This window comes from Cuculus canorus, chromosome Z (assembly GCF_017976375.1).
Source record: "Cuculus canorus isolate bCucCan1 chromosome Z, bCucCan1.pri, whole genome shotgun sequence".
NCBI lineage: Eukaryota > Metazoa > Chordata > Aves > Cuculiformes > Cuculidae > Cuculus > Cuculus canorus.
Genome location: NC_071441.1, coordinates 39,949,133 through 40,516,829, shown reverse-complemented (window position 1 = coordinate 40,516,829; position 567,697 = coordinate 39,949,133). Strand labels below are relative to the sequence as shown.

The 567,697-nt window shown below is 39.7% G+C and overlaps 13 protein-coding genes and 1 long non-coding RNA gene across 48 annotated transcripts; 5 read left to right on the top strand and 9 right to left on the bottom strand.

Annotated features, from left to right (window-relative positions):
• Positions 1–32,370: 32,370 nt before the first annotated feature.
• On the bottom strand, positions 32,371–95,601 carry SHB (SH2 domain containing adaptor protein B). 5 transcript variants are annotated; one of them, XM_054053653.1, is made up of 8 exons: positions 94,839–95,601; positions 75,508–75,654; positions 74,836–74,953; positions 54,960–55,175; positions 45,077–45,248; positions 40,627–40,746; positions 37,108–37,331; positions 32,371–33,518 (listed from the first exon to the last, which is right to left on the bottom strand). In XM_054053653.1, exons 1-7 carry the CDS (start codon positions 95,361–95,363, stop codon positions 37,148–37,150), a joined length of 1,482 nt encoding a protein of 493 aa, XP_053909628.1. In that variant the 5' UTR covers positions 95,364–95,601; the 3' UTR covers positions 32,371–33,518; positions 37,108–37,147. The 5 variants fall into 5 exon arrangements, 4 of the variants coding, with proteins under 4 accessions (XP_053909628.1, XP_053909627.1, XP_053909629.1 ...); XM_054053652.1 differs by having other exon boundaries at positions 32,374–37,331; XM_054053655.1 differs by lacking the exons at positions 32,371–33,518; positions 37,108–37,331 and adding an exon at positions 37,338–38,412.
• Positions 95,046–102,720, top strand: LOC128850345 (uncharacterized). 3 transcript variants are annotated; one of them, XR_008447672.1, is made up of 6 exons: positions 95,046–95,183; positions 98,026–98,170; positions 98,281–98,355; positions 99,825–99,909; positions 100,457–100,661; positions 100,821–102,719. It is a non-coding gene; the product is annotated as an uncharacterized LOC128850345 (long non-coding RNA). The 3 variants fall into 3 exon arrangements; XR_008447671.1 differs by having other exon boundaries at positions 100,460–102,720; XR_008447670.1 differs by having other exon boundaries at positions 100,457–102,720.
• A 13,896-nt stretch (positions 102,721–116,616) lies between these two features.
• Positions 116,617–170,950, top strand: LNPEP (leucyl and cystinyl aminopeptidase). 2 transcript variants are annotated; one of them, XM_054053769.1, is made up of 19 exons: positions 116,617–116,841; positions 132,104–132,210; positions 134,915–135,755; positions 139,650–139,788; positions 143,271–143,402; positions 144,123–144,243; positions 144,905–145,059; positions 145,368–145,481; positions 147,457–147,588; positions 150,400–150,531; positions 156,019–156,179; positions 158,103–158,191; positions 160,599–160,779; positions 161,523–161,679; positions 162,938–163,122; positions 163,753–163,914; positions 164,585–164,725; positions 165,223–165,304; positions 166,238–170,950. In XM_054053769.1, the coding sequence occupies exons 3-19, from the start codon at positions 134,938–134,940 to the stop codon at positions 166,367–166,369; spliced, it is 3,033 nt and encodes a 1,010-aa protein (XP_053909744.1). In that variant the 5' UTR covers positions 116,617–116,841; positions 132,104–132,210; positions 134,915–134,937; the 3' UTR covers positions 166,370–170,950. The 2 variants fall into 2 exon arrangements, with proteins under 2 accessions (XP_053909744.1, XP_053909743.1); XM_054053768.1 differs by lacking the exon at positions 132,104–132,210.
• A 137-nt stretch (positions 170,951–171,087) lies between these two features.
• Positions 171,088–185,092, bottom strand: RIOK2 (RIO kinase 2). The gene is made up of 10 exons (XM_009561646.2): positions 184,917–185,092; positions 183,704–183,842; positions 182,674–182,790; positions 181,558–181,733; positions 179,895–179,983; positions 176,328–176,519; positions 175,818–175,910; positions 174,342–174,875; positions 173,284–173,380; positions 171,088–171,405 (listed from the first exon to the last, which is right to left on the bottom strand). The coding sequence occupies exons 1-10, from the start codon at positions 184,980–184,982 to the stop codon at positions 171,244–171,246; spliced, it is 1,665 nt and encodes a 554-aa protein (XP_009559941.2). The 5' UTR covers positions 184,983–185,092; the 3' UTR covers positions 171,088–171,243.
• A 12,147-nt stretch (positions 185,093–197,239) lies between these two features.
• Positions 197,240–338,185, bottom strand: FRMD3 (FERM domain containing 3). 12 transcript variants are annotated; one of them, XM_054055498.1, is made up of 16 exons: positions 332,575–334,771; positions 331,743–331,976; positions 272,611–272,715; positions 259,853–259,895; positions 251,236–251,314; positions 239,919–239,969; positions 239,315–239,412; positions 237,997–238,120; positions 227,266–227,353; positions 225,413–225,501; positions 223,309–223,372; positions 222,196–222,284; positions 219,322–219,396; positions 218,677–218,745; positions 215,886–216,007; positions 197,240–200,571 (listed from the first exon to the last, which is right to left on the bottom strand). In XM_054055498.1, exons 2-16 carry the CDS (start codon positions 331,776–331,778, stop codon positions 199,976–199,978), a joined length of 1,728 nt encoding a protein of 575 aa, XP_053911473.1. In that variant the 5' UTR covers positions 331,779–331,976; positions 332,575–334,771; the 3' UTR covers positions 197,240–199,975. The 12 variants fall into 12 exon arrangements, with proteins under 12 accessions (XP_053911473.1, XP_053911474.1, XP_053911479.1 ...); XM_054055499.1 differs by having other exon boundaries at positions 332,814–334,771; XM_054055504.1 differs by lacking the exons at positions 331,743–331,976; positions 332,575–334,771 and adding an exon at positions 338,105–338,185.
• Positions 336,951–349,690, top strand: IDNK (IDNK gluconokinase). Of its 3 annotated transcripts, XM_054055511.1 has the most exons (6): positions 336,951–337,669; positions 337,931–338,040; positions 338,325–338,355; positions 338,690–338,776; positions 340,646–340,689; positions 343,183–349,690. In XM_054055511.1, exons 4-6 carry the CDS (start codon positions 338,747–338,749, stop codon positions 343,541–343,543), a joined length of 435 nt encoding a protein of 144 aa, XP_053911486.1. In that variant the 5' UTR covers positions 336,951–337,669; positions 337,931–338,040; positions 338,325–338,355; positions 338,690–338,746; the 3' UTR covers positions 343,544–349,690. The 3 variants fall into 3 exon arrangements, with proteins under 3 accessions (XP_053911486.1, XP_009559938.2, XP_053911485.1); XM_009561643.2 differs by lacking the exons at positions 336,951–337,669; positions 337,931–338,040 and adding an exon at positions 338,137–338,232; XM_054055510.1 differs by lacking the exons at positions 336,951–337,669; positions 337,931–338,040; positions 338,325–338,355 and adding an exon at positions 338,160–338,232.
• Positions 349,691–349,827: 137 nt separating this feature from the next.
• Positions 349,828–371,462, bottom strand: UBQLN1 (ubiquilin 1). Of its 3 annotated transcripts, none has more exons than XM_054055509.1 (11): positions 371,126–371,462; positions 361,394–361,545; positions 361,130–361,245; positions 359,713–359,975; positions 358,775–358,933; positions 357,880–358,123; positions 357,249–357,391; positions 356,269–356,352; positions 353,247–353,362; positions 352,761–352,926; positions 349,828–351,030 (listed from the first exon to the last, which is right to left on the bottom strand). In XM_054055509.1, exons 1-11 carry the CDS (start codon positions 371,282–371,284, stop codon positions 350,938–350,940), a joined length of 1,695 nt encoding a protein of 564 aa, XP_053911484.1. In that variant the 5' UTR covers positions 371,285–371,462; the 3' UTR covers positions 349,828–350,937. The 3 variants fall into 3 exon arrangements, with proteins under 3 accessions (XP_053911484.1, XP_053911483.1, XP_053911482.1); XM_054055508.1 differs by having other exon boundaries at positions 349,828–351,008; XM_054055507.1 differs by having other exon boundaries at positions 349,828–351,011; positions 371,126–371,461.
• Positions 371,463–372,367: 905 nt separating this feature from the next.
• GKAP1 (G kinase anchoring protein 1) lies at positions 372,368–396,104 on the bottom strand. Of its 6 annotated transcripts, none has more exons than XM_054054942.1 (13): positions 394,871–395,377; positions 393,824–393,966; positions 391,519–391,662; positions 390,585–390,662; positions 388,302–388,428; positions 387,223–387,245; positions 385,007–385,159; positions 384,521–384,622; positions 382,494–382,557; positions 381,233–381,303; positions 380,275–380,352; positions 374,059–374,191; positions 372,368–373,583 (listed from the first exon to the last, which is right to left on the bottom strand). In XM_054054942.1, exons 1-12 carry the CDS (start codon positions 394,926–394,928, stop codon positions 374,102–374,104), a joined length of 1,131 nt encoding a protein of 376 aa, XP_053910917.1. In that variant the 5' UTR covers positions 394,929–395,377; the 3' UTR covers positions 372,368–373,583; positions 374,059–374,101. The 6 variants fall into 6 exon arrangements, with proteins under 6 accessions (XP_053910917.1, XP_053910915.1, XP_053910916.1 ...); XM_054054940.1 differs by lacking the exon at positions 394,871–395,377 and adding an exon at positions 395,402–395,786 and having other exon boundaries at positions 372,372–373,583; positions 393,824–394,078; XM_054054941.1 differs by having other exon boundaries at positions 372,372–373,583; positions 393,824–394,078; positions 394,871–395,376.
• Positions 396,105–397,721: 1,617 nt separating this feature from the next.
• KIF27 (kinesin family member 27) lies at positions 397,722–430,742 on the bottom strand. Of its 2 annotated transcripts, none has more exons than XM_054055103.1 (18): positions 430,610–430,742; positions 428,313–428,698; positions 426,157–426,357; positions 423,878–424,836; positions 414,667–414,810; positions 412,122–412,328; positions 411,440–411,615; positions 410,931–411,064; positions 410,372–410,527; positions 409,155–409,360; positions 407,550–407,747; positions 407,064–407,177; positions 405,556–405,732; positions 404,735–404,950; positions 403,515–403,721; positions 402,464–402,662; positions 401,848–402,012; positions 397,722–400,269 (listed from the first exon to the last, which is right to left on the bottom strand). In XM_054055103.1, exons 2-18 carry the CDS (start codon positions 428,620–428,622, stop codon positions 399,806–399,808), a joined length of 4,233 nt encoding a protein of 1,410 aa, XP_053911078.1. In that variant the 5' UTR covers positions 428,623–428,698; positions 430,610–430,742; the 3' UTR covers positions 397,722–399,805. The 2 variants fall into 2 exon arrangements, with proteins under 2 accessions (XP_053911078.1, XP_053911079.1); XM_054055104.1 differs by having other exon boundaries at positions 414,667–414,807.
• A 1,400-nt stretch (positions 430,743–432,142) lies between these two features.
• Positions 432,143–441,162, bottom strand: QNG1 (Q-nucleotide N-glycosylase 1). The gene is made up of 4 exons (XM_054055424.1): positions 440,732–441,162; positions 439,206–439,465; positions 433,872–434,067; positions 432,143–432,724 (listed from the first exon to the last, which is right to left on the bottom strand). The coding sequence occupies exons 1-4, from the start codon at positions 441,066–441,068 to the stop codon at positions 432,492–432,494; spliced, it is 1,026 nt and encodes a 341-aa protein (XP_053911399.1). The 5' UTR covers positions 441,069–441,162; the 3' UTR covers positions 432,143–432,491.
• Positions 441,163–443,713: 2,551 nt separating this feature from the next.
• HNRNPK (heterogeneous nuclear ribonucleoprotein K) lies at positions 443,714–462,738 on the bottom strand. Of its 7 annotated transcripts, none has more exons than XM_054054021.1 (16): positions 462,613–462,730; positions 459,991–460,069; positions 459,807–459,886; positions 458,811–458,908; positions 457,464–457,520; positions 455,952–455,995; positions 454,976–455,048; positions 454,295–454,408; positions 453,534–453,662; positions 452,835–453,142; positions 452,422–452,476; positions 449,355–449,405; positions 446,443–446,464; positions 446,283–446,365; positions 445,730–445,899; positions 443,714–444,955 (listed from the first exon to the last, which is right to left on the bottom strand). In XM_054054021.1, the coding sequence occupies exons 3-16, from the start codon at positions 459,853–459,855 to the stop codon at positions 444,922–444,924; spliced, it is 1,287 nt and encodes a 428-aa protein (XP_053909996.1). In that variant the 5' UTR covers positions 459,856–459,886; positions 459,991–460,069; positions 462,613–462,730; the 3' UTR covers positions 443,714–444,921. The 7 variants fall into 7 exon arrangements, with proteins under 7 accessions (XP_053909996.1, XP_053909992.1, XP_053909993.1 ...); XM_054054017.1 differs by having other exon boundaries at positions 458,811–458,921; positions 459,808–459,886; XM_054054018.1 differs by lacking the exon at positions 462,613–462,730 and adding an exon at positions 462,350–462,410 and having other exon boundaries at positions 458,811–458,921; positions 459,808–459,886.
• LOC128850438 (skin secretory protein xP2-like) lies at positions 461,326–462,858 on the top strand. The gene is made up of 2 exons (XM_054054782.1): positions 461,326–461,341; positions 461,771–462,858. The coding sequence occupies exons 1-2, from the start codon at positions 461,326–461,328 to the stop codon at positions 462,856–462,858; spliced, it is 1,104 nt and encodes a 367-aa protein (XP_053910757.1).
• On the top strand, positions 462,757–467,610 carry RMI1 (RecQ mediated genome instability 1). The gene is made up of 2 exons (XM_054054014.1): positions 462,757–462,863; positions 464,840–467,610. Exon 2 carries the CDS (start codon positions 464,868–464,870, stop codon positions 466,725–466,727), a length of 1,860 nt encoding a protein of 619 aa, XP_053909989.1. The 5' UTR covers positions 462,757–462,863; positions 464,840–464,867; the 3' UTR covers positions 466,728–467,610.
• Positions 467,611–522,175: 54,565 nt separating this feature from the next.
• On the bottom strand, positions 522,176–565,847 carry SLC28A3 (solute carrier family 28 member 3). Its single transcript, XM_054054625.1, has 17 exons — positions 565,769–565,847; positions 554,079–554,161; positions 549,508–549,599; positions 547,902–548,091; positions 545,765–545,909; positions 544,688–544,801; positions 543,191–543,268; positions 538,802–538,882; positions 537,816–537,896; positions 535,718–535,843; positions 534,452–534,582; positions 533,477–533,645; positions 531,725–531,922; positions 528,598–528,679; positions 527,643–527,741; positions 525,220–525,343; positions 522,176–523,333 (listed from the first exon to the last, which is right to left on the bottom strand). The coding sequence occupies exons 1-17, from the start codon at positions 565,823–565,825 to the stop codon at positions 523,231–523,233; spliced, it is 1,953 nt and encodes a 650-aa protein (XP_053910600.1). The 5' UTR covers positions 565,826–565,847; the 3' UTR covers positions 522,176–523,230.
• Between the last annotated feature and the right edge of the window lie 1,850 nt (positions 565,848–567,697).

The following is a 567,697-nucleotide window of genomic DNA, read 5'->3' as shown; positions in this document are numbered from 1 at the left end:
TTTCCTTCTTGATATTCTATCCCAGCATTTACTTGAAGTTAAACTGTTGGTGGACTCCCTAGTCTCAAATAGTCGTTTCTGTACTCTGCTGTAGCGACAGGCTGAGAGTTGGGATTGTTCAGCCTGGAGAAGGCTCCAGTACTTAGAGGGGCCCTATAGGGAAGCTGGTGAAGGGCCCTCTGTCAGGGAGTATAGTGCTAGGACAAGGGGCAATGGCTTTAAGAGGAAGTTTAGATTAGACATTAGGAAGAAATTTTTTAGTGGAAGGTGGTGAGGCACTGGAACAGGTTGCCCAGAGAAGTTATGGGTGCCCCATCCCTGGAGGTGTTCAAGACCAGGTTGGATGAGGCTATGAACAACCTGGTCTAGTGGAAGATGTCCCTGGCAAAGGCAGGAGGGGTGGGACTACATGACCTTTAATGTCCCTTCCAACCCAAACCATTCTATGATTCTGTGATTACATTTGAGTTGCAAACATCTCACCCTAAGTAAGGCTCAGCAAGCAGAGGAGAAAAATCGTGAAACTCAAATCACATCATAGCTGAAGAGTATGCACAATTACTTGCTTATTTGTACACAAACAGGATTAAGGAATGTATGTGAAATGAGAAGTACTTTGCCAATACATGACAAGAACTCGTACTGTTGACAGCTCTTGCAGGACATACTTGTTACGTCCTGTCAGCTCACTATCTGTACATTGCCCTTAAGGGACTTATCTTTATCTGAACACAGAAAGAGCAGAAGCGCTTTAATATTCAGAGTGACTTTGACAGTGCAAATGAAATGGTGTTTTAGAGAAATATTCTAAATGATAGACCTCAGAGATAAAGGAGTGTCAAATACTACAGGTTCTGTAGCTTTTGCATTTGCAGTGTGAAAAATGTGAAAAAACTCTGCCCTGAAAATCTTGCAATCTAAATGTGCAGAAGAAAGAGGAAGAAGGAAAGCAAAGGCATGGAAGAGTGCAGTGATTTGCCTGTAGAAATGTGATTTCTTGGTGGCAGAAAATATCCCATTTTTTAAGTTTGATGCCATCTGAACACACACCATCTCCCTCTGGTTAAGCTCCACTTAAGGGTGGAGAACACTGCCCTCCCTGACAGTGCCTCGGAACAGCAGAAACACTGGACTGTTCATCAATAACCATGAAGTGATAAAGCAGATCACCACTCCTAAAGGCAGAACAGCGAAGGTAGCTGTGATTATTCTCTGATGTGCACTCGAAGTCGAAACCCTGTGAGAAAAATTCACAGCTCTTCCCATTCATCACTGTCTTTATTTCAGTTAACGAGTCCTAGAGGCGTGAACCATCCTTCCCGTCAGACTTCACCTTCCTGAAGGAACTGTACTGATAAGAAGAGGGAATGCAGAGACCAGCATGACCTAAGTTAAGGGCTGGAGTAGATTCACTGCCTTGGCATAGTAATGCCCGGTGCAGCAGAGTACACACCCAGCTGCCGGTCTGTGTTGACCTTCAGGGGCTAAAACAGGAGCCACTTTCGTACAGGGAAGCTTAAACCAGTGAAAAGACTGTGCTGAATTCAAGATTCGAAGCTCTTTGGATTAGTGTCATCAAAGCACTGTAGGAGTGGTTTTTGCCTTGACAGTGGAGAGTCTGCTTCACACAGGCTATCTTGACCAATGGGCTCATGCACAAGCACAGTGGGAGCACAGGGTTTGGCAGCAATGACAAGAGAATTGAGTGGGAGGGAAGGCAATCAAACTTGAGCTGCCTGTGTTTTCCTGAGAAGCCTTCCCAAAGCGTAGCTTGCCCCTCAAACAAGTACATCAAATCTATACACAATCTTAATCCCACGTGCTATCACAGTGGCAGTTGCCTCTTGCTCTTCTTGCCACTGTCTCAAAGCTGGCCACTCTGCATAGAACATGCCCTGTCTTTCTGGCCACCAGACTTGTTTTGGAAGTGGAAGTTGGACCTATCTCCTCTCAAAGGAAAAAGCCCAGTGGTATTCTGGCCTGTAAGATGGATAAGGAGCTGGCTGGGTGGCCATGTCCAAGGAGTTACAGTCAATGGCTCAGTGACCAAGTGAAAATCAGTAATGAGTGTTGTCCCTCAGAGTGTCCCCACTTGTACTGGGACTGGTATTTGGTATCTTCGTCACTGATGTAGTCAATGGAATGGAGTGGAACCTCATCAGGTTTATGGATGACATGAACATGAGTGGTGCAGTTGATACATTTGTTGGAAGCGATGCCATCCTGAGGGACCTTGACAGGCTTGAGAATGGGCCTGTGTGAACGTCATGAAGTTCACCAGGAACAAGTAGAATGTGCTGCACCTGGGCTGGAGCAAGCCTCAATATCAGTACAGACCGGGGCATGAATGGCTTGAGGGCAGCCCTGTGGAGAATGGCTTGGGGATACTGGTGGATGAAGAATTGCGTATCAGCCAGCAATGTGCCCTAGCAGCCCAGAAAGCCAGGCAAATCATATCCTTCCATATCCTGGGTAGCATCAAAAAGAGTGTGGCCAGCAGGTCTAGGGAGGTGATTCTCCCTCTCTACTCTGCTCTTGTGAGACTCTGCCTAAAGTACTGCACTGCATACAGCTCTGGGGTCCTCAGTACAAGACAGAAAAGAACCTGTTTGGCTGGGTCTAGAGGAGGGCCACAAAAATAACAAGAGGGCTGGAAGACCTCCTATGAAGAAAGGCTGAGAACGTTGATGTTATTTAACCTAGAGAAAAGAAGGCTCTGGGAAGACATTATTGTGGCCTTTCAGCATATAAATGGGGCAGTAGAGTGGGAAGTGTTAGTCTCTCCTCCCCAGTGGCCAGTGACAGTATGCATGAAAGTGGTTCAGAGCTGTGTTAGAAGAGATTCAGTCTTAACATTACAAAATATTTCTTTACCAAGAGGATTGACAAACACTGGAACAGGCTTCCTAGAAAGGTGGTCAATGTCCCGTGCCCGTCAGTGTTTGAGAAACATTTGAACAACATGCTTAATAACATACTTTAACTTTTGGTCAGCCTGGGGATGGTCAGGCAGTTGGAATAGATGACCATTATCAGTCATTTCCCATTGAACCGTTCCATTCTATTCCATTCCGTTATATTCTATTCCATTCTGTTTTCATGGAAAAGTCTTTCTGTGTTTTCACTCATCTCTAGAGAACCACTGATGCTGACAGAAATTAATCTTGCCTCTAGTAGAGTTAATTGTCTAAGTAATGGAGCTATCAACACTGGACTTATTTTTTTTTTTGTTTTGAGCTTCAGATGCATTTTCAGAGATCCTCTTATCACAGGATGTGGTATACCTTGAAAATAAGTAATATTGTCCCTTGGGAATGCCAGCACAGGAGTAGAGGGCTGATTGGAAAGGCTTTGATAATCTATTTGGCTGAAGTGACCTGCTGCTCTCTATAGAAACAAATGGGTTTCTACTCAGTTTTACTCTACTGCTGTTATTGAGACACCTGAACAGAAATTCTGTCATGAGCAGAGCAAATAACTTGTCTTTAAATCAATAGTGAGCCTATTCTTCTAGCTTATCTTAAACTACCATAAATGTATACTACAGGTAGATATTATATATTTCTATCGTTTACTGCTTGAGCAATGCAGCACTACGCCATTGCAGAAAGATAATTCTTGTATATTATGTCTTGGTATCTGCCTCTGTGAGGCTAATTGAAAGGTCCAAAGTCTGCACACTAGCAGAACTGCATCAAAGCCCTTGGATGTTGCAGGTCTCACAAGACACCCAATGTTACCTGCAGAACAGACAAATATCAGGCTCACCTCTGTTACCCTGCATTTTGCAATGTGCATTGTTGCACTTGCACAGTAGCCCAGAAGAGATGCTGGACTCCTAAATTATTTGTTTGATTTAAAATAAAATATGCTAATTACAAAATGGCCTGTTCACCTGTTTCTTTTTCAAGGGCAGAAGGTCTGGTTCTGCGGAGCGGTAGAGCAAAAGTCACATTCCCAGACTCCCAGCTAAATTTCCTCATGCTTCACAGCCTAATGGGTGAGTCAAGCCAGCTTTTTCATGGGTCTGTGAAAGTAGGAAGGAAAGACAATTTTATCTTCTCAATGTTTGTGACTTAAAAGAGGTTATTATAATGTGAGTCCCAAAAAGGAAGTTCAACTTACTGATAAATTGCATTGTGTGACTCTTGTTGGTAGCTCATCCGTATGATTTCTAGCAATAATTTCCTAGACCTGTGGTACCCTTTTTATGTCACCATTTTTAATGCTGCTAGTGATTTTTGGCATGACCCTGAGCAAGTGACATGGGTAGGTATGACAGTTTGCCCCTCGCCCCGACACAGAACCTTTGTGTGGAAGAGCAACCGTGTACTTCAAACTACATACTTGACATTAGTGGCAGAACCTTTTTGCACTTGGATTTTTTCCATTGATCCTTTTCTGTCCTGCAAGCTCTGTAGTACCTGGCTTCTCAGATTGCCTTCCAAGGAAACGGTGACTGCCCAGGAGCCACCTCTTTTCTCATACATTGTCTGCCCTCTGAATAGTATTTTTGAATGGTACAAGCCATCTACCTTCCACGTCTTTCAAAGGTCAGGGCTGAGCCTGCCTCTTACCTTCACACTCAGGGAAGACGGTATCTTTTTAATTACAGAATTCTTAACAATAGCAGAGTTAATGTTGAAATTAAGCTGCAGGGCATGTCATTCCCTTTCCTTCTTTTCATTATTACATTGGTGAACGTACTTGTATTTGCTACATTTCATCTTTACCTGAGGTAGCAGTGATGGGGTATGGACCATGGCTAAACTGACACCACCAGGTTTCTCCAGATCACAGCACATGCATGATCATTATGTTGTTAGTACCAGCTGCAAATCCATAGGTAAAGCACAAGACAATACTTCAGCAGTATTTTTATTGTTATTATGTTTCCTGCTTTGGGGCCAAGACCATTCTTCTATGGTTAACTTGCCCCAGGAAGAGGTGAATCCACATCTGGTAAATGTTCTCCTTCTCTGGTGGCTCTGTTAGTACTTACTATCTATAGAAAGCACATAGAAAAGTGCAAACAGTGGTTAGATCTAGCTAAACACTAAAGGCTGGATTTGTCTTTGCAACATCAGCTGGACACACAGCTATGCATTTTCTAGTAGAAACTGTAGGAAAGAAGGGGAAGGTTGAAGAGAAATCTATTGTTTGCTTAAGGTCTGCACAACCTTACAAGGGAACATACAAATCCCTGGCCTCGTCCACTTTCCGTTGTGTTATACATGAGCAGCAGCAGGCGAGTAGGACCATGTTCTCCAGCCTGCTTGTTCCCTCCTACCCCTGAAATGGGCAACACCTTCCATTGCCACAATTTGGATTAGCAGGGGAATGTTCCTATTCTCTTTTTCTTCAGCTCCAGATTCCTTAATGCAACCAACAAAGTTGAAGAGCCTTGGTAATACTGTTACCTATGCATGATGTAACTGATTTCCAAGGCTGTTACAAGTATATATACTAATGGTGTATAAATGCTTTGACAGGGCTCCTTGTCACAATTGCTAAATATATCTTTTGATACCTGAACTACTGAGCTCCAAGGTGTGCATACATGGCTTCAGCCTTGCACAAATGACACCACCATCTACTATGAACACTATACAGAGCCTTCTAATAGTGTGTGGGATGCTCTGCTGCTTCTGAGGAATCCCAGTGTGTCATCTTGGTGATGTTAGCAGAAGGCTGTACAGGTCACCCATCCATTTCAAATTAGTCATAGGCTCACCAAATGTCAGCTTCTTGATCCTATGATCATTATATTACTATGTTCTGATTTATTAGATAGTTTATGATTATGCTTCTATATCTGTATTTATAACTTATCTCATCATGTTGAAAACACATACCATCAGTTACTTGATTACAAACCCTGAAGACAGATGAGTGAATGTGCTCAAAACTTTCCCCTACCCTCACCCCAGCAAGGCAAGAGGAGTAACAGTATCTCCAGTCACTGAAGAATGGATGGAGTGTGACTCACTGGGCTCTGCTCAGGTTTTGAGACACAGCTCACGCTAAGGCCTGTTGCATGCTGAGAGCAGCACTATTAGGTCAGAGTGAAGGTGACACACAGGAAGGACAGGTTGGCCAGAAGGGGCTAAAAGCTGTTATGCAGTCATTATCACCTGCAGCTTTCTGCCTCCTGCAGCCATAACCCTTGCATATTAGTTGGTTGGCAGTTTCTTCAGATCAAACTTCCAAGCTGCAAGGTATAATTGTGTCAGTTTGCCCCAAAAGATTTTGAAGTAGATCCAAGAGCAGCTGCATTACTGAGGGTTTTGTGCTTCCTGGTGTGATGCAGGGCACACCTGCACTCTTAAAAGGGAAGGAAAGTTGAGCATTCTCACTATTTGCTAGGTAACTGTTTTGCTTATAGATGCACATGTTACAAATTACAAGTTATAAGTTGTGAGTTATGAGTTACAGAACTTTTGAGTTAGAAACCTTTATTTGTTATTCTTTTTGAAACATTCATATCTCATTACAGTAGCGTTTATATGAGTATATTGGTGTTGTCTTCTATTTGGAAGAGTATCTTCGGAACATGAGGCCCCATCTCCAGTTTGCCATAGTTACCAGTGAAATTTAAAAAAAATAAAAATCTATTTTTATGGAGGTTTTGTACTGTTACAGTCATTAATAAGTAAGATAAAAATAATTCGAGTTTGTGAAGATCTATTCCATTGAAAGGCAATGATATTTAGTTGCCAGACCTAAAATCAGAAACACAGATGTGAGGACCCTGCTGCAAGTAGAGGAAACAATATTGGGTTATGTAATAAAGCTGCCCTGTAATACAGCTTTGTGCATCTGTCAGGTCTCAGATCTATTCCCAATGTTATGTTAGAGATGCTTCAGTTATGGCTGAGCAGTGTGTACACAGTGTCAAGGCCTTTTCAGCTTCTCATGGTTTCCCGCCAGGGAGAAGGATGTAGGTATGCATGAGTTTGGGAGGGGGTCACATCCAGGACAGCTGACCCCCAACTGACCAAAAGGATATTCCATACCATATGACATCATGCTCAGCAGTAATAAGCTGGGAGAAGAAGAAGGAAGGTAGGACATTCAGAGGGATGGCATTTGTCTCCCCGAGTAATCATTATGTGTGAGGGAGCCCTGCTTTCCCGAAGAAGGCTGAATACCTGCCTGCCGAGGGAAGTAGTGAATTAATTTCTTGTGGTGGTTCGTGTGTGTCTCTTTTCCTTTACCTGTTAAATTCTCAACCTATGGGTTTTCTCACTTATACTGTTGTGATTCTCTCTCCCATCCCACTGTGTGGGAGAGAGCAAGTTGCTGTGTGGGGTTTGGCTGACTACCGGGGTTAACACGTGACAATCTGCCAACAGTAAGCTCTGGCCATTGTATGTGAGGTGGGAAGCTTTCAGACAAAACAGAAGCAAAAAGACGTAAGATATTGACATTTTTATTCTGATGTTGCTAATTTTAACTTCTTACACAGCCCTGTGATGTCTGGCAAACCACTGGTCCCTGATTCTGCAAGCAACTACAAAGATGTTTTACTGGGTACAAGTGCAGGGCCAGACTCCAAAGCAGCATCTTCTGTCGCTTCTCCTGATGGAGAGTGGCATGCACAGCTCACATCTTCTTCATCTGGTCTTTTTAGTTCCATTCCTTTGCCTGTGCAAGGTACCCTGAAATTTAGTGTGTGTGGCACAATGATATTCTGGGACTTGAGCCTCAGTGTGTTAAAAAAGTAATTCCACGAGTAGCCCCATACATCTAATGGGGTTGCCTACTCAGAACAAACTAAGGGGCTTTATAGGCCTATGTGCATACCTGTCTTTACCTTTGTCCAAAAGTAAAAAATTTAGTTGGAAGTGCTTAGAAGCCTGCACGGCTCAGGCATCAAAGTCCTGTTCTGGAGATGTTGAGACACAGAGCTTCAAAGGCAGACATGTGCCAAGCTGTCACAGGTTTGAGCAGAAGTCAGACACAGTAGCTAGGACTTCAAAAGACGAATGCATGGCACTAAAATTCTGGCCTTCATGGAGCCCACTGGGGTTTGTGAAAATAGCAATTTCAAACTGAAGAACTAAATTTCTACTCCTCTTTTCCACATCTATCTGTTAGTTTTTCAGTATCTTATAAATCTGTACAGAACACCCATTTCAGCAAAAATATAGTTTTTACCTTCTCTAGAAATCATGCTTTAATGAGTTCTAACAAATAAAATTAATAATGTAAATTAACATATTTAATGTTTTTTAAAAGATTGGAAATTCAAGGAATGATTAAAATATTAATTAGAAAAGCCTGCAAAATGAACTGTACTAAACTTTGGGAACTTGTTTTTGTGAAGCTCAGCATTACCATCAGAATTGTAGTCTGCCCACTCATACAGTATGTGGAATATTTTGAAACCTCACAAAGTAGAATATTTCAATTTAAGCTAAAGTACAGTTAAGTTTCATCTGAGCATTTGTGATTTTTTTTGGAATTTAGACACAAAGTCCCTCTGATAGTACATTTTCTTTTAAATGGTGTTTTCCAGACATTATTTGTTCATTGAAGATGATAATGCTTCGTGTAAAGTATGATCTACACTGAACAGATGTCTCTTCTTCTGTAATCACCTCTGTTTGGAGCCTTTCCCTATCTCAAAGGTAAGGCCAGACAGAGCTAGATCCAAATTAGCAAGAGTTTTGACTGTTGTGAAGTTTCATAACATTAAATAACATTCATAACATTAAATAACATTCATAACATTAAATAACACCTTGGAAAGCAATAGAATAGGCATAAGATTTCTGGGAATATTTGTATATATGCATGCAAGTGGGAAATCTGGTCTGTAACCAGTTTTTGTCTCATTGCACGTAATTGATGGATTGATGGAGATCACTCCCACATGCTGCACAAGCCTGATGAAGGGTGCTTGCTTTCTAAGACTCGAAAATGGGTCTTAGAAAGTTTTATTTGCTGGCATTTTCAGTAGCATTTTCACACCCTGGGTGAGACTTGCTTTTAGGATTTTGGATCTGTGGGGGTCAAGGATGGCAACCGAGAACTTCTCTGGGGGGAACTTCCACCCACTTGGACCATGTCTTGAAAGCAGGGATTCCATTGGTAGGAATTGAAGAATTAAAGCATCCTTTTCAGATTTTGGGTTGGTTGCCTGCTTGTAAATCAGAGGCGAAGGCCCTGCGGGGTTGGGCTTGAAAGGTACCTAATTTGGGTTTGGGATTAGAGCCCCCAGCTTGGTATTTTGGCACATTTGGTAATCCAGATTTTGGTATTTGGTACTTTGGTTTGGGGTTGAAATCCCCAGTTTGGTACATAATTGTGATTTTGCTTTCAGTTTGTTTGCAGTTTGTCATCGTGTAATTGCCTGTGTGATTGTCTGCGTGAGAGACTCCATTTGTAACTGGCTGTGTGAATGGTGACTGTGGTTGTCTGTGAGAAGGGTTAGGGTCCTAAGTAAGTCTGGAAAACTGACTTTGGAATGGCTTGGTGACCTGTTTTGTGTAAACTGACTTTGACATGGTTTGCTGATTTGTTCTGTTTAAGAACTTAAGACTGCAATCTGTTTTGGTTTGTTTGTGATCTGTCAGCAATCACCTGTTTTAATTTGGGTACAAGATCATTGCAAGGTGGTGTTTGTGTCATTTAGAAATCCCCCTGTGGTGCATTTTAATGCATTGGAAACAACTGGGTGGGCCTTTAGGGGGAAAGATGACAAAAGAAAATTTAATTAAATACTGTAATCAGTGGTGGCCGTTGTATAAATCAGATGAAGGAGAATGATGGCTAGCTGATGGGTCACTGAATTATAGTGCTTTATTACAATTAATGCTTTTTCTAAGAAGAGAACAAAAATGGGATAAAACTATGTATTTGGATGTTTTCAAAGTTGCGGAATTGCCCAAAGCAGCAAAAAGAATGTGGTATAAATTTAGTATTTATTTGGCATTTAGTAAACTCCTTGTTTTAGCCTTTGAAAAAAGATAACAGAAAGGCTCTGAAAAATGTTTCTCTGCTGTAGTATTGGGCAAAGATTTTTGCAAATTTATGAACAATGAAAAGACAGTGAACAAAAGGACAAAATTGGCTTATTGATCGCTCCTAGATGCTGTCTTGGAGGGTCTCACAATGAGGCATCAGAAGTAGATGAAACAAAATGATTGTTAATGGGAGCAGGTTTCAGTTCGGTAGCAGGGTGAATGAGAGGTAAATGGGGAGAAGTTGTACCAACTGCCTTATGTTAGGTTGTGGGAAATGCAGAACCAGTGATTTATTATGAAATCTCTATTTTTCCTATTTCTATTACTGATTTGAACAATTGGAAATTAGCAGCTGGAAATCATAGAGACAATTCAAATCAGACTGAGTGCTTTTGAGAGAATGATTAAAATGCAAGGCTCTAATGGGAAGACATTAGGGCACCTCTGCGAGTGTTGTTTGATGATTCATAAGGTGGAGATCAGGAGTTTTACAGGGAATGGTGAGTATTGTTTTCAAGGAGCTGGGGCGCAACACTCAGGAAAGTTAGTGCGTTACTTGAGTGGCTTACAGAGATAGGGAGAGAGAAGGAGATTAATACTGGTGCTAGAAGGGAACACTCGTGGAAAAGAGGATCTAGGGAGGATACAGGGGAAGGGGCCAGGGCTGGATCTGCTTACCACAGAAGGTCCGGGTACAGTCAGGAGAAAATCACTGTGCTTAATGTAAATAGGAGGGGCACTGGAAGTGGCAATGCCCTCTTTTGCACTAAGGCACCCTTTCGAATCCTCTGTTCTCTGTAGAACAGGATTAAAGGAGAAGGGAGGAATTTTCAGCAGAACCTCTGATTAAATTCAAGCTGGGGGAAGAGGAAATTGAATTTCTGGTGATCGACTTATAAGATGCCTTTTTCTGTATTCCCCTTGAAAAGGAGAAATCAAGCCCTTTCTGCTTTTGAATGGGAAAATCCCGAAACTGCCAGAAAAACTCAGTATACACAGAATGTTCTACCCCAAGGATCTAAAAAGTCCATAGAAACATAGAATAGTTTGGGTTGGAAGGGACCTTAAAGGCCATCCAGTTCCAACCACCCTGTGATGTGAAGGGATACCTCCAACTAAATCAGGCTCCCCAAGGCCCCATTCAACCTGGCCTTGAACATCTCTAGGACTGGGGCAGCCACAACCTCCCTGGGCAACCTGTGCCAGTGCCTCACCACCCTCACTGTGAAGAAATTCTTCCTGATGTCTAGTCTAAATCTGCCCCTCTCCAGTTTATATCTATTGCCCCTGGTCCTGTCCCCACAAGCCTTTATGAATAGCCCCTCTGCAGCTTTTCTGTAGCCCCTTCAGGTACTGGAAGGTCGCTATAATGTTTCCTCTGAGCCTTCTCCAAGCTGAACAGGCCCAACTCTCTCAGCCTGTCGTTGTAGGGAAGGTTCTCCAGCCCTCTGATCATCTTTGTAGCTCTCCTCTGGACCCATTCCAATAGTTCCCTATCCTTCTTATGTTGAAGATTCCAGAACTGGATGCAATACTCCAGATGAGGTCTCACAAGAGAGGAATAGAGGGGCCGAATCACTCCCCTCAACCTGCTGGCTACGCTTCTTTTGATGCAGCCCAGGACACGGTTGGCCTTCCAGGCTGCAAGCACACAGATTGTGTAAGAAATGTCAGACTTAGAATATAGGTATTAGATTTTTATGACCGGAGAAGGAACATGACCTGGTTGAAGCATCACTTCTGAGGGAAAACTGAAACAGAACAGTGAAGATAAATTGTCAGGTTGGACTTTTGTGGACTTTCAAGTTAATGAAGAATAAAGAACTAGGAGCACATCGTAAAACACCATGAACTTTTCAAAGAAAATACCTACTGTATAATGCTATACAAATATTTGCTGATTTTGTGGGGGCCTTTGCCACTCATTGAGGTGGTGGCCCAACTCTGAGTCGTAAATAAAGCAAGCCTAGAGTTACACACTGAATGGTGAAAATCCTTTAACAGAGAGAAACATAGTGACATTCATTTGTCCCTACTCAACTGGCTCAGAAAGCTGTGCAAAACATTCTGCGTTCCTTCTCCATCACCCTCACACTCTTTACCAATGATCAGTTTTGACTACATGGATAGTATTTGCCTTGGTGCTAGGTACATCCCATTCTCTCTTTACTTCTCTTTCTGGCTTCTGTGTTTTAAATACTTAGGGTTGACTACGAAGATCATTGTGTGAGCTACCTCTTCCCCTCAGTATGTAAGAACCTCTTGTAGGTGCCTCTGGGGTTGCTGTGCAACTCCTTACTTGGGAGTCTAGAGTTCAGTTAATGAAATATTAACAAATTGGAGGCTGAATCAGAAATATTATCAAGTATAACCACACCCCTTGATGTAAGTATGTGAAGCCATCACGTATTTTCCTCTACTGTGGTCAGACTTTACCTAAACCCATTAATCCTTTATGGCAACATTTTGTTCATCAATAGAATAAAAATACTGTAGCCTGTAGATATGACTTACAGGAGGCTTTTGAAGCCATGCTGTTATTTATTTGTGTGCTGTAACAATAGAAATGAAGGTCCTCAGTGCATGGCAGTTCACAGCCACTTGTGGTTTATGACAGATGCAACCAGTCAGCAAATTGAAGGCTTGGATAAAACATCAACTTGGCTTTACAATGTGCTTGGTAAGCTGGAGGTTTTCCTTGAGCAATGAATGCTTGTGAATTGCAGTGTTATACAACAGAACAGTACTTAGAAGATGTTGCCAAAACTGTTCTGTGTTTTGGAGGTAGTAACCACAGAATGCAACAGTAGGTTGCAAAGAGATGAGAGGAGATTACTGGTTGATGCAATATTCTACCTGAGTTGAACATCCACCACAAGATATCATCCCGGGTAGCTTCTTCACTTCATTAATAGTTACATTTATTCTATTAACAGCATTCAGTGAAAAATTATGGTATTTTGACTCAGATTTTAAACACTTGACTAAATACAGTAGTATATTAAAGTATTTCTCTGTCAATATCTATATGGCAGCATTAACATAGAAGATGCCTCAACATCCACAGAAGAACTGTGGCAAATGCATGCACAGATTAGGCATACAGAAAACAATTCTAGCTCATTTAAAATGCAGGTCCAGTACAGTATGATGTTCTGTCTCCTGGGATCCTTGGTGTAAAATGAAATGAAAATTCATAGTTATTTTTATTAATTAATTCCCAGACACTAGCCAGAACTGGCTTTGCCCTCAGCCATCCCTGGAATCTCAACATTCCTTGATGTTAGGCTCTAGGGTAGATGGTCCTAACCAGAGTTTCTTGAATCATATCACTGTCTACATACTCCTGCTTTCACTCCATTGTGAAAGAGTCTATTAGTACTTTCTCTTATGCGCTAATATTTGCACTATATTTACAAATTGCCTCTATTACTACATTATTTTGCTGGAATTAAGAAATCAGTATGCTACAAGTCCTTCAACCAGATTCAAGAAGGTGCTCTGTCTCTTGCAATATACCTTTCTATATTGAGAAATTTTTCTGTTTCAAGTCTAAGTCACTCTGAAGGCAGAGCAATTGATGGAGCTATTAGCACAGCAATTCCCATTGCCTATATTTTCAGTATAAACTAAGAGTGTTTGGGAAATGAGGTATTTGGAGCTGACTTTTGTGTTAACCCTGCTGGACTTCATTCAATGCCCATACATTGAAATTTTATTCTGGCTTCTGCTGCAAAGATGAAACTGATTTGAGAACTGAGATGTGAAAACAACTGATCTTTGGAAAGGCTAGGATAGATGATGCTTGAAAAATCGTATTTCCCCACCAGCAAGCCGTGAGACCTACAGATCAGAAAGGTGTCAGTTATAATGAGGCAGAAAGTAAAGATCTACATTCCAGAACTAGTCCTGTAGACTTTTAATGCCTTATAATGGAAATAATCAACCCTTGCAGGGAGCTTTAACAGTTCCACTAATGTAATTAAAATAGCATCAGTTTCTGTGTCAACAACCCTGTTCCAAAGGAAAAAACTCTTTTAATTTAATTTGACTCCTTATAAAAAGACATTAAGGAACTTGCAGAAACAATCTAATGCCACTAATAATAGGAGGCAGCAAAGAAATGGCTGATTTTGTTCAAGGATGATTATATTGTATAAAGATGATAATGTCTTCTCCTTTTTCTACTGCAGTCCTCAGAAATAAGACTTGGACAGCTTACACAGAAATGTCTTGAAATGCCATTAGTTTTAACCAGAAAATGGGAGCACAGACTGTGGGTGGAGGCTGTTTAAATACTGAACTACTGTAATTTAAAAGTAGCTGTACGATTTTATGTTAAATATCAGAACTGGAATAGTTTTCTTATTGCCAGCTGCCACAATTTTACCTTGGTATCACAGTGTTTGATATAATTAACTCTCTGATTCCTGAAACTATACGGAAGTTTTTTAAGAGTAACTTTTTGGATTTCTTGATTGAAAAAAAAAGAGAAAATTTAAATATGTGACAACCATGAAGATAAGCAAGATGTTGTCAAAGACATGTCCTTTTTTATAATTAGCATGATTCTTAAATAAACTAAGAATGTTTGGGGTGGAAGACCTTGTTATTTAAAATGCTTTTACACTTCTCAGTAAATATCATTCACATTCAATAAACAGAAATGAGATCTAGCAGATCCATTTTTACATGGAATTTTGTTTTAAAACAGAGAAATATAGAAAGCTAAAACCAATGAACATACACAAACAACTGATTGCTGAATATTACTAGGATAACTCTCTTGGCAAAATGCCTTCTTGACTATGACAAAAAGCTGTCACAGTGAACAAGCCAGGTACAGACTGTAAACTTAAAAGACCTAACATACAGCTGTTTGACAACAGCTGACATCCAGCTCCTATTTGAAATATGAATTTCTCTATCTGTGATTATTGTAATCAAAACAAATTCTTTCACTTCCTACTGAGCTCGTCACTGATCCTTGTATCTGGTCTGACACGAGGAATGCCATTAACAATATCTTTTTCTGATTTCTCTTGTTAAGACCTTTTCATAGCTCTAGTGTCTTCAATAATGAATGAATGAATGACTTCTATATAAGTCATATCACAGAAACTCTTTGGAAGAGGAAATCCGTGCTTTTCAAAGAGAAAAGAAAAAAACCTCTGTAACAATTACGTAGCGTATCTCCCAAAATCATCAAAATCTTAGCTCCTGAAGAGGTAATGTGGTCCTTGTTTCAGCTGAGGTTTCACAAAAATGTAATTTCAGTTTAATGAAGGGTTAGAACTTGGAATATCCTATGATGTAGCAACCATTAACTCTTAACTACGGAAGCTGCTTCTGTCTTTAAAAGAGCTCTGTCTTCACAGATATGTTAATCTGTCTACATCAATCATTGATGTTCTGTAACAATCAAAAACATTTTAGTCTACTCACAATTTACAGCGACCAGCATTTCCAGACTGTTTTCATGTTTCTGCCTTGGCAGCCTCAGCACACACAACAAAGCTCCCTTGTTGATGTGAATCACTTTGTTCAAAGCGCTGAGTGATATTCTCTAACTGCAGGTACATGCAGGGAGATAGTTTATGTCCTGCTAGCTATTCCTGTGTTTCTCCTGCAAATGGTTTCAGCACAGAAGTTAGAAAACCGTGCAGATGCTACCTCATTTGCCCTTGAGCTAAGTAAGCATTTTGGCCAAACACAGCTATGTTCCTCACAGACACTGACTGTAGAAATTTTGCCTTTAGTATTTCCTGACAGGAACTGAGGGCAAGTGGTATTGTGCCTGGCTTAACTGTCCGTATGTCCTAATTTTTTACCTTAGAGCCTGACATTTCATAAAAGTGTAACGCAGATAGCATCTGCTGCAGAGCCATCTGCTACCAAATATTTGCATTTATTTCTGTCATTGTAGAAAGAGTTAAGTGGTGTAAGTGCTACAGACATTCTCTTAGCTGCAGGACACTTACATGCCCTGTGTGGCATAGACTTGCCAAGTGTTAATGTTTGGCAGTTATTATTGCTCATTGTGAACTTCAGGCTCTGGCCCATCAAGCATGTTTGATAAAGCAGATTTTAGCATATCAGTTTATAATTCCTATGCACTTTCCCACAGCCATTTACCTTTCCCTCTTCTTTCGCTGTTTGGGAGCTTCCTGGCACAGCACAGAATGCATCCCTTACAGAGTCATCTTGCTACGTTATAGGAGTTTGTGGAAGAGTTCCTGTTCCTAATACTAAACTTTGAGCCTCATCTGTGGTGAAGGTGAGGTTTAATCCTTTTACCTGTATAGAGGCCATCTTTTAAAGGTTCTGTCTTTCACTTTAGCTGAAAACTGAAATTGGAGATCAGTTAACACAAAGGAAGTAAAACCTCTTGCAGTTGTCCAAGAAAGTGCATCTGGTGTTTGCTCAACTTCTGTTGTGTGAGCAACCACTTTCACATTATTTCCTTCTCCCGCATTGTCTGAATCATCATTGTAAGGAGTATCAGGAGAATTGATACCAAGTCAGGTATCTCCTGACCGTTCACCACCCTTGGTATATGTAGCAGCAATGCTGCATGAAGAACCCTGGACACGGACAAAAGAAATCACCAAAATTAGGCCCATCCTTAGAGCTGACCCTGCCACAGTTTTGAATACCAAATGCTCAAACATGCTGGGTTGTTCACATACAGATCATTGAAAATCTTTTTATGGCCCTTCTGTTTATAGGAAGACACAATTTGCTAGCAGAGTAGAGCAGTCTTCACACTAACACAGCTTTTCCTCAAAATATAACTGAATGCATGTGAAAGGATGGTGATTTATACCTTCCTGAAACTTTTCCAATATAAGGTTAAACTGGAGTGGCTAACACGGTGCATTAGCAAAGTTATGACACCTACTGTCATGGGACTGCCACTGTGACACCAGCAGCATGACAACATTGTTAAGCCAGCACATTTCTAGCAGACAATAGGCAGAGCCTGCTTTGCCTCTACTCTAATCCTCACACAACAGGGTACAATGTCACATAAAGCTGATCTTCACTACAGCTGAGTAACATCATAAGCTGCAGGACTGTGAAGAATCCTTGACAGATAAAAGTTTGCAAGAAGTTGCATATTGCCCCCTAGAGAGGTTGTGTGCTGAAAGCCAGAGCCTTGGTAATGAAGGCTTTTACTTCTATCTCCAATTTCAGCAGCCAGTCCTTATGCTGAAAATACGCCTAAGTATTTTCAGCTGAATCACATCCCTCCTCAGACATGTCGTCTTATTTTTTTTTGCCACAGTGCAGGGCTCTTAGACATTACAGATTACTGCAGAAACAATACAAATTGTGGAATAAAGCCTACACAGTGCAGCTGGATTTAGAGTATCATGAAATGTCTTAGGTCACATTATCAGAAGCATCTGAGAATGAAGCTCCTAAAATACCCTCTGGCTTCATATGGGAACTATGAGATGCTTTGGAAACAAGACTTTCAGGTCAGACCTTCATCAGCTATGCATCTCCCAATCACTATGCTGCACTTATCCTCACAAGGCCTGTGCAAGATTGTATAGTGACATTGTCCTACTGCTCAGCACAGCAGGCTAGGTGATAGTGCAAAGAAGAGAACATAGGTTTTACTCTTGGAGACAGATTTGTAACTAACGAGCCAAAACTTTTCATCTGTCTACAGGATATAAACTGAAACCTGGTTTCATATTAAATGTACTCCCCCAAAGCTGCAGATCTCTGTTGCATCCCCTGTCTTCATCCTAATTTCCAAGGAGACACACCACATATCAAGAGATGCATGTGACGTTTTTATGTGTGTGCATATACAGAAAAAAGACAAAGTTCTTGAGATAACAATGCCAAGTTCTGACAGGTCTTCTAAAATTCACAGATCTCTAGGTTTTTACAGTTCTTAGAAATTAGATTTTTTATGTGCAAGTGCTAGATGGGAATCACAGCTCTAGTGAAGGGAAAGAAGGAAAGGCTTCAAATGTGCTGTTTGTTCAGCATAAAATATCTGCATTTATAGAAAACTATCATATCCATCAGTTTAAAAAACATTTCAACCTCATGAAATGAATGAAAAGAGTGCCAATGAGAAAGCCCAGAACTCATGATTTTGAACACGTGGAACTGGCAAAATGATCTATCTGTTCTCTTTATCCCTTCTCTCTTGTCAAGAGGACAACTCGTTTATCTCAGGCAATATTATCTTTAGTCAGCCCTCTCTATCTATACTTCATACTTCAATTTCCCACACTGTTTTCCTCTCCAGGCACATCTTCCCATCATTCCATCCTAAACAATTGTCTCATACATTCTTCATCATATTCACTGACAGGCTCCCTGAGAGGAAAATATTTTTCTTAAAAGCCCTGTATTTGTTATTTACTTTAATGATTTATTTTATCAATTACTTGGATGAGGGGATTGAGTGTACCCTCAATAAGTTTGTGGATCACACTAAACTAGGAATAAGTCTGCTTAAGGGTAGGGAGGCACTGCAGAGAATCTGAACAGGCTGGATCAATGGATTGAGGCCAATGGGATGAAGTCCAACAAGGCCAAGTGCAGAGTCCTGCACTTGGGACACAACAACCCTGTGCGTTGCTACAGGCTTGGGGAAGTATGGCTGGAAAGCTGCCTGGAGGAGAAGGACCTGGTAGTGTTGACGGGCAGCCGACTGAACATGAGCCAGCAGTGTGCCCAGGTGGCCAAGAAGGCCAATGGCATCTTGGCTTGTATGAGAAACGGAGTGGCCAGCAGGTCCAGGGAAGTGATTCTCCCTCTGTACTCGGCACTGGTGAGGTTGTTACTCAAATACTTTGTTCAGTTTTGGGCCTGTAACTACAAGAAAGACATTAAGGTCCTGGAACACATCCAGAAAAGAGCAACAAAGCTGGAGAAGGAGCTGGAGCACAAGTCTTATGAGGAACGGCTGAGGGAACTGTATCTTTTTAGCCTAGCTAAGAGTAGGCTAAGGGGAGACTATATCACTGTCTACAACTACCTAAAAGGAGGTTGTAGAGAGGTGGGTGTTAGTCTCTTCTCCCAACTGGTAGGTGATACAACGAGAGGGAGTGGCCTCAAGCTGCATCAGGGGAGGTTCAGGTTGGACATTAGGAAAAACTTCTTCACTGAAAGGGTGATCAAGCACTGGAACAGGTTGCCCAGGAAGGTGATTGATACACCTGAAGGTATTTAAAAGACAGGTAGATGAAGTGTGTAGGGATATGATTTAGTAGTAGACGGGTATGGTTGGACTTGATGATCTCAAAGGTGTTTTCCAACCTAGGGATTCTATGTTTCTAGGACTATATGAATTTTCGTCCACCAATCAGCAGGGTTTGACATAATGACTTCAGTCACTCAATGTCCGTCTAAAACTCTGCCCCAAATGTGTAAATTATTACAAAAATGAAAACGATGGGGGAACTCTAGGGGGCAAGATGTTGTCAAAACTTTGGGGATCAGCCAACAGGTTGGACTCCATCTCCTCTGTCCCTGCCAGAATGTCATCTAGGGTAAGACCTTAGTGGTATGCATGCTAAATATATACCGTAGCATCAAGCTAATTATTCTTAGCTTTCTAAACTTCGATGTTAACTACATATTTCTTACCTGTGTATCATTCCTATCTACACTAGGGTGCTTGACTTTCAATGTATTTTTGCAAACAACACCTTATCCCTAACTGCCACCAAAACCATGTCATGAATTGTTATAATAAATTATTTTTAATAAAATTGTCTTGTTTATACATATACAAGTCTCAAGAATCCTACTAACTGTTAAGGGGGATTTAAAGGGAGTTTCTGATTTAAACTCAGCAAGCTAGACATGATGAATTGTCTTTCTGAGATTGCTGACAAGAGCCAAAGTGCAATGGTGTTGAGCAAGCTGGACAATATTAACTGTCCTTGCATGATTACTCAGTGTTTGCCACCACCCGTCAAGCTGGACGGTATATTTTCATTCTGGCAAGGTTGTCAGAGAAAGTAGTTAAAACCCAAGTAAAGTGGTGAAGAGCAAGCTGGGCAAGATTAATTGTCCTTGTGTGATTGCTCAGTATTTACTGTACTCTGGCAAGCTGAGTAGTTCATATCTGTTCTTGTGAGTTTGACAGAGAAAGGGTTAAGCAGGTTGGTAATCTCACCCTCTGAAGTCTCCCGTATTTTATTTAAATTGTGACACCAAGGACTAATCATACCTGACTAATCTGGTGGCCTTCTACCACGGAGTGACTGTGTTGATGAACAAGGGAAGAACAACTGATGTCATTTGCCTTGACTTATCTAAGGCCTTTGATATCATCTCACACAACATCCTTGCCTCTACATTGGAGACCTATGGATTTGATATATGTGAATGAAAAGTTAGATATGAGCCATAAAGCCAGTCGCATCCTGGGCTGCATAAAAAGAAACATGGCTGGCAGGTCAAGGGAGCTGATTCGCCTTCTCTACTTCACTCTCGTGAGACCCCATCTGGAGTACAGCATCTAGTTATGCAGTGAAGAAAGACATGAACACATTAGAGTAGGTCCAGAGGAGGGCCATGAAAATGATCAGGGGGTAGAAGACCTCTCCTAGGAAGACAGTTTGAGAGTATTGCAATCGTTCAGCCTGGAGCAGAGAAGCTCTAGGAAGAACTTATTGTGTCCTTTCAATACATAAAGGGAATGTTATGAGTCAAATGCATCCCTGAGGGTTGAGGCACATCACTCAGCAAGCAAAAGCTTTGGCTTTAATGAAAGCATAGCATTACCACAGTGAGAGACCGGGACACTGTGATAAGACAATGGACAAGAGTTTTAAACTAAAAGAAGGTAAGTTTAATTTAGATATCAAGAAGAACTTTTTTATGATGAGGATAAAGAGAGATTGGAATAAATTGCCCAGAGAAAATGGGGATGTTCCACCAGTGCAAGTCCATCTGGTGTTCAGGGTCAGGTTGAACAGGTCTTTGAGCAACACAGTCTAGTGGATGATGTCTCTGACCACAGCAGGGGGGTTGGAACTAGATGCTCTTTAAAGGTCTCTTCCAACCCAAACCATTCTGTGATTCTATGAGCATACAGGAGAGCACATAGTAGTTGGGAACATACCATCACATCTTTCTTTTCGTCTTTCACTGATACTGGAGTCTCAGAGTCTGTCACAAAACCAATGTGTTTTGCTTATTGGCTTCAGCCACTGCCAAAATTTTATATCTGTTATGTGTTGGTACAGAGGAGAAAATAAGGGAAAGTTATATCCTCTTGCCACAAGTTATCAGAGAGCATGCCAATCCATGCTCTTAGGTGCTATCTGTTTGCTGCTAACACTCTTTGATAGTCCTTAAAGTTTAGTGACACAGGGCCTTAATATTTCTTTTTGAAACACAGTGAGCAATACTCTGGTTTTGGTTTTCCCTCGCTAACAGAGCATAACCTGCTGGCTTCCTTCTGCAGCTTCCTCCACCCTCTGCCTGAGTGACTTTGCCAGTGTACACCCTGTGCAGGTGGAGCTTCCACCCTCCTCCACCTAGGATAGTGGAGCACAGATTTTGCAGCCTGCCATCTGCACAGCAGGTTCCCTGACAGGAAGCGCACCCTCTTTGCAGCGTTCCTGGACACAGGCAGTCTCTCAGGGCTGCTTATACACAGCTTCCCACAGTCAGGGAACTGCTGGTAAAAATATGCTGCTTGAGTGTGGTCTTACTTTCCACACATAAACACATGCCTCCACATTTCTGCTTTTACCCACCAATGTCCCAAGACGCACTTTCATATTGTTTTCCAGACCTATTCACAGTCTAACTCTGCTCCCCCACAGTAAAGAGAGTGTTTGGAGATATTCTTGGAGCAGTTTGCCACAGTACTGAAAGCTAAGTGATATGCAGCGCATATGAAAAACCCTACTCGTACCTCACTCTACCAGATTTAGTGGTTGGAGATTGTACTGACAATCTTGACAGCATCAGCTTAAATGTTGATTCTTGGTGGAACTTCCTTCAGATCCCTTCAGCCTGACTTCGGAGCTGCTCATAAGAAATAAGCAATGCACAGGAACGTGGTGTTGATTTACTGTGAAAAGCTTTCCGTTATGAAACACACAGTGACTCTCAGCCTCTCTTCATGTAATTTTCAACAGTTTCTCTGTGCAAGTTGTTTGTAAGAAACCAGCAGGCAAAATCAACAAACAATACTGAAAATATTAGCAGCTAGATAGTAACACTATTTCTTTCCTAAAATGACAAGTTGAGAAAAATATAAAATTTTTCTACCGGCATGTGTGGCTAAGTGATGGCAAGAGTTGTTGATGAGTAAGGGTAGTATAGTTCAGAGTGTATTTAAGTTTGAGCCAACACAGTTTCTACTGACTGCTGTACTATATGGGCTGGAGCCATGGTATGGCTTGGAAAACTAGCAATGACATGACTGGCAAGTAGGGAAAAGAGAAATTTCAGGATGTCTACATTGGTAAAAAATATAAAAATTAGCTTTGTGCTTGTTGATATAAAAAAGAGAAAAAAAGGAAATAGAGGTAAAGAAGGAAAGGAGAAATGCAGCTGGAGTGACAGATGGCAAGAACTTAAATGACTACAAGTTGGCTAAACACAGTTTCTATTTTTCTTGTTACTGTTGTTGAAATAACCTAAATGCAGTAACCCAATTCAGTAACAAGAAAACCCAGTATAAAGAAAAGAAATGGAATATGGTGAAGGTAAAGTTAACATTTCCCTTTCCTTTCCTTTCCTTTCCTTTCCTTTCCTTTCCTTTCCTTTCCTTTCCTTTCCTTTCCTTTCCTTTCCTTTCCTTTCCTTTCCTTTCCTTTCCTTTCCTTTCCTTTCCTTTCCTTTCCTCCTTTCCTTTCCTTTCCTTTCCTTTCCTTTCCTTTCCTCCTTTCCTTTCCTTTCCTTTCCTTTCCTTTCCTTTCCTTTCCTTTCCTTTCCTTTCCTTTCCTTTCCTTTCCTTTCCTTTCCTTTCCTTTCCTTTCCTTTCCTTTCCTTTCCTTTCCTTTCCTTTCCTTTCCTTTCCTTTCCTTTCCTTTCCTTTCCTTTCCTTTCCTTTCCTTTCCTTTCCTTTCCTTTCCTTTCCTTTCCTTTCCTTTCCTTTCCTTTCCTTTCCTTTCCTTTCCTTTCCTTGCCCTTGCCCTTGCCCTTGCCCTTGCCCTTGCCCTTGCCCTTGCCCTTGCCCTTGCCCTTGCCTTTCTTTTCCTTGCCCTGCCTTGCCTTGCCTTTTTTTTTCCGCAATCGTCGGTTCTATGATTGTTAGGGGGATTGTTTAATGCATCGTTTCTTTAAAAGCAGGAAAGCTTCTGTTTGCCGGTGAACCAGCCCCTTCTTCAGCCGCTGGGTGTCACTCGGCTGTAAACTGAAGAAATGCAGACCGTAGGGGCAGGATGCACACAGGAGCAGCCGGCAGCTTCGCAGCTTTCTTGATCCCAGAATAATGTCATAACATCTGTTCTCAGGAAGGCTTTGGGCTTTGCAGGACGTTGAGAAGAGGAAGGTAACTGGAGCTGCACCTAAGAACTTCACGAACCAGTTTGCATCATGTCTGATGGTGTGGGGAGGGGCCCTGGCCTGCAGCTGGGGTGGTGATGGATGCTGTGTTGGCTGTTCTGTGTGTTCCAGCTCTCTGATATTGCTTTCAGTGCTACATAGCACTAAAAAAACTCCGAGGAAACAAGGCAAAAAGCAGTTGACCCTAATTGGCATGATTTCATTCAGTTTCACAGTTTTCAAATAACCAAAAGTATGATTCCACTCTCTTTTGGACAGAGCGGAATCAGGAGAAACTGAAGCTAATGAAAAAGCAGAAAGAAAAAGCATAAGTCAACAAGGGCTCAAGAAGCACAGAAAGAGCCAAAGTTCAAGTGTCAAGGTCCACAGTTTTGTCTTGAGCCTCTCCTGCTGGGTGCTTTCTTCTGTATTCAGACTTTGACCTAGAACAGCTTCCACATACAGACAGACACTGGCAGAATATAGTTTGCCATCTGATGCAGTTGCATGGGGAAGCTCTCTTTAAACAAGCAAGCAAATGAAACCTACCCAACCAACCCAACCAACTTCCATTATTCTAAATCTTTATCTCAGTCTCTTAAAATTAAACTTAGGAAATCTTAAAACAGGAAAAGTACCATTGCACCTCTTGTGCAGATCAAAGACCCCAGTTTGCTAGAATTGTTCTAGACTAACTGAGGACACAAAACAACCCAATATTTCTAGTGCCATCAGAAAAATTACAACTTTTTTTTTTGAGACTTACCTGCAAACAAGAAAGAAGAAGAAGGCAAAGTTAGAATGCTGCTTCTCCCTCCGGCTGCATGTTAAAGGGCTATTTCATGGAAGTGCATTATTCTTTACTGAAACGCAGTCACGCATCCAGAAACAGCATCTCTACAGGTGACCTTCTTCAGGCCACAGTTACAGTCCTGTACATGAGAAGGGAATTTTTGAGCTGGTGAAGTTGTACTGGGTACAGCTCTAGAATTACAATCTGGCAGAAGAAAAAAGGAAAACAATATTGAGAACCATTGAACTAGGGTAGAGGTAATGAAGGCAGCCTGAATACCTCCTTCCTGTTCAGCAGAGCACGCTTACTGCAGTCCAGGGTTCCAACAGCATGTTGAAACTTGTGACATATTTTCCTCCATCCACAGTTGTCTTTTTAGACAAGATTTCCTGTTTTCATGGCTGAGTGCAGCTCTGTACCCCACCATGGCAGAGGATTTCAGTGACCAGGATAGAGAACTTGCACAGGCCTGTCAATTCTCTTGCTCTTCCACACCACTTTTTCTTCTACCTCTGCACATGTGGTGCATTATGGGTCACACTGCTGTGAGAACCAGCAAGCCCAATCGCCTTTTAACTCACTGCTTCTCCAATTCAAGCAAGCATAATAAACACAGACTCTGCATCTATGCCAAATGATTCCTTTCTCATTGCACGAAAGAAAATTAAGGATTAGGAACCAGTGCAATGGGAAAGGCTACAGTGCTGAAATTTTCTCTGTCAATGTACAAAGAACCCTTTGTTGAACATGGATTCATTACTTGGTTACCTTTTGGTTTAATAGCTGATGGCCTTCTGCATGTGCTCTGATTAGTAGCTAGGCAGGAGTTGCACAACTTTCATTCATTATACAGAGGGAGTCTGACACTGGCACATAAGATCTTCACCCAGGAGTGAAGATTGCATGATAACCACAATTTTTACCATGCTAATTAGTTTTAAGTTACTTTAGGTTACCTACTTGCCCTTTCCCATACCTCTGTTCAGGTTATCATCCATCTTTGCTGGCCTTAACTCATTCCTTTGTTATCCAGAAACTGGTATTTCTTTAATTTGAGGACCATGCATGGAGATCCGTGTTGAGGCAGATCTCCATCCTGCAGCCTGTGGAGGGTCCCTACACCAGAGCAGGATGTTGTGCCTGATGGAGGCTGTGACACCACGACGAACCTGTGCTGGAGCAGGTTCCTAGCAAGGCCTGTGGTCCTATGCAGAGAAGCCTATACTGAAGCAGGTTTTCTGGCAGGACGAGTTACCCTCTAAGGGTACCCCTGCTGGAGCAGTCTTCTCCTGAAGGATGGCACCCTGTGAAAGGGACCTGTGCTGGAGCAGTTTGTGAAGAACTACAGCCTGTGGGAAAGACACATGTTGGAGAAGTTCATGGAGGACTACGTACTATGGGTGGGACTTCACCGTGTGAGGAGAAAGGAGTGGCAGAGATAATATGTAATGAACTGACTCAAACCCTTGTTCCCTGTATCCCTGTGCTGCTGAGAGGGGAGGAGGCAGAGCAAATCGGGAGTGAAGTTGAGCACCAGGAAGAAGGTAGGAATGGGGGGAAGTTGTTTTATGATTGTTTTGCTTCTCATTACACTGATCTGGTTAAGATTTGTAATAAATTCAATTAATTTCCTTCAGTCAAGTCTGGTTTGTCTGTAACAGTAATTGCTGAGTGATTTCCCTATCCTTGTCTTGACATACGAGCCTTTTGTCATATTTTCTCCCCCTGTCCAGTTGAGGAGGTGGAATGACAGATCGGGTTGGTGAGTACCTGGTGGCTAGCCACGGTCAACATATCACATCATGTCAGCAAATCGAAATATATCTTAGAATATAGATTCCCAACCACAAACTGGGACAAAATAAATTGCTTGCATGCTAAATGAATACCACAAAAAAAATGCCCACATATTTGAAGAACAGGGGAACAGAAAGAAAAGCTTGCTACAAATTACATCTTCATCACTGTTGTACCTTCTTCACTGTTCCTTTTACTTTTCATGCAACAGGCCTGGAGAAGTCCTAAGTAATCCATGCAGGCCTTACTATACACACTCCAAAGTTTGGTTCATACCATACTGCAAGGGCTGGAGAATAGCTTCTCCCATGTGTTTATGCTTGGCGTATTTTCCGTGGAAAGGACCCACAGCAATCTGCTCAAAGTTCTAAATGCTAGGGCCAACTCCTACCTTCACATGTTCCCATTCCTTTCTTCATCTGCTGGAACTAGGTGTGACAACACTCTTTGCTGAAAGTTCACCAGCAAAACTGAGATGAGTTTTTCGTCAAACTGCTTTCCTGAGGCACCAGTCCTTGATCAGATCAGCTCCAGTGACCTGTTCAGGAAGGGTCAGCTCAGGCAAATGAGGTAGGAGGGAGCAAATGGCCACACCAGCTCTAGGTCTGATTGTCCAGTTCTTCCATGGAGCCACCTCCTGCGTTAAACACTACAATACCAATACTCTTGGCAACAGGACTCCCAAGTATGCAATCAAATAACGGAAAAAAGGATTGTGTAGAGCGGATAAACACTTGAATACTCGAGGAAGGAAAAATACTTTGTGTCTTCTTTGGATGCTGGGTTTTTCTAAATTAAACTAAGGAACAAGGAGATGAATTTTTACTCCTACTAAAGAGGTAGATGCACCTCAGCCTTCACCCATTGTAAACTGACTTTCACAGCAATAATAATTCGTATTGTAAGAAGTTTGGATATATGTGCTACTTCCTCCCTTAAACAGTAAAATGTTTCTTTCTTATGTTACATATGGAATATTTATAGTTACAGAACAGTGTGTATGAATTTTAACACACTGTTGTTCAGAATTTTACAGGCATCTATATTAAGATACTTAAATTCTTAACCCGACACAGAATTTCATTGACTTTTCTTCAGTCTGACTTACTAAGCTACTCCCGGAGTTGCAGGAAGACACAATCAGGGTAGGATCCTGATGACTGGAAAAAAAGTAAGCATCACACACATCTTCAAAAAGGTGAGGAGTGTGGCTTGGGTAACTACAGGGCAGTTAGTCTTGTTTCAGTCTTCAGGAAGCTTATGAAGGAAGTCTTCCTTGGAATCCACTCCATAATGAGATGATTGGCTGGTGGGACGAAGGGAGAACAGTGGACCTTGCACATTTTAACAATGCCTTTGTCACTGCCTTGCACAGTATCAGTGTAGCCTGATGGGTAAGGCAGGGATTGCCAAGTGACCAGTAAGGTGGATGGCAAACTGGCTGGACCACTGGGCTCAGAATGCTGTGGTACAAAGTCCAGCTGGCAGCTGGATATGAATGTCATGCCCTTAGGGCCTGGTGATTAATCCAACATCTTTTAATGTCTTTATTTGCAGCTGGGGTTATGGGCAGAGTGCCCTTACAACTAATTCACAGAAGGTACGCAACCTGGGGGGAGCTGTAGATATGGAAAACAGGGCTGCTATTCAAGAGGGTTAGACATGCTGGAGGAATGGGCCAAGTGTGAACAAAGGGAGATATGAAGTCATGCACGCATAATGGATTGAGGCCCTGCACCAGCACAGAATTGGCACTAAATGGACAGGAAGCAGCTTTGCTGGAATGGGTAAAGAACTCCTGTGGGATACACAATCATGCATAAAACTGCAATGCATGGTCTGCAGCAGTGAAGGCCAACTGCACCCTGGGATCTCTTAGCAAGAGTATAGTCAGCAGATTGACTCCAGAATAGAGCGCCCATGAGGCTGACTGATTGTCCCTCATTAGCTCACTTCCCTGGCTATCCTACTTGCAAATGCCTTTGGGTGGTACTTGCGCTGTTTCTGTACACTTTCTCCCACCCTCTGGGCATTAGCGATATGCAGTGCCCAGTTCCTATAAGGAAGCCATGGAAAAGGCTCTGTTGTGAAGAGTGTTGCTCTCTTGAACCTCCTGAGGTAAGCAAAGTCTTCCCTGGCATTGTAAATACTGTATCTCAATGACGTGTCTCTTACTCCTGCTTCATCCCTGTGCAACCCAGGGTAGTGCTCGCTGCCTTTGCAGGAGGTGAAGTGTCCTCTTTGACTCATTCCAAGAACCATAGATGGCAGGGGATATGTGACAGCCATTCAAGTGAGTGTTTGCTTCTCAGTTCAGCAAAGGGGAGTTCTTTTTCTGGTGTTCAAATCAAAGTTCTTCTCCCTCTGCAGTCTGTGTTTTCTGCTCTAGAGTTATATTTTCTTTTGTGGGAAGGGGGCTGCTGCCACCTGATGAGTTCGTTGGAAGAACAGCACTTTGCTTAAAGTAAGTTTCTGACCTCAGATAGTTCCTCCCAAAAGCTTCCAGGCAGCCATAATCTGCAGCAGAGGGTGACTGGGGGAAATGCTGATAGGAGTTCTGTAGCAGTTCAGGTGCTGACAAGCTCAAGAAGAGAGGAGGAGTTCTTGCAACTTGACTGTAAATGGTAGTTAGGCTCTCAGCTACCTACTGTGTCCCGCTTGGCACATGGGCAATTCTCTCTTCCATTGCTGGTCTCTGGCACTGCAATTCCCTGTTGCAAGGAAGATTCCACAGATGCAGCACAGACTTCCTTATCAAAAATATTCCTCAAATATTCCTTGGTGGAAGAGTTTTGATACCTCTTTTGCCCTTCCCCATGTTCCCTTCTTATATGTCTACATGGAAAATCCACATGTATCCAAACACAACAGTATTATTTCAGCAGCCTCCTCTCTAGACTATTGACTCTAGACTCTGTTGGGATGCACCCTGAAGAGACCACACCTCCTGTAACGGCCTCCTGGAGCTCAGCAAAGCAAAGACACTGCTCCATACTTCAGCATTTCTCTTCCCTAGGAGCTGGCCAAATGCAGGTCTCCCACCTAAAGCATGTTGAGTACGGAGAAAACACTGGGCTGAAAAATTGTTTCAGAGTTGTGAAACAATTTATGATTCCAGAAAGGGCTGTGCCTACCTGTCAGCTCATGGATACTCCATTCCATAAGGTGTCACAGGTCAGCTCTTTATAGATTTGCTTTCACAGCTATCATTAGAGAAGGTCTTCCAGCTCACACTCTTCCCACATGGGTGGTAGAAAGAGTGGCCAAGAAACGGAAATCAATTTTCTCTTCTGGGGAAGCCCAGGACCCAGGTAAGAACAATCCCAAACATCTGCCCTGCTGAAGTAGAGCCTTCGCATGGGACAGGAGACGAAAAACGCTCAAACCTAGGGCTGCGTAGATGTTAATGCTCACCTTCACACTGTTATCCCGACCCGAAGGGGCATGGCTTTCAGCATGTGCTTCATAGCTGTGTAGTTCTTTCTGAGATTGCCTGAGCACCAGATCCCAAGGCCCTTTATTCAGGCAGCTGCCAGAGAAGTGCAAATATGCTCTGCTCCGCTTCTATGGAAGAGGTTCCCCTGCCCTGTCACTCCTTCCAGCAGGGCACTGAAGAGGAGTAATTTTGTCTACTGCTCCTCTGTCTGGTGGCGGTGAAGAAGACAGCACTGCTGAGGTGGAGCCTGGCTCTTGCTCTTGTCATTCTTCTGTCTTGAATGCACCCTCCTCCTGCCAGGGGGAGCCAATAGTTCTTTTCTTCATTCATGTCTCCTCAGGGGATTTTTTTTGGGGGGTTGTGGTGTTGAGCACATTAATGGGTGCTTTACAATGCAGCCATGAAGTTAAGGTCACTGTGCCCAGTGTGGTAAACATGATTAGGGTCACCCTTTATGTGGAGTATGTAAAAGAAGCAGCACAGTGGTTAGCAGCAGTGTCTGATACAAAGAAGCTCTGCTATCCTCTTCTAGAGCACCAGAATGGTCACTAAATCTTGAGGCCTCTCCTAAGGAAGACCACAATGACACCATCATCTTCACGTGACCTCTACAGAAGCAGAGCCTGTGGCTGAAACTGGATGCAGTTGTTCTTTTGTTCTTGGTGTTTTATTCTTCAGGCAGGATTCTGAGTCAGGAAGTCAGCAGGTCGATTTCAACCTCAAGTCTGAGGTTAAGCCAGGAAGCCAAGGCAACAGATCAGGATTAGAGTCATAAGCAAGGAGATTCAACGAAAAGAGAAACAAGTGGAGGGAGCTGGCAGAAGTGCTCCCCAAACCACTTTCAATAATTTACCAGCAATCTTGGCTAGCCAGGGAGGTCCCAGTTGGGACCTGGAGGTTAGCAAATGTCACACCCATCTACAGGAAGGGCTGGAAGGAAGATATGGGGAACTGTAGGACTGTCAATCTGATCTAGGTGCCAGGAAAGGTTATGGAGCAGATCATCTTGAATGCTGCTGCGAGGCATGTACAGAACAATATGGTGATCTGGCCCAGCAGCATGGGTTTAGGAAAGGCAGGTCATGCTTGACTAACCTCATCTCCTTCTATGACAAGGTGACTTGCTTAGCGGATGAAGGAAAGGCTGCGGATGTTGTTTATATGGATGTCAGTATTGACACCATCTCCCACAGCATTGTCCTGGGCGACTAGTTGTTCATGGCTTAGACAAGAGTACTCTTCAGTGGGTAAGCAACTGGCTGGATGACTGGGCCCAGAGAGTGGTAGTAAACGAAGCTAAATCCAGTTGGCAGCAGGTCACAAGTGGTGTTCCTCGGGACTCAGTATTGCAGCCAGTTCTATTTAATAGCTTAATGGATAATCTATATAAAGGGATCAAGTGTGCCCTCAGTAAGTTTTTGCAGATGACAACAAGTAGTGTGGGAGCGTTAATCTGCTTGAGGGCAAGAAGGCTCTGCAGAGGGATCTGGACAGGTTGGATCAATGGGCCGACGCTGACTGTATGGGTTTCAATAAGGCCCAGTCTCGGGCACTGCACTTTGATCATAACAACCCCAGGCAATGCTATAAGCCTGGGGAAGAGTGTCTGGAAATCTGACTGGCAGAAAAGGACCTGGGGGTGGCAGTCAATAACTGGCTGGATATGAGCCATCAACGTACACTGGCGCCCAAAGCGGCGAATAACATCCTGGCTTGTATCAGAAATAGTGTGGCCATCACGGGCATGGAAGTGGTCATCCCCCTGCACTTCAAATCCTGTGTTCAGTTTTGAGGCCCTTACTCTGAGAAAGACACTGAGATGGTGGAGTATACCCAGAGGAGGGCAACAAAGCTGGTGAAGGGTCTGGAGCACAAGTCTTATGAGGAGTGGCTGATAGTCTTGAGAAAAGGAGGGTGAGAGGAGACCTTATCCACTTTCTCCATCTACCTGAAAGGAAGTTTTAATGAGGTTGGTCTCTTTTTCCAAGTAACAAGTGTTGGGATGTGATGAAACAGCCTCAAGTTGCGCCCAAGTAGGTTTAGATTGGATATTAGGAAAAAATTCTTCACTGAAAGGGTTGTCAAGCACTGGAACAGGCTGCCCAGAGAAATGGATGAGTCACCATCCCTGAAGTACTTAGAAGATGTGTAGGAGTGGCACTTAGGGACATGGTTTAGTGGACTTTGTAGTGTTAGATTGATGACCTGATTCCATGATCTTACAGAGCACACATTCAGGCCATGTTCATCTAGAAACTAGAAATGCGTTTTGTACCTTTGCACTTAAAAAAGCCCTTTCCTTTGCATCCTGGCTCTGAAGATTTAATTTCAGTGTCAGAGAATAAACTACTAACGAGTACAGAAGCCAAGGTGATGACTGTACTTCCACCAACCTTAAATGATTTTTTCAGTTATGGAAAGAGCTGTGATCTGTAATCTTGGCCACTAAAACTCTTACACTCACCATACTGATGTTCACAGTTGGAGGCTTTCAACACACTGTGAGATACTCATCAAAACAGAAGCCTAATCAACACCTCTTATAAAGTCTGCACAAAGTGATTCACCAGTGTTCCCAGCAATAACTTGATTCCTTGAGCATCTCAAGCAATTGGACAGCAATGTCATTCACGCACACACTTGTGTTTTTTTGGCACAGTCCTTACAAAGGTGCACAGTGTCAAGAGAATTATTCAGGACAGAACTCAGCCATATAATTTTCTAGACTCCAAGTAAGATTATATCCTAATGATTACTTTCACTATGCAGTTAAGGCACACAAACACAAGTTGTTCTGAAAGGCCATATCAGCTGTTAGCCATTGAAGACAATATAAGTACACACTGACAGAGGGAGAAAAGGAAGAAGTTGTCTTTTTAAATAAACTTTTAATGGGCTATATAGGCATGATCACCACGAGATCTTCCACCCATATGCAACACTACACATTGCAACATGCTGTATTTTCACTGTACATTAAAATGTCTGGGAGGAATATCCCTTCCCTGGAAAAATATCATACAATCACTTAAATAAACAAAGACAACATTACAGTGCAAACAAAATCCTGGTTTTATTTATTCTCCAATTATTGAGTACTTCCTAAAAGTATTCTTAAAAAATAATAAAAAAAAACTTTCCACAGACAAGCAACATTTTCTGAGGTGAATTCCTCGTGCTGAACCAAAGATTTTGATTTGATCCTTGAAGTTGTAATAAACTCTATACACATTTGTATAATGCATATTTACTTGATTTGTATGAAACAACGGATCCTAAACCAAAATCTGCAGACAGCAATAAAGTGGCACCTGCTGGCTTAACCGACCTTCCGTCAGGCCCATGACAAGGAAGGTTCAGTACAACAGTTATCCCCATAAGCTAAAGACAATGTGCTTAAAGAAGCCTGGCAAGGCCTCGGTTAATGATAACAGTTTCTATTGGTAAATGCTGCTAGAGAAAGTAGAGGCTTACTTTTCCAGATAGAAGAAAAAAAGGCCACAGAGCAGCAACAATGTACTTCAATGTGCAAAAGAAAAAGTATGACATTTCTGTCCCAATAGGCATGATGGAGTTGCCAGAGCCCACACAGGCAAAGACTTAGACAGCAGCAGATGCAATCTGATGCCTAATCTCTGCAAGCTCTGCCACCCTAATGAAGTCCTACTCTGGTGACAGAAGAATATGCTAACTTAATAGTGCTTGTATGTTCTTGCCAATCAAGTGATGCTAAGAGGAGAACGAAGACTTCTGCAAAGACTTTAGAAAAATAAAAGGTGCACGTAGGTGACTGCATGAAAAAGGGGATGTTTGGTTTCATTTGGAAAGGAATGTTGTCTCTTTGAACTTCAGTATGCCATCCTTCTCTAGGAAAACCAGTAAGAATTTAGTTCAATGTAGGTTCAAATTCTAGGTGACATTGGCACAGGTCGGCCCATTACTGTTGCTGTAGAGAATGACGCTGGGCTCCTCACATATATGTGATCCACTCCTGTTCCAACTGTGTTGGATATCACATAAAGAACAAGGCAAGCTTAAAAGGAAGCAGAACATTCATCACCGATGACATTATACGGGACATTCTTGAGGTCCCTATCAGATCAGATCAGATCAGACAATACAATGAAGCACTATTTTTACAGGTACTAAGTGGGTATTTCATTACCATTTTCAGAATCACACTTCTTTCTATGCAGACATAAAAGGGAATAATAGGAAAGAAAGCTTACTTAAATAACACATAATTTCACAGTTCTGTTGCAGTCTGTAAAATACATAAACTGCACATAATCAGTTTGCTACTACAACAGCTGATGGGTTAACACACAATATTCTAGACATAGGTGGGAGATTGCATGAGGACTACCAGGCTGCTGATTCCCTTGTTTCAATTTCTGCACAATTTTGGTTTTTTTCACATATCCCACTCAACAAACACACAAAGAATTTAGAAAGTATCTCTCAACTGGATGGGCATTGAGTTGGCAGGACTAAGGTACGAGCAGCTTCTGCAGTGCTTCTGGCTGGCAGTGACTGAAATACAGCACGGGGCTTCTACTCATGATGAAAATGAACACTGGCCAGAAGGTATGTGTCAGGGACCATGTTTTAAGAATGCCTTGGTATGCCAGAAAAGCAAATTCTGCTCTGCTACATATTACAGTTCTCATTTACACCATTGCAAAAGCTATCTCATGGAAAGGCAGTGGACACAGACTTGTTATTCTGTTACCTCAGTGGGACAAATTTTTTATCCAGATGAAGGATCAAGTGAAGATTTTGCCTAATAAAGCTTTATATAAGCCTTCAACCATCCTCTTGCATAAATACTAACCCATATATTCAAATGACTCATTCTCAACTTCTTAAAACATCACGGTGTAACTGCTCCAAAGAGATTTAGCCGCAGGCGTCTATGAATGGAACTTCCAAATAAAGACAGTAACCCTTAAGAGATCATTGTTCCAAAAAGGGTAAAAATATTTTTGATGGGTTAGAAATGACAGCAAGTAGTCACTTAGGAATTAAGACTATTCCCCTCAGGAGCATGGCAGGATCAACAGCCCAGCTGAAGTGCAGCTACACCAATGCACACAGCATGGGCAACAGACAGTAGTAACTAGAAGTCATTGTACAGCAAGAAGACTATGATATTGTTGCCATCACAGAAACATGGTGGGATGACTCACATAACTGGAGTGCTGCTGTGGCTGGCTATAAACTCTTCAGGAGGGACAGGCAAGGAAAGAGAGGCAGTGGGGTAGTCCTCTATGTTAGAGAGTGCTTTGATTGCCTTGAGCTCAATGATGGTCATGATAGGGTTGAGTGTCTATGGGTAAAAATCAGTGGAACCCCAATAAGGCAGATATTATGGTGGGAGTCTGCTATAGACCACCCAGCCAGGAAGAAGAGACTGATGAGATACTCCACAAGCAACTGGGAGAAGTCCTGCGATCGACAGCCCTTGTTCTTGTGGGGGACTTCAAATTACCAGATGTCTGCTGGAAGTACAGCACAGCAGGGAGGAAACAGTCTAGGAGGTTCCTGGAGTGTGTGGAAGACAATGTCCTGGCACAACCGGTGAGTGAACCAACTAGTGAAAGCGCCCACTGGACCTGATATTTATGAACAGAGAAGGCCTTGTGGGAGATGTGACGTTTGGAGGACACCTAGGGCACCGCAATCATGAGATGATTGAATTCTCATTTCTAGGAGGAGAAGGAGGAGCGTCAGTAGAATGGCCACCTTGGGCTTCCAGAGGGCAGACTCTGGACTGTTCAGAAGGCTGGTTGATAAAGTTCCTTGGGAGGCAGTCCTAAGGGGCAAATGAGCCCAAGAGGGGCAGGATGCTCTTCAAGACGGAAATCCTGGTGACACATGGGCAGATCATCCCCGTGTGCTGAAAACTGAGCCAGTGGACAGCTTGGCTGAGCAGAGAGCTTTGGGGGGATCTTGGAAAAAAGAGGGACGTCTATGAGCTTTGGAAGAATGGGTAGGCATCTCAGGAGGACTACAAGGATGTTAGATCATGCAGAGAGAAAATAAAGCCCTACTAGAACTTGAATCGGCCAATTCTGTGAAAGATAATAAAAAAAATCTTTCTACAAATATATCAACAACAAAAGGAGAGTGAAGGAGAATCTCCATCCTTTACTGGATGCCAAGGGAACAATAGTGACAAAGGATGAGTATAAGGCTGAGGTACTTAATGCCTTCTTTGCCTCAGTCTTTAACAGTAAGGTGAGAAGTTCTCTGGGTACTTGGCCTCCTGAGCCAGAAGACATGGATATGGTGCAGAACAAATCTCTGATGATCCAAGAGGAATTGTTTAGACACCTGCTGGACCAATAAGACATTCACAAGTCTATTGGGCTGGATGGATCCTCCCGCGGGTATTGAGGGTGCTAATGGAGGTGCTCGCCAAACACCTTTCCAGGAACAGCAGTTCTTGCTGATTGGGGAAGTTCCATTTGACTGGAGGTTGGCAAATGTTATGCCCATTTACAAGAAGGGTCAGAGGGAGGATCTGCGGAACTCCAGGCCTTTCAGTCTGATCTCCGTACCAGGGAAGGTCATGGAGCAGGTCATCTTGAGTGCTATCACACACTGCACACAACACAACCAGGTGGTTAGACCCAGTCAGCATGGGTTTATCAAAGGCAGGTCCTGCTAAACTAACCCGATCTCCTTCTATTACAAGGTTACTCGCTTAATGGATGAAGGAAAGGCTGTGGATGTAGTGTACCTGGACTCCAGTAGAGCATTTGAAAAAACAGGACAAGAGAAAATGGCCTCAAGCTGTGCCAGAGAAGGTTCAGATTAGACATGAGGAAAAATTTCTTCACTGAAAGAGTTATCGGGCACTGGCAGAGACTGCCCTGAGAAGTGGTTGAGTCACCATCGCTGGAGGTATTTAAAAGACAAGTAAGCGTAGTGCTCAAGGATACGTTTTAGTAGTGGATAGGTATGGTTGGCCTGGATTATCTCAAAGGTCTTTTCCAACCAAGCGAATCTATGATTCCATGTTGTTATATTACAAGCTACTTTTAATTACATTGTCTATTCAGAAATAATTGACCATGATTTGCTCTCACAAATTTATTTTAAAATTGTGTGCCTAATAGAAGTTCAACTACTCCAAGCAGCTGCATTAAAAAAACAAAACCCACCAAGCTAAGTGAGCAGAGCCACAGGGACTTGCCTCCTAAGGAGGTCCTTCGTGGGTTCTCCAAGAACATTCAAGGGTCCCTCAGAGCCAGGTTACTCTTTCACATGCAGAAGTTTCTCAGGGTAGCAAGACAATAAATGTTGCTGGTGTTTTACTGCTCAGAAGAACTTGTTGATTTTGCTCAAAATATGGAGGAAGAACTTTAATTGGAAAAGTTCTTTCATTCACAGAAATGCTCTGGGAAGGTTATCTGGCCTCCTTGCACTAAAATAAGATTTCTTCCTCTTATGTAGAAGCACCATTTAGAGGCATGCTGCAGCATAACAGTACCATACACACAGTCCCATACACAACTCAGCTGCATGCCCATGTTCCCAAGACTTTAGGCTGTCACTCTCCATCATCAACTCAAAGCACTGAATTCCAACAACGAATTCTGTGCAACCCAGCTTACCTCCCACCTCCCATCCACAGGAAGAGGTGAGACTAGGTTTCTAGAGGGTTCGCACAGCCACAGGGTAGAGCAGAGACAAGTGTTCTGCTCCTTTGATAGGCAGCTTTTTTGTAGTGTAGTAGTGGATGACTTCAGGAACACTGTCGAAGGGAGGGCTGTTCTGACCCAGGATGTATTTCTCTTTGGTTTTCATCAGTTTCATGTGCATAAAACCTTGACTGCTCCTGCAAGGAAAACAAAATGTTAGTTCATGCTAGTGCGTAGGGAAGAGGGGAACAGTACCAGGACAGGCTCTCCTTCATGGTGTAGGGGAATACAAGAAAACAGTGCAAGTAAGCGCTGGATGACAGGCCAGGACAGTGGCCAGACTGACAGAGAGTGACTGTTAGCTGCAAATCCCTATGGACAGCCTAACACAAAGGCAGTTAGTATTTTGTTTTCAACACCTGTGCTCATTGGATCCAGATGCAAGTTTGCCTTACCCTGGAACTGATCCTGCGGTGTGCCAGAGGACAATGCCTTTCTTGTCCAACCCTCCCATTCCTGACCCCAGTGTCTTCCTGGACCAAACAGTACCAATGGCTTTGACCTGTCAGGGTCCTGAGGCTCCCTTCATAGACACACAGGCAGATCATGAGCCTCACTCTATTAAAGAAAGGCCAGCCCTGCCCTGTGGAGACCTCAGGACAGACCGCACCTATTCCAACCTGGCAGCAACTGCCCAGAACATGGTGTCTTAGGCTCAGAAAGCTTCCTCAGGCGAGACCGTTCCCAAGATCAATGGCATAAAGGCTTTCACCTCCACTGTACTGAACAATTCCTATTATCCTGCAGGCAGAAACCAGTCTGTGACTTCCACACCAGAAGAATTCAATTTCTAGATAACTCACCTGCCTGCATAGCACACTGCCTCTTTGAGGGAAGAGTAACTCTTATGGCAACTGTCTTGTCCGCTCCTACAAAAGCAACTCATCCAACATAACGCCACTCTGATGGGTGCACCCATGCTGCCATATAGTATAGAAGGTAGTAGAGCTGACCTCGTCTCTTCCCAAGAGTGATGCTTCAATGTTTGTTGTCTTTAGCATGTCCTACAGACTATTTTAAGAGTGTAGAGTTTAGCCAGGGCAAAACAAGAATAAAGGACAGCTCCTACATTTCAAGGTATTAGAAGAGGACTAAAGGGTTTTTACAGCTTGCTTATGTCCCATTCCGTAACTTTCTGGCTCCAAATCATTGTTTCTTCTGAGTGAATAAGAAGCATCTCCTCTATATCATGACTGATCAGCCTTTTAGGAGGCCACACTGTGAAAGAAAGTGAAAAAGAATCACCTTAAAGTTATGGAAAACAACCTAATGGAATTCTACCAAGGCAAACAGAAAGATTCTATCTGCTCTTGGGATGGAATAAACCCAGGCAGCAGTGCAGGCGGGGGTGTGGCTGGCCAGTAAAGGAGCTAAGGCAGACAGGACACAGAAAACAATCCAACAACCTGCCCCGGAAGGCCTGCTATAGCCTGAGCTGAGTAGCCAAAGTGTAACCAGCTGCTAGAAGAAAGTGACTAATTCCTCTACAGACCATTGGTGAGGTTGCATTTGTAACTGCTCTGCGGGTGGGAGCTCGTGATGCAGGAGGACAGGCTGGGGGAATGGTCTGTTCAGCCTGGAGAACAGGCGAGATGGTGTCAGGTTGCAGCCATCAGTTGCTTAAATGGCAGTCACAGAGAAGATGGTAGTTTCTCAGAGGTACAAAGTGAGTCAGCAAGCACAGGCTGCAACAATTAAGAGTTCCCGCTGGACGCAGGGAAAAGGTTTTCCTCATGGAACTAGTGCACTCCTGGGACTAGATTTGGATAAGTCAGGAGGTCTCCATCCTCACAAGTTTTCCAATTTGCCTGTACCAAGTGCTCAGCAACCTAATGGTTCTGCTTGGAGTAAGGGGTTGGACTAGACACCTCCAGAGGTTCATTCTCAACTACAGCTCTCTAAGAGTCTATGATTACTCTTTTTTATTTGTATATTTCCAGAAACCACTATGTATAGCTTCTACTTCAACAATTTCGATTTGAAACATTTGTATAAAGCTACTATTAAAGAAAAAAAAATCAAAGAAACCTGTGAAATTAAAGTTCAGGACTCATAAGGTAAACTTCCCTGAAATTGAAAAATGTGGGTTTTGTGCACTTATTTCACAAGTAACTGGCAAGGGCAGAATGAATCTACATTTGTTTAGCAGCACTGTTGCTGATAGACCAGTGCCTAGGAATACTGGGACGCTGTTCAGAAAGGAACTTGGAGTCATACTCCTCCCTATTCCTGTTCTCCAAACCCTTTCCATCTAAGCTCTGATTTTAGCATGCAGTGAGATTACTGAAATTTCAGGTAGTGATAAGGAAAAAATCATGGTTGAACTGGTTGTAAAACTGGTTTCTGTTTCGTTTCTAAGCACTGTGGACTCTACTTGAATGAGTACAAGCAGAATATATTCCTGATAGTGAGTAGTTCTGGTTTTAGAATACAGATTTCTCAGGTCTTTCAACAGCAATAACTGCCAGCCCCAAGGTTTTCAAAACCCATAACCTCAATGGCAATCTGAAATTCACATATGTGAACACTCATCAAAGCCAGTGCCCCGAAGATATGAGACATACACATTTTGCAAGACAAGATGCTGGGACGTGGCCCAAGTCACGTGATATTGTTAATATGTGAATACTGAATGTCACTAAAGTTTCTCAAACATTGCAATGATTCTTCCCCACATTTTGTTCCACAAACAGTTCCACCAGAGAAAATACTCACTCCTTCTTTTATTTATTGCAGCTGTTGCCATGAGTTTCAAATACAGCATGAGGGAATTCCTAGTTGCTAATCCCTGTAACAAATTGCTTTGGAACTCTCAAGTCCAGATGTTTACATAGACATAATACTCTTCCAACCCAAACTGTTCCATATTCTATATTCCACGATGTTGAAGCCAAGAGGTGTAACGTACCCTGATCAGCCTAAGGTAGGTGAGGCAAGTTCAAAGCGGCACTAAGACCAGAACAATGTTCATTTCTGAATTCCATAGATCTTTCATCCTTGATCGTAGGCTTTTTACTTTCAAAAACTGTAGCAATACTGAACAGCTTTTACCACAGTAAATCACATGAAGCCTCCCTTCCATATATAAAGCAATAGGAATAAAACCCCCAAACAATGCAGTGGCTTATTCAGCCTGAAGCAGAAGCAGCAGGAACATTTCAAATCAGAAACAGAAAAAAAAAAATATCCAAACTTATTTATTTGTTTAAACGGGCGCTAAACGAAGACTGAAAATCCCCTCACATTCCCAAGCTGCAAGGTCCTAATTCAGTGGCTGTCACTAGACATCGTGCAGACCAACAGTCTCAAGCTCTTCGAGTGCCATTCTGAGCTAAAACAGTGCAGCAACAGACTGGATCACTTTCTCTTCTTGCATGGGAGAGGTTATGGCTTAGAAATTATATTTATTATGTCTTACTGACAAGTACTTACTTCAGTGAAAGAGAATAGTCATGCTTGCTTGTTTGACTATTTCTTACAAGGTAGCTACACTCTTTACATAAACGTAACAGGTTTTCTGCATCTGTCCGACTGATTGCTCCATGATACCATCTAGGAAAAAGCAGAAAGATTAACACACAGACATATTTCAACTCATAATACTTTCACTACTTTGTTTCTTTAAGGTACAAATAATGGCTAACATAACATGGATATCTTTAAGATCTAACATATTACAAATAAAGGTACATAGGCTGTATTATCTGAAGTTAACTTTACAGCTTGTAGAGGCCTGTAGATTCTGTCAGCTGAAGGAAAAAACTTATATCAGGAGAGTATGCAACAGGATTGGTGTATATATTTATGTAAGAAATTTGCACTCAGAGCAACTCACTATAATCCCTATCTTGCAAGCAGTACATCCACAATATACACATCTGTTATATTTAATTGCTGTGATATATCAGTATTTCAACTAATACACAAAAGAACAAAACCCAAACTCAAACAGAAAGAAAATAATACCTGAAGAACAGTTAACAGTTGAAAAAATATGCTAAAATAAATCTTCCAGAAAGGTGATAAAGTGTAAACACCTATAACAAAGGCACTTGGTTCTAAGCACAGCTGTGACAAATTAGAGCACTTTAAACTTTAGAGGATCTATGGAGTGGGTGTGATCAACTCAGGGAAGAAAGGAAATGGGGGGAGGAGAGCTGAGTCCTTCACTAAACTCATCACTGCAAAGAACACGCTCAGCACACGCTTATTTGTACCAGCAACTAAAATCTCACAATCCGTTAGTAAAGGCTATGACTTTTCCTTCAAGTTTCTCAAGTAATGCAATCTTCCTGGTCCTGCACTGGGTAAACCGCATATCTGAGGAACATCTCTCCCTTCCTTCAATTTCCAGATGCACTTTGAGGCATGATGTGACACTACCATGCCTGCCCAAGTAGGATAATGCATATATCAGAAGTGCTCTCTGTCTGTTATTACCTGGAACTGTCACTGGTCTTGTGCAAAAGAAGTGCTCTTCCAGTTGTTCTAATTTCATGTCTCTGCTGAACTTAGTCTAATGGAGATGCTCCAACTAAAAGCTAAGTGGATAAAGACCAGAGAGACGTCTGACAAAAGTCATGCTCTTAACTACCTAATACTCATTGTCACAATTGATGAATGTGCTAAATGGAAGTTAGTGCTTAAATTAAAAATTCATTGTGTGCCAGTTTATAAACAAAGTCTGCACTACAGAAAGCTAAAAAGAGGGTTATACTATTGTATATTCAAGAGAGATTAGAACGGGAGGACCTTACAGCTCCATCACTCACTTCACAAATAAAACTGAGGCACAAAAGTGAATGATTTCAGGCAGTGTTCTCCTTGTATTTACTGCTGAAGGATATTTCTCAACAAGCAATCTAAAGACTAGGCTACAGTATTCTGAGTGTAAGGGAAGAATTTAAACACTAAATGTAGCTCAGAAAATGAATTTGGGAGAGTCTAACAGTTATTCCTATTAGCTATAAATAGTTTTTATTTCTTTTCTCCTCAAAAGGCCAAATAAAACCATTATAAAAGATGACCTAGCCAAAATCAGGGAGAAACCCTGGACTCTGATTCAGAGGGAAGTATTTTGTATATTCTTCACATCTGGCAGAGAGGTGAAATGGAGAAAAAGAGTGCAGGGCTGGTTCCAGGAAGCAAAATCTGCTTTTAAACCACATGGAAGAAAACCAGCAAAGTATGAAGGCTGCTGATGGGAGAATACCTGATTCAGAAGTGATGCCTGGAAGCTGATTTGGTTACAGCTGAGAGCAAACAGCAGTATTCAGAAGTGTAATTGCTTGCAAATCATATGCCCATTTAATTGGGACACTCAGATCACTCCTGATCTAGGTAGCTACAGAGATAAGCCTAATGCTATAATCAGCTTGAAGTTCCTGACTAATTTTCTCTTTCAACTGTATTGGGCCTGTTTGCCCTGGCTGTGTCTATTGTTGAAATACCTATATACAGGTATTTGTGCAGAAAGACCAAATATCAAACATCAATGATGTAATCACCAAATAGAGAAACAACAACTTGTGAAAGATACCAATGCAAAAGCATGGGACATAAAAACCTGAAGACATGAATATCTTCTAAGATATCCAGGAAAACATTGGCACACAATGCAAACCTGAGAGCAAAATTCAAACACAATCACACACTTCGACCTTTATCAGAGTCTCTTCCCAGGATTGAAAGCATCCTGATTGTGGGTTATAGAATGTTCTTCCTGATGTCCCTTATTTTCTCAATGGTCAGGCTTCAGCCACTTCAGCTTCACTGAAGACAAGACAGCTGCATCAATTCTACAGTAAGTATAATCAGTACCTACAGCATATACAATGCATAACACTACTCTTTTTCTGAATTGGTCAGTACAAAACAGGAAGTCATCAGACCTTGTGTACAAGGCTGAGAGGGATTCACTGTCAATAAGACAATGGAACCAGTAGAACACACTCTCTTCTTTTCACTGTTATTCAGGAAATCGAACCACTCAGTCCCCCTGTGTCCATGAGTTACTTAGTTCATAATAACAGATTCATTAATCAGTAGTAATGGTATTTTCCTGCTATATTACCACATCTTGGCATTTCTGCCTGTTTGAGAAACTCCCTAACCTATCTATAAGAAATCACTTGTCAATTTGTATGCTTCTTTTCCTATAAATTGTCTACTTCTTTCTATAAAAACAGATTCCATTTTTGTACAGAAAGATGAAATTGGCTTAGCATGTGCTGTGGAGAGTCTCACACTACTAAAACTTGAGCAGTTTGAATGATTATGAGTAATCTAAGGTACATTAAATCTAAACTCTTCCATTTTCTAACACATTATTATTAACAGAGCATTCATTTCAGGTTTGATCTTGCACAATGAAGAACCAAAATGAATCTCACATGATTAACCCTTAAATAATTAAAGGAAGCAAAATTAGGTCTGAGTTTTCAGTTGTTATTATCAATTGCAGTTACATATAACTGCAGTTATACTAAAGGAGAGAACTACACAACATGTTTATGAGGCGAATGTTAATTAACAGGTGTTCAACTTCCTGCAGCATTTTAAACGTATTTTTTCAGGGGCATGGTGAGCTGGAACTACCCAAATCTGAGGACCAAACTTCAAAGCAAAATGTATAGCCTTTTAGCCATTTACCTAATAGTATCAGTGAATGATTTCACAATAGTAGTTGCTACTTCCTCTGTTGGAGATAAGCCTGCAGTCTGTCAACGAGTAGACGGTTCAAAGGCTGAGGCTGATTAGATGGATATGACACCGGGCAGATGATATTATTCTCTCTTTCAAGCTTAAGTTTCCAAATATTGTATGCAAAATTAGAATGTCGAAGGAATGGGAATTTCAGGAACCACCTTTTCAGAAACAACGGACAGAGGGGATTCTCCCCAGCTGTGGATCTGAATTCTAAAAGGATTGCTAATCCTTCGGATGCCACTACCATTCAAGAACAAAGTATTATCACAAAGAGCACACCCACATCCATGATAAATTATGTCCTCCTCCTCCTGTGAAAATAAATTCTGCATGTAACTTAGAATGACAGTGTCTGGAGTGGGACTGCCTGCTAGGATTCAAGACACAGCTTCCTCACTTTACTGCATGAATCCATTGGACTCCTCAGTGCTCACAAATACCAGTGTAACCATGTAAATTGCTCCACAAGAAGACTATTCTTTCTTTGAGTAACAGGGGCTTCTGGCCCCTTCTATAAGGCTGTGTCTTTGGTATGCTACAGGAGAGTGGGTCATTCCATCACACAAGCCAGACTGTCCAAATGATTTGAGGAAGGGCAATAATAAAGCAGAACAGAGGCCACCCTTGAGGATACTAGACATTCACTCCAGGGAATTGCCCCAGAACTGGAGTCTGTAGCTGACAAAACTGCCTCTAAGTATCACCCTCAAGTTTCACACTACCAGGGCAGAAATAAGCCTGTCTTTTCTGAAAGCTTTGTAAGTGGTCTTATCAGTCTCTCTCTGGAGATGCAAGGCATGCATACCTGAGGTACTACAAACACGCTATGCAGCCATCAGGGTATAGAATTTGTGCAGTTTTAAAGAACAACTTGTATATATGTGATATATAATACCTGTGTGCCTAATGCAATGTAATCAGCATGGTTCAAAGTGGAATAACTGCAAATACTTGGCAGATAAAATTCACTGTTCCTTAAACAGTTTCCTGCTTAACTCTATTTTGTCTCCCACAAAAGTTACTTACACTTTGCAAGACTAATAAGAACAATTTTTCATGAGCACTGACACAGAGGATACTGAGGAGGGGGATCTGGGCTGCAGGATCTGGGACACTTGTTGCTCCTGTAAGTGGGGAGGCAAAGAGCTAGAAAGCAATTACTGTGCTTACTTACATCTGCTTTTCCAGTTGAACAGTTGGATCTATTCTCTCTCCCAGGATCCCACAAAATCCTGGACTGCCATGTTTGATAGATTTGAAGCCTCCACCAGGTGCTCTTAACTGCCTGTGCTGTTCATTTGAGGGAGGAAGAGATGCTTGCTGTTTCTCACTTCCATTAAATTGGGCTGCAAGATAGACAATAATTACCTCTCCAGGCAAGGTTAGCAAAACCCAAAATAGTTGTAGCACTTAAGAGAGGTTCTGTGCTTCCCAGGGAGAACAAACATGCATCCACTAGCACTAAGATGTAGTGGTTCATCTACAAAGTTGTATGCATTATCTAAACGTGTTTCGAACTATGCAAAGTTAAGTCCTAAAACTGCTTTTCCAGTACCAAAACCATGCGCCTCCAAAATTTGTTACAGTAACTAGTGCGTAACTAAACATTTGATACTTTCTGCCCCAGGAGATGATACTGTTAAACAAATAACAGTAACAAAGATAGGCTTTCAGGCATTTACCACAATTACAATAACAAACAAGCAGAACATCAAGAATCCAGGTTGCCACAGTTTATGTGGAATCATTCTAAGAGTGATCTGGATGCAAACAACACCTGTCTGCCCACATCAGAAACTGGCAAGCAGCAATGAATTATTCTAAGAAAAGCAATATGATTTATTTTGCAAAGCTGTAACTTCTTAGAGCACTGAAACATCTGCAGCAAAGCACAGACTAATAATGTTGAAATCCTAATTCCATACTTTTACGTATCTATAATTTCAAATAATTAAAGACAGAATACTGACGGAAATAGTGAAAGCAGCTACCCACACCATCTTTCTGTCTCTCATTGCCTTCTATGGTTTGCTTCTTCATTGAAAACTAACACTCCCAGCTGCAGATAGATTATTGTTTGAAAGTCATCTAGTGGGGACCAGACACAAAAAACATCACTGTATCAAGAGGCAAACATCACAAACACACACAGCGCAATCAGCTCCTCTGAGAGTTTCAGCAGTGATATCAGAGAAAATGTTACAAGGACAATTAAAGGGACCTAGATTTCAAGCATTTAGAAGCCAAGTAACTGTAACACAGCCAGTTAGGCCCATGATTGGTAGTACTTACTGTTTTAAAGCAATGCTATATGGCAGGAGCTATAAAGTTCAAAACCACATGCACACAGAACACAGATGTGCTGGACATGGAAAATGTTTTGGGCCACTTTTTTTGTTTTTATTTTGATACGCTTTCCTCATAGGGCTTAGGATACTTCCAAATTCCCCCTCTACTCTGAGAAAGTAGGCAAAAACTATTGCAAAAACTGGGTAAGTGTATTACATCATATTCTGAAGTATGCATAGCAGAAATATCCTGGTTATTTCTTACAATAGAAGCTCAGATTTAACCTCATTACTGGATAATGAAAGCTAATGAGTGTACAAAGGGGAAAAACTGCATGTGTGTACTTGCCAGTGACATATATGACAGCACTACTAATGCAACTGTAAGAAAAACACCTGTACGTAATTTGGGAACTCTATGAATACTTGTCAATTTAATGTCAGCTTCTGATCAAGCAACATCTTTCAGACAACAAAAAAATAACGAAACAAGCATGAAACTCAGTTCTGATTTTAAACAGCAATATCTCTACAAGACAATGGTTAGAAGTAGGCTCTGTTCTCCAAAAATAGCACAAACTTAAATATCAGATGGTTTTGAATTTTTTCTGGGGTTTCTCTTTTATGTTTTTCTGTGTGTGTGTGGTTTTGGTTGTTGCTGTTTTTGTGAATTAAATTGGCAGGAAGAAGCAGTCTGAAAACGTTATACAGGCAGATTAAATTGGCAAGTGTGATACCCAACACACCCTCTTAACCAAAGCTGCAGTATATACAGTGAAGGTTCAGAAGCTCAACTCCATGCAGCTTTGAGCATATTTTTTTTTATTGCCACAGTACTTTCTATTTACATAGCCATAACAGTTATAGAACTGTCTGCATACCTAACCTTCCTCACTCTCATTGTGACCTCTCTTCCTCTGCTGGTACCACACCCCTCTGGTGGGGGCATGACAAACTCCCCTGCTTCAAGTCCTACAGGGCCCTAGGCACCGGCTTTCAGTGCAACAGCTGTTGCAGCTCATAGAGATGACCAAGCCTGGCATCTACAGATCCTTCTCCATGGAGTCCATGATCAGTGCTAAAAATTACTACCAGATGGCCCTCTTCATAACAGAGGACTATTTATGTTGTAAAGCAATACTAAGATGGGCCCTATAGCTTTCACATGCACTTCCTTTACCCAAAAAAGTTTGCTGTTCCCACATGACAGCCTGGAAAGGCCTGATTTCTCACACACTTAAATGTGAGCCAGTGTTAGCCTGACATTCCTGGATGGATTCTCTGCTGTTGCTATCATTTTCTAGCCAGACTTAAGGACCAGAAAGCTACTTTGTTCCAGTTACTTTGACAACTCCAGTTCTTCTGGGCAAATCAGTCTCCTCAGCTCAGCAGAGGGTCTAATAAGACCTGCTGACTTTCCATGAAAGCCATCAAAACCACGTTTCAGCTTCAGCCGTACTGCCTACAATAAAACAAAACCAACCTGCTTGTGAAAAATCTCAGCCTGCAGACAATTTAAATGCTGCACTCCAGCTCCGCTACACAGAGACATGTCCTTCAGTACTGCAGTTAACAGCAGAAGTCCATGAGGAAGTCTATACATAGCTTGTTTTGCAAGGGTCAGCATGACATCAGCCCCAGACCATGCTTAGAAGTAAACAGTGCAGATATGCTCCCCGCCACCTGATTGGACTCCACAGCTTCTGCACGCTTGCAGTCCAGCATATCCCAAACTCCAATCTAGAGATAAAACAGGTCCTATACATGCTTCAGAGTAAATCTTAAAATCATGGCAGAGGAACAAATGTTTTCTTGAAAAGACTTGTATGAGAACTTCACGATAGTTCTAGAGTTGGCTGCAATTTTGGTTCGTTTCCTAGGTCTATCACCAGACAAAAAAAAGTTCACTGCATAAGTCTGTGTCTGCGCTTCATATCACAAACGCCTATTGTTCCCTTCAGATGAACTTCTCAAAATAGGAAAGTTGTAGCTGAGAGTCCCTCTAGGTTCACAACTTCATAGGCCCAACTCCAGATAGTTGGGGAATGGTAATTGTAGGCCAGTAAAGCAGCACTTGCCCATTGCAAGTATTTCTAATACCACTTAAGCCAACACAGGGCACTTTAGAGAAATCTACCTCAGCTAAGAACTGAAAAAAACCCACCTGGCCTAGCTATAGTAGCTAGCTCTATTACAGGACCACAGTACACAATAAGTCAGAAAAGCACCTCACACATGTCACCAGAGGGTCAGTACTTTTCCACTGCAAACTTTCCACTCTTTCAAACTCAGAAATTGGATGACTTTCCTTATTTTAAACATTCATAATTTCTAGGACTTAGATTAAGTATAGAGTCACCAGATGAGACAGCAGCTTGAATCTATACTTGCAGCCAATCCTTATGCATCCCTTTGTAACAAATAACCAGCTATCTAAGACATCTTCAGTTATAATGAATGACTGATGCAATCAAAGAAATCTAATTAATCTCAAAAAATTTTACTCTCTCAGCATTTTAAAACAGAACTCTGCATGCTAAATGCATATAGAATTCAACCATATCATAGTACTTTTTAATTAAACTTCTCAGTCTGTTACTTTTGTAAAGCAATATTTTAATTTAAAATGCTTTCATAAGAGTTAACTACATAGTCCTTAGAAGAATATTTATGCATAACCCAATAATAAAATCTCATATTGCACGGAGTGTGCTTTATTAACTAGCAGTCACATATAGAAACTAAAAACTATAGGTGAAGAAATAGTTAACCAAATTAAGATTCTGTTTTTAAAAATCACCACTCAAAAAAACTACTTTGGAATTTACGTGATAAAGACCAAAAATGTGGACAAGAAGATGATTACAGAGCTGAAAGATTTTACAAATACCAAATGAGTTGTGCACAGAAAGGTATGCAGTAGAAGCTAATAAATTTCTTCTCTGGATTCAATGGATTAAAAATCAGCCATTTCATAAAATATGCAAAATATATGAAGAATAAGGTCTAAGATTTCCACATTCATAGATACAACTCCTAAGACAATAAGTTTTAAAAGTAATTATCCCATTTCTGGGGCTGCAGTGTTACTAACTAAGTATTTTGCAAAATGTGATCTCACCTCAGATAGATATGTACTGGTCCAATAGCTTGTATCTCAGTGTTGCTAAACAATGAAGTTTCCGGTTTAAGTGTTTTGCATACTTTGAAAGAAAAATGAATTCTGGGTAGCACACTATCACCATCCCTGTGTAGGAAGCCCACAACAATTCTTAGCCTTCAGAAAATTATCAAAACTAATATATAGGTAAAAATTCAAGTCACAGAATCCCTGCGCTACTCTAAACCACTGAAACAAGATATAGAGAGATAAACAGTCCTAATGAATTCTACTTTAGAAGAGTTATGTGTCACCTACTCAAGTACCTCTTCCTTCCTGCCCTTCTATGCAGTGCAAGGGCTTTAGTTACCCTCTTACCTTCAAACAAAGTGTTATTTGCTCAAAAGTAGCTCTAACTTCAAGCTGTCCAAGAACAAGCAAGAACAGCTGAACATGCCTCCAGCGAAGCAAACACTGGACAGGCTGGCAAAAAACAGCTGGAAGCCTTTCAGCTAACACAGTCTGCAAGAACTAACTGTTCACTTTCTTTGCAGGAGTTCTTTGACAGCAACCTGTAGTCACTATAGCCCAGACACTCCCATAGCACCTAACCTAGCCCAGTGGACTAGAAGAATGGGCATGAATGAGGAAGCACACCATACTTTTCCCTTGTGGTCACAGATGCACATGCAGCTAATAGGAGAGGTCTTGGGTGATAGGGAGCAGGTGTTTGAAGGTAGAAATCCCAAGGACATCTGAAAACTAGAGTGAAACCAGGTGTCAGGCAGGAGGGTGAATGAGAGAGTCTAGACATACATGCAGTTCCGTGGGACAAAAGAATGGGGAAAAGAGGACCACAAACAAACGAAAGAAAAACAGGCAAGATGCAGACGTGATGGCAGAAGGAAAATGGTAGAAAGCTTTTCAGAATCTGGAATGGAAAACAGAGAAATTCCCTGAAAAACAGTGCAGACAGAAGGCTAGAGAGCTATTGCAAATCCACCGCTTGAGGCTCTGCACAGCCCCTACATGTGCTGTGGATAGTTTGTGGATCCTTGGAGGCAGCAGATACCCTATCCCTGCAACAGGGTTGCTGTGGGCTACGCTACAGTGTAGCCGGGCTCATCTGTCAGATGGAAGGCGTACCTATGCTGTAGGTAAAGACAGTGTTGCTGCCATCACAGGGACACAAGAAAAGGCATGGAAATATCTGCTGAACTGAGGCAGACACTTAAGCTATAGCAAAAGCCCAGAGAAAGCTTCATACACATATGCCAGACTGATATTCAGCATCTGCAAAACACCCACCGTGGCACTGTAAACCTGGTGATGCATGTCTCTGCTGACTAGCCTGTCTTAACACACAACAGATATCCCAAATTACAGACAGGATCTCAGCTAGGCAATCTCCCAGCACTAGTGTTATAAGCATTTTAATTGGTCCAGCAAAGGGGATGAGTCAGCTCAGGCAAGCCTGAGCCAAAGCCTGCTTCCACCAGGCAGAGCTCAGCAGCAGAACTGCATATCCTTCTAGAATCCACATTAGCAGGTTAGGCTTTTGTGTAGGAATTAATGCTTGTTACGGAGAAAGACTACTTTACCTTCATAGCATCCAGAAGAACTGGATGCTGGTTTAGATCCAAGCTTGCAAGAACTATTGGCATATGCTTAAAGGAAAAGTGACACCCTGGAACTCCACAAGATTATTAACAGCTCACAGGCAAGAGCAAACCATGCCGCAAGGAAGCAGAAATCAGTTTTCTCTAACCTCTTCTGTTCCATAGGAGCCCAACCAGAAGAAAGGGCATGCTGAGCAACAGGTTTCTTTTTAAGCGGATGCTTCAGGTACATTCATGTTTCTCTTGCTGGCATCCCTATTTCACAGGATGTATATTGCAGACATCAGCTTGGCTTGGAAACAAACCCAAACCAACCATAACCTACAGATGTAAGAACAAATGAAGCTGAGAGTCACAATCGCTCTCACAACAGATTGCCACTGCTCTGCTCCACTTTGCTAGAAGAGAAACTCATTTCTGTCACCCCTGTTTGCCTACCTATTATGGGATCAAGTCAGAAACACCCAATCAGGGTATCATCATAAAAGGCTCCATTTACAGAACAGTAGCCCTGTACAGGGCTGATCGATCTAGTGGCATTCTATGACAGCCTGACTATATCGCTGGACATGGGAAGACCTACAGATGACATCTGTCTGAACTTCTGTAAAGCCTTTGACACAGTGCCCAATAGCATCCCTCTCTCAAAATCTGAGAAATATGGATTTGCTGGTTGGACTGTTCTGTGGATCAGGAACTGACTCGATGGCTGCATTCAGAGAGCAGTGATCAACAGCTTGATGTCTACCTGGAGACAGATGACAAGTATGGTCCCTCAGGGGTCCATGTGGGTGTCAGTACTGTTCAAAGTCTTCATTGATAACACAGACAGTGGGATTTAGTGCACCCTCAGCAAGTGTACAGATGACACCAAATTGAGTGTTGTGGTTGATATAACTGAGGGAAGGAATACCATTCAGAGGGATTGAGACAAGCTTGAGAAGTGGGCTCATCTGAACGTCACAAGGTTCAACAAGACCAAATGCAAGTTTCAGCATCCAGGATGAGGCCGACACCTGGTATCAATACAGACTGCGGATGTAGGGACTGAGACCAGCTCTGCCACGGAAGACTTGGGAGTACTGACGGACAAAAGGCTGGACGTGAGCTGGCAATCTGTTCTTGCAGGCCAACCATATACTGGGCTGCATCAGAAGAAGCATGGCCAGCAGGTCAAGAGAGGGAATTCCACCACCCTACTCTGCTCTGGTGGAAACCCACCTGGAGTACTGTGTCCAGTTCTGGAGCCCCCAGTACAACAGAGACATGGGCCTGTTAGAGCGAGTCCAGAGGAGGACCACAAAAATTATCAGGGAGGTGGAACATCTCTCTTATGAAGAAAGGCTGAGAGAATAAGGGTGGAGAAAAGAAAGCTCCGGGGCGATCTGACTTCAGCCTACTTAAAGGGGGCCTACAAGTATGATGGGGACAAATTTCATAGCGAGGCCTGTTGTGATAGAGAAAGGGGTAATGACTTCAAAATTAAAGGGGGCAAATTCAGACTACAGAAGAAATTTTTATAACGAGGGTGGTGAAACACTGGAACAAGTTGCCCAGAGTGGTGGTAGAAGCCTCACCCCTGGTCAGAGTGGATGAGGCTCTCAGTAACCTGATCTAGTTAAACGTGTCCCTGCTCCCTGCAGGGCGCTTGGACTAGACAACTTGTAAAGGTCTCTTCCAACCCAACCCATTCTATGATTCTATGATAGTATGTAGAGAAGTCACTTCACATTTCGCCAGTATGGTAATATCATAGTAAATAGAATTGCAAAATCATATAAAAATTGAGGTGGAAAGAGACCATGGGCGGTGTTTAGTCCAACCTGCTCAAGGCAGGGTGCATAGTCCTCAGATCAGGTTGTTCAGAACTTTATCCAGTCATCCTTTCACACAGGAAGAAAAAATCTAAAGATGGAGTCTGCAAAAGCTACTGAGACAACTGGTATGAATGTTCAGTTGTCCTTCCAGAGGGGAAAAAAACCCCACATATCATAGAATCATTTGGTTGGAAAAGACCTTTGAGATCACTAAGTCCAACAGTGCTTGCCCATTACTAAACCATATGCCTGAGAACCTCCTCTACCCATCTTATAAACACCTTCAGGGATGGTGACTCAAACCTCCCTGGACATCCTGTGCCAGAGCCAAATAAACCTTCCAGTGAACAAATTCTTCCTAATATCTAATCTGAACCTTCTTTGGTGCAATCTGAGGCCAATTCCTCTTGTTCTATCAGTTGTTACTGATAGAACAGTTGGGAGACCAACAGACAGTTGGGAGACAGAGAAGAGACCAACACCCACCTTAGTACAACCTCCTTTCAGGTAGTTGTAGAGAGCAATAAGATCTCCCCTCAGCCTTCTTTTCTCTAGGCTGAAAAAACTCAGTTCCCGCAACTACACCTCATAAGGCTTATTTCTCCAGACGCTCACCAGATTCACTGTCCTCTTCTGGACACACTTCAGTGCCTCAATGTCCTTCTTGTAGTAAGGGCCCAAAAAATGAAACAGTATTTGAGGTGCAACCTCACCAACACTGAGTACGGGGGAAGGATAACTACGCTGGTCCTGCTGGCTACGCTGTTTCTGATACATGCCTTCTTGGCCATCTGGGCACACTGCTGGCTCATGTTCAGTCAGCTGTCAACCAATATGCACAGGTACTTCTATGCCAGGCAGCTTTCCAGCCACTCTTCCCCAGGCCTGTACCGTTGCATGGGGTTGTGGTGTCCCAAGTGCAGGCCTCAGCCCTTGGCCTTGTTAAACCTCATCCTGTTGGCCTCAGCCCTTCGATCCAGCCTGTTCAGATCCTTTTGCAGACCCTCTTTATCCTCAAGCAGGTGGACCTTTCCTCCCAGTTTAGTGTGATCTGTGAGCTTAGTAGGGGTATATTCAAGCCCCTCATCCAGGTCATTGATAAATATAGTGAACAGCCCAACGTGCTGAAGGCTACAGTCAACATAGATGACACCTACTGCTCTTCCTCCAGTAACAAATCTCGTAGTTTCAATGCAGATGCAAACAGGCTTGTCAATCAGGACTTACCATGCACACTGACTACTAATCATTGCTCTTAGGCTTATTCCATGATCTCTCCCAGCACTACACCTCTTTTCTCCCCTTCTCATCCCCACAACCACCACCACGCACAAATCTCCTTTTCAAGTTTTCCGCCAAGCTGGCTCCTAGAAAAGGAAGTGGAACAACCCTGCTCTTAGACACAACTTTTCACTAGAACATGCCAGTAAGCGGAAAACCATAGAGCATATGACTCTAGCACCCCACAGAAACATCCTGGAACATGGTCAGACCAACTCATACAGATGGGCACACAGAGGCTCTATGAAAGAAAAAGCTTTGTCTTCTAGAATTACGTTTTCACTGAATGAAGCCCTCCTCAGTCATTTCTGCAAAGCAACAGAAAGGGGGAAAAAAAGAGCAGTGTAGCCAACACCAAGCAAAAACATTCATAGAGACAGAAAGCAGTTTGTGTCAGATCTCCTTGACAGACAAGTTCTGATGTGGGAGAACTTCAGCAGTTCAAAAGGATTAATACAAAACCAAGTTCTACGTAGCCACAGAAATGCTTGCAATAATAATGAAAATACACCAAATACCAAGAAACTCGTCACTGAGTAGAAGCAGGCTACTGCATACATGTCACACAACTTTTTTTCTCCTGCCCCTTTAAGAACTGCCCCACAATTTAAGGACCTTGCAAAGCAACTCCTGCATAATAGAGCCATTGAACAATAAAGACTACCAACATTATGTCCATTAAAATGGGAGTAGGGGCAAGAAGCTGGAGAAATAGAAGTTTTAGTAGCATGAACCAAATGCTGAGATGGTTGACAACAGGTCAGCTGAAACACCAAACAGAAACTGCAACATGCCACAGCTCTGCAGATTGAGACTACCCACATCTGCTTTTCAGACATTTGTCTTCCCACACACACACAAAAAGAGCAGAAATACTTAAATTCTCCCAAAGGCAAGTGCATATGCTGTGAGCGTGAGAAAGAATTTCTTGTCTGGGATCTAGGAATCCTACCTGCCAGAGCTGGGATGGTGACTTTGTTCCACTCCCATGGCTGGTCATACTCATCTGCAGGCCTGTCATCATCCTGTGGCAATTTGCTTTCTCGTAAATGGTGACTTGTCACACTTTCAGAATCGGACTCCACACCACCGCCTTCTGGTTCATAGGGTATGTCATAGAGCTGCATGTTTATCTGATGGGACTTCAGGCCTTCCTGCTTCTGAAACCCTATTGGCAAGAAAGAAAATTGCATCAGCATCACTACTAACCATGCTTTATAATTACAGTCAATAATTCTAGACCATTCAACTTCCATCCACTCCTTAACAGCCACATAATTATCCAGACAGCAAGCCTGTACAAGACTTCTAAATTCTACCTCTACATTTGGTAACTGGCTGGAAGTAAAGTTTTTTCCAGCATACAACCACAGCACAGTCTCATGCTTCCACCAACATTCCCTAGCTTACACAGAGCCAGATTAAAGGAAGCACAAAATCCCTTTTCAGCTTGTGTAAACCACACTTTACAAGCTACTGTACATAAATCCCCAATAAAGCTGAAATTTGTGTATGCAGATGACTATTCAAAAGAAGATGATTCAGAAGTGCAATTTGAAAACAGAAAGATCACAAAAAGTAAATCCCGTGGTACAATTATACATGTTGAAAAAAAAAATAATCTCTGCAGTTACCTCTACATAATAATAGCAGAAAATGAGCAAGGACTAGAGTAAGAACACTAAACAAATGCACTAGTAACTAGAGTCTAGATCAATAAGGAACATGTATTTCTTTAAATTAACACTGACTTTATAATAAAATAACCATATTGACACTTCATAGAAAAACACACTGTACTGCCCTCTTGAATACAGCAAACCAAACACCGTGTTTTGTTAGGAGGAGCATCGTTGGCAAACCAAGGGGCAAGCTGTTATGCCTTAACTCTTTGCCCCAAGGATGCTACACCCACCAACAGGCGGATCCTACTGTGTCCAGCCTGCACACTCCCTACAAGGAGTGTGCAAGGAGTGAGCAAGTTCACAAAACTAGAAAAGGGCCAGTGCAGGGCCAAGAACTTAGCAGAGTTCTTGGGCCTATGATGAGGAGAGATGGTTTTGGTTAATCTGATGTGGGGAATGTCAAGGGGGATGTAATAGCAGTTCTCAGCTGTCTGGAGGGCAGCCAGAGCCATACCCTTCTCAGGCAGAGTCAGAAGATGCAACTAGGAGAAACAGACACAAGATGTAGCTTGTGAGATCCAAATGGGGGGAACCTTCTTCCCCTGATGTGCAGTGCAGCCCTAGGACAGGTGATGAGATAGGTCATAGGAGGTGCCTCCATTCTTCAGAGTTTGCAGAGCTTTGGCTAGACAGAATCACAGAATTGTTCAGGTTGGAAAAAAACCCTTAAGATCATCAAGTCCAACCATAAAACTAACACTGCCAAGTCAAACACTAAACCATGTCCCTGAGTGTCACATCTACATGTCTTCTAAACACCTCCAGGGACAGCGACTCAACTACTTCCCTGGGCAGCCTGTCCCACATCTTGACAACCCTTTCAATGAAGTAATGTTTCCTACTTTTCAGCCTAAATCTCCCAGTGCAATCTGAGGCCGTCTTCTCTTGTCCTACCAGTTGTTACTTGGGAGAAGAGACCAACACCCACTGTGCTACAACCTCCTTTCAGGCAGTTGTAGAGAGCAATAAGGTCTCTCCTCAGCCTCCTTTTCTCAAGATTAAACAGCCCCAGTTCCCTTAGCCACTCTTCACAACCTCTGTGCTCAAGACCCTTCACCAGCTTCATTGCCCTTCTCTATGTGACACGCTTCAGCACCTCAGTGTCTTCCTAGTGAGCAGCCCAAAACCGAACATGGGATTTGAGGTGCAACCTCACCAGTGTTGAGTACAGAGGGATGATCACTTCCCTACTCCAGCTGGCCACACCATTTCTGATACAAGCCACAATGCTTTTGGCCTTCTTGGCCACCAGGCCACACTGCTGGCTCATATTCAGCTGGTTATTGAGCAACATCCCCAGGTTCTTTTCTGTCGAAAGCCAGGGTCACTTTCTGCTGATACAAAACTTGGAGGAGGTGACAGACCAGGTGGCTGTCCTGCCATTCAGAGGGACCTGGAGATGCTGGAAAATTGCAGGCTTAATGGCTGGAAAGCAGCTCAGGAAAGAAGGACTTCGGGGTGCTGTATGACAGCAAGTTGGAACATGAGCCCGCAATGCACCTCCATGGCAAAGAGGGCCAGGAGTAACCTGAGCTGCATTAGAAGGTATTGAAAGCAGGTCAAGGGAGGTGATTCTTTGCCTCTACTCAGCAATGGGAGGCTGCACCAGGACTGCTGAGTCCAGTTCTCACCTCCCCAGGGTAAGAAAGACATGGACATACTGGAGCAAGTCCAGCAAAGGGCTGTGAAGCTGAAAATGGAACTGGAGCATTTTTCAGATGAGGAGGGGCTAAGAGAGCTGGGACTGGTCAGTGCGAAGAAGACAAGGTTCAGCAGGGACCGTACCATTGCATATAAATACCTGATTAAAAAGAGGAAAGATGGAGTCAGTTTTTTATAGGCAGTATCCAGTAACAGGACAATAAGCAACAGGCTCAAATCAAAATATATCAAACTCTATCTGAACACAAGAAAATACCTTCTACTGTGACAATGGTTAAACACTGAAATGGGTTGCCCAGAGAGGCTGTAGAATCTCCATCTGTGGAGATATTTAAGATCTGACCGGACATAATCATGGGGAACCTTTCCTAGTTCACCCTGCTTGAACAGGGGTTTTTATTAGATGATATAAAAGGAAAAAAAAAAAAAAGAAGATCCAGTAAACTAGTCTCACCTCTGTGCCTGGCAAGATCACGGAGCTGAGCCTCTTAGAAACTCTGTTGAGGCATGTAGAAAATAAGGAGGTGATTGGTGACAGCCAACATGGTTTCACTAAGGACATATAATGACTGGTAAATGTGGTGGCCTTCTACAATGGGTCTACAGCATTGGTGGATAAAGGAAGAGTAACTGACATCATCTACCTGGACCTGTGCAAAGCATTCAAAATTGTCCCACGTGACATCCTTTTCTCTAAACTGCAAAGTCACAGATTTGACAGACAGACCACTTGGTGGATAAGAAATTTCCTGGATGGTTGCACTTGAAGAGTTGTGGTCAACAGCTCAACGTCCGAGTGGAGACCAATGATGAGTGGGGTCAGTATTGGGACTGGTGTTGTTTAGCATCTTTGTTGCAGACACATACAGTGGGATTGAGGGCACCCTCAGCAAGTTTGCCAACAACACTAAGCTGTGTGGCATGGCTGATAAGCTGGAGGGAAGGAATGCCATCTAGAGGGACCTTGACAGGCTTGAGGGGTGGGGCTGTGCAAATCCATCAAGTGCAAGATCCTGCACCTGGGTTGGGCAATTACAATTAAAGCCTGGGGGAGGTACTGCTGAATACCTGATGCATCTCACTAGACATGATCCTGACCACCTGGCTGTCTCCAGCACGTGAAGGCCACATCAGAGCCAGGCCTGGATACAGAAAGCCAAGGTTTATCTAGAATTGTTCTTTTTCTTTGTCAGGGAACAGGTCTTGCTCAATTGGCCCAAATGTCTGCTATTCACATGCTCTGCTCTTGAGGCTTCCAATGGAGAGCTAGTGCTGGCATGTAACCACATTAAAGGGCAATAAACTGTTTCCAACAAGTGTATGGGTAGGCTATAAACCAATCAATAACTTGCCAGTTTACCAGGGGCATAAGACTCATGCTTGATGAGCCTAACACAGGAACATTTGCTCCCACTGAATCCATTCCCTTTCCCTCTCCATACACCAGTTAGAAATACTTAACCAACTGCTTACTTACTCAAGGCTTCAACGTTAATGTTTCTTTTCACATTCGTCTTGACAAGATGATCTGGAAACATTTTAGAAATAATGCTGCAGAATTCTCATTGCATTAGTGCAAAGTCTATTCAGCACAGAAGCTGCATTACCCTGGCTCAAATTTCACCTTAGGCCACCAAGAATCAAACTACTTCCTGCTCTACTTCTAGATACAGCTGGATGCCTCCAGCTGCTGGGACTTGAGAGAACACCAATAACATTCCAACAGCAACTGCCTTCCAATGCTCATGATTTCTGCAGCAAGACCTGTCTTGCTGCAGAAAAAGTTGGATATGAAAAGATCTTCCCTTATTTTTCTTTCTGAACAGAAGCCAAGTGACTCAGAAGTTAGCCACTTTCCAGGAACTAAAACCAGACATTTGTGCCCCTGCCCAGATGTGAGAGCTTGGCATGACCTCTTGATGTGAAAAGTCATGTCTTGAAACAGACTGCATCACGATGGAAATCCTACCAAAGTCCAAGTATGACTCATTACCTCAGGATGAAGCACTCAAAGGAACTTTACATTTCATCAGTCCTGACAAAGAAAGAGTCTCAGGCCAGTCAGGAGGAGAAGTCCCTTTATGGTACATAAAATAAATCAGGAACAAAAACATTAACACCTTCCAAACAAGCAAGCATAACCTGCCCAAGAAGACGTATTCTATGAAGATTTCCCCCATAACACTTAGGGTTTTGTTACATAAGCAGTGATTAAACATTATAACTGCCATCTTAAAAAAAAAAAACCATAATTTCTGCAAACACCACCTCTTCAAGGGTGCTTTTATGCTGCTTAGCTACTTAGTCCTTACGCATTTCTCAGAAAGTTATATAAGAGAAACAGGGATGCTCTTTTCACATAGGGGAGGAGAAAAAGAATTCAAAAAACCTCCACAAGATTCCATACATTTGCTTGGCCAACAGCCAACTGCACATATTGCTCCACCCAGTTGCATCATAATACTACATCCATTGTTCGCTTGTAGGTTTTCTTGATCTTTTTCATCAGGAGCAAAGACCTTTGGGATTCAAGGATCATTGTTCCATGGGCTAAATGGAGCAATCCAAGTGTCAACAATGCAAAACAGAGATTTCACCTCAAACAAAATCCACGATTGTCATTCCATATTCTGACGCTTCTAAGCTGTGTAAAAGAGGGTTCACTTCTTGTGGTAAGCCGGAGTAGAAGGCCTCTTAGAAACAGAGTGCAGTGCAGGTATTTTCAGGTACACCAGTGCACAATGGTTCTCATCAGCCCATGACACAAACTACAGTGTCCCAAAAAAAAAGTTTGTTCTAAGATTAGCACAAGCAGAAACAATTATCCTTAAAAGACTTACTAATATCAGTAGCACGGCTGCCACTGATGCTCAAACCACCCTTGGCAGCTCTCTTCAGGCACACAATCTTACCCATTCACAGAAATCACCTTAAGAGCGAAAGGAAGTGGAAGAAGAATCCACTCATAATGTCAAGGTCAACAGTTACACAGAAGGAAGATCTTTTCTTGAATCTTGGTTTGACTCTTGGCAGTCTCTGCTTACCGAAAGCTTACTCAAAAGCATCAAATGAGATAAGCATTGATTATATATATCTATATATTCAAGATGATATTGCAAATGATATCTAGACGGGAGTGAAAGTGAGTTTATGAAAAGCAAGATAAAATATGTAAGTATTTCCCTGTTAGCTGGAGGCTTAAGTTCAGTGATAATTACCCAGACAGGAGTTACCTTCTCTGCCTGAATCTAACTTTGAACATGGCCTCATTTGGGATGGGGAAGAGGGCAGAGAATGGGAAGGGCATAGAGTTTAGACTTCTGTAACCTGTGACATGTAGTGCATAAGAAGTTGCTTACAGGAACACATATAGGGCAGACTAATATAGTAGACTCATGTAGCCAGAATAGCTGCTATATCTGATTTAACAAATAGAGATGAGATGTTCTATCAGCCAGATGAGATATGCTCTTACCTTCTTTTAGTCATCTGCTAGCAACCCTCATAGACAGTACAAGGCAGGGAGAAGGACTGCTGTTTAAAAACTAATAGAATACAGTAGAATACAGCCGCAGTGTTTATTTGCCATAGTCATCATTGGTAATCTTGAAGATGGCAAGTTGTAAGAAACAGTGATCAACCACAGCGATTATTCGCAGTTTTGCCCACTCTGACGTGGTTTCCGAATTGAAGCGTTGTCCTAGATTGTCCTTGCAGTCTTTGTGTTCTGCCACTCAAGTTGAGCTACTGGCACAATTGAAGAACCCTGATCTGTATCTAAGCATCTAATGAAGACAAATCACCATCTGTTGGATGTAAAATCCTTCAGATACGAGTCCAAATGTTAGGATAGGGGATTCAGTAAACTCAAAGTCCACCACGATCCTGCACAGGCATACAGTAAGCATCATTAACACAGACATGAAAGATGGTCTGATTTTAATGTTCAGCTCTGGAGACAAAATGGTTTAATTTATAATTCTACCTCCACATCAACAGACCAAGAAAACTGCTCAGTTGTCATCACATCCATCCATAGATTTTTGCTTTTCACAATCCAAGGCCTTGCATGCAGTAAAAGACAGCTGATGTGCTAGAACAGAAAAAGTGACAAGGATGTACTGGGAAAATGTTTCAACTCATCTCCTTTGGCCTCATCCCTTTACTCATCAGTTCAGCTCACCAAGTGACTGATAAAAGGAGGAATTCGTACCTAGCATTTTGTAAGACTTCAGATACCCCACACAGTAGAGCTGCAGAGCTGATAATATCCAGTTCCTTGCACTCGTTTGCAGATTTGTCTGTAGCTATTATACTAGTCAGGCAAATCTGGACTAGACGCCAATTCTTAGTTGAAAGCCCATTTACAGAGTATTCTGTTTGTAACACAGTGTTGGGTCTTTTCCCTCCTTGGACAACACTTTTATGTAACAGTACAGAATGTGAAGCTGTGTTTGAATGTATGCAGCTGTTGGTAAAATACTCTTACTTATACAGACTATCACGTGATCACTTAAGTGCATTTGTGATTACACAGATATTTATCCACAGCAAATAAATATGGTTTGCATTCAGCAAAGCATCATTAAGAACAGACTTTACTGCTAAAGAAAGCAAACCACAGTCATGTGATCATCATAAATCAGTCCTCTTCTTCTCTTCCTGCAACAGAAGCATCATAAATTGTGAAAAGTAACATCTGGTATTTTCCACTTACGTAATTAGAAAATGTCACGTTACAAAAATTCAATCCAGTCATGATCCTGATGCATACAACTGAATTAACACTTTCTGGTAATTTTTCTAGTTACACTCTTCTTTTCCAGTATGCATCTCTAAGTCACTAACTAATGAGCATGCAACCATTTTCGATACATGAAACCACACCTAAAGGAGACAACTGTGGAAAACTGGTATTTTTTTCCTGTGTGCTTTGTTCTTCCTTTGTTTTTAAAGAAAGGACAAAAAATATCCTTAAAAAAAAGTCATTATATCTGTCGGTATGCTCTATACTCTATCACGATGCCAAGTTTGCTCTGTGATGGTGCATTTCACAGTCAAAGGAAAGGGCAATAATAAGTGCTACACAGCTTAACATACAAAAGCAAAGGTATATCTGAAAGACATTTTTTTCTTTTAGCTCACTCTGGCCCTTCTATTTCAACTGAGACAGCAGCACAGACACCTCTTAGCCCACCTCAGGCTGTATTACAGCTCTAACAGCTGCTGCAGGACTTGCTTAGCAAAAACTCAAGATAGCGTGGATATTGCTCAAGAACTCCAGTCATGGTAGCACAACACAGGCCCAGGAGCAAGCAGAAACACACTGCAGGCTTCCTAGATCCTTGTTTGGGTAGGCACAACAGAGAGAAATGCATATATCAGCAAATCAACACACACTAAAAAGACAGGGCTTACCCGGCCCCATGTAGCAAGGGCCGGGTAGCTCCTGCAGAAAACAGCCTCTAATAATTTTAGCAATCAGAATGCTAGCAAACAGCTGAGTTCGCATACGTATCTGAGCTCCTCAAGAACAGCACTTTCAAGCAGAGTTCTTCATAGCCAGAAATCAGAGGAGGAGAGCAGCTGTATATTGTTGCCAGCCTATGCCAGCACAGCGGGCAAAAGCTGTGTTTCTTACCACTCCCTACCAAAGCTTTAAGCTAGTTTTATGACACTGCTATGAAGCCACATTAAGATGTTAGTAAACTGATCTAGCAAGATGTTCATTCTCACAGGCAAGCAGACACAAAAATGGCTGGATCTTCAACCCTCGTATATTTTAAGGATAAGAAATTCCTTCTGACTTCAGACTTCATAGTGCATGTGATGCCTACTAGTTTTCTTATAAAAATAAATAGGACTTACAATAGAAACATTTATTCCCGGGGTTGTAAATGTGATACTAGTTTGATTATTAAAAAACTGATCTTAAACATTTTCACACGGCTTCAAACACTTCCTTTGGCTAAGAGCCTCTTTGCAAAAGAATAAGAGGAAAGAGAAAAGGAAAACAAAGTATAACTTTAAAGAAGAGGCATATGAGTGCAACGAGGAACCCTTTGTCTCACTTTTTGTCCCAAGTGCTGCCAGTCTCATTTTTTCTTTTAGCAGTGCTATTCCAGCTCCAATTAACAAGTAAAGCTCATCAGCAACAGCCTCTCCCAAGCCGCTGACTCCTCATGTAACAAATTCTCTCTGTTCTGCTTTTTAGCAGTGTTACAGAAGAGCAATAGAACCGGGACCAGTTTGGGAAGATTGAGGGCTGAACTACTAAGTCAGTGAGATATACCACTGATGTCTCCCACCCAATAAATTAACACCCTTCCCAGTTAGTGCCAACAGTAAGAGCTTACAGCTTTTCCTTCCCTTTCCATATCGACTGCAGTGGTATCAGTTACCTACAATTCCACCACACTGAAAGCTGGAAAGCACCCAGAACTCCTGCCAACAGAGTCCAGGCATGCACATACAGGCCTAATCCAGCCTGCAAGCCCCTCTGTTCAGCTTCTGTATCTTCATCCCAAGAATGGATAGTGAACTTCTGTCAGGAACCAAACTCGCTGGTGCAAGAGCAAGAGCATGCCTTCAGCATACGTATTCCCCCATCTGGTCCTACTTCCAGACAACTAGGATATTTATAGATGAGCCTATGCTCAAGCTATATTTCAGCAAGTTGCTTCTCTATGCCTCACAAGCACCTGCCTGGTCTTTCCAGTGATTAAGTTTTATAAGACCAGTACCGGGAGAATACTAACATGGTGACAAAGCTGGAAATGAACTGAGACCAAACAAACATGATTCTCACATGCCAGCCTGTAATATCCTGGTTCTTAAAGGCATTTCTGACTTTCACAGAACAACTAGATTAGTTGCAGGATAACAGTATAAGTCAGGTTAAACAAGATCTCAGAAAGTCAACTTGTTCAATTTCCTGCTCAAAGCAGGGTCAGCTATGAGGTCAGAAATAGTTACTCAGGTTCTGTTTCCTCAGTTCAGTCTTGAAAAACTCTGAAGATGGAGACTACACAATATCATCAGGCAACCCTCTCCACCATTTGACTGTCCTCATAGTGGAAATTTTTTTCATTACATTCAGTTGGAACCTCTCATTTCATTTTATGTTCACTGTCTCCAACTCCTTCCAGGCGTGGAAAGGACAGATGGAACAGTGGTGAATTCAGAAGGAATGACAGCCTACAGAACTCAGCTTTCAAGGGAAAATGCACAGCAGTTTCACTTTCAATTTACTTGATCCAGTTTTAGGCTTTACACAACTTACATGAATCTTTACAGGACAGGGAAAAGCTCCATGCAAGGTTGTGTTCCAAAAAGAGAATCTTTTGTGGCAAGCTGGCATTAATTTTTTCTATCTCACTGGATGGCCAAAGCAGTGAGGTATCTTCGAATTCAACACAGCAGTACTCGAGGGTAGAGGTGGGGGAAGAAGGTGGAAGCAAGACAGGAGGAAGACTAAAATGACCTTGAAGAGAACAGCAGCATGTTTTTTAATCCAGCAAGATAAGAAATGAGAAAACAAGGACCTCTTTCACCTTTGCAGCCAACAGATTTGGTGAATTCAGACTTCACTGAACTCTTCTCACTCTCGGGTCACAGTTGTCTTTTTTGCATTTCTCAAGAGGCATCATCCTTGTTTAGAGGGACAAGAAATTCACATTAAATATAAAAAAGACCACTGTTTAAGAAAAGCAGCCCAAAAACTTAAAACTTGCAGGTGACTGAGGGGGATGGAGTAGAGGGAGAAGGATAGACCTGTGGTAACTGTCAGGCTAAAATGGAGACAGAACCAAAGAAGCATATTAAAAACCTTAAATATAATCCTCTATAACAATGGCAATACTGTGTCGAAACCACACGCAGGCACCAAAGAATAAGTACCATCATACATTACAGATATTGCCCTAGGAAAGCACACAGGTTTTGTAGAAGTAACCCTCTTGATCAAAGTGGCTTGAAACTACTGCTTCTTTTATCACCATGATCATAGAATCATAGCATGGTTTGAGAAGTAAGGAACCTTCAAGATCAACCCTACTGCCATGGGCAGGGACACCTCCCACTGGATCAGGATGCTCAAGGCCTCATCCAACCTGGTCTTGAACACTTCCAGGGACGGGGGCATCCACAACTTCCCTGCGCAACCTCACCACCCTCACAGAGAAGAATTTCCTCCTAATATCTAGTCTAAATCTTTCCCTCTTCAAATTATAGCCATTCTCCCTAGTACTATCACTACGTGCCTTTTTAAAATGATGATGCAGGGAGTCTTCTACAAACTGCGGGAAAGGGTTTAATAGCATTTTGAGCTCAATGTATTCTCTTTCCCAACCATCCAAACCTCTATTCCTTCACTTTTTCATGGAAGAACACAGGCCAGATTGACCAGACACTGGGCAAGTAAGTTGCACAAATGAAGTTAAGTTCCTTCCACACTCACTCTCACCTAGTCTGTTATGATGACGAACTACCTTTCCAAAGTTCTGGACATCTTGTTGCCATCACTTTGGAGTGTAAGTTGTGTCTTATTGATAAGAACTGACAAGAAACTGAACCACCCTTCAATTTATATTTGGGCTTGTGATTCAAATTTCATCATTTAGTCTACTTCCAGACTACATTAAGTGATAAAAGCAAGATGAGGGTGTTGAAACAGGGAAAAAAAAAAAAAAAGACATTTAAATAATGTCTGTACTCTGAAAGCAAACAACAAAATTCTGCACATGCAACTGATGCATTGAGTGGCAAGACACAGGGTCTCTCTTTCTAAGTCCTATTCCAGACCAAGGTCAGCGGACAGTTCCTCTTTCAGGAAAAGTTCAAATTTACATTACAGAGTAGAGAAGAAGAGTTAGTTTTTTATTTTAATATTAAACATTTAGAAGAAATGCCCTCAATTATTTCAGGGGAGTAGACAGATTTAAACATAGAAGAATGCTACTAATTTTATGCATAGCTGGTTTCAATCCTCAGTTATGCATCTAATTGTAGCAACCAGGGCACATCACAGTCTCTCCCTACAAGAGAAATATGACTCTACACTCTGGCCTTATCTCCTTCCACTCACTGATGATGTGTGAAGCGCTGCATGAGGACAGAAAGAGAAGTGGCAACTGGCCAGGGATCTAAAGTGACATAGTTTTACAGAACATGTGAGATCAATTGATTTCCTCAGAATGTAAGGACTTGTGCTGAACCAGATCCAGCATTATTTCAAACACGCTTCAGTTTGTGCACATCAGACCTAATTCAAAGCAAGAATTTCACTTCAGTAGTTGCGCCTAGGCAATGTCCTTCCTTTAAACCATTGCTGAATGAAATCTCTGTCCAAATTTCTAATGAAGTTAGAAACAACTGCAAATAAATGCTGAAGCCCAGGCAGTTTCTAAGTGACATTACTTCTAGCATATTTTAAAGAAGGAGAGCAGCTGTTCAGAACACATGTCCCTGCTTCTGCTGGGCTGCAAGGAATTCTGCACGACAATCATGCTAACAGCAGGTGAGAGCCAGGCTTTATAAACGCACACAGTAAAGTTAGCACTATGCTCCAAATGATGGGTACACTCAGTGGTGCTAAAAGCCCCTGATATTTTTAATATCTTTAAAAGTACCTTAGGATCATCAGATAGGCAGAAGACTTACACATGACAGGCCCCAGTTAATGATTATCTTTTGTAATTGTATTGGTAAGGGATTAAAGCTTGTTTAGTTGTATGGTTAGACAATAGTGCAACTTTTTTAGCATGATTTTTTATTGCGGAGCTGGACATTTAATTAAATTAAGGAGTTCCAAGCCAGTAGTTTAGAGATACTGCCAATAACTTGGAGGTGACTGGGAGGAGTTGACCAATGGTGAACTTGGCAGGTGATTTTTGGAATACTTACTACTAGATACCCCTAAAGATCCCTTTGGAGCATGCCCAGAAGGTGCTAGGAATGACTTGGAATTTATTATAATTACATGTAAATATGTGATTACGTGCATGATGAATAATGTATGGCTTTGTACAACCTTGTGTATAAATGAAGGTGACAAATCCCTGCAATTGTGCATGATTTGAGGCGGGGAAAAAGCCTCCAAGCTCTCAGATTTGTGCAAACCTGAATAAACAAGTCTCACTCAGTGATGTAGTTATTGGCTTATTGCATAGTGGGTAACAGATCCATATTTTAGACAACATCAGGACACACAAGACATCCCTTTTATGTCAGCTCCAGGAAATGCTCACCAAAACTTCCAGTGTAGCACTTCAGAAAACTTACAACATGTAAATGAAACTATCTTGTTATGGGTCACAAGCTTACTTCTGTGTATTATACGACTTCTTCAAATCTCACCCAGTGGTTCTCCACATTGCAAACAATGAGTTACGAGCACATACGCATTGAATCTCAAGAGTGAAGAGATACCCTGCATTTTTTCCTTTTTTAAAAAAAAAAAAAAATCTTAAAACTTGTTCTGCTAGAATGACCAGCACGTAGTATTATTCACATGGCCTCGCAACAGGACAATGAACCTAAGAGTTATAGTGAAAAATCCACAATACCATATGAGATCGACTGATGCTGGATAAATTCTCTTTTTGGGCTCATTTCTAGCCCTGGCTAGGCTAGTAGTAGATTCTCAAATAGAATCTAGAATTGGAACATATACAAACGTAGGAACAAGAGATGAAACTTGAAGTCTTTTGAAATCTTTGTCAGCTGTTGAGCTTAGTGGGCAAACATACTGCCTCTTCTGTGTTGGCTACAGTTGCTTGCCATGTTCAAACACAAGCAGAGAGAAAATCTTACACAGAGCCACTACAACGCTTAAATATAACAGGTTGGCCTACTAGGCTCCCATGCTATACGTGCTAATCTATGCAGTCTAATATTTATCATGATTGCTCTTTCTACATTATTTACAGCAGTAAACTCAATGCCAACAACCAAGATGCCAGAGGCCATGCTGTAAAGGACTTTACAAGATCTGACTCACCACCAATGTGCTATTCAGATGAAGTTATATGCCTGAACAGAAAACCTGCCTCTCCAGTTACAAGGGAAGCTGACACCCAAGACCTTTTGAAGTAGGTGCAGTTTCCTGGGAATGCTGTTTTCCCCAGAGTCCCAGCATTTCTGTGATAGCTTGCAGCAAGACAGAGCTAGCTCCCAGCACGTCCACAAGGAACTCCCAGTTAAGGCAGATGCACCGCTTTTGCTAGGCTGCCTGTCATGCATTGGAGATTCTATTGTGATTCAGGCACAGACTCTTACTGCAGTCCCTAGAAAGAAACAGTACATGAAGGCATCTGCTGTTGTAGCACTGCCTGCACCTAGAGAGGAGACTCAGCTTCTGCATTCATGAGGAGGGACACAAACCCTAAGTGTAAGCTAAAGTTAAGCTTGCTCACTGCTGTTCTACAGCATAGCCAGGACAATGTATTATAGAGGCAGGATGACAAGTAGACATACAAAGAAGAAAGGAAAGAGGATGCTAATGTTGTGAGCCCATGAACAAAGCTGTGAACTTTGCTTTGGAATTCTCCAATATCCCTCTTGTTCAATCTCAAAAAAGCTCCTCTTGACAGAGTCCTTGCATTCATTAAGGCCCCTCTGGAGGGAGGCTCTGCCCTTCCTCATTATTCACCTCCCTTACTTTATATTCACCTTTGCTGACAGTGCAGATACTTTATCATCCAGGTTGATTAATGCATTGAACACCACAGGCAAGACAACAGATATTTCTGTGCAATAATCCAAATGCTGCAGAGCATCCTCAGAAATAATTTCCATCTCTTCCGGTCCAGCACACAGATCCTTCTCCTGTACCAGTTACCCTCCCCTGAAGCAAGTACACGAGCTCATCTCTTCAGTCAGTCCTACACAGACCAGGCTTGTATGGGGAAGGACATGTTCTTTTCAGATGTAACTACATCCATGAGGCTTCAACTCAGTTTTGCATTTATGGCCAGAAGCCCTTCCATCACTTACATCTTCCAGGAGCATTCTTCAAGGGGCACTGGCAGCACGCTGCTGTGTTGATTTGGGACTGACTCAATGCACATTAAGCACTCCTCTGGATCTTGTGGGTCAGCATATCCCTCCTACACGATCTAATATGCCGAGGCCCTAGGACAACTCTGTGACTAGCCTCTTGTGAGAAATCCATGAATAACAAAACTGAACACCTGCCTTCGACTGTCTGTAAGGACATTTTTTAATGCCCTGAGTATCGTCTAATGTTAACTCAAAAAGAAGAGAGGCACAGTGTATATTTTATTAATAGTGATAACCTTCTGAAGTCAGTTTACAACACAGCATGAGGAACACCGCATGGATAGTTATATCTCACGGAAAGTATCTATTTTCAGAAATGCTACTCGTTGATGCCTACAGAATTCTGAAATACAAGAAGAGAGGTTTCTCCCTGCCTACATATCCCTCAGGCAGATGCATAATACAGAGGCCAGACACCCATGTAGGGCTAATGTCCCTGGCACAGTGCTGGGTGATGCCTAAAAAACCGAAGGAAAACCACGGTGTAGATAGACCTGAAGCACTTACAGCCCTCTAAGAAATCAGGGCACTGAGGTGCCATATGCTTCCCTTGACTTTCAAACCATTGTCAAGGGCCTAGCCTGCCCCAATTCTCCTTTACTACCCTTTCGAGAGCACAGAAAACACAGGTCTTGATCTGAAAAAGACAGAAAGAAATGGTGGTTTTGACAACACACCTCTCTTAATGTTAATGCTTTTTTTACTTCCTCTCTCACTGACACTTCACCCCCACACTACTTTTTGATAATGTGGTTCCAAATTATTTTAAGACTTGAACCAACCTTAATTTTACTACTCTCCAAATAAACTGATTTTTCTATTAATAGCATGCATCATGCTAGGCATCTTGTACTCAAAAATTTCTGAGCTGGAGGCAAGGGTCTCCCTTCAAAGCCAAGCAGCAAGTTAAAAACGGCAACAGACTACTATCCCATTCCTGTAGCCAGTATTCTTTATCATACCTTAAAAGGAGTTCTTTATGCAACAACTTGTCTGATAGCGTATCTCCATTTGAGTGACGATCTGAAATTGGATCCTGCTCCAAAGGTAAGTTTTAGATGCACTCTATAAGCCAGCACACAGGTTGCTGTGGTACATACTGTCTTGATTTGGCATTCGCTTGCAAATATTTCATGCAGTCTGAAGATTTAATTCCTTCTGAGAGGCTGGAAGAGCTGTACAAACATGCCCAGTTGTGAGGAAAAAGTGGATAGGCACTATCCCTTCCAGCTCACCGTGTACGCCTGCGATAGGGCCTTATGGCTTTACAGAGATTTTAAAGGGAAAAGATATATCCACACTTTTCCCCATATCATATCCATGAATACAGTTCACCTTTCCTCCTTCCAGGTAAGAGATTACCACAGATAACAAACAGACCCCTCTCCAGTATCTGACATCCAGTTCAGGCTGATGAGAGTAAATAGTCCAGTGGAATCTAACTTTTCTTCCCCTAGCATTCCCCGAGAACAATGGACGATAGAACAGCCTGGATGATACAGGCACCACCAGTGTGGCCTGATATTGTCTCAGCCACTCACCTCTGGTTCAAATGCAGCATGTCTAGCCATTGCTTCTCTGGGGACCTCTCTCTCAAGCATGATGTACCTTCTACACCTGATCCAAGCAATGATGCTTGGTTACAGGCGTGGTAAGGCAGTACAGGCCTGTTTCTGTTATGGGCTGTGTGTTACTGCAGCAGCTACTGCAGAAGCTAAGACTCTAGAGGAAAAATAAGAACTGAAAGCTTGCATAAGAAAGTGGTGAAAACATCATACTTACAATATGGAGAGATGGTCTAGCCCTTGCAAAGAAACAATTCATATTTATACTGCTATTATACTGCTATAAAGAATAGAGTCTTTTCAGCTAGACAGCTCAGATGTAACTTAGCATATGGGGTTGCAGCTTTATAAGGAATCTCACTCACAGTAATGCTTGTTTCTTCTTTCCTCTTCTCTTTGTCTTCAATCCTTCCTCACTATTCTTCGCTAGGATATGGTTATCCAGGCACTATCAGCAACGCCAGTATCTACTTAGCAGCTTAGGCTTTTCTCTGTGGTCCACCTACTTCTCAGGATCCTTGGAAATCAGCATTATCTTAGCTATCTCTGCTTGTTTTCTTGCATGCATGCTAGTAGCCAGGCCAGGATCTCACTCTATGCATAGCCCAGGATACAGTTTGTCAGATATTAAGATCACAGAGGACTTCTTTCATATATTTGAATTCATGCTGGGACATTCAATCCCCAAACAGGTTGGGCATAAGGCAGATGCAACACCGTTTGTGTGGCTTTTGGTGGACACTCACCCAAGCTGAGATTCAAACTGGACAGCACACCAGGAACTGCATTCCCTAGAATTTTCACTGAACCTCTGGCACAGACTTCCTGAAGACAGGCCAAGCATTTATGAATATCAGCACATACTAGCAGATGTGCTTGGCTGCCAGGAGATGATAGCTTCTTATAAATAAACATGCATTCATTCTTGATATGCTCTACCCTAGCCTCAGGTAAAAAAGCCTTCAGTAAAAAAGCCTTTCCAAATCTTGGCATAAAGGTTGCTTTCTTTGAATTAACACTCACGAATCTGGGAAGGCAGTATTTTTTGGGTCAGTAACAGCAGAAGAAAATTCAAGCCTAATTAAAACCAATTCTAACCACAGACAGCATGAAATCAGATTGACTGTTCAATGGTTTATTGAACTCATCAGGTGTTCTGGTTTGAGCTAAAGCAGAACATATTCTCCGACTTTTCAGGTAAGCCTCTTTCAAAACTTCAGCTGTTGAAGCTTACCAATACAGTTTTCAGACAGTGGCTGTCTCTAAAAGTAATAAGCCTGATAGCTGTTACCAAGACAAACAAGCCACTGGTGTGCAGAGAGATCACTGCTCTCACCTGTTACTATGTAAATTAAGATCATGCCAGAGTTTGTCATGATTGAGGTCACACTTGCTGGGAGGGGTAGACAGGACAGGTAACCCAAACCCGATCAGTGAAGTATTCCATGCGTATTCCATGCCATATGTGTCATAGTCTGTGTAAAAGCTTAGAGATCATGAGGGTCACCCCTCTTCTTAGACAGCCAGTGTTCAGTGAGGACTTCATCTGTCTGTCTGCCCTTGAACCCACCCACGTGTTCCTGGATCCAGTTCCTGAATCCAGCTCCCACCTGCTGGTGAGTCCAGTCTGAGACCTTGCCCGTGCCTGCCTCTGGATTTTCATTTGTCAAGTAAAATGCAAAGGCAACATCTGTGCAATAAAAACACCAAACATAAACCCACATGCTTGAATATAGTGGAACGTCACTTGACCTCACCAAGGGTTATGGGAAGACTCTGTTTCTACCAGCATAAGGACAAGATGACTGGAAACCAAATGCCCAGATCTCAAAACACTAAATGTGTTCAGGGAGCTATCAAGCATTTTCTACTGGCTCAACCAAATGCATTTTCAGAACACTTGCTATATCATTATACTCCATTAAATCCCAGATTTGAAAGTGCCTTTAGCATCTTCATGAGACTCTTGTATTTGCTTTATAATAACACACAGAGCGGATATAACAGCTTAGCAGTTGCACCAAATACCACCTTGGCAACAGCCTGTCTGGCAATTTCAAGGGTACACAAAAATTTACTCTTTCTTATTTTAGCTAAGCCATACAGTACTGTCCAGTAAACCATTGCATTTATCCTGGTTAATCTGGAAAAGGAGGTAGAATAAGCTCCTGTCCTAAACACAAGAAATCAAAGCATTGCAAAGTTCATAAGCAAAATTACAAATGCTCATCACTGCTGTATAAAGATCAAGAACTTATTAGGATTATTTTTTATGAGAAATTACTCAACTAGAATGAACAGATTTACAACAATGAGAAATAAAAGCCCCCAGCACCTCTGTAAGTTACTGAAAGCTTCTGAACAATGTCATCTACATGCCATTTCCTGTGTCTTTCTTCAGAAATACTATTTAAGAAAAGAAAAATAGGAACACTTGCATGAAAAAAAGGATCTCTGCATCCAACAGCCTCATCTTCCCCCACTGATTAATCTTTCCTGAGGGCCCAAAGCAGGAGCTGCCAATACAAAAGGAAAGCATACGTAAACTTGTGACTTTTACCTTACAATGAGAAAAAGAGGACCTTCTGTATAAATCAAAAATTGCACAATTGATGTGCACAAAGATTTGTGTTGACTGAGTGAAATCACCATAGAAAAACCATACGGCCCTGTACCCCACAAAAATGTACAGACTGCATGGCCAACAAACAAGAAATGGATGCAGATAACTTAAGGAATATACAGACAATATTCACATAATGCCAGGAGTTTGCCAGTCCAGACTCCTACAACAATACTACTATTGCCTTCAGCACGTGAAAGACATGCACTTGTTGAAGCATGTCCAGAGGAGGGCCACCAAAATGATCAAAGGCTTGGAATACCTCCCCTGTGAAGAGAGGCTGAGACACCTGAGGTTGTTTACCTTGGAGAAGACTCAGAGGAGGCCTTATTGCGGTGTTTCAATACTTTAAGGGAGCTTATAAGAAAGATGGGGAAAAGTTTTTAGCAGGGCCTGTAGCAATAGGACAAGCAGTAACCATTCTAAACTAAAAGAGAAGTTTAGAATAGATATTAAGAATATTTTTTTTTGTTGAGTGGTGAAACACTGGAACAGTTGCCCAGAGAGGTAGTAGATACCAAATCCCTGGAAAGACTCAAGGGCAGTTAAATGGAGCTCTGAGAAACCCAATCTAATTGAAGATGTCCCCGCTTGTTGCAGGGCCGTTGGACTAGATGACCTTTGTGGTCCTTCCAATCCAAACCACTCTACGATTCTATGATTCTCTGATTAACTACCACCCTACGTGACAGAAAAAGAAGGATGCTACCAAGAATAGCTGTTAAAAGCTAACAGGCATATTGAAGTGTCTCCTTTTGACCATCGCTACAAAGAGCTACACAAAGATGTTACCCTGCAGCCCTCCTCCAACAGAGCAAAGACTAAGAAGTCTGAGTCTGATTGATAAAAAAAAGTCCATAAGCAACTCAATCACCTGTTTTTAAGGGAACTAACACAATGTCATATTTTGGCCATCACTACTTTGTAAACCGATGACAGCCTTGACACTGCCAAGCTGAGCAATACACACTCCAATCCCCACTACTCATTTTCATCTTCTTACATGACAGTACACAGCATCTATATTCGATAGTGATGTCCGGAGTGGTATTTTTAGACACCAAGGCATGTGTAGGCACATGAAAAGCCTCCACAGTATTTACTATTGACCACTTAAGCATCTTTGGAAATCTTGTTTTGCACGACAAAGGACGTTTCTGTTTCACAGCAGGTGCAATATCCATGTGAACTGCCACGGAGTTAAAGCTCATACATGCAGCTGTCCTTTCTCACCAGTCATAATTCTCTGGGCTTCATATGGTTCCATGTAGCCAGTGTGCTCCCCTTTTCCCAGTCTGTTCAATTCACTTTTGGCATCAAATGGATCTGAGTAGTCATCAGCTATCAAAATCTGAAAGACAGGAAAGTAACTGTTACTAGAATCTGAGTCAGATGTGCAAACACCCTACCAACAAAACACAGTTGCATACAGCTGCATCCTATTTCATACTCAAAGTACAGTCCCAGTACAGGGAAAAATACACAATTGCTACAAATCAGTTACTAAATGGTGCTGAAACAGAAGTGTGCTCTTGTTCATAGCAGAAACCTCACAAAGGCAGACTCTACATCAAAAGATTTCTGACTAGCACAAGATGCGGAATAATTGGGATGGCCAAGTTAGAAAAAAAATCACCCAGGTCCCAGATTCCCTCACTAACAGTCCCAAGGCCACGAAGTCTCTTTTAAATCACCCCTGGGCTATGTACTGCAGCTTCGTCATCTCCCACACGGAAAAGCAGTAACAGGTACTAGTCCGAGAGCTGTACCAGACTGGGAAGTCCCCTCATGATAGCCTTAACCCAGGCTCCTGGGAGGCAGCATACTTTGCTAAGAGTAGCATCTGCCTAATGTATTGGACCCTCTGTTCCCCTCAGCAGGGAGTGTCCTACAACTATGACTTGCCTCTTCTTCCTTGTGGAGGTTGTAGTAAGATGAGTGGTACCTCATTCTGGTCTTGGCCCCTCCTCTGGTGTAGAAGGATTGGAACACACATTGTCCACTGACTGGTCCACTGCAGTTAACATCTTTGCATCTGTTGTGCAGAGACACCTGGGGAGGCGTGGGCAAAGAGGGGATTTGCTAGCTGCCCCATTTCTAGAGTAGTTTCCATTTGCTGCTTCCTTTTAAGTCCCTGTCTACATCCTGATGTGGGGAAGATACTGAATCCATTTGATCAGGGGCTTTGTCTGGTGTCTCTCTCTGTTCATGTTTCAAGGAGTTCAGGGTGTTGTTCCACCACTCTGTTTCTAGCTCAGACTCCCTGATGTGCCTCTACTTCATCTCGCAGCTCTATGACCAAGCTGAGTAGACAGTCCAGCTAATCGCACCTTAAGCAACTGTTGCCTCTGCTACTCTCTGTTTCCAGTGCAAGCTGGTGGCACTCCCTGCAGCCAGAAACCTGGACGGCTGCATGTTTTCCTGGAGGCTCAGTCTAGGCTGACACATCCCTTCTGGCAGGTGCAGAGAATGCAGCCTCCTGCCAGGTGGATACCAAGGCTGGGCTCCTTCTTGCCAACTGAACTAAACCTCCTGAGCTCAGGGAGAGACTGTGCCCTCCCTACTGCCTACACAAACTGTCTTGCAAACTGCCTCATCATGCCCTTCTAATACACCATGCCTTCTTTGCCCACCGTTTGCTCCACTCCTGGTTGCTGGTGGCTCTTGTATGGCAGGGAGACTGGCCCCATCACCCTTCACACCACCTCTATGAATCAGTGTGATGTCGGAGTTTGTCAGGAGCTCACATTTCAATCTCCACAGAATCATAAAACTGAACAGATGAGACAGAACCCTGGAGTATCATGCTCTTCAGTCCCTCATTCAAAGCGGTGTAAGCCTAAACGGTGCTGCCCTGGAGGCCTACTCTCTTAAAGAGTGATTTTTCAACCAAGACTCTTGCTGTCCCATGAGTTACTTTACAACTTTAAGACCAGCACCAGTAGGACTGACAGCAGACTGCTATTCCAACAGCCTCAATCTGTACAACAAAGAACCAGGATTACTTTGCCAATTGTGAGCTGCACCTGCTTCTGTCTCTTCCTTTCAGCATAATCCACCAGACAGGGCAAAAAACCAAGACACACAAGCATTTCCTGATCATACACCTGTACATATGCCATTAAGTAAATGAATACTGTATTACGAAAGGCAGAGATCTCCTTTACGATTAGGGAACAAAACATCTAACACATTTTGGAGTTGCTACTCAGGCCATGAAACACTGCCATGCTGCAATTTTATACGACTAATCTTGCTTACTAAAATAACCCAACAACAAACAACACAAAGAAAACAGGCAACCAAAAACCCCCACCACATTGCTTAGCAGAGTCTCCCAACTCTGGAATACAGGTAACTTGCAAGAGCTTCTCAGAAAAGGGATATTTTAGATCTATTTTTTGTCACTGAACACTGATCAGAGCAAGACTTAGTTTTTTCAGCAGTCACAGGTTAACAGCTAGGATAACAAAGTATCTGGTATAAATCATCGCTCCATCGCCTGCCTTTGTCAGGTCTATTGTTAAAGACCTGTGGCTCACCTCAGAATGCCGGATTATCAGAGTTGACCATGAGCTCCCTCAACTACTGATTCTTGTTCTACATAAGCCCATCCTATGGCTTCTCATTCATATATCATACTACTTTCTAACATGTTGATCTAGTAATAGTAACTTGAGGTATGAATAACTTAAAGCAAAAGAAATTCAAAAACATAAATAGAAATGCACTGATCAAAAGTAGGTAAAACTTACATTTGAGCTTCCATGACCACAGAGAACAATAATTTAGGGTACACTCACAGGAGTTCTCCCTAGCAGGGTATCTATTAAAACTCAAAGGCAAAAAGAAAAGAAGTATGCCTCAGTTACCAGACAAGGTGACAAATTCAAGATCATAGCTCTAGCTAAAAAGCCAGCTAGCTGATTAAAAAAAAACCCCAAAGCCCCAAAAAAAAACCAAAAAAAACCCCCCCAAAAAACAAAAAAACCCCAAACAACAACAGAACTCCACAGAAAATTAAATACAAGCTCTGATTCTGGTTTACTCCTCTAATAAATATTAACTAAGTTGCAATACTCACTAAGTTGACGCGTAGCCTTTTTTCTTCTACAGCCTTAAAAACCAGCATTTAAGACTTATAAATATTATATTAAATACAAGTTTAAACAAGTATGTGCATATGCAAAAGCATGATTTGTATATGCAACCACAGGAAGAAAACAAACATACCTAGATGCATAATTTTGCAGATATCTCTATCTGACTAAAGCCCACAATTTAAATGGAACACACTAAAAAGAAACCAGTAAGAACATAGCACATGGAAATAAACTGAGTCTTTAGAAATAAACAGAAGATCTATCCTTGAAACAGCAACACCAGCACAGGATTTTTTGTTATTTGACTGATTTAGTGGCTATCATGATAAAGGATACATTATTCTGGAAGAATCCAAGAATTATGGTAAATAACATGAAGCAAAAACCACAAAAACCTGTCCTGCCTGTCAGACCTTTGGTAGGCTTATTATGGAAGTTTCTTTTGGAGGTGGGAGATTTACTACTAATATTATACATAACAAATACATTATTACTAAATACATAAATTTTTAAAAGGGGAAAACACATAGACCTCTCTTGGCTTTTGTGACTGGTAATGAAGTTCAGCAATATCACAGGCAAGAACAAGTGACTATCAGCAGAGACACAGAAGACAGCAAATAGTACTTACGAACCGAATTTGTGTCATAGAACACCATAGTTAACACATAACGATGTAATGAAAATTTCTCATACTCTCTGAGAATTCACAGTCACAAAAGACCAGTCAATAGCTACAGTAAAATTCACTCTATATTAAGTAGGGGTTTGCTCTGCTTTGATTCTTTTTTTTTCCAATAAACACGTTACATTTTTGCCAAATACTGAATTTCTCTCCTTGTTCCCAAGTGATCTCCAGGTCTCGCATACCAAACATGCCCTAGGCAGATGTTTCCTTAAAAATAATATTTTCATTTAATGTTCAGACAACTACACATCAGAAAGGTCTCTGATGATGAAGCCTGGACAAGGTTCAGCCTGCATACAGAAGGACTGGGAAGTTTGGTCTGGATTTGTTTTCCAAACAAATAAAGACTTGCACTTATGCTTTCTTCTATGAAGGACTGAATTCAAAAACCTGATGAGTAATCCTCCCTATAGCCTCAGTACTACCTTTTTTTTCAAAATAAAGTTCACAGCCTTGGTAAACCTACAAATGATCTGTATATAGCTGAGTTCACAAAATGGTCAGCAGAAGGATCAGAAAGAGTAAAAGAACAATTTTTAGTATTTTGCTACTGAGGCAGGAATTTAGGTCATGATTCTAGAGGAGTAGACGATAGATGGAGCTGTGTATTGAGCTTTTTCTTCTACACCTAAATTTGAGTATTGGAAAGACCTTCAACAGCTCTGCCCCTGGAAGAAATCACAGGCCTTATTCATAGCTTTGATTTCCAGAGAGGGAGAGATTTGTTGACCAAAATGTCACTGAAGCACAAATTAGGGAAAGTAAATTCCTAAATTTCTGAGACAGATATGGACTGGTAGCAAGGTGTTGGGGAAAAAAAACTCCAAACATACCAGTATTTAATAACAGTATTTCAAGAGCTACTCTCCCATACACAGGGCCAGTTTTCAGAGACTAATTGCTCTTTGTGGTTTCTATAGAGTGGTTTCTACATTTTCTCTCCTCTATGATTCCCCAGGCAGTAACTGCAGTTCCCCACTATCCCGTACATGTCCCTGCTTCATGTAGCAGGTCACAAAGATGCTGCTGCTGAAACACTCAAAACAGTTCTACCTGCTTTCCCCTAAGTGAAGTCCTTTCTTGACCAATCCACTTAACTATTTCAAATTTGAAAACACACCTTCCAGCACCTGCCAAAAGAACCAAAAGTTATTGAAGGATGAACAGACAGAGCAGTTTATAGGTATTGTTCCCTTCAGAAAATCAGGTCAAAGTCCAACAACAAAAAAATTGCATCCCATGCATTAACATTAGCAGAATGTTTTGTAAAACATTTTTTTACACTTCATGCATAATGCACAACTACTCCACAACCACACCTTATGTCTGTTTCCTTGTAAATGGGCTGTTTTACAGTAACATTTACGGAAACAATGACATATCCAGGAAGGTCTGTACCACAGTCCCTTTCCTATATATCACCAGAATCCACATATGCTGTTTCAATCACCAGGTCTCATATTACTTCCTCCACTTCCACACTGTGCCAAGAATATTGTTAAGGGTATATTCACACTGACACAGAGCAGCAAGTGAATTAGAAGCCAAACCACATTCTTTGCCATGGGGCAGTGCGCTGTATGAATGTCTGAGAATCAGATGCTATAACCAGCTACTAGTACACAAGGACATACACAAAGATATTCAGAGACACACACATCTCTTCTATACCAAACAGTGAGCTTGGGGGAGCAAAGGATCCTGTAAAGAAATATACAATAGGCATACCTTCAGTGATCCAGGCAAATACAATGGCACACTGGGCAACACAAGACTAGACAGAAAACCAGAAGTGCACTAGCAATCTTGATGGTTAAAAACAAAAACAGATTCACCTTTTTCCTTTCTAGATCCTTTCTCCTCAGTAATCAGGCTAAAAGCCATTTATATAAGTTCCAATACATGCTCGTAATGTACCTAACTTCTCATCTAGAGTTAAAATGCCCTTTAAATCACAAAAAACTGCATAACCTTATTCTGTCTATAGAGCCTTCACTTCCACACATACATTACATTAGGACAATCCTAATGCTAACAGTTTGCTTTCACATTTGCCTTAAGCTGGATGCATAAAATGTGTAACACAGATTTTTCCTTATCGGAGTAGTCTTAAAGGAAAAGCTGCAGATAATATCTGTACCATCATACAATATTAAGAAAGCTGTATTTATGGTGGCCCCACTGCTGAAACAGAATTGTATAATTTTTTTTAGGTATGCTTAGCATCTCAGTACTTCCCTGTTCACAAGCAGATTTAACTAACCCACTACATATTAATGTGAAAATTCAGAGGACAAGGTAGGGAAACAAGCACTGTTCATTGCTTCTTGCTGTTCAGCAACAGTATTCAGCTCTGCTTTAGTCTCTTCACAATATCATTCTTCCTCATTGAGTCACTCAACCATGTCAAATCATATACACCTGCACTTGATATGAACAAAGCCCTATTCATTCTTTTATGCTTTTGCAAAAGAAGGTATGGTTGTGTGCTTCAGAGATTATTGTCAGACTAACTCCACATTCACTTACAGTACAGTTTCATCTGCAGAATGGGGAAAAACACATCAGCTTGACAGGGCTGCACCTTAGATCCTGCACTACTGCCTTTACAGGAATCCACTACTTATTAATGTAATTTAAGAGTGGCAGCAATGCTCAGGCTCCAGGGCAGTTTTTGAATATCAGTTACATTAAGAGTTAGGTTCCATGAGATGCCTGAAGACAAATAAACCACTCTTCTGCCCAAAGCAGGGGTAATATCAAAGCTGGATCAGGCTGTTCAGTGTCTTGCCCACACATGTTTTGAAAGTCCCCAAAGACAGGAAGTCCGTAACTTCTATCCCAGCAATATGCACATTTATGTATATAAAATATCAGATAATAAAACCATACATGTATTTATTATATTTTTGATATAGACTGGTAGACTACAGCAACAGTTGGAGAGAAGACAGAAGATGTGGAGACCAGAGAGACAGAAGATGAGTAGATCAGAGGAAGTGATAACTAGGCATTTGGACTTCACTTACAGAAATTATGGTTCCCATAAAGATGGAAGATCTGCAAGTGCTACATTGATGGAATATTACATTGTCTCAGTTGAATAATTTAGAAAAATCCTTCCACAAGCATTACATGGCATCCATCAAGTGGTTTTCAGTACTATTTACAGTCAGAACCAAAAAATAAAATCTACTGTTGGCATTTTGACTCTCTTCATTGGCTTTCTTTTGCCACCCATGCAAAACCAAGCACCACACTAATTTTTAAATATTTTTTTTTTCTCTCGGTATTCAGTTTAGCCTTATCCAACATTGAGCCATATGCAGGCTGTTAATACCTTTTGAGGTTAAAGAAATTTATCTCCTCCTTGTCTTCTATAGTTATTAGCTTTACCAGTTTGAAGATTTCAGTTAGAATTTCTGGCTGAACAAAATACCACAATAATAAGAGGAAGTGTAACCGCAGAGACACATCTCTCTACTATTATTAATATTATTTTATTCTCTTAATATTTTGGGGTAAGCTAATGCTTGTTCACAGATGCAAGTACTTTTACAAGGAACATTTCAGGGTCTTCATATGTGACATAGTGATCTACAGATATTGCAAGGGCATGAACTGCATCTACAGCATGCAGCTTTCTCTTCTGCCTTCACAAAGTTGTCAGCTGCTGAAACCAGGCCAAAGTCATCACTACTGAATCAGCAGAGACATGTAAAAGCAATGGACTACTTCCCTCGCCGACAGCTGGCTTCTTTTGAAAATAGATCCTCATGGCAATCAACAGATAGAAAGATAAACGGTGGACTTATGCAGAAGCAGTAAGAGGTAAACCAACTGTGAAGCACACAAGGCAAGCTTGTAATGGGCGTGCCAATGCATGGACCTGGATGGCTACTGCATGCAGTGATATCCTTCCAGGAGCATCCCTGCAGCCCATTTGATTTCTCAAATGTAAGGCATCAGCCTGTTGAGCAGCAGTAGGGCCACACAGCTCCTCTTTCTGCACCAGAAAGCTGAAAGGAAGAGAGAAGGAGGTATAGCTGTGTCGCTCTAGCCTATCACCCTGTAAAGAGAAATACAGCCACCATTCTACTCTTCTGCCCAGAGGTCTGCACACCTGGCCACTTCTGAAGTCATAGTGTTTCAGTTTCACCCCCAGTTGCCAATTGTTGCACTGTTTGAGCCCACCTTCACCTCCCTTTCAACAACAGGAATGTGTTGAACTCTCCAGCACACTGAATGGTCTAACTCCAGAATGGTAGCAGCCCCATTGTGCAGTCTTTCCAGCTGCAAGAAGGCCACTCTACAACACTATACCACAACTGGAAAAACAGTACAACTTGGACATACTAAGCCAGCAACAGCTGCTTATTGCGACATGGCTTCTCTAGACTCAATGCCACAGCCACCCCAACAACTTTCCTAATAACACAATGGTGATGGAAAACTCTGTGTTTATCTTGTTCCCACGCACAGCTCAGAACTCACTGAGTTGCAATATCCTGGGTGGAACACCACTACAGAACTACCCACTCTCCAGTCTGGTATTCCACTTTACTCAAGTCTGTTTCATGGAGCAAACAGACATTATAGCTCAGCACTCAGTCCACACTGACCAGGGGAAAACAATTCTAAGACAAATCTCACTCTCTGACGAGCCAGGATCCCTACATCACAGCCCTGAACTGCAACTGAAATTCCCCCTGAACTTGACATCCCTTCCCTGTATGCCACAATTTAGCATGTCTTCTTCCATGCCAGATTAGTAGTTAAAACAACTTAACTATTTAGTAGACACATATATCACAAAGCACACTCAGACATATAGTGACTGCAAGCCCAATTCAACAGCATTCGTGTTCCTTCCAATACTTTCTGTCATTCTTTAGAATCAGCTGGAAATGTGTCAGCAGCATCTGTTCAGTTCAGTGAACTCAGACTATATGAGATATCTAATTCAATACACACGGCATCACAATTATGTACAGGCCAAAGCAATCATCCTTTGATTCACAGACTGTAGTGTTATACATAATGGTTGGAAGTTGCAACCTGCAGCCAAAGGCCTTTCCAAGTCCCCCACTGGAAATTCCAGTAGGAGCTTCATAACAAGAGAGAGGGTGGATGGGGAAGGCAGCCTTAGGGACACTTCTTCCTGAAACAGAATACAACAAGCATTTAAGGAAGCTCTCAACACTACTATTAGAACACCTGGCAGTTTTTAGTTTCTCCTAGGTTGTAGGCTTCTGCTCCTTATCTATCTTTGAATCATTTGTCTAATCCTCACATTAGAAAAACCGTTCACAGGATTTACCAAATTATCCATCTTTTTCACTCCTGCTGCAATCTCAATAACTTTGTACTGCCTTTAGCAGAGATATATGTCTGTCAGCCACAGCAGAGCTTCTCAAAATAAATTTCAGGTTTTAAATTACCTGCAGTGGCCTTTCATTCTTCTGTATCCCCTGCAGATCTCTGGCAGGGCAATTATGCCAATCATTATGGCTAGCCAGGTTATTTCTTTAATGTAGACATGGCAGGGTATGGGAGACACAAGAGGAGCACTGGAGATGAAGGCAAAGTAATGTCTCTCTAATCTGAAACAGAGAGAAATTAGTCACAGGTCACAAAAGCCACAGCAAGCTGGATCGTTTCTCATTGACTGGCAGGATATTCTCCCAGTTTAACATTAATGAAACATTTGCTCCTTTCTACACTCACCAGAAGCACAGTTACACAGAAGACAGGAAATCTCATAAGCATTAAGTTTAGAACAAAATTTAACAAATCCAAATGTCAGATTTTTGCACCAGGACTGGAGTAACACTGGACACAAATATTAGTTGATAGAGGAGTGGCTGGAGAGTAGCCCTGCAGAAAGGGATGTGGGTGTGCTGGCTGGCGCTATGATCAAAAGGAGTCAGCAGTGTATCATGACAGCCAAGTGGGCAAACCACACCCTGGAGTGCATCAAATACAGCATTGCCAGCTGGTCAAAAGAGATGATTATCCCACGGTATTTAGTGATGGTGTGGTCTCACCCTGAGTGTTGTGTGTACTTCTGGAGCCCATAATTTAAGAAAGGTGTTAAGATACTCAAATGCACCCAGAGGAGGGCAACAAAGCTATAAAAGTACAGAAAGCATCTCCTGTGAAGAACGGCTAAGGATTTTTGAGAAAAGGCGGACAAAGGACAATCTCATTGCTCTCTACAGCTCCCTAAGGAGGGGAAGTGGAGGAGGAGGTCCTTATCTCTTTTCCTTGGGATCCAGTGACAAGACGCTTGGGAAGGTTCAAATGGCACAAATGGTTCAAAGGTGCATCAGAGAAGGTTCAGACTTGACATTACGAAACACTCTTTACTGAGAGGGCGGTCAAACACTGGAACAGGCTTCCTAGAAAGGTGGTCAATGTCCCATGCATGTCAGAGTTTAAGAGGTATTTGGACAATGCCCTTAATAACATGCTTGAACTTTTGATCAGCTCTAAAGTAGTCAGACAGTTGGACTAGATGGTCATCATTGGTCACTTCCAACGGAAAAAAAAATCTATTCTATTCTAAAGCAAAGAATTTGTTTGCTGCAACAATACTGGGTGAAACTAGGGCTGAAAGGTTGTATATGAAAAATAGCATTTGCTTTAAAGAAAAAGATTGTCCTAAAACTTCACTAGGAGAGAAACCATATCAAACTTCTTCTGCAGTCCCACTTTACTGATCTACAATCTAAAGCTCCTACACAGAAATTACCCATAGAATACACAGCACAGCTGTAAGCCACTTGTATCTCATTTCAGACCTTACATACTGATCTTTAAAACTACATTTGGGACACTGGTGACTTTTATCTGAAGTTTTAAGACTACTTTCTGTTGCTTAGGGTTTTATGGTTTTGGGTTTTTTTTAAATCTTGCAAGATTAAAATAGATCATTAAACATCTGAGGCAGAGATCTGAAGTCAGGAAGGGTAGTCTGTTGACGCACACTCCTCTTGTAGTTCCCTTCAGCAGCCTTTAGTCCACAGTCATAAAGAAAATCACATTACAAATTGCCAGTAGACCGTCTAGTTAGTCTCGCACATAAAGCCTGGGAAATGCTTTGAAATTCTTCAGGAATGAGGAATAATCCAATATCTACTATTTCTACAAAGCCACATGGAAACATTACAGGAATTGAAGCATTACTGCTCGACATCTGGTTATGGAATTCAGCTACACACAAAAAGCTGCTCTGCAGGTTTTTTTCAGTCTGTATCAAACAGGCTGTAGCTATTTTTTGAGTCAAATTCTAACAAGCAACTAACTTTAAGCTGGCCTTCCATCCTTTCAATGGAAATGATTCCAAGTACTTGCAGTCCACTGCAGACATAAGCAGTTAGTTCTGTTACGTTTTCAGCTAAAAGTGAAAACCTACAGTCAGTAAGCCCAAATGACTGGCCTGGTACATGAGGGGAGAGCAGTGGAAATTGTACATCTGGACTTCACTAACGCTTTTGACACTGTCTCCCATAAGATTCTCATGTACGAATTATTGATATATAGGTTGGATAAGCAGATAGTGAGGTGGATTGAAATCTGGCTGAACAACAGGGTCCATAGAGTGGTAATCAGTGGCAAAAGTCTAGTTGGAGTCCAGTGACTAATGGCATATCCCCAGGGTCAGTACTGGGTCCAGCCCTCTTTAACATTTTCATTAATGATCTGGATGATCAAGGAAGAGTGTGCTCTCAGCAACTTTGATGAAGACACCAAACTGGGGGGAGTGGGTGAGATAATAGCAAGTTGTACTGCCATCCAGAGGGAGCTCTACAGCCTAAAGAAACAGAGAATTGTGAAGTCCTGTATCCAGGGAGGAGCCACCCCATGCACCAACATACGCTGGGGGACACCCAGCTGGAAGGTAGCTTGAGAAAAGGACCTGGGTGTCCTGGTAGACACTGGAACAAATACGAGTCAGGAACATGACTTTGCTGCAAAGATGGTGAATGGCACCCTAGGCTGCATAAGGCAAAGCATTGCCAGCAGGTCAAGGAGGTGATCCCTCCCCTCTCCTCAGCACAGGTGAGGCCACATCTGGAGTGCTGGGTCTAGATCTGGGATCACCAGTACAGAAGAGATATGGGTATACTGGGGAGAGTCCAACTAAGAGCCACAAAGATGATGAAGGGCATGGAACACCTCACGTATGAGGAAAGTCTAAGTGAGCTGGAAGTGTTTCGCCTAGACAACAGAAAGCTCAGGAGGGATGTTACCAATGTGTAAAAATAGTTGAAAAGAGGATGCAAAGAGGACAGAACCAGGCTCTTCTCGGTGGTGCTCAGTGACAGGAAAAGAGGCAGTGGACACAGACTGAAACAAAGGTGCTTCCATGTTAACACCAGGAAAGACTTTCCCCACTGTGAAGGTGACCGAACACAGACACAGGTTGCCCAGAAAATTTCCGTAGTTTCCCTCCTTGGATATACTCAAAAGCTATCTGGGCAACTGGCTCTTCATGGGACCACTTAAGCATGGGGTGGGGCTGGACAAGATGATCTCCACAAGCAGGGACACGTCCCACTAAATCAGGCTGCCCGAAGCCCCATCCAACCTAGCCTTGAACACCTCTAGGGATAGGGCAGACACATAGCTTCCCTGGGCAACCTGTTCCAGTGTCTCACCACTTCCAAAGTGAGGAATTCCCTCTTTTATGTCTAGTCCAAATCTGCCCCTCTCCAGTTTATAGCCATTGCCCCTTGTTCTATCACTACAGGCATTTCTAAACAGACCTTTTCCAGCTTTCCTATAGGCCCCCCTCAGGTACTAGAAGGTCACTATAAGATCTCCTCTGAGCCCTCTCTTCTTCAGGCTAAACAAGTCCAACTCTCTCAGCCTGTCCTCACATGGGAGGTGCTCCAGCCCTCTGGTTATCTTTGTAGCCCTCCTCTGGACCCATCCCAACAGTTCCATATCCTTCTTGTGTTGCAGATTCTAGTACTGGACACAATACTCCAGATTAAGTCTCACAAGAGAGGAACAGACGAGCAGAATCCCCTCCCTCAACCTGCTGGCCACGATTCTTTCGATGCAGCCCAGAATACGGTTGGCCTTCTGGGCTGAGAGCACACAATGTTGGCTCATGTTGAGCTTCTCATCGACCAGCACCTCCAAGTCCTTCTCTGCAGGGCTGGTCTCAATCACATCGTCCCCTACCCCGTACTGAAATTGGGGATCCCCTGATGCAGGTGTAGGAACTTGCATTTGGCCTTGTTGAACCTCATGAAGTTCACACAGACCCACTTCTCCAGACTGTCCAGGTCCCTCTGGATGACATCCCATCCTTCCACTGTGGCCACTGCACCACTCAGATTGGTGTCACTGCAAACTTGCTGAGGGTGCAGTTTATCTCACTGCCTATACCACTGATGAAGATACTAAACAGCACTGGTCCCAGTACAGACCACTGAGGGACACCGCCTGTCAAACACCTCCATTTGGCTTCGAGCCATTGACCACGAGTCACTGAATACAACCACCCAACCACTTTCCTATCCACCAAACCGTCTACCCAACAAATGCATCTCTCTCCAATTTAGAGAGGAGGATGTTGTGGGGGACTGTGTCAAAGGCTTTACAGAAGTCCAGATAGGTCACATCCAATGTTTTACCTGTGTCCACTTCTGCAGTTACCCCATCATAGAAAGCCACTAAGTTGGTCATACAGGACTTGCCCTTGGTGAAGCCATGCTGGCTAACATTAATCACCTTCCCACCCTCCACATGTTTTAGCATGTCTTCTAGGAGGATCCGTTCCCAGGCACAGAGGCAAGGCTGACAGGTTGGTAGTTCCCAGGGTCATCTTTTCCACACTTTTTTAAAATGGGTACAATGTTACTCTTTTTCCAGTCAGCAGGGACTTCTCCTGACTTCCATGACTTCTCAAATATGGAGAGTGGTTTGGCAACCACATGGGCCAGTTCTCTTAGGACTCTTGGATGCATATAAATCTATGGGATCTGATAAGATATCTTCAGGTTCCTCAGATGGTCACAAACCTGACCCTCCTCTACTGTGGGAGGGTGTTTTACCCTTCTGGTCACCACCTTGCTGTCCCATGACCCAGGAGGGGTAAGGAGAGCAGTTGTCAGACTGAGGCAAAAACGTTGTTAAGTACCTCAGCCTTCTCCTTGTCTGTTGATATGAGGTCACCATTTTCAACTATCGGTGGAGGTATGTTCTCTTTAAAATTCCTCTTGTGACTAACATGCCTGTAGAAGCTCTTCTTGTTGGTCTTCATTTCCCTTGCCAAGTTCAGCTCCAGCTGTGCCTTGGCCTTCCTGACCTCATCCCTACACAACCGGGCAGCATCCCTATACACTTCACAGGTTCCTTGTCCCTGCTTGCACTGCCTGTGCAGTTCCCTCTTGCTCTTGAGTTTGACTAGCAGTTCTCAACTCAACCACGCTGGTCTCTTCCCTTTCCTCCCTGATTTCCTACATCTGGGGACTGAGTGCTCTTGTGCCTCATGGAAAGCATTCTTAAATATTTGCCAGCTCTGTTCTGCTCCCTTGAATCCGGTAACTGAGGCACTTCCTTTCAATGGCTTGCATTTGCTTATGTGAGGGTATACACGACACTCTCCCAGAAGACTATCAGTCCCTTTCTTAACCTCCATGCGTCCAACTGCTTCATACTCCTTCCCGATAGCCATTTTCTGCTTAGATCTCTCTGCATCCTAGAGTATGAAAATTTGGATGGTTCCCAGATCTGAAATTGTTACAAGCTATGCAATACACTGCAGACATCAAGCATGGTAGTAACTGAACAGCCTAACACGTCACTTCAAACAATCCTAAGGTCACCAAGACTCTGCAGGCTCAGGCAGAATCATAGAATCATAGAATAGTTAGGGTTGGAAGGGACCTTAAAGATCACCTAGTTCCAACCCCTCTGCCATGGGCAGGGACATCCCACTAAAGCAGGCTGCCCAAGGCCCCATCCAACCTGGCCTTGAACATCTCCAGGGATGGGACAGCCACAACTGCCCTGGGCAACCTGTGCCAGTGCCTCACCACTCTCATGGTGAAGAAATCCTTCCTAACGTCCAGTCTAAATCTGCCCCTCTTCAGTTTATACCCAACCCCCTCGTCCTATCACCACAAGTCTTTATGAATAGCCCTTCCCCAGCTTTCCTGTAGCCCCTTCAGGTACTGGATAGTTGCTATAAGGTCTCCTCTGAGCCTTCTCTTCTCCAGGTTGAACAAGCTCAACTCTCTCAGCTTGTCTTCATAGGGAAGGTCCTCCGATCATCTTTGTAGCCCTCCTCTGGACCTGTTCCAACACTCCATCTCCTTCTTATGTTGAGGATTCCAGAACTGGACACAGTATTCCACATGAATATTCTACATAGCATTCTATGATTCTATGAGGTCACATAAGAGAGGAATAGAGGGGCAGAATCACCTCCCTTGACCTGCTGGCTATGCTTCTTTTGATGCAGCCCAGGATACTGTTGGCCTTCTGGGCTGCGAGGGCGAATTGTCGGCTCATGTCAAGCTTCTCAATGACCAGCACCCCCCAGTCCTTCTCTGCAGGGCTGCTCTCAATCACATCACCTCCCATTGTGTACTGGTAATAACCGAATATTTTTGCTTCCACAAGTCTGTGATAGTCCATTAATCATGATAGCAACAAACGCGGAAAAATGCATTTCCAGCTGCATTGTAGGTGCACTACGGCAACATGAGATACATGGAAAAAAATGCAGCTTGCTGCCTTTATGTGTGGCCTTGACCAAGCCCTTCATGCACATTCACAACACCACTGTCCACCACTAACTTTTTCTTGAGACCTCTAACTCAAAGACAGAGCCATACATGAATGGGAACTGTACGCAAAGAGGAAGACTGCTTCAGACTACAACCAACTGTAGCAAGTAGCAGCCTGACACCTTGTTGCAATAGACTAAACATAAGACTGAGTTACATTTGTAGTTTAGGATCTCTAGGAACTATACACTTTGATATAAGTAACCCAATTATTGCTTAGATACTTTGCAAATGTTTTCTCAGTGCACCCTGAAATACCAGCTGCAAGATTCTGTTAAATACACCTGACTTGTTCTCACTTGTAAGGGCAAATAAAACTCAGACCTGCCATACACAGAAATAAGACGAACATCATGGCAATGTTTACTGAAAGTTTTTAATTATATACAGATATTAATAACATTCCATGGAGCCTAAGCACTTTTATGTAAGACCTTAAGAGTTCAAAGAACATTTTCACAGTCTATTGCAATGTCAGAAAGGTACTTGTTTCTTACATAATGTGGGGAGAGCTTTCAAAGCAAGCAGGTTTAGCCCTTTTGCTTAGCTAGCAGCCAGGCCTCTGCACCACACACTTCAGAGGTGGATCCCATGGAAACCAAGGGGGTTGTTTTGCTTATACAAGTGTAAAATTGACACAAACATTATTTTCAGACCTTTGTAAATCAAGTCAGCAACGTGGGGCCCACAGATTCCTGCCTGATTGCTGCTGCCATGCATTTTTCACTGGATCAGCTCTGTCTGTGTGGAACAGAGTTATTTTCTTAAGCATCACAATTGTCCTGTCCTGTGGAAACAGATCTTGCAACTGGCAGTGTCTTCTGCATTCAATATCCAGAACTGCTGCACAGTTCTGCCTCCACTGCACAGAGGGAGTGCAAAATGCTGTTTATTATGAAATAATTATCCTTTAAAGTACAAGTATACTAGAATTCCAGCTTTTAAATACTAAGAACCTCCTGAAACCGCGTATGATTCAGCTGCTCTTTGAATAGCCTACCAAGTTCTTTGCCTGACAAGCCAGGCAGAGAAATGTTTAGGTTCAAAAAAGTATACAAGGTGAGAAAATACACAAATTATTGTTTCACACAGACACTTCTCCCTCATCTATTACTAATTTAGGATTTACACACCATACAATACCAGCTAGAGAAGTCACTCAGGAAAGCTTCAATTCATTCTTTTAGATCCCTAGTTCACAACTGCTTTGTCTGTCGAGTGGATGTTATGCAAAGTGTTGCAATTATTCTTACACAAATACAGTAGCTGCCAGGTTGTTCCAGCACATAGCCACATGTTGTTCAGGCTTGTCTACACTCATTCATCTGCCACAGGAGAGCTAAGCAGTTAACATCTCCCAGGCCAGCACTAAAGATGAAAGCCAGTAATTTCTTATCCTTCATACTGGAGCAACTGAGCTGCCTCTGCCGTGAATTCTAACCTAGCCTGCTCTCTCTTGTTTGAAGATAAGCATCACTGTTAAAGTTCCCAAACCTGCCCGATTGTACTAAAGAAATAAAAAAATCCACCCACCAATTTGAATTCAGAGACACCTGGCAACAGTTACTCTCCCTTGGGCATCTGTTATAAAGGTTAGTCACCTCTCTATTAAAGATGCATGGCAATTTGGGCTTGTTTGCCTCAACTGTAGTTGATACTTCTACCTCCACTCATCAAAGCTTCCTGAATCACAGCTACATTACATCTCTGTGGTTACTTTTACAACCTATGCCTGGAATCTTGCAAAATACAATCAAACCTACCACTATTTTTAATCTCCATCATCTTCACTCCCTGAATCACTTAGCCTATTTTTTTTTTCCACTGGGAATTTCAACTAATCAGTCTGTCATTGTTCATACTTTCTATTGGTCCTTTGTAAGTAACCACAGCAAACAAACACCTCCCTGAACCTCCCTCCCATTCTAGAAACTCTTTCAAGTTTAACACACAATTGGGCTCTTTCAGCCAACTCCTTATTGACAACCAAATACAAGAGTTTTAAAATTGCTCACTGAATTTGTTGAAAGCAATGCTTCTCAGCTAATAGTTAAAGAAAAAAGCCAACACTCCATCCTTGAACGTGAAAAAGAAAAAAAACCAAAAGCCAGCAGTGCTGAAATGGAACACAAGCATTTAGCAAACAGTACTGGATAGTTAAACACTAGCGTATTTCTGTGATGATGGACCTACATGGCAACTAGATATTTTTTCATTCCTAAGGTGCTTACTAGCTTAAGTTATGCTACCTACAGGGTTCTTTTTTTTCCCTTGGTGTTTTTAAAGTTTCTATCAACTCTTCTGAATGTCAGACCTCTAGGGTTTTTTTATACCATCTTTACTCTCGCCTCTATCTTTCTTACAGAAGTTTATTTCCATTTGCTTTGCCACTGAACTAGACACACATTGTTAGATAAATGTCTTATTCTTTCTCCTCACTGAATGACAGCTGTAGGAGAGAAGTAGTTCCCTGCCTGCCAACTACGACCACTGCTTACTAAATTCACCTGCTAGGCTTTACATTTTAGGAGTATGAAAAAGAGATTTCATTTCCATGACTGGGAGGAAATAAGGCAATTGAAAATGGTACACGTATGTAGCATCTTGCAATGAAATTCTGTTAGGGGTGGGGGCAGGGACACTTACCTTTTGAAGTGCAAAGACAATTTTATTTCTCACACACGTCAAGATTTCCTGCTTGTCAATTATAGTTCTTCCTCTCAAAATCAGAGAGAATGTGACTATGACTTGAGTGTTCTGCATCTTTTTTTTTTTTTAAAAAAAAAACCATAGGCTGCTCATGCAAAACAAGTTTCAGAACCTGCAACAAGGGCTTGAGAGCAGCACACAGATTTATGAACACACAAGGTAGCAGGTTTCCTATCAGCAACGTAGCTTCTGCTTAAAAGTTGCTTCAGGAGGGTCTAAAATTGAAAGATGATAAAAAAATCATGCCCTATGTAAAAAAAGAATAGTAGTTGCACTTGGAAGCATTTTGCTCTGAGCAATTACTTTCTCTGAAGTATGAAGTTGCTAGAAGTATTTGCCCAAGAGCAGATAGATAATATCAACACAGGCAATTGAAAGAAGACTGAATATACTAAGACTGGATTACACTGAGTATGTAACACTCACTTCCACAAAAGAAGTTGCTTCCAGTCAGGAACTACACCTAAAATGACAGACAATGTAATAAATTCTAGCCTTTTCATGTTATATCATCACCATCACAAGTTAATCTATTTGGAATTTCATGTGGACAGGATATAATCTATCAAGTTGTCATGGGAATGTGTCACCACTCAATGCAATCATGTTACACATTTAAACTTGTACACACAGGTCATTTAAACTGATAACATTCAGCACATACTTAGGATTCTTTTGATGTGACTATTATACTGAAATGGTAAATATTTCTTCATTTTGTAAATTGACATTAATTTCCAATATTTGAAAAAAAAAACCCAAAACCAAAACTATACTCACAAGACCAACTGGGAGTTATGTGCTCTGCTTGCAAAATAATTAACACTACTTCCCTCTGCAAAGCTTCCCTCCTTTAACCCAAGTTCCTGAGCTGGGTACTTCCTACTGCAGCGTCTACAATATTTTGTAATGTTTGTATGACTAGAATGACTAGTAAAATGCAGGAGAACATTTGCAACTAAGCCAGTAGGTAAAGAGTTTGCTTCAGGTACTTGCCATTTAGAAACACTAAGTTATCACGGAAATTGTAATGTTGTCAAAATACAGGACTTTGAACTACTTCACCTTTGACACTGAACTAGGACACAAGACAAAGTGTCTCCTCAAAAACAGGCAGCGTGATTCAGGAGGGCATCAGATTTATTTTAAAAAAAAAAAAAAATCATACAACAGAGCTGAGGTCACAATTGTGGGTCATAAGCACGGGGCTTCTCAAGTGACTCTAGGGCTCTCCAAGCACTCTTTCCAAAGGCTCACATTCATTTCTGCAGGACCATGCCACCCCAAGAGCTTTGGTACCAGCCATCAGCCTGCTGGCAGTGCCCTGGAACAGGATGAGGCACACCTGCAAAATTGGCCCACTAGAAGGGGTCTGAAACCCCAGAAGTCGGGGAAACACCAGAAGACAAGGAAACACATGCCCCTCCTGCCCCAAGATATTTAAAAAGGCCAGGTCACCCATGGTGGAGAGCAGCGGTAGGCTGTTCAGTTACTACTTCCAGTACCTGAAGAGGCTACAAGAAAGCTGGGGAGAGACTGTTTACAAAGGCACGTAGTGATAGGACGAGGGGCAATGGCTTTAAACCGGAGAGGGGCAGATTTAGACTAGACATAAGGAGAAGTTTCTTAATGATGAGGGTGGTGAGGCACTGGCACAGGTTGCCCAGGGAAGCTGTGGCTGCCCCATCCCTGGAGGTGTTCAAGGCCAGGTTGGATGGGGCCTTGGGCAGCCTGGTCTGGTGGGAGGTGTCGCTGCCCGTGGCAGGGGGGTTGGAACTAGGTGATCTTTAAGGTCTCTTCCAGCCCAAACTATTCCATGATTCTATGACTCCACTCCAGATGCACTTAGACAGGAGCCAGCTGGCTCCCCCCACATCCCGCCCCATCACCCAGCACACGGGGCAGGAGCAGGAGCGCGACACTTACTTTGTCTTTCGCGTCAGCGGAGACGGAGGCGGCCCGCTGCTTCAGGCCCTTGCCGAGCTTCCTCCCCGGGCCGCCGGCGCCCTCCACCTTGATGAGCCGGTGCCGGGGGGACGCGTGCCGGGCTCCGGGCGGCGTGGCGGGGCGGCGCTCGCTGTGGCTGCGTGCCAGGAGCGGGGAGGCAGCGGGGGCGCGGGGCTCGGCGCCGCACGACGCCGAGGAGAACGCCTTGCGGGGCGCCTCGCTGGGGTCGTCGGGGCGCTCCGGGAGGCAGACGGCTCGCAGCTTGCGCAGGGACGAGCCAGGCTCGCCATAAGGGTCCTCGAAGTCGCGGTCCTTCTGCGCGCGGTAGGCGCGGAGCAGCTCGGCGGTGTCGTCGCAGGGGCGGCGGCGCGGGCAGGGCGAGGCGCGGCGCTGCGGGCGGGGTAGCGGCGGGCCCTTCTCCCGGTAGTCGGCCCGCGGCGGCTGCGGGGGGCTCTTGCTCTTGCTACTGCCCAGGCTGAAGTACTTGTTCAGCCATTTGGCCATCGTCTGCCGGGACGCGGACCCCGCCGCCCCTGCACATGGAGCAGCGGGGCCGCCCGCACCGCGCGCAACGCTCTTCCCCCTCCCCGCCACCGGGCGGGCTTCGTTGTAAAGCTCTGGGCTTCCCGCGGAGGCGGAAAGTCCCCAGGCCGAGCGAGGTACCCACCGAGGCTCCCGCGGCCCAGCCCCAGCCCTCACGCAGGCCCCACCGCCACTGGGCCGGGAAAGGGCGAGGCCTACGGGGCGGGGCTAGCAGAGGGGGCGTGGCCATGATGGCAGTTGGGCTGCGCATTTGGTGGGCAGGGCAGGGGTGGGACGGTGGATGCTGAGCGCCCGAAGGGGGCGTGGTCAGTGGACAGGGGCGTGGTCGGGATGGAGGTGGTCGGGGTTCACAAAGGGGGCGTGTCCAAGAGTGATTGGGGCGGGCAGGGGCGGGGTGGCTGTGGGCGTGGCTTGTGGGAGTGGCAGGGGGCAGTGCGGGAAGCGCGCCGGGCGGTGGGGCCTTTGCAGGGTTTAGGCCCAGCGCATCTTTGCTCCATCTTTGTAAGCCCCGAGAGACACAGGACGCACGCGATTGTCGCCAGCAGCAGCAGCAGCAGCTAGCGCCTCCCCCTTCCTGCTCTTTTCCCCCCATGCTGCCTTTCCTCCCGCTTCTTGCTCTTCCCCCGACTTCATGCTCTTCCCCTCCCCTCCGCCCTTCCTGACCTTTCCTTCCCCTTCCTGCCCTTTCCCCCTTCCTTCTCTTCCCCCCCTTCCTCCTCTTTCCTCCCCTTCCTGTTCCTTCCCCCCCCTTCCCCCCCCCCCCCCCCCCCCCCCCCCCCCCCCCCCCGCTTCGTGCTCCTCCCTCCTCTTCCTGCTCCTTCCCTCCATTCCTGCTCTTCTCCTTTTGTAAAATAGTGTTAGTTATGGTAACTGTATATACCAAGGATCAGGAGCAGGGGTTGTTGGTCATGCTACTTTACAGTCTTCCCAGTGTGTCTTGCTTTGCAGTTGGCTGTGTCAGTACTTTTCAGTCTACTTAGTTTTCCTTAGGTCCTCTTGAAACATCCTCAAACTCCTCCCTGTCTGTAGGTAACTGACATAAATTTAAGTTATCAACATATTTTGCTACTTCAGTGGGGTTTGTTTTGTTTTGTTTTATAGAATCATAGAATGGTTTGGGTTGGAAAGAACTTTAAAGATCATCTAGTTCCAACCCTCCTGTGACAGGCAGGGACACCTCCCACTGGATCAGGATGCTCAAGGCCCCATCCAACCTGGTCTTGAACACTTCCAGGGACGGGGGCATCCACTTCCTGCACTTCCCTGCACAACCTCTGCCAGTGCCTCACCACCCTCATTGAGAAGAGTTTCCTCCTAATGTCTCATCTAAATCTTTCCCTCTCCAAATTATAGCCATCCCCCCTAGTCCTATCACTACGTGCCTTTTTAAAAGTAATGATGCAGGGAGTCTTCTACAAACTGCAGGAATGGGTTTAATAGCATTTTGAACTCAATGTTTTCTCTTTCCCAACCATCCAAACCTCTATTCCTTCACTTCACTTTTTCGTGGAAGAACACAGGTCAAATTGATCAGACACTGAGCAAGTAAGTTGCATGAAGTTCCTTCCAAACTCACTCTCACCTCGTCTGTTATGATGAACTACCTTCCCAAAGTTCTGAACATCTTGTTACCACCACTTTGGAGCGTAAGTTGTGTCTTATTGGTAAGAACTGACAAGAAACTGAACCACCCTTCAATTTATATTTGGGCTTGTGATTCAAATTTCATCATTTAGTCTATTTCCAGACTACATTAAGTGATAAAAGCAAGATGAGGGTGTTGAAACAGGGAAAAAAAAAAGACATTTAAATAATGTCTGTACTCTGAAAGCAAACAACAAAATTCTGCACATGCAACTGATGCATTGAGTGGCAAGACACAGGGTCTCTCTTTCTAAGTCCTATTCCAGACCAAGGTCAGCGGACAGTTCCTCTTTCAGGAAAAGTTCAAATTACATTACAGAGTAGAGAAGAATTAGTTTTTTATTTTCACACACTTCTAAGCTGGTATTTCTAAGGTACTATCTAGAGCAGCAAGAACTGCTATAATATTAAACATTTAGAAAGAACGCCTTCAATTATTTTAGAAGAGTACACAGATTTAAACATAGAAGAATGCTGTTAACTTTATGCATAGCTGGTTTCATTCCCCAGTTATGCATCTAGTTATAGCAACCAGGGCACACCACAGTCTCTCCCTACAAGAGAAATATGACTCTGTACACTCTGGCCTTATCTCCTTCCACTCACTGATGGTGTGTGAAGCGCTGCATGAGGACAGAAAGAGAAGTGGCAACTGGCCAGGAATCTAAAGTGACATAGTTTTACAGAACATGTGAGATCAATTGATTTCCTCAGAACGTAAGGACTTGTGATGAACATATTTCAACACGGGGCATCCACAGCTTCCGTGGGCAACCTGTGCCGGTGCCTCACCACTATCATTTTGAGGAAATTCTTCCTTATGTCTAGTCTTAATCTGCCCTACTCCAGTTTAAAGCCATTGCTGCTAGTCCTTTCACTACAAGCCTTTAGTAAACAGTCCCTTCCCAGCTTTCTTGTAAGCCTCTTTCAGGTACTAGAAGGTCACTATAAGGTCTTCTCAGAGCCTTTTCTTCTCCAGGCTAAAGAAGACCAACTCTCAGTTTGTCCTTGTATGGGAGGTGCTCCAGCCCTCTGATCATCTTTGTAGCCCTCCTCTGGACCTGTTCCAACACCTCCATATCCTTCTTATATTGAGGGTTCCAGAACTGGACACAGTACTCCAGGTGAGGTTGCACAAGAGAGTAGCAGAGGGGCAGAACCACCTGCCTCGGCCTGCTGGCCACACTTCTTTTGATGTAGCCCGGAATATGGTCCAAACTCTCTTCTCTTCCAGGTAATTACAAATTAATGAACGTCAGCAACCCTAGCATGGATACCATGGGCACGCAGCTATTAGTCTCTTTTGGAGGTGAGAGCTGGACATATATGCCTTCTCTGAATTTTCAGTCTCTTGACCAGTTTTTAATGTCACAGGAATTTAACTGGTGTTCTTATGTTACTTCATTGTTAAAGAAGCTTGTTTCCTGAAGTAGAGCCTCCAACACAAAGTACTTCAGGCTAATTTATTGGTGGTGCATTGGTAGGTTACAGCTCAGGCTAGGTGCCTCTGGAGAGGGACTCTGAACACCAAAAACTGGGCAATTATACCTTTGTAATCTAAGCTCCCACCCCTCACGTGAACGTCCAGTCCAATAGTAATATTAGGGTCTGGTGTCTTCTCGTTCTTCATTGGGTCTTTTCTTTGTCTGTAGGTGGACCATTTATTGTCTTATCTCTTATGTTCTCACCGCTGTTAGTGATTGTAGCTCCACTATCCTGTGGCTTGAACTGGCTCTGGGGCCTTCTTCTGCTTAATCAGGTGAAAGCTCACAGCTTGCGGCCTAAGCTTCGCAAATGCATCTACTAAAGCTAAGCAAGTTCTGTTGTGTCATGGTTTCTTGCAGTTTTGAGAGGCTTCATCTATAGTTCATCCTTATGGCATGATGCTAAGCAACTGACTTAAAAGTTTGGACTGAATATATTTCAGACTAAAACAATTAATATTCTTTAATATAATTTCATTGATAGTATCATGTGAGAAACACTGTCAGAAGCCTCTTGAAAGCCTAACTGAATCCTATGCTCAGTTTAGTCTTTGTCTGTTGCTTTAGCTTTTTTTTTTTTTTGAGCATTTTGACAGTAGCCAGGCAGGGCTCTACCTAGCAAACTTGCTTTTTACATCGATCTATGCTTGTTCACATTAATCGATTCACTTTGGGATTTAAAGGTAGTTTTTCCTAATCGTGCTGATTTCAAAAGACACTTAAAAGAATTCTTTGCAGTCTTATGAATACAAGATCCACCATATCAACTTTAATGCAGCACCTTTGTGGCTATAATACAAACAGGACCATGTTTTGCCCATTATTTTACTGGGTTTCCTGTGTAGTATTCAGTCCTTGTAAAAATACTATTGGTTACAATGTTCTGGGGGTGACGCAGGGGACCACTGTAGTTTGCTCTCTACTGCAGCTGACAGCATGCACTTTCCGTGGCAGACAGAGAAACAAGAGCTAACTAATGGTGACTTGAAGTCACGGGCTAGTTTTCATCATTGTTATTATGTGAGCTACACCTGGAAAAAAGGAAGATGAAAACTAGATCCATTGACAGCTTCCCTTCCAAATCAGCATATCTGGCCTCAGCAAAGACTGAACACTGGGACTGGCAGCCCACAACCTCAGGCACATCCCTAAACTACTTGAAATGTGTTTGCTTCCAAGTGCTGATAATATTACCTCCTCTGGTGTAGAGGAGATAGAGGAAGTTTCTTCTTGCGCATACCTTCAGGCCCCCTCAAGGAGCACTTTACACTGTCTTTTACACCGTCTTTTACAGGCAGTGCTGAGGAGTCATGTGCCAGATGGAGACAGTTGTCCATAGGACTAATGATCCAAAATACCTGTGCTCTTTGTAGTAGTGGGTATGTAACAAGCCTGGGGGAAGTGCTGAGGTTTGGCATGGGAGATCCTGGCCACTTAGTCTCTCTGAAAAGTGGCAGGCACAAGGAGTGAGGACTTTCAAAATAGGGTGGAATTGCTGGGGACTGTGGTTTCTTTTCCACCAGGAGTAAGAGCTTGGGGGCAGGGCATTGCTGACAACCGAGTGCCCTGCAGCTCTAGGTGGGCAGCAGGGTCTAGGGGTGGTACCAGTTATTTGGCATTTAGATTTGAGCTTTCCCGGTTGGTGGCAAAAGGAGGAGGAATGGGAAATCGAGGTAAAGAAGGAAAGGAGAAATGCAGCTGGAGAAGCAAACAGCAAGAACTTAAACAGCCACAAGTCGGCTAAACGCAGTTTCTGTTTTTCTTGTTGCTGTTGTTGAAATGACCCAAATGCAGTAACCCAAATCAGTAACAAGAAAAATCAATATGAAGAAAAAAAATTGAATACGATGAACATAAAGTCAACATTAAGCTTCTTTTTTTAAAAAAAAATAAAATTAATTGTTTAATGCATCGTTTCTGTAAAAGCAGGAAAGCTTCTGTTTGCCGGTGAACCAGCCCCTTCTTCAGCCGCTGGGTGTCACTCGGCTGTAAACTGAAGAAATGCAAACCGTAGGGGCAGGATGCACACAGGAGCAGCCGGCGGCTTCGCAGCTTTCTTGATCCCAGAATAATGTCATAACATCTGTTCTCAGGAAGGCTTTGGGCTTTGCAGGACGTTGAGAAGAGGAAGGTAACTGGAGCTGCACCTAAGAACTTCACGAACCAGTTTGCATCATGTCTGATGGTGTGGGGAGGGGCCCTGGCCTGCAGCTGGGATGGTGATTAGTTTCAGTTCAGTTTCAACAATTTTAAAATAACCAAAAGTACGATTCCACTCTCTTTTGGACAGAGCTGAATCAGGAGAAACTGAAGCTAATGAAAAAAGCAAAATGAAAAGGACAAGCACAACTCAACAAGGACTCAAGAGACACAAAAGAGCCAAAGCTCAAGTATCGAGGTCCACAGTTTTGTGTTGACCCTGTCCTGCTAAGTGCTTTCTTCCACATTTGGACTTCATGGACAGACACTGACAGAATATAGTTTGCCATCTGATACAGTTGCACAGGGAAGCTCTCTTTAAACAAGCAAGCAAACGAAATGCACTCAACCAACAAGAACAACTTCCATCACTGTAAATCTTTTTGTCTCTTAAACTTAGGAAATCTTAGAATAGGAAAAATACCACTGCACATTGCCCTCCTGAGCAGAATTTCTCTCTGCCTTCTTTTCCACTTGGTACTTACTTACAAACAAGAAAGAAGAAGAAAGCAAAGTTGGAAGGATGCTTCTCCCTCCGGCTGCATGTTAAAGGGCTATTTCATGGAAGTGCATTATTCTTTACTGAAACACAGTCACACATCCAGGAACAGCATCTCTACAGGTGACCTTCTTCAGGCCACAGTTACAGTCCTATACATGAGAAGGGAATTTTTGAGCTGGTGAAGTTGTACTGGGTACAGCTCTAGAATTACAATCTGGCAGAAGGAAAAGGAAAACAATATTGAGAACCACTGAACTAGGTTAATGGCAGTGAAGGCAGCTTGAATACCTCTTTCCTTCTCAGTAGAGCATGCTCACTGCAGTCCAGGGTTCCAATAGCGTGTTGAAACTTGTGACATATTTTCCTCCTTCCACAGCTGCCTTTTTAGACAAGATTTCCTGTTTTCACTGCTGAGAGCAACCCTGTACCCCAGTATGGCAGAGCATTGCAGCCCTATATGAGAAGTGAGTTTCTGAGTTGGTAAGGTTGAACTGGATGCAGCTCTAAAATTTCAAGCTGGCAGGATAAAAAGAAAAACAATATGGAGAACATTTTGGACAACAACAGCAGTACATTCTGCGGTATTTTAAACCAGTGGTTGACAAGTAGACATGGAACAATGAAGGCTCAATTTCCAAAAGAATGCTTCATTATGATCTTCTGGAGCTTGCTTGTGTCTTCAATATTTTCCCTGTATCCAGAAGACAAATAAATTTTCCAGCAAGTGAATAGACAATGATATGAATAGAATAGAATGATATGAAACAATATTTTGATCACTGCTTTCCTGTTGTTTTGAATATGTAGGAGATTTTAAGTTTGAATGTTGATTTTACTTCAAATTGATCTGTTTCTGCTCTATGTTTTGCTTGCTTAAGGCTTTTATTGTTTCAAGTCTTGCAAGTATATGAAATGTACCAGAAACAGAAATTACAGGGGGTTGCTTAGACAAAAGGTCGCACCCTTAGCAAGTTATTATCTTCCTTTTATTATTGTTATTCTATGATTCTATGATTGTTGGAACTGTGTGCTCTGTTGGAGAAAAAGCATAGATGAAACATAGAATAGTTTGGATTGGGAGCAACCTTAAAGATCATCTAGTTCCAACCCCCCTGCCACGGGCAGGGACATCCCACTAGGCCAGGCTGCCCAAGGCCCCATCCATCCTGGCCTTGAACACCTCCAGGAATGGGGCATCCATGTCCTGGAGCATGTCATAGGGGATCTGGCCTTGAACACTTCCAGGGGTGGGGCATCCACCACCTGAAGCATGTCATAGGTGATTGGTGACTCAGAACAGGCCAATCTTAAAGAGGAACATTTTGCAACCACAAGTTAACTGACGACAGAAGTGCCTGAGAGTAAACTATCCTCATTTAAATGTCATTATAATGCTAAAAATCACACCCTCAGGCTAAGGGGCCCCAGGCAGGGGAAGAGCCCTATTCATGGCGCATGTGTATTTTTGTTATGTAATTATGTAATGGTATGTAAATAATAAACGAATCATAAGTCAAAGGTTGTACTTCGCAAATGAGTTACTAACTAAATTATGTATAAATTGAGTGTGTGTGTGGGGGAATGTTGGGATGTGCTAGGTTTGTAGATTTACCACCTAGCATCCATCTCTGCACACACACACATGCAATAAACAATATCTTGTGTGTGAGACTGGCTTATTGCACACCAGGTACACTCCATTTGTGAGAAAATGTGGAGATACTTTTTTTTTTTTCTATGAAATGGAGCTACTACCACCTAAAATAGTGGGTTTTACTTCCTTCATTTTTAAAAAGGCTTAACCCAATCTTTTTTCTGGTTCTGCTATGACTCGCTGCGTGAAAAGTTTTCCTTACACACAGAAGAAGGTTTAGTTTGTTCACCGAAAAACTTGTCTGGGATGAGTGGAGTGCTGTACTGGAATGGTAAGGTTGAATTCACAAACTTTTGCTGATCTCAATGAAGTGCTATAGAAGCAGAACTCTACTTGGACTGGAAGATCAGGACTTGTTGCTTCTGTGCTTTTTTTTTCTTTTCTCCATTATTTTTAAATATATATGACAGATCAGTTTGATCATTTATCACTGATTGATGTCTGTCATCTATCAATGGGAATAGCAAATCTGCTATGTGTCCTCCTTGTTCTGCAGGATAGTATGGTTGATATGCACCAATGCATGTATGATGTGGTCCTTGACACATCTGTTGCCTTCTTACTACTTCTTTATTTGTGTTCCATTCAATAGGAAATATAACTGAGTTCAATGGTGTGTCAGATTGGACAGAATCATGAATTGTTGCTGTTCTGGTTTGGGCTAAAGCAGAACATATTCTCTGATTTTCAGCTAGGACTCTTTCAAAACTTCAGCTGCTGAAGCTTACCAATACAGTTTTCAGAGAGTGGCTGTCTCTAGAAGTGATAAGCCTGATAGCTGTCACCATGGTAGAGTGGACCATTGGTGTGCAGAGAGGTCACTGCTCACACCTATTTCTATATAAATTAAGGCCATCCCAGAGCTGGTGGCAACTGCTGTTGCACCTAGTGGGAGAGTCGGACGGTACAGGTGATCCAAACCTGACCAATGAAGTATTCCGTGCATATTCTATGCCATACATGTCATACTGAGTATAAAAGCTTAGGGATCGTGAGGGTCATGCCCTTTTCTTCAATGTCTGATGCTCAGGGAGGACCTTGTCTGTCACAGTCTGTCCCTGAATGCATCCACATGTTCTTGAATCCACTTCCTAAGTCCAGCTCCTGCCTGCAGCTGAGTCCAGTCCGGGACCTTCTCTGCACCTGCCTTGCAGCATCTGTGGTGATGTGTATTGTCATCCTAGGTCATCTTGGGAGTCTGAATTGATTATGTATATTTATATATTTTTATTACTCCCTTAAAAAAGTTATTATCTTCCTTTTATTATTATTGTTCTATGATTCTATGATTGTTGGAACTGCATGCTTTTTTGGAGGCAAAACAGTTGCTGACTGGAATACTATTTGAATAGGCGTGAGTGAAGTGTTTGCGTCTGTGCTGAACCGAGAAAGATCTACTAAGCTCTATCAAGCAGCAAAGATTATAATGAATTAACAAGGTAGGAAATGTTTGATATGAATTATTATTTAATTCTATCTTTATATTTATCTAACACACCTCCTTTTTTGTTTGTTAATACAGCTTGAATACTGTGCAGTAAATGAAAAACTCTGGCATGTAGAATCTTTTTCAAGGATAGTAAAAGCTGTTCTTCCTTAGGTGAGCTCTTATTTTTCTTTTATTTTTCTGTAAAATCTGGAAGGGGACGGGATTCTCTTGAAGAGTTATGCACTGTTCGACCTAAATGTAAACTGTAAAAATGTTTCTTAATTCCCAGATAAATTAAGGACTGATCTTGGAACATAATTTCCGGAAGTACAGGAATTGAAATTGAAACTGATAGGGTTTAGAATGAGATTTGCCCTGCCTTCTTTTCAAATACAGAAACAAAACTCTATGGTGTAATAAAACTCAAGCAGAGAGCAAGAGACAGCTCAAAGAGATGCATCAGCCCCTAAGAACAGGGACAGGCTTTCTTCAGATTTTTTCATGGAATAGTGTCAGATGAAATGCTTCTTTCCAATGGTCTCACTTAATGCACAAGTTGAATATGGAACTAGCCTGCAAATGGGATCATAAATATTAAAAATGATGATGTGTGGTACTAGCCTGATGAGAAATAAATCATGTATCCCTGGCAAGCTATCCTTCCAATGGAAAATACCTTCCCTTTAATGTTTTAATTTAATTTCATTTCTAGAAACCTCAAAATACCTGAAAATATTTTTATTTATTCTCTGTTTCTAAGTTTCTCAAACTCACACAAAATGAGGTGTCATTTATGTTAAAAAACTTTCTGCGTTACATTTTCTCATGGTGTATTTTATCTATAAAAGGATTTATTAATATTTATTTTATAGTATTGACGGAGACCAGCTCACAGGGACGCCTAAATCGACAGACGGACTACCGCTCTGGTGGCAAGTAGCAACATTTTATTCTCCAAACGGAGTTTTTATACTCTTCTGGTTGAGATAACATCGTACTTGTATGCACTGTTTACATACTTTATTATTATTCTTGTCGTGAGAAAGCAGGCTCTACAAGTTCTACAAAACAAGGGTCTACGTGTCTGTCCAGAGTTCACATAACATCCTTAACTGAGTCTGCAGGTGTTCCTGGAGTGTATACATTTAGCTTGGGCCCTGGAATGGGGAGAAACACATTATACTGCCAAGAACCTCTGTGTCCGCATCCTCCCTTTCAGGAGGAGCGGCTTTTAATCTCAGCACAGTTTTCTGTTATCGACCCTTTCAGGCCCCACAGAACACTGCTCTCAAGGCCTCTGGCTTCATCATTCTGCTTTTGACCCTTTCAGGCCCTCAGAATGTATAATGATTCTCCTCATAGTATGTTGATAAAATATTGTTGAGAACAGGTTAACCAGGTATCTGGTAAGAAGGTGAGGATTTGTCATGAGATAAGATTCTAAACTAACTGTGCATGCCCCACGAGAGTGGTTGTGGAAGTGGTTTTACTCATGGGCAGGGAGGATGTAGGTAGCCTTCGGAGTGGAGGTGGGTTTCAGTATTGTAATGATAGTATATTATAATGAGTACAGATCAACTGGAGAGCAAGATTGCCAGAGCAGCAGCTGCAATTAGTCTTCTTGGAAAGTGATTGTAAGGTTGCCCTTGAGCCCCATGCTCCTCGCCGACAGCAGGGGCTGGCTATGACCATCTTCAAAAGTCCTATGCCTGAGTTTGTGGTGCAATGTCCTTGCTGCACTCCTTTCTGAGGAAAAGTGTGCTGCACCTGTATGTGTTGCATTTCCACTGACTGCTTTTAAAGAAAAACTGCCTTGTACTCAGCCTATGGGCGGAATTATTCAAAAAACTTTAGGGTTCCCATTTCTCCCCACATTTAACTTTATTCCCACATGAGGAATCTTCTGCAGCTGTAGCTGGTGTTCTGCACTAGCAGAGGGTACTGTGAGGGCAAGATGAGAAGGAGAAAGAGTGAAATCCTGATGGCTCTCAGGATCTTGATAATAAATGCCTGACAGCAAATGTCTTCAAAAGAAATATTTGTTTTAATAAGACAGAATAAGAAGAGTAATATAGATAATGAGTAAATTTTACATCATTTCAGATGCTGGAAATGCTTAGTTCGTGCAGCATTTGGTAGACCCAAATGGAATTTCTCTCCATGTATGGGATCTGCACAGTACACTGTGGGGACATGCTGGCTTGCTATGCACACAGGTCCTTTCAGCACCCTCATGATACACTGACAGTGATACATAGTGACTGTTGGAAGACTTCGCATCAAGTTACACAGAGCCACTGGCAGCCTGGCATGGATGTTGATGTCATCAGCTATATTTGGTTTTGCAGTCTCTGTGTACAGGCCACGAGTAAGATGCTGAGGCTACAGGACACATTAACTCCTGTGGGGCCATGCAAAATTATTGCAATGTATTTACTGTGGACTTGCCAGCATCTCAGAGGTGTGTGGTGGTGCTCATGCATAGGGGACTTGTTTACCAACATGGGTATTTTTATTCTGGTGAAGAACCTGTCCTTCTGTTAAAAGGGTAATGAAATTTTGCCAGAGTGGTTACAGTATAATGAACTGGTATTTTTTATTAATATTTAATATCAGAATGTCTTTAGACATAATCTCACTTTGACCTAGCTGCTGTTTGTCGGCTATAATAATGCCATGATGTAATACTGATTTGCAGTTCCTACACTTGGCCCTGCAGTACAGGAATCCAAATGCCTTCACTGATTTTTCTTACTCCTTGATTCTGCCAGTTGCTACATTTAAATAGTACAACATAGAGTTCTGCTTCTTGTTGAGTGACCAAAACTCCTGAGATGTTTACTTCTGTTCTCCACTCTATTTATGGACCAGAACACTGTTCCTTGCCTCTGTGATGTAATATACTAAGAAGCTTTAGCTTGAGTTTTAATATGAGCATTCAGCAGTGAGTGCCATAGCTGACTCACTCTTAGCTTGCCCGGGAAGGAGAGATTGCCAAAAAGGCAGTGTTATAAGTAGCTAATGAAAGCATCTCCAACTTGAACAATGGACAGATTTTCAGCTGCTTGAGAATATGCAGTATGCCTGTGGATTCAGGTGACAGCTTGAACTGAAAATGAAAACTACACTGTCTTTTATATTGTTGGTTGAATGTAAATTCATAAGAAAATTAAAATTGAGTGAAAATGGGATCTGGCTAGATATATTTGAAGTATTTACATTACATATCTAAAACTCTGAATATTTTCTTAACTTTTTATAAAACCCCTATTATTTTCATGGAAAAAAAATTCCACAAAATCATAGAAAGTCACCTTTCCATTCCAAGCTATTTTTGGAATGCAAACATGAAGTTTTATGATACTTTACCTCTTAGTCAATATGAGAGAGAGAAATATCAAGTACATTAAAATGCATTAAGCAAAATTGCAGGAAATATTATGTAAGTTAAGCATCAATCTTGTGATTGTGTCAGCTACACTTGATGTCTACCTGTACTTTGGTTAAGGTCGACAAAGAAGGAACAGGTCTCATGTCCTGCAATGAACTTGCGAGCTGGAAAGCTCTAGGTTTGCATATAACAAAGTGAGGATGCCTCAGAAAATCATTTCACAAGGTGTTTTTGAAACCCAGAAATGTAAGATAACTAAAGAACAGAACAAGATACCAGAACTAAACCAGAACTTGCCTATTCTATTCACTAGCAGCCAACGACTTTATAAACATTACCATCAAGTTGAGTCAAATTTCAGCATTCCCTGAGCTGACACAGGACTTCATGCCAGGTGACTCTCCCCCTGAGAGATCTGAGGTTTGTGATTCCTTACCTGAGACTTCCTTGCCCAACACAAGTGACTGTTAGCATGCTGAATTAATACCAATGAAACATTACAGTCCATGTAACTACTCAATATTATTGTAAACATAGTGTAGATAATTTCATTGAATATAAAACATTGTCAAGTCTGAGACTAAGATTGGACCAAGACAGAGCTAGGCTCCATAAGGAGTACAGAAAACAAAGCTGTCCACTCTGAACCTCATGAATCAACAGAGGGTCTACCTTATTCTTTGTGTCCCTATTCTATGTGTGAATCATTCTAACTCAACTTGAATCATAGAATCATAAAATTATTTGGGTTGGAAGAGAGCTTGAAGATCATCTAGTTCCAACCCACCTACCGTGGGCAAGGACACTTAATGCTAGACCAGGCTACCCACCCAGCCTGGCCTTGAATTCTTCCAGGGAGGGGGCATCCACAACTTCCCTGGGTAACACGTTCCAGTGTCTCACCACCCTCATCACGAAGAACTTCTTCCTAATGTCTAATGTAAATTTTCCCCTTTCCAACTTAAAGTCGTTCCCCCTCATCCAGTTACAAAATGCCCTTGTAAAAAGTCCCTCCCCAGCTTTCTTGTAGGACTCTTTCAGGTACTGTAAGGTTGTGATAAGGTCTCCCCAGAGCCTTCCCTTCTCCGGGCTGAATAACCCCAACTCTCTCAGCCTGCCCTCACAGCAGAGGTTCTCTAGCCCTCTGATCATTTTCATGGACCTCCCCTGGACCGATTCCAACAGTTCCATATCCTTCTGATGTCTGGGATACCAGAACTGGACACAATACTCCAAGTGGGGTCTCACCAGAGCGGAGTAACCTGCTGCCCACTCTTCTTTTGATGCAGCCCAAGATACAGTTGGACTTCTCAGCTGTAAGCACACATTGCCTGCTTATGTCAAACTTCTCATCAATCAGCACCCTCAAGTTCTTCTCCACAGGGCTGTTCAGAATCATATCATCCCTCAGCCTGTATTGAATCTGCAGACTGCCCCAAACTAGGTGCAGGACCTCGCCCTTGGTCTTGTTGAACCTTGCGAGGTTCACAAAGGCCCACTTCTCCAGCTCGTCCTGGTCTCTCTGGATGACATCTGATCCTGGATGTCCACTACTACACCACTCACCTAGGTGCCATCTGCAGACTTGCTGAGGGTGCACTTGATCTCACTGTCTGTATCATAGATGAAGTTATTAAACAGCACTGGTCCCGGTATGGACCCCTGAGAGACAGCACTTGTCACAGATCTCCATCTGGACATCGAGACATCAAGCTGTGGACCACTACTCGCTGAATGTGACCATCCAACACATTCCAACAAATTCCTTATCCACTGAACAGTCCACTCATCAAATCAATGACTCTCCAATGTGGAGACAAGGGTGTTGTGAGGAACTGTGTCAAAGGCTTTACAGAACTCCAGGTATATCATATCCATTGCTTTTCCCGTGTCCTCTGCTGTGGTCACCCTATCATAGAAAGCCGCCAGGTTTGTCAGGTAGGACTTGTCTCAAATCACATCCCTGTCCTCCATGTGTTTTAGCATAGCTTCTAGGAGGATCTATTCTTTGATCTTCACAGGCACGGAGGTGAGGCTGACAGGTTGGTGGTTCCAAGAGTCATTTTTTCTACTCTTTTGTGAGCATAATGTTGCTTTTCTTCCAGTCACCGGGGACTTCTCCTGACTGCCATGACTTTTCAAATGTGGGGAGTGGCTTGACCACTGCATCTGCCAATTTCCTCAGGACTCTGGGATTCTTCTCTTCAGATCTTATAGACTCATATATACTCGGATTCCTCAGGTGGTCACAGACCTGATCTTTCCTTACAGCAGAGGAGTTTTACCCCCCTGGCCTTCGTTTTGTTGTCCATTGACCTGGGAGGAGTGAGGTTGCCTGTGAAGACTGAGGCAAAAGAAGTTGTTGAGTAACCTCAGCCTTCTTGTTGGTTGATACAAGGTCATCATATTAGTTCATCGGGCTGGTATGCATTTTTTAATGTTCCTTTTCTGATGGACATACCTATAGAAGTCCTTCTTATTAGTCTTCATTTCTGTTGCCAAGTTCAGCTCCAGCTGCACCTTGGCCTTCCTACCCCCTCCCTATACAACCGGGCAGCGTCCCTATACTCTCCCCAGGTTCCCTGTCCCTGCTTGCGCTGCCTGTGCAGTTCCCTCTTGCCCTTCAGTTTGACCAGCAGTTCTCGACTCAGCCACACTGGTCTCCTCCCTTTCTGCCTGATTTCCTACATCTGGGCACTGAAAACTCTTGCACTCTACATAAAGCATCCTTAAATATTTGCCAGCTCTGTTCTGCTCCTTTGTCCCAGAGGAACATTTCCCAGTAGGTCCTACTGACTAACTCCTTAAAGGAGAGAGGGTTTTTACTAGGATGAAACAAATAATAGAAGAAAAAATTGCTTTTATTGTTTCTTAGTAAAAAATATTATTTGCCTCTAGACAGATATTCCCCTGTAATACTGTATGCTTCTTGTTCCTTCAGACCATGAGAGTTAAAAGTTCTGAAGATGCCTAGTACCAACAAGAAGCCCAAACCTTGAACTGCTTAGTAAATTGTCTTCCGTGGTACAAGTTCCCACCTGGTGAAAGAGCTGCAGCTCTTTACAGTATGCCATGAACCCTCAAAGGAAAAAATATAAACACTTTCAAATACAGATTTGTAAAGCAATGTCAAATCTCTAAAATCCTACCAATATGAAAATGACATCACATTGTCACATGATTCTCACAGATGGTATTCATCTCTCCCAGTAAACTCTGAGGAAGCTGTAGGTGTTGGTCTTCTGCATAGGTTACCTTCTACAGGCAACTTAATGTTATTTATGTTGCACCAACCTTCTGGGATAACCAGATGGTTGCAGATTCCATTTCATGGCTTCATTTCCAGGGGAGATAACGATGTTTTATTTCTCCACACCAGCCTATGGGAAAACTAGTTTTCAGTCTAGAAACCATAGAGTTAAATCTTTAGCTTTTGTTACTCATCGTATAACTACTGAAGTCCAATACAACTATGCCAGTATACCCATTCATATTAGCAGTGTGGTCCATTAACACAATACATAGTTTATAGAGAATCTTAAACACTGGGGGCTATCTAAAAATTTTTCAAAAATTAGTGCATGTAATATTGCAATAAAGGAATAAAAGTAGAACTGATTAGGCCCTTGGGACTGACAGTTTATGTTATTTGCTTTTCAAATCAGTTATACTATATTTTTTTTTCTCTGAGTCTCGTGACAGTGTCTTGTTTTACTGTATGACTCAGTCTTGAAGGAACTACTACAGTGAAAAAATGCCAAGACAGAAAAAGGGAGCACCAGTCATTTTGTAGGAGCATGAGAGATTTACAGATAAATCCCTTCAGGAAAGCTGACCTACAGAATGACTTGGTTTTTACTGCAAGGGCTTGTCAACACTTGAAAGTGGTTTGAGATTGAATTTCATTATTTAGTACTAGGTCTTATGTCCACAGTTTTTTATGCCTCACCAATGCTTTAATAACTGTTAATTATTCCCTGCCTTTGGAGCCAGCGGTATGAGGATGATGAATTTCTAATCCATACCAACTTCTGCTGTGTCACAGTGATATCTCTTTGGTAGCCATGTTACTTCTTAGCTGTTTGGATTGTCTGTCTGTTCACATCTATACCACCTACTGGTCCAAATTTACCCTGATCAAGTGGCACGCTGACTTTTAAATCAACATTTTTGAGGACCACCCAGAACTATCTATTCCAGTTGCCTTCAGCTGCCAAGTTCACATAGCTGTGTGTGTGAACATGTATCTTATCCATGACCATTTTCTGCACTGTTCTGTGACTCAAACTGCATTGATTTTCTTTGCAGAAATCTTGCAATTATACTGCTACAGTAATACCAGGAATCACGTGAAATCAGTGTTTCTTATCAGAATGTGGTTGTGGAACAAATGCATAGACAGAGACTTTCCAATGGACAGGACGTAGACTATAATTTTAATACCAGTAACAGTTGTATAACTAGTTTCTCAACATATGAACATAACCAGCATCAAGCAGCAGCATATAAGACCTGTAAGTCCAACTTGTTAATTAGAATGGATAATAGGAGTATAAACGGGCTGAAAGCATTAAGTATTCCTTAAAATAGAGAAAATATGAGGGATTACATTAATCTCTGATTTTTTTTTTCACTTTTTATTTAAAAATATAGCAGGGTAATTATAGTGTTTGACTATAAAGAATGATGTGTACCTTCAATGTAGTGTTATCAGGTTATTTGTTACCTGCCTTTCTTAAAAAATTGTTTTCAAAGGAACCCTGCCAGCATGTGTTGGATTGACTTTCAGTGAAATAATTAAAACACCAGAAAACTCACCACAGGCCAGTGGAAGGAACTCTAGATGCTAAATATATACTTAAATCAGAGCTCAAAAACTCTGGCAAGACTTCATGCTTTCTTGTTGCCTTGAGATGCTGTAAGTTAAATTATCATGGTTTACATGATGCCACTGTCATGTGCATCTTGTTTACCATATGCTGTGATCTTTATCCTGTTACGTACGTCATCTAACTGAGGGCTACATTTTCACAGCAAATAAATGCTCTACAGCCCTCTACATAATTTAAGACTATGAGAGAACATCACTAAAGAACATTGGTTTGCTATGGAAGTATTATTCTCACTGTTTTCTTAATTTTTTTTAAATTTTTTTTATAATCCCCTTCAGATGATTGCAAGGATTTTTGCACTCATGAAAGCCTTGTGCAACTGGAAGCAAATTAGGGATGTCAACACTAAACATTTCAGAGAAGTACATGCAATAATATATGTATATTCTGTAGCAGTTCCCTGACCATTCTACTACACCTTGTGCTTCCTCCTCCTGCGTGGAAGACGAAGAACACACCAACCAGTATAGTACTCTGTAATATTCTTTGCACTGTGAAAATGCCTATCAAAAGCCAAGTTACCTACTCTGGATGATTCGTCAGTCTCATGTTTCCTAATTCAGTACTTCCATGATTCACATCACATAACATTGTGATACTAGCACAAAAATTAACAAATGCACGGCATTAAGAGCCCTAAAGCTGGCTTTGCACTGCTTTTGATAGGTGGCTGGTAATTTAGTTCATAATTATTTTGCAGTTTTCCGGTTTGCAAAAGGAGAAAATAATACTAGCCAGTTGCCTAATGGCAACTGTGAGCTGTGAGCATGGATGACTTCCTAAAGTATACAATGTTATTATGGCTATAAAAAACTAGGATACATATGAATCCTTTTTATAACCTGTTACTTAACCACAGTAATTCAAATTCTCGAAATTCATAACCATTGCTGTGGCTTTGCTGTTGTTGTCGTAAATTAATGTTGACTTCAATAAGAAAAAAGCCCTACCAACAGTGAGTACTTTTAGACTGCTCAGCATGTATTCTGATCAGATTTCCTACTTTATAAAGTTTCTGCCTTAGCAATTCAGTTTATTATCACTTTTCTCAATACAAGTATAACTAATCTCAACACCATAAAGTTTCAATTAGTTGTAGATAAGAGGAACTGACAACTTCCTAAATTGAGCTGAGAATTCCTCATTGGAAAGAGAGGGCCAAATCTATAAAGCAGAAAGCTGAAGAGCTGAATCCTAAGCAGGGAAATAGCTATAGGTGGGTCACCACTGAAAACAGGAGAATATTCCTGCTATTTTTTTTCCTCTTTTTCTAAGCTGAGGTTGCTTAGCTGCATGTTTGTGAGTCATCCTTATACCAATGTTATCTAGATCCTTTGTAGATTCTGGTGAAACTCTGTAAACCACAATTAAATTACCCACTGCTCTGCTGAATTAGTTTTCTGCAGTTGAAGAGTTGATTTGGTATGCAGAGGAGTGTAACGAGCATCAGATTTAGTGCAAGGTAAGTAGTGAGAGCATGAGACAAGTGTTGGCAAAGGGAAAAGACCTGAGCAGGAAGAAGGACATTGTCTTTTTGCAAATGGCGAACAGTTAGATCCGCCTAAATCATCATGCTTAACTGTATTGTTATTTCACCTGAGGAAAAAGCAACTTCTGAATCATGCCCTGTAGCATTGTGACCACAAAAGCTGTCAAGTTACTGCTGTGCCACCTGGGAGATGTGTTAATAGCACATTATAATTTCTAGCTAGTACATGCTTTTTTCAAGAAAAACACCCACCTCACTCCCTCACACACTCCCCCCAAAAAAAGATATGAGTCTTTACAGTCTAGAGGTGAGATACAAATACATTAGAGATATTGTAAGGGAAAAAAGGAAAAGACATGGATTTGATTTCAGGACCTGAGAGCTTTTACAATAGTTTCTTCATTTTTATGATTTAGAAACAGCAAAGCAGGAAGACCATTTACAGGCAAAGTGTCTACACTACAATAAAATGTTCTAACATTTTAGTCTGTCATGACTCTTTCTTCTTAGGCTACAGCTGAGCTTATATTTCTGTGATGTAGCACTGTAATCCATCTATAGGATTGTATGCTACCGTTGTTGATTTTCACTTGGCTACTGAGAATGGAAGTGCAATTGGCATCCTGCCAAAATCTTGTTCCAGGCCATAGAAGATAAAAAATTTGCTGGACTCAGACTGATCTCAAAGGAGATGAAAAAATTGACCCAACAAATGTTTGTGCCTAGTATGAGCAGAGATAAGGAATGGGGAGTTCTCTTCGCTTCTTGACTGGAGTAGTTAATATTGCTGATTGTTAATTTCCTCCTTAACAGAAGGCCCAGCAGCATCTGTGGTGACGTATAGTCATTGAGGGGTGGGGGTGCAATTTCACATATTTGTATATATTTTATTACTATTGTTTTATTAATAGAACTTTTAGTAGTAGTAGTTCATTAAAGCTGTCTTAGTTTTAGTTTCCAACCTGCAAGACTTTTCCTTTAATTTTCCTTTCCCCCCTCCCTGGGAGTGGAAGGTAAGGGAATTGGGAGCTCAGCTGCTCAGTTTTAGCCGCCACAATTGGCCAGGCCAGGGCTAAACCATGACATATACATTCCTCTTTTAATAGATTGTAGTTAAGTTTAGCTTGTTACCTTGCCTCTCTCTGTGTCTCTTTAAGAAGACTTCAAGACCACGTGGATTTATGGAGGGAAAACATCTCAAGGGCAATATAATTTCTACGAGTTAAATGAAAATAAATCTGAGAGGGTAGATACCATAAGTGCCTCGATAAGAAAGAATTCTAGTGCAGACCATACATCAAAGGACCCTTGCATAGGAACACTTGTATTTGTGCATATAGAGGAACATAAAACTGTTGAGGGTGCTAACGTATGAAAAGTTTCTATCAAGAATTTGCAGTGAGTGAAGATATGCAAAGACAATCATATCACATTTAGCTCTATTGCTCTCAAAATTAATTACTTTAATTGTTTAGCTGTGTATTTCAATTTTTTATCTCCTTTCAATGTTGCCGTCAAATAGTTCACCAGTCCCACACTTGATTCTGAGGTGTCTTTAACATGTTTTAGCAATACTTTGTCTTCAAAACACTGGAGTCCTGGCAACTTCTGAATTACAGAGCTCAACACCTTATTACAGTGTAGCTTGTTATGTGCAGATGGGGCTGGAGTCATTCCAACTGTGTTAAAGGCACCCAAGTGTCTACCTGATGCTCATAATGTTTAGTGGCCACATCACTGTTCCTCTCACCAGAAAAATAAACCAGAAGGTTTGAGTCACGTTTTCTGCTGTTTAAAAGCTGAAATATCAGAAGCATTCTTTAGGGAAAACAGATCTTGAAGGACGAGATAGAGGCAGCCTGGCAATCAGATTTTACTGCATGGAAAAGGCTCAGGTAAGACATTGCTGAATGGAGGCTGCCAACCGTAGGTGAAATAGAAATCATTGAGACGCTTTAGTATATCTTTTGGGCTTTGAGCAATAAAGGAAATGTTTTATTCTGCATCTTAAAAAAATAATTAAAAAAAAAAGAGACACTGTGGTAATAGTTCACTTTGCGTGAAACATAACTACTATGACCCAGTTTATGCTGCAGGGTTGTCAATGTAACAAAGTGCGTGTAACACACTAAGATGTGGAAAAGCGCACTTGAAGGTTTATGAAACAGTGGACCTCTGGCCATCCTCCCTTCCCTCTCCAGAAGAACAGTTAAACTTAGATGTCTTCTCTTTTTTTTTTTTTTTTTCTTTTCCAAAATAAACACAGGGCCTTTATATTTTGACTTCTTCAGGATTAGCCAGCTTCCAGCTTCTTCTTTATCAGCATTCAGCAGGTAAAAATTTCCCATAGGAAAGAAAAATCCTGGTAGTTATTCAGTCACGTGGTAGCAAAAAATGTGGTTGTCAGGGACCACGGTAGTAGGGAAATAATGTGACTGTGCGGGAGGAGGAGGAGGAGGGAGGGTCTGTGCGGAAGGAGGATCTGTGCAGGAGTGGGTGGGTCTATGTGGGAGGAGGAGGAGGGGGCGGGGCGGCTCCGGAGGGGTGAGAGGGAAGCGGGCTGCGAGGCCCGAGCAGGAGGAATCGTTCCCTTCGGCCGGCGGAGGGGCCACTCGGAAGCGGAGTGGGTTCGGCGCCGCGGCAGCGCCCGCCGAGAAGCAGCAGGGAGCGGCCGGTCGCTGGTTCGTCTCCTCGCTAGGGCTTCTCCTGCCGGCTGAGGGCGGACTTCGGAGGAAAATGGAGCCTTTTCCCGGCGGTGAGTACCGCGGCAGCGCCGCCCAGCCGGGACGGGACCCGCGGCGCCCCTGCCCGGGGGAGGCTTTTTTCTTGTGCATCCCATGTGGCGTGGGAATTACTTCGGGTCTCGTTTTCTTTGGGCTAATTAGGCGCACGTCTTTAACTGGAAAGGTGAGAGCGCTTTTTTTTTTTTTTTTTTTTTTTTCGGTGCTGTTGCGCTTTTTATTGCCCGGCTCGGTCTCGCGGTGGCAGAAAACGAGCGCTTCGAAGCCGCGGCAAGTTCTGCATCGAGGCTTTCCTCTCCCTGTGTGCTGCAACGAGGGGAAAGCCTTGCCTGCCTTCCGAGTGCCAACGCAATCGTGACTGTGATGGCAGTGAGGAACCAGACCCTCCTGTTTACGCTCCTTTCCCTATCGAGGCGCTTTAAGCAGTTTCTCTTCCCGGCGAGGAGAACGACAGAAAAAAACCCAAAACGGAAACATTTAGGGCTTTTGAAACAATGTTTCAGAGTGTTGCTGGAAACCAGAAAGCTTTCGGAATTGCTTGGAATAACGAGATGGTTGCAGCCTTGAGGTGAGGGTGGAGGAGCGCTTGTTGACATCGCGATAAAGCAGCGTGCGCGCATCCTTTGCGCCTGCCGCGGAGCCGTGCGGAGCGCCTGGTGCTGCTGCCGCTGGTAGTGACACATCCCACCCGCCCGGGGCAGAGGAGGAAATGAAACCCTCAGATCAGGCTGAAACTGTTTGGTTATGGCCAAATATGGAATTAGGACAAGATACCGCGTAGAACAGCAGCCTTCTTGTTGGAAATGCAGTGCAGTTACAGGTGGGATTCGGAGTGTTGAATGACCAGCGTGTCCGGGTGGCCGTAGCCGAAGCATGAGGTAGTTTGCTGCATTGTATTTTAAGTACTCGGTGACCTGCCGATTTGGGCTGCAGAAATTCTGCCAAATTCAGAAGAAAGAAACCCAACATGAAGTAAAAAGTAAACTTTCTGTTTCACTTCCTAAACATACTGTCATTGCCTTGTACTTCCGTCTTCTCAAATACACTAAAAATTCCTTATCCCTTCTGTACTGCTGCTTTTATAATCTGAACTTTCTGAGCTCTAGGCATATTTTGCTGGTTTAACTAGCAAGGTCATAGAATCATAGAATAGTTTAGATTGAAAGGGACCTTAATGATCATCTAGTTCCAACCCCCCTGCCACGGGCAGGGACATCTCCCACTGGATCAGGCTGCCCAAAGGCCCATCCAAACTGGCCTTGAACACCTCCAGGGATGGGGCAGCCACAGCTTCCCTGGGCAACCTGTGCCAGTGCCTCACCACCCTCACTGTGAAGAAATTCCTCCTTATGTCTAGTCTAAATCTGCCCCTCCCCAGTTTATACCCATTGCCCCTGGTCCTGTCACTGCAAGCCTTTGTGAACAGTAAAAGGTGGACTTTTTTTTTTTTTTTTTAAATTGCACCTCTGTGGAGGGTTATTTTTTGTCATGTTAAAATTACTGTTTCTACAAGCAGTTGATGTTTTGGTCTTCTCCTAAGGCCACAATTAAGTATAAGATCTTTTAACTACACCTTATTGCAATCACAGGGTTGCGTTCCTGTATGCATGGTATAAAAGCTATTTCTTTAATAGTAACGTAGTTTGGGGAAAATGTTGGGTTTTTTTTTAAGCATTGTGCTCGAGTCCACTCCCTTTGACAGAGACAGTCATCCTATTGCTCTTGCTTTAAAGTCTGTTTGACATAATACTGTTACCATATTGTGCAACCAAATGTTAAAAAAATTTTGTTCTTTATCCATGTAACTGGAGGAAATGTCTATGTGGCCTGAGCACACAGCTCAAAGGCGCTTCGTGCTGCTGCTATGAAAGGATGTTCGTGCATAAAGCTTCTTAATTTTGTTCCCTGAAGTGAAAAGCCTTGAGATATTGATAAGGCTGGAGGAAAATTTGGAGCTGAAGCTGGTCGATAAATTTTCCTCCAAGAATTTTGCTTTGCTGTACAGGACACTAATGAGAATGTGCAAATACCAGCACAGAGATGTTGCTTGTTGTTTTGATGGTCTTGAGGCATGTTTGTTGCTTAATAGCAGCTGCTAAAATCTGAAGTGAATATTTTTACTGTTGGCTTTTTGCATGGAGTTTTCATTTCTGTTGTGATCTGGAAGCTTTTGAGAGCTCACATCTTTCAAATAAACTGTGCTTTATAGTAGGTGAAAGGATTTTTTGCTTTGTCTCATACAGTAGTAATGAGTTTTGTTTGTGAGTTTGTTGAGTTCCTGTGCCAAGTGCCGTGCAAATTTACAGGAAGCTTACAATATTATATTAGTAGCTCTCAGTGTTTTATTTTGCCAAGGCTGAACACTGTGGGTTGGAAAGAGACTTAAAATCTCTTTTGCTGTTAAATAGCTTAAGATCAGACTATAGATGTTCATCATGGATTGTTCATTAGTATTTTCCCGTTAAGGATGTGATATTCCACTTGTAGAATGAATGAAGCCAATGAGTATCTGCATGATATCTTATAACTCGAAAAATGTTGAAAGCTTGTGTTGGCCTCTGTATCCACTTGTAAAAGTATTCCAGATTTGTCTTGTCATCTTTCATGGGGGAAGATGATGCTAAGTCTAGCAACAGTGTTTGACATTTGTGAGGCTGTGAACACGTGTGCTAGATAAAGCCTCATAATGATGCTGCAGAAAATGTTGAAATCTAATAAAAGCTAAGATAAAACCACTTCTGCTTGTTTAATTAATCATAGGGTATTTTTTTTATATTTGATGGACATTAGTATAACAGTTACATACAAAGAAGCTGCATTTACCTTTATTTATTTAATGCATGTCTCTGATTTCAGTAGTGATGAATTCAGCCGCGTTTAGAGGACTCAAGCTTTCTTTTTCCTCCTTCATTCAGTGATTTGGGTGAAGAAAGTTCTTTGAATTTACAGCTGTGCTGGATGTGGGTTTTTTTTTGTTAAGTACAAAAGCTAAGATTGTGTAGAAAAGAAAATAAAGATTTCTTAGAGTGATAGCAGTATCATTCTCTTGCCCATCAGAGAGATTCATATGCATGGCTGCTACTGCTTAGACTTCTGTCCAATGCTACCTTAAAATAACATCAAATTAATATTTAAAATTCACTAGCATTTTTTGTGAGCTAGGTTTTAAGTGCCTGTAAGTGTTTTAAGAAGTACATACATACCTTCTAATAATGTGTTTTTACTATTTTTGATATTACTTTAAATAATGGCAGTATATTAATGTTAAATTGTAAGAATCATAACAAGATTGTGTACCTTGTAGCCAGGAAGAAAGAGAACAGATGAAGAGTCTTGAAAGAAATGAGGAGGAAGGAGAGGAGGGAACAGCTCTGCAAAACTTATCCAGTTGATCAAAGAGACAGGAATTGCAGGGAACTATGTGGTGTGTTGCGTTCTGCACAGTTTGCCTACCAGGGGCACAGCTGATGGTTTTTTTCCATCATGAGAGTTGTCTCACAAGAGACAGTCAAAGATTTCAGTGTCCATTTCTTCTATTACATTATTCAATGTATGTAGTAATTTACTGCAGTAGTGGTTGTCTTTACTACAGGTAGTGAAGAGTGAGAGAGAGGAATCCTTATTCCATTGAAATATAAGACACTTTTGGTGTTTTGTTTGTTCATGTGGCAATAAGGTGGGTTTTGATATCTGGAATGCTTTACTCTCCCTCAAGTGCTTGAAGGAGTTTGTTTCACTGTGTTTTAGTCAGGTAGTTGAGTGCAGAGAGCTTTTCTCGGGTTGTAATCACTCTTTTACATTGAAGGAACTGATTTTGCAAATGCTGGAGTTCTTGTGTAACAATCCTTCCATCACAGTGCCATTGACTTTCATGGGAAATCAGCTGTGTATAAAACTAAGAATGTACCTCATCTACCTACTGCTTCAGCGCTTGATGATGTTTTTTATTTAGGACTTTCTTTTGTATAAAATCTGACAATTTCTTCCACAGTAATAATGAATTGTTACCACATCAGTGGGATCACTTGTAACTTTATCATGCATGTAAACCAGGCATTTTGGAAACAGCCAGGCTTGTATTTGTGGGATTCCAAAAAGCTTCAGAGTACTTTAGAAGCCTCATTATTTCTGAGGTGTAAATCATTATAAGAGGAAGACAAAGAGCAGGTTTTTCAGAAAATGGAACTGTGAATATGGCATGTATAAGCTCTTGATTTTGTCATCCAAATTTATGCTTTATGTCATGGATGGAGACATTGGTGAGGCCTCTGAGTCTCTGTTGACACAACTGAATATCCGAAAGTGTGAATACTTGTGTGTAAAGTGCTGGTCTACAAACAATTGGAAAATAAGTAAAGGAGATGTTTCGAAATATGCATTTTAGCAATTAAAAAATACAAATGAGAAGAAAATATGAACTAATGCTGTTTAAAAGCATGCAACATGTCAAACTTTGAACAAATGAAAAACAAAATGCAAGGAGATAGATTAAATCTTCCTTCATATCTATCTTCTGTGATTATAGTACTGTGGTGCTACTATGGTGATGGTCTGGATTGCAGTGGTGGGAATGCTGTTTGCTAGCAAGCTCCACCACAGCAACTGACTTGCTGGTAACTCCGTTGGTTCATTTGGCAAAGGTGGGGCTAGTACTGTGTGAGGGGTGGTACCTGGAATGGCAGAAGCTACACTAAATATTAAAATACAGGACAGCCAATACCTTTATACTTAAAAGTTCTTTGTGATTGTTCCCCCCATGTATAAATAAACCAGTGAAAGCCACTTGTGTGGAGTGTCTGAAAGAACAACATATAGGTTTTAATCTTGTCTTTGCCACAGGAGGTGTAATAGTTTTAACCTGAAAGAGGGTACATTTAGATTAGATAGTAGGAAGAATTTTTTTACTGTGAGGGTGGTGAGGCACTGGCACGTGTTGCTGAGAGAAGTCATGGATGCCCCACCCCGGAGGTGTTGAAGGCCAGGTTGGGTGAGGCTTTGAGCAACCTTATCTAGTAGGAGGTATTCCTGCCCATGGCACGGGGGTCGGAACTAAATGGTCTTTAAAGTCCCTTCTATGATATGTATCACGAGTCCAACCACTAACCTTAACGCTGCCAAGTCCACTACTGAACTGTGTCCCAGAGTGCCATGTCTACATGGATTTTACCTCCAGGGGTCATAACTCAATCACTTCCCTGGGAAATTCCAATGCTTGGCAAACCTTTTAGTGAAGAAATTTTTCCTAATATCTGATCTAAACCACCTCTAGTGCAACTGCAGCCTTTTACCTTATCCTTGAAAAAGAGACCAACACCCACCTCTCTACAACTACCTGAAAGTACAATGTAGAGAGTGATAAGGTTTACCCTCAGCCTCTTTTTCTCCAGACTGAACAAACACAGTTCCCTTAGCCGCTCATCATAAGACCAGTGCTCCAAACCCTTCACCAGATTTGTTGATGTCTCTTGGATGTGCTTCAGCACCTCAACATCTTTGTTGTAGTGAGGGGCCCAAAACTGAACACAGGATTTGAGGTGTGGCCTCACCAGGATTGAGTACAAGGGGGTGATTGCTTTCTTGGTCCTGCTGGCCCTCTTGGCCACCTGGGTACACTGTTGGCTCATATTCAGGTGGCCATTGACCAAAACCCCCGTGTCCTTTTCTGCCAGTTAGCTGTACAGACACTCTTTCTCAAGCCTATAATTTTGTGTGGGGTTGTACTAGAGCTGGCCATCCAACTATTTTTTTTACCCAGCAAAGGGTAAACCTGTTTAAGCCATGAGCAGCCAGTTTCTCTGGGACAATGTTGTGTGGAATGGTGTCCATGGCTTTACTGAAGTCTAGATAGACAACAACCACAGCCTTTCCCTCATTCACGTAGCGGATCACCTTGTTATAGAAGGAGATCAGGTTAGTCAAGCAGGACCTGCCTTTCCTAAACCCATACTGAACTGGACCTTATCACCTGGTTGTCCTATATGTGCTATGCAATGGCTTTCAAGGTGCTCTGCTCCACAACCTTCCCCAGCACTCTGGTCAGATTGACAGGCCTCTAGTTAGTTACCCAGATCCTTCTTTCAGCCTGTATTGTAGATGAGCATCACGTTTGCTAACCTCCACTCAACTGGGACCTCCCCGGTTAGCCAGGATGGCTGATAAATGCCTGAAAGTGTCTTGTTGGACACTTCAGTGAGCTCCTTTAGTACCCTTTGGTTGATCCTGTCTGGCCTCATAGACTTCTGTGTGTCTAAGTGTCAGGTCTCACACTTGGGGAGGAGGCTTTATCGCAATACATCCTCTGAAGAAGCAGTATCATGCTGTTTGCTGTAGTTCACACATCATAAGAGTAAAAATACTGGCATTATTGGGCAGAGAGAAAAGGTCCATGAACTCAATTGTTTCAGAAGAAAGTTTGAGGGTATTAAAAATATCTGTGTCGTAGAGAAGTGTGTAAATGAGATGCCACTTTTACTTGGGTTGATAAGATTTAAAATAATTCATCTCAGAAAAAATCAGTGCTGAACTATCAAGTAATACATTTATATATATATGTTTTGTTTTGTTTTAAAGGGGAGAAAGGCCTGTGTCTTTAATAGAGCTGGTAACTTAAGACAGCTGTTGCTACTCATAGTATTATTTTATTTTTTTTGTCTGCACCAACAATTTCAGAAATCAGACTATAGACACTTGAATAGAGACAATTTTGATACTTACTCTACAACTTCGGGAGCTGTTTAGTCAGTATAAGCCTTTTGTGTTTGGTTAACATTTGCTTAAACCAAAGCCAGCCAGCTGCTTCTGACTTTTCAGCTGTCACTGAAGGGAGATGCTCTCACCGCAGCCTCACCTACAGGCCGTACTAAATGTTTAGGGCAAGGGTTCCCTTGGAGCAGTTTATAACTGTAGTTAAAATAAAAGCAAATGCCTTTAAAGGAATTATCTCATTCCTAAATATATTAGAGAGTCTGAACCAAGTGAAATAACTTTTTTTTTTTTAAATCCTCAGAATTATTTTCCAAAATTTTATACTTTTGGGCAGTTATACTTTTATACTTTTATACTTTTTGGGCAGTTTGGACATGGATTTATAGAACGCTGCTCACCTAACCCTGTTCAGAAAAGCTTATCCACAAACAATGAATGGAGAATTTAGAATAACGTTCTTTCAAGTATAAATACATCTGGAATGGAATCATATAGCTCTTTTTAACTGTTTATAAGCACAAGTCTGATCAATTGCTGTTATTACAATTTTTTTGCTAAATATATAGTATTATTCTTTTTTTCCCTGCCTGCTATTTTTTTTAATTATTTATAAAGTAAACTGCAGTAGCTGCTGTGTAGTGTATCCTAAAGTATACAATTCATCAAGAAAAGACACTAGACCACAGCAATGAACAGTTTGATACAAATGGCAAATTTAACCTTTGAAGAATGGTTACTTGTTAGTAGCAGGAAACATGCATTTCTGGGTTAATTCCATCCTGAGCATGGGGTATTGCTAGCAAATCAACTACAGAAACTTTCCAAGAGTGCGTTTTGCATTACTGAATAAGTATTACATTTCCATGGCACTGATTTTTTTTTTTTTTAATAATTTTTTTTGTATGTGAATAATCAGTAAAATTGGGAGAAGGCAGTACTAAGGTAAAGGACTTGTAGGACATGGCTTCAGGTTTATATTACTGCAGATTTTTTTTCTTTTCTTTGAAACAGAATTATATGTACAGTCTGTCTGGATTGACCATCAATTGTTTTGGTTGTCTGTGACAGCAAGAATTAGACTGTGTAGCTCCAAGGGCTCCAGTCAGTACTGTATTCCCACTGTTTAGTTCTCTGATTCAGCAGAGATGGAAGAGAATTCTGCTTCAGGAGTGACTTGGGAGACTGTCTCCTTTTGAATGTGTGAAAAGGTGATGAATCTACTACGTACTCAATAGTCAAGTGGGTTGAGAGGTTCCATCGCATTCTTCTGGAATGGGCTCAAACACTGGGGTGACAAGCAGTTCTCCGAATGAGTGGTTTTATTTATCTGTTTGCTCTAGCTGTTTCTTACAGCTAGACTGTATTTCATGTGTGCCCCATGCTCAGAAAGCATAGCTTTCCTGTCATAGCTGCTGATGCTACGTCAACAGGGAATTACAGTTTAAATCAAAGTAAAGGATAGCTACTAGTACGGTGACTTTTGGCCAGTTGAGTTAAGTGTCTCTTGTATAATCGTTCAGATCATGAAATGAACATTATTTCCCTAAGCAAGCAACCAGGACTAAGGCTGGAGGTATGTGAAGATTCAATAGAACTACTACAGGTTTATCCAGTGTGTTTTTTGCTACAGGCTACTACGCAGTTGGGCATTCAAGGGCACTTTTCATGTACATATTTGCCAAGATCAGTATTTTCAGCTGAGGGATCGTGTTCTGGGTTTCTTACAGGACTGAAGCTATTTCGCATTTGACTAGCAGGTACTGAAATTGCAGTAACACACTAAACAACTCTGAAGCTGCATCCAAACATTCAGAAAGAGCCTAAAGAAGGTTTTAGATAGGGGGGTTTCTTATTTGTTAGCACTTGTAGGCTGAGCCGTTACTGGCATATATGGCCAGGAATAAATCAATGATATTCCTTGTAATTTTGTGTGGGAACACTGGATGTCAGCTAGTGGTGAGATAATGTCATCTGTGCTTTCAAATCCTGTGCCAGATATCTTAAGACGCAAGATATAAATAGAACATAATGGATAGATGGATAGATGGAGAATATGAATGATGCCTAAATAAAAAGGGAAGTGGGAATATGAAAAAAAAGGCTCAATATCCATCTCTTTAGAATATTCTATTCTTAGAATTTTTACTTATTTATCTTTCATTATACTATTGTTATAAAATGTTGTGGATTTTGTCAGTTGTCATTTCCATTTCTTGATCTTTTTTGTCTTCATTTGCTGAAGTGGTTAAGAGGAGTGGAGTGTAACAGCACTTATTGCTTTTTGCATTTCGTAGATAGGATTAACAAAGGTTTCTAGGTTTTTTTATCTTTAAATTTAGAAAACTACAAAGTTTCTTTCTTAGAAATGTTAACAATGAAAATTTTAAGTATGAATTTCCAAAGGCTACCAATTCAGGTATTTAATTTTCAGTTAAATCGCTACTTCTTTGCAAGACAAGGCAATTTTTTTCTTCATCTGTTGAAAAAAATATTATGTAACAAGTAGTACTCATTTATAGCAGGTGTTCTCATTTCTGTTGACTTAAATTTTAGTGCTTGTTTGCAGTAATAAAAATTCTAACTAATGTTGTTTGGAACTAGTGATTTTTAGTTGGCAGTCTTCACCAAGGAAGTGATTGTACTTTCTGAAATACTTGCTATGTTTTGGGTTGCCAGTGTGGTATTTAGAATCTTGATTTTCTTCAGAGTGCCTTTGTAGGCCAGCTTCAACACCTGTAGAAATGAATCTGTGTTTTGAAACTCACCTTTGGGCTGCGATCTCCCTTCTTTCCCTGTAGCCAAGGCAGACTGCAACAGACTGCAGCTGCAAGCAACTGCAACAGTAGTTTTGACTGAGAGTGATGTCAGGATTTGGAGCACAAGCAAGAAGTCCAACATGGGGGTCACAAATGAGAGTGACTGTTCTATTCTTTCTTTTATGAAATACTTAATGTTTTGCAGTTTGGAACTGTGGAGGTTGGTTTGTTCCTCATTCCATATTAAACGGACTGTGTAAACTTAGATTTGTATGAGCAGAGGCTGGGTATGTAGTTTTAATTTTTACAAGTCTGTTAAAATGATGTTCGTATTAGGTAACTCAGAATAAACTAATATATTTATTGCTAGACTATGCAAATGTGGAAGATGTCCACTTAAAAAATGGCAATTGAAACCCATATGTTATCTCATTTTTTCGTAGTTACACTTCTGTAATTTTAGTCAGGACAGTTCTGAGAGTTTGAGTTTTAAGAGAGCATTTCTCTCTCCTTATCCTCCTTTTATTTCAGGCTGAACATGCAGATTTGGGGGCAGACAGTTAAGGAGAAAAAGTGTAACCTGCAGTGTCTTTAATGTCCTTATATCTGTTTTAGATAACTGTTTAATTTGAACAATTACGTTTTGTTTTCTGTAGTCAAGTTGAGCCTTTCTCTCCTGCCATGCATTAAGAGTAATTTTTTTCTCCTAACAACAAGCTTAGTGTTTTGTACATTTAAAATACAGAGTTATTTTAAAATTTAAATAAAAAACAGTATTAGTATATGTGTTAGTTTAATCTTAACAAACCCAGAAAATTGCTGAAAGCTTACTGAGTATTGCTTATTCTGTTTTTCTATAACTTCTTTTCCTCTGTTGTGTGTTCAAACTATATGATACAATTTCCTCTATTTTTTTAGCTCTTGCATTTTATATTGTTCTTGTCTGTAGCTTGAGAGGACTGAAGGCATGCAATATGTGTGAGAAATTTCACTGTGTAAACCTGAAGTAGGTGTATATTTGTTTTCCTCAGTATAAGTATGTATGAGTATACATGTATAAGTACAGATAAATACTGTATTGTAAGTAACACGTTTTACTTTTCTTAAAAGAGCACATTCTATAGCAGGTACACCTATAACAAAATTTCTAGTATCGTGTCTACATAGGTAACTGCGTAGACCACATTCCCTCTTAAAGGCATTCCAAGTGTAACAGAAAAATTTATACTTTGTCTTGGCTGTAATTATGTGTTTTTTTTTTTTTTTAATTTTTCAGTGATTCCAATTACTTTTTTCTTGATATGTTAGGAACTGTTGTTTCACTAAGCAATATATGAATTTTAAGTTTTAATGCAAACATTCTTCTTGAACCTTTTTGAACCTTTTGTTTTTCCTTTTACTGGTTGTACTGGTTTTGATATTAGACTGTGCAGTGACTTCAGAGATGTCCTTATTTCTGCAAAGTTTATTCATTGGCTCTTCTGTGTGACATAATGTTATTTACTGGCAAGGGTTAAATAACCTAAAAGAGCAGAAGCATTTTGACAGTCTTTTTATCCATGGCTATATAACAGTGACCTGCTTTAGCCTTCACTGGCGCGTTCCTTTCCTTTGTTACTTGTTCCAAGGTAAAAATAAAGGATCTTCCATGTGCTATAACCAGTCTTACTATTTTTATGACAGTACATCCATCTGCTTGAAGTGTGTTTGCCTGCCATATACCGCGTATTTGCATTGTACATGCTTCAGATCTTTTCTTGGAGTCCTGTAAACGAATAGCTTTATGCTGTTAGTTTTACTCTTGATTTGTAGCTAACTTTCCCATGCTTAAGGCATAGTTGAGCTCTTATTCTTTTGATATTAGACTGTTTAGCGGTGTGTTTGCTCCTGCTAGCATCTTCTTCTCAGACTGGCTTTATCATTACAATAGCAGGTTCATTCATGTATTCATGTTGCAAGTGTTTCAACGCTACTTTAAAAGGTGGCGTGTAAGGTACATGAACATAATCTTTAAAAGAAAAAATATACTTCAAAGCTGCTTTTTGGCCTGCAGGATGGTCTTAGCAAGTGCGTCCAGACTTGACTTTAGTAGAAAGAAAATCCATGTGGTTTGTCTGTGGAATTTGCTGTTTGATCAGCCGCTGCTTCTGCTAAGGAAAGACTAATGCGTTCAAAGCTGGACATAATAGTTAGGTATGTGTAACAATATTATGGCCTTGTTAACTCCATGGTTGAAAATTTAATAGATTTTATGAAATAATTGGACAGAATTATTGTTTGCTGTAATATCAGTGAGTTGCTTGGTAGCAAAACACATATTTGTTTATAGCATTTCTGTGTTCTTTCCTGATAGACAGGCACAGAACATATCAACAGATTAGTACATGCCTATTTTTGGACAGCAGTAACTCTACACCCTCTTTCCCATTACTTAAATGCAGTTGTAATAGTTTATGTTCCGTGGATATCTGTTTTTACTCCAGCTAGTAGGCACGCTTTATATAGAGCCATATACTCTGGCCTAGAGTTTTGCTACATGTTTTTGTCTGTGACGAGATACTACCCAATATTTCTTTGGCTTCTAGGTTATTCCAGGCTAATGGAAAGTCTCTTTATTTGTCACGGTTTGGCCCCATCCAGCTAAATCTCAGCAGCTAAAGCTGTGCAGTTGAGCTTCCAAAATCTCTTTCCCTCCCACCCTATCCCTTAGGAAGAGGGGAGAGGGAAAGGAGAGGAAAGACTTGCAGATTGGAAACTAAAACTACAACTTTAATGGAATTATAATAATAACAATAATAATCAAAATAATTAGAAATTAATAACGTATATACAAATATATGAGATCATGTCATCTCCCCCACCGTGACTATATGTCACCAGAGCAGGCATGAGGGAATAGGTCCACAGCTAGGAGGGAGCTGGAGCTGGTTTCAGGAAGACATTTATCTGGGATCAGGAACAGCCAGACAGTTGAGGGCCTCACCGGGCATTAGTCATTGCAGAAGAGAGCAAGACCCTTGTGATCTCTCAAGTTTATACAGAATATGGTGTATATGGGATGGAATACTATGTTGGTCAGTTTAGGGTCATCTGCCCTATTTGCCTCTCCTTACAGGTGCAGCTCCTTTTCTGCCAGCTTAATTAAGTATAAGCATTGGCCTTTTTACATACTTTAGAGAAGGGTACTGTCTCAAAAACATGCGGTTAGTTTTCAGACAATGAACTTGCAGCAGCTGAGTTAGTCACACACAACACTATTCTTATTGCTGCAGTAGGGGTTTAGTTGCTACAAAATGTTAGGTGTTACTGTAAGTCTTTCAACATTTCTTTCAGTAAAAGTACTGTGTGATACCTGCTCATTACTTAAAGATGATAATGTGCTGAACTTCAGTCTCGGAAAGTGGTGACAGTCCATCTGACTCTACCAATAGGATTTATTTGGTTTAAATTGTGCAGATTTAAAATTTTAACTTCTTGATTAGAGTATAGAAGGTTGGGAAAAGAAGAACAATTGCCTTTGAGCTTTTTAAAAAGGAATGAACTTGAGGAATGGGTTGCTTAGATTCATATAAGAATTTTGAATGCTGAGATTTCAGTTTTGAAATAGAATACTTGGACATGAATCCTGATAGCCAAGAGATTGCCGATTTTGTTTTGCAAGGGAAAGGAACATAGTTTTAGCATTATAAAGAGGTCTCAATAGCATTATAGGATGATACTGACTCTGAAAAATAAAAGAAAAATGAACTTTTGTATTCTACAGAATATTCGTAATGGGTTCCAAACCAAAAACATTGTAAGGTACTTCATTGCTGCACATATGGAGGTTCATTTCTTGGTGTTGCCAAGGCTTTTACACTTCAGGGGAAAGCTTACGTTGTCCTTGTTAATGGGAATGGGTCTGTTCAGAAAAATTAAATACCTGGAGCAAATGCTAGATAGTTGTACTGCAGCCCCAATCATCCCTGCATCATTATTTTTGTTTATACTGTACTTGAGTATTTGTGGTAGGGTGTGGAAGTGAAAGATGTGTGTCTTCTAGGAACAAGATAAGGGACCTCCTTCTGTTTAGCTTGATCTGGTTAATTACTCACTGGTGTGCTCATAAGTCGTGCCACCTAGATGTGGCTATGCTGTTCACAGTAGCAGAGGATGCAGTACATACAGGAAGCTTTTTGTACTATTGGTTTGTCCTTATGTAAACTGCATTTGGGTTTCATCTCTAAGCTTTTCGTTTTTTTTTACAGAAAACAACAAACTGAGCCTTTTGTGGAATATTGTAATGAGGATATATGTTGCAAGAGGGCTTAGGGCATCTGCATTGTAGATGGTAGCTCTAAACAAACTTTTCCAAAACCATTGATTTTGAGAATGTCCACCTGCCTTCAGCTTTGCAGTATTAGGAGGATTGGCTTCCTGGATTAGTCTCAGATTTAGTTTTTAAGCTAGTAACATTTTCTAAACTGTGATTATTCACATTGTTATCTGCTTGATGTGGTAATAGATCACATATTGAGAAAGATGTTGAAAATCTCTAATTTTAAATTACAAATTTATGGAAGAATTGAGTGAAATTGTGTAAAATCACTTCTACTTGGGTGAATTTAATCATAATTTCATTAATGCTAATTAGGGAGTAACGAGCCTCAGCCCTTTGACTGTTTTGCCCCCTTGTTCACTGTCATGCTATGGTTATGTTTAGTAAAGATTTAGATTTAAATTGCCATGCTTGATGGCAGATAATGTTGGTAGTGCATTTTAGCAGCTCAGTACTTCCTTAATTGTGGACTAGTGCGACCACAAATGCCCCTAGTGCACCTGTAGGCTCTGGCATGACAGTGGTAGTTCACTGTAACCATGCAGCTTTGTTAGAGCTTGTTACCTAGTCTTGCAGTGATAATATTTTTTCCCGTGTCATATCTGGAGTCTGGATGAATCTGCTTGTATATTTGAATTAATGGGTTTTTAGTATGTTCTACAATGGCAAAGTTTGCCTCTTGACCATACTTAATTTTAGAGATGACTGAAATACTATGGTTGCAGTTATATTCTTCAGGCTACAGCTTATTCCTTATGGCTTGTTTCAATTTAAAAATACCATTTTTTGTCCCTCCTATGGGCGTTGTAGCTCATATTTTATAGCAGCTCATGGATTAAAACTGAAATGTCACAAGAGTTTGGTTCACAAGATTGGTAACTAACACTATCATATTTTAAATTCCAGTGAGCCATTGGGAAGCAAATAATCCAGAGCTTATCTGAGTATTTAAAGCTTTAAATGTGTTTGGAGTAGTTCATCTCCGAAAAAATAGCCTGATTTCTGTGCCTCTGTTGATGCATATGTTGGCATAAATAACTCTTTGCGATGCTTTGTCTATATGCTTGCCAGTGGAGAATAGTGGTTTGGTGGTACCCTTGATCTTCGGTAAAGTTCTGATCTTACAGTTTTTCAGTATTAACAGAGCAACCAAGACTTTGCTTCAAATTTTTGCAAATACTTCCATAGAAATTTGTTTTAACTGTTATTTTCCTAGAATTAAATGTCTCTTAAGTATAGAAACTGTGAGTTGCCTTGAAACTAACTTTTGTTTTAGCTTTTCTCGCTTAGTTTGTTTGCAATTTTTTGATAGAATCCTTAATGACTGCAAATGTTATTAGTACCTGCATGCAGCTTTGAAAAACATTAAAATAATTGGCTTTAGAAGAAACTTATTAGAGAACAAGCTCTTGAAAAAGCAATGAGTAGCAGAGCTGATGAAGCCTACTTACTGCCAGATTTATGCTCTTTCTTTCTTTCTCCTCCTTCCCTCTGCAGTGCCTCCCCTGTCTTCTGCCTCTTTTGCTGGCCATGCAGCAGCACATGCCATGGCTGGGCTTGGAGCTGTGTACTGATTGGCCGCCATCTTTTGGAGTGGTTCAGATGTGAGTCTTTAATACCTGCCTTTTCTACATAGCAGATATTGATTTGGTTGTCTTCTGCCAGCATCAGATTATTTTGGGGTGGGACTTGAAGAAATTTGTCTTGAGTCTGCTTTCAAATTTATTTGAAGCTAGTCAACAGATTTGAAAAGCAGACAGCTAAGGGAGTAATCAGCAAGAATCTGATGGAAGTAGTTCAGTGAATTATTGATAAACTACACTTGCATAAAGGAATTGTAATAGAGCTTCCGTTGCACAATACTTTTATCTTTCCTTTTTTTTCTTTACTAGTTTGTCTATGTGTTTTCACTTGTAACTTAGCTTTCTGTCTGCTTCCTTTAGTCTGTGAGAACTCCAGCATGAATCATGAGTGCACGTGCTCCTATGTAGTGCTGGACCACTGAACTGCAACCACAGCCTGAAGGCTGGAACATGAGCGCTCTGCTGGGAAATTCCATTGGGGAGAGAAGTTTTTAGAAGCTGCTTTTGTTTGGAGGTTGGAGTAAATAACCTCCTGAAATCACTTACACTCTCAAGTATCCTATGACCCTATGATCCTATTCCTAGGCAGAGCAGTGTGTTTACAGTGGGATGAAGAGTGAGAATGTAGATCCAAATTCCAGAAAATCCTTGGTTTCATACATGTTCATATTGCTTGTTCAGATTGACCAGTGTAGCTTCCTTACCTTCCTCTTACTGACTTTTATGGTGTAGGATTTTTTTATTTTCTTTTTTCATATGTATTAGGGCCTTTGCAGACAAGATCAAGGTTGGTCTTTCTTAAAGTAGCACTACTTTTTTGTTTGAGATGCAAGATGATGATTTATGAAGATGTTATTTGCTTCAAAGGTATCTGAATAGTCTGTCAGTCTGAAATAAATGGCAGGCAGGTATGATTAGAGTTTTAATACACAGGTATCGCACAAAAAGAAAAGCATGGTAGAATGTGAGCTAGAATAAGAACTCTTGATCTATCTTTTTCAGTGTTATGGCTACTGACAGTTTTCTGAGTTTTTTTGCCTTGAAAGAGGAAGTCTTGATACATTTTACAGTAAATGTTGATGAGTTTGGTATACCTGTTTTGAAAAGATTCTTGCGATGTTTTCCTAAAGATATTTCACTTTAACCTTTGAGAATTTTAGTTGTACAGAAACTTGTAAAAAGTGGGGGAAAAAAGCTGCTACCAAACCATAAATCTTCACCCTCCCAATATCCTCAATTTATATTATCCTCAATTACTGGTTGGGAGCTTAGCAATATGGATAAAGCCAGTAACATATCATAGGAACACTGATATTCTAGGCTGTGTATAGGTTGCAAAAAAGTACATTCTTTTCAGATACTAATAAAAGTGAGCCTAGTTTTCAGTATGTTTAGATCCAAAGAAAATATTATCTTTCTTATTCTGAAAACATACAGTGTGGGGGGTAGAGGCATGATGTGATTATTGTTCAGTTAGCAGTAGACCTTCATGTCTGAAAGAGATTAGTTGAATTTCTGAAGCCTTGCAGTTAGATAAAAGTTTTGTTTAGTCTCTTAGATAGCAGCTGTGACAGGAAACTAATTCAAAATAACTGTAATTTCAAGGCCCCAGAAAGTTGATAATGGGATTTCTTATTTTGGGGGGAGAGAAATTTCCACATAGATGGCTTTTGCATTTGAATTTTTTGTTCTCTGGTCCACTGTGGCACCTCAACAAAACTCAATCAACATCCTTTCTGTGTTGTTTATAGTGCTTCAGATTAAATACAGTATGAAAAAAGGTTCCTTCCTCCTAAGTTAGCTACATTTTGGTGTCCATGTCCCTTTCCCTATATATACTTCTTTCCAACAGTGTTTTTAATTTTTTCCACTTTCCACTGAACTGATAAGATGAGATGAAAGATAACCTTTTATATAAGCAGTCACAGTCATGACCAGAAGTTTGATTAAAATATAACTGCATGTAGAATATGAGAATATGCTTTTAAAATATGGTGTTATTTCTTCTGTGTTCAATGATCTGTTATCTATTAACGACAAATTTTCTGGACACAAACAATCTGTTTGGTGCTGATTTAATTTCTTAGTTGTATGGATTGGTTTAAGGGTTATGTGAACTCAATCTTACATGAAGGTGTCAATTGGAACTGTAGTTTTTAGACCACCATTTTTATGTGAGAAATATTTCTTTCTGTATTCATTGTGTATGTGAAAAAATGTAGCTTAAAAATGGGTTTTTTATTTATGTAATTGCCAACACTTTGGCAGACTTTCTTCCGTATCAAAGAACTCGGTAACGAGAATGTTCAGAAACACATCTAGAAATGCATCGGCTGCCTGTCCTTTGCTCTGCAGTATAAAAAATATTGCATCTTACCTGATCTAGCTGAATACAGATATAGTTTACATAGTTTACTTAAATAGAGGAAATGTAGTCAAGGCACTGACATCAGTGAAATGGGAGTGCAATGCAGTGATCACTCCCCAGTTATGGTGCAAGATGTGATTGAGTATGCGCAACGGAAGCATCCTTTTGAAGATGTTGAACAAAAAAAAAAATTGGGCAGAAAAGCACAAATATGTTCTCTGGAAAGAAACTTGAGAGAGAAAATTGAAGACCTCTTGATTGTGGTGTTTCTTGTTCTGTAGTTCAGTAACCTATCTTTGAAGTATTATAATCATGCCTTTTTGTTTATCTTTTGATGTACGGTCTTTTCTTTTTTAGATCAAATTCAGTTACCCAGGAATATGATTGAAAACAGCATGTTTGAAGAAGAGCCCGATGTGGTTGACTTGGCAAAAGAGCCTAGCTTACATCCCCTGGAGCCTGATGAAGTAGAATACGAACCAAGGAGCTCCCGACTCTTGGTGCGTGGCCTTGGAGAGCATGAGATGGATGATGATGAAGAGGATTACGAGTCATCAGCAAAATTGCTGGGGATGTCCTTCATGAATAGAAGCTCAGATCTCCGGAATAACATGTCTGTCTATAGGCAAAATCCAAGTGGATCATGTTTGGTGCCCTCTGTGAGGTCCATGGCAGTTTGCACAGTTGTTATTGCAATTGCAGTTGCACTAATAATAACGCTTTATCTTCTTCCCAAATGTACCTTTACCAAAGAAGGCTGCCATAAAAAAAATCATACAATGGAACTAATATACCCTTTGGCAACCAATGGAAAACTATTTCCATGGGCAAAAATTAGACTTCCTGGTGATGTTGTGCCACTGCATTATGAACTTGTCTTGCAGCCAAACCTCACTACTCTGAAATTTTCAGGCTCTGTGAAGATCATGGTTAACGTCGTCCGTGCAACTCAGAAGATAGTGCTTCACAGTTCAGGACTTAATATCACCAAGGCAACCCTTAGTTCAGCAGGAGGGCATCAAGCAAAGCCAGTTGAACTCTTAGAATATCCATTGCATGACCAGATTGCAATCATGGCTCCTGAGGCTCTTCTTATAGGACAGAATTATACTGTCAACATAGAATATTCATCTAATTTATCAGATACCTATTACGGCTTTTACAAAATTTCCTACAAGGATGAGAATTCTAAGCAAAGGTATGCCCACAAATGCAGTTTTGCTCTTCTGTCGTGTCTGGGTTATGCTTTGATATTAGAAATAATGAGTATTATTTTTTATATTGGTGTTTCGTCTAACCGATTCCTATTGAGCAAAATCAGTCTTTAGTAATCCTGAGTAATCTACTGGAAAAATGTCTTTCATGAATAAGTTCATTAAGTCAGGACAGTGTTTCCATCAGTTAAGTGTAGTACAGTTTTAAGTCCCTATAGCATGGCTTTTTGTTTGTTTAATTTTTAGCTTCTACCTTTGAAAATTTTTCCTGCATCTCTCGTGACCCTGAGTCTCAAGGCAGGAACTCGGGGAACAAAATCCCACCATCGTAGAAGAAGATCAGTTTTGAGACCATCTGAGGAACATAAACATTCACAAGTCCATGAGACCCAATGACGTGCTTCCCACAGTCCTGAGGGAACTGTGAAGGGGAGTGTTCATCCCTTTGTTGTTATCTAATTGTCCATGCAGTTTCTGGAAATAGAGCAGTGCAATAAATTGAAGAAGGAAAGAACAATATGAGTCAGTCCAGGACCAGCTGACAGGAAAGTAATTTTGAAGTGCCACAAAACGAATGCTTAATAAAGACTAAAAACACTTACTAGGTTGTGCTAAGAAATGCTGAGGTCTAAAGCTTAAAATAAAAGGTAGGTGATATGTTAAGGAAAAGGCAATAAAACCCGATGTTATCAGTGTTACAGATCTTTGCAACAGCAGAGAGTTTGTATGGAAGTTCACAGAATATTCAGAAGTAGATTTTGTTTCTAAAAAAGGGAAGGCAGAACTTACAATTAGTACCACCAACCTAACCTTTTAGAAATTGAAAATATAGACTTGAAATTATTCCCTGGGAAGAGAATCCTGCTGAGACTGTATTCATTTTTAGTTACTTAAAACAAGATCCTTCATTGAGCAGTTGCAAACTTTTTCAGTGAGACTCATTCAAGAACATAATGAAAGTGTTACAAACTTGGACATAATTTTTCTCTCTCCAGTGATGTATGATAACTATGCACCGCTAATGCATTTCAGGGACAGCTAGGATGCTGCATAACATAAAGATGTATTTCTATGCTATAGACAAAAACCCCAGAATCATTGAGTCATAGAATGGTTTGGATTGGAAGGGACCTTAGAGATCATCCAGTTCCAACCCCCTGCCATGGGCAGGGACACATCCCATTAGACCAGGCTGCTCAAGGCCCCATCCAACCTGGCCTTGAATGCTTCCAGGGATTGGACATCCACGACTTCCCTGGGCAACCTGGTCCAGTGCCCCACCACCCTTATGAAGAATTTCCTCCTTATGTCTAGTCCAAATCTTTCCCCTTCCAATTTAAAGCCATTCCCGCTCACCCTGTCACTACAAGCCTTTGTAAACAGTCCCTCCCTGCTTTCCTGTAGCCCCTTCAGATACTAGAAGGCCTCTATAAGGTCTCCCCAAAGCTTTCTCTTCTCCAGGCTTGAAGATATGTTGAAGATTTAGCACACCTCTCTAAGCATTAACAACGTTTAAATTTTAGTGAAAATTCTTTCATTTTTCTAGGATGAGCTCACAGTTTGCCTTTAAAACTCCCTTTATCTAGATGCTGGTGGGCCTATAACATAGTATTGAACTGTTCAAGAAAATAAGTTAGCTGCAACAGTTGTTTTCAGATACATGTGAAACGATGCATTCAGATGAACTATGGAACAGTAAGTTGGCTCTTGAGCTGGTCAGAAACTGAGATGAGGCAGGAATTCTTTTTAATCATGTTTTCCTGTTGGTGCCCACATGAGGTAGTCTAAGGGGCTTTAAGAGATCAAGACCTTTAAGAAATAAATTTGGGTTAAAGGGTTGTCGATCTGTTTCAGTTTTCCTGCATCTCTACTGGAAGTGGGTGTGTTTGTTTTATTGAGGTGCAAACATAGATGATTGTACAGATCCCCCTAGTTAATTTCTGTTGTTAAGCCTTTTATGTAAGAGTTATCCCTGAGCATATACTAAGACATTATAGTGTTTGCATGATCATTAGAGAGAACCCGTTGCTACTTTCAGAACTGCTGATAAGCTTCAGAATTTTGTTATTATTAAAACATTGCCACAAGTTGTCTCTGTGTTATGGAATGTTTTGGATAATAAAGAATCACAAGGGCATAGATTACGTCAGAAGAACATAACTACGATATGAAATGAGATGGAGCTAAGTATCTTATCACAAATACTAAAGACATGCAGTACTATGAAGTAAGGGATAGTACGAAGACAGCAAGTGTAGCAAGTGTAGATTCAGAAATCACTTGAATTATTAGCCCCTTTTTGAAGCTTCATAGGTTTTCCTACTGGGATGCAGCTGAAGCTTTCTTTTATCCTGATATTTACTGAGGTAGAAAGACAAAGTGTTACTGTTCACAGAGGGAAAAGATGATCTGTCAGTAAATTCTTGAGTTTTTGTCCCCCTTTTGTCCAGTGCTACCTGCTTTAGACAGGAACAGGATGTGGCACATGCTTTAACTGTATGCACTTCAGTAAATCCTTTTCAGGTAACTCTTTGCTGATATCTCGTCCATGGCCTTGCCTGCCTGTTCTGTTATGTCAGGCTTTGCCTCTGTATACTTGATGTCACTGGTTTTAGAAATGCTGGATGCTTTGACAGCCTCTGTTGTTACTGCATTTACTGTATAAAACTCAAACTATCAAGCTGCTTTTGCAAGAAAATATCTATTCTAGTTTAGTTCTATTTTCTTGTGAAGATTTTTTTGTATTGCCACAAAAAAATTATCAAATGGCAAATAACTCACTGTTGCGAGATGGAAATGAAAAAAAAGTTGGATCTTATTTATATTTTTATGCAGAACAATTCCTTATTAACTTTTATTTTCTGTAGAATTTTGGGGTGAAGCATAAAAAGAAAAAGAAATTTAACTTCACCAACTTCAAGATTGTTGGTCAGAAAAGAGTAAGAAGTCAAAAAGTGGCATAGAGATTAACCTTATGAAATGTCAGCAGTGTGCCTCTTCAGAAAAACTGTAGTTCCAAAAATGTTGGAGTCACGTTGCAGGAAAAAAAACAACCCCCAAAAGACATGGATAGCCTGGCAGTAGGCTTAATAAACAAACAACTAAACAAAAGAGTAATGCAAAATGTTTTCTCCACTGCTTTGCTCTAGTAAATACAAGGCTTAAATTTGCAAACTTCTTGTTGAATTCCCAGAGTTGTCTTGTGAGTCAGAATACAAGTCAGAGATGCTCTCCAGGAAAGGCTGTGCTTTCTACAGCTAGTTAGTGTCAAAATACTGGAGAAGGAATGTAGACTTCTGAGAATTTCTCTTGAGATACAACTAGCTGCTGGGTTACATGCAAGACAGTGCATGAACTTACACAGAATCCATTTACTAGCCATCAAAGGGAGAAGGCATGCAGTTAGATGAAATTTGGAAACATCTTCAGGAGGCGGCAGAACAATTAGATGAAAAAGCTTCTGTGTAGTCCCATCTGCTGCTGAACTTTAAAAATTTTCATTTACTGGGCATGCTCACTAATTTAACTTCTGATCTCCTTTTAGTCCCTCTTACTGGAAACTGGTTGGCTTATATTTTGGGGATTTTCTGTAATTGTATTATTCCAGGTATATTCTTCTTTGTTAAGAAAGCAAAATAACAGCTAAGCAAATTAATCCTCAAATAAATACATTTTTTATGGTTTAAAAAATCTTTCGTTAATGAAATATTTATGCTGACTGGAGTAACCCTGTCTTTTACCATTCAGAAAGCTTCTTTCATAACAAGCTGTTGCAGGGTTAGGGGGAAGGGCGTGTGAGTGACTGTTCTATCCCAAATAGACTAATGTGTATCTTTTTTTATAATACTTAATTCCCTCTTCTCTGCTTTTCCTATTAGGTGGTTTGCAGCAACTCAGTTTGAACCTCTGGCAGCAAGATCTGCTTTTCCGTGCTTTGATGAACCAGCATATAAAGCTACTTTTTTAATCAAGGTCAAAAGAGATGAGAAACTTACCTCTCTGTCAAATATGCCAAAGGTACCTGCTTTTGTAGAGGAATTTTAGTACATAGGTAATCCGTTTAAGTGCTTTGCATTGTGTTTTTGTTGCATTAACATCCTGGGGATTGACTTGAGCAGATAACGTTTGAACCGTAGGGTGTTAGAATGAAATGACTGTCTCTTTGTCAAAGAATTGAACTAAGTAACTTCTTTGCAGAGAAAATCCAACTGTTCCATGCACTGCACAGCATAGGATGTTCTTGTAGGCGCAGTTGAATGGCTATGGAAGGAATTCCTGTTGAATGTAAATAAATCATTATTTTGCAGGATTTCTGTTGTTGGCTATAGCAGTCTCAACAGTCCTTAAGATTCTGTTCTGAGTTTTCCTATGTTTGCTGACTTTGTACATGTGATCCAACCAGTAATGAAAAAATTACACCATTGGTGTTGATGAGACATGTGTGTATACTGTGCAGTTTGGGTTCCAGAAGGTTGTCAGAAGCTCAAGTGCTGATGTAGTTACGCTGTTTTTCAAAAACCAAGCTAAAACCTGCAAATTTCTGAAATTATACTGTTTTCACAGTGCACAAATGTTTATGTTCCTGGATTTGTGGTGATTCTCAGCCATTACTTTAACAGGAATGCAGCACTTTAGGCTATGTCCACGTGTAAAAGCACTTTAGTTGCTGTTCTTTTCTTCATAGAAGAAGAAACAGTCTCTACTGGACAACTCTCTTGGTTTATGTAAACAAGAAAGATTACTCACTCACTTTCCTCTGCTAGGAGTTGGACAAGTGTCGAAAGCAGCTTTCAACAACTTCCATAGTTCTTCATGTACAAAAAGTAAACTATGGTTTACCATTGCTACATGTGTGCAGCAGACATTGCTGAGCTAATTGCAGATAGTTGCTACAAGTTTATCCTATTGTTCAGTGCAGGTTCCACAGATGATGGGTGCTCTGAAAGACACTGATGATTTCTCCGAAAGATCCAAGAGTGGTTTTGTTTCCAGCTCTTCTGCTGCACCGTGCTGCCAGGCAATGTTTACTGCTGCTCTAATCCTGATATACTTTCTATGTTCTCTTACTCGTCTCTGATGATATCATTATAAAGAAGATGGGAAAGAATATTCTGAGACATTTTATATCCCTATTATTAGAGAAAGAATTACCTGTTGTACCTTTGGCATCTTGCATCTTGGTTGCCAGCCTGACAGATAAGGATAGGCAGATGGAGCGAAGGCAAAATAACCATGAACTCTTCTTCACTGTCATTGTGGTTGCCTATTGAAGGGAAATGGTTGGGGACAATTCAAGAGCAAGGAGGGTGTTTCCGGGGGTTTGTATGTGGTGCTATTTTGGTACCTATTACCTGCCTGCTGTCCTTTAGTATGCTTGTTAATGCTCATTGTGGTAGTTGACTTGAAAGTAAGCAAGGGCCCTGGCAGTAGCAGCAGGCATATCTACTTCTGTTTCTTCCCTGCTATATGTGGTCGTAGAGCCCCTATAAGCTGCCTTCTTCAGTAGAAGCTCTGTTGACTCAATCTAGCATCTCCGTCACCTTTCTTACTTTCTCCTACAAGTTCACTTAGTTTGCATGTCTTTTGTGCAAGGTGTTTATGCAACTTTTCATGAACAGGAAAAAGTCATCTGGGAAACTACTGCATATGTGTGAGATTTCATATTGTGTCTTCCTGCAAACTATGCAACTGGGTCACTTGATGCAGCGGGCAGTGAGTGCCAGTAGATGTGACAAGGATTTTCATAAACCTTCCTCAGAGAATCTGCAGAGAAGCTCCTTGGAGCTCAAACTGTGTGTTGTCATAGTGATTTGAGTTAAGTGATCCAAACAACGTTCCTGAAAGGGCAACTCTGAATTTCTAGTTTGGTGAGTTATTATTTGTTCCCTGAGAAACTTCCTCTAATTAGTCTAGAGCTAACTGGCTCTTACACCTCGGGACATGGGAGTTAAATCTGGAAATGACAGATTGGAACTTGCCTGAGTCTTGCATACACCCGTAACTTCTGCCTTGCATTGGCAGTCCTACAAAGCATGTGTCTGTGGCGCTGTGCTTAGGAAGGAGCTGCTCCCCCTACCATCTGTCCCTGCTCGACAAAGTATCCAGTACCTATTTTGGTGCTGCCTGTGGATATTAAAGTTGCCTACTTGAAGTGCCATGAGGAATCATCCACAGGGGGAAACCATGCTGATGAGCTGCCCTTACTGTAAGGTCATTAAAGCATCTCTTCTTCCTCCTTACTTCAGCACCCATGTAAGTTTCTAGCCTTTCTTGCTGCAGAGTAGCATTGATTGCACCGCTCATTTTCCAAGGAGATAGAAAGCCATTTGAAAAATGAACCCCTGGGAGATGTGACCTTGTAACCATTCTACAGTGAAAAATGCACATTTGTATCATCTTAAACATTGATGTTATGAATTTTCTCTGCTGGTTCCATTAGCTATTTGCTGTTTAGCTGTTCCTGTACTGTATAGAAAAAAATATCTTTTTCCTACCCATTTTCCTGTACATAGAATTGTTCTTCCAATGATTTGTGCCACATCTGCATCATGAATTCTCTTGTAAATTAGATGGTGCCTCTTGCATTCCGTTATGGTTTTGATTCTCACTACTGTTTGTCATACGACTTGCATTAGGTTCAGATCTGCGTCTTCCTCTTCTGCCTTGCATACCACATGTCTACTCTGTGAAGTTTTGGATGGCATATACACTGCCATCCCTGTCTCCAGATTTTTACTTTTCTATACTACTCTTGTTTTAAACATTTTGCTTTATTATTGTTTATGATTAGACATATAGCATGCCTTCCCAGGACTAATATTAAAGAAAGGCTTACGCACTGAAAGTAATTTAAAATACATCATAGTATCTTACTTCAGAAGACTGAGCAGACAGTTACTTTTGGCAGTGTGTGTTTACAGTGGGCACATTTTTGCTTTGAAGCAACTGTATGTTTTCTTCACTTTTTAAAATGCATTCTCTTTTGATTTGTAAGGTTACGTGTGAGGGGCTTTTTGTTGTATTGTTTTAATGATTGTGTCTAATTACCTAATTTTGAAAAGGCTTCTGGGAAAAGACAAATGTTTAACTCATGCAATGCCAGTATTTTTAGTAGACTATGCTGACCTGTGTCTCTGATCTAGCCTAAAGCTCTCTTGCATTAATGCTTATCTTCATGATGACTTTGGATTATACTGGAGGCTTAAGTGTGAACTAAATTAGATTTGTGGTTTTACCAGCAATGCAGTTGTCTGTTAATACTCCATAACAAAAGTTCGACAAATAATTTTGGAGTACATAGGCTTAAATGTTCCATGTCACCTTCAGTTTTTACACCATGAGTGGGTTGTGAGTGTAATTTGCCTCACTGAAACACAACTGAAATGTAAAGACGGTCTACGAGTTTGCTCATGAATTGTTCTAGAGATGTTTTAACATTGATTCCTTGTCTTAATATTCTTTTCTCTGCCTTAATAACAATGTTTTCCTTTTACTTGCAGAAAGCCACTACTCCTGTGATAAGTGGAATTGTTCAAGATGAGTTTTTTGTGAGTTTGAAGATGAGCACCTACCTAGTAGCCTTTGTTGTTGCAGACTTGAAAAATATCAGTAGGGAAACTAATGGAAGTCTGGTATGTTTGTTGCACTTTAAGTTCTCCTTCACCCCTTCCAAGCCAACAAGCCAAAACAAAACCGAAAAAATCCCCAAACCAACAAGCAAGCTGTTTTTATTTATTTTCTCACCTTTCTCATGTTCATCATAGGTAGGAGACAAAAGTCGTATGCTATAGGTGGGACTGACTTCTTTTCTTGATATAGCCACTTCAACGTGAATAGAGGGAGATTGTAACCTCTCAGGTTTTGAGAGCTTCTTACATCGCGTCTAATGTGGCCATACCTAAGATAGGGGAATTGATGAACTCTGCCGATTATTATTTCTTGAGATAATTTCTTGCACGTGTTACTAGTGTTATCATAGTGGTAGCCTAAACTTATAAATTAATTGGGGTATGTAGATAGGTTCACTTAGTACTACACACTCATGAGGGAGTAAAAAGGGAAATGGACCAATTTCTGTTCTAGTAAACCCTTCTTGAACGCCTTCGTTAAAGCTGTCAGTCTTGAATTGCTCTTGCATACAGATTGGTTAATTGGATTGTCTGTAATTTGACTAGTGAATAATGTCTGGTAAAAAAATCAACTGGTTGACAGCTCCATAACTTGTATTTGTAACTTAAATGTGTACTCTCAAAGCAGTGTCCTATCTGTTTCGAGAATGTTTCCCAGCTCCTCTTCTACTTCCAAAGCTTTGTTAGCTATATGTTTCAAAATCTTTTCTCTGTTTGGACTAGGTATCAGTCTATGCTGTACCGCAGCATTTAAACCAAGTTGGGTATGCCCTAAACACAGCAGTGAAACTTCTGGAATTTTATCAAAAGTATTTTTTAATAAACTACCCTCTTGAAAAATTAGGTAAGTTCTTTTGAACTTTTTTTTTAAAACAGAAGAAAAGCCCTCATCAATTCTTAGAAATGCAGGGGAACTTTTGTTCTGAAAAAGTGTGCTTAAATAAAGATAGTATAAAGCATCTGTGAAATAAAATTCCCCCAGAATTATCTTAAAAAATTATTAAATGCTTGACTGAGTATTAAGGGATTCCAATGCCGAATTTTTTTTGTGAGCTGTTGACACTGGATTGGTTATACTTCTGTGAGACATCAAAGAAGTATTTAGGTGTAAATTCAACATGATGTCCATTAGTAAGAAGATAAGAATTCTTAGTCTGTGAACTATGTTCACCAGTGCAAAATTTGCAGCCTGACTTCTCTGCACATATTAGCTTGATTGGAAAAATGATGAAATACAGTCTTCTCTTTTAAGTAGGGGAAGCCCCATTTCCTCATTACTTGTATGCATGCAAGCTCTGTGGCAGTGTTTGTCTGTGTAGGAGTACTGCTGACAAAACATGGCTATAAATCTACAGGGCTTCTGTAATTGAGATGTGGAGCAGATGTCCACACCACAGGATTTAAATAATGAGGTTTTCAGGGATTATGTAACAGAATAAGTAGAGTTGAAATACAGAATTGCTTTAATTAGCAGTTTTCAAAAGCTTCTTCCATATCTTTTCTAGATCTGGTGGCAATCCCTGATTTTCAGTCTGGTGCAATGGAAAACTGGGGCTTGATCACCTTCCGAGAAAAAGCCCTGTTGTTTGACAGCAATACTTCTTCAGCAAGGGATAAAAAGTTAATAACTGCAGTGATAGCACATGAGCTTGCCCATCAGGTACTAGGCTGGAGAGATCATTAATGTTTGTTCTTTCTTTCTTTTTTCTCTAAAATGGAACTCTGTCCTTAAATTGACCCCTGCTCACTGCAACTAGGTTGTGCATTGTAACTATTCAGAATATCAGTGAGTATGTTTTCTGCAGTACAACAGTGAGTGCAACTCTGTCGTGATGTACTTAGAGAGCTGTTAATGCAAAAGCATTACTGTGGTTTTGACTGAGCCACAAGACAAAGCTGGGGTTGGATGTTACTGTACTCATTTGATTTTATTTCTGAATAATAATGACATTTTTTCGTCTTTCACAGTGGTTTGGCAATCTAGTAACTATGGAATGGTGGAACGATCTCTGGCTGAATGAGGGATTTGCCACTTTCATGGAGTACTTTGCCATGGAGGAAATTTTTCCAGAATTACATTCAGTAAGTACTTTCTGTAAGTACACCTACCAGACCAGATCTTCGCAAAGATCTGTTTTTTAGTGCTGGTCATAAAGAATTGATACTTATGAACTTACACTGAAATTCGCTTTGGACATCATTGATATGACAGTATGTCTCCCCTGCTTTGGCACTTTCATTGTACTGGAAGTGGTTTGGAGTCAGGGCAGCTTTGGGGAGGGTACGTTGGTTTTGTTGTTTTATTTTTTTATTTTGCTAGTAGTATTCTCTGCAAAATACCAGATGTCAAAAGATGCAGGTTTCTATATATCAAATTTAAATCTTTTTACAAAAAGTCCAGGTGTGTTGTTGACCAAGTTAGTCTGTCTCTACTTTTCTTATTACACTTTGAAGCACCAGAGCTTTAAGTTACTAAATATGCCTGGAGCAACTTCTTGTCTTTCCATGGTTTTGTTACTTTCTTGTGTCTGAATCAGTTTGGGATTCACAGAGCAGGGGACTTCTTATAAGGATGTCATATGGTCCCACCCTCTGGATTCTGATAGCATTGAGTTACACTAATGGCACTAAGCACTGCTCCCACAGGCATTTCTATTTATGCATATGACTGCAGGGTAGAATCTTTTTGGTGTAATAACCTAGCGATCATTTAGAAACTCACGCAGGTACTAAGTGACCTAGCTCCTCAGACTCTGCGAAAAATGAAGGATTCAAACTTGATCTTTCCTCTCCAAGGAAGGAATACCAGCTACTGCTGTATAGCATCCCTGTCACTGAATACAAGCAGAGAAACAAAGATTAGTGGAACTAATAGGAGGGGACAGTGGAGAGACAAATATATTTCCAAAACTATTTATGTGGTTTGCATTAGTCATGGGATTAAAAACCTGACATGTAATGACTGTTTCCTGTTTGCTGGATAGTGTTCTCAGCATTCTGAACATGTGAGTTTTGAGTTCTTAATTCACCGTTGTTACTGCAAATGAAACTTTGGTTGCTAACATTGTTCATTAGAATTATTTCTTGGAGCTGGGTATTTAAAAGTTTTTAATTTGGCCTAACTTGGTTATTGAGTTTGCTGGCCATTGATAGTATGTTTGTGTAGCTTGTTGGGTGCATGTGTGGTGAGGAAAGGACACAAAACTAATCTAATGTTTTAGCAAGGACACAGCTAACACTTGTATACTTCAGTCTGAAAGGTACCTGACAAGATGCCTTCATTAACATCTAATTTAACCACTTGATGGTGCCGAAATGTGTTTTGGTAAATATAAAAAAAAGGAAAAAAAATCACTCTGAGCTTCTGCATTGAAGAATAATAGCTTTAAAATTATAAACTTTAAAGGTTTTCAAGGGTATGTTTATCATATGGTACACAGGTTGTACCTTTTTTCTTTCTTTGTTTTTGTAACACTAGTGTATAGAGGAAACTGTATAGAGAATAGATGTTTGTTCAAGTCTTAATGAAATTAAATGGACAAATACCAGTACAGTCAGCTTTTCAGTATTTGTGGCTGTCTTATTTGAGTAACAATATATTATGTTCAGATATCTTTATTCTGGAAGAGACTTTGGTGCTAGGATTACTAGGTTACATTCACAAAAACCATCACTGTTGTGAATAATTTCCCCAGATTTCATCCTTTAATATTTAAGCATACTAAAGAAGTCATGCTTCTATATTCCCTTCTTCCAGTGAAATGGCATATGCTTATTTAGTAGGTACATTTGCAGTGCCAATGATGCATTTGAGGCAGGAACTTAAGGATTTGGATCATGATGTAAACTCAAGAGTGAGACTCTGCTGCTAAAATGTGACAAGGAAAGAGTAGATTTTACAAATGCTACACTTAAAATTCTTCAGTTGCCTCCATTGGTAGGAAGGCAAGCAGTGGTATGTTAGACCAATGGAAGATCAAAGTAGAGACAACTTTTGCTGTTTTGCCTACTGTATCTGTTCTAGCTTCTCAAACACTTAGAAATGTTTCTCTTCTAGGACGAAGATTTCCTTAATTTAATTTTCAAGGCTATGATAAAGGATTCCTTGAATTCTTCACATCCGGTCTCTTCTGCTGTTCAGTCTTCAGAGCAAATTGAAGAAATGTTTGATGCACTTTCTTATATCAAGGTAACTTTAAAAGTATTTGGAAAGCGATATTAGCTTTTAAAAACATGAATGTGGAATCATGAGTAAGTAGGCATGTATTGACACTTTTAGGGGCTATTTTATACTTAGCACAAACAATGCAGGATCTCTCATTAGTGTTTCTGAGCATATACGTATGTTTTAATTAGGAAAAGAATGTGTATGTGTGTTTATGGCCTTACTTGACATCCTTCTGCTTGGTGCATGTTTTAGCACAAAGTGCAATACTCCTGCAAATGCAAGAGGGAACCCAGTAGGTGAAACAAAATACCCAGTTAGACATCTTTTCTTTTTCTGATAGAAGACTGTAACAAGTGCTTAAAAAAAGAGCAACAACAAGGCACTTATTGAAGCAGTCGCTCCTTTTATAGTCTCACTATTTTTAAAAAATGTTATTTTAGAGACTTCCTGAGCTGGAGGCTTGCATCTGGAATGTAAAATTATTTCACTGCATATGCTGATTGCCTGCAAGTTGATTATATCTAATGTCTAGTGAGGGTTGTGTATGAGGTTTATCTTTTTAAAGCTTCACAACGCATCACTTGTAAATGCATGAGAGAGCAAATATGTGTATTTGCCACATTTTTACTCACGTTGTCTCCAGTTTTAGATACCCTGTCCCGTGATTTTTGATAGTATTTGAGGAAAGCCTTGTATGTCTTTTGCATTAGCAGCCATTTTTGTTCGTCAGTGTCTGTGTATTCTTGTACTTTCATCTAATAAGAAACTATGGGGACAGCTAGAGCTTACTATAAAACAATTGAATGTTTTATCTTTCTTTGCTTAGTTAATGTAGTTCCCACAGCTGTCTTGGTTTGCATCTTCTGATTTCTTTTTGCAAGTCTCAACTGGTCAGCATGTGTTTTCTGGCATCCTTGGGTAGTCTGAGATGCCAAATAGACCTACAATAGTGATGTGCTTATGTTTGTTTTGGTCTGTTTTCCAAACTACAAGGAGACAGATGCGTGATTTTCAGCTTCCGTTGGTTGTGAATGGGTTTGATTGCTTCCCCTAAGCTGTATATCAAAAGGCATGCCTGTTTCATTGTTCAGAGTTTCTGTTTTAACACCCATTTTTGTAAGCTTCTGGAAGCTATGCATCATATATGATCATGTCTGTAGCCAGCTAACATCAGAGATAGTGATTCTGTCACTCATTGCCTGATCAAAAATCTATGCAATTTTACTGGAAATATTCCATAAGTGATCGGGCTGGAATTTCAGTTAATTAGTAAAGCATTACGTTTTGAGAATTTCTTTATTATTTTATTGCTACTAATAAGAATGTGCACCTTCTGAAAAGAAGAAATGTGGCAACCTACATCTTTGTGTTTAGGAGGCAACCAAAATAGGTTTTGCCCTTACATTGTCTGAAACAGGATTTTCTGGGCTGCTTTCTGTGTTTCAGGTGCTTTCATTGCATAGCTCTTCATTCATGCTTCCAGTCTTCATATTCCATTACTCCTGGCCCTACATCTTAGCTAACAATTTAGCAGTTTTTGCAATTTGAGTTGGAAGACAGTTGCAATGTGTCCCTAATCAGATAAGGAGGGGGTTGTTATTGAATTGTACAACTTTATTTTATTCTACTACCAACTGACACAGATTACTAGGTGACTTATGCATTTAGCCTGCATTTAGGTTGTTCTGCAGACTCTCAGTAAATCTAACACTTAAGAGTGGGACAGAAGTCCACTTGCAACAACGGAGTGTTTGGAAGGATATGACTATAAAAAAACAAAGTAGTAGAGCTCCAATTTAAGTGTGGAAGAGTCCAAGAGAGGAAATTATTACCATATTATTAAAAACTGTAGTAAGACTAACTCCTAAAATTTCATGAAAAATTAGATTAACCAGGCAGTGTTCAGTTTCAGGCAAGATCTTACTTAAATTCAGAAACTTGAGTTTAGAGTGTGTAAGAAACATACATGCTTTCATTAAAATCTTCCTTTTATTTTTTCTTGATCCTTTCTCAGTACTAGTACCAAGAAATATAAAGTGCACCTTTAAACATTCCACGGTCTATGTCTGCTGATCTGCATTCAGTTTTGTAGTATGTGAGTCTTTGGGCAATTTATTCAGTAGTGGCTTGACATGCAAGCATCACTATGGAAAGAAAATTACTTTCACCTATGTTTAAAAAAAGCAAAAGACAACACATTTCTGTCAATGGATTCATGGCCACTTTGATGCTAGAGCTACTTGGTTACTGCCTTTTTTTGCAAGAAACGGCTGTATTTAAATGCTGTCAAAATTCAGTTGTGCTTCTACAGTCAGTTCTAGCCTACTAAGTGTGTCTAATCTTTTTCCTGTAGTCTTAGTTTTTTTATATAATCACGAATCACCTGACTGTTAAACACTGTCTCACAAGTGGAGTTCTGTACCATACCGAACAGTATTGCTAGTGATTAAGGACAGCCAGCTGAGACTTACCAGTAACGAGGCAATATTTTTGAGATTATGTTAACCAGGGGAAAATGTCAAGCTATAATAGCGAGTCTTTTAACTATATTTTGAGCCTTTGAAATATTAAGAAGTATTTTTTCCAAAGCAACTAGGAAAAAAATTCAAGCTGTATTAGCCTTTTTTGTAACTATATTTGGACTTCATGAAATATTAAAAGCTATTCTTTTCAAGGTAACTGAGTGTTAAGGAAATTATTCAAATGATATCATTTGGGATAAAACCTGCCAGCTTCTGAAGTATTCTTCTTTTGTGAAAGAACTATAATATGGATGTGCTTCCACAACTTCTGTAACTTTCATTTACCAATTCTTTTTCTTTCTTTCTAAAGGGGGCTTCACTTCTTATGATGCTGAAGCACTATCTCACTAAGGATGTTTTCCAAGCTGGTATTGAGGTGTACTTGCATAATCACAAGTATGGATCTGCCAACAGTGATGACTTCTGGGATAGCATGAATGAGGTATCCATCTTAAATATGCTATTCTTGCTTTTTTACTTCTCTAGATGTTACAAATTTTGACTTATTTCCTTGTTTATGAAAGAAATAAGGTAATGCAGTAAGTCTCTGAAGTATATGTGAAGTTCTCTCGCAGAAACTCAGTTCTAGGCAGGATACTATTATAACTTAGAATCATAGCATCACTAGGTTGGAAAACACCTTTGAGATCATCGAGACCAACTGTACCTGTCCACTGCTAAATCATATCCCTAATACTTCATGTACCTGTCTTTTAAATACCTCCAGGGGTGGTGACATGATCACCTCCTTGGACAGCCTGTTCCAGGGCCTGATGACCCTTTCAGTGAAGAAATTCTTCCTAATGCCCAAACTGAACCTCCCCTGGCACAACTTGAGGCCATTCCCTCTCACCCTATCACCTGTCACTTGGGTGAAGAGACCAACAGCCACCTCTCTACAACCTCCTTTCAAATAGTTGTAGACAGCGATAAGTTCTTCCCTCAGCCTCCTCTTCTGAAGACTAAACAACCCCAGTTGCCTCAGTCGCTCCTGATAAGACTTGTGCTCCAGCCCTTTCACCAGCTTCGTTGCTGACATGCTCTAGAGCCTCAACATCCTTCTTGTACTGAGGCGTCCAAAACTGAAGACAATATTCAAGGTGCAGCTTCACCAGTGCAGAGTACAGGGGCAGAATCACTTCCCTGGACCTGCTGGCCATGCTGTTTTTGATATAAGCCAAGATGCTCTTGGCCTTCTTGGCCACTGCTGGCTCATGTTCAGTCGGCTGTCAGCCAGCACCCCCAGGTCCTTCTCTGCCCAGCAGCTTTCCAGCCACTCTTCCTCAAGCCTGTAGCGTTGCATGGGATTGTTGTGTCCCAAGTGCAGGACCCAGCACTTGGCCTTGTTAAACCTCAACCTGCTGATCTCAGCCCATCGATCCAGCCTGTTCAGATCCCTTTGTAGAGCCTTCCTGCCCTCAAACAGATCAACACTTCCTCCCAGCTTAGTGTCATCTGCGAGCTCACTAAGGGTATGTTCAATCCTGATCTTCAATAAAGGTATTGAACAGAACTGGACCCAGCACTGAGCCCTGGGGAACATCACATTTCTAGGGTGTGAGAAGCATCATCCTCATTGAGGTTTGGTTCCACTTGCAGAGCTTTATATCTATTGTTCAAGGGAACCTGGGAGGCTGAGGTTGTCACAGGGGACACACACCTGCTGCACTGGGCAGAAGCCTGCTGCCATTCTCCTCCATCTCCTGAATTTATCTCCTCAGCTGAATGGAGAGGTGGATTCTTCTATTGCACGAGGCATATCTGCCTGTTGGGACTGAGACAGGGAGCATAGGGTATTGCTCCCTGTCACGCTCCCTGATGGTCCTCAGCGTGCTCACCTCGTCCCTGAGTTCTGTCACTGACTGGAGGAGTTCCTCCACCCAAGCACAACTCCCACAGGAGAATTCCTCACTGGTGTCCGATACCAGTGCAAGATGGGGGCTCACCCTACAGCCCTGCATCTGAGTGGCAGCATGAACCCACTGGGGCTCTGTCTGGGAGGCCGCAGCAGTCACAGATGGTGCAGAGCTTGGAGAGGCCTTAGTTTTCTGCTGAGTGGACACAACGGTTCCCTAGTCCTTCTGGTCAAGCTCCAGTGCCCTCCCTGTGTGAACTGCCCATGCAAACTGTCACACCTTGATTTTCTGACATGCCCCACACCTGTTTGCCTGCTCTTGTTCGCATGCTCCAGTCAGTGATGCTCCCTAGGGGCTGTTTAAATCTTCTGCAGGTTCTTCCAGAAATGCCTCCCCTATGTCAGCCGCCACATGGCAGGTGCCGCTTCAGGAGTCAGGAGTCTCCTGCTTCTAGCTCCCTCTTGGGCATCCCTCATTCCACAGAGCAACTTAGAGCGCCTTTTTGCTATGATCTAGGCACAGAACTTAACCATCCCTGCTGCTAATCCTGAACAATTAACATTAATTTAACTTAATGTTTAGTTTTGGTTCTTGGCATCAACCTCATTATATTTGAACTTCTGCACAACTAGAGCTGTAAATTTGTGTGTTTAGTCATTCATAGCCATTAGTTTGCCAGCTACTGATGGATTATTACTGATATGAGGCTGTGACTCTCTTATGACAGAGAACTCTTCTGGTTTGTACGGTGGTTTTTATAGTGCAAAACAGGCTTTTCTCTCCTCAGACTCTGCAAAATGGAGCCTCCTGACCATTCTCCTGACCATATCTTCAGTCATACACAGATAGGAAACATGCCAGAGGGAGACAGTAGCATCCGTGTAGAGCGGCTAGGGAAACCACGCAGATATCTCACATTTATTTAATGTGAGGGCTTTACTGTTACTGTGTGCAGGGTTTAACTATTACTAAAGCGTGGGAAAAGAGTAATTTTCAAAAGTTTGGATTTCTTCTTTAGTCTGTCTTACTGGCTCAGAGAATAACTTTTTTTGTTTGTTCGTGGGGCAGTTTTTCTACAAATTCAGCAGACATCTTTCTCCAGTCGTTTGGAACCTCAGTCATCGTATTTTAAGTTTCAGGTTAACAGCTCCCTGCATTAGTATTGTTAAGTGAACCATGTCTAATGAACAGTAACATCTAATGTCAGAACTCAATCTGTTTTTCCTGTTTTAACGAGAAACAGTTCTTTCTATTTAGTACTAATTTAACAACTGCCGAAGTCTTTCTGACATCAGGTATTTAACAGCATTATCTGCCAGAAGTTGCCCACTTTGTGGAGAAACACACCAGCTGGTTTTTAGATGTTTTCTGATGCTGCTTACAATGTTTGCCTTTTCCTCTGTGTCCATTTCTGGCTGCACCTCTTTTTGTGCCTGAGTCTTTGGTTTTATTGAGTTTGGGATTTCTTTGCATGTAAGTGTTAATGCTGTTAATTTTTTTTGTTTTCAGATAGCCTGCAATTTTTTATACTTTTGTATTCCCTTTTTCCAAAGATAACAAATTTTCTGTACTATTTTCTTTCCACTGATTTTCATTTATTGCCTATCTGAATTTACCAAAATGTACTGTCTGTGTGTCAATTTTCTTCTGTTTCAGTATTCTTTTTGTCCTAACATTTTTCTTCTGGTATCTTGAATTCCCTGTTCATTTTGCTTTCTGATGGTCTTCTGTCGTCAGATTCTCAGCCAGGCTGTGTTGGTCAACAGTCAAATCTTAAAAGAGCTGCATTTCTGGTTAGTTTCTCTGACCTTGGTATCAAAAATTCGTCCATTCTATGAACTTGATGGAAAGTCTTTGATCAGTAGTATTTCACCCTAGTAGGTGTCTGAATAATTAAAATTATAAGAACTAGATGAATCTGAGTAGCTCACACATAATATTGTGTATCTACCTGATCTTTGAGTTGACTGATACCATTATTAGTGCCCTTGCACTCCAGACAGTGCCCAAATCTGCTAAACATTTCTTTCAAAGTTCTGTCTTCATAATAGAAGAAGCTGTATTTCTGTTTAGACTTCTTGATTTTTCTCCATTTTCGGTGTGAACTTTTTCACTGGGTCTTCCTTATGACAATTAAATCATTAGTATTATCATGTATTTAGGTCTTTGTGTTCTTGTGAGTCATTTTCCATGTGTATGGTAACAGTAAAAACAGATCTGTGATATTCAACAAATTGACTGTTTTTACTTTTGCCTCCACTAGTTATGTCTAGGCTGAATGTGTTTGAAAATTCCCAGTGTAAAAATGGACTTTTCTTTGATCGAGAATGTTTACTGTCCACACAGCAAAATGCACAATAATTTTTTAAGTCTTTAACCTTCTCTGTGGAAACTGACAACCATAGTTGGAGTGAAGATGAGAAAACTGCATGTGAATTAAATGGAAAATCTGTAAAAGAAAAAGAAAGCAGAACTTTTTTATACCTTTCCTAGAGGGAAGAAGGGTGATGAAGTTTCTGTGCATTGCTTTCATTGGAGTTGGGAGCTGTTGTTAAAAGATATGCCAATAAAATAAAGTAATGTCAATAAAACTTTTGCTGTGATGAAACTATGAACCTATAATTTCCAATAAATTGGTTTAATTTCGGGTGATCGAGGAGGGTTGTGTTTTGGAATAGAATTACTTCAATGGAGCAAATTTGAAATTTACTCCTGTCTCTGCACAGATTAGGCAGAACTCTTTCTGCCGGTCTTCAGATGGGTCACAGTCTTAGCACTGAAAGACTGAGATGTGAAACAGGGAAGTTGGCAAGTTGCAAGTATTACACTTGATTAGTCTCCTGATCTCTTAACGTTCCTCTCATCTTGGCTTTGGTTTTTTTTTGGTTTGGTGTTTTATGTCTGGCTGGCATTGATCTTACAGATTTCTTGTTGGTTTCAAAGTGTAACAGAAGGAAAGGAAAACAGTGGCACAAGAAAGTGAGAGCATGCATTCAGCACATCTTGGGCAATTTATGAAGGGATTACATCATGTAGCATTGTAGTAGCAATGATGGCTGTAGTAACAGGATGGAGGAAGAGCATTTAGCCAAATGTGGTTTTTGGGAGTATGTAAAAAGTAAAAAAATTGTAGATTTCAAATTCTATACAACTTTATAAATTTCTGACAGAGAATTGCTTTCCTGGAATGGAAGTATATGATCATTCTCTCCACAAATAATACAGTATTTTCCCATGAGCGTAAACAGTACATGTTATTGTTGACTTGAACAGAGAACAGTGGGCAGTAAGTTGGTGATGGGATAAATGGGTGAAAGACACAGTATGGGTTGGTAAAAGTTATGTGTAACTTGAATAATGATGTAATTTCCATGTGCTCCTGATGGTTGAATATAAAACGTATTTTTCATAAGTTAGGGGACATATTGTCTTTTTCAGGTTGGATGGTCATCTCTGCTAATAAAGAGTCAGTGATATGTAGACTTTATAAAGTACTTATCCCTCAGTGGGGATGTTGTAGTACAAACAGTTCTTCCTGAAAGATTAGAAGAGGTTGGAGGTTAAGCTATGTAAAGGCTGGTAAGTAGGAGGGGAAAGGGAAAGTTGGGAACAAAAAAAGAGAGGCTACTTAATATAAAGGATATGTTGCTCCTGTACAAACTTTCATATTTTAATTCAATTTCTAATATTCATTTCAGAATTAAAAGAAGATCTTTAACCTGAAACGCCCACATAATATCAGAATGCCAAAAAGGAAAGAGAAAGGGTAGGGGAGTAGCTTGGGACCTTGCCATAACTTTCTTTTCTGTATCATTCTTTTCTCCATTTTCATGACATACCAGTTCAACTTATCTGTTATTTACAATTTGTCTTTCCACTGCTTGCCTAGGATTCCCTCAATAAATAAAAAACAATTGCTCCCCTAAATCATTGCTTATGAAATTTACGAACTCAGAATCAAAGTGATTGCTTACAGATGCAGAATCATGCTACTACTTTGTAAGTTAAGGAAGAAGGTTTAAATATGTTCTTCATTTGTGATTTTCTTGTTACGTTATGGTTGTTTTTTACAGATTACCAATGGGACACTGGATGTAAAAAAGTTGATGAAAACTTGGATTCTGAATAAAGGATTTCCTTTAGTAACTGTTGTCCGAAAGGGAAAGATTGTTTCTGTACAACAAGAGAAATTTTTGTATCGCATGGAACCAGAAAATTGGACATCAGATGCAAGGTTGCTACTTCTTAATACTTTTTATCCATTTAAATCTACCTGCAGATATCTTTGTCTCGTACATCTTTTTCACTTGTATTCAGGAGTTCTAGTATTTTCTTTGAAAGCAGGTAGTAATACAGAATTTGGTTCAGAAATTCATGCATCCAATATCTGCTTGAAAATCCGTGTCTGTTTTCACCCAAGGAACTGGTAAAAATCTGTAGTATCCTTTCTAAGCTGAGTTTATTATTTGCATCCTTTCTTGAAGCTTTTAGGCTTGAGGTAGTGAGTTGTGGTAAATAGTGGAATGAATTCTTTATAGTTTTTAATACCAAAAGACAGATCTCACAGTTAAAGTTTTCTTTTAAATTTGGAAAGTTCTGGTTGCTTAATGAGAAGGTGTAGAAAGGCAAGTTGCAGAAGTTTGCACAAGTTAGATACCTATGTCTGTCTTTAGGGCCACTGTTCTTTCCTGACAGTGTATGTCTTAGGCTTTGTTATAGAGGAAAGTAGAGAAGCTAGAATCAAAGCTTTCTTGATTTTAAAAATTTTAAGATGTCACTAATGCATGGCTGAATATATGAGAGACTATATCCATTGTACTGAAAATTAAAAGGAATTACCTATGCAAATGCTGAAGAAGGAAAGATGTGGCATTTGATTACTGTAGAATGAAATTACTGCAAATATGTCTTATAATATGAACCTTACCGTATTTTGTAAAAAAACACAAAATACATAGGTTTGAATTCTTTTGAGATTTTAGTGTTTTTATCCAGTGGTTTGAAGCTTAACAGAAGCCGAGTCCTTTGCATCATCTTGTAGAATCAGGCCTGTGGAAGGAATTTGTCTGTTGAAATGTTGGAAGTCACAGGAATTTGTTTTGTTATTGTTATTTGGAGGAAGAAAAGTGATGTGTGGTTGAAAGGGAAGGGAAGGATTGTTAGACTTAATTGTTTTTCTAGTTAATGTCAGTTTTGGGAGTGCATGAGAAACTTCTGAAGAAGAGTGCTCTTGAGTCATAGACAGAAGGGGGCCCTGTGAAAACTGGAGTGCATATGTGCAACTTTTTTCATCTCACCTGAAGCTATGTTTTCTCTAAATAGTCAGATCCTTATCATCGTTATGAGCCACCTTAGGTTCCAGTTCACTTGAGACAGTCTTTGTACGATACCATCAGTTACGGTTTCTATTACCACGATTGGAATTTGGGCCTTTTACTTGGTTCAACATAAATTGTTTTTTAAAAAATAATAAACCACGGGGACAACATGAGCCTGTTGGATTGGTTCCAGAGGAGGGCTCTGGAACACCTCCTCTATGAGGAGAGACTAGAGAAGAGAAGGCTCCAGGGAGACCTTGTTGCAGCCTCTCAATACTTAAAAGAAAAGTGGGGAGAGACTTTTTAGTAGAGCCTGTAGCAACAGGACAATGGGCAATGGCTTTAACCTAAAAGAGGATGGATTCAGACTAGATATAAGAATTTTTTTATGATGAGAACAGTGAACCGCTGTTCTAGGTTGCTCAAGGAGGTAGAGGAGTTTCCCTGTTCCTGGAAACATTCAAAGGCAGGTTGGACAGGGCTCTGAGCAGCCTGATCTAGTTCAAGATGTTCCTACTTATTGCAGGGGGATTGGACAAGGTGACCTTTAAAGGTCCCTTCCAACCCAAACTGTTCTATGATTCTGTGATTCTATGAAATTCTTCTATGTCTCAGAATGATGGGAATAAAAAAGTAATTGCTTTATATGCTATGTATTTATTGTTTTATCATGTTCTGATTATATAAGTGAGATATTTATTTTATCATTTTACCCAGCATGCAGTGGTCCTAATAGTACTAAAATATTAAAAGCTTAAATTAAAATAAACGACTTCCTGAAAGCTTTCAAGAAAAATAATGTGTATAATATATTGATAAACATTTGCTTTTCTTTGCAGTAATGTGTGGGAAATTCCTCTCACCTACATAACTAGTAGCTGCAACTTTACCCACTGTATTAATGCATATTTACTGGACCAAAAGTCAGGTATGTGACTCAAAATTTTGGTAGTAAGTTACTTAAGTGTTATAGTTTACTGACGTTTGTGATCATACACTTGCATAAGATGTGAAGATAATGGCGTACCAAATGCAAAATAATTTGAGATCTGGAGCCAAGCACTACTGGTAGTATCACCATTGGAGAGTTCATTCCCTACAGCATTATATTTACAAGCTAATGGTAGGAGCTGGGGCAGAAGCAAAAGTTTGGAATTCATGGAAGTTTGTACTCCTTTCATCCCAGTGCATGCACAAAATCTCTCAAACGGCATGGGAGGGTTACACTGACATTGTACTAAAGTATGAGGAAATAATTTTCCACTGAAATATTGTTTATTTTCTTCAATATTATTGCATCTGGAACAGATTAAGTTTTTGTGAATGCTGCTGTAAAACATGAAACACTTAGATCTTTTCACATAAATTCTCCACTTCTGCAGTGGCTAGTTTGAATCTTAAGTTGCTGGTCTGTTGGGTTTTTTTTATCCAGACCTTTTTTTTTCTTTACTATGAATAGTTACTAAACACTTTTATGTAGTATTGTGCTAAGATTGCTTTGGCTACCTCTCTCCACTGACAGTAATAGGTGTTTGCATTTTATTGAAGCTGGTCTTGGTACCAAAATGCCAGCAAATAAATCTTCCTAAGACTCATTTTGGAGTTGCAGAAAGCAAGCATCCTTTATTACAGCACTAGATGCATGGAGGAATAATTGCACCAATCATGTGTAACAAGAAGAGAGTTGGTTACAGAATGTATTTCCCACCTACATGCATATATATTACATTTCCCAGAAATCTCATGCATATCCTATTACGTTCAAAGGACTAATTTTAATGTTGTTATGAATGTCACAACAGCCAAATCTCCAGTAATCGGGATAGTACTGGTGAGCCATTTCTCTGTCTGTCCTTGCATTTTTAAGTAGAGAAAAACTACAAAGAAAGATGATTACAGAAGAAGACACATCTGTTTAGTACATATCGTACTTAATACAAGACATCATTTCTCAAGAATAGTGTATAGAAAAACCCTGTTTGGATAAAGCATGTTACCAGAGGGACATTCTGCCTGTCTTTTAAAAAAATACAGTTATCTAAATGAGACTTAACTGAAGTTAGAAAACTAATTCTACTTTAGCTGAAATCAGAATATTCCACTTTTTGCAGTAGTAACTACTTCTTGTATCAGTCTGACTCATTGTCTTATATCTGCTGATGTATTTTCTTCTCCCTTATTAAACTTACTGTTCAGTGCATTTAACTGGCAATTACTTTTAATTCATAAACCTGTCTCATACCTCTACTTTTTAAATAAAACTATGCACATTTAAAATCAAGTTCTTAGAGCCGATATTGATATTTTTACTATTTACTGAGTTTTATGAACTACTCACTCTCTAATATTACTTTAGAAATAATTTTGGTTTATTTCATACTGGCATCAGTTTTACAAACCCCTCAAGTGTTTTCTAGTATTTTTCATTTGAGATAGAGTTTCAGAAAGAAAATATTACAAATTATCAGAAGGGAAAACCAAAGCTGTTTAGTTTAACATGTCCTTGATCTTATGAGAACCAATAAATAGCCTGATTTCATTGTTTTTCTTTCACCTTAATGACCTAGTTGGTGGTTTCATGTTCATCATACTAATTCCTCACTCACTGTAGAAATGTGAATGTGGGGGATATTATAGTAGAGGAGATCTACAAAAGGTTTTAGGGTAGAATATTTACTCAGTTTCAAAGGCATTCTAGGTCCTATGCAAACTTACTTTTGCGGTAGTTATAGAATGAACTGAAATGAAGAACTTTATCCCAAAGCCTTCCTCTTGTATCTAGTTGACTTGGAAAATAGGTTGTGGTCTTTCATCTTTCTTTCTTTATATTGATACTGAAAATGCCAGCAAATAAACTCTGTGAGACAGATGAGACTTAACTGAAATTAAAACACTGATTCTACTTTAGCTCAAACGAGAATATTCCACTTTTGCAATAGTAACTACTTCTTGCATAGTAGTGATGTGTGTAACTGGTCCATATACACACACACACATATACACACAAATAAAAATGGACAGAGAAGATGTGGTATCTTTAAAGGGAGGACTGTGCAGAAGGAGAAAAACACTGCACTGAACAATTAACTATATAGATACAGATTGATGGAGATTATGATAGTGTTAATTCAATCAGTTGTTGGAAGAAGGAGGAAGAAGTACAGCCTGGAATTTTGGAGCCTTCTTGTGCAACCATTCTACTGCTTGTTATTCCTTCCTCATAGTAGGGTGGAAAAGAATTTATTGACTTTCTGGAACCAGTCTACTTCATAGATATGGATTTGAACAAACAGTTGCTAAAAGTTTGTTTCTCCTGTTGATTGTCTGCCCATTAGCTGTCATTGAACTCGCAGAAGAGGTGGAATGGATAAAATTCAATGTGGACATGAATGGCTATTATGTAGTACACTATGCTGAAGACTGGAAAACACTGATTGAGCTGTTGAAAAAAAACCACACTCTTTTGAGTTCTAAGGACAGAGCAAATTTGATCAACAATATCTTCAGCCTTGCAAGGTAAGACTTTTATATTGGCATAGTCAATAAGTGCTTCAAGTTATTTTCAGGTCAAAGAAAATCAGACTTAGATTGTAGAAAAGACTGCTTCAGAGAAGTTTTAGTTCAGTCTTCATTATCCTATTGAAACTGTTTGCCATTCACTAATATTATTTTTAAGTTATTCCACTGATGCTTTCATGTTCATGTTAGATGTTATCTCCCTGTCCTTTATAGCGTTGTCATTTATTTGCATCAGAAAGAGCCACATGGTAACTTCCATTTCTGGAGGAAGCTGTTTTCTTTAGTGTCTCATAATCTGCCTAGCTAAGTCTTTTCCTGTACTCTGTCACCATGTGCTCCACTCTAGAGAAGTAAACTATTTGTTTCTCGAATTGTTATGGGCTCCCTCTTTTCTTTCACCACTGCTGCCAAGAGCAGGTGAGGCTGAGCATTCTGGATGACCTCTTTGACAGTTTCTTCCTGTATTTGAGTACCCTCATTTATGATAAATATCTTCAGGCGTCATTGTCACATTTCCTTAACCTGTTTTCATTTTTTTACTAGACGACATGTTTGTGGTCATTGTTGCTTTCTTGCGATGTCTTAATATAAAAATCTCCATTTCTGAAGTGCTTCTTATGTTACTCCATCTATTCACTCACCCTTCTGTTAATACAACTGGGAGTATCACTTCTGATCTTGCTTCAGGGAGTGCTTTTGTTCTGGAAGCCATTTTAATTCTTGTGTTTATTGACCTATAGCCTAGGAAGAGAGTCTCTGGAAAAGGCCTTTGAGCTGATTGATTACCTTAACAAAGAGAGCAGCACTGCACCACTCACTCAAGCTTTGTTTCAGCTGAGTCTTATATACAGCCTTCTAGAGAAAAAGGGTGAACAACTGCTGGCAGCAAGAGTCATGGTATGCCTTAGTTTTCTGTAAATTATGATTTGCAGTAACTAGCTGCAATGTTCTTTATAGTTGCATTGTCTTTTTAAGTCTTGACTGTTGAGCTATTCGGTAATCTCACAAAGTTGCATGGGGATTCTGAATAGTTGCCAGTCTTGCCTGCTTTTGTTGAGTAGTAATGTTCTCTTATTGAAATGCTAAATTATTTGGATCACCGATGTTTTGTAAGGCATATAATGCACTGGGAACACAGTGGTGTGTAGGGATTTGCTATAGTGACTGTAAAGCTCAGTGTAGTACAGATATGTAATGAAAGAGTCCATGACACGTTTTAAGCGCAGAAAAGATATTTCCAAAATTAGAGTAGCTAGAGATCATAGATCTAGTTGCTTCATATAGAGACAGTGGGGAAAAAAAAAAACAAACCAGAATTATTTTCTGTAAGAATAGGAACATATGAATGTCAGTCATTGCTCCATACCAGCTATGTAATAGATTAACACAATACAGTATTACAGATTTAGCATCATCTATATATTAATTTACAAAATTAAGATCATTGTTGCTGTTTACGTTAGACTATCAGCAAAGTGATTTAGTCTAGAAGGAAAATTATTAAATGGTTAGGTAAAATAGGAGATATATTTCTTTACACTAGGTGATGGTAATTAGTGAATGCTTAGGGAAACTTATAAGAAACAAATACCCACTACTATAATAATTTTCCTTATTTAGTATTCAAAGATATTGCAGATCTGCTGTGATGAATAGCCCAAGCTATGGTCTGCAACGGAGTGTCTGTGAGGTTATACTTAAGGTCAACTCTTTCAGCTGAGATGTGGTAACTAGTCAGCTTTTTGCAGGCCACAAAACCACAAACATTTCTGCCTATAGAAAAAAGTTTGTCTGTTTGTGCTAAGGTGAAGTTTATTAACTATAGCTTGATGGAGTTAATAGCAATAAAACATACAGGAGTTGTAGTTAGTTGAGAAAGTAAGCTGACTGCATACAAGTCTGAACTGTAGCTTGAAGAGTCACCTTCTGTTTCCACACGTGGCTAAAGATGCAGACCTGGCCCATCTTTCAGATCTATGTATTATCTCATATTTATTCATACAGATAACATGTGGTGTGGGTAAATTGAAACAGATAGATGAAAAACTTAACAGTGCTGAAAACTTAAATTCTTTTCATTTTTCAAACTTATTTTTTATATAGAAAATCCTTGTGGGAAGAATTAGTGATTGCTGATCATTTTTTCCTCCTTTAGCATAGAATAGAGAGCTTGATTGGAGATAAAATTGATCAACAGACCTGGACAGATGATGGGACCCTGTCTGAACGAGAGCTCCGGTCAACACTGCTAACTTTTGCCTGCACCCATGATATAAGAAATTGTAGAACAACTGCCATTCAGAAGTTTGAGGAATGGATGATGTCTAATGGAACAGTGAGGTATCACAAAAGATGGACTTTTTATCTACCTGTTTTCCTGTTACCTTGCCACCATTTTAGGGGTGGGGTGGGGCCTGGAGTGGTAAATAAACAACAAACAAAGCAACCAAACTGGAAAATGCCACACCACCAGCAACAACTGAATATTGACAAATAGTTTTATTCTGCCTTTAGAAGTAACTGCAGTTTTGCAAAGCCAGACACCAGTTTGTCTCCATCTGCATTTTCTAAGCTGTTAGCTTCTGAGCTTAAGGAGGATTAGTTGGTAGCAATGTGAAAGCATCCCTTTCTGTCTTGCAGAGTGCATTCTGCTCTGGATTCATGTGCGTTTTGAGACACAGATGAATACTGAGATTTTTGTACAATTTACTGTGCTTTCATGTGACTAACATGATTTGCTTCTTCCCAGTGATTTAAAGTATTAGACTGGCATGAATTCAGTCCAGCAAAAGTACAGTTGCTACAGAATTAAATTATTCAAAGAAGAGGCAACTCTTTCAAGCTAATCTTTTCATTTTGTGACTTTTCTTCCTTCTTTTCTCAGATGAGCATTTTTGTGCCCCCCTTTTTTTTTGTTTGTATATTTTTGTTGTTGTTTTGTTTTGTTGTTGATTTTATTTTTCCCTGTAGTCTGCCTAGTGATGTTATGAGAGCCATATTTACAGCTGGAGCCAAAACTAGTGATGGCTGGGAATTCCTCCTAATGGCTTACTCCTCTTCAGTTTCTGAAGCAGAGAAAAGCAAAATGATTGAAGCCTTGGCCAGCACAGAAGATGTCAGAAAGCTGATATGGTATGAAGGGGCAAAAAGGTTGTATGCTGTGTTAATTAAAAGCTGTTAAAATCTGTTTTGAAAAAATGGAATGTATTTTTTTTTGTATTGTTGAAAAAATTTCTGATTGCTAAAGAAAAACTATCAATATGTTTTCTACAGGCTTTCATAAACTTGAAGAACCTGATTTTTTTTCACTCTAAAAGAATTTATGTAACAGTAGCTCAAAAGACCAAATTCGGGATAGACATAAAGAGAAAACAATTGAATTTAAAGACTTTGCACTATTAGTAAAAAAAAAAAAACAAAAAACCTGAAGATTTTGTGGTAAAGGTAACAAAATTGTAGATTGTTATATGGAATCTTAGAAGATTGATATATCTTTGTAACTAGTTGAGGGGTTTTTTTTTGTTTTCATTTCTTTTCTTTTTCTTTGGGTGAAGTTTTGACTTTCTTATATTCCAACACCTCTCAGATCTCAGTAGTGTGTGGAGGACAGTAAGGCTTTCCTGCTATGTGATTCTTGTTACAGCTTTCCGCTCATCTTTAGAGTGTGTTCCAGATGCCAGAAGTTGCTTGGTGTTTGATCTATTATATGATCTTTCGCATGGAACTCCATAGGATCAGGAGAATTACGTGAAGATATGAATAGATCTTTTTCCTGTTCCTTCTCATATGCTTTGTCTTTTAGGTTGATGCACAACAGCCTTGAAGGAGAAGTCATCAGGACACAGGAGTTTTCACATATCATAGCAACTGTTAGCCAGAGTTTGCCTGGGCACTTGTTGGCCTGGGACTTTGTCAAAGAGAACTGGGAAAGGCTTATACGAAAGTAAGGATTTTGATGTGTCTTTAAAAAGCTAACAGTATGTGGAAAACTGTATTTCTAAATTCTAGGTGAAAAATCTCCTGGATTAATATTTCTGCTCTAGTTAGCTCTTAATAACAAACACTACAAAATTACTTTGCTTGAAATGAAATCTAGTTGCAAATTCAATTGTTATAAAGTTTTGGAATACCTACCAAAAATACAGGTCTTGGTATTCAGTGTGTGATGTCTTCAGTTCTTTATTATTAGAGCTGTGATAGAAGTTTGAAAATTTTCCATGCCTTTTGCTCTGAAGTTTAATTTTAGCGGGATTAAGGAGTTAGATGCTTGCACTTCTAAGGCCTTGTTTCTTTTTTGAAAAATGAGGTATATAAACTTGAATTTAAGTGGTTTTAATGATTTTCAACAATTAAAGCAAAAGAGTAGGAATAAGAATGTGAATTGTACCTGCATCTTAAAGTGGCTCCTGGTTAAAAATAACTTCTTTGCTTGTATTTCAGGTTTCACCTAGGCTCATACACTATCCAGAATATCATTCGTTGGTCAACTTCTCAGTTTGCAACAAAGGCACATCTACTTGAGGTTGGTGGCTTAACCTACCAGAAATCAATTTTTAATGCTAATGCTGTTTTCGTTTAATTGAGGAAAACATGTATTAATTCCGTGCTTGAGGCCCTTTTGCAAGGATGTATTTTCCTATTTCACTCGTGGGAAATCTATACATAAGCATATTGAAACTTACATGCTTATCCTGTGGCAGAGTTGTGTATAGGTTTCAGCCCAGTTATCTGATCATACTCTGTTTTCCTGTTCACTGGAATGCACTGTCTCCCAAAATAGTGATTTGATCTAGGTAGAATTTTGATCTAGATTTTGTAAACACGCTATGCTTTCTGCATCTCTAGAATGGGATGGAATGATGTAAAAATGGCTTTATGTTATTTTTGTTGTCAGCAATACCAAGGAACTTTTTTGATGTTGTTAAGGTCAGGTTATTAGCTATTAGAAATCTCTGTCTTACCTAACAAGGCCTTGAAGTTAATGTGTTAAAAATAATTTATGGTTTAGTCTAATGGTTTCAGTCAGATTATTTGGTAAAGATAGTTGTTTGTGGTTTGATCTGCAGTATTTAGGTGTTAGCGTTGAGAATTATAATGGAGAATAGGTGTGGAGGTCTTTCCAGAGCACCAAAGAGGGCTGTTTACAACAATCCGTTCTTTCTCATGGTATAACACTCCTTTTCCAGAACTTTGAGTGCTCTGTGATTGCTCTGTGATAAGTATGATAAGTCTGCTTACTGGTGAAATAATGTATCAAAACCAGATGAGTTATTGCTGCAGTTCCCATGAAAAATGCTTTCCTTGCATTTTGGGATCTCCTTTGAGAGGTTTGCTTACTGCATAGGTATAAGTGATTCATGGGAATGAATTTCCTGCAACACGTGTAGCCTTTGCTTCTGAACTATTTGTGTTAACGTCAGTTAAAATTTTCTTTTTCTTTTCTCTTGCGTGGCAGGTGAAGTCATTTTTTGAATCAAAATCAGAGGAGAGTTCTCAACTGCGTTGTGTAAAAGAGGCAATTGACACAATTCAGCTCAATATCTGGTGGATGGAGAGGAACTTAGCAAAGCTACAAGAACTGCTGTAGTAAGCATAATACTGTGCTGTGTCAGCATTTAGGAGTTATATGGGGAATTGCTGTGTTTCTATTGCAAAAGTCAGGGTGAAACCAGGCATCGTTGCAACATTGTTTGCACTATTAAGGAGTCTAGATAGCTCAGGGCATGACTTGGATAAATTTTTATTTTCCTTGGAGCATTTATGAGCAAGATATATCTATTTATTCTGAAACTGTTATCTGTAGACCAAACAACTGCACAAATGATTAAATGTAATTTTATATTTGAAACATATGCCCTTTTATTTGCAGTTGTGTTGTGTGATAGTTTCTTGGCAGTGGGTTAATATTGACAGTGTCAGAAAGAAAGAAAGAAAGAAAGAGTTACCATGAACTGTTACTTCTTTGCAGACTGTTCCTTGAGCAGTAGACTTTTTAATATAAAACTGTGAGTGGTTTCCAGATTTGTAGATACAGAAGCTGCTGTGAGACAAAATCATACTTCAGATACATAAGTAATAGTGGATCTTAATAAGTGCACCAGTTTGAGGTTAAATAAATAAGATCCCAATTTTATTTAAGTTCGGATTTTTTATTTTCGGCAGTGTTCTTTAGGAATTGCACACACAAAAAGTAGGAATAATATCTCATGCTAATAATATGTACACTTTGATGTATTGAGTCGCTATGTAGCAGTAATGAAAAGAAAAATGAGATAGCAAACCCAGGTATATTAGAGATGGCATTTCCAGAAACACTGTTGTGACCTTGGAACCTTTATTCTGAATATATTAGACCTTCTTTTGAGAATCTCATTAACCATTGAACTTTAATGTATTTTGCTGTATTGATCTCTGAGCAACTACACAAAATTGCAAACAGGTCCTAAAAACAGTTTGCTTCATTTTTTTGACTGACTACTGATTTGTGCCCTTTTGACTACTCATTTTTAATTTCACCAACTGTTGCAGAGAGTCTGCAATTAATAGATATGTCAGCCACTTCATTCAGGTAAACTGTTTTTTTCTTGCCTGGTAACTCTCATATCACAGTATAATTTGTGAACATTGCTCACTCTTTATAACATTAGCTGTAGGGAAGCTTCTTATTTAGATTTTAATGTTTTGTTCTTCTACTGTTGTGAAAAACCTTGTGAGACAAGTCTTCAAAGTCTTTTAAAGAAAAGGATATAACCCCCTAATATGCTACATTAGGAAGGTGAAATACCTACTCTTAATCTGCATCTCTTCCAACGGCAGTGAAAAAGGCCATTTTTGAGGTATACCATATATATACAACACATGCAAGAGTAAACATACCTTTTTACCTGAAGATCTGTTCTATGCATTTCACTGATGATGCACTTTGTGTGGAGTCATTGAAGCAGATTGAGACCTGTTGTTTCATCATCCAATTATGTAATCAGTCATAAAATATGATGAAAGCACTAACAATTAAAAGTTGTAAAATTTTAGTTAATTCAATTCCAACTACAATAAAATCTGAAAATGATATTAGTTTGAATTAGTGCTAAATTAACGGATTTAAATTTTGTCACAGGGTAATTAAAATTGAATGCTTTAGTTTATGAAACTGCAGCACTGACTGCTTATTTGATTAGTAAAAATTGTAAGCTATGGTTGCTTAAACCGTACCATACTTTTGCCGTCTTTTCATCATATCTGACAAAACTTCTGGAAAATAAACTCTTCATTTTCCAGGTCACATTAGCATAGCAGATGTCATTTTTAACCCTGAGATTATCAGAATGTTAGACCTTATGAGTATGCAAATAGGCGTTTGACTGAAAGGCCTAGAATTTTTTTCATACACTGAAGAACAAGGTAGCAGTATGAGCATTGAAAATAAACAATGCTTCCTTATAAGTTATGGAATTAAAGTTGTAATTGAGTATGTTCTTGGAATTTTTGTACTGTTGTGTGTTATGGCTTCATTTCTTCCTTTATTTTAAACCTTTGGAATCTCTACAGAAATATTAGTTTCATCTCTGCATATTTGTGTGTGTATATATAATCATCTCTCATATATATCATCTCTTTTTCTAGCCACTTTTTCATATTAAACGAAAAGTCAGTATTAAACTTTCACTTTTCTATTCATTCTATCCCCTCACACATTTTTTACCTCATCACTGACTACAGTATCGAGGCATACAAAATTTAAGATGGAAGCTTTCAGTTTTGGGCACTTTTTCTTGGGAGCCATTGCTGGTGATGTCCCTGTAGGACCTTCAGGTCTAGGGTTAGGGTGTGACACAGATGCAGGACAAAGAGCAGAGCCTTGTTGTTTGTGGGACTGTGAAAGAGCTGCCAAAGCTTTCTGTCCTTTCCACTTTTTCCTCAGAGCCATTACTGGCAAGTCTCTGTTTTGGGCTTAGAGTGGGGCTGTGAAGGAACAGACAAGGAATAGTGAAGGCAATCAAAAGCTTTCAGTCTAGGACATTTTTTCATGGGAGCCATAGCTGGCAGCTTCCATCCAGTTTAATCAGCAAGTGACAACAGCAGACATGGGAAGTGCTGCAGCGGGGCACTAAATGCAGGCAGAAAATGTGCTCTCTGGAGCGAGGGAACCCCCCAGCAGGGAGTGAGCTGCCAGGTGGCTCAGGTATGTCTAGTCTATTAGTACATGGCTCCATGGTTGGTGTCACCATAACAACTTGGGGGTTTCACAGTGGGATGGCCTGCATGATGCCAGGTTTACAGGTATCAGATGAGAGCCACCTTTCTCAAAGGGACAAGAGGGTCTTTGCTCAGGAGCTTGCAGGGCTCACTGATGGCTTTAAACTAGATGTGAAAGGGGAGGGGAATAATATCAGGCTTGCCTATGACAAGCTGCAGGAGGACACAGTGGTTGGAGGGATGGCGTGCTGTTATGGGCCCTCCACCTGCTGTGCTGGGACATGCTGGGGATGCTGTGTCACACTTGAAGTTTTGCAGAGATGAGTGGGAGGCTCCTGAGGTAGGTGCTAGGAAGGAGACTTCCAAAGAACATCTTAAAGGAAATAAAGGGCGTTCCACTAAGAAGGTGATGCAGCCAGCAGCCCAGTTGAAGTTCCACTACACAAACACATGAAGCTTCGGCAACAAACAGGAGGAGCTGGAAACTACGGTGATACTAGAAAGCTATGACCTGGTTGCCATCGCTGAAACATGGTGGTATAAAACCCATGACTGGAGAGTGGCCATTGATGGCTACAGGCTGTTCAGAAGGGACAGACAGGGAGGCAGTCATGGAGGTTTTGCTCTCTCTATCAGGAAATGGATAAAGTGCGAAGAGCTGTCATTGAAGAGTAGCCACAAACAGGTTGAAAGATTGTGGGTCAGAATTAAAGACTGAGGAAGGAACCTTGTGGTTGGTGTCTACTACAGGCCTCCTTATTAAGGAGAGCCTACAGCTGAAGCCACCTTGCTCCAGCTACAGCAGCCTTACAGCTTGCAATCTCTCATCATACTGGGGGACTTCAACCACCCTGACATATACTGGAAAAGTAGCACAGCAGGCTGTAGGCAATCCAGGAGAATCCTAGAGTACATTGAAGATCATTTCTTAACCCAGGTATTAGACACCCCCACCCAAGGGGATGCAATACTGGATCTGATGGTCACCCATACAAGTGAGCTTATCAGTGATGTCAAGGTAGTCAGATCCCTCAATTTCAGGAAAGCAGACTTCCAGCTCTTCAAGGAGTTAGTCAGTAGGACCTACTGGGAAATGTTCCTTCGGGACAAAGGAGCAGAACAAAGCTGGCAGATATTTAAGGATGCTTTACGTAGAGTGCAGGAGTGCTCGGTCCCCAGATGTAGGAAATCAGGCAGGAAGGCAGCAGACCAGCACAGCTGAGTCAAGAACTGTTGGTCAGACTGAACGGCAAGAGGGAACTGCACAGGCAGTGCAAGCAGGGACAGGAAACCTGGGAAGAGTATAGGGACGCTGCCTGGTTGGGTAGAGATGAAGTCAGGAAGGCCAAGGTGCAGCTGGAGCTGAACTTGGCAAGGGAAACAAAGAATGACAAGAAGACCTTGTTGTGTCAGACACATTTTGCTTTAGAAAAAAATATTAAAAAATATTAAAAAAATCATGGTACGTGTTTTTCTTCCAAGCTTTCAGACCCTAGGATATAGCATAATAGAAGTCACGGTAATAATTCTGAAAAGAGAAGTTCCATAATCTTCATCACTTAATATAGTAGGAATAAAGGAATTAAATTTATTGGTAATTGTGCAGACACAATAAAAATCTAAGCACTTCTCAGATCTGTACAACACTGTTATACTATGTAACTTTGAGCTAGATTTATACCTGAGATCTTGGAATGAAGGGAAAATTGTAAACAAGAATTGCTGGCTTCAAAGAACACATATTCATTGTATGCATTGCTCATGTTTCTACAAATACTAAACAAACCTTAAGAGTAGTAACTGCTATCAGGTGTATTGTTGTAATTTTTAATTAAACCAAACAAACACCTGTTTGTATCGTGGGTAACATTTTAAATTTCAATTTCATCTCACTGTAAAAATTTGTTTTAAAAAATTTCCCTTCCTTCTCTCTCAAGAGAAATCTGCAAAACAGAAGGTTCTTACTCTGAACAAATACAGCACAATTGATTTACAAGATGCTGCAGGAAATGACTATAGTTAAATGATCTTAGCTAGTACTAGAGGTCTACTTTGAATTACAGTCAACAGTTTTAACCAGAAACACAAACCAAAATCCCCCAGTCAAAATTGCAGGAACCAGAATGAAGTTTATTAACTTCCAGAAAGAACTTCTTTGTATAGAAGAGAGTGCTCCATTACATAAAAGGATTATTAGTTATTAACATAATTCTTTCAACTGTATACATTATGATTTTTTTTCATATTCTATGGAAGCTTAATAAATTATCCCCAGAAACTAGCTGCATCTAAGCTTGACTTAATATTGTGCATGTTTTCTCGACGCTGTTTGGTATAAATATTTGCCTCTCCTTTTTGCAACCGTTGCCTCAGAGCAGACTTTTGCTGTTTGGTCAGTTGACGTTTTATCTTCTGTTTCACCAGTTCCTACAATGAAACAATCAAATTCAGTATCAGAACTGTTGAAAGACAATTCTAAGACATGCCACAATGATACTGTATTTTCAGTACCAAAATGAACATGCATGAACTTAACTGGAAGAAAATATCTGTACACTGAGAAGTTAGCGATCTATACAACACCTAAGGTAAGTAAGCCCAGGTCTGTGCTGTGCTGGCAGTTCCAGATCCACAAGGACCTGGAGAAGTGGGCCTGTGCGAACCTAATGAAGTTCAGCATGGCCAAGTGCAAGGTCCTACACCTGGCTGGGGAATGAGGTGATTTAGAGCAGCCCTGCAGAGGACTTGAGGGGACTCATTGATGAGAAGCGCAACATGAGCCAGCAATGTGCACTCACAGCCCAGAAAGCTGGACTGCATCAAGAGAAGCGTGGCCAGCAGGCTGAGGGATATTATCCTCCCCCTCTACTCTGCTCTGGTGAGACCCCACCTGGAGTATTGTATCCAGTTCTGGAACCCTCAACATAAGAGGGATATGCAACAGGTTCAGAGAGAAGGGCTACAAAGACAATCAGAGGGCTGGAGCTCCTCTGCTAAGAGGACAGGCTGAGAGAGTTGGATTTGTTCAGCCTGGAGAAGAAAAAGCACCAAGGAGACCTTATAGCAGCCTTCCAGTACCTGAAGGGGCTACAAGAAAGCTGCGGAGGGACTTTTTCCAAGGGCACGTCATGATAATATGAGGGAGAATGGCTTTAATTTGGAAGGGGGAAGATTTAGATTAGACTTTAGGAAGAAATTCTTCACAATGAGGGTGGTGAGGCACTGGAGGGTGGTGAGGCACTGGTTGTCCAGGGAAGCTGTGGCTGCTCCATCCCTGAAAACGTTCAAGGCCAGGTTGGATGGGGCCTTGGGCAGCCTGGTCTGGTGGGAGGTGTCCCTGCCCATGACAGGGGAGTTGGAACTAGATGATCTGGGAGGTCCCTTCCAACCCAAACCATTCTATGATTCTAATACTTTAATTAGGCAATAGAAATGCTTTGAAAAGACACAAACTGAAAAAGCAGATATTTACTTTTGGTACATGTCACGAAAGAGCTGAATACACATACCAATGTGTATTCCAAACTAGATTTTTCAGAACTTCTGCTCCTGACAATGAAAGTAAGACTGAACATAGGTACCCCTATTTAAAAAGGTTAAAAAATACCTCATCGATCAGTTGTCAGCTGAAACAAGTTTATTCCTATTTTGTACAACATTGGAGTTTCTTCCTTTAACAATTAAAATGCATTTTAAAAAATGCAACAGAGGTATTTACACTGACTGGTGTGACTGATGTGTAGTCTGGGGTTGAAGACAGACATTAAATTCTGCTGTAAAATATTCTGATTTATATAATGCAGAAAGTAAAATGAATTCATATTGCCAAAGAAATCACTATTGAAGTGAGTTCATACAAATGTTTCAGAAAAGAATGTGAAGAAAACAGGTGAACTCTAAGAAAACAGGTGAAGAAGGTCAAATTAAATCTTGGATCAAGCATCCACTTTTAAAATACAAAACCACTAATTGTAGCCAGCAACAGAAATGAATGAAATGATTATATGTTAATGAATTAACATACATTAACATACCTTAGCCTGTTCATGGTTAAATGAGAGCTGTTAATGCTGATGTAGAGCTTTTGTGAAAGAGTAAAGAGCAATACATGAATGAAAGCACTGTAAATCATTCCCCCTAAACAATTACAGAAGTACCAGTCCTATTTTCCTGTGGGCATGGAAATGCAAACTGGAGAGGTTCATGGTAACAGTCTTTCTAAAGATAATGAATGCTACGTAACATAAGCAACTTAACATTGTCTGAGAGTAAACTAGATAATAAAATAAGAACTATAATATTTACCGCTGGAATGGTTGAACAGCTCCCAATACTTCTGACTGATGCAATACTTCTAGTACTTGTTCTGTGCTCAGCAATGTGCCCGATACTCTCTTCATTTCTAAAATACATAGATCAATGTTTTATTCCACTAGTAAGATAAATATCCTTTGCCTCTACAAGCATCATATTTTACTCTTTAACTTCTTGAGATATAATTGGAAAACTGCCAACAGAACATGGAAGTCATCCAGAACATTAAATATTTTAATATTTAATTTTAAATATTTTAAATATTAACATTAATTGTTAAGAACAGGCATTTTATTGAAGGAGGAATTCATTGCACAATTGCCACGCGTATATTAAGCACATGAAAAAATATTTCAGATTCTTCACAATGTCTTGATAATTGATTTCACTAAAAAGCAAAAGCAGATGAGTGGGAGTTTGATATATACATCCAGATACACATTGGGATTGCAAACTCAGAATTTCATGTACAAGGGGCTAGGCTTAGAGTGAGCAGGAATTTCTAAGTATGTCAGGGAAGGAATTAAAAGCTAGAACACACAGTACAATACATATGAATAATACATTCCAAAGAGTTTTTGCTAACACAGGAGAATAATTTGACTTTTAGACAGAGCATTCAAATTACCAACTTGTTCATAGAAGTTATTTACAGGCAGTATTTTAATACCAAGAACTCTTTCTTTCACTCTGAATATTAACTGAAATAATGGAAAAGGGGAAAAAAAATCCACTACAGAATATAGCTTGTCTATGCATTACATCTAAGACCTGTTCTCTTATTAGATACTAGTACACAGCTGGACAACTGATCTGTCACACATTCCATGTTAAGCATTGCTTACACGGTACCAGTCAACAGGTTATCTATCATGAGACCAACAGTAAACATATTAACTGCAATGTTTTAAATATAAATTTAATTTTTAGCCTTCAATTTAACCAAAGGCAGCTGAAGAGCAGTCTTTATTGAGCTACTTGAAAGATTTACATTTACTGAGGGGTGAGGGGAAGAACCAAATTTCTAGATAGTAAATATAAATCTTTACCTGTAATGCCTGAACTTCTCATTTAAAGCTGACAAGTCAACCAGATGATGGCATTTGTCTCCATCCTCCTCATCATTACAACATCCTTCTTGACCTGACTGATTTTCAACTTCAACATTTTCAGTTATGCTTTTGCCCTCAAAAGAGGCAACTTCAGAACTCTCTGCATTTTCACCAGACTTCCAAAGCACATCTTGCCCTTCAATTTTCTCTAAAGCTGAACTCAACTTCGACATATTCAGCCTTTGGGCATTTTCACAACTTTCAGTGGTATCAGCCTCTTCATTGCTATACATAAAAACATTAGAGGTTCCGCTTTCAGACAAATCATCCACTTCATACATGAATTCTGTATCATTTTCTTCATCTCTGCTGTAGAAGTCAATCTTATTCTCAGCATCTTCTACAAACTGTGATACCTCTCTTGTACTATCATCCTCATCAGAATGTGGTGGGCAAAGCAGTTCACCATCTTCCTGCATTTCTTTTGTATAGCCACTGGCAGCAATCTCTCTATCGAGAGAACACTCTCTTCTGTTAATAAAGTAAAAGCATATTTTCTTTTAATATGCTAAAACAACAAACTACCAATATGCTACATTTTGGATTAAAAATACTAATGAAGCTGGACTACAATTACCCAAACTGCTAACAAAAAGGATGTATTCTGTTGAAACACAGAACACCACCATGACAGTGCTAAGCTTTACATAAAGCATTAACAGAATGTAATCCAAGAGAAGCAAACTTCTACGGAAGATGATTCCATCTCCATAACCGGCATTTGTTTGATTATTTACTTAGAGGCAATTATTTTATTTTAGCAGGAAGGCAATCAGGCTTTAAGCTCATATGCAAGCAAACAGAAGAATATAAAGCGTAGACTGACACACAGAGATCGATTCAAGTGTGGTACGCCTCTGGAAAAGCGCTCAGAATGAAATAAAACCCTTTTCATTGCAAAAGCTGCAGATTTCAAAAAAGTGATAAAATACTTTTCAAAAGGGACAAAAAATGTTAGGAAAATTACTTTGAACATAAAAGCATTTTAAGAGGTATCTTTACCAGCATTTTAAAAATACATTTAAAATTGAAATCTAAATTAATCTTGAACATACTGGAACTGTCAAATAGGCTTTGTGAAGTGGGAGAAACTGATTCTGCATCACTGTTAACACTTCCTAAATATTAACCATTTGTATCAAGCTTTTGGATTGATCTCTCTTCCTTCTTTTCAAGAGGAAAGACAAAGGAGGCAGCTGCAGATTTGAAAGCCCACTTTAGCTTTTGGAAACAACTTACAGTAACTTTGGTTAAAAAAACACACCAGGAATGACAAAAATAAAACTTAAAATTGCACAGTTAGGCCTATTCTTTTTTATTTCTCCTAAAAGCATCTTTCACAGCACCCAATTTTCTCAGAAAAACAACAAAAATATCATAAATAGGCGAACTCATTTATCTGGCAGTTTTTACCTGATGTCTTTGAATGTTGGGAAGAGCTCACTCTCGTAGTTGAAGCGTTTCTTAAAGAATTCTTTAATACAGTTAACATCTCTGTCAAAATACCTGTGAAAGAATACAGAATTTTATAAACATAAAATCAAGACATGTACTACAAGGACAAACTCTTACTCTACACTTCTGGTTTTTCACCATATTTATTTGAAAAATTATTTCTATTAGTAATCCCAAGACAAAGGGCTAGGGAGACAGACTGCATGTTTGTTTCTAAGTTAATTTCTAAGCATTCCTTAACTGAACAACATCATTCTTTCTGCAAAGCAATTGATTTCATATTTATTCTAAAGAGACATTTCTACTCATTCATAAAACAAACCGTGTTTGGAACTTTTTTATGCTGCATGATAACAATATTAGAAAGTGAATCGGAAACAGGCTTACAGAAACAAGTCATGGTTGACTATTTGCTGTCATTGGCACTTGACAGATTTACTTTGAAAGCATTTTTAAACTTGAACCTACCATTCAGCATTTGCATGGGATGTTGATATCATCTGAGGGAAATCAATCATAGTAACATGGTCATCATTATCGACTATGAGATTAAATTCATTGAAATCACCATGAATCAAACCATGATTGGCAAGTTTTACAATTAGATCCATTAATTCACTGTAGACAGAGGCAGGATCTTCCATGTGGTGCACCTGGCACCTGAAAAGTTAAATAATAAAAAAAAACATATTCTGAATTTTGAAATACTTTATTTAATAATATAGGCAAAGTATATGAAATACATCTAACAGAATGACAAGGTAATTCAAGTTAAAAGGGGCCTCGTGTCTCTAGTCCAAAACCCTTCTCAAAGCTGAGTCAGCCCTGAGATCAGATCAGATAGTTCAGCGATTCTTCTAGTTGGGGCCTGAAAAATTCCAGACATAAGGAGAGACTGTGCAACCTCCTCAAGCACCCTGTGTCACTGCTTCACTATCCTCCATAGCAGAAAATTTCTCCTTATATCCAAGCTAACTTATGCTCACTGTCTTCCATCAGGCACCACTGTGATAATGAGTTATTTAAATAATGGGTATGCAAATTTTTATGTCACTCCTGTTTTATGTAATCTTATACAGGAAGACCTAGGACATAGGTCTTCCTGTATTCAAATGCTCCATGGCATTTTGTTTTACAAAAGTGTATTTTCTAGATTAAGTTAGAGGGAAAAAAATAATAATTAAAAAAAATCCTAATGCATTCCTGAATGTATACCTGAGAAAGCAAAGTGTCCCTAAGTGGCGAAATATAAATCATCTTCTTTTTAGAAACAAACCAAGCAAAGAGGCAGTTATCTTACTGTATCATAAACTAGCGGTCAGCACTTAGTTATCATGTGAAATATTTTAGTCTGGACTCAGCACTGCAGATTATGAAAATAGATAATTTGTACAATACAAAGAACAAACAACGGAAGTCTAGCATCTCTGTAACAAGCTTCTGTTGAACCCTTTCATATTTGTACCAAAATTAAATGGTAACATTTCTCATAGCCACAGGACTGTGTCATAAAATGTCCCACTAGCATTTTGAATGTGGAAGTCATGTTAACTGGTATCTTCCAAGGCAGGAATCTCATGTCGCAGGAACCACGGTAGACCAGGAAGATGTACTGTTAATGGAAGGGCATCAGTTCAGAGAATAGTTAGGGCAAACTGGACATACATCAAGTCCGTGGACCCTGATGTACACCTGGATTGCTGAGGAAGCTGGCAAGTGTCATCACAAGGCCACTCTTGATATTTGTTCATCAATCATGGTGACTGAAGAAAGGCAAATTTCATTCCCAGCTTCAAGAAGGGCAAGAAGGAGGACTCAAGGAACTGTAGGCTGGTCAGCTTCATCTTGAACCATGGGAAGGTAATGGAGCTGCTAATCCTGGAAACCACTGCCAGGCACATTAAGGATGAGAAAATCATCCAGAGTATTCAACTGCGTCAAGAGGAAGTCATTCTTGACCAGCTGATAAACATCTGTGCTGCAGTGACTGGTCCACTAGATGAGGAGACAGCAGTGGACAGTATCTACCTGGATTTCAGCAAGGTTTTGACACTGTCTCCCATAAGATTCTCACAGAAGAGCTGTTGAAGTATGTATGGTCTCTATGTGCAAACAGTGAGGTAGATTGAAAATTGCCTGAATGGCTGGGTGCAAAGTTTAGTTGGCAGTCAGTGACCAGCAGTGCTCCCTAGCAGTCAAAAATGGTTCCAGTCCTGTTTAACAACTTCATTAATTAGATGGTTGATAGGGCAGAGTGACATATTATTCCTCTATGAATAGCTGAAGAGAGCTACTGCTTTGCTAGGTTTGTGGGGTCGAGGGGAACAAGACGAAGGTCTAGTGGCCACTCCACATGAGCGGCTACATCAAAGCCCATGTGTGTAGTACAGATGAGTTGGGGAGAATAAGCTAGCCATTATGTCTCTGCCACTCATGTGCCTGTCATGATGACCAAACTGCCCCCGGTCACCCCTTCCCACATTATCAGTGCAAATATGCACATACAGAAGTTACAATATAGACACAGAACAAAAAAATCGGTGGTGATTCTGAAAGCAGAAGTATTAATAAGATTAATAGAAACCAATGTATGTTGTACCTGGATGACTTATGGATGTGGAAGCTGTGGGCTTTGTGTGTTAGAAATGGCTTGATGTATGACCTTGGAATTTTTCAGATCCCTACACACTAGTGGAGGTTGCACCAGCCGGGGGGTGGGGTGGGGTGGGGTGGGCAACGCAACCCACCATGTCCGTTATTGGTGGTGCCACTGATGAGGAGAGGTAAAGAAGGTAAGGAGCTGGGCTGATTGATACTCCAGATGTTATCACTCCAGAACAGACTATAACAGGACGAGAGAAGTGGGTCATAATCAGAGCTCCCTCTCAGCTGGTCTGAGACCCTCCACAAAGACATCAACATCACGGATCCAATCCCTCCAAACACTGGAGTGTCTACAAAAACTGGCCCTGCTCAAGCAAGGAGGCTGGACCAGATGACGTCTGGAGGTTCCTTCCAACCTCAACCATTCTGTGATTCTGTGACACGTGAAGTAAAGTAGGTAGACTAAGAAAAATTAAGTCCAGTTTGGCAGGAACTTTGCATAACCATTTACTTGTGAAAGACAGCGTAACAATTGTGAATCACAAGTCACCACCTCTATACTAGTTTTTAAACTCAGGCAATGGACCTCACAACCGGCTCTAGGTAGTCCTCCTTGAGCAGAATGTCAAATTATTTAACAAGGTGGGGAGACAGAATATAATGAACACTCTTCCATGTTACTTTTCAACTGTTAAACTTTGGTTTTAATTCCCTTTTGACTGAATTGCCAGCCTGAGATCTTGATGACTATACAAGAGCACAGACTGGTTAGATTTAACTAGACACTTTAAATCACTGTATAAGCCCCTAGGTTATCCAAAGTTATCAAGTAGATAAGCTTTATGCATTCTGCTCTGCAATCAAAACCAATCATCCCTTTATATACAAACTTCAATGATATTTATGTTTCTAGATGCTGAACAACTCAAGCAAAGTAATCTTCCTTGAAGAAGCAAAACCAGATTATAAGCATGAATTTTAAGCAAACAGAGCAGAAGTTCTAAAATGGTGATCTATAATCTTACACATGAATTACTACAGCAAGGATCATGAACTGGAGTTTAGAATGTGAAGGATATAATATCAATTATTGAATAGATCCAGTAACACACGGGAAGCGCAATTTAAACACAGAAAACAGCTACGGTACTAACCTGTATCACACTGTTCTTTAGATGTATTCCCTACTTAAAAATTTAGTCCATTTCACCACTTTCTTTGGACTAAGAAACAATTTCTCTGAGTAAAGACATAAGAGAAGCAAGCCTGTAATAAGTAGAATGTTAGTAAGTGCGGACCAGAGAACATTATTCAGCATGGTGAATTCAGAATTCACTCACATGACAAGGAGAAACCTTGACCCTCTTTACCTTACTGAACCTAACACTGTCAGGCTTTTGTAACACTGAGAATTCAAGCTTCAGTACTTACAAGGGATAGCCATCAATAAGTTCCATAACAACTGCATGCCTGTTGTAGTCTACAGGTTTTGGAACAGGAAATTTTCTATCATGCAAAGCCTGGGAAGAGATAACAAATTGAAGAATTAAAATTTAATATTTAAGAAAGTATGGCATATATTGACAAACTCCCAGCTAAGAAAAGCAATAAATACTACTGTGAAAGCAGCATATATTACTCAAATGCTAACTGGAAAGGTCAAATCACATGCTGAAGAAGGAAGTCAGCATAAAAGCCATTTGAACTTTCACTGCAAAGCCAAATAAAATTTGTAATTTTAAATGCTAAGCAGACTACTATATTGTCTACAGTTTAGTTACTGTGAATTCGAAAGAAAAACACAGCAGAATGGAAAAGCAACAGAATCTTATATGGTCTGTTAGCCCTAGGTAAGCAACTGGGAATAGGGTGCCAGGCATTAGAAAAACACTCCACGGTAATTTGCTGCCAACACAGTTCTACCTGACTAGTTAATCCATACTTGGCTGCCATAAGACAAAAGCTCATTCTTAAATATTAGTAACCAGCACTGCACCACAATAAAGATTAATCAAAGGAAGGTCATAATATTTTGAAGCTCTTCTGTTTGCCCTTTCTAACGCAAACTCAGTCATTCACTTGACCCACTTAATTCTGTATGTGTTCATTTGCTTTTTACTCATACTCTTGTTACCAGTGAATTTTTCTAAGACAGAGTTTTAAGTTAAAGCAACATAAATACAGCTTTTGTTACTTAAATAGTACACTATCATTACTTTTCAGCACACAACGCTCATCCACCTCTCTTTTCAAGGAAACTGATGCACATGATCATATTCCTACAAGTCCTGAACACATAATGCTTTACCAGTTGGACCATTTGGCTCAATACAAAGGTTCTAAATGACAGTAATAGTTCTTTCCCTCTCTGTGGAGGCCACTGGTCAAGGTTTTTTAAGAGCAACCATAACAAAAAAATTTAATGTATGCAGTACTGTTGAAGAGCACAAAAGGAGAATGGAAAACTAGTATTTTATAAATAGTTTTCCACTATCAACATCCTATTAAAGCAGGTCAAAAAATCTGTAACTCAAGAGTAGCCATACATGCTTGGTAATGAAATCTTATCCCCCAGTATAGAACAAAGTGTGACTTTTCAGATCAGAATACCACTGAAAGATTTCCCTCAACAGCACAGCAACAACTGAAAATACAGTAAATTAAAAAAAAAATAAATAAATTTTAAAAATTTACAGGTGAACAACAAAAAGAAAATAATTCTGACAAGTAGTTGTAAATTTCCTTACTTTCTAAGGTGTTTTTGCAAGGTTATGCAATAAATATTGCAGGAAAAAACATAGAACTGGTGAAATATAAATTATCTACACATAACTAATAACTTTATCTGAAATTCTTTACTGACAGCTGCTTCTGTTCCACACAAATTCCATGGAAAAGCTTCATTTTGTCATTGCAAAGTACATAAAACATATAGCACCAAAATTCTTGGAAACATATACTTCTAAGTCCACTAGTAAAAACAAAGAGGGTTGAGGTGGTATAAATCCACCAGTACTACCAATATGAACTGATCAAAAGACAGACTGAGAAGTCTTTAACTAAGAAGTCTGATATTGTGTAAATGGCCACCTACCTTCATATAAGCAAACTCCTTCATTGCAGCTAGCCGTGATAAATACAGCCATGACATTTTATGTCTGTGCTTGTGGTAGTCGCGTTTATTTTTCAGACTGCGAAAGGAAGTTCTTCCAAGCCTATGTAGTTTCAATGCAAATTGTTGCTCATCTTCATTTGCAACAATATAAATATCTAGAAGACATATAGTGGCATAGACCTAAGAAATAAATTGTATCTAACAATCTAATATCTAATGAAAAACTGCAGCAATAAGTTGGTTACTTCACTTTTAACAATTACTATTTCTGGTATAGCAAGTTCTAGCACAGTTAGTAAAACCCAGTTAAATTTATATATTGTACATTAAAAAGATGAAAGAAATTATTGTTAAAGAGATCATAGTTAGAAGAAATATTGACGTGATCTGAAGTATCTTTCACAGTAGGGCATCTTAAGGTTCTTACATTCAGTTCAACATCCCTAGGCTACCTGCACAGCAAAGAACAACAACAACTATAAGCTATCTTTGAGAGCAATATAGGGAAGATGCTGGTGTTCTTAATTGCACTCTGGAAGGGTCATCTTCCTCCTTTTGAGTGGACAGACAAACTAAGGGACCAGCCTCTTAATATAAATAGTGTTAACAAACAGCCTATATTTCACTGCTACCATTTGTCCTCAATAATCCCCTTCTCATTCTTCAATAACACAAGTTATATGCTGTGTCAAATCTACATGAAAGAGGAACCAAGATAGTACTCCAATTGTTTTGAGCCCATTTTACTTTGATATCTTAAGTGGGATGAAATAACTGAAAATATCTTTTTGCTAAAATCGTTTGAAACTCTTCACAAAGCATGAACCAAACAGCATCTAGTACAAAGTACTTCTTTAGGTGATGAACCAAGAATTAGACAAAAAGGTCAAAGCAGAATGACAATCTTGTGAAGAAACATTCAGATGGAGCCAGAAACCTCCATTCCAACAAGTGACTTATATATCTTGGTGTTTGATAGATTAACTGATATGGTGATCCAGGGGAAAACTTACCTACTGTCTATCACAACATTTACAATGTTACAACTGGGTTTGCTTAAAAAATGATTTTAAAAAGATCTTTTTTCTTACTTACCTGATTCTTTGCCAACACCCATCTGGTTTCCAACAGAATTTATAACTTGTCGGGAAGACAGAGTTTTCAAAGCAAGGTAATCATATCCTGCATTAGTTAATCGGTAACCTTGGACAGCTAAGTAAGAATAAAATACAAAACATTTCACGCCTCACTATGTATATATTACATTTAAATTAAGCCTCAGTGTAGTCTTTTTTCCTGTTTCAGCTTATAGTACACAACACCCAAAAAAGATTTCACCCACTGGCTCATTATCAATCCAATATGATGGAATGGTAAAGCTGTTTAAAATCCTACAACTTGTACGAAAATTGACAGCTAGGCAAAATACAGATATGGTGTTAGTCCCTCCCTAACAGAGGCAATGGCAGAACTTCAAGTAGCCTGGGAAAACCCAAGGAGCATTTTGGAACAAACCCATGTAGGAGACACACAGTACTGATCTGGGATTGTGTTGAACTACATCAACCCTTAATGCTCTAAAGAACTAGGATACAAAGGATATGAAGTTCCTGTAGTCTCCCACAGTATGTTTGCAAAGCCAGATGCAACTAAAAGGCTGAAGTAAACTGCAAAAGGCCTGCATGACTACTACTTGTTGTACGTCAAGGAATAAAAACTACTTTAGTAGCTGTTTCTTGGGAGGTGAAACATACAAGGCTTTTGCAGTCTGTTCCAGTTTGTGTACTCTAGGACTGTAACCCATGTGGGATGGTATGTACTTGGATATTGCCTTAGCTTATAATTCTTTAAATTTTCAGTACTTTGGTGACTGCGCAAAAAAAGTTAACTGTTCACCTCTTTCTGCTTGCCATCTTTATCATTTATTCATTACCAGCAGCTCAGCAGACAGCTACAATATTTGGTGTTACACAAAGGCATATTCCATGCGCAGGTGCAAGAGAAGATAAGTTTAGCAAGTTCTCTGGATGCTCAAACATGCCAAGCTGGAGTACTTTCGCAAGTACAACTCTGAGGCATTGAGGACAGAAAGACAGAAGGAGCCCAACAAAAAATGTACACCTACTTTTAGTTCGTTCATAAGCTAGCAGCTTGTGCTTCACCAACTCTCTCAAAATTTTATTACAGCCACCATGTTTAAGGCTGGCTATGGAAGCAATTAAGCTAGCAGGAACTATTTCATGGTTCTTCATGCCCATTTCCACCTAAAAGAGTAAATAAAAATAGATTTGTTAGCCCTTTCAACATTCAAAAATAAAGATTCCAAGTGAAATTAAATAAAACACCAGGATACGAAACTGTTGGAATGGGTCCAGAGGAGGGCTACAAAGATGATCAGAGGGTTGGAGCACCTTCTATATGAGGAGAAGCCGAGAGAGTTGGGGTTGTTCAGCCTGGAGAAGAGAAGGCTTCAGGGAAACCTTACAGCCACCTTCCAGTACCTGAAAGGGCTACACGAAAGCTGGAGAGGGACTGTTCACAAAGGGTTGTAGTGATAGGACTGGGGACAATGGGTATAAACTGGAGAGGAGCAGATTCAGACTAGATATAAGGAGGAATTTCTTCACAGTGAGGGTGGTGAGGCACTGGCACAGGTTGCCCAGGGAAGCTGTGGCTGCCCCATCCCTGGAGGTGTTCAAGGCCAGGATGGATGGGCCTTGGGCAGCCTGACTTAGTGGGAGATGTCCCTGCCCATGGCAGGGGGGTTGGAACTGTATGGGCTATAATGTGCCTTCCAACCCAAACTATTCTATGATTCTGTGATCTACAAAGAATGATTTATTTTTTTTTTTAATGACTCAACCAAAACTTTTAATACGCATCACCGCCACTGGATATCCTCAGAATACTTCAGTCTTGAAACTTGCACAGTACCATTCAGAAGATCAACAGCTGATTACATTTTGGTCTTGGAAGCGACAAAGGAGCCGTTCCACATCTCCGAATGGAGGTTCCTTCCTCATACTCACACAGCCACGAATCAATTCTCCTTTCCTGCTGCCGGTGCGGTCAGACAGGCCAAGCAGTGCAGTCTGTTTACCACGCAGGTGGCAAAACCCCCTCTGCCAAGACCTCACACCCCTGCTCGCCCCTCGGGGGCCCAAACCCCGTGCTGGGGAACCGATTACCCTTGCTCGACCTCTGTTCTCCTGGCAGCGGCCGATCCCTGCGAGGCCGGAAGGGAAGAAGGACGCCTCCCGGGCCGGGAAACACCGACAAGGCGGGAGGCGGCGAGAACAGAACCCAGCCCCGTGTCCCCCCCGCGGAACAAGCCTCACCGCTGTCAGCACCCTGAAGTGCTCCCTCGAGAGGTACCGCAGCATCACTACGTTCAGCTTCCCCATCGCTGCTGTGGCCAAGAGTTCACTTAGCGCGGAGAAGTACGAAAGGCTACCGCTCTTCCCCCAATCTCTCCCCCACCGTGAGCGCCCCGGAACACGGTATCTTCCTCCGCCCCCACTGCGCATGCGCGGAGTGCCGGGCACAGGAGCACTTCCGGGTCGGCGCCGACACGTGCTCGGGTTCCGGCGGCTGCGCGGGATGTGGCGTCCTAGAGCGGGGCGGGATGAAGGGGGTCTTAAGCATTGTCCGGGCCCAGGCCCTGGGCGCTTCCTGCTGGACCGGGCTGCTCAAAGCACCGCCCAAGGATGGGGAATTCCCTGAGCAACCTGTGCCAGCGCCTCATTGGGTCCAGAGGAGGCTACAAGGATGATCAGAGGACAAGAGCACTTCTGCTACAAGGACAGGCTGAGAGAGTTGGGCGTGTTCAGCCTGGAGAAGAGAAGGCTTCAGGGAGATCTTACAGCGACCTTCCAGTACCTGAAGGGGCTACAGGAAAGTTGGGGAGGGGCTGTTCACAAAGGCTTGTAGTGATAGGACTAGGGTGAATGGGTATAAACTGGAGAGGGGCAGATTTCGTCTAGAGATAAGAAGGAGTTTCTTCACAGTGAGGGTGGTGAGACACTGGCACGGGTTGCCCAGGGAAGCTGTGGCTGCCCCATCCCTGGTGGTGTTGAAGGCCAGGTTGGATGGGCAGCCTGGCAGTGGGAGATGTCCCTGTCCATGGCAGGGGATTGGAACTAGATGATCTTTAAGGTCTCCTCCAACCCAAACTATTCTACGGCACTAAAAATGCCAGCAAATAAACTCTCCGAGACTCGTTCTGGAGTTTCTTAAAAAGCAAGCATCCTTCATCAGGCCCGTACAACATGCGGGAGTACTCTCCATAAATCATATACAGTGAGACAAGAGCTGGATACAGAATATATTTCCCACTTACATGCATTTGTATAAACTTTCCCAGAAATCTTATGCATATTCGGGATATATGCATAAGGACTAATTTTAATGTTATTGTGAACTTCGAAACAATCAAAACTCCTGCTCATTTGGAGCTGGCTCCAGCTTTCTGCCTGACCTTCCCTTTGATATAAGGAAAGGCTCCAAACAGAAGTGGTTGCAGAAGAAGAGACTTCTGTTCAGCACAGATCATACTTCACACAAGACTTTATAATCTTCAAAGAATGAACAATGTCTGGGAAAACAGACATTTGAAAGAAAACGTGCTAATAGAGGGACATTATGTCTAACTTTCAAAGAATTCATTTACTAATATGGAACTTGAGTGTAAATTAGAAATACTCCACTTCTTGTAATAGTAACCACTTCAGTTTGTTGGGTTTTTTTTCCTTTTTCCTTTAATGTGATAGAGTAGCTCAGATGTGTGGGCAGCGCAGTCACCATAGGATGGAGGATAGTCACTGTAGATGGAGTGAAATAAGAGTACTTGAAGAATGTTCATTTGCAAGAATCTTCTGCTGGATCTGTATGAACATTTTTTAAACCAGTTCCTACGACTCCAGCTAAATCGGTTTGGTTTCCATCCTCTCCACTTTTCCTTTGGTTCCTACTCCTCAGCTTTTAAGGTCTCTCGAAATCATAGAGATGCCTATGGCTTGTTGAATTGCTGTTAAGAATTATTAAAGACTAGCAAGACTAGTATTTTCTGCTAACTGCATTTGTGAAAATAGCTGAATTGCACTAGCAGTAAAACAAACGAAAATTAGTTTGGACAGTCTCTTGACATGGAGAATTTTAATGATCTGGTGGCTCTGTTGGCTTCACAGGGAACTTCAGTGCCTACTTCAGGCACCAGCCTTAAATGCCTTCAGTTGGTGGCATGAATATATCCATGTATTTTACAGGACCCTAATTACTTATTTAGTGAGCGGGTAATGAGACAATGTGTATGTACGTCTGAGTTATGTATCTGTTATGTAACTTTACATGTGGGTAAATCCAGCTTTTATCATAAATTCTTCAAAACTGGATAGTTACTCTATAGGAATCTTTTCAACTACAGCGTTAGAATACCAGCACTCTCCTGCCAGGGCTATTGCAGTTAATAGGTGTTTTGCATAGTGTAGGAGAACTCAAATTTTTTAATGACTAAACTGGTTTCAAAATACACCCACAGCCACCAAGAACTACTGAGGCAGCCATACATTCAGCAACAGATAGCTTTTGTATTGGTCTGAAGGAGGACAAGTGAGTTTTGAATCTGTAACCCAGTGGGAGTATGTATGCACAAGGAAGAGATAATACTGGAATAGAAACCTTTTGAAAGTAACTTGCTTCTTCACATAGAATGAAATTAAGATTAAGATTCTTGTTTGAGGAAATAAAGCTTATAGAAAGTTTTATCAAGTATTTAGACAATTCGCAAAAAATTAATTGGATTAAAAAGAAGGTACAGTGGTCTTGCTGCTACAGGAATGGTAAATTATAAATTTTATAGCAAATTTTGATCAAAATTCTGAGTATAAAATTGTGCATGCCTTTTTAAAATAAATTTTAGAATATTTGTGAAATACCTGATTCCATGCCTAAGTTTTTATTACTGTACGTCAATTTATCATGGTATTGGAAATGCGAAGTAAGAATTGCTTGCTGCAGAGCAGCAGCATTTTTCTCAGGAAGCCATTTGATTTTTGCACAAGATGCAAGCTTTATGTTTAGGGCAGTTTTCTCCTTTACATTTCACTGTCCTTCAAATTCACTGCTTTTAAAATAGAAGTACACAATTTTTGGCCTAGGAGCAGGGTGTCTTCTCATTTAGGGAAACTGAGATACTTAGCTCTCTAAAACATAAGCCCCATATGCTTATGATTGGATGAAGCACAGTTATGAACAGAATTTTTTTATAAATTCAGTCTTTACCTTTCTGGGAAAGTCTGGAAATACACTTCATAAATTTTGCAGTTCTGGTTGCAGTATAAATGAGACTTTCCAGTGCTGCAGTATATTTTTTTTCTGTCTCTGCTGTGATCTGGCCAGCTAGTTATGTGTTACTCCTTTCACAGGAATGAAATCTACTCAGTACGGTTCTTCTGATTTTAATAAAATATTAAAAATATTTTTCTATAAGGTATATTTAGAGCAGGGAGTTGTCTGGGTCAGTAGCAAGTACTCATTGCTGAAAAAATGCTAAAATGTATTTTGGGGAAATCAGAAGATGGTTTGGCTCTTAGTTGAGGAAGACATTCTCTGGATTTGAAAAGTGTAGGGAGTGGTGTGCATATTGGAGACAACTTTAACTGTTCTGTTCCCAAAGACTAAAAAGCAGTGGTCAGGTCTCTCTACAAAGCTGGAAATGGAAAGGTCAAATATTACACGTTTAAATGTATTTGCTATGCTGAAGTACAGTCATTAGAACTCTTCAAACAATGAGTTTCATCCTTACTGTCCAATCTTGCCTTTGCATTACCTCTGTTCTAGAAGTTTCTGAGATTTTTCTATCCCCAATGTGTCTTTTTTCTTTCAAGATTTGTGGAAACATGTCCAGCGTTTCTTCAGTACTTGCTCTAGAGCTGCCAGTTTGGCTGAGTTTTCAATGTTGAAAGCACCACATTTCTGAGATAATTTAAGGTAAGAAAAAAAAAATCCTTTTTTAAAATCCACACAGTATATAACAGTGGGACTTAAGTGCTCAAGACACTCTAGAACTTTACTGTCTGAATACTTGACAATTCTTTGACATTCTTCTTATCAAATTAAGTGAGGGACAAGAGAGACTTACGCTATAACCCTCAAACCGGCACTGTTCTGATGGAAGCATTCCTAAAAATGATTCAATTTTCTATTAATATCATTTGTCATCATTGTGCCATATAGGAAAGTGATGTGAACAAGCAGATTCAAGTATCAAGCTTGCACTGTGAATTGATAACTTGCTATCTTTCTAAATTCAGAGAAGTAAATTACTGCTTGGCTGAAAAAGAGAGGACGTCTCTGTGTCTAGATGATAATTTCTTGAAAGGCAAATAAAAAATGTATCCAGACAGTTCTTTGCAAGTCAGTTAATTTTTTCCTATTGAACAGATAGGCTTGAATAAAATGTGCAAGTGCACCTTAAATAAACCTCTGTGCTCCCTTTGTGGGGACCTTCCCAAGGAATGATGTGATGTGTAATTCTGAGCAGTGTTGATTCTGAAAAAAATTATGCAGTCAGTCCCGATATTGTACATATACACTTGATTACATAGAAGTGTATGTAGGGTATCATAAATGTATCTCTTGTGAACTGATCTGTGCATTACTTTATAATTGTTTTATCTTTAAGCACTTAATAGGAATCATAGGTTCATGATTTTTTCTGTATAATATCTTAAATCTATGTGTCAGAGGTCTCAGTGACAACAGAAGTAGTCTTGTGGGAGGCAATTCTAAAACTATTCTATAATATAATCTGTCCTCAAACTGAGAATCTGTCAAATTTAGTGTTACTCAATTGTTCAGAATTCTTTTACTCTTGTGTACAGTGCTGAAATTGAAAATAAAACTGCATTTGAATTTGTTCCCCTTCCTTTACATGGAAGAATTATGTTCTTTCATTGTTTGGGGTTTTTTTTTTTCAATGTTAGAGTAGATTAACTGGCTTTGCTGTTATAGCCATTTTCTACACCTGTCTTTTCCTTTTTTTTTTTTGATACACAGTCACATGTGCGCTTTTGATTTTCCTATATCTGTGTAGGAAGTCCAGATAGTTATTAAAAATGAGAATATGATACAGGAGTCTACAGAACGTTTTGCCTTCTGTATGCCATCCTTCTTGCAGTAAGTTACAAAAACATTTATAATCTTATGTCTTTAATATCACAGAGACTTCAGATTCTTAAGTAAAAAACATAAGACGGAAAAAAAAACCCATAGAATCATAGAATAGTTTCGGTTGGAAGGGACCTTAAAACAGTTCCAGTCCCCCTGCCATGGGCAGGGACACCTCCCACTAGGTCAGGCTGCCCAAGGCCCCATCCAACCTGACCTTGAACACCTCCAGGGATGGGGCAGCCACAGCTTCCCTGGGCAACCTGTGCCACTGCCTCACCACTCTCATGGTGAAGAAATTCTTCCTAATGTCCAGTCTAAATCTGCCCCTCTCCAGTTTATACACATTCCCTCTCATCCTATCATCACAAGCATTTATGAATAGTTCCTCTCCAGGTTTTTTGTAGGCACCTTTCAGGTACTGGGAGGTTGCTAAAAGATCTCTGACCCTTCTCTTCTCCAGGCTGAACAAGAGAAGGCTCAGAGGAGATCTTATAGTGAAACGTTTCATATTCTTTGCCAAAATAATCTGTTAGAAGGCAACCAAGCAGAGAGTTGCAGTAGATCAGCCAGAGCAACAGTTGCAATCACTGGATGTAATCATGAAACTGCCCAAAGTGATTTCACTTAACCGAGGCTATTGTTAGAGTCTTTCTTTTAATATCAGTATTCAAGAAATTGCAGGTTTTCTGACAGTCCTCTGGCTGGACAGCTGATTTTTTTAAATCATAATTTATTTTCTGGGTTAATTTTGTAAGAGCATTCCTGCAATGAAGCATTGTAGTGGTTTTACCCATTTGGTCCCCTGAATGCCTCCCCAGATTTTATGCAGAAAGAAGTTTTTGCCTCTGTCAGATTTTTGGTTGCTTCTGTCAAATCTTGTTCCTCTCTCTGTCTGTTTGACCTTTGTTGTATCTGACTAGTTAAGTTAAATATATTTAAGACCTTCAAAACAGCCTGTAAAGCCACTCTGTATTAAAAGTACATGTTGTATTTGAAAAAATAGCATTTTTTTGTTAACAATAAAACTCCATCTGTATGTTTCACCTGTTTTGGGAGGGGGTGTAGGAACTGAGGGAGATCTTGAAAGGCAACTTTTTTATTTGTTATGGTCAACTGAAGATAAAAAGGGATTTGGAGATTAAGGCCTAAGCATTATTTTGCTGTTAACACTCAATTTCCAGAAAATAATAGTTTCCTCTAGAGGGCGACGCTTCTCTTCGTTCTTTAAAGAGAATAGGAAAATACGATTTTTCCAGAGAACCGTCCTACTCTTGACTTGGATAGAATAATTTCTTTTCTAAGCAGTTGTTCTTCTAAGTAACTACAGTGTTTTAAGTTTAGTGTGGGAATAAAGTTGATGACACCTATTGTTTTGGTTTGTGGTTAGGCAGTAGTGTGAGAGGAATGCTATTTCCAAGGATTTTTCTCAGTTTTTCATGCTTTAAAAGTGAGTCGGTGTGTAAAGTAAGGAGGAGCAGATCCAAGGCAGATGACACAAATGAGCCAACCTAAATATCCCATACCACGGATGTCATGCTTAATATAAATAAGGAAGCCTTCCTGGATGTGCTGTTTATCTCTTCAGACACTGCTCTACTTGAGTGGTCTTTGTTTCCTCTTTTTCCCTTGGGCCATTTGCTCTTTTCCTCCTTCCACTGTGGTGCTTTTGTCTGGCTCCTGTGTCCTCTGAGTGCAGTTCTGTGTTCCCCACTCTCCCTGCTCTGGCTGTGACCAACTTGTCCACTGGAATTGCTGTGCTCCCCCTGTCTGCGATATGGCGGTCATTCCTACTAGCGTGTGTTATGCGATTACTGCTGGGAAGGCTATTTGTTTTGTATATTACCAGTATTAGTTGGTTTTGTTTTATTAAAAGCATCTTTATTTTAATCTTCGGGTCTTCTTTTCCTTTCCTTTTCCTAATACCCCTTCCCTGGGTAGTGGGGGAGACTGGGTTATAGAGAGGCTGTCTGGCTTTTAGCTGCTGACCAACTCAGGCTAAACTGGGACAGGGATAGGGGGTTACATCCAGTGCTGTGCCTGTCTCTTGAATATTGCTTTTGGCTCCTGGACTTAGTCAAGAGAGATTTTTTTAAGAGTCAAAAATCCTTTGAAAGCCAAAGTTTTTTGTAAGTCTAGATTTTATTGTAAAGTATGCATTTGTCTGGGCTAAATGACGAATTTTAGATACATCTTTCTAACAGCTGTCAGTTAGTAGTTCAAGGAAGCTCTGTAACTCAAAATATCTTTGTAGTGGTCTTTGATCACTCTTCCTTGCATTTCAGACTGTAATTTTCTTCTTCTTTCAAATCTTTCATGCTTCCAAAAATATTTATTGACAAAGAAAACAAATAGCAATCGAGTGGAAGAAAGTGGAGAAGTAATGGAATTATATTTGGGTTGTGATTGCAGCCATATGTATCCAATGTTTATGTTCAAACTTTCGTATCAAAGTATAGATTGCTACAAGTAATCCTAGAGTACAGATTAGTGTTATATTTGATTAGAGTAGATAAGAGTGGTCATCCTGAATGTGCTAAATTCTCATTGATTTTCCAAATTTCCTTACCTATAAACTAGCACGGTCTTACTGGTTGTAATAGTTATTGTTTAGTCAAAATATTCATTGATTTTACTGGGATTTCAGGCTTGGGCTACCAATCTGATAAGTGACTTACCTGTTTACAATCCCATAGACCATTCTTGCAAGTTGAATTTAATGCTGCGTTTGCAGGCTCCTGTCTTCTGTAACATATTAGGGTTTTTTTTCTTTTTGTTTTTGGGGTGATTGTTATATTATGCAGCTATATGAGTAGTATGGAAGGTTCTTTGAACCTTTTTGGTCTTGATGGCTGATGCCAGGTTGTTACAGTTTGAGAGTCTGAAATCTGCCACGTGCTGTTCTTTACAGAACTGCTGGGGTTTGTTAATTTCTCCTTTTATCTAATATTAGTTTTTAAGATTTCAAAAGGCCGCAATACTAATCAGATGACCTACTGCCACTGATTAAGAATGCTTTGCCTGCATGCTTTTGCCAGTTTCCTGTGTCCCCGGGATGTGCCAGTTCGGCTCTCTGGGTTGGTAGAGAGCTGGGTCAGCGGTGCTGGAGGGAGAAAAGACTTCCTTGTATGTGTTTTAACAAGAGTTTGACCAGGAAACAAGAGCAGCCATGAGTGAGAGCTGGAGCCATACGGCCAAGCAGCGGATGAGAAGTGAATTATTTGCCTCTTGTGAGAGTAAGGGAAGATGGGGGGTCATCATCTGTTTCATGAAATCTTGTCCTAAATGAGCCCTGGGGCATTGTTTCCCATAGCGCCTCTCCAAATCCTTTCCCTTGAGGTACTTGCTTGATGTCTTTGGCCATAGCAAGTCCACATTTTATTAAAGTACCAAAATTTACTGCATTTAATTACTTTGTGCCTTTCTTATAGAGAAATGTCTGAATACATGTGTGTGTCTAGCAGATGAGTCAGTAAATTCATTTATTATAGTGTAGATAGTAGCATTCGATTTGATTGCCTTTTTTTAAAAAAATAGAATTAGTAGAATACATTTCCTCAGCATAATAAGGTTTCTCTGAAAGATATTTGAAGGATTTATTTGTGCATTTTAAGTTTTATTCTTAGTTTTATTACATGTGGATTTGGAGGAAAGAAGGGCAGTATTATAAGCGTATTTTTCTACTCGGTTCTAATCATGCTTTTGTGGCTCTGTGGTGTTATTTCCTTAGACACTCCATGTACTATTGCAACTAAGGTAAATTTAAATAAAAATAAAAATAGAAGTCTCATTCCTTATACACTTTCTTCCTTTCTTTCTTTTATTTTTTTATATCAGAATACATTTATAGTAATATTGCTGATGAAAGAACTGTAGTGGACTTTCAGGCCAATAAAAATAACCAGTTTTAAACAGAAGGCTGTTGGCTATCAGAAGCCAGTTTGAAATTATCTTCGGTATTTAATAAACAAATAATTTTATTATGTCTCTTCAAGAATATATGAAATACTTACTGAAAGAAGGTAGTTAAAATTAACATCAACTTGACACTGCAAATGAAACAAACATCACAAGGACCAAACAGTTTTCCTGCCAAAAGGATAACTGCAGTTTGGCAATCAGGACAATAAAATTTTAAATTCCTCTTTTCTTAGTTTTTTAATAAACTTTTTAATATTTCATTTTTAGACCTTGAATTTTCTTTCAAAAAAGTATTTTGAAAAGTTTTAACAGAAGACGAATTTGTCTGCTTTAAGAATGTTTTAATACATATTTGATATTGTATAAAATGTGTATGCCTATAGTGCTTGGGTTTTTTTTTCTACTAGAGCTTTGCACATCTGATAATGTTCACAGTTAATGTATGATTTTTTGATTAAGATTCGGTTATCATTTTTTTTTGCTACTATAAATGTTTAAGTAATCTAAGCTCCTTTATGTACTTCATGTAATTGTATGTAAAGTGTTTTTAAATGACATTTTTTACATTGTCGGAACTCTAAAGTAATAATTTAAGGAAAGAAGCAAAGCTGCCTAACATAAATTACATAAAGGACTCTAGATGTCGGTCGCACATATATATGTAAGAAAATGCTTATGTAGTGCTTATTCTGAAAGTACTTTCTATGTAAGTTTATGCTTTAAATAGATTTCCTTTAGAAATTATGTCAACAGACATAATCTTCGAATAGAAATAATTGTTTAGTTTTGAAGATACTAGAATCTATCTCCATTTGAACAAATCTCTTTAATCCTTTGAATTCTGTTGGTAATGCAGGCGAAGAAAAGGTCTCAAAGACTGGGTGGTGCCTATGTATATCGGGCATCTGGCTGTTGGTTTCCAAGTGCACAGGTCAGTGTTTGGTCACCTGTGTCTGTTGAATTGGTGACTTTAACACAGTTCTCTACACCCTCCCTGTTCTCTAAGGCTTATTTTGGGGCTTTTTATTATTAAAATAATATATTAAATACTGTTTAAACTATAATTTAAAGTTTTATTTTTATCTTTACAATTACCATGTGGTTAAAAGACTCAAGCCCTTTAAAGCAAATCTGTGAAAAAGCTAAATGCTCGATAGGCAGGAATCTTGGCAAAGACCTGCATACTTAGCTTGTGCAGAGAAACAGATTTGAGTGCTTTCAAAATTTTGAAATAACTTTAATGGATAGAAAGAGAGCTGTTGGAATATGTACTGATTTTTCCACTTAAAAAAAAAAAGTTGTTCTGTCTAACCAGGTTCCAGTCTGCCATTCACACATGTCATATATTTCTACCCATGGAAGTGTAGATGGAAATATGGAGCCAGTGGTCCTCTGTGCTGGTATTTTTTTCAGAATTTTGTTTGGTTTTATTTTAAACTTCAAAGAGAATTTAACTTCACAGTAACTGTGAAGTCTGTTATCAATATGATTAATTTAGGATATGTATGACGTTGTCATTAATAAATAATGATTATTGGCACAGCAAATATTTCACTTCCCTTAATTCTTTCTTTTTTCCTCCTTTCCTTTAATGATAGGTATATTTCTACATACAAGGTAAGATTTTTAAAATGAACGTGTATTGACATATGGTTTTCTTGGAAATACAGGCTTGGATCTGTGGCTCTTCAGCAGTCACCCAAATACACGCTGAATATTTTTCCCTAGTAAAGCAGTTAAAGAATTAATTAGAACTTTGTCTTCTCTTTTGCCCATTCTTCCCTTTCCCTCAACCCAGACCTGTACTCAAATGCAAGTCTGAAAGTATTGCTTCTCATGGAGTCCAAACCTGACCCTCACTCAGCTGCTCTCTCACTCCTTCTCTTCAATAGGACAGTGGGGGGAAAGATTAAAAACTCCTATTTCAAGATAAAGGCAGGGAGATAATTTATGAATTATAGTCATGGACAAAAGAGAATGCACTCAGGGGAAAGTAATTTAATTTATTGTAAATTAAAAACAGAGTAGCATTGTGACAAAAATACCTTCTGTGCCAGTCCCATCCTTTCTTCTATGTTCAACCTCACTCCTTTATTCCTGACTCATTCACCTTCTTCCCCACTCCAAGGGGCTTGGGAGACATGGGGAAATGGGAGTTGTGGATTCCCCTGAGTTTCTGCTGCTTTTTCCTGCTCGCATCGCTACCTGCTCCAGTATCACGTCCCTCCCAAGTGAAAACTGAGCACTGGCAAACCTCACTAGTGACTGGCTGCCAGCCCAATATAACTCCATTTACTATGTAACTCTTCGGAGCTGCACACATTACCCAGTTGTTCACTCGAGGTGTTATAAACTCCTCTAGCTGCATGCTGGATGTTTTGTCCAGAATGACACTGTGAAAGACAATATCAAAAGCTTTTCTAAAATAAAGAAACCTCCCTCAACTACTGGTTTAGCTTGTGGGGAGATTCCTGATAAGCTGCTTTTAGACACTTCTTTCGAAAATCAATTTTGAGTGCTTATGAATTTCAAAATCTGAGCATTCATCTCTGAAGATCCACTCACGTATGTTGACAGTAGCCTATATTTTCCAGACAGGCTCTGCTGAGAGTAGTCAATTGCAAGGTGACCGTTCGAAAACAAAGACAGTGTATGTCCCTAGTGTTAGTGCAGGCTGTGAAAGGACAGCCAGGGGAAGCTCCTAACAAGCACCACCTTTTAGTCCTGGCGCCTTCCTTGTGGATGTTTGCAATTTAGGAGCCAGGCTGTCCTTAGAATGGTCGAGATGGAGATGACCATTCAAGAGCAAAGCAAGTGCAGGTTCCAGTTTTGGTGGCGGCTGTGAAAGGGCTGAAAGTTCCTAGCAAGAAACAGATGTTTTGTCTTAGCACCTTCCCTGTGAGAGCCATCTCTGGACTTTTCCAATTTTGGAGCTGGACTCTGATGAGAATTGTCGAGTAACATATGACCACCATGAAGAAAGCACCAATCCCCAGGTTGGTGAGGCTGTGAAAGAGCTGGCAGGGGAAGCTACTAACAGGCAACAAATTCCAGTCCTGGTCTCTTCCCTGTTGCAGTAGTTCATGGGCATTTCCAATTTTGCAGCTAGCCTCCACCAAGAGTGGCAGAAACACAAATAACTGTCCACAGTGAAGTAAGTGCAGGACTCAATTTTGGCAAGTGGTTGTAAAAGAGTGGCCAAGGGAAGCGCCTCTCTAGCCAGGTCTACCTACGAAAATGTTGCAGCCGTATGTCTACAGCCAGGGCCTGACTTTAAAACCAGACTTCTGAATTTGTATTGTCTGTACTAATTTTTAGGGCAAATTCAACACTGTGACTCTTAGGTGGTAACTGGGTAAACCACTAGGCCCTTGGTTAGTGCATCTGAATCCACATTAATAACATCATATTTTATAGCACTTCCTAAGTGTTTTTCCTGCTGATGAATAAAGAAAAAAAAAGTATGTAAAAAAACCTGAGTCCTAAGAAACCTATGCTAATTGTCAAAAACCTATTATTTAAAATAACATCTTTCACCATAACAATTGTCATGACTGCAGAAAGTTTTCCTCCAGTATATTTTTATTAGGGATTCCTGCCATCATATCAACATACAAAACAATCAGGATGTTGACATATAGAAATGTGAAATTCACTGTACAAAGATAAGGCTCAAGTTACAGGTATATTTTCCCCTTAGTCTCCATGAAATAAAACCATTTTTAATTCTTCCCAGAGTTGTGTTTATAAATGTTAGACAAACCACAAAATAGATTTCAAGTACATAACATTTTACAATATAATCCAAGCACAGACAGAAATACACAATACTGTACGTATAGATGCTCCATAATCCATGTCTGTTATCCCCACTAATAAAATATTAAGCTGCTTTTCTCTCTGAATATGCCCAACCATACGCTTCTGTGTGTATTAGACAGTCCCATCCTTTAAGTTATAGGACTTTCAGTTGAATTACTTTGACACACCAGAGAATTTTGGGAAAGAAAGGATGAATTTTAAAAGGCCAGGCCTCAATGTATGCACATGTTTAGTAAAGGCAGGCACATGTGCGCACACACACTTGCATTTAACCCTACACAAAACTTCACTGCACTGCACATTTTCTGAGATTATGTTCTCATGCAACTCAGCTATTTTCTGATAGAGTTAAATCAAGCATAACAATGCTCCTACTTCCAGAGTGCTGGAATTTACAGGGATAAGACTATATTTTGGAGTATTGGATCATCAGACCTCTACAGGAGTCTGTGTGGAACCATGTCTCCATAGTCGAGCAGGACGCCAGCTCTCATAGCCTTCACCACTCGTAACACCCTTACTCATGCCCCTCTTTAAAAACAATTCAAGTTAATATTTTCCCTTTAAGGCCAAATGTCTACTTTAGTTCACTCTCTATTTCTATCAGGCTGAATGATTACTACCTCATGGGAAAGGATCGCTTAGCTGCAAGTAGCACAAGAAGAAATACACACCATCTAGCTAATCAATAGTGATTCTTCTGGGGAACAAATTGGAAGGACAAACAAAGACAAGAAAAAAGGTAGTTGTTAAATTTAGCCTTTGTTGCTTGGGAAAGGAATAGCAACCCAAAAGTTTTCAACTGAGGAGAGGACTCCTAAGCCCTAAAAATGTTTTGCCCTTTAAAAGCTGGAGAATATTAGAATGGAAGGAGAAATCTGCTACGGAAATTGCCATTTTCAAAGACATTTGCAAAGGCATACATGAGGAAACCAAGCAAAATCTGCTCTCTGATAGGAGCACTAAAGGAATTTATTCAGTAGGAATTAATGATGTAGTTATAATGTGTTAAATGTACATCTAATAGAACAACCTCAAATGTCTCCAACTCATAAACCTCTAAGCAGGAGAAAGAGTCTGAGGCCAAAATAGAAGTTGTCTAGTTTCAATGTGAAATACATGTGCACGAAGATTGAGGGGGGTGATGAATAAGTTTTCTCTTCCTAAATACAACCTCTGTACCTCCAAATTTTCACAGCATTGACAAGATTTTACTTTCAACTCTAAGCTATACTGGAATACCTTTAGATATACAAATCCATGTTACATGAAACAGCATCAGATCATGTAACTGGGCTCAATAATGGCGAAAGAGCCTAAGTATGCTGCTATATGTGAAAGGAAGCATATTAATATGCACAGAAAATATGCTGTCTTAGAGATTAGTAATAACAGGCATCTAGGATGAAGATGCATCTCTTAAAGTGTTTAAGCCTTTAACTGTGAATCAGCAGAATACTTTTATGTAAACTGTACAGCCTAGTGCTTTGCTTTTAAAAAGGAATAAGTTTTTCTTCTCTATAATTTTAAAAGTAGGTCACTAACCTACTGATTTAGCTAGGGTTTCTTTTTTTTTTTCTACTTACTATTCTTACTTCTTCCCTGTTATGTACAGTAATCTATATTCAGACTGAAGACTCACTCTATTCCAAACATACTTAGACTACCTTGTAGAGACTTTCAACAGCACTGATAAAAGTGCAAGACAACCCGACAAGTAAAAGGAAAGACCATTACTTTCAGTTCTGCTCGTGTCCCCAGGATTTTTTTTAAATTCTGCATACTTGGTGTCTTTTCACCTCCCCCAGGCAGACCCTACTGAACTTGAGTGAACTTTCAATATATTTCCCAAACCACAGTTCCCTTATATACAGCTATATTAAACTCATTCATTCACCAGCCAGTAGTTTCAAACCAACTCATTGCTAAAACACTAAAAACACCCGCATGCCCTTGTGCATTACTCTTACCAATTTGTACATTTAAATAACATCATAAGTTGTCTTTTGCTAAAAATTTACCAAAATATTTTAAACACATAAAAATGTAAAAAACAAAACAAACAGAAAAACAAACCAAAACCAAAAACCCAGCATAAACATTGCTTGTATAGGCATTGGTTAGAAGAGATTACTGCACTAAGGAGTATATTCAAAACAGTTTTTCTTTCAGTTTCATCAGATTTAGTGTCATGGATTGAAAGGTTAAGGACAATGAAGCTTATTGTGACCCTGTCTTAATATAGATGAACAGGAAGTCTGAAATACAATTAAAATATGCTTCTTTTATGCATAATGAAAGGTGACTGTATGTGCCCGTAACTAGACAGGCAATTTAAGTGTGTAAAGGGAACTTAAGAAACCTAAGACTTGGCAATGAACTGGGTATGAGAACAGCTACTGACTGATGGCCCCAGGGGCATTATGGAAAGCTGGCACTAACTGAAATTTTGAATATAGCCCTTAGTTTTATCATATTTATTCAAAATTTAAAAGCTGCCCAGCATGTCACAAATGAAATTTATTTTGCAAGCCACCCACTGCCTAAGGGGGCAGTAATATTCAATATGAAACTGCTGAAACTCCGGCGTCTGACGGATTTCATGGAGAAAAGAGATCTGAAGGTCCGACTCCAAGAGAACAAGGAGAAGAGGGAACACAAACAACAACAGTCCAAGGCCTACAAGGAGAAGTCTGGAGAAACTCTTCACAAAGGCATTAACCTCTATGTTGCCCATTAGAAAGTCATAGCTGCACCTAAGCGCTCTCCGAGCTTCTTTCAGTTCTTCCTCCTCCGCAATCAAAAATGCATTTTCATCTGCTTCCAGTTCCTCAAATGAATCTGTATCATCTTTCTCATTCTCTACTCTTGGACATGTATCAAAGAGCATGTCAATCTCATCATCAACAGGGGTGGGCAGCAAGCTGGCGCTAGGACTGTAGACCAGTTCTGAGATGGTTAAAGGTTCCTCTTTCATCTTCTCTTCCTGTTCAATGGCAAGATCAACATTCTCCCCAGTGTCCTTAACTGGAGAGCCTGAAGCCGCAGGTACTGAAATCTCATCTTCCTTTGGCAGCTGGATACCTGAAAAAAAGGAGATAAAAACAGTGATCTTAAATTGCTGCCTTCCTGGTTCCAAAACTCAGTCTTCCAATAATATCTATAGAGCTTGGAAGGAAGATTCTGCAATCATTTCACATATTGAAACCAGACCATACACAATTAGCAAAAACTGGAAAAGCTTTTTGCAAAGTTTCAGAGAAGGGAGAGATCTTTTACAACACTGCAGTAAACCAGATATGCTTAACTTTGCCTCATGCAGCTTTCACTAATAATAGTGTAATGCAAAACAGAAAAATGAACAGGTCATTTTTTACTGACAATCAGACTTCTGATAGAAATGAATACCTACTACATATGTGAATTGGTGCTCTTTGGTGTCTGATAATAAGAACAACCACCACCACCTACCTTTCTTTCTTTGACATAAATGAGGAGAAAGTGATAAGGTAAGGGCTGGGAATTTTTAATAAAGCACAATATTAAAAAGAGACAATAGATTATCATGATGAATCCATATGAACAGTAGAGAGGATAAAAGGAGAGGAGGGCTGACACAGCCTGAGGATTAGGTATTGTTGAAACAGAATGAAAACATCTCACCTGTTTGAAAAACTCCCTCTCCTCATGTCTCAGTTTTCTTCCAGTCATCCTTCTACTCTTCAAACACACACTTATCTCGCTTTCCTTGAAATTTCTCTCTCCCCCTTACAGAGAAGCTTTTCTTAGCGCTACAGGTATGCTTGTTTCTTATGACCACACTACTTGCCAAAGCTTTCCCCTCTCCAAATTTATCCCTTTTCCAGTCTAACACTAAGAGTCCTAAATCCACGAAAAGTCTAGCTGTTTTGCAGGTTCATTAACACTGCAGAGACTGCTGTTAGCTGTCAGCTGGAGGAGTGGAAGGGAGGATAGTTGGGCATAGAGCTTGGACCAAGTGATGGAAAAACAATTTTATATTTGTCCCACATCCAACGCCCATTACTGTCCTCAGATGCTATCTGTGTGCAAAAGGAACAGACCGTACACAGTATCACATACAACAGTAATATGTAATAACACTTAGTACTGCTCATTTTGTGTGACACTCAGCTCCCTGTTCTTTACTAAATACTAATCCAAATGCAACGCATAGATAAAGATATATCAGATAAAACCAATATAAGGTTACATGACTTGTCCAACAAGTAACTCAGGGAATTCATGTCAACGTACTATTTGTAATTCAAATTAGCCCGATTCTTTGATTTGAGCAAAAGATCAATGTAAAAAATAGCAAACTGACATAATCAAATATTCATTACAGTTTTAATGCAGTAAAGATTAAGGTTCAGGGACTTTAAAACAAGGTTGTATAAAAGAAAATGTATTATTACATAAAAACAAAGAATCAGAAAAGCAGTACATCTCCAGTGCCAATTCCACTAGACATACAATGGTTTCCAGTGTGAAGTAAAAGTGTCTCAGCAAGCTCTATTAAAGTTTTCCATTAAAGGATAGCAAACATATAAAAAAATTAAACTAAACAAAACATCCATTATGTCCATATTAAGATGAAGGAAATAAAGCATGATCTGAAGATGCTACAAGGAAGAGACACATCGCTGCTCTGTAAAAATATCACACAGGACAAAAATTGAAAAGCAAAATTCCCAAAGACATCAACCATATAGAAAGATAAACAGCTTAGACACAATTATTTTTTGTGATTTTAGATCACAATTCTAAGTCACGAATTTCAGTAGTAACTCAATTATCATTGACCAAGATTCTACCCAGATCACTTAGAGATCAAAAGGCTTTTCACTTTTTTTCATTCTTAGTTGTAAGACTGTAAATACCATTTATTGTACTAAAATTATTAAATTATTAACTTTTTCCCCTGAAATCTATTTTCCCTCTGCTTGACTAGATAGTGAAATAACGTTCCTATGCCATTGCCTACTGAGTATTAAATTAGCAGTACGCATAACTACATTTAAGTCAGTTTGTGATACTTATCTCCTTATCTCACCCTAGACTATCTCATTGTTACAAATTTTGCAGTCCTTGAATGAGAAGGTCTTACAATCTCTATTTTCAATTGCTCTCCCCCCTCCCCCCTTTTATATCTGCCATGACTGCCATGCTCAGGAAAGGACGTGTCCATGAAGATCAGTTTCGTAACTGATACCACACTTCTGCACCATCAGGTCACTCAACAACAGATTTGCCCTGAATGAGACATAGGCACATGATCGCATTTCTGCCAGGGCCCAAAACCACTCAGTATTTGCAGAAAAATCTGCCAATACAAAGTTAACATGTGAAAACTTTGTAAATTAAGTTAGACAAGAAGATTAATGAGACGGGGCTGCTGCAGTACGAATCTTAAAGCTTATTACAACACTTCCTCACAAAAGTATCTGCCACAGTACTCTCCTGCATGCCAGAGTACCTAACAGTTACAACAAAATCCATGCAACCTCTGCAGGTCTGTTAGTATGTTCACCAGACAATTGAAAGAGTAAGAAAGGTACTTGCTAAGTTATCTCAGTTTATAGACCTTGAAAAACCTAGGTGAGCAATAGTTTGTTAATATCTGGTAACTTTAAAATTATACTGAACATAACTCGCGTTGGGATGAAATGCCAAGAAATGCACCATAAAATACATAATACTTTACAAATATTTCTAAAATATCTAAGCTTAACTTGACTGCCTAGCTAATAATTCCTTGTATCAACTGCTCCGTCCTCTCCTATCACAGCCATTTTAGAAAATCATCACATTTCAGCATGGAACACGTTTCATCAGCCTTTCCATTAAGAAATATAATTGCCACAGTCATTAAGAGGAGCTTGAAACTAGACACAATAGTATATGAACGCTAAGAGCTAAGAACAGTTTTGATGGGATCTTTCTTCTAAGTGTACTGTAACAGCAGGTAACACCAGATCATCAAACCACACTCCCAGTTATCTGAGAATGCACTCATGATACCTTAACACAGAAAAGGTAAAATTGTTGAACTCTGGAGCCCAGCATTAAGCATCTACACATATCTTTGGATACACAAATACTACAATTTGATTTTCAAATGTGCTTTTCATTTTCTCTTAATAGCAGTAAAAGGTAAGTTGAGCCACTTACTTAGAAACGTCAATATGGATTAAAGGACCTAATTTTAACCTCATAAATGCCATAGACCTCTCTATACCTGCCTCGATGCAAGGTCAGTAATATATCTTCATCGTGTTTCTCATCACAGAGAGAACAGCTGCAGCTACTGCAAAGAAAGGTCACCTCGATTGATTCTTAAGCCTTCTCTCCTTCTTCAGAGTAAATTCCAGTATGCATAGCATACATAGTGAATATAATGAAGAAAGATCATATTAGCTTTCATTAAAATTCTATTTTTCTCAAATAACTGGTAAACTGATGACTTTGTGATTAACCTGTAGATAGAAAGCAGCAGAGGAAATTTTTCAGATTGGTGTTTTCTAAAAAGGTTGTATTAAAATTGGAATGTGTCACAGTTCTGTCGTATACATTAATTTTACAATCCAATTTTTAGTCGGAGCAGATAAAAGGAATTTTCAACTGGTTTATGTGTTGTTAAAATATATTAAATCAAAGTAACTGCATTTTACACCACTCAAGTACAAGTGTAAATAAAAAATGTTTTAATATTAAAGAATAGAAGTTTAGAACGGGCACTAACTGCTATTGTTGCAAGCTCATTTGATGGTTAAAAAATTATATAAAGCTTTTCTTTTCACTTCTTCATAATCCCTATAACACCACAAATTTCTCAAGTCCAGGACTGAGTAAACAATTAGCTACTAACCATGGTTAAACAAACTATCAAACAAGCCCACAGCAAACTTCATGGCGCAATATACAGATAAGTACGTTGGATCACTCAGAGTTTGATAATATCAAAAGACGTAAGTGTAACACCATTATGGTATGTCACTTACAATGCTTATGCAGACATAACATCATATTAAAGCACTGAAATTAAAAAACATTCTACATTACAGCAGATATATCAGTGATACAAATTTAAGAAGAAAGTAAGTTTTTCTGATTATTTACTTTTTGAAAGCTTTCAAGAGAATATGTTATCTGAAGGAATAAAACCAGTTTTTAAGAAAAAAAATCCTCTAAGTCTTAGAACAGAAAAAGAGACTATAAAAGCTAAACCAAGCTCAAAGGCAGTATCCTTTAATTGCTCTGCAAAATTGCTGTACTTTCTTTGCTTTATTCATACATAATGATGATTTTGCTGCTAGCCTTGTAAGGCTATAGTTTTTGTACAACTTTGGGGTCTAGATTTTGAAAAGTCTACTGTTTCTTCAGTAATAGCTAAAATTTATATTGTGATTAGATTTAAAGGACTATGACTTGAATATTAAATTATATTTGAGAACTTCTTCCTTCCAGCCTTCATTTTATATTTTCACTAGCAATTTGCATTCCATAGATCAGAATCTTTTTATACCTACTACTGGAATATCAAGTAAATAAGCTCAAATTTATTTTTTGTACTATGTAACTATAGCAAATATTTGCTACACTTTTCTAGCAAAGGGACAAATTTTACAGAGCCACAGAGATCTCTTTACGCTAGCCAAAACTTACTACTTCCCTTCCACCAAATACTGGGATTGCTCCAAAATTCTGACTTGCTACAGCAGATAGGAACATGAACAGCTGAATAAACACAAGTTTACAGTGGTCAGCTGCCACGAACATGAAGACGCAAGAGGTTTGACATAAAATGTTGTCAGCTGCTAGTGTTTCTAAAGGAGCCAAACCCAGCAACTGAAGATTAACACGATGAAGGGCAACACCAGCTCCACCATTCTTAAGAATCTGCACTCACTGGAAATACAGCACTCAGAAGAATGCATCCTCTGCTTATTAAAAATTTCAGTTCAAACCCTGTCTGGTGTCCAGATATACTGCATACAGTTTTACTTATCAGGCATGCAAATACAATTACAGACCTGTAAAGCCTCTGTATAGTGGAGAAAGGAACAAGTGTGAAGATTTACTTCTTTTAAACAAAGAACTGAAAAATTAGATTAAAGCAATGCTGGGAATACTTCATATAGACGTGTAAACAATCAACACCAGCTAGGCTGCAATTAGGACAGTTCCTTCCTATCCCTCTTACTACTTCCTCTAGAAATATTGTACTTATTTTTGTATATTTTCAATGTGGACAAAATTTATTTGTACTATCAATAGAATGACTTTGTAAAGGGAAGGGGAGGGTGACTTTTTCACATGACTAAAATGCATGGATATCACAAAGAAAATGCAGTAAAGGGAAACAGATTCTAGAAAGGCACTAAGCTCGAAGATTCTCCTACACAGGATCTATATCAAAGCAGGACCTGCATCATGGCCAGACGAACAGTCCTCAGAAGCAGGAGGCCATAGATCCCTACCTTACTCACATCCCATGCCCATAGAAGACACCTGTTATAGCTTTGCAAGGAAAGTAAATCACTGATAGTTTATAGTAACTCCCTTTTACGCAGTGACGTGGCTTTCCTGCTGGTCATTCCCATTTCTTTCAGTCTTACAGGAACATCTAGAAGGGAGCAAAGCCCTGTCAACTCACATTAGTTGCAAGCCCTGTGACTCTGGCATTTCAACTCACCTCCCAGCTGCATTGTGTGTCATGGTATTCAACTAATGTCACAGCCAGTGCAGTCACCAGAGAACATCGCCTTGCTTTTCACACCCCGCAAAGCACACCCAAAGTGCAAAGATACAAGTGAATAAACGCATGGAGCACAGTGTGTGTTCTGTAGTGCCTGTCTCTAACCTCCCTCTGGCCTGGAAGGAGCTCACATCAGCACAGTTGACCCCCTTCCCAAACAAAGATTAAGCAGCAAAAGGCTGAGTGAAGTAGCAAGGAGAGATAATTTTGTATCATGGTAGCAAGAATGAAAAGGCAAGATACATCTGTCAGCAGCTTGGAGAAAAGGAAGGAGCTGGTGAAAGGACTGCAGCAACTCAGCGTCTAGCACCAGGCCAAAGAGAACAAGGCTGAGAAGAGCTGAGCACTTGATGCAAAAGCTTAGCACCTGAGAAAAGGACAAGTGGGACATTTCAGCATCCTTGCTCAGTTTGGCTGAATCCTCCTGGCACAAGTCAGCATTCTTCCAAAGTGCTTGCAATCACAGCGAGGTTCTCCCAAGCAAGGAGTTATGCCCCCTTCTATGAGTTTTGCACAAGCTAAATCCAGTCCTTAGGTTTCATATGTTGATAAACGGGGCTTATGCACATATACACAAAAAAGAATAACATCCTATAAACAGTACTGAAAATCAAGATTTTTAAGAATCAATATAGCACCAATGCACAAATCTGTTACTAGCCTGGTGTCACATTAAACCAATAAGATAGATTGTACATATTTGGAGTAAGCATTTAACATCTGAGGTGTAAGAATACAAATTCCATGTAATAGTAATGCTTTTTCAGTTTTGCTACTTATTTTTTTAACAAAAAGAGTTGTTAGGTGCAGTCTCACTATAGTTTCCTGAGTGCTGAATTCATGAAGCAAAGCCATCCAGGAACTGCAGCTACTCAGAGACAAATCACCGTAAGAAGGAGGTTCTCCCAGACCTGCTGTGCTTACTGCTTCCTGATTTCAGACACTGAATGTACATTCTGGTCATTGTATAAGTATATATTCCAGGATTTGCCTAAACATTCCCAGTTAATTCTTCTGTCAGAACTTATTTCTAAAATGATGATTCAATAGAAAGGCACAGTTTTATCTAAGTAAATGGAAACTGAAATCTGTCCATTTGTATATGCAAAAATATATATCAAAAGTAAACAGTACCACAGAAAGGAGAAACAAATTTTGAAATGTCTTACTTCATTAAGGAAGCAGAGATACATAGACTGATAGAAAGGCAAATCTATCTTTGGCAAGGGAATCTGATATAAAAACAAGAAGAAAACCCCTCATTTTTGTCGCTAGTCAAAGCAATATTGAATACTTTTTGTTCCTTGAGAGGCATTCCTGTTACATGTGGTGAAAAAGAGATCTGAATCAGACTCCTTTCCCTACCTAACACCCCTCAGTGCTATTATCCCATGTATTAAATTATTCAGTATCTAGAAGAATAAATAAACCAAAGTTATTATCTGGCTGTCCAACCCAATCAGTTGCAGTAAAACACCAAACTGTATCCACTACTGTTTTCAGCTGAAACTCAAAATCTGCTACCAACCCAACTAATTTAAGAACTATTCAGTTTTTTTCAGAAAATATCACAGATTCAAAGTATTTCTCCCCCTCAGTTCAAGAAAACTACACGGACAAAATTCCATCACTCATTTGTTAGCTGTTAACAAATAAATCCACAATTTACATGATGTTACAACAATGTCATTTATGTTTCATCTCATTCATTCCCCATCTGAAATTCTGCTCTTGTCAGTAAATAATTTTTATTCCCTACCATACTCAATATAACATTGTCATTCACAGTACAGTTCCTTTCCAACAGTCCACTATTAGCATAACAAACTAGGGGATGAGAGGGTGGGGAAAGTTTGAATAAAATAAATGTAAATTTACCAGCCCTTCTGGCAGTGATCTTGGAGCCATGCCGCAGCAATCGAATGCACACTTCCTTGTTGCAGTGGTTAACCATCTTCAAATGTATGCTTCTCTTGGTTTGGATTTTCACAAGACATTTCACCATTTTGACTACTCACTGCTCTCCTCAAATTCTTGTAAAGGCTCTGCTCATACCAGTTTTGACCTTTTATTGAGATCCCACGGAGTTTTAAGAGACCAATACAAGTCACTCTCAATGAATCAAATGACATGGCCAACAAAAATATCCCAGGAGGGAACAGAACGAGAGGTTATTTTTAAACATTTCCAAATGCCTCATAACATACAATACAAACTTCCACAGCATCCATCTCGGTTAGCAGTTGCTAGCATAACAGCTGAACCACACACATAAGCGTAGAGATATCCAAGGCATCAAAACACAGTGCAGTGAAACAAGAGGTCCAGAATTTAGGGTCTGTATTTCACAGAACAAAATGACACTGTGGTCTGTATTTCTCTTAAAAAGCTTCGATTTAGCCACTGATGTCAGTTCCCCACCACTGCCTGGAAAATACCTGTGGAAAATGTATAGATACAAAATGAAAAATCCTATGCTGTGCTTAGTCAAAAGGCAAACCAAAAAGATGAAAATGGTTTTATCTCAAGCCTAGAATCAAAGCTGACCTGCCTATGTACAAACAAGAAGAGAAAACTGCTAAATTTGGGGAAATGTCTCTCTTTGTACATGTGCTTTGGTTTCCACTGGTGGACAATTATTGGACGCGCTCATATTCACCAGAAAGAAATGCTACTTCAGAGGACTGGGCACTTCCGTATCCTCATCCAGCAGAGACATACAAGCTCCTAAAAAAGGCATGACGCATATATGCTGGCTTCTGATAACTTGCTCCAACTGGAATCTGGAATGCAACCACGTGCACAGCACCACACTGTCCTAGTGGGAAAGGAGCCCTTGCAGGGTCCACTGAAACTACAGAGAGGAGAGAAACTGGAAGGAGTGTATTACGGGGGAGGTAGTCTCTCTCTTCCTAGAATACCTACCTTTAATGTTTATAACATACTTTGCCATCTGAGTCTTCATTATCTGAACTCCTTGTCCTCTCTTTACTGTAAAACTAAAGATGTGCACACAAATACATAGTAGAAAAAGAGTCCAGGGGAGAGAGTCTTGCAAATGTGTATTTTACAAGTGACTTCTCTCATGACAGACATCTGCTTCAATGGAGATTTTGGAAAGCATATTTATAGTGGGTCCTTTCCCTTGCCTGGCCCAGAGAGTATGAACACCTAGCAGTGCTCCTTCTTACTCCTTCCTCCAGGGCAAAAACCTCTCCCTTTTCTTTCTGCAAGTACTTCCTTGTGTGTCTGAGGAAAGATGAAGTGCTTCTTCACTTTCTATCCTTATTTTGTCACCACTTCAAAAGTAAGATTCTGTCTGCTTTTCTAATTTCAATTCTCGTGACTTTTGTAGCTACCAAAATAGAATCCTTGAAATCTCACTAAAAAGGGTTGAATCTTCTCTGTGTACACAGCTACAAAAACTGCAAAGCACTAGTTCTTAAAAAAGTCTAATCACCATTATGTTCAACACACAATGGAAAGCCTAATAGAGGACACAACCGTCATCTGGGCAAGCTTGTGAATGAATTCCAACAGGAGAACATGCAAGTCAATGAATTTGTATGTCATTTATGGTTTATGGGACCATACTCATGCAAAAGAGAAATGAAAAGAGAAATGACTGTGAGAATTCAAGTCACTGCTCATAAACAATGTATATGTATGTATGTATGTATAAAAGTATAGGAGAATCATGTTGAAATCTTGCAGCTGAGTATGCAACCCTGTCTCTGCTACTAACTCTCATCAAATAAGGAGCAGGCTCTGCCTCCTCAGTGAAAGATGACTTTGCATAACCTAACGTTAGAAGCATGTCCTCTATAATGGTTGGAAGATGTTTTATAGCAAAGATTTTACAGACAGAGCCTTCTTCTCTCCTACGTAGCTGTCTAGGGCTCTCTGTGTGTAGAACAGCGCCAGCAAGGTAACGAGTCCATTCTCAGTAACTAATTTGTTTTGCAGCTCTTATTATTCTCCTCATTCTTAAATTGCCACTCCAGATATTACATAGCTGAAAGGCTAATGATGGGTAGAAACTGTGGCAGAGACCCTTGGCATTCATGCCCCATTGCGGAAGAGGCAGAAAACAGCAGAAGGTTCTGTAACTTTTCTTAAAAACAGACAGTATGGTCTACGAAAGCAAAATCAATGCTCTCCCAAAACCAGAAAATTAAAACTAATAAAACACTCTTCAAAACTAGTATCCTTCTCCAGCCAGCAAAAACAGGGGCCAGGAAACTTCTATTCAAGCACAACAATTTTAATATATTTGTGACAAGGAAATATATCACCTGACTTCAGATTTTAGAGGTACCTTATTATGGTGACAGGGGCGATGTTGCTTTGTTTACTACAAAAGTAGTTATCTTATTTTGTAGACACATGGCATGGTAAACACCTCGAAATATGAGACTTTGTAAATAAGTTACAAAGGAAAGTCGTCAGAACTAATTGTTGTTAGCATTAGGTATTGCTAGCTTGAAGTAAAAGGCTTGTTTGTAAAAAAAGTTGTTTCCAGGCCTTGTAGGGCTGAATTACAAGGTTGGAGGGCTACAAATCCAAATAGTTCGTTGAACATGAACATAATGATGCACACATTGATGTTAAGATCTCCTGAGGCCAGAACACACTTCGGGAAACTCCTAGAAACTTGCAAGACAAGGCGCACAGTAGAAGAAGAAACTTAAGATGACCAGACCTTATTCCATAAATGAGAGAACAATATCAACATTAAAAAGTGCAAAAACAATAGAAGAGAATTCCATTACATACAACCTGACCTACAGCTGCTCACTTTCGCCTTTACTAAGTTTAAGGGAATATTAGCGGAAATTAATTATCTCTGCAGACCACAGGATTCTAAAATATTTTAGATAGGTTTTCTAATATAAGATATTTTATTTAGAAAAGCCACTAAAAAATCCAGTTTAACTCCTACATATAACAATTTCTGTTATCACATACACCCATACACCAGGTACAATCAGCTAACACAAGTACTGCTTCTGCTAATTTCACCGGGAAAAGCTGTTTGATGCTATATTACACAAGATGTTTCAAGATTCTCTCTATCTAACGTATTAAGATTATTTTTCTCTCATATACAGCAGGTATGGCTTCAAAAATAGGAATGTTGATTAGTTCTACCTAGAGAAACAGCACTAAACCAGTATGTTTCTTTCCAATAAAAATTAAATATAACAACACTGAGCTGTTCCCAGGACAAAAAGTAGATTAGATCACCTGTTATAGTGTTCTTGCTGTACAAACATAATGTGTGAACATACATCTAACATTATTTCATCTTTTACTAGCATATTTTTAGTATTTATTTACGCTTCTATTTATGCTATTCAGAAGTGGCCAGTTTTTCATGTATTGTTGACTATGCTGTACCCACACAAGCTCCATACCTCTCTGCTGTACAACCAAAGATTACACAGATAAGAACTCACATACACAGACAACTAGACTGGTAGTAGCTGATGGGTGATCATTCACATACGTGCTTGTAAGATGCAAGAAAGACTCTGCATTATAAAGTAAAGACATGGTTCATGCCAATTAATTGCCATTAATGCAATACTTGAGTGACAGACAAGTTACAAAAAGGGTAAGAGTTCTCCATATATAATTCAGATGCACAGGAATAACATTTCCTTAATTAAGAAAAAAATCTTAAAAGCTCTATGAGGGCATCTAAAAAGTGTGGTACTCTCTGTGAAATACAAAATTGAGGAAGATGGGTTTCAAAAAGAATGAATGAGTTCATGTCATCAGTTCTCTCTTTTCTAAAACACAGGACAAGGTAAATCAACCAACAGAATGACTGAAGCATGCTACTTTCACTTTGATTGCTCCAAAGGAAAAAAGTCAATGCCATCAGTAAAATAATTCATGAAACCTGAGTACACAAGGATCAAGTGACTTAGAGGAAGCTCTCATGACTTTGTCAAAACCACATTAATATTCTGTGACTCAGAGGTGTGATTTTGACCCTTTCTTCCTGCTTAAGTTAGACTTCTGAAATACTTAAAGTCTTGATAGTGCCTCGTGCTGGGACACCCAAAGACAATGATCTACCACCTGCAAAATAACTCCCAAGTGATCAGGACAGGCAATAATCTGTCTCACCAAATCAGATGATGAAAGAAGACAGCCACAAAATTCCTATAGTGATACCAAAAGAAATATATGTTCAACTGCACAGGGAAGAAGGATCATGGAAAGGACCATTCAGACGGACCTAACTTGGCCATCTGTGACAAAGATGAATTTTGCAATCACATATTTGGATACACTTAAAACACTTGTAGCTAGGTGACTTTTGAAGAACGTCTTTTAGGTTCTAAAGGTAGAATTGTTCTCTCCAAGCATATATTTGAAATTCAACTCCATGTGATAACCTTCTATGCACAATAGTAATTTTATTGTTGCATCTTTACACTACCATACCTATCCCTTCCTCCTGAGATCGAAGGGACATTAGTGCAAAACACGAGTCAGTGACATGGAATGTGAAAACCTGAAAAATCTGAAGTAGCATAAGCTAAGCATTGAGAGATCACTTGCAAAACCTAAGGCATGAAGACTTGAGATTAGTTTTCAATTTGATAAAATATGTATTGACTGGTGGCCAAGTCACCAGTAAGTCACTTAGATAACTGTAATTTAAAGCAGGAAAAAAGCACATTTAAGTAAGAATAACAATTCACATCTGAATACTTAAATTAGTAATTGGACACCTGTATACAGCCTCAAAATGCAGACTAAAGACTAGCCTCTTGAAGAATGAGATACCAGTAGTCTAATTCAGGATATGTTTGCCTGCCATTCTAATAAAAACCAAAATGTCATTGCTTGTTTGCAAATCCTCTTATGTAAGTGCCATCTGGTAAAGTACATCTTACAGTGACATCATAAGCATCCAGTATCTTTCTTCCCACAAACAGTGGTCATTTATGACCACATTTAGTGACCATGCACTTTCTTACATGTCTGCAAAACCACTGAGCAATCTGGGCTTTTCTGGAGGACAGCTTCACTTCAGCGTCATAGCCAGAGCAGATTCATAAACTGGAATTTCATAGGGGGAATAGCTAGGGCTTAGTTGTTTTTCAGTAGTTGATTGCCTCATGTTTATTTTCTATCTGAAAGGATTATCCTAAGGACAACATGACAGGCTGGCGCTGCTCAAAATCTCCTGCAGACTCTGCTACTACCATCTCTGATAGCTTTGTCCCCTAGCACCTATCAAGTAATTGGCAGAAAATCTCTCTCACCTTGCAGTTTCTCTTAGTTCACTTTCATAGCATCCAGGGTCTGCCAGCTCAGAGTTCATCTCTCCAGAAGTTTCAGGAAGCAGTATTCACTGAAGACACTGAGGCCACCATATTTTTGGCCATGTCTTTTGTTCATAACATATAAAGCCAATTTAAAATGAAGAACAAGTAATTTTTGCTCAGCTGAAGTAAGTTTTGCTCAGTTAAAAGACGCAGCTATGTACTATCCTGAGCCTGCCCAAGGTCTGCATCTCTGACAACATTATAGCCAGCTTTGCTAATAAGTTGCTTGGGCCTATCTACACAGCATGGTGCAGCAGCTGGAGTATCTGTCCACATACCTTGCAGAAATACAATTGCAGGTCCTGGAAGCTGCACTAGCCAACTCACACACCGCAGAGACATCTGGCCAAGGCAGGGCTGATGTGTGCTCTCAATCTCCAAGCTTTTTGGAAAGTAGTCCACAGTGTCGATCCCCACCGCAGGCACAGATGTTTAGAGAGGTGCCAAGACGGTTAGACATGTGTAGCATACCTAAAGTAGTTTCCCAGTTCTGTTGAGTCTGTTTCAGGGCTAGCTGCCTTCCCACTCCCACCCTGCTGCTCCTGCCCTTGCCCTGGCCCAGAATCATGTCCGACCCTTTCTGGTAAGCCACTTAAAGGCTGAGCCACTAAGTAGTGGGACACTGTACAGTTAGGGGGTTGTTGGTTGGTTTGGGTTTTTTTTTTTGCAGTTTTGGTTTGGTTATTTTTTTTAATTCCTCCCAGTTCGCTCTGGGGTGATTACTGCTGGTGCAAGGGAGAAGACAGAAATCCACAGAAGCGGATTGAGTGCATGTGGGGAAGCGAGCCAGCATTAGTGTCAGAGTGCTGTGAGATCAGTTCAAGCTGCAGTATGATAATATAGCCAAATTCACTGCAGGAAAATACTGTGAAAGAGCTAATGCTGTTAACTTAGCAGCTGGTGGTATTTAACTATGCATAACATATTCTAGAGGAAGCCCACCAGCAAATATTTCTATTAGACTGTAGTAACAACAATCTGTCTGACTAAAAGAAAATATGACTTTCAAGCTTATGTAATACAAACATTGAAAACAGCCCTCTCTGGTGAGCATATAAAAATGCTAAGTGAGCAGTTTCTAATATTAATTTTATTGCTTAGAGTTGTAAGTGTGGCACAGCAGTCTCACAGGCAGCAAGGCATTGTTACCCTGCACTGGTGGCAAATGCCTAGCAGGAACACAGTGCTTGGTACCTGGCTGCCAGAAAGTGAATTCTCAGACAGAAGTATTTCACAGCAGACATAAACAAGTAATTGTTAAAATTAACTACAAGTCATGCAGCTACTACTACTCATTATAATAAGCTAAGTACACAGACTATCTCATTCACCATATTCTTATTGCATACAGTGTTGAAACTCTGAAGAATGAACAAAACAAGATTCTATGATTCTATATGACTCCCATAAAATGAAATTAGGAAATACTCCCGTGAAAATGAACGTACTTGCTCAGCTGTTTTCTGTTTCCCATTACATGACCACAACAAAACAACAGCAAAGGTCATATTTCCCAGCTTCTGAAACAACTAGCTCACAATATCTCAAGAAAGAACCGCTGTTAGGTTTTGGTTGGTTGGCTTCCTCTTTTATAAAGAAGATTGCAGTTATCCTTATTTAAACTGGTTGATTTTCACACCAGTCTTCACAATGACTGCATCTCTATGTGTTGAACATAGTTTTTAAAATATACAAACACATGGAAACACAATAAAGAAATACATGGAAAACCTTATTCTATAAAATGCATTCAAACTGATCTTCTAATAACATAACCTTTTTTCAGCAGGATTAAATTAGCAAAGACTCTTTTCTAGGTGACCATCAAATAATGTCCCGTTTTGTCAATGGAATTAAATTAGCACAGAGCTTAGAACAGAAAGAAATAAATTTAAAAGTAAATGGAAGTAAGGGAAGAAAGGAAAGAAAAACAACATGCCTAGCACTCAACTGTCGGTTTTCACTGCTGAGTAGCTACAGTTACTATTTAGTAAAATGGTGTTACGTTGAATTATTTATTTCCAGTCATGTTCCCTTCAACCAAGCACCTGAGAAAAAGATTTTTGGAACAGAAAGTTTAACTTCTCTCACAATATATCTCACATGAAGCTTGTGAGCTGTTCCTTTAGCCAGTAATTATTTCCCAGTATGATATGTCCTAACGGAAATTATTACATTTTTTCCATACCTCGAGTCAGTAACACACCCTTTTCTACATACTTTTTAATAAATACTGGTAGTATTTGGCAGGGATCAGATATGTAACTCACCTTCATCTAAAGGGACCTCTTCCTCCTCACAAGGAGAAGGAAGGAGGGGCTGCAGAGGTTCCATGTTGATTATGAGTTGCTTGTTCAAGGAGGGAGAGCTGCGACTCTGAGTAATGCTGGTTCTAAAAGAACAGGGAAAACAGGGTCAGTTTATTCGCTAAGGAACACTTGCAGTTCAATAAGTCTCATGTCAGAATTGTTTTGCATAGATTATAATATGCCTTAAGCTATAATAGCAAGCTCTGCACACTGAGTGCTGCGTTCAGCTCAGCTGCACCCTCAGCAGATATAAACCTTTCAACATATGAACTGTAAGAGACAATTCTGTGCTGGTTTACTTCCCTCTATGCAGCCTGACTCCTTGACATGTCGTGCATGATTTCGGCACGTTGCTTCTCTCCACACTGCACAGCAGATGTGAGTATTTGGCTTCAAAGAAGGAGAAGGTAGAGAGGATACAAATAATTTTTCCTGATGTTGTTCGATTGCATTGGACTGGGTAAAGAATATAGGTTACAGTCTGAGCACTGCAGATTAAAGCAGGGACAACTGTATCCCTTCAGTTAACAGATACACAGTGCTGTTATTCTGATGCACTCCAGACAGTGCCTCTACACTATGCCTCCAGGTGCTCAGGCTGGTTTTCTTTCTTGTCTTGTTTGGCTCTAACAGACTTTCCTGGCAGCAGGTGTTGAACTTGCTCAGGAAAGTTTGAGGAATGTTGTTGATTCACTTCAATCATAAGACTCATTAGCCTAAAATCATATTAATGAGAAAATAAAATGCCTCTTCAGAACAGGCTATCTAGGACTTACATGGTACAGACCTGAAGCAAAGGCTCTGCAACAAATCTGAACCATTACATTATAAAATATTTACTTTTGACAAAAGCAAAGATGAAAGAGATTATTCTACTTGACTTCAAATAATATACTAAGTACAGTGCTGAAGTTTCACAAAATGCATTCCAAGTTTGCACAAAGATTAACTTGCAATTCCACATAGATTAAAAGAACTGAACAAAGCACCAACAGCAACTGAAGAGACTATGTGTTGCTGAGGGTGTAGGTTAACTCAGGACACAGATATCCTACATTAAATTACATTAATATTCTGTGGAGATAAAAAGGCCTGCTTTCTTACTCTATTGCCCTGATTCCTTGCTCTTTAACGTATGCCCAAAGCTACTTATATCCTCGCTTGCATTCTGTATGCAGTCTGTATTAACCACTTAGTTTAACTTGGCACTGCATTAATGCTGCATGACTATGCACTCCAACAGATTTTCAGCGTGTAGTGCTTTAAGTGTCATATCTAAACACAAAGATATTGAACAGTATCCTCCTCACAACTGTATGTTTCTTTCTCAATGCAGCCATGGTACCACTGAATTGACTTTGAGGGAGAGGGCCCAGAGGGAGAAAACATATATGTATATGCATATATGTATATTTTTATTAACCTTTAATCATACAACTTCTTCTAAATGTTTTGCATCTGAAAACATACCATTTCGTGTCCCCAGATCCTCTTTCACACAATAACTTGTTTCTTTTTGGAGTTGAAAAGTTTCTGTGCTTTTTGCCTACGTGTGCTATTAGAAGGACGAGCTATCTACCTCTGTATCCCATTTCAAAACCTGCATTATAAAACCACTTGATATCATTAGATTTTTTTTCTCAGTCTTTCTAAAAATCTGAAGCATTTTAAGAAGGTTAATAATAAAAAATATACAATACTACTTATGGGTGCTAAATCTGTATGACATTGCTCTACAAACTTATATCCCTCTGATCTGTTTCTTCATGTACACTAAGAGTTCTAAGTACTTTAAATACTGTAAGCAAAGAAAAGTAAAATATAAGATAAAATAATTTTATGTGAAAATCTTCTCCTAGGCAATGGAAGAAACTCATGCTATGGAATAGAGTTAATAAGGTATTTCCTTATGTGAATAACTATTTTCATTTAAAATGCATTTATGTGCTCAAGTAACTTATCCTGCCTCAAAAAGGACCTATATCCTGCCTTTGATGTTCTCAGATAACATGTTCTAGACCATAACTTACTCCATTTGTAAATATAATCTGCAAAAGCATGTACAAAAACATGGCCTCAGTATTGATTACCCAGTAGGTCTGGACAATATATTTACAAGTATTTATTGCCAATATTTTCTTCTCTTCCGAAGGACTTTAATTAGGTACTTACCAGTTTTTGCTGTCACTACAATGAATGATAATGACTAGAAAGTGTTAGTTTGCTTGCATAGTCAAGCTGCTTATTTCTAACAAGCCAAATCTTCTGTCTTTGAAGAAAAGATTCTCTGATCTTTTTTGTCTTTACTGGATGAATGTCTTCCTTCTTAATTTGACTGTGTTATGGAAATACCTGTTAAGTATACCTTTAAATATACACATATACATACACAAAATAGAATCTTTCAAAACCAGGCAAGAACTAGGAATGAAATGAGAATGTATTTTTCTGTCAGGAACGTGTAATAGTAGTCTATATCATAACACAGAAAATAATATAACTACTTATCAAACTGATAGATTAAACCTAGCTTAAAAGTAGCATAGAAAAAGTTTCCCTTGTGTAGAAGACAATATGTTCTTGTCAGAATTCTGTAACAGTGGTGACACATATTTCCCAAGGCTTGTATATCTCATTGTGGAAGCTCAGAATGGCAGACATGACATCTCAGAGTAAAGGAAAGATAATTTCTCTGTAGAGAACAATAATCCTCCTCAGTCCTTAAACTTTAATATCGAATGTCAGGACATACCTGTGAACTTCTGGAGGTTCCCTCTGGATTTTAGAGCTTGCCTCCACAACTTCTTTGGCTACTTTCCCGCTGCATTAAAACATGAAATAAATATTCAAAATACCAAGATGAGCTCATTACACGCCAAGCACTATACAAACATGAATAATTAAATTACATTCAAAAGAAGAAAAGGAAAAGGCAAAAAAAAAAAAAAAATCCCATGTAGTGGATATATAATGCCCTAGGTTAAAAATCCTGCTGACCACTTGCCTGCAATACTACTGAAGAAAAAGCAATCTCTAGTTGTAGAACACTAGGAGGGAGACTGGACGATCCTACTAATGCACCTTTGGTCCAGAGTGGTCCAGTTATAGGAGCCATACAACCTATACACAAGCCACATGTCCTTGTTCTTACAGAAACTACACCAAAAGTGGAGCCCCGTTCTGGTGAAACTGCTCTTTGACAGAGGACTGCATGAATCCTCCAGTTTGTTTTGTAAGTGACACTGAGACAACAGCAAATCTTTCAAATTCTGACCTAGATTAAGTTCTGAACAGGTCCTCAAGAAGGAAAAGCCCTCAGTTTGCCATAAGTAATTGCCGTTACTTTCTCTTACTTTCTGGAATGGTTTACCGTGAAAAACAAACCACAAACACCCACCTATATCGAAATCTACTGCCTTTAAAAAATATCTTGCTGCTGGACATGGTCTTGATCTGACTGGATTTTGCATACCTTGAAGAGAAAGAACAGAGACTGACATTTCCGACACAGAAGGAACCTGGTAACTGAAAATGAACAATACCAGCTACAAGCTTGGTTATTTTTATATAATAAAGTAATATTCAATAATTGAGCTTTCCAAATTTTTTTTAATGCCTTTATACAAATTATAATATAAAGCATACATAAAATAATTCAGAAATCACAGAGTGACTTAACATAAACCAAGTAATTACCTGGACTGGAAAGCAAGAATATTAAATGCCAACATTTACTGCACATCTAGGAACTTTCATTCACAGGATGAAAGGAAGACTATGGTACACCAAAGGCCCCTACGACAAGTTTGCCCTACCGCTACCTTGTATGTGGGAAGATATGACTATTTCCACTTTCCCACTAGTAAAGCAACAAAATAATAAAGAAGTGCTAAAACTTTGTTTCCAAAAGTAGCTGCATTTTCAATGTTTTTATGCAGTCCACTTCTTAGTAGCCCACATCACATCTTACTGCTTCTCTCTCATCATGAAGTATACAGCAACCTTTTAGCATAGTCTTTTACCACTAAGTTCATGGAGGTTTATCTCAGACATGCCACCTCCTTGATGTTCCCTGCCTTCAAAATGGCAAACTTATTTCCTATTGAGTCTCTCATTCCCAGACCCTAGTAGACCATCTCCTGTGATTAATATCTACTTACAAATAATAGCAACAGTCAACCCCGAGCCTGGGTTGAAACAGGACTAAAGCTCTGTTTTTCAAGACATGCCAAGAGATGATGACCTTATCTTAAAATCAAAGTCTCAAATTCTCCTAAGCAGAAGAGAGGACCAAATCTAATTTTGGGAAAGTGTCATTATCATGAATTACTTAAACAACCTGGCTATGTCTGTTCTAATCTAAGCAGAATATTTTGTTGGTATCACGCAGAACATAAACAGACAGGATTTATCTAATGCTGTTAAGTAGCTAACGGTCAACACCGTACAGCTCACTATACAGCTCAGTTTCTCTGAAATGTAAGAAAATTTTTGCTGTTTCCAAACTATTATCCTAAGCCTTTATTTACAGGATGCTTTGGCTTCGGTTTCTTATTTGGAGGAGTGTTGTTATTTTTATGCGCTCCACATACTATTTTCCAGTCTATTAGGCAGGCTTCATTGAATATCACTATCAATCTTCATTTTACTAAAGCAGTCTTCTTTTAAGACTGATCAAAGTTGAAACAGGCAAGCATTATTTTAAGCAACCATGCTAAAGAAATAACCCCACAGTAGTGTCCTGAAGGACATAGAGAAGTCAGGAATGAAGGAGTGATATTAAGCCTGGGAAGAAATAGAGAGGGGTGGTTTTAATTTCGTCCTTATTGCCATTTTGGAGTAAGCAAGAAAGTGAGAAACAAGTTAAATTAACCTTCCCCAAGTCAAGTCTGTTTAGCTCCTGACAGTAATTGGTAAGTAAGCTTCCAGTCTTTATCCCAACCTATGAGGTTTTTAAATCTTAATTTCTCCTCTTGACCTGTTGAAGAGAGGGAGTGAGAGTGCATCCGGGTGGGCATTTGGCACCTAGTCAAGAGCAAAACCATCACAATTGTATATTTGTGACAGTTAATATTACAACTATTAAACAATAAATGCAGAGAGATTATATTTCTATGAGTCAGACGTCTTTACTTCAGGCACTAATTTCTTTCATTTAGGTAAGAATTGTTCTCTGTATTTATTTATAGTAACATAAAATAAAACCATTTGAACATCATGCACTATTTTGTTACTTACATGTACTGCCAGTGGAAAATGCTTCCTGCTAATCTTTTTATTAATTCAGTTCCAAACACAGTAGATGTTAAAATAGAGAATTAATAACTATTTTGTGTCAGCTCATATTTCTTGTTTCTTCATTGTATATATCAATGTAATAGATTGTAACAATATATTGCTGTATCAGTGTTGAAACAAAAGAAAGAATCTTCTCTAAAATAAAGCATGCCATTTACATACATGTCAGAAGTCATGTTCTTCCTAGTTAGTTATTATTTACCCTTAGAGCAGCTCCCTGGTGTTGTTATGCTCTAACACAGAAACAATAGTTTTAATAAAATATGCAAGATGCTGTAAGTAGAGACTAAGTAGCAAGAATAAAAGATACCTGCCTAAACGGAGGTGTCAATAAGTTTGCAGGGCAGAAAGAATATGCAAGAGCTTTTTAAGGAGGAATTATTTTCAGGTTCTCTTTTAGGGAACAGGAAGGAAGATACTTCTCTTTTCTTGTTGATTTACAGGCATTTTTTTTAAACAAGATGGCTGGCATCTTTCAAAATGTATCTAAGACTTTTTTTGAAAAAAAACATTTCAGAGATTTTTTTTTTCATACAACTCTTACTAAACCTTGGATCTCAAGTTGGAGAACACTACCCACCCACAGAAAAAAACCCAGAGAATCAAGCATAACAGATTGTTTCATTCATTCTCAAGGTGTTCCAACAGCAGGGCTAAGACTAATGACTATATTCCCAGTTACACGTGCAATTCTGTGTCCATCCAATGTTACACTACAGAGTGGCAAAAAAAAATGTGCTGGAAAAAAGTGTAATTATTCATTGGCAAAACCCTCTTGTCTCATTCAACTTTTAAATAATTCATAATACTGGCTTGGAATGAAATAATATACCCCATTAACATCCATGTTTTCTGTTTGTATTCTGAACTCTGTTAGTGAAATGGAACATTTCGCATTGAACAATCTTCTACTTACATACACTTTTTTTTTTTTTTTACTTTTAGTATGGATATTGACTTCACATTTACATACTTGTAAAAAGCCTGGTTCTCCACCCCACATTTCCAAAGGTGCTTGCAGGCTGCTGGTGTAGAGGTATGGAATGACAGCATAGCCTTTTTCTAGGTGCATGGAAAAGAAAGCAAATAAAAGTAATGAAAATGTTGAATTCTCTAAGACTGAAGTAGCTGTACTATCAACCAGATACACTAAAGATCACGTTTGCTGGTGTAGCCTCAATCTATGGTTTATCCACAGATTTAAAACCATACAACATAGCTGATTTTTAAAACACCCAGGCAACTGTTGCAGGAATGAAGAAGGATCCTTGGAGGGGGCAAAGAAAAGCATACATACAAGTGGCTTGTAGAATAAATCCGTACCAATTGTATTCAGACAAAAATCAAAGGAGTGAAGTCTCTGTGTTCCATATTCTACACTGCACAGTTGCTGTACTACTTATCATCCACTTCTCGTTGTTCCCTACCGTCAAATCCTACCGTCAAATCACATTTGCAATCACACAAACAATCCCTGATACCTCTGTCATTATGTCCTTCCTCTGTTTTCTATTCCTCGCCTAGCCATATCCAAAGCCAACATCTTGGGCTAAATCACACTGCCCTAGCAGAGGAACTGATTACAGCATGCTGTAGTCAAAAATCTCTACGATTTCAATGGCAAGAGCCCACTGACAGGACTCCTAACAATCTAAGACAGACTCCAGTTTGTTTAGCTAACCAACATTTGAAGAGGTGATGGCAACTAGTCAAAAATACCTCACATTGATCCAGGTATCAAATACCCACTTGAATTTTCAGTCATATCTAGTTGTTACTCGTGCTTTGTAGGCAGGCTGATACAGCATTAGGGCTTTAAAATCCACTAAAATTCGACTACAGAGACAACCAAAACCATGAGCAATCAACAGAATACTGCATGTACATTAAGTGAGAAATGTCTCCAGCCTTTGCAAAATAGACATTCTTTAGACAACAGCAATATTCACACTCACATATAGTCTATATTTTAGAATATTAAGTACAATTTCTGGTTGTTCAGAATTTTGTTTAGTTTAAAAATTATGTTATGTTTTAATTGGCTCTAAATCTAATATAGAAGTTCTGTAAAAATACTAAACTTCACCTCTTTCTGAGCTCCAAACACGTAAAAAGTCTTCCCTTCAAATTTCAGTTTATAGACATCACACCTAGAAAGAGAAAAATCATTTAAGTATAGAAAAAACATCTGCAGAGAAGAAATTTGCATGCTGATTCCCAAAGTCAAGCAGGCTGTCAAATGACAGAGCCTCAACAGAAATCTTACAGCTTCTGGCATAAAAATCTATTAATATTCTTATTTTCTCTAGGGTAGAGGATGTAAGCCTAAAATATTTCTTTTACAGTCCTTCACCTTTACACCCTCAAAGAACTAACTTTTGCTGCTGGAAAACGAAGTAGGCAGAAGCCTATGTTTACATTTTATGGATTACAAATTTTTTAATTCCTCTTATATCTTAAAGTTTTGGAACATCTAATGTAATTGCATCGAGGAAAAGATGATAGTCTTAGCCTGCATATGTTGCATAAGAAGGCATACACCTTTCTAGATTCAGGCACTTTTTATCAGCACCATCTTATCTCTATCCTCCTTTATTTGTGTTTTCCTATCACACCTCGCAGTAACTGACTACTTACAGATAGAACGCAACAAGAAGAAAAAGAAATTTTTTGACAGTATTTATTACTGGGGCCTTGTGAGTTTCAAATCTAAGTAAAATTTAATTTAACCAATGCTGAAAGCACAATCTACATATGGAAAAGCTGTGCACCATATTAAGGCAATACAATGCCTTTGCTTAAATTGTAATGGAAATTTTGTTACTGTAGTTTTTCGTAAACTTCTCTAAAAATTTTAGATTTCCATTGAAAAGGAAATGTGAATGCAGTGGAGTGCAAATTTCTGCGAATACCAGTTAAAGCTACTAGCACTCACTTCTAGACCTCAGAAATAAAAGCAACAGTACATGACATTCAGATAAATCTTACCAGATCGGCCTTCTGACAGCCAACATAACACTGAGACAGTTTAATGATTTTCTTCTACCACCATTTCATTTATTATCTGATTTACATGCCAATGGATTAAATGAATACATAGATTTCCAAAAGCACACATTATCCTTAAGTAACCTTAAGTTATGCTTAAGTAAAATCTAAGTGCTGCAAAACTCATTTCCCACAGTATAGTGGATACACACTTGGCAAGTGCTGTGGTCTTCTCCCTGTGCCATGGACTGACATTACAGTTACACTGTCTTTATGCCAAAAGCACAAACCGCCAAAGCACTGTGACTAGGGCTACTTGAAATTAACCCTAGAGAAACTACAGTACAAATCCAGGATCACAAACGCATGGTATTTGACAGACATAACTCAGAACTCCACCAGGAACTGAATCAGACAAGCAGGACTATACCGACGTTACACCCCTGAGAATTTCAGGTTAGTCAGCTATTAGGGAGTTTTCTCTACACAAAAAAACATGTCACCATTTCTTCACCTCCTGCTCATCTTCTTTCCACAAGACAGGCTGAGAGCAGTGAGGTTGTGCAGCCACATCTAAGTAGCTGATGCTGGCATCCGTTTAGCAGCAGGGCTAAAATGAGATTTTTCAACGTCTGAGCACGACTGCTCGTTCTGCATCACACTGCTGAGGGCATAGTCAACTGCTGTTACACCACCTGCAGGAAATCAGTTTTACCTCTCACTCAACTACGGCTGTAGCTGCCCAATTAAGGCAAATAAAAGTAATGAAAACGCTGAATCCTTAAAGACTGTAGTGGCTGTACCTGCTTTTAAATTGAGGCTAATTAAAAGAGGAAATAGCAACACTTCTAAGATTAAAATAAAAATGCAGGTAGACTCTTGTAAATTCTTCCAGACATATCTGCCAATAAGCCTCAGTCGTGATTTACAGGATAGTTAAAAAATTAACTTACTCAGTTCTAGCATTTGTGCGTTATGTTGACTAATACACCCTGTGGAATAATTTTCACTGGAAGAAGAATGAGACCAAATTATTATTATTCCACTTCTCACCTAAGATCTTTTTAAACAAACATGATTGGGCGATACAAGGAATATTCATGTGGTTCACCTTAAGACAACAAATGCGGGTAAAGGTAGTAGAAAGAAGGGAATGCATAGGAGAAAAGCGTCTTGCATATTAATCTACTCCACATGCTTACCACTTTAACAAATGAATTCTTTTATTCCCCTGGAAAACTACAAATCCTGCAGCTGTGAATCCTAAAAATGTAGTTGTCCCCGTTGAGTCCTTGAAAGAGAAAAAAGAAATTAATTTTCCCCTCATCCAATGAGGTGTTTTTTACCTATAGAATAGATTGTTACCCTACTGTAGATTACACCTATTTTGTTTTCCTTTTTGAAATAAATTTTGCCTTCAAATTGTACACTTCTCAAGAACAAAGACTACTCTTAGAAATAGAGGCTTTATTTATTTCTAGGCATTTAACTGAGTAACAGCATCCTCTTTGTTTCTGTCTACCTGTAGATGATGATACAGGGAATTCTTGGGTACACTTGCGAATTTTGTTGGAAATATACTTCTGTGTATGTCCTATTGTTAATGTGCTGACTAACTACAAAACAGGGATTCATATCTGCTTCAACACTGACACTTTTTAAGACTTCAGAATATGTTGTTCCTCTACAAGATGTTGTGTTGGAAGTACTGCTGACAGACAGCATTTACTACGATAAGCAAGTACACTCGAGTATAAGCTAGAACATATGGTGATACTTGCCTTTCAAACATGAAAGATAATTTTTATTTTCTTTAATTCCAAAACACAAGTTCTGGCTTAAAGGTTTTTAGCAATGATTCAGGTGTAGTTCTTATTAACTGGATTTCCTATCTATCCCAAGTCCCAGACAATCACCTTGCTAAAGTTAGTCACCTTTATTCTGCCATATGTTCCACAAATGAAATAAAGGGGAACAGAAACAGTGATGCTTCTGGAGTAGCAGCTACAGTACTGAAAGAAGTATGCTGTAAAGAGCCAGGGGAGCACCTTTCTTCACAGTTTACTTCCAGAAGGCTGAAAAATTTTCCAGAAGCATGGGTGGTGAACCCTTGCGTGCCCCTATACTGTAGGCCCCACTGCACAAGAAAGGAAATTCCGAGAGAGTTTTGACTCTGTCCTAAGTGCAAACATAAGTCTCTGGTACACCCCTTTGAAAATCTACAGTATAGTTTTGAACTGAAGTTTCCCAAGTTGCTGACTTGAATGAGCTCCTAACGAGAACATGCATTTTACACAGGAGAACCATTCCTGCAAAGTATATGTGAAATCTGACGTAGCTAACTCAGCAGGACTGCTGTTCCGCCCAATGAGACAGTATACAAGCCAAAGTAAAAGCAGCAGTTAAAATTACGAAGCAAGACTAAAAGCAAACAGTGCAGATTATGCAGATAAAACCAAGTAAATGAAAAAGCATGTGTAAGGGATAATAAGAATCCCTAACTAAAATCACCTTCTTATAGAGAACCACAAAACAGCGAAGTAGAGGAATATGCATATGCATATCCAGTTCACCCCTCTGCACATCTGGTTTGTAGTTCTTACTGAGTTTTCCATATTCTGATGATGTTTGAAAAACTAAGCTGTCAAGGAATGTTTGTTGCATCTTCTGTACAGAATAATGCCGAATCCTGGAAATCTTGGCAAACACAAAATGTTCCACGCCTGGAGTATTTAAAGAAACCTTTGCACTAAAAGCAAAGAAATTATTAAGTATAGTCAACATTTTTTTTTGTCATGACACTGTACTACATTCTCTTACGAAGTTTTGTTTTCTCTGGAGAGACTTTTCCTTTGACCGATGTAGAAATGTCAACTAGTCAATGTTCTTCCAAGACTTAAGTGCAGTATGCAGTTCCAGGGCAAGTTCTCTTATAAATTACTCCTATTTGTGCTTGGATAAAGAAGCAGAGCTAAAGCAATTCAATTATGGCATTTTACTAAATGTTAGTAAAAATATCATTTAATTAAATATTAGCAAAAAATATCCCCGTTACCTTACAAGGATGAGGATCCACACCATAAGTTTCCAAAGAATATGCTTTCAGGAGCAAGTTAAATTCAGCAACAGCTGGGCTCTGACCTCTGAAATTACAAAACAAACATTAGTTTGACAGAAAAAAGAAAATAGGAGAAAAAGCTTTTAACTGAAGAGTTTAAATGCCTAAAAAAGGAGGAAAGAAAAGCTTTTACTCAGCGAACTATTTCAACCATGTTCTGTTCATAATATGAAGATAGAAAACTTTTTACATGTTTTCTCCTGCTGGATTGTACAGTGCCTGATGTTATCAAGGAATTCTGATCAGTTTCTTTCAATTTTGAGGTAACAGTATGTCATACAGTTAACCAGACTTATCCAATATCCTGTAAGTCTTTGTTGTTTCTTGTTACACATGGATATCAGCTGGAATAGGAAATAAACATCAGCATCCTTTTTTTCCACAAAGTCTTGCTCCCTAACTCATTTAAAAGGATTGTGCAGATTAACAAACATTCCTTCCAGCACAGGGTATAAACACAGCAATCATATTACACTGTCTACTCAGATGCATGCCTAATTATAGCAGTGCCTGTTACCACCATGATAGTTCAGAATCTGTCAGCCTTTCCATTATGTCCCTATTTTTAGTGTATCTATAATCAATCATGAATATACACTAAAGCCTGAAACATGGTATGTAAGACTTGAGTCCTAGAGTAAGTTTTGTTATTTGATTTCTGCTCTTCTAACTCCTGCTGTTCCAATAAGCTCTAGCACAGATTTACAATGCCTGTTTGTCAGTGAACTGTTCTCGGTATTTTTTTATTTATGAATTTGCATGAGTAGAGTACATGATTCTGATAGGTAATATGGTTTTGTGACAATGAGTGGTGCTTAGGCCCTCTAGAATGCCAGGCCTCATAAACACTATCCAAAAACTGAGCCACAGACAACTCTTCAAGGAACACAGCAATAGTCATGGTATGTCTTACCCCTGCATGTAGGGGTCCACTTCCATGCTGTGACCAATGACACTCGGGAACTGACATTTAAAAACTGCTCTATGCACTGGTGCAGAGTAATCTCCCTGTAAGTCTGTTATTCCTTAGTAGCTACAAAGCAACAAGCATTGACTTACGAGATTCAGTATGCAACCCAAAGTTCAGTTTAACCAATGTCTAGCTTGCTTTCCAAAAGGGAAAAAAATTATAAGTAGCAATAATTATTAAAGAGTTGCATTAAAAAACTAATTAGCATGCTCTCCTCATCTATAGTCTCTGAAACTAGGTATGCTGTCTTTGTGCACATCAAGTGGAATAAGCTGTGATACTTGAAAAAAACAGCAGAAGATGGGGACATGTTTGATCTGATCGAATTACAGGCTAATCAAATGGCTACTGTGCAAAGCCTTAAAAGAATACCACAAAGCAGAAGAGTCAAAGGCAGTATCAAATTAAAAAATCCTCTGTCATCCCTTATCAAGGGATTAATAGTCAAACCTTGATAATATGCTTTTCATCTGTAACTTAGCAATGAAATTTTCCTTACTAAACAAAAATGTAATTATAGCAAATCCTATTTGCTATAATTTTCCTAACATTTTTTTATCAGTCACTGATTTAACATTAGATATGCCTTTGCCTGGCTTTGTTAAAAAGCCTTTAAGTTTCTACATGCAACCTTACACAAAAACATACAGAGTTTCCTCACTTATGCAAGTGTTTCAAGTACTCCCTGTTTTAATTGAAAAACAGGGAATATTCAGACAATACATCTTCACTGTTTTGTAACTGTTATCTCAGGAAAGTCAGGTTTCTCAGTCCATTCATTCCTTTTGACCTTAGGTGACTTGCCAATAGAATTTTAATGAAACCAAGACTTAAATAGAAGACTGAGAAGTCTGCAACACGCTCTTTTTTCCTTTAGGCTCATGAGAAGTATGCGCTAGAGGATCTACAATCTCTGTTTACTCCCCACAGGGCCTCCAACTCTGAAGCATTTCAAAGGCTTGGAAGCTCAACAGGGAATACTTCCATGGTGTGCCACAGCAATGATCTTGTTTTGCTGGTTGCCCATACAAATTCACCCTAGAATTTCCTCTCCTTCATACCTTTCCTTTGAGGTATATATTGGCTACATACTGAAGTAGCCAAACTTAGTGAAAGTAGATGAAGGGTTGAAATAACACAGGATTAAGCATTAATTCCTTTATACAATGCAGGCTATATAGCAAAAGTGGCAAAGAAAAAGCATTTTCAATGCCATTCTTGGTTTGTTGCTTCCTGAATGATCTCAGTGAAGTCACTACGTCTATCTTCTCTGATTCTCTTACTGACTTGCAAAGTGCTGTGAGATACTACTATTAACATATTACTACTTATATTAGAAGGCATAATTATTGTCCATCCTTTTGCCCAATCCCTACATTAAGTAAAGTTATTTGCTGTAGAATATAATAGTAATACTGCATTAGAGCATGCTCCTTGTAGGATTTATTTTACAGGTGATTGTGATTTCAATTGCTATATGATTATAGTCTTAAATGTCTTGAGTAGTTCTTAATTTTCCTCTAAACTAGGGAGATTTTGTTAGACAGCAGAGATGTTTTTAAATAAAGTCTGTCTGCTAGTAATTTTAGTCATGAAGAAGGTGCAAAGGAGGGCTCTGTGGTATTGAAACACAGATCTGCTACACTTACAAGTGTTTCAGCTGTATGAGAGACAATAGCAGAAGGGTGGTGATAATTTCAAAGAAAAACACTAAATGAAGGCATTGGTAAAAGAAATGGCCTTGTAGGTTGTGGGTCAGTTTGCCAGAATAGGGAAGCCAGGCACTGCACAACACCTAGGCAGCAGCACTACCCTACTCCCCTGAAGCCACGGGCAGGGGGGGTCAGCATTTAAATGAGCCTGCACATGAAGAGAGACCTTACCACCTGGAAAACAGCTGTACTGCTGAAATGTTGCTAGAACATACAAAACGTCAGAACACTCAAATATCAACTTGTACTGCAAAATTATTTTTTTTCTAAGATAGAATTCTAGGATGAAAAAACCCTGAATACTCAGTTTAAAACAATAATCTAACTCTTTTACTGAGTCTATTAAATGCCTATGGGTTTAATTTTACACCACGCACACCGTAATGCCATGTGCCACTTATGTAACTCCTACTAGAACATTTCAAACTAATTGTGTGCCTTCAGAGATCAGGCTGAGATAGTAACTCTGAATCTGTGTTTAAGTATTTGTATTTCAACTTTACTTCATAAATTGATGCAGTGATGCAGTCAGCTTTAAGCATATTCAACAGTGTACATTTACAGAGTAAATGCAGTTTCAATTTACCTATTATTAATTCAATATTTATTCCCATGATACAGAGACATCTACTGAACCACGTCTTTTAAATATTACAGTAGAATGATCGTTTTGGTCTAGACACACCTGGCCTATAAAGCCTTCTCCCTGTTAGATAACAGGTGGGGAGGTGGAGAGGGGCAGAGGAAATGGTCCTTACACCTGATGAAGAAATCCCTATATTGTAGAAATTCACAAAGATATCTGAATTCAGCAATTAACTAAATACGCAGAGCTGGAATCGAAACCTCACCATGAGACAAGCAACAACTAGTTTGATAGAGAGAACCACCATATTTGTGGATCATGATTATGATTACTCTTCCCAGGACGCTGAGGAGTTGAGGAGGTGAGGGGGAGTGGAGGAAGCACGGGCACATACACACACACACAAAATAAATCTTTCCTATAGCTAAAAAATGATCAATGTTGCTATAAAAACAGCTGTCTTTTTAAGTCCAAGCAGATTAGCCTTCCTACTGATTACTTCTTGGAATTCCGTTAAAAGAAAAATCACATTATTTTCAGGTTTTCACTGTATCAGATAAACCTTTGGGAAAAGGGGAGGGAAAAGACACCTGTTTTGTCTGTGAAGTTACTTCCTCTAGATGACTGCCACAACTGCATCTTCCATTACAATAATGCCCAGGTAAAGCTGCTCCTCACTGTAAAGCTTCTGGAAATACTCTCTGTGCTGCACAAACATTAATCTAACAAGAAAGCATCTCAGTCTTATGATTTTGCAGTAAGTACATCCAGAATTACGTGTATAGTTTCTTAATTTTAATTGTTTTTGAGTACACTTCTGTAAAAAAAATTGGTTCAGAAGAACAAAGCTTTGAGGAATGCAACACACATCATTTTTCAGGGAAAGGATGAGGCAACCAGGATTATCTGTTATTTCAAACTTCTAAGAAATATATACTCCATCCATCTCTCTAATTCAGTCAAATTATAACTGGTAAGAATTATGAAGTCAAAAATATAAAGCAGGAAAATCTAGCAGAATTGAAATAAACACATTATTCACCTATTATGCAAAACATAATGGCATTTTAATACCAGATTGCTAAATTAGAGAGAATTAGATGATTTTGAAGTTGCAGTGACGTGCCAATACACAGCCTGATGGACAAATCTGAATGCCTACACTGGGAAACTATAAATGAGCCAGCAAGCACTGTCAAGGCTGAAATGAGAAGGACGCGCAGTGCAGCCCAGGGCTGTAACATAGGTAAGACCCCAAGTAGCTGTCACAACTGCCTGCCTGTGAACTTCTACTACACATCTTCACTCTTCTCCAGCTCTCTGAAGTTGCTGGTACACATTGTGTGATAGAGAATTGCAAATACTCTGGCTCCTTAGGCCTGGCAGTCAGCTATACCTGCCATAGCCCAAGTCCTGCTTTTTTTCCAGACTTCCCCCTTCCTCCATGTAAACCTCAGGTGATCTTCAGTCCCTGGCAAAGTGGCTTACCTCTTCTGTCATGTGACTTGAAAGTTTTGGGACACATGACCTTCCACAATTGGACTTGCCTTGTTTATATGAGGCCATTAGATACCAATTTGATTAGGGTAGTCCAAGAAGCTAAATATAAAGCATGTATGAATGTGCTGCCAGCATTAAATGCACAAAAGCAAGTAATACGTCATTTTAATAACAAGAAGCTCTTTAATGAAATACAGGATCCACCTTAGTCTGGACTTGCTGAACAGGAATCTAGTTTTAGTGCTTTTTAATGTATTCAACAGCATGCAAGAAGTCGCTTTAATCTTGAATCAAACTATATTAACACCCACAAAGAGAAGCATTTTTAGCAGCCCTTGCCAAGTGTTCTAAAACAGCTTCCCAGAAAATACTCCGATAGTAACATTTGTAGTTATGCTTGCCAAACGCGCCACTGACAGCTCCATGTCTGCATGACAGCTGGAGAGTCAGATCAGCAGATCAAGAAATCCTGCACTCCTGCTGACATCAGTCTAAACACCCACAGTAACTGATGGTACACTAAATGGAAGACAGTAAGAGTTAGAGAAGCAGAGGAAAGTTAAAAATGCTTAGGCACAGGCAGTGGAATCAAGTGCACCCTCAGCAAGTTTGCAGATAACAAGAGGCTCAGTGGTGCAGCTGACATGCCTAAGGGACAGGATGCCATCCAGAGGGACCTGGACAAGCTAGAGAAGTGGGCACACATGAACCGCCTGAGAGGAAACAAGGTTAAGAGCAAGGTCCTGCAGCTGGGTCAGGGCAGCCCTTGGTATCAATACGGGCTGGGGGATGAAGGGATTGAGAGTAGCCCTGCAGAGAAGGACTTGGGGATACTGATGGAAAAGAAGTTGAACATGAGCCCGCAATGTGCGCTCACAGCCCAGGCGGCCAACCGTGTCCTGGGCTGCATAAAAAAAAAGGTGACCAGCAAGGTGGAGGGAGGAGATTCTGCCCCTCTGCTCTGTTCTGGTGAGACTCCACCTGGAGTACTGCAACCAGCTCTGGAGCCCTGAGCACAAGGAAGACATAGGACTGTTGGAGTAGGTCCAGAGAAGGACCACAAAAATGATAAAAGGGCTGGAGAACCTCTCCTATAAAGACAGCTTGAGAAAGTTGCATTTTTTCAGCCTGGCAAAGAGAAGGCTCCAGGGAGATCTTACTCCAACCTTTCGGTATAAAGGGGATTTATAACAAAGGTGGGGGCAAAATTTTTAGCTGAGCTTATGGCGGTGGGTAAGGAGTAATGGTTTTAAATTAAAAGAGGGCAGATTTGGACTAGATATTAGGAAGAATTTTTTTGTGCTGAGGATAGTGAAGCACTGGAACAGGTTACTCATGGAGGTGGTAGATGCTCCCCATCCCTGGAAAATTCAAGGTCAGACTGGACAGGGCTCTGAGCAACCTCATCTAGTTGAACACGCCCCTGTTCACTACAGAGAGATTGGACTAGACATCCTTTAAGGTTCCTTCCCACCCATGCCATTCTATGGTTCTATGAAATTCCCACCAAGTAGTTACAATGTAGACAATGCAGCAAGGGACAATATGTTATATGCCTTTCAAATAATATTTAAACACTTCTCATTTATGTTGAATCAAAGACAAGCATTAATTTGCGACTCTAGTTTTCAAGAAAATACTTCTATCTTAAAAATGTGAATTGGTTTTGAGATAGTTAATAGCAGAACACAGCAGTGATTTTGTGCCTTCAGAGGAAAGGTGTCCTTCTCCCAATAGATATTCTCCCACATACAACTTTCGCAAAAGTTGGAGAATTTGATACACATAATAGGGATGACAACCAATTCAGTAGCACTCAGCCTTCTTGAGCCTACGCCTACATTTGCTATCCCAGGCAATAATAAATAACATGTATTTACCTATTCAAGCCCAGCACAGGAAAAAGACATTTGAACAGGTCATGCAACTCTATAATTTACTTGGCAGGGTGAATGTTTGCATAGGGCTTTCAGACAAATTAATGGCTGTTTACATAGCACTTTCAGATACATTACACGGCATAGTATTTCGTATCAGAAATAAGTAAAATTGGATTATTAGTTTTCAGGTGGGATAAAAAACCAAACCAAAACACTATTTTCTACCACTGAGTCCCTTCAATAAAGAATAAATTCCCCTGACAGGGAATTACATGGAGCTTTGCTTTGAAAAGTCTGTATTATCAGGTGTCTGGCCTCTGGAAGCTCTGTTTGACAGAATTTTATCAGAGTAACATGTTCTGGTGAAGGACATAATATTTTATATAGTTTCATAGGAATAATTTCACTTATGTGATTTAAAATGCAACCTTACAGACATCTGCACAGACCTAACTGAAAAGGATAGGTGACATGCAAATGAACAACCCGGGGAAGGATCTTAGCATTCACTTCACTTGAAGGAGGTATACCAGGACATACTCGCAGAACATCTAGATTTTTATGGCCCAAACATCTTCCAATCCAAGACTGACAAGGAAACTGAAATGCAAATAGCTATTACTTCAGTAATTATCCTCTGTTGTAACCGTACTCAAAACCATAATATTTGAATTGATTTTGAATTCTTTTTAGAACAAGTGTCCAAGTATCATGAATTCCTAGTGAATCCTCACGTATTCTAAGATTTTAACACATAAGAGCATTATCTCTTTGCCTCCCAGCAGTATAACATATTTCATAAAAGATTTACTTGGAATGACAGGAAAATGAGCATATGTATTGTGAGGAAATCAAGGCAGGTGTTTGTCCCACCACTGGTAAGATTCAATGAAATTATTCTTGTACTTTTCCCTTTTTCAATTAGGGAAGAACAATTAATTAAAATCCACAAGACAATTAATCACAGCTTAATAAAGCTGACATGCATTTCTGTTTGTCACATTTATATTTTTGCAATTAAATGCAGTGGAAAGCCAAATAAAAGGTCACCTTTTGCAAAAATCCAGTGATGTTCTCACAGTCACAAAGGATAAGAAATAGGGGCACCATGTTATAAATCTGTTTTAATTAATAAGAACAAGGTTTCTAAATGACACTGCTGTCACAGTGCCCTATCACTGCTTCCCAGACATTCCTGTCACTGTCTTCATATGCCTTTCAAAAGGCAAATTCTTCCATCGTGCTGCAGGGCAAAGGCAAAAAATGTGCCCAGTGAACAGGACTTGAGAATGCCAAGACAGGATCTAATGAAGAACTGGCTCCCTCCAGGCCACAAGGTTTTGGTTACATGGGATCCTGCTGTAGGAGAGAGAGGCCATGATCCTTGGTTGTTTACACATGTGAAGAAAACAAAGAACTAGACTCACTTGCAGTGCTGAAACTCAGAAGTTATTCTGCTGAAGCAAGCAGAATGGCAGTTGGATTAAAATGGCTCTTAGGATCTTCTGCTCTCCTCACGTTAGCGCTCAGCTAATGCATCACTCAAGCAGCATGTTAAAAAAAGACCAGGGGAACCTTTTGTAGCATTCTTAAAAATACTCATTGAGAAGCAAAGTATTAATGCTTATCAGAAAATTCAACCTGCCAAATGCAGTGAAACAGATGCGCTGATCTATACTAGACAGAAGCACAGTGTTTTTTCTAATGATCTTTTTCCAGCTAGATAAAGAAATCTGATCATCTAGCACTGGAACTTTCTATATATAGATCATTACATGACACACATATTTTATTAATTGGTACTTCTAAAATAGAGATTCATGTGACTAAAGATCAGGAAAAGGGCAAAACTCTGATAGGACTAATGAATGTCTGATGTAAAAGTGTAGCAGGATGGTCAGTTTTGGGAAGACTGCACTACAGTGGAAAATTGTCAGATAGTAGCAATCCAGACAGCTCTGAAACTCTCTTTGTAACCAGGCAAATAGGTAAGGCACACCAGATGCTAACATAAGTGAAAGAAAACAGAAAAGAACAAAAACAGTTCCTGAGAGCTGAAAACAGCTGTACAGCCACTGAGACTAACATTTATAACACACAATTGTAAAATCTAGCATAGAAAGAGAATTAAGGAATACATACATATAAGTAGGACATATGAAGGAGAGTTTTGCTATAAATTATAGTTATGTCTTTTATACGCCTCCGGAAACTCTTTGCAGGAATTAGCAGATTTGCAGGCAACAGAAGGCAGGTTTATACCATTTGATTTACAAACAGCAGTAACAAACAGTGCATGTCATCAAGTGTACTAAAGAAGTTCAGGAGACATCTTCACATGCTGAGCAGCAACCGATGGGAGGAATCCACGACTAGGAGAATCCCATAGGGATCTGTGAGAAGGCTTGTAATATTTACTGTTATAGAATTGGGAATGTTACGCGAGCAGGCAGGGGTTTTAAAAATGAGCTAAAAAGTGTGAATGGTTATTCGTAAAAGAGGATCTAGTAGATTAGATTCACAATGGATGAGCAGAATTATGCATAAGGGAAAAAAATAACACAAGAAAATACGTCTCAGCCAGGGCTATCAAATACAAAACCCACCAGCTTTGGCTAACCACCCTCTCTTCCCCTTCTCCTAACTATAAATGAAGGACCAGCCTGTTCTTGAAAGGCTGAATTGATCAAAATCTACTCCATTGTACCTTAATTTAATTAAAAAATATCTTGAGTATTTAAAATCTGCAGCCATTGTATGGAACAATGCTGAAAGTGAGAGAAGTTTTGTTTCATTGGTCGGGTTTTTTTTAAGACTATTTGTATGGGTTTCTGTGCAGCCTGGACTGCTCTAAAAACATTAGATATAGCTGTAGCATTTAAAATATTATTTCAATGAAAGAAATATAAACAAAGTATATAGGTTTCAGGAAGGAAAACAGAGAAGACATTAATCCTGGCGAGCTTACTGTCATAAATGTTGTACTGTGGTTGAACAACATATTTGATAGGATCCTGAAAAAAACATGTTTTAAGCTCTAGCTCCTCTGAAAAAGAATTTTTCATTCCCTTCCCCCCCCAGGAATTTGGTGTGTCACAATCTATTTTTTGTATAAACAGCATTCATATACTTAAGCAAAGTATTTATCCTAATATGAAAATAAAACACAGCAGATTTAAGCGAGTTTAAAGAACCTTGTAAACTTTGAATAAAAATGTCTTTCTTCTTTATATACTTAATAGTATTCTTTCATTTTATTTCCTTCACATCTGTTTCTTTTCAAGTTTTCTGAGGACTACCTTCAATCAAGCAAAAGGATCAGGGTATCAAGCAAGCTACCATCACAACTACTTCACATGTCCTTCACTGACAATCCTGTAGAGGGTATAGTTGCACAACACACACTACTCTCCTGCAACACCATACATCAGGTTTCAAAATGAAATGTGTTCCTGAAGACTGATTAATCTTTCTCCATTCTCCTCTGTCACACTATTAAAAGTTTAGGAAAGAGAAAGAGTGTGCAGAGTTCTGAATCCCATCTCCTTAGTCTTCTAAAGAAGTTACTTAAATACATTTCTCTGCAATTCATCACTATGTTAATGACCTACAGATAAAATAACTTAATTACAGTTCCAGTCAGGTCAGTATATATCAAGAATTATAATTTCACTACATATAGAAATTTCACAGCAAAAGACATAAGTGTGATAAGTGTGAAAAATGCTATTCCACTAATCAATCAGACTCATGGTATGAACTGCTCACACTAACCAGACCTACATTTTGAGCAAATGCAGTCTAAATTACCAGCACATATGCAGGAATCAGCTATGATTAATGAATAATAACAGGAAAAGAAAACCTACTAAGATGAAACCGCATTTTCAAATACAGCATAATAGACAGCAGAGCATCTATTATAATCCAAGGACAAACCTCTTAAGTCAACATACAGTACTCAGAAACAGATTAAAGTATTTCTTAGCTGTCTTTACACCAAACTGCATTCTAAATTACCTGAAGTCATTTTTATGCATTTCAGCTATTTTCTTCTCAAGCTTTTGTGACTGCTTGGGAAAAATTTTAAAGTCGTTGATGTAATTCTCTGGGTGTTCATCAGGATCATAATCACCAAGCTCAGCTAAACAGATCCAAAATACAAAACAAAAGAAAATTCAATTGAAACATTAGTTTAAAAGGAAAAAAAGCCAGTAAATACAGTGTAATTCAGGACAGTTCCATGGTGAGTAAGAATCCAGCATCTCTCAAGGAATGCTACTTTGAAGAACTGATGGCTAACTGAGATAACAAAATCCTTACAACTGCCACTTCAATCAATGAGATTCAATTGAAGTTCATGATTTATTAACTGCAGCAGTAATTGCATTCCTTAACTGTTTTCTGTGTCAGGAACACACTTTGTAAAACAGAGGCATAGGGAATACTCCCCCTTTGAGTCCTGTCATTCTAGTACCAGGTAAAACTAAAACAATGTACTCCAGATCTCTTTTTTAACACTGATTTATTTTCACTGACAGGGACTTGCTCTCTGTTCCAGCAGAGAAATGCAGGCTATTAACATTATTTAAGGTGGCCTACAGTATTTGATTCCTCTTCTAAAAGATGGTACTCAAATAGTGCTTTCATTTTCTAAAGAAATCTCCTTTAATAAAGTTTACATTCAGCCTTGGTTTGGATACGCTACCTTAAAATGCATTAAGAGCTTCATTCATGTTAAGGCAAAATGAAAGCAACTTCCACACACAAACCAAGTCTCTAATCAGACATCTAGCTAAGTATCTCTCTGTCTGCAATCGAAGACATATATCTGAATCTGAATCTGGCCCTGAGGAAATGATGGGGAGGAGAGAGGAGGAGAATTGGGAAAAAAAAAAAAGAGAGAGAGAAAGAAAAACCTTACCTTTCTCTTTGAATTACATATTTTGTTTTTTTCAGACATTTCATCACCACACAGGTATTTACCATAAGAAAGGACACTTCTTCTGCTTAGTTAAAATGGAACAGGCTATTCAAGAGTCAGAACAGAATTTTGTTTTGTTTATAACTGGAATCTAATATTAATACCATCCTTTTTCACTTAAATGCTAAAAGAAGCTGGTTTTTTTTTTTTTTTCAAGTGCCAATTTGGTTTTAGTTGGCTAAATGGCCGAATTACTGAAAACACTTTATGTACATGTTAATGCAGGGAAAGAGTACTACTGGAAAAAAAAAAAAGTTATTGCTAGCTATATTCCCACAACAGTTTTGACTCTGTCTTTACATTGAACACACTTATGAGCTAAGTATTTTAAAAAAGCTGCTTGTACTTACTTACCTTGGACAATACAGGCACCCAAATAGGCAGCATCAGAAAAAGAACACAGCAAACGGCCATGGAAAATGTCCCTTTTTATTTGTAGATACAGAAGGTATCTGAAATATAAGTAAATAATTAGGAAATTAAGTGCCTTTTTTATAAGAGACTGAACACTGTGAAACCAGTTGTGCGATTCTTCTGAATCTCTACATTGCTACTTTAATGACAAGAAAAAGAGGCAAAGCACAACTACAGGGAAAAACTAGATCTAAGTCAAGAGATTTTTTCTCAATAATAATGAAATAATGACAGCAGAAGTGACAAAAATACATTAATAGATAGCATGGAGAATATTTTATTTAAAATGTACAGCTGTTACCACGCCTATTAGTGATATTAGCCAAATTTCAGCAATGCAAGTTTGCTTGACCACATCTCTTCTCATTAAATACAAGTTTACACAAGGAAATCTCTCTACCCCTGTAAACAAAATAGCACATTGACCACAATGGAGAGGATTTCTTTATTATTTTTTTTTGTAATCTGCAAAATATCCTAGATGAGGTGTTGAATCAGAAGGCACTTCTGAGGCCCAGGGGAGCAGCAGGTATAGGAGACCTACCTTAGGTGAACCCCTCCCATTCCTCTCAGAGCTGCTCTTCCTCTGTATGAACTGGAGAAAAGAAAACAAAAGGCTCCTTCTAACTGCCATTGCCTCCTATCATGGAGCAGCATTATTTCTAATAGCAAGAGGAGGGATGCAACCATGAGGCCATGGCTTTCTCTTTTGCTTTCTCTCCCTGGGAGCAGCCTCCCAGAGATGAACCAACTCAAATCCCAGGGACTCACTTGCTGCTCCTTTCCCAGCCACCTGTCTGGTTACATCCATTTGATTCAGCAGCTTCACCCCTCTGGGAAAATAGACCATTTAAGCATTGCTTTAGCCAGATAAAGTCAACCGTCTAGGGGGTGTTCTCAGAATCAGTGCCTCTACAGACCTTCAGGACATTCCCTGCTGCCAATCCTTTCCAACCTTGAGCTACAGCACACCGAATAAAAATGTGCTTTATGAATAACACTGATGTCAGACTTACTTCTGTGAGTACAATGAGCTGTTGCATCAAGTAGCTTATCTGAAGCTTTCAGTGAGCACTAGATTCAAACAAGATGGGAAACTATCTGAAGAGCAAAAGACATTTTCCTCCTTTCCTCTGATTGTTACTAAATGCTACACAAACAAGAAACAGTTATCACTGAGAAAAGCAATTTGTTCTCATTGCGAACACATCCCCTCACTGCATTACAGTATCACAAGTTTCTACACGCAACTGGCACTTCAAGCCCTTTTTTTATTTTGCAACTGCTTTTTTTTCCGGTAATCAGTGCCCAGCAGCATCTCACTAAGGCACTTCCATCATTCGGTACTGCTACAGTAAAGTTGGTTCCAACAGGAGAACGGCATCAAGGTGGAACAAAGGCCTCAGTGAGATGCACTAAACATTTTAAATCTGTAATGGTAGCCTACTGCAAAAGGCTCATTATATTGACACAAATACCACAGGTAACTTGGGCAAAGGAGTCGTCCTTATCCTAAACTTTTCCTAAGTCTCACCAGGGTGAAAAACCAGGTTGCTCTTCTGCCAAATGATCATTAGCTTGGGGCCAAATTGAGTTCACCTTATAAGAAACATCAAAAAAGCCATGTGAGACAGAGCACCTCCAGATTTCTCACCATGGCTTGTTAGCCAACATAGAAGGTCAGCCCATCTCCATTGACATTACACCTAGGTGGTTCCTGAGTTTGAAAATTACTATAATGAGATACAAAAGTAAATAGGCTTCTGGAAAAGCATATTAACCCACTGCTCTTAACCTACATTTGCAGACATAAGGCTGTCTGCAAACGAGAACTAAGAATCTGAACTTTCAGGACCGTGCTAGGTCCAACTCCCCAGCAGCACAGATGTAAGCAAACATCATGAACAGTCACTTTTCTAAGAATATTTTGGTATTTACAAGAAGAAAAATTAGTTCTGCAGGAAATTCTTTACCACGTAACAGCAGCAATGATGTCATCTTGACCATCAATTACAAGATAATGATCTTCAGAGCCTAGCAAGAATGGAAAGTCTTCAAGAATTTACTCAGAGCACCTCTTCAAGAGTCAGGCAACCACTATCTTCCTCTCTCACAAATGCAATAAATTACACTAGATTCCTGAAGTGAGATGGCAGGGAGTTCTCCCTCCCCACAATATACAGTTGTTTTATGAGAATAAACCTGAAAACACGTGTTACTTCAGTAGAACTCAAAGCCAGTTATTTTAATATAGGACAGCCATAAATACAACAGTTTTGGTGAGTCACTAAGCACCTCAGAACTTACAATCAAAGACAGCAGCAGCATCAACAGAAACCCCTCAGAATGAGGGCAAAACCTCATTTTCACACAGTCAACTAAAATTCTTTATAGACAAATGTGGGAGTTTGGCTGGGAGTGTGCATACTTGTGGCATTTCTAAGCAAATAGTTTGTTACAGACCAGCATCAAAGAGCCTCAATTACATTATTAAACTTTGGCATCCATAATAGTCTCCATTATTTGAGTTAACCTTAGACAAGAAATACGTGGGTTTATCTCCTCAGAAAAAAAAATTAAACAGGAATAAAAACCAGATATTATATGAGTTTCTTGCTTAATCCTGTTTGCAATAGGAAACTACCAAAGTTTGTCAAAAAAATACCCTCTAAAGTTAGATTCATTACAATAAAAATAAAAATATACTCTTTCAATCTAAGATGTCAATTTATGCATTTTTGTCAATTACATGAAGGAAATAAAAATTATTACCTTATTACCTTATTATTACCTATTCCCTAAGCAAAATCACTGGCTCTGTCAGCTGCTCAGAATTTTAAAAAAATAAAAAAAAATTAAATAAAATTGCAGAAAACTTCCATTATAATTTTTCTACAACTTCAGTATAACATTTTTCATTGTCTTGTCATCCTAACATAGGAGGGAATATTTCCTTTCTGTAACAACTGGTAAACACAAATACATATTCAATTTTTGCTGAAAGGTATGTGAACAAATAATAAATAAGAGTAAGCAGAGGATATATAACCGAAAGAACACACAAGATACAATTTTAGGGAAAAGAATATTTGTACCTCAGAGTCAATTTCTTTCCAGTGATCATCCTACGAAGGCAGAGCTGAACACCAGCCATCATGTAAGATAGCTTCTGTCACAAATGTGGGCCATAATTGTCATTCATCTGTCTTTGCTTTAAAACACACAATCCCCAGCACTTGCTAGTCTGATGAAGATGCTGTTTCCCTCCCTTATGTGAAAGCAGGGTTGTTGTTGCAATGTTTCGTTGGCTGTTTGAAGGGTGAAGGAGTGTCTCTTCAATTGCTCATGTACCTTCCTTTCTGTTACCCTAATAATATTTACATAGAAATACTGAAGTTCATTTTTTCTGTCACTAAGGTGTTACTGAGTTGCTGCATGCATTTGAAAATTGAAATCCTTAATAAAATGGTTCAAGATTCCACTTCTAAGGAATTATTTCACTTCTAGGAAAAAAAGAAACACCTCCAAAATCAAATGTAGCAGTCAAGAAGGAGGAAGAGCAGAGAGCACAGTTCACAATAGATACTGGTGAAATTGTTGGCTGGGACATAAGGAAAGCACACTTAAAAGAAGGGCAGGGGAATACCCATGGAGAGCAGAATTGGAGATTTTGAATGTGTTTTTCAGAGATCACCTACACTGCAAATTGTATGGGGTACTGTTCAAGGCAAAAAGAGCAGCCTAGAACAAGGCATGAAAATGTTCTTTTTAAATGACGGTGATACTTTCACTTTGGACTCAACGACGATGTTGCAACCTTTCCTGAAGGTTAGCTCAACCTCAGACACTTCCTATAATCCTGACAAAGTAATTTATGTCCCAGGTCAGCAAAGAGTCCTGAATCCAGTAAGGTTTATGCATGTTCTTAAAATTGCCTACCTTTATAGAACTAACTTGCAAAATCAGATCTGAATTTGCTGCTTCTTGTGTCTTTCCACCACAGCTATTTTTTTCTGAGCCCTGGCACAACTTTATAGTCTGTTCTACAGCCTTAAGTACTCAGCAAGCTAGTAAATGTATGCTTCAGTGCTTACACTACTAAATGTCTATCATTGGAATAACCTCATTCCTATCTATTACCTCTTTGCAACATAGATGACTCAAGCCCAGGTCAGCCAAGCCCTTCCCACAACCGGAGATGAAAATTCAGCAATATCCATTCTTATTTTCAAGACTTTTTTCTTCATGACCCTTCAGAGACCATGTTGCTAACTGCTTAACCGTCAATTTATTTATCTATTTTAAGATGTTCAGTAAGGAAAGAAGCTTTGCCACAGCCACGCTTTGTGGTTTGTCCACGTAGTTAAGTCACTTCACTCATTTTATTCCATTAACAAGCACCTTCTCCCAGTGTTGTCACAGCCCTTCCAGCTGATAGGCATGGTCACCTTGAGAGATCCAGCAGTGTTCCAGAAACTGTTATTTCAGTGTGGTGTCTAACTTTGAACTGCACTGCTCTGTCCCATGCTACTGCACATACCCAGATGCAGAGTAGAAGGGGGCAAATGCACATGTTTACAATACTTCTGGATTGGGCGCCCATCTCTCCAAACAGAATTTATGAGTTCTTTGTGTACCTTATTCTGGACACTAACTTCGCATTGTGTCTTCTACAGTGGATATCATCAAGCACACTGCAGGAGCACTAGTTTCCTGTCAAAGTCTACGAATATAACCTAAATCCTAAGTACTACATACAAATATGTAATACCCCAACTAAGAGAACATATTTTTCTGTGCTCTACAGTGCCACCTAGATAAGGCTAACAGAAAAAAAAAAATCTCTAAAAATACTTTGCTTTTCTATGTACTAATATTTGAGAAGAATTTTGATATCTTATAAACTAAAGAAAAGACACGACTCTATTAGCTACCAATAAAACACAGATCTGTCAGATAGATCTTGGAGTCGTCACAGACAGGTGTCTGAAATCATCAACTAAGTGTACATTAGCAGCCAAAAAAGCCAATAAAAAGTTGGGCATCACCAGGAAAGATACTGTGAACAAGACAGAGGGGCATTTTGCCACTATCTAAAGCCTTGGTGTAATCGCATCTTTAATATTTTACCTAGTTGTAGGCTCGACATCCTAAATAGGACATAGTTAAAGTCCACCCAGAGAAGATCTAAGATGAGTGCGAGTCTCCTTTACAAGGAGAGACAATGACTAAGGGGGGTGTCATGACTGAGTCTTCCGAATCTTGAGGGTAGTGGGAAAGGCAAACACAGAACAGCTATTCATGGAATACTGCATAAGCAGAGCAGTGGAACTGTAAAATTGCTTTTTTAACAAAAAAAAAGTACCTTGCACAGCAAGGAGTAAACCAACTGCATCAGGATGTAGTGAAGAAAAACAGTATTACTGAATCCAGAATAAGAATTCATGAGCCACAGATACAGAAAACAACACTAAAATGAATAGGCAGGAAAGTAATTGTTAAAATTCCTAATATAGTAATTCAATAAATGTTTTCACAAATTTGGGTGAGGAGGAGACCATCTATTTGTTTTCTTGTTTTTTCCTGGATCAGCATGAAAGTTTTGTTCATACTAGCATGGATTAAACCCATCACAGCATTTGTAAAACAGATACACATGACAATAGGCATGCTACAGTGATGTCTGTACAACAGCTGCCCTTTCAATCCACCTGACCACTCATAAGCCAAATGCTAGCAGAGAAATAAGGAACTAGGGGCACTGCATATTGGCGCACCCTCGGAAGGATGAACGTATTGCAAGTCTTTTCAACTTGCAAATAAATGGTGTAATATTCAAGCAATAACAACTACCTGGACCACTACCAGCCTCAACCATCCTCCCACTTCTGGAGGGAAAAGCACCTGGTTGTTCCAGCACAAGGCAATATCAAGCACAGTTGTTTGAGGCAGGACTGGTCAAGCATTGCATGCAGCTGTGTTGTTTTCCTTGCCCAAGCCAGCTCACTCAGGGCTCTTGAATATGCCGTGTTGACATACCCCAATTCTTTGTCATTTTATGATTTCCAGTTAAAGATTTCTTATCTGCTTTTATTGTAACAAAGTACCCATCATACTATTTTATGACAGCCTTAGTGATGAAGAACTGCTTCTTGGATTAGGAAATATGGATTATGTAAAAAGGGCATGATGAAAGCTAGATGCAATAATCCATCTTTGGTTAATTCTGCCAGCTACTCACCCATGACCTCTTCTAGGTCTGTTTTTTTTCTACAATAATCATGGATTACAGCTGATACAGTATTATCTGCAGCATTTCAGATCAATCCTTTGGAACCTCAAATGACTCTATGTTCTCTCTTTTTAATTATACATACACAATATAATGTAGGGATTTGCAGAAAAGAAGGCATGACGCCTTGAGCTGCTTTATTACATAAGAAAGAATAAACACTGATTTATTTATGACCTAAAGAAGAACACGGAAAATAAATAGTATAATAAAAATCTTTGCCCAAGTGTGACCAGTCTTTGAATCCATCTGTTTACATTGCGTTGACTGTCCCTATTCTGTTTATGTGCAGCCTCTCAGGCTTTCCCAGCTGTAGACCCTGCCAGGGCTCTGAACTGTGATCAAAGAACAGTGAAAAGAGGCACAGAGAATAATATCTGTGCTTTCTAGAGAGTGTAGTGGGATGCTGTGTGTACTGCAGATTGAATGACCTTTGTAGTTAAAACTTCCTTAGTGGTCATTTTATATCTTTGCATGCAGAATAATCCTGACTATCATGGCGAACTCTCAACTATCCTTTTTTCTGCATATGGTTCCATGCATATAGCTAAAGAAAACCTCCTTTCACCATCAAGCTTATAATGGAAAACCAACTGGATTGCACACAAAAAAAAATGTTAGGAGAAAAAGAAATTAGTAGTAACACTAAAAAATGTATATATTTAAGACTTCTACCCCAATCCTGAATAACATCAGCCAGAAAAAAAGTTGCAGAGAGATGCCTGTTTAAAAAGAAAAGAAAGCAAAATTATGTTTTACAAGTATGCATGGCAGGGAACAAGCGAGATGTGAAGACCTGTTTGTCATGTTGCTATTGCCCAATTAAAAACTAGTAGTTATTACTCTCATTAAGGATTCTCAGTGAAGTCAGTTAAATGCTGGAGTTTTTGAAACTGAAGTACTTTATTCTGACTTCACAATACCTGTAAGTGCTAGGCAATCAGAACTAGAAGGCCACAAATATACTATTCAGAAGAGTTTGACATCCTCAAGTTACTACACATGAAGCAGAAGTCAAACCCTCTGAGATGTTCACAGCACAGAGGAACATACCTTTTCTTCTAAGGCTGAGCATCTTTTTCCATTTAAAACACTACACAAACTCTTAAAAGAGATCTATATTCACTGTTTATATTGCAATCTGCTGAGCCTCCAGTTCTGCTGAAATAAATTTGGTGGCCCAATCATTTCAGCAAAATAAGTTAAATCTTTGCCAGGGTTCATATAGTCTGTTATTATTACAAATAGTTCATGAGGACCTGAGGAACCTGAACACAAATAAGTCCATGGGACCTGATGAGATGTATCTCAGAGTCCTGAGGGAGTTGGCTCATGTTGTGGCCAAGCTTCTCTCCATGATATTTAAAAAGTTGTGGCAGTCAGGAGAAGTCCCCGGTGACTGGAAGAAGGGGAACATTGTGCCCATTTTTAGAAAGGGTAGAAAAGATGATCCTGAGAACTACGGACCTGTCAGCTTCACCTCTGTGCCTGGGAAGATCATGGAACAGATCCTACTAGAAGACATGCTAAAGCACATGGAGGACAAGGAGGTGATTTGAGACAGCCAGCCTGGCTTCACCAGGGGCAAGTCCTGTATGACCAACTTCATGGCTTTCTATGATGGGGTAACCACATCAGTTGCCACGGGAAAAGCAATGGATGTGATCTGTCTGGGCTTCTGTAAAGCCTTCAACACCTCCCCCCACCTTTCTCTCTGAATTGGAGAGATACGGATTTGATGGGTGGGTGGTTTGGTGGATAAGGAAGTGGTTGGATGATCACATTCAGAGAGTAGTGGTCAACGGCTCAATGTCTAGGTAGAGATCTGTGACAAGTGGTGTCCCTCAGGGGTCCGTACGGGGACCAGCACTGTTTAATATCTTCATCAGTGATATAGACAGGAAGATCGACCTCAGCGAGTTTGCAGGTGATTCCAAGCTAAGTGGTGCAGTTGTCACATCAGAAAGACAAGATGTTATCCAGAGGGACCTGGACAAGCTGGAGAAGTGGGTCTGTGTGAACATCATGAGGTTCAAAAACGCCAAATGCAAAGCCCTTCACCTGGGTCGGGGTAATCCCCAATTTCAACACAGGATGGGGGATAATGTGATTGAGAGCAGCCCTGTGCAGAAGGCATTGGGGGGGCTGATTGACAAGAAGCTCGACATGAGCTGGTAATGTGCCCTTACAGCCCAGAAGGCCAACCACGACCTGGGCTGCATCAAAAGAAGCGTGGCAAACAGGTCGAGGGAGGGGATTCTGCCCCTCTATTCCTCTCTTGTGAGTATTGTGTCCAGTTCTGGAAACATAAGAAGGATATGGAATTGTTGGAACGGACTCAGAGGAGGGCTACAAGGATGATCAGAGGGCTGGAGCACCTCTGCTATGAGGACAGGCTGAGAAAGTTTGACTTGTTCAGCCTGGAGAAGAGAAGGCTCTGGGGACACCTGACAGTGACGTTCCAGTACCTGAAAGAGGTGTATAAGAAAGCTTGGGAGGGACTTTTTAGAAGGGCATGTAGTTACAGGACAAGGGTGAATGGCTTTAAATTGAAGGGGGGAAGATTTAGACTAGACATTAGGAAGAAATTCTTGATGATAAGAGCGGTGAGGCCCTGGCACAGGTTGCCCAGGGAAGCTGTGGCTGTCCCATCCCTGGAGGTGTTCAAGGCCAGGTTGGATGGGGCCTTGGGCAGCCTGACCTAGTGGGAGGTGTCCCTGCCTATGGCAGGGGGGTTGGAATTGGATCATCTTTAAGGTCCCTCCCAACCCAAACTAGTCTATGACTCTACGATTCTACTAGAGAAACCTGTGAGCTCAAAGTGACAACTCCCATGGCCACGGAAGTTAACTTGTGAATTTTGATCCTAACACCTGGTGACTAGAAAAAAACAGTGCCCAAGGACCACACAGAACCTCCTTCTGCAGAAAGAGGCAGAAATTTTGTCCTAGGTCCACAGAATTCCTTATTGTGCAATGGTGTCTCAAAGCACCTTAACATCCAGAGGCAAGCTCTGATTTTAGTTCAAGAGGGAAGCAATCATTAATTAAAATGAGGGAAGATGAAAGCATGAGGCTGAAATGGTATAATGTGACTAACGATATCCACAGGCATCCTTAGCAGTGGAACGAAATGCACTGACAGGCAAGCGCATAGCTCAATTCTTTGCCCAAGGCACTCCTGGCCTCCGAACACATTGTGTGAACACATTTTCAGGCTCTTAAGTTTGTTTATTTTTTTCTGGAATATCACAGACAAAGGGATACTTTCAGCTAGGTCATTATCCATCTTAATTTCATAAAAATAGTTCCACCTGTAAAACTACCGACTAACTCAAGGATTACAGTCCTGCTCAGGCTATGAAACACAGGACAGAAATGGAGCAGCAGTAATCTGAGATAACAAATAATTTTATTCCTGCAAGTGATATCTAAATTGTGGCTAGTACTTCTATCCATTATACTACTTTCACAGAAATCAAATTATTTACCCCATACCTACACGGCTTCATGTATAAAAAGATGATTTTCTTTTTTTTTAATAACAGATAATGCCGTGGGAGAGCAGGAAAAGGGAAAACAGCTCTTTTTAAGATCTGTATGTCTCTCTGATGTCTCTAAGGTACTTTATTAAAGATTCATTCCTATAAAGCTTTTACAAAGACTGCACCAACAATAATCCACATGGAGGATTTAGATAGGGTTAATTAATATCCTGAACCAAAGAGTTGTATAACAATGCGACACGACGTGTCTTACCGTATCTTAACTTCATTACCTAAATGGGGACTACAGACACTCGTCAGATTTCTACCCAGTTGAAGAAGTAAGACAGCAGCTCTGTGACATGCCTAGGCCTAGAGAGTAGCAGAAATGCAATGTGCGGTTACTCTAACTCACCTGACTGTATGTATTAAAGACGGCTTTTAAGTCAAAGGGTGACAATATTATTAATTTATTTTCAAATAATCTTAAGCACACACTGCAAAAATATGTGATTTTCCAGTGAGCAGAGAAAACTAACAAAAAAAATATCTACCAAAAAGCCAACTAGCTAGCGAGAATCCATGACTGTAGTCTGCCAAATACTAAGGAACCTTTTTCTTCTTGAATTTTTACCAGTCACTGCAATTTAATAAAAAATCTAACTAAGCCAATTTAGAGAAACACCTTGAATCTGATCCTCTGTTTTAGACAGTGAAGCAAATTATCAGAAGCACGTTACGTGACTACGCTTCCTTTGCTTGTATGAGAAGCATTCCCTATACTTTGTTATTGTGTAAGAGACACCTAGTTCTAGGTGCTATACATTTCAATAAAATTCCTGTGAGGGTATCCAAGTAGTTAAAATAAAAAAACCCTCAGTTAAGGCTCTTGAATGAGGAAGGTCTATATGGAGTTTATACTCTGTCTCATAAAAAGTAAAATGTTCATCCAAGGAATGTTTATACACTAACAAACAATGAAATTCCTTTGACTTCCTGGTTTACAACCTGTTCACTCAGCAGGGCATTTTCAGTATTTCGTCCAAGAAAAACAGCTATAATACGATCCGCACGTTCTAGCTGCTCTATACAGACTATAAACTCACCATTCACCAGAACACAAGCTGTTCCTGAAATTTTCAGTGCAAGACCAGAGATAACGGGATCACTCCCATTCATTAAGTGACTCGTGAGCATAAGAACTTACAGGGCTAGGGAAAAACATCAATGAAGAACTCAAGGGACCAAGTGCTCAGGTGCTCTGTGCTTCTGCAACATCCAGCTATTGGATGGCAGTGTGACCTGCTGACTAGCAACACGGTAAAACATACATATAGTCCTGTACAGCTGGTACACAGGTCAAAAGAGCTGTTACTCTTATACATTTTTTCCCAAGTCCATTTCTTAAAAAATACCCAGAGCAACAGAATAGTCACAAAGGCAAGTAAGGACAAAATTCCCATTCATTAAGTATGACTGATCCGTTGCACAGGTGTGTTTTCACAGCAAATGCTGTAAAATTCCATTGTTAGCAACAAGACTTCTTAACCTCAAGCAGCTGTACTTTAAAAATATAAATATATTGGACCCCTGCATCAGTTTGCTAAGGGTCTATCAGTACTTTAAAAATACTATCTTGCCTGTAGTACTAAAGACACACATGAGAAAATTCAGTGAGGCTATTAAAGTTCCTGTTGAAAGAGTTAAGGCCATACTGAACTGAACTTCACAGCTTGTTTCACGCAAAAAAAGAGGAAATAACAGGACACAAAAGAAACTTACTCAAGACCACAATCTTTGCCAAGGGAAGAGTCAGGATAATTCCTGCTCAGTCATTTGACCATTGCCTGCCTTTCTGAATGTTCTTCAAAAGCACCACTATGTTATAGAAAAGTCCCCTTAAAGTGCTTTTAAAAATTCATCGATAGCACAATAAATAAAAAAACTATCAGTAGTGTAAAATGTGTGTTCACTCCAGTATTTTAGCATAAATAGTAAGAACCCCACCCTATGCAACAAACTGTCTTATTTTGAGCTTGTTAACAATGTACATTAAATGCACATACAAACAAACAAACAAAATACCTGGTGAGCTCTTCTTTAATCTTCAAGGGTTCATGTGGGTAGAATTTCACTCTAAAGCACATGGTATATGGTGGATGAGCTGAAACATCATGAAGAAAAAGCATGAGGACAGTAGCAAACAAACATTGTCTCAGTCAGTCTGAAGGAGGGGACTCCTAGAGTCTCACAAAGTAGCCTGTGTGATGGTCAGCTCTGAAGCATCAGGCACGGCTTCAAACAAAACCAATAAACGTTATATATTTTTATATATATATATATACACACACACACAAAAAATATAACATATGACAAAGAAGTCCAAAGAACAAGCAAAGTACAACTAACCTATGCAAATCAATTTATGAATCATTTTGCACCTCACAAGACTTATTGCTTGATAAACAGGAAGCAATTGCATCTTGTCACAATGAGACACAAAGTTATTACATATACTTATTATTCCTGACAATGATAATGTAGAGACTACAAAATAAAAGAAACAATTAAATTACATTAATGAGGCTAACTACAATACAATACTTTCAAAAGGGGAGGAAGGAAGGAAGGAAGGAAGGAAGGAAGGAAGGAAGGAAGGAAGGAAGGAAGGAAGGAAGGAAGGAAGGAAGGAAGGAAGGAAGGAAGGAAGGAAGGAAGGAAGGAAGGAAGGAAGGAAGGAAGGAAGGAAGGAAGGAAGGAAGGAAGGAAGGAAGGAAGGAAGGAAGGAAGGAAGGAAGGAAGGAAGGAAGGAAGGAAGGAAGGAAGGAAGGAAGGAAGGAAGGAAAAGAAAATCACATTTTTATATCCCACTGTCGTATCTTTGATAGCATTCAAGATATTATCTAATCTTAGGCAAGTGATCTTCCAGTGATTACGGGAGGGACAGAAAGCAAATCAAGGACTATTATTCTAATTAGGAGCCCTCACAGCTTTCTGTAGCCAGGTAATGATCATGTTTTAAATTCCAGAAAGAAAATACTGCATTTTCAAAAGGTAAATGATGTGGAGAAAAAAGCCACTTGTGTAACACAGACCATGGTAGTTGGTAAGCGTGCTGGTAATGCATCGAGAGAGAGAGCACAGGGATGGAGCAAGCACCAACGCAGACCTGCTGTCCAAGCATAAAGGGCCTCAGCACAGCAGGCCACGCAAGGGTCCTCTTTATCAAAATGTTTACCAGCACAGACATTTTCAGACAGACAGAAACAGAAGAAAAGCTGAGGCCTCAAACAAAATGTGAACATGTAATCACTGTACTCATTTGGGAGTGTCCTACAGACATAAATGCAGAATTATAATCCTTTTATTAAAATATTTAACTAGGAAATCAACTTTCTGCATACATTTACACTACTACTCATCATTTATAAAGCCTTACTTTTAACAAGGTGGGGTTGGTGTGTGCGTGTTTTGTCTTGATTAAAGGAAAGCATCCATGTAATTTTAATTCGTTGTCAAGTGCAGACCTATAACATTCTAGGTAGCTTTAATACTCAATGTACATAGTTAACCTAGCCTTCCTAAATCTTGAAAAGATAGTGCTTTTACAGGAGGAAAAGAAGGAAAGGCAGAATACGAATAAAATGGAGGAAGAGAATAGATGAAAGAGATAATTACATTTTAGCTATTGTAACCTATAACAGTAATCACCAAGCTACTTGAACGTTTTGCTGGACTCCCTCCTCAGGTTTACTAGCTCACTGGCTTTTATGAGCTGCATGTGGAAATAAGTTCAACAATCATGATATTCTTGAAGCTACTTTGCCATATTTATCTATATGGGGCAGTTATCCAAAAACACATCCCTAGATATCACATAGTTCCACATGATGTGTGAAAGCAACACATAATAAAAATGCATTACATCTCTTGTTATAGTTGATATCTTTTGGAGGTTTCAACTGCTTCTGAAAATGAAAGAACATTTTCCCCTCTCAAGTCCTCCTATTGGACTTTCAAGAATGGTCAGCCTCAACAAAAACTGCTAAATTCACATTTTTTTCATTTGTTTAAATAAACACTCATTTAAAACACAAGGGGCAATGTCAGAAGAGACGCAGATAGAGAGGTGAAAAATATGGGGGGGAGGGCAAGGAAATAATAACAAATAATAACAAAGAAGAGGAAACGGAGAAAGAAAAACAAGCCTTAAGTGTTCTCTAGGAACGGTTTGCACATTCAAGCACATCAAATCTGGACAAGCCATACGAAGGCAAGAGAAACACTCAAACTGCTTTCTGTAGACATCAGTATCTTCAATGCCACTGAAGCACTGTCTTGCAGTGACCGAAATAAGCTGTGAAACACAAGACAGGACATCGTTACATCCTCCCTGCCCTGTAATGGCAAACCAGAAGATAAAATGAATTCAATGTCCCAGAAAGGAAAACAATCATCCAGAAACACACTAAGGATGCTGCCACCACAAAGGAAAAGGTAACACAAGTTGTCTTAAATGGTTTTGTCTCTTCTCTATTGCTTTCTTAAAACTATGCAAGGGAGAAAAACTTGCACTTTCAGAATTTATTTTCACTTACGAAAAGTGATGGGAAAGCCAGTCTGTATTAAATGAGTAAGAGCTCTTCCTCAGCATAAAAAAGGGCTTTTAAATGACCTGGCAGATTTTAAAATAGTTTGTGCTTGAAATAGGGATGCAGAAGTGAAAAAATCTATTGCATGGCTTGGCAGGGCCCTAGCTGATACAAGCCTACTGCAAGATGCTAAAAATGTTTTGGATGTCAATGAAATAATTGAAACTTTGGCAGTGGTAAAAAGAAAGAAAAACATATACAGAAGTCAAAGTAGAAGAGCCACACTCTGGTAGTATGTGGTAACCTCAGGAAAGGAGGACATACACATTCAGACTGGGGGAAGAGTGGCTGAAGAGCTGTACAGAGGAAAAGGACCTGGGGGCAATGGTTGACAGCCGACTGAACATGAGCCAGCAGTGTGCCCAGGTGGCCAAGAAGGCCAATGGCATCTTGGCTTGTATCAGAAACGGTGTGACCAGCAGGTCCAGGGAGGTTATTCTCCCTCTGTACTCAGCACTGGTGAGACCACATCTCGAATACTGTGTTCAGTTCTGGACCCCTCACCACAAGAAGGATGTTGAGGCTCTGGAGCGTGTCCAGAGAAGAGCAACAAAGCTGGTGAGGGGGCTGGAGAACAAGTCTTACAAGGAGCGGCTGAGAGAGCTGGGGTTGTTTAGCCTGGAGAAGAGGAGGCTGAGGGGAGACCTTATTACTCTCTACAACTACCTGAAAGCAGGTTGTGGAGAGGAGGGAGCTGGCCTCTTCTCCCAAGTGACAGGGGACAGGACAAGGGGGAACGGCCTGAAGCTCTTCCTGTGCTGTTAGAAAACCAGCCACGAACAATGAACAGATGAAAGGGAAAAGAGGGAATCCCCGTAGCTTTCCACTTTCCTTTCCATCTTATGGATTAGAAGTCAAATGTTCCTAAAAAAAAAAGTATTTGATGATATGCAAACATTTAGTAAGGTCTTTGTCTTACAGATTTTACAGCACTGGAGAAATACATATGAGAACCTCATACTCTCTCATTCACTGTGTTCTTATAGTGGAAAGCAACACAGGCAGTGGATTCTACCAGCTCAACAGATGAGACTGTCAAGCCAGACAATTCCTCAATTCCTTGAAAGCAAAATTACTTTCTACCACTTATTCACACATTAGAGGGTAAACATTAACTACAAACCTTACCAAAACAGAACTCAGTTTGCAGAATAATATGTCCTCAGCACAAAAGTAGCCTGAATATAATCAGTTTTAGAATAGCTATAAGCTTTTACTTTTAGAGCGGTCCTTTATCTGTCAGATAAGGAACAGCTGGTAGAGTGAAATGTCCAAGGTTTTGTCAGAATTTCCTACCATTACAGGCTTTGTTTTCTCACTAAAAAAGAGTCACAATTCCAATAATTTCAACAGATTTCTCTGTGGAGAATAGTACTGACTGCAAACTCCATTGCAATAGGGCTATTAATTTGTCAGTATATGTACTAACAGCACATAAGAGATGAAGGCAAAAGAATAAGTAAAACCATTGAAACTATATTAAATGTTAAAACCTGTCATGATCTACACCCTCATGAAGAGGTCTATGCACAGAGTGGAAGATTCCATGGCAACTGATTGTATGTTTTTAAAGTTTATTTCAGTTGCATTTAATTAAGACAAAACATCCAATATACACATTCCTGCCGGTTATAAAACAAACCTCTAACACCATAACCAGAACAAAGAGGGATATGGGAGCTGCACCTCTTGGCACAGATACTGAGTTGTAAAGGGACTTAGTCTATACATATTCATTTTTAAGCAAAGCCCACTGAATCATTTGTCTTCTGAGTACATGAAAAGCTTATAGGTAATGATAAGCCCAAGAAAAACTACACCTCTGTATTACCACTCTCTTCATAGAGAGACAATCTGCAACAACAAAAAGAATACATAAGAGAAAAATTGTTTTTAAAATCTGGTGGAAAATTTGACTGAAGTTTTAGAAATGTGAACCAAAGAGGGAGAAGGACGGAAGATTCTTAGCTGCTGCTTTTGGGAAGGTTTCCTGATTGTTTTTAACAACCTACTTTTCATTCAGCAAAAATATTAGTTTCTGCAATGAGCTGTACTGGCAGCACTGTTTTTTTGATTAATCATGGAGTATAGATGGACACTGAAGGCCAAAAGCAGATGTTCAGATTATCTTTATGGCCCTGAGAATGCAACATTGCAGAAAACTTCCTGCACCTCTCCTTGGTGTTACGTATACAGGGTAGGGTGAATTTATGTCAACTAGTTATAATAACACTTTAAAGCACATTATTAAATCTTCAGGACGATCACAGGTAAAGAATATGCAGTCTTCAGATGAGGACTTCATGCTTGAAGAATCACATAAAACTTCCCGTTTTCACTGTGCACGTATTTATGAACCCCATGTTTGATTAAACTCTTTCTCAGAATTGTACTGAGAGACAAAAAATGATAACAAGTTTGATGAGGTTTGAGAACTTTTAAACCATCTCTGCATCTGGAGTCCTGTGTCCCCTGATTCATTCTATCTCCTTTAACATTTTATGACAGAGTTAGATATTAAGGAAGTTAAATTCCGATGGCCTAACAGAGGAGGATATCCTTCTTACATTACTCTCTAAGATTATCTGAGGTGCAAGGCAGGGAGAAAAACGTATAAATTCTGAACTCCTGTGCATCAGAGCAATAGAATTGATTCTATTCCACTTTCATCAGGAACAAATCCCGTGTAGTTTATTTCCCACACAGCAGGTTACAGGACAGTTACATACTTATTATACAGAATAACCTTTAAGACTAATTAAAAAAAAAAAGAAAGACGGAACATGCATGGGAAAACTGTCTTCTTTACTTTAACATCAGCACTGATGTGTGTGACCAGTAGGATTTACACCAAAACATTCCTAGACAGAAAATAAGTTAAAAAAACCCATAAGACAGTCAAATGGAAAGGAACTTTACTGTCTGCATCTGTGGGAGAATAACAGTGTACACAAAAAAGCGTAAAAGAACAGAAAAGGTGGTTTTAAAGGGTCTTAATATAGAATCACAAAGATGCAGCCACCTTAGACAATCTTCTAGAGTGTTTTAGCACAGTATTGGAAGCATGGTGCTCACAGTTACTGATTGCTAGCCGTCAACTGGCTTCAACCACTACAAATAAGACTGGGCAGTGGTTCAGGACATTTCTGAGAGACAAAATTATTGGTAAAAAGGGCTGAGGCACAGACCTAGACTTTCTTCATGATGTTACACAAACATTTCAGAAGGTAGAAAATGTAAAGGTAGGTGGTGAGACAAAACAGATGCCATGCTTTCATTTATCTTATGCTGCACCATAACACATTTAAATATGGCTTCATACACGATAAGATAAAAAATAAAATATTTTGGAAGATTCTTTCACATCCCAGTATTACTAAGCATAAGAACCTAAGCACTCTTCAGAGCTTCAAAAATACAACATTCTATAACACCAACAGAACTGTATAGCTGCCAAATTGTGATTTCTGTACAGACTGACTATATCCAGAAGATATATGCCTGAATGATTCATGTACTACTGAGGTCCATTTCAGCACCTACTGAAATTTGTATTAGAATACTACAATCAGTCATTACTCTTCTGCTCTGTATATTTTTCAATACTGGGCTGCATGAATAAATACACTGAAAAACTTGTTACTGCGCTGGGGGAAAGTGAAGTTCTCCACAAACAGTAGCTGAGATCAAGAACACAGCATTTTTCAAATTTTGTTCCAAAACTTATGTAAATCTGAGCATTCAACTGAATTTAGAACATTTTGAATCACTAGTATTAATGCAACATACTCTTGCATCAGAAGAAATGGAAGTTCCTTCTTACAAAACAGATCTTTTCACTGTTTTCTGAATTCCTTAGCAACAAAGAAAGAAAAAGAAACGTAAATTTAATGTAGTTACTGTGAATAGCTTTCTGCCACAATTTCCCTCAGGAGTTGTATACATAATGTATATTCTATTAACCAATCACTTCATTGCTTTGATATTTACACCTGCTACCAATTTCAGTGCTTATTCGGTTCACCCGAGACTCTGATGCTTTTCAAATGAACATTAGTAATTTCTTCCTTTGAATCTAAAACTTTTAATAGTTATACTCAGTATTTTTAGATAAAAGATGAATCAACCTTGTAAAACTTTAGAAATTGTTTATTGCTCTACATCAATATACCACATATTTAGAAAAATAAATCAAGAAGTTCCGATATGAAATGCTTACAAACACATTCGTGAAAATTGGCGGAGCAAAAGATATAGAGAAGTTTATGCATATACTACATGGATATATCACTTCTAGTATTTTTTCCTTAAAGGGTTATTGTAACAACTGAAGTCCTTCTCTGTGGCAAAAGATAAAGTTACACTAGAATTACAACTGAAGTCGCTCATGAAAAGCCAACTGCATAGCTAATTATACTTCTACTTCTTTGTCCTGAATCTAAAGGTGATCACAAAACATCTTTGTTAGTGTCTCATTCTGTTTTGCTGTTGTTGTTGAGACCTTTCCACTATGATAAATAACCTCATAGTAGCTGCATTTTATTTTGCTTTTTTCTATGCATTCAATTTTCAGTCTTCAGAGTTTTCATTAGGATTCTACTCCAAAAGCAACACTAGTCCTCTGATGAGACCATTCACATCACTACATCTATTGAACTTATGGAGAACCATCAATCACATCTAGGCAACATTTATATGCAGATAGAGTTGTTTTGACTAAATCAAAACACTCTCAGTGCATCTGTTGCCAGAGTTCTTGAATATCTTGTGATGCAAAGCACAAGAAGCATGAGCTCTTGCCCTTGTCCTTTGTTGGGTGAAAGCAAATTCTGTAGATTACAGAATACTTTGAGGAAACTCTATGTTTGATAACAAATTGGAAGAAACAAAGAGATAAAGATAATTTTTAGTTATTACAGTCTTTCTTTTTTTCCTTCACAAGAACTGCAGAGGAGAACAACCTAGTTTTAGCTTGATTTTCTTCAATTGATTTTTCACCAGATAACACTCTGTCTACCTAAACACTAGATATAAACAGTCCATACTGAATATGCTAGGTATATGTGTGCATGCTTATATACACATGAAAGCATATGTTGGAATATATAGTATTGCTCCATTAATGGGAGAATTTTTTGAAGTATTCCATGTAGACCAGTCAACACCCAGGATTATTTTTTTTTATATATTAGACAATTCTCTTAACTCTCCTCAAATTCTAGAAGAAATACATTATCTCTCACACAATAGATACCTTGTACTCATGCTTAAAACAGAAAATTGTATACAAAGGGTATGTGAGTAACATTCTCCTTCTTTTCACAAACTAGGTAGATAGCGAGACAACAGCTTTTATTAAACAAGACACAATCCCCAATGAGCTAAATGAAGTCTCCAGAACTGTCAAATAAAGTCTTTCTTCCACTGCTGGATACAAACTTCCAAGTACAAAAGTAGTTCTGTTTTCTGAGAGGTCTTCACAGCTGGCTCATTTAATGGAAATAACCCGCCAGGCCATAACATTTCAAAACGATAATTAAAATAATACATTCCTATTTTGTGGAATGTTTTTTAAATAACAATTGTAATTTTCCTCTTGCCTGTAGCAGGAGCTCACCACCTAACACATAGCACTTGAGTATGCTGAACTGTAACATTGATCTCAAACCAATGCTCTGCATTATCAGGAAGCAGGGCGTAGTGAAAAGAAAGCAAATCAGAAAGACCCAGAACCAGATAGCCACACTCCGCATTTTATTGTATCTGACTGTGAATGAAAGCCAGAACATACAGGTCTTCTCACCAGATCTGCCACTCCACACACATCACCTGGCCTCTGGCTCTAGTCTTGAGCAGTAAGAGAAAGCTCCAGAGCACTGTGAGACAGTGAAATAAGGATAGCATGGAGTTTTTAGAAGTCCAGATGTGACACGAAGGGCCTATTTGCACTAGGAATCAGGTGAAGCATATTCTAAATTACTGCATAGAAGCACAGGAAAACCCTTGGGAATTTCAAAAACAGTTTAAAAACACAAGCTCTCAACACTTACATTTCATTTGCTTGAAGATGGACTTGTTGGGCTCAAGCCAGTGCTGGAAAGACAAAGCAGAAAGAAGAGTTTAATATGGACCCTATCAGGCAACATCATCCTTGGTAGATGTATATGGTACCGAAAACAGGAAGTAGGATTTTTGTTTCACTGAGACATGCATAAACAGTAAAAAACATCTCCATAATGTTATAATACTGAAATTGCACTGCATAAGCATATGTGATGTTACCACTGCTTATAAGATGTAGCTGAGGAAAAAAATAAGATAAATATTTCTAAGACAAAGTTAAATGAGACAGGCCGTAATGATTAATTCGCAGCAGACATTTCATTCTTAACACTTTCATCCACTTTTTTACAGAACAATGATCACATTGACAGTAAGACAGACTATTCAGAAATGCTAACATCATCTGTTCATTAATGCTGTCTTCTACACTTCTTGTAATTTAAAGCATGTGTAAATAGTGTATTCCCAATTAGCACCTTCAGAACACAAGCTATTGCTCTTTTCTAGCAACAATTAAAAATCTGACGTGAAAAAGAAGAGTTTTCCATGAAATGTTTCTGCTATGGACAGCCAGCTGACAACACAGAAGTATGGATGCCTACCAGCTGGTGTATAACTTTCCAGGGAAAGACTGCAATGGCAGGAAAACATGCATTTTTTAATTCTCTTGGAAAAAAACAAGTAAAAGTCTCAGATGCTCCTGTGACGAAAAACCAGACTGATGTTTTAGTTAAGAGCCTTAGCACATCTCCTGCTGACACTAACTGAACTGTTTAGGAGAATATTTTGATTGACAAAAGAACATGCATTCAAGTGCCACTTCTGACCACAGCCAACAGCATTTGTACTAGGATTTTTCCCGTAAGCAAAAAATCTCCACGCTAAAATGAGATTTATGCTGCAGAAGCAGCTGGTCAAAAAGCACAGCATTTAGCTTTAATAAGCATAATCAGCACTGGGGGGTCTTGTACTAAGGGGTTTCATTTTTAACCTTCTTCATTCTAGCTCTAAACGTGTATGGTCTACTGCAAAAAGAAACGTAGCATTTTTAAAACCATATTAAATACTTAAAATATCCTACATTAGCTACTATTTTTCCTCATAACTTATAGTAATTCTTCTACTGAAAAAGGCCAGTGTAAGATATTTTGTAGGAATTGCTAACAGCTGACAGAAAATTATTAAAGATCATGACGTCTCAAGAATTCAGTCAAAATCAGGGGTGATTGTAAGCTGGATTTCTGAATTCTGTAATTCTGGAAACAGAATTTCTGACACAAAAAACTCTTGAGAAGAACATTTTCAAATATCTGTTGCTTATCAGCTATGGCTGCTCAGAAACTCCTGCATAGTTTACAGCAATAAGCACTACAGTGTATTTCTATTTGAAGGTCAGTCACCACTGAGACTGATATGGAACCCTGGTACTCACAAAAAACTCCAAACAAAAAAAACCAAAAAAAACACTCCCACATTGTCTCTTCAGTTCTTACCTCTCCCCAGTATATCTCTTTTTTTCCAGGGAAAAGAAGAAAGAAACAGAATTGAAAAAGTAATACCTGTTTCACCAGCTTACCAGAAATATCTAGCTCATTTCTTTTTTAGATCACATAGATACATTATTTATACATTTTGCTCTGAATAATGAGGGTGAAGGCTGTTTATAAAAAGGTAAGGTAATTTAAGAAATTTGATACAGTCTGCAGTACTTTATAGGACATAATCCAGAATTAATTCATAGACAGGGAACTAGTCAAGGCACATAGATCATAGAATCACAGAATGGTTTGGGTTGGAAGAGACCTTAAAGATCATCCAGTTCCAAGCACTCTGCCATGGGCAGGAACACCTCTCACTAGGTCAGGCTGCTCATAGACTCATCCAATCTGGTCTTGAACACCTCCAGGGAAGGGGCACCCACAACTTCTAGGGGTGACCTGTTCCAGCACCTCACCACCATCACAGTAATACATTTCTTCCTAACATTTAATCTAAATCTCCCCTCTTTCAGATTGAAACCATCATCCCTCATCCTATCAAGGCACTCCCTGATAATCTCTCCCCAGCTTTCCTGCAGGCTTCAATATGCAAGCTTACTTTCCTTAACCTCTTCACATGCCCACCCCAAGTCCACCAGGATCTAGGCAGACCTAGCTGAAAATTCAGACAGCAAACAGAAAATTGGACAGTGAGCCATGCTGTACAGTTGTTCCTATAGAAGTGAGAGTTAAGTGGTATCTTACTATTTTTATCTAGAAGGAGCACATCACAATTTCTTGGACAGTTTTTTTTTTGAAATACCAGGCTAAAATAATAGCACAGACCGGGTCAGCATTTACAACTGTTTGAAAAAGCCAATTACCTATTCTACCGAAGGAAAAAGAAAATAAAATATCAGAGGTAATAAAAGCCACTTCACAAATATGAAACCCTCATACTTCACCATATGACAAATGAAAAAGGGGCAACATGCATGATATTCCTCATGCAGTGCACCAAACCTCTTAGGAAAGCTAACATTCAAAATCAAACATGTTTCTCTTAGATCTGACATTCATGGGTTAAAAATTTATTGAAAAGACACTGAGCAATTAAGCAGTCTAGACTTTCACTTGGATATCAAGCAACTGACAGGCAGTTTTCAGAAGCTCAGATTTCTGTGGTGACCTTCTGCTGGTGGAAGATTGCAAACGTGAAGGCAATTCAGCTGAATATTCCATAAAGCTGAGCGGTTACTTTACAATTTGTGGAGATATCCAAAGACACAGCAATTAGGTGCGTAATGCTCTGTGTATGTCAAGGGCAGATAAACACCTAGTCATTGTCAGTACTTTTGAAAATAGCTAACCCTATATTTGTTTGCTTGTTTCAATTTGAGTTTCAGGAAAGATTTTCCCCTGAGTACTTATCTTTCAGCCTTACGGCATTGACTATTAATAATTAATAACTATGCCACATCTCTACTATAGATTATTCATGCTATATTTATTCCAAGATTAATTATCTGTTATAGCTAGGACTAGATAAAGGTTCCTATAAATTCATCAAAGGATTTCTGCAGGAACTTTCAATTGAAAAGCATCTAGCTTGCAAACTGCTCTTCCCATGTATGAATCTTCTTTTTTTTTCTTTTTGCTGAAAAAGAAAAAAAAAATCTTCAGATGAAAGGAAAACAACAATTTGAATTAGCTTGTCTGGACAAATTTTAAGAGTATTTTAAATCTTCAACTGTAAAAAAATTTCATTACTACTCTATGCCACACTGCCTTGTGGGAACAAATCATAGGTGTTTCTAATTCCTTCTTGTAAGGCTAACATCTCATGAGGTAAATAAACCAAACAAACAAGTCAGACATACACTTGGGTTTCGAACTGGATGATCTTTAAGGTCATTTCCAACCCAAACCATTCTATGATCTTTAATTCCTCTCCTTGCAGTAAAATGTGTAAACTAGGGCAGGAAATCCCAACAATTTTATAGTTACATTTTTGCCTCATCTATTTCATACTGTTGTCCATAAATGTTGCTTTAATTGGGTGATGGCCTACAACCTCAAGCCATCTTGGCTTTATATGTGATAGTACTTAACAATCATCAGAAATCATTCCTGCAGGGAATGTCCTTCCTAACATGTTAGCATTGTAGTTATTACCCAGTGGAGAAGATGACTTTGATTCTAATCCAGCTGACTTCTGCTAGCAAGGACCCTGTGAAGAGATTCATGTCCAGCACTACCAACTTCTAATCTCTTTTGCCAAAACAAGTGTGGGTAGCCGCTGGGTATCAATGGGTATAGTCAGGCAAATGTCCTCAGGGAAGCAGAAGCAGAGAGAAAGATACTTACAGAGATGGAAGGTCAGTCATGGGATAACTACAGAGTTTTGGTGCTTCAGGTGCCAGTGGTGAGTAAGCAAATTATTATGGCTATCACTTTTTGTCTTGACATCCTAGAATGTGCTGAGAATTGCCATCTGACTAACATTTCATTGCAACTGCATGCTGTGTTTCAGGCTGGTGCAGTTTTTACTTTGTAAATAAAGCCCTCACCAGTGATCAGCCTTTAAGTGGCACTGAGTAGTGATTAGTGAGGCCAGGTGTGTTCTTGCTTACCCACAAATGCTGAGCAGCTGATGTGCTTCCAGCTTCCTCAGCAAAAGCACAAGATGAGTAAGGACACCTTCCAAGGGTAAAAGTACAATTCTAGGAAGTCAATTTAACTCCACAAACACTGATATGCTTTATTAGTAAAGACACTTCAGCCAACAACCTGTTTCAAAGTCATTCACTGGGAAGATCAAAGAGGACTGAACTCAGTCACAGTATATCAAAGTGCTAAGAGTTTTAGAATAAGAGGTAGGGAGGAAAGAGGACACAATGTCCCATATCTATTCTTACAGCCTTTGTAAAGGATCAGATGCTCATCCTCACACCATTCTTCCTCTAATTTCCAACAGACATCTTATAGTGCAAAGATGTGTGCTCCAGTCTCCTCTTCCTGTTGACTCCTGCATAAGACTGGCATAAACCAAAGCTAACCTCCTAAAAAACAGCCAAGCCAAAAGCACATCATCTGACCAATCAGAAGTTCAATGAATTCATTTAAAAATCTCTCCCTTCGGCAACACAAGAGGCTTTTGAGTTAGTCCCTGTGTTTGCTGGAGAAGCAGTAGTGAAGGGGAAATCAAAAGTGGCCAAATGCTGTGAATATTTAAATCCTCCTCTGCAAGCAATACTCAGTCAAGTGCTCAGATGTACACATAGTAAAACAGAGTCAGAAGAACATGCAGATGTCACAAGAATATTCCAGCTAGGCAAAGCCTGGATTTGAAGACTTTTTAATGGACAGAAGAGAGAAAGATAATGGATATATGCACTGAAACATTGATAGAAAAGTAATACAATTAATTTTATTTAAAACTCAGTCCTATATTAATATTGAAAATTAATACCTAACCTTTTCCTTGGACAAAAAGCTAAATCAAAATCAATTTGCTTTAGTCTCAAGGCAGTGACTTACACCAGGTCACTGCCTGGCAAAAGTCAAACTCAAAAATACCAGTAACATTATCTAAAGCTAATGGAAGCTCAGACGGGGGAATTAATTGGGTGCACACTCTATACCAGCACAAGAGATATCAAATGAACCAGGGCACCCTGCATGTCTCCTTTCTCATGCCCTGAGGCTGGCACCATTTTTTTTAAGCTTTCAAGAACCTCTGCACCAAGAATATCAATATTGTTCTATTGCAGCAATGGACCTGTTTCTCTCTATGGTTTGTAAAGTCAGGACATCAGCTCTCATTAGTTGTTTGCTAAACAAGAAGACATACTTTAGCATCATAAAAATTAATCTGGTCCAGAAAAAGTGCCATACACTGGAACAGAATCACTTTATGATTCTGAGCTGGAATTTATTAAAAAAATTACAAATTCTTACTCTTATCCCTATTACGCTAAAATATTCAAAGAAACTCCAGTGCTTTAAGCACTGTTTAAGAACAACTTTAAGTTGTTCAATCGATCCATAACCTCTAAATCAGCTGAAGATCTAGCCATAACATCTGCATATAATGATTTACGCATGAGACACCAGGTTCACAACTGACGGAAAAAACACCTTTATTTTCATTAAAATAGCCTCTAGAATAATTTGGTTTACAAGGTTATTATCTTCACACAAGATACTTCAGTTACTATCATTACTGCTGTATTAAGTGTACATGTATATTCAATTACTGTTCATCTATGTCAAGATTATGTTTAGTACATAAACGCACCTTTACTGGTACAAGGAAGTATTCATTTAACTCAGCAATTTTTCACTGAAAACGGCCTGAAGCAGACATTTAGAAACTAAGTACAAGAGTAGTTCCCATTGTGTTCACCAGGCTTTTTCTACCAGCCTCCATTACAATCTTTTCATAAGTCTTTATGGGTTTTCACCAATTTGTCTAAACACTTTTTTTTAACACTTTAAAAAGTATTTTTGGCACCTACGACAATGAATTTTATTACTAGATGTGGTATTTTTAAAACTGTTTCTCAATACCAATTGCTTCATAACTTCCTTAGGTGCATTTTTGTTCAGTTATAAGAATTACAGGACAATCTTTCCCTGATCACTAACTCCAGGCCATTTTATATCATATCATATCATTCTCTCTCATCCGCTCTTGCTCATTCTCTTGCTCTTTCTCACTCATTCTCTTTTGCTCATTTCTTTTCCTAAATGGCTTATTCTAGTCTAATCCATCTCTCTTCATACAAGATTCATTCCTACCTGACATCATTCTCATGGTCACCCTTGTTCCTTTTCTAGTTCTACTATATCTTTTTGAAACAGCATGACCTGAACTGCACACACCACCCAAGGTCACAGCAAGACTTCGTCTAAAAGCACAAGATTTTTGTGATTGCTCTGTCCAGGAGAAGAGATCCAAATGCACAGAGAAGCACTAAAATTTTAATTAACTCATGGCTCAGTCACTCCAGTTTGCAGCCTATAATTCTATATATTCTATAAATATTCTAATTCTATATATATTCTATATTCAGCTCTAGCCCTTCAAAGAGAATGAAGAACTCCCAGACAGTTCTCTTCACAGAGCTGTACGGAGCCCTACAAATTGTTACACAAAGACACAGCTTTGTTAAACTGAGGTTGCAAATTATCTGTTGTCTCCTTCTGCCAACCTTCGCTGCCTTCACGTGGGACTAAATGCACATATTTAAGAACATCTATTAAATAGTAGTTGTTGCTGAAGCAGAGATCAGCTGCATCCAAGGCTTGAAGATCTTTCAGAAGGTCTCTTTGATGAGGCACCTTTTGTGTACATGTCCCATCAAAACCAGAATTGCTACTTTATCATAAAGAAATGCATTACTCACTGACAACAGGATCCAGTTTCCTTCACTAGTAAATACTGGGACAATGCTGAAAAATTGAGATTATAGGATTAAAGAAATACTGTAGTTCTACTACATTTTTTTTGAAACAGCATGACCTGAACTGCACTCCAGGACCACTGGAAGTGATGTGCTCTAAAATACAAATGGGACCCCTCAGCAGCCTTACTAGTGAAATAAACATGTAGTCTGACAAAAAACTGCAATTGTATTTGCAACAGTTCTCTAGGGGGAGGTTGGCAGGAGTTCCAGCAAATCTGTACTGCACAATGTCATCTAAAATGATGTATGGAGCCAGGCTCTGTGTCCTGGGGAAGTCAGAAAATCCCTGTGTACTCACAGCGACCATTCAAAATTGGCTGCCTGGTTAAAGCGTATTCATACGCTGATTTAAAAGCTTTGTTTTCATACTGACAGGCGCACACACACAGGGTTAAAACCACTGCACTGCTGTGTTGCTCCTGGACAACAGTGCAGCACATCCAAATGACAAAGCAACTTAAAGCTTCAGGGTGATTATGATTTCAAGCATTATGATTTCAAACATTTGTACAGTGAGTGGTGTGACTTCACAGTTGCTTCGGGGCCCTACAAAGCCTTTTCCTAACGCCTAGTGCTTCCGACCTACGCCATGGCTGGCTCCAAAGTATTTCCACTAACAACTACCTCATACTTTCATAATCAAAAACATGATCACAAGCACCTGCTCAAATCCAAAACACAAAAAGAAGTGTTCAGTCAGTCCAGAGTACCTGGCACAGAATTAGCCATGCTCTAATTCCTCAAGAGTGAGACTGTGATAACTGGCCTCAATAACAGCACATGAAAATATACCAATAGGTAGTTCCTGGAGTAGCAGACTCAGTAACACCTCCTTCAGGTATGTTTCAGCCTTGAAACTACTTATTTCTAAAAATACAAGCTCCAAATTATGGTTTCTAGGTTCTTACAGTGTCTCTCTCCCTCAGCCCTCTCTAAATTCCCTATGGAGTGGTTTTGGCCTACAGCATTTCCTTCAATAATAAGAATAATAAGCTTTTATCCACTGATGTGGCAGCTTATCTTCATGAGACCTTGCAGGAACTTACTGTTTGAGACATATATCCCTATCGAAATTTGACCAAAACTGGCTTCAAAAGTTCCTACAGTTGAGAGTCAAGGAGAAGGGCAATGTGATTCCACATGCCTAATTTTCTTCAAAATCCAGGCAAAAAATTCAACAGTTAGTATATGAACACTAGGAACTCATTTGTTCCCTGCATAGTACCATTAGACATACAAAGGTATACTGCAATTTACTGCATACCTCTAGGACAATCCTGGCTTTTCTGAAGCTACCCTAAGGCACAGTGTCCCCAAAGGAACATCCAAACATGACACTAGAAGATAAAACAGCAGATACAGCATAGAGTCCAGAGTCCTTAGCTGCCAGTTCAATTTGAGGTCACTGGCATTATTACTCTCCTGTATATCCTAACGCTGTTAAGAGAATATTTCAGGTTTTTTTTTTTTTTGGTCTGGAACAGAAAATGGAAAGCTATAGGAAATTTTACAAAGTTTACATATCCCTAAAATATCCACACACATTTACTTATGCAGAAGGAAAGAATTATTTTAAAATGGGGGCTAAGGGGAAGAAGGAGTATACATTATAAGTTACTTGAAAAACAACCTATAAAAACAACAGCTGTTTCCCACCACAGTTTTCCCACTCTTCAAAATTTTGTTCCAACCTAAGACAATTAGTCTAATTATCTACATTTTTCACATAGTCAGAAGTTCTAAATGTTCTAAACACAAATATTGAAACATTTCATTTGAAAAATCGGAAATATTGAAACATTTCATTTTTTAAATTCTCAAATCCGGTCAAGTGTTTCAACACTCCAAAGTCAAAATGCTACATTTTGGTAGCATACGCTGAAAGAAGACATTTAGGATGAACTAAAGCTGATATTTTTGCCTGCTTAAGCTCCTTCAATAGATTACAAAACAAAAGGACTACAAATTAGCTTTTAGAGAATTCTGCAAGGTTCGCACAAAAAAAAATACATAGAAACACAAGGGAGGAAAGCATCAGTGGGGAGACTAAATGCCAGCAGGAGTAATTCTGCATATTATTATATATAAATATATATGTATGCATGTGTACACTACGTAATAATATATTGTTATGACATACAGCTTAACTATTCACAGAGCCAATAAAGAATAATTCACTAAAAGCTAGATTTAAATGCATAATTTTGGCAGTTTCACTTAGAACCACAGATCTTGCCCTTTCTGTGAAAAGCCAGAGACTACACAGTGGAATATAAACTACAACAGAAGCATTCAAAATTTCCACAAAAATAGGCAAAGTAACATGAATTGTATGCTACCTGCATCAGAATCAACAGCAACTCTCCCAGAAAAATGTTAAGGTTTCTTATTACAGCTTTTAGTACATATTCTTTGGAAGAAACTTCAGATGATGGCACCTATTCTCTTATCTCAGTCAATGCTTAATTTAAACCTCTTCCATAAAGTTAGAGAGACCCCTCTTAAAATTCATTACAAAACTAGTTAAAAATTGTGTCCCATTGCCTCCATTATGGCTGTTCCACGTGCTGCAGCTCTCATTGGCTTAATTAAGAAACCATTTCTCTTGCTTAAACAGTCTTTTTCTTTCTACTTTACACTCCGATGCACGTATAAGCATATCCTCTTACCCTTTGTTTTGCTGCATCAAATGGGTCGTAACCTTCTTAATACCATGTCAAAAACAAGCTCTCCATTATCTTTACCTTTCTAATACTCCTTCTCCTGATTCAGTTAAACTGATCTTTCTTAAAGGCAGATGTCCAGATTAGAATAGCTGAGGTATCATTAGGGTGTAATGACAATACTCTCCTGAAAATATAGTACTAAGAAAGGGCAAAAAAAAGTGTTGTCTTTTATCATTAGTCACATGATGCTGGTGGCTGATTACCAAAACCAGACCAGGCAATACCTGTTTTATTCATTGCCGCACATCTCTTCATCTGCCTATGGGCACTGAGGTACATTGTCACACATATTGTTGAACTGGTTTGGGACGAATTATCACTTCCCTTCAAAGTAACTGTTCTCAGCTAAGTCACCAGACTGAACTTTTAAAAGAAGCTCTTGGTGAATTCCACCTATAAATTTTTACTGAGCTAATAGGTCAGGTTTGTAATACATTTAGCCAACCCATAAGGAGGTACTGCAGGAAATGTCTCTCACATTTTCCTTGGCAGGCCTGCAAAAATTCCACAGAGCTTTGGAAATCTCTTTTATGGAGTTCTAAGTACTCGTTCCTGTAAGGTGACTATAATGATGTGACACCTCCTGCGACCCCACTGCAACTCATGCATGCTGCAGTTCATCTCCATAACCACATACCTAAACAATTACTCCTCTGTAATCTCAGGTGGTCTTGTTGTAGTGAATTTGAGGCAGCTAAACTCACAGCTGCTAAAATACAAAACTAAGGGCCACCATCTATGTCATCATTACAAAATCATTATTTCCTCCACTTTTCTAATGAGCCATTTACTGAAGAACTTTACCTAGCTACAACGCTCAAGCCCCAACATAATTGTTCATAAATTGCCATGCTTGTTGTGCTACTAGGAAATTGTTAGTACGTTTCTTTAAGATCAGAAATGGATCAGAAAAAGATCAGAACAGTCTTCTGCTGACAGGAGAACTGTAATTAGAGATTCACAGTTTTCCTGCAGCTGTCTGGGAGGTACTCACACATCTGTATCTGACAAAGAGGTAAGACTCAAGTAAGTTGACCTCAACAAGATCAGAGATTCAAAACAGCCAGATGACAGAAAACCAATATTATTTTATAATAACATTAGTCTACAGTTTAGTCCTTACAAAGGGATTTGTTTCAGAGGAAATACCCACTCTGAGGGAAAGTATTTTATGTATAAATATTTAGAAGTATAACCTTAAAAAAAAAGGAAAGCAAAAATAACACAACAGGACAGAGGGACAATAGAAAATAAAGCTTGTAAACATAGCTTATTTTGATTAATAAAGAAATATCCCTTATAATCGTGTTCTAACTCATGAAAGAGTTTAAAATCCATACCCAATTAGAGAAGTTATACACATGCTTAAAAATGTGAGAGTAATTATAAATGAACATTAAAAATACATGTATGGAAAATACAAGCTTGAGAAGTTTGCTTAACAAAATCCAGCTGAAAAGCAAGCCAGTTGACATTAAGCCATGCTACTACACAGGATGGCCACAGCATTCTTAGTTGTTGGATATAAAAGGAAATGACCTAAGATTTTTTAGATAAGAACATAAATGTTTTATCAGGTTCTCTTTTACTACTAATGAAGAACAAACTTCTGTATAATCTTCCATAAACTTAAGATAGAATTAGCTGTACAACAAGATGTAAAAAAAACCTGTATAGCCAACACAAATAAGGTACTGCAGCAAATTTGGCAATACAGTTAATAGTGCTTTGAAACACGGGAGTCACATAAGATATGATATAAAAGGCATCCCAGTAAGAATGGGGTTGTACAGTTTTTTCTGAAGCATCACTTTTTAAAAGTATGATGCCAAAAAAATTGCTTTACTAAAAAAAGTCTTGATTGCTGTTAAGTAAAATAACTTTTCTGTAGCAATTTTAGAGTGACTATCAGAGTAAAGCATAACAAAAGCAAGTATTCATTAAGTTCTCCCTAATTATAGCCTAGCAGTCCACCTACTTCTCCTATCAATTCCAATTAGGTGAACATCCCTACAGTGTTCAGGATTGTGAAGAATTAAGCACACTGGTCAGAATAACTGCTAATTATTTTAATTTTAAAAAGAAGGATGTAATGGAAATGACCTGCTGCAGCTTTGCAAGGCTAGTGCAGTTCTATAAGGTTGAGTAGAGGGTGATTTCCTTATTCCAGTGATTTCTGACAAAACTAATTAGGCTGTAGCAACAGACACCCAGCAAAATGTTTCTCTCTTCATGAATCATAGCAGTTTCATACTGGTGATTGTTTCCAGAGATTAAATGACAGTATATGCCCCCATTATATTTGAAGCCATACCTGTCTTAAGCCTAAGACCAGCATGATCTCACAGTGAAGATGCAGCTCTGAATTTCACTGTCTGAGGGCTTGTGCTCCTTGCGCTGACCATCTTTTCCTACTTTTAAACAGTAACAATCATCTGAAACGAAGCAGGGAGGAGCAGTAGCAAATCACCTGCAGAACACAACCTGCAGGACCACCTTCCACCTAAGAGAGATTACTTATGACTGTTCATGCAATGCACAGAGTGCAGGCCTGTAAATTTTGTTGCACAAATGTAAAGATGCTCTAAGGCAGAACTAACCTGAAGAATCCCCCATAACCTGACAAATCATACTTCTTTTATTTATTACAGATATCCAAGTCCACGTACCCTGTGAAAAGTGAAGTACTATAATTACTTTAAATTGCTAAACTCAATAGGATTCCTGCCCATATCTCCCAAGAAGCATATTCTACAGAAAAATAAAAATCCTAAATTCCAGTGCACTGCTGAGCCTGGAGCTATACTGTGCTACCTCTGAGTAGTGCCTATAGATCCTTTCTATTTTCAGTGCCTGGAAAAACTACACAAATCAGAATATATCAATTTACCTGAAACTAAATACATTAGAAAAGTCATTTAATAGTGCCACTTTAGGAATTCCAGCCACAGTATAAACCCTCGAAGATTTCTAACTTTGCAATAGAACTTGCCTGCTTGTTGGGAAAAAAAAAAAAAAATCAATTTAGCATTACTTAAGAGCAAATGTAGTTAGGAGTCTATATACATACCCTCTGCTTCTCGGGGTCAACGTATCGAATACCAAAATAGTCTTTTTCCAGCAAGCTGTAATAGTTGCAGATGTGATCTATGAGAAACTGACCTTTAGTTTCCCTCTGTAAAAAGAGAAATAATTGATATATTATTCTGAGTATTCTGAACTTGCTGTCTATAAATATTAACAAACCTAATCCAAAATGTCAAGGAAAACAGCACATGAAATTTTTTGTTGTTCAGACGAGGACAGTGACATGAGCATCTCCTCTAAAAGATGAAGGAGTTAAGTGATCAATACATTCCTTGCACATTCACAAACAGATTCATTAAGAAAATATTACCACTTTCCTGCCTCAGGAGAACTCATGCTACTCTAATATCTGCACATTTACAGCATTTAATATATTAGTAGTAACCATAATTCCACCCGATGCTCTAAGGTGTAAGGTATAAACATTTACATATGGAATTCCAAAACTGTGTGTGTTTTTTTGAATCCTCCAAGTTCACAAGCAGTTTTGGCAGTAAGTATTTTACTGGTTCTTTATGCAAGGCCCACAGCAAGAGAGACTCAATAATTACTTCCCAGATAGCACAACAGTAAAAGGAAGAAACGCCCAAATGACTGAGACATGTGTTTTAATCTTTGCACTGTTACTGCGTATCAAAAGCCTTAAAGAAACTTACAGTACACAGGATATTTAATTAACAATCTCATTTTTTATTTCTGCTTGCTTCAGTCTCAGTACTGTGCTTCATCTCTCCTTAATCTACTGCGTGATATGGAAAACCTACATGAATTTTCATATTTCTTCTGATTCAGCTAATGTGGGGTGGGTTTTTCTTCAGAATTTTGATGTGTGTATGAGCCCTGGGCTAAAGCTATTCTCCTAAAACAGCCCACTTTAAACAAAGGTGCTTCACTGCGTCGCAGTGTTAGGTCTCTGTATTTCTTTCCCTCTCTCTGACTACCCTGGTCCTACACTGAGATGCCTGTACTGTGGACCGGGTAGCAAGTTTGCAAGACTCTACCCTTTGCTGACACGATACAACTTGAATCTAGCTCTTTAATGTCTACAAAATAGAAACTACACAGGACATGCAATCATATTATATATTAAAAAAAATTTTTATTGTACCTATAAATCACTCCTTGAAGACTTTAATGCTATGCTTTATTCAACTTTTCTTTAGGAAGCTAACAGGAAATTTAAACCGTAGACAGCATGGCTAGGCAAAAATGAAAAGGTAACTCCTGCATTTCTCAACATACTTCACAAAATTGGACATTGCATCTAACTTACAAGCAGCTGAGGCAAAAGCAGGGCTGTGACCTTTCTGAGGTCAGTCTAAAGGACAGAGGAAGCAATGGCTTCAAGACCACCAATGTCCAATGACACCTATTGCTTTCAACAGAGAAAATCAGATACATTCCAAGACTGGAGTATTAGAAAAAATAATACAAACTATGAACTACTTCTTTATTTTTTTATCTTTACAATTAATAAAGAATTTCATCATGGATGTAGTCACTTGTCCTTTTGCTCCCGTCACTGAACAAATAGACTACTAAAAAGCACCTTCAGATAAGGCAGCGACAGAGAGCTGCATGACTCCTCCAGTGTGCTAGGGCTCTTGCAGCCATCCCTTTCCCTGTCACATGGATCTTCTCTCCTCACAAACTCACTTCCAGACCTAAGAGAACTGCTAATTTCTCTACAGACTTCCATTTCCTAGATGTAGGGGACTCGCCTTCTCTTCCTACTACGCAAGCCATCTACTTTGATGGTGCATCTTACTAGGAGAGTGACAGAGGCACTGCAATAGGTGGCTACCCAGAGAGTGGAATCTCTTTCTCTGGAGATATTCAAAACCCACCTGGATGTGTTCCTGTGCAGCCTGCTTTAGGTAAACCTGCATCAACAGAGGGGTTGGACTAGATGATCTCCTGAGGTCCCTTCCAACCTGGACCATTTTGTCATGCTGTGATTCTGTGATTCTACTACTTCTTTAATCCTTCACGTTTAACTCTGATGTATTTAGCCCTTGCTATGTGTCCTTTACCCTTCCATATGCTGCTGCTTGCCTGGAGGATATCACTGCCTTGACTGCATCATGGTATTTCTGTACTTTGCTTTCCTATTTTTAAACAGGCACTGTCAAAGGATGTTAACCCGATGTCTGTTTAGTGTACATGCTCATTCAACCTCATGCTTTGTGGCCTGCACTGCTACTTTTTTCCCTGTAACTTCTTTCTTTGATTGTTTCAATTCAGCCTCAGGACACTTAAAAAATTACTTAGTTGCTGCTAAGAGTTGTTAACACACTGACATTTTTTTTACAAGCATAGGCATGCTAGTGGTAGCATAAAGAAAACCTTCCTCAAAAGGCAAAGCTGTTACCAAAGATTGAGAAGTACAAAAAGAAAACTGTCACTCTCCCTGTGACTGACAAAAAGGGTCTGCACTTATACACTCACACCTCAAAGAAATATTTTCCAGCTTAAAATCTTAGAAGTGTCTGCAAACTTTTGTGACTATATGATAACCAAGACTGTCAAAATATTAAGACAAAATTGCACAGTGACATTTCAATGCAAAGACAGTAGGAAAAAAATTGAACACAGATGTGAAACTCAAGTTGGACAATTTTAAGATGAATCTATAATGAACTAAATAGAACGAAGGAATAACAGCTATTTGGTGACTCAGGTACAGTCAAACATGAAAACATATTCTACTAAGAAAAAAAACCAAACTGATTTTTAAACCACTGGAAATCAGGAAAAGAGATTAGTCATATTTTCATCTGACAACATTAGAGGGTGTTACTGGAAGAACAGTCAGTAAGTCTACTAACTTCTATAGGTTCACATTCTAATTCACTGATGTAAAAAGTCCTTCACTTCACACACCTAAATAATCATAGAATCACAAAACTTTTTCAGTTTATGAGGAATCTATAAAAGGTTCAGGCATATATGGTGTTCTACAATCCAGTAACAATGCTCTCTTTCTAAAATAAGCTAATGCCCTATTCTTCTTGCTTGAAAGACAGACGATGGAAACGAACCAAACAAAAAAGAGCAAACAAACACAAGCCTCCGAGCTAAATTCATGCTCAAGGAATCCTTAAGCCATACATGGATAAGCAAAAAGAACTAGTCATTAACCTCACTGTTGGTTAGTATATACTTCAGTTAATAGTGCTACTCAGTCAGGCTTCAAGTTCCCTGTGATTCATTACTAGATATTAAACAAAATCAATAAAAGTTGCTAAATAGACACATGTATAATATGAGTGTTCTCAAAAGAAATACTGTTCTAAATGCATGACTATTATGCTTTTTAAATACCTGCAATTTGAAAAATTTCAGATCATAATTGATACACAGGAAAATACTACACGCGGCACAAATCATCTCAAGTATGAATTCATAGCAGTGTGGCAAGAAGGATGGACAATGGTTGTTCATTTTGTTTTCTGCAAACAGCATCCATAAACTTTTTCTACATTTCTTTAACAATACTCTGGATTCTCCTGAGCTTTATAATCTGATGATCTTTCTTATCTCCTGTGTTCTTTGATACACTTATTACAGATATCAGTACAAAAGAATATATTAAATCCAAAGCTTATTCTAATTTGTGGAAAAATATGAATAAATTAAATTGGGAACTGCCAGTCAGCCGCAACAGAGCACAGGAATGGATTTGGGTCACAGAATAATGAATATAAAACATTGCCTGAAATTTCAGATAGTTGCTATATAGCTTTCCAATTAGACAATCTTTTAAAAACAAAACAAATCAAGCAAACAAACAAAAATAAACCACAAACCCTGCTACACCAGTAAAGCACTTTGCAGAAATTCAGAAAAACATTTTAATACTCCATTTCAGCATGTTTACCAGAACATTAAAAAAAATTACATGATTAAAAAAGCCATTACTTGAAACATTACTGAAAACCAACAACAGACTACAGGAAACTAGAGCAAAAATCAAGTCAGAATCTTAAAAGCTTCACAGCTGAAATCTTTGATAATTATACCATATTCACCTAGAAGTCATCAACTATTCTCATGTAGAGAAGACCAACCCAGGTAGAAATAAATGTCATAAAAATGCTTCACCAAGAGAACCAGAATGTCCTAGATTGTAATCATTACATTGTTTTCGATTAAAGAACTTTTTTCTAAGTCCATTAATTCAAATGCAATATCTGGCTATCACAATTGTGACATATTTTCTTCCAGATTTCTGCAACCCACATTCTATGAAAAATTATTTTTAAAATGGCCTTAAATGAAGTCCTTAAATGTAGTATAGCTGTTCCACACACTCACACAAATACAGGCTTTTGGAGACTCCTATAAATAATTTGAGGAATTACTCTCATATGCCTAGATAAACAGGCACAGACAAGACAGGTATGTTTTTCCCAAGGCTGCATTTGAATATCTAACCTTACTACCACTAAAATCCCAAACAAACTCTAGCACTTGTGCAAGGGATATAATGCCTTGTAAAAGACAGAATCCCTGACTACAGAAGGTCAACTTGCAAAAAACAGTTAAACTCTGCTTTTTAAGCTGGATCAGAAGTTTTCTTTTCTATTAAAACAAGTATGCATCAAATTAAACTAGCAGCTGTTGCAAAAGAATTAAACAAAACAAGGGACATTCACCATTGCAACACAACATGAAAACATGATCATACAGAATCTCCCACTGATGAACTCACAGAACAACCTGAGTTTCTTCCTCGGCTCTAGGAACCAAGTAGGACACTGCAAATATGCTTCATTTTCACGGTCGCTATTATGACAGCTTCCATTTCTGCAACTCTGCAAATGTATGACCAAGTAGCCCAATTCCTTGATAACCGCTCTGTTATACAGAAACTGAGACAGACAAAGATCTCCATGGCTTTTGAGCAGTTTCAGTCTAACATACTATCCCAATTTTGTGTGTGCTTGGTGATTTCTTTTTTTTTTTTCCCTAGTTTCTTTGGGCAACTTAAAAGGCAAGAGAGAGTACATCTTGTTTTGCCAATTTAGCTCTTCTCCGATGACGTAAAATGAGACAAAACACTGACTCACAATTCCGAAAGTGAGACGAAAACCATTTATAGCAGTTTAAGATCTTGCATTCAGTGAAATGTCTTTCCTCTTTGCATCTGCTTCCCTGTGGACTTCTGTGTCTATTTATCTGAATGTTGTCACAAGAAAGAGCAAGAGCCGCAAGCAGGTTAAAACACAACGTGTCTGCTCTGTTATCTAACTACTGAAGTCCTGCCAGCTGTGCTTATCTCTGTCAGGAAGCCACTGACTTTACTAGGAGGGAGTGCAGAGTCATAAATACAGTATTTATTTGCACCAGGGACTTCAGTCCTCATTCCACAAGAGTCTTTACTCTTGTGAACAGCTTCCAACAGTGACTCTTTGTGTAAAGCTGCTCACATACTTGTGCTAACAAGACTCATGTAAATCCACCCTAAAACAGAAAAAGTAAATTAGAAGAACAATTAAACAAGTAGTTGTGTTTAAAAATCTGGAAAGTTCAGGCTCTCAGGCAAGACAAGAATAATTTCTGGTTTTGTATACTTGTTTTCTTCAGTACGTTACATATTTTCAAGCTCTATAGATGTAAAAAGATGAAATAGATGAATTCAAGAATAGTCATGTCACCACAGAATGAAACATAGAAGAGTCAGAAAAAATGTCAAAACAAAGTTGTTCCTCTAAGGCAAAAACATAGTTAAAAAAGCAGCTGTGGCTATTGAAAACTGAAATAGTGTGGTTGTCAATACCTGACAAGCATCATAAAAAGCAATAGAGATTTACAGAGCTAAACTGCCTCCTTGACTGCCACCTCTCATATTTCTGACTTCTCTTCAGACATTCCCTTCTAGTGATAAAACCATATTTACACTAGGCTTTTCATAACAGAAACACCTTAAAGCCCAACAGGCATACATCAACAATTGTTCTATAGTTCAGCATCAGGTTATACGTTTGTACACAGAAGTGTGTCTGTAAAAGGACAGCTGGGAACAATTCTCTCATTCATGTCAATTTTGGGACAGCTATCATCACATTTGTTTTGTTTCCAGTGGCACAGCAAAAGAGTTCACTCAGCATCACCATTGGACTGGGGCATGTACTATAGGAATGGGGCTGATTTAAATATCAGCTCTTGAGAGCTGAATAAGAGGGAGAGCTAAGGGCATGGAGAAGGAAAGCAACCCAGCATGCCCAAATTCCACTGTATATTCTAGATGGATTTTTCAGTCCTGCTTAAATAGCAACATCAAGAACAGAATCCCCATTCTGCAGCAGCTGAAGGCAGTGAGGTGGAACAGGCTCAGCTCCAACCTGGCAATGTTGAGCTAGCCCTAATCCTGACAACTTCTAACGCCCTGAGCAAATTTCTTACCTCTCTCTAGATTTACGGATTCACCACAATTACAAATGACAGTAACTACTCACAAGATGGATACACAGACAACCTCTTTGCCTTTTTTTGCTCCATCTTTGGGAAAAGTAATACGAATACATTTTTCTAAATGTTTCACAAGAACTGGACCTTGCATAATGCCTTCAAAATATAAAAAATAATTAAAAACACATCTATTTCATTCCTCAGTGAAAGTGTTATAACCCTCCAAAAGGATTTCATTCCTGCTCATAAACAATATCCTCTGGTACTTTAAACTACTTGAAGATACACTGGAAGTCTATTATACAGCACTTAACTGGAAATTTTCATCAGTTGTAAGAAGGGTCAGCTGCAATTTACTTTTCTGTCATTAAAGTTTCAAAATAAAAAAAAAAAGACAAAAAAAATCTGATAAAAACTCAGCTTGGAATGTGCAGATTTTATTTTAGAAGCAAAGTATTTAACACAGAATTTTCTCTGCTTTATAGTGAGAAATTAATAGTATTTCTACAAATGATTGGTCAGGAAGGCCAAGACGCAGATGGAGCTGAACTTGACAAGGGAAGTGAAGACCAACCAGTAGGGCTTCTACAGGTAGGTCAGTAAGAAAAGGAAGGAGCGTACCCCACCTGATGGTTGAAAATGGTGACCTCATATCGAAATATGAGGAGAAGGCTATGGCACTCAAAAACTTTTTTGCCTCAGTCTTCATTGACAACAGCTCTCCTCATCCCCCCTGGGTCAATGGACAACAAGATGGGAACCACGGGGGTTAAACCCCCTGACTATAGGGAAGAATCCGGTTCTTGAACATCTGAGGAACCTGAACATATATAAGTCTATGGGACCTGATCAGATACATCCCAGAGTCCTGAGCGAACTGGCTGATGTGGCTGCCAAGCCACTCTCCATGATATTTGAAAAGTCATGGCAGTCAGGAGAAGACCCTAGTGACTGGAAGAAGGGGAACACTATGCCCATTTTTAAAAAGGGTAGAAAAGGCGACCCTGGGAACTACGGACCTGTCAGCCTCACCTCTGTGCCTGGGAAGATCATGGAACAGATCCTCCTAGAAGACACGCTAAAGCACATGGAGGACAGGGAGGTGATTTGAGACAGCCAGCATGGCTTCACCAGAGGCAAGTCCTGTCTGATCAACTTCGTGGATTGCTATGATGGGGTAACTGCAGCAGTGGACGTGGGAAAAGCAATGGGTGTGATCTGTCTGGACTTCTGTAAAGCCTTTGACACGGTCCCCCACAACATCTTTCTCTCTAAATTGGAGAGATATGGATTTGATGGGAGGACTGATTGGTGGATAAGAAATTGGTTGGATAGCTGCATTCAGATAATAGTGGTCAACAGCTCGATGTCCAGATGGAGATCTGTGACAAGTGGTGTCCCTCAGGGGTATGTACTGGGACCAGTGCTGTTTAGTATCTTTATCAATGATACAGACAGCAAGATTGAGTGCTCCCTCAGCAAGTGTGAAGAAGACACCAAGATAAGTGGTGCAGCTGCCACTCCGAAAAGGACAGGATGTCATCCAGAGGGACCTGGACAAGCTGAAGAAGTAGGCCTATGTGAACCTCATGAGGTTCAACAAGGCCAAGTGCAAGGTCCTACACCTGGGTCAAGCCAAACTGTGGTTTCAGTACAGGATGGGGGGTGATGTGATTGAGAGCAGCCCTGCAGAGAAGCACATGGGGTCGCTGATTCATGAGAAGCTTGACATGAGCCAGCAATGTGCGCTCACAGCCCAGAAGGCCAACTGTAATCCTGGGCTGCATCAAAAGAAGCTTGGCCGTCAGGTTGAGGGAAGTGATTCTGTCCCTCTACTCCACTCTTGTGAAACGTCACTTGAGGTATTGTGTTCACTTCTGGAATCCTCAACATAAGAAGGATATGGAGCTGTTGGGACGGGTCCAGAGGAGGCCTACAAAGATGATCAGAGGGCTGGAGCACCTTCCATACGAGAACAGGCGGAGAGAGTTGGGCTAATTCAGCCTGGAGAAAAGAAGGCACAGAGGAGAACTTATAGTGACCTTCCAGTACCTAAAGGGGCCTACAGTAAAGCTGGAGAGGGGCTATTCATAAAGGCTTGTGGTGATGAGGGCAGTGGGTATAAACTGGAGAGGGGCAGGTTTAGACTAAACATAAAGAGGAATTTCTTCTCCATGAGGGTGGTGAGGCACTGGCACAGGTTGCCCAGGGAAGCTGTGGCTGCCCCATCCCTGGAGGTGTTCAATGCCAAGCTGGATGGGGCCTTGGGCAGTCTGACCTAGTGGGAGGTGTCCCTGCATATGGCAGGGGGGTTGATGATGATGATCTCTAAGGTCCCTTCCAACTCTTCCATTCTATAATTCTATGATTATTTTGCCTGAACTACCTATTGCAAATTATGTACTTAATTCTGTATAGTCAATTATCTAACCATAATTTGTATCAACATTTCCTAATTCAAGAGCATAGAGGAGGGTGGGGATTTTTAACCTCTCTCTCTCAATACATCTAGTTTTGTATAAATTCACTTAGTTCACTACTGTACAAATTAGCTTTTTTATAAAAAATTTTACCTGCATATGTCGAGATCTTTCTAAACAACTCCATCACTCAGCCACTCCAGCAGAAATAAATCAAAGAATGTACTCTCAGTAGAATAGTTTTCCTTATCTTTGTTTAACTGAAGGGAAAAAGTGGCACTCTACTACATTGTTGGAAATCTGATCCCAACGCTATCTTCTCACAAGCATCATCCAGGTGGAATTGACTGACAATACACAGGCTCAAGAAATGAGAAGACTGGATGGACGTATGGGAAGATCTAATTCACAAATTAGAAATACATATTATGATACAAAAAGTACTGAGGGAAGAACTATATTTGCTCTTATTCAGGAAGATACATCTCTCCCTAATAAGCCTCCTTATGAGGCAAGCCTCCTAATGAGACAAGCAACAAGAATACACATTTCCCTTAGCTGCAACATGTTCACAATATAAATTCAGCACAGAGCTTCCCAGGCATGCACACTGTAGAAATGCACTGTGGTGCAACAAAACCAACTCACCCAAACCTAACAAAAACAAAGCTTCAGATTTGAATTGCCAGCTTATTTCACCCTCATTTGAAGTGGGAGAAACTTTCAAGGGAAATAAAGAAATGGATGTAAATACAGGAGTGAAAATATTAGGAATTAATGTCCATTTTATTTCGTAGGGAATTTAGCATTTAGTAGAGATAACCTTTGGCCACAAGAACATTTCATGCCTAAGATACCTGAACTCCTCTGGTTTTAGAACTCATGGGCCTTGAAGTACATAACGTTTACAAAGAAGAGGGGAGATTTAGATTAGATATTGGGAAGAAATTTTTTACTGTAAGGGTGGTGAGGCTCTGGAACAGGTTGCCCAAAGAAGTCATGGATGCCCTTCTTGGAGGCGTTCAAGCCCAGGTTGGATGAGGCTTTGAGCAACCTGACTGAGTGGAAGATGTCCTTGCCCAAGGCAGCGGGGTTGGAACTAAATGATCCTTAAGGTCCTTTCTAATCCAAACTATTCTATGATTCTACAATTCTACATCAGTCTTTAAACTCAAATTTCTGAGCACTTAATTATCAGTTGAGCTCCAAGTGCTATATGTTAATTAATAGAACTGAATTTTTAAAAAATGAACCATAAACAAACCACAAAACAACCCCTTACTACTACTTCACTTGAGCAATAAATACACAAATATATCTCAAAGATAAAGGAGATGTCTATGCTAAGAAGAAAATAAATAAATTGATAGCAATTTCGAGGTTGCATGTGTTAATGCCACCATGATCTCTATTAATCGTCAATGAAACTGCATGACTAAATATATACAGCACTGCAAATTTACCCAGAAATATCTCCTGTAGTGAGGTCAGGAATGTATTTGTCAAAGATAATTCCTCTTGAATGCTACCTCAATAGGGAAATGAAGAGGGTTATTTGAGATTACCTATTTTTTCTTTAGTTTTGCACTATTTATTTGCAACAGATGGACATCTTTGTCCCTACCACAGCATATTTTTGCCGTTTCTTGAATTAGAGGTTATTGTTGGATGATAGTGGTCAAATAATAAAAGATAAGGGGAAAAAGAAATGACACCACAGAAAAATTACACAATGCCAGTACCATGCAATGGAAACTATCACAAATACAAAATCACATGGAAAATTAAAATCATATTCTACTACACCACAAAGCCTGGTCAGCAGGAGTGAAGACAGATAACAGCTTTCACACAGTCAGCTCTTAACCTCAGTGCTATTCTACAAGTAAATTACCGTGACCCTGGAGTAAATTATAAATGACAAAAAGAAATATTTATAGTTCACATACAACAGTTCTCAAAAGTCATCACCAGACAGGCAGGCTGGCACTAAAGAAACCACAAGTGTGATATCCATTTACAGTGCTAATCATTGGCTTCAGTCCCTCTGTATATGGGCAAAACTTGGCCAGTTAGGTTTTAAGTCTCTGAAGTGACAGCCTCAGAGAGGGCTTGCAGCATTAACTGCTCACTTCTGGTAATAGCTTCCATTAGCACAGCATTCATGATGCTATCTGATGCACTATTGATTTCTTAAAAGGAACTGAGTGCCTCTGTCAACAAATCTATAATTTTATTCAATATCCAGCATTGGTCAGCAAAGCTACCTCTGCTTTCCCTCTTGCATCCTTGACATCAAAACCAAGTTGGAAGATGAAGCGAGAACACACCAGCATAGCACATCTAGCAAAGTAGATGTCAGATTTCAGGAATGAATTCTCATTTCTCAGGATTTTTGACAAAATTACCCAATATCTGCAAATACAGGTGACAATCAACAATCCTGTCTTGGCTTCATGAAACACTGAATCCTCTCCATGGGTTCAGAAGACCCAGAAAATGAGGACCCCCACATATTCTGCCTCAAGCACAGCTCTTTAACTATACCTTTCCTAGCAGATATACAGCAATGTGCCTTTTTTTAATACAAAAATAAGTATTTTAAAAAAGAAAAACATCCAAAAACAGTTCTGGCCAAACGATGCTTCCCTGAGCACAGGCAGAAGACAAAATGAGCATGGCATGACACAGCTTAGTTAAGCTGCTGACAGAAAAAAACCCAACTGGTGTGGGTTAAGATTTGCAGCTCTATTTCAGGGTTCAGCTGTATGTGTTGAAATCCAGCCATGGAGAAGGTCATGCAGGAACAGCCACACAGTTACTTCCACACCAAGTGGGAAAGTACGACCATAGCAGAAAAGGGCGAGTTGGAAGATGAGACAAGCACAGCAAGGTGAAGCTGCCTTCACAAAGGGCAGCTGCTGCCTCTGTAAGCAATAGTCATGGCACCTCACCTGGTCTCCCTCAACCCCCAGCTTGGGGTTACCCTCCATGTTCCTCTCCTCACACTGAGAAATAGAGCACAAATGCAAGTATAACATAAGGTATGCATGCACTGCGTGGGAGGGAAGGAGAAAGAAATGGAAGATCATGGAACATAATCCTCAAACGGAGAGATTTCCTAAGTGCTGAATTAATGCCCATTTGAAAGGCTATTAGAGTGATGTGCGAGGCTAAGAGCTTACATAAAGAACAGAATATACGACCAGATATTATGGGAATTTGATCCATCATTATGTGGATTATTCCAGAATCATAAGCCCAGCTGTGCAGCCAGTGCCGTGGTAATATCAACCCTGAAGCACACTGATTCTCTACAAGTGCTGCAAATCAAAAATAATGTCTCCCGACAGACAAGACCCTCAACCATGGTGACAATGTCAACAGCTCCCAGTGAACAATCTGAATGTGTAGCTCATCCAGTAACCTGATTTGATAAGGGCCTAGATAAAAACTTTTGGTGAACTAATAAATCCCCAGTGTGCTATGCATTGAGCTCTCCCATAATCATATCATTAATGCCTCAGAGGACAGCTGTCATAATATCTTCTAAGGCTATCCAAAAATGTTTTTATGGATTCGAAGATGCTGCACAAAAAGGTCTCCCACCATTTACTAATTTAGAATCCATCTACACAGCTTTTCTTTCAAATACTCATCTTGCTCACCTGACTGACGTAAGTAACTCCCTTCTGAGAAAAATGTTCAGTTGTTACTAATATCGCACTATGCCTGGTCACTTTTCCCACTTGTTTTGACTGCAGAAATTTTGTAATTTGAAGGATCATATTGGGTCATTTCTCACTTGCCAAAGCTTTTTATTCCTTTACTTTCTTCAGGCAAACTAAGAGAAAAATTTTACGGTGAAAAATTATTTCCAAACTGCTCAACTAGTGCTTTGTAGAGACATATGGATAAACATTTTTCTTTCAGAAATAATTATGCAGAAAAGAAGTTCTTCAATATTCCGCCCTGCTACCCCCCCAGCCTTGTAATAATCCCAGGTGTTAAATGCTTGTTGTGAAGAAAAACAAACAACATGAAATTTGTGAGATTAGACTTCCAGTCTTCAGAAAAGCAAATTTATGGTAGATTGAAACATTAGAGAAAGAAGTCCTCTAAAAGCTTTCTTGAACATAGTGCCTACACCAAAGCACCCCAATGGTATTGAATAAAAGCCAGCTATTGGCATCAGAGAAGGAACTCATTCTCTGTGTAATACAAGCTTGTATCTCTATGTCAAAAAAAGTTACCAGTTAACAATTTTTTTTTTGTGCTAGGGGGAACTGGGTTGATTTTTTGCTTTCTTTCTCTCTTTCTGAAGGTCATTCAGTCCTTGAAATACACACAAACTGCCTCAGTAGCACTACCTAAAATAAAGACCTCCATTAGTCCGCAGAATTAATCCTCCTTGCATTGTTATGATCCCCTCAGAAAATTAAAACTGCATTAAGTATTTTTTTACTCTTTTAAGAATAATTGGATATAATTCAGATTTAAAACAAAAATTATTTCTGAACATCTTTTAAATATGAACTCAAAAGATATGACATAGTCTAAATAATGGTTGGCAAAAATCCAAACAGAGGGTTCTACAGGCTTGTTCTATTAACCACAGCTGCAGAAGAGAAGATATTAAAGCAGTACATTTTAGAGGTCCCTTAACAAATTAACTGTTTCTCCCTTACTATATCCTACCGTTTTCCCTCACTGTGTCAGATTCATCGTCATCATTCTGTCCTGTGCCTAGATTTCCTATTCGCACAGCAGAGATCAAAGGCAAACTGACCTAGCTTTTAACTATTTCAGTAATTGGTTTGTTCCCTACATTTTTGAGTCATGGTACATATCGACACACTATTAAAAGGCATTCTTTTTTACCAGGGTGGGAACTCATGACACTTCACTCTTCTCAGGATAAATACAAGCGTACTGCAAACATTTCTTACACTTAGTAACTGGGAAGCAAAGCCTTGAATCACATACGAAATGATAACTCACTTTTCCCAGTGAAGACCCCAATCTCACAGAAACACTGTATGCATCTATTTAGTACACAATTTGCTGGTTTTGGTATTTATAACACTTTAGCTCTCTGCTGAAATTAAAGAAAAAAAAGAATAAAACAAGACTTCAGAGTATACATTTAAACACTGGGAGTCATCTAACATTTTCCACAATAGCTGAATTTTAAGAAAAGCATTGTAAAGTCTCTCAGTTTATTGCACATGATGTGGAAGATGTTTATGCATACCAACCCATTTTCCTCAGCAGGCCACACTGCCTATAGCTATCAAATACAAGAGAAGTCCAGAGGAAGATACTGAACAGGACTACACATACTCATTTTACTACACATAGTGGTGGATAAGAAAGCCATTCCATAGGCAATTAAGCAGTGTGTGGTTCTCCCAAGCAAGTCTCTTCAGAGAAGTCCCATTTTAACACCCAAGATTTAAGATAGATAGGTAGATAGATAGATAGACAGACAGACAGATAGATAGATAGAGTGCCTTGATATTTAAGCACCAAAGCAAATGTTCTCACGCAGCTGGTTAAGAGGGTAGGGAGATCTTTCAAAAATTATAATGTACAGTAACATTCAAAAATATATTGTAAAACTGGTTCCTATATCAGCAGTTACATCAAAAATGTCTCTCTGTTCCTACTATATTTAGAGCAAAAGGAGAGCCACAGCAAATGGCAAGACAGCAACTGAGCAACTTGACAAACAAGTGATCAGCTTTGAGTATTATCTCAAGATACAAAATTTTCCCCACTAAGTGTTGAAAAATCTGTGCTGAACCTCTTGTGATCTGAGAGCAAACTAAGGCCACATTTTCCCTTCTCTTCACCCGAGTCATCTACGGCTGCTACTGGTTTATGTGGAAAAAAAAACACCTTAAAAAGTCTCGTAAGAAAGAGCTGGAGCAGGTAGAAGGCTGACATGTATATAAAAACAAGCAAAGCTTTGACAGCTTCATATATGCTGTGCCAAAACTGACAGCAAAACTCAGGATGTAATTATTTTATAATGATCCTCTTTTCAAAACTGGAGAAGTGACATCAATGAGTAGATGACACCAAAGAAGAAAAGGTGTCTTTGTCTTACAGCACAAGGCAATTTCTGAATTTCTCTTTCTGCTTAACACAGTGAAGTAAAAAGGACTTATGGAAAATATAGTGAGAAACAATCCATCATGGGAATAGGCAAGAAAGCAAGAAGACATTTCAGCACACTTGCACCTTTCCTACAGGATGCATAAACCATCTTCAGCCATGTGCTCTCAGTACAACTGTGAGCAGCAAGCAGAAGGAAGACAGAGAAGCAGGGGAAGACTTCACCACCAGCTGCACTTCTGTTCATAAACCAAATCCACCCATCTTTACAAGTTCTCCAAAGAGCCTCAAGGAAAGGACCAAACTCCCAAATTAGCTGGGAAAATACAGTTAACCATAACCATATCAAAGACATGCAAGATCCAGTAAACAAGTACATATTCTTCTAGATAAGGTGCAAGATCTCGTTTTTCGAAGGTATTTAAACCTTATTGCAGGAGTGACACCCCATTCTTGTGCTGCCCTGTCCCACCACCTGTTCTCCTCTAACCCTTTTCAGTCTTGTCCATCTTCCTCTTTGCCACACAACAGTGGGTGGCCAGCCTCAGTCCACATGGGTGGGAAAAGCACATCGAAATGCCCAACAGCCAATATGGACTGCAGCTTTGTCTTTGCCACTTTCTCCCAACAGAAAATAGAAATCCAAAAGTAAGTGAATATCAGGTTCCGAGCTCTGAACATTTGACTGTAAGGTACACTGAGTTACAGGCAAGGCATGGAAACAGGTGTAAGTGATTAGCTGTGCACAACTGTCCAACTGTCAGAAAGAAATTACTACTGAAGAACACAGCTTCATAATGTGGTTGAAATATTTACTTCTAGATATGACTACCTATTTCAGCAATGACCCACTGAGTCTCTACAGTACATACTCATACACAGCTGTCTTGGAAAGTAGCAGATATTAGTCTTGAAACATTAAGATTCTTTAATAGCAATGGCCAATAGATCAAAAATGCTGACCATCATCATGTATTCAGCTCATAAAAGGCACTGCCTTTTCTATCTTATAATGCATCTTTGATAACTCTCACACTTAGACACACCATACCTTTTTATGCATAAGTGACTATACATGCAAGCACACTTTATATATAAATACGTAATAAAGAAGTCAAGAAAAACTACTAAAGGATTCTAAAATTAGAGAAGGCCATTAGATCATTTGGCTGTCTGGATAATTTGGAACATACAATTTTATCCAATTTACGTCTCATACTAGCCTGCTTCATCTTTTGTCAGGCTCAATAATTGCATTTTTCTACAACGTGTCTTCAGCCAAGGCAGTCAATCTTGATTTAAAGCTTTTTTTTAAAAAAAAAAAAAGAGGTTGAAAAACCTGCAGATTGCTGGTTTATTTCACTGTATTACAAGCTCTACAAAACAAACTTGGAAAAATCACCCTTTAGTTAAACCGTTGGCATAGCATCATGGAGAACCATGATTTCCTATAAACATTTTTACTAAAAAAAATACTAAAAAAAAAGGTTATATACTAAAAATATATATTAAAATATACTGAAAAAGAGATCAAAGCAATCTCCTTTGATCAAATGTATTTAATGGAGGACCATGTTCTATTTGACAGCATTAAAAACTGTTATTTTAAAAAATATGTATGCTGCTGTATTTAATAATATCTGCTTTCTCGCAAACTAAGAATACATTCCAAAGTTCTAAGCACAGCTTTTCTTAAAAGTTTGAAAACACAGCCTCATCCTTATTTTATTGAGTCCCTAAAACAGCCACCAACGGGAAGCACTGTTTTGGGTGAAACCTTTTAGAGACCAATCAAACTACAGTTCCAATATCCCTTTTGTACTGGCACCGGGAACACCCATTTCCAATAAGTTCATAACAGATTCATGAAACAGAAGGCAGGCAAACAGCTTGCCCTGGGACAAAATTGCGCACTCCCATCCCTGGAATCACAGAGGATCAGATGTTAGCCCCAGCTGCGTAATGCTCATGGTTCCCATCTCACTGTGCAACAATGACTTTCTAATGTTACCCTACAACAAGCGAAAAATAAGTGGGGTTACTCCCTCCTGGCAGAAATGAGGGAAGTGCTCAGACCCATGCACTACCCTATTTAGTTCAAATTTATATTTGTTAAATACCCTAAAAAAACTCAGCTAAGAAGGAAATAGAAAATAGGTCCTGCCCAAGGTGGGTGGCAATCGCATCCACTTCGGACTTCACAGGGCCATTTCAGACTTTCTTCTGTTTTGATTAGAACATTCCCAGGTTCACTTCACCCTCCATCATTGACTTCTCTGAGCTATGGACTTGGCCAAAGAGCATGAAATTACCAGAAAGCTTAAACATGAAGATTCTTCTACTTACAAAAATACTGTTGGATAACTACATTTTTAAGCCGAAAAAAGACTCTGACAGATTAACTTAAAAATTCACTTGTCTTCCTCTGGTCACTGAAAGAAAAATCAGAATATTCCAATATAAGTGGTACAACAGCAGCAGATCTCCACCTCTGAACTGCACAACCAGGTAGCAGCCATTGTACCTTTCTCTACAACCTTTATCTCCTATTGCACATCACCCAGTATCAGAGATTATTCTAGGGGCCTGAAGATGATAACTCCCATTACTGCATTAAAATTGTTGAGATATTTGATCTGCTTCTGAAGGCCTCAGCTGCCATAAAACTGGGCAAGAATCTCTGGTTGAACTTGAAGAAAAGCAACAAGGAAAACATGCACTCCAAGCTAAAGAAAATCACCAGTCCCTCCTCAAAACACCAGAAAGTGAAAAAAAAAGAGGCAAACTGCATTGTGTAAATACAGTCTGCTTTATTTATAAACTAATTTTTCAATTTGGGGAGTGATTTTCATATGGTTGCTATTGGCAGCATTGGAAAAGAATGGCAAATATGCTATATGACATGCAGCAAATGAACTAGTGCACCAAAACAGTATCAATAAACAATTAGCCTTCAACAGTATCCTGTCAGAAGTACATAAATTAAGCTCAACTCAGCTTTTCTCCTAAACACAGAAACACTAATCCATGTCAGGGACGAATGCTCAGCTTTCCTAATGCAATTCTCTTCTGCCTAGACTGTGAAAAAGCAAACATCTAAAGGTCATTTGCATCACAGATTTCAGATTTCAAATTTCAAATGAAAAAAAATCATTTTACAGCATTATATCTGATCTAGGAATGAGCTCACCATACATTATTGAGAAGGTATAATGAGTTCAAACAATAAAATATAAACTCAAAAACCAATGTTTTGTTGTGAATATCAACATTGCTTTCAACTGCAGCAGCAAAACAACACAGAAAAATATCTTCTGTCGGAATGCTACACCAAGTGTATAAACCGCCTTTGCTCTAATAATCTACAATAAACAGCTGATAAACTTTTCCATTTCATAAATTTTAGTGCTTGGTAATAAAAGAAGATTAGTGACAAAGTTAGTGACAAATTGCATAGATTAAATTAATTATGTTTTGACAGTTTTCCAATTTACAACTTTCTTTCCTACCATTTTTTTTATTTCATGTGCAAAAAAAGCTGTATTCCACTTCCTCGTGTTTTAATGCTTATTTTGATATAGTGAGGAACAATGGACTTCCAAACTCTTCTCTCTTATGTTCTTCCAGCACTGAACATCCTAAAATACAGCAACAAAAACATCTGGGGGCTTAGTTGTATTATGCAGCTCGATAATCTAATCATCCATCCATTCCATCAACTTAATGCCAGTATTTCAGTCAAGAAGAGCCTTGCTCCAGGACTAGCCTAAGCAATGAATCAGTCCTTCTGCAGAGAACCAGAGGGTGAATTCTTATTAACTTTTCATCTTAATAAGGGACATTATGATTGCCTTCTGGCAATGCAGAAAACCATAGGTTTTATATAACCTAACAACTCCGGAAATGAGGATCCATTAAGGATGGAGCAGAAAATTTGTCTTCTTACAAGAACATCTCACAGTTGCCTAGCACATTAATGGAAAACATCTAAGTAATAAAGTTACAAATTTGTTTTCTTTCCAAGAGCAAACTTATTTACTCATAAAGAGAATAAAATGGCCAAGAGCCGCAGCATACCTACCCTCTGAAACATAACTATGGAAGTACACCAGCTCTTTCCTGCAGGCATCCTAAGCTAAGAAAAACACCTAACCCCACTCCCACCCAAAGCACCACAGAGCAAATAAAAGGGCAATTTGCAACTTTTCTTGTCTATACTGGCTTCTCGGAAAAGACCACAGAAAATGCAAGGTTTTGTTCTGACCATGAGTCACAGTCCAATACATCCTAAAGATCACACAAAGGAAATATGGACAATATTTGTATCCTCCAGCCAGTCCTTTGGGTTACAGCCCAGGATGGGCAGATGACTCCACTGCGAAGACACTACTATGCAGGGCAGAGGAAAAGAGAACTATTCTAGGTAATGGAGGAGGGAAAGATTATAAGGGCAGTAGTGAGATGGTGGAAAGCAAGGATAACCTTCAAACATTCCACACTAATTCACATGAGGGTCTTCCACATCTAAACTCACCTACCAGTGAGAGTGGCAACAGAATCAGCATTAACCAACATACTGCCACCACCTCAGAAACGCCAGCTTTTAGAGTAGCAACACAGACATTCAGGCTACCATGAGATATTTTTCATTGCTTTCAAAAACGTGAGAATTTGGAGTTGTTCATTAAACCATTCTAACTGAGTAAATAATATAGTTCAATATTCTTTCAGATTGCATTTTTAAACCATTAGCTGATTTTAGTGCACCCCTCCTGCAAAAGAGCACTATTTTAAAGTAATTTATTATGCATCCTGGATCCCACTCTGCAAATCCTACTGGTTCAATTTTGAAAAATTCAGAGGTGAATTCTGCAAGGGTCAAGTGCCCCACTACACATTTGATGGAAGTTGAATAAGTTAACAACCAGGGTGGGAGTAAAGCGTGAGAGGATGGGTGGAGCAGGAAGAAAAAGAATCATCCACCATAGCATTTTGCAGTCTCAGGCTAGCATCTCTGCTTAAATGCAAGCTGCTATTTGCACGTTACAGAAGGACCTTTTCATGCTAATTAATGAGCTCAAACTTGTATAGAACTCCTGAAGTGGAATAAAGAGTTCAGTGCTTAAATTTGCTTGTCTTGTTTTAAATAAAATTAAAGTTGTATGTAACATAAGCAAGCTGATGTCACCCTTTCTTATGTTTCCCTTTGCATTAATATTTTCTTTACACTTAAATTTTTTATAGTTTCAGTGTGTTAATGTTGGAAGATGCAGCACTGCATATCGCACAGACTTCTGAAGGTCTGAAATACATGCACGTATCATGGGAATATAACACGCATACATCATGTGTTCTCAGGAAAAAACATAAGGAGAGCCATCCACTGATTTGCAAAGGGGAAGATGTGGGCCCAGATTATCCTGTCCACTTGCGTGTCATCCATGCAAGGCAGGGCAAAACAAAAATCTGTCTTCAGTCACAAGACTCAGTAATAGTCCAGAGGCATCCACTTGAAGGAGACAGACACAATGCACAATTGTGGAAGCGTAGCACTCATCCAAAGATATACTTGGGAACTACCAAGGATAGAACTACCAAAGATAGATAAAACTGCTACTGACTTGAGATTGCTGGATCCCTTCAATGTACTTGAAGCAGAAGCTTTTGTAAAGTTTACTTTATTTCCAAAGGGAAGTCAGATAAAGCAGGTTTGTTCCCAGTATCAAGTGGTGTAGTCATGAGACATTACATCAGAGCATTGTTCAACGAAGGTATAAACTTGAGCAGACAGAACAAGACGAATGACATATTCAGGCAAATGGATTAAGCAAAATATGCAAAGAAACAGAAAGTTGTAGACCCAGTTCTTCACTCTCATGTAAACCAAAGACATCTGTGTATTCATTTCATTAATTACGATGAAGTTTAATATTAAAGTCTTCTAGAGATGGAAAAGCTAATTAATTAGTTCTGCGTTTACGTTTATTAGTTCAAAAATAAGCTGACCAATAAGTTGCATAAATCTTAAATATTTTAAAAGTAGCAGGGCTGGAAACTTTCTTTGAAATTCCCTAGGAAGCTGAGTAACACAACTGATCTCTACTTTGCGCAATCCTTATACTCTTTGATCTTACTTTCCAGGAAATGCCAGACTTTATTTAAAACATAAATGTCCTTTATGTTTTAGCAGTCCTAATCTTAACAAAGGCACTTCAAATGAGAAAGTGCACATTCTAAAAAATCTCACCCTACAGGAACTTGATATTGATTTTCTTTATTTTAAAAACAGATAGAAAGGGAAAAGAGCTCCTTTCAGTTAGCACTTTAAGAAACTTAACTGATGTACCACTGAGTATTTATTGAACAATTGATGCTTACAGGCAAAACATAAAAGTCATTTAAATAAAATAATGGCAACACAAAATCCAGCATCTAGGGTTATCTTTTCCTCTGGTACAAAGGGCAAATTGGTTTTGCTTGTATAATTTATGCAGTAAACAGGGAAATGAAAGGCCGTTCCAGTTAAAAGCAACGTTCTGACCACTACAGTTGTCATGCCTCCCATGCACTGCCCCTAACAGGAATTGCTCCATGGTTTAACACAATTCAGAGATCCATTTACCTCTGTTTCTTCCTCAGTTCTCCTCTGTGTGTCACTGCATCAAGCAATAATGTAGAACAGCATATGCTCCACAGCTTATGGCAACTACAGACCCCAACTGATCTGAAACGTAGATCCCCATTTCTCTCACTGGAGACTTGGTGCTTGTAAATACATTTAAAAACAAGCAACAACAACAAAATAGTCCCCAAACCCAACAAAAATTGGATCTTGATATGAAAAAGTTGCCAGAAAAATAAAAATAAAACAACACATCAATTAAATAAAAAAAACAAACCCATACTGATTTCATTTTAAAGATCTCTTTAATAGCTGAAGTGATGATTATGGACAAGCAAGAGATTTGAGCCTGCTGCTAACATCAAGCACATCCTTCTCATGTCTGCAGAACTGTAAGAGTAAGATTTTCTCCTCTGCTCTTAAAGTAAAACTTGTAATGGAGAGCACTGCTGCCAGCATGGTCCCTTTCCACATTTTCACTCTATATTGTTACTGAACACTGGCACTGAACACTGATGACTTAACAGAGCTTTGCTTACAAAAAAATGTGGAAACATAATTACAACATATCTTTACAAGAGCAGATGGGAAATTCTTGCGCCCTTCCTAGGTACTGACACTTGTGACCATTTTTATAAATCACCTCAGTGCTGAGGGGAAGCTAGATATGAAAATTCTGTAAATAGGGTCTGAATAATATGATGATAAACTATACATGCAAAATTAATCACAGCTGGTTTTCTAATTTTAAGACCCTCATATTGAATACATATTGAAAGTGAACATAAAAAAGCAAAATGCATTGTTGGGGGTAATAGAAAGTTCATCATATCTCTTCCCTTAAACTATTCAGTCACCACAATGATCAACTTTTTCAGTGTAGGGCTTTTACTCACACTTTCAAAGGACAGATGGTTTTCTTTCTCAGAGAAAGGAGCGATTTTCTTTAGCGCAACAAAAAATACTTTATTCCTAATTAAACATTTATATCTTCTTTTCCACGCCTATCCAGAGGAGGGTCTCACATCATCATGTGTAAATCCTGATGCTTCGTCTTGGTTAGCACATGCTTAAAGCTGAATAAAAAAGTGAGCTCTGACACCTAGAGAAGCAGCAAGATGGCAAAATCTGATACAAAGCAGGAGAGAAATTAAAACATTCTCCCTCCTCCCCCATATTTCTCCTCCAGTGGAGAAGTGACAAACCTTCACCTAAAGCAGGTGTATGACAACATGCTACTGTGCTTCAGGCTGTCTTCACAGGCACCAGCAGAGCCTAGCCCAGGCTCAGCTCCCCACTGCAAACCAGGAGCTACTCCACAGCCTTTGCCCTTGTACCACATGTGGGTTAGCAGCATAAAAGCCCTACACTAAGATCCAGGCAGTGGCAGCTAACCAGAATAAATATGAAAAATGGGCTTCTGTGGTGGAAAATAAATGGATAAAATAAATAAGTAGATCACCTTCTGCCCAGGACTTCAGGCAGTCACCCATTTCGCCCTCCACGTCCATTCAGCACTACAGGCACATACAGCATGGATCAAGGCCACCTGGGGTCTCCTGTTATAAAAATGCAGGCTTCTGCCTCAAGAGCTAACACAGCTACTTTTATATGGAAGCAGGACACATACATATAAACACACTCATACACCAGTTACTTTTGACTTATTCATGGTACTACACCTACATACACTACCAAAGTTTCCTACTGCCCTCTTTTGGTTCTGGTTAAGACACAAGGGCTAGAACAACCCTGTACATCAGCTGATACCCTCAACTGATTTTCCATCTTTTTCTTAAAGTAAAGTAAAAAGTAAAAGTAAAAAGTAAAAGTAAAATATTGTCTTCTGAAAATACCCACAAAAACTAGGCTCCCAAACAGCCAGCATTTTAAAATATTCAGACTACTAAATATCTAAACAAGTTGCAACCTAAATCTTCATTACTTCAGCTGAAGTAAGTTTGTTTTACTGTCTAGATAAAGGCTACATACTTTTCGACACTGAAACTTGTGCAACATTATGGACATGCAAGCAAATTCTTCACACAAGAGGGGAGAACTACATATTACCAAGTTGACTTGTTTGCCTAACACAGCCATAAAAGAACTGTCTCTTGGACACACACATAATTCTTCTCCAGTCAGATTGTCTCTTACATCAGGCTATTTAGCCCTGTGATCAGCACTGAACCAGCGGGAATAGTGCGGTACAGAATATGATGAAAATACCGTCACGGCTTACTGTGGTCTGGGCCAGTTCTCAAAAAATTACAGTCACCATGGAAATGGAGTGAAAGCCTAGAGCAACAGAAAATGAAAGGAGGAAAAGTCCTCAATGCATGGTCCCTTAAAGAAGTAAGATGAATAAGAAAGAAAGAGAAAAAAAAATAAATTAAACACCCTTCTGGTTCATCAGAGAAACTCAAAGGTTGTCTGAGCAGCAGTATTAATCCCTCCCCATTCTCCCTCCTCCTCTCTACTTGTGTATTCACCATACTAAGCCTTTCTGTGCACAATGATTGTTTAGTATTTTCTGCAACAAAAAATAAAGATAAAGGGGTTTGTAATATTCCAATTTGCAAGTTGTGCTAGATTCTCAGCAATCTGTTCTACAGTTGACAGATTTACAGGTTAGAAAGTGAAGTCTTTGCTGCTGATGGAATACATCTCTAGTAAAACACATAACTAGAAATAAAACATTGCAGGAAACGTGTTTGCCCTTTTTTAAAAAATATTACATAATATACGGAGATTTGAAACGAATGTACAAATACAAAAAAACTGAATGTGGGAAAAGTAAACAGTTGAAACAGTTCTTACATAGACCACGGAAAATTCAATTCTTAAACACAAAAGTAGTTGCCTCAGAGATGAAAATTTCAGCACGTGCCTGCAGTTTCAGCGGAGTGAAAACCATGAACTTCCTAGGTAAAAACAATCTGTAAAACAGTGACCCTTTGAAAGATCAGAAGCCAGGTTAACCAAGGTATCCGCTTAATTCCCAACTTGGCTACATATCACAATAGTGCAAAAATATATGCAGAAAGTTCTGCAATTCTCCATTTTCTAATTTAATACAAACACTCACCACGGTCACAGAACACTTCCAACAAATATTAATAGATTAATTTATCTTGTGGCATCTTTGAGATGGAACTTAGCACCATGCTTCCTATTCCAGCCAGGAAGACAAGACACTTGGATGCTGGTTTGAGCAACTGGGATTGAGACAGTTTAAGAAACTGAGTTTGAGAAGTTTGAGAAACTGAGAATTTCACTTGCTGCTGGTGAAGACAAGTTCAGTACTTCTCCTGCAACTCATCCCTCTGCATTTATGCCCCAAGAATTTGAGACTTTCCAATGTTGAAAACCATAGCCACAGTACTTTGTTTGGGGCTTTTTCCCCTCTGAAGTGCTTTCATAAACTTAATGTAAGTGAATTAGCAAAGATCCTCTCTTTACTCATAAATTCTTCCTTTCCCTCTTCTATCTCCACTACAAACCTGTTCTCAGTGAACTCCACAAACATTTCCAATAGGGTACCAATACAGACACACGTGGGAGTTGAGGCTTATAATTACTGCTTCCTCAATCTCCATACAAATTTTGGGCTCTACCACTCAGTGCACCAAAGCTTTTCGACTACTTAAAACAAGCCCCAACAGAACAACATTTTGCAGAAAGGACAGTTTGTGTCTCCAGCTGACAATCCTGCTTGTTTCCCCACCAGCCTGGCTAGCAGACAAATGATATAGCATAAGCCTACAACTTTTATTCATCTGCATGTCATTTTTCTTCAGAAACAAGCATGAAAAAGGAATTTACTCCCTGTTAAAAATGCCACAGAGGCTGCATTTAACAGGAATATAACAGAAGCCCACTGTTCTTTAGCAGGACGATAGAGGCATGTATCCCATTGCTCTCATGCAAGCTCTGCCAAACTGTTTTGGGGAATTAAAGCCTCCCACCACTCATTCAACTTCCCACTTGAATACCAATTTTCATATGTAAGTACAAAAATTTAGCCCCTGTAACACTGTACTACAATGATGCCATTCAATTCATGGTGATAAACAGATAAATGCAGATTTCACAACTGCTTCAAGCATTCCTGGTTCTTTTAGAAGAAAAGGTAGCTTATTACAACTAAATATTCTACACATTGTGAGACAGGACCTTATCACCAATAAAACCTGTACAAATGTAAATAAAAAAAAGGCAAACTAGTTGCATTCCAAAAACTTACCTTAAATAAACCTTCAGTAAACAATGTTGGTGCCTAATGAGGCTATGTTTAATGATATCATGAAATGAGTATATCAGAACTCAGAGAACGGTCTACAGATTTTAAAATATTTAGCTTTAACACAAACAGTCTTTTTTCAAAGAACATTAGTATGGAATTGAAAGACTACTTTCAAAACAAGGATTACTATACATTTTGCAAAAGTGCACAATTTTAAAATTACTCCAGCAGGAATCAATGTGAAGCATGGGGTAGAATAGCGGTGTGCAGCCCTATGTGAGGAAGCAAACAGGGGACGTGCAAGGAATCCATCTTCTTTTCACCTGGCAGCAGCTAGCAGCTGTATTTTGAGAAGCAAAAATTTCTCAAAATGTCAAAACCCCAGATGTGCTACTTTGCATATTGTTATTTCATTTTACAGATCAAAAAGTTCATCAGAAGAATCATATAATCATAAAATAGTTTGGGTTGGTAGGGACTATGAAAGTCATCTAGTCCAACCCCCCTGAAGTGAGCCCCATCCAACCTGACCTTGAATGTTTCCAGGGATGGGACATATACCACTTCTCTGGGCAATCTGTTCCAGTGTTCCACCACCCTCAGCATAATTAATTTCTTCCTAAGATCTAGACTAAACCTCTCCTCTTTTACAGGCATTACCCCTTGTCCTATTGCTACAGACTCCATTAAAAAGCTTTTCTTCATCTTTCTTATGAGCCCCCTTTAAGTATTGGAAGGCTGAAATAAGGTCTCCCAAGGTGAACTACCTCAACTCTTGCACTCTCCTTATACGGGAAGTGTTCCAGGCCTTTGATTACTTTTGTGGCCCTCCTCTGGACTCATTCCTACAGGTCCATGCCATTCCTCCAAGGCTGGAGACAGTATTCCAGGTGTGGTTTCACCAGAGCAGAGTAGAGGGGCAGAATCACCTCCCTTGACCTGCTGGCCGTGCTGCTTTTGGTACAGCCCAGGATATAGTTGGCCTTCTAGGCTGCAAGGGCACATTGCCAGCTCATGTCCAGCTTCTTATCCACCAGGACCCTCAGATCCTTCTCTGCAGGGCTGCTCTCAGCATCTCCATCCTCCAGCCCATATCAGTACTCAGGGTTGCCCCAACCCAGCTGCAGAACCTTGCACTTTGCCTTGTTGAACCTTTTGAGGTTTTCACAAGCCCACTTCTCCAGCTTGCCACGATCCTTCTGGATAGCATCCCATCCATCAGGGGCGTCAGGATCACCACTCAGCTCGGTGTCATCCACAAACTTGTGCAGTTTATGCCATTATCTATGTCATTGAGGAAGATATTATACAACACCAATCCCAGAACAGACCCCTGAGGGACACTGCTCATCACTGATCTCCATTTGGATATTAAGCCATTGACCACTACCTCTGGGTGCAACCATCCAACCAATTTCTGATCCACTGAATAGTCCATCTATCAAATCCATCTCTCTCCAGTTAAGAGAGAAGGATGTTGAGAGGGAACACGTCAAAGGCCTCACAGAATTCCAGATAGATGACATCCATGGCTCTTCCCTTGACCACTGATGTAGTCACTCCCTCACAGAAGACCACTAGGTTGGTGAGGTGGGACTTCATAGCCATGCTGGCTATCTTGAATCATCTCCCTGTCCTCCATGTGCCAATCTCACTGAAAACATAACATAACCTTTCCAAACGCTTCATAGACTACCAATAATGGAAGATTCCCCAATACTCAAATTATTTTGTAAGCAGACACTACCACAGGACACCACTTTACAAATTTTTGTCACTGTGGATAGGATCTGTATACTCATGTTACCAATTTAAGAAAAATGTTTATATACACAGATAGTGCCACTGAAGTTATTTACATTTTCACTTCACTTGCAAGTAGATCTGTGTAAACCTTACCAAAAGCTGCACTAGAACTGTTAATGTCTGTTTGAGACTTCAGACCACATAGGTGTCTCCCACTGCATGGGAACAAAGGGGTCTGGGCTTCACACTACCAAAGAAAGCTTCTGTGGTCCTACATTTACCCTGCCTGTGTGAATCTGGACAAATCAATGAGCATCTGAGTCTTTGCTCCCCGGTAAAAGATGTTTAAACTACCTGTCTTTCTCTCAGAAAAACTCATGTCCATTAGGGTCTTAAAATTTTTACATTTATTTTCAAGTCTACAGTTCTAACCTTCCAAATTTGTAAATGGAGGTAAGACGCTTAGCCCTTTCAAATCTGTAAGATGATTACCACAGAAGAGCAGCCACATCAATTTCTGTGAGAGGTGCGTAGGCAGAAGTGTAAAATGGAAGCAAAGACAAGTTGGCAAAGCCCCAGCTCTGGCTTTTGCTACTTGTACGTTTTCCTTTTGGTCAACTGCTGAAGAAAAAGCATACTATTTACGTTTTCATGCAAAACTGGAGGGGCAAAGATATTCACCTATAGATACCTAAATTCTAAGCAGGGCATTGGTAAGCCTTAAAATCAGGCAACTGCTTAAATCTTTATTAGAAGTGTCTCTTGAGTGCTTTCTTTAGCAGTAGACCCATTGCTGTCAACCTCTTCATATTTACTTTTCTGCCTCCAACATCAAATTCTGAATACAGTTGAAAGTACATATAACTGTACCACACACAAGTAAGAAAAGACAGAAATGCACATGGAGTAAAATACACAAGATTAACGCTGATCTCTCTCAGTGAGCTGTACTGTGATGATCTGCATCAGTAACCAACCATTAAAAAAATACAGTGCCTCTTGTTCTTCCTAAACTAGGGTCTATGTATTCGAAAAGCTAAGCAGTTATACGCAGACATCTATAGGAAGTAAAGTGTAAGTTCAAAAATTAATAGTAAATAGCTGTTATGAAAATGTAAGCTTATTACAGTGACACTTTGAATAAAGGAACTATTTCCTTGTTGGCTTGTTCCTCGCATCCTTGAAAACATAACACAGTATTTTTGCAAGGTAAACTACAGATAATAGCATGAGGGACAAAGAAGTTGTGAACTACCAGCTTTATATTTGATGATTCTTTTCAATCAGAAGACTTCCTAATGTATTTGTTTTTTTAAAAGGAAGAAAGGGGTTGCAAGATTCACGGAAACACAAGTAAGAAAGCAGCAGAAAAAGCAGATAAAACCTGAGCTCTTCCAGGCCTCTGCTGTAGTTGCACAATCTTCCCTCTTTACTCATTCCAGTTTCTCAATTTCTGTGGCTTTGACAAGAAAAGAAATCCATTTACGTCAGAATATATCCTAAAAAGAACAACTTCCAGAATAAAAATTTGTCCAAAATGTAACCCAAAGAAAAGTTTGAAGTAAAATGTTCACGGTTTTTAGGAACCCTGTGCAAGAGGTTTGCTAATAGATGTTGCAGACCTCCCCATCCCAGACATCAGAGGCTGAGAGCATGCTAGCACATCTCATGTTGTTACCTACAGGTTATGTAGGTAACAACACCTACAGAAAAGCAGAAGAAAACACAGGAAACAGTAGTGAAATGGTGGACAGTTAATCCAATCTTATAACCAGTTAATAAATTACATGTGTATAATTAATACCATATATAGTAGCAGGCAGTTTCATATTCAGGATCAATTAAAAAGGAAGCATGGGAAACTGAATGAACCCTTGCACAGAAGAGCTGCTCCTGTGAAGTGCTGTAAATCAAAAGATGACTAAATACGTACTTCCTTCAGCAACTCAATAGTATCCACCTTTACTGCCAGAGCAACAGGTATGTAAATACAGAAACGCCTCAATGTACTAGCTGAACTACTTCTTGCTTCAATTTCTTTCTATGTTTTATTAATTTAGTTCAACCCGCTTTACTGTTTACTGTCCTCAAGTCACTCCTTAAAATGAAAGTGAGTGTAGCTGCAAATCTTCACCTTTGCTCCTTCTCCATCAGTCCAGGTCAAAACTGCACAACAAGCTGGGCAGCTTTTAACCGGAAAGTTCTTGATGTGGTAATTCATCATCTCAGTACAATTTTACCTACAAAATGAGTGAATAAGAATTGACACTGAGGCTACTGATCAACTGAGGAAAAAAAAGATAACAAAAATATCTGTAAAAGAAACATTTTAATAAAAAATATATTGAACTATTTAAAGACTATACTAAACTGTTTCTAAAAAAAAAGTTTCTTCTTTTGCAGAATGCAGTTACAATTTTACTGCCAGAAAATCCTCCACATTAAGTACGTCTCTGTTAACTAGCCTTAAGATGACTACCACTAAACTAATAAGACCCCAGATGTTGCCCTCCGTTTAATTTCCAGTTTCTACTGTATTCTTTCAGCAGCTCTTCGGCTTAACAGCTACTCCAGATACTTCAGCAACAAGTTTATAGCTAATTTTCAATCTACTATATCAAGCACTTAAGAATTTTTAACCAAGCTACTAAACTCTGAGTTTCACGTTAAGGCACAATTGTGTTTTATAAGACAGTATTTTATGTTTAGTTGCTTACTTTGTCTGTATTGATCAGTACACTCATTCTAACTCAGAGGTTTAACATATCTGAACCAATTCCTGTGCAGCAGCAGCAATTCATTGCAAGCAGCTGTTCAGCTTCCGAGTCAAACAGCGAAATGTCTTCAAAGATATATACTGCATCAAACCACTAATATACCTCTGCCAATAAGTTTAAAAAATACATCAAAACAGAAACTCAAAATATAATTAGGCTGAAGAGGCATATCTTCTCTTCCCACCCTCCCGCTTACTTTCTCAGGAGGTGTCACAAATTACTATATGCAAAAAGCACTTTCTAAGTATGGATGCAGGAAATGTTTATCCCTTGTAAACATGTTATGAAGCCCACATGTATACAAACCCTAAGGCATAAAGAAATCCTTTCAGAAGCATGGTCACATCACAGATCCTCTGACTTGCACATTTAACAAGTGACAGAGGCAAGAGCATGAATGATCATAGCATGCTCCTCCTAGCTAAAAATAGTTTTCAAAATACTAGATGAGATCTAGCCAGGAGAAGAGAAAATGTGCATTCCAGCTGGAAGCTTATAACCACAGCTTTCAAATGACATATAGTGTTAATTTTCACTCATTCTAGATGCAAATGATAGAGCTAGAAGTATGTTGGAATTTCAGTGGTGAAAACATTAGGTAGTAGCATACCGACTGATTCTGAAATAAGAGCATTTTCCAGTGTGCTTATAACTGATTTTCTGATGTTTTGATTATTTAATTCTTCTCACAGATCTTCTCAGCTGCTTTTAGGAACACTGGAAGTCACATGTGCAATGCCATTTCTCTGAAAATATGCAATAACCACTTGAGCCCATGATACTTTATGAACGTTTCCTGTTTCTCCAGACAAGAGAAGGTATAAAGGGAAATTACTGGAACTAAGAAGGAACATAATGAAATTTGGGTTTTGCTAACATCTCCCGTTAGCAGCTGCAGCTTCTCATTCTCTTTGTGGAGACAGGGAAGTGCATGGTACTTAGCAGTAGCAGCAAGGGACTTAATATGTGATGTATGTTGAAGTGGCACAAGGCAGTGCCAGGTACTCTGAATGGCATCCTTCTGGCAGAAATCAAAGGACTGCCTGGATCAAATCCGAGTTGCTACCACTGGCTTAAAATCAGCTATACCAGTCATCTGTCTAAGAAGATTAAAATATCAGCAGATACTGAACTAAGCAGGGTGCCATTCTTAGAGTGTACAAATTTTAAGTGTGAGGTGGAGTTTACAACAGGAAAAGGTAAGCATGCTTCATCTTGTCATTTTAGTTTTTATCAAATTTCTGTATCTTTTTAATACAGGATTAATTCACATTCAATATTCAAATTATTTTCTTCCCCTTATCACTTTTTTAAAATAAATCACTGAATTGATTCAACTTTCTTCGGGGCTATGGTAATTTACTTAAAATACCCTGAATAGTGAGTTTATGCATCATTGCATTATTGTATCATCTTCTCCGCAGCTTAAGCGGTTACCCCACAAAGGCCTTTCAGTCAATCCTATCAAGTACATGGCTTACCTACTAACAGTATTGACCACACCTATACAGCTAAGCAAAATGTGAAAATTATCTCATGAGAAATAATGTTTTAATGAGATTAGTGTTGTCCTTCGACAAGAATTACACAACAGATGCTGTCTTTTGCTAACATGCAACTTGGACACAGTTCAGCTGGTCATGTCGATGGTTCCCCATATGCTGTGTTTTATTTTATGTTTTTGTTGAGATGCTGACTAATACAGAGACTTGATATGCATGACAGCATATCTGACCGTTCCTGGCTCTTTCCATCATCCCTTGCTCCCGACTGCGACAAAGTGAGGCCCCACTCACATAAAAGAGAGGAGTCAAGTTGATTCTGGGAAAATGGGCTGAAAATTGTCCTGTTACCAACTGAATCACAACCACGCGCGTTTTCACAGCTCACCCAACCCGCAGTGCAACTTTTACTCGTGTACTACTGTAGTAGACTGTATCATACAGAGAGGTACGCACAAGATTAAACAAATTACCACTTAAAAAAAAATCTGAGGACTAATGTTTCATCAAACCATTGGCCTTCCCCCCATGTTCATACCATACATTTCAACTCAAGAGACCACACAAGAAAATAATGCAATAAATTGCAGCAATAATACCTCACTTGACCATAAAATCACTTACAGAAAACAAGCAATAACACATCATTTTGTAAGAACTCGTCCTAAAAGATGGTGAAAGTTGTGTGCACAAGTATGTCAGGGTGAGTTGGTAGTCTCAGTTTCAAGTCCCTCCTTGTTTAGGCAGATGACTTGTCTTGTAACAACAATAGCAAGACTTTCTTTCTGTGCCCAGGAAGCAGCAAGACAATAGTATTTTCCTAACTATGTATCATCTCAGGCATGTATATACTCTCTTGTAACTTGCACAGACCCCGAAGTCTTTGAAACACATCAACAAAATACTTCACAGCTAACAGGCCACAGTGTCACTGAACCATGCTGTCCTGCACACTTCTTTAAAAAAAGCAACAAAACAAACAAATAAAGAAAACCGTCACCCCAACCAGCACTAATTCATACGGGTTTACCACACAATTTTCATGTTTGTAAAACTTGTTTTAGCTAGCAGACTTAGTTATGGCCCTTAGAAAAGATCCTGAATAAGCTGTCAGAAGTTAGAGGAAAACAGTCAAAAGCTGCAAATTACCCTTAAGTAGATTTTTTTTATATGCAGTCTCTGACCACAGCATCATATTCCCCATTCTCCTTTATTTCTTACTTTACTTGCTTTATCTCAATCATCTTCCCCTTTTTGTTTTTCCATTTCTCCAAATAAGATTTATCAGTAAGCATCATTACAAATTTCTAAAAGGGGGCACCACAAAGGAAGCAGAAAAAAAACAGGAGAAAAGCAAAAAGAAGTGAAGTTGACTGGCAGTGAGAGTAGACTGCAGTTTATTTTTTAATAATAATGCCACAATATGTTGTAAAATGACAGCAGTATCCAACAAGCAGTGCAAACACAAAAGTAAACCTGCTACACACACAAGAACCTACATATATTTTTAGGGTTTTTTTAAATTAATTCTTCAGTGTTTTGAAAGCAGCAGCTGATGTTGAACAATCCTATTTGCTAAATAGTTGCTACCGCTTAGGGGTTTCTAACATGTTAAACCAGGCATAAAACGATTTTAAATGGCAGATTCTGGTCCACAGCCAGCTCTGTACTTTGTCAAGGCTCCACTAGTGGCCCAGATATTCAATTCCTCTTACATTTTGGCAAAAACTCCTTCTCCTGCTCTCCCAGGGCTTTGCAGAGTAGCTGCAACATGCTGCTCCATTTCCCAGTCGCTTAGAAAACACACAGTGCCTTTTGGCATTACAGAGCTAGAGTCAGCACACGGTATCTACTCCCTGATGCCTGACCTTGCGGATAGTGAATTAATCAAGGTCTACTTTCACTAGACTCAAGTTAATTATGTAGTCCTTTATTAACTATGATATTCACAGAGTAAACATCTCAGTGACCAAGTAAGTGTAATTCATAAAATGATACAGATCTTCAGAAGGACACAAAATTTTCACCAAAAGCCTGTGAATGGACTTGGTTTAGGAAGCTGGTCCTTGCAAGTAAATCAGGTGCTGCATCCAGCCCTGATGAAAGAAACCTTTGTAATCTATCTACAAATTGCCTTTTGGGAGAACTTGCATCAAAATAAATAATGTGTCTTCAGGTTTTTAGGGAAGAACATCTAAGAGTTATACGTGAGTTTGCATGCAGGGAGGAAGGGAGTTGGGTAGAAGGAAGAGCAAGAGGGTTAAAAAAGCTTAACTAGTGACAGATTGTAAAGTCAGTAGCTCTGAAGTGAAAAGCCAACAATAAAGTTTGTAGTGAGACAGTAGCAACTGAAAGAAGATACAGTGCAGTTGCAAAACGCAAAGTCAGGATCAGATCAAGCTCTGACACCGAGCCAAACATATCATTAGTTTCTGCGACTGAATCAATCGTGTCACTCCATGCATCTCCTTCAAAAAGCAGGTCCCGTGGAGGTGGGTGGGCTGAGGGGCAATGCAGAGTACAAGAAACACTAATTTAAGTGAAAAGCTTCACTACAGGCACAAATTAGCAGATGCAGTAAGGGAAGAATAAAGTAGCACAGGTTACAGAACTGCCCATGGAGAATTCTCAGTAGATTAGGTAATAATATATTTACCTTTCTTGTAGAACCAGGATTATGTAAGCATGCACCACATTGTTTAAATTGCATAAGCAAGAAGGAAGAAAGAAATAACATTACCATTAGACACTGTGCCCTAGGCTCCACAAGTTGTGCAAAAAGCACGGCACCCATCAAACTTATGCAAAAGCTCCATGTTTCTACTTAATCTGTTCCATATATCTGTAACCTGTCCTAGTACACCTAAATTGATAATTATAAAAATACTATTTACCTATCCAGCTGCTGATTTTCAGAAACATAGAAGCTAGACTATTAGGCTCAATCATGTTTAAGGCTTCAAAGGTATGCAAAGTCTCCAAGTCTACATGGCACTCTGAAACCAAGACAAAAACAAACGAAAAAAACAACCCAAAGCAAACAAATAAATCAAACCCACAACAAGCACAAACCAAAGCATCCCAGGAAGCATTCCGTAAGATATATTTCTTTATCCACGGATTGATCATAATGGAAAATACAGATCTTGCAATATTACATGTGAATGCGGATATCTTTTGTGATGATATATTCAGTATGCGATTAAAAAAAACAAACCCAAAACCAATGGAGAGTATCTGAAAAATGGAAAAGCCTAAAAGCAAATGCCTCTGGATTTCTAACTAAGAAATCAGGAATAAGTTAGACAACTGAGATTAATACAACAAGAGTCCATAACATCTGGACTAAGAATTGTCTATAGTGCAGAGGCAGAGTCCCAATTCAGACTTGATGATTTTCACCTGTACCATGTTACTCAATTTTCAAGCATTCGGTATGGCTTAGACTAATAGGCCTGTAGAATTCCTAAAGACCCATTTATACTCCAAATATATCTACCAGACATATTACTGATATTGGAGTAGAAAAACTTGAAGACAGACAGTTTAATTGAAATCAGAAGACTAACAAGAATCTTGCACTGAAAAAAATGTTCTGTGCATGATCTTCTTTGGCAGGACTTGCTCACTAGTGAACAATAATAATGTAAATAGCTTTTAATATTCAAGCAACAACAATACCTTGAGACGTTATTGTGACTAGAATGGAAATACATCAAGTTTGTACTCTGTAACGGGCCTGCTGCCAGCTTGAAATGTCAGAAATGACATAATAAGACTAACACCTTTATTCACAGCATTTTGTAGTCCCAAAGAATGAATAGCCATACAATGAAGCTCATAAGGAAACGTATAAACAGGAAGGAGTCAGACACAACCCAAAGATTTCCACATGAAAAAATATCATCCTGTCCTTGTCCCCTGCATGTGCAGCAGCAACAAAGCAAGCCCAGCTGCTCACCCAGTGAGATACAGGAGCCCTAGACACATATGAACATGGACACTTCCATTGCCCGTTACCGGTATGCAGCCAATTATCCCCATCCCATATAACCCCTCAGCACCATTCCTAATCAACCCCATCCTTCCCCAAGATGGAGAGAAGAACCCTCTCCTGCCTTGAGGCAAAAAAAAGCAGCCATAGTAGAGGCCACTCAGTAGCACAATCATAGGCGACCACTGTCAGCCCTCCAGCAGAAGATGCTACCCCTCTTCCTCTTTTCACTTGCATGAGCAGGGGACTGCGCAAGCAGAAAAGTCCCCACTAGTTGCCTACTTGCTGCCTGTGCAAACAGAAGCATCTCCCAAAAAGCAGCTTTGAGACACTTTGCTTCACTGAGGCACAAAAGAACTTGCAGAAGAGAGAAGACGTGAAGCACTTGCAGCAATGCCAAGGCTCCTGTTCTTAACGCTACACTGCTGAAAACACCAGCCAGGGCAGAAGCTGGATCCTGCCTCCCATCCCAGTGCGCGAGAAATTTGTATAAAGAGTAGGTATATGGGTGTGCTTGAAGAGATTAAAATACTCCCTGAAACACTGCCCAACAACACCACAGATAGGTAAACTAATTCAAGACCAGAGATGTAAAATGTTTGAGACTTCTATCACACATGAGAAGATAATGTGCGGAGAAGTTTTCCATTTTAAAGTACCAGCTGGTTCTTGAGTCAAAGAACTGAGCTGAAATTTTATGATGATGATGATGACAGCAGGTTCTAGCCTTCAGGGATTTTCAGGACAATCTGAATACACTACCTCTAAGTAAAAAGAAATTAAAGGAATGGTCTAAAAAAAAAAAACTTTAAGGAGTAAAAAAATCCCAAGAAACAAACAGTAAAATACAGGTCCTTCCCATGTAAGGCCAAGGCAGACCTCAGCACAGAACTGCCATACACCTAGGATATGGATAATGCTGTGCTGCTTGATGATTGAATTTTTTCCCCAAAGTAAGGCAAGTTCCACAAACAAGAAAAAATTCTGCACAAGTGATGCCGATGTCGCTTCTCTGCTTTTCTCCCCTCAGGCACATATGCCTTCTGTAAGATAAACAGATAGATATTTAAAATAAATGAATGCATAAACTACAGCTGAGTAATAAAATGCACTCTTTCCCATTCACTTAAAAATCTTTGCTGACACAAGGACATCTTCTGTGACCAATAATCCAATCTTTTGTATTATCATGTAGCATTCAGTGGAGAACTCAGCAGGAATCAGAAAAACCTTCATAATAATCCCTTTTACAAATTATGTTTCATGATAGATCGCATGCCTCCAAATTTCTCTCTCTTCAAGTGAAATATATGTGTTTACATACTCCCACTGAAATAATACACTTCATTTAGCTTTTATTCAGGATAAATCAGGCTTATGTGACTGAAAATAGTAGAAGCTAGGTATCTGCTCTTAAAATAATTACAGAAATTCATATACTTAATGGGCTTGCTTCTTTCCAGGTAGTTTATAACGAGAGTAAGACTTCCATCTCCAGAAACATAAATGTGCTATTCTGAGAACATTATTTATCATCATTAAAAGGAATTTCCAACCTGATGCTGTCACTTTAATTCAAAATGATCTCAAATATCACTTTGTTGTGATAAAAGGAAAATGACAGAGAGTTGGGACTGTCACAGTTTTGTGACCCTTCAGCAAAGAAAAATTACCTACACCGAAAGATATATTTCAGTACATGTAAATACTCAAGACCTTTAATTGCCTATAGTTGATAATCTTTGAAAGCATTAACCAGCATAACCATGCCATTGTATTGAGTATGCATACATCATCATGCAGGCAATTGTCACCAAGCATGAGTTCAATACTCCATATCTATTCGCATTGTTCTAATCGGATGGGTACTGGAATACAACTGAAAAGTAAACAAAAAAATTGTTTGCTAATTAAAACTAAACAGTAGGCTGAAAAGGAATCCAGCAAGTGACTTCAATGTTTTAGATGTAAAAACAACTTACCAAAGAAAAGGAAAACAATACACACATTTGGAGATATAGACTATATACGGTACTACTTTCATTTGTGTCTGAACTTGCAGCTTTTTGTTACCATTTCATGCACAGTGCTAAGGAGGAAAAAAACCTTATTTCTTCAGTTTGCCTCATCAGTTTCTCAAGTCTACACCAGTCATTCATATGAATGAACAATCTGCATGATTGTTCAAGGAAAAGCTACTGCTGTAAGTAGTGGATAAATAAATACTACTACAAAGCAGTCAACTTTTATAAGATTTGTCATTTTAGAAAGGGGTTTTCTTGTTATTTGGTACCATTAAACACGTCAAGTGTTTGATTCCACTATATTATCTCATCCTTAACATATTGTGCAGAGAAAATGAAGCAGAACTTTTATTAGTGCCTTCTTATGACAATGGGATGGTTTGTAACTTTCCTTTTTTCCTTGATTGCAACTCAAAAAGTATGGATAGACCTAGCAACATTCACCACAGGAGACCCCAGTTCATCATTTGTTTGCATCAGGCATAAAATCAGCTTTATTGTAGCGCATAAAGCAAATAACCTCAGTATTCTGAGTGCTTGCAAAAGACTGTCTTTGTGAGAACTACATAGCCTGACACAAATTATTTATTCAGTCTGACAAGATCTCAGAGTTATTATATAAAATTAACTTTCAAAGTGATTATGATGCTCATGTGATTTTGCTAGAACATCCTCAGTCTCTCGGAAAAACAGTACTGAAGGTAGTAGCTGTAACATTTAAACCAGCACCTCCTGTTCTTGCCCCAAATCCAATGCTGTCAGTACATCTATACCAGCAGAGTCAGATATAGTATTCCAGACCTCTGTTAACTTCAACAGAGCAAGCTGGAAAACTGCTTACAGTATTTTGAAAAACAAGACGAAGTCACGCTTCCAAGACAATTACTCTGGTTAGTGTAAGCATAAAAAAATTATAAGAAAGCACTTCTTTCACAGCAACTGCTTTTATGTACTGTGCATATGCAGTTCTAGATTCCAAGCATGATTCTGGAAATAAAGGTGACTCACATATAACCCATGTACCTTCCATATATCCTCAACTGTATCAATTCCATTGACTGCACTGAGACCACTGAGTTGGTTCCATTCACCTTATCACACTTCGGAAGACTTCTTGAAAAAAAGAGCTAACCCTTTCTCCAAACTAAAATTTCTGTATATTAACTTCTGTCTTTGTTTCCCACTCTGATCTTTTGAAGCACTTTACACCCGAAAAATTATCCATTTCCTGTAGGGTGTTTTGCATCAAAGGTTTGTTTCTAACTGATGTCACTAACTGGTTGAACAAACTGAAGTTGTAAACACACCTTAAACTAAATTAAAAAAAATGCATAAGTTTTGTATATTATTCATAGTACAGTTTTGCCTAAAGCTGATGCAAATTATAACACTTTTCCCACAGTAATAAAGATCAGCTGTCAAGTACACGGAACTTATAACTTCCCTCCAAATCCACTCTGCTAGGAGTTGAACAGTTTATCCAATTAGTTACATGCTAACATAACTGGCATCAATGCATTTTAAAGTACCCAAACTTCTGCACCTCCATATTCAAAAGTCTTGGTTCAATCCATTTTTCACAGTTAACAAATGTGTGATCTGTTATACATCCTAGTTACCCCTGCATCTGTGGCACCAGCAGTAAGGAGAGCACCACGTACGCTGGCCTTCTCTTTTAATTGTCCTATAAAGTTAATCGGAAATCTGTTGCAAATAAGAAAACCACTCCCATAATTCAGGTATGCCATATTAAAACTTACACATAATATCTCTGAGTAGTTCATGAATAATGGAGTAAGCACGCAACTGGTTTTCCTTCACATTTTTGGTTAGGAATTGAGAACAGTCACACACAGTCTGTTGTCATTCTTCACCAGACAATCCTTAATCACATTAAACGCTAATTTAAAAGAAAAGTTCATTAAAAAGTTTTTAAGTTTTTCAACTTATTAAATTTCTAACAGATATTCACTATATTGCAGTCTTTCAGCCCTAATATTTGATCTGGTTGCCTAATGGCAAAAGTATGTTATCTAGTCTAATTTTTATTACTCTCATTTAGTAAACTAATCTAGTCTAATTCTGCTTAATCTAGTCAAATACCTGATATAAATCAGCAGAAGCATTTACATTATTTTTTCTAAATGGATTTTCATTTTTCATAGTGACTTAACTTTTTTCTTCAAAACAGCAAACTACCCTGGAAGACAATAAGCCTACACTTAATGTTTACTAACGTCTTGTTAACCTCTGAGTTTTTCACACTAAAACTTTCGCATTGGAAGTGCCAGCTGATTTTTATTGTTAAAGAGTATAATACTTTTTTAAGCATTAAAAGCCTCTCATCATATTGAAAATCATACCATTCAAGGTCAGAGTGCACATAATTAGGTGGATAAAATTACAGAATTTTGTAGACACTGAAAACCTCAACAGTTGAGACTCACCTTTCAAGTCAGTGGACAACATTACAGAAAATCCCAGAACAGGGCAAGTTTAAATCTAAATTATATCATCCAGAAGACTGTGAGCCTGGTAGCACACAATTAGGCACTAACCTGTCATTCAGGACTCTCCATGCCAAATTAAAAATGAAGAAGTATTAAAATATCATTTATTGATTGAAAATGAGAAGCTAAGTGTTCAGAGATTTATTACCATCTTGGAAGCACACCTAATACATAATACAACCAGCTTCTCAGCCCATGCATCCTGGTACTGTCAAAGATGACTTTCTAAAAAGTCTTACTTGCTCAATTAATTTTGAAGTATGACAACACCAATGTTCTCCTAATACACACTTAGTTTCCTAAAATCATGGTCTTATTACAAACAATCATTATTCCTCCTAACCCCTGACAGAAAAGAGTACAATAAAACAAGACATTATTTCATTATCATAATTTTGTGACTACATTAACCCAATATCATATCCTTTGGCCTGTCAAGTGCCATTTTTGCTCCACTTGTATCTGTCCAAATAATGATGCAAAGATCTTTTCCCCTGGTCTACTGTTTCAGCATATCCCTTTGCGCATCCCTCCTCTGATTTGTCATTTCCACCAGCTACTCTTCATCCATCTGTTCCTAGCTGTAACTTAACCCTGCCTATCAGAGCCTTTTCACCTTATGCCTCCTTGTCTCCTTCCTGCTAAATTGAGAGAATAGCAATCACCTACCCTTCTCAGCTTCCACAGTCCACATCTTAAACTTCCAAAACAACGAACTCTACGGTTCATTCCAGGTCAGCCCAGGTCAGGAACCATAAAATATACTCCATTATAATCTTCTAAACACCTCTTTTCTTAGCCAAGATGACAATGTGCTGAGGAGACCCCTACATCCCATCGCCCAGTGTTGTATCTTTGTCTGCCCATGCCCACCTAGGCAACAGCCTTACATTAAGAATGTGGCCACAGGATACAACTCAGCTGCATTTGAAGATTTACGGATTATTGCCTGCCTTGGTGAACACTGTCCAACTGCAAAATATTAAAATGTATGGGGAAAAGGCTTCATACTATTACATTTCACTCCTAGATGCCATGAACTAAGAGCACAGCATCTAAACAGCAGCAACCTGTTATATTTATATAACATTGTATTCCACTGAGTGTCTCTGTCCTCAGTCATAACTAGGAAGTGTATCTTTGTGTTTGCATAGCAAAATGGGATCCTTACCCATGCCTTAGGCTCTGAGGCACTGTCGTGATAATGCAGTAAATACTGCTATCACTGCACATGGAAATGCACCCCACATGCTTCATTCTCCATATCAAGCTGCCATTTGCACGGTGCCCCTAAGCTCGTTGCATTCATTAGATAAACTGTGATAACTGAAGCATCTTTGTTTTGGTTGTTCAGTGTGGATTTTTTTTTAAATTACAGAAATGAAACAGCAGTCATTCTTAATGAAAGTCATCTGGACTTGTAAGGCACACATTTATAATTTAAAAACAGCAAATCCTCCAAAAACAAAATAGTAATATGGTAGAGGAAAACAAATTACTAGCACAGAGGAATATTATTATCTGTCCTTTTGCAAGAAAGCAGAAAAGGGTAGACTGAATATCTGCTACAATAATAGCACTGAAGAACAATGGGATCCAAAAGAAACATGATTCAGCCTTCACCAAATAATAAGCCTCTGAAAGGCATATGGTGTAATTTTTGGAAATCTGGAATGCTTCCTGTGCTGTGTTCTGTATTTGTACTCCTGAATGGTTATCTTGTAAATAACACAGAAAAGCAAAATGCTTCAGCTGACCTTGGGTACCAGAGGTCTAGCAGTAACACTGGTGAGCACAAAGTCACAGCTCTGCTTGTGAGAATCACAAGACACAGGAAAGCCTAATGCAGAACATCCCTGGGACACAATAACTGTCCCACACAGCAGAAAAAGACATTTATCAGTTAAGCCCCTCCAGCTCTGGAGTAGCAGTAATGTAGCAACAATCTGGAAAACTACTTCCCTCCTGAGCACTTTGGAGGGACGCAGTGACCCTGCAAACACTGGAAGAGTGTTACAGCTACACTGTGATCAATGCAAGCTCTATCTCCTCTCCTTCCAAAGCCGGAGAGGCTAAGGAGGCAGACAATAAATATGAATGATAACTCGTTTTCCCACACTACACGTTGCAAAGCACATTCTCATTCATGAGCTCTGCAGATGAGTTCCAGTTCAGTGCAAGACACTCCATTTCAGACAGTCACCTAAGGAACTAAACGCTTCTTATGAATATCATGGAAGGTGCTCCCACATGCGTGTATCTACATGTACAGAAGGGACAGCATCAGTGTTTCTATCCCAGATTTAGGAACTATGTAGTCATTCCTGCAGAATTTATACAACGCCTCAAATTAAACAGCTTTCACTATAGCCTCTCTCCCAACTACAGTGTCTATCCTTAAAATTCAGACATACATCCCTCAGAGTACGCCAAAGGAACACTATAAATAGATATTTGGGGATGAACGATCCCACTACAACCATTAAAAGTCATGGAAAGTATTCCTTGCTTCTCTGTGGGATTGGATCACATCAGCTAGCCCATTTCCAAGAAGCAGCCCTGACTATGACATTGCAGCCTTACTTCAGGCATTTTCGATCCCATAGTATAAACCAGTAAACATGAACTCCACTATTGCTCAGTCTGGTTAAACATTTATATTATCCCTGTTTAATTCTTTGCCTACTACCGCTGTGCTCTAACTGCCAAACTCTTCACCAAAACTCCAAAACGTACAAACCAAGATGGATAGAAAGCAACAGGTGATTTGTACCTCCACACACTCTCATGCTCCCTCAAGGATAAAGGCAGTCATTCAACATACACCCTTACCATTATATCTTGCGACATTCTATTAATTGCCTTACTGCCAAGGAACCATTCCAGAATTTGCGTAATAAAATTTCTCATGCCAGGTAAGCCGTGGCATGTGCCCAGTGCACAAAAATCAGAGCTAAACATTTTTCATTCACTTAACAAAAAGCATATTACATGGCAAATTTGTAGTCATAGTTCACATCCTCCCTTACATGCAGTCTTTACCATTTGTGGTCTCCCTACTTAAAGCACAAAATTAGACTACCAGTCTAATACAGTCCGTTTTGTTTGGGCTATTAACAAGGTGAAAGATGTTATCGATATTACAGCAGATCTGATAACAGTTAAACCAAATCTGCACAGATGAAGAAGCAATCATTAAGGCTCTAGAGACTTGCTTTCCTCCACGGCGTCAAAAATCTCTCTTCAAGTGCTGGAGTTAGTTTTGCTCTCTGATTTAGCTGAAAGATGTGTAAAAGCAGGCACAGCATTATCCACTGACTAAGTGCCTGAGACAGCCCTGCATGTTGTTTATTCCAGTGACTGCATAAAATATCTTGCGGTCATGAAATGTGTCAAAATGATGTTTACTTTGAACAGAAATATACAATTATCTTGCTCATAAAGAAGAAACCTCTCTCTCAGCAAGGAAAGTCAACTCATGATATTTCTGCACAGAAATACTGCTACAGGAATCCCAGTGCACCTTTGGGAGGACAGTACTTTCACTTTTCCTTCTCTCCTTTTTTTAAGCATTTAGCTGTTCTATTTCAGGATTGCTTGGGAAAGGCTACATCATTCAAAATAAGAAAAACAATATTCTGTAGAAGCAAATCCAATTTTAATTACAAAGCAATATCAAATCTGTATGGACACAATAGGAAAACAGAATTCATTAAACTGGCTTCCCCCTGGATTCATAACCTTTCTCCATCATTCAGCCTGCAGGATAAAACACTCAGAATCCTCCTCCAGCAAACATTACAGTTTCTGCGTAAGCAGTGAATCCTCTGGAGACACAGGAGGCAGAGAGAGGTTAGAAAATGCAATTCCTTCTTTATGTCTTAGAGAAGTGCTAAACATTATGTAGGGCACAAACCAGCTCTGCAGGTTCACCACAAACACAGCTCTTCTTGTCTTCCCTGAGCACTGTCAAGTCAGCGGATTAATAAATTCAAAAAGTATTTACATGATACCATGCATATCTGCTTGTTCATTTAAAAAAAACCCAGAAACTAGGAGAGTGGGGGGGAAACATCGCTTTGATGCAGTAAAGAGAAGAAAGAACTTCCTCCTCAACACATTAGCTGCATTGCCAAAACTGAAAGCAAAGAGGTTTGCTTCATAGAGGAAAAAGGGTAATGCAGGCTGACTGTATGAAAAAGGGTTTACACAGTGTTGTCAGAAATACGCAAAGTTGTCTTTGCAACTTGTGCCTTTGTATAGTAAGTCTGCAGGTTACAATATCAGGATAAAAAATAGTCAGGTACAAATCTTGATTTTTGTGGGGTTCTTCTGTTTTCTTTTTAAGCACAATTCCCTTCCAACAGAGTTGTTACGGGAGAAATATCATTTTGAGATAGTACGTTTGCAAGGAGCAAAGCATGTCTTCAGTCCAGATTGCTTAATTCTTCCTGGGGTTTAAGTAAACAAGGGAAAAATAACAAGTGGTTTTGATGAAGATGTTGACTCATTTAACATTTTTCCAAAGGAAGCCTTTATAAACCAATCATTTTGCAGCCACTTATTGCTTATGTTTCTTACTGTAACTATATTCAGTGGCCACTTGTCCTATCACTGCAGGAATTATTTCTGTTTGCAAATACTTCTGCTGAAAAAGAACTCATGGTATATAGTCCATTCTTTCTCTTTCTCGGTTGTGAACAACCTTGAGAAATTTTATATATATACTCAACCCTATACAGATTGGTAAAAGCCATTTCATCTCAAGTTTCCATCATTACTTTCAGTAAGGGGAAGATTTTCCTCTAAGTGTACTAGAGGATAGATGCTCATTCTTCATCCCCGGGTTGACCTACCAAGATCCTCAGTAACTTCCATGAACAGCAACTGTAGGATGATTACTGTTCACACTTGGTCTACTACTGCCATAATTAACCACGAGCTGGAGATCATCATCTACCTGGATATCACACTGAAATGGCAAGAGCTGATTATCAACACACCGTCTCAAAAACGTGTCAAACCCTGAAAAAAGGAAAACAGGAAAGCTTTTAAGAACTGCATGTCTGTAGCAGGAACGGATAAAATAAACTGACAGTGGAGGAGTAAAGAAAAAGAGTGTTTAGGGCCTTTTTTTCCAGTTTTAGGCCAGAAAGAAAGATATTTAGTATTAATTTAATTGCTGCCGACTGTTACAGGTGTGTTTTCACTATCAGACAAGTAATTGAAACTGTGTGAGAACAAGGTAATCCAATAGGAACAAAACCACAGTTTGTAAGATCTTGAAAGGGTCTCCAAGAAAGCAAGGTTAGGGAAAAAAATAAGGCTATATCAAGCAAACAAGGAACAGACAAGCAGCCTTAGCTGAAGGAAAAACTATGAGGAGATATTTTCCATACGCAGCAGGGAAAGACACAGCAGAAGTCATCTGGTAACAGTTTAATTGTAACAGGAAGAGTTGAGAAAGATTATCTAGGCATTACAAACCTTGCCAACAGGTTGATATTATCCACACTAGGGCTAAGAAAATGATGAAGAGAGATGCTTTCAGTTTGTTTGATTTAATGTGCCAAAATACACAGAAGGACAGATCCAACCCACTTACTTTTTTTTTTTCTTGAGGCAGAAGAGAAAAATCAGCTGCCATTTCCCCCATTCTTTAACCTAGTGTTTAAACCTTGAGTTTTTAATACACTGTCTGTTCCAGTGATCAGTAATAACCACACAGGCAAAATCCAGGCTCCCTATTTCACCTTCCCAGAGAAAAGGCACTAATCTGTTCTTCTGCAAAAGTTAATTTCAGGAGAACTCATATACGTTATTAAATCACTCCTAACCTATACAGAAAATTCAATCTAAGCAAATACAACCAAAAAGTGAAAATACAGTACTCCCTCACCAATGATTCATTTTGGCTCTAATCTTAGGCAAATTAACCGTGCCAAATGATCGCTCCTGAGCTGCCTCCTGTGTTAGATCCACATCAGATGCCTAGGCAGGAGATAGCATCTCAGGGTGTAAGAAGACTAAGCCTTCCGAGGTGAGAAAAGCCCTTTCAAGATGGAAGAGTGTATAAAGAAGAACCCTGTACACCACAGCAGCCACTTTTGACCTCATGGGATAAAACTGATGGTTTGCAGTTTGCAGATGTGAGCTGTGCTGCACTGTATTACTGATTTTCCAGCTGCCTTTAATTATTACTGCAGCTCCATCCCTCCCGTTCAGCCAGTGTCTAAACACGTATGACAATAAAGAATGTAAAAAACTTATTCAAAGCAGTAAGAAAAATGAAAGGTGGGGAAAAGTGATGAGATTGTACTTACATTTTAAATCAGTAACTATCCTTTTAGCTTGTCCATGTTAACTAGCTAATATTGTGTTAAGATTCTTGCATTTTTCATATTTTTTTTCTCCATAGCATCAAGTATCACCAGTATACTGAAATACTTATCATCTACATAGTTTCTATTTACTGAATACACCTTCATCTTCAACCTTGGATAAGGCAAGCCTCAAAGCGCGCACCTTAAGTTCCCCCGGCTTTGCTTTCTAGCAATCAAAACTTGAATCACATGCCACTTGCAATACACAGGAAACACACAGTTACAATGAAAGGCAAGAGTATCCTCTTTAAGATAAAGAATTTTCAGGTTTTGTTCATTAATCAGACAACATGGAATGTGGAAAATAACCCTAATTCAATATCATTAATAAGCTTTATCCAACACAAAAGCAGTTCAGCTGCATTTTAGTATATATTGGATAAAATCCTCCATAAGCTAGCTTTGTAAGTATTTTCATTTAATAACAAGAAAGAACAAGAGTCTGCAAATTGGTATCAACACACAAGTATTACTAATTCTTATCTGCCTTTCCTCTACCAGACACAGAAACTCAATGTTAAGCAAACACTGAGCTTCACACCCTGCTGAAATCCAGCAAGACAATTAATTTCTTAATTTATAAATTAGAACTCTGGACATTCAAGTAACTTCCTAGTAACACTTTCTGCTCCTTGTTTCCTTTTCAGTCCTGGAAAGAGCATAACCATAAGTTCTATTAAAAAGGAAACATGTCACTGCAAATTTAATCAAATGCATGAAATGACATCAGAGGTAGCTTTAACTTGAGGCTTAGCTTAAATAGAGAGGCACCTCATCTGCAACTCTCACTAAGAACATTTATTGTAACTGTACAATCAGAGGCTCAAGCACAAAGTTAGGATTATAAACTCTAGCATGCGGTTTCTAAAATGTGACAACAGAACACTGCACAGAATCCATCCTAACATGCATCCCCTTCCTTATCTCATCTTACCATTTTGAACTGTTACAGCATCATCCCAGCAGCAAAAGGCGCTTGCTGGTGATGGTTCTGACATTGCTTACAAGATAAATATAAATTCACTAAATCTCCTTCCTGCTGTCTACATAATCCCTTAACCTTTCCCTTTCCACAGCTATGGTGCTCTGATTCCTTCTCATCTCTGGTCTCTGCTCTTTTCATTTTCATGCTGCCTTCCTTTGCCCACATTATTCTCCCAAATCATCAACGTTCAGCATGTCTTCACAGTGAGATTCATGGACACTGCTCTTTTACCCCACAGCCTGCTTCAGCACATTTTACACTTTATCGAGATATGGGAATTTTAAAGAGAGTACTTTGATTAACTGATTTAAAAAAAGAAAAAAAGGTCTAGCTAGTAAATTATTAGTCAAACTACAGGCAGCAGTATTTAAACTGCACAAAAATTGCTAATGATTAAGACTAAAACGGCACAAGGCCATCTTACGCTATTGAATGATCAGAGGCAAAAAGAATTGAGCCTTCTCAGATTTTGTCACTCTTATTTTTAGTCACGCAAAAGAAGCTAAAAGGTCTAAAATCAGACCATGTTTAAACCAAATCTTTGAACTATTTGTTTTCTTCTTGATTTCTTAAACAGTTTTTAAAAACTATGTCTTGTCCTTGCTTAAAAGCGGGACACACACAGAAATTCAAGTTCATTCTTTCAAACAACAATCAAATAATCATTTAGACACATAAAAAATATCAGTAGTATAGCCAGGTGATTTTTAGGGGGATACCCATGCAAATTTTTGTTTGGGAAATCCCATGTGAAGCAAAACCTGTGTCATTATAAAGGGCCCATTACTACACGATTTTACATATGGGCCGAGGCACAAGAAGATCCAGTCATACAATGTTTCTACAAATAAACACACAGACAGTGAAGTTCACTACCACTGTCAATAATAAGCCCCAGCTGATAGAAAAGCCTCATACATGCCAGTCTTATCTCCAGTTTTACACAGTTGGACCTGAACAGTTCAATGAGAAAGAAAGATTTCTGTTAATTTAAAAATTAAGTAATGCACTAAATGTAGCAATTTTCTACAGTGAGCTTAGAATTTTGTATTAACTTCATGCAGAGAAATGAATTTAGAGTTATAATGGTTACTAATGCACACTTATTTATACTTTTGAAAAATTAAAGGAATAGGACAATTACCTCAGTTAAATGAGGTATACAGAAGCCCATACCACTGAACACAAAGTGTTTAATAACAAACAGCGTACCATAACAGAACCTCAGTGGTTAACTTTACTCACAACTAAAATAAGCACAAGTAATCTTACAGAATAAGCTGAGGGGAAAGAGAATCCTACTGTTTAAGATGTTTAGGCTTAAGTTTAATTAGATGCTTGAAGTTTTTTGCATGAAGCTTGCAAAAATTGGAATAAAGTACTCATTATATCAATGACTTAGAAAATAAATACCTTATTCGTACCTCCAGAAAGGAGGTCTTCCTGCCCCTCCCGACACATTTCCAATAGTTTTGAAGACCTACTTCCCCCACTGCCCTCTTTCAAGCCTTGCTTCTCCACTGTATCAGGCAGCCTGCACAAGCAGGTCACGTCTCTCTCTTGCACAAGGAAACAGACTGTGGCCACTGGCCCTTCAGGCTGTTTTCCATAACCATTTTAGCTGTGCCACTACAACTTCACTCTACTGCTGCTGTAAGACTGCCTGACATATAAGTCCCCAAGATGTTTCACAAGCAAACAAAAAATGTGAGAAAATAAACATCATCACAAGAATCAGTTAAGCATCTCAGGCCTCAGCCCTTTCTTGTGTCTGTCACCACTTCAGCTAATTTGCAGTCACAAAATCTATCAGATGAGGAGGACAACACAGTGAATCGCGACCTTTGAGCTACAAACCTAGCCTTGAGCAACTTGATGACCTACATGGCAGCTACAGAGCTCGATAACTAGTTGGCTGGAGTCTGCAAATGCATGATTCATCTCTATCGTCCCCACATCATCCCATGTGCTGTCACTAGACCATTTGCTATAAAACGTAATTTCCAAAAGCAGGCTTTATTAGCCTACTGGCTTGCCAAAACACTGCTTTGAAAGAACTTTAATTGTAAAAGGAAAAATGTTTTTATTTTCCTACATAAACAATATGAAATTTACACAGGGAAAAAGAAAAACATAAATACATATGCAGCACCCAATTATATCTACTTCTGCTTACTTCTCCTAACACTACCTACCAATGTCTTAGATGAGTTACATAGAATTCTGATTGCACATTTTGTAGGGCCAAGGATCTACATTGTATCCACAAAGATTTTAACCAGCAGGCACCCCTGCACTGAAGTGGTAGTGGAGCCCTCTGATACTAGCCCATGTGTGGAAGACACCTGCTGGAAAGATTTATTTGAAAAAGTAGGGTTTGGCAAAACTTAGTGCACTAAAATACAGCAAGTCATCAACTACATACAGCACCATCCTGCGTGGCTGCACATCCCAGAGAGAATTTCAGTCCTCTCTGTCCCTTTACTGCTTCCCATGTCCTTAAGAGACTCTGTTGGCATGTCTCAGTGTTGTAGAATTAGGCTTTCTTATCCTCTTAATGACCAAAACACAGCTGTCCAACATATTCCAGCTGGCCCAAGCCTAGCATCTCTGCTGTTAACCCAGCAGCATATCATCTGGGTTATTTCGTCCTGCTGAACATGCATCAATATGCATACATACAATCAACAGGCAACTTTTTTTTTTCCATTTAAAAATAAAATTATAGCATTGTGAAAGCTCCTAGCAAGTTTCATCCACTACAGGTCTGACTGAGAGGCTAAAGACAAAAAGTTGAGTGATTTGGGATTCTTTAGTCTAGTGTCTTAATAGCTGCACACAAACAAAAAGATAAATAAATTATACAGCTAAATTTCATCTCCTTTGTATACGTAGTGATAAGTAAGGGGTAGCTAGCTACAGGAAGGATTAAGCAGTTTGAAGCATGTGGCTCAAGAAAGAGTGAAGGGTAAGTCAGGACTATGAAACAGCATCATTAATTGCATGTTTCCACTTCAGTCACCAAGAGCAAAGTGATTATACACACTTCTATCTACATTTACATGTTTAGAATTTCAGTACCTAAAAATCCTAGGGAGAAAAAAAAAAAAAGACAAGAGCCCATCCTACCTTTAAGATACGTTTGATCAGCACGCAGACTCAGAAAGACAAGTCCTAAGTAAGTTTACAACAGAATTTAATTTTCAGTTATTAGCCTTAGAATTGTAATAGTGAAAACATTTTCAACCGTAACAAACACTTTTCTCTTGCATGCATTAGAAGTGGAATGAGCCACAATGATGCAATACAATTCAACCGGTTCTGAGCTCATGACCTCACCATACACAGCGCAACATCTATCGTAATTACTCTATTTTCTCTACCCTGTGGGCATCAAAGGGCATACTCATAGTATGTGTCAATCTGTTGAGTTGCTATAAACCTTACAGAGCTGTAACGACACCATCTCAGATTCTGACTTCAAATTCATCATTGTTTAAAGAGATTAATTTTTAAAGATGCCAAATAAGTTAGGCAAAGCTTGCACTAATCTCAGAAAAGAAAAAGACTCTGAAGGCCATTCTGCTTCTTGTCCATTAAAGCTATGATCTCATAAACACAATATTCATTAAAAGCACTACAATGATACAAGCAGAAGACGTTTCAGTAATTTCCTGTTACTTCCAGGCTACATGCTGTTTGAGTGTAATAAGTACTTAGGTATAAATTGGCAGACGAGTGGCTGGAGAACAGCAGGGATCTGGGGGTGCTGGTTGATAGCACGCTTAGTGCGAGTCAGCTGTGTGTCCTGGCAGCCAAGAGGGCAAGCCACATCCTGGGGTGCATCAAACACAGCACAACTAGACAGTCAAAGAAGGTGATAATCCCACTGTATTCAGCATTGATTCGGCCTCACCTTGAGTAACGTTTGCAGTTATCGGCCCCAGAGTTTAAAAAGGATGTAAAGGCCCTTGAGTGAATCCAGAGGAGAGCAACAAAGCTGGTAAAAGGGCTGGAAGGAATATCCTGTGAGGAAAGGCTGAGGACATTGGGTTCATATAGTTTGGAGAAAAGGAAGCTGAGGAGCAACTACATTGCTACCTACAGTTTCCTGAAGAGAGGAAGTGGAGGTGCTGATAGGAAGTGTGGGAATAGTTCAAGTCTATGTCAGGGGAAGCTTAAACTGGACATTAGGAAGAATTTCTTTACCAAGAGGGTGGTCAAACACTGGAATAGGCTTGCTAGAGTGGTGGCCAATACCCTATGCCTGTCAGTGCCTTAAATAGAGGCGATGACTTTTATAATATGCTTTAACTTTTGGTAAGCCCTGAATTGGTCAGGCAGTGGGACTAGATGATTGTTGTAGGTCCTCTCCAACTAGAACTATTCTTCTATTCTTATCTAGTATTAAATGGCTCCTTTGGAACTAATAAAAAACAGAATTTGGTCCAAGCAAAAATGTAATTTCCATCTCACGGCACTTGATCTTTTTTCAGCCACAGCTGACCTTTGTCCTGGACCGCCAATTTGATTGAAAGCTATGGATATTTCATACTACCAGAGAGACAGAAAGACCAATTGTGAGTGACAAACAACTTCCTAAGACCATTCACATCTTCTAGTCTGGATGCCAAGTTCATCTGAGTGACTCTATGAATGCCACAGAAATTTCAGAGTAACGTGGTTTCTAACACTTGCACAAACTATAAGACTTCCATAACACACCACAGCCTGGGTCTTGCTGGGACACCTAAAATACTCCTGCTTGCGCATCCTACGAGTATTGCTGTTCCACCAGAAATTCACAAACTCCCTAGTCTTCACCTACTTATTACCAGAAGGGATAAAAAGGGACTAAATAATTCAGAAGAGGGATTACAGCGAAGTTGCTTTCTTTCCAACCGCACAACTGCTATCATCGAAGATCCCTCCGTAAGTTATCTTTTGCCTTAAATTAAGAAGAAGGGGGAGCAGCGCTTCGTTTCTTGAACTCTGCCCGCTCTCTCAGCAGCAGCTGCTTCCCGACACCGCCCGCCACGGGCCTTGCTCCCAACGCAGGGTTTTCCCGGCGTCGGGAAGAGGGTGCTTCCCGCACATCACCTCCGCAGCCAGAAGCGCCCGCCGGGGATGCCGTGCCGGGGTGCGGGCTCCGTGCGACGCCGTGGCGCAGCCCCGGGAGGCGGCAGGTGCGCGGAGATCCAAGCGGGATGCGCCGAGCCCCGAGCGGGATGCGTCGAGCTGCGGAGGGGATGCGCGGAGCTCCATGCGGGATGCGCGGAGCCCCGAGCGGGATGCGCGGAGCTGCCACCGCGGCCACGCCAGCCGCCACCCGGGCCCCGCGACCGGCTGAGCTGCGGGAGCCGCCTCCCGAACCCCGCGGCCCCTCTGCCCTCCCGCCCCTCTCCCCGCCGTCACCTGGATGTGGCAGGAGATCTCGGAGTCGTCCAGCAGCCGCACGGTGCATTTCATCTCCGGGCTCAGCGACCTGATGCTGGAGCTCCGGAACCGGATCATGCCGGCAGCCCGCCCGCCGCCGCCGCCCCGCAGGCAGCCGCAGGGGGCCAGCCTGCAGCGGCGCCCGGGCGAGCACGGCACGGCACGGCGCCGCCCCTCAGCCCCGCCGAGCCCCGCTGCCCCCCGCCATCCGCGCGGCCGCCGCTGCGTCAGGCTGCGCTCCGCTCGGCATCCTCCTGCGCCCGCCCCCGGGGGCACCTCTCCGCCCTCACCTGCTCCCCCCCTGCCCGCTCCTCCGCCCCGCGGGGGCTCCCCGAGAGGCTCCGACAGCTCGGGGTGGGGGAGGCGGGCGGTCTCGGCAGGGCAGCAGCCGGCGCGGCGGTTTGCGCTCCCCGCCGCAGGGCGCGCCTCGCCCGGGCTTGGGGGCACCCGAGCGTGGGAACCCGCGTCCCCCCGGTGGCGGCGAGGAACGAAAACTGTACCCTCCCAGCCCACCCGCAGCATGGATTATTGAATCACAAAATTCATTTTTCTGTGAAAAAATAAAAATAAATAATTTTTTTTTTTGTTATCTATATAAATGTAATTCTCAAAGAAGATGGGCGCGCTCTGAGGAGAGAGAAGAAAACATAATGTAACTTCACGTAAGAGCGCAAGTCGTGGGAACTTCATTTCCACGTAGGGAAAAAGAATGGTCTATTATGGAGGAGCAGTCTCATCCCATATCTTGTGTCAAGTGGAAAAGGAAATGTAGCATCCAGTGGCTTCGCTATAATGTTCTTCACCACAAAAGGCGAGATACATTTGCTCAAAACCTTACAGGAAGCAATCACTACAGTTGAACGGCCTTGAAGCAGGGATGAGCACTGTGCTGGAAAAGGAACCCGCCCTTTTTCAGCGTGAAATGAAATGGATGTGACTGGAAGTCTACAAAGAGATAAAAAGTACTGACAGCCGCACGCAAAGTGTCTTTCAGTCATTTTGCCTGTTTGTCTGTGAATACCTATAAACTTCCATATTTTGTAAACAGTTCTGTGTGAATGTAATGGTATTTCGAAAACACAATGGAAAAGCCTAAGTGCCGCTTCTCTAGTAAACTCCTCCTTTGGCTTTCTGCTGGACTGCAAACAGCAGGAAATACAGCCACAAACAAATGAGAGGTATAGGATTCTCACTGCTGTCAGTTAATAAATATGCAAAGCCCTTTAATGTGGAACATGAAAGAAAAATTATAAGTATATGCTTCTTCTAAATGGTAAATGCTTCCAATTGCGTAGCGAATAGCTAAGCAAACCAGTGAGTACTTAAAGCAGATTATCCACCTCAATACTCAGAGTCAGCCGATAAAGTGTAGAAAAAGGCCCTTATCAGCCAAGACACCAGTTGGGGACACCTACTCATTAATAACAAAATAATGCTTCTTGTCCTACAGTCCTGCAGCATGGGATCACAGTAAAGGCAAGTTTTCTGCCCACATGTGGATTGACTCTCAGGCAATGCAGATTTTCCTGCCTACAGCAGAAAAGGAATCTTTCCTTTCTAAGCAGGCCAAAGTCTGCTCAACCATTGTCAGAGGTTTTATGCTTTACTTTCAGGACCATTTGGAAAGGGGTGAGCTTCCCAGGAATTCTCAGAGTTACACACACGGTGATGACCACAGTGTGAAATTCACATCTCCAAATTGGCTGTTACACAGCAAGTGTGAACTGGCGTGTACCAACAGTGGCACAGCTGCAGGAGCACAAAGCTCAGCAGAATTCTACTTGCCTGCTTTAAAGACAGAGGTCACTCAAGTATTCTTGAAACTTTATTTGTTTCTGTGATACTCTATACCATGTAGGCTTGAGGTGCCCGAGAGCTCTGTAAGACAAGTTCTAGATGTCTGTGTTTCAGTTGCCACAGTAATACAGTCATTATTAGCACAGTATATGACAGCCATCTAGCATGAAGTCACTAAATAAATGACATGATCAAAAACCCAAATACTCCACCTCACAGAAAAAAAACAACAAACACAACAAAACTGGCAACAAAACCGGCAATGAAAGCAAACACTCTTGTTGCTGTAACTGCAAGATATAAAACCACCAGATGGATTTTGCATCAGATATTAGGACTGCCATGCCTTACTTATTCAAAAAGCATTATTGGACTTTTTTATTTTCCTACAAATAAGAGGTTCTTAAATGTCTCATACCATTACAAACTATGCAGAAAAAAACCTATAACCCTATTTGAAGAGCCACGCTTGACTGAGTGCATCCCTTTTTGCCATACCTTGGCAGCTAAATAGTCCTTATGGAGCTAGTGTTTGGAAAGATTACCAGAAAAGTCAGGTACTTCAGGAATTGTCGTTAAATAGTATTGCCAGTTTTAGAAAACACAAGGCACAAAGATAAATTCAATTCATTTACTAGTCAATACTGAGCTGATGGAGTATATAAAAAGAAAAAACAAGCACCATTGCTTCCACACCTATCCACTTCTGACTCAGGGGAAGGTTATGGGCTACTGCTATTCCTACCAAGATCACGGCATGCTTTGGAAAGGTATATTAAAACACTCACTTAGCTGCATACAGCAGAGCTTGGGAGATCTTAATACCAGGTATTTATCTTTGCAGGAACACATGCTGGTGGGTAGGCACATGGCTTGAAATGTGTTTGAGGTTCATTGGTCTCATGACTGTCGCCACTCAAAACAATAGCTGCATTCCCATTATTTGTTCATCTAACTGATGGCTGAATTATTTTGATTTGGGCTGAATACATCTGGATGGAGTAAAGGACAGTAGTCAATACTTCGTATTTACCTAGGAATTGCTGCTGGATATGGAGTTAGATTCAAGGATAGCAGGGAGCACTAGTGAGTAATATTGTAATTTCTGGATGATTCTGCATGGACCTAAATCACAAATTAAGGCGTTTCCCTTAAGTGGTTGATCATCATAGCAACTTTTGCTCTTCAAGTTAATGTTCATAATTTAAATAAGTATATACACACACACATACAATTTCCAAATGCTCTATGGATAATGCATAAATGTAGCTGTAAACATGCCTACCTTGGGGGAATTCCTGGGCTCCAGCACAGGTAAAGCAGATATACAATTCACTGCCCCCACGGGGCTGCCCTCCACAACACTAACCTCTTTCTCCTAGGCTCACACCTACCCATCACCTTGGGCTTCGGCCCCTCGCAAGATACTTACAGCCAAGCCACATGGCAGCTACCCGTGGTCAGCACTCTCAGAGATTGTGGTGCCACAAGCAAACAATGGCAACTTGATTAAAATTAATGAAGTCTACAACAGTGCAGATTTGAATCGGTTTCCTTCTACAATAGGACAAGTATCTTCAACTCTAAAATATTTCAGCTGAAGAAATATGATCCAGACATTAAGCTTCTCCAGAACATAACCTAAATATTGGAGGGTGGGGTTGGAACTAGCAATGAACCGGTATTTCACGGAGCTGTTTTAATCAGGGAAGGGCAAGTTTTGCTCTCAAAGTCACAAGGTCCACCTAGAGGTCTTATTGCACAGAAGAAGATTTGGATGACCCAGTTCACCAGCCAAACAACTTGTTTGTCCCAAGGCCCTAAAGTTTGGTGCATCTACTTTATTTTCTTCAATGGAATTGCCTTTGAGACACACACTGTATTTGTGTGAAATGTGTCTAAAAGACAAGCTGAAATTAACAATGAGCTAACTGAATAGAACTGGCCATACTGGGTAGCACTCAAAATATTACAGAAACCCAAGTTTAAAAAAAAAATTTATTTAAAAAAAAATCAAACATTATGTAAAAAGAGATCCCAGACCCACAAGGTGCTTTTGTTTCAATCTCAATTAGAGCACTTGGAGGGGAAATATCATCTTACAACAAAAACAAAAATCGTAAGGAAAAAAGGGGGTGGGTTTGCATCTTAAAACAAAAGTTCTCTCACATCTCAATATTTCAACCAGCAATTTGAAGACTTAATATCAAATATTAATGCTTATCTCTATAATGCTTATTACTGTACTAACAAACCCTAAGAGTAGTTAAATACACATAATTTACAAAGAACATATAGTTAAATAGCAAAAGTTCTGCTGATTGCAGTGAGGCCAGAGTTAAGCTAGAAGCTGAAACTTTAAATCACATAGGGTTTCCACTTTCATTTACATTACAAAAGCATTACCAAAACATCACATAATGAGTGCATGAATGAGAAGGCAGTAAGATATATAAAATATGACATTATTTGACAGCGATACTAAAGTACTCCAGATTTTCACTGTTTATACTTCAATACGAATATCTATTGTAAGCCAAACATGCTCTCATTCCAAATCTGCTAAAAAAAAAAAAAAAAGCAGAGTTATCAATCGGTGATATATTGGGCCATGATTACCCCAGCAGAAAGACCTAGAGTCCTGTCAAAATATGTAGGGACACATCACAGCTGGCATGGCATTGCTGGTCCTGCTGGCCTCCTAATTCCTTGGATGTAGTTGCAAGGGCAGTCACAACCTTGGCTCATAGGGCGAAGAGGGGAAAGTCACAAGTACGTATTTTCTTCCACTACAGAAGCTTAGCAATCTGCAGACTCAGCAGTACGTATGGGAAGGACATTACAATACTCCCTTCCAGTGGAGAATGGTGGTTTAAATTTACTATTCAAACTTCTTAGCAAACATCCTGCAGATGTCACCTGGAAGTTCAAATACCTGTCAGCATTTGTCTGAGTTCAACTGTATCGCACTATACCACACTTGCAAGTTGCTTTCTGGAGCAAACATTACCTTGATTTTAATCCACATAAAACAACTACCATGAATATAAACCTCAGCTGCCAGATGATTGTTGCCATTCACTGTGTCCTGGCACTTGCCAGAGTAGATGTTTCTACCAGTAGGGATTGAAATGTTTCTTTGGTACAGTCCTTGCTTTTCAGGGAACATATAGCCCATCCTGGTTTTCTAATACCATTGCCAGGAAAACTAAAGCAAGCAGTATACTCTCAGAGTTTTCTGTGCTGCCTCTCCAAGGAATCTCTTCTGAGGACCATGATATATGAAATACTTATATCACTACTGGTTGTCTCTAGTTGCTTTCATACAACCTGTGCAGGAGGCATCGAGGCTTGTTAACAGCCCCAGAGAAACCTTGCAGCTCACACTGCTGAAAGACTAACAGGTTTTGCATGTGACACAACGGGTATTTTCAGCTGTCTACATTTAATTTAGTACCTACAGGAATGTGATTATCTCTTGCTCAAGGCAGTGTGCCTGCCACATCCATGTATCTCCCCAGTCTACGGTGAATTTAAAAAACATCGCAGCACCAGTGACTTAGTAAACCAAATAAAGGTACAATGGATCTCCTTACCAAGCTGAAAATCAGAGATCTGCTCTCTTGACAGGATTTGTGAACAGACGGAGAACATAAAAATGCACATCTTCCCATCAAAAAAAGTTCATTTTTAAAGTAGGTAGAGGTATATTTGCAGATAGTCTTGGCAGGTCAAGAAAAGAGGTATCACCTACTTATAACTTGAACAGCTTCTCTTTTTAATAGTGTTAATCTAAATGAATGTTTAGTAAGGCTTCAATTCAAAATACAGTCTAATGTCACACCAAATAGCTACACATTTTCAACTTCATAATTGCAGAGAGGATAAAACCAAGAGTATTATTACTGTAACACTAACACTAGTCATAAAATAGACCAAAAAAACCACATGAGCATCAGCTAGCAGGTTGCCAGTTCAGCAAACTCTTCAGAGCCGGGCTTTGAAGAGCTCACAGCATCCCAAAAGCCTCGCTTACTGAGGGCACAGGAAAATAACACCCACCACGCACCTCTTTGGTGTGTTCTTTTGTACTGTGCTTGTTACCGGGTAGAACTTGGACGCAGATGGGCAGAACTCACTTGCAGTAACATCCTGTTTCCGTGGCTGCTGCACATGCAGTTTGAAACAGCTGAAAGTGCTTAGACCAGTTTTGGCTGGTTTTATAGTTCCTTTTCTTCTTTTAGGGTTATTCTCATTTTTAATATGCCCGTCATACAATTCGAATTTTACATTCTTTGTCTGTGCTTGTAGTTGTCTAACTTCAAATGTGTTTAAAATGCTTTTCCAACCAGAAACTTCCTCAAAGTTGGGGTCTGCAGAAGGAAGCAGATTTTTACACCATGTCTAATTTGCATAAATTAAGGTGAAGTCCAGCAATTAAAACTTGCACTTTGCACATGAGGTAACTCAGGCTCCTAGTACATTTTGTGAACAAATTAAGTAGTACAGGAAAAACTTGTATCATATACAACATGCATTTCAAGTTTGTTAATCTTGCCAGCATCTAATCTCTATCCAGAGTCTGTTATTAAAGTAATTAGCACTCTGATTTTTAAATAATTATATGCAACAATATTCAGTTTCTGATATAGCTCTCTTTATAGCTTCTGATTTTTGCCATTAATTCCTTTCCAAATTACTTAAGGACTATTGCTCTTTATTGATCTGGCTCTTTTAATTATTTAAGAGCTAATAAGCACATGATTTAAAGTTGCAATTACTTCCTTGCACATGAGAGGCTCTGTGGCATAAGAGCTTAAGTACGCTTGTAAGTGATTGCAGAATGCAGGTTTGGCTATCCAGGGAAGAGATGTGGACTAACCAGTTGAAAAACACATCAGAGACACTAAGAAGGCATGCTTCAAAAGCGTTCATTAGTAACTGTTCAGTAATAGTAATTTTATGACTTACTTGCAGGAGCAACTTCGTAAAATACGCGTATTTCTTCCTTGCCACTTCCCAAAGCCAGCAGGTGGCTGCATTGTACTAACGCTTAGGGTGCTTTCAGAATTAATGGTTCTACATCAGTGTGTGCTGTTGCTATCCTAATTAATGTTGAAATACAGAGTACGTAACTTTTGCACCCTGGGTGGACACCAATACAAGTTGAGAAAATAAATCAATAAATCTGCTGCAGAAACTGTACTTACAACAGAGGCCAGAAGCTTTCACAGTGACAAAGTAATCCTGCAGAAGCTACTTTGAGTCTCACTTAGACTGGAATAGAAACAGTATTGCTCGCTTGATGTTCTCTTCTGCTATGCCTAGTTTATTTGTGAAGAGACTAGAGCAAAGCAAATTGTCCTTCCACAACTTTGCAGCCTTCTTTAGTTCCACTCTGCCACTGCAGTAACACTGAAATTACTCTGGATTTTGTGCCACTGTAGCTTGCAAGCAGTAGCTGAATGCTCACTGTGAGCATAATGTATGCCAGAAGCTTTCCACCCAGGCAGGAAGATCTCTGTATTTTCCCAACTCTGCTCCAAGTGTCAGATATGACCCCTTGACTTTCACCGTCACTTTTGAATTCCACTGCCGCAGCTCTAGTTGTTACTCTGGATCGAAACCACTATTACTGTCCCTTTTTATTTATACTCTCGACATGGCAGGTAAATAAAATATTATTTTATGACCTCAAGTTTTCAGACAGATTTTGATTTGTTGAGCAGTTCTGAGAAGCCTTTATGTTAATGCTTTGATTTTTGTCACATCACGTGGAGGACTTATATTTCTTACACCCAATTAAATTTGTTCAGATTCTTATGCAAGCCTGGGGTTGGTATTGAAAGATTTACTCCAAATGAAGTGTAGTCCATCAAAAGATTATGTTTTCAAAACCTAGGAACAACGATGTAAAAAGATAACTGATCTTTGACTGCTTATCTACATTAATTTTCTTGAAGGCGAGTCAACTGGCCACTGCATAAGTATATATGCTGTTGCTAGAAAAAAATAAAAAGAAATTAACAATAGCTTCTGTATTTAGAATTATGTGTATTTAACTTCTAGGTCAATGTTTTCTTAGACTTAGATTTCTCTATACAAGGAGCTGGGACATGTACAGGTTATAACAGGCTTTCCCTATAAATAGGTTCAGTTACTTTTGTCATTCATTCAGCTTCACAACCAAGATGAGAACATAGCTATGTCACTTAGAAAGTAACAAAGTCAAGTCACTCCTATTCCTTCTAATCTCTGGGTTTTGTACCACAGCTTGGAAAAACATGAAAAGTTATTTACAATTCTCATTTTTTATTTCATTACTATTGTACCCTAGAGCTCTGCACTTCAGTATGAAAAAAAATGGGTTGCGGCAGCCTGTACAAAAACTCAACTGATTTTAAAAACCTGTAGCAGCTTTAGTTTGATTTACTGACACCAGATGCCTGAAAGCTTGACAGATTAATCAAACTGACAATTTTTTTTCCCCGGTACTGGGAAATCTTGTTGGGTTCAGAGAGCCAGTTTGTAAGAAGTTCTCCTCAACACCCCAGAAGTCTACTCTACAACCAAAAACTTTTCGGACAGCATGTTGACTGACTTTGCATTGTTGGTACAGTTTTGATTACAGCCATAATTCAAAGCTGATTTACTCGATAATAAGGGCTAGCTGTGATGAACAGAACACCACTGTACAGGCTATTTCAGCAACTTTCCTCACAGTGAATGCATCTTATTAACACTCTCTAACTTGTATTCATTGTCAATATATATCTAGGATTTAAATCAAACCCTTAAAGGTCTACGTAAACTTTGGCCTTTTCCGCTTGAAAGGCTGTCCTCCCTTAAGATTCAGGAAGTTGAGATGACCCAATGTATTTGAGCCTTCACTTGTATAAGAAACATCCACCCATAATGCTGGATATTGCTGCTAGGCTCTAAGAGGACTGTACACTTTCATAGCAGTTCACCACTATGTTCTGCTCTGATAAGTTTCAATTAGGAACTAGGGTGGGAATGCTTTTTTTCTATTCAGAATTTAGGAATATCTTGCTAAATAACAACAGACCTTTCCTAGTATCTTCAAGAAGTAGGCAGACACAGTAAAGGCACATAGAAATGAATCTAGGAAAGTGATATTTTTTCATTCATATTTCATGTTGCTCTTCTCCTAGGCAGCTAATTAAAGTAGATGATAAAGCTTTACTGAATTCCACAAATCCAGTATCAGACAATTAGTCAAACCACAGAGGCTCAGAAAGACACTGAAAACCCTCAAAAAAGGCTAAATGTCAATTTTAAAAAGGGTTTTAAAATACAGTATCTGCGAAATTATTCGGGGGGCTAGAAGCACATGACAGGTTTTCTGACAGACATTTTTGAGGGGGGTTAGCCTTTTAATTCCTAACTGTTCATCCCTTACCATTCTATTCTAATTTCACCTGTTATTAGAAATAATAAATAAAACATTTCGGCTATAAGAGTGTACTCTGGAATTTATGAAGTCATACAGCTTTTTTTATATAACTACATCAAAGCTTCAGAATCAAGTTACATATTCTGCCAACAATGAAATAACAAGAATTTTAAATGCTAGAGAGAAGGCATCCATGCCAACCAAGGCAAATGGTCTTCAATGGAAGAGTGTCAAAATAAATTTCCCAATATACGCATATATCATTAAATGACAATGACTAATATGAAGCTCCTACACATTATTAAAGAAATAGTAAGTGGAAGAAAATATTAATTCTCCCTCTGATTAGGACAGACCGGAAAAGAAGTCCTCATTCAACTCCAAACAAAAGGATCCACATATCTTATTGGATCCACAACTTAATTAAACACATCTTAAGTGGAAACTGAAGTGAATACAATGTGATCCCGTTAGGTCAACCGTTTGACTGAGTTTTATCCAGTCATCTCTCCAGCTGACTGCTAGCAGGACTTATATCTGCACAAATCAAATGAACTACATCAGCAGAAACCCTGAATACAATTGCCTTCTTCACAATGCACGTAGGTTCCTGTGTTTGTACAATTTGATAAGTTTTTTCCTCCTCCTTTTCCCCACACTGAAGGAGGAGCAAAGTGCATTGCTGCCTGTACAGCTCTGTGATTTGTTAGCCAGGGCTTGAGTAAAGGAGGAGTCCTGGCAAGACTTCCTACAAATACATTGATATAAAATAATTGTTAGACAACATCACGGCAGCCCTGCATGGAGCCTTTTATAAAATGCAAAGTTATGCATTATGAAAAAAGAGCTGTCAAACAGAGAAACAGATGCTTTCTCTGCTTTGTAAATAAAGCTGGATAAAATCGTGGTGATTCGGTCACAAAAGTGGTTGGGTGTGTAGGTAGCTAGTCAGTCACTCTTGATATTAACAAAATCTCAAGTATTTTTACCACAGAGTAATTAAAGTTTTAATTCTAGGAATGGGAATAGAAATTGCGATAATTCTTCCAGGGTCAAAGTGACTGCAGGTATTTTCAGGTTTGTTCATATTTTCAGGTTTGTTCAAAAACTCTTATCTGGCTAAAATATTTTCCCTGCTTCACAACTAATCAGGCAAAACTGAAAAGATGCAGGCAAATTCAGTTCCTTTAGCACAATTGTACTGCTATTACAGCATAATTTGTATTCAGTCACTGGGTACCTTAAAGGAATCATTGAGGTCTCTTAGTAATTGGAGAACTGGGCTGTCTGAGTAGTAGCCTTAGAACTTGGAAGGTTCTGGTCTTTGTTAAGAAATTCATAACAGGTGTTTCTTAAAGGCAGTTCCAACCTCAATCAAATGGTCAGGGACAGATCACAGTAAAATAGTTTATTGGGCACTTCCATAGCAAAGTACATGTATTGAAATCTGAAATTTAGATTTTATGGAAAAATTTCTCCCTTCTTTCAACACCTTCTTTCTTTCAACACCCACGCTGAAGGTGTTGTCCAAATGTTTTTTGCATATTGTCAAGATTGGCGCCTTGACTGCTTCCCTGGGGAACCTGTTCCAGTGATCCATCAGTCTCTGGGTGAAGAGACTTTTCCTAATACACAACCTAACCCTCCCCTGGCACATCTTCCTGCCATTGCTCAGGTCCTATCATTGGTGGTCAGGGACAAGAGACCAGGTGCTCCCCTTGTGAGGAAGCTGAGTCTTTTGTACATGCAGACACTTCTGTAATTCCAGCTCCTACCATGCTGCAGCTCTCTTTGCAGCATTAGGTGTAGGCAGCAATTTCTCCACTTAGGATACAGTGTGATCCTGCAAAGATGAATTTAAAGAGAGGAAGCTGAAAACAAACAAAACACACAATGCCAACTCCACCGATGTTCTAGGTTATATTGCTAAATAGCCGCTTACAGACAGGAGAGACCCTCGTGGCACACACCCTGGGAATGCAGCTCCCTTTCCCAGAAAACCCTACCTACACAGGACGGTAGCAGCACCGCATTCGATCATTGGATAGCAAAAACGTGGTGAGGTCTGATATGCATACATGCTGACAGCAGGAATACCACGTTTCTAAGGGAATTTCCGCAATTAAAAGATACAGAATCATAGAACCACATAGAACCACAGAATCACAGAATAGTTCGGGTTGGAAGAGACCGTAAAGATCACCCAGTTCCAACCCCCTGTCACGGGCAGGGACACCTCCCACTGAATCAGGCTGCCCAAGGCTCCATTCAGCCAGGCCTTAAACACCTCCAGGGATGGGGCAGCCACAGCTTCCCTTGGGCACTCTCATAGTGAAGAAATTCCTCCTTAGGTCTAACCTAAATCTGCCCCTCTACGGTTTATACCCATTGCCCTTGGTCCTATCACTGCAAGCCTTTGTCAACAGCCCCTCCCCAGCTTTCTTGTAGCCCCTTCAGGTACTGGAAGGTCACCATAAGTCTCCCTGAAAACCTTTTCTCCAGGCTGAACAGGCCCAACTCTCTCAGCCTGTCCTCATATGGAAGGTGCTCCAGCCCTCTGATCATCCTTGTAGCCCTCCTCTGGACCTGTTCCACCAGCTCCATGTCCTTCTTATGCTGAAGATTCCAGAAGGGGACACAATACTCCAGGTGAGGTCTCACAAGAACAGAGTAGATAGAATGCCCTTCCTTGCCCTGCTGGCCACGCTTCTTTTGATGCAGCCCAGGTCACGTTTGGCCTTCTGGGCTGCGAGCGCACATTGCCGGCTCATATCATGATTCTAGAATTCTAGAACAGGGTTAGCCACGGCATGGCTAAGAGGTCAATTAAATGTTAAACGCAGATTGTTGGGAGCAAAGGAGAAAACAGTGTCCAACAGGCATTAAGTCACGGTTCAACCCGTTTGGCAGATATAATCCTACCGACCGGGGCGTGTTACCGAGGCTGCAAGCGGCGAACATAGCGCTGCGGGTCCCTGGAAAAGAAACGCCTGACCAGACAGGAGCTACGGACAAAAAGGGTTAGAGAGGAGACCGGGTAACTCCAGCGCACGGAGGAAAAGGGGAGCTGGGCCCGGAGCGCACCTGCGTGCGCCGGGACGGGAGGAGGCGCTGGCGCCGCTCCGCCCGCACCGGGACCGGGAGGAGGGAGGAGCGGGCGCTGGGGTCGGGATGGTGCTGCTGGTCGTGATGGGGGTGAGCGGCTCGGGAAAGTAAGTACTGGGCGGGGAGGAGCCGGGAAACCGCGCCAGCGCCCGAGATTCGCGTCCCGGGGGTCAAACCGCGTCTCTGTGCTTCTCTGCAGGACCACGGTGGGGTCGCGGCTGGCGGAGAAGGTAGGGCTGCGCCACCTCTGCTATCGATGCGGCCCCTGCAGCTGAAATGCAGCCGCTGCAGCCGGAACGCGGCCCCTGCAGCCAAAATGTGGCCTCTGCAGCGGGAACGCGGCCGCTGCAGCCGCAGCTCTCCCACCTGCCCCGGCGCGGCGCTGCCTGCAGCGGCGTTCAAAGAGCGCTTTCTGCTGACTTCGTAGTTTTTGCCGATCACCACGTGAATGCTTAATTCATAGCGTGGTGTAATTTCCTCAGTGTTGCCGTTGTAGATTCTGTGATCCTTATTAGCTCACCTGCTTTGGCTGAGGGATCATAACTTTTTTTTTGTTTTTCTTAGCTGGGATGGAAATTCTACGATGCAGATGATTATCATTCACCAGCGAACAAGAAGAAGATGGCAGAAGGGATACCACTAAATGATGAGGTAACTTGAGAGTAAGTCTGAGAGATCAGCAATCAACACATTTACCTTTGTAACTTCTGACACATCGCATTAAAGTAGAATGTGCTTTGATGTAGGCTGGGCTGATGAAGCATAGGCTGAACTTATAGTTCTGCAGGTGGTAAGAGGGAAGGGCTTTTTGTGTTACATAGGATTTTGTGTTAAAACTAGCTGTCGTTCAAGCTATCAATGTTGTGTAAACTATCCATAGCTTATTGAAGTCTGCGTGGTAGCTCACAAGGACTTTGATGCTGATTCAAGATTTGTCAGAAATCTGTCCCACTACATCAATATACAGAATCGTAGAATAGTTTGGGTTGGAAGAGACCTTAAAGATTATCCAGTTCCAGCCCCCTGCCATGGGCAGGGACATGTCCCACTAGACCAGGCTGCCCAAGGTGCATGCAACCTGGCCTTGAACCCCTCCAGGTATGGGGAAGCCACAGCTTCCCTGGGCAACCTGTGCCAGTGCCTCACCACTCTCAGAGTGAAGAAATTCTTCCTAATGACTAGTCTAAATCTGCCCCTCTCCAGTTTATACCCATTGCCCCTCATCCTATCACTACAAGCCTTTGTAAAAAAGAATTAAAAGCTTTAGATTACATACTGCTGCTTTGAGTGAAATAGTTGAAGACAGACAAATGTTTCTACTGAAGTACGTCATCATTTTCAGCCACTGCAGTGATTACTCCACAATCTTCTGGTTTTTAAGTTCCTACTTAAAATGTCCTTCCTTCTCTTCAGCCTGCTATTCCACCTAAGCAGATAAAAATGATCAAGTTTAGTTTTGCAGTACTTACTAGCTCAGAGACAAGTAAATTAGAAAAGTTACAAGATGACACCTCTTGAACTACAGAAACATAAAGCTGAACTAGTGGGTTTCTCAAAGCACTCATGATAGACTGAAAAAGTATTCTAGATTCTTGTTAAAAACTTTAATCTTTCAGTAGTGGTTGGAAGTTCATAGAAGCCAGTATGTCCTCTAAAGCAGCGTTGCACAATTGAATGACTAAACCCTTGTTGTCTGGTGCCCAGCAACAGAGAAGCATGTCTTGTAAAACACCAGAGCTGCAAAGTTGTGAGGGTGTTCTTGAATGCCAGTGGGACGTTATTCTATAATGACAATAACAAAAAAATACTGCATTTATTTTTCCATGTTATTGTTTGTCATGCTCACCCAAAGGGAGCAGTATTGAAAGACGAAAAGAAAGCAGTTGCTTAGTGCTCAATAGGTATGAAAAAAGTTTGAGAGAGCTTAAATTTTAAAACAAGGTTATAATGAGAGGCTGATCAATCACTAACAATGTGCTTGCCTAACTACTGAGCATGTTTTAAATTAGTGGCTATGATTACATTTATTTGTGATTGCTACTGACATGAAAATAAATGTTATTGCATATGGCTAAATATCTATCTGTCTGTTCCTGAAAACCTCAAGTTGGATCCAAAGCATTGTGTGTATATGCTAAGATATAAGGAAAAGGAAATAACAATTCAGGCTGTACATTTGAATTGTATCATAGAAGGAAGAGAGAAATTGACTGTCCTTCCAAGGTTTACAAGGTGCATGCCACACATAAATACGTATTACTTCTGTCAGATACATGTAGGTATCGGTAGTATAAAAAGTGCTGTTTCACTAGAAGTATCTTATCAATAAAATGCCTACCACTTCTCAGTAGCCTTCAGACAGTGGTAGCGAATCTACATTAGGAAGAAAGGGAATCAAAACTGAACTGCCTGTACATTTTAATGCTAATTTTCGTCTTTAGTCAAATGCTCTAGATGTTAGAATCTATTGTTTCAAATCAGTTCCATAGCCAATTTTGAACTAACTTGTTTTCTTTACAGGATAGGATTCCCTGGCTTTGTGCTTTGCATGATATACTAAGGAGGTAAGAGAACATTTGGCTCTAAGGATTTTGTGCTAAACACAAAAAAAGTACCAAAGGTATTTTCCTCAGAAATGCACGTAGTAGTGTAAAAACATTCTGCAGGTAGTAAAGCCATTCTATTTTCACTAATTTAAGCTGTCATAGTAATTGCAGAGTGAGAGAATGCCGGAATAATAGCGTTGGGAAAATTGTTGGCAATTGTATTTGGGTTTCTACTGTCTATGTAAAAATAATTTCAAGGATCCAGTTCAGTAACAAACCTGACGTTAGTTGCTTATAAGCGATATAGCAAAAAAATACACTTAAGATGACAATAGGATAAAATTTTGTAAAATATTATTAGTTAAGTAATATTATTAGTAAGATACAGTATCAAATTTGCCATCTGCCATAGGATCCTCATAGAGAAGCTGGATGAGTAGACAGGGAGGTGGATTGAAAAATGGCTCCACAGACAGGCCCAGAAGATGGTGGTTGGTGGCATGAAGTGTAGCTGGAGGCCAGTAGCTAGCAGTGTGCTTCAGGGGTCAGTCATAGAATCATTAGGATTGGAAAAGACCTCCAAGATCAAGTCCAACCATCAGCCCAACACCACCATGCTTATTAAACCATGCCTTGAAATGCCACCTCTACGTATTTTTTTAATAGCTCCAGGCATGGTGACTCCACCACTACCCTGGGCAACCTGTTCCAATGCTTCACCACACTTTCAGTAAAGAAATTTTTCCTAATATCCAATCAAAACTTCCCCTTGGTTTTGGGGCAACTCGAGGCCATTCCCTCTCATCCTATTGTTTGCTGCTTGGGAGAAGAGACAACACCCACCTCACTACAGCCTCCTCTCACATAGCTGTAGAGAGCAATAAGGTGCCCCTTCAGTCTCCTCCAGGCCACTATTGGATCCTGTTCTGTTTGACATCTTCATTAATGATCAGGATGATGGGGCTGAGTGTACTCTCAGCAAGTTTGCTGATGACAACAAACTGGGAGGAGTGGCTGATCCAGAGGGATGTTGACAGGCTATAGGAATGGGCTGACAGGAAACTCAAGCAGTTTAAGAAGTGCAGAGTCCTGCCCCTGTGGAGGAACAGCCTCAGGCACCAGTACGGCCACTGGGGAGACACCCAGCTGGAAAGTAGCTTTGCAGAAAAGAACCTGGGGCGGGGCTTCGGTGGACACCCAAGTTGGACGTGAGCCAGGAATGTGCTCTTTTGGCTAAGCAGGCCAGCGATATCCTGGGCTGGATTGAACAGAAGCGTCGCCAGCAGGTTGAGGGAGGTGATCCTTCTTTCCTCAACACTGTGAGGCCACACCTGGAGTGCTGTGTTCGGTTCTGGGCTCCCCATTACAAGCGACACACAGACACACTGAAGAGCATCCAGCAAAGGGCTGTGTAGAGGATGAAGGGACCGGAGCCTCTCCCAAATGAGGAAAGGCTGGGAGATCAGGGACTGTCTAGCCTGGTTTTCACAGTGGCTGTTAACTTGCTTGTGCCCATCAGGTAATCATACTTCTTCGGAGCATGGGTTAATTCACTGAGAAATTTATCTGTTTGGATTGTTATACTGGATCCATTCTTTAATGTTGCATGCTAGCACAAGGCCACTGCCCAGCTCCAGAAACTCTGCAAAATCACGTATACTTCAAAGGACCCCAATGCCAGTGTAATGACTATTACTTATAAGTGATAATAGCAGGTATTGTAAGTTCTTGTTTCCCTGTGAATGCGAATCTGATGAACGTAGCATGATTTTTAAATGGGTTTACACTAATTTTAATTTGATTGCAGAATTTATTTTCTTAGACAGACAATTTCAGTCACTTTTCACAGTGACATCTAATTCTGGGTTTGTTTTTTGGTGGAACAGACACACCCACAATTTAACGCTTGCTTTATGTTAAGAAGCCTTGCCATTAAAAAAAATACATATGCAAAGCATTAATTTGCCTGCATCCTATTTCTTGTTTAACTTGAAGTAGGTATTTATGCAGCGCTGCCAATGAGTATGGTTACAGGAAACAAAATTTAACATTAAAGTTAAATCTGAGACAGTGAAAACAGATGTTGGAAGTATACCTGCATATGTACTTAAGAACAGAGCTCTGTACTGTTCAGCAGCCACTGCCTCTCCAGACAAATTTGTATACTAATTTTATAGATAATGGAAGTTTGCATTCAGTTGCTACCGTTCTCAAAAATTAAGTAAATTATTGTTACACTTCCTTGTGCTAGAATTTAATCTAATTTAGGGAAGAACGATGGCTAATAAAGGTCCCCAAGACTGCAATTTTACCAGGAGGCTGGCTAGCCTGACCTCACTTTCAAATCTTTACCTGCATTTGTAATGTGGTTTCAAAATCCTATCAAAATGGTGAAAAAATACAACTCCCAGGGGTTTCCTCTGAAGGATCCAGGGGTTGCCTCCCTTGTTCAGTAGAACTAACAAGACGTTGTTATACTACATGTGGATTTTTTTTTTGTCTTTTTGATAGAGAAGACTCATCTAGACAAAATGCAATTCTGGCCTGTTCAGCACTGAAGAAGATGTATAGGTGTGTATTAGTTAGTGGAGCATCTGCAACTGAAAGCAACCAGACAGAGCAACCAGGAGAAAATGCAGCACTGAAGATCCTCTTTGTTCATTTGGATGGTCCTATGGAAATCATTGCTGGCCGCCTGGAGAAGAGGAGCGGACATTTTATGCCCCCTAAACTTCTCAAGTCTCAGTTTGATATTCTGGAGCCTCCTAGTGCACCAGAAAACTTTATTACTCTAAGTCTAGAAAAATCTCTCCCTGAAATAGTGCTGGAGATTGAGCGTGCTGTTTTTCAGGGTAAGACTTTTCTGGAGTAAGTCTCTGAATTACACAGAAATTCCTTTAAGGATATTGAGAATATGAAAAAGCATTTTAATTATTCGATTGATTATTAAATAAAACCAACTTATTTTTCATTATAATTAAACAGACTGCAATGTTAAGAGCTGGTTTACTACAGTTGGTATCTTTATCATGGCTTTAAGACTAATATAAGACTATTTTTTTCAAAAACTTTCAACTTTTTACACCCTTCACCATATGAAGTGAAAACTCCCATTTTAGGAAGAGCCTGCTTTTGAAAATCCTACCAAGGGTCACACACAATAATTTAATTTCTTCATTTTAATTTTTACTCTATCAAACATGGAGATTGCCACATCTGCTATTAGATGATTAAATAATTTTGAGCTTTGTTAGAAATAATGCATTTATTTTTCTAGAAGTATAAGAGGCAGGAACATAGATGATGAAGTTCTGTGCCTGACGCTACCATGTTCTCACTGCTGGGTTTTCAAGAAGTTGTAGATTCTATGTTCATGCCCTTGCTAACCTCACTGGGGCATTGGTGACTTCCTAAGAGCTTTTTTGAACTCTTACTCTACGCATTGAACACCAGACTTAAAAATGTGAGGAAAAAAGGTAGTGATGGCGAGGCAATATACAAAATATAATTGTATGGAAAGCATAGAAGAGGAGCATGAATGGCTTCATGCTGGCCCTGTGCTCACATCTTTCATGTACAAAGTCTACCCGTTGAAGGACAGCGGAGAGTGAGTCAACCAGTGACCTAAGATACTGCATACAAGATTAATAGAGGTTTACTTCTTTCAGAAAAACTTCCTCTTTCGCAGTTGGACCTTCTCCTCCACATCCCTTTCCGGTTTTCTTTCGTCTTCCAACTCAGCCCATGTCCAGTCCAGTACGTGCTTACAGATAGGTGTTTATACAACTGCTTTAAAGCTCAACATCAAACTATTTTTTTTGTGATTGGAAAACTCCAAATATCCAATGAGTTATCTCACTCACAGAATTTAAGGTTAAAATCCTTCATTAGTCCAAAACTGTTTTTTAAAAAAACCTTGTTATATACGAGGTGTTTTTTAGCTTTAGTTAATGAAAATTGCAGATAGTTTCGCTTAAAATTTGAACCACATCCTTGTGCCATTCCACGCAGAATATTTTTATAGTGGGGCATGCATTTTTTTTTTTTTTTTATTTCTAGGAAGATAAAATAACTGCTTTAGAAGCAAAACTCATGTTTCAAAGCATCTTTGGTGTAATTTTTACCTGGATAACAGGTCAAAAGATGTTCACCTTGTTTCTTATTTTGAATAAGTAGCAAATGGTCTGTGGTTTACTACACAAAGTACCATGCCTAGGTCACTGCAATAAACTGGCCTGACTGAAAGCGGGCATTCTTAGATACTGATTTGGGATTGTAGACATTAACACATTCACTTAGAAGTGGTCTTTTGAAGAAGCTGATCGTTAACACCCTCAGATTTCAAAGGCTAGGCACCTCTTCAGACCAAATGATTTGTCAGAACTGTGCAAGTTTAGTAGCTGTGAAAATCAAAGAAACTGCACCCTCTTGTGGTATGAACTCTTTGTATTTTTCCAATACCCGACTTTACACAGAGCTTTTCTAATATACCTGTTACTAAATACAGATTTTTTTCCTGACATCGTACAACTACATCAGGTCACTATGCAGGGACGGGAAAGCGGTTGCATGCTGTCACAAACAGATATGATCAGACCTCTAAGTATTAAAAGGCAACAATTTCAAGCATGAGTTCCGAAAAGGCTTTATAGCATCCTCACAAAGTGGCTGGCACTAACAGAAAATTGTACTTGGCACTTAAAACCCATGGTCTCTTAAGTACCTTGGGTTTTGGAAGCCTTTTATAAACAGTATGTTCTTGCAGGGAGTTCATGCTGCTTCATACTAGGTCTGGGTATTTCTCACTCTTTGCTCCCATGATAGGAATACTTCCTTCCCTTAACCTTTTGGTATATTTTGCCTTTTGCTTTCAGTTAAAGCAAAAGAAAGCATTTCCATAGCTCATGTGATTCTGAAAGGACAACAAAACAACCCTTTAAATTAACATGCCATTAATCTTCTGAGTGGCAGGTTTATTTTTCACTACTGGAGTTCAGTACTTTAGTCTGTTAGGTTCCAATTAGCTGGTGTTGGAAGGTTGTAATTCCTATCTCCGTTTCTCTTTTGCAATCTCAGAAGAGGAGGGAGTTTGCCTCCACCTTGCTCCCATTTCTAAGGGAGGCAGATACAGCCAAAGAAATTGCAGAACCTGCCCCTCTTAATAAATAATTAGAAACTAAGAAGCCACTATCTTCACCAGAAAGCACAGGTGAAATCTTCACGAAGACGTTAGGGAGGCTTCCACCCTAAACTCTTCCTGCTTGCTTTTTATTTAGAAAAGGAAGGTTTTGAGACCCCTGGGAAGCTTTTCATTAGCTCCATCTGATGTTCAGATCATCTCCCCCAGCACCGGACGAGGCTGGTGTAATTAGCTGGACTGAACTGTACTGTGGCAATTTACTGTTTGTGAAACTTTTGCCACAGTGCCACATCTGAAATTTACAATGCTAACTCCACAGAGGCTTACAGAAGGCGTTGTCTTTCTCCCCTCTACAGGGATAGCCTCTTGGTTTCTCTCAGCCTGTTACATGCAGCTGCAGAAATGCCCACAGCTTAAAAAGAATCCTGAACTTGCATTCTGCAGGTCTGTCTGTAGGGCCCAGCTCCACGCTTTGAGACAGTTCCAGATAATGCATAGAAGGTTGTTGTCAACTCAAATGAATTCAGTAGTCTATTAGCTGCTATTCTGAAAGACAACAAAGCACTACTTCTGTTCACTTATATCCTATGCATCATAAAGTAAAAGATTAAGGTGTCAGTTATCCAAATGCTAACTACATACAACTACTCTGATTTTAATGATTCTGTGTGTATGTACAGTGGAAGGAAAAGACTACAGAAAGATCCCTGTGCTTACGTTTCATTTACCTGTCCAAACACAATCCTATTATTTACTTTTTTTTTTAATGAACTTGGCGCTTCATTAGGGATGTCGTATTCAGGTTTGCACTTCAGCTGTCACATTTTAGCCCCAGCCTGACCAATTTCAGCAGCTAAAACAGCAATTGGGCTCCCAGTTCCCTTCCTCCCAACTTGCGGGGAAAGAGTAAAGAGAAATGAGAGGAAAAAACTTGAGGGTTGGAAGTTAAACTAGTTTTAATGAAACAATAATAATGAAGAAAATAATAAGAAATACTAAAATGCATAATATACAAGTAGATGGGCCACACATCCACTTCTTGATGACTATATATCACCACAAATGTTGCAGAACAGACATGAGGGGAAAGGTCCAAGGCTATGAGGGAGCTGGGCTCAGGAACCGGATTCAGGGACGCACAGATCTGGGGCAAACAGGCAGATGAGGTCCTCACTGGACATCAGCCATCACAGAAGAAAGAGACTCCTGTGATCTCTCAAGTTTATACAGAGTATGATGTATATGGGATGGAATACTCTCTCAGTCAGTTTGGGATCACCTGTCCCATCCACTGCTCCCTGGAGATGCAACTTTTCTTTGATTTGCAGCACTGCACTAGCTTGAGGATGGCCTTGGTTACTTTAGGAATAAGCATAAGCAATGGCCTTTCTGTATACCAGCACCCTGTGTTATCACTTCTAGAGCGAAAGAGTCTGGAAAAACATGCAGTCAACTTTCAGAAAATGATGTTAGTTAGAAGAGACTGAGTTGAAGTTAAAGAACCAATCCTACTTTAGCTCAAACCATACCATCAGATTAGCTAGACAGTTTATTTATATTTGGATCAGGTTATTTGGATGCAAGTTTTCTATTCATATTTTTAAATAAATTTAGCAAAGGCAGCAAAAACTAGGGAGCAAACATCTGGACTTAGAAATTTTGTCTCTGCCGTGAGCACAAGTTATCTGTGGAAGGTACACGCAGTACACCACAAGAATTTCGGCTAACCACAGTCTGTACACCCTGTGTAAGTACTGTACCTGCTACAGTGTAGACATTTTGCAATGCTATAATGAGGAAATAAAAATGAAATATTACATGCCAATAGCAGTATCCACTCATGCATGAAATACAGGAAGGGTGTAGAGTTCTCTGCACACGTTATCTGTACAAGCAAAGGAACAGATCCACCTGCCTGCCAACTCAGCTCTAAATTGAAGCAGTTAGTTTATCAAGCAGGCACTGAATCACCAAGGAATTAGACAGACTGATGGCTATCTTGGTATCACATTTAAAATAGTACTGAAACAGTGTTTGATTTGAATATACGCATTTCAAATGTTTTAAATGGCATCTGCCAGTTCACACTACTATGACTTCCAGCATTTTTATTTTTGAAGCATTTACTTGCTCTAGGAGTGTTTTGAAGATCAGGTAAGGCAGTTTTATAGACAATCCTACCAGATCATTTGGTCCATGTGGGGAGAAAAAAAGAAAGGAAAATGAAGAGACAAACTTCAAGCACATGTACCCTTTTCTGGTCCAAAAGGCAAGCAGATTTCAAACAGAAGTTATTGAAGTGCTCAGAGTTAACTATAAGACTGCTTCTGAAAAAAGAGGTAGATGGTAGTTCTGAAGAGAGAACTTCTAAAAAGGACAGGAAAACAGGCAAAAGGGGTATGGGGGTAGCACAAAAAGGAACATTGTAGTTATGCTTTTAAGTCAACAAGTATGATCTTTCCTTTAGTGGTAAAGATACAATAAAAAGTCTACCCTATGTATGAAACATGTTCTACTTAAGGTGTTTTTAGACAAAACTGAATTCCTCCCATGCAAAAGATGGCTGTGTTTTACTACTACTTACAAGAAAGGTAGTAACTGTTGTTACTAGCTAACAACAGTTAATGATCAATACCCATTGTACTTCAAGAAGGAAACTTAGTTTAACGGTTCATTGTAGATTTTAGGTCAAACTTCCTCTCTTGTTCAATTGCAAAAAAAATTTACTTCAAATATAGTGTCTCTGTAATGTGCAACTGAAATACTTACACAGATGAGATGACTGTTGTCTCAAGGAAATGTTCATGCTAGTTGGATTCATTGTTTCAGGATTGGTAAAACAACATTCCTTTGGCCCACCTTGCCCTTCCATTTGATGCTGCCTTTTTGGATGTAACTGATTGTACTTTCTAAATAACCTGGCTTATGAATGATGAGGGATTTTAATTCTTAAAGCAAGGTCCTAGTAAGACACACTATAAAGTCATGTCAAATTAATTATTTTGAAGATCCTAATAAATAGTCACTGTGAAAATAACTGCAACAAGGTAGTTATCAAAATACAGAGACTACTTGCTATCACTTCACTATCACAACCTTGTATTCAGTGCAATGAAAGCTACTCACCCAATAAAGTCACTGTGGAGGTATGATGATGAGTTTATCAACAATAATTTTGTACCCAAACGGTGGATATCTTAAAAGTTTTTGATTCTACTAAATTCACCTTACCAAAAGATTCTATTTTAATTTATTGCTGTTTATTTAACACTCTGTGCTGCTGCATCTGAGACTTTGATCCGAAGGCAGAGGCTGCCAACCAAGATATCTTGAATTTTTCCAAGTACCATACATCAGCAGTATTTGATCAATTTACTTACTGGCAAAGTCAGAGAAGATTACTGGACAGTAAGTGAAACTTCTCTGTGACAAGAATACAGCGCAGCTACTGCCAACAAAACTGTATACACGGCTTTGGCAAAAGTTCTTAAGATTTCACTGTATACACAAGTGGGCTCAACTTCTTCCTTTATATCATGTTGTAATTTTGCTTGAAACCAATTAACAACTTCGTTAAAATGGGTAATTTAATTAAAAAATAACAAACTTAAAATGGGTAATGTTAAAATCTAAAACCATTTGCAAACAATGATTTTTAGTGCAAACTGAATTTATACTTGAACCATCAAAAGGCTGTTCAAACCAAGTGTTTAAAAAGCAGTACAGGAATTCAGACAGCATATTCACAACTAAACTGACATGAAGAGTAACAAAAAGTAGATGCTACTTAGTACCAAACACTTCTATTCTGCTACCCTCTCTTTATCTAAGCTTGAAGACTTTGACATCACACACATTTTACTCTCTTCCCTCCATCTCACTTCAAGAGCTGTTTACTAATCTTCGCCCCAAGCTGGTGAACATTCCCAGAGCTTACACTCAAATGCCAATGCTTAAAGCTGGCTGGTCATCTTGAATTCTATATAATAATCAACTGCAAACACACTGAGACAAGATGCTTAAAGATTTTTTAATTAATTCATTACCTGTGCACAAGAGAAGTAACTACCAATAAAACCTCAAAAGATATACAGTATTTTTTACATGATGGTTAAATGTAGGTAGATTATCACATGACCATGAATGAAAGTAATGTTTCCAATTACAAATCAGAATACATTAGAATCTCAATGTAACAAGCCAAAAAGCCTTAGAAGCAGTTCCAGAGCACCAGGCAGTGCCCCTCTAATTTGCACAGATAAAGGTAATTTACAGTTAATCTTTGTGAATATTTAGACAATGTTACAATGCAAGTTTCTGTACTGTTAGATGTAAAGAGATAACTAGAACAGTAATTCTAGTATATTTTAACTGAACTTGCTTAGGCATTTTTTGTTGAGATAGTTACCAAAGATGCGGGAAGGGCACATGTCTTATAGCTTCTTTTTTTTATCCCCTGGCTTTTTTGCGCTACTTGCAATCTCATTCTACTGCAATGTGTAAATCTCAAGAAATGAGCTGTCTCCATGGTACATATTGTGTTTATACAAATTAAAGCAAAAAATGGTAATTACTTAAGTGGTATAAATCTTACAGCATTTTGCTAGCAAAAAAAAAAAAATAGATGCCAAAATCACAACAAGCAGTATTGGTACCCACAAACTGCATCTTCACTTGTTTCCTTTTTATTTGTATTCTACATAAATTACTACTGAAGGCTAATGTTTAAGCATTAAATGAAGTGGACAGTTGCAGGTCAGACAAAACCTGTTCACTCAACTGTGAAAGCTGATAGTTTAAAAAAAAAAAATAAAAAAAAATCACAAATAATGCATAACAAAAGAAGTGAGATGCATGCAGAGTGAAAATGCATTGATTCCCACTGCTTGAAGAAAACTACTGCACTCCACCTTAAAATGCATCAGACTGATTTTAGTTATAACAAGACAATCCCAAGAGTCAGAATGAAATAAAGCAAATATTTTAAAGATTTAAGAGCTGTTATCAAAAATAAATTACATATTTTCAAGTTAAAGAAACACTGCTATGAAGGCTGAGAGCCAAGCAGCCTTTCAATAGCTGCATTGATGTCTCCTCCTGTTGCTATTAGCGCTTGTAAGTTTGCTTCACGGTTCAGGAATCCCATTGCGCTCAGCTGCTCCAGTTGTTGCTGAAATCGAACTTCTGGATTTTGCAACTGCTAAGAACAAAATTTCAAGCTATAAAAGCATAGCATAATGCATATTTAGCAAAGTACAGGATTTAAATACAGTTGGTTTTGCACCACTCCCCGTCTTTACTAATTTCCGACTACAATTTTGTCAAGATACTAAAATTATGCTATGACATAAATTAAATTCACAATTGAATTGTTTTTTAACAAGCCAGAGCAGCTTCAAATTTTTAAAAGTATCTACACTTACATGACATTCTTGAAGTACAGGAAAAGCTTGTGGCTTATAAAAAATTATTAAAATTAAATAGGATAAACTTATGTCCCACAAACAGTTTTGTAAAAATACACACGTTTTTTACTTTAATGAAACAGAGTTCAACCTACTGATGTAGAACAGCGAGGGTTCTGATGCCACTGTCAGCACAGAACGTCACAGGTGGTTTTTTTTCCTTGATATAAAGATCATGTCCTTTTTAATGCTCCAAGTATTTGTTGACTAAAATACCAAATTTCTAATAGTTAGCAAGCTTTGGCTGAAGGCAAACTAACAGCAGTGCTTCATGGGACCATCCTCACACAAAGTCAAGGCAAAATTCTGCATCATTTTAGTGGTATAATCTTCAGTTCAGCGGCATTTTTGAATTAGAAAAATTAAAAGAAAATAACACACTGGCATAATACTAAGAAGCCACTTTTTTTTTTAAATCAGTGAGTTGATTTAGATACTAATACAAAATTTGCACAGCTACTGCTCATTTTTCTTTTGTTCTAATTAAACTATTTCATACATTAAGAAATTAATACCAGTATTTAAAGTCTGTGTAAGGTTCCAAACCAATACAATGTAAATACATAACTTGAAATGCAAGAACTAGCTCCCCCACTTGCTTCCCCCAAGAAAAATTAAACATAATACTGACTCAGAAGCGTCAGATTCAACAGCATAAGCTAAAATGTATGAGAGTATGGTTTCCTACAGCAACACTCACCAACAGTTCCTTGTGGTTGGATAACAAGAGAAAATGTCTGTCAGATGAGCAAGCTGAACTAACACGCTGTGGCAACAGAGCAGGAAAAAGCAGGACAGCCCATTCCACCAGTAGTCTGCCATTACACTGAGTAAGTACCATGTTGTAAGGGTGCTGTTTCACACAGCGCAACTGAGAGTTAACAGCACATCTCCTTTAAAACCAGTCTTGCTCACACCCTACAACTACGCACAAAGCTGTTCCTTCTGCCTGACTTCTGGAGTTCTCTGGAAACCCTCACTCCCACTCAGAATGTTAATACAATGCACTGCGGTCTGGACATGCAGGATATCAGCAAAGGCATACAACAAATTCAGGCTCCAAGTAACCAGAGTGTGGCTGTTCTGAAGTGTGGGACAGAGGCTTAGTCACAGCTAGAGAGTATCAGCCAGCAACACAAACAAAAGGCACAGAGGTAGTGTTGATGAATACGCTTAAGTTTTTCTCTTGCCTAAGCTCACACTTCACGTGCCAGTGAACATTACGACCTCAATCTGCCTTAATCTTTCCAAGCATTTCAGATATTTAAGGGTATGAAATGAGTGTAAAAAAATCAACTGTTTATAGAACACCTTTACTCAAATTTTATGTTTTCCCACCACTTACTTGCACAGCTGCTACCACTTTCTACTCTCCTTTGGTAAGATGCACCCAGGGAGCAATCCCCTGAACTACTCGCCTCCTTTCTAGGGGCTTATAATGAAAAAATAAGTAAGAATTAAAGAAGGCTAGTGATATACTTTACCTGAGCATTTGCACCAGCAAGGGCCTGCAACATCTGCTGGACAAACTGCTGATGACCAGGTTCAGCAGTTTCTGCTAGACTTGGGTTTTCACTGGGAACAGAACTAGGTGCAGTGGACCCTGCGGGAGATCCAGTACTTCCCAATCCGCCTAAGCCAGGACTGAATCTGCATAGATGACAGAAAAAGAAATACATCACTTAAATAATAAATACAAACTTGTCTCTTCTCATTTATTTAATTACCGAGAAAAATTCTGTCAAGGAGGGGAATGACAATTTGAACAAAGTACTAAGACAAAGACCAGAGTCATCACTGTTTAGAAATGCACAGCAGTCAAAAACATGACAAATATAAAAAAAAGCTTAATTAAACTAAAAAAGGCATATGGAGGAGTCTTTCATAAAAGCTGGGTATATCTCTGCATGTAAGAATGACCAACATAGATAACTTCTGTCTTGTGTTAAATCTGTAAGACTGATTCTTACCCCGGTATAAGCCCAGGTGCTTCTGTTGCTAGTGTCTGCAAGCCCTGCTGAATCTGTAGCAAAGCCTGCATTGCTCTAGGGTTTGACATAGCTGATAACGTATCAGGATTCTGCATCTAAGAAAAGAAAAGAAACTCTCAATCGTACACAGATGTTCAAAGTTAATCTTTATCTCCAGATGTTTTATACATAATTTCAGAACTTGTTTTACAACTTTATATTTCAATGTTTACACTAAATCCTTCAAGCATTTTTTTTCTTTTTTCAAGAAAATTTTCACTGGAGGTGATCAATGAACTCTCTAGATGTGGACAGTGCCTTTAAAATGGTAAGTACACATGGAAAAGTATTTTTCAATACCTCTTCCAACAGACTTCATCATCTTTCAAAAGCATAGTTCAACATCATTTTAGAACTAGTTTCCTACATTGTGCTATTGGTAAGCAACAAGAGTGAACACAATGAAACTTGACCAATAGACACCTAAGAAAACCTCATACAAAACATTACTTTTTCCTAACTAAATCCAGATGACAGCAGTTTGAGCATGACTATTTGTGCACATCTTTGTATCTGTCATGCCCTTGCAGCTTACAGAAAGGCAACAAATACACTGCAAAACATACTAGTAAGCAAATGTATAACATTCAGGGGCTCTCATTCTAGTACAACTTCAATCAAAAACTGGCTTTCACATTCACAGATAATTTAAAATACAAATGCTTTTATTTCTGCAATTAAATGTCCAGAAACCTATTACAGATACAAAATCAAAACTAATGGCTTACACTCACTTATGCTTAAGGATGTCACAAGTAAGTAACATTTCAGTCACAAGTGACAAGAGTCTTGGTAGCCAGATCTACTTCATATAGCAGACAGGCTCATTAACCTTAGCAGCCTTCACTTGGCAGCTAAACCAAATTCCTTCTGCTGCAAAAACATGTTTGATTCACACAGAAAAGCACAAATTAAGATCAAACTTCCTCTTTTGCATAGCAAAACAGCAGAACAGACACGAAGAACTCTGGTCCAGAATACAGGTGCAAAATAAGACTTAAGCACAGGAAGTTGTTAATATTCTCGACTCATTTCTTGGAATTTTATCTTTGTGAGAGCTTAAATAGATAACAGACAATAACTAAATACATAACTGACAAAGTTTACCCAAATCTTAAAAAGGAAAATATTTTTGGTTCTCCAAATAAAGCTGCTGCAATTACTTCAAGAAAATATTTAAATCACTACTTAACTACCTGATAAGTGGAGTTGTTTTACAGAAATGGTGGCCCAACAATTCTCAGAGTACTCGGGTGACCTGGATCTTGCTGTATTAATGTTATTAACTCCAGCTATTAAGTAGCAGCAATTCTTGTTAAGACTTGCATAAAAGCTGCAGATGGAGTAGCTCACAGGTTCCTAGTTCTGCTGGGCAAATGCCCTTTGTTGCAGAAGATGCCTTCCATTATGCAGAGGAACACTGCATGGTTTCTGTCACCCAAACTCATAATATAAATGCCAGCAGATAAGCACACAAGCATAAGCTGCAATATTATCAACATTCTGAAAATACTTAAGATATTTCTCCACTCTACCTGCTAATGCTGCTAATCATCTGACCTAAAATAGTGAATACAACAAAGAACTAGAAGTGCAGATAAACATCAAAGTGATATTGACAGGAAGAGATACTCAAAGATAACAGAAGTTATTCCTACTGTGCCTTCATTACACGCATTAATCACAATTTATTCACAGATTTCAAAATATACATGTAGTACTAGCTCGTTAGATGCTACTCAGTCATCACAAAGCAGTGGCATTACAAAACACTACAGCCATTCATAAGGCTTAAACAATTTAAACAATTCCTTCTGAACACTGAATTTGCTGCTGTAATTAATGAACATGTTTATTTTACTCAAAGCTGCTTGTTTGCAATCAGATCTTCGCACATACATTCTGGTACTGCCTAACAACAGGACTCATCCACTGAAGTATATTTTCAACTCTTAAAAAGAAAGAAAAGTCTTGCTTGCTCCTATTTAAGGAGGAGCTGACACACAGTGACAGCTGATGTCAAGTATATACCTGGGCTGCAAATACAATGTTGTTAAGAGAGGAAGACAGTGGTAGGGTAACATTCACAGGCAAAAAACTTCAGAAGACACTTTTTTTTTTAATTAACTAATGACTTGGGTCTTTCAAGGCACACTGTAAGATCACTTTTCCCAAATACTTAAGGCAGGTTTTACGAGGTACACCTAAAGCATACTGAAACCTTTTTCTAGTAGCAGGGAAAAGTACTAATCTTTATTTAATTTGCAAAACAGATCACATTTCAACTAGCTGTTCTCTGGCTGGTGCACAGTAAGAACAATTATTCCTCCTAAGGAAAGAAGCAAGAGCAAATCTAAGTGGTTGTGCTAGCTATAGACAAAAATATTCACTGCAAGTCAGGTTTACTGTGGGAGCAACACTAAGTATATGGAAGATTAATTGGGACTAAGATAAAGCATGAAGCTGATACCAAGCATATCAGAATAAACATGATTAAAAGACCAGGTGTTCAGAACAAGACGCAGAGGATAATGATCTTGAGTGTGTGAGAAAGCCAGGCTGGGAAAACCCGCCTGGGAATGAGTGGAGTGGGGATGGGAGTGAAGGCAGTCACAAGTGTGTGGGTGTGAAAGAGACAATACAGAATACTTTGTTTGTCATCTTAGTTTGTAAACTGAAGAGCTGTATAAATCTGCTTGAAAAAGCAAAGCCAGTGTACTTTCTTAATTTGACTTCTGTATGCTGTGCAGATTAAAAGAATATACTTAGAGAAAACTGAGAGGTCTGTATCTCCTTCATTGCCACAGCTTACCTTATGAAAAAGATGGAGATATTAAGCAAGAATCTGTAACCAAGGGACAGTCTAAGCTGGTATTTAAAGCTAACTGAAGAAAGAACCAGTTTATCTAAAATACTACTCATTGACATGTAAACATTCATAACAGACAGTATCTCATCTTACTTGCTGAAGGAAAGTAGGAAGTTGTTGTCTCATTTGTTCCTGAAGTTGAGGATTTCCCGCAAATAAAGGATTATTCAACATCATCTAGGGGACAAAAATATTAAACTTCAAAGATCAAGCAGTAAAAACCACAGAGGATTTTAAGACAACCAAGTACACTGTAGTATTCTAGGAGAATAACCTCACAGGATAATAATCTGCTTTGGCCAAAACTTGTTATAACAAAGGTTATAAAATCCTTTCTTTGTCTTTTAAGTGAGAAGCATCTGCCAATTAATTCAAGATAATCTCATTTATACTGGAAGACAATCCTTTTCTTCTCAGCCTCCTCTACAGAGCTAACTCAGAGATTTCCTACAAACACCACCTGTAGTCAGAGATATTTTCCAAGTATTTAATACAGAAAAGATAACTTTTTATAATCAGTTCAGGATTTGACATTGGATACTAGTGCTTTAAGGAAAATCTGAAAGCGCTTCTCAGATACCGCTCATAAGACAGCATCTACATTTTTACAGTGAGCACAGGTCACAAAAGAGAAGTTAAAACCAGAACAAACACCTAGAGAAGGCATCAGCTTCCCTGCCTTCACTTCTCTCCTCCCAAACTAGTCGGGGTACTTATTTACTGGCAGACCTACTTTAATTTACAACCAAAGCATTTGTGTTGTCTACCTGGTTCTTATGCTGGGTCACAAGTTTAGCGCCATATAAAACATACTCAAACTTAGAAGCTATTTCGGAATTACACCTAGCATGACTTCCGACTAGAAATCAACAAAGGTCACTCCAGCAAGTTGTTAAACGTAGGTAAGTAATAATTCCAGTGAGCTACGCGTTAACATTAAAAACTAGGCCATTCACAAAAACAGTTGTTGAGATATCGGCACAAGTGAGAATTTAACTGTATCATAAACTAAACTCTTCCTTTTTCTTTTCAATTCAATGCACACAATATATTACTACACCAAATGCATTTACCTGTACTGCAAGATCAGGATTCTGGCTTAATGACTGCATCATGCTTCTCATATAGGGTGCAGACAACATATTCTGCATAAGTTGTGGATTTTCTGTTATCTGCTGTAGTAAGCTCTGCATTCCTGGTGTGTTGAACATACCAGCTTAAAAAAAGTAAAAAGCCAAGAATGTTTAGTAAACATTCTATCATCAGATGAATTAGACTACCTAAAATCAGGATATAACCACTTGGTTTCTTGAAGTTTTAGTCCTTGGTATACACCTCAATACTGTTCTGCTTACCGAGGTGCCTCTATACTACAAGTTAAGACATGGGCTGTAACGAATAAGCAATCCCACTAAGGATGTACATTACTATCCGTTTTCACATTTCCCTCCAAACAGGAGGAATACTATCATTCATCTAGTAACAAGCTACCTTTGTTACTTTAAGGCAATATACAAGTACTATCATCACTCTTAGTTTAGTTTTCATGTTTGTTTTTCTACAGAGGACTTTGATACTAGTCAAATATTCTACAAAAGTAAATAGCAATAAAAACTTTGAATCAAAATATCTTTCCAATGAAAGAACAATTTCAGCAAACTCCCAAGTACAAGCAAATACATGTATTTGCAATAACAAACACACCTCCTAGTCCAGGTCCCACACTAGGTGCAGCTGAGTTTTGTCCGGTACTGCCAGAGGTGGTATTTCCAGTGCTACCATTGCTACCACTCTCACCACTGGTGCTGGTATTTGTTGTGGAATTCTGTGAGCTAGAATGAGGAGCCCAGGGATTTGGTAGAGGATCTCTATTTTCAGTACGAGATGGCTGACTGTCACCTCCTGTTGATGCACTGCTTACTAAAGAAGCAAATGGATTACCTCCAAACTAGAGAGGAAGGAAAGCAAACATATATCATCTACTAAAGCCAAATGGTTTTAAGTCTGCTATAAATAGCAAGTTACTTTTCCAAAATGACACATGAAGACAGATGTTGATGACTGTGGATCGTGTATACTCACCAATCTACAGTAATTCATTGTAAATATTCTGAAAATATTCCAAAATTGAAACATACTAACACCTCCAAAAAAATGAAATTAACATTTTTTTTGAAAGCAGTATTGTTATTACACTGCTATTTCAATCACAGTAAGATTATATCTTGCATACTGGTTTCCAACTTCAAAGCCTTTTTTCTTCCAATCATAGGTTCCAAGTTACTAAAGGCAGCCTTGAAAAAAATTCATGGACCTCAAAATTTTAAGGCAAAGAACTAAAAGAATTCAAATTTAAGTAATACAAAAAGTCATTCATTTTAAAATATCTTCTCAAGCACAAAAAGCAGTATGTGTATTTCTTCAAACTTACAAGAGCACAGAATGTTTAAAGATCTTTTCTCTAAAAAGTAAGAGGCCACAGAGTGACTTCAAGCTTCAACAAATGTTTTCTCAAGTACACATTGTGAAATTTACATTACTTACGCATTTCTATTTTTAAAAATATTTACTTTCAGCAACACCAGCAATATTTTCTCACCTGTTCTTGTGCAGCATTCAACATTGGCTCCTGAATATCTGTGTACATACGTCGCAAGGCATTGTATCCACCCGGTATACTTTCCAGGTTGCTCAAGGCTCGGTCTTGATTTCGCATCATTTCCTGCATCATTGCAGGGTTTCTAGCAAGTTCTAGTGTCTAGGGAAGTGGAACATTTAATCTGCATTGATAAGACATCCATTCTAAAGTGAAAACTTAATCTGGCAATTTTTCAGTTACCACTCTCTAAATGCAGTCTGAAATTACATTTAAAGCCAAATCAAGAATGTCAGCTTAGTGGGAGTCAACTGAATTGGATATTTAGCCAGCGTTCTACCACCACTATGCTGGCTGGGTCAAGAAGCACTGGCTAAACAGAAGAAAAGCCTTGAAGAAACTTATTTTCTTTATTCATCTTTTCAACATAATATACTCCTGCCATTTCTAACACTGTCACAGCAAGCAGCCTATAATATGAACTTTAAAATAAATAACTACATTTTCAAAAGTATCCATCTGCAGGTTCTACCTTACATGTCATCCAATTTTAAAAGCACTCAGGAAGCACCCACAGCTAGAAAATGAAAATGTGAAGAATTTGGAGCATGGCTACTTTTGGTAAACTCATCGTTGGCTAGGCAACAGAGGGTTTCCACCACACACAGAGATATCCAACTCTACCTCAGAGGACATGAACACACAGTCTTTAATGTTCTTCAAAACTATGCCACAGATTTTCTGAATTATCAGTCTATTTCAGACACTAATCACTAGAAATATAAATATCAACTGCTTACAGAGAAAACATAAAAGTTTGCTGACAAGCCTAAATACTTCAAGAATGCTTAAGTACTCATAAGCATGTCCTATTCCTGCTCTGTTGTTCACAGTTACAATATAAACAAAGGTCACAAACTTATAGAGATCCTTCTACATACCTGTCTCATTATATCTGGATTATTCAGCATGTGACTGATTTCTGGATTTCTTTGTATCAGTTGCTGCATTTGAGGGTTAGCCATAATTAACTGCCTCATCAGGTCAGGATTTGAAAGCATGCTCTGAACAAATGGATTTTCCATTATCTGAACCATCATTTCTGGATTGGACATAAGTTGCCGTTGCATCTGACTCTGCAACTCTGAAAAGTTTGCTGTATTTAAGCCCAGGCTGCTCAGACCTGCCAAACCTCCAAGGCCACCTTTAAGAGGATGAAAAAAATAATTGAACTTCCAGCTCCTACTCTGCTTCTAAACACACCCAAGTTCTTTCTAAATACAAAATACTTGAACACACCCCACACTTCTAAATAATGAAAACAAATGGAAAATTAATCTTTGCAAGGCTGTTAAGGAGTTATCCAGCAAGAGTTTGCTTCTTCAAATGACAAGACATATAACTAAAAATAAAAAAATGCATGTGAAACATAGTTTGCTGCAATTCTAACAGCTTATCTTCTCATTTTCCACAGCTAATATACAAGAGATGTTTGAGTTTTGGGGCCTTAGGTTTTCCTCCACAACCATGCCCTACAACCCTCTCCAATACATTTATAATAACCATTTATCTGTCACCTCACAATTAGACTATAACAAAGTGAGATCTCCCAATACGACTCATATGCTCTATTCCAACTAAGAGTGGAGCTCTTCTTACCAATGCACCAATAACTAATCATGCTTTGAATTCCCCACCTTTGCTGAGTCCAATCAAAAAAACTGCAGAAGGGATTGGTCAGTTTGAAGAACTGTTTATACTTAAGAAAGTAATTGCTTGCTATGGCTAGTTTTTCCAACTCTACCTATTCCCCACCCCCAAAAAACAATCAGATGAAAAAGACCGAATCAGAACCCCCACTATAGATATGGAAATAGATAGTATTTTTAACATTAGACTGCAACCTCTCTATTAATGAAAAAGAGGACTGGTAACGCTAATAGACTTGGAACCTGAGAAATACTGAATTGTAAGACTGGCAGTAATTTTGTTACTTCTGTTCCAGATCTTGGCTTCATGTGACAGGTCCAATATCATGAATACTCTCCTTGCAGCAATTCAGATGCACTTTTAAGGAGCACAAGGACAATGGAAGAAGTTTCATTACCCATAGTGCCAGAATATAAAATCAGTGGCACCTTACTACTGCAAATAAAATTAAGGAAACAACCTTCTTCTGATACTTGCTGATCCGAAACCTTATACAACCAATACCACAGATATTTATAATCAGTTTTTTTGGTGGTATGTTTGCTTGGATTTTTTTTAAAGTTCTGTCTAGATTACAATAAAGCTTCAGGAAAAATTGCCTTAATCCAAGAGATGATACCCACCATGCCACCTAACAAATACTCTTACCCAAGCCAAAAGGGTTACTATTTGTTGAAGCTGGTGTTGAGGTACTGCTGCTTGATGTTGATGTGGTAGCAGTACTCCCAGCAGTGGTTGCTTGTTGAGCTGGGTGGTCTTGTGATCTAAATAAGCAAGTTTAAAAGGTGCAGGTTAATTTAAATAATGCTATTAAATACAGGAATAGTATTGTACTTGAGAATTTTAATTTACATTTTGATTCTTCTCATACTCCTGAGAGGTAAACAGAAGTTCATTCATCAGCAAGGTTACCTGTTTTGTGTTTTGATAACCAGGTGAACAGTGAGTCCATCATAAATTCCATGCTGAGTCAAAGTATCCTGATCCTTTAAAATTTTTCCAGCAAATATCAACACAAGCTGATCGGTGTGCGACTTGAAACGCTTAGAGATTTCTTCCTTGAACTAAACAAAAAAGTCAGTGTTATGCATTTGTGTAACTGAATACTGAACTATAAATTTTTTTTAAGGATTACAGACATGCTATTTGTTCACATTTAATCACAGAATCACTAGATTGGAAAAGACGTCCAGGATCATCGAGTCCAACCATTCCTATCAACCACTAAACCATGCCCCTGAGCATCTCATCCACCTGTCTTTTAAATACCTCCAAGGAAGGTGACTCTACCACCTCCATGGGCAGCCTGTTTCAGTGCCCAATGACCTTTTCTGATGCCCAGCGTGAACCTCCCCTGGCACAGCTTGAGGCCATTCCCCCTTGTCTAGTCCCCTGACACTTGGGAAAAGAGGCCAGCTCCCTCTTCTCTACAACCTCCTTTCAGGTAGTTTTAGAGAGTAATAAAGTGCCCCCTTATCCTCCTCAAAGCTAAACAACCTCAGTTCCCTCAGCCACTCCTCGTAAGACTTGTTCTCCAGCCCCCTCACCAGCTTCGTTGCTCTTCTCTGGACACGCTCCAGAGCCTCAACATCCTCCTTGTAGCGAGGGGCCAAGAACTGAATACAGTATTCACGATGCGGTCTAACCAGTGCCAAGTACAGGGGGAGAATTACTTCCCTGGACCTCCTGGTCACACCATTTCTGATACAAGCCAGGATGCCATTGGCCTTCTTGGCCACCTGGGCACACTGCTGACTCATGTTCAGATGGCTGTCAACCATGTAATACCAATGTATGACATTTCCGCACTTGTATTGCACAATCTATAAATACAGTATTACATTTTCTCAACTTTTTTTTTTGTCCTTAGGAAGAAGGGAAATAGTTACTTCTTTTCTGTAAAATAAAAATCAGAAGAGTTTCACATCTATCTCACTAGTCAACACCAGCAATAATAAAAATCTGATTCCACTCAAAGACTGCTGTGGCTTCAATCAGGCATACATCCATGACAATAAGGATATATTAGTATATATACGACATACATAAAAATGTAAAATTTCAGGCTTGACATCAGGAAAAAATTTTTCATGGAAAGGGTCATTGGGCACTGAAATAGGCTGCCCAGGGAGGTGGTTGAGTCACCTTCCCTGGACGTGTTTAAGGGTGGACGAAGTGCTGAGGGGCATGGTTTAGGGAGTGTTAGGAATAGTTGGACTCGATGACCCAGTGGGTCCCTTCCAACCTAGTGATTCTATGATTCTATGAATATATATATATACACACACATTTGCCACTGAAGCCACCCACTGTTGAAAGACTGATGATGCAATGTCACAAGTACAATAAATCTGTCTAAATTTTTGCTGGAACTGAACAGAGAAGCATCCTCTCTTCTTAGACGCATTTTTGCTGCCTTCCATGTGTAAAAACTGACATCCCTTTTCACACAGGCGGCTCTGCTTTCTCATTCAACTTGTGTCACAGCTACATGAAATGTGTTTGCAGCCCAGGGCATGGTGAAGAGCCACATTCTTCAGCTGACCAGGAAATCATACACTCATGAAAACAACTGACCGTGGAAGCCCACTGTGTACCTTCTTGCCTTCCTGATCACTAACAACCAGGTTATGCTTTCACCAGGTTACAACTAAGATTTACCATCTCTAGAAAAATGCAGCCACTGAGAGCAAAAACAAAAAAAAAAAAAAAAAAAAGAAAAAAAAGAATGGAAAAAATACTTAGAAAGGAAAACAACAAAAAAATACTAAGGAATGACTTATTAAAAGAAAGCCAGCTAAATTTATTCAACAAGACTAGTCAGTAGGCTAAGTGTTTTTAAAATTATCTGAGAAGTTCACCATACTTAACATTTTAGAATTGACTACCTTAAAAATATCCCAGACATCCAAGGAAATTCTTACTGCAGATAGGAAAATAAAATATTAATCTTGCCATTAGTTAGTAATAATTACATTTTACAATAGGCAGGACTAGAACTTTAACTTACTGTATTATACTTTGAAGGCGAGTCTCAAGAGTTTACATTACAGGAAAATTTTAAAAAATATATCAAAAAAGACATCAAAAAAGAAAGAGTGAGAGAAAACAGAGGCACAACATCTCCATGTTTCGGTAGGGTTGCTCTTGGTTATTAGTTAAGTCTGCTCACACAGACTTACTTTCACTTCTGGGGGAAACAACTTTTAATTCAGCCTTTACATTGTCAATACTTTGACTTACAAATATTCCAGAACACCACACAGTCCACTGCTTCTCAAAGTGGGTTACCTGAATTATTTCTGATGTGTTTATCTAGTCTGTTCGCTGAGGTACCCAGTTACTTTTCCGGAGGAACCTATTCCATTGTTTCACTACCCTATTTCTTTGTTGTCCTGCACAAAATTTACAACACAGACTGTTGTTCTGCTTAGAATAAAGGGTTTGCTGTAAGGCTAATCTTTCTTGGAAGGCTGTTTTCTAATCCAATCATTCCCCCGCCATTCTTTGGATTTTCAAATCCAATCGCATCGTTTTGCTCAAAACTGCCCAAAATATTCCACACCAGTTCTTATCTATACTTAGTGGAACAACAGGATAAACACCATTTCCTGCAAGTTATATTCCTATTTATAAGAAAAAGTGAGAAAGCTATGTGAGAAAATATTCGTAATGGTATTGACACTTAACAGCTATAAACTCTAGACACTCTTCTGCAGATACTGTTCAGGCAGTTGCTTCCAATTCTGCATTCTTCTGGTTAATTGTTCTTAATATGCATTCCAAAGTAACAGTGGAAACACTCACGACTTGGTACAAAGTTAATGTATTAAGAATAAAGAATTACCATACCATGCCAAATAACTGAGTAATGCAATTTACCCAAACTCATTTATTATAATATTTTCTATCTACAATTAATTAATACAAACAATATTCATAGAATCACAGAATATCAAGTTAGAAAAGACCTGTAAGGACTACCCAGTTCAATACTCTGCTCCTTGCAGGGCTATCTAAAACTAAACTATATGACTAAAAGTGTCATCCAGACAATCCCTGAACTCTGACTGGCTTGATGCCATGACCACTTCCCTGGAGAGCCTGTTGCATTGACCAACAAACGCTCTCAGCAAAGAGCGTCTTCCTAACATCCAATCTGAAGCTCTCCTAAAGCAGCTTCATTTCATTGCACCTCGTGGCCTATCGCTGGTCACCAGAGAGCGATCAGCACCTCTTCCTCCACTGCCCTCCTTGAGAAAGTTGTAGACTGCAATGAGGCCACTCCTCAGTCTTCTCTAATTTGAACAAGCCAAGTGACCTCAGATGCCCTCAGAAGTCTTACTCTCGAGGGCTTTCACCATTTCAGTTGCCCTCCCCTGGGCACACTCTAACAGTCTGATACCTTTCTTCAAATTACAAACCAAGCCTTGTCACACATTTCTAGAAGCTGCTATTCACCCATATGGTCAACGACACATTTGGCCTGTGCCTGAGAGCCTTGTCTGTGGCACTGGTTTCAACTGGAGGGGGAGGAGTAAGCACAGCTCCTCTCCCTCACATGGCTGTGTGGGCTCGCTGTCCTCAGTGGGCTGCTATGGAGGAGGAGGTGGAAGAGAGACGGACAGGAGGCACAGCAGCAAGCATTGCCTCCACTAACTGACCTGGAGCCCCCACAGCTTCCTGAAGGTGTTTCTGCACACTTATAGCAAGACCACCCCTCACACGCTAAAAAGAACGGACTTGCCTTATAAATAATGATACCAAAAATGCTGGCAAATAAAACACTTGAGACTTGTTTTGGAGTTTTAGAAAGCAAGCACCCTTCATCAGGCCTGGGCAACATGTGGGAGTGATCTCCATCAATCACGTGCAATGAGACAAAGGCTGGTTACAGAATAGATTTTCCACTTACACACATATGTATAAATTTCCCCAGAAACCTTATGCATATTCTATTACTTTCCAAGGTCTAATTCTAATATTATTACGAAACTTCACAACAGTCAAAACTCTTGCTAATTTGGAGCAGGCTTCAGCACTTTGCTTGACCTTGCCTTTCAGATTAGAAAGGATTCCAAACGCAGGTGACTATAGAAGAACATCTGTTCAACACAGATCATGCCTCACACAAGGCATTATCATCTCCAAAATGGACTACATCTAGGGAAGAAACTGTCTAGAAAAAAAACCATACTTGCAGATAAAGAAAACATGCTATCAGAAGGACATACCATGTAACTTTCAAAAACCACAACAGCTTAAACAAAACTTAACTCCACCCTACCCTAAATCAAAATATTCCACTTTTTATATCAATAGAATCATAGAATAGTTTGGGTTGGAAGGGACCTTAAAGACCATCCAGTTCCAATCCCCTGCCATAGGCAGGGACACCTTCCACTCCATCAGGCTGCCCAAAGCCCCATCCAACCCGGCCTTGAACACCTCCAGGGATGGGGCAGCCACAACTTCCCTGGGCAACCTGTGCCAGTGCCTCACCACTCTCATAGTGAAGAAATTCTTCCTTATGTCTAGTCTAAATCTTCCCCTCTTCAGTTTATAGTCATTGCCTCTAGTCCTATCACTCCAAGCCTTTGTAAATAGTTCCTCCCCAGCTTTCTTGTAGCCCCTTCAGGTACTGGAAGGTCACTATAAGGTCTTCTCAGAGCCTTCTCTTCTCCAGGCTAAACAATCCCAACTCTCTCAGCCTATCAGAGGCTCTCAGAACTTGCAAGGCCATTCCTGCCAAGCAAGGGGAAAATACAGAAGTTTCTTTAAAGTCAGAGAGCAAAAGGACAAGAGAAATGACTGATAATTGCATTCTTACTCACAAAGACCTTATCTGTGTGGGTTTTGTAGGACTCCCCAATGCCCTTACCAGTAAGAAATAATTTGGGGAACAAGACGCTATAGCTCTAGGGTAATGGGGAAGACAGCATAAACAGTGAAAACGAGTACCTCCTTTTTTTTTTTCCTAAACAGAACTATAAACATCAATCTAGCATGTATCACCCCAGAGCCTCAAATTAAACATACACAATCAACAGCAAAGGAAATACAGGAAATCAGATTACTATGAGAATTAACACATATTAAGGCAGTTGTAATTAAATAAACTTAGGTATTGCTTCAATCTCCAGTTTGTAAAACAGAACTAAATAACCCTCTAAGTAAGTTACAATTAAAATACTTTGACACCTGGGAAAACTAAAAGCAGAAGTTCAGTGTCACTGGCTAAAACTGATGAGCATTTCTGTCCAGTTCTCCTTCTGCAATGACACTTCCTTTCTATTATTTCACTGCAAGCAATGGTTTCAGCTGATTTCTTTACCTGTTCTAAAATGTAATTCTTAATTCACTGTGATAATATTAGGCATTGTGATATTACAAAGGTGTTCACTTATATCTGAGCACAGAAAAAGACTCAAAGTTGTAAAAATACTGTTTCACCATACCTATCACCTGTCATATTGAAGGATACAAGTGCATTGTACTCCTTTAACTAAATATGAAAAAAAAACCCCATAAACTTACGTTACTTTTAGACATTAGACTAATCAGTGGAGAAAAACCCAATGGGAATTAGACTGAAACCCAAGATTAACAACTAGAGACATGCTTTCCCTAGGAATAAAAGGAGGAAGTATTCTTAATGAGAGTAAATTGAAGGTCACAGCCTCCTCAAAGCTTGGCAATTTGTAGATTTGACATGAATTAGAGCAAATTAAAGGTTAGTCTTGTGAAAGTGACTTGCCCACCTTACCGTTTTACCTCAAGTTAACTTGTTTCTATCAACTTTTTTTTTTGTCTTTAAAGGACAGGAATGGTGTAATTTTGGACATGAAGAACATGCACTTTTTTTTAGCAACACATCATAAACCCTTGCTTACACTCTCCATGCCAAATATTCTCACCATCACACAACTTAAAAAAAAACTCAGCCCAATACTCCACTAACAAAACTCAGCTTTTTTAGTTCCACATTAAAACACAACAAGGCCCCATAAAGCAACATACTGCACCTGTCCAACCTGTGCTTCTGAAGTTATTTGCAAGGTACAAGTGGACACTGTGGTGCTGATACCCAGTGCTGAACAAATGCATACACATACCTGAGATAGTTTAAGTATATATTTTGGCATTGAACAAAACAAACATCTGAATATACATGAAATAGAACAGCTGAATAAAATGGAGATTGTTTTGCACTGTCATTTTGCAGAGCAGAGCCATATTTAAACATTAACCTATTAACACCTGACCACATGACAGTCAGCCTAGGAAGGGCCTGGTAAAAAGTTATTTCAGGCAAAGTAAATATCTTAACATGCAAATTGTCCTTTCACATGTTACTACCATATAAAGACTCAAAAGCTTTTGCTTACTCACTCAGACATCAAAAGCAGCAACTGTAATAAAATAACTATTTATTCACATGACAAGGTGCTGTGGAAAAGGAATAAAAAGTGAAAAAAAATAAGTGAAAAACATTCCCAAATGCCCTCAATCTTGGCTTAATAATACATATTTAAATTACAGTAAGTCTGAGAGAGGCTCAGGGAATTAACGTCCAATTCCCACTGAAAAGTAACAGAAAACAGGCCCCTAAAAACTGCAACTGCTTTGAAAATACTAAGCTACAACTTTTATCTAGCTGACAATAAAAAAGCAAAGTTGCTTTTTTCAAAACTCTGTTTTGAACACAGTAGTGGGTGACACGGAAGCAAATGTTTGTATCTAGAGGACTGAACGGCTATTCACATTCCCAGCAGTCTCTCAAACAGTTCTCCTACACAAAGATTTTTCACATCACGTTACCTTGTTCAGCACTGCTGTTTTAAAACACAGCCATGAGCACTTAAACTTCCAACTGTCATTCCTAGTAATGTACACAGGTAAGCATATTAGCTGGACCCTAGTCTTTCTTAGACCCACTCCGTGCAGTTTCAACAGTGGCTACCTTTGATAAGCTCCACCTTTCTTTTACACAATAGAATAGCTGGCTACAGGTCTTCTTCACCCAAGAAGCAAGGAAGCAAACACACTCATGGCAACACAACTGCTGTGGTGTCCTTTCCCGAGAAATCATATCGGTAATCTTATAACTATGAATTAAAGTGAGTCAGTGAAAACAGGGTTTGATTGCACAATCCCTGGACACTATACAGGAAGGATGACAAGAACTTGTGTTCTGAAGTAGGATTTTGCCCATAGCCCATGGTTTGCAGTAGCAAAAGTATAGCTAGAAAGCCCACACAAAATTAGGCTTCTTTTATGCTCTCGCCAATGACACATGCTAATTTCATAACAGAATTATTTCCTCAAATATATGCAACCAAAACAACTCACAAAAACCTCATCTCAAGGAGCAAATGTCAACTCACTACGTCATAATACAGAAACATACAACTGTTATGTTTTTTTCTTACCACCTGAAAATACAGCAGGTGTTGCTGGATCCACCTATGGCAACAGAACAAATCACCTGCTGATCCCAGATGCACCTGAACAGATGTTCAACTTGGTTTGTATTGAAGAATGACCTACTTTAAGACTGGCTGTAGAAACATCATATCTACCACTGTTGCTTACTATTAACAATGGCTCACTATTATAGTTTAAGAGAAACAGCCACTATTAGCCACACTACAGGGACAGTGCATTTTTTAGTGCTACCTGTGGCATCACCTGAGACTCCAAGCAAATGGTCAGCCCATGGAAGCAATCTTACTTCACAAGACTCAAGATATTAACTGTAGATCTAATTTTTTAACAGCAGCTCCAAGAGAGACAACATTCAGAGTTTAAGATATCTGTGGCAAACAAAACATGCAAACAAAACAAAAACTCATGTTCTTGCTAGGTTGTATAACATTCAGGGTTTTTTTAAGATAATTGCTTATTTGGAAACCTGGCAGCCCCACTGGCATTCACATTTGAAACAACCTTGTTGAAGTCAAATAAATTCTAAAATTCATATCTTAATTACATCTGTTTATTATTCCTGAAGGACCCAAACTAATGGCAGACTGCTTTTCAGGACAAACACAATACTCAGGTTAGATCCTGCATATGAATCCCTCTTCAAAAATAAAGCAAACCAAAACCCCAAAAGCCTGCAAAGACTTTTAAAAAAATTGCATTGATGCCTTGCACAAATCTATAGAAAACAGAAAAGTGAAAAGCACCCCTTTCAGACTGAGATTGCTGGGAAAGCAGTGGACAACATTAAAAAGCAAACAGTCATTGTACCTTTGGGAGAAATGCCTAGATCAGGCTTGCAGAGAGCATAGCTGTATTATATAGTCTCACCTCTCTCCAGCTGGAGACAAGACCTCAATGAAACTTGTCTGGGATACTTATAAGCCAAATGCGGACATAAACTGTAAATCTAAACCAGACCACAACGTAAAAACTCAAAAAGAAATATCAGCATTTTCTCTCTTCAAAGCAATTAGGTGGAGCAGTAAGGAGTCTAACATTCTAGCCAAGATGCTGGCACTAACCTATTACACTTGGAAGCATCAACTTGGAGTTACATCATCCTTTGTAACTCCCTCTGATAACCACACAACATCCTTCAGCTCATTCTGAAGGAATGGATTTCAAGCTCCGTATCTAGACATGAGTGGCACACTCACGTGTGCAATGGTTTTTTTGGTAAGATTTGCAGTTACCATCCACACACACACACACAAAAAAGTGAAGTCACACTAAGTTGCCTCACTCAGAGACGTTTCAGGAAGAGCAGCAGACTAATAGTACATAAAATTAAGCAAGCTCTGAAGCTCCTTTGGGAACTTGACTTCCTGGAGTATTTTGGCATAGAAGGTCTACATGCCTCACAAGCAGGAGACCTTAGCTTAGCTTAGAAAGCCTCGCATTTACACTTTGATTAACATCTTTTCTGTGATATGGAGCTTTCCGGTCTAAATAAATGCAGTTCTAGTCAATACCTGCATAGAAAAACTTTCAAAGGAACCAGAACAGTTGCAGAAAATAGTGTCGAGGATTTAGTAGATGTCACTGCTTCTACTGAGCCACAGGAAATATGGGGCACAGACTTTCAGAAAAACACAAAGAAGACCCTAATAATTCAGAGTTGTCTGACACTATGTGCTTCCCTAAAAACAAGATAACTTTGCATAACCTCCTCAACGTTTTTGAAGACAGTTTTAGATCAAGATAACCACTAGCAATACAGCACTGCAAAGCAACTGTCTGCATACTTTTTTCTACAGTCATGTCAGCCACCCTGCCTCCTACCTGCAGGCTGAGTCAGGCCGGCAGGACAGCTCACAGTCAAAGAAACATCTAAATCCACTTCCTGGGCTGGCTCTGATTTGGGTTGCATGGGACTTTAAAGATCATACAGTCCCACCCCCCGCCCCCGCCATGGGCACGAACACCTCCCACTAGATCAGACTACCTAAGGCCCCATCCAGCCTGGCCTTGAACACTTCCAGGGAGGCGGCAACCTGTGCCAGTGCCTGACCACCCTCAATATGAAGGATTTCTTCCTCATGTCTAACCGCCCGGAGCCGTCCGGGCGAGCAGGAGCTGCCTGGTCACCGGGAAGGGCTCTGGATGCGGAAAGCGGGGTCCCGGGCCCTGCCCTCGGCTTGGCTACTCCCGCCTCACCTGCCGGATGCTGCTGCTTTCGGACACTGCGAACTCCTCCTTCTCTTTGGGAGTTTTCACTGTGACTTTGATGATTCGCGGTTCTTCAGCGCCGGAGCCCCGGCTGGAAGAATCCGGGGGTCCGCGACCCCCTGACGGACCCTCTGCGCTCTCCGACATGGCGAGAGGGCGAGAGAGAGAGAGAGCGAGAGAGAAGGAGGAAGGGAAAGAAGGAGGGAGAGAGAGAAAGAGAGAGAGGGAGGGAGGGAGGGAGAGGGGAAAGGAAGAGGAGGCGAAGAGAGTCCCGGGCGGCTGCCGATAGCTCCCGCCGCACCCGCTTCCGCGGCGGCGGCCGGAAACAGCCTGGCTGGGGCGCGGCGCGCAGTGATGACGTTGCGCACCGAGGAAGTTACTAGAAAGGCGACCCGACTGCCCGCGGTGACGCGGCTCTACTGCCTTGCGCTTCCAACGCGCCTGCGCGCTCCAAAGGTGGGGAGGGGGGAGTTGGAGGCGGGCGGGCAGGCGCGTTGGAGATGGTGCGCATGAGCAGAAGTGGTTCACGTGTGGCTGGGGTCGGTGATAGCGGTTTGGGCAAAGGAGGCGAGGGTGTGAGTTGTCGCAGTACCGAGAATGGCCCCAAATAAACCCCCCTGATACCCGTTTTGGAGTTTTAGAAAGCAAGCATCCCTCATCAGGCGTGGGCAACACGCGGGAGTGATCTCCATCCAGCCTGTGCGACGAGCTGGCGGCATTTCTCACTCACATGTGTACACATTTTCCCAGAAATCTTATGCGTATTCCATCGCTTTGCAAAGTCTAACGTTATAATGAACTTCACCACAGTCAAAACATTTGCTCATCTGGAGCTGGTTCCAGCTCTCCCTGACCTGCATGGTGATGCCGTGAAAAAGCCCAAACTCAATAATCAATCCCAATTTGACTATTAAGCAGGTATTGCTGTAATAGGATGCCAGACACACAGGGAAGCATTTCACCTAATGTGGGTGTCCCTGGAGGCTCGTTACAGGACTTCTGTACCGGTTAAACATACAGGTTCTTATCAATTCTGAGAAACACTAGTTACATATTTGGGAAAATTGGTTAAACATATATAGAACCCATCATCATATCACCCACTCTCAAATGTACATCACAGTTCCTTTGTGTCTTCAGAATCCTTTGATGCTCTTACCTCCTTCCTCATTGTGTCCTCTTGGTGAGCTCAGATCTGTCCTTTGTTCCTGCTGGGGGAGTGTCCTTGTTTCAACTAGTAAACAAGCTAAACTCCTGTTACAATCACGTTCTTTCTTACTGCAAGCTGGTCAAGATTTGATTCTTATTATTCTTAGTTTTCTTTATGATTTATTCCTTCCTTCAATGGGAAAGGCTCTAAACAGAGGTGATTACAGAATAGAGTAATCCGTTCAGTGCAGATCGTGCTTCACACAAGGCGTTATCATCTTCAAAGAACTAACAGGGTCCGGAACTCATACCAAAAATCTCTCTAAGAGTCGTTTTGGAGTTTTTTGAAAGCAAGTATCCTTTATCTGGTCTTGACAACATGTGAGAGTGATCCCTATCAATCATGTGCAACAAGACAAAAGCTGGTTACAGAATAGATTTTCCACTTAGATGCATATGTATAAATTCTCCCAGAAATCTTGCCCATATTCCATTATTTTCTACGGTCTAATTTTAATGCTATGAAACTTTTCAGCAGTCAAAACTCTTGTTAATTCAGAGCTGGCTCCAGCTCTCTAGTTGTCCTTGGCTTTAAGGTAGATGAAAACTCCAAACAGATGTGATTGGAGAAGACGACACATCTGTTCACCATAGATCACACTTCACACAAGACATTATCATCTCCAAAGAATGAACAGTGTATGGAAAAGCACTGCTCGAAAGAAAACATGCTATCAGAGGGACATTCTCTATAACTTTCAAAAAATTAAATTAGATGAAACTTAACTGTACTTCAGCTTAAATAAAAATATTCCACTTTTTGTAATAGTAACTACTCCTTGCATCAGTCAGGGTGTGTGAGGTGTTGGGTTTTGTGTGTATGTGTCAAAGCCAAGAAAAGTTAACTCAGTGGAGCTTGTGAGCCTAATACAGAGGAAATAAATCACACTGTTTGCTTTTAGGTTACATGGCACCAGCTAAAGGGTCATAAATACTAAGCGGTACTACTTCAAAAGTAGTATTGCTACAGACCAGAGTAACGTAGTCACTGATTAAACCTCGTATCACCAAATTGGAGTTTTCCCAAAATATGAGTGATTTTCTTGTCTCAGGAAATTTGAGGATGGTTTGGCTTAGAAGGGACCTTAAAGATGACCCATTTCCAACCTCCACTTCTTCTTCATCTTCCACTAGATCAGGTTGCTCAAAGCGTCACCCAGTCTGGCCTTGAACACCTCCAGGAACGGGGCTTCCATGACTTCTCTGGGCAATCAGTTCCAGTGCTTCACCACCTTCGCTGTAAAAAAAAATTTACATGCAATGTTTCCAAAGTTTTGCTATAAACTGTGGAAAACATTCTTTGCATTTCTGAATATTAAAACCAAAACATAACACAAATACCAGTCATTAAGGGAAGAGAGAGACTTCTTCTTTTATATGGCCTTAAAAAGATACTCTATATATTGTTTCCCAATTTTGATTTGCCTGAACAAATATTAGGACTCTAATTAATTAGATTAGAGAAATAATATATTTATAATAAAGTAATTAGATAATTAATTAGATAAAGGGATTAAATTAAAAAAGCAGCATGCTAAAGCGTAACTGGATAGGCAGCAGTTACTTTCTGCTGTGAATATGGGTCTTGCGGTGTGGATACTCTGTCTTTAGTATCGCAAACCACAAGCACAGGGCCTTGTTAGATCTGAGCTGAGGGCAATGTCCTTGTCAGCCCATCAGTAATTCTAATACTTTACGTACTGCAGTCTCACCTTCAGTGGGGTTTGCTTCACTCTTTGGAAGACAGTACAATCTTCATAAAAGTAGCATTAGACAGTACAGAGACCTGAGCTTCTGAACGGCTAGTGACTGCCAGTTCTTAGCTATAATGAAACACTCAGAAGTCTATTAAAAAAAAAAAAATTTGCTTTTATTATCCTAATCAGTTAACAGGTGTTTTCCAGTTGTACTCTGCTACTTGACCCCTATCACTACTTGATTTGGCTGTTTTGATTCACAAAAATCTTAAAGTTTTGTAGTTGTATTTAGTTATGTCCATTCCTGCAATTTCTTTCTCCAGATCCACTCTGCGTGTACCCTGTGCTTTGGTCTTTCCAAAACCCAGCCTCTTAGTGTCGTTAACCTCTGTTGTGTGAAGCTTTTAATTTCTGTGGTCAAATACACCTCAGTTCCCCTCACTTCAGCTTTTTTTCCCCTAAAATTAATTAATATTCCTAATTTCAGAATGGAAAACTTGTATCCAAAGTGTTGCTTTAACTGCCTACTTCAAAGGTAGTACAGAACCTAAGCCGTTTAAACTATTTGTAATGTTCAGTAAATAGGAGCCTTTTTCTCTTTCTTTTGTTTATTCAGGCTTTCTCACCTATGGCTATGGGATTCTGATAATTTTCTACTTTTTTTTTAAATGAACTTTTTTCTTAAAAAAGGAGTTTATTGTGTTGCCACATACACAATTTACATGTTTCAAAGCAACTAGGACAGATACAGAATACTGCTGAAGACTGGTACAGGAAATCAGAATCACAAAACAGGTTACAGCCAAGTTACATACGCTCACAGTCTAAAGTGCACTCCTTGTGGGAAAGTATAGTAGCAAGACAATTGCTGATTTTTTCAGAAGAAAACATACTGGGAGTATCTCTCGTGAAACTGCTATAAATAAAAATAGCAGTTATTGCAAATGTAAAAGGAACTAGATATGAGAAAATAAATTTTTTTTTTTTCAGGAGTCATACAAAAATTTATAATTAAGAGTGACATAGTGGAGAACAAACCAGCTGATGGAAGAATTTCTGTGTAATTTATACTGGGCCACCTAATACACCAAGTGGTGAGCAAAGAAGGGAGTGGTGTTGAACAGAGGACTGTACTCACCATTGCTCAAATTAGAAATGTGTTTCTAGTTCTTTAGCACTTAAAACCAGAATGAGCTTTTTATGCGGACACGAACATGCAGTTTTGGAATACAACTTCTGTTTCATTTTAATATAATTCCTTTTGTTGTTAATCAGCAAGCATTATACAAATTTATTTTCATTTATGTCAAACTCTATAGCAGCTTGGAACAACACAGGTTAGTTTCACAGTGTTTGGACTTGTATGCAAGCTTTTACTGACAATTCTGAAAGAAAACAAAACAACCTTATGTCAAATAGGTAGGATAGTCAAATTAAAACTTAAAGAGGAAGACAAATTTACAGGATAGCAGGTAGTCAATCATTTTTGGTTTTAGCTTCCAGACAGCTGAAGCAATAGAACATTGAATTATCCATTCTAAATGTAATTTAGTGATTTAATGACACCTTGAAACAGACAGATTAGATTTTGTGAAAAGCTGTATATTCTAGATTTCCTAATTCAAAATTGCTTGCAAACACAAACATGTTGGAAAAGAAGTCACATCTTGAATTTATAGGCACCACTTATTTGATGAGAAAAAAAGTCTTGGTCTTGTTCTGGTAAATATTTCCTGTGATGCAGCAGAAAATGAAGAAACACACCATATCCCCAAATAAAGGAGTTTTAGCTTGAATCACACTAATAACAAGATAGAAGGAAAAAAAACAACAAACGCACGCACCAAACCCCCTAAGAAGCAGGATAGACAAGCAGGATAGAGCTACAAGAAGACTTCCAGAATTATTATGATGAAATTTGAAGGATTGCAGACCATTAGCTACAGTGTCCAATTTCTTAGAAAAGTCTTATTCCACTGCTAACTATAAAAGCTTCACAGATTCATAGTATCTTTACTGATAGAGGTTTTTTCCTGCTTTCCTCCCCTGCATCACAGTGAAGTGCTGTTTTCACTGGTAAGTTCCTTTGGAAATTGCTTATTGATACATTGTGTTCAAAAAAAGGCTTAGTTAAGACTTCCGTTTCAGATCCACTGGTATTTTGCTCTGTCTCCTTAGTCTCTTCTCCAACTTCTTTTCCTCCAGCTTCAGTGTTCTCTGCTGATTTCTGAGATAACTGATGGAGATTTTCTAGTTAGCCAGCTCCTACTCATACTTCTGTAATGATCCACTTCAGCAACAAACCCAAAATAAATAAGGTCCCGGGATTTAGTACTACATTCGGTGCTGCACAAACAATTCTGCATTTGCATTCACTGACAGTTAACATGGAAGAAAAAGAATGTTCGGAGCTTTGCCTCTCAGCACAAGAGAAATAACTTATTACTAGCTAAGTTCTGCAGAATGACACATGGCACTTTTCAAAGCCAGCAGGTCAGAAAACTCTTTTTACAAGGTAGTTGCATATGTCAGCTTCTACATTTCACAGCTGAATTCCGTGTAGGTATGAAGAATAACAGATAATAGAATTGAAGAATCATAGGATGCTTTGAGTTGGAAGAGACCTTTAAATACCTATTTCCAACTTCCCTGCCATACACAGTGTCATCTTTCACAAGATCAGGTTGCTTGAAGCCCCACCAACCTGGTCTTGAACACTTTCAGGAAGGGAGAATCCACAACTTCTCTTGGCAATCAGTTCCACTGCCTCACCACTTACATTGTAAAAAATTTCTTCTTATGTCCAATTTAAATCTGCCCTCTTTCAGTTTAAAACCATTGACCCTTATGCTGTCACTACAGGCCCTATTAAAAAGTCTTTCTTATAAGCTCCCTTTGTATACTGGAAGGCTGCAATAAGGTCTCCCTGGAGCCTTCTCTTCTCCAGATCAAACAACCCCAACTCTCTCAGCCTGGCCTCTTAGGAGAGGTGCTCCAGCCCTTAATGATCATTTCTGTGGCCCTCCTCTGGACGCACTATGCTGGGAAATGGTTAAGTGAACAAGGACATGAGAATGTTGAGAAATGGATTGAGGAATGGTTAAGTGAACAAGGACATGATTCAATGGAAAAGCTTTGTGAGACAGGTATTGTATAAATGGAAACCTTGTTAAACTCTGAGTGTGGGTACGGACTGAAAAAACAGTAAGCATGCAAGGAGGAACCTCTAAGAAGAAACTTCTGAGGGACAAGTGGATCTTTCTCAATGAAACAGGATGGAACACTGAGCCCAACTGTAACTGCAATGTAACTGCAAGAAGATAAACAGAGCTCGAAAGTAACAGCATAGCAACAATGAATCAACAGGACAAATAATTTTAGTAACTAATCATGTAGAGGTCATAACAAAGCATCTTTTGAATGTTAAGATATATAATCCGGGTTGATTTTGAATAAAGTGGAAGCTCGCTTTATCACTCATATTGAGTCGTCCGCTTGCTTCCCTCGCCCGTCGCAGCACTCCCAACAGCTCCATGTCCTTCCTTGTGCTGTGGGCTCCAGAGCTGGGAGCAGTACTCCAGCTGAGGTCTCACCTCAGAGAGTGGAGCAGAGGGACAGAATCACCTTCCTGAACGCGCTGGCTACACTTCTCTTGATGCAGCCCAGGATACAACTGGCCTTTTGGGCTGTGAGCGCGCACTGGTGGCTCATGGCCAGCTTTGCATCCACCAGGACCCCCAAGTCTTTCTAGCCAGGGCTGCTCTCAGTCTCTTCATGACACAGTCTGTGTTGATACTGAGGATTGCCTCAATCAATCCAGATGCAGGACGTTGCATTTGGCCTTGTTGAATTTCATGATGTCCTAATACAGGGAGAGGAAATAATGACTGTTGACTTTTTTTTTTTTTTAAACAGATCTGGATGCAGCAACCGCTGTCTCATTTTCAGTTTGGGGAAACGTTGACCATTTGTGTACTAATGCATATGGATCTTAATAGTTATTAAATGAAGACTACTTAATTGAGAAATTCCATGAAAGCAAGAATTCAAACATAGAAATGGAAGAGTAAATTTTATTCAATTAAAAACTAATGGCATTACAGTTAGTTTCCACTCTACTGGAATAGTAGTTTTCTAATTTTTCTGTAGGAGAAAGTGCAACAAATCAATTGTTCAGACTGTTAAACAAATGGTAACTGTTATTTTCTCTCCAAAAACTGCATAGTTAAGCAGTTGTTCAACAAATATATAAATTTCGGCAAAACCCTGAAGAAAGTTTTGATTTTTTTTTGCTTTGAATCTGGTGGCAGAGGACATCACCTGCACTGTTTAGGTTCTGTCTGGCTTTTCCATTTTTTCCCCTTCTGTAACAAAGAATTAAAACAATTTGGTTAATATACTACACATGACACTTTTTATCTGCAGTTCTTTGGTATAAATAAATTAACAAGGAAAACAGGGGTTAGATTGCATACTTTTGTTAAATTATACAACTACTATGGGACAGAAGCTTGTCTGTACATGTATTGTTATATCAATTAAAATAGTCAAGATACTTGTAGGATACATAGCTGAGATGTTAACTTCTAGAGGCAAAAGCACACTGGTTTATTGCTTTTTTCCTTTTTGTTTTGTTTTTTTTTTTTGTTTCTTTGTTTAACCTACAGATTTTGGTTACTTATTTTTGAAAGGCATCCTTATGTTTCAAAGCAGTATTCCATAAAAAAGACTGCCTTGTTATCAAAGACAACACCATAAGAAGTAGTAATACAAGAAGGGTTGTCCTGGTCAGCCTGCAAGATTACAGCAAAGAACAGTAAAAGCAGAAACAACAATCCCTACATGGCAGAAAAGAGTTTTCCTAAAACAAAACACACATATAGAAAGAACTTGTTTAAAAAATAGTAAAAATCCAGCCAGCCAAACAAAAAATCCCATAGTGGTGAATTAAGAAAGAAAAGGCAGGCAAAAACACGGGAAAGGGGGAAAAGGGCAACAGAATAGCTGATTGTGCACTAATTCCTAAGAACGTAACAAAGACTATTTTTTGGAAGTGTCTTACTGTTCTTATTTTAATCCTGTTTATTACAATTAACCACAACTTTATCTTATTCAAAAATTTCTATTTATAGAGAAAAATACTTAACATTAGCAAATACATGGATGGGAGGGGAAAAGCAAAGACTGAAGTTGTAAGTCAGAACAGTGATGTGAATGACTAAATTGAACAAGAAATTTACTTTAGTTTCAAGTAGTGGTATGAGCACTCAGTAAAGGACTGAACAAGTGTGTGTATTTGTCAACTGCTGAAAGACAACGTTAAGAAGGAACTTGCTCACTTGCGGTAAAATGACAAGGAGAAAAAGACAACAGAAAAAGACAAGAGATTATGTACAGAACATAATATAATTCTAGCCAAAGAATTTGATGTAATCTGAAAAGATTTGTTGCTTCAGAAAGAGTAGTAATGGCTTAATGACCTAGTTTTCACATACAATGTGTTGCAATTTGAAATAGGATAGCTTGCCAAAGAATACACGGCTATCTTAGAAGTTTTGATTCTATACCACAGGCTGTCCTTGTAACTGATGCAAAAGGTCACAGTCAAAACAAACAAACTAACCAACCCAACAAAAACAAACAAAAAAACCAACCCAAAACATGTCAAGTCATGCACAAGTACAAATCCTTATTCATAAATACTCTCACTCTTTTAAAGGAAGTCAGAACATTAAGCGGCATATTATTTATGCAAAAGCTAACTGAAATGCACAAACATGAGTTGTAATAGCAGCCAAGTTGCATAAAACAGCATATGTACAGTCAGCAAGATACTGATCTTATCACTCATATTTCAACACAACTTGCTGTGAGTCTTACAAAGATTTGGCTAGAGACAGAACTAAGATACAGAACCAAAGAAACAATATGCCAAAAAAAAGCCATGAAATCTACAGTTAGTCTGGTTACACGCAGTTAGGCAGACAAGGAAACCAACTTGTTGTTTGAAGTATATTTATTGACCAGCATACTTCAAGAATTTTTGAAGTACAAAACAAGTGGTAGACTTCAACTTGCCAAAATGGTGCTCTAGTTTTTTGTGCAATATGAACAGCTAATTTTTTTTAACTGGAAAAATTAGAAGTAATAGGTCAGTTCAGAGCATGTTACCTAGTGTTAGTCTCAGCTACATCAAGAACAGGTAAACTTACAAACACAGAAAATAACTACCTGATATTTTGTTAATTCTGCCTGCAGTAGTTTCACTTTGGATCTTTCTTGCTCTAATGCAGCATGAAGTCTAGTTACCTAAAAACATACAGAATAAGAACTTTATTATAAAATGAACTTAATGTCTGTGAGTTTATTAAGTCAATATTGTGCTCCATTAGTGTTGGACAAAGAGATAATACATGCTGAGTTCAACAGTGACCTCCACATTTACTGTGCATGAAGTGACAGTACAAGTAAAGTATTCTTTAATTATTTTTATTTCCCAAGCAACATTTACTGGTTTACCTGTATAATGATATAGAAAAGCTATAAAGTTCAAAACTCTTCCAACTCTAGAACTCTACATTAGTTTCTTCCATAAAATACTTAACTGATATAGTATTATGCAACACAGAAAAGCTTATTACATCAACCTCAAAAATAGTACTGTGTTATACGTAAGACATTTGGACAAGTCAAAAGTTTAGAACTAGTAGTCCCTGTGGACCAAAAACTAAGCATAAAAGTCTTGCATGCTCTGTACTACAGTGATTTGTTAACTGACGTGATTTGTAGCTCACTTGTATTTGCAAATTTGAGACTAGAATTAAAAAAAAAAAACCCAAAAAACAAACAAACCCAACTATCCAGGAAAGAAGCATCTTCTGAAGCACCTGAGCTTCCCAGCTTGGGTTACCAGAGCATGACATTCCTAAGGTGCTGTTCAGGGCAAAAATAATTTCAGACATGCTAAGGATCTGCTGTCTCAGGAACAGTTCTAAGAGAGTCATAAGAGAGATGTAGGTAATAAACGTCTTCTGACACACACAGTTCAGGGCTAAGGATGAAATGTAACTTTTTTGCTTCAAAAAAGTTTTTGTTTCAGCTTCCTCCCTTCCCCGCCTCTATAGCTGCCTTAAATAAGTAGCATCTTTGAAATACCCATCTTATTTTACATTTAGAAATCCTTGCTTACCTGTAACGTCAATTCATTTTTGAGAATTTGAGATTCGTCAGCCTGTAAGAGTATTTCCGCTTTGTCTTTCACTACAGAGAGAGGAAGACAGAGCATGAGGATCTTTCTTCATCTGCAACAGCACCGTGACACCACTTTATTTCACTATTTTGTTCCCTTTAAATAATGCCATCTTCACTAAGAGAATAGTAGATGTTTTAAATCAAACCAATCATTAGCTGCCACATTAGTAGCAGCCGGAAAAGTTCTAGAGATTAAACCACAACCTTGCACTACTTACCCTGCACTTAATCCTGTAAGCAGCATGGATTTTAGAGATACCTATTGTGACCAAAGTCAATTAGAAAACTGACTATTGGCAATGGATCCAGACTTTGAGATCATCAGTTTCTCATAAAAACTCAGTCATAGCTATGGAAACCTCTATTCAAATACAGAGAGGTTTAAACTATTTAGCTAGTGTCTATGAAATATCTGTGGGTAACATAATTTTCAATATGAAGAAATGAAGTTTTTTCAAAGCTCATTTCTGCCACGAACTTTCTTCTCTTCAGAACACAGGATACTGTCTGTAGAAAAAAAACCTGCTTGTTTTGTACCTTCAGAACTTCAACTCTTTCCTCTCAAGATGAAAATATTTCATCTTTACTCACAGACCTGAAGTAATGCATTTCCAAGTTAAAATCTGAAATGATCAATTAACATTATGAACATGTGAATCAGCTTAGAAAGAGATTTTGTAAACTTATTTAGAAAAAAAAATTAAAAAAAAAATAGAGCACTTTTTTAGCACAGAATTTAGCCCAGAGAAGAATCTACATTGAAGAAGTAAATGAAGAAAATGAGACGCAGAGGCAATTTTGTAACAAAATTAGTGTGGCTAAAAAAGTGCTAGTGTGCAAGAGCTAGTCAGTTTCTTAAAGTGTATCTGAACAGATACTAGGATGAGATCAGTCCAGCATAAAAAGCTGCCACTAGCAAAAGAAGTCTAACTTGAAGAATCATTGTACTTAAAATGTAACTGAACAGTTTATATTTCAAAGAATGATTTCAACAAGCAGCTCCTTATTTTGTTATTGAACAGAAATGCAGTACTGGGTAGTTCACCAAATTCTGTAGCTCACGGAAGTGACTACAAATTAATAGCTTCTTAGTTCTTTGTAACTGTCACCAATCCAAGTTATTTTCAAAAAGCTGCTTTGAAAGTTTTTTCCATGTTTGAAAAAGAACTTTTAAGTTTCCTGATAAAACTCTTACTTACTTTCAACTTCTTGCATCACCTTCAGAAGCTTTGCATTTCTTGCTTTTACCTCTTTATACTTTGCCTGTATTAAAAACATTTCATTATTACATCCTACTAAAAAAAGAAGTATTCTGTAAAGTAAGCATGACTAAGAATCAAGACTTAAGAGTTTAAGCGGATGTCCTCTGCAGAAAATCTAATAATAGAATCATGGAGTCACAGAATCATTTAGGTTGGAAAATACTTTAAAGATCATGTGTTTTAATTAAACCACAGCCAAAATAAGGAATGCACAACAGGAGAAGTGCATTAATAACCAAGAGTCAAGAAAAAGGCAAGCACAAGACTTAGAGCAAATTAAAATAATTAAGTTATGCCCGTGCATTGATTGTGCAGGAACCACCATGCAGGTCTGCCTGAAGTATACAGGTCTGTTGCATCAAAGGCCTTGTGGTTTCTCCCCTGAAAAATTATAACAATTATAATGCTCTTTCTAGATACCAAGGATAACCTAAACAGTTTGCCATATTATTTTGGCAAGTAGGAAAAGGACCCACTGTTCTATAGATTATTTTATTCAGCAGTTATTGTTATTACATTAGTTTCTTTCCTTTTCAATTCTTTACATTTTACTACTCAAGAACCTATTTTTGCTGGTTTTTCCAATCTGCTATCTCCACACTTTCTTCAAAAGTCAGTCTTTTCCTCTTTCTAGGCCACTAATGTCAGTTCTAGCCATGCATCTTAGATGTAAACTTATTTTTCCTGACAAATCTCTTCATACAGTTTGCTCTTGAAAGCTTCTGTAAAAGTTTAGTTTCAGACATGCTGTTTTTGTAATAAAGAACCTACTGTCTTCAACTTCAAGAATCACACGAGTCCTTGAGGATAAATAACTTATATTTAAGCCAGACCTTTCATGGCCATCTAAAACGTATTAAGGTCTCTGGACAAGTTCATAAAATTAAGCAGCTGTATTACCTCACCACTATACTTACGCATTGTGTTTATTCTGTCAAATGTGATCAAGTGCTTATAGTGGTAAATGAATGGTTTTATAATCAAAATTTCTCCTGGGGAAGCTACTCTAGTACACAATGAAAATAACTGTTAACAAAGTTCATGTCTTTATTACTACAAGTAGAAGTACTACTTCAAAGCATCTGAAAACTCCCAATCTGTCAACCTACCTTAAGCAATGAATAAAAATAGCAATAAAATAATCTTATGCTGCCTTACTGTATTTTGTGACAGTGCAAATTCCTCACTGAAATTTTGCCCTTTTTGCTCTACATACTCTCTAGATATTGCTAGCATGAACTGACAACAGAGACACACACATTTTCCCTAGCTACTCATATACAGAAATAATATGTAATTAAAGTGCAAATATTTTTTCCCCTAGTGTGTTTTAGCATATGCTGAATCTGATTTCCAAGTTTAGCTCTAGGTAATAGGAAAAGTCACTAAAAAGTTCAGGACTCCATTCTTATTCCACTGCAGCTTCAAAGGAAAATCTCTTAAACCTGTCAAAATATTGATTGATCTCTTTAACCATTTCAAATATTGGACTCAATCTACCAAAACCCCCAGTAGTTCTTAAATGCAAGAAAAGCTGAGTAAAATTCAAAAAATTTGTTTGGAAAAGACCCAAGAAAGTCCAACTACCTGCTCAAAGAAGAGACAACTTCCAAGGCAGATCAGATTGCTCAGGATCTTGCCTAGTCTTAGACTACATATTTATTTTGTTGTCCCTGAAAATGGCAATGGAAGAAAACAAGTCGTGACCGATAAGCCAGCTATGAAGTTTATCTCTGGATCCTTTGTCTTGATTCTTTTTATTATTTTTAGACACTTAACTTACTCACCAAGAAAAACCACTTCATGTGGTGCTGAAGGAATAATTTGCTGTGTAAATACACAATTTACATTGGCCAGTCAAAAGCATCTCTACAGATTGGCTACAATTTAATAAAGACATTGTTTCAGATGTACAGTAATGCTAAATTTTGTCTGCTATTTGAAGGTACTGTCAGCTTACATACCTCCCACTGAGTTACTGTATTCTTTAGTTGCTCAATTTCTGCATCTTTCTTTTCAAGCTCAAGTTTCAGTTGTTCCATTTTTCCATCTCTCAAAGCCCACTCCTATAAGGAAGAAAACACTACTTCTTAATAATGTGGTCACATGAATTCAATTCTTGGCAACATTTTTTTTCTTAGAGAACAAAATTTATGATCAAAACTAAAGAGGTATATGTGCATAGATACCAAAAGGATAAGAAACTTAATAATATATATTGGCATCTGCTGTGAAGCAAAAATTTCAATCACAAGTGTTTTATCTTAAAAAAAATGAAGTAATTTAAATACCTCTTCAGACAGATAAAAATATACAGTGTTTTGGGGGTTTTATTTCTTTAGGATTATCATGTATTTGTGCTTTCTTCTACTCAGGTACCCCCTTCTGACAATTTAATAAACTTCCTTAGGCAAACTTCTTCACTTCAGAATGACTGCTGTTCTACATGCCTGGTTGTGTTCATCAGGTGTGCAGTTATCTGCTTCGCTGCAACCAATAAAATGGACTCTCCTTTTCTCTCTTTCAAGTATTCTGTGAATATCATCTTCCAGCCTGTTGAAAAATCCTCCATCACGCAATGAAGACTGGAAAGAATTCTGTTCCTGTCAAAAATAAGTACTGTAACACATTTTCCTTCACATGTAAGTTAATATTGAGTGAGAAATTAACATGTTTATAAAATAGCTTAAGTCACAGAAAAGCATTAAATTTAGGTATTGCTTTATGGTGTACATCCTGAGAATACTGTGACTTCCACCTAGACAATATGGTACCAATGGAAGAGCCTAGAAATTAATCAACAGTCAACATTTAGCTGATGGTGAGATTACAAAAGCAGGATGCTGGAATTTAGTATTTTTGCACTATGACTACATTACTTTATGTTTATTTCACTGCTTATTATTTTTTCCTCTAACAGCTTTAATATTTGTAGACTACACCACAACATAGTAGCACCATCTCAATTTGCTTTCTTTTTAGTACTACAATTTGTATTTTTTAACCTGCCTGTGTATCTGCAAGTCACATCAAAGACTATCTGAAAACTAAAGAAGCAAGAGCTAGTTCTAAGAAAGCAAATACTAAGTTCTCAAAATACAGGAACTGCAGACATACATCTGTAGAAAAGATGACCCTGGGAACTACCAACCTGTCAGCCTCACCTCTGTGCCTGGGAAGATCATGGAACAGATCCTCCTAGAAGCTATGCTAAAGAACATGAAGGATGGGGAGGTTATTAGTAGCAGCCAGCGTGGTTTCACCCAGTGCAAGTCCTGTCTGACCAATCTAGTGGTTTTCTGTGATGGGGTGACCAAATCAATGCACACGGAAAAAGCAGAGGGTGTGATCTATCTGGACTTCTGTAAAGCCTTTGACACAGTCCTCAACATCCTTCTCTCTAAACTGGAGAAATATGAATTTGATGGGTGGACTGTTTGGTGGATAAGGAAGTGTCTGGATGGTTGCACGCACAGGGTAGGAGTCAATGACTCAATGTCCAGAAGGAGACTCTTGCCAAATGGTGTCCCTCAGGGGTCTGTACTGGGACCAGTGCTATTTATGACACCAAGATAAGTGGTGCAGCTGTCAGGCCTGAGGGACAGGATGCCATCCAAAGGGACCTGACAAGCAGAAGAAGTGGGCCTGTGTGAACCTCATGAGGTTCAACAAGGCCAAATTCAAGGTCTTACATCCAGGTTGGGGCAATCCAGGGTTTCAATACAGGCTGGGGGATGATGTGATTGAGAGCTGCCATGTAGAGAAGGACTTGGAGGTTCTGATTGATGAGAAGCTCAATATGAGCCAGCAATGTCCACTCACAGCCCAGAAGACCAACCACATCCTGGGCTGCATCAAAAGAAACGTGGCGAGCAGGCCAAGAGAAGTGATTCTGCCTCTCTCTTCCTCTCTTGGAAGACCTCAACTGCAGTATTATGACCAGTTCTGGAATCATCAACATAAGAAGGATATGGAACTGTTGGAATGGGTCAGAGGGCTGGAGCACTTCCATACAAGAACAGGCTGAAAGAGTTGGGGTTGTTCAGCCTGGATAAGGGAAGGCTCCGAGCAGACCTTATAGCGACCTTCCAATACCTGAAGGGGCTACAAGAAAGCTGGGGAGGGACTTTTTACAAAGGCTTGTAGTAATAGGACTAGGGGGGATGGCTATAAACTGGAGAGGAGCAGATTTAGATTAGACATTAGGAGGAATTTCTTCACAATGAGGTGGTGAAGGACTGGAACAGGTTGCCCAGGGAAGCTGTGGATGCCGCATCCCTGGAGGGGTTCAAGCCCAGGTTGGATGGGGCCTTGAGCAGCCTGATCTAGTGGGAGGTGTCCCTATCCATCTCCAGGGGGTTGGAATTAAGACAATCTTTAAGGTCCCTTTCAACTCAAACCATTCAATGATTCTATGATCTCTATTAAATATGCATCTGTAAAAATTTTCCAAATGGAAATCAGTCAGCTGCAGAATGTGTATCTGATTGTCACTAAAGAAAGTGCCAAGACTCTTTCTAAACATAAAAAAGAGATTTCTTCTAAACATAAAAACAAGGTACCTTCCAAACATATAAAAAAGATACCTTCTAAATGCAATAAAAGATACCTTCTCAACACAAGAAGTAATTATTTTTTTTATTAAGTTAATGTGAAGGAGACTTACCTCATGTTTTTTAGCAATGTGATCTGAAAAGAACAGAAAAAAATGACATCAATTCGTTACTCAAATCTTGTCTTGTGCAGCTGGCTACTGAAAAAAGACACTTTGAAAAATGGCAGAAGAAAGGCATCTATTGCAGTTTTTCAATATTAACTCTCCTCTCAAAGTCACAATATAATACAAAGTCACAAGCATTAGAAGTGGGTATTATAAACTATGTATTATATTAATCTCTGTATTTGCATCTGCTCCCAGGTATTTCAAAAGCAGCATCCCATATATGTTTGCTTCAGTTAAAGTGGAAGGCCATGTCTGTGGTACAGACAATTAAGGAATTTGTAGGTTTGTTTCTTTGTGAGTCAGTTTAGGCTTTTCTAGCACATATCTCACTGTATACCTGAATGCCTTCCATGCCTTCCAGCGTGCTTTGCTTTCAATGTTTTTCCTTTCTTCAGATTATAGAAAAGAAGTGTTTATTAAATATTGAAGATATAGATAAAAACACCCTTAGAAGAAAGACATTAGAAAACAAATTACTTTCTTCCCTGTTTAGCATGTACCTTGATTTCTTCACTAAAATTGAGAACCTCTGCTATACAGACACAGATGAAAGACTTTTAGAAATAAGAATAATGCAAATAATTAATTTATATATCAGATATTTCAATATTTATTTATCTTGATAAAAGCCAGTATCATGAAGACAGACAAACAATGACTTGCTGTTACTCAGGAAACAGAGAAACTCACTCAGTTGCCTGAGGAGTGCAAACTTAGTATAATAAAAAAAGCCACTTAGAGTCTTTTAAAAAATGACATTAGGAGTGTTAAGTCCAACATCCACCCCAGGGATATGACATTAAATTAAGTTTCCCTTAATGTCCCATTTCCCTGCTGATCTAACTAGCATATTATTATATGATGAACATTCAGCTATTACACTTGGTAAGACACGCTAACTGCAACTCATTTGTGTTTGTTTAAACACTATTTATGCACACAGAAAGGAGTGCATTTTGTTGTTAGCACACACACTAAAAATATTCAAAGTAGAACAGCTCATATGTAATGATAAGGCATACCTATATTATTGTCTGGCTGAAAGCTTTTCAGAGTCACAGGAAGAGGTTTGTCTTTTCCTTGTTTTTTTTTCTCTTTCTTATTCACAGCCTTTGACTGAGGTGAAGTATTTTCAACATTTTCATGTACCTAGAAGAATAAAGTCCCACTGGTATAATTTTCTTCAATACTCAAATATTTTTTCTTGAAGTTTTATAAAGGATAGAAAATAGTGATAATGCACTAAAGGAGATTTTAGCAGTAATTTGCAGGCTTCAGATTTGGTTAAAGTCTGCAAGGTACATCATCAATTAGGCACTAATTCTGTTCTCTAAAGTAATACCTTGCTCTTCTCTAAATAGTGAATGAACTATCAGCCTAAGACTTCCTCAATCACCTACATCAAATTTTATCCAGAAACTCGTACACTGAGAATAGAAGTAGTCAAACACAGGAAGGCAGAATGCTACACAGTACAGGTTAGTACTTTTTATAGAAACTGAGGTCTAATGTACCTTCTTTTTATTCCCAAAATATGCTGACTCAGTCAGTAGAAGTCAGAGAGCTATTAAAAGTGCAGCAATGCTCTACCAATTGACTTAACTCCTATTGAAATCAGACAGTCTGGTACATGATAGCCATTTGAACCAGAGTCCCACCACTGCACACATCTACATTAACAGTTTTAGCAAATTTTTCAATGACTCAGTTGTTAAAAAGAATCTTAAACACTAATTAAATAAAGATTAAAAATAATCTTAAATGCCAAGTAATCTTAAGAAAAGAACTGTTATATAGAAAGCAAAGATAAAAACTGAATACTTTTCTTTCCAACCAAACAGGATTTGTTAGGCATACTCATGTATAAATACTGTACATTTTGAATTTATAGTGTATATTTTTAATATATAGTATATATTTTAAATTATTAAGAGGTAATTCTCAAAAAGTCTACAAACAACACTACTATGCCTGAAGATTGTTTGCACTTTAAAAAAGAACTTCTAATAGGTAAGTTAAAAATTTATCCTTTGTTTCCAAGAACCATCACACTCTCCCCCTCAAAAAAACTTAAACTGTATAGACATATTTGCACAAAAGTGCATGTGCAGTTTTTATTTCTTTATGATTCATAATTATATTCAAAGTCACATATTTCTATTTAATTGGCTCCTGATTTATTGCAAAAAAGAAACTTCTTGCTAGAAATAAAAAAATAATTTAAGCATACTTTTCTGAAAAATTCTCTGGTGTTCCATAAAATGCACCCAGAGAACAGTATCCCAACCAGCTAAGAAAATGCACAAGGTTTGACACAAAAAACACCAAGACTATAACCCTATAGATCGGGAACCAAAAGTAGGAGGGGAGAGACGGAGATGGTTATAGAACATATCCTAACCTGTCACATTAAGACAAGGCCCAACTTGATTGTCTCACTCACATTCACTCAGTTCTAGTGGACATGTGTTCAAATATAGACATTTTCTTACCCTTGGTTGGAAAACGTCAGTATACGAGAGTGAACGGAGAATTAACACCAAGACAAGGCCCAAGTGAACAATGCTTTGTCTGTGAAGCAGTTTTTAGCTAATAACTGTCGCTTCCCAAAAATCAAGTCACTACTCAAAGGAACTAATCTTGTTTTGGTAAAAGATGTAAAAGCAAAAATTACACAGACCCTCAACAGCCTTTCAGAAAATGTGCAGTGGAATAGCTTTGAATGCTAGCAGCAACGTATGCAGTTGTATGTCAACTCAGAAGGGAACTATTGTGATGGTTATCATAGTTGTTTTTCTTGATGTGTTAAATTAAAGAGTTGCAGGCTTAATTTTTTTTTTGTGTTGGATCTCATATACAGATTATTAGAACTAAGTATTTACACTCAAAACAGACAAAAGATTTTAGCAAAAATGTGCATGATTTAACAGTAACTAACACTTCAAGGCCTAAGGAGAAGTCATTGATTTGATTCTCTTATACTTCAAGTCAGCTGGATTTTTTCTGGAGAAGGTCATGATTTCTGTTGCACACTTAAAACATTTTAGCGCACTCGTATGTCAGAAAATGAAAAAAGTAAAACTAATTTTGCACCTGTACAGGCCAGTTAAAAAAAATCCCACATCACACAATAGTATTATATTTCTTTCAAATCCAGTATTTCTCTGAACTCTTAAGCATCTGAATAGTGTAAGTAAACAAAATACATGAAGAAAATTGTACTTTTTAGGAGGCTTTTTATTTATTTTTAAAATTCAAGCCTCCAACTTGCACAGGTTTTATATTAGGATCAATCCTACAAATACCTTTTTGTGCTCTTCATATTCCAGTGTGCTGAGCAGTAATGCTTTTTCAAGATCAGCTTCAAACATTTCAGATGTCAGCTGAAGAAACAACATTAGCGTATTTCATGTGATTAGATTATTAAAAAAATGTTAAAGGCAGAATAACCCACTATGACCACGCTAAAATTTAATTTTCAATACACATACCACTACAACTGCCAAAAAGCTAAGTTTCACTGATGTGACATGGCATTATTAACAGCCATTCAGAAATACACCTTTCTGTGTCATAAGGAGTACATTTAAGCTGTACAATTTCTGTTTGTGGCAATATTGGCAAGAAGAAACAGAGTGAAAACTTTATCTTTGTCAGTCTTTGCTTTCTCTATGGTATTACTGAAGTATTAAGGAACCCTACTAACAGTATCATGACAAAAAAAAAAGATGATCTCACATTATAAAACAGATTTTTACACTGACAGGACTACTCTAGTGTGCTAAAAGGATAGTCAGTACTCAGAGTTCAAGTGTTCATTGTTAGCTAGAAAGGAACTAGTTATTTCAGGCCTAACAGAACTTAGCAAGCCTAGTTTACCGTGGATCCGTACTATATGTCCATAGATTGTACCACCAAAACATCCCCAGCTTTGCTCCCACCACAGCATTCCATTATCCTTCCATGCCAGTACTTCTGTCCCAATTATTACCATACTCCAGTATTCACAGTCTAGCTATGAAGGGCGCAGAAAGCAACATGTGCTGGCTGTAAACTGGCTGTTCTACATTTGATAGAGGATGTGACTTGATATTCAACTGAAATTTTTCCTTCTATTAGCAGTATTTTGCTGCTTCTTCTCCAGCCATTTTTTTTTTTTTTTGTCCATGAGATTTAACTTCATGGAGTAACACATTTCAGGAAAGCCAAAGACAGCTAACTAAACACATTAAGCTGTACCTGCTCATCTCTTTGTCTCCACTTCTGCCAGTTTTCTTCCTGAGAGTCCTTCTGTATTGCAGTGTGTAGGTTTTGTTCGTGCTGAGATAGACAGCTTCTATGTGAGGATTTCTGAGGAATCTTTTTAAAAGCAAGGTTTCTGAGCTGAAAAGCAGTTATTTTTAATATTAATCAAAATGTTGACAAGTATATGGAAACAGTCTTAATGGACTAACAAAGGCATTTAGACACATGTGCAAGCAGACATACATGTGCTTTCATGTGTAGTCTTCAATACATTTTTGTTTAATACTTTATGGCACATATCACACTGTTAAATTATGGGAAACTGTGAATCAATAATACCACAGCTAAATAACACAGAACAATGAAAAAGTAAAGATATGTTTGCCAGCTGAAAATATTTTAGAGAAATCTGAAGAGGCAACTGTGTCTGAATGATTTCAGGCTGGATTAGGTATTGCAGTGTGCTCACATCCCACTCAAATTAAATATAATGCACAAGGAAAGGCAGTATACACAGATTTGGCATTATCAAACAGAGGAACTAGACATTCAGGTTGAAAAAGGGCAACACAGACATTCCTCACAGTTTGTCAACAATCTAAAACTGGTCACATTTTAACAACCTGCAATGAGAATTATTTTTAATTGCTGCATCGTACGGATACAACAGTGCCATCTTAAGAATACCGTACATAATTATAAGATTTGATAGTGAACAAGTAACCTGCAGATTTGGCAGTTCAAAGACGTTCCCTACTCAAGCTTGAAAATTAACAAACACCTTGGTCCTTACTCGAAGTGAAAATAAACGCACCAATACAGTCTACTGTCAATTTAGAGACAGCAATTTCCTTAATAAAAAGGCTCCTGGAAGGGAGAAAGAAGCTATTATCAGATGAAAGGTGAAACAAAGAGAAGCAAAGTACTGTAACAGTGTCGTCCTTAATGTGTTTGTGGAGTGCCCCGACTCCTTAAAACAGCAGCCTTGAATTCACTTAAAAACTAGGCAATCACGCAGATGCTTGAGAATTGTTTTCCTTCCCCTTAAAACAGTCCCTTGCCATACTGTTTTTTGCTTTGCTACTGTCTTTCTTGCTGCCTGCACCAGCACTACAATCCCTGCTTCCTTCTTCAGGTTACGGTGGTGGCAAAAACACTGGTGCAGACCATTCCGATTAATAATTTCAGTGGAGTGTAGCTGTAGTACACGCTGTGGTGAAGAATGAGTCAGCCTTTACTTGCCTCTCTGCCATTGCAGCAATAAGTATCACTTCCATGCAAATGAATTTCTGTAGACATATGCAATGCATATGCATACACACGATAATTTTGATGGTGTTAAAAAGTTCTAATGGTGCTAAGACAGGCATAAGCAAACATTAGGGTATGTTTATTGAAAACTTAATCTTCAATAGAAAAAGAACAGTATCAAAGCTGAAAAGAAAATCGCTTCACTTAGCATTACTGCATGTACTAAAATTTCAAACGTTTTAAGTATAACAGATGCTAAAAGAAAAAAAGATGGGCTTGGGGGTTTTGTTTGTTTCACATACAGAATTGGATAAGAGGTGTACAGTTTCCCACATAAAGTTTATCTCAGATCAGTTGTCAGATACAGCAATCTAGAATTCCAGCTCCCAGAATCCTGGAACAATTCTTCTAGTCTCATTTCTTAAGTTCCATGTTATCTGTGGTGTAAGAATCCCAACTGCAGAAAATCACCACTGTTCTTCACTCCACCCACTAGTTCACAGGAAAAAAAAAAAAAAGGCGGGGGTGGGGCTGGATTTAATAGATTATGGGGCCGGAGTGATGGATAAACACGATAAGTACAATTTAGGAAAACAGATTTTAAAAGCTTTTCAGAATAAGTATGTCTAACTAACGCCTAGAAAGAAAAAAACCCAAACATAACTTTGAAAGCATCTTTAAATTTCAACACACCAGCTGTCCAAGCAGGTAACTACAACGGACTACTACAAACCTCCGAAAACAAGTTGTTTCCTAGCAATCACTTTCTAGAAAGGCCATTCTCTTCATCAGAAATTAATTATTCAAGTGGTATAAAACCTAGAAATTACTTCACATTTAAAAATTCAACTTGCATAGTGGGGGGTATCTTATATCTTACCTTATAAAAATAATGTTTAACAAAGCAAAGCAAAAAATGCAGCCTTGTGACCAAATATAATTTGTTTCACAAAAAAAACCAAAACCAAAACAATGACTTGTCAGGGACAGCCAAAATTATTCATTAGATAAGAAATTTACCCACTACTGAAAAATATAATCCCTTTACCTCATTGGCCTCACTCTGCTGCTGTTCTTTCTTTTTTCTCCTTTTCTTTTTTTTCTCACTCATAGTTGGTCTCACCCCTGAAGCCCGACACTTACTGGCACCTTGGCTTCTTCCTCCTTTTCCAGACTCTGAATCGCTTTCAACTTGTAATAAAGCAAAACGAGAAGCAGTAGTGGCAACTGAACCGCTTACAGTAGATGCCATTGCCACATCTAAAATTCTACTGAGCTGGCTTCTTTTTAATTATTAAGTTTCCTAGGAAAATGACAGAGAAATAAGAATGAAAACAGTGTTTCACCGAACAATCAATAATTCAGATGGGTTAGCTGCAGGACCAGTACTAAACACCCCTCTGCCCAAACTCAGTATTATTTCATTGTATTTTTACTACATTCTGTTATCTTAATTATTAATCTTACAAAAGGAAAGAATAATCTAAAAAACAACAGTTATTTTAGGCTAATTCATTGATCCCTGAGAGATAACGTTTAATGGAAAAAACAAGTAGAAGGCTCTAAAAGAAGTTTGCCTTCGTGATCTGGAGAGGGAAAAGCCAAAATCAGTAACAGTGCAGTGCTCCAAAACTGTTTCAGATGTCATCCCTGGAGCTTGACAAACACAGGATTTGAAGAAAAAAACAAGTAGGTGTTACACACACTCAGGCTCCAGTTTGGGTAGGTAGCCTTAATTCTTATTTCACAAGAAGTATCATTTTGTTCCTGAGCCCGTGGAGATCCAACAAGGATCTCCACAGGAAGCCAAGCCCAGCACTGTCTGGTACTGTTCTCAAACATTAGGTTCATCTTATTCTTACAGCACAACACATAGGATGTTGTTGGGGGCGGGCTGAACTGGGAAACACTCTGTTTGTACCTATAACCAACATGTACATCCCAGTGACACCATTTCAAAATGAAAATTATTTATATCATGTAAAAGTAAATTTTTGACATATTTCCATGCACACTTTAGTGAATTGGAAGACTGAAAATTATGTTAGTCAGCAGTGTTCTCACAGAAAACAGACATCTAGCTATGTTGACGTACCATGACAGAGAGGTGTAGTGAAATGGTGCATACTTTCTGAAGGCACTATTTGAAACATACCCTCACAGTTCGGCAGTTTTAAATATAAGAAGTTGAACGTCTTCTTCAATGATCTACAAACGTGTAGATGTTTGTTAACTACTACTAGAGGAGCACATAAAAACCTACAGAAACTTCAAGAGATTGTTTTTATTGTTGAATTCCAGACCTTCTCAAGGACAAGCCTGTACAGGTGTTCTAAAGATGCTTAGACATATCAACAGGAAAAAATGCTATATTACCAATGCTATAGTTAATGGTCACCATGGCAACCATTACCTAAAAGAATGATTATGAAAGAGTATTAACATTTTATTTCTCAGAGGTGAAAGAGAATAAGCAAGGAAGCTAGTACTGTTCTTATTTGAGTTTACTGAAGACAAAGATTACAATGAACAGCATTCTTCTCAAACAAATTATCTACTCTTTAAAAAAAAAAGGAAAATGAAGCTGATTAAGGGCGCCTAGCTGTACTCCAAGAATAAAACAAACCTGACATCAAATTGTGAATCCACCTTATGCTGATGTTGAGCCATTCTCATGAGAGTGCAACCATGGATCTAAACCCCACACACCAGTCACATCTAAAACACCATAAGCAGTTAGTACTTGTTAATCTCTTTAAAAAACGGGTATGTTTGGATTTTCCAGCTTTGTTAATCTGACAGACGTTGTGCTGCTACTACATGTCGAGTCCGACGGTAGTTTGAGCCCAAGACGCCAACTGACAGCGTAACCTCCCTCGCATTCCATCCCCGCACCTCAAAAAAATAAGTAATAAATTTGGCTAAGCCTTAAAGTTGGGAACTTTTAACGAGCAGACTTTGAAGCCGCATGCTCGGTTTATTGTGTGACGGATACCCCATAAAACACCAGCCCCCTCCCACACCAACGCGAGTCAGTGACCTCAAACCCCCGAACAGCCACTCCCGCGCGCCAGGGCCGTTCTGGCCCCTCACGGCGAGGAGCGCTTTCGCTGTGGTTCAACCCGTCACCATCCACACGCCTCTCCCAGGCGCGTTCCAGCGCCCGCCAGCCCTGCCCGCGCTGCCCGACACTGGGAACAGGTGTGAAAAGCCCGTGCCGGGAGCGACGCCCCCGTGTCGGCCCCTGTCACTCACTCCTGTCGCGGCGAGCGCTTCTAACGGGCTCGGGCGCCGCGCGCCCCCCTGCGCCCCGCTGAGCCACTACGGGAGCCCGGCGGGGTCAAAAGAGCTGCGGGGGCGGTTCGCGAAGGGAGGGGGGTGAGTGTTGAAGGAAGAAATTATTTGTTATAAATTGCGATCCTCGTATATACATGAATATTATGTATGATTTTGTGATTTTAGCACTCAAATGTAGGATTGGCTTTAATAATAACTTTCAGCTCACCTGTGCCTGGATACTTATGCATAACTTAAGCTATTAGCAAGGCTGCGGTTAGAAAGAATGGGAAAGAATGTGACTTTATCTAATTAAGCCAGATAACAGTGCAATTATTAGAGAAAGAAGAGCCATCTCGGCCCAGATGCAACCTTGAAGAGGTCCCCAAGGAGTCCAAGAGCATAGGCAAGACGGAGAGTTGAAAAGTTCAGCTGTGAGGAAGATCTACAGACTTCATCCAGAGACCCCTGAAGGAGATCCCCAGAGGGCAAAGCGCATGCGCCAAGGGGACAAAACTTACAGAGACAAATTCTGGGAAATGATTGTAATAGACACACCTCTTCCAGGAAAAGTGATCAATAGAGATCATAGAATCATAAAATGGATTGTGTTGGAAGTGACCTTAAAGATCACCTGAATTCCAACCCCCCTGCCATGGGCAGGGACATCCCACCAGACCAGGCTGCCCAAGGCCCCATCCAATCTGGCCTTGAACACCTCCAGGCATGGGGCAGCCACAGCTTCCCTGGGCAACCTGTGCCAGTGCCTCATCACTCTCATCACAAAGAATCTCCTCCTTATGTCTAGTCTAAATCTGCCCCTCTCCGGTTTATAGCCCTCCCCCGTAGTCCTACCACTGCAAGCCTTTGTGAACAGCCCCTCCCCAGCTTTCTTGTAGCCCTTCCAGGTACTGGAAGGTTGCTATAAGGTCTCCTCAGAGCCTTCTCTTCTCCAGGCTGAACAAGCCCAACTCTCTCAGCCTGTCCTCGTATGGGAGGCACTCCAGCCCTCTGATCATCTTTGTAGCCCTCCTCCTCCCGTTCCAACAGCTCCATATCCTTCTTACATTGAGGATTCCAGAACTGGACACAATACTCCAAATGAGGTCTCACAGGAGATGAACAGAGGGGCAGAATCACCCCCCTTGACCTGCTGGCCACGCTTCTTCTGATGCAGCCCAGGATACGGTTGGCCTTCTGGGCTGCGAGCACACGTTGCCAGCTCATGTTGAGTTTCTCACCGACCAGCACCTCCAAGTCTTTCTCTGCAGGACTGCTCTCAATCACATCATCCCCCATCATGTATCGAAACCACAGATTGCCACCAACCCAGTTGTGGGACCTTGCACTTGGCCTTGTTGAACGTCATGAGGGTTGCAACTTATGTATGCTTTGACTGTATAGAGCCTTTGTGGATTGTCCTGGAATTTGCACACACATAAGGTGGAGTGATCCCCTGCATGCCCAGCATCATGTTGAAGAATACCTTACCTAATAATCATACTGGCATTGATTGTTGTGTTTTGCGGAAACAAACCTTGTAACCCAAAATGAGTTATAAAGCAGGTATGTTTATTTCCAATGCTGGGGTGCAAGGGAGTTCTCCTCCTAGCTTGCACCCCGTATAGCTTAACAAGCAGCTACTTATAGTGTAAAGACATGCATAGGTATAAGTGCCTACTACATAGTCATACCCTATCCCTGCTTTGTATTATAATTAGATCTCTAAAGTTCACTCCAGTCTTGCGTCAGCGTAGTGCCTCCTGATGGTCATTGGCCGGAGACTTAGGGATGAAGTAGGAAGTCTTCCTCGGGATGAATATATTTCTTTTTGAACTTTGCACAGACTCAGCATTAGGAGACGTAGTTATGTCTTGAGATGGGTATGTGTGGCACAGAGAATCTAATGTTTGAGTAACTATTTAATCTGCAGTGTCACCGCTATAGAAAGTTCTAGAGCACCAGCTGACTTCTACTAGTGATTGAGTTGTACTTTCTTATATTTTCCCTTGCTTATTTTGTATCCATAAGGAAATGTTTTTCATTTGCGGAAACTTCAAAGAAATGGAATTCATGTTTATTTATAGGGTAGTATGAAGTATGAAAATACACAATATTATCTTGAGAAGAAATGCCTTCCAAAATTCCTTCAGTTAATACAGAGATGTTGTAAATAAATACACATTTGAAACTATATTTACTTGTTTATTGCTTTTTAACTAGAAACATTAAGTGAATTTTATATATATACTAATATTAAACTTAACGTTAGTTGATAGTGATTACTTCCATGACAACCAAGCCCAGTCCAACAAACCAAGTCCAAACTCCAACAAACCAAAAAAAATACTCCAATCCTTATCTCACAAATCAGCTGAGCAATAGGCAACAATTAGGTGTAATTATGAAAGATACAATCATTTGACATGTTAAGTGGTTTATCTATCTGAATGAAATGCTTTGCAATCTAATTAGAAAATTCTAAAATGTGCCACAAGACAATATGTCTGTCAAGCTGTAATAGCATTTTCATAGTGTGGAAAGATTTTAACTGTGCTTGCTACATGGGAAAATGCAGTTCCTTCATACCTATAACCAAAACACATGCTATACATGAAACCTTACCTAGACAACAGCAGAAAGCAAAAATTCCTTTCCTAAGTACATCTAAGACAACATTTTCAAACATGACTGGCTAAAGTCCACACTTAAATAAAACTAACCTTACTTTCAGTCCTGTCACAATTTACATAGGAAAGAGTTAAGGTTAGGAGTGTTAATCTCATTTAGATGTGACATTCTAGTTTCTGCCTTCAAGTTTGTGCAGCTGTTAAGCATATGTTTCTCAGTGATGACTGTCCTCTTACAAAAAAGATTTGATTGCAGTATAGCTGTAAACTAAAGGATATGTGTAGTCCTCCCTCTGAAGCTGATATGGAATCCAGAAGAATAATTTGTCTATGAAAGGACATGACTAATTAGTACAAATAAAATAATATATTGGTCCATCCAGCTTACCTAGGAGATGCTGAATTTGGTCTTTTTTTTTTTTTTCCATTTTAGTAGTACAGAAATAAATATCACGTTTTGAGTTACCAAGTGCGACTCTTTAAAAGCCCAACAAACAAAACCAGAAAGTGAAATAAGCAATTGTTGCGATTTCATTACTAAGCTGTAAAGAAGAAAAAAAAAGAAGTGCTTTTATGTTTCTCTTCAGAACAAATTTCTCTTTACATACTGATTTTGATCTCAAACATGGGTTGTTTAAAATGTTCTTAGAGAAAAAACATACAGAGGCCACTCATTATCAACACTACGTGATAGTCTTGCAAATAAATTTTCTAGCTATATGTCAAAATAAATTAAATAGCTTGTTTTTCTTTCTGACCCAAGAAACTGAAGCACAATATTGTTCTAGGAAAACTAAGGTACACGAGTGCGGTGCATTTCACTGCAATTTCTGAAAAACTTACATTTTTGAAGTTACTGCAAAAAAACCCAAACGCAATATAAATAATTCCTTCCGTGTTAAAAGGCCTTTGAATGAAAGTTCGTAGAGACAATGTTAGTTAAAATCCATCTCAGATCCACTAAAACTGTGTGCGCATAACACCTAATGACTTAACAGCGAGCAGTAAGAACTAAAGTACACTTACTAATTTATCTATGGTTGATACATAACAAAACCATGAACAAAGAAATCTAATACAGTTGCTTTAGTAGCAGTATCTACAAAAACTGCTATGAAAAGTAACTATGTCTTAGGGACACTAGACTTTTTGTCCATTTCGATGGAATCTGAAGCAATAAAATTGACACCAGCTCCAAGGCTTGAGCGTCTCAGAGATAATTCAGAGGGAGGAATATAACGTAGCTCTCGGCGAGATAGTTTTACTGGAGTTACTCCTTGAAACTGTGTAATGGTTTCTCTTCTCTGGATGACAGAAGGTAGATGAGGATGAGATGCTGAACGCTGATCTTCATCTGTTCCTGTTTTGTCATCACTACTGTTTGACAAATGTTCTTTATTGCACCCAAATTCTGAAACATCTTCTCCAAGACGGTATGAATTCTCCTGTGTTCTTGAAGTACTTGTTCTGTCTGTTTCTTTTATTTTCCCTGGTTGACTATTGGTCTCAGGGTTAACTGTTGACTTGAATTCTGCAGAAGCAACTTCTGCTTCATATTGAGTGGATGCCATGTCAGCAGCACTGTTATCTAAAAAGAAATTTATCAGGAGATAAGTAGCTTAAAGTTACAACTCTTCTGAGTGCTTGCCATCAAGAAATATTAGTTAGTCAATACGGTTTTATAGCATCAGTAACTTGTAGTGTGAATGTGGTAAAAAATTATCAGCACCTCACATTTTGTCCTTTCTGTTAAAAAGTTTGTCATCTACAAAACATCAGAGGTATTAGCTGTTATTTCCCCGACCTGGTGCTGGTAATACAAGCCTCACCATTCTAACTTGTAATGTATCATAATTGGCAGTCTCAAAACAACTGAATCATGACAGTCAAATATGAAATTATTCATATAATCAAAACCAGTCAGCAATTACACTAGGACAACAGCTAAAATGCATTCTGCAAACTTGACTGTAATATACACATAAGGCTCTAAAGTTCAGCATAAAATTAAAAAGTGTTTTTACTACGTTATATAGCAGCATGCCTCAAAACACTATTCAAAAGAAAAACAGCTAAAGCCATAGTTATTTCTTACAAAACATACCAACATATGAATTTGAAAAAGTTTGAAATTCACAGGGATCATCTCTCTTCTTGTCCTTGCTACAGTTTGGCTAGGATGGATACATGTCTGGAACTACATGCTTCTTTGTACACTAGACACAGAATAGTCTTTCCACACTCGTTTCTAATCTAACCTCTACAATATCCATGTTTGCAGTTTGACAGTGTACTTTGTAGTAATGAATGTGTTGGCTCATTATCCTACCTACAGGGCAACGGCTGAGCCTTAATTCACTCTGCGAGTAGCATGTATGTGATTAGCATCTATGTGTGAGGAAGGCATTGCAGGGCCTGAATGGGAAGAATCAGAAGCCTTGTCGTGAGGAAGCACCACTCATGCTGAGAACTAAGAAGAAAGCTAAGAAAGTTGTATTGTGCATGTGAGGTACAGGTGATGACATTGAGGAGTGTGAGACAAGGAAAATTGTGACAGAAGTTGAATCTTCTTTTCTCCTCCACCTGAAAAGCTCTACTGCAGTTTTGAATTCTGGAAAGTAGGATACAGAACAATTAAAAACTTACAGTAGTGGTTCGTTGTTCATTTGTTTTGTTGGTTTTGTTAGTTTTCTTGTGTGTGTCAAAGCAAAAAGTCGCATTACAGATCTCTTTTTTTTTCCTACAGGTGTATAAATCCTCTCCTTTAGCCTTACTAAGTAATTAACTAAAACTAGTAACTAAGCTAATAACTGATAACTCAGTAAGTAACTTTTATGAAATCAGGTGCTGGGAGCATGGTATATGACAAAGCTGTTAGTCAGGTCATTCAGACCCTTTCAATTAGTGAAATTCTGTTTTCTTGACCACAACAGTTTGAGGATGTAGATGCTGTAATTATTTTAGAATCCAGAGAAAACAGGACAACAATTTAAACCACTGGTATGCTACTGCTACATCTACAAGCCACTGTAGTTTCTCCTTTGAAACTGTGGAACAGTTAGTTCAGTCAAAGTGATTTTTATGTCTACCTGATATACCTGTGTATTCCCCACCCTTCAAATGGTCTATTGACAATTGCATAAGTGTTTTAAGATAATATACTTACATTTAGTGGATGCCAGTAATTGATGAGATGACCCTCCAAGGAGGCCCTTCAATTTCTTCTTCAGCTCTCTGCTGGTTTTCTTATAGAAAAACAAGTCTTTTTCCACTTCCTGGACTTTCGCTTCATATCTTTTCACAGTTTCTGCAATACCTTCACTATCTTGTTCTAGGACAAGTAAAAGTAATTTAAGAACCAAATATCTCTGTGCAAAGATGTCTATCTAGAGAATATGTCTTCTATTTTGCTGACACTTTGTTTGCAGTCTGTATATTTTAAGTGGTGTGACACAGGATCAAAAAGACCATGCCAACCTCGCTTCTCAGTTTTAATAAGTCTTTAGAAGATCAGTATCATCAGGACCACTATCTTTCAGCTTTCCAAAATCAGCAAATTCTGTATGAAAATACTACAATTCTGATACTGCTTTAAAAAAATATTCAATTTTCGGTTCATAGACACCATATGTCTGTTCCTCAGCATCCTACACAACATCAGAGTTAGTGACAGTCAAAATATATCTCTGAACCCTAAAGGGTTTTTTCAGTTGGAATATAATATTTCTCAGTAGTGACTGAATCTAATGCTTGTCATACAATCCCTCTCAAGAAGCAGATACCTTGAAAATGATGCAGTATTAACTGTAGTTTTTTCTCATGTTCTTTTTGTTGTAGAGTCAGCTGCCTGTCACATTGCACCTTGACATGTTCAAGTGCAGATTCTAATTCACGTATTATGTCTTGCTGGTCTATGACCTTCATTTCCTGTTCTTCAATCTGCAGTTGTAATTTACACACTGACTCACGCAGACCAACAATCTAAGAAAGAAATACACTTCTTTTGATTTATCAAACCATTTTCATATAAGTTTTTACCCTTCTTCTTAACAGATTAAAGCATACAATACAATGGTCTCTATGATACATAAACTTATACTGGAAACAGACTTGCCTGCTGCTGTAAACTCACACTGTAGAACTGAGCTCAGTACACTGTGAACACATGGATTAGTGGATATTTGTAATACCCTGTGTGGAATTTAAACTGAAACAAGAGTGTTTCCCTGATTTTGCAAAACTTCTAGCTTGCATCCCACAGATAACCTGTTCACAAGATCACTCAAGGTTCACCCAGGGGCTACCCAGGTTCATGCAAGGTCCACCCAAGCTCCCAAAGACACACCATATCTTGATACATTTCATTTTTATGTTTCCAGACATCAGTATGATTCTTCTGTATTTGGCTGTAAATACTGCAGGCAGTGTAGGTAAAAATAGTTTATACTGGATTTAGGAAAATAAAAAGAATACTAGCTTAAGTTTTATCAAGCCTGTAGCTGGGAAGAATTTCAGTACACCACTATTTAGTTATGTTGCTGCACCAAAAGTTAGCAACACAGAGGACTAGAAAGGAACAAGGAAATTTCCAGATTTGCAGCAACTTTTAAGCTAATGACTCCGAAACCAGATATACAAAGTTAACAAACAAGTATCCTATTTAGGTTAATAAAAAATTTTAAAATATCTGAATTAATAGCTGAAGCATGTAATCTAAAGAGATTTCATCAAAAGACTGTTAAATTTATTTTTCTTTCTTGACACCATTTTGTTTCATTATCTAGAATAGTAGTAGAAAACAGGATGAAACATTATTCACTAGCCAAAACAAACCTTGTTGAAATATCTGAAAAGGATAGCTCTGAGCTCTGCAGCAGGCAGGGAAACCAGTTTTCCTATTACATTATTCTCAGTCTGTGAAAGAATCTGAGCAGATGACCTAAGCAAGTGCTGGCGATTCTCAATACTTTCGTTCTTATAATCAATAGCAGCCTCCAGGGCTTCAATCCCTTCTTCCAGCTGGTAAAGGACATGTTCCTCCTACAGAGAAACATGAGTAAGATCTTTAGGAAAAAAGTGTAGAATTAATCTTTCTATACATTAGACATTCTTTAACTCTATTCTTAAGAATGATACTAAACTTAAGGGCAAGACAAACTACTAGTAGCAGTACCGAGAATAGAATGGGAAAAATAAGAACTAGATTACAAATCTGGAACATTTGTCTTTTTCTGCCATTGTACCCCTTTCATGATACAAAGATCAATTAAGTGGTTCATCACAAAATCAGAAATCGTTTTCCTTTTTAGCCTTCCCTCATCTTCCTCACAGTTAGGCTTCTACTGTTATTTTTTTCAGTTGTGCTAGTTTTCTATTTGGTTGACGAATGGATGAGGTCAGTAAGGAGTCTGGTGACCACAGCTTGTGTAGGAAAGTGGCATAGCCTGAAGCACTGCAGAAGATTTTCAGAAGTGAGGCCAGCAGTGCTCTTTCTGTCACATTATCACCCCAATGACAAATTCATACTGTTTTTCAAGACCTAAAACAAATCTGTGCATTTTTTATTAATTTATTGTATCTTCAATGTAATTATACTGATCAACTCTAGTGTGGTCTGTTCAAGTAATATGACTTATTTTCACTGTAAAGTATGGAGGCCTTCAGGTGAAGTTTGCTTTTTCACAAAAGTCAATAAAAAAAACAAGGGACATCACTATGCAAGTACATTGCCTTGTTCTATGTCCTGACATTAAAATACCTGCCTCCAATAAACTGATGAACTTCTGGTTCCCTTATTTCTGATTATATGATCCTTGGGCCAGTGGAGTTTGTCAAGGCACTAGCTGAGTTAAGTTCCTCTGAATGTAAACTTTGTTCACTGGTACGCAAGTAGAGCTCTCAATATTTTACCACTGCTATTTTACAAAAGTACCCAACCTCAGTTACTTGGTTCCAGCTTACCCAATATTTGGAAACATTTTAGGTTCTGATTGGAATTCGTTATTATACAACACTACCTAAAACCTATATTTATCTCAGCGGTGCTTACTTACTTCAGTTGACAAAATTTTACCATCTTTCAGTTTTTCATCCACGCTATTTCTTCTTCTGAGCAGCTGATCCCTTTCCGCCTGGAGTACCTGAATTTTTTCCAAAATGTCTGTCTTATCTTCAGAGGTGCTGCCCTGAAGCTGCATACTTTTATCACACAGTTCTTGATCCAGCATACTTAAGCGAGTGGACAATTTCACGCTATCTTTGTTTAAAGCCTAAAAGAAACACAGCAATCACAGATATAAAACTGAGATACTCCATCCAGCAAGATAAGTGTAGGTAAGAAAGACCTTTACATTCTGCAGTGAAAGACTTGCCTGCTTCTTACAGTGAGGGCACATATATTTTGAGTGGACAACTACCACAAAATTTACTATTTACTCAGAAGATGAAAGAAAAGAAAAACAGTCAATGTGCAGTTTTCTATGTACTAAAAAATTAAAAGGGATAGTTATTATAACTGACAATGATACTTCCATTTCTATTGACTTTTGTTACTGAAAAATAACTAATGCAAAATGTTTCCCTGTCATGTTCTCTAATTTGCAAACGGACTGAGTCATTTTTAGATGTATTATTCAATGCTAATAACAGAACTCCACAGTTCAGTTTGGGTTTTTTTAGGTATTGGAATTTTGGGAAGAAAAAGTGAATAAAAATGATTATTCTGTGTTATTCACATTTTAAATGTTGCTTTGCTCAAGCCACACAATAACAGTGACCATATGGCTTGAGCCTCTTCTGCTATATATCTGCACCCCCTTGCCCGGAGTGTTTCAGTAAGCACTATAACTGTGGTGTCAATTTTTCCTTAAATCACCTGGCTAGATCTCAGTTTCTTGATTTCCAGGTGGCTTTTCTCTTGCAACAGTGCTTCTTTTTTGGCTACAATGGCTTCTCTTTTCTTTAAATCTTCTTCCAGTTCTGCTAGATGTTGCTGCTGTTGGAGAACTCTTTCTATTTCATCATCCAGCCAATTCTTTTGCTCTTCTAATTTCTGAAGATTAAATACAAATCCAGAGAGCATTAATTAGGCAGGAATTTTTAGGACAGAATTTTATCATTAATGTTTTCCATTTTTAGAATAACTGATACAATTGTAGAAGACATTGATTTTTCTAAAGTTAAGATTAGTTCTGCAACAAAATCTTCACTCAGAATAATAAAGAAATTAGATTGAATTAAAAAAAGGCTCAGCAACATTACATTACTACATCTTGTATAAACAAATTTGCCCTTAATGCAATATATTCTTTTTTCTAAGAACAATTATATATATAGACATCTTCTATATAATCACAGCAACTAGGTTTGGAAGCTACCATGAGAATTCAGCTAGCCCATCCTCATAGCATTACAGTTGCCCAAGACCAGCTATTTGTGGAAAAACATTAAGTGACAGAAATTATGATGTTTACAGAAAGAAAGATTTTAAATGAGAGCTCTGATCCAGCCAGTACAGTCTCTTAAAAATTTATTCTGAAGTCACAGTTATCAGTGGTTATATTCCTGGTAAAGGTAAAAAGTTGTCTTTATTTAACTCAAAAAATTTCATTTCTTTAAAGACTTTGGGTCACTCATGAAACTCTTGTGTTCCAGTGTCTGCATCTGAAATACTGTAAGCAGCACTGCTGCATAGGACGCCTACTTTTCTAACCCTGTTAGGAACAGCCAAAACCATAGACCTCTGTCATTCATATCAGAGAGGTAAACAAACAAACAAACTGTAGAATCATAGAACCATAGAACAGAGTCGTAAATGGTTTGGATTGGAAGGGACCTTAAAGATCATCCACCCATGGGCAGGGACACTTTCCACTCAATCAAGTTGCTCAAAGCCTCATACAACCTGGCCTTGAACACCTCCCCGGATGGGGCATCCACGACCTCTCTGGGCAACCTGTCTCAGTGTCTCACAGTAAAGAATGTCTTTCCAATAGCTAATCTAAATCTCCCATCTTTCAACTTAAAACCATTACCCCTTGTCCTAGCATTGCAGTCCCTGATAAAGAGCCCCTCCCCATCACTCCTGTAGGAAATGTTCATAACATAGATGATCAGGATCACCCTCAAACCTACCAGACAACGAAACCTGAACCAGTGTCTTTGACAAATCATAGAAAGAAAGGACATCAGAGCTTCTCCTTTCCTTCATTCAAAAGAAGTACAAGAGCTGCTAGACTATGCTCCCCAGTTTTTGCTACAGAAAAAAAAAACCCAAAACTATGATGGACTACTCTTCTTCTAAACACTTTACAAAGGTGACTATGGATGAAGAAAGAATTTATTTTTTTCAGAGCCCACTCAGATTCGGAATAGATTAGCTACCTGTAGCTTCTGTGAAGTGCCCACTGAGTTATCTATCTTCTTTTTAAATGCAACTATCTCTTTATCCTTAAGTTTAAGGATCTTCTGTTGTTGCTCTATCTTCAGTTGAAGTTCCTATGAACAAATGAGAAAAAAAAATCAAACCATTCTTCCTGCCTTGGTCAGTCTGTTTTCAAAATGCATTTAATGTCAGAGTCCACACAAGGACATATCCTGAAATACTGACCTTATACATAAGTTTACGTCTAAAATGGCAATTCAGGGCTAGGCATCACGTAATCAAATGAAAAAAAAAAAAAGCTGAAGAGAAAGGCCAACTGAAGATTTCTGTGAAAATGTTTATAGACTATTTCTTCAGTGCATTTACCAAGAAAGTAATTACTTAAAACTACGGAAAGCCTGGCAGTACAGCTTGTTGTCCTTAATAAACAAAGGTAAGATTGGTTGCTCTCATTCCTTGTCATAAAGAAACAGGAAGAATACTACTTTAATTTGTTGCTGGTCCCGCTGAACCTCTGCTTCAAGTTGTTTCTTTTTTTCATTCTCCTCACACAGCCTCTTCTGTAGCTGGGTCTGCTGATGCTTCATCTGAGCCACGTTCTGCTTAAGTTCTGTTGCTTGCCTCTCACTTTGGTTAGATAATGAAGCCAGATTCTTAGTGTCTTGCTGCTTCTTCTGCAAGGCCTGAATGTTCATAGAAAAGTTCAGCTTCATAGGAGGAAAACTTAAAACGAAATGTAATTCTTTATTACACTGAATTCTTAAGGTCAGCAAGACTTATTAACTTCTTTCCAGTCACTCATTATTTCTGTGGTTTCTAAGCTACCTGGTAAAGTCGGTACAGGCAGATTTAATCTCAAGCAACACTAAAAGCTAAAGATACAGTTCATGCCTGGATATGCAATGAAACTAGTAAAATCTAACACAAATCACAGCTCTGTGCAGAGACAGAATGGTGCCAGAGTGCTGGTTCTGAGCTGAAGTCAATAAGCCAGCTACCTTTTTCTGTACAATGCTTGTCTGACCCGCCATTCTAGGACCAAGAGGCACACAATTTAAACTTAGCTATAGCAGAATTTAAAAGCAGGAAGTCAATACCAAACAAGTATGACTGTCTTGGGTCTGATCTTGCAAACCACCATGATCATTTGCTTAGAGATGGAATTTATACAGTATTTTCATAAAATAGCTGTATTATTTACAGCAGGTAATAAGCTTGTAATCATCTCCTTGTGTAGGTTCTTTTATGGTACTACATACAATGGTGTATGAGCATGTCATATCATCCACTTCTTTCTTGGTTTCTTATGTACCACAAAAATAATGTATATATCTGGCCACATATATGAGATGTGACACAAAACAAATGAGACCGTGCCTGTAATTATTTTTATTTAACAAATTAAGAAAATCAACTATGATCACCTTTAAAATAGTTCCCTTCTGAGTTGACACACAACTGCATACAATGCTGCCAGAGTTCAAAGCAATTCTGCAGATTATTTTCTTAAAGGCTGTTGAGGATCTCCATTGTTTTTGCTTGCACATCTTGTATTGACCAAAAATGGGCTCCTTTGAGCACATACTTCATCTTTGGAAAGAGGGAGCCAGATCTGGCAAACAGAGTATGTGCTCAAGCACAGTAATGTTATCAGCTAAAAATTGCTGCACAAAGTATTGTGGGCTGGGCCATTGTCTTGATATTAAGTCACTGTTCACTCATGCACACCAACATTTTACGACTGAGGGTAACAAAATGTCTATATTGAACACGTCCACTTGTACTGAGTGAAGCAACTGAGCTGAGTTTTGTCTTACTGTGACAGATTAGAACATGTTCTATAACCATCTCTTTTCTCTCCCCTCCCACTTTTGGTTCCCAATCTCTAGGGTTAGTCTTGGCTTTTTTTGTGTCAGATCTCATATGTTAACTAGATTTCTCATTATAATAGCATTAAGTTTCTCTTTAGCTATTTCAATCCAACTTGCTTCAAATGTGTAAAACTGGTGAGGGTTTTAACAAGAGTATTAAGGGTCAATGGTAATAGTGAGGCAGAGATTTGCAAATCTTAATGGTCAGATCAGATATACCTGCACTCTCATCTTAGCTGCATCCATCTTCTTCCAGAACTCTTTCTGTAACGTGGCTTTCTCAGGAATGTCTCTCAGTTCCTTACTCTCTAGCTCCTGAAGTTGCTTTTGTGTTTCAGCTAGTTCCATTTTGGCCTGCTCAGATTCTTGCTGCAGTTTAGTTATCTTCAAAGAATATTGCCTGCTTACAGACTGAGCATCCTTACCTTAAAGACACAATATCCAAATAGTTTAAAAACACCAAGATAATCAGTTGAAATGTACTGAATTCTGTAGACAAATCATCACTTACTTCATTCTGACTAAACCAACAATTTCTGAGACATCTTCCGCCCTAAAGAAACATACAGTTCTTTCTAACCCTGAAACGTGGATGAAGGAAGGAGTTTTAAATCTGAATTCTTCATGAGTCACGTGATGTCACCAAATAAAGTGCCATCTGAGTGCCAAATAAAGTGAAATTCTTCTGCCTACTATAGTTTTTGCCAAAATGGCTCCCCTGTATTGAATATATTCCGCTTCTTCCAGAAGAATATGTCGTATATGTTTATTAACCAACTTTGATCTCAATTATTAGTAAACACCTATGGACTTCTTTCTACTCTCTGACTTGCCCTGTTTGGGAAATCTTTCCCAAAGTGCTATTAAGGAGGTCACAGAGTCTTTTTCAGTGTCAAAAGATAACTCCAAGAGCCAGTATGCACAGAAGAAAAATGCGATTGAAGGGGTTCTTCCTTCAGTCCTTCAAGGAATGAAGATCCTACTGTCATCATAAGACTAGTTTCTGACAGTCATATATGTAATGGGACAGGTGTATAAGGGATGTCAGCTAGTAGGGACACTGACCTTTTCCCTCATTCACTTCTGACTCCTGCTTCTCTACTGCAGTGCTAGGAATGCTTACATTCCCAGCACAGTGATGTATCTTCTCTCCTATCCCAGATATCATGCGACAAATACATGTCCACAAAAAGAACAGTAGCACTGAGCATACATGAAAAAATACATTATTGATTAATAAAAGCAATAATCCACAAAGTACAAAAAATATTTAACAAAAACATCTGTGTATCACAGTGCAATCTTTAAGTTATTAAAGGTATTCTTGCATAAGATAATTGCATAAAAACTAAGATATGCAGGACTTCATAAGTTTTGTGCCTTTTCTTCTGTTTCTGAACAACTTCATTTTAATTTTCTGTACAGTAGCCAGTTACCTGTTCTTACTAATTCTTTAATAAGTTCCTCTTTCATTTTGATACTAAGTGCAAGTTCTCTCAGTTTTTGCTTGGCCTCGGTGATTCTCAACTCTGAATTCCTTAACTTCTGCACGTTGACGTCATGACTTTTCTGGAGGCTGTAAATCTCTTCACCTTGAAAAAAACCAAAGCAATACAGAAGAATCTGGAAAACAATCTGTATCCAAAAGATAGTGGTTATGAAGTAAAAGAATCAAAAGGAGAGAATAGCACAGAGTCTTTTCCCTGGAATGCGTCCAAAAAGAAAAAGAAAGGATGGCATGCACTGGCATTTCAAGACCCTAAGTGGGTGGAAAAATATTCCGGAAACCACTTCTGTGCGTCTCTGAGAAGATAATAGCAACTATTTTCTTTCATTGAAGCAATACTAAAGATTTGTACCTAAAGAGCTTTTTACTGTATGAAGTGCTATTTGTATCAAATACACATATTTGTCGGGAAAAATAATTACATGTGCTAAAGACATTCTTACATTCTGATACTGCAATAACATTTGCTCTCATGACTTCTCTTTTACCTGTGACCGTGTCAGCCTGTAGCAGAGATGTATTGGATAAAACAGACTCATCTGCTTGACACTTCATGTCACTTAAGTCAGGAAGACAGTACAGAGAAGCCTGGTTTTGTGTCCGTGTTCGGTTTGCGAAACGCCTAAGGAAGAATGAAAAACATGTTGCATTTAAAACACAGAGGGATTTTTTTTTCCTTAAGGTTAATGCAAAGTACATGATTTTAACAGAGGATAATCCCAAACATTTGTACTTTCTTTCCCATCTACTCCCCAGCCATCCACGCTCCCCCGATCTTCACAGAAGATTCTGGCCCCAAAACAAGGACAAAATAATCTTTATTAAATAAAAAAACCTATATTTATTAAACTTATTTTGTAACATGTGTGGTTGGTCCTACAAGTTTACCATAGGTAACATTAGAAATGACCTCATATTACAGCAGGATTAGGTAAGTAATACTACCTTTGCTATATATTTGATTGTAACAAAAATTAAAGAATAACAAAAAAATTACTTAAATGAAGCTTTCTTTTTGCTGCCTATATTTTCTTCCTCTTCATCACTCTGATCAGAGAGATGGCAGTGAAGAACTTTATCCTGATCTTCTATGTTGCTGAGCATCATTTGGCTGCGAGCACGGAATTCTGCCATTACCCTGGGCAGGGAGAAGGCAGGGGGGCTGCTATATGTCTGCCAAAAAGCACACAAAAAAAGTGATGGGTAGAAACACTTCCAACAATGTGTCTGTCATCACCTGAGCTTGTAAGCAAAATTACAGATATTTTCCGTAACAACTGTTAATACATTTGTAACAAAAGGTTCTGCACAAGCTTAGAACACTTGTTCCAAATATTAAAGAAGGCACTGTCAGCAACTCATTATCCAATGTAGTCAATATGTCGGTAAGAAAAATTGTTCATTTTTGATAATGCTTCATACCTGAACGTGCAAAAAACCCAGTAAAGCACCAAAAAATACTACAGCTTTAGCACTCATAAGTGATAATTTAACCCTGAACATTTTGGACAACTGTGGTATATGTTGCAAGACCTGAAAGAGTAATTTTTCAGAGTCTTCAACGGAAAGTTAAACAGCATTTGAGAAAGCCAAAACAATTTGTTATGTCAAGTCTAATTATTGAACTATAACCATGACAAAGTAAAGAGGGAAAAAAGGAACATTTACGTAGACTTTACCTTTCGGGTCTCTATCCCTGAAGGCGGGTGAAGGGAGCGTAGCAGACTCTTTGTGAGTGGGACACTGTACGGCCTTCTTGCAGATGCCACAGGAGCTGGCTCATTTCCATTAGCACTTGAGAAGTCCCAAGTTTTCACATCTGTAAAATTCTCTATTTTTGCTTTTAGCTGATCAATAAGCATTTGCTGTTCCACCATCTTTTCATTCTCATGGGGGAAAAAACAAAGTAGAACTGTTGCTGATCATGAGTTCTGTGTCATATTCACCACTTCTAAATTCCTTACAAAGGTCATGAACTTTGCAAATCACTCACTGACACTAAATTCTTCTGCAGTGCACAGGCAAATTCTGCAACAAACTGAAAATTCTGCAATATATCATTGGTCTAACACACACCTCAACTCCAACAAATTTTAGACATGTTTTTGTCCAGAAAGACCCATCCCACGTATTCCAGGTAAGTGACATTAGCCTACTTAGGCAACTACTGAGAATTACATGGCATACTTATCAGCCTGTGCTTGCTTTGTATGTGTGTTTATGGAGAAATAAAACAGTAATTCAACAACAGCGTTCAAATTAAACACATGATCTGAGTGTAATTAATTGAACATGTATACAGGCTTCCTCTTTGAGCAGTTCCACTTTAAAGATTATATTAATAAACACGTACATGATCCCAGGATCACTTGTATGAGCTACTTTTTTGACTTCTCTGCAGCTTCAGTATTGCTAGTAGTGCTAGTTTGGAGAATGAACTTACCTGCTTCTCCTACAGCAGCCTCTGTACATTCTCTAAATCTACTTATCTTACCTAAACTGATTAATCCATAAAACCAAGATTATATCCATTTTCAACTCTTTCTATTTCTATCAATTCCCTTCAAACTACCTTTAAAATCTGGCCTATTAACAACGGGGAAGTTGAAGAGTAGCTAGTGATAGTCAACTGATAGTACTCAATTAAAGATATTTTGCATTCTCCTACTTTCAATAATGCATTCTTACTCATACTTCATATATTGTTCTCTTAAACTGAAAGTTCCTCCCAAACACACACAGGCAATGCCTTGCAAATTGACATTTTGTTGGAATGAAATAAATAATATTCCTGTCTTAGGCAACAGAATATATATATATATATATATATATATATGAATACCATATTTGTTATGATTTTGCAAGCAGTAAAGGCTAATTGATCCTCCTTGAAGCTATTATTTAATGTTTTTAAGATTCTTTGTCACTGACAACCTTTGTACATACAATCTCAGAGTGCAACAGTGGTTACATAAATACGTATGTGTATAAACATTTATCTAATACATGCTACCTTTAAAGCTCTTACTCTATCATGTATCACTAAGTTACATATTCCTGTGAATACAACTTAAAAGATTTGACAAAAGTGTTTGCTTTTCACTTTTCTACCTATTTTATTTGTTTTTAAATAAAACTGGCAGTTTAGTGGATTAAACAGCAACGGCTCCTCAGCCCTCAGGCTCCTCTCCTGTCTGATACTGCAACAATCATGATCTTTTGCTTGCAGTGTGACTGCTTCTGTTCATTACCTCTTGTATTCTCTAGAATTTATATATACGTTATGTCAGTGTAATAAGTTGACACTATGCTGTACATGTTAAAAAAAACCCAAATCAATCTAGCCAGAGGTGACGGAAAAGAAAGAAAGTGACAGTGGGAAGAAAAAGATGATGACTAGCATACTTACATTTCATTCATTGACTCTTCCCAAGCCATGAGCAAAGAAAAGAAAAAGGAGAAAAAGTAGAATAAGGAGAAGAGTACTAGCTAGCCATGCTCATTCTTTTTTCTTTTTAAAAATCAGATAAAAATTTATCTATCATCCACATGACAGGCAACATCAAGAGAATATTAACTATTCTATTTATGCTCTCCTGTATCTTGAAATGTTGCACACTTACAACCCATCATAATTCATTAGCAAGCACAAGATGTATAGAAAGAAGGAAGCAGAATCAGTTTTCTCTAATAGTAAATGCTCAGAAAATTAGGATTAAACTGTCTTACAAAGTCAAAGAGGAACAATACTTTAATTCTTAATAAAGTTATAACAAAATACATTTCTATAGAAGCTTTTAATTAAAGCATTCTATAGGATCTATAGTCTTTTTCAGATTCTAAAGAATCTTTAGTCTTTCAAATCTTAATTCATTAATCATTCTGAAACTACTTAGCAATAATACATGTCTGGGGAGAGAGGTGTGTGGTCTGCTTTAGGAAGCACAGAGAATGTGGATGATTGACCTCGTGGTATACCAGAAGGCTGTGGCACAGCTAGGCTCATATACAAACATCAGCAGTCACACTGTTGTGCTTCATGCAGTAGATGAACTCAACGCATTGATTGATACAGCTCTAATTAAAACAAAATCCGTGGAAAACTTACAGAGTTATGTCCAAAGAAATCTTGTGGGACCTTTCTTGAAATAATGAATGCACTATAGGAGCTAGAGTGGAAGGTTGGTTCAATACAGATATATGTAATGTAAGCCAGAGAAATACCTGTAATCTACGTGTTTCTTGAGCTTCTGTTAAAGATTTCAGTTGTTCTTCATTTTTCTGCAGTAATGTCTTTATCTGGTTCTGCAGTATCAGCAGTTCATGATCCTTCTGGACAAATAATTCTTCATCCATAATTACAGCCTGCTAGATTAAAAAAAAAAATCAGTTGGAAAAAAAGTATATTATTATTATTGGTTGGAAAATAAGAAAAAAAAAAACAAAGTTCAAACCTCATTTGTTGTTAAAAGATATGATTAGAACCACGAAGTTCCGAGTCACATATGGCAAATTGTCTAAGTGGTTATCTGCGGTTTCTACCAATTATTTCTGCACTTCTGTTTCATCTATTGATTTTCTTGTGACACCTTTCTCTCTTCCAAAGGGAATAATGCATCCATAACCAAAGCTACTTTATTGAAGCAGATATCTAAATCCAATTATTCTCCTTAGGGTGCTGTAAGATGTAGCCACAAGACCTCAGCATCAACCATAACATTAACGTATCAAATTAAAAACCAGGAACAGCCTCCTCATTCCACAACTCAGATAACAGCCTAAAGAACCATAAGAATGCTTCTTCAGCTGCTCTTGTGGATAAACAATCCAATACTGAGTGAAGGAGACTTCCAAGTGTTTTTACTCTTCCAGAAGGCCTGTATTAGCTAAATACGAAGTATGAAAACATCATGTATTATTGTTTTAAAATTGGATGCTACTGTATAACTAGCTTACCTACATCTTTCTTCCAAGACAACTCTTAATCCCTTTTAAGATTGCAATCAAAAACTTGGTATCTCTTTAGAGATAGAACTTTTTCCAAAGTTTATGTACCAATGCAAATGTTTCTACTAAATGTAGTTGACAGGTGTATCCTGTCCTCTGCTAGGGCTGCATCACTATGCAGAGCAGAGCCAACTGCAGGAAAAAAGAAGCTTGCACAGATGTTAGCATGGTGGAAGTGGGGCAGGATGAAGCGATAGAAAACTAAGTGGTGTATTGTCCATATTGTATTAAACATACATAGCTAAAATCCAATATATTTGTTCCGTTGTATTGAGTGTAAGTGTGAAGGGTTTGATGGGGGCGACCACAGGGGTCACATCTGTGAGAAGAGACCAGACTTGCCTCATGCTTGACACAGCCTGCTACAGGCAACTCCAGTAGACCTACCAAAGAGAACAACTGAGCCCTTTAGCCAAGACAGTGGTGCCTTTGTGATAATATATCTAAAAAAACGCACAGAATGCCAGACAGGCAGAAGAGGGAACTAAATGAGTGAGAAAGAGCAGAGGAAACACCAGGAGGAAGAGGGGGAGGTGCTCCATGGTGAAGTAGACACCCACACTGCAGCCTAAAGAGGACCTGGGCTGGAGCAGATGGGTACTCCTGAATGTGCAGCTGCCCATGCAGAGCCCACGCTGACCAGAGAAAATGAGTGAGGAGGAAAGAGCAGCAGTGAGAAATCACTATGTACTGATCATAAACCACCTCACTACGTTTCTGCACCACTTGGCAATAAGGGACAGGAATATGAAGTGAAAGAGTGAAGACAAGCCTTGAAAAGAGGGGCAGGAAAGATATCATTTTAGTGTTTGTCTTTTTGTTCCCCACTACCCAAATGAGTAATTACTTCTTTTCTAATTGTCAATAAATTAAATAATTTCTCCTCCAGACTGTTTAATTGGTAAACAATTTCTTTCTCTTTACCACAACAACAAGCCTTCTCATTACTGATCTTCCTATTTTCTGTCCCCAAGCCCTGCTAATGGAGGGGTCAATGAGTGGCTGAGTGAGAATCTGGGAATTAGCTTTGGCTAACTCACTATGCCAGTATTTTCAATTCGTGCAGGACAGTATTACCTAGGCAATCATAGCTGTCAGCAAAGAAATATGTAGAACAAGTTTTATGAGGAGCAGCTGGGACAGCTGGGGTTGTTCGGCCTGGAGAAGAGGAGGCTGAGGGGAGACCTTATTGCTCTCTACAACTACCTGAAAGGAGGTTGTGGAGAGGAGGGAGCTGGCCTCTTCTCCCAAGTGACAGGGGATCTGAGAAGGTGGAATTGCCCCTAGCTGCACAAGGGGAGGTTCAGGCTTGACATCAGAAAAAAATTTTTCATGGAAAGGGTCACTGGGCACTGGAATAGGCTGCCCAGGGAGGTGGTTGCGTCATGTTCCCTGGAGGTGTTTAAGAGATGGGTGGACTAGGTGCTGAGGGGCACGGTTTAGGGAGTGTTAGGAATGGTTGGACTCAATGACCCAGTGGGTCCCTTCCAACCTGGTGATTCTATGATTCTATGATTATATGTATGTACACACACAAATAGGTCCACTATTAGATAGCGAATCTGTCAGTATGCAAGCCCTGCTGTAGAGTCCACACTGTCTTGTTTATTTTAGCGTCTCCCTTACCGTACACTCTTAGCTGTGCATACCACACCTTTCTCAGAAAATTTAAGTTTAAAGTCAGCTTTTATACAGTTTTAAACCTCAGAAAGAGAAGTTTAAAATAAGCTACAGAAGGAAATCGAGATATAAAAAAAAAGCCCTGATTTGGATTGATTGAGAACAAAGAAAAGAGAATTTGCATATACAATTGCCTGATAACAATCCAGAGGCTTATCACAGTTTGGTGTGCAAACTGAAAGTAGGTCGATGTTGTAAAATTCTAACTTGCTTGAGCATGTCTCCTGCTACAAGACAGACTCAGATTAGTTTTTCTGAGCTGTTCATCTTATCTCAGAACTTCACTCAGCTTCAAACTAGTGTACAGGTATTTTAAGTTACAAAATCAGTTTTCATTTGAGGCTCTATTTATTGTATACTAATCTCCATTATTTTGGATTGTCATTCATAGTCAATATTTTAATTAAGTACACCCAAAATATGCCCTTCCTAAATGTAAATGGGGATGATCTCAAAAAGAACTATTTATCTAATCATGTGTCAGTTCTGTGAGGAGACATTATCATGCTGAAGAAGAAGGCCGAGAGCTCTTCTCCTCATTAGGTTATTGTTTAGCACTATTATCTGCTGTCTGAGAAAGAGCTTATCAGAGCTGCCACCATGACAAGATCCTCATGGGATATCTGCATGCTAAGAATTCCATATCTTGTTTTGAAATTCTCACCTGAGCTAGGAAACTAGAAAAAAGCATGATGCCACCAAAAAGCAGAAAGCTGATGTATAACCCAACAGCAATTGTCAGAAAAGTGATGAGACAGAGAAATCTGTAAATAGTTTAGAAAATCAGTCAGTTGAAGGCATGATAATGAAATGGAAATGCAGGCGTTCTTGGTGAAGACATTGCTGAAAAAAATACAGGTTAGGAAATTACTTAATGATAATAGATGAGTTACTTGGAGCCTCATAGTATTAGATAGACTAGTATACTACGTACATTGTATTAGATAATATTAGATATAAGTTGTAAAAGTTAGCTCATGGGTTATCCGTTAAGTATACTAACAATTCTGATATCATATGCATTGTAGCATCTGTTATGCTGACAGACATTTATTTGCATGATTCAAAACGATTTCTGAGTTTACAAAACAACTGGAAGCAGTTGTGGGTTAACCCCAGTGGGCAACTAAGGACACACAGCCACTCATTCACTTTCCCCTAGCGTCAGTAGGACAGCGGAAGAGCAAAAGCAGAGTAAAAACTTGTGGATCAAGTCTGAAAGAGAACTTCACTAAGTAAAGATTTAGTGGAAGAAGAGACAAGGCAAGTAATGCAAAGGCAACTAATGCAAAACCGCCTTCCACAAGCAGACTGATGCCCAGTCAGCTCCTGAGTAAAAGATGGCTAATGTACTTAAGCCCTTCTCCTCTCTGTTTTCTTTGCTGAACACGTCACATGGTGTGACGTATATCTTTGGTTGGTTTGGTTCACCTGCCTGGTTGTATCCCCCTCCTCCAGTCACTCACTCGGGTGCACCACTGTGGTGGCAGAGAGAGAAACGGAGACAACCTTGACACTGTGCAAAAGCTGTTCAGGAAGACCTAAAACATGATTGTGTTATGCACATTGTATCGGCCACAAATCTATAAGAGCACCCTACAAGCTGCTATGAAGAAAATTAACTCCATTTCAGCCAAACCTGGTACAATCTCCACTCCCTATTGCAAACCAATTATGTCATGCTCGAGTCCCACTCTATTCAGTCCCACTCTATATGCTACCTCAGCAACACTCCACCCTCTTCTCCTCTGATTTATAGACAGGTATCATTCTTTTAGACTGCGAGTCATGTAAAATATCCATATTTTGTCCCTAAAATCACAGAATCATAGAATGGTGTGGACTGGAAGGGCTCCTAAGGATCATCTACTTCCAAGCCCCCTGGCATGGGCAGGGACATCTACTAGTCAGTCAGGTTGCTCAAAGCCTCATCCAACCTGGTCTTGAACATATCCAAGGATGGGGCATCCATGACTTCTTTGGGCAACTTCCAATGCCTCACCACCCTCACAGTAAAAAAGGTCTATCACTGCACTCATTGACAAAAAGACCCTCCTCAGCATTCCTGTAGGCTCCCATTAAGCACTGGAAGACTTCTATAAGGTCCTGCACCTGAGCCAGGGCAACCCCCAGTTTCAGTACAGGATGGGGGATGATGTGATTGAGAGCAGCCCTGCAGAGAAGGACTTGGGGGTGCTGGTCAATGAGAAGCTCGGTATGAGACAGCAATGCGTGCTTGCAGCCCGGAAGGCCAACCGTATCCTGGGCTGCATCAGAAGAAGCGTGGCCAGCAGGTCAAGAGAGGTGATTCTGCCCCTCTGCTCCTCTCTTGTGAGACCTCATCTAGAACACCGTGTCCAGTTCTGTAATCCTCAAAATAAGAAAGATATGGAGCTGTTGGAATGGGTCCAGAGAAGGGCTACAAAGATGACTGGAGAGCTGGAGCACCTTCCGTATGAGGACAGGCTGAGAGAGTTGGGCTTGTTCAGCCTGGAGAAGAGAAGGCTCTGAGGAGATCTTATAGCAACCTTCCAGTACTTGAAGGGGGCCTACATGAAAGCTGGAGGGGGGGCTATTCATAAAGGATGAGTGGGAACGGGTATAAACTGGACAGGGGCAGATTTAGACTGGACATTAGGAAGAATTTCTTCACCACCAGAGTGGTGAGACACTGGAACAGGTTGCCAAAGGAAATTGTGGATACCTCTTCCCTGGAGGTGTTCAAGGCCAGGTTGGATGGGGCCTTGGGCAGTCTGATCTAGTAGGATGTCCCTGCCCATGGCAGGGGTGTTGGAACTAGATGATCTTTAAGGTCCCTTCCAACCCTAACTATTCTATCATTCTATGATTCTCCTCAGAGCCTTCTCTTCTCCAGGCTGAACAACCCTAACACTCTCAGCCCGTCCTCATACGAGAGGTGCTCCAGGCCTCCAATCATTTTTGTGGCCCTCCTCTGCGCTTGCTCCAACAAATACATGTTCTTCCTGTGCTGAGGATTCCAGAACTGAATGCAGTACTCAGGAAGCAGAGAAGAGGGGGAGAATCAACTCCCCCAACCTACCGGTTATTATTCCTTTGATGTAGCCCAGGATACAGTTGCTTTCCTCAGCTATTAAGTTTACACTGCTGACTCACGCTGAGCTTCTCATCCATCTGCACTCCTAAGTCCTTCTCTTCAGGGCTACTCTCAGTCCAGTCTCTGCCCAGCCTGTATTTCTGCCTGGGACTGCCCCAGCCCAGGTCTTGGGGCACCGAGGACTCTTGCACTTGGCCTTGCTGACCCCAGCAAGGTCGATTACAACACACAGCTGGATGTTATCTGCAGATAGTGCCTCAATCTCACTGTTTGTATCTCCACGGACGTAAAACACAGGTCCCAATACTGACCCCTGAGGAATGTTGCTCACCCCTGGTCTTTACTTAGACATGGAGCTATTGGCCACGACTCTTTGAGTGTGACCATTCAGCCAATCCCTTATTCACCCAGTGGTCCACCTGTCAAATCTATGTCTCTCCAATTTAGAGACAAGAAACTCATGCTCTGCACACGTGCAGGTAGATGATGTCAGTTACTTTTCCCTTATCCACCAATGTGGTAGCACCATTGTAGAAGGCCACCACATCTGTCAGGCATGATTTGCCCCTATTCTCTGTGTTCCTCAGCAGTTTCCAGGAGGATCTGCCCAATGATCTTGCCAGGCACAGAGGTGAGACTGACCAGCCTGTAGCTGACTAAAGTAAATCCAATTGTCCCTTTCCTTCACTCGGCCAGGGGGAAGGTCCCCCTATTCCCAGTCAGAGAAGTCTTTACACCATGAAAGGAGCCCATGTCTCTCTCTCTAGCCCAGGCTATGCTACCAGGACTACTCACAAGTGTGACTCTACTACACACCAGCATGGTCTTTCCATAGCAGAGGCATAGGGTTCAAACCCACATGGACCTAAGTCCATTGGATCTGTATCGGAAAGAAGGGAGGGATCTTCAGCCCATCTCAGGAATTGCTTGACAGCAAGTGGAACAGTAATCTTTCTGGAAGAGCCCTTTTTAACCATTACTTTTTCCCACAATTCATGTACATGGACTTTCAGGACCACAGTACATGCACCATCCCAATTCCTCATATTCTCCCCACAGTCATGCAGCTAGAACCACAGGGTAGCACGTGCCCACAGTTCTCTTTCACTTGAGCAGAGTCTTTCCACAGTTAAAACGCAGGTCCAGAGCAAGGAGAGGAAACAAAGATTTTCTTTGAATCGCCAGAACTGACAGACCAGTCTAAACAAAGCTGGTGCCTTGATGTCAGGCCAGTCCACTGTCGCTAGGTTGCTGGTACATGGCATTGATGTGCTCCATACACAATTCTGCCATACAGATGGTGTGCATTGTATGTCATTTGGATCTTCGGGGGCCTCATTACCGTCCATGTCACTGTAGACAACCTCCACCACCACTAATTCCCTCTGACACTGGTCACCTTCCTCAGTGGTAGTCCACTTGCCTCACTGCGTTTAAGTATCTTCCTCAAGAAGGTATTTTGTCATCACGCTTGGCAAGAGCCACTCCTGGAGGGTGACTGCCCCTTTTCCAATCACTCTGTCAATTCCGCAGTGCCTAGCAATGAATTCCAGCTGCTGTGCTTCTTTGCCTTCTAGTTACAGACTGTTAGCCCCTTTATGCAGCACTGGAGCAACCAGGTAGCAATTCACTCATCCTGCTGACAGACAAAATCTTTCTTCCTATCTTGCAGCTTGGTCATGAATTGAAACCACATAGTTTCCGCCTCTTACGGTTTCTATCTCTTTCTCCCCTGCACTGAAGAATAGGCTGCCTCTTCTGATTCTTCCTCTCTCCCACTCTCAGGAGGAGCTGCTTCTTCTCTTACTGAGTTGACCTCTGCCTCCACTGTTTCTTCTTAACTACCGGAGCAACTATTGCAGCTGATGGTTCAGTCTCTGGTTTAGTGTCCATTTGTGTAGCCTCAGAGCAAAACAATTTTTCAATGCCCATTTGTGGGCTCTTAGGTCAGAAGATCCTCTTATCTCTCTGAGGGCACTGGAGAGTGCCTTGTTAGGCATGCGCCAGATCCCAACACAGCTTCAGAAGTCACTGCCCTTCTTCAAACGGTGTATTTGCTTGCTGAGTTTGCAAGGCTGTTCAGGAATGAAATCCCAAGCTATCGAAGGCAGTACAACCTTACACAACTGTCCAGCTCCTCCCATACATCCTGCCATCCCAGGGATCAGTCAGTCACCTGAAAGCATGTTCCTCTGAGGCATCACCGATTATTTGTCTAACCTTATGAACAACATTCAAAATCAGAGCACACACAGTATGAACACCCTGATTTGACGTATTGAAGGAACAGAGAAGCCATCACTTCGCGACTATGAAAACCCACCCTAGGGAGAGGAAGGTACAGGTGCCATTCTTTCCTCTCTCCACAAAACGTCTCTTGGACTAGAGAAGGGAAAAGGTATAGTTTCTGGTTTTATCCATGAGATGGTTCTTGGAGTACTGGGACACCAGCAATGTAGAACCCAAATATCAGATTATGCTGAAGGCCAGTGGTTTTAGCATAGCTATCCCAATCAAAGGAAAACAAAGTGATAACACACTAAATAGCAAAATCTGAAAACAATCATTAATGATTCTTGGAGTCTGTGAAAAGTCAGGAGAGGAATCAAGCATCAGAATACTGGAGGAAACACATAAATCAGCATTCAAATACGCCGGCATCATGATCTGCAACAGTGACTTAAATGACAACTTAAGTAAACAAGTATAATAGCTACAAGTTTCATCTAGCACACTCTAATTACATCTGTTATTATCTCGAAGGCCTTGAGCCCCAGGTTGGGTGCTGAACAGGACTGCTGTGGGTTAATCCCAGTAGGCAGGTAAACATACATAGCCACTCTCCCATTTATTCCCCTCCCTCCCCAATCCCAGTGGCATGAGGCAAGAGCAAAAGAAGAGTAAAAGCAAGAAAGCTTGTGGGTTGAGGCAGATATTATTCAGGAAGCAAAGGCGAAGTGGAAGAACAGAGAAAGAAAACAAAACAAATGATGCAAAGGCAATCACTCACCATCTCCCAAGGCTGACTGATGCCCAGCCAGTTCCCAGGCAAAACAGAGCTAATCTCCCTCAAGCTTCTCCCCTCCCTTTTAATTGCTGAGCATGATGTTATATAGCATGAAATCTCTCTTTGGTTAGTTCAGGTCATCTGCTTGGCTGTATGTCTGCATCCTGACTCTTTTGTGCACCTCTCAATGTATTCAATGGGAGGCAGAGAAGACCTGACGCTGTGCAAAAACTGTTCAGCAAGATCTAAAATGTTACTGTATTACGAGCATTGTATTGGTCACAAATGTAAAACTCTGCATCCTATGAGCTGCTATGAAGAAAAGCAACTCCAGACCTAGCACACTTGCACAGCTAAAACCAAAAATTTAACAGATAAAACAGCTCAGCCTCACAGAATCATCTTGAAACTGACATGCCAAAATATAACATTACTTTACTTATCTCTGTCATGAATAAGATAATTGTCTATTCAATCATCCATTAAAATAAAGCCATGCCCCATGGATTAGAGAAACAAAACCACGTAAGATTGTGAATTAAATTCAAATTGTCAAATTAAGTACAGGTAAGTATAACAGTATTGCATCTTTTGAAATGGAATTCAAGTTTCAGCAGACTGCTCTTTCACATAGTTATTTAAATAACCAGCTTATAATTAAATACCTGGCATTTCTTCAGTTCCCTCTTTAGCTGAAGAATTGTGATGTGATGTGGCTCTTGGCTGGCCCAAGTCCCTGTGCCAGTTTCTTGCATGGTGAGTGCTTCCTTCCTTACATCCTGTACCATAGAGATCCATCTCTGCAACCTGTCCTGATGACTTTTTTCTAAGCTAACATCATTATTCAAATCAACCAGAAATGGGAAGGCTTCATCTACGCAATTTCTGTAACTGAAACATTGAACCTGAAGCCGGGTGAGCTGCTCCTCAAGTGAACAGATACGAGTTCTTTCAGGATTTAAATCATGTGAACGCTGATTACTGACGTGTTGGTTGTGCAAAGCTTCCCGAAGCAATCTGATTTCAAGTTCCATTTCATCAATCCGGTCTTGAACAGGATTGTAATTTATAACTGGTTTATTTCTAATATTTTTGGCTCTGTTGGCATATTTGAGGGAATTCAAAGATTCATCAAAGTCTGATGAGGATGGACTTATGCAAGTTATCATAACAGTCTTGGCATTTCCTCCAAGGGAGTCTTTCAGAATACGAGTGATTTTAGCATCCCTGTATGGAATATGTATACTTTTCCTTTTGGGGTCTCCAAGGGCACTGATGACATTTCCCAAGGCAAACAGACCACTATTTATCTGAATTGATTCTTTGAAGCGTTCACCAGTATTTCCAGTCTTTGCTACTCTCTCTGATCCTGCCAAATCCACAAAATGAAACTTCGAAGCAATCATCTGGACTGATTTCCAAGATGAATCCTGTGCAGCATCAGTATCTTTTTGAGACTCTGCAGACTGTTTCTGACAAATGCTGATGGTAAAAATGGCGTGAGATCTACTAGAGTGCTCATTCATTTGTGTTGTGCCTGTGTGACGAGCTGCGTTGCCACTTTCCAACAGGCTTATCACTTCATCTGCAGATTCTACTTCGACTTCCTTAGCACCGACAATCACTTCAAACACAAAACCGAAGAAAGCAAGCATAATCCCATTAATTCTAAACTCTTTGGCAAAAGTTTACAGCAACTAGGAACCGTCAAACTACAAAACAAATTAGAGAAACATATAAGCCCACTTTATTCTGGGGTCCTAGCATGTAGCTAGAGAAAAATAAGACATCAGTATGTGAAAAGCATGAGGTACAACACATCTGAAACCTGCAGATATTTTATAGAGGTGTAGTGTGTCACAGCATTTGAAACAGTATCTTAAACACAATATACAGCTTCAGTCATTTACACATTGGCATATGCAATTTGCAATCTAGTGCTACTTAGAAAAAGTATGAGCAAAGTCAGCTCAAAGGATATTTTGCTAGACAGGAAAAAAAAAAAGACTGAAAATAAAGAAGTTTGTAGCAGAAAAGATTCCTAGCCTATGGCAAAACCAGAATTTCTGTTCTATATAGCTTCAGTAGTTGGGCCTTTTAGACAAGTATCTGTTAGTAACCTAATAACGTGAAAGTGTACTTCTAACAAGTATCCCTACCAAGCACATTTTTTGTCCTTTGTTTTAATGAGGGATGGAAAATGTCCTAGAACAATCAATCGAAGCTGACTTGAACTGTACTGAAGAACAGTATTAGTTTAAAATACATTGTGGAGTCCTTATGAAACAATGCTATTGTCTGCAAGATTCGTGCTAAATTAGTGTCTTCTTTCAGCTACAGATAAAACAATAAACAATATCTTAATATTAGAGCAAATATAATTAGAATATGAACAATAAGGAAAAAAACAACAAGCAACCCAAAACAAGCTACACAGTTTCAGAACAAAATATTTCTGCAGTGCATTCTTCTAGCATTTTCATGTAGTGTACAGGAGAACTACAGAATATTAATTTCAATTGCATATAAGATGTTACTTTTAATTAAACGTTCCCTTCCACTCGCTTCACAGTGAAAGGGGGGCAGATATTTACAGTACAGGTGGCTTAATGATTATAATTATGAAGGCAGAAGCAAAGGTTTAATCTTTAAATACTTATTCAAGTGAATAATCACACACTACTGTGTTTCTAGACAGAATCTGCAGAACCAATAACCAAGTATTTCTACTTTGTGATTTGTTTCCATTTCTGATGGAACATCTATATCATTCACAGGCATCTAAATCCAAAACTACTTCAATTCAGCTAAAATGAGTTTATGTTCTGAAAACATAACTTTTTTTCTAGTATTAATAATGAATGACCTTTTTCAAGACAAAGCAAGAATAACTTGGGTACACAGCTAAAACATAACACATCAAATTTTAGAGCTGAAATCCTACCTGTATTTCCCTTTTCATCTTCTCGGATATGTAATTCTTTCACAGAGGTGTCCAATTCCAATAAATCTCGGAGATCTTCCTTGTAAACCTCTATATAAGACACTTTGACACAGAATTCACTATTATGGTTTTCAGCAATATGCTGAAATAACTCCTGAATAGCCCGTGGGATTATGCCCTTTTCATCCTCTGCAACTGATGCTAAAATATAAGCAAAGATGTCACAGAAGTTTACAGTCTGTCTGCCACATAAATTACAAAGACTGAAGATTGAGAGAAGTCTCTGCGATTTGCTACCCAATATATGAATCCAAAGAGCTCAGAGCTCTTGAGGATTTTTGTAAATGTTTGCATCCACTATTAATAGGATGCAAAGTTAAGTTCTAAATTACATAATATTCCAATCATGAAAGTCAAGAAAACATGGAGTCTACTATAAATCTACTATAGTCTACTATAGTAGACTATAAAGTCTACTATACACTCCTCAATGTACAGTTTTCTTCTTTATTCTTACTTATTATAGTTGGCAACTGCACCACAAAGGTTTGAGAAACTATAAATTCCACTTAAATACGGCAAAGTAACCTGGTGAGACAAAGCTTACAATCAACATGTACAGTAATTTCTTTTTTTCAAGGCAGATATGGAACACTAATGCCAAGCTCTAATTTTTTAATACTCAGTATAGGACAAAGCTTCCATAAATAATTTTTGTTGTTTATTCAAGAATATGGAAACTGTTCGCTTATGAGAGGATAACAAGAATATTTTTTACTAACAAAATAAAGGCTTGCTAACATTTAATTATGAATATAGCAAATACATGCATAAAAATAAAACTGCTGAGCTATGAACACACTTAGATTGTGACATTCACTACCTAAAGAATTTGGCTAGCAATGATATGTATAAAAACATTAAATAACTACTAGTAGAAATAAAGAAAAATGAAGTAAGCAGAATTACGAGTCCTACTGTATTTACTACAACAAGGCCAAGTGCCAGGTCTTGCACTTGGGCCACAACAACCCCATGCAGTGCTACAGGCTTGTGGGAGGGTGGCTGGAAAGCTGCTTGTTGGAAAAGGACCTGGGGGTGCTGGTTGAAAGCCAGGTGAACATAAGCCAGCAGTGTGCCCAGGTGGCCAAGAAGATCAACAGCATCCTGGTTTGCATCAGAAATGGTGTGGCCAGCAGGAGTAGGGAAATTATTGTACCCCTGTACTCAGAATAAGTGTGACTGCATCTTGAATACTGTGCTCAGTTTTGGGCCCCTCACTACAAAAAAGACATTGCGGAGCTGGAGCATGTCCAGAGAAGGGAATTGAGGCTGGTGAAGGGTCTGGAGCACAAACGTTATGAGAAGCAGCTGAGGGAACCAAAGTTGTTTAGTCTGGAGGAGACTGAGGGGAGACCTCATTGCTCTCAATAACTACCTAAAAGAAGGCTGTAGCGGGACAGGTGTTGGTCTCTTCTGTCAAGTAACTAGTCACAGGATGAGAGGAAATGGCATCAAATTGCGCCAGGGAAGTCTTAAACTGGATATAAGGAAAAATTTCCTCACCTAAAGGGCTGTTATGCGTTGAGGCAGGCTGCACAGGGAAGTGTTGAGTCATCATCCCTGGAGGTATTTAAAAGATGGGTAGGTGTGGCACTAAGGGATGTGGTTTAGTGGTGGACTGCTGGTAGTAGGTTAATGGGTGGACTCAATGATCGTAGGGGTCTTTTCCAACCTAAAGAATTCTGTGATTCTATGGTTTTATATGAAACAAAGAGCTTAATACCTACCAAGAGATCTAGAATCATCTGTTTATACCTGTAAGCAAACAACTAATTGCCTAAAGCAGACACTTTCAAGTAAGATAATTGTAGCAAGAATCTCCAAAACACTGCCTTTCAGGAAGAAATTCTAGTTTAAGTTGCATGTTAAAATGGTGAATGGGAAAGAGCACTTTAAAACTTTTTTTTTTTAGATATTTTTGGAATAGCCTAATCTATGGATAATTTGGGTTTAGGACAGTTTATCACATAAATTATGAAAGCATCTTTTTTACTATATCTTTCTAATTTAGCCCTTAAAAATTCTGTAGCATTATCTGCTATGTATCAAATATTTAATTTGCACAAGTACACCGTTTACTTTCTAAAACCTACCAATGTGGCCAGCACCAATGGTGTAAGTCTTCCCAGAACCTGTCTGTCCATATGCAAACACTGTAGCATTGTATCCCTCAGTCAAAGACACTAGAAGAGGCTTAATGCAAGCAGTATAAACTTCTTCTTGGGTCGAGTTTTTGCCAAACACAAAATCAAAAGTGAAGACGCGGTCTTTCCCAATGATAATTTGCTGTGTATTTGGGACTACTCTCACACACATTTGGTGGTTATGAAGTACTTCTCTGGAAAGCAGAGGTCTGATTCGAACAGCAACTTTAACTGGGATCTCCTCCATGCCAGACTCCATCCCAGGGCACTACTCATATAGCCAACAAGAAATCCGTTACCACTCCTGTGTTCACCTCCTTCGCAGTTTTCTGTAACTAAGAAAAAAGTTTTCCACATTATATAATAAATAAGAATGCATTTCCTGCATTTTAAGTAGAAAATAAGCATTCCCTAAAGAATACATGAGCCCTGTTGCACTCGCGATATAAAAGTATCTATACTAACTGTTGAATCAATTCATAAATGAATTTTGCCCCTATTATTTTCCAAGATAGCAGACTTAACCCTAAGTCTGAAAGTTGACCGATTCTCTATTTGAACACAACGCAGCCATATGACGCAAAAAGATCATAAGAGCTTGTTAATAAACACTGCTGATAAAGCATATGCTTACAGTAAATCCTCTCACTTTCCTATTCATGCATTCATGCTGCATAGACAACATAAACCAAACATCTTTTCCTCCAAATGTTTTTATACACACACATTTTAAAAACTTCTTCCACTTACGCGACATTTGTAACTTGACAAGGACAGAGAACGCAGTTGTGTTGCCTACAAAGGTGTGATTTTAAATGTATCCAACTACTACACAGAAAGCACTCATTTTAATCTGCATCTTTAAGTACCTATGTAATTATTTTAAATTATATAGACATTAGCAACTGTGGTTCCTTACACTGCTCACAGCAATGCATTCATTCTTACAAAGCAAGCATGGTGCTCACAGCACAACTGTGAGCACCAACGAACAGCCTTTCTTTCATGAATATTCAAAAATTGTCACAGCTATTACCGGATCTTAATTTTCTTTTTTTTTTTTTGTAATTCTAAGAACCTTTCCAATGCAAGGGAAAGTTTGCAGAAGTTCCTGCTTGCTAAACTCCCATGCATTGTCCGTAAGAAAGCTGTACTACCACACTGGCAGAACTCATCAGCCAAGTCCCCAAAATTCCAAGTTTGTTGAAAATAAAACAGCTTTAAACAGCTGTTGCCTTGTGGTTGCAAAGAGAAGAGGTTTTGCATTTCATTTTATTCCATTTAATTCGAGAATCTGGCCATCCAGAGCTGACATACTATCTCAAAGCTGAAAAAAGAAAAGCCCCATTTTATTAACAGAGCAGAAGTAAAACAAATAAGCAAAGCACAAGACCGAAATCAGGCTCATATCATAAAGGACAGTGCGATCAGAAACAGCTACATAAACTTATTAATTACACACCCAAAACACAATTTGATTGATTTCAGATTTTATTTATCCAAGTGCATTATTTTTATCTCCTACCAAGCAGCGTTTTAAAGGGCTGACAACCCTCCCCCTCCCTTTCTATATAGAAAAACAAAACGAGCCACAGGGGAAAGGAGAGAAGCATGGAATAGCTTGAGTTGGAAGGGACCTTAAAGAGCACCCAGTTCCAACTCCCTGCCATGGGCAGGGACACCTCCCACTGGATCAGGCTGCCCAAGGGCCCATCCAAACTGGCCTTGAACACCTCCAGGGATGGGGCAGCCACAGCTTCCCTGGGCAACCTGTTCCAATGCTTCTCCACTCTCATCGTTAAGAAATTCCTCCCAACGTCCAGTCTAAATCTGCCCCTCTCCAGTTTATGCCCACTGGCCGCCGTTCTATCACCACAAGCCTTTGTCAACAGCCCCTCTCAAGCTTTCCTGTAGCCCCTTCAAGCACTGGAAGGTCGCTATAAGGTCCCCTCGGAGCATTCTCTTCTCCAAGCTGAACAACCCCAACTCTCTCAGCCTGTCCTCGTATGGGAAGCGCTCCAGCCCTCTGATCATCCTTGTAGCCTCCTCTGGACCCGTTCCGGCAGCTCCATCTACCTCATGCTGGGGATTCCAGAAGGGGACACAATACTCCAGGTGGGGTGAATCCTAGACGCCATCCCACACAGGAACGCGGCTCCACCTCTCTCTCGGCAGCTGCCCGCTGTCCCGCAGAGCCCCCCTCCCCACTTCGTTCTCCGTATCACGAACTGCACTTTTAACCAAACCTGGTCGAACGCCGGGACAGCGCCCTGGGCCGGCGGATCTGCGCCCGCCCCGGTGTTTACGGGCGCCCTCGCTTAGCAACGTCCACAACTCCCCGGCGGGCGCCCCGCCGGCACGGCGCCCCCAGCGGCCGGGAGGTGGGGACGGCGCTGCTACAGCGCCCCCTATGGGCGGGCGGAGTGCCCGCCCCCACCTACAGTTCACCCACCCGCGTTTGCTGATACCACACACGCCGGCAGGAGACATAGGATCATGGAACAGTTTGGGATGGAAGGGACCTTAAAGATCATCCAGTTCCAACCCCCCTGCCATGGGCAGGGACACCTCCCACCAGACCAGGCTGCCCAAGGCCCCATCCAACCTGGCCTTGAACACCTCCAGGGATGGGGCAGCCACACCTTCCCTGGGCAACCTGTGCCAGAGCCCCACCACTCTCATGGTGAAGAAATTCCTCCTTATGTCTAGTCTAAATCTGCCCCTCTCCAGTTTACACCCATTGCCCCATATCCTATCTCCACAAGCTCCCTCCCCAGCCTTCCTGTAGCCCTTTCAGGTACTGGAAGGTCACACTATAAGGTCTCCTCTGAGCCTTCTCTTCTCCAGGCTGAACAACCCCAACTTTCTCAGCCTGTCCTTGTATGGAAGGTGCTCCATCTCTCCGATCATCTTTGTAGCCCTTCTCTGGACCCATTCCAACAGCTCCATATCTTTCTTATGTTGAGGATTCCAGAACTGGACACAATACTCCAGAGGAGGTCTCACAAGAGAAGAACAGAGGGGCAGAATCACTTCCCTTGACCTGCTGGCCACACTTCTTTTGCTGCTGCCCAGATATGGTTGGTCTTCTGGGCTGCGAGCACACATTGCTGTCTCATACCTAACTTCTCATTGACCAGCACCCCCAAGTCCTTCTCTGCAGGGCTGCTCTCAATCACATCATCCCCCATCCTGTATTGAAACCACAGATTGACTTGACCCAGGTGTCCGACCTTACACTGGGCCTTGTTGAACCTCATGAGGTTCTCACACACCCGTTTCTCCCATCTGTCCAAGTCCCTCTGGATCACATCCTGTCCTTCTGGTATAACAACTACACCACTCAGCTTAGTGTCATCTGCAGACTTGCTGAGGGTGCACTCAATCTCACTGTCAATATCATTGATGATATTGTCTGGACATTGAGCCATTGACCAGTACTCCTTGAATACGACCATGCAACCAGTTTCTTATCCAACAAACAGTCCACCCATCAAACCCAACTCTCTCCAATTTAGAGAGAAGGATGTTGTGGGAGACCATGGCAAAGGCTTTGCTGTTGTACAGATAGATCACATCTGTTGGTTTACCTGCATCCACTGCTGCGGTTACCCCATCATAGAAAGCCACTAAGTTGGTCATACAGGACTTGCCCCTGGTGAAGCCGTGCTGACTGCCATTAATCACCTCCCTGCCCTCCACTTGCTTTAGTATGTCTTCTAGGAGGATCTGTTCCATGATCTTCCCAGGCACAGAGGTGAGGCTGACACAGTCCATGCGGTTTTAGGCATGGTTTATTGAATGAATGTGATGATCAGTGTGAGGGAAGGTGTGACAAGGTATCTGTAGGCATGGTACAGCTACCTGGGGGGGTGGGTTCAGACACACGCAAATGCATGCATGGAGCCCGAAGAAGGAGTGATGAACTAATAATCATTCCAGCCACGGCGAGTGAAGGATTCCAAGAAAAAAAAAAAAAAAAAAAAAAAAGAGCAAGGTGTTAATACATCATCAGAAAAGGAGCATTTGGTTTAGCCAGTTCCAATCAGCGTATGACAAACTACTGTATGAAAAGAATTACTTCAATTAGAAAGATAAAGTATCAGTAGAAGAGCTATCCAGCTGTATTTAGTAATATATACACCGCACTCGGTGGAACGGAATATCTTTCATCTCTTCCCTATGATCCCTGGCATAGTCCCAGAGATAATAATCGAGTAAAACGGCATTGATCTTCTCACGCATGTCCTGACCCTTCTTCTCATAGAGCTCCAGCAGATGCTTACAGATCAACGCACAGCACCAAACAGAACAGCCACGAATCTCCACCTCCTCTCTATCTCCAGACTTGAAAACTGTTTCTATGAGACACAAAAGACAGTAATCCAATTACATTCAAGAAACAGAAGTCCCAAGACAGCCTGAATTTGCTTCCTTTACCCCCCCACTCCCCAACATTTACTCTACCATGGGACTCTAGTCTTCGTGACTTACGCTACAACTGCTAAGAATGTGACTACACATTTTCAATGACTGCACCACATGCGCTTACAGGTTTACCTCCCATTCAATTACAATGGCATCCTGCATTCTAAGAGAGTGGTTTAAGAAAGAATTTGGGTAATACTGCACGTTACATCACTATTTCACGTATAGTTTCTCCCAGGATAACTCTAAAATTTAAAAATTAAAATAAAAGGAAACAAGAGAACACTAAAAAATATAAAATAAAAAATGTAACAGCACCCATTTGTTTGAATTACTAGGATTATTGAAGAAGACACATTGAGACATTTAATGTATAGAGATGTATACAGACACACACCCATTCTATTAAGATCCATGGATGATTGCATTCATCTGTTTATCTTGCGATGTAGTTTTAAAATTGCATTAGTAGCAGTTCTACCTCTAAATACAGACATTTTACAGTGAAAAGTGATTGATCTATGTTTTTTTTCACTGAATTTCATAGTTAATAAGTACTGGAAATCTAAAAAAACATGCTTAAAAAGAAGACTCCAGTCTTACAAAATTAACTTCTAAAGCAAACTTTTTTTTAATGGATGCTTATAATACTACTGTGCTTGCCACTAGCAGTTCAGCACAAAGACAAATCCCTATGCCTTTACATCATCTTTGATGTAAAATAAAGACATTATTACTTCTTTTTATCTAGACCTCAAAAATCACAACTAAACTCATGCTGAAAAGTGGTTTTGGCCATGGCAGCCCTTGAGAAGCTTGAGGAAAACTGGCTTAAGAGTCTTTTTAATCCATCCCCTATCAATGTTTAATCCAAAGAACAGTTAGATCTTTATAAAAATATAACCTTAAGATTCTCATTCAAGATAACTATCAGAAAGTTCCTTCCTGTTATTATCTCATCACTATGTAAGAAGCCCTTGCTCCCTGAAGCACATAGACAAAACATCACAATTTAAAAGTAGCTTTAGCCTATGATATCAAGGGATAAGATAACTTGACATTAGTAAGGGAGAAACAAACCTGCACGTAGTTTCTTCATTAGTTCTTCAGAATACTTCATTGCTTTTAAGTGAACGAGAACTTGAGGAATTCTGTAGTCAGCAAATATTGTCAGACTGGAAATGTCATTAAAAGAGCCATGTCCTTTGCCTTCTAACACACTCCATGTATCAGCCACAAGTATTTGTGCCCGTTTGTAGAAAGACACTTTTTTTTTCTGACGGAAATAATTTACAAATTATTTAAGTGCCTGAAACTTCAATAAATACAGCAAAAGACAAGTGCAGAGAGACAAGTAAGAGTTACATTGTTCTATGAACCAGAAACTACTATTTGGTTAAGCAAACATACTTGTTAATTAAAACAGAATAAAAGTGCAACGCTCTTAAACATCTTAAAATCTAAACAATACTGAACCACAAACAAGCATCATACGGAATGCTCATAAACAAAAGGAAATAAAATAAAAACATAGTAGAAGTCATTGCCATGGAATAAAAGTTGTTTAGATTCTACTTGGATCTCAGAACATATTAATGCTGGATTACTACCTCTTGGCAAACACTGGAGTCCATTAATTCTTTCAGGGACCCTAGAGTCCATCTAACCTTTTATTTCGAGGAGAAGACTGTAAAAGGCACATATTGGATTAGACAATTAAAACATTCCATTTATCAATTTATCCAAAATGTTAATAAAATAAAATTCTAGTGAAAACTTCAATAAATGCTCCTGTGTTGTGTAGTGTCTCCTGGCTAAAGAGGAGAGAGGAAAATTAATTCCAGTAGAAGATGTTTTCACAAATATGAGATCTTCTTAGATACGATGCATGTTTTTTATTTTCTCATAAATATTTTTGCTTGTACTAGTCATGCAAAGATTTACATGATTTTATGACTACTCACAAGAGGAAAACTAAAGCTGTGCTACAATCTGGATACTGTCAGGGTTTTCACTCTATGATGAACACAATGTGTGAATGTAAATCTGCATCTTTAAGAGAGAATGTACTAGTGGGTTAGGTTTTCTTCCTTCCTCAATACCTAGATGAGATTTTCCAACCTTTGACCATGTGTGCTGTACAACAGTATGTATCTGGAATGGTTAATCTGAAATACAAGTAGATAGAGATTTGACTTACTTCCAGTTTTCTGCTGCCACCTTCAAAACACCACAATTTACCAAAGGCATTTTTTTAAGCTAATTTAATTTTACTTTATTACCAAGACACCACTATCCCTGAGAGCAAAGAGTATTTTTGTCATTAAATGCTATTCTCTGAAAACACTGAGAACAAGATGTCCAACAACTTTTGCAGACATCCAGAAAACTCCTCCTTTCCCTGTGCTTCATTCTCTTACAGAACACACACAGTTTTGTACGTTAAGTAATAAAACACCACTTGAAACATCGCAACAGGAGATAATTTATAACTAGTAAATAATTAATGGACCAAACCCCATCATAGCCCCTACCACCCCAAAGATAAGGAAACCAAGGTCATTGCTCTTTTACAGCACTAACATTTTTCCAGTATAGCAGAGAGCCGATTGTCGTGGTGCTGGACCACACCATTTTCCAAGGGCAGAGAAAGGAAGAATTCAAATGGAACTTTTCAACTCATGCTGCAATTTAATTTGGAAGAAAGATACTGTCTGGCAATTGTCATTGAGTAGATGAATTTATAATTTCATTCTTTCTGTTATTGTTAATTTTTATCCTGGATAAAGCCTCTGAAGTTTATGTAAAATTCTGCATATGAAAAAGACTAACAAGCATTTCTAGTAAATTTCTCCACTGTTCTTTTCAACAGAAAGCAAGGAAAGCATTAGGTGGATGATACTGTGTCTCAAAGACAGTATCATCTGTCCAAAAATGGAACATATTGCCAGATAGCAATATAACTGCATTTCTTTTCCTTTTTTTTTTTTTTTCTGCAACACCCTCCCTTTCCAGGAAAAGGGACCACATAGGACACTTGTGTCTCCTCTCCACTACAATATCAGTAATATCAAGAGACATAACTAATTATGACCTAGTGATAAGAAAAATGGTGTATTGCATTGGCAAAGAGCAAAATATGACATCACAGACAGTAAAAAAAGCAACAAAGATTAGGAGGATGAATGAGAATTTTACATTTGCATCCCAGAGTCCAGAGGGAACTGTCCGATATAGTTGCCAAGCCACTCTCCACGATATTTGAAAAGTCACGGCTGTCAGGAGAAGTCTCTGGTGACTGGAAGAAGGCCAACGTTGTACCCATTTCTAAAAAGGGTACAAAAGATGACGCTGGGAATTACAGACCTGTCAACCTCACCTCTGTGCCTGGGAAGAGTATGGAACAGATCCTCCTAGAAGACACGCTAAAGCATGTGGAGGGCAGGGAGGTGATTAATGGCAGTCAGCACGGCTTCACCAGGGGCAAGTCCTGTATGACCAACTTAGTGGCTTTCTATGATGAGGTAACCACAGCAGTGGACGCAGGAAAACCAACAGATGTGATCTATCTGTACTACAGCAAAGCCTTTGCCATGGTCTCCCACAACATCCTTCTCTCTAAATTGGAGAGAGATGGATTTGATGGGTGGACTGTTCATTGGATAAGAAACTGGTCACATGGTCGCATTCAAAGACATGTCTCAAAGTCCAGATGGAGATCTGTGATGAGTGGTGTCCTTCAGGGGTCCATACTGGGACCAGTGCTGTTTAATATCTTCATCAATGATATAGACAGCAAGATCAAGTGTACCCTCAGCAAGTTTGCAGATGACACTAAGCTGAGTGGTGCAGCTGCCACACCAGACAGACAGGATGTAATCCAGAGGGACCTGGACAGGATGGAAAAGTGGGCCTGTGAGAACCTCATGAGGTTCAACAAGGCCCAGTGTAAGGTCGGACACCTGGGTCGAGTCAATCTGTGGTTTCAATACAGGATGGGGGATGATGTGATTGAGAGCAGCCCTGCAGAGAAGGACACAAGGGTGCTGCTGGATGAAAAGCTCGACATGAGCCAGCAATGTACACTCACAGCCCAGAAGGCCAACTATGTCCTGGGCTGCATCAAAAGAAGCGTGGCCAGCAGGTCAAGGGAGGTAATTCTGCCCCTCCATTCCTCTCTTGTGAGACCCCACCTGGAGTATTGTGTCCAGTAGGAATCTCAACATAAAAAGGATATGTAACTGTTGGAACAGGTCCAGAGGAGGCATACAAAAATGATCAGATGGCTGGATTAGAGAGCTGAGAGAGCTGGGGTTGTTCAGCCTGGATAAGACAAGGCTCCGAGGGGATCTTAACGTTACCTTCCTTACTACCTGAAGGGGTCCTATAGGAAAGCTGGGAAGAATCTTTTTACAAAGGCTTGTAGTGATAGAAGAGGGGAGAATGGTTATAAATTGGAGACTTAGACTAGACATAAGGAAGAATTTCTTCACTATGAGAGAGGTGAGGCACAGGCACAGGCTGTCCAGGGAAGCTGTGGCTGTCCCATCCCTGGAGGTCTTCAAGGCCAGGTTGGATGGGGCCTTGGGCAGTTTGACCTAGTGGGAGGTGTTCCTGCCCATTGCAGGGGGCATGGAAATAGATGATCTTTAAGGTCCTTTCCAATTCAAGCTATTCTATGATTCTATGATTTACAACCTCGGTCACAGGTAATAGGAAATAAAAGACTAACAGATAGAAAATCAATAACTGGAAGCTCAGAAAGGACTCCACTGTGCCTAAGTCAGAATATCAAAATCCTGATACGTGAGTATGACATGGTCTAATATTCAAACTTCTGTCAGGACTCATATTTAGCACAGTGTCTAAATATGAACCATTCACCTTGGGGACAAAAGCTTTACAGATTTTTACTTTACTGAAGGCAACACCTTATCGGTCAGAGCTCAGCGCGCTGCAATAGAAACTATGATGATATTGTGATTCGTGTCACCTCACGCTAAGTGATAACATTGATTTACTGATTGATTGATTACACAAGTAGAGTGTAATTTAGGTCCAAAGATTACTTAGAAAGAACTTCTGGGTTTTTTTGTGTAAACATATTTTACTTTATAGCAGGAGACAAAGGTAATTAAATACATGCCATTTACTAAAGAGTAGATCTAAGTGATATCAATAGGTCTAATGGTCCAGTGACTGTTGTTCCAGGAAGTTACCTTAGAAAAACTGTATGAATTATTAGTATAGGCTGCACCGCCACTAGTATAACGTCTTTTGGACATAACGATGTAACAGCTGAATACTGCTGCAGGTGGAACTGAGCACTGGAACAGCTACATATGTCACTGATGCTAAGTAAGGATCATGCCTGTATAGGCAAAACCACACACACAGCAAATAGTAGATAGTCTCCATTTACTTCCCATCGGTTTCTTTCAGGAAAACTGTTCAAAAAGGTTCAATATACTGTCAACCCTACCAAGAGGATGGGTTAATTCTGGCCTGTAGTTATTTGTGCAACTCCAGTTGCGTCAACAACAGATACAGTAAGGATTCCCAGTAGTTGTACCTTTTCACAGCTCTACCACAATTTCATTTCCTTCATTAGCTGTGGAGATCCTTAAAGATAAAAGAAGAAAGAGAGAAAGGGAGAGGGAAGTCCTGGAGCAATTCAAGAGGTGGGGGAAAAGAAAGAGGAGGGGGGAAAAAGATCCTCATTTTTCAGGTAAAACTTGTATCAAATATTATGCTTTTGTAAGGAATACAAAAGAGTTGTGATCTAATTGGGAACTTGGAGTGTATCAAAATAAATTACAATAAAGAAGACGACCAACACAGCACATGAAAAAACTAGCTCTCCTCTAACAAAAATGGTGACTCTTCTCATTAGAAATACATTCCTAGTTAAAAGACTTCAGGACAATCAAGATTCTTTTACTGTTAATAAATTGTGTGATCTTGTTTTCAAAGGTTTAGACTGACAGAGAAATGAAATCTCATTAATTTTACTCCAGCTTAAGAAAAAAGCATACTTTAGTTCAAAAGAATTATTTAAAAAACCTTCTTCCCTATCTGTGTGATTCACAGTAATTTACAAGATCAACTGCTTCAAAGACTGATTTTCTTTTCATTATACAGAAGGGATATATTTACTGAGTTAAGGCAAAAATATTAAAATAATTTAGTAATTTTCCTTCTTATTTCCCTTGAATTTTACTTTTGAATTCAGCGAGTTTCAGAGAAACATTTCTTTTCACCTTCCATTTCCTGGATTAAAAACCTCAACAATTCATAAGTTTATGAACTGTCTCAGTAAAATGTACACAGGCAACCTAAGAGTTATCTTTTAAAGCCACAGTCACTGAGGAGTAAATACTTAGCAAAAGAAATACAATGTTAAAGCCATCTTACCTCAAATACAGCTTCATCTCTGTAAGAAGGAAAATTATCCAGTACCAGACGTAGTAGTTTCTGAGCACTTTTCCCACTCATTTTCACACAGGTGAGGAAAGAGCCTCCAAACTTCTCTAACAGAATGGTTCCGCTTTCATTCAGCACCCGATGTCTTTCTTCAATCAAAGGTATGGGCACCTCGGTGTCAGAGCGAAACACATGCCGAATTTGGTCGAGTGTCATGGTGGCAAAATATGATGCACTTGTAATCGGTATTCCTTCAGAAAAGTATAAAAATAAGATCTTTAGGCTATCACAACATATCACAGAATAGAATCACAGAATGGTGTGGGTTGGAAGAGACCTTAAAGGTCATTTAGTTCCAACCCCCCCGCCATGGGCATGGGCATCTACCACTATCCTACAACCTGTTGTAGTGGCCCACTACAGATGAGAGCACTTACCTGGCAAGATCTACAGAGTCTACAAACTCCTAAAACCAACTGAGCGTTCAGCAACAAGAGCACTCACATAACTGCTTAAAATTAAATTTGGGTTTGCACACAGTGCTTCCTGCTACAAGTAACAATTTCCAACATGCAACCATGGAAACTTTCTTAATTTTTATACATAGTTTTTCCCAACTGCTCAAGTCTTTACCCGTTGTGTGTGGCCTTTTCATTGCACACTGGCAAACACATTTAGTATACAGTTATTACAGTCAGCACAGGCCCGTTTTCCCCTAGTTCTTAATCAGAGAATCACAGAATCATGGTATCATGGAATAGTTTGGGTTGGAAGAGACCTTAAAGATCACCTAGTTCCAACCCCTCTGCCATGGGCAGGGACACCTCCCACTAGATCAGGTTTAGTCAACTTGTGCAGTTACAAAACATATCTTAACACAAGCCTTCCCTTAAGTTACATAAAAAAGTAATTAGGAATTTAATTAAAATTTCCATCCATACCCACAAACAGATTTTTTTTTTCTTTTTTCTGATGCTAGCAACAAGAGTGAGTGCTAAAATGCTGGGTGTGGAGGCGTGTGGGTTATCAGACTCGCAGAAGCTGCTCTGGCACTAGGCTGGTCCAGAGGATCCTCGGTGTAAGCCTGGCTTTCTCATTCACCACAGAAACACACGATTCATGTTAAGAACACGGGTGAAATAAGAGAAGTCACAAAAAACTGATAACAGATACTGTTGAGGGAATGGCCTTGGGCTGCACCAGGGAAGGTTCAGATTCGACATGAGGAAAAATTTCTCGACAGAAGGGGTTGTCAAGCACTGGCAGGGGCTGCCCAGGGAGGTGACTGGTCTCTGTAACTGGAGGGGTTTAAGAGGCAGGTAGATGAAGTGCTTCGGGATACGATTTAGTAGCGGACAAGTACGGTTGGATTTGATGATCTTGGAGGTCTTTTCCAACCTGCGATTCTTAAATTCTTTTTAGTGGGAAAGAGACAACCCAGTGCGAGGGCCACAAGTTGTGCGTCGCCCACCCGAGGCGCCCCCGGCGCACCGCCCGCTCCCCGCCGCGCCCCTCACCGTCGTCCAGGGCCCTGTTGACGGCGGCGCAGAGGGACCAATACCCGCTGTAGGTTTTCCCCTTGTACTTGACCAGGTATTTGCGGTCCTCGTGCTCGGACCAGAAGGAGAAGTTGAGGGTGTCCACCAGGAACACCCAGTCTACCGCTTCCTCGCCGGCGCTCCTGGGGTTCAGCTCGTGGAGGCTCTTCCACCCCGCCAGCCCGAACTCCGCCGCCGAGGCTTTGTCGAACAAACTCTCCGCCACCCGTCGCGCCCCGTCCTCGTCCACGAAGACATCTTTGCTATTCCCGGCGATAAACTTGGCCGATTCCAACGGGGACAGTAACACCTCCATGCCCGGCAGCTCTTCCGCGACTAAGAAAAAGGCGCCCCGCCGAGGAACAGACGGACCGCCCCAGACCGCGCACGGGAAGCGCCGCCCTCGCTACGCCCGTCCCATTTCACGGTTCCCACGCTCCGCCCCGCGATGCCGCCGTCGCGCACTTGCGCGGGGTGGAGCGTGCGGGCGGCTTACTGCAGCGGGGCGGGGGCTCTGTTCGGTTTAAGACGAAGAAAACTCGTTCCGTCTAACTAATTGCGTTTCTCCCGCCCCCTTGAAAGTTAAACCAGGTCCCTCCTAGACCGTATTTTCTTTCACAAAGTTGATACGAAAACTGCCGATAAATAAAACTGCAAAACTCGTTTGGGAGTTTCAGAAAGCAAATATCCTTTATCAGGCCTGGACGGCACGCGGGAGCGATCTCCATCAATCATGTGCAACGACACAAAGGCTGGTTACAGACTAGACATCAGGAGGAATTTCTTCACCATGAGGGTGGTGAGGCACTGGCACAGGTTGCCCAGGGAAGCTGTGGGTGCTCCATCGCAGGAGGTGCTCAAGGCCAGGCTGGGTGGGGCCTTGGGCAGCCTGATCCAGTGGCACGTCCCTGCGCATCGCGAGGGGCATGGAAATAGGTGATCTTTAAGGTCCCTTTCAACCCAAACTGTTCTATGAATATATTTCCCTCTCACATGCATATGATGTGTGAAAGCAGACAAGGAGGGGCTGGGAGCGTTTGTTAGACCTTGGAGTTCGCCTTGAAGACCTTGGAAGTTGATAACGAAGGAGCCAGCTAGCAGAAGTTTACTGATAAGTGGGCATTGGAACACAGAAAGCTGGTGGCATTTGGTTCAGGAGTTTGAAAACCGCCAGAAGAGACTGAGTTTGCACAAAGTTCAAAAGAAAATATTCATCCTGAAGAAGACTTCCTACTTCATCCCTAAGACCCCGGCCTACAACCGTCAGGAGGCACTACGCAGGCGCAAGACTGAAGCGAACTCTCCAGAACTAATTATAACACAAAGCAGGGATAGGTAATAAATGTGTATTAGATGATTATGCATACCTCTATCTGTACACTATAAGTAGCCATTTGTTAAGCCATAAGGTGTGCGAGTTTGGGCAGAGCTATCTCTCTCGCACCCACTGGTGTAATAAACATACCTGCTTTATAACTCATTTTGGGTTATAGGGTTTGATTCCGCAAAACACTTTAAAAACTTTACTTTATAAACTTTCCCAGAAATCTTATGTTTTTTTTGCTTGAGAGGAGACCTTATCACTGTCTACAACTACCTGAAAGGAGGTTGTAGAGAGGTGGGCATTGATCTCTTCTTCCAGGTGACAGATGATAGGACAAGGGGGAATGGCCTCAAGCTGCCCAAAGGGAGGTTCAGACTGGGCATCAGGAAAAAAATTTTACCAAAAGGGTCATCAGGCACTGTCAGAAGCTGCCCAGGGAGCTGGTTGAGTCACCATCCCTGGAGGTGTTTAAAAGACAAGCAGACAATGTACATAAGGAAATGGTCTAGTGGCAGATAAGTACGGTTGGACTCAGAGGTCTTTTCCAGACTGGTAATTCTACGATTCAAATTTTGATATTATTATGAAACTTTGCAACAGTCAAAACTCTTCCTCAAAGCTGGCTCCAGCTCTGCCTGATCTGGCATTTGAGATAAGGAAACACCGCAAACAGAAATGATTACTGAAGACCTATCTATCCAGCACAGATCACATTTCATAAGACATTATCTTCTTCAAAGGATGGTGTCTGGGAAAACTGCTTGAAAGAAAACATGCCAACAGAGGGACATTCTGTTTAACTTTCGTAAAAGTATAGTTAGTTAGATGAAACCTAACTCTAGTTCAGCTTAAAAAAAATTCCACTTTCTCCAATAGTAACTACTTCTTGCATCAAATCCCACCACCTGGGGCACGTGCTCAGCTTCTTGGTAAGGAAGTTCTCTGAAAGATCCACTTTGTTCAAAAGGCAAAAATCCCCTAGTGGTGAGGCACTGCAAATTGCCTAGAGAAGTTGTGGATGCCCCACCCCTGGAGGTTTTCAGGGCCAGGTTGCCCGAGAGTTTAGACAGCCTGGGTGAGTGAAAAGTGTCCCTCTGTGTGGCAGCAGGGTTGGGGCTGGATGATCTTTAAGGTCCCTTCCAACTATAACTATTTTAAGTTGCTGCTGGTAAAGATTTCCTCCCAGTTTAAACCCAGACCATTGCCCACCCTTCTGCGTGTACACAAGTCAGAGGCACATATCAAAATCCAGTGCTTTAAGTTCACTTATATGGTACCCAGAATCTCTGCCTTGATGGCAGGCTTCTCTCTCTAACTTCGCTTCAGCCTTCCCCAAGCAAGTGCCAGTGTCATGGCTAAATTTTGCTACTGAGCCACCTACGGCACTCCTTCCCGCCAAAAAAGCAAGGTGGTAGCATTGTTTTTTCTTTAAAGGATTGATCCAGCCTTACACACATTCTCTCTTAGCTCTTCACCTTTCCAATTAAATGTTAAGAGTAGCTGCTTGCTAGGATAGGAATTACACTGCAGCATTTAAAAAGTGAAATGTTCCACCACCCAAGGGAAAAAAAGCCCACAAGCAAGTACAAGAACCCACTCTTAGTCTGGACACATCATAACTGTATGTGCAACAAACATGATTTGTAAAATTTGGTTTTATTCAGGAAGTGAAATTCAAACTCATAAACTATAAATACAAATGCCAAAGAATTACATGAGAGATCCAGAGGCTTTATGTTTTTTAATTTCTCACAAAATTCCTATAGGAATTCAACATACAAGAGGAAAACCAAACAAGTTAAAACTCTTGCATACAATGAAAAACAAGTTAAGAGTTAGATACTGTCAACTCGCCAATTCCTAAGAATTTCTACCTCATAGAAAAGAAAGCTCAGAAAACATAAACTATAATTCATTGAGTAATGGTACAGCAACTGTCATTTCTAACAGCGTTATCTGCATTCAGCAAGCTGTCTATAACCAGGTGTACTTTACCACTGTTTACTCAGTGACATCACAAAGTTTTAACATATTTTATTTATATACTGTCACCAATATATATATGTACTGCAGAGGGCCAAACACTTGCAAAAATGTCGAGTTTTACACAACATTCGCATGAGTATTTTTGCATTTTTCCTCAAAAAGCAAAGCTGAGTCATTGTTTTCACACAGTTTCTTTAATTTGTCAGAAAAAAACCCCATAAAACTCCATCTATTTCAGAGAAGCAAAACAGCAAGCTTAACAGCAAGTTTCATTTACGCAGTTTCTTGTGGGGGGAAAAAAAAAAAGGGTGTATCCATTTTACCTATTAACTTATACATATGTATATCTGAAGAAAAATGACAACCAAGAATAGGTTCACTAAATTTATTTAAAAATCATAAAGTGTTTCTTACAAAAGAGCATTACATTCTGCACACTGCTCTCAAAGGATGCCAGGGACATGGGGACTACCAGTATTCTCCTGCTCTTGAAAAAAATACAGTGTACATAAGCAGGGTGTTCACAACAATTACATAGAAACATTACAATTTACCACCAACAATGAATAAAAATAATATCCACTCTCTCTGCTGCTGCTTCAGAATTTCAACGTTAGTCTCGTGCGCCCTTTCCCTCCCCCCACATATTTGTAAGGAACTAAAACATTACATCTGGTGGACAGCAAAGATTCCACTACACCTCAAATGCAGAACACCTATGAAGCAGAGGAATGTTGGCTTTTTAAACAGAAGCAGATAAAAAAAAAAAGGGTGCAGGACTCCTTCAGTTCTTCACTAGTCTTAGAAAAACTTTCCAGAATACTGCTTCACACTATAAAAAAGAAAAAATAATCTTGCATTAGAATCCTTCAACATCTGCATACTGCTTCACACTATAAAAGAAAAAGAAAAAAGCATGTATTAGAATGATGGATCATACATCTTGCATCAACATTCACAATGACATTCTTAGAGCAGATTCAATTATAGATTCCCAATACATTTAAGAGGAATAATTTCTAAAGATTAATGGCTAAAACCTGTAGGTGTATTGATGTATTTTAGGCATATCATATACTAGTAATCTAAAGCCAAGCATTCCAGTTAAAACATTAAAATCTACTATGGGACCCAACATGTTAATAAAGCAAAAGAAATCTGAAGCTGTTAATATTTGTCAGAAAAGAAAGTAATGTCTGCAAGGTGTGAAATGCTGCATTAACAGCACCAAATCGATTTCAACTTGTCCTGTAGAGGCATGGTCTGTGCCATATGGCAGACTGTGATTTGTTGTCAATTTAGTTATCTAAAAACAACAAAATCACTAGTCTTCCACACAGAACTAGACCAACATCCACTGAAATCTTCTAGATTTTCTACAGGCTCTAAGTAATTTATTACAGGCAGTTTTTTGCAGCAGTTTTCACCAGAGAAATGAGAGCTGCTTGGTTAAGGCGTCTTCCAGCAAGATTAGTTTTGAGGGTGTCTTCATTTTAATTAGATTGGAGAACAGAAGATAATCAAGACAGAACTACCACTGGAGATGTTAGGTTAATGTAGTTACTTAAACCCTGCCTTCTAAAGACTGTATCACAGAGAAGAGCAGCTTTAGAATGTACAGGTTGGGTTAAAATTGATAGCAGGGACAACATTGAACTGTAACTTGCCTGTTCTGCAGTAAATACTGTGCATTTTGTATCTGGTCCTGCGTTCCTGTAATAGTTATTATCCGATCTTCTGAGCCTTCTAATGGTTCATCAATTTTGATCGAAGCTCCTGACTCATGACGTATTTGTTTGATTCTCTGGCCTCCCTTTCCAATAATAGATCCTGCCAACTAGGGAGAAAGCAAAGCATTCATTTCCTGACACAAGTTTCTCTCTAAAAAGAGTTACAAAAATAATCACAGCAGTGCTTGAGTAGCTTCTGTAAGTTTAATTTGAGTTGCAATGGAAGCTTACTTCTTTACAGCCTTGAAATAAAATGAGAACCTGCTGCTTATTTACAAAAACCAAGTTACATAGACCATTTCTGTCACTGAATATTAACAATTAAGAACATTGTTTAGTGTGTCTCCAAACTGAAGACACAAAACACAATTAGTAAACTTCTAGTGATTTAGCAATACTTATTTTATACTCAAAGTACTTATCAAGTTCCCTAATTTTCTCATATGGTCTGAGAAAAAACACAAGTCAAAAGCAAGTCAGCTTTACTTACATCTTTGGGAATTGTTACTTGTGTTGTGATGATGGGTCCACCAAGATCTCCATACGAGCCACGCCCCCCTGCATAAGAATAGTCTGATTTAAACGTATGCATCAAGTCCTTTAGTAAGTACACAATGAACTACATGTAAAGGTTTTATATTAACACTTACCATATCCAGAGCCACCCTCAAACTGTAAGAGAAAAAAGAAAAAAACATTAAGTAGTGAATAGCCACATTTCATTATCATGTTTTCATCTTACGTATCATATCATTAGGTACTCGAAGGTCCTATAAGGTCTCAAAAAGTTTTTTTCCAGTACCTGAAGAGGGTCTACAAGAAAGCTGAGGAGGGACTGTTCACAAAGGCTTATAGTGAAAGGACTAGGGGCAACAGGTATAAACTGGAGAGGGGTAGATTTAGGCCAGACATAATGAGGAATTTCTTCACGATGAGAGTGGCGAGACACCGGAACAGGTTGCCCAGGGAAGCTGTGGATGCCTCATCCCTGGAGGTGTTCAAAGCCATGTTGGATGAGGCCTTGGATAGCCTGATCTAGTGGGAGGTATCCCTGCCCATGGCAGACCAGCTGGAACTGGATGATCTTTAAGGTCCCTTCCAACCTAAAACATTCTATAATTATTAACTTTGAGCCTATTTTATGCAAAGATCTCATATCTTACAATAATTATAACAGTATCGTGCCATCAAAAGCATACTGACGCAAAGAGGGCAGAGCAGAAACAAAAGGGTTGGCTGAGGGAAGTCTCATTAACCTCTTAATCTGCCCTATCGAAGGCATGAAATGATATAAAAGATGCAGCTGTACCAGTTTACCAAGCAATCTCACTAGTTCAGTTGCTGGTAGACAGTTCTTGATACTGACCTACTCCTAACCCTTGGACTAAACTAACATTCAACTCAAAAGATCAGAGTACAGCCTTACTGAGGATACCAACATGAATCAGGAGACTCAAGTTCCCAGTTTTGGGATAAAAAGTTCATCCAGTAACTGTCAATCCTCCCACTTCATCTACATCTTCAGGAAAAAACCCAAAGTTCTACAACTTGTCTCTCAATCCAGACTATGCTACAATCATTTGTATCTTAGAACAGATTACCATGACATTAATTACTTCTGTTCTGCTAAAAGTACCATGTACCAAATAAAAATCAATGGCCTTTTTTTTGTTTTAGTATTTCTAGACCAGTATTTGACATCATTTCATCTAACACCTTATAAGTGAATGAAATCCCCTTGTTATACTTTCCTACTGAAGCAGAGAATACGTATCAGTTCTCCAGAATCCAACTTCTGGGAGGCAGCTGGGATAGTGTCTGTGAAGTGGCATGCTGCTTTTGTAGCAGACAAAGCCAGTCAGTTTTAGCCAACATGAAACCGGACCCACTACTGCCTAAAGCCGAGCCCATTACCAAAGCTGGTGACACTTCAGTGATAATATTTAAGAACGGGTAAAAACCCCTCCAGTCTGCAGCAGCTGTGAGAGAAACAACCTTGCAGATACTACAGGAAGGAGGGGAGGAAGGGTACTCCAGCCACTAGAATAGGGGTTCTCCTACAGTGTATGTAGAGAACCACACTGGCACAGAGATAGCCACACTGCAGCCCACAGACAATCCTATGCTGGGAGCAGCTGGACATGCCCTGAAGAAGGCTTGATAGCCCACAGGTGCAGCTGCCTGGCAGGACAACACCCATGTTTAAACAGCCTGAATTACTGTATCCCGCAGAACCCCATACTGGAGTAAGGGAGCAGTGTGAGGAGGAAAGAGCAGAGGTCCCACCTCCCCTGCATCCCTCATGGCAGTAAAAGAGGAGTCAAGAATGAAGGAGTGAACTTCTGATGAAGAAGTGAAGAATAAGGCAAAGGTGGTTTTAGTTTTCCTCTTTGCTTCTCAACATGTTACTCTATATTTTTAAGTGGCAACAAATTAATCTTGCCTAAGTTGGCTCTGCTTTGCCCATGACATAATTAGTAAGTGAACTTCCTGTCTGTTACCTTCAAGCCACAAGCTTTTCCACCTTACTGTTTCCCCTAATCCTGCTAAGGAGGGGGAGTGAGAGAGCAGCCAGGCTGGCACCTGGCAGCTAGCTGAGATCAACTAATCACAACCACCTGTTTAAAGAAGTTGTAACAAAACAACTTCTCTCAAAATATTATTTACATGCCTCCTTTTTAGAAGATAAAATAGAAGCTACTCAGAACAAATAGTTGAGCTCATCCTGTCTTTCCAAGCAACCTATATTGTTTAATCACAGTACTTAGTAATACAGATTGCAGTACAACATGGAGCTTGGAGTGCAGCCTCATACAAGAGAATGAAGGACTCTGTTTAAGACTTAATTCAGAGGCTGAACAGAGCTGCATAAAGCATACACGTGTTCCTGTTGCTGACACAGGATTCCTTTTTGGGTTAATTTGCTTTAATGAATAATCCTTTCCTTGATCAGTTTTGCCTCTCCATAGGACAGCAAATTAACTTGACAGCAGATAATTCACTGTGTTTATGTAAGCTAAAAACTGATGCTTGGTATTTGGTAGTAGTCTGCCATCTTCCAGACAGAATGAAGACCTGACAAGCCCTGTAGCTTCCCTTCCCAAAACCTACCCAATCTAACAGTGCATTTTCAAATTAATTGATAAGTAAAACATAATTATTTATCCAAAAATATGTCACAAGCTAGTTTTAATATTTGCTGTTTGAAATAGAAGAAAACATATAGTTAACACAAAATATATACCCTAAATGCATGCATCTACAGGGTATCAGTCACTGAGAAAGTTACTATTTACAAGATGAAAATGGAGTATAGAAAAGGTACAGAAAAGCTTCTCTCTTTTGGCTGTGCTGCAGCGTGCTTTCACATTTCTACTAACATTACCTACTTGCAGGGGATATCCTGTTACGGCAACTGCAAATAAATTCTGAGTCAGGACAGCTTCATGATTTTCAACAGGCACAAGCTGCTACTGACTACACTCCACAGGAAGTTCCTGCTAGCGCTTAGCCTGCTCAATAAGTGCTTTTCGGAAAAAAAAAAAAGGCTGAGCACACTCACCAGCTCCGGTGGCTGCATGTCATCACAGGCATCCACATGACACTGCATCATCTTCCAAATACAAGATAATAGGAGGAAAAGTGGAAATAGATCTAAATTAAATCCATGTCATGCAGACTTATAGGTTACTTGGCAAGTAAATACAACACATACTGGTACAGAGCAACATTTCTGTTACAAAGACTTAAAAGTACATGAATTAGACATTTTCAAGACTCACTCCCTTTTAATTTTACTTTGAGGGAACTGTAAGTGGTCACACTCAACATTTTCTCCTCCTTCTGTGGTGTGAACAGATTTTCCTCTAACAAAGAATTGAGACAGCCAATGGCAGAGCAAAACTTGAACGATGGGTTTTTTTTTTTTCCAACACCTTCAAGTGCTTTCATACATAAGAATCTTTTATTTCTGCAATGTATTAGAAAATTAAGGTCTAATAAGATTAAGCAAGTAACTGTTAATGATTATTTCTATGCCAACAGGTGAAACAATGACTGCTTCTCAAGTTCTACCAATTCATTTCCATGTGATGCACAGCATTTCTTCCTTTCAGAATTTCAGCAACTGATGATTATTTGAGCACTCTGAAACCAGCTTCTCAAACACGATATATTCTAACATACATTCTACTCTACACTCTTTTGTGCTAGTGGCCACTGGTACCAGGACAGAAACCAGATGGCACACTGGCTGGATAAGGCAAACTGCTTAGTCTTAATAGGAACTTCTAAACTTTTGTATCTAATGAAAGAAAATGCATGTAGTTCTGTCTAATGTCAAATTGGTTACTTTCTTCCAGCATGTGTGTGCATAAACAGAAGAGCTGTCATACCTTCTTCCTTTACTCATTTTTTTTTACAGGCTTATGTCAAATCTGTTAACATGAAGAATGCTTAGTATTCTTTTAAGTGTATGCGCCTTTATTCAAGTGCTTATATGTCAAGACACATGTATGTACACGTAGATATCCAAGTTAAAAAACAAAGACCAAGAACTAGGAAACACGTGAAGGAGCAAAAGCACCTCAGAAATCTGAAGACATTCAGAGTTATGAAGAGACAATCCACTTAACAGTGAAATCAGAATAGCTCCTGTTAACTCAGATTTTAAAAATTTAAATAGTTTGAAAATTGTAGTACTCGATTTGTAGTTAAAGAGATGGGGGGGGGGTAAAAAAATTTATATGCTTGTCCACTTTGTATTCCATGCCTCCCATCAGGATCTATGTGCATTTATATATTTGAAAGACCCCTGATGAAGATGTTAATTAAATAAATCATGGAAATACATTAAGGTAACTGCCAGAATAGCCCCTATGGTCCACAGGGATGTGACCTGTACACACTTTATAACTCCATTAGCAAAGAAACAACAGAAGCCTGTCCTTCACAACAAAGTTTTGAAACAAAGATTATAAACCAAGTGAGCCCTTTCAATAGCAGTGCATAACTGAAGCTACAATTGTAAGCCAGGTTAACAGACAAGTATCCACTTAAGCGGGTGCCTCACATGGGCAAAGGGAATTCACATATCTCAAAAATCTAAATGTTTTTCTTCATCTCAGTATTTACAAGGCTGTCAATACTGTCATATCTCGGTCATATTCAGCAACCAGTTTAGAAGATCTTGAACTACTGAATCTTTGACCTTTACCAGAAAAAAATAATTCTGTTCAGACAACATTTCCATGATTCTGGAGGTGCTCATCTGAGTAAAGCATCTATTCTTACTTATTTCATCTGTGTAAATGAGCACACCTGCTGTCTAAGAGCAGCCTTTCCCATGCACCACTCAGTTCACAAACCACAATGGTGATTGGTTTACCTTAGTTTGTATGCTTTGCTAGACAGTGGTTTCTATATGAAACAAAAGGTAGCATAGGAAAAGCTTACATTTCTGGCATGACATTTCCAGACTCACAATCCATGTGAGTCTATTCTATCCACTTACAATTACTAGGATCATGGTTAACTAAACCTAGAAATTAACTACAGTCTATCTTGGGAAGTAGTCTCCACTTTAAGCAGGCTGTTATCTAATCATAAAGGAGAAAAAATTTTATTTAATTTAATAATGGTAGCCCATTTCATAACTCTTCTTCACTCCTTTATCCTCTATTAATTTAAATCAAAACGCAAAAATTTTGCCTCACCTATTTTCTCAAAGAAAGTGCCACGCTAAGCCAGAGGAGAAAAGATAATTATTTTTTTTTTGCTATAAAGATCTACCTCCTAGACACATACCACTGGCCTTCCCAGAAAGAGGAATCTAGTACAACAGCAGATGAATGCTAAGAAGCTGCATTTCAGAATACCACATGGAAGACCTTTTAAGGTTTTAAGCTTCCACGTACTGTGAGGTTTTTGTTTTCCTTAACAAGTATTAGTATTAATATGGTTGAACGTGCCTAATTTAATTTGAGATTTAATTATGCTCAAAATAATTTACTATTATTTAATTATACACTCGTCAAAACATTAATTTAATAAATAGCGACATGCTCTGTCATATATCAGAACAATGCCAACATGTAACTTCAGAGCCATAACCCCAGCTCCAAAATATATGGAATTACAACATGTTTTTCACAGACAGAAAAACCAGCAAACTTTAAGAATTGATTCAGAAGACCCATATTCAAGATCAACTAGAGCTCTTCATCGATACTATTCTATGCTCCGCATTATTCTAAATATAGCCATATTTTCTAACATTAAGAATGCTTATAAAGATCTAAGAATTTAGGAGAATGTTGTTCTGATGTGTTTTCTTTATATGAGAAGCCTACCAATATCCATTTCTGTCATCCTGATCAAAAAAATCTAAAAGATAGTCAGTGCAAGAAAACCTGCAGGGTAGCGCACAAACTTCCTGTATCATTTTTGGTGGCAGAAAGGAATGAAAGAACAATAGACCATGACTCAGATACCACTTACATCCCAAATATTCCCCACAGGAAGGACCATTTAAATGGAATCGTGCATGTGTGCAGCAATAATATCTCCAGACAGTCATTGCATGCTAACTGTGCTTATGAAACAAAACAAGGCAAACTTTGAACTCGTACCATGCCATCGTAACGGTCTCCTGGTCTGCCCCTTCGGTCATAAGACATAAGATCCCTAAAACAAAAAAAGCAGCAGCACATCAATTACATTATAAATTACATTATAAACTCGTTTATTTACTCTCATTTAAGCTTTCATACTCATGGCTCATAAATAATCTTATTCCAAACTACTCTAGCCAAGTACTGCATGACAAATGTTTCAGAAGTACTGACTACACGCCTGGTAAGATTTCTACAGTGCAGCAAATAATTAAACTCCAGCACTTTTCAAAAACACTCTGGCCTAATACTCAATCCTGCACAATCACTGCTAACATGGAAGTTTGGAAAAAGTACAGGAAAGATGAACATGACTGAGATGGTACATAATTTGATTTTTTTTTTTGTAATACATTTATGGAACAACTTACCCGCCACGAGGAGGTGGTGGGGGTGGAAGAGGAAGATTACGAGCTCTGCTGCCACCTCTACCACCACGACCTGGTGGAGGTGGTGGTGGTCCTCTGCGAGGACTCATATCGTCATAATCTCTTCTCGATGGAGGCATAGGTCGTCCGCCACGGCCAGGGGGCATTCGATCAAAGCCTCCTCTTCCACGCATCGGAAAGCCTACTGGACGTCCTCTTCTATCATCAAACATCATTGTGAAGCCACCATAGTCATATGTTTCATCATAGAAATTGGGATCGTAAGGCTGGGCCCGTCCTTTAATGGGAGACTAAAACAGACAAACAATGCCCCCAGCATTACAATCTGCATATTTAACAGAATTAATATAAGGGAAAAGGTGATGTGTTTCCTATGAACCCAACTATGATAAACTGCTGACACTTAACAGCAGGAAATACATTCTGTATAACTTCCTCTTCAATTTGTGCATTTCATGATGTGCAAAGCATCAAAAACAGTCCACTAGTACTAAAAATTGCTTTCCATGCCTATAAAGTGAACCCCAATTCTAGAAAATCAAAATGGTTTCAAAAGGTGCTAAAAGTCAATCACTTTGTTATTGGGAAAGGAGGACATAGAAACTGAAAGATTCCACTTCTGATCCAATGATCCCTAACATTCATGAATGCCAATGGAAGAATAAATTTAATAAATATTACCTCAGAGATAAGATCCAAGATAATCTTGATACATTCAACAACTCTATCAGGTTTTCCACCAATAAGTACCACTCTGTCAGTAGAATGAGGACAACACTCTTGGAAAAGCTTAATGGTGGTCTGAGTGTTCTGTTCAAGAAGAAAATAACCAAAACTTAAAAAAATAAAATCATGTACCATCTAATATAAGCATCTAAAACAACCTTATAAACCCATCATAACAATTTTAAAGAAACAATCCAAAAGACCATTAAGAGTCCCAGCTGTGCTTGCTTCCGAGTTCTCAATAAATTTACTTCTAGGATTACATAAATTTTTATTTTATTAAGATTTGTTCTGACGTATTTTTATATGAAATGGAATAAAACCATATTTTTCCTCCTTCAATTATGGCTCATCTATACTATCACCTAATTAAATACTACTAAGAGGACCACATATTCACTGCAAGCTTACAGACTGTATTAATCTTCACATGTCAAGAAAACATGCTTTAGACCCAAGACAGTGATACTGCCAGGACTATGTCTAGTCATATTGCCTTCCTCAACCCACACAAACATTTATCAACTGACCTGAAACTGCCTCTGACACAATGCCAAGAAAGGACAGAAAGCATCTCAGAACATCGAAGTGACATATGCAGTTTGTTTTGAAGGAACTGCTGCAGAGCAGATACTTATAACTGCCCTTCAGAACACAAAACACTAGGCTCTTTATTGAACAAAAACCCAAACCTTCAAGGAAGATGAGACAAGTACCTCTCTGAGTTCTTTAATTTTGGCACCCTTGACGCCAATAATTCCTCCTGCCAAACTTTGGTGAATGAGAAGTCTTAATTCGCAGTCGAAGTCACTCCCTTTGTAGTGTTGGTACTGAAAATCACACGCATACAGGGAGAATAATAAAGTTAGTCTCATAAAAAAATAGAACACACAGGTCTTTGTTAATTTTTTTTTTCTCCAAATACAACAATATGACTTAATTTACTGCTGAACTGTAATCCTGTATTTCCTTTGATAGGATCATAACTAATAAGTATCTAACCTGAACATAAACTGATGTCAAGTTAGTTCTCTTCATTTATTACATTATATCCCAGAACTTTGCAGAAAGATTTAAGAAGGTATCTAAAAGTGCAACACTCTTATTTAAAAAGCCAATGCAGGATACAACTATGTCAAAATGAGGACTAAACGAGCCAGGAGGCAAATATTTTGAGAAGGGGGATGCTCTTCAAAACATTAATTTAATAAATAGCGATGCATTCTGTCATATATCAAAACAATGTATAATTTGAGAGCCATAACCCTTCTTTAAAAGGCTTCTCAGTATTACTATTTATTTTACTGTATTTATAAAGCAGCAAATTATGTAGAACCATCTTGCTTCAAAAGCTAATCTTTTTACCTCAAAAAAGGAAAACATGTCAAGAGACCTACCTCTTCTAAAGTAGGGATAATCTTCTTCAAGATTTCTCCAATTGTCTCTATATCTGCACTTATACTCAAGATGCTGTTGCAGGCCACAATACCAGACAATATGGAGAACGTGGAAAAGAAGAAGCAAATTTTTTTTATCATCATATACAAAGTTCTAGCAAGATTTACTACAAAGAAGAGCTTATGATAAATATTCCCCATTTAAAGTAAACCTGTTTGCTCAATTTATAACACATGCATCTTTGCTTATGCCCAATACATATGCATGATAAATTTAAGATTAGGTAGGTCTTGCAGAGAGAGAGAAAGAAAAGACAGAATGGGCTTTTGGAAGGGCTCAGATTAAGTGGGCAAGAAACTGACGTAGAACTGAAAGTAGAAGTGAATATTCATGTTCCCCGCCACCACTAATTTAGGATACCCTCGCTATTACATTGGTAAAACTGGCACACCTTCTCATCGAAAAACTGGGGATATGTAAGTGGTGAGCATTGTATCCAGAGTAAGGCTACGAGACCAATCAGAAATTAGATTACTAATGGGCTCTCCAAGAAAACAAATATAAATGCAAGACAAAAAAAAAGACAAAACAAATGAGAAGTGAAGGAAAATGAACCAGAGTTAGCGTTTCATCAGAAATAATTATGAACAAGCAATGTTGAGGGGAGCAAGGTGGGCCACAAAGACAGAGCGAGAGACTATCTTGAAACAATTTGATTTACAATGCAGCGAATATGCAACACTTGAAGCTGTGCTCCTTCCATTGAAATAAAATTAGTGGATTGTTTGGGTGGGCAACTCACGTAAAAGTTCAGTGACAAAAAGACTTAATGGGGAAAATAAGACAGAAAACTTGAAAAAAAAAAAACAATACACCGTCTATAAGGGGATACTATTTAATTATATCAAAGGCAGGTAATAAAATACATTTCTCTCTTTCTAATCAGGCAGTGAGGCATAAACTGTTGGGACATACCGCTCGGGGCCACTGCTGTCTGGGACTGAAACACTGGCATTGTACTGCATTGGTCATTGGCGTTCGTGGATGTTGGCATTGGGCATGGGTATTCAATCGGAAGTTGTCAAGTATGGTACCCGTTTGGCAACGAGCACATTTTTGGGCATAGCCAACCAGGGTTTTCACATGGGCGTTCAGGGGCGGATGGGCCAACGTCATGGTGGGCAACGCAGGGGCAAGTCGATCCAGTACATGGGCAACGGAGATATATGGCCAAAAAAACAAGGAGAGGGAAAAGGGGGAAAAGCAATAAATTTTAATTTAATACAAACTATACTCATTACTCTCAATTAACGAAACAAGTCTAAGTTGTTCTGAAGACTAACACAATAACGGATTGCTACACCAACTGTGGCTTAACAGTATGGACCTTAAAAGTGAAGTCACTTGATCTGACTAAACTAGCGTTTTACTTTTAATATATGATGTTTCAGTAGCAGGCTGGCTCATGAGGGTAGACACAAAACCTGTCAAGACTAGAACCTTGGGAAAATCGGGAAAGTTAGTTTTCCAGACCCATCTACAGGATCTTGACTTAGGAGATGTATTGATTTACTTGGAAAAAAAAACGAAAACAAAAAAAACCCAAAAAAAACACAAAAGAAAACCACCCTATAAAAACCCCCAACTAACTGCTGAAGTGAGCATGTATATGATTCTTGACCATTTCAACTTAAACTTCAATTCTAGTTGCAGTAGTTTATGAACTTAGTTGGAACTGGTTTGTAATGATATGTCGCCAAATCTTGTGTTGAACAGAGTCTTCATCAGAAACTAATTGTTGGAATTGCAGTTCATGTTAAGTACAGGAGTGTAAACAAATGGAATTTAAGAAGCGTTGCCAAGTTTTATAAATATACAACATAAATGCTGAGCATGTGTCTAATAACAAGAGTCAACCCACTGTCAAATGTGAATAAGCAAGTAAGTCATGACCATATATAAAAGCTTCCAAGTTTCAGAATAGACTTTCCTTGACCATTCTATAACCCTTAACGTTAATGCTTTTGTGCTTCAAGAACAGATGGACCATTTTGTTGTTTTGTTTTTAAAGGAAGTTAAAGAATTCCTCTGTCACTGGATTAAGCCAGCCACCTGCAATGATTTTGGCAGTACTACAATTGATTCACACATAGATAAGGGAAATGGTTCAATTAAGGGTTTTAAGCTTTGTCAATATTTCTAATTAGGATGTTAACTCAGTTGAAGTGTGTAATTTAGCAGAATCCTATTCAAAACTGAAGAGATTTAATATAAACCTCTCCTCACAAGTCAGGCTGGGTTTTAATTACAATACAAAGAGAAGAACTAAGTTACCTGCTCTAACAACCATTATAAATGGCTTGTAACTGGACTATTGATGTCTAAGAGTTCAACTACTCCTATTTCTAGAAATGCACGCAATCAAGCTTTTGATGTAGTGCTCTGAAAGAATTGGAGTTAAATTAGTTCAAACTCATATATACTCACGTCTGTACGAAGTGCCTTAATATTTTTGCCACCTTTTCCAATCACTGCTCCAGCATTCTGAAAAATAGTTTTCAGAAATTATATTATGCCAACACAGCACACTATGTTTTTGAACTCAGGACTTAAGAACAGTAAATCTATCTTTGTATTACCCCGTTAGCCTGGGGGCAGGCAGGTACTGCTTTTAAAAGGTTCAAATCAAATTTAAACAAACTGATATATTTTGGAAAAAATTATCAACAGCTCTTCCCACTGAACTCAGGGAAGAGAAGGATATCCATTTTGCTACTACTACTTCAATTCCAAAAGGAAGTTTCTAGACAATTCTGCCTGTGTTAAAGCAGTCCAAAAGACTATAAGTCTCACAAAGAATATACTGTATGGATGTAATGTTAGTCAATGACATCCCTAATTTATTTGATCAAAATTTTTTTTCTTAACATTCATTAAGGAATATGTTTGCAAAGGCTACTTTTGCACTCCAAACATTTATTGATGATTTCAGGTGCTAATTTTGGTTTCTGCCTCTGTGACTTAGCTGAATTTTCAGAGCAGTATATTCTGGAAAAGGTTAAAGCCTGTGTTAACAGTCACTAACTTCAAGTTTCTAACATCAAATGGAATGAATGTCAGACAGTCCAGAAAAGTATATCTTCACCAGCTTATCTCCAGGATTACAGGTAAAAACACTGCAATTATTAACAGCATGGTACCCTACGTAACTTAACTATCGGTCAGACATGTCATGTAGAGTTGAAGTAACATTCCCCCATGCCAAGACAGATACTTCAAAGAGTACACATCATCTGTAACAACTGGAAACACAAAAGGAAATTCATACACAGCAACTTTACTATAATGATTTACACTTGTCACAACCACTGTAATCCCTGAAGCATTACTACCACATTTCTTCCTGTTAATATATTTGAAGAAGTTTAGTAATCTGTTTGGGAGTTCTTACCTTACCTCTCATATTTAATTTACAATTACTAGCTGACAGTTCTCTAAACCGCTCCCTTTCCAAAGGCAAATATACTTCAAATAACAACCTTCCACTCAAATGTAAAAATACCCTGTAACTTCTATTGCTCAATTGTTTCAGCAAGCACATACTTTAAAATAATTTTATTGATCCCTAGGGACTTACTCTTTACAAGAACCACTGAAGACAACTCTACCACAAAACAGTATTACTGCCATTCACACACACTTATAATTATTCCTAGTAAGTTATCTTATTATATAAAGCATGTATTTTTTCTAAACATACATGCCAACATACACTTCATCACCACTGTCTCGAGCAACACTACAGAGAAAACCAGTATAAGCAAAAAAGCATACTTTGCTTTGAAGCAGGATACGCAATTCAACCATCTCATCTGTGTTCCGAGATCTTTTGAAGGCCTGCTCTTCCTCCATATCTTCTGCAGGACGTTTGCCTGTAGAGAGGTCCATAGGGGGAACACACAAGCATTTATTTAACTTTCTAAGTTGTAATAAAATGGAACACATGCCAAATTTATGCTCTGTATTCTTAACACATTCCTCCCTATTAGCCCAATGCTAATTTCCGATGCCTACTCTGACTATTCATAGCACAGAAACAGGTCTTTACTTTATCAGCTTACGTATTGACTGACTACTGAAAAGCTGCTAAAATCTATGAACTACGGTTTAAACGAGAATGTTGCATATGCGAAGTGAGAAATTCATGATACACTGTTTAAAGTGGTACATCATCACCCATTTAGTATCTATTTATAATTTACAACTGGGAAAAACTTTTCAAGGCAAAAAGCTCAACCATAGTTTGTCCAACACTGAACTGCTGGTGGAATAATAGTAAAGTAGCACTTCAACTACTGTTCGGAAAAAAATAGCACGAATCAACAACACTAATGTCATAACTTCCTCACTAATTATGCCCAGTAAGTTCCTCATGAAGCTATTTCAAACTATTCCACAAATTCATACTCCTGTATGTAAAGACTGCAACAAATAAAATGCAGTAAATGCATATGCCCAGTAGTATTATTACATATTCACATTTTCCAAATAAGTATTGAATATTTAACTATTAAATACTTTCAAATCCTTAGTCACAACTTTCAGCTATTCATCCGATATCTAAAACATGCCCATAGAAAGATTATGCATTTGTGCTTCAAAAGCACACGTACAGACAGTCTAAATAAAAAGTCTTCTGAAGACTTAATATAGAATGCAAAACTAGTGCTGATACAAACACGTTACAGTTAAAGCATTACAAAATGTTCAGGAACATTAAAATTTAAAAGAGATTCTTTCCAAAAAGAAGTAGTCCTTTAAAAAATTTACCATTTGTCTCCGTGTTGGTAAAGGTCTCTTCCTGTTGTTCAGTCTCCATTGACTTTTTTCCTCAGGTAGGCAGGCAAAACCTGTCAGAGAATAAAAAAGCTGGTACATCCACATTTTGAAAAGGTAAACTGTACATAATGCTGAAGAGAGAAAGCAAAAAGAAATGCCTGCTTCTAGAACTTACCGCTATTATATATCCTTGCAGAGAAAAACTCAAATATTCTGGGCGGGATCAAAATCCAACAGCCTATTGCTTCAAGAGCCTATGAAAACAGTATATATCAGTCGTGACTTTGCTCACTTACAGCTCTGATTCTCATTTCAGCAAAGGTTTGACCCGAGTTTTTGCTGCAAAGTTTTCTTTACAAAAGTGAGACCACACCCATGCCAAACACACCACTAAGAGGAGATGAAAGATGTCTGTACACTTGCAGATAAAAAATTACTGCCTAAATTATAGGTTTTGGGCACATGCTGGTTTTGAGGAACCCCATTTAGAAAAATCATTTCCAGGCATTTAAAGTGAACATGCATTCCAGTCCTATTTTAAACATGTTACACCACAACTGGGGGTGTATTTACCTTTCAAAGAACACTATATAATAATCTGCTCCTCATGTATAGGTCTAAACAATCTAAACTAAAAAAAGTCCTATTATGGTTAATTGTCAGCCTCAGTTTGATACATTCTGCACCATCTTACTAGCACACATTTTAGCATGCCTTCCATTCTAGTATAGTAGATAAAACAAAACCCAAATTACTTCTAGCCACACCGGGGGAAAAAAAAATGCCAGCCTCTGTAGTTACATATAATCCTCTGCCCCCACACACAACTAAGAACCTCAAAAGCAGCTTGACTTCAGTATGACTTTCTGAAGTAGGTATCTCTTCAAAACATTATACGATACATATTTCTCTTTTGTATTCTATTGATTTCCACTGCCACGACAAAAGGTAGGCATTTATTCTGGTATCCATGAAAGAGAAAGAAAAAAACCCAAATCAGGTCCATTTAAATTTTTAAACACACTCTCAGTCAGCCGTTCATTTGCGATTGTTGCCTTGCTGGTCCAGACTAACAGCAGGCACTTGCTTAAAGCCAGCTGCGGCTGGGCGACAGCCTTCCCAGCACACTCTGGTCTTTCCAGTTGCTTAACATCAGCTAACGGACACAGGACTTAATGATAGCGAAATCTCTGACAGACGTTGCCCAAACGTTGTTATGCAGGGGAGAGTACGGAAGGGCTGGTCAGATTTTTACACAGTCCTCGGGGCCCTGTTAATCCATTTCCAGTTCTGGAATCCTCAACGTAAGGCGGCTATGGAGCTGTTGGAAGGCGTCCAGGAGAGCTACAAAAATGATCAGAGGGCTGGAGCCCCTCCATAGGAGGACAAGCTGAGAGAGTTGGGGTTGTTCAGAAGGCTCTGAGGAGACTTTATAGCGACCTTCCAGTACCTGAAGGGGGCCTACAAGACATCTGCGGGGGAACTTTCTACAAGGGTGTGAAGTGATAGAATGAGGCAGAATGGATGTAAATTGGAAGGTGGAAGATTTAGATTAGACATTCGGAAGGTGGTGAGGCACTGGAACAGGTTACCCAGGGAAGTTGTGGCTGCCCCATCCCTGGAGGTTTTCAAGGCCAGGTTGGATGGGGCCTTGGGCAACCTAATCTAGTAGGGGGTGTCCCTGCCCACAGCAGAGTGGTTGCAACAAGACGATCTTTAAGGTCCCTTCCAACCTAAACTATTCTATGATTTTATGGTTTTATTATTTCCCACCATCCCCAGCACGTTAGGACTGCTTAGACTGAACTGTAACGCATCCTTCAGAGCTCGGTCTCCCCTAGTCGCCCGACTCTCTCCAGCCGCGTGTATCTAAGCCGCTTGCTTTCAGTGACCGCGCTCCTCTGGGCAAGCCGAGTTCGACGGACTGACTTAATACCGCGTTTATATAAACACAGACCGCACAAAGGCAGGCACAGCACCAGCTACCACAGACAGAACAGCCCCGAAACACCATGGCGGCTCAGCGCCCCCCTCCCCCAGTGGGGCCCGCGGAAATGGCGGCCGCTGCAATGGCGCCGCCACGGCGAGGCGGAGCCGCCGGCGGAAAAAGCCGTCCCCACCACGCGGCCGCAGCGAGATGCGCCCCGCTCGGCCCGGGGGAAACACAAAGGAAGAGGCCCGAGCCCTAGGGCGGAGCGGGGCAGCCTCCCCGCCGACCCCGAAAGCAGCTCCCAGCGCCCTACGCCATCCCCGAGCACCGCGTTTCGGGGGGGCGGGGGGGAGAGAAGGAAGCGTGGGGGAACGCGGGGGGAGAGAGGGCTCAGCGCCGGCCGCGCTCCTCGCCTTTCCCTCCCGGGGCCTGCGGATCGGGGCCTGCGGATCGGCCCCTGCACCCCCGCGCCACAACTGCCTGCGCCATCCCCGCGGGAGCGAGCTTCCCGAGCCGCCGCATCACCCCATGGCAGCGGGAAAGAGAGACAGCGCGGGAGACCGTTTAGTATTGCCGTCCCGCGCCTCGGGGCGCCCCTCGGTACCTGCTGGCCCCGCCGCGCTCGGAGAGAGAAGAGGCAGCGACCCCCCCCCCGCCCACGCGCACGTCCCCCAGCGCCGCGCCGCGATTGGCACCGCCGCGCGGCCCCCCCCGCCCCACAGGGCGAGGCCGCTGCCCGTCAGCGCACGCCGCGAGGCCTCCCCCCGCCGCCCCGCCCTCCGTGAGAGCCGGGGCCCGGCAACCCCGGCCACAAATAAGAGGGCGGCGATACCCCCGCCTCGGTTAGTCTTTGTTGTTTTTACCTACCCGGTGAGAGCCGCGATGGAAGAGGCGCAGGCGGCGGGAGTCGGTAGAAGACCGAGGAGCACGACCTCAGTCGCTGGAAGAGAAAATGGCGTCTGCGAAAACCCCGCCTTGTGTGTGTGTGGGGGGGGGGGGTGGGCCGCAGCTGCTCTCGCGATATTTCAAAGCGCGCGCGCACCGCATGGCTCCGATTGGCCGCGCGGGTTGCCGGACTCCGCGCGCCCCCCTTTTTGGGACACGGCGCCCTAGCTCCGGTAAGTGAAGTAGAGGGCGGGAAGGAGGGAAAGGGCTTAATACCTCACCGACCCTTTTCTCCCCTCATCTCGGCCCCGCAGCCCTGGAGCCCCGTCTCCGTGAGAGGCAACCAGGCGAGCGCTTCTCTTTGGCTGAGGGGCCGCGCGGTGCCTTCTGTGTGGGGACGGCTGGGAGGCGGGGTGGGTTTTCTTCGCTGCGGGCTCTGGCGGCAAAACAAAACCCACCCAAATCTGGTATTTCTTAACTATTACAGTAATTTATATTTTCTTTTTCCTCGGTGTGCTGTGGGGACGTTGAGCTCCTCGGACAGCCTTTTAGACAGGATCCAGACACACTCAGGCAGCTTAATAGCTCTTCGATATTTGTATCAACGATCTGAATGTAGCATTAGCAAGTTTACTGATGATACCAAACTGGGAGGTGCTGCTGACTCTCAAGATGCCACACAGAGGGATGCAGATAGATTGGAACGTTCGGCAGTCATCAGCGGCGTGTGAATGAACGCTGGATTCTGCACATAGGCTGGAGTAGCATCAGACACCATTATAAATTGGGAAGGGAGTGGCTGGAGAGCAGCCCTGCAGAAGGGGATCTGGAGGTCCTAGTTAACAGCAGGCTCAGTGTGAGTCGGCAGTGTGCCCTGGCTGACCGCATCCTGGGGTGATCAAACACAGAATAACCAGCTGGTCGAAAGAGGTGGTTGTCCTGTTGTATTCAGTGTTGGTGCCTTCTCACTCATGTGAAGTTCTGTGCCTGAGAGTTTAAGAAGGATGCGAAAGTCCTTGAAAGCATCCGGAGGATGGGAACAAAGATGGAAAAAGGACTGTAAATAATGCCCCATAAGGAGTGGCTGAGGGTTTGTCTGGTGTTGAGAGAAGAAGTCTGAAGGGCCACCTCATTGTTCTCCTCAGCTTCTTGAGGAGCAGGTGTGGAGAGGGAGGTGGTGCTATCTTCTCACTGGAATTCGGTTATAGGATGCTTTAGAATGGTTCAAAGGTGCACCAGGGGAGGTTTAAACTGGGCATTAGGAAGCATTTCTTTACTGAGAGGTTGGTCAAACACTGGGACTGGCTTTCTAGAGAGGTGATCGCTCCCCCAAGCCTGTCAGTGTTTAAAAGGCATTTGAACAATGCCCTTAACATTCGACAACTTCTGGTCAGTCCCATATTGATCAGGCAGTTGTAGGTCCCTTCCAACCGAAATATTCTATTCTGTCGTACACTGTAACATATCTAAACTAAGAACATAGAGCTTATTACCCATTGATATTTCTGAGATGACTGCTGAGAGTTGGTAGTGTTGTAGCCAAACCCTGGACTGTGTCTCTTAATAACAATGATGTTTTGAGTTAGCTTTCTGTTTTTGGGTACAAGGCTTTCTTCCAGTTATGGTGTAAAAATCACCCTGTCATATAAGTGCTGACAGATCCCAGCTTGTTTCTGTTGTAGATGGGGGTCTCTGACTTCTGTTTATAGCAGTGCTAATGAAATAAGAATGATTTATCACTTCAATTTCCAAAGTAAACTGAATGTTAAGATCAGCACCCACAGAAATAAAACAAAATAACAAAAGCGTGGGACATTTATATAACAACCTTCTTCCATTTTCTTGTTTTGGTTCCCCCCTCCATTTGCTTTCCAACCATGACAAAATCTTTTCAGTTGTATGTTTCTAATTAAATCAACAGAAAAGGAGAAGTCACCAAGCACGGTCGTTTGTAGAAGACCATACTTTCCAATACTCCATGAACTCCACGTACTTTCTATGCTGATTGAAATTTTAAATTTTGGAAATGCCTGTTTATTTCTACTATCCATAGAATTGTTTTTAATTTAAGTAGGTTTTGTGTTGTCATATTTAAAATAGCTGAACTTTGAATTGAGAGTGAATTCCTATGTAATAGAAGCAAAATGTCATAACTTTAGCTATTGTCAGAAGAGTGAATACATCTTTTTGGATTTTTTTTTTTTCCTAGGGAATTCATTCTCTTGACTTAAAAGAAAATGTCTCCATCTAGCATTGCAGCAAGAGTGGAAACTTGGCTTTCATCCACATGGCATGTTAAAGTTCCTTTAACATGGCTGGAAGCATGTATTAGTTGGATCCAGGAAGAAAATAATGGTGGTAACTTAACTCAAGCTCAGATTAACAAGCAGGTATTTGAGCAATGGCTTCTTACTGATCTAAGAGATTTGGAATATGCCGTTTTGCCTGACTGCATCTTAGGTGCTCCAAAAGGAGAGTTGTCAGGCTTCTACTCCATACAGATTGATTCACTGGTTGATGTTAGCCAACCAGCGTATTTGCAGTTGCAGAAGCTAAGAGGGAAAAATACTGTAAATGAAGAAGTAACAGCCAGTACTCAGACATTCCAGAGGCCTTGGGAAGCAAAGCCTACTCGAATGCTGATGTTGCAACTAACTGATGGGATTCATCAAATTCAGGGCATGGAGTATCAGCCAGTTCCTGTCCTCCACAGTAACCTTCCACCTGGAACAAAAATCACTGTACAGGGTAAGATTGCATATCGTCTTGGAGTCCTTCTGCTTAAACCAGAAAATGTGAAGCTGTTGGGGGGTGATGTGGATGCTCTTCTGGTGGAGTATTCTCAGGAAAGAGTCCTTGCTAGATTAATTGGAGAAACCGAAACCCCTCATTCTGTTGGACAAGCTGGTCACAACCCAATTGTTCCAAGGCCTGTGGATGAATTAGAACAAACTCTTGGCCCTTCAGATGAGGAGCTTTTAGCCAGTCTTGATGAAAATAATGAAGTTGTTTTGAACAATGAAACATCTTTAGAAAGTGGGTACTGCAGTAGAAGCAACAATTTTAGTGCAGCCTCAGGTTCACTGACTGCACACAATGGAGATGTTTTGCTACGGGAATCTGAAAGTCCTTTGCCTCCCGTAGAACACATCGATGGCTTTTCAAATTACTTTCCTTTAGAAAATGACTTTGTTCTGGAAGAAGAGATGCAAAGAGAGCTGGAAGAAGTGTCGCCAGTGGTCATGAACAGAAATGTAGCTTTAATTACTGAGAAACTTCCACATGCATCTAGAAGCTCCCACGATTCATCTTTAAATGGCATTTGTGAAAAAGATGATGTGATTGAAATAGATAAGCCTGTGAAAGCTACCAGCAAGCAGAAGACTTCTGGAGGAATGGTATTTAATGGAGATGGAAATAGTATGAGTAGCTTTTCACAGCACAGGAGCATACATCAGACCTGCAGTTCTGTACGTTTTTCCTTGGAAAATCCTCCTGAAGACAAAAACAATGATACAGGCCTAGATGAGAGCAAATGTGAATCCCAGCACACTTATGACAGCAGGCTGTTAAATTATTGTTCTGTATCTTTCTCAAAAATGGATCCAGAAGCTGATCAGCAGAAGCATGATTCACAGAGCTTTCCCTGCAGAGCAGCAGAGCCACATTTAGATTTAGATTCTCCCCCTTTCACTTATATTTCACTTCTCCTTGAGAAAAAACCAGAAACTGTTACAATTTTTAAAGTCAAGTGTTTTATTGTTACTCTCACTGGAAACCTCACAAGCAGCAATGGGTCCTGGGGTGTAAAGGCAAAAATTTCTGATGGTTCAGCTTATCTTGAAGTAGATTTTGCTAATGATATTCTTACAAGTTTGATTGGCTTTTCAGTGCCTGAAATGAATAGGCTGAAAAAGGATCCAGCTTTGCATCTGAAGCTTAAAAGTGGTTTAGAGCAATGTCAAAAACAACTGATAGATCTCTGTTGTTTGATGACTATAGAGTTTAATCCACTTCAGTCTAAAGCCACTGTATTAGTTCTCCAGGATGCCGAGGCAAGGCATCTAGAACAATTGAAGAAACGTTTGAATAAATAATGTGTGCAAACTTGCAGGTTGTATATTAGGAAAATTTTAAGTCTGATTTCCCCTGAAGGACTGTTGGAAGTTAAGTATTAAAGCTAAGTGGTATGTCTTTTCTCTTATCAGGAAAAATAATGGAAAACTTGCAGGAGGAGATGTCTTATTGGAGCAAAACTTAGCAGTCTATTTCTTGTGATGGTAGTGTTGAAAAAAGCTTCCAAGTATTTCTGTCTTGATTTAAAATATATATGTATCATTATCCTTATGCAAAGTCCTCTGCGTCCTTGACTAGTGATCTGGAGTAGCAGAATTTGTCAGGATATGGATAACAACAAACAATCTTGTTTTTATACTTTTTCAAGAATTATTGCTTACCTGATTTTCAAAAGCTAGCTCTAGGAAGGAAAACTAGCTATAAAAAAAGGTTGCTATACTGTTCTTCTCTTGGAGGAAAGAGGCTGAGTGAATTGAAACAGAATTATTGTTTAAATGCAGTCAATTCTGAGTATGCCAACCTCAAAACTCGAATACGTATTTAGTGTGCAAGAAAGCAAAGTGTTGAGAAATGAAAGATTGTCTTCTAAATGTTCGAGGGGGGAGCAGACCAACCCTGTATCTAAATAATATTAAAAGCTGCACATTTTAAAATATAATTTAAAAAAGCCAAATATTTTTATATTTTTTATTAACAGAAAAGAATGATAAAATGTAAAAGGAATTTATTTTTTTGTCATGTTAATCGTTGACAATAGTTTTGAAGCCACAGGCAATCTTATTATTTAACTCTTATGATTACTGGTCTAACCTTTTCACAGAGTAATTAAATACTTGTCCTACAAAGCTGTTGTATATACATGTTTGATGTTGGTCTTAATTTTGATGATTTTTAAAAATTTCTGCTTTTACAATGTATCAAAATAAAGTTTTCATTTAAACTTCGGTGAAAGTTGTTTAGTTACTTCAAAACAAAAATACACACCTTGTTGAGTGTATAGAGTGTCAGAAATGGTTTGATAGATTTTCTTGTGCTTCTTTTTCTTTCTTCCTATCCTTTTCCATGCTCTTTTTATTTATTTATTTGTTTGTTTTCTTTGAAATTAGAATAATTAAAATTCTGCCAGGGACATGGGACCACCAACAGGAGAACTCTGCACGGCTTTGATTATGTTTGTGAAGGATGTTGGTGGCCAGGAGAGGGATTTTTCAACTGGATGGTCAATATCTTTCTTTTTCAGAGCCTTTTCTTTTTTTGAATGTCTATTAGACCCTTGGTAATTGCTGTGAGAAACTGTCAGTGTTGCAGTACTGCCATGTCCCCAATTGAGAAGCATCCTTTGAGACTCCACAGATCTTATTCTGCTTGTGCAAAGATAGAAAGATGTTACTCAAAATACTTAAGCAGAATCCAATTAAATGTTTGTTTCAGCTGATGTGCTCACACCTGCCTGTCTCTTTCTGCATCTGTGTTAAGGTTTAGTCATTTTCACTAAAAGGAGTTCCTGTGTCCTATCATCTTCCCGTCTGTCCACATCCACCCCTGTTCCTCTCTATCTCTCCCCTCATTGTCCATCCTTTACCTCAACTTAAATGCACTATTTCTTGTCTGATGTTTTTGTTCTCCCTGTTGTCCTGGTCTTCATTTTCACGATGTTCTTCCTTGAAGGTTACTCCTGTGTCTGTTCTCCAGTGCAAGCAAGAAGGTAAATCTCAGTAGTGATAACTGTTTAGAACTTGACTGCTCTGCAGATATCTCAGGGTATCTTTCTGTGTGTAATAATACCAGACTTTAATTCTGAAACCTTGAATGCATGAGAAGTATTGCATAGTTTTATGGATAAGAAAAGGAATGAAATAAAGTTATCTAAGTAAGCATGCTTTCTCAGGGAGCTGTATATCAATCAGAATGATATATGTGGTTGTGTGTCCAGTCTTTAGTTCTTGCCTTAACCACTTTATTTGCTCTCAAAATCAACTACCCTGTTACTAGCCTGAGCATTTTTGTGCTATCTTTCTCGTGTGTGAATGTTGCCTTGGTGTGCCAAGCAGTGGTACTTGTCGCAGTCATTTAGGTACATTTAGTTCTTATGGGCTGAATTCAGACAACAGGCTGCAACCCCGCTGACTGTGGTAGTGACCTGGAGCAGAGGTATGGCCATAGTTCTGCTGGGAAGCACAATAGAATTCCTGTACAAGCTGCTGAAGCAATTGTCAAGGCAGTTACTCTCACAAGTTACATGTAGCCTTCTAGCAGAAAGCAGTTCATGCTGTTTCTGTCCCGTCTTCTCCATGCTATTTTACAAACTTACTTTTCTTGCTGACATTTTTCAGCTGTTTAAGTAGCCTTCTGGACCTGCAGTGTATCTGACTGTGTACAGTTTTGAAAGCTGTATTCTTCAGTAAAGTTTTCATATTAATGGGAAAAATAAGCTGCATGTTTTCATTGCTGATCACAGTGGAAACTTCCAACTAACTCAGTTTTAAAGTATGGAACCTAAAATGTTCTCACACAGTGACTTGGGTGTACTTGTATTAATGATGAAAGTTTGCTCTTCCTGCCTTTCTTACAGTAATTAAGACAGTAAAATTGGCTGTGGCAGTGCCAGGTAGCTGCATCAGAATTCCCTTTAGAAGTTCTGCCACTTGAGGCAACGCAGTAGAAGAAAAAAGTTTTCAGAAGCTTTGCTGTGTCCTACTTCCTTTAAAGGTATTCACTCTCAAACTCTGGAACAAGGCAGTGACTTGAATGTGGCAGGTTTCCAAATAAACTAAGGTGACGAAAACAGCTTGAGGACTAGCCTATTCCTACTGGATACTAGCTTGGCCAGAACAATGCATGTCATTGTAACACAGCAGCTTCCTTCCCTTTGAATGAAGACAGTGTCCTAAGGAAGCAAAACCTAGTTGAGATAATGTAAGTTTAAAGTTTCAGTTAGGAATGTTAAAGGAGTTCTTAAAGTGTGTGTTGTACTGTTCCAGTACTGTGACTTCACACCAAAAGAATTGCATATTTCAGGTCGTATAAGTAGAAGAAATTTTCACAGTGGTTGAGTAAACGTACCATTTGTAAACCCTTATTTCTTAAAGTTTTGTTATAACAATGTCAAGCATTTCTGTTCAGAATAAAAAGGTGGTAAATTCGAGTTTCTTGTTATAGGGAGGGAAGAGTGATTTATAGTACAGCACTACTCAGTTACCTGGTGGCGAACAAACTTACAATATCTTTACCTGGGAGGAAAGAGCAAAAAGGACGTTAAAATGTAAACAGTACCTCTCACTTCAAATCCAATTCTCTGCATTATCTTCCTAGTAGGAGTAGAATGCCAGCAGTAATCACAGCAAATGAGAGGTTAGGAGCAGCCTGACATTGAGCTCTTTTTGATTCAACAGAAGAGGTTGAAGTTTCCTACATACCACAGTTGCATCTAAATGCATGTGTAGGATGCTTTTGTATCAGTGTCATTTAAATCTTTTTTTTTTTTGCCCTTAAGGATCTTTTTCACTATTTACACTGGGTTTTCTAATAGTGAAATTGCATCGTGTGCTGTCAGAATTTGTCCTGCTTCTGAGCCTTCTTTTATGGCTAAACAAACCCACTTTTGTCATCCTCTCCAGGGAGTGGTGTGTGCTCCCGCTCCCTGACCACCTTGGCAGCTGTCTGCCAGTCACCTGCCTTGCTATGTCGATAGCTTTCTTTTGCCAGGGAACTCTATATAGGGCACGGTACTCCACAGGCAGTCTCACAGGTGCTGAAAGCAGGAGGCAGCTCGCTTTCTTGGACCTGCTAGCTGCTCTGAAATAGTCTGGTGTGTGGGTGGTTGTTACTTTTGCAGTGTGATGCTGCTGACCTATGTCTTATGCTGTTAAGCTTTCTAACTCTTTGCCCCCCAGCCTATACTGTCACATGGGGTTATTTCTAAGATGAAGTACTTTGCATTTGCCTTTGTTGTACTTAGGGAGGTTTCTGTCAGTCCATGTGTCCAGTCCTTACAATACTGGTTCTCTAGCACTAACTGCGTTCTTTCATTTTCTTACTCCTGTGCCTCTCTGACTTGTCTGGTAGCTTCTGCCCTTCTTGTCCCTTATCCACACAGTCAGAAACCTCTTCCTAGAGGGAATCAGGCTGGGCATCTGTGACTTGCCTTTGGTACACCTATGCTGGCCATTGCAAATTACCATCTGGGCAGCCTGACTTCAGTCCCAGAGGTTAGAACAGATTGCTGAATCCATACCAAAAAAAAAAAAAAAATCTAAGTTTTTCAGTGTTTTCAAGGAATAACTTTCATTCATTTCAAAAAAGTTCCATCAATATGAAAAAGGACAAAATGCAGACTTCCCAAAAACATGTTTATCGGCAATGCAGCGTGAAACAGAGAAGTGAACTGAGTTGGATGAACTGAGAAAGACGTTACTGAATCACGGAACGGTCAGGGTTGGAAGGACCTCTGGAGAACACCTGGTCCAGTCCTGCTACTAAAGCAGGTTCACCTACAGCAGGTTGCACAGGAATGTGTCCAGGTGGGTTTTGAATATCTCCAAGGAAGGAGACTCCATGACCTCTCTGGGCAGCCTGTTCCAATGCTCTGTCACCCTCACAGTAAGGTTTTTTTTCTCATGTTCATGTGGAACTTCCTGTGTTCCAGTTTGTGCTCATTGCCCCTTATCCTGTTGCTGGACACCATTGAAAAGAGTCTGGCCCCATCCTCCTGGCACTGCCCTTTAGTTATTTATAAGCATCGATAAGATTCCCTCTCAGTCTTCATTCAGGCTAAGCAGACCCAGATTTTTCAGCCTTTCTTCATCAGAAAGATATTCCAGTTCCTTAATCATCTTTGTGGCCTTCTGCTGGACTCCCTGTAGTGGAAGAATTTGTAGGAGTCGGGAAGAGTTTGTAGGAGTTGCAGATAAGAAGCCTTTCAGGACAAAGTTGTTTCTTCGGAGAGAACTCTCACAACATCGTAGCAGCAAAGAAAAAGACATTTGCCTCAGTTCCAGGGCTATGCAAAGAGCAGTAGTTATTTCAATCGGAGTGGCTGAAAGCATCTAATTTTCAGCTCTGTTAAGCACCTTATCTGAAGCTGGAGGAGGGAGCTGGGAGACCTTCAGTACTTACTACAAAATGTTTTTTACTAGCTAAACGAGATCCTTCCTGCCTAGCAATCAGCCTTTTTAGAAGCACTTACCTCCTTGCATAGACTGCACAGAGAGCTGATATATTTAATTTGACCAATATAGACCACCCTGGCATGTTAAGCAACTTCTTTGTGTTTGTATCCTTGGTAGTTTTGAATGTTGTCCTTGAATGAGAACAGCCTTTGCCACAGGTGGAAAAAAAGTCAGATTATTATTTCTGCATAGAAGGCTTTTAAAAATTAAATTGATAATTACAGGACAAGTATGAGGAAATGGTAACATTAACTGCAGCAGATGATGGTCTGATCCCACTTTTGAAGTACTGGCTGCATCACAACCTCCACGAAGCATTCTTTTGGATTAAAAAAGGAATCTTAAAATACTAAGTTGAAAGTATGCGTATGTGCGAAGAATCTGTGATGGAAAAGAGTGTAATTTACAGTAATTGAGAGGAAATGTTTTATTCCACTAGTAGCATTTAGGAAATAAATGTCCTTAGAAGCTAAATAGTCACAAGTGACTTTTCTGCATTTAGAACATTTTTTTTTAATACTTAAAATTACAATAAAATGATTATTTAACAGATGTATGCTATATGTAAAATTTCTATTATTGTTATTAAACCATAAATCAGGCATTTATTGTAAAGAAAAACTGATTTATCAGCCCTAGCAATACTGGCTACCTAAGCAAATGCTTAGGTAGGTTGCTACTTAGTACTAGCTATTATTGTAGTTGTCTTAATACAGTTTCTCCAAACTAGAAAATATCATTAAATAAAAAGTGTAAATAAGGATCTACTTGAAATTTAAAACATTAAAATAATCATATAATAGATACATTTTTGTGAAAGCACATGATTGAATGCAAATATTGATGAAAAACACGCTTTAGCTGCCAATATGATGCTGCCAAGCATGTGTGCATATGATCACTTTTCCAGTTCTGTGATTCAAAACAGAACTGGGAACAAGTTTGATCTAATTATATTTTTGGAGTGGGATTGATAACAAGTATATGAGGCCCTGGCTACATGTGCAAAAATTAAAAAGTGAAATAAATGTGAATACTCACAGCTGGGTATTATTTATCTGTATGTAAATAGAGTCAATCGGTCTGTAAAGACAGAAACAAATGTACAAAATGCAGCCTGGCTGTGTTTATCCATTCTTAATATTGTTTTGTAATAGTAATTTATTCTGGTTACACAGAATGCGGTGTGCTTCCAAAGTATACTCTATACCAATGGAAATCTTGCAAAACAATGGCCTTGTAGATGAGAATTAAATATTACCAACTCTGTTGTTTCTTCTTTTAAAAAAAAAATTTCAGCTGCAGATGCACAAAAATGTGTAATAAGAAAAAAATCCTAGTATATCAATAATCTTAAACTGACTTAAATGTGCAGGTCAACATTATTTGTACAGACCTGTTTTGTGAAATGAATATTTTTGAATCTAAAAAGTCAATATTATGTCTTCAATATAATTTACCACTTTAGTTTTTCCTGAGAAATACAGTAATTTTGTTCCTATTGTGTTACATCAAGGATTTAAAATGATGGGATGTTAGACCTTTCCTGCCCTTGTTTTCATGTTTGCACACCATCTTTTTCTGTGCTGGGTTAAAAACATCGCCCTAATACTGCTGTGTTAAAAAATCACTTTAGTAGCTCGGTTGGATTTTACCTTGAATCTGTTCCCTGAGGTACAAAGGAGGAAATGGTGCAGGGTTGGAAAGAAGCAGGGGGAGGGTCATGGAGAACTGCGTATGCTGGTTTGATGTGTGTGAAACTCCAGCCAGCCAGAGCCACGGTTCTGCTGATGGGTAGCAATGGGCGTCCTTTGGAACCAGCAGGAAGAAAATAGGATGAAAATATAGGAAGAAGCCAAATAAAGAACAGAAGGGAAGGAAGCTAAGAAGCTGAGCTCTGAATATCACAATGAGAAAAAGCTTACTGTATCCTCTGTTTTCTTGCATGAATCAAACAACTTTTTTAGGAGCACTAAAGAATAATAAACAAAGGAAAAAGGAGAAAGGGAAATTCAAAACTGCCCAGGATGTTGAAAAACAGTAAATGATTTCAGAAAGCCGAATTCAACTTTAGGAGAAGCTAAAAATGAAACCCAGACATATTTGTACTCATTAAAGATTCCAGTGAAGATATGCAAAATAATTAGAAGAAATTGCTCAATTTGAAGATCCTTAATACCTACACTGTGTTTCCAGTTGGAATTTTCCTAGCCAAAAGACAAAGGAAAGCACAGTGGATCATTATTTTCTCATAAGTGTTCCATTGAACTTTCCTTTCTTATGTCTGGAAATGTTAAAATATGAAGTGTACTTCTGTGAGTGCACGAATGACATCTGCATAATAATAATGTCTTTATCTCTCTGAAAGACAGTATTGTATGACAGTATTCTTTAAACTGTCTTGAATGGCAGTGGTGACTTCCTTTTTCATGGCAGAATTTGTGAGGGTGCAGAATTTATGCAGGTGTCACTTGAGCAAAAGGAAATGTAAGTTTAGCATCTTTTTCCTAAGAAAAAGAAGTTAGTGTGTCTCAGCATATCTTGAACCCAGTTCTACCCCTATCTGTTGAATTACTGCACTAAGTGAAACACAGTGAGTACAGGGCCAGTTGCAGCAGTCTGCCTTCCTCTCCAGTGGTTAGGAATATAGCTTTCTTCTAGGTACCAATGCCTGCAAGCTAAGTGGAGAACCAATTGGTCCTATATGGTTGGCTACTTAAGTCATTAGAAGACAGACATCCATGCTGAATTTTATAGCATTACTTACAACGCCAAAGGCGAGGAAAGGTAGAGGATGCTCAATGCTGAGTTTTTCCTTGATGCTTTTCAAATCAAGCATTCATCTGTTCTTTATTTCTCTAAGTATCTTTTCCAGCTGTGCAGTTATAATTCAGCTGTATCATGTACTGTCACTTCTGCGTTAGTAAATACCTAGGACCTGATGAGTAATTATGAAATAACCTCATAATGAAATGCAGCAAAGTATTCTAATTAAATTTTAAAGTTGCTTAACAATTCTACTTTAAATGAGAATCTTCTACACATATGTCCTAATGAGCTCTCAGAATACATTACTGAAAAAATAGAAATGATATTGCAAGCACACAATGTGATTTTCCACACTTCAACTCTGTAGAAAACCTTTTGTAAACAAGATAAACTCATACACAAGAATTCAAATATTAAATTTTGTTGGGGTACTAAAGTGACTACATGATTTTTTCAATAATATTTTTTCTATAAAGAAAAATATAGGAAGCCCTTAGAGGTTGACATCAGCATCCTATGCAATTCAGTGTTTTGTCCTTGAAAATATCTAGTAATGGGTGCGGAGGGTAGTTTGGCAAGCATACAGTGCTACTCTGATTCTTTCAGCATTCTCAGTCTTGTGGACCCGTTCAACCAGAGTCTGTATCTTTGCACTTCATAGTTCCTGGTGGAAATCAAGAAAATGCAATAGCTGGGACTACACCCACACCGGAAGGTTTGGTGAATATAGAATGTTGGCTAAAAATATGATTCTTGTATACCTTCTCTGATTCAGGGATTACAAAATTTGTATTTAAAGAACAAATATTTTGTCAATATGAGATATATTTCTTGTTTGCTGGCATTGTATCCCTTCCTGCTACAGCACAGGCCCTCCTAGGCATAAACTGTTTTAAAAAGTCTGATATGCTCACAGTCACTAACAGAAGTACAAATAATGCCATAAACCCCGTACCAGTAGCATTTCTTAAACTGCAGAAACAACCCCTCAAAAAAAGTCAACAACCAAAAACCTCCACACAAATTAGTCTGTCTAAGCATAAAACCCAATAATTTAAACCACTAATTGAACATTTATAAGTAGCATTAGATTATTCATAATGATATGAGCTCATATTTGTTTGGAATTCATAGCAATGCCATATGAAATAGTGACGATTGTATTTTTTTGAAAGATCTTTTTGAGGACTGTTAACTTCAGAGAGAGTGTATAGAGACATTTGAAGGAAAATCTTAATGAAGGTTAGAGAAATAAATACACAGAACTAGTTACGTTGCTAAGAACAAGTACCTCAATCACTCAGAAACCTTATCAAGAATTTAATCCTGTCTTCCAGTTTCTCGCTTTCATTTCCTCACTCATACTTTTTCATCCTATTCTTTGAATTTTGTTTTCTTGAACTATAAATACATCAGGATTTCTAGTATTTTTTTACTAAAGTGACTAATACTGTTGGTCCTGCTCTCATTTGGAACTTCTAAATATGTCATAGCACAAAACATAAACCAACATTTAATCACAGAAGAATTATCTAGATTGAAAAAGCCTGAAAACCATGACCCTGAATGCCACACTTGCACTTCTCTTAAATACCTGCGGAGATGGTGACTCAACCACTGCCCTGGGCAGCCTTCCAAGGCTTGACAACATTTTCAGTGAAGACACTTTTCCTAATATCCAATAAAAACTTCCTCTGGTGCAACTCGAGGCTGTTTCTTCTTGTCCTTTCACTTTTTATTTGGGGAAGAGACCAACACCTGTCTCTCTACAACCTCCTTTCATGCAGTTGTAGGGGTCTCCCCTCAGCCTTTTCTTCTCTGGACTAGACAACTTCAGTGCCCTTAGCTGCTCCTCATAATCTCTGTCGTCCAGACCATTTGCCAACTTTGATGCTCTTCTCCGGACATGCTCCAGCCCCACAATGTTCTCCTTGTACTGAGAGACCCAAAACTGAACACAGTATCCAAAGTGCCGCCTCACTATCCAACGTGTACCCTCACTGAGTACAGGGGTACAATAATTTCCCTAATCCTGCTGGCCACACCATTTCTGATACAAGCCAGGATGCTGTTGGCCTTCTTGAGCGTGCTGCCAGCTCATGTTCAGCTGGCTTTCAACCAGCACATCTAGAGGTCCTTTTCTGCCAAGCAACGCGGATCTAGGATCATAGAATCATAGAATCACAGGATTCTATGATAGATACCACAGGATATAAATCACAGGTTTGGGTTGGAAGGGACCTTAAAGATCATCTAGTTCCAAATCCTGCCATTGGCAGGGACAACTGCCACTAGACCAGGCTGCCCAAGGCCCCATCCAACTTGGCCTTGAACACCTCCAGGGATGGGGCAGCCACAGCTTCCCTGGGCAACCTGTGCCAGTGCCTCACCACTCTCACAGTGAAGAAATTCCTCGTTATGTCTAGTCTAAATCTGTCCCTCTCCAGTTTATACCCATTGGCACTCGTCCTATCACTACATTGGATCTTTGAAGTGATATTGACACTGGTGGGGGATCTCAGACCAGTTGAGAGGGAGCTCCAACCTTAACTTGCTCTGCTTAGTCTCTTCTGGTCCATTCATGAGTGGTCTGGAGTGACAATGTCTGGAGCGACAGTCAGCCCAGCTCTTGTCTTCTTCTTCACCTCTCATCAGTGGTACAGCCGATAAAGGGTATGGCAGGTGTTTTGAGCCTGGCCTTGCTGGTGCAGCCCCTACCTGTTTGTAGAGATCCAAAAGGTCCAGGGTCACTTACCAAGCTATTCCTAACACACAAAACTTATGGTTTTTTTATCTATAAGTCATCTAAGTATATTGTATACTGGTTTCAATTAATAGGTCTTATTAATACTTCTGCTTTCAGAATCACTTCCAATTCTTTATTCTGTGAATGTGGTGTCAGGTTAGTGTAACTCTGCTATATGCACCTGCTCGCTCTGGTATGTGGGAGGGTGACCATGGGCCAGTCTGATCATCCTGATAGGAAACGAGTGGCTGAGGCATAACGGCTACAGTTATTTTTCCCCACTTATTCTCACTGCACACATGGGATTAGGTGTGACCATCAACATGGAGTGACTACCAGATCTTGGTCTTACTCCCTTCCACACCATGGGTTGGGAAGGCAGTAGCCATCTTCAACAGCTCAAGGGGGAGTAGTATGTCAACTGGGTAGACCAGGCAACTTATAGTTGCCACCGAAGTCTGCACTTTGAGATACAGGAAATCAAATAGAATAAATTCTTTGGTCAGCAAAAGTTTGTTTCCTGCTGTTTGGTTGAATTGTGAAGAAAATTGAGACTGCTAACTTCACAAGATGGAGATTATCAGAATGCAGCAGTTTTCTGTCATATTTCCTCCTTGTTCCAGGCTTTTTTTATGTGATAAGTGAGCAGACAAACTGGAAAGCACTACTGGGAGTAGAGTAGGGATTTCTGCTCCAAGAAGCATGAGACTAGACTATGGTTTGTTGTTTTTTTTTTTATTTTAAATATAAAAAATATTAAGACTTTTTGTTCACTTCCTAATATTCAAACCTGAGGATGCATACTCAAACTTTTCTCCATAGTCACTTTCCTCCAAAATCAAGGGTTCTGGGTTGTATGTGGTTTCAGGTAACCACATAACACTGGGAATGGAGGCAGCACTGTGGTCTTTTTATAGCATACCACCTATGTTTGTAGATACTCTATTAAACGGTCTCTGATGGTAACCACTTTACACATACTACACCTTCCCTTGGAGGCTTTCTGTTTTAGTTGAACTTCACTTTGTGTGCTGCCACTCAAAACTGAAGAAAGTGGCAAGGACATTCAGTCTGATTGCAGTGACTGCCTGCCAGCAGCACTCCAGTACCTAGCAGACCAACTAAGAAGCGAGGAGTTCTTCCTGCCCTGCAGACCTCAGCATCAGTGAGAGACAAAGGGGGAAATGCAGAGGAGAGGACTGTTTTCAGAAGACAAAAAGTAAGGAAAAAGCAGAGGCTAGAAGAACTGAAATCATGAAAAATGCAGCAAATCATGGTTTTGTAAAGGGTTGTTCAGTGGCAGAGGGCATTCCCGAGTTTCTGAGTACCTGGGCAGAACAACAGGAAGCAAAAACCGGAGAGATATTTAAGAGGGAGCCAAGGGTCAGATATAGAGAGAAAAGAAGAAATCTGGGTATATGGAGGCATGCAGAGGCAAAAGCGCAGCACAGCTTAAGTAAGAAACTTAAATAGGTGTGTGAAAGGGTCTGAACATGAACTGTAAGGTGACAGGAGATGGGCAGAAGCTGAAAGTTGGGACACTGGAAACTTGCAGAGCTGAAAAGAAAGAAGCTTGATGGTACAGCAGAAAAGACAAGGCAAACAGATTGGGGATATAGTGCCTTTGAGCACTGAGATAAGAGAGATGGGATCATACACAGTAGTATTTCTAGAACAACCTTCAAATCGTTGCCAAAATAGCGTGTTTTTTTTCTGTCAACCTCTTCTCAGAAATTACTTAACCATTTCTGCTAAAATTGCTCTAAATTTAGCCTGGGGCAGGAATCTAGAACGATGCTTGGACGTTTTAAGTGTGATTCAAAATGGCATTGGCAAACTGGATGTATGGGTGAAAAACAACCAACAATTAAATTCACACAAGCACAAAGTATTGCACTTGAGGAGGAGCAGCATTTTCATATCAACTGTAAAAATGACAGATGTCCAACAGGGAAATGTGAGAAGGGCTAGAACCTGAAAGATGCATGTGATAGGCTGATCCTGGCTGGCAGCTGAGCACCCGCCACCCCCACCCCCCCTTCCCCCCCTCCCCCGCAGCCACTGACTCCCTTCCCACCAGTGAGGTGGAGGAGAGAATAATGAAGGATAATAGAGAAAACCTGCACCTGAGAGAACATCTTTGCTGCTAAAGCAAAAACTATGTGCAAACACAGCTAAGCAAGGAGTTCATTCACTACTTCCCATTGGCAGGCAGGTGTTCAACCTTCTCCAAGAAATCAGGACTCCATCACGGATGACAGTTACTTGAGAAGTCAGATGTTCAAATATCAAACATCCTCCCTTCGTTATCCTTTCTCCCAACTTTTATTTCTAAGCTCTACATCATGTGGCATGGAATATCCCCCTGGTCTGGTGGGTCAGTTGCCCTGGCTTTATCTCTTCCTCATTTCTTGTGCACCTTGAGCCTGCGCAGTGGTAGGGTAGTGTGAGAAACAAAGAACACCCTGACACTGGTCAGTCACTGCTCAGCAATAACAAAACCATCCCTGTTATCCACCCTTTTCTTGTCACAGATCTGAAACATAAGAGTATATGAGGAGCTATGAAGAAAATTAACTGCATCACAGCCAGAACTAGTGCAGTACATGAAGTAATTCTTTGGTCAGCTCTGCTAAGTCTGTGCAGGTTTACACTGTGTAGATTGAGGATCTCTGCTTCCAGGAAGATGCGAACAAAACAGGAGAATTCCAGAAAAGCAACAAGAATGATCACTGGTAGAGAAAATATGTATAGTGAGGACAGGCTGAAAGGAATCAGATTGTTTATGTGGAATGAGATTGGGGGGAGAAACGGGGAAGCATGATAATCTTCAAAGATGTGTTAAGATTCTTACGTACGATTACACACCAAAACAAATTAATCTGTTCTTTGTGTCTGCAGGAGGACAAGAACTAACAAGCTTAAACTACTGCATAAAAAAGAATCATAACAGACAGGAGGAAAATAGTCTTAAGGGTACTATCTGCATAGACCTCAAATAAATCTGTTATGAACCTGGGGAGGTGGTGGACTCCGTGGCTTGGAGGCCTTTAAGAATACGTTGGAGGAGATCGGTTGTGAAAGCCAGCTATGGTGATGTGATTTGGACCTAAAGAACAGAGGTAGATAGATCCCTACAAATGTCTGTCCCTGTTCCTGTAACTGTAAAATTTTAAGTAGCTGTTAAGTTTTTTTCAGGATTAAAATATGGAGTGCTTTTCTCTTGAAGGCTACCAATGTTTGAGATATTCCTAAAGCTGTCCTGGAGTGGATGTGGTTATACCTCAAACAAGTCAGCTTACATAAAAGGATTGGATTTATCCTAAGAGAAGTGGACTGTGATCAACAAATTTGCCATCTTTGTTATCCACAGCTATATACTTTCTGCATCTATCACTTAGAATCATCAAGGCAGTTTTGCAAGTGGAGTCCTATTTATGCTAAGGAGTTCTGCTTCCACAACTTCTGTCACTGAGCCATCACACCACTTCACACACAGCAGGCATCTCTGATACAAACCAGGCTTAATTTTGGTAGCTTTAACTCTAGGATTGCAACAATAACAAAAAATGGTCACTGTAGCAAAAAGGGAAACTTGAGTAATCCAGAACCCAATCCACGAAGAAGCCAACTGTTGTTGACTACCTCCAGTACTAGAATACTGGAGGTTTTCCAGTTTTCAAAATCATGATTTTAAAACACTGTATATAAGTTGCTTATTTAGTAAATTATTTTTAAAAATCAGAAGGCAAAACACTTGTATTATCCACACTATGCAAGTCCGAAACCTTGCTTATAAGAATTCCTTTTGCACCTTAAAAGCAGAATTTTTCCTTGCTGCTAAGTAAATAGGATTGTCTGCTTCCCTTCCTAGTTTTGCTGATACAAATCAGTTTTAAGTCTAACAAAGACAGTAAAATTATGTTACAACAGAGTTAAAAGAAAAAAAAAATCAGGAAATGATTTAGGAGACAATTTTCCCTGCTCAATTCCAACTATTTGCTAGGAAGGGTCTCAGGAAAGTGCATAAGAGAAGGGGCTTTAGATGGAATTCACAGGCAGAAAATTACACCCGTCCTGCTAGATCCCACTTTGCTATTACATGGTGGAGCTGAAGCTGCAGCTGGGCTCCCAGGTAATTTTTAGGTTTTAGCTTTAACAGATGTAGGTACTTCAGTTTCTACTGTTCAAATATGAGACGGTAGCACATTTTTCCACTTGTTCCGTGGTTTCCCTGGAGCACTTCCTGAGTGATGTACAGCTTAGAGGAGTCGTATTCTCTCCAAGATTGATTTACTTAGCTCATTTTACCTAAATCTTCAGTAAATCCCATATGTGTAGCGGGAGTACCAGCCCATGCAGCACGTGGACTGTGACTACTGAAGCTTTTTCAAGATGCTAATTATTTTAAAAGCATTATGCTCTGTCTTTATCAGTATGTGCAATATGTTCATTAAAATGCACCTTTATAAAAAATATATTTACTCTCTCCTTTCTTTTTTTCCAGGCCACTGTGAGGCCAGTTTTAGGTACTTTTGAGAACAAGTAAATGCTACAACACAAGTGTATCTGTGCTGGACTTGCTGTTATGGTATCTAAATAATACTTCCAAATCTATCTAGACAAGTAGCAGATATTTAACATTTGTTTCAAATTACTGCAGTTAATGTTGTTAATAAAATTTCAGGAAGTGGCAGGTTTCTCTAATTATGTTGTAAAGCAGGACATTAAGCAATGAGAATGCTGTTAGCTATATTAATGTGTTACAAGTAGCGTTGCTGCCATTAAAAGAATATACTGGCATTTCAAGTTCTTCCGTTTTCTCTGCACAGATCTTTTTGTATCCTACAGCAAAAGCTGTAACAGTTTTTCAGATTTTGGAGGCATCCGTGTGTGTGTAATGCAGAATTAGTGCTGTTACTCCTGAACCATTTTTTTAATTTAATTTTGCTATTACATAGGAAATATTTTGTGGTAACAGTGTCACAACACCTCACACTTATTTAATTTATTTCATCCAAAGGTCAAAAAACATTGCATAAAAGTATTTCAGTCCATCAGGAAGCTATGTATAACCTGATATTGCTAATGGTATTATTTGCTTTTATTATGAAATAATGAAGAATAACTTCTTCAGAGATATTTGTATTTTCTTTCTAGGTATTTATGAATATAACTTTTAAAACATGTTTTTACTTCGGTCAAGAATCTTAGAAGCACTGCACAGAACTAGCTTCTGCTCCCACGGTTGTTTTCACTTATGATGTTCTTTTTAATGCAGTTCCAGCAATTAACAGGAAGTGTCCTTAGAGAAAACACCTGGAACATTAAGTTAATTATTCTGTGTACTCTGAATTGCTATAATGGGTGGAGGTAAGGATGTCTTTTTTTCTCTCCAACAACATAGTATATTATCTATTTTCATGTGAACCGTACCAAAAAAAAAAAACAAACCTATCTTGATTTAAATGGCAGTCTGTCCATTTCCTGTTAAAAAACACCCAAACAATTCTTAAAATACATTTTGCGGTAGCTGGGACAACCACCGTGTAAATAGCTAGAAAAGAATAGTCTCTAGATTCTTGTGCCAGAGGAAATAGAGGAAATGTTCTTTTCTACTCTTGAAGATGGGAATTTATTAAACCTTTTAAGAAATAATTTGGTTTTACAATGTATTACCAGGAATTAGTGAGATTGGTTATGTCCCTGATTATGTTTTTTTAAAATGTCCTTAGTCCATTTTGAAAAATTTTGAAGTGGACCTTTATTATAGTTACAAAATTGTATAAAAGAGCATTGCACTCTTAAAATGAGGGTCACAGGTGGAATGCAGCAAGGCTAATATGAAATGTAATGGAAAAATCCACTACTTGTGTTCGCTACTTAAATGACATGACTGGGTAAATGGATTTTTCTACTTCCTAGGAGTGTGCTTCTACATTAGTCTAGCAGCAATTACAGAGAAGAGGTTGCTCTGCAAATTAGCTTCGTGAACCATAGTTCATCGTTTTATCGTGTAAAACATAAAAAATTGCTCCTAATCAATCCACTTCAACTTTCAGTCTAAAAATTATTTATCATTCCTTTCAGCCTAGAGCATTTCTAAAATGTTTTCCTGAAATTTACTAGAAGAAGGTGGTATTTGTATCAGCAAGCCAACTGTGGTTACGTGAGATAAATATTACCGTGGTAGCAGCAAAGAGACTACATTATTACTGAAGAGTTCTTAACAAATTGATTAATGCTTTTAGAATAATTAGTCCACATTTCAGATGTAATAGTGGTCTTTTATCTATTAAATAAATGATGCACCGCTTGATGACAATAATACTGAAGCAGCTCATTTTTAGAACAAGCCAGTAAATAAGAGATTTCTTTGCTGACAGGTAGAAAATAATTTACTAAAACCAGGTTCTTTTTAGCTTTTTTCCTCCTCTGAGACCTGCAGTATGACTTCTGCTGTTGTGGATAGTAATGTTTTGGATTGGTTTAATGATAGTCATTAGTTTCCAGAACTTAACAGTATTATGTTCAGGTAAAAGGACTGGTAGTATGGAGATATGGATTCCATGGCAGGCTACTATCATGACAGTGGGAAATTATTTAATCTCCACTGTATTTTCTGTAGTATGTAGACATGATGTTCATACCTGGAGTACTACAAAGCTTAGTACCATTAATTATTAATTAATTAGTTAGTAATTAATTTAACTTGAGACCTTCTGACGAAAGAGGTTCTAATACGTAACTTTATCTGAATGAATACGTGTATAAAAATTCCAGCACAAGCTTTCTTAAAGGTTCAGCCTGAAAGTTATGAATCTGGATTTTTCTTCCTTTACTTGCATGGTGTTTGCCAAGCAAACCCTCGAACTGAAATGTGGATTTTGGTTGCCCACATCTACCTATAAGTCAGAATGGAACCTCTTCAGTTGTTCACTGCTCTGGTCTCTGGTGCCAGGAGCAATAAAATACTGCAGGCAATGAAGTACACATAAGAAAGTTTCACATGCGCTGTACAGAAAGATTGCAATAATTTACTTCTTAAACTATTACAGAAGTCGTCTACCTATCTTAATGGACTTTTAACTTTTGAAATTTATTCTGAATATGATTTACTGGTGGTGTCACTGCTTTCAGCAAAACTGAAAATTGATATGTAAGTTACAGTTGAATAGACCTGCAACATAATTTCTTTGGGAATTTGTGCGGGTACATCACCGATAAGGTATAATTGACCAGCAAATATTTAACTTAGTAAATCTTGTTACAGTATTTTCAAAATGTATTTTTGTGAATATATCCTGATTGTCCGAGCTGAAGTGTATAAGAGACTAACTTAACTCTACAGAGGTTTTGTTGGGAAGGTTTTATAACATCCTAGGTTAGATAGTTGTTTCAGATCTGAGAGGATGAAATTGAAAATCCTACTGTTATATCCAGAAATTGACATTTCAAGGCAATTTAACTTGTGAAAATTATTCTAAAATGTTGGGCTTACTACAGTACAGAACAGAAAAAAACTTAACAAACTTGACTGTTAAAATGAAATTGCATTCTCATCTTTCACCTACTCTAATAATTTTATTACTTTCCGTAAGACTAGTGAACTGGACTCAAAATTTCTGATAAGAATGGGTCTTCATAGGGACAGTCTTTTTAGGCGAAGGTGTCCCAGAACAACAGCAGGGATTTCTATATTCTTCCAAACTCATCTTCACAACCGGTGAAAAATAGCTTGGGAAAAAGATCAGAGTCTAATCTTAGGACACCTCCTACCTAATACTGAGAAAAGTTTCTAGTAGTGCTCCGCAGGATTCCCACAGATTAGCTGTGGTCAGAGAATGTGTCTATCTGGTTCCCCAGGATGCTGGGAGAAAAGGTGTGGGCTGACTAGTCAATTGTGTTACAAAAAAAGTCTCATGAAACCTGCTTGTTGTATCACACAGCCTCCAAATTTGTGTCTCAAACATCAGATGAGAAATACAGTTTGTTGTTCTTTAACAGTTACACTTGCAGTTCCAGAGAGGCTACTATATTGCTTATGAATGTGAGAGGATATTTTTCAGAAATGTTTGAAAAAATCTGTTTTTATGAGTGGGGTAAGGGGCTGGCTGGAGTAGAACAGAATTTGGAACATAAAGAATAAAGCAATGTTAGCATCGCTTGCACCAAGGTGAAAGTTTGGCAGGACACAGGCAATCAAGATTTCTGAAGAGTGTCAAGGGTAACTTCCTGACAGAGCAACTGAATGGGCCAAGAAGGGGCAATACACAGCTGCATCTGCTCTTCTCTAACAAGGAGGTGCTGTTTGGGCACCTGGTAATCAATGGCAGTCCCAGCTACAGTGACCGTGAAATTGTGGGTTTCAAGATCCTACGAGCACTAAGGGAGGAAAGCAACAGAGCAGAGATCCTGGATTTCAGGAGAGCAGATTTTGCCTTATATAGAAACACAAGATCAGGCCATCCCTAAACTCAGGATATCAAGTAAATATATTGGGAGATTAGCTTGGATAAGCGGGAAGCTCATGGCACAGCTCGCTTCAGAAAGGCAGTATACGTGAGAGCGGAGGAGGGCAAGGCTACAAAGGAATGACTTGAGAAATGTTGCCCGTGCAGGAGGGATGTTATCAGAAAAGCTGAAGGTCAGCTAACATTGAGACTTGGGAAGGATCTCAAGGGCACTGGGAAATGCTTGTATGATGACGTTGGCAGTAAAAGACTGAATGAGGGGAATGTAAGACTGCTGCTGACAGATGGGTTGGGCATGATTTAGTGGCATTTTACCTGGGTAAGGCTGAGGTACTTGTGGCCTTCTTCGTCTCTCCGGCAAGGCCTGACAGACCTCTGTGTTTAGGGATAGAGCTCAAGGAGGTGAGGGGCTACCAGCTGGGGCAGTGGGTTGAGTCAGGAATTGCTTGTGAGACATCAACACACACAAGTTCCCAGGACCCAACAGACTGCACCCAAGGGTGCTAGGGAGGTGTCCAAATTCCTTGATAGGCTGCTGTCACCTTTGAAAGATCACAGAGATTGAGAAAGGTTTCTGACAAAAGCAAAACCATAAATGCCTCAAAATGCATGCCTATATTCAAGAAAGGCCAAAATACAATGCAGGAAACTACAGGTTGATTACCCTCGGTGTGGTCTGTGGAAAAGTCGCAGATTCTCCTTACAGTCCACTTCTGAGAAGATGAAGAAGTCATCATGGGTTTTCTAAGCATGTATCATGCCTGATCAGCCTGACTGGCAATTGTAGAATCATCAGAACTTGCAGTAAATAGATATCTATTGACTTACGCAGGACTGTCACTCAGGAAGATTTTCAAGGCAATCACAGCCATTTACTGAAGGGCAGAATTTAGTATACTTATCTAAAGCATTATCCTTATTAATTAACCAATCAAAAGCAAATGTCTTCACGTGTGTTTCCTTGGATGAATTTGAGGCTGAGCACCCAGGAAGCCTGTTTAGGACTAAGAGAACAGTGCATGCAACCCTGCAACTCAGTCTATAGTGACTTAATTACTATATTAAGTTTTCAATGTCTGTATCCTGAAGAAATATTATACAGAACTCATCTTCACTAGCCTTGTTTTACCTCCACGGTAAATGTCCCTGCATGTCACCGGAATACCCTCTCACTTTGTTCTTTTCTGTGTCCTGTAATTTTTTTCACCTCTGAGAGACACGCTTTCACTGTAAAAGGGGCAGCATTGTCCCCAGTTCACACTCTGCTTTGAGGTGCAGCAATGCATTTCTTCCATTAACGTAAGAATCTGCAAAGGAAAGCTAGGACAGTGCTTGCAGAAGAACTAATTTCAGTCAGGGAATATCAGAGTATATTGACTTCTCGTACCGTTTAAATATTGAGACATTGTTAAGCATATATTAGCTCCACTTGATCTGTAGAACCGAAGTTAATAAAAAGGGTTTATTAAAAAATTATTACCTCATGAACTTGCATTCATACCAAAGCCGTAAAGACAATAATGCGTATGCATTTGAGGTGTCAGTTGGAAATGTGACTTTCATGGCATGCTGTAGATAGGGTAGAATGGGAGGCAGGAACAAGAAAGGAAACAAACCCATGTTTTCTCCTATAAGATGGTAGTATAAATGCCATGCTGTGTTGATTGCCTTTAGTCAGTACAATTTATGAGCTGAAATAACATGAAGCCTATCTTCTCACACCGTCATTTTAAGAGGTGCTTATTGTGCAAAACATTTTGTGCCTTAATGTTTCATGGTTGACTGTTCCTTGTTTATCAATTCAGTGGACAGCTTGTGCTTTATGTAGACTGGCAGTATGAATGAGTCTTTCTTATATTAATATTGGCAACATATTCATTAACGCATCTTTCTTTTTTCTTCCTTGTGATCTTTAATATGCCTTTCTTTTTTCCTCCTTCTCTGCCCATTCCTTCTGGAAAAGCATTCTAGGTTACTTTGACAACACTTACAAGAGGAACACTTTCGATAAATATACTACTTGAGGTCTGAGGGTCATGTTGCTTTCAGTGCAAAGCATCAAGAAATTCATTCAGTGCTGAGGAAAACAGATCCCTACACATATTAAGCAAAAATAATCAGCACCTTTGTGGATAAATCTTCCTCTATTCGATGAAGTCTAGTCAAAGTTAAAATAATTATTTTCATCTGTGCCATTTGTTCTACTTGTAGGTTTAGCTGTGAATTTCTAGAGGTTCAAAAGGCTGCTTCAAACAAGTCCCCTATTCTCCTTAATTTCATTTATCAATTTTTTTATAAGATACCTTGATTGGCAAGCCTGATGTATCCATATGTTTCTTTGAAGTTTATAGCTTACATGTTAAAATGGAAAATATTAAATCTGGAGACCAAGGGCAGGGCAGCCAAAAGAGGTCAAATGGACATTATCAAGATTTTCATGTCTGCGATTTACCGAAGAGAGTTTTTTAAAATTATATTTGAAGATCAGCTTGATGCAGCTCTTCTGGATAATATCTGCCAGACAAAACAAAATGTTCTTTGTCTGACTATATCCAACTGCAGTGTTACATCTCCTTGACCCAACTTCTTACTATTTTGTAGACTTGAAGAAGAATGACTTTTCACAGTCCTTATTAGCCTTAATTCAACTCTATAAGGAGGCCTCATATAAATGATACTTTAAGGAAAGGCTTGTAATCCATAACCTTTAAAGTTAAAACTTAAATCTGGATTTCTTAATATTACAGAAAATTATTTTTGTTTCACAGTTTTATTTCCTCTAAAAGGGTGAAATTATTGTGCTTTCTGGTGCCTGGTGGAAATCAACATTAATACTGATGGGAAGAAAACAGCCATCTCACCTTCCCAGAGCCAGGTGTTCACTAATTGTAAAACTGAATAATGGATAATAACACATCCTAGTATATTTTTCAATCCACGTATATTTTTACAATGCAAAAGAGGTCATTTGAGACTCTTGGTGGTTTTTTTCAGCTCTCACTATTCATTAACTAGGAACTGACTGTGAAGGTTGCTGAGTGAAAAGGAGTCCACGTTACCTAGAAACAATAATGGAGTGAAACACCATATGAAATAGTAATTAGGTTTGACCAAGGCCAGGATACAGTTGATATAATCAGTATCACTCAGAACTAATTTCACATTTAGGAAAGGATATTAGTTGAGATTGATTTAATTGTGACCAAGCTACCCTTCTTCCCAGTGAACTCCAAGCCTTTAAAAGACGCGGAAAAAAAAAAATTAGAGATGATCACCATATTATTGGCACCAAAGTTAGCAGCCTTGTCTCCTTAAAAAAAATGCATTTTCATTTTAATTACCTCTAAGAGAATAATAATAGGATAATTATTTTGTGAACACAGATGCCTACCACTGTATTGGCTGCTAGGTTTTTAAGCTTAAAACAAAGTTTAAAAGCTAAAAATATATTTTTTAATCCCTTCAGAAACTTCACAGAGATAACCAGAATAATGACCGTGAGAAACCACATCCTAATTCTTAAAGAATTTCAGTGCAGTGGTACAATAAACAAAGAAGGGAGGGAGTTTAGTGTGAAAGTGCTTGACAGGCAGCTAAGCTGCTCATATTTGCCATGGCAAGCTAGGTCTCCATTACTGTTTGTTGCCTTTGCATTACTTCTGGTCCTTGATTTTCCACCGGAGCAATAATAAAGTTCTTGTTTTTCAGCAGTGGAAAACCAGCTGCCCAGCAATAATCTCGAATGAGTGTTGTGCAAATTTTAATATATTCCTTATTGGAAATTTCTGGTGGAAGGCTAAGGGAAATTTGAGTGACTGAGACATCAAAATGAAATGTATTTTAATTTTAAGCTGTGGAACTATTATATCAAGCACTATGTTACACCTGGCATCCGTTTGTCTCTTTTCTTTCTCTTTTTCAATCTCCTTGACAAGTGACTGCTAATAAATAGATTTAACCTGAGCCATCTGTTGTTATACTATAGACCTACCCACAGCAGCCTCCTGTTTACTATAGCATTACATTTAATCAATTTTCTCTTGCCAATGACATTTAAAAAATACACATGTCTAGGTGAACCAGACAATTTCAAATCACTGTTAAGATGCAAAGAGCAAGCAGCCCCTCATGCATATGTTATACTGACTTCTCTTTCATTAGCTAGATGCAGTTAGATTTGGAGTGCATCTTAGCTGTATTTGTTTAAGGGAGCATATTTATTACTGGAAAGGGCAGGGAAAGCCCTATATGATTATATTGTGTAGCTGATTAAGTAATTGAAGATTTGTTCATGATGCATTGCCTCTTTGGTTGTCTTCCATGGTTAGATTTACTCGCTTTGCAGCACTTTTATTTTCTAGGGGCAAAATACTGCTGTCATTGCAGTTCATGACAAAATATTATCAACTTCAAAGAAAAGAGAAACTTGCAGCACCAATGTTTCTTTTGCTTAGCAGAGTAGTAGATTGAAACTCTGTCACAATCTTTCTGTCCTCAGTGTAGGAGCAGGAACCCTGTGGAGAGCGACAGCAGTCTATTAAGGTGATAGACAAGAATTGAAAATGAATCTGTCTTGTTGTCATATATACAGGGGTCAGTCACACATGAGTAAACACACTATTCTTTTTTCTTTTGCACAGTTCTTAGAGCCATAATGACCTGTGTAAATAAACACAGCTATGTTTTTGCCTGGCAATAAGATAAAATTTTGCAGATAGATCACTTGGGTTAGATATTGGCATTATGACATGAAACTGGTTTAGATAATTTTGACAATAAGTGCTGAAGTTTCTAAACTGGTGTTGTTTCAAGCCTGCAATTAAAACAATCTACTTAGCGAGGTCAATGACTTGAAACTGCGGTCTGATGAATTTTTATTTTATTTTATTTTATTTTATTTTATTTTATTTTATTTTATTTTAGTAACTAAATAAAGATGGCCTGAGTTTAAAAAGTCCCAAGTATGCACAGATATTACCTCAGTGATCTGAAAGAGCGTTGCGGGTACTAAGCGCTATCAAACTGAGGAAATCAAGACATGGGTCAGCAAACACTCTTGGCGCTGCATTCATGATGAAAATTGATGCTTCCTAACTTTTACTCATTTCAGGGATGAAACCCAACCATATAGAGATTTGGCAAAAGATCTGGTAAGCAGGTGGTCAGAATGAGTTATAACCTTATGCAACAACAGATTTTGCCATGGTATTTCTGAGTTCATGGATGTGCAGAGGTTAGCAAGGTCTAATGTTATTTAACAGCTAATTAATAGACATTTTACGTAAAATAGAGAATGATACTTCCAAAGACAATATCAATTCAACATGACAGCTTGTACCTACGGCCTGCATATTAAAATGTAAATTGATACTTAAAGCCATATAAAAAAATGAAGCCACATCAGTAAATATTGGCTTAAATTGAAACCTATGCATATTGTTTCCTCTTGATTCTCATCTTTCAGTGTCACAGTGTCCTGGATGGCATTTAAAATCAATTATCTTGAAAGTGACATAAGACTTGACCTACCTTTCCAATTTCTTGTCCTTTTACTTGATACTGCATCACGAAGGAAATAGGTTGGTTATTTATTTATTTATTTACCGATTTATCTATTTATGCATGTATTTTACTGGTAAATGGTGACATTACAAAGATCAAAATATTGCACAAACTTCAAAGCTTAATCTCCCAATCTTTAAATTTTTAAAAAGTGCAAAAATTTTAAACTGAGAACTATTAGGACCAGAGCACATGAAAATATATAAAAGAATTACGAGCAGATTAGAGCCCCAAACCTGCCATACCGTTGTTATAGCTCAATGTTTGAATTCTAGTACTACTTAGAGTCACAGAGTTACATTGTTAGGCACTTTTTAAGCAAAGAGAGAGACAGATCTGCTTTCTAAGAACCTCATAGTCTCTGGCCCCTGTTCTGCAAATGACCGCTTATAGACATGTTTCCCTGCTCAGCAAACAGGACTCCTTGCTGGCTAGAGTACAGAAGGGTGTGGAACAGAAAGGGCTACATTTATAGATGGCCAGTGTGCAAAGGCAGCAAGAGATAAAGGTCCTCGGTGTCTTTAATCCTCCTGAAGATGTTCCTTGATTCTTAAATAACTCAGCCTGCAGACAAGTCGGTTTCCTTCCACTGGCTTAGGATGACTTTCACCTTTCCTCTTACCCTATGTAATCAATTTTGTGCACAAAATTGTCACTCTTTTCCTTCACTGCAAAGTTGTTCTCCTAATGCTTTTAGAAAAATGAGGGGCGCTCCATTTGTAATACATTTTTTGAACTACAATCTGAAGCCAGTATTATTCTAATAGAGATAGAGATATAAATAGTAATTGTGCTGGTGTTCAAGTAACAGGATAACTTTCATTTGTTTTCTTCATTTAAAAAAATATAAGCCCAGAAATCCATACTGAGGACTAACAGTCTGTGAGGTATAACTAGCTCTGAAGGTTGTTGATTTTCTAAGATCACCTCCTCCGAGCTCAAGGACGTGGGAATTGAAACACAGGTGGCAGGAACAAATGAACAAAAGGCTAGAAGCTAAACTCAGGCTCATAAAGGAAACATTCAAGAGGTGAAAGCAGCATTGGGTAACTCAGAATGAACAGAGAGACACTCCTCAAACATGTAGGAATGGGGCTAGTACAGCCAAAACCCACTTGGTGTTGAATCTGGAGTGTGGTGTAGAGGACAAGACTTTACATGAGTGCAGCACCAGAACAAGGAAGACTAGGGGAAACATGAGCTCGCTGCTGCTTTGCCTTGTATTTTACTGGTAGAATCTTCAGTACCCTACGCCCCAGAGACCCCTGAGAAAGTCTAGAGCAAGAAAGACTTGCCCTTGGTAGAAGAGGAAGCAGTCAAGGATTATTTAAACAAACTAGACACATACAAGTCCATGAGCCCTAATGGCTGCAACCATGAGTGCCGTGGGAGCTTGCAGATGTCATTGAATGGGCTGCTTTTGCTTATCTTTGAAAGACTGTGGGAAGTGGGAGAGGTTGCTAAGGACTGGAAGAGAGCAAGTGTCACTCCTGTCTTCAATAAGGGCTATAAGGAGGGCCCAGAATACTACAGGACAGTCAATATCACCTCAGTTCTTGGGGAGGTGATGGAGGAACTAATCCTGGAAACAGCTTCTACTTTTATGAAGGGAAAGAAAGGTTCAGAGTATTCAGCATGGATTTGTGAAAGCGAAATCAAGCCTGACAAGCCTGATAGACTTCTTAAACAAAATTACTAGCTCAATGGCCGAAGGGGAAGCAAAGAAGATGAAACCGTAATCTTCTATGTGGAGCCTTGCAGCGACTGGAAATGCCTTTTCTTCTACTGTAAGGGTGGTCAACACTGGAACACCTTTCTGAGAAAGGTTGTAGCATTCGCATCCTTTCTGAACTGGACAGAAGTCCTGGGCAACCTTCTCTAGGTGACCCTCTGAGCAGGGAGCTGGACTGGACAGTGTCCAGAGGTGTCTTCCAGCCTCAACTGTGCTGTGATTCTGTGATCATTAAAGCTACATAACCCTTGCAACAAATCTTGCATTAAAACCAGAACTGAGAAGAAACAAGGACAAGTTATGGTCATTGGTGATACCCTCCTGTGCAGAACAGAAGTGCCTGTTTACAGACTGGACGCTCTTTTCAGGGAAGTTTGCTGCCTTTCTAGGGCCTGAATTAGAAATGCATCCTGGTTTTGGCTGGACTAGAGCAAATTTTCTTCTCAGAAAGTTGTATTTTAAAGTAACTGTGCTTTTCAGCATCTAAACTATTAATTTTAGTGTGGGAATAAAGGTGATAATACATTCTTTTTTAGTTATGTGTTCATCCAAGGAATATTGTTTCCAGAGAACCCAAATTTTTTCAGTTTCCCATGTTTTACAAGTAAGCAGGTAAAGAGCCAGGACAGCTGATCCAAGCCAATCAGCAGAAGAATTCTATACCATGAATATCATGTTTCATATATAAGCATATTGGAATGCTGGGATGGAGGGCTACAGGGCATGCAGGAAGGATAGGCAGAACAGGCAAAGTGGAGGTGTCCCACTATATCTATGGGAGAGGTTTGGTTGCACAGCCCTTACTGTTAGCGAAGAGGTGTTTGGGAACTTCTAGGTGAGGATTAGGGGGATAGAAAACAAAGGGTTGCAGTGGGTGTCTACTATTGATTGCCCAGACAGGTTGTAAACGTTGATGAGTAATTCTATAAGCAATTAGAAGTTTCTGGATCCATATCCCTGGTGAGTATGGGAGATTTCAACTTCTCAGACACCAGATGGGAATATCATACTGCTGTGCTGAGCATGTCCTGGATGTTCTTGAAGTTTGTAGGAGATTATAACTTTTCATCACAAGTACTCAGTGAGCCAGCTAGGACAGGTGCCCTCTGAAGACTGCCGCTTATGAATAGAGTAGGACTTGCTGGAGATGTGATTATAGTTTGCTGTCTTGGCCATGATGATCATAAAATGGTTGAGTTTAAAATTTTCAGTGTAATGAGAAAAAAAGGACAACAGAGCTCCTACTTTGGATTTCAGGAAAGCAAACTTTAAGCTATTCAGGGAGATGTTTAGCAGAGTGCCCTGGGAATCATCTTCTGAGGTCTTAAAAAACCATGAGTGCTTGTCAGGCTTTAAGAACTAACTTACAGAAGCACAGGAGCAAATAATTCCACTGTGTTGGACTCCAAGCAAGCAGGGCAGAAGACTAGCTTGGTGAAAGAGGGAAAGGAACTCCTCATGGAGATGAAGAGGAGAAAGAAATGGCATGAAATTTGGAAGAGAGGTCAGGCTTCACAGGAAAAGCACAGAGCTGTAGTTTGCATGTGCGACTACAATACAGGAAGGCCAAAGCTCAACTAGAGTTGAAACTGTCCAGTGTTGTACCAGACAATAAGGACTTGTTAAAGTACATTAATAGCAAGAGGAGACATAGGGAAAACATTGGACCAATACTTGCTGAATACGGTCATCCGAATAATAAGGATGAAGAAAAAGCAGAGGCATTCTACGGGTTTTTTTGCCTCAATCTTTAACAACACTGATAGGCCGTGGACTGGCCAGTCCCCTAAATTACAGGACCACAGCTCTGGAAACAGTGACTTTCCAGTTGACACTGAAGTTGTAAAGAACCTGCAGTATGGTCACAACTCCATGGGTCCTGCTGCACTTCGCTCTGGAGTTCTGAAGGAGCTAGAGGATGTTATGGCAAGCCCGTTTCAACCATCTGCTAGAGGTCTAGGGAGTCTGGGGAGTTCTCTGCTGACTGGAAGCTAGCCAATGTTATCCCAGTCTATAAAAAGGGTGTTAGGAAAGACCCAGGGAACTAAAGACCTGTTAGTCTAACCTCAGTAGCCGGAAAAATTCTGGAGAATATTATACTGAGTATTATTGAAAGGCATTTAAAGAATAATGCAATCATCAGAAACAGTCAACGTTCACAAGGTTCACAAACAGAAAGTCCCTATAAATAGATTTGATATCCTTCTATGATTAGGTCACCTACCTAGTGGATGAAGAGGAGGTGGTGGGTGTAGTTTTTCTGGATTTTAGTAAGGTTTTGGACACTAACTAAAGATTTAAACTAAAGTTTCCCTGACTTGATCATCAGTCCTTGAAGTTTTATCCGCAACATCAATATACTCTTAGTCTCTTAGTTTGTTGTAGGTACGAGGAACTGATATGAAGACAGCAGAACTTACATTACAAGAAGCCTCCTCTTATTGGAAGACAGAATCCAACAACCCATATTTAGCTTTGTCTTGGCTTGCTTTCTCCCATCCTGTCACGCACAAGTGGTGCCAGCAGGAGAGGAATCTGAAAATGACAGCTCTGATCTCTGTTTTCTGGCTTGTAGGTTCAAAATAGCACCTCATCAAGTGCTGTGCCAGGACTGCCTTTTTCTCCACTGTTTTGGGAGGAATTTAATCATTGTTTTCTGCATATGTATATGTAAATCTTAAAAAGAGCATTGTTAATGTTGTCACTCCAGAATTTTAGACAAATAGAGCTCAGTTAAGAAAAGGAAAGTTGATATCTAATCATCTGAACTGCCTGGACTACAAATGACTGCTGATCTGGTTTCTCCCTTCCTCTAGCATCTTACAAAACAAAAATGACCTAAATAAAAGGTAGGAAGGTGAGAGAGCCTATGAAAATGCAGAAGACAAAATTCCTTGCAGGTCCCCTTTACTGAGGCTGTGCTTTCTTCACTATTAACAATACTCAACATCTGAACGTGCTGCTAGAATGCTGGTCTTTTACTGCATACATTTGAAAGATATATTGAGTAAAAGACTACTCCCGAATACAGCTGCCTGCAGAAAAATAAAATATTTCTATCTGGGCCATTTTTCTCCATTTTGGTAGCATCCAATAGAGTGAGGATACAACACATCTGGGAACTTTGTTAGCAAGGCACAAAAATGTTTACAAGTGGAGAAAGTGGGTAATTTAGGCACTTGGTGATGGGGTGCAGAACTGTTCATCTTCATGACAGTGCACTGAATTTGTTCCAGGCAGTCTGGAGCTGAAGCTGTGAGTGACTGTGTAGTGGGAAAGACAGAGGTAATTTTATTTCAATTTCTAATAGCAAATACCCCTTTTAGAATTAATAAGCCACCATCTCCAGAACCCTTGCTGGCTAAGTTCTGCACTGGGGTGGAAGGTAGGGTGAAGTGACAGCCAGCTGGTGTGGGGAACTTTCTTGATCTCAGTAAGAAAGGCCCAACAACAAATGGCGTAATAAGATAACTGCTTTAATGAGACAGAATAAGAAGATGAATACAGGTAGTGAGAAACATTTTATGTCCCCTCAGATTCTGGGCACCCTGTGTTTGTGCAGCATCAGATAGAGCCTCAATGGCTTTTTCCATTGAATACTGTGCAGACCAGACTGTGTCCGTGGGAGAAACTCCCTTTTGGTTATTCAAGGTCACGTATAATTTCGTTACAAGACAACAACTCTATTTCTAAAGGACGTTCTTATGAGACTTCCTTGCCATACAGTTAGATAAGTGCTAGGCAGAGTGTATAGCAGCGGTGCTGAGCAGGAGCTGCCTGCAGCCTCCTCCAGCACCATGTGCGGACTGGGACACTCCCACAGCTGAGGGAGGCCTGCATCATGGCACAACATGACTCGACACAGCCTGAGGGACATGCTGTGTGTGCAACACCTGCCTGGATTAGGTGCACTGTGGGTCACTGTCTCTTGTGCAGCAGGGTCCGATTGTGGATCAGCACCAGACCTAAAAGAGCTGGCAGCATAAGCATAAACTCTCTGCTGGAAGGATGTACTGGCTTCATGATGTGCATGTTACGTGCTCCTTTCCTGCCCTGAAATCTGGTGGACTGACTTGGTTTATGAACACTACATTTACTGTAAATAATATAGTTTATTCTGTGAAAGTTCTCATAATATTATAGAAAAGTGGTGCTTTTTTTTTTTTCCCCAGGCAAATTTTCTCTCTAGGAATTCAGATCTTTAAACAAACTTAAAAATAGCTGTTTAAATTTGAGGGCGAATGAGGATTTAGATTATTTGCCTTTCCTTCTACTTGTTTTTTTAAAAAAAATCTTTAATGCACGTTTATTTTGGTAGGTAATTTATCCATATAACTTACCTGGAAGCAAGTGTAGATAACTGCCAGAGTTAGTAGTTCCTGTATCTCAGTATTATAACTTCAAAGTTCTTGGAATAATAGTAAAATTACACAGCTTCATTGTGGATCCTATCTATCCTGCTGTTATTAAACTTTCCCTGGTGTGTAAATGATTATTGATGTTGGAACTATTCTTAATTTTTCATTCAAAGCTGTACCGCAACAGTGTTAGATGCTCTTAAACACAAAGACACACCCTGAAGTAGAAAAGAAGGGTTCTGTTGCTGTTGTGATTAACAAAGCTGAAGGTGCTAAACATTGTCAGCAACAAATATGAGGCTTTTTTATTACAAATAAAAGTCTAATTCATTTCTAATTATGGCTCATGCTGAAGACTTTCAAATTTCCACCTGTCTTAGAGGTAACATATTTTTGTTAACTAAAAGAAATGAAAATCAAGTTGGTGGATATCTTGTGCCTGAATTTGTAACAGTAAAATGGAATTCTTATTATGTCTCAGAAACAATTTACATATTAGGTAAAAAAAGTTTTTATTATGGCAGACACGCTAGTGGTAACAAGGTGACAATGTTGTAATTAAATTACAAATCCTGCATTTAAATGAGAGAATTGGTTGTATCATTCACTTTTCAAAGCTATTTGTTATATGATAAAACAATTGGGTATAGGCCCAACAGTTCCTATGCACAGGGTGATTTTCAAGAACATTGTAGGCGTGTCCTGTGAGTGAAAGTAGGGGTGGAGAAGGCCTTCTGCTCTCTATAGGCAAAGAGGCTCCTTGGGGAGAGCCATGAGAAAAAGAAAACTGTAATTCACCCAGGGATGGTCTAGCAGGGGACTGCATGGCCTCATTTTTTCAGCAACTTCACATGAACATACAAATTAAAGTGGCATAATGCCACTCACTGCTGGACGGAGTAAATTTACTATCACTCGTCCTACAGAATAGTGGATTAGGACAGTTCACTATGATAACGCTGGACTTCCTGCCAGGATTTTGGCAAGAAATATGAGGACTGTGGCAGAACTGCTGCACCAAAGGTTTGCTTTCTTGCACAAATAAAATTTCAAGTTTTGTAATAGCTAAAGGAACTGTAATGAGAACCCCTTCTTTCTCCCTTCATACACTCCTTCTGCAAGCATGCCCCTCTCCCTGGAATGCAGTGTGGGCCCCTCAGCCTTCACAAGTCTCAGACCCCGATTACTCCCTGTGCCTGACTGGGTCTTCATCCTACCCTCAATCCTACCCCCAGCTGCCCGTTGACAAGTTGTAGCTAAGAGATGAGCTGTTGATCTTTTATATCCACCATCACACGCCGTTCTTCTGCCATCAGGGATTCCTGATGATCATGATCCCTGCTTGTCATGGACTTCTGTGATTTCTATCTTCCTGTGTCTCACACCAAAATAAAAGATCTGGCAAGTTCAGATGTCAGTCAATAATGGTCCAGACTTCTCTCCACGTGATGACTTCTGTGGTGACTAAGTCACCCTGGATCATTTTCATAGCAGAATCACATGGATATCATCTCTTCATATCTATTAATTATCTTAAATGCATAAGTCCCAGGCATGTTTAAAGTCTCTTTCCGTTATCCCCACGTTTAATTGAAAAAGCCACAAGGAGGTATCAGAGTCTTCTTGATTTATAAGCCAAAAGCTCTCATAGGCTTTTTGGACAGGCAAGGAGCTCAGCTGCCAGACATTACTGAGCACCTCCATATAACTTTGCTTGTAAATTATTTAGAGGTTACAACAGGGAAAGACATGGGGAAATATAGGATCTAGAAACTCTTCCAAGAGCGAGCTGGCAACATTTGCTGTGCTGTGCTTCAATACACTTGGTTGCCACTGTATTATTACCACTTCTTTCTGCATTAGTACAAGATATGTTGCATACTGTAAGCAAAACTATTTTACTAGAATTAATTTCCCTCATTTTTCCCATACAACTGCCCTGCTACAGATTGTACACAGGAAGTATTCAACTATCGTAACATAATAATAGTTAAAAGAGAGTTTTAACTTTAACACAGTTGTATGAATCTCACTTAAAATATGGCCAACAGTGACCAAGAAAAAAGATCAGAAGCATGGTGCAGATCCCCATTTCGGAAGTGTTTCTGGATTCATTAGCTGCTGGAGCACATGAAAACTCTTCCAAAAGCTGTTACAGGCCTTGTCCAAACTCCTAACGTGATTTGGGAAATGATTAATTTCTGCTTTAATTTTAACATAAGAGTAGCTTAGTAAGCCTTAAATAATTCCAGAGAACCATAAGGAACAGCCTTGAGTTAAAACTTATCTTTTTATCGTCTTTCTTTTCTACAGGCTACAGAAGTTCCAAGGATGGATTTGTATGTATTAGAAACTAGACAGCAATAAGGCAGTTTATTATTACAGTTTACTTATTTAACTTCAATGCCTATAAAAATGTGAAACATGTCTAAACTCCATAATAGAGAAACAACTTTATGCCTCATGGTATCAGTGCATGCAAACAATAAGAATGTATCTGCAATGTACTATGATAACCTGTAGGCAATTTTTGCCTTTCTCTACAAAGAAGAGAAATTAGGAGCCTATGAATGACTGCCACTTCAGATGAACTCATCACATGCACCTGTCTTTATTTGAATGTGTAACATAAACCTTAAACCTCTTGTTTGTGGGAATATATTGTGTATGCGTAAGTAGATAGTTACATAAAAATCACTGACTGTCTGAATCAAATTTCTCTACTTGATAGTGGTTGACAGGCAGGCTGCTAAGCAATACCCTGACAGTGTGGGAACCCTCTCATCTTTTCTCGGTGTAGACCACACTCCTTCTGCACAGCCTGGCTTGAAATGCCAAACATGTAAGTAAATAACAGATAAACTGATGCTGCTACACCACTGTCCCTGGGCACTTCTCCTTCAGGTCAGAAGGGCTTTCTAAACCATCACTTCACCCTCTTCAAGCCCAGCTGTTGACATATGCTAAAGCTCAGTGGTCAAACACCTTCTACCGCTACATCATTTTGGCTCACTGTATTTTTCTTTTTTCGTGAACATGATAGAACCCAGAATTCATATAACTTAATTTCCCATGTGAGCATACCCACCACCTTAAACCTTCTACCTTAAAAAACACAGTATCAGATTACAAAAGCCCTCCCACCAGCAGCTTTTTTTAATTCCTTCAAGCCTGGATCTCATGTGTCTGTCTGGTGGGAGGTTTGATTTCCTCAGACATAATTCCATTTGGCTGGACACATGGCAAGTCTTAATATGACACAATTAATAGCTTTGTGTGAAGACAAAGTTGCAAACCACAATTTTTTAATAAACAGAGTACTCAGAAAATAATACAAGGTTTTTGTAGCCTAAATGCAAACTACATGTTACTGAGGATAAGGGGGATTTAACTGAAGCAAAGCAAGATGACTGATTGCAAAAGAACATGTTACAGTTCCTGTGGCAGAAAATTGAAGGTGCATTTTAGAGTGAGAAATCATAGAGAACTCACACTTACAGCAATGTATTTCTTTCTTCTCTCCACTCTAAAAAACAAAGGGAACAAACCAGTACCATTTTTATTTGGAAGATTTACCCCATTTCACTAATCAAATTTCTGTTTCGAATTTTAGAACCAAAAGGAAAGACAACCGGTTTCATTTAATAGGGTTCAACTAAAGTTCTGAGCTCAAAGGCTGAAGTAGCAGTTGGTCAAAGGAAGACTGAAGTACAGGGGAGCCCAACAGCAACAATGTAGAACGCTATTGTTGTGTTTGGGTTTGAGCCTCACTGCCTTTTTCTTTTCGTGAACAAGAACTTGATGGTGTATTACTAACATAAATACTTTCAAACAAAAGGGTTTTTTTTTGGAAATTATGCCACCTCTACTTTCAGAAAACATAGGAGCTGGTGGGAAATGTGCTTATGACCTGAAATTTTAACTCTCTTTTGTGTCAACTACTCTTATTTCATGTCAAGAATTTTTATACATTTTTTTATACAGCAGCATTTATAATGTGCTTTTGCCTTGCCTATTGCAATCTAGTCCCATCAATACCTGCCACCTGTACAGAGTGCACAAATAATATTTTAGAAAGAAAATTTATTTTGGAGTTTAATCCCTAGGTAGTAAATAGTAATTAGGTATTTAAATTATTGTTTTAAAACAGCTTTTTTGATATGGAAGGCATGTTTTTCTGTCAGCTGCTCAGTATTTATTTTAAGCATATTCAACCATCTCAGGAATATTCAGTGCACGAAAACCTTTTTATGTTTGAGTGGATTAAATTTACAAGTCCAAATTAATGCTATAAATTACATTTACATAATTCATTCTCCACAAAGAAGAATTTGTTTTGCATGTGTAGCCCTTAATATATGCAATTGGAGACAAAACCACAACATGGTATTGTTGCCCACATTGCTAATTTGAACTAAGCAGAATTTATAGACTATTTCAGCTCCTTGCTTGTTTGCTTGTTGAATCTTTCTCTTAGAAGCTGTGTTTCACAATTAAGTAGCACATATACACATTGCCAAATAAAAGAGGTCTCGCTAAATAAACTCGAACAGGGCTTGCTTTTGTTCTTAGGAACATAGTAATGTTTAAAAAGCTATTATTAGTATTTTGCTTATTAGCATAAATAGGAAAAGGCAACTGGGGAGAAGAAAAGTAATTGAACAGAGGGTTAGGCACTAGTGTTTTTCCTTGCTGATTTGAAACATCAGCAACAAAAGCTAATCTGAGATCAAATACTAATTAGTATTAGGCTTTGATTTTAAAAGACAAAAAGTTTTACAAAGTTAACCAAGGCACTTAGTTATTCAGCTGTCTTTGACATTAGTGGAAGTAGTGTGGCTAAGTCCCTTTGCCATTCTGAAGCCCTAGATCCCATTGTAATTTCCAATGCCTGAAACTGGTTGTACATTTGGCATGGTTAATGTTAGAAATTTGTTTTGGAAAATTGTACAGCCCTATTAGCCCAATCCTTGCTGTTAGAAATCATGCCTTGTGTCATATTAACAATCAGTGATGTTGATAACTGTAAAGTACAGGCACTTTATATGGCATTTTATGGCCTTATCTTAAGTGATTTGTATTCATTTAGACATACTCAAGAAATCAGACCTCGTTTTCTTTCCCCATCATAGACTGTCAGATTTTTAAATCAATAGAAAAATCAAAATTATCCTCTCTCTCTTCCTTTAATATGTTTGTTCATTAATTAAGAAAACAAACTATATCCCAAAGTGCCTACAAGCACCTACCTGCAGAAAGATAAAATAATTAAAACCCAGGAGTTATTTGAGTGGATCTGAAGGTGGTATTTAAGCTAGGTGATATTTTTTTACTCTGTTAAACTCTGCCTCTTTCAATACAAAATTTGTACACAAATACAGTGATTGGAATATAAAATTATGCCACCCACTTACAGATTTATGTCCCATTCTCTCTCACACAGACATATAAAATGAATTACTGCTTAAGATGTAGGTAGTCAAATATTCTTGAAATATTTATTGTTACTACGACGATTCATTATCACAACATCTATTTCTAGAACCTGGATTATTAGTGTCACTCATTATTTGTAATTTCAGATTTCATTCTAAAACCTCACCAAAATTACACCCCCCCAATAGAACTAACACAATTTTCTATAAAGATATCATAAAAGAAAACAAAATTAGACAAACTCACTACTTGAATTGCTATACCTACTCTCAATAGAGTAAATGAACTGAAAACCGCCACACACACCACAGTATATGCTGAAGTATTATCAGCAGTGGATCACCAGTCTGACCAGTGAGAAGTGCGGTGAAGATACAGGTTAGTACCTTGACACAAAAATTTCTGTAATTGAACGCCCTTCAACAACACCTCAAGAGTTCAAGTCACCACGGCCCTTTTTTGCTATAATATGTGTCCACTGGTCTCCATGGCAAAGCACTACCATGTTTAAGCAACTTTCTACTCCCAGATGTGCAGGGTACTGAGTCAGCAACTGTCGCCTTCTCTGGGTTCTGTCTTGCTTGGAAAACAGCTGCAGAGATGATGTCAATGAAGTGTGCTGATATTGGCAGCTTGGGTTTATCTCAAAAAAGACAATAGGTTAAATAGAAAGTAGATATATTTACAGCCTAGAGCTTATTTAGAGACAGTTCTGCAAAGCCTGCCTTAAGTCAGAGTCTACTTCTTCCAAGGAACGTGACACTTTCTGCATCTGGAGGAACCATTATTAGCAGAAAGCACATCTCAGTTTAATTTTTTTTTAGCTGAGCAGAACCAACTGAAGATTCATTCTGTGCACTCAGGGTGCATGCTGTGCGCTCATCCTCTGTGATGCTATTAGTAACACTGAGAGAGCATGGTATGAATTTTACTGTGCAAGGGCTGGGTCTTGCGGCTATTGAAGTAAGATTTGTGCCATACAAGTAGCACTTCATACTGCTATCTGTTCCCCCTAGTCACATGGCTCCAGCAGTGAAAACCCGGTCAAGAAAATACATACTGGGGATTATCGGTAAAACCATTAGCACTGAAGCTTGCTGGGCTGGAGTTAGTTTTCTTGTAGCAGCTTATCTGGTGCTGATAACACACTGATATTTTAGCTGTTGCTGAAAGGTGTTTGCACAGCGTTGAGGCCTCCTCTGTTTCTCTCTATGCCATCTCAGTGAGGAGGCCGGGGGTGGGCAAGTGGTTGGGAGGAAACACAACCAGCTAGATGAGCAGAACGAACCACAACATGTAACGTCACACTCAGGAATGAAACAGAGAGGATGGGCCTTAAAGGTGTTGGCTATGTTTTGCCAGAGAAATGGCTGAGCATGTCTACCTATGGGAGATGATGAGTGATTTCACATGAATTGGTTTGTAAGTTTCCATTCTTTCTTCTTCCACTTCTCCTTCACTTATTGAATAATTTTTATCTGGATTCACAAAGTTTTTTTGCTTTTCCTTTTCATTTGCTCCTCTGCCATCCAACAGGAGAGGAGGGAGGGAAGTGTGTGGTACATAGATGCCTGCCAGGGTTAACCCATGAGATAATCGTTCAATAAAATACATTCATGTACGATATTAAAGGGCTGTCATTTCTCTGTTATTACTAAGCTAAGCGCACTACTAACAGCATGAGTTATAAGAAATATAAACTTTAAACTGTCTGACATTACTCACCTCGAGGGATTGTATTTAAGTCCTGCTTCTCACTGTTAATTACACAGAAATAACCAAATTTTGCTCATAAAGATTTGCAATATGAGTGTGTGAGGCTGGTGTGTTGTTTTCAAAGACTTTGATGATGTTGGTTACAATAATTTTCAAGTAATGACTGCAGAGGAGTCAAGGCTTTCTCTAACAATGGAAGGACTGAGACCACACCACTGTAACATAAAGCTATTTAGAGGGTCCTAACCAGAAAGCAGACTTGGGAACTCTACATCTTAATATCAAGCAGAGTCTTCTCACTGCAGAGTCAAGCTACATTTTTTTCTACTTCAATTTGACCGCACAGGTCAGCCTAACTCAAGCGTGAGCAGCAAGCCCCTACCTGAACAGTGTTGATGTTTTTTTACACAGGCATAGAGACAGACATGTCCTGATGCCTCAGTAAACGCAGAGATTCTTTGATTCCTCCGCTCTGACTCATAAAAGAGCATGTTTCTTCTTTGGGAATGAAATGAGAGGCACTGGAAACCTACCTACAACTGACTGACACCTCGCTGCAAAGTGATTGACTTACGAAGCTGAGACCAAAGCCTGGCTCAGGGTTTAGCATGTTGCCAAGATAGCAAGCTAGCATGGTTTAAGAGCCACAATGGGGCTGGGTGGAGGTTTCAGCTGGTGGAGAGAAGATGATTTATATTAATGGAGTAGTAAATGGCCAGTGTGGGTCTATATTAACTGTATATGCGGGTATAATACGTGGTGGGAAGTTTTGCTACCACTCAGGCAAAGACAAGTGAACTTGGAAAGTACATCTAGGTCAATAAAGGTCAAGCATTGTGACCATATTGTGTTGAAGTCTGGTACTGGGGAAAGCGCAAACATGGAGCTAACAAACAACAGAAAGTATTCTGGCGTGCTACAGTCCTTCATTAGAAAGGTCTACAAGGTCCTTCTCTTTCACTCCCGTCTTGAAGGACAGTTTGACTCATACTGGAGTGCTTCCAGCATTTATTTAACAAGCTGCGTATAGTAACTTTTACATTTTTAGAGCTTAAAGATAGCGCACTGGACAAAAGCTGTCAACCAAATCTTGGTTTTGTTCAACTTGTGTTACCTCTCAAACAACATAGAAAATACAGGCTGTGCTCTTGAATGCCATTTGGCTTTCTGATCCCCTGCATCCTGCTGATGCTTTCACTCCCATTCTCTGTGCTGGAATATCAGATGGCTTCCAGTCTCAGCAAAATTGCTGGCATCTGGCCATTTGGAATAGACAGCCACACGCAAAGAGAGGCTTCCCCGATTGTTACTAAATGGATTTCACTGGACAAAGAGTGATCAAAAGCTGGAATTTTCCTGGGCAATGGAGTATTTTACAGAGGTAACTTATCTTTTGTTTGGGGAGGAATGCTATGTGTTTAATAATCTCTATATATTTCAGCCCCACCTGAGTTTGCTTGTTTATTAAATAGACCTCCCTCTGCATCGTGATTCCTTCAAAATGCTTATAGTTCAGCCAGAATCCTCCCCTGATTCGACAAATGAACATGTACACAAAGGAAATCTATCAGCTATGCAGTTATCATAATGCATTAAGAACAACGTCAGTACTGGTACTGAAGGCTGTTTAGCCTAGTATGTGAAAGAGTAGAAAATGAGTTAGGGTATAAACACTGGACTCTCAGGAAACAGTTTAAGATTTGCTGTTTGATCTATGGGAGGGGCAATCCTCCTACTGCAGGAGTGCATTAGTACCAAAAGCAGATGAGCTCATGAAGAAAAAAATCAGTTCAACATAAGGGCTGCAGAAATTATTGCCCAAGAAACCCCACCTACAGGAATTAATAGGTAGTTTGTATTAGGGTAAAGCAAATATGTTTGAGTGCAAAAGCATGTATTTCCTGAACCTAATCACCAAGTTCAGCTCAGCAAACGTGAGTGTTCAAAAGCAATTCAGATGAGTTACCCTGTCATCAGTAGACTTATTTCAAGATGTAATCAATCCCATTCTCAAGGGCATTTGTGTCCTTTCATTTGCCATGCATAGGACAACAATTCATCTCCAACTGCTTTGTGTTCCAGATCTGTGGAATTATCCGAGGTAAAGAAATCTGACCATGAAAATATACATCACTTAAACTGGATCTTCTATGTGTCTGAGCCCCTCAAAAAAAGCATTTTTGCTTTAGGGGTCTGTGGGCCCAGTTACTCCTATTTTCAGCAGCTGCTTTCAAATCAAGGATTTAAACTAAAAAACAGGAAAAAAACCCATATTTTCTTCCCCCATTTTTTTTTTTTTAACAATGCCATTTTTTTATCAGTGGTTCAAGTCTCATTTGAAAGCAATGCCTTTTGCAATGACACATGGCATGGTAAGTCAAAATAATATTTGGAGCTAGAGTGGCTGATTAGAAGTATCAGCTAACTTAATGTTCCAGCTAAAGAAAATAAGTAAAACAAGCTGGGCTTCAGAAAACAACATAGATATTGTGTGGGTGTACTACAGACGTAATGAGGAAGGTTGAAGACAGTTTAATTAAAGGATATTGCTGAAATAATGTTGTTCTAACACATGGCATGCTTTTTTCTGCAACTCCTTTCCTTTATTCTGTTACTGATGTATAATAACCTTAATCCAAACCCCACAGCCCTTTTTCCCCAAAAATCCCACAAATGAACCTCTTCAGCCCCCTTCTTAGGTGTTGGACTATGAAGAGCCATGTCAGCTGCTTCTGCTTCGGTCTTAATACCGCAGCCAAAGCATGAGTCAGTGGGACATGAGTGGAACAACAACAGCTCGAAAGCAGGGAAGAGGAGTGAGGAGGAAGTAGGTAAAAAAAGAGGAAGTTTGAGAAGGCTGCTGGAGTTTCTCAAGCAGACAAACTTCTCATCATTCTCAGAGAATGAAGAGGATGGAGGTGAGTTTTCAATCAGCCAGAGAGGATAAGGTAACAATAGAGCAAGTATGCCTCTGTGAAAGTTTAGACAAAAGTTGGAATGACTACTTAGTTGTTATATTGAAGCTGAAAGTTTTCTAGTGATGGGTATTTAAAGTAATATGCCACTTAGGGTTCAAGATTGATGACTGCAGGAAACCTGCTTTGCAAAAGCGAGTGCAGTTAATATTCTACCATCTTCTCTCAAATGTTTTTGTCAGTTCTTTGATGCTTTGAGAACCTGAGTTTGGAAAACTGACAATGAAATAGCAGGAAGTGTAGAGTGAGAGTGGTTTGTCTACAGATACAAACCTCTTCTAGCTCTTCTCAAGCTCTTCTAGTGTGTTCCTCATCACCACAGGCAAACTCTAGCTGTGTGAAGAGATGTTGTGGCAGACAAAATAAAAACCACAAAACTGTGCAGTAAAAAAGTTGAGAGGCAAAACATTAATTCCATCTCTGAAATGCTTTAGCAGTCATCTCTTAGGGTTGCAGAGAGGATCCGGGGAACTACAGGCCTGTCAGTCTCACCTCAGTGCCAGGGAAAGTCATGGAACAGGTAATCTTGAGTGCTATCCTGAAGCACATGCAAGAGAACCGGGTGATCAGGCCCAGTCAACATGGGTTTACAAAAGGCAGATCTTGCCAAACTAACCTGATCGCCTTCTATGACAAAATCACTCGACTACTGGATGGGGGAAAGGCTGTGGATGTAGTCTTCTTGGACTTCAGTAAAGCCTTTGACACAGTTTCTCACAGCATTCTGCTTCAGAAACTGTCAGCCTCTGGCCTGGACACGCGCACACTCTCCTGGGTTGAAAACTGGTTGGATGTCCGGGCCCAGGGAGTGGTGGTCAATGGAGTTAACTCCAGCTGGAGGCCAGTCACAAGTGGAGTTCCTCAGGGCTCAGTACTGGGTCCAGCTCTGTTCAATGTCTTTATCAATGACCTGGATGAAGGCATCGAGTGCACCCTTAGCAAGTTTGCAGATGACACTAAGCTGGGAGGAAGTGTCGACCTGCTGGAGGGTAGGGAGGCTCTGCAAAGGGATCTGAACAGGCTGGACTGCTGGGCCGAGACCAATGGGATGAGGTTTAACAAGGCCAAATGCCGGGTCCTGCACTTGGGGCACAACAACCCTATGCAGCGCTACAGACTGGGGGAAGAATGGCTGGAGAGCTGCACGGAAGAGAAGGACCTGGGGGTGCTGGTTGACAGCCGACTGAACATGAGCCAGCAGTGTGCCCAGGTGGCCAAGAAGGCCAATGGCATCTTGGCTTGTATCAGAAATGGGGTCACCAGCAGGTCCAGGGAGGTTATTCTCCCTCTGTACTCAGCACTGGTGAGACGGCACCTCGAATACTGTGTTCAGTTCTGGACCCCTCACCACAAGAAGGATGTTGAGGCTCTGGAGCGTGTCCAGAGAAGAGCAACGAAGCTGGTGAAGGGGCTGGAGAACAAGTCTTACGAGGAGCGGCTGAGAGAGCTGGGGTTGTTTAGCCTGGAGAAGAGGAGGCTGAGGGGAGACCTTATTACTCTCTACAACTTCCTGAAAGGAGGTTGTGGAGAGGAGGGAGCTGGCCTCTTCTCCCAAGTGACAGGGGACAGGACTAGAGGGAATGGCCTGAAGCTCCGTCAGGGGAGGTTCAGGTTGGATATCAGAAAAAAATTCTTCACAGTAAGAGTCATTGGGTACTGGAACAGTCTGCCCAGGGAGGTGGTCGAGTCGCCTTCCCTGGAGGTGTTTAAGGAACGGGTGGATGAAGTGCTGAGGGACATGGTTTAGGGAGTGTTAGGAATGGTTGGACTCGATGATCCAGTGGGTCCTTTCCAACCTTGTGTGTGATTCTGTGATTCTCTCTCTCCATTTTTAATGTACAAAATAGTATTTAGGAAACCAGACTACATTAGGGCTAAGGAAAAAGTCAGGCAAAAATATTAAATCTATATACATATACGACAGAGTCACAATGAGAAATTGAACAGTCAAATTTTCAACACTGGTGTGAATTATTATAAATTTTGTGGACATGCCTGTTCTTAAAACGTTGTCCAAAAGCTAAAGTGTAAACTTTGCTTCCTTTTGACTCATGAAAAAGATAGCTTTAAGTAAATTGCATTTATCAATTAAAAACAATGAACCTATATTTTTTAATGATAAGAAGCACAAGGAATAGCAACTAAAATGAGTATCATGGTCTAGGTCTACTCAGAAAAAACCTGCCTCCTTCAGAAAATAACAGTCACACGGAAATTGTACAAGCAGCACTCGAAGGTTTTAGTTTCCCACTGTTTTGTATTTTGGATTTCAGCTCCCCTTTCCAGGCTTTGTTAAGTGTCTTCATTTTTCACTTTTGGGCTGGTGAGAAATTGTATATACTTCTGCTGATGACCAGAGGACAGAGTGCCGAAAATCCTCCTTGTGGTACGAGTCCTCTGTGGGTGGCGTTTAGGGCTTTTTTTTTTTTTTTTTTTTTGCAAAGACAGATTTGAATTTTGGCTCTCCATGTGTGGACAAAGCTGTCACTCTGTCCTGCCTGATGCCACATGTCCTGCAGCTCTTTTGATCACACCCCCTCCCTCACTGCTGCATCACTCCTTGTCTTTCCTGTTCCCCAAAGGGAAAGCAGCTGTCTGGGAGGCAGAAACACACTCTCTGAAAAGAGGGGCAGGGAGACAGAGGGAAGCACAGTGGAGAGGAGAAAGACAGAAAAGCATCAGAAAGAGAATAGAGCATGGAAGAGGGGAGTATCCACCCTCAGGTGCTAGATAGAAGAGCAAGCCCACTGACCCACACAGTGGGGAGCCATCTCTTAGACAGTTTCCTTCACAAAAGGATCAGAGCAGAGAGGAATGGCAAAAAAAGGGATTCGAAAATCTCAAAAAGATACCACAGACCCAGAAAAAACTCTGCCAGAAATTCAAACACTCAAATAGGAGAAGGCATCCGTTGTGCCTGAAGATGCTTATTCTTCCATGCCTCTCCATCTTCTTAATCCCTAGAAAGCACTGCAGCTTGTATGTTTTCACAACATATGGCACAACATATGTCAGTGTGTCACCAATGCTGTATGGATCATTACAATGTCACAGTGTAAACAGAACAGTGGGCGGGAGGGGATTTTTCAGATTGTTGTAGTAAATTACTAGGAACAGCTTAAAAGTGTGCATATGAGGTGTTAGTGGTTAGGATCTTTCAAACTGGATATTTCACACCTTTTTTTTCACTTGTAGCAGTTATCTTTAGAGAATATCCTGTAATAATACATCATGTAACGTAGCAAAGCTCTACATTCCCTTCATACATCTTATGAACTGCTGCTGTGTCCTTGCCTTGACCTGAAATCCAGGGCAACAGGCTCTATGGAAAGCCTCCACTGCTGATGGGTAGTACTGATGAGTGGCAGAAAACAGTCACATGGACCTTTCACCCAACGAATGTTCCTCATTCAATCCTGTGTAGTCCATGCTACTCCTGCTCATTTGTTTGTTGTTCTTTAAAATTATTTTCTTTCCTGACATACTTCTGTGGAAGAATCACAAGATTCCAACACAGAATTCCAAATTAAAGCAACTTCTAAGGCATTTTAAGCAGAAGAATGCTGGAGAGAAAGGTACAATTGAAAAAGGCCTTGACTGAGAACAGAGTCCATAACAGCTCACAAGTCTAAGCACCAAAGAGAGTCTGTTCTGAAGAGCTTACGCAGGAGACATAGTTTGTACACACTCAGTTTTGAAGGGGCTTAGATCCCATTTCATCATCAGAAAAGAAGCAAATTCTTAAAATGTACAAGACAGGATTCTGACCTCTCTGGCCATTTTGGCCACATATGTCAGTGTGTAAAGAACCTGATGGTGAGCCCATGAAAGCTGACGGTAAGTATGACATGCTTAAAAAGCTGTCGCCGAAGTCTGACACATTCACAGCAGTGCAGAAGCTCCAAGCTCCATCATCTCTACTGTTGTTGCACCCAGTCCTTGTGAGGATGGAACAACAGAGCAGCCCTAGTGCTGACACTGCTGAGCCCACAGGTACAGGAATGGAAACAAATCCTGCATCTGCAGACCTCTTTGTCCTTAAATAATGTCATAGATTGCATGAGAAGAATAAGAAAAATAACATAGATTATGATTACACTAAGTAGAAGGCTCAGACTAGTTCATGTAGCTAATTTTTTGTTAAACAATGTTTAAATGGAGTTGTTTTGTATTTCTAATTAGACAAGGGGTTACCATGAAGTGATATTTAGATTAGTGTTATTTATGGTGTTTGTGAATCTTTTTTAATAGACAGCACTTGGAATTTGTTTGTTTGCTGTTTTCTTATCTGTGTCCAGCCCCCTGGGGCCTCCAGACCACTTTCATAGCTTTAACCTTTTCCATAGGCTGCCAATGCGCAGCAGTATTTGCATCTACACACAGTCATTGTAAAGCACAGTTATAGGACAAGACCTACCTTTTGTACTGTACTAACGTAGGGAACCATGTCCAAGTTATGTTGAAGCAGTAAAGTAATTTTGCACATGCTAGAAGGGAAAGACAGATGCAAGTGAGGATTTTCTGCAACAAAGGAGTGTATTTTTTCTTTCTGGTTTTAGCCCATGCTGCTCCTTTATCAGCCTGGGGTTTGATGTTGTGCTGAATTTGCCTCCAGGAAAGATTACAGCCGCAGCTCTCAAATTGCTCTCCAACCCTTCAAGAACTTCTCCATTGTGGGTCCTATTCATGAGGTACAGCCCTTCAAGGATAAACTTGCTCCATTGTGCATCCCCCCCACATTGCAGGCTGTACGTTCTGCAAGAAACTTGTTCCTGCATGGGGTCTCCATGGACTGCACCTTCCTTTAGGGCACGCCCACCTGTTGTAGCATAGCTGCAGGGTATACAGACATTCCAATATGTTCCTCCATGGGCATCAGGGTGACAACCAATTCTACCGTGGCCTTCACAGGCTGCGGGGGAATCTCTGCTCAGGTGGCTGGAGCATGTTCTTCCCTCCTTCTCCACCAGCCTTGGTGTCTGCAGGGCTGTCTCTCTCATGTTGTTCTCACTCCTCTCTCTCTCAACTCATGCATCATGTTTTTTACCATTTCTTAAACATGTCATAGATGCATAGAATCATAGAATCACAGAATTGCTTGGTTGAGAGATATGAACCATATCTCTGAGTACTCTATCTACCTGTCTTTTAAACACCTCCAGGTATGGTGACGCAACCACTTCCCTGGGGCATTGTATACCAGTGCCCAATAACCCTTTCAGTGAAGAAATTTTTCCTCATGTCTAACCTAAACCTCCCCTGGTGTAGCTTGAGGCCATTCCCTCTCATCCTACTGCCTATCACTTGGGAGGTGGGACCAACACCCACCTCGCTACAACCTCCTTTCAAGTAGTTGTAGCAGACAGTGATGAAGACTCCTCTCAGTCTCCTTTTTTCTAGGCTAAACAACTCCTGTTCCCTCAGCCTTTCCTCACAAGACTTGTTCTCCAGCCTTCTCGCAAGCTTCGTTGCTCTTCTCTGGACATGGTTCAGGACCTCAATGTCTTCCTTGCAGTGAGAGGCCCAAAACTGAACACAGTGTTTGAGGTGTGGTCTCACTAATGCCAAGAGCAGGGGCAAAATTACTTCTTCTGTCCTGCTGTGCCTGACAGTTTCTGTTGCAGGCCAAGATGCTATTGGCTTTCTTGGCCACCTGCGCACACTACTGACTCCTATTCAGCTGGTTCTCAACACAGAGGGGCTACCAGCACTGCTGATGGTCTCAGCTGTGTCCTGTGGTGGGTCTGTTTTGGAGCTGGCTGGAACCAGCTGTACCTGACAGGGGAGCAGCCTTTGACTCTTCTCAACCAGTTCTGTAGACAGTCACTACTAAACACTTACCGTGTAAACCAAATACATCACTTCATCATAACAGTCCTGTGTGCTTGTGTGCAGACATATTCCAACAATGGCAGCTTCATAACTTCTGCCACTCTTGTCAGAATAGCTCTGATGGTGTCACTTTTGTTTGTGGTGGAGATCTAGCACAGTGCCATAACCGCCTAGCAGAGCCAGCTAGACCTCATGGGCCAGTTATAATAGCCAATGTAGAGCAGAGCGCTGAATAAGAGATTGCTAAAGTGGTATATTCTTTCACTTCTGAACCTTATTAATTTGATTACATAAAAACTAAGCAAAAAAGCCCCAAACCCAAAAGAAACCCCAAAGAAGCTATTGTCTCCTGTTGTCCCCCTTTACATATGCTTTTGTGGAAAGTCTGTCCTTGTTATGCCTTTTCAGCTCCTGAGGTACTACCAGCAGCAGCATCAGGCACATTTGTCTTCAGCACTGGTCTGTCTAGACTTGCAACGAAGAGGCTGATGCTAGCACTAGTTAAAACAAAGATCTCCCCTTAGGTGATCTTATTCATGCTAGAGCAATATATGAGTCTCTTCAGAAGAGAAATGTATATAAAATTCAAGTACCAACCCGCTGAGGGACAGTTTGTGCTGGAAACAAAGGCCCATGGGCCCATCTGTGATAACAAATGAGAGCTTTGGCTCTTATCCATGGATAGTGATGTAACCGACCAACACAGACCTAGCCATGGACCATTAAATGTGGGGCACAGCGGTGAGAGGAAAAGATTATCTGAATGCAGTGTATTGTTTTATCAGCAGTTGAGCACTTCACTATACAAACAGAATAAAAGTGTAATACATTCATACTCTTGATTAGGAAGAGACTTGTTTATATTTGTATTGTGCTTTATATAATATAATTAATGGCTGCTGAATTTGTACTGCCTTCAATCTACCTATAATAGTGCTACTATGATTACTATTCTATGCACCTGCCTCTGTTATTGCCTTAATCTCTACTCATCCTTTTCCTGTTTACTCCATAAAAATTGAATCAAAAACTCTCTGATGCTCAGACTATTTGTGTGTACAATGCAGAGTAAAATGGAAATTAGTGCCTGTTCAAGGTTCTTGTGAAAGTAATACACTCAGAATTATGCCTACTGTGTTTTGGAATATGTTCTGCTAGATACAGCGCTGTCAAGCAAGACAGCCATCGTCAGCATAGTCTCACTTTGTCACACCAGGCAAAAGATAGCTAGCAGCAGTTTGTTCTGGGGCTTGAAGGAGGGTCTGCCAAGAATTTTAAATGTTGTGATTGCTAGAGAAAGAACAGTACTAGATCACAATGCCATCAAAATAGTTCCTGAGTTATTTGTAGCAAGACCTCAGGATTTAGGCTTGTCTCTCTGACTTGTCTGTATTGGCAAAGATAATCTGCAAATGGAAGACTTTTAGTCTTGTAAAACTGGTTTCCTACATGTCCTCTCTCAAAATAGACTGGGGGAAAAGTTACCATTCTCCTTGGCTTTGGCCAGTACTATCAGGCCTGTTCCTCTGGAACTTTCTTTAGTAAATCCAAGCCTGTCTAATAAAACAGTTTTCTTGACTAGTAGAGCTACAAAGACAAATTGTTCTCAGGAATCAAGCTACTTCTCTGTTTGAAGTCACTATAATAGTTGTATCTGAGAAAGTATAAAGCAAGAAAGGAAGCCAGTTCACTATCTGCCACTGCCTCGCATTGTTTTAGAGGGAGAAAAATACATAGAAAAAAATATTTTTTTGCCATATAAATAAGCACATGTAAGTGAGCTTATATATATAGTGTGGAAGCCTTTATTGCTTGATACCTGCGTAGTAGGATTCTGGGAGATGTTTGCGAAGACCAAAGACTTTGTCTCAGAGGAGAAATAAATGTAGATGCAGCTGAAAGCACTTTCCCATTGCAGTTTTAGGGTCTGTTTAAAGAGTAAGAAGGGGTGAGAGTGACTTGTAATGTAGGAACAAGTTCTGTACAATTTTAGCAGGCTACTGAATGCTCAATAAACTACAAAAGGCAACATCTTTATAGATTAGCAAAGCAATGATTTGATAAAGAATTGTATTTTTCTAGTTATTGCTATACACTTAGACATGTATAAGAAAGTCTTCCCAGTTGGCACTGATATTTTGAAGGAACTTTAGGCAGCAGGCTTCACGGAATTGAAAGTTATGACTGTTTGAAGTCTTGTATTTCCATGGAAAGGAAAAGACTACAGAGAAAACACTATGGTGAATTAGACCAATACTTTAGTCTTTTCCTTTCAGTCATTTCTTGGCAAATTCTTCACTGCAAACAGTTACATTAAAGTCTGCAGGACAGTGATGTACCTTTTGGAACTAGCAGAAAGTATCTTTGGAGAATGTGCTCCCTTTCCCGTCCAAGTGAAAATGCTTTTATGAGCAATGTTCCAGAAGAGAGGGCTTTTTCAAAGCTAGGCATTGCTGGTAAAAGCAGCACGACCATCCACCCTTCTATGACCCACACAGGCTTTAGTTAACTTTGATGATAGGCACACACAACCTTTACAGAATGACAATAGGAAATGGGAAGAAAAGATCATGTAAGAAAGACAGATCTTCCTGAGTCTGCCTCAGCACCACACTCTCTCCAGCTTTGAGCCTTTCAGGTTTTTCAAGGATGTTCTGGGGATGGTTCCACTCCAGGTTTCTGAAGGATAGATTATCACATCCCCTTGCCTCTCTGTATGCCTTTCCAAATGTTCCCATTAACACAATCACAGATCTAAGAGATGAAGAACAGCCCAAAGTAGGTAGCAAGTGCTCTACTGTCTCATACTATGCGATGAAACATTTCTCAATTGCAGTGAAAGTAATGGAGGGACTCTCCTTATTTAGGCTTTAAGGAGACTATACCCCTCCAGTTTCTTTTAAAGAGCCTTTTGAATTCTGTGCAAGCTCTTGCAATTCACTGTGACAAGGTTGCTTTTCTGCAAAGTGGATTACTTTGCCATATTTAGTACTAAGTATTTAAGCTCTTGAGTAGGAGTTCTAGCATCTCTGGAAGGTAAGGGAACCTCTTTGTTCTTCCCTCTTTGCTATAAACAAAGAAGTTGCCAGGTACTGCAGCAATTGATACTCCAGAAACAAGCCATTTACTTGAGTCACATCTCATAAGGATAGCTTGTCACCGCTCTCTCCATAATACATCATTTCCCTCTCCTTTTCAAGGGTATCATTTTCTAGGGCTGCTAATCATGGTATATGTCATCCTTAATACATTTCTTTTCTTAACCCTCTATCACAATGACCTGAGTCCTCCTCTTCCCTTTTATCTCTACAAAGTAACTAAGGAAAACCACATCAGGGTGTGAAATGCCTTATTGTGTTCAGCAAGCCTCAAGGCACAGGACATGCTGAGAGCTGAGACAGTGGTGGAGATTGCAGTAAAATGGACTTTGATGCTGTTATTGGTGGTGCTGTTCTGGCCCACGCACCAGTTTGAGAAACCTTCAGCCCCATTACCTGTACAATGGGGATATTGTAGCAGGGTGCACAGCTACCCTCCCTACACCACCATCTGTTGCAAGTTTTTGGCGGTTTTTAAACCTTTAGTCCATAATTCATTCTATTACTTTTTCTAGGGTTACTAGAGACAGGAATTAATACCCTTCACGACAATCTACGAAAGTAATAAGAAATCTAGGGGGATCCGCAGGCAGCCTTTTAGGAAAGATGATTTTCAAGGATGGCTGTGTGGCACTCAGCCGAGTGAAGGTATTGAAAGTGCCCACACAGTGGCCCTTTAAAAGCAAACCACCTTGGCCAAAGCCTATGTTTTAGACTACCTGGAAATGGGGGATGGAGGTAAGGGTGGTAGTTACTAAAAGTATTTAACTTAAATCTTGAGCAAGAAAAAACAAGTAGGCCATACATATGCATACATATGACATACACATAGATACATGCATATATATGTATCTATGTATGTATATATAGGTACACTTAGGGGTACAGTATCTGGACTTTGTATACATACAAAGTCTAGATACTTGTATCTCTACGTTGTTTCTGGGGAAGAGCTTTTACTGGTGGTGGTCTGCCACCTACTGATCCAAGAAAGGAAAAACTCCAGCACACTTGTGTGTGAGATCAAAACAAAGGTAATGAGGAGTAAAAGCAGCAGATATAGAAAGCAGATATAGAAAGACAGATATAGAAAGCGCTATAGTAAGGCCATAGTGTCAGAAGAGAAAAAAGCACAAAAGGAGGGAAGAAAGAGGCTTAGGAATACACCAGTTATCTGGTAAATTAAGCTTTCCCCAAAATCTCGGTCTGGGCTCTGCCATAGTTTCATTATGGCAGTCAAAGTAGCACAGGGAGAGCGCTGATAGCACTGAGGGAGTTTTGCAAATTTTCCTATGTGATTTCAGGTCAAGCCAGATACCATAGTCACATATGCAAGGTGAATTTATAGTAGAGAGTGACAGTTGCTTCAGCTGAACTGTTTGCAAGAATAGTGTGAACTGCAAGGACAAATTCCTTTTTATTTTGAATGCTTAGACATGATTATTCAAAAAGCTGTGGGAACTGGATGTCTTTTAAATGGTATTTATGAACTGAAAACAGATAAAACCATTTTTTTCTCCCCATGGCTTCTTGGGGAAGTACCTGTAACACACAGATTATTCAAGGTAAACAGATAAGAGATTTTGCCGTCCTTCCCCGTGTAATAACTGGCGTGATACGGTCAAATACCAACTACAGTCACATGAGAGTTTTATAGCAATTTCAGTCAGCAAGTGAGGCTACTTGGAATATTTAGGGCCATAGAGATAATAAAGCAGCTGTGGAAGGTAGCTGGAATGGTGTGGTGTAACAGGAGCCATTTGTTATGGGCACTGATTTTTTTGTGTGTCCCTGCTATTATTTGAGCTCGAATACTGCAGCATGCAATAGAGTACCTTTAGAAAGTGGGTGTGTGAGGGTGGGGGTGGAAATAAATTTGGTATGAACTTATTCACAGGATTTGTCCTTTATTTGAACCAGATCTATTAGTTTATGAAAAGTGCCAGACTGGTGGAGTTACATCTGTTTTGATACATGTGTAAGAGCTTCTGACAGAAACTAGGCATGCAATGCATAGTTCATCATTATTTTTCAGCGCAAAATCAGGAGGGAGCTGCTGGATATATAATCACACAGCTCTGTAAGTACTGCTCTCCCATTTTTGCTGTCTAACATTTTTTGCTGTGCTTCAAATGCTAAAAACACCACCAAGCTACTGCTTCGTTTTATAGATCAGGAAGAGAGACATTACAGAGCTGAGAAACTTGGCCAAGTACACATGGGCAAAACTCACGATTGAACACAAATCCAAGTTTATTATCCTATGCACAGGGCCATTCTGCCTAAACCAGGGACTCCAAATACTGCAATGCAATTGCTCCTGAGGTGGGAATGCTTCTCTAGCATGTGGAAATCAAGTAAGCAAGAAGTCCTGGTAACATGCAAGATTTTGCACATAAACCCACTAGATTTTCTTATTTTATCTAGACAAACATGGTCCTGAACTGCTGTCAGTACTTGCCATGAGGGAACATGCAGCAATCTCATGTATGGTGCTCCCATCTCCCTACAATTTCTAGCCACCTGTCATTAAAGGCACCAATCAATATAGCAAAATAAATAAATAAATAAATAAATCTGCTTTCATTATGGCAACCATAGCAACACATGCATTTCTGATCAATGCCTTTTGAGGTAGTGCACTGGTTGCTATAGCAAATCACTATACTGCAGAATGCCATAGCAACAAGCAAATGCTTTGATTTTTCTTCCTCTGTAGAACCATCATGAAGTAGTTCTGAGCTAAGGAGTAATCAGATTTTTACCTGTCTGTTTTCCTGAATACTCTCAGATTTCAGATTCAGAGCTCTGTGAGTCAAAACAGAAGCAAGTGTACAGTTGCAATGATTGTTATACAATATTGTATTAACTGAAATGTTTCCATTGGCTTCTATGGACTCACACACTCTAAATCCAGCTTGAAATCAGAATTAAATCTAAGTAAACAAATCTTCATCTGATTTACACTGTTAATAAGTGTATGATAACTCCATCTTCAGCGAAGGTGCCCCAAGTTTAGACAGATGTAAATGAAAGCATATGATTCAGCCTCTCAAACACAAGTTTTGTAACCTGACATTTGTTTTAGTTTCATATCAGGTAACAGCTTAGGATAGCAGCAGGCCTACTTACTCCGTGTGTCTGCTTGCAGAGGCAGGATGGTACCACATGAGTAGACTATGCCCACAATCCCCAAACCTGGGCCCTCACACCAGCTGCCCCCAGGCATGTCTGCCTGTGCCACCTGCTGCCAAGCAGGGCTCTGTGCTCCCCATGCCCTCTACCTCACAAGGGCAGAGACTTTCCCTTGTCCCACACCAATGGCAGGCGCAGATTTATCTTCTATCACTGTGGGTGAGGCTGAGGTTCAGAGCTACCTTCATAGCTACCTGTCACTGTTGAGTAACGTACTTAACCGGCTTTAAAGCTGTATGCATCTAGTTGAATTTGTAGGTCTATTAGTGATCCAGACACAAAATTTGGGAACCATGGATTTATGGCATTGCACAGTGGGAAGCAGTCTGTGTAGTGAATGTTTCAGTCTGCAGAAGAAAAGAATTGGTATTCATATTCTGTATATTTAGCATCTTGAATCTCTCTACTCATGTCTTTTGTGAGAAAGCTGACACCTGGTTTAGAGAACGCTTGTTTGGTTTCATAACTTGCTGGATATGAATTGTCTCTTTGACATAGCAAATTACTCACATGGTCACGAAGGTTTATAGGTTCCAAGTGCTGCTGTGACATGTAGAATCAGAAAAATACTGTTTTTAAAAGTATCCTTGTTTTTTCCAACTGCCTCCAAGCCAATTAAAATGGAAATATTCTTGTTACATACAAGCCTTGCCTCATTTACATATGCCAGTATTTTTCTAGACTGGGACTAGAGAGAACTTGCCTTACATCAAGTATAGTTTTCTTTCATTGTATGTGCTCTGAGCACGATGAAGGCTTCACAGTGTTTCCTGGAACTGTTGTACACGGAACTGTGTAAAACATTTCCTGGAATCATTACCAGTGATTTTTAGTGACTAAATAACACCCCGTGAACATTACAGTACAAAGCTCCTCAAGGCTATTATATACATACTGCCATCCAGTGGGTAGCTTCTGAGGGTGACAGGTCACATCATACCACCTGTGCTTCATAAAATTGTCGTCTGCATTAGTTATAACCTATTGTGCACAGCTACGCCAGCAACTGCAAAGCAGGCTAAGCTCTCCATTTTTTTGCAAGACCTTTGAAACAGAGATACCTCTATGTAGGCTTCATGCCTTATTTAAGCCAGTATTTCCAAAATTCTCATGTAGCTCTTAGAATCTATACAAGTCTAGAAAGCTAGCAAGCATTTGGTTAAGTCAAATGCTTCTTCTCATGTCTGTGCTGCAGGTTCATTGTTGCTAGCAATCATGTTGACAGAAATATGTTCCTGGGTGCTAACAGTTGAAGGTCCAAGCTGCGAGGTTAACTCCAAGGAGGTGAAATGCACAGTCACCTTTTTGTGTTGAGAAAGACCCAAAGACCTCTATGCTGAATTCTAGCACCATCACAAGGACAGAGGGAAAATAGCCACCTGAAAACATGATGGTACTTGTTAGCCACCCTCTCCTGCTTTTGATTCTTTTATTTGCAACATGTAGGATGCAATGTCCCATCTATATCATCTTTTGATTAAGCTACCAGCAAACCAGATGGACAAAGTCTTTGGCCAGTTGTAGGAAGAGCAATGTCATGTATCCTCTACTAAAACTGTCCTCCATGTAATCCTACTAGAGACAAGTGTTAAAGAAACCAAACACACTACATCACTTCTGTAGGAGGAAGGCTGCTGCCTCAATCTGCTTAGAGGATTTTTTAAAGTTCATGCATGATTGCCTTTACTAGGTGGAGTAGACCTTTTAAACAACTTACAATTGTGGGAATGGGAAGAGCAGTGATTTCAAAAAGCTAATATTAAACAGAGGATGATAGCAGCAAGGAGGGAGTGTGCTAGTGATGACTAATAAACAGGAGCTTGAAGTGTGTTCTGCTTGACAGCAACAGGTAATGTTTCTAATTAATTTCCCTTGAGAAAATGTATTTCCCTATTTCAGAGACTAAACTTATCTGAAAAGTAAACCCTGCTGTAATCAGGATGCTGGCTAAAAACTGTGAACCAAACCCATGTAGTTTATTTAGTACAGGTTTGCATAAAATATTTAAGCATTTATATGTCATAATCAACATTAGCAACATGCTTCAAAACCACTAAAAACTGAGGTTGGCATGCAGTCTCCTAAATCTAGGTGGATGAGGCCAAAAACACCTAACAACATGAAACATTGTGACAAAAATCACAAGTAGCAGTAATACTGGCATTTATAATTTTTCAGAGAATTAATAAAATTAGCTTTACAGGAAACTAGCATATTTTGAAATGAGTCAAATAAATGTCCCCTGAAAACAGCTGCTCTTGCAGCTGTCTAAATTTATGAATCTGGATTTCCCTGAACAGATCATTTAATAATTAATGGAAGACTGCAAAGTTAGTTAAAACAGTAACTATCGTGATAGACTGGTTAATTTCCATTTGCATAAGTTTTATTTGGTGTGTAAGTCAGAACCTTCTTATGTTTCTGTACTTCCGTTCTTGGCTTTTTTCACAAGTCTTCACTATTAACAATGTCATAGGATAGGAATATATGCATATACATAGACATAAATCTTTGGCAAAACAGCCTGCAAAGAACTTTCCAGTTTTGGAGTTCACGAAAGGTCTGAAGCTTAGAAAGATAAAACACATTCCTCTTTAACAGGATCTTCTAGAGGTCTTCAGGAGTGCTTAAGACTGTGACCTGATTTTACCCACGTTTGATTGGCAGCATAGCTCTATGGGTTTTGGTAGATATACTGCCCTGATTTCCTGGTTGGTGACTCCAGGATGAACCTTCACAAGCGTTGACAACAAAGACTGAGAAGAATTTATAGAGGAAACCTTCCTAGGAGTCTGGACGTTTCCATTCATGTGAGTTACCTCTACACAAGGACCAAACTCCTGGATCAAATTATGGCCTGGATACCTCTGTGGGCAGAATGAAAGTGGCTGGGGCACACAGTGACTAGATCCTGATTTGGATGCTCCAGTGACCAAGCTGATGAGGTGCACCATGTATTAGTACCTCAGTACACATTCAGCCATGGTTACCAGAAGGAGGGTGCAGAGATTTCTGAGAACAGAGTAATTTATCCTTGTGTGGTAAAAACACTTGCTTGACATCAAAAAGAGCTGAAATAATATTAGGAATGAGTAATAATTCTAAACGTTATTTCTAGTTAAAAAGTTTCTGTAAGTGGCAGTCAAATCCTCTCAATCTGATTTTCTTCTTGCCTACAGCAGTTTAATTCTACAATTTCAGGGTAGAAATGAAATCAGGCAGATCAGGCTCAGAAATGTTCTGTTATGATGAGAAGAGAGATCTGCAGCAGGAAGTGTCTTGCATTTATCCCACTTTAATTTATGAGTTATACCAAACAAGTCAGAGGAATTGGGATGGTAAGAGATGGAAAATACAGGTTGAGGGTGAGAGAAGTCATACTTGTGGGAATTGGTTTACTACCTTTCTACCAGGGAACACAGCTCTTATTTGTGATCTATCCCCTAAAAATAAAGGCTTAATTCAAGTGCAATGAAAAGAAGATTGATCCAGTATTTGGCAACATCCTTTCCAGGAACTCAGGCTGTAGTTTCCTCCAAGGAATATCTCCTGTGAATGATGTACACTGGGGAAGGATATAAAAGCAGAAATCAGATACAGCCCTTTTCTCTATGGGAAACAAAAAATATACCTATTTACCCATACATGTGTAAGTATATGTAGTATTTGCATACATACATGCACATTCACACACACATGCACACACACACAGTTTCTTCAAAGCAATTTGAATGTGTTACAATTTAAATGAGAAATGAAACAGAGAGAAAACTTTCAAAATACTAGCCAAGTGCCATGACCAGAGTCTCCTTTTTCATCAGGACGATGCCTGGTTTTCTGTATAAAATTCTTGTGCCTTAGGTGTATCTTCCTAGATAACTAAAATGATTGAGGATTTCACTTCATTATTTAAGGTTTTTACATCTTCAAAGTGTGTGTTAAACACTGAATCAGGTGAAAACAAAGGAAATTCTTGCCTTTGTGAAAGTCTGGTAGAGTTAAAATTGGTGTGATGAGGAAAGAGTGATGAAGAAATATGATGAAGGGATATACTCAATATCACAGTCGATTTTTACTGCGCCAAAAAGGTTTTGACACTGGTTCAATATCATAACAAACTCATTTGAAACATTGGGTTGCAAGAACAGAAATTTCTTGCAGTGATATGGAAGAAGTGCTGATATTCAAGCAGAAGCTGGTAATCTCGATACAAACACGAATAATTTTTTTTAAATTACCCTTCTCTGAATAGCTGAAATCTAAAAATATTACCATAAAAATAAGGCCACCTTATATATTGTATACTCCTGTATTCAAAGCTACATTTTATGCCAAGACATGGAAGGAAGAAATATATGTGTCAAAGAAATAATACAGAAAAAATAGTCACCCGAAGTTAGAATTGGAATTTTTATTCCTGACACTAGTCTTTATCCTAAGAAGATGTAACAAGATCCCTCCCTACTGTTCTACTTCCCCACTTTAGTTAAGCAAGGAGGTGTGAAAGTGGTCCAGTGAGATAAAAGCAATTCTGAAAAATTTCCCCATTTGAAGATTTTTGCCAAGAGAATTCTTGCAAATTAGATTACAGCAACATTGCTGTTACATTTACATGGTTTGTTTTTATTGTAGAAAATGATTTAATCTTAGACCATTGCCTTTGCTAAAACAAATATGAAGAGGATCTCAAATGTGAAAAGACATCCTCTTTTCAACAGCATGGGAAAAAAAAAGGATGAATTGGAGTGTTTACTTCTAAAGCAAACAGATGTGAAAATGTAAAAAAAAAGGACATTAGGCCAAACTTAAATGGTTCTTACCATAATCTAAATACATAGTCCCTTGGCTCATTTTGAGATAGTATGAATTCTGTCTCAATATATTCCTTATTTAATACCATTATTTATTTTTTTCTCTGTCTTGAGGATTTGCCTCAGAATATTTTTCTGCTTCAAATGTGTGTAAAATGTCATATATAGGGCACAATTACTATTATCTTCAGCAAGATTCATAGTCATCAGAAGGAAAAGATCCTGGGGTTTTTTCAGCTAGGGTTATCCTCAGATATTATGTTAACAGTATGTTAGTTCAAACATTTGTTTTATTTTTGTTAATATTTGAGATGGGGTTTCAGCTAGACCGCTTTACACAATCATCTATCTTTAGCACTTCAGGAAGCTCAGGTTTGGACAACGATGTTTTCAGTTCTCTGTTGGTTCTCTATTTGGTGTGAGAAAAGCCCAAGAAAAGCAAAACACTTCAGGAGCATTAGAATACTCATTCCTTTAACAGATGCAAGCTCATGGAAAGCAGATGCCTAAGAAAAAAACCCAAATGCACGGAAAGCAGATGCCTAAGAAAAAAATCCAAACACCAAAGATAAAATTAGGCTATCAGAGAATATGTGAGCTCCCTAAACTATGCTGACAGAACCATACAGTTTCTCAATACCTGCTGAAGAGTTGCTGGCAGCATTCAACTAGCTCTGTGCTGTTGGCAGGGAAGTCTGTGAAGTTGAAGGCATTTCCTAATAAGATGCTGCAAGGAACTTCCAGAACAGGGACAGTCAGCATTCCTGTGAAATAAGAAACAATCTTCCTAATGAGTAATGAACAGGAAGGTAAGACTTGGGAATGTCAGCCACTGGGGCATGGTCAGACAAAACGTTCTGGTTGGCACAATATTACCCTCTGAGATGGTTCTGTAAAGGTGCGAAATTAAACCCCTTGAACCATGACCTTTTTGAAAAATTCAAACAATTTTACTGAGTTGCATTAAAGAGTAACCACAAATATTTTTTTTGTACACGTAGAAACTGAACTGTGGCAACCTGTGACAATTAGAACATTTAGTTTTTCTGCCCCTTTTAATACTACTGAAAAGGTATGCTAATGCTTTTTTCATTACCAGGCCAGTGAGATCTCATTTGTTATAATGGAGCTATGCTGCATTTATAGTCGTGCATGAAAATATAGGACATTTTCTTTTGTTTTGAATTGAGATAGCTACAGTTTATTTACCCTTGCTTTGCCAGGTGTTCCCCAGAATGCCCTATAAATAGTAATGTCAACATTCATTACAGTAATGGAGACACTAAAACATGAAAGTGACAGGTCCTTATTGTACCTGCTGTTGTGGAACCCGAACACATTTTTAACATGTTTGTATCTTAACTGAGGTAGCAGAAATTACTTGGCTCTTCTTCCTTCTTCTGGGCATAAGGAAAGCACCTGCCATGGCAGGATGAGTGCAACGAAATTTTCTCTCCAAAGCAGATTTTTTTGTTTTGGAAAGATTTCTCAAATTTCTCTGATCACAATTTTGTTCTAAAAGGCCAGGAGTGTGAGACAACACATTTTAGTAAGACTTGCTAATTCCACAGTTATACAGAGTAGTGTCACATATTAAAACATTACAGAGGGTTGTGAGACTAATGACATTTCAAGTGTTTTATAACCTGCACAAAATAGTATGGACCTATCCTTAACATGTATGTTTCTGTTGCTGCAGTGAACACAAAGGGATAGGGAAGCTGTGGTAGAAACAGACATGCTGCTTTCAGCTTCATAAAACACCAATATCTACCTTTACTGGAGGCACCTTCATCACGCAATTCTGCACATCACGTGCTCAGAAAAGAAAGCTAGGAAAGGGATTGTTAAACACTGGGGATAAAATGTTACCTGCTGTATCATACCTCATCATTTAATCAATCTTTTGAATCATTAATATTATGTTGCTTTTAATTTCCTACCTGAAACAGCTGGTACATTGTGACTCTTTGCCCAGCTTGGAAGTGAGACTTTGAAAATAAGGATCCATGGTTGAGTCCTACCTTAGGAGAGTTTCATTAACTTAAATGCCCTGTGGGAATACTAGCAGCCCAAAACATCAATTTAACATTAAGGCAAAAAGTTGTTCAGCTTCCCCCATGCTCCTTCTCTGTTACACTGTCCTTTCCCAACTGTATCTTGGGCTGCATCAAAAGAAGTGTGGCCAGCAGGTCGAGGGAGGTGATTCTGTCCCTCTGTTCCTCTCTTGTGAGACCTCATCTGGAGTATCGTGTCCAGTTCCAGAATCCTTAACATAAGAAGGATATAGAGGTTTTGGAACAGGTCCAGAGGAGGGCTACAAAGATGGTCAGAGGGCTGGAGCACCTCCCATACTAAGACAGGCTGAGATAGTTGGAGTTGTTCAGCCTGAAGAAGAGAAGGCTCCAAGGAGAGCTTATAGTGACCTTCCAATACCTGAAGGGGCTACAAGAAAGCCGGGGAGGGACTGTTCACAAAGGCTTGTAGTGATAGGACGAGGGCCAATGGGAGGGGCAGATTTAGACTAGACATAAGGAGGAATTTCTTCACCATGAAAGCGGTGAGGCACTGGCACAGGTTGCCCAGGGAAGCTGTGTCTGCCTCATCCCTGGAGATGTTCAAGGTCAAGTTGGATGGAGCCTTGGGCAGCTTGATCCAGTGGGAGGTGTCCCTGCCCATGGCAGGTGGGTTGGAACTGGATGATCTTTGAAGTCCTGTCCAACTCAAACTAGTCTATGATTCTACGATTCTATGATTCTGTGATTAATAATTACTGCCGTATTTCTGTAGGCAGCAGCTTGGAGGAGGGATTGTAGCCCATCCACAGCTTGCTTTGTTCATCAGTCATGTGTTACGTGCAGACTAATAAAAAAAAAAAAGAGAGAGACAGGACATAATGGAAAAAACAAAATAAACCCTTTCCTCTTCCAGAATTCAGGAACACCTTTCCTTGCATACTGTCAATTCTGCCAAATGCAAAACTCTAGTCGCAAAACTCTTGTGACACCACCATGCCACCCTGTGGTCACTGGCTACCTGTGACACCGAAGCCGGGCACCTTACCTGCCACACAAGCCGTCATGAAACAGGCGATAGTTCCTGCAATCATTGCTCTGAAAGCACCACCCGCTATCTCCTTTTTCTTTGAAGGAGCAATGCTTGCTAGGAAGAAAAACAAATTGTGTGTTAAACATAAATACTTATAGATGAAGATACAAAGAAGACGAACCGAACCTGCCAGCTCTCCCACCACAAGAAGAAATTCTCACCCTGCATTTTGAAACAGGAGAAACAAAGGGAAATAAGACAGATTTTAGCTGGCCACATGAAGGCTTAGTGCCAGTGTTGGCTCTCTCTGTGAAGAAAGTAGCTTGTATAAAATGACGATTTCTGTTTGGCTTTAGCAATGTGCATGTTTGGGTTGGCTGATGGTGGCTTTCAGAAGCAAATCCTGGGCACAGTACTAGAGTCCTGCACAGCAGCTGGTTCTTGCTCCTTCATGCTGGCCCACTGCTGATACTGCAGAGCCCACCTGGGCTTCACGGTAAAAGCACCCACCAGCAATTCTGGCCACCTGGTGATGAACCCAGATGGTTTCTGAATTTTTCTTTCTCCCTTGAGATCTGAAAAGCCTTGTTCCTTCTTTCCCTATAAGCACATGCGTGACACTTTTGCTGGAAAGTCAACTTTGCCTTTCAAACCAGCAGGCTACAGTGATGGCTTGTGCCTCCTGAAGCCTGATGATTGTAGTAGTTTAGACTTGCAGTGTGAGGGCTGGAGAGGGATGACTATTGGTAGCGGTTGGTCTCCTTGTCTTGCCCTTACACCTTCTCTCAGTACCTTCACAACAAAACCTGTGCCCCTCAGCGAGCCCTTCTATGCAGAGTTGTGTGCTGGGTCTTGGCAGAGCAGCTGCTCAGACCCTAATGCTGACAAGCATCACCAACAGCCTGTTCCTTTGAGTGTTTTCTTTGGGATTTGCTTTGCCAAATAAATCATCCATGAGAGGTGTTCTTACTCAGGCCTCCTATTACCAGTCCCAGAGATCCGAAGTTGGCAAACCCACAAAGAGCATAGGTGGCAATGACTTCAGAGCGAACCTGGAAAACAAACACACATACCTTTGAGTGGTTTGAGACAGATTGTGCTGATTTGGAGGTCTGAAAACATGACGTTGTGGCTTAGGGTTCCAAGTACTAAAATCACTGTTTTGCTTGGTTGCAGCCCTAGAGTGTGTCTTTCAACATGGCAGTTTTATTCCCTTGCTGAAAAGTACAGCCTTTCATGCTCACAGCCTATGTGAGGACTCGTGTGGTGGTTTTATTTTTCATGTGTATGGCTGTGCCTTGTTGAATAGACTACTCATAATTAAAGAAAAAAAGTGTTAGTAGCAATTTAGCTGCTGTTTTGTAAAGGTATGAGTCAGAGAGCTTTAACTCTGCTTGTTTGTAGCTGGACTGCCTCTATAACACTGTTGAAATCTCAAGTTTTGGTACCTATCCCTTACTTCTTTGTCCCTGAACAATCAGAGTGCTCCATATGCAGAGCTGCTCTGTACATGTTCCACTCTGTGCACAGAGGAGGAAAAGGGAATCAGTTCTCCTAGATAATGTGTGCTTTGATGTGATAACAGGTAGAGGGATATTATGATTTAGGAATCCCCATGAGTGGCTTATTTCGTCCCTGACTTCAGCCACCTTTCTCCCCTTGGAAGACAGCAGCTCAGTCTGGACCTCAGAGCAGAGACAAGGCTGGGTTCCCTTTGCCCCCATGGAGGGACCCCTCACAGGACACACAATGACTTTGGGTGAAATCAGGATATATATCTTGCAAATCCTGAGACAAATGTAGTTCAACCATTTTGGAAGAGGAAGAAACATATCTCAGCAAATGTATTTCTGTACCCGTGGCAGCTCTGAACTCCTATTTATTGTGTTTCAAGTCCAGGCTGAAAATGCCTGAGTGTTCTAGTAGGCTTCCTGTTTATTAGAAGTTTCTCTGTTTTCATTACTATTTTATGAAAACAAATTTGTAGGTATTTTCATTCACTGCACAGAGGCTCTGAATCATAGAATTGCTGGGCTGGAAAAGACCTTTGAGATGATTGAGTCCAACCATACCTGTACACTACTAAACCATACCCCTGAGTACTTCATCTACCTGTGTTTTAAATACCTCCAGGAATAGTGACTCAACCATCTCCCTGGGCAGCCTGTGCCAGTGCCTGCCAACACCTTTAGTGAAGAAATTTTTCCCAATGTCCTATCTGAACCTCCCCTGGCACAGCCTGGGGCCATTTCCTCTTGTTTTATCACCTCCTACTTGGAACAAGAGACCAACATCCATTTCTCTACAATCTCCTTTCAGGTGCTTGTAGACACCGATAAGGTCTCCCCTCAGCCTCCTTTTCTCTAGGCTAAACAACCCCAGTTCCCTTAGCCACTCCTCATAATACTTGTTCTCAAGCACCTTTACCAGCTTTGTTGCTCTTCTCTGGACACACTCCAACACCTCAATGTCCTTCTTGTAGTGAGGGGCCCAAAACTGAACACAGCATTTCAGATGTGGCTTCACCAGTGCCAAGTACAGCGGCACAATCACGTTGTGTACTGTGAGTTCCCTGCTTTCGCTTGTACTTTCCTAGCTCTTGAAATAGGAAGCCTTATTATTACTTCAAGTGAGGAAGTTCAGAAGACTGCAGGTTCACTTGCTCTGACTGAGTATCTGCCTGGATGTATTAGACAGCTCTGAAGCTGAAGAAGAATTAAAAGTGGAAGTCAAGCACACTCTTACCTGAAATGTTATGACATAATTAAAATCATTACTGAGTGCTTTTTACTAGTGTTATGAATCATAATGACTTTTATATCTCAGAGTTTTTTATCATGGAAGCCCATTTAGGTCTATATTGGTATTAGAAGTGAACATCGAAGTTCTATACGACATCGTTGAAAGAAAAAAAAGAAGGAAAATGATGAAATACAGTTGATGGGATCTGAATTTTAAGGCTGACTTTTAGATTAAAAAAAAACCAAATCATATATTCACTCACTCAGGAGTTGAGAGTCTTATTCCCTTTGTAGAGTGTAGCATGACTATAGGAGGGCAGATCAAAGGTTCACCTTGCCCAGGATCTAATTTCCAGGAAACCCAGGAAGACTAGTAATGGATTCTTATGTGTAAGCATACGTGTATTTGATCAGATCACCTGGCTTTCTACCTCCACTTGTGAAATATGTTCTGGCAATAAAGAATGTAAGTGGTCGGGAACATATTTTTGGTTTCTATATGAGACAATTATCCACAACATCCCACTAGATTAAATTAAGATTAAAAGCTGTACAAAAGAAGACTTCCTAGTAAGGGTCCTCTACAATGACAGTTTATCTTGATATGAGGAAGAAAGGCCAATACAAGAACAACGCTAGTTGTTACGTTTTTTGTTGCTTGTGCTTAGAATGAGGACAAATTCAGCACAAGCTGGGCATGCAGATGCCGGATGTGGGAGCAGTCATGGGTGCAAAAGTCAGCCTTGATCAATGCATGCCCTTTGTGCACGTACCCAGCATCCCCTCTGTATTGTCATTCTCTATGTATTGTCCTCATTTTTTTCTGGTTGGATTCAATGCAGCAAGAAAGGCGTATGCCATGTAATATGTGTTTTGTATTACTGCCTTCTGTACAGGGGACAATAACCTCCAGCAGAGGTGTGCCAGCAATATCTTAAACATCATCATCTAAAGCTTGCTGGATGCCTTTCTTGAAGCTTAATGCTTCACTAAACCTCCGCAGTTCCTGCCCAGGATTTTCCTGGGAGAGTACCTCACAGGCAAGTGCTAGCTAAGAATGAGGAAAGAAAAAACTCATCCTGAAGACAGTCTTGGTCTGGTGTGCAGTGTCCTGTGGGACACTGCATATTTCCCAAAACTATGCTTATCTTTTGCTATGCTTCTTTGAGACAGCTAGTGTGACAACAGTTGTGGCAGCCTCACAAAGGAATACTCTTTTCATAGGTGATCTCTATTACTGAAAATACACCCTTTATGTCACCATTTTGCCTTTGTGCCTATTTTAAAAGAATAAGTTGAGTTTCAGCAGAAAAGTACTAGATCAAATAAATCTTCAGAAGAGAAAATGTTACTTACAGTCATATACTGTTTCACACCATTAACGTACATGCTCCCACCCTTTTCTCGGCTATGAATCAGTTTCGAGAGGCGCTCATAAGCCACAAATTCATTGAAGAAAGTTTTGTAACCTAGTAGTCCACCGACAATAAAACTGTCATCCCAGTCTACCCCCATCATGAACGAGAATGGCATGAAGAGATAAGCACAGATGTTCTGCAAAATACATAACACAAAGCAGGTCAAAAGATATGGTTGGTCAAAGAACAATGGCTTGTCTTAAGTTCTCTAAATTTAAAATAAGGATGGTATTACTTCAGCAGGGCCTTGAAATTGGCTTTGAATTCTTTCTGCCAACATGTCTGGGGGGTTTTCTTGTGATAAGGAGCGCTTGACTGAGCAATTTTCAAAACACTAACCCAACATCTATATATAAACAAAGGAATCAGGTACATGGCTAATTTTACATCTAAAGTGAAACAAAGTTCCTGTGCCTTTTTTTCCCCCAACAATGGCTTCAGTCTGCATAGTGTTTGAAACAAAGAAGCAAGGTTCAGTTAAAAGTGCTGATAAAGAGTATTGAGAAGCCTGTTTCTTCTGCTGATTAAATCAAGTGTATTAATCAACATGCTTAATTACCAGGTTATTGGACTCCAACTGGTGTAAACAAAAGACTGTCTCTGCATAAAAGCTATGCATCTGACATAATTAAAGTTGTACTTTAAATTAATTTTAATTAATTTAATTAAATGTACTTTTAATTAAAAGCATTATGTAATTTTTCTTAAAAAATCCCATATCATATTATAGCTTATTTTTGCAGAAGAGAGAAAATCACTGCAGCTGTGAAAGGGTTTGGTCAGATTGTCTTTAGTGAATGTAACTGAGGCGTTTAAGCAGTTACCGCTCTTGTTTGGTTTCTCTGCCTCCAAAAAGCTAGAAGTTAGTGTCTCTGAAAAGGGATGGTTGGCTGAAGGCAATGTCTCTGTGGGTAGCAGGCTACCTACTATCAGTTGAAATCTTACTTCATCCAGCAGTTATGCATGAGTACGGCTGAAAAACGTGCATTTGTGCCTTTCCTCTGCTGTAGGTGCCTGTGTAGCAGGATAATCTGTGGAAGCTATGCAGTGCAGCATTTTAGTATTGCTGAAGCCACATCTGCTAAGTGACTATTCACTTCTGCAACACCTTCATCACAATGTTATATCCCTGTTTCACACGGCACTTGTATTAGGAGCTTGCAAAAGGAAAAGCTCAAAACTATTGCAATAAGGTTACTGCATTGGGTCAAAAATGATGCACTGAACTAAGTTAAAAAAAAGAGGTACTGTTTAAAACATGTTTGCTCAGCTGAGTGATTTGGGTGCAATTTTATGAGTTAATCGTGTTGAGAACCAACCGGTATTAACTAAGTGACTAGTCTGACTGTGCCCCATTGTCCTTATCTAAGTGAAGCTAGTGAGCATTAAGGATTGGGTGGAGCTCTCTAAAGCTAAAGCCAATGTAACGTTTGCACTGAAAGAGAAACCAATGACTTGACAAGTGTGTAACAGACAGATCGGCTGCACTGCCAAGTCAGTGGAGGCAGGTGCTAGCATACAATGTTCTGTAAACGTACTCTGCTAGTCAGCAAAAAAACAGTGGAAAATTACATGAGACTACTGGATACAGAGATATTTACATGGCTACAAAATCTACACACAGGCACTTAATTTAAGAAAGAAAAATTATGCATGTATATAAGCTGCACAAAGGACCTGAAGACTTTACCTCAAAGTTCAGCTGCGGATAATCAAACAGATTGCCCACCCAAGAGAGGGCTGAGTCAAGGAAAGCCAGCAGGGCAAGGAAGGCGATCAGATTCACAGCAATGTTTGCCACCAATGGTATGGAGGTAGAGGCACCTTGACTGGCTGCTTCCAGTAAGTTCTTTGCTTCACTTTATGAATGAAAAGAAAACCAGAGTGTGAACATTTTAAATTCAAGAACAAAAAATAGAACTAAGAGTTACATGGACTTGATTAGAAATCTTCTAATGAAGCTGTTTGCTCACTCATAGGGAAAACAATGATCAGGTGCAGCAATCATTTGCTCTCAATCCTCAGAAGAGCCACTGGGAAAGTATACTTTTTGTGACCTGAAGATGAATTATGGCACATTCAGGTTGGGCAGTCTCTGAATCAGGTCTCAGTACTGTGACTGCCTGTGGTACCACTGGGATGGGGGAGTGGACACTGCTTTTCTTGTAGGCAGAACTTACCAAGGTGCTTCGCCTGTTCAGGAACAGCTCCTTACAAGCCTTTTTGCTTTGACTGTCATTGTCAAGGTGAGTTTCCCTACAGACAGGCAATAAGTTCACCGCTGTCATTGTTTGCCCCATCCTCGCTGTTGTATATTTGCATTTAGAGATTTCTTACAACACAAAGACAGCAACAGAGGAAATGGGAAAACTCTTGTTGGCTAACCTCAGGTAGGCATTTCCCTTTCTTTGGAGGGTTTATTGTCTGACCTGGGTCCTTGACATCTCTGTGCCTGTCCCACTGGACAGTGATACCTGCATTCATTGCAATGAGGCACGCTGCATCAAAATTCATAAACTAGTCATTTGGGTTATATTAGTGTGCAACAAATATGATGCTTGCACATCTACCATGTAAAAACATGAAAAATAACGTGTGAGGAGTTGTTTTTCCAAATCTCACTTTTGCATGAGTATTACTATCAACTAGATCTAGACCAGCTTACCCTTTTGTCGTCTGTAGGTCACTTCTCAGAGTTACTGTAGGCTTTTCAGTTTCAGGCCAGAATAGTTTGGAGGTGGCTAATGATGCTGGTGCTGACATGACAGAAGCAGTCAGTAGGTGGGAGGCGGAAACCTAGAATTCCAGGTGACAGAGAATATGCTGTGATAACCACATTATGCACAAACATGGAGGAAAGCAATTAAAACTATGAGATGCTTGGATGATTTTTCTACATAGAGTCATTAAAAAGTTCACATTGCTCATAAGGAAAAGAGAATGAGCAATCCAGGAGACAGCATAAGTCCAAGTAGTAAAAAAGTATAGAGTAATCTTTCCAAGAGGCGAACAGCTACACTTCTCTCTAATGGCAAGCCAGAAAACAATAGAGAAAAATGCCAGATCCATCAACAGCAGTTGGGGGAAGCAACAGCCAAGCAGGTGAGTGAGAGCCAGCCTTCCTTAACACCTCCTGTATGCCTTGCAATGGCAGCAAATTGACTTTATCCACCAATACAGTGTTTAAAAAAGATTATGTGGCCTAACATAAATCCTTCTATTCTCCTGTTACCCCTTCTTCCACAAACATCTACACAGACCGACTTCTTTACTAACTTCTACAATATTTCCATCTCTCATTTTCTTTTCTTGCTCCCTCTGTCTTTTTGTCTAATCCACCCTTCTCACCTCTGCCTCTCCACTGCATTTCATTCAGAAATAGAACCAATATATTTATCAGCCATCCCCCAATGACTCTGAACATAAATCACATTTTCAGTCCTGTTTTGCTGGCTTTGTGCTGCTAGCCCTTAGCAGACAATATATTTACTACCAATATTTGTACAGGATCACTAGAATCTCAGTCACTAGTCAACTCTAGGCTTATATGGCTAGTAACAGTTCCTGAAGGACTTCATCCATGTCACGCTACAGAAGTGGGAGAGTTGATCAGTTAGTATAGTCCACATATCAGTTCATCAGGACTGTATAGAGATTGGTCATCTCCTTGCAGCTATAGCAGGAAGTCTCTGTATTACCTAGAAAGATATTTGTGCTACTTAACAGTATCTTCATGGTCAGATAATGGTACACTTTTTACTGCTGGAAGACAGGAGATTTTTGTGGTTATTTCCTTCAGAAAAAAGAACAAAACAAAAACAACCAAGATGTGAATGACTCAGGTATGCTTCCAAATCATTTCAGCCGGGCTTCTCTACTTCCATGATTTCAGATAAATGGTATTACTTTCCATTTCTCTTCCCCATCTTACCCCAAAAGAAATATATGCTCCCAAGACACTTCCAGCAATAGTTGAGAATCCGGCTGTCATGACCGCATGGAGTTCAGATTTGGTGATGTATGGTAAGTAGGGCTTTACCAGGAGAGGAGACTCTGTCTGAAAGTGAAGAACAACTACCAAATTAATAAGTGCTAATAAACCCTTAGAGGCTGCTCTTATCAACAGGGCAGAAAAATTAGTGACTGCATCACACGTTCTTATGTGCCTTTGACTAGTTAGTCTTAGTGCTAGTAAGTGCTCTGAATATTAGTAGGTTGGAGTATTTTACCTCAAGGAGGAAAATTGTACTAACTTCCATCCTGTCCAAAGACAATTCTTGCTGGTTTACCATCTCCCTCAAATGCTCAGTGAAACTGCCGAGAAATCCTAATCCAATTCTAAACGAGTTAGAGACAGCCACAGGTCTGACCTGCAGGTAAACCTATGCGTCAAGTGAAATATGCATCACACAGAATCACAGAATCACAAGGTTGGAAAGGACCCATTGGATCATTGAGTCCAACCATTCCTAACACTCCCTAAACCATGTCCCTCAGCACTTCATCCACCCGTTCCTTAAACACCTCCAGGGAAGGCGACTCGACCACCTCCCTGGGCAGACTGTTCCAGTACCCAATGACTCTTACTGTGAAGAATTTTTTTCTGATATCCAACCTGAACCTCCCCTGACGGAGCTTCAGGCCATTCCCTCTTGTCCTGTCCCCTGTCACTTGGGAGAAGAGGCCAGCTCCCTCCTCTCCACAACCTCCTTTTAGGTAGTTGTAGAGAGTAATAAGGTCTCCCCTCAGCCTCCTCTTCTCCAGGCTAAACAACCCCAGCTCTCTCAGCCGCTCCTCGTAAGACTTGTTCTCCAGCCCCTTCACCAGCTTCGTTGCTCTTCTCTGGACACGCTCCAGAGCCTCAACATCCTTCTTGTGGTGAGGGGTCCAGAACTGAACACAGTATTCAAGGTGCCGTCTCACTAGTGCCGAGTACAGAGGGAGAATAACCTCCCTGGACCTGCTGGTGACCCCATTTCTGATACAAGCCAAGATGCCATTGGCCTTCTTGGCCACCTGGGCACACTGCTGGCTCATGTTCAGTCGGCTATCAACCAGCACCCCCAGGTCCTTCTCTTCCGTGCAGCTCTCCAGCCATTCTTCCCCCAGTCTGTAGCGCTGCATAGGGTTGTTATGCCCCAAGTGCAGGACCCGGCATTTGGTCTTGTTAAACCTCATCCCATTGGTCTCGGCCCAGCAGTCCAGCCTGTTCAGATCCCTTTGCAGAGCCTCCCTACCCTCCAGCAGATCGACACTTCCTCCCAGCTTAGTGTCATCTGCAAACTTGCTGAGGGTGCACTCAATGCCTTCATCCAGGTCATTGATAAAGACATATCAGACACTATAGGCAGCTTAAAGCTCTCAGCCCCTCTGTCATGTGTGCGATCGCATCCCAAAGGCGGTGTCAAGTGGAGGTACTAATTTAAATCTTGAAGCAATGTGATACAGTTATGCATCATTGCTAAGTAACTGACATGCTGATGTTGCTTTGGGACTTGGTTGCTACTTGGTGATCTTTCCACATAGCTTTGAAGCCTGGAATAGACACTGCTACAGTGCTGGTTTAATGGATTTACCATTACGGTGGACTGCTAGATTCTGTCTCATGCTTTCTGGTCTAAGGCCTTGCATAGCCAGCCCCACACCTTAGTTTTCTGCATTGTCTCTCTCATTGCCTGCCTCATGTACTCTCTTTTCACCCCATTTACCTTGTCAGTTGAAAAAAAAACACCCTGAAATTGTTATTTCTTCATAGTCTTGAGTAGTCTGTTAGTCATTTTAAGGGAGATCTATCACCTACATTTATGCTTGACTTTACTTTAGGGAAACATATGGTTCCCCAAACCCACCCCACTGTACATCAGTGCTGACATATGAATGTGCTGGAGTTCTGGAAATCATCCACAAGTTCTGCTGTACTTCAGACCTAGCTTCAGATGATTTTTTTAAGCACAGATTCTCACTGAGCAGCAGTATTTCACAATATTCAGTACTCCTGTAATAGCATGGTTTGCAATGCTCCAACTTACCTGTCCTACAAATATATTACCCGCAGCTACCAGAGACTCAACAGGAGTTGTCCCCATGAAAATTTGCATTATCCAACCAACCTAAAATTATTAAAAAAGAAAAAAAGATTACATTGGTCTGACTATTCCATATACCTCTTAAATTAATCAAGCCATTGTAAAAGTTCCGAGACACCTTTCAGTATTTTCTCAGCTAATGTTTTCAGCATCAAGATATTCATTTAATAGCAGCATATTAAAATAAGCCAGAGGAAGAATAATTTGACAGAACTGAGAGTATTCCAGGCTCCCCCGGACACTAAATTGTTGAACTAAGCTAATCAATGCAGATATTTTGATGTGTCCTTACTGCTTATGTACCTGTCCAAAGGAACCTGGATCATATGAAAGGAAAGAAATTAAGGTTTAACTACTATAATATAGGAAGATTTTTTCCCCCATGTGATTTCATTGGGAGGACAGGACAGTGAGTGGACTTTCTGTGGACTTGCTCTTGTTTTAGTGGACACTGTCACTGGCCCCAGGAATGAGCTCTTAGAGCACGAGATGAGGAACCAAGTTCTGATCTTATTCTGGAGATTTGTTGCAGGGAGCTATATGCGATTGCTACTGTAATATTTAGTAGAAAGCAGAAATCCACTGTCTGAGATATGACCTCCATCCTGCACTTTGATTTCTAGAAGACAGCAGGCAGAAAGGAAGATTTAGACATTTTATGGCATATGAAGAACACCAAAGCTATCCAGGAAAATCAGCCATTGACTATGATGTTAGCAATAAAACCAGGCTGGGGGCAGGAGGGTACACTACATCAAGCCAATTAGGATTTTGCAGTGATCGTATTTGGTACAACTTCCAGGTTAAAAGTAAAAAAAGTATTTTTTCTATGTCCTGAGCAGCTTGATCATTGCCAGTGCTACAGTTTGTCTGCATGTGTCCAGGGTTCTGTACTAGGCAAATGAGTACCTATTGGCAAAAATTCATACCTTTCCAATGAGCCACTGCATGAATCCAATGTGGTAAAGCATAGACATTACTGTGCTGAAGAAAACCACAACTGGCAGGACCTGATTTGGCGACAAAAAATCATTAATATTTATAAAATGTTTTTCCTTTCCTGGATTTTGCACTCCATTTAATTTTTAAAAAAGAGGTATGTTTTTGGAGACACACTTAAAGGTATTGAAAACTCATCATTAAGTTTACACTCATGCTGTAAAATTTTAACCTTTCAGACCCTATGCTAGTGCTGGAATTATCTATTTTTCATGTAATTACATAGTTTTCCACCGGGACTGCAGTAGTTTTGAAACTGTCTAGTTTTAACATAATATGTATCAGTTTATAGTCACATTTAGGTCAGTTCAAAAATTTACTGACCAATGGCATCTGCAAAGACTTGGATATGTACATCTGTAGATTTCAAAAACTATGAACAAAAATACATACAATGAGACTGTGTTGTAGAATTCAGAGCTTGACTTCTCTGTGTCTGCGTTTAAGAAACACATTTTAGACAGCTTAGAAGTTGAAGAGGAGAGTTAGTACTATCAGATGTTTTGATAAAAGTTTGGAAACTCAATTTAGATGGTCAGAACCTTTCACTGAAATGACAGAATGTAGTTCACATATATTGTAGTGCTCCTCAGCAAGTTCATATGAGTCTAGTTTCTCTAGTTTGATTTTCCGATCCTGTTAGTGATCCTCTTGGGGTAGTTTGCCATGCAGTAATAGTAGAATGTTTAGTTCAGTAAAAATAACATCTCTCTCCTCTGCCTTTTCTCTCCTGCCATTTCCCTTCCCTGTGCTAGGCAGAGAGGCATCTGGTTTCTAACCAACTATAGGGAAATGGGTCTGGAGAGGCAGTGAGCAGACAGGCAAAAATTAACTGTCTCTACTGGATGGTTGAAACCATAAGGGAGTGTCCAACCATATTACTTTCCAAATGGATGAAGCCCTCTCAGCATTACTGTGGTTTGGTTTAAGCTAGAGGAGCGAGAAAACAATATTCTTCTTACGCTGGGTGATGGCAGGCACCCTTTGGCCTGTTATGCACATCCCCCTGAAAATACTTAGGATAACTTTAAAACATGCTTTATAATTTTTGCAGTTGCAGGCATTTATGGATATTTGTGCCTTGACTGCATGAAATCTTGGGGACTACTTTACGACTAACCCCTTCTGTCTAAATCCCCAGTGATTTAATGTGGTTATGTATTCATCAGAAAAGCGTAGCAGACATTTAATAGCTAAGTTATTGCAATATTTTGTCATATCCAGGCTAGCTTTTACCTAAAGCATAACAAAATCATGTGGAAAACACTGGCAATTTATTACTCTAAAATAAGCAGAATGTAAACAAGCTACTTGTAACACATTGCATTGCAGAGGGTTTTCAATTGCCTTGTCTGCAGAGATACATGCAACGAAAAGCACTTTGCATGAAACAACTAGTTAAACACAAAAAACGAGAAGTGTTCTACAGAAAGGCTCCCCATGTTACTCTACTGAAGTGTTAAGGCAGTGGTTTTGAAACTGGGGAGACAGGAGGGAACAACCTCAAGAAAACTGCTTCTGTCCCATGTCTGTATGCAGAAGCCATCTCCTCTCCACCTGTCCCGAGAGGAGTTTTGCCTTCATGTTGAGCCCATTAGGGTTGCATGTGGTGGGTTGGACAGAATGGGAAAACTTATAAGGCAGGAGCGCCTTCTCCCACTCTCTATCTTTACCTTTCCTCTCTTTGCAGTGTGAAAACCATGGGAGTACATGGCACTGGATCGAAAATGCCTGAAGACTCTCTCTGATATCCTTAGGGCATAGGTAGCAGGCTGTGCATGTCTGAACAATACCTTGGTGGCAAAGAGCTGTGTAAGGGCATGGGAGAGGAAAAGGAAAGCTCTGGCAGTACTCCACAATCAAGCATTTGGCAAAGTACCAAGACACCAAAGTCAGCCCAGGCTAGGAGTGGTTCTGGAGAAAGCGGAAGGAGCCCAGCCTTGGATCTCCCAGGGTGAAGAAGGGAGTAGACTATGTAAACCTTTGTATTTGAGGAGTGGTCTGGAGGGTTGGGTATTGAGTGGGACAGGCATATGTACGTGGAGGCAGGACTGTTAGTAAAAAAGGAGGCCTGAAGATGAACCAAGGAGAGTGAGAACAGCTTCCCTCTGTAACTATGGAGCTATCACACAATCTGTGTATGCAGGAAAATCTGCACAGCATGGAGATGTCACGGTGGAATATCAGCCTTAGTTGGCAGTGTTTTCTTTGTTGATTAAATGTATTTGTAAGAAAAGGTCAAGACTTCCCTTTGGGGTTTTTTTCCCAAAAATATGCACTGGTTTTATGAAACTGCTTTTAGGAAAAGAAGCTCATTCTTTTGTCTCATGGATTGCCTGTTGCCTCTTTCTTCTGCAGTGCCATTATTCTGCGAGTGCAAGAGTCTGTCTCAAAGATATGGATACTCTGAAACGAGTTAGCTGCTCACAACTCCTCTCTCATTCATGGCTTGATGTTCAGCTTTTTCTGTATATTCCTTTAAAGAAGTTGCTATTATGTTTAAGGAACACCCTGCTTTCAGAAACTCCTAAAGCCTGACCTTCAAAGCAAAGCCTTTCAGGGAGCCATAATCCTCCTAGAGTAGAAAAGAAGTTACTGATATAACAGACATTTAAATCCCTGCTTGCTCAAAGCAAACTTTGCATTTCATAGTCAACAGGATGACTTAGTACTAGGAGGTTTTTTACAACTACTTCAGTACTTGGGTATGCTTGCTTATGCGGACAGATTTTCTTCTCAGAACTCTGAAACTCTGTATCTGCATAGAGAAATATGCATTTAAAATAAAATTGTTTATGCATGCAAATGCATGTATTTTGCGACTAATTAGTGCTTCCCAAACTGTGAGCTCAAAGGCTGTAGTGGGACTGCCCAGAACACCCCATGAGTGTACTCAAGGGATATGTTTGCTCTGGTAACTGTGTCCTTTTAAGTGAGCAGAAAACTGCAGAGTGCTAAGTATGCAATATAGGTACTATTAGGCTCTGACAGTTTTCTGTGAAAACACACCATATCACTTGTCTACTCTCTTTCAAGGGCTAAGCCAAGATTGAGACATTTCTCTTTCAGACAGCACTTTGAAATATCTTGGGGCAAGATCTGGACCACTCAATGCTACATGCAAAATTCATAAAATATCTGAAAGACATAATAAAGCTCTTTTGACCATCTTAATCTCTAAGTAAATGACAAGTGTTTCCAGAGAGAATAGGCTGGCTGTCACTCACTGATGCTGGAAGAGAGAAATCTCTTTTTACAGGAGAAGCAGATGGAGCTTCTGATGTTGTGCACTTGTTTGCTGCTCTGTTTACCATATACATTCCTATACTAAGACATTTGCAGCTCTGAAAATCAACTCATGAGTTTTGCCTTCTCGTTTTTCAGTGTGAAAGTAACCTACTTGTCCCTGTTCTCCTCTTCTGGAAATTTCACAAGTCTTTTGATGATTTATCTTCTAGAATAAGGCTGATGGATGTATGCCTTCACAGAAGCAAACTTTTGACTGTCTGACCCCTGGTTGTAGTTTTAGTCAGTACAGTATTTAGCATCACCACTGAGGCATTAAATAATCACCTTGAAAAAAAGTATTCAAAAGGCGCTGTAGACAAAACCAGGAAAAACAGCATTGGGGGTAGGAATTAAGCCATTTTACCCCCCCCCAAATGTAATTGTGACTGCAAGTTGTCATTTGTGTGCTTTATAGAGACAAGGCAGGAAGAGACTGGAAAGTGAAACAAAAGGTAATACTGAAGAAATACTGAAGTTACAATATAATTTATACTTCTTGTTGAAATGCTTCATTTGTCTCCCTTGTAAGATGCTGTTACTACTACTAGCAGAGTAATTCACAACTAGAATCTTCTTTCTTAAGCACTTCTACAGGGATAACATCTGGGAGGCATTGGTCTGCACAGCACTTTATGATGGAACGGCAGAGCTTCGTATAGCACCTTTACTTGCAGAGAGGTGGGGAATACAGGCTGGAGGTATTATTTCTTTCAGAGTCCAGGCAGGACCCTTTTAACCTGTTCATTGTAGAAACATATCCCAAAGTTCTGTCTACATGTAATATGTGTTATTATAGTTAGACTAAATTAGTGTAACTTAAATCAATGTATGGCAATAAATGAAGAGTTTTATGCAGGGTTCCCAAATTTTCTATTCAAAGCATCACACAGTAAGAATAGTTCACCTTTACCTGATTTCTCTAGTGACTGCATTAGTATTACAAGACATATAATCATTTTTTATCCCATTCACACTGTTCTTTTTCTGCTGTCTATCTGCCATCTACAGTACATACAAAAATCCCGTCTTACCTTAAAAGCAAATAAATGATCTGTGTATTTCTCACCAAACACAAACTTAGCACCTGTATCAGAGTACTCCAGAAAAGCCTAGGGACAGAAAGCAAAGTAAGTTAGCCATAAGCTCTGTGTCAGTGACAAAAACTAAGCAAATGTTGCTAGTTGTCTTGTAGAGATCTGGTGATTTCCAAGTTGCTTTTGCTTTGCTGTATATGAGTCCAGGCTTTGCTGACTGTCTGGCTGAACTGTGGGTTCCTGCTCTACTCTGCCAAGAATGCAGGCTGCTTCAAACAGCAAGGGTGTAAGGAGCATTTTCCTATAGTACCCAACACAATAGAGGCCATAAGAAGAATTTACTTTTTAGACCTGATACTGTGGTGTGTTTCTACACCCCTTCTCATGCAAATAAGTGCAATAAATTATACAGTTTAATATGCAGATTTAATGGCTGAAGTAATGGGCTTTGAAAGGAGTAGTCAAAAGCAAGTCTAAAAAAATCCTATATTTTTATATTCTTGATGCCAACATATGCAATTAATGGTACAGTTTAAAATGGAGATGTAACACCTAGTAGAGTAATCAGTTATGACATGAGTGACTGGGAGCTATACGGACCTGACAAAAGGAGGCGACAGATCTGCTTAAGTCGGAGACAAAAGGGGAGACTTGAGAACCTAGTTACAAAACCCAGATGACTCCCACTACCTGCAGATTAGGAGTCAGACGTCAGACTTGTGCCTTTGCTCCAGCTCAGAGACAGTACATTCTGCACTGTCTTGTTTTAAATGTGGTTAATCATCTGTACTGTGAAGAACAGCTGTGTAAATAGTATCCCTGGAGTGAAAAAATCTGAATGTCCTTCAGATCAGTACTTTCTGATCTACAGTTTGGATTTCTTTTATTTATTACTTTACAATAATGGACTTAGTAAAAAACAAATTGAGCCTGCAGACTGCCTGCAGGGGTACCTATGAATGAATGGACTCTAGAGACCCTTTGCTGCTCGCAGATGTAAATTTTGCCATGTGTAGTTGAATTCATTTTCTTGTATGTTGTGAGAACTATAAGGAGTCCCTGGAGCCAGGAATGTGCCTATTAAGAAGACAACAGTGGTTCTGCCTTGCCAAATCTCAAGGCTTTTCAGCATACTAGGTTTGTTGCAAGGATGCTTTGGAGTTAGGCCAGGTCTAAGTTTCTCTGAGTGCCCTGGCACAATAGTGGGTTTCTGTTTGGAGGGTGCAGTTTATAATTTCAGCCCAAGGGTGGTAAAGCCATTGAGAAACAGGGTCACTCTGGCCATTACTCATCAGCCTGCCCCACATGGTCTTATATTTACTGGACAATAAAGAAAGAAAAGATTCAATTCAGGTAGTCTATTACCTTTCTGAGAACCTAGTTTTTCTCAAGAGGGGAAAACATCCAGAGGCAAGCAGTCCCTTGAACTGCGTGGCTCTTATCAAATACTCTCAAGACAGAAAATGGTACAAAAGATAAAATTTTTGTGCTTACCTGGATCTGAATGCCTAGCCAGTTAAAAACATCAAACCCCACTCTGGTCCTCAGAAAAAGAAGTCCAAGGATAAACTGCATTCCTATTCCTGAAAATACTGGTCTCCAAGCAATCTCGATGGACACAAAAATAAAGAAACCACTTGTTACTTATATAGATAATTTACTTCAGATATTTGTCAAATTAGTGTCTGACTAAACTACAGGATAGGAACAGCTGCCAAAACAGGCTGTACAGGACTTGGAGTATGAATCCTAACTCTCCTAATTTGAAAGTTCTTTGATGTAGATGTCTCCATCTGAGATAGCTGCAGAAAGCCTTGCTAGGTTTGTATGGACAAGCCCATTTCACCATCACAGACTGAAAGTAATCAAGTAGTAGGAAAAGGAGAGACAGTTCATCCTGTGTTACAGTTTACATGAGGGCAGCAGATATGACTTTTTCAAAAAAAATTTGAATAGAAACATTAAAAAAAAAAAGTACCGAGCATGCGGACTCTTCCTTTACTTGTACTGGGAACAAGGAGATTTTGCTACAGATTGGTTTTTGTGTGCTTGGGTAATTTTAACTCTGTTTCTGTTCCCCAGCTTTAAAGATGTGAACTACTCACAGTTAGATTCTGCGATTCATATGACCTAAAGGCAGCTGTAGGAAAACCTCTGACTGTCTGTGATCAGTCCCAACTACACTGCATATTTCTGCTCTGCTGCTTCAGAAAACATGTTTTGTTTTTAGAAAATTGAATCTGATTATTTACTAGGCAAAGCTGAGATGGCATTCCCTTATTCAGGTGATGTTTAAGTAACGTAAGCCAATTAGATGTAATGCAGACCCATGGAATAGTACAAAGCATTTGGACTACATGAGTTTTCAACTCAGCTGGAGACAGAGGCAGTTGCAAAGAATGGAGAGTTACAGGTCCATTAGTCCCTGCTGAGGGGGGATGGCGAGCCTCAATTTCCATGTTCAAAGATTTTCTGTCACTCTTACTGAACTTGGTGCTAGGGTAGGGGAATAGCTTTTGAGATGTTGAATAAGAAAACCCTGAAAAGAACCAATATAGACTAAACACTCACTCTGGTTGGATGTTTGGAAAAGATAAACATCAAGAGAACATACATCACAAGTCCACCAAAAGAGATCAGATGGCGAGATCCTTTTTTTGCTGTGTCAAAGATGAGCCAGCAGATGATAGTTATAACAAGAACCGTACACAGCAACCTAGGAAAAAAAAAAATGTCACATATGACATCTTGAAACAAACCTTCCCCTTCCCAAACATTTATATCTCTGTCTGTGAAAATAACTCTCTGATTAATGTATTAGGTTGAAACATGTAAATCTACACAAGCAGGAACCTGTCATTGGTGATACAACTCTGACGACAACATTCCTTGGTAGAATGCAGAAGAAGTGCCCTCCAACCACATCCCAAAAGCCAGAGTGTGGGGGGAACCCAATAAAGAATAAGTGACTCTTGTCTAGGTGTTATTTCTATTAAATGAAGTGTGATAACACACTCTGTTTTCTCACTCCTTCCTCATTTTCCTTTCCTTCTTTATTGAATCTTTTCTTAGCTCTGGGCAAGACAGGCTGTGTATTTTATGAATTGCACTGTACTATTTAACTGGTTGGCCTATGAAACACACACTGTTGAGGAACAGGTTATAAGCCATCTACTGCTTTAACGGACTGTAGTCCATTTAGAAAAATAACTTTTAATCACAACAATTTTAGCTATCTCAGGAACAATTACTGAAGCCGTATATACATCTCTGTTCAGTGTTTCTATGGTTTCCACTGTCACAGAACTCAATGTTCAGTTTGCATATTGAAGGTAATATCACAACAACAGCCTGAAAGGCAAGGAAATACACCACTGCATTTAATGGGGGGGTGTGTGAACTAAATGTAGTCCTAGTTCTTCAGTGTTACTTGCGTGTAGCAGTTGTCTAGCTTCCACTGATTTTAGTGGTAACTAGATAGCTAAATTCTGTTTTCAGACCTGGAACAAAAATATCGCAGGCCAACTCCACAAAATTATTTGGTCATAGCAATGCTGAATAGCACTTTTTATTCCTGAGAAATTTTCTGTCTCCTAGAGGAATCCATGACCTACAGTTAAGCTCTTAATCTGCAATATGTATAATTTAAGGACTGCAACCCAGGTAATACAGCACTTACTGCCCCTATCTTGTTCATCTGCTCATAAGGGCTCTTCTGTTCTGTTTGGCCTTTCTCCCAAAGGGCTGCCAGATCATGTAATGAAGATACCTGTGTGTGACTACTCTCTAATGTGGCTCCTGAGGAGAAGGACCACAATCTTTGTAGTATCCTTCTAGCAAATTCCAGGACCTGTGGCAAAACCATTTCAAAATCTTAAGAATGAGCCTGGATATTTTCGTGAACCCAGAATGATGATTTCTTAGAGCTTTCTCTCTCAGGTATAAGGTGACCTAGCTGACACAGAAAGCAGCTGGCTAATTTCGTTTTCCTTTTTAATGAGATTTCTTTTGGTCTTTTCTTTGGTCCATGAGCCTTCTTCCCCCCCCCCCCCCATTTTCCCAGAAATAACTTGAATATTCCTGATAACATCTCAGCAATACCTGGAATAAGTTTCTATCGGATCTAAGTATATACCATTTATCTCATAGATTAATGTCTTCCATCCCAAATAAGGTTGTATGATCTTATTACGACACTAAATGTGGCTGACATGTTTTGATTTCTGAAAGTGAAGTAAAAATTGCTAAGGGGATATGTCAACAAGTAATGTTGAGATAACACATTTCAGTCTAGCAGCTTGCATATTTTAGAATTAAGGTTTTTATGAAACTCACAGCTTTCTGAACAAGTGACAGTGGGGCACCTTCTGGCTTGCAGAATGAATGTAGAAGGCTACAACACACCTGAACTTCTGGAACATGTTCTCTTACAACCACAAACCTGTCTTATCTCAATTTCAGAATTTATTTTATACTTTCTGTCAAGATTTTTGATACCTAGCTACTGTATTACAATCTAAAAGTTGTGCCTGACATCTATAAAATGGAAAATATTGAATTATTTTGTATGTAGTCTTTGACCTTGTTGCAATTTATGTGATTGATCCATCTGCCTGTGATAATTGGGGGGTAAGCCGAAATACAGCTGCAAGGGTAAATTGACTAGTGTATTGTACTTCTGCCTAAATAGTAAGTTATTCATATTTACCATTTCAGCCAAAACCACTGTCTCTCCAGAAGTCTTTCTCCAGGGGAAAAGAATGCAGCAATTTTGTGTTCATACTTAGCTATTAAAAAATCCCAGCAGATGAAGAAGATGGCCACAACAGTGACGATGAAAAGTGGCAAGGCTCTCTGAAAATTCAAGCTGCAGGCTGCAATAGTTACTGTCAAGTATGCTGTCACAGAAACAAGAATACACATGTCAGTTGCATTGTTTTTTTGAAAAACAAAATAAAATCTCAGATTTAGAGGATAAGGTTGAAGTTAGGCCTGTGTATCATTTAAGTGCTTCGTTGACTCTTGGCTTAAATGCTGAAAAATTTTGCTTTCATAGATAGTCTTGTTACTTATGATACATGCTCATCAATATGAAAGATGTCTTCCATCCCATCAAAACAGGCTATATGCTTTGGCCAAGCCAAGTTTGTATAAAACATATTAAGCACTTGGGAGACTGAAATACATTTATAGGATTGCTTTTTCTTGTGTAAGAACTTTGAATTAATAACAATGGGTCTCGTTCTTTCCTCCACAGGAAGATGAGTATATGCAATAAAACTAGAAGAAACACTTAGAAGTATTTGAAGTACTTGATTTGATGGCTCTTCCAAGTAATTGGGAAGTTTAGGAGTAGTTTATTTTGTAAAGTAACTGTGAAATGATTTGTCATTTGGTAGATTTATTGCTAATACTGCTGGCCAATAAAATGTTCAGCTTTTGTAAGTAAGAGTCTGATTTTGTTCATGGCAAATATGGAAGAAAAATAATTCGTTTTTGTAAAACAAGTTTTTTTATGGAATTAATGTATGAAACCCTGATACATCCTTAGCACTCACTTATTTTCTTGAGTCAGGATATATCTGTACTATGACAAAGTAAGACGGGTTGATGATAGGAGGGCAGGATATTCGGTGTGTAGGCAGACCTTTTGTAGCCACTTTTTGGTATGCTGATGTCTATCAGACAGGTGTTTTTAAGTCTACGTGTTCCCAGTGTTAAGCAGGCAGATCTCAAAAAGAAACGACTTGGTGCTAAGTGGAAGTTAAAAACCCTGAATGTACAGGCTAATTACGAAAGGGTCAAAGAAGAGTATCTGAATAACTCTGTATGTTTGCTGATGTAAGATATATTACCTCTAGCAAATGTTTGCTGCGGAGATCTGGAGATATGGGTCAGAACAGAAAATTTTAATTCCTACATGCTGACTTAAGTTCAAAGTTGGTCCCTGACCTTTTTTAATGCAATTTTATGGTTTTGGGCAAGTTCCTGAAACTGTAATTTAACAGGCCTCTTGATAACAGAATGTACACAAAGGCTGAACTACTCTTTCACCCCAAATGTAATTGCTAGTCAGAGTTGAAATATGCTGGAGCAGCAGTATAGCAAGATCTGTGCTTTTGTTAAGTTTGGAAATAAGTGGAGGATTTGAGATCTGGAGCTTTCCCTGGGACTAAATTAACTTCTGTCTCCTTTCAAACGCATTCTTTCAGATGGTCAAGGGATTTTGTGTTAGATAGAAGACAGGCACAGTCTATAATCTCATACAGGGAAATAAATAAGGCTTCAGAAACCCTGAGTGTAATATACTGTACCTGTTGTTAAAATTCCATAGATCGCATAGTGAATTCTGGTTTTGTGCTTCTTGAAAAATTCACAGGCTTTATGGTATTTCTTTTCTAAATGCCTAGAAAAATGCAAAAAAAAAACCCCAAACCAAAGCAGAATAGAAACTTTAACTGTAGATAAAGAAGACTAATTTGAACAGGATGATCAGGTCAAATTGATCAAAGTTTCTCCACTGGAGTATACTGCACTTTGTAAGGGTTACATTTGTAACCCAAACTGTCAAATAAAAATTAAATTATGCCAACATCTGCAGAGCTTTTGGAGGGTATTTCTTAGGTATAATGTGAGATAAGCAAAGTAGAATATCTGGCAGATACCTATTGGGCCAATCTGTCAACTATCTAATGGACCAAAGTGAGCAGATTAGTTCTGCTAGCCTCTGAAGTGCAGCTCTTCTGTGAGAAGGACTGTTAGCAGGCTTAATGCAAATTAGGTAGCTAGTTTAAGATTCAGTGTCCATTATTAGACCCACAAAGGCTGTTAATGCCAGCCAGCCCAGCACCACTATGTAGAGGAGCAGTCTTGCTCTAGTTGTGAAGGCTTAAGGCTCCATTTATATGTGCAAAATGACCCATATCCATCTAAAAACTTACTACAGTTTGCACAGATGTTTCTGGATATTTAAAAATTTGCTTGTTAATTATATTAACTTTTCATCTAAGTTAATTATATTAACTTTCTTCAGTTCATGGTAGCTAGAATTATTTCTAATATTTGAATGTCTTATTCTAGTATCTGTTCTTCCAGTTATTACCTACTTCGCTGTTGCTCTTTTCTCAGCTCACTAAGGGTAACACAGAGTGATTTCCTAACGGAGGATGAAATTTAGGGAAATAGCAATTAAGGGAGTTAGTTCAACACAAATTTCCAGTGTTAAGTATGCTGGTAACATGGACATATTTCTGTTACAATAGCTGTAGCTGAATAAAACCCCTTGTATTGTGCAAGCTGAAAAAGAAATCACAGCTATAGCTCTGTTTCTAAAGCTGTGCCTCATATTCTACAGTCTGTTAAAGTAACACTAAATTTAGAGATTCTAATTATCCAGACTGTTCTTGTTTGGGAACTAGATACAGCTGGAGTCAGATGCACATCAAAATTCAGCAAAAATATCCTTTTCTGCACTAAAAATAAATAAATAAATAAATTTAATGTAAAAGAAACTGCAAAGAAACTAGGAATATTAACTTAATTCACATCAGCACTAAGAACAGCAGAACAACATGCTCCTTCACCAGTAGTACGAAGAGTAACAGTGTATCTGAGAACTCTTGATCGCTTTTGACATTTCAGTTTTAGTTCTGGGAAATTCCTACTGCCTTACAAATACTAGCGGTTTTTTCCCCAAAAACTTGTAAGAACATTAGGTTATCTACTCAGTCTCAGCAGAGAGATTAGATACAACGGGAAAAGAAAGAAAAAGAGAAATGAGAGACAGATGCGTGAATAAGCTGGAGTTACTTTATCAAATATACACTTAATTCATCAACCAAAAAAAAAAAAAAATTATCTAGTGTCTGTTACTTCTATGTATGGATTCTTTGGGATTTAGAATTGTTATTTTAAATTAGAATTCCTTGCAATATCTTATTTGCTCTAACATGTCTCTCTCCCTTGTTATTTTATTATTTTCAGTGATTATCATTTCAGTACCAGAATATCTTCAAAGTTTAGGCATATATATAGCAAATATGCACTCTGTTCTGAAAGGTGCAGAAAAAAAAAATCTTCCTTATGAAATCTGGTTAATTTACTAAGGAAATATTATTTTATAAAAGGTGACCATATAGTTTTAAAGTGCAGCACATTGGTTAAGTAAAAGCCATCAGCAATGTGCTGCACTTTAAAACTATATGGTCACCTTCTATAAAATAATATTTCCTTTGTTTAAGTAAAAGCCATCAGCAAAGATGTTGAAAAAGCAGGTATCTCTTAAGCACATTTATGGGAGAACTTTAATATGAAATATTTGTATATGCCAAAACTCTTCTTACTTGCATTTTACAACTCCAAAATATTTTTTTCTGGTCTGCTGTACTCTATAACTGATTGTTAATGTCTTGTGCACGTAATGAATCCTTGTTATCAAAAGGCAGCTCTTTCAAAGAATTTGTGTCCCATACCACAGATTATTCAGTACTATCAGTGTAAAGAAATCAATGCCACTTTCAAAATCGAGGCACATTTTGTGAGTCTCATTTTAAGTAGTTACAATAAAGACATTACTGTCTACTTTTAGGAGCTAACTTGAGAAAAGTAACTTGGCAGATACACCGCTGCCCTTGCCATGTGCTCAACACAAAAATAAACCTAAACAAACTCCAAAAATAAGTACAAAACCGGAGAGCATTGAACAAGCCACAAGCTGAATGTAACCGGCAAAACCCTCTTCAGCTTCCAGCATACAAGGAGCTTCCACTACCCAAGGCAGTGGTATCTGCTGCTGATGGAAGAACAAGTGGAATTCAGGAACAGTAAAACAGTAAGCCCTGTGAATTAAGCATTATATGTTGTACTCCAAGGGAGTACAAATAAACAAGAACAAATAAAAAACATACAAGTTTCACCTCTGTCTCAACTCATCTCTGTGCAGAGATGCCTTGTTGAGTCACTCCTGTGATCCCAGGTTTGAGAGGGAGAGAACTCACTGACCTTGTACTGATACAAGAAGTAGTTACTATTACAAAACGTGGAATATTTTGATGTAAGCTAAAGTTCAGTTCCATCTAAGTAATTGTGTTCTTTCGGAGTTAGACAGAATGTCCCTCTGACAGCACGTTTTCTCTAAAATGGTGCTTTTCCAGACATTGTTCATTCTTTGAAAATGATAAATGTCTTTTGCGAAGTATGATCTACACTGAACAGACATCTCCTTTCCTGCAATCACCTCCGTCTGCAGTATTCTGTTATCTCAAAGGAAAGGTCAAGTACAGCTGAAACCACCTCCAAATTAGCAAGAGTTTTGACTGTTGTGAAGTTTCATAATAACATTAAAATTAGAGCTTGGAAAGTAGTGGAATATGCATAAGAATTCTGGGGAAATTCATACATATGCAAATGGGAAATATATTCTGTAACCAGTCTTTGCCTCACCACACACAATTGATGGAGATCACTCCCACATGTTGCCCAGGCCTGATGAAGGAAGCTTGCTTTCTAAAACTCTAAAACTAGTCTTAGAAAGTTTTATTTGCTGGCATTTTTAGTATTATTACAGTGATTTGCATGCCAAAACTTGCCTGTGTGATTAGCTTGTTTCTGGGGAGGTGCTCGACACCTCCCACTGGAGAGGCCTATCAAACTTGGATGTTTGATGCATCAAAACTTGTCTTTTATTTTTGCTAGACAGGTCCCTGAATGTTTTTAACAATAAAGTGTTTCATGTTATGTACTGCTAAAGGAATGAAAAATCTCCAAATAATGGAGAGGAGAAATGAGAGAATATTTAAGTGACCTATAAATACTTCTGCTAGATTTTTGAAGCAGTACTCTACAGGTTGGATGGGGCCTTGTGCAGCCTGGTCTAGTGGGAGGTGACCCTGCCCAGAACAGTGGGGGTTGGAACTAGATGATCTTTAAGGCCCTTTCCAACTCAAAACTTATGATTCTGTACTTTAATATGATGGCATCAGTAAACCTCATCATATTAGCAAGTCTTCAAGTTCATTAAAGCATAATTAAAATAATCACAACTACTTCTGTATACAAGCATACTGTTTGTACAGACATGACATCTTTCCAAGTAGTCCAATTTGAGTGAGACAAACTTCTACTTGAGATATACAGTTAGTTGCTAGAGTCTGCTTGTAAGAAAACAGGTTCAAAGCTCAAGTGATGTTCTGTATAAGAGAATGCAGTCATTGAAATCAGGGTAGAAGTATAGTATTTCTGTGAAGGTGTATATGAAGATTCAATATGAAATTCAATATGAAAGAAAAATACTAAGAAAATATAATCATAACTATTATATCTTAATATTTTGAATGTCTTATACTGGGTTTGTAGTTTTTGCCAAATAATCTAACACTTAGGTAAAATACAGATGTTTGCTTTCACTACTTGGTCACTTGGCAAAAGTGCTAATGAAGTGTAAAAATTCTGCTGCATCAACATGGCTTTATTTACAGCCATTATTTTCTTATTTTGCACTGGGGTACACAGCTATGCAAACAGAAGGACAATAGTGAATCTTTAACTTCCTGAAAGGGATCACCATTTAAGACCTCTATTTAAAAAAGGCTGTTGTGAAAATATTGGAAATGTAGTTAATGTATGAAAGGAAAAAATTGTTACTTTTTTAATTTGTGAGGCTTTAGAAGGATAGTTGCATGATCACGTGTTAGTTGAACAGTATAAAAATTTTAAGTACAATGTGTTTCTGTATCACAGAAATTGCCTGGCAATACAAAGGTCTGTACAGCATAGAGTTATGGCAGGAAAATTTAGAGCTGTCACCCCAGATGCAGAAACACTGGAGGCTTATTTCTTGGGCCAGGACAAAGTTAGTGGAAAACTTACTCATCCAAAAAGACATTACCCTTTCAAGCGAGGTTGCTCATGATCTACTGAATCACTTTTGTTTTCAGGAAGATCGCTCTCAATATCGATGTAGTCATTCTCCTGGAAAAAAGATCAATACCAAGGCTGTGAGAAGGGTGCATGCTTGTTAAGTAAGGTGCAAAAAAACAGATCCCCACTGCAGGTGGCTGAAGCAGTCTTGAGACTCTCCTGTCTGCACAGAGTGCACGGCTCCAACACTGTGATCAGTTTCAGAAACCCATCAGTTAGACCATGACTATGACCTTTGCCAATCCATCCACACCATTTTGAAAGGGGAAAAAATTCAAGAGTGTTTCTCAGAGCTGAAGAGAGCCCCATGCAGAATACCACTATGTATGTGCCCAAAAGCAAGAGCTACAGGTAAAGATCATAGAATCATAGAATCCTTGGGTTGAATAAAGAACTTTGAGATCATCAAATCCAACCATACCTGTCCACTACTAAATCATATCACTAAGCACTTCATCTACCTGTCTTTTAAATACCTCCAGGAATGGTGACTCAATCACCTACCTGGGCAGCCTGTTCCAGCACTTGACCACCCTTTCAGTGAAGTTTTTCCTTATATCCAATCTGAACCTCCCTTGGCACAGCTTGAGGCCATTCCCTCTTGCCCTATCACCTATCACTTGGGCGAAAAGACCAACACTCAACTCTATACAACCTCCTTTCAGGTAGCTGTAGACAGTGATAAAGTCTCCCCTCAGCCTCTTCTTCTCTAGGCTAATCAACCCCAGTTCCGTCAGTGGCTCCTCATAAGACTTGTCCTCCAGCCCCTTCACCACCTTCGTTGCCCTTCTCTGGATGCACTCCAGCACCACAATGTCTTTCTTATAGTTAGGGGCCCCTACATGGACACAGTGTTCAAGGTGCTGGCTCACCAGTGCTGAATACAGAGGCACAATCACTTCCCTGGTCCTGCTGGTCACATCGTTTCTGATACAAGCCAAGATGCCATAGGCCTTCTTGGCCATCTGGGCACACTGCTGGCTCATATTCAGGTGGCTGTCAACCAACCTCTGCCAGGCTGCTTTCCAGACACTCTTCTCCAAGCCTGTAGTACTGTACATGCTTGTGTCCCAAGTGCAGGACTCTAACCTAATTAAACCTAATCCTGTTAGTCTCAACCCATTGGTACAGTCTGTTCAGATCCCTCTGCAGAGCCTCCCTACCCTGAAGTAGATAACACTTCCTTCTCATGTCATCCATGAACTTACTAAGGGTACATTAAATCACCTCTTCCAGGTCATTGATAAAGATATCAAACAGAACTGGAACCAGCACTGAGCCCTTGAGAACACCACTTGTGACCAGCTTGCAGCTGGATTTATCTCCGTTTGCCATGACTCTCTGGGTCTGGCCATTCAGCCAGTTTTTCACCCAGCAGAGGGTGCACCTGTCCAGGCCAGTGGCAGCCAGGTTCTCAAACAGAATGTTGTGAGAAATGGTGTCAAAGGCTTTACTGAAGTCCAGGTACAGTATATCCACAGCCTTTCCCTCAACCATTAAGCAGGTCACTTTGTCATAGAAGGAGACCAGGTTAGTTTAGCAGGACCTGCCTCTCATAAACTCATGCTGACTGGGCCTGAACACCTGGTTGTCTTGTGTGCACTGTGTGACAGCAATCATGATGATCTTTTCAACGACTTTCCTCCGCACTGAGGTCAGACTGACAAGCCTGTAGTTTCCTGGATCCTCTGTCTGGCCCTTCTTGTAAATGGGTGTAACGTTTGCCAACCTCCAGTCAAGTGGAACTTTCCCAGTCAGCCAGGACTGCTGAAAGATGATGGAAAGGTGTTTGGCAAGCACTTCTGCCACCTCCCTTAGTATCCCCACATGGATTCCATTCAGCCCCACAGACTTGTGAGTGAATAGTTGGCTGAGCAGGTCTTTAACCATTTCCTCTTGGATCATAGGAGCTTTGTTCTGCTCTCCCTCCCACTTTGGACTCATGAAGCTGAGTACCTAGAGAACGTCTCACCTTACTATTAAAGACTGAGGCAAAGAAGGCATTAAATACCTCAGCCTTACCCTCATCCTTTTTCACTGATGTCCCCTCTGTGTCCAGTAAAGGATGAAGATCCTCCTTGGCCCTCCTCTTGTTGTTGATATATTTGTAGAAAGATTTCTTATTGTCTTCCACAGAATTGGCCAATCTAAGTTCTAGTTGGGCTTTATCCCTTCTGATTTCCTCTGTACATGATCTCACTTCATCCCTGTAGTCCTCCTGAGATCCTTGCTCCTTCTACCAAAACTCATATACTTCCCCCTTTTTTCTGATATCCACCCAGATCTCCCTGCTCAGCTGAGCAACAGTAGAGATGATAATTAACCAGCTTGCCCAGCACCTCCTGATGACAACCTCTTTTTTTTTGTTGCTTTTCTCTTTGCAGAACTTTAGTAGGGTGGAAATTTCATGTATGGAGAATGGTTCAATGGGGAGGAAAGCTGGTGCTTTAAAAATTCAACTAAGGCAATAAATTTATTCTTAAAAAAAAGCTTCTGAGAAAGGGTAACAGTCCTTTAAAGAGAGCTAGCACCCATGGACTTTGTAGCAGAAACTTGAACTTTGACCAGACGATAGCATGTTTTCATCAGGAACAGACCTTTTCGCTACCTGAATCCAGGTAAGCCTGGCTGCATTAAAGCTTCTGAACAACTGCAGTTTGACTTCCAACTCACTCACAGATTGTCCTTGTGGTGGGAGCAGCACAGCCCCCCAGAGCTGCTTGGTGTGCCTGTGGTGGCAGCCATGCTTGCCTCACGTTGCTTTCCTCAGCCTGGTCTGGAGGCGTGCAAGGAAAGGTACATAGCTACATCCCTCCACAGCTATGGCAGAGCCCAGAGAGAGATCAGTGACCCAGGGTAGATGACTGCTATGTTCAAAGGCAGGAACATAAATGCAGCTGACCTTTGCACCACTCTTGTACCTCCTTGTTTTAAGACTGTGCCAAAGCATCATGACTGGTCTCCTGCCCTTGACTGTCCATCCAGGACCATGGTGAAGGCAGACAGTGTTTTATTAAGCTGGTGATTAGTGCTCTGCCTTCTCAAGAGAAGCAGGGCCACTTGGAGTAGTGGCAGGCTGAAGGTGAGTTGACCTTTTCTTTATGTGTTATTACTTGTGCTATCCACATTCTCTAAACTGCTGTGTGAAGCCAAGCCCTCCCAGTATCTTGCACTGACCTTCATCTGGGTTTCCTGCCATGGCTGCTGGTGAAAGTCCTGGAAAGTGCTCAGTTACTTCCTAGTAAGAGATGTGAACCAGCTCAGAGTCAAAATTAACACATGTCCAGTACTAAAGTGCTTTGAAGGAGTATGTACATAGAAGCTGCTATTCATTCTCACAGGAGAAAGCTCAGCAGGATGTGAACAGGAATTGCTGTCCTCTTGGTTGCAGTTTTTGGAGAGGTGGTAGTGTTGGGAGTTGTTTGGCCCTATGGAGGTGCACTATAACTTATGGCTGCATTTTTGATAAACGGTCTTGACTGTGAAACAAATCAAACCTGAAAAATGCAGATGTTGCTATGAACTAAGTTGCTATTATTTTTGCTAACTGGGAGACTCTTCCTGGTGGCCACAGGAGGTGCACTTTTCACTTGAGGGGCACTGAGTGCTGATGGTATTGGAATATCATTTATTCCTGTGCTTACATTTGGCACATATTTCATGCCAGTGCTTCCCACAGATTTTTGAACCTACATTATATATCAGGAGAGTCCAGGCCTCTGGGTTGAAGAGTGATGCTTCCACATTTGCAGGCAGCTGTGATCTGTGTGGCACTGTGTCCCCTCTTCTGGTCACAGCCTGAAGCCCATGTCCTATCCTTCCTTCTTCCATCATCACAACCACCACCCAGTGCCCCCACTTCACATGCTGCCAGGCCAGACTGTGCTACTCTATCACTTTCCTCTATGCCATAGCATCCTTACCAGGCTGGGACCACCCCTGGCCCTTCACAAACAGTGAAATATACTGTTTGTCTTGAGAATATAACCTATTTTTTCATTTGAACTTTTCAATATAAAAAGCATCAATCCACATTTTTTCACATTGTCTACCATGCAATTATTTTGTTGTTATTATATTGTCACAAATGCTCTCCTACATCTACATTAAAAGGTGTTAAGAAAACCCAAAGTCAAAGATCACTTAGTGTCTAAGTGTTTGCAGGTACACCAGGAAAAAGGAGAACGGATCCACACCCCTTTTCTTCTTTTTGCATGGCCAAACATCGAAGGTTAAGGTCTTAGAGAACATTGGCCACTGCTGAGGGTAACCCAAAGGCTGCATGGAGCATACAGAGTGTCACCAGAGCATACAGAGTGCCACCAGCAAAGTCTGTAGTCTGCAGAGCATCAAAATAAATTCTGCATCAGTCACAATGTGCCTGAGAAAGTGTCAGTGTGCATTTACATATTTCTACTATACTTACACAAAGTAGTGGCTGAACCCTTTCAGATGAACCTTTCCAGTGGGAAATTAGTTTCTTCAGTTAAAATCTAGCTTTTATCTGCTCCCACTACTTTTATCCATTTTTCAACATTTTCAATCTGTTCTGAATTTTATTTTTTTTTTAATTACTTTTAACATTTCCCTTTTTTGCTGGCTTTGTTTTTAAGAGAAAAGTTTAGGCACTATCTACCACCTTCCTCTCCTAGGATTTTAGATCCTGATCCAGTTTCCAGGAGTGCATATCCAAAGAGTTCCAATGATCCTTTCCGTCACTGTAAATCTGGAATCACTTCAACTTTGAGAGCAGAGCATGTCTTTGGCAACATATCTTTGCTGCCTCTGGTCATATCCAAAAACAACTGGAAGACAGAAGAGAATATCCACACCACCAGGAAACCCCTACTTCTTATGGGATGCTTCAAGTACCATCACCAAACTTGGTAAGTAGATTTTTTTTTTTTTTTTCCTGTGTTGTCCTTTACAACACAGGAAAGTACTAGATGTTTTTAATGGAACTCCTAGAGTCACAGACTATTTCTGGAGTGTGCATGTGAAAATATTAACACACGACGTTAGTAAAATATCTGTGGGTTTTTTTAACCTCACTTTCATGTCTTCATAGTGAGCTACTCACTATGCAGGCTTAACATTTCATCAAAAGAAGTCAAAATGGACATATTTATTATACAGTCATCTGCATCATATTTTCCTCTTATTTCTCTGGTCAGTTGTATGTCAGAGTTATTGCCTTCAGCTTGTGTTTGTCTGAAATTTCCTCTATTTCATATGAGTGGGTATTTAATAATATGTATGCCCTGCCTGCCTGACTGAAAGATTGTATCACTAAACCCAATGCTTCCAGTTCCTCTTTTCCTAGCTTCTCAGGAGAAAATGCTTCTATAGCAACTCCTTGCTACAAAAGCCATTATGAAATTAGAAAACAATTCTCTGAATCCTACACATCCTGTCAATTGTTGTATTTTTCCTTAATGTATTTCTGAGAATAGAACTCGCTTCCCTGTCAGTTTATGAACTCTAAATCAAATTCAGGTTTTGTTAAAATATCTGTCTTGGATGTATTATCGCAACCAATTATGAAACCAATTATGAATTTGAGATTTATGAATTTACGTAAGGTCATTCAAAAGAAAAAAGAAAAAACATACCTGATTATTATGTACAGTTTTCTTAATTTGCAACTTCTTGATTTTCTGTGAATTGTCTCTGAGACCTTTTGGGTTTATAACACCCCCACTTTCGCTCTCATGCTGAGGCTTGGCAAGACCAGAAATTGCATGAGCTCAGATCAAAAGCTGAAAGACTTTCTGATGTGCAGTAAGAACTAATTTAATACTCTGCTGCCTCTGCTTCCATGTTTTACTTTACTGGTACAGGCAAGCCTGAAACACAGTGTACAGAGCCCAGGTGCTCAAGTTCCTGCACTATTACACAAAGCTACATTGGTCATGGATAATACTTAAATGTGAATCTGCTGTTTTCTTGACTCAAACTCACATGTCCTTCTGGTGCTGCCCACTGCCTCAGGACTGGTTAAGCAAGTTTAGGAAGAGCCAGCTCTTCCCCCTGCCGAGGGCAAAACAGCCTACCTGGGCCTTCCCCCAGGTTGTTAGTGCCTTTGCTCCATCTACTAATGCACCCACAGCAGTAAAGAGAGCAGTTAGCTCTACTACATTAATTCTCTGTGCTATACCTTTTTTCAGTACTGAGCATTTAAGACTCTCTCACTGGCTCCACTATTTCTACTTTTTTTAAATTCTGGACTTGAGTTTTCTTGTTTCTTACTGTTTTGAAGGGGAAATTGCTTCTTTTTAATGATCCTTGAGGGGCTAGTTCTTCTTTTGGTTTCCTAAGAAAGCCACTTAAATGGAATGTCAAATAACTTATATCTGCAGTTGACATAAATGTTTTCTATTTCAGTGATTTCTTACGGCAGCAGTTATGGTATGGTCATTGCACTGTATTCTATCGCATGAAATATCTCATTTATGCGGTAATAAAGCCAGTAAACTAGTATTTGCATTTAGTTTTCTAAAAAAATTATCATTTCCAAATGAACGACACAAAATAAATCTAATCATAGCTGTGCTTTTAACAAAAGCAGGTAGTCTAAAGTAGATGGTTTTCCTGCCCCTGCCAAGTACTGATGAAAACAGACTAGCTATCAGAGCATTCAGGTAGCTGTTAAAACTGTTAATGGTTTAACGGTGAGTCATTGTATTAGCTTGGATGATTAGAACTAGGGTACTAACTCAGTAAAAAACAGATGCTTCAAAAGCAAATGTTCTAACTTACCCTGTTGGATTTAAGTGTATTTCAGATACCATTCAGTCAGCTGAAATGAAGCCATCTGATTTACAGTTCAAACCTTTCCTACTCTTTTAATATTTGGTATAGCTGAAGTCCATTCATCTAAATTTTCCAAAGTGTACACAACAGTCTACTACTTTTTTTCTAGTCAGCGTCATGACTCTGAAGGAGTTAAAACACATTTAAAACACTGAGGAAGATTTCTTTTTTTCATAAATAATCATAGCATTTATAAATTCTTGCTCAATAATAAAATTCAATGTATAGGGCAGGAGGCATGAATGTTCATTATTCATGTGTTAAAATATAGTAAATGAGCTGCAGAGGCAGAAAATAAGAAACATGTACTGCCAGATTTAAATTCAGTTGGCTAAATCTTCATGAGGTGTTCTGAAATGGCTTGGAAATTAGTCTCACCCGTCCACGACTACCTTAGTGTTTTCTTTAAAAGTGAAAGTTGTCAGTCTTGAGCAGAATGGTTGGATAGGATCTTGAAATGCAAGTTAAACAAGTTAAAATGAGACTGGCACAAGCTGGACATAAAAAAAAAAAAAAAAAAAAAAAGAAAGATCATATCCGTTTGCTCTCAGACTACATAAAATATATAAAAAGCAGGAGGCAAAATCCAGAGAAAACAAAACATGGAAAAAAGATGCACACATTCCTGAGAAGATAAACATGACCCCTGCAATTATGACATTCAAAACTTCTGTTGATGGCAAACAGGAGTGCAATAACGATAAGGTCAAGAATCCTAATTTTTTTTTTTGCAGGAAATATTTACTTAGCTTGAAAAGACAGGAGCCAGTAAGTGTAACCAACTTTCACTGTTTAATGCAAAAGATGGGGTAACATGTCATAGTTATTTTATTTGGGTTTTTTTTGAGAGAATCAAACATGGCATTGGGAAGCAAGTTTTGAAAATATGAAAAGAGATTGCATAGTTTCCTGCATCATTACAACAATGATGCCCATGAAATGTGAATTCTTAATAGCGTCTATAGTCTTAATTAACAAGCCAGACAAGAGCATCTAGGAAGATGTGGAGAATGGCTATAAACACAGAAATACATGGCATTTTCTGGGATATATTATAAGCTTGTTTGAATGACATAGATTGTGAAAACTGCATGTGTCATGGCAGAACCAATGCACTATGTGTAAAAGGTAGAATTTTAAAGGAGATCCTTCCTCAAATTAGCTTCTTAAGAGCACAGTGTGCTCTGCTTCAGAAGCAAGTAACAGCTGCTTAATGCAACTGACAATATGGTATCAACAAACAACAAATATTTATTAGCTGCTGTCTTCCCTTTGCATTGTACTTCTTTTGTGGTTACCTCTGAGTTTCTTTTAAAGGTCAGGAGTTTTTTGTTCCCACCTCCCATTCCTTTCTATGAGCCATCTCTTATCACTTCTCGAGGAATGATTTGTTTAATATCATCGTCAGATATCTGAATCATCAGAACTGAGTAGATAAAACCTTTACCTCTTAAATGAGGGCTAAACACAAGTTAGGTAAATCCAACCTTAGTTTTACGGTTACTGTTAGTATTACAGAGTTTCTGAGCTGGAAATGCTGGTCCCCCAGCTAGTGTAATTGGAGAAAAGTTAACCGAACCACACTGAACGCAAGAGACATGATAGTGTTTTTATATATTATGTGTGACATTACTGTAAATAGAGATATAGCATGTATTATATTGGCATGTAGATTCTTAACATGGAAGATCTTCTGAATAGTGATAATGAGGATAATTATTTAGGTTCCTTAAATTGCATGACATACTTAAGGGAAAAAAAAAGCATCATAAATCTGAATGTCTTGGTATAAACAGTGTGGCAATCTATTCATTCTAGCTGCGAGGCAGCAACCAAAGCAGGAACTTTAGCATGTAGGTCTTAACAATTGCATTGGGGTTTTATTAATTTTACGTTGTGCAAAAGGGTAGGAGTGTGCTTGGGAAGACTGGCAATTTGGGTAGAGCTATGTATCTTCTTAAAACCAATACAAGAATCTTACTTATTGTAATATACTCAAACAGCTGTTTGTAACTGAGTCGTACCTAATATTTAAAAAAGGGGGGAGAATGAGGTACAGTGGCTCAGTACATTTGAGTTTTGTTGTCTGTTTTCTTTTGAGACTATTTTAAGCTGTTGAAGAGTTAGAGTTGCTTCTGGATCTCCCAGGTACTGACATTATTTGGAGGCAATGACACTGGATCTGCAGTTTTTGATGCTACACCTATAAATCGTTTAAGTGGAACCTGCATGTGTACAAAAGAAGTGGCTGATATTTTGCAGGATCATCCATGTTTTAATGGTTGTAATTAATCGTGTTAATAGAATGTTAGGCTACATTGATGCACATCCTCTCTGAAAGTTAACATTGGTTAACTGATTTCTGAGGGTCTACTACAGCATGGTTGAAAAGGATTTATTCTTCTGTGATGCAATGAAAACTCTAATATAGTACATAAGGAATTATGTGTTTAAATAGAAATAGCCAGCGTGAAATTAAGAAGAGCTCAAATAATTTTCCTCTTTGACCAACTGTATGAATACGTGAAAGGCCGATTACTCTGTATTACAACTTCTTCATCACATTAAGAGTACCTCCGTGACAGCAGGCTCAATGCCTTTCATTCTTGTTATGATAAGGTTCTGATATGATCTTTCAACCATCACTTGTTAGCCTTGAGTTGCTTTGTACTACATTGAGAGTTGTTTTCTTAACTTATATACATTATAAAAGAAACTACCTCACCTGGGTTTACTTTGTACATGTCTTATTTTTTCTGTCCCTTTGTATGTTAATCATTGAATGGCTCAGGTACATCTGAAGGTATGTATGGAGTACAATCCCACACTGATACTTAAAATGGCTTAAATTAATTCCTTTCCAGAACACTTTTCTATTTTGTAGTTTAGGGAAGATACTAACTTCTTAATACTAGAAGACACTGTTTCCTGGAGGAAGAAGTGTCCATTCCTCAGGTGAGAAAAGCTCAAATACAAGAAAACAGGAAGAAATTACGAGATTTTTGTTCTTCTCAGTGGCTGCCACTGTAAAGTGATTTATTTTTCTGTATGCAGGAGTTTACCTATCTCCTGCTACGCCTTATTTTCTCCAGGGAGTGACTTCTCTGTTGAGTCAGAGATAGCGTAAATGTAAACACCTTCTGGTGTTCAAGGCAAAAAAAAGGAACTAGAAAACCTGACTCAGGCCCCAGACTTCATTGCTAGACAGTCTGTGATCTGGCATTTCGGTCATCTAAATCAGAGAGGATTTGCAGGTGCTTGTGAACCTCTGCAACAGACAGGAAAGGAAGCACCTGGGTTCCCTGCGCATTGCCCAGGTCAGCTAGCTTCATAAAGCAGAGGATTATCCCCGGTCACTGTACTGTGCTCCACAGAAGACTCCTGAGGAAACAAGTGATTTTTAGTTCAGGTCATCCAAGAACTTTTAACACTAAGATTCTGCAGCTGAGGAGAGACTTCTTTCCTTGATGGGTTTGTAAGCACAGACTTTGTAAGTAGATTGCCCTATCTTAGGCACACATTTTGTGTAAAAAGGCAGCCAGGATGAAGCCCTGTTTTCTCTAGGAGAGCACTCTCCTTCACTAGAACTCGAGGGAGACTCGAGTTCAAATATCTTGTCTGTCTGCTGTGCAGCACAGTTGCATTGAGGGCGCTCTGACTATCCAGAAGAAAGCCCTAACCACTGGGCTATCATGTTTTAAAAGAGTTACGTCTTTACCTCCTCTTGAAGCTCTCCCACTTAATATGAATTATTAACTACTGGCTGGAGCAGGGAGTTGACTCTTAATTCCTTTGTACTCCACAAATATTCAGCAGATTATCAAATCAGTTTGATGCTTGGCTGTCACTATAGCCCAGCAGATAAATATACAGAGTGGTCGGATGTCACTGGTATTACATAATATCCCACAAGCTTAACATCTAGAAAGACCTTTCTGTGTTATTTGAATAGTGTTGACTGATATTCACATCTCACTACATGCCACCCTTCCTGCTAGCTGAGCGCAAGGACAGCATGAGGACCAGAGGCTGCAGAGGAGAGCAAGACTCAACACAGCAGTCTTTAGCCACTATCTCTCTTTGGCCTGTTTCAGTAACAAGTAAACAGTCCTGACTGTGGGTTCCCAACCTTCTGTTTGTCCTGCCCTATCAGGGGTGCTGGGCACTGAGAAATAATAACTAACTGGTTAAAAAGGAGTGGGTTCTTGGTGCTTCTGCTTCAAATATCCATTTTCTAAAATATCAAAGTTACTTTAAGCTCGTAATACACAGAATCTTCTGGGTTGTGCTCCTTACCTCCTCTCTGTGCTCCTGGGAGCAGAACAATACAATTGCACTTATTGTATGTGTGGAAGAACCAAGATGTGCTACACTGTGATTAGAAGATTCTCTCATATTATTACATTGCTTTGATGATATGTGTGTCTGCTGCGTAATGATGACCTCCTCTACAAAAGAACTTAGAATTACCTATCCTCAGGAAAAAGCAGCATCTGACAGAGCAGATGGGGGAGGTGGATGAGCTTTTAGTGAGATCCACCAGCCTATGAAATAGTAATATTATAGTCAAGACACTTTTCAAAGATACCAGGATATCAGGATATCAGGCAGCAGATGAAGGCAAAGATCTGAGCCTATTGCTGAATGTGTAGATTATGCTCTAGTTTTTTATACAAAAATCTGATACTTTGGCAGGGTATCAGTGCAAAGCATGTGAGATCTTGTAAAATATCTGCCAGGCAGAGAGCCGAAATTGCATTTTCTTTGTTCAGGGACTGAAGTAAGCATTGTTCTTCGTTTTTAAGGTGTTCCTCTTCCCCACAAAGCAAAGGAAACCACACTTACCTTAAAGGCCAAATTGTGCACTCCTGAGGGACCATGGATGGTATCCTTCAGCTCCATGTGTCTAGAACGGGCAGTAGAGTTTTGGGTGAATGCTGAAAGCTACTTGCAGCGTAGGTCAACAGCAACAACCACCCGTTTAATCCACCCGCAGGCTCGGGGAGTATCTCTTTAAGTTTGGTTACCTGGAGGCACTCTTAGGTTGCTTTTGCTCACTCATAGCTCCTCCTTCTCTCTCCCGCAACAGAACCCCTTTTGGCCAGCGTGGGAAACTGTGTTCAATGTTTCCCGAGACAAAAAGGGAGTATCCTTCGGGCCCCAAGACGTATCTCTGGGTGATCCCAAAGCCAAATGTGGGTACTTATATCACTCTGGCTTTCCTCAATTGCGTGGGGGAAAATCTTCCCCGCCCAGATCTATCGGAGGTCATCACAGTTTGTGTCTTTTTCACAGCTATTCTCAAGCCACTGTTTCTGTGATGTTATCATGGCACTAGTTTCATAGTGGTTAAGGGCTTCAGCTAGCAAGAGAAAGCAAGGGAAAAAGAACTCCGAAACCTCTAACAAATATTGGTTATGCATGTGTTTTCAGTCTGCATGTCGAATGTTATGGTATGGTGTCATTTGATTATCTGTCCTCAGATTACTCATATTTAATGGAAGAGTTTTCTAACATGTTTTCAGGCTTGTTATTTGCAGTATGCCAAAGTTATAGTCTTAAAAATACCAGTAGGGTCTATCACCGATGTCTTTTGTTGCCTATGGACTTTGCATTTACAGCCTGGTCTATGTAAGTTCACTGAAAATAGCATTATTACAAACACTAGTGCCAGAGAGGATTTGAATGAATGTAACTTTTGACTTTAAGGACGACAAAAATAAGGTAGTGTGTGTTTCCTTGGAATACAGCAATGTATGTTTATGCACTTGTTAGCTGCCTAAATTCATAACTTTCTACATGAGGACTGAAAATGTGATAAGTTTTGCCTCATCCTTTGAAAGAGCGAAAAACGACATCCTGTTTTTAGGAATAAAGACAGAATGGACTACCATGACTGCATATATTCTTGGAAATAAAGAACAGTTACATTAAAAATAAGATAATGCATCCTTCTAAGGAATTTCGCATCTATGTTCTAATTATAGTATACATCATAGAGTTGTATTTTATGCTTTCTGAATCTGGTAAATATTGCTTAAAAAGGAAGAATAGTTGGGGTTTTTTTTATTTTTTTTTAGCAAGGATTGCATGATGTTTAATAATATATTCTGTGTTCTGATCTATTTCAGTATTCAGAATCTTTTCTGATGCCCCAGGTTTTGAAATCAGCATGTTTGTTACTATTTGTTTTTACCCTGAGAGTAGACCAATTTGCGACTAATTGCATCTCTCTGCACTCTGATCACCAGCAAAAATAGCTGCAAATATCTTTAACAAGTTTGGTATAATTGCTTGTTGATTACTGTATGCCTCAGCTGTTTCTCTCTTCTGTTTTCCTGCCAGTTTTAGACATGCTTTTACTATCACAAGGAATAGTGCTGAGGAAACAAAGTTGTGCATCAATTTCAAATCCAGCCTCTGCGATCCTAAAATCCGTAGTCTGCACTCGCATAGTTTGAAAACAGTTCTACCCTGGTAACTATACCAAGACACAAGTATTTTCTGCTGTTGTTCCTCTTCTTCTGGCAACTCATTACATTATTTTTAAGACTGGTTTTCTCAATAAATGCCTGAGTAACACTGACAATAATATCAGTGCGAAGTTTCCTCCTCAGAATTATATTTTATGTTAGTAAACTAACAGAATACTAAAAGCAAACTGTCCCACACATCCAACAGAAATCCCGAAACCTCTGTAAAAACCATTAAATATGCCATTTCCCTATGGAAAAAGGACCATGTAGTTAAACCAATGCTGAGAACTCACTGAAA

Coding starts and splice junctions, on each gene's coding strand:
- SHB (XM_054053653.1), bottom strand. CDS start 95,363: ATGGCCAAATGGCTGAACAAGTACTTCAGCCTGGGCAGTAGCAAGAGC. Junction 74,954..75,507: donor ACCTCCACAAGGAAGAAGAG/GCAAGTCATAGT, acceptor CCTGTCTTTCAG/ATTTTGATAGCTGATGACTA. Junction 55,176..74,835: donor AGCCCAGAGAATTATGACTG/GTGAGAAAGGAC, acceptor TCTTGCCAATAG/GGTTTCAGAAGCAGGAAGGC.
- LNPEP (XM_054053768.1), top strand. Junction 139,789..143,270: donor CTCTGTCAAATATGCCAAAG/GTACCTGCTTTT, acceptor TTTTACTTGCAG/AAAGCCACTACTCCTGTGAT. Junction 158,192..160,598: donor TTTACTGGACCAAAAGTCAG/GTATGTGACTCA, acceptor TCTGCCCATTAG/CTGTCATTGAACTCGCAGAA.
- RIOK2 (XM_009561646.2), bottom strand. CDS start 184,982: ATGGGGAAGCTGAACGTAGTGATGCTGCGGTACCTCTCGAGGGAGCAC. Junction 176,520..179,894: donor CTTATTGATGGCTATCCCTT/GTAAGTACTGAA, acceptor TTAACTTTTCAG/GTGCCAGGTGCACCACATGG. Junction 174,876..175,817: donor CCAACATTCAAAGACATCAG/GTAAAAACTGCC, acceptor CTTTATTAACAG/AAGAGAGTGTTCTCTCGATA.
- FRMD3 (XM_054055494.1), bottom strand. CDS start 325,884: ATGATCCGGTTCCGGAGCTCCAGCATCAGGTCGCTGAGCCCGGAGATG. Junction 218,746..219,321: donor GGCAGTAGATTTCGATATAG/GTGGGTGTTTGT, acceptor GTTTTAATGCAG/CGGGAAAGTAGCCAAAGAAG. Junction 200,572..215,885: donor AGAGGTCCCTTTAGATGAAG/GTGAGTTACATA, acceptor CCTTTTTTTCAG/GTATCCAGCTGCCAAAGGAA.
- IDNK (XM_009561643.2), top strand. CDS start 338,192: ATGGTGCTGCTGGTCGTGATGGGGGTGAGCGGCTCGGGAAA. Junction 338,356..338,689: donor GGTCGCGGCTGGCGGAGAAG/GTAGGGCTGCGC, acceptor TGTTTTTCTTAG/CTGGGATGGAAATTCTACGA. Junction 340,690..343,182: donor TTGCATGATATACTAAGGAG/GTAAGAGAACAT, acceptor TCTTTTTGATAG/AGAAGACTCATCTAGACAAA.
- UBQLN1 (XM_054055507.1), bottom strand. CDS start 371,284: ATGTCGGAGAGCGCAGAGGGTCCGTCAGGGGGTCGCGGACCCCCGGAT. Junction 361,546..371,125: donor AAAGCAGCAGCATCCGGCAG/GTGAGGCGGGAG, acceptor TTTTTTGTTTAG/TTCAAGGAAGAAATCTCTAA. Junction 359,976..361,129: donor TAGTAACCCTTTTGGCTTGG/GTAAGAGTATTT, acceptor ATCCTCTTAAAG/GTGGCCTTGGAGGTTTGGCA.
- GKAP1 (XM_054054939.1), bottom strand. CDS start 394,027: ATGGCATCTACTGTAAGCGGTTCAGTTGCCACTACTGCTTCTCGTTTT. Junction 384,623..385,006: donor CACCTGATGAACACAACCAG/GCATGTAGAACA, acceptor TCTTCCTTATAG/GAGTGGGCTTTGAGAGATGG. Junction 382,558..384,520: donor ATACAGTAACTCAGTGGGAG/GTATGTAAGCTG, acceptor TTTTTAATACAG/GCAAAGTATAAAGAGGTAAA.
- KIF27 (XM_054055103.1), bottom strand. CDS start 428,622: ATGGAGTCTGGCATGGAGGAGATCCCAGTTAAAGTTGCTGTTCGAATC. Junction 407,748..409,154: donor CAGCTAAGATGAGAGTGCAG/GTATATCTGATC, acceptor ATGAACATTCAG/GCCTTGCAGAAGAAGCAGCA. Junction 404,951..405,555: donor AGAAACTGAGATCTAGCCAG/GTGATTTAAGGA, acceptor TGTTTCTTTTAG/GCTTTAAACAAAGATAGCGT.
- QNG1 (XM_054055424.1), bottom strand. CDS start 441,068: ATGGAGGTGTTACTGTCCCCGTTGGAATCGGCCAAGTTTATCGCCGGG. Junction 434,068..439,205: donor GAGATGAAGCTGTATTTGAG/GTAAGATGGCTT, acceptor TATTTCCGTCAG/AAAAAAAAAGTGTCTTTCTA. Junction 432,725..433,871: donor AATGAAGAAACTACGTGCAG/GTTTGTTTCTCC, acceptor TGTGTCTCATAG/AAACAGTTTTCAAGTCTGGA.
- HNRNPK (XM_054054016.1), bottom strand. CDS start 459,855: ATGGAGACTGAACAACAGGAAGAGACCTTTACCAACACGGAGACAAAT. Junction 458,922..459,807: donor TTACCAACACGGAGACAAAT/GGTAAATTTTTT, acceptor GTTCCCCCTATG/GACCTCTCTACAGGCAAACG. Junction 453,663..454,294: donor AAATTAAAGAACTCAGAGAG/GTACTTGTCTCA, acceptor CTTCTTGAACAG/AACACTCAGACCACCATTAA.
- RMI1 (XM_054054014.1), top strand. CDS start 464,868: ATGTCTCCATCTAGCATTGCAGCAAGAGTGGAAACTTGGCTTTCATCC.
- SLC28A3 (XM_054054625.1), bottom strand. CDS start 565,825: ATGGAGCTGAAGGATACCATCCATGGTCCCTCAGGAGTGCACAATTTG. Junction 544,802..545,764: donor TTTCCAAACATCCAACCAGA/GTGAGTGTTTAG, acceptor GTGTCCATCGAG/ATTGCTTGGAGACCAGTATT. Junction 538,883..543,190: donor ATCATTTATTTGCTTTTAAG/GTAAGACGGGAT, acceptor TCGCCAAATCAG/GTCCTGCCAGTTGTGGTTTT.